Source organism: Tachypleus tridentatus, chromosome 9 (assembly GCF_004210375.1).
Source record: "Tachypleus tridentatus isolate NWPU-2018 chromosome 9, ASM421037v1, whole genome shotgun sequence".
NCBI lineage: Eukaryota > Metazoa > Arthropoda > Merostomata > Xiphosura > Limulidae > Tachypleus > Tachypleus tridentatus.
In genome coordinates this window covers 114,838,746-115,415,461 of record NC_134833.1, presented here as the reverse complement: position 1 = coordinate 115,415,461, position 576,716 = coordinate 114,838,746, and the positions used below count along the sequence as shown (strand labels likewise).

Sequence of the window (576,716 nt, the reverse complement as noted above, 5' to 3'; positions counted from 1 at the left end):
TCACAGATATGTAATATTATGGTATATATTTTAATTTTGTTCTCATAATGTTAAAGAAAAATCATACTTAAAGCCATCTTCATTGCTTGGTCCATCCCATCCCTGATGACATGCAATAAAAATGCAGTGTAAAATATGTTGTTACACATCACAGGCAATTGCACATATACACATCATTTTTAATAGCCACTATAATTTAGTAATTTAGTACTATTGGAGGCATCTTTTAAAGAAACACAAGATAGCAGATCACTCCAAGTAATACAAATAACCATTACTCTGTGTACTGTTAATATTTTAAACTCATTTTACCATTATGCTTGACCACTTGAATAACTGCTCCAGACAGTCGGCATCCTAGTACCAGTGAGGCATGGTTAAGTTCATCACTTACAATTAAACAATCTTTCTTGACGAGTGTGGGAATATTAGTGGAATTTGTAGCAAAACCCATTCCAAATACAATGCTGTCTTCTACACCAAGAAATTCAGCCACCAAAGCTTGAAGCTTAATATGAACATCCAAGTTACCTTGGTATGAAAAAATAATGTTTCATGTTACATAAACATAATTACAGTATAGTCCAAGTTTTAAATTTCACATCAAAAGAACTTTTTATTTTGCTTAAAAAAAAAACAAACAAACAAGAGCTACCTTTGTTAAGGCAAGTTGTTCTCACACTTACCTAATTCATGACAAGTGCTCCCAACTCCAACACCATAGTGACGAATGCTCTCCTCTACGGCATCAGCACATGGACCATCAGTTTGTGCAAACCCTAAGTAGTTATAGGAGCCCATGTTTAGAACTCTAATAGATTCCCCTGTCATTCTATAAAAATAATTTGAAAAAGTAAACTGCAAAAATTCAGAAGTTATATATCTTTTTTTACTTAAGTATAAAAATATATACAATTAAAAAAAGGACCCTGTACCCTTCAAACTGCCTAGCATGAAGTCATAGGTTAAATAATGACACCATAATATATAGGAACCTGAGAACAAAATACAGAATATTTACATTTGTTAGCCATTATGTTCAATGATGCCTGAAAGCAAGGTTTCCAGAACTCATACCAGATGGACTAAGCAAAACTCATCTCTAGTAATAAAAAGTGGCACACATACTGTAGTTGAAATACTATTACTATACATACTTCTAGTTCTTGAAAATCCCTAATAGAATACATAAAGAATTTAGTGTTATAAAATACAATAGGCTTAATACTGATACTTTATGACAAGTATAAATAATCATTATCATGATTTTCCAGCTTGGAAAAGGCACTCAAACCATAATAATTTTTGTCATAACAGATAGCTTATTTAAAAAATGTTCTATTCACTACTGTGTTTGTTGTGTTCCTGTTGGCCTGATGAGTTCTGGATTGAGAGAAATGCATCATTGACATTCACTGAGTAACACAATATGGTCGAAATGCTATTATTAATCACTCTTCTAATTTTTTTTAAATCCAAAATTGACTTTATATCACAGCATAAAGAAAAGTACAGCTCAATTGATATTGTCTAACAGGGTTTTATATCACTATGTTGTGGTGCAGTTTTAGATTAATTACAGAAAAAATAACCAAAGTAAATTCACGATCTCCATTTATTATATTGTATATCACCTACTATGATTGTTAACTGAAGATTTATGAGTGATTGCAATAAGTTATTTATTGCTTAAATGGTTTTTCAATTCACTTACATATTTTTTCTTTATTGTTAATAACAAAGCTTTTAGCGTGAATTAAGTAAAATCAGTGTGATAAGCAATAGAGGATGTTTTAGGTCAATTCAAATTTAAATTTCCTGGTTTACATGCAAATTTACCAGTATCATGGTAAGATTAATATATAAAGAGAAACATATTTAGTTGAAATTTACCACTATTTCATGACAACTGGGAAGTAGAACATACTCCAATAACAAATGTTACTCAACACTCATCATTAAATCAACATTCATATATACAGATTTTAATTTTAATAACTAAATTACTAACTTAAAGTGCCAGTTTTTGTCAGTGGACACCCGTTGTTTGACATCGATGAAAGCTCCAGGAACACTTCCAATTGGCTGATTCCAACAGTCACATATACGTCTATAGATGTTTCTTGTGTAGAAGCTTTCAAAACTATGGTAAAGTGGTACATATCCCTAAAAGTAAAAATGTTTTGATGATGTCAACTCACACTACCAATGAGCTGGTTTTAATAATCATATATATACACCAGTAAATGCTAATTTAACAAGCTAAATCCACAACTTCAAAATTAAAGCTATAGTATTTTGCAGTGTGCATGATGTATGTGAGAATATCAAGTAAATAAACAATAAAGAAAACCCTGAAATATGATAATCATATTAAAAACATAAAACCAAAACCTCACAAATGTAGCATGATTTTTAGTTATCACTATACACATAAATAAGGATATAACAATTAAAAAAACAATTAGGTTACTAGCATGCATAAGACTATTCACACTTCTGGAGGCACATATTTTCACATACAATAGCACTGTTGGCTTAAACTCAGTGTGGAAACATAACAGGCCATGAACTATAACATTTGACAATGCAATATGTTAAAAATCTCTCCTTTAGTACTGAAAAAAAAAGAAGGGTAGGCCACCTGGATTAGAAAAATTGACATAATTATAACTTTATAAAGAAAAAATATTTACAAGTAAAACTATGAATGAAACAATCCATGAGTTCAGTCTTAAAATAGCATCAAGTAAACATTTGTTAATGAAGTTAATTACATGACTAAAGGTAGTTGAAGAGCAAGAAATATTCATACAGATTTACAAAAAACTTACAGATAAGAGATCAGTTGCTTTGTAAAAAGAAATCAATCATGATGCTGTTTCATGGAGGAGTTTTGGTCATCATATGTCACTAGATTACTCTATCTGCAAGCTGTACAAGACATTGTCACACAAGTTGAGAGATCAGTTGGAGGGGATACTTTACCACACTATGTTACTAGGGGGTGGAAATAATACAAAAATGCTTACTCTATAAGCAGGGTTGATTGATATAATGTTTAGAGTATTTTTTATATCTCATAAGCCAATATATTCCCACTTCAAAAATAGCAGCTCCACTCTAATATGATAATGGCTTGCCATAACTCAATGGCCTTGTTAGGGTGGACATGGATAGGAATAGAAGCTCTAAACAGTGTGAGATCAATTTATTGCCTACAGATAATGAAACATTAAAAATCAGTGCTCAGGTAGATGCCTGTAAAAACGATGACACTTATTCGCTCAGTGAAAGGACTCGACTCTTCAGAAGAAAGAGAAGAGCAGATAAAACATGGTCCTAAAGATAGAGTTGGTAAATGACATATCCAGACTCCACCAATCACACATTATGATAATTCATGGTGATCAGGGGAGGAAAGTACTACTTAGAGAAGCTCTGTGAAGTTTATGAATCCTTAACAAGACTAAAATCTTAGAACTCTGGAAAATTCACTCTCTATGGTCTCAACTTCATAACACTATTGATCCTAGGGCTGAGATGGCCATTACAATTCAACATAACAATTACATAATCTAAAATACTATGACAAAATTCAGTGGGAAAACTACTGTTGCAAGCTACAATCTACTTAGGTAGCCCACTCACATTACAAAAGTGTACCAGATAAGATGCATATCTGCATAAATATGTATTTTTACACTAGAAAAAACAAACTTTAATGGTAAATATTTTGAATAGTAAATACACATTATTCACTGGTAAGTATATCTTTCAGAGATGCTTGTATATTTGTAAGTCCTTGAATAATGGACAAGTACCAACAAACTGAAATTACCTTATATCACTTATCTTCAAGGGAGGTAATAGAAGTTGTCCTAGTAATTATAGGCATACTAGTCTTACGTCAGGTGTGGGAAAATTTTTGGTAAGTCTGATAAAAGCTACTTTGAAAAGTAATTTTACAAAGTTTAGAATTTTATTGGATAGTCAACATTGTTTCACTAAGGAAAAATTTTGCCTTTGGCATGCTTTGAAAATGTGACTGTATATGTAGATGAGAGTAAGGGTGTATATTTGGTGTGCTTTTAAAAAGCATTTGATAATGTGCCACATAAAAGGCTTGTGAAAAAACTTATTTCTGTATGTGTGGGGGATAAGTTAAATAATTGGATAAAAGAGTGACTTGATGGAAGAAAGTAAAGTATTGTAATAAATGGAGCTCAGTCAAACTGGATTAATGTTGAAAGTGGTGTATCTCAAGGTTTAGTCTTAGGGCTAGCACTCTTTTTGATTTAAATTAATTATATAAATGAAGGAACAGGCAATAATTTACTTAAATTTGCTGATGATATCAATATGTTGAGTGTTGCTGGTTGTGAAGAAGATGCTGTTGATTTGCAAAAAGATTTAAATCATTCAGTGAGTTGAGCAAATAAATAGCAGATGAATTTTAATTATAATAAATGCAAGATAATGCAGGTGAATTATCACAATTTGAATTATCAAAAATAATTTAGATTGGAATAACTTTAACAGTGTCATGAAAGAAAAGGATCTTGGTGTAATGGTTGATCAGTCTCTTAAGCCACCCAAGCAATATGCTGTTGTAGTGGTAGGGCAAATTGGATTTTAGGTTGTATGTAAAGAAATACTGATTACATTTCTAAATAGGTTATAATTTAATTATATAGGTCACTTAGTTAGTTAGTTATCACCATTAGATTCCATCTGGGAACATAGGGCTGCAATCGCTTGCGGATTCTTCAACAACTATTTAAGTGAGTAGGTTGTTAGCCCACTGCACCGAGCCATCCCTAATTTAGCAGTGTAAGACTAGAGGGAAGGCAACTAGTCATCACTACCTACCGCCAACTCTTGGGCTACTCTTTTACCAACGAATAGTGGGATTGACCGTCACATTATAATGCCCCCACGGCTTGGAGGGCGAGCATGTTTGGCGCGATGCGGGTGCGAACCTGCGACCCTCGGATTACGAGTCACACGCCTTACACGCTTGGCCATGCCAGGCCTCTACAGGTCACTGGTTAGGCCATATTTGAAGTATTGTGTTCAGTCTTGGGCTCCTTACCTTAAAAAAGGCATTGAATTCTTGAAAAGGGTTCATAGGAGAGTTATTAAAAAGGTACCTGGAATTTAGGGGTTGCCATATGATGAGAGATTAAGACTCTTAAAAACTTTTTCTATTGACAAAAGAAGAGTTAGAAGGGACCTTACTGAAGTGTTTACAGTTGTAAAAGGAATTGATAACGTTGATGCATTAACACTTTTCATACTTAACAATGAGAAATATAGAAGTAGAGGATATAAATATGGATTTAGCCAAGGTATAAGCCATCTTCAAATAAGACAATTATTTTTCAAATAGGGTGGTTGGCCTGTGGGTTACCTTTGGATGTTGTAGAGGCAGAAAATTTGAGTGAGTTGAAAAGACAGCTTGATAGATACACAAATGATATGCACAGGCTTTAAAATGTTATTTTATTTTTTAATTACTTTATTTAATAGTTTTAGTTTTACTTAAAGAATGGGACAGCAGAGATGGACCAATAAGCCCTTTGTTGTTCATAAACATTATGTTACATTCACAAGTTCAAGAGTAACAAAAATCTGTGTTGATAATAAACAAACAAAAAAATATGGGAGATCATTCTCACAGTAAGATGACTGATATACAGTAATTTGAAGAATATTTTGACATAAAATCCTTTATACCAAATTACAGAAATTAATGGAATTCCAACACTATAATCTACTGCAGGGTGAGCAGCAAATGAAATGACAAATTACCCCTTGATATCATTACAGATTTTTTTCTTTTCTTCATAAAATTACAATTACATAACATTACAATTCTTAGAAAAAAAATTCACAAGTGATATACAGAAATTGCATGTAGTTTAGAGGTTACTGTTGAACTGAAAATCATACTAGTCTAATTTTATAGACAGATCTCAATGAAGTAGCTACAATTTGTTCATTAATTATGATTGAATTTCTTTAAATCCCACACTCAATCATTTTTTGACTGCACTTTGTTTTGCACCTAAGATTTTTTTAAAAATTAAATACACTCACTTCAAAGAGAATGTAATTTTATTATAAAGAAGAAAGATGCAATGTTGCCGTTAGAAATTATTGTTTCCTTGTGGAGTTTATAATGGATGTAAGTGAAGAAAGAAAAAAGACAATTACACAATAATACAACTAAACTGTGCCAAAATGTCAGGTGTTGGACAGTGAAAAAGTTATTGGAACTCAAAAATACAGAAGTCTTCAGTATTACAATTTATTTCCAGAAATCAATACATTAGAAACTTATCTGGAACACTGCCTGAATAACAACCAATCTGTAAATGAAAAGTAACCACACTTCATGTTGAAGACTGGGGGCTCCCACTTGACTTGAATTAGAAAACTCATATGTATCTAATGGTAGTCAACATCTATTCCAGACCCAGGTTGATTGGTTTGGTGTTTTATGGCACAAAGCAGCTAGGCTATCTGCGTCAAACATCCGGTAAAAAGTTAAAAGTAAATTTAGTAAAATTCATAAAAGGAAATTAAGGTAAAACAAAACATAAATAGCATTAAAACCAATGTTTACATCTAGTCTATAGGGGTAAGAGAAAAACTACAGTAATACAAGTTGTAAAGGACTTTCTGTAGCATAACTAATTTTCATAACTAGCCAGGGAGACTAACAGGTAAGTACAAAAACCACTGTTAGTTACCTGAAGTTGACCTTTCCAAGTCTTATTATAGGTTATTTGGCATTATGGCCATTTTCAGAAAGTAAAGTAATAAAAGTTTTGAAAGACTTGTAGCAAAATTTTAATTATAACTCACCAGGATGACTAGCAGGTAGTTCAAACAGCAGTGTTAGTCACCTGAAGAAGCTATATATGACATATGTGAATATGAGAATCAGCACACAGACTCTCATTAAGCAGATTGAAGTTCATCTAGACCCTCCTGTTACTACACGACTGCTTTAACTGCTTCCAACAAAGCCCTTTTACAGCCTCAGTAGCACCTTACAGTGCCAACAGCACTGGTAAGTGAAATTCTTGACTAGGGTTTTGCAGCATATAAAATATGCATTCTATCTTTTGAGTCACTACTCAGTTATTCCAACTCCATAGACACCAAACAAAGAAGTGACTGCAAAAAAAGCACTTCAGGAGATAGACATGTTAAGACAGGATTTTTACTGCCACCACTGAGATAATGTATGACCATTAGACACCAACTCTCACTCCAACTCCAAAATGTGAAATAAACATCTTGCACCACTGGTTTCTACAGCTGATCTATTCAAGCTTGTTCCCTTGGCTGTGGTTTTGCTATATAGTAGAGAAGGGCAGCACAACTCACAAAATAGGCTGCCTCTTGAAGACAGTCTCAGTTTCCATGGAGAACAGCCTGGACAGAAAATGTAGAGAATGATCACATTATGAAGTAAAAGTAGGCTGTCAGCACACACCTGAAGACCATGATAGACAGTCACAGATTATTTCTACAGCAAGAGAGCTGATTGAGAACTCACTGTCTTTTTGAGCAACAACAAAGGATTATTTATAATGTTGCAACTAAAAAATTGTAAGGTTTTAATTTTTAGTTTTTGACATTAGATAGAACTTGTGTTATGCCTACATATAACATTGAAGTTAATATTCAATCCAATGATAACTTCTGTTTTTAAATCTACATCTGAAACAAATTCTTGTATATATCAATATTTCCCATGAATCTAAGACAATTATATAAAACTAATATTTTTATAAAGACCGAAACACATCTATAGCCAGCACTCTTAAAACACTAAAACATAATACAGAGCTAGTATTTAAAAACAAAATAATATATTTTCATAGTCCAATACTTTTTACGAAATAATTTTTATAATTACTATTTTTATACCAATGAAACTATAAACTGAGTTAAAATTTCTAAGATTAAAATGAAATGAAATTGTGTATTTTCACAAGTTTAATTATGAAGGTCAGTTTTTAATGCCACAGAAACATTATATAGGATACATATGCTATTGAAATAGTAAAATAATTGTGAGGTGGGTCATAAATAACTAGAAAAAAGTAAACGAACACCATTTTACACACACACAAATATATTTGACAGAAGATATTATGCAAATTATTTTTGTACTTCAGAAAAATTGAATTACAATTTTATAAGCTCAAATGTATCTCACCAATCATGTACATGTAAAATCATGCAATGCTTACAAAACATATCAAAAATGGGAAGAACACTGTGTTTATAAATCTCTCATATGTTTTTGAGATATGTTAAAAATAACACTAAAATCATAAAACAGCATAAAACAAACAACACTAAACTTATAAACAAGTTACAAATCTCAGAATTTTAAAGCATGACTAATCTGATATTTAAAATATCTTTACCTTTCTATCTTTTTCCACAGCTGAATGGCTTTCTACAAGTCCATTTCTCCGCATAAAATCTCGTATGTGACCAAAAATTGTCAAAACTGCATAACATAGGTATGTAAGAATGGCAACATAAAGAGGTGTTTCTTCAAAATGTTCATAGCTTTTGTCATCCAGTGTTATCCTTTCAGGGGAATTCTAACAAAACAGACAAGCATAAAACTTTAACAGTATGCTGCCTGAAAAGGATACTCAAATAAATATTTACATAGCTACAATGTCTTTCCAAATAATACTTGTTTAGTAAATATCTTTATTTCATAAAAGGAAAATCAATAAATATAGAAAATGAGAGACAAGATACTTTTTTTGTGAAACATACTACTGTCTTTGTTTTTTCTTCAATTCTGAAAGATATGCTTCTTTTGAAATAAATTTAACATTTTGCAACATAAATTTAGTTAATTTGTAATAAATCAGTAAAGGTACAAGTCTGTTCTAACTATGCCAGAGGCTTTCTGAAAACATAGGCCCTATGGTCTGGATCAAAAAGAATAGCAAAATATTCTTTTTCACCATTAAAATGTTCACTTCTATTCATTGGCTTTAAAATAAATTATTACTTACAAAAAGCAACAACAAAGCATCAATTTATAAACATCAACAAATAAACCCAAGAATTTTGGACAAATAATAACATTAATTACAAACTTTCTTTAACTATTATTCAACTTTGACAAAACAGTGTACAGCAATAAAATCCATATAAATATTTACTTCCAGGTTATAGATTATAATTCCAGCATCACTTCAAGATTCAAACAAATTAGAGCTTAATAATCAGTTGAACCAAAATGACAATTCATAAACACTTTTCAATTTGAATAAAATCCTGCAAAAAAAAAAAGAAAAACTGCAATACAAAAAAGCAGGGTAAATTAGAGGTTACAAGTAAATGCATTACACAAGGATAATAAATTCTAGCTCACTTTATAAACAATATTTTGCACTAATTGTTTTTGCACTTTTATTTCTCAAATTATCACATGAAAATTCACTTTTACATAAAACCAGTTCTGTACAATTAAACCACTTCTTGTTATCCCGACTGTTTAAAATATAGTAGAAAACAACAGTAAATCCTTTTCCTTTATACTAAGTCTTTGGTTTATTGATTCAGTAGCTGGCTGTAAATTTTAATTAACAGTTTAAAGTTTAATCTGAATAGAAAAATATGACATAATTTAAATTTTGCAGTAGGTTTCTCCTATATATATTCGGCATAACATTAGATATGTATATACTGAACTACGTTTTTGACCTGTTATGGTACTTGGAATAGTAACATAATAATGTAGTAATAGGGGTCATTAAGCTGCTACGATATAACAGACTACTGAGTCGTCAAGTTCACCGCGGAAGGAAAGGTGGTCACACTACGTTGCAGTATACAATCAACATTAACAATCTGAAATGCAAACAATATTTCAATGGAAATAATATTTTCATAAATAATTCTACTATTTAAAGTTACCAATCTAATATCATGATCTATATTATAAAACAGTGTTACTTGCTTACTTTAGGATAAATAAATCCATTTGATGACTTCTGGACAAATCCATTTTTCCCCCTTTCCAGAGCCATAAGCGTTTCTCAACACGTTTACTTCCAGTGTTTGCAACACTCTCTTAGGAACACACCTCAACAAACAGTAAACATAAATCTGACCATAAACTTCTTGTAGCGTCCTCTGTGTACAACATTTATAGTTCGTTAGTAAATATTTTAAAAAATCCAACAAATATACGATCTTAAGATTAACTTTTTTTTTTTATTTTCCACGATGATAAAGTTTGTTTGCTTGTTTGTTATTAAATGCTCTGCCTACAACAGATCACTGCAAACATGCCCTAAGCCACCGTAGGATGATAAAATTAGTAAAGTAAAGAATGGTAGGATATAAATTCTGGAAAAGCAAAGGAGGACTGTCCCGGTATATTTTCTAATTAATTGATTTTTTATATGAATAACTTATTTAGTCATTTTTAATTTTAGGGATATTAACAGTGGTATTTTTGTAAATTAACTAGAAATGTTAAGAGGCAGATCTGTATTATACTTTCATTTGTTATGTAATTTTATTATCATAAGGTTATTTGTATTAAATGTGTTATATATTGTTATGATTTTTTGAAATTGTATAATGCTTTGACAGTGTATTGTATTTATTAAACTGTTATCATCGTGTGTATATGTATGTAATATCTTAGTTAAAAATTGTCTAAGGCCAATTATTATTGGATAGCTACAGTCAGTCCTAGGAAGCTATAATTGTGATTAACGTCTAATAATTGAAAAACTACAGAATTGAACCAGGAACGTTTATAGATTTCGAACAATAGAAACCGTTCAGCTTCAATGAATAGTTTCGGAAGTTAGTATTTCTACTAGGGCATTAGATATTGTCGTCGGCGAAAGCTTACGCTTGTAACCGGTGCAAGGTCAGCCGAGTGTCGCATTATCAACTCCAAATTAATTTTCTCCTCGTGAACCTGGACCATCGATCAGATATTGAGTTCTAGACTAGACAGAAGACTCAGTATATTTTGTAAGTTTGTAAAACTCTTGTATATAAACCATGATTTGTGATAACTATTAGTAATAACTGTTATTATAAATTGTATTATTTTTAAACTGTATATTAAAATATATTTGTGTTAAAAAAGTGAAATTTTGTGTATCAATCTTGTTGTCAAATAACATAAATTTGATAGATATTAACATGTTAGTAACTTCTAGATTAAAACTAAAAGTTCCGGTTATTTGAAATAGCGATACGTGACGTACGTAATATAATAACTCGGGGACTCGTCCGAAATAAAATATAATACGTAACAACAGTCTTAAATACCTTAATATCAACCACTTTTAACTTTTCCTTATTCAAGAAATCTCAGTCTATTTTCATTATGATATATCCATCTCAAGTATCATTCTAGTAATTCTCCACCGAACCTTAAGCTTTGAGCTAAGAACACCTGACAGGATTGGGCCTGTTTGGTGAAATCACTTAGCAACGCAGCAGAAATGTTACACGTAACTCTTCATGTGAATTTGTTTGTCTAACCGCGTAAAAGCCCTCCACCACACACACACACAAAGAAAAACAACAAACAAACCAGGATTTATCGATCTAACACATAATACCTATAATAAAGCATGGCGTAAATACCATGTATGAAAATGATAGAATAAAGAATATTTAAAGGCAATTATTTTACGGATCGTGGGTAGTTTAAGTTTTAAAAATATTATACTTAGCACAACATCATAATTAAAGACTATGCCTGCCTTATGTAACTTGTTTCATTTCACTTTAACTTACATAAAGTAACCTAGTTAAAGCAAATCTACCCAACAAATAGCCTGCCTCAAATAGAGGAAAATTCCTTTGAAGAAAAAAGACCAGTTCTTAAAATATAATTTAGCAAAAACGTGAGCAAAGTCAAATATAATGGATATATTTTTAAATTTCTTAGGTGTAATAAACGATTAGATTCGTGGTCGAATATGTAAAGAGAGGATAACGTAATTCATATCCTAAAGCGACTTTGTTATTTATGTGTTCTTTACTGAGTGAACGACCACACCGTGGAAAACACAACGTTTGTCGTAATAGTGATATCGCAATACCAAGGTGAAGGAAAGAGTAAAATACTATGAACCTCCGCGATGCAAAAAATGACCAATCAAAAATCTTGAACTGAATATTACGAAGTTTCCCAACCTATTCATTTTTGTCACTTGTTTGTGGTGTTTTTGTAGCGTGTTTTTTATACAACTAATTATTTTAAATTTTAAACAGTAATACAATCTCAGGAGACATAAAAACAAACATACGTTTATTTACAAATCACGTAGTACAGAAAATCGGGTAAGAAAGTTTAAAGTACACTTTGATACTAATTTTCAGTCTTATATAGGAAATAATATTATTTTTACTCTTAGATCACTTGATGTGCACACACTGTTTAAGTTAGGTTTCATCATTCTGAGTCGGTATGTGTCTGTATGTTTTGCTATATCAAAGCCACATCTGGCTATCTGCTGAATCCACCGAGGGGAATCGAACCCCTGATTTTAGCGCTGTAAATCCATAGACTTACCGCTGTATTCAAATTATAATTAGAAGGGCAAGAGAGTTAAATCTCCGTCACTAAAATAATAAGTTCTGTATCTGTGATCTCCTATGTATACGTTGGTGTATAACCCATAAATGTACAAATTAACTACTTTTGTGATTCATTGAACGTAGCAGCATTACAGTCCGTATCTATACATAATGTACGTGGCAAAGTTTCAGAAGTGTTAGTGCATTTTATGTTATGTAAAATAATACATTAATCCAAAGGGCGCTTACTGTTTATTAGCCGTATAGTTAGTTCATGGCTGGTGCAAAGTATCACTTACTGACACATATTTCCCTCGCACAGGGCAGGACAGACCTGTATGTTTCATTCGAGCATATCAACTTTCGTAACATCAGAATGACTGAACTAAATACAGTAATTTCTAGAAGTGGTTGATAAAAAAAAAGTGATACTAACTAAATATCCAGGTTTTTGAACATTTACGGTATAACCAAACAATCTAACAAATTGAAGATAAGACAAAAATTATATTAATTCTATCCCAAATCTACTACGCCATACAACCATCTCATGGAAGAGAAATTAAAATACTAAAATATGTATCACACCAGGTAGTAATTGCCATTTATTATTACATAATGATCTCCAAATCTCTTAACATACTTGGTTCTAATACATGTTGGATAATGCATCGACATTCAAATTAACAGCTCCTCATCATGGTTTAATGTTTATTTGATAGGGTTGAAATTGTAGCCTCCATCGAAGCAAATGTTGATTTTTACCTTGTGATATTGTCCCTAAATGGAACTAATTGTTTGTTTGTTTTTGAATTTCGCGCAAAGCTACTGGAGGGCTATCTCCGCTAGCCGTCCCTAATTTTGCAGTGTAAGAATAGAGGGAAGGCAGCTAGTCATCACCATGCAAAAACGGCTCGTTTGGGTTGAGAAAATATTTTACATAGAAGAGCGAACAACGTCTCGACCTTCTTTGGTCATCGTCAGGTTCACAAAGATTTCTTTGTTTTTGCATATATATTTCTCTACAAGTGGGTTTTGTCGACATCACTAGTCATCACCACCCAACTCTTGGACTACTTTTACCATTGAATAGTGAGATTAACCGTCACACAATAACACCCTCACAGCTGAAACGGCGAGCATGTTTCGTGTGACGAGGATTGAAACCGTGCGCCCTGACTACCAGGCCATGCTGAGGCAGATGGAACTAAAGTACATCTACAAACTTGCAACCCTAAAATCCATGGTTTGATTTCCCGTGGTGGACACAGCAGATAACCCTATGTAGATTTACTCTAAGAACACACAAAGAAACCTTATTTTCTCGATAGATCTGTAGTGGGATGGTGGTCAGTTTATACTATGGGGAGAACATCGTACAAATTGATATCTATATAAAATGTAGACAGTTTACAAAATATCCAGACATTTTTTCTCCCATAACCTACTAGTTATACTGACGAGGAAGTAATTTTCAGTTGTTGTATATTTAATACAACTGTTACCTATCGATCTTTAGCGTTAGAAACTGAAGTCAGGGTTCTTTAAGACTAGAAGAATAGTTAATAATCGACCTGGCAGTCCCACGAATGACCGTACATTAGTTTTAGAACTGGTCTGGGTAATTTCTGCATCATGACCAGTTTTTTGTTTGTGATATAATTTTCTTATTGTTCAGGACCGGCATGGCCAGGTGGTTAAAGCACTCGCCTTGTCATGTGAGGGTCGCCGGTTCGAATCCTTGTCACACTAAACATGTTCGCCCTTTCAGCCGTGGGGGCGTTATAATGTAACAGTCAATCCCATTATTCGTTGGTAAAAGAATAGCCCAAGAGTTGGCAGTGGGTGGTGATGACTAGCTGCTTTCCCTCTCGTCTCACACTGCTAAATTAGGGACGGCTAGCGCAGATTGTAGTAGGATTGACCTAACATTATAACGCCCCCACGGCTGAAAGGGCGAGCATGTTTGGTGTGACGGGGATTCGAAATCGCGACTTTCGGATTACGAGTCGAGTGCCTTAACCTCCTGGTTATGTCAGGCCCATGTATTCTCAAGACAGTTGGTATGGGTATTAAACCTTAATTAAACTACAGAACAACGTTTTAACCTCCTTTGGTAATATTCAGGTTAATAAAGAGAGTTCAGAAACTCAAACACTTTCAGCCCTAAGACATTTGTTTGCTCAGCAACGGTCAGTTGTAAACTCTCTTTGTTATCCTGAAGATGAATTAAGAAGGTCGAAACGTTGTTCTGTGCTTTATTTGAATTAAGGTTTTATTACCCATCCCAGCTGTCTCGTCTTGATAACACATATTTGCTTCAAGTGGCTTCTCGTCATCACGAATGATGTTTACTTACTTTCGCTTCAGGAATGACTATGAATCACAGACTTACAGAGGCGTGCGTTATAATGAAAATTGCAATTATTACTAAAACTATTTTATCAAAACTTACTTTTTATAATAAAGCTGTAGATCGAATTTTTCGGACGTTGTTATAGTTTTTGATTATATTAGTGAGAAAGAATATATGATATGATTGGCCACGTGCTGTTATAAGGTTTATTTTTAATTTGTTAGCTAAAAAACGTAAAACGCCCAGAAAGTTTAAGAGTTTGACGTTATGTTTTTTCTAGTATTTTTTAAGATACATTATAAATACAAAATAGTTGTGAAGTGTAGAGTGCGAAGCAGTAAGTCGATTTGTTTTATGTTATTTAACTCAGTTGTGAATGAGACCTACCACAAGTTATTACACCACACATGTTTTTTGGTTTGTTTTGGAATTTCGCACAAAGCTACTCGAGGGCTATCTGTGCTAGCTGTCCCTAATTTTGCAGCGTAAGACTAGAGGGAAGGCAGCTAGTCATCACCACCCACCGCCAACTCTTGGGCTACTCTTTTACCAACGAATAGTGGGATTGACCGTCACATTATACGCCCCCACGGCTGGGAGGGCGAGCATGTTTAGCGCGACGCGGGCGCGAACCCGCGACCCTCGGATTACGAGTCGCACGCCTTACGCGCTTGGCCATGCCAGGCCTTGACACCACACAAATATTCAAATATAAAAACGCTAAAAGGATATTTACAAAGTAATTTATTATTGTTTTATGAACAGGAGGTTGAATTATTTTACGAGAATCCACCAACGGAATATGAACCTTACAATATTATGTTTCTATTTCAATAAATATTTGGTGTAATTAAACAGTGTTGTTATAATTGAAATGATTAATCGTCACACAAACACATACACGTCTGTATTATGTTAAATTCTTAGTAGAATATTTAAGAGTTTATTGCAGGTAGTAGCATCTTAAACAACAACAACAACAAAAATGTATCGTAACAGCCAGTTTTTAAGGCTATTCCATCGGAATGACGACATGTAATTTAACAGGGAAGATTGTTTAGCATCTTATGTATCAATAGTCTTAGGCCCGGCATGGCCAAATATGTTAAGGCGTTCGACTCGTAATCGGAGGGCCGCGGGTTCAAATCCCGGTCATAACAAACATGCTCGCCCTTTCAGCTGTGGGGCGTTATAATGTCACGATCAGTCCTACTACTCGTTTGTAAAAGAGTAGCCCAAGAATTGGCGGTGGGTGGTGATGACTAGCTGCCTTCCCTGTAGTCTTACACTGATAAATTAGGGACGTCTAGTGCAGATAGCCCTCGTGTAGCTTTGCGCGGAATTTAAAACAAACAATCAATAGTCTTAATGACCAGGCGAGAAAACTTTAAAGTTTAGGTACATTTGTCTCTAATTTTGAGCAATTACCAGAAAAATACTAGTTAGCACCATTAATCACAAGACCTACCTTTCGAACGTTTTCAAGTTATAGGGTTTTATCATTTTGATCAGGATTTATTAAATCCGGGTATTTTTCTGACATCATGAACAAGGGATTGACTGTCACTTTTATAGCTCTTCTAATGCTGATTTTTGCAGAGTGTGTTCATCAGCATCGCGAGCTTGAGACACTTCTTTGCAGCCAAACGTGCTAAAGTGGTTAAGACGGGAATATAATATTCTACATATTTTTTCTAAAAATAAAACATAATTGTAGTCACGTGCCTCTGCACAATATCTTACATTAATCTTATATTTTTTTGTAGTCGCAGAAGAGAGAGAAAGCAATATTTTAATTAATATCTTGGAGTTTTTGTAATCATTTGTTTTGTTCACATTGACAAGTTAGAAAATACCTGAATCTTTATTACTTGTTTTCATTATTGTAAATTTAATCGTGGTGTATTTTTAATTATATTGTTATAGTGTATTAATTATTGTAAATATAAATAAAATGTTTGTCATTGAAATTTCAAACAAACTCTCGCGTTCTTTTATTTTAGTTGTTGTTGTGCATTTGAATTTTGTTAAATTACATTTCACACAGTGGAAACAGGTTTTGTTGCTTATATGGCCATCTGTTACAAATATCACGTTAGTGAAACTATCTCGTATTGAACACCGTTTGAACTTTTTAGTTTTTTTCTAATAAGTTATATTCCAATCACCCACTTCTAAAACTGTGTATACAATTAGTATACATATTACGCGATAAACTTACTTGTATGAAGAAGCTTTGAAAATAAAAAAATGTGTAGTCATCATTTCAGACCAGTTGAAACAACAATAAAACTCATGGCTATAGCGTGTTGTGGATATTCAGAAATACGGTTAACTATTAAAAACTACTTTGGGGTGAATGTAAAGAAGAGTATATAACAACATATCAACCAACATATCTGAACAAAGGTAGCACAGTTTGTTTATGTTTATTATGTTACCACATTCCTAAGGAATTAAGTCCAAAAGTACTTCTGTTGACTGACTTTCAGCAATGTTAACTTCACTCATTCTGTTGTGTCTGGATATTTGCCAAGAATGTGTCTCTGTATTGATTTGTTTGTTTTGAATTTCGCGCAAAGCTACTCGAGGGCTATCTGCGCAAGCCGTCCCTAATTTAGCAGTGTAAGACTAGAGGGAAGGCAACTAGTCATCACTACCTACCGCCAACTCTTGGGCTACTCTTTTACCAACGAATAGTGGGATTGACCGTAAAATTATAACGCCCCCACGGCTGAAAAGGCGACCAGGATTCAAACCCGTTCTTTGTATTGGATATTTGCGTTTGAGCTATCCAAGGACTATATGTACCATCCTTCCCTCATTTTAAAGTGACTTACTCGAGGAAACGCAGCTAATAAATACCGTCTACTGCCAACCCTGGTGCTACTAGAATCAAATATTGGGACATTAGTGTTACTCTTAGAAGGAATCTTCAGTGTTAAAGCCCCTCCCCTTTTCTTTTCTTTTTATTTTAATAGGGTGCGAATCAAAAACCATCGATTGCACACACCGGTGAGCTAATCATTTGAACACTTCCAGCTCACCAAACTAGCATTCTAAACCCGAACAATAATTGCGTGCATTACTTAAATAAAAGGCTAAGCAAGCCATTTTGAAATATTGAAAAACAACGTCCACACAAATTTAAATTATTATAAACATTAGGTGAAAAGCGTATTTTAAAAATTTTTCTGTCCAAAGTTTAACCTTTTCGAATCATTCATTGGCCTGAGTTCCTCAAGTCATTTTCCAGTATTCAACTTTTTATGTCTATCTATTAAATCCAAGCTCAATTAGTACGATTAAGTAACTGTCTTAATGGTAATCAGGCTGAGTACACACTCAGCTAGCGTACCTGCACTCTAGATCCAAAATTCTACTATTCCCAGCCCTTCGCCACAAAACCGCGTGACATAATTTAGGTCAATGAATTTGTTGTCAAATCGACAATTAAATCACACTATCGTATTAGACAAGAATTGGCGGTAGGTGATGTTGTCTAGCTGCCTACCCTCTTGTCTGTTTAAAGTTACGAACAGCTAATTTTTGAGTAACTTTGCGCTTGCTATGTTGAGAAAAGATTTTGACCTTTGTTCTCGTACGTAATAAATCAGATACAGAAACATTTTACTTTAATATTTGTGAAACAAAGTACAGGTAAACATCGATATAAAACGCATCGATAAAGCGCGATAATCAGTTGGGCGCGATGGGGTCTTAGGCCCCAAATGTTTTGGGGTTTCTACAGAAGCCGCCGCTTAATATTACCACTGCTTAATGTAATCAGCCGGTTAATGTGATCAAAAATCAAAAACCAAATCCACTTCAATCTCTTTGTATGGTTTTCACGCCGCATATTGTGATCAAACCCCGGCCTGCATGTAATAATTCCTGGCGCTGTCAGCTGCAGTAAAGTACATAATCTGCCAGTCATAGGATAGCTCTCAGTGCGTAGGCAAGAAGTATCAAAACTTTATTTTCATTAAAACCACAAGTCATCCTTGATCGACCGATGGATGACGAAGGATGAGTCATATACACTCATACACCAGTGACAGTGGCATGAAGTGCTGCAAACGATAGCGTCAATGTTGAAACCATATAAATTTCTAAGAAACAGCTCGCTCCCCAGAAGCTTTCAGACGAAATAGTTTCTTGGAAATCTGTGACGTCAGCTATTCCCTTTTATTCTAATATCGCCGAATAACTGAAAGGTCTTGTAACACCAGCTCGTAGGCAGAATTTCGTCGACCGAATCAATTTTGTCGTGAGTGAATGGGATAGTGACCATCCGGTGGCGACAGACTGCGATTTTCATATTTTTTCACCATACAGCGTATTTATAGCCATGGAGAAGAGAGGCACCAAAAGGAATGCTTACACTGTACAAGAGAAGATACAGATTGTGCAGCGAATCCGGAACGGGGAAGCAAGGACCAAGATTATGAAAGAAATAGGAGTTCCAGAGTCTACACTTCGAGGTTGGCTGAAGAATGAAGATCAACTGAGAGAATTCTGCAACCAGGTAGACAGAATGACAGGACTACAGAGGAAGAAAGCCAAGACAGCAGCAGACCCAGCAGTGGACATGGAAGTTTATGATTGGTTTGTGAGACTTCGAGCAGACAACATTCCCATCTCAGGACCCATGGTCCTTGCAAAGGCAGAGAAGACCTACCAGCAACTATACCAGAAAGAAGATTGGCAGCCCACCCATGGATGGCTACAGAGATTCAAGGAGCGGCACGGCATCAACCAGATCAAGATTTGTGGAGAGGCAAAGTCGGCAGATATAGCAGCAGCAGTGGAATTCATCCCTCAACTACAGGATTACATCAAGGAGAATAACTTGGAACTGAACCAGATCTACAATTGTGATGAGACAGCACTTTACTACAAGGCTATGCCAGATAAGACATTCGCACTTCGGACAGAGACCCAGACATCAGGATACAAGCAAGTCAAAGACAGAGCAACTTTACTTTTCACCTGTAACTGGAGCGGCACCCACAAGATTCGACCACTACTCATTGGCAAGTTTCGACAATCAAGATGTTTCCATCACCTCAACATGAAGACACTACCACTTGACTACAACAGCAACAAAAACGCATGGATGACAGCAACAATCTTTGAAGAATGGTTTCATCAGGAATTCGTCCCAGCGGTCAGGAAGCACCTCAAAACACAGAAGAAAGAAGAGAAGGCCGTACTACTATTGGATAATTGCCCAGCACACCCGCCGGCAGAGAACCTCACCAGCAGAGATGGAAAGATTACCGTACTCTACTTACCCAAAAACACCACCAGCAAGATTCAACCACTTGACCAAGGGATCATCGCCAGCTTCAAGAGAGAATACAGAGCTCAACTGGTCAAGGCCATAGTCGATGATATCAGCAACGTACCAGAGTTCTTGAAGAATATGACCATCAAGGACGCCATCTACATGAGCAGCATAGCATGGAACAAGATAAGCCAGAGCACCATCATCAATTGTTGGAATAAAGGACTCAAAGAAGCAGCACCAGAACCAATAGAAGAAAAAGATGACATTTTCCATGGATTAATTATCAAAATTAATTACTATATGTATTAACTTTTAAAATTGAACTAATTTTAATCAGCGTCTAATTGTAAAAACGATCACATGATTGCTCTGACGGAACTACTTTTAGAATATCAGCCCCCATCAAACTAATGAATTCGATAAATTTCTTTAGAATTCTGCTTTTTACATTTAATTTCAGTCTTAAAATTGAGTTTCATAAATAATAAAAAAAATGCTATATCATTGGTGTAAGTAGTTTTGTTTGTTTTTCTTTATTTCACTACAAAACGCGTAAATTTTGCATTATCGCTCACCCCGAGGGTCAAAAAAATATATAATCAAATCGGTATAAGGCGCAATCAGATACAACGCGGTCGAATTTTTTGGACCCCAACTAGCGCCTTATATCGATGTTTGACTGTATTAATTTATATATGCCATATCAAAATATTTCATTTAGAGAGAAAGTAATATTTATCAAAAAGTGATGACGGATTCAATTCATATCTAGTTTTGTATCGCCACAATGTTTACTTAGTAAAAATTGTCAGGGTTTCTTTTCTTCTTACAAGAGGCTTTTATCATACAAATACCTACAGTTACATAATTTCAAACAGTATCTGTATGAAAATTTGTTTCACTTTTTATTTCGAAGTTTATGTTAATAGCAACACTGTTCTCAAAGATTAAAGAATACAAGTGTATTTTTTTGTCTTAACTACGAACAGTTGATTTATTCAAATACATATGAAACAATCGAGTATGTCTGAAGAAAGCCAGTTTCTTTTCTTACAAAATACCTTGTGATTCTTGGTAAAACGAGGTCTTATGTTTAATTCAGTATTTATACACAGTGATGACATTAGGATCACGATTCATAATTAATGACCACAATGACTTGTCCTTCATTTAAGAGGCCACCACACTAGTCATATAATCAATGTACATTAACCACAAAAGCACGTGCACATATACATATTAATTTCAACGTATTAAAAATTGTTTTACTTTTTTTATACTTACGTTTTTCACATAAACATGGATTATATATTTGCTTGGAGAATCAACCGATACTAAAGCAGTTAGATACATGTATGGTAAACAACGCAATGTCTGAATCATGCAAGTTGCAATGTCATGCTTACTCCAAAAAATACTTCATGACGTTTCTGCCTTCAATTTATTTTCTTCTGTAAATCGTTTCATAAGCAAACACCACCATAAACTTAAGAACCAACAACATATATATATAGCTAAACTTTTAACGACTCGTATGACCAGGTTTCCAAGCCGAAAAACCGGGACAGCCCAGCCCTATATTACAAAACGATTATTGCAGATTTGAAACTTATCTCTAAGCTAATTGACTTTACATTTATCGTAATGTTTCCAGCATTTCTAAGTTAATTAAAACTGAAATTATTTCAAAACCGATGCCAATTATTTAATTGGTGATAGACCAAAAAAATGAGCAAATATAGTCAAACTACACATCCAAAAAATCTTTATTCATTTTAACCAATTTATTAAAAAAAGGCTAATTCATAAATGGATTTATTTAAAAATTCACAATATTTTCAAACATACTACTTTTAGGTTTCAGCATTACTTTGAAACTTTTTGAGACACTTTCGTGAAGAATAAATGGGACACAGTTATGTTTTTCATTAAATTCAGTACATGACTGTATAAAATGTGTTCCGACAATTAGCACAGTCTGTACATCTTTTATTTCTCGCCAAGCATAGATACAACTTTCGAGAGTTTAGCGTTACGACAGTACGTTACAACAACGAGAAATCCCAGTAGGCCTACTGCACAACTTTTCTTGGAGCATTAGGGCAAACTATAAAAAGACAGTAAGTTTTATCACCCTGTTAGTGACTTGAGTATAAAATTACTGTATTGGTTATTTCGTAAGGAAGTATCAATTTTCAATTAGCTAAAACGTAATTTTCGACAATATTTAGTAGTTTCTCAATCAGGGATATCCCACCTTAAATGCCAAATTCATTTTAACCGTATATTCAAAATGGAACAGTTAACATAATAGTGTTGGAACAAAGGCAGAATGAGTAAAAAAAAACTCTACAGAAAGTCAACTTTTGTGCGTCTCCCCGCACCGTTAGAACCTCACTGAATAATTAAGTTTTAAAATTATGCATGTTACGAAAATATCGCCTTTTAGTAATCTATGAGGGGTATTCATCTGAATGTTGGATATGTCTGGAATATTTCAAGATTACTGTAAACAGTGATATACATTCTAAACGATGGTAGCAGAACTTAACTAGAGACGCATAACTTTCCACACAGCGTTGATCATAATCGGCTCTGAAAAACAAAACAAAAATGTATCCTTGGTGATCAACAGACACAGACTGTTTCTAGCAAGGAAACGAAAAATAGTATTCTACATAATTCCACCAAGTTTCTTCAAAATCCGATTATTTTTGAATGAGTTATAGAGCAAAAATGGTGAGAAATCGGTTCTTATGTTAACAGATAGGGATTTTAAAAAAAAATTCTCCTTGACCAACCAAACAGCAATCACTCTTAAATTACGTCATATTCAAAATCCATTCAACTGTTTTTGGGAAAACTTGCAGACAAACACACAGAGGTGAAAACATAACCTTCGGTGGCGGAGACAATTAGAATCACCAGTAAAACTGAGTAGGAGAATGAATCAAGAAAAACTGCGCGAAATTATTTATATTTTGTAGGTTAAGTACGTGTGAAGTGCTAACTAGACTCAAAACTGTATATATAAACATACATAATACATACAGTAAACCGTTTCTTAAAGTAAAGTTTACAAATGAAAAGAACGTTTTAAAAAAGGGAATTCAAGTGTATGTGAGGCAATTCAATGTCCAATGTACTAAACCATTTATCAAGGTTAATAAAACCTTTTGAAATGTTGTTAGACTGAAAGCTGCGTGTAGTGAAAATTCTTTTCTCTAAGTAAGGTTTACAAGTAGTTAGGACGTTTTAATGAATGGTGAACCAGTTTCAATAACAACACAAAATGCATTGTGCAAAACGCATATAAGGTTAAATAACTGATTTATAAAAATCGTCAAATTAAAGTTAACAAAATTTGCAGAGAGCGATGGTGAGAACTGTATTCTGATCATAACACTAGCAAAATCATTGTTAATTTAATATAAATATGAGTTATTATAATTCATTTTATACAATCAAGTACAACCAATAATGGTAAACATATTGTAAAATTGGTAACACCTGAAGCAAGCATTGCTAGAGACAAATGTCTTTCATCAGTACGCCAATGTATCCCTTTACTGCTTGCAGTACTTCACAACTGAAGATTTTAGATTTGGGGTCATCATTCAGTCCAAACTTTGCTTCATACAACTTCCACTTGTTTGGTCACATGGAAGAAGCATAACCTCATAAATATTTTGAAATAAGTAAGCAGGTTCTGTGGAATTTGAAGGTGGTCCAAGTACCAACAATTAGAGACACCACTTGGAAAAGTGATATAAAGTGCATTATAATTGTTATGTATAACATACACATTCTAAATTAATAAAAAAAAGAATATATGAGCTTAAGTGCATCACATTTGATAGGTTCTACAAACATATATATTAATTACAATCACACACTTCGTGTATTCTAAAAGACAATTTAATTGAAATGATTATCACTATAAGTTACACATACTAATAATGAATTACAACATCTTAATTTTGACATAAAAAAGAAAAAGAAAAGAAATGATCATTAACATTACATTCATGTTCATCAAAACTCGTCCAATTAGAGCTAACTGTATAGACAAAATCACAAACAGCACTCTATGAAATAATATCAAAAACAAACACACCCAAAATTATTCTTAGCTTTGGTTCACTTTTGCACATTAGTCAGGAACTTTTTGGAAATTACCAATTACAGAAAGGTATCTTAATTATGTACGCCCACTTTTTGTTCTTCAAATCAAAATACACTGTCCTTTAACAACTGTGTTTTTCTTCAAAAGACATATTAAGTCAATTTTTTATAGTTTCAGTTTGTACAAAACTTGAAACACAATACTGAATAAATAAATTAGTTATTGTTTAATTACAGGGAAATGCAAATCTTACTTTTATTTCCTAGAGGCACAATCATTGCTTTTTGTTGCAAGCATTCAGAAATCCAGTTAATAGTTAGATGCTTTCCTTTAAATAATAATAATAATAAAAAAAAGCCAAAAACACTAGAATACAGCCACCATCTATCTGTGAAAACATGGCTTTCCACTTAATATTTCTTTTGCTATCATCTAAATATTAAAAAAATTATGTGATATCACATAATCAACGTTATTATATAAAGATTACACTACAAAACTACTATCAATAAGAAAATGGTGCAATTTTTTGTTGTTGTTGTTGATGTTTCACACAAGGCTTGATTTATGTTTCCAAATCATGTTTGTGTATATTACAAAATCTATTAGGGAAAAAATGCATATTACTACATACATTTGGGACAAATAAAACTAGCCTAAAATATTCTGGTACAATGTGTATTGTTGACTATTTTTGAAGCTGTGTACAGTGAATGTTATAAATGTTTCTCTGAAAAGAAAACATATCATTCAAATCCTAGGTTACACATTGAATATAATGTACCTCATCACAGACACTCATCTAAAAAAAAGAATAAATATACTATACATCAAGGTGTTAATCAATTACTTTGATAGGTATAAGCACAGTAGAAAAAAAAGTTGCTTAACCTCAACCAAGTACAAAACTTTTGCACTTAAAAATTGTGCAAAGATTATGCACTTTCATTTCACAAATAATTGTTTTCAAATATTATTAGTGCAAAAATGATTTCTATCAACTACAACTTGATGTTTACTGCTAAACCTAATGAGCTTTTAATGTTCAGACTTCTCTACTGACAATGTTTCTAAATGATTATTTGGATGCTTGACTTCCCACTTTTGTTAGAGTCAATTTGGTGGGTGTAGCGGTCGGTCGCACTAAGGGCGGAGGTTGATGAAGCATATTTTTTGGAGGAGTTGACCTGCAATAAAATCAAAAGCATTAAGTATTAAATATTAAGTTATTGAGGTTAAAATCAAGATTTTAAGCTCATATGTTAATGCCAAAAAATAATATAAATATAAAGTAAAAACAACAGACACTGCAATATAAAGTAAAAACATTACACGTGGTAAATTACAATGTCAGGATTATTACATTACATAAAATCATTTCATTGTTTTGTACTTGAAGAAATGAAGCATATACACAGAGATACAGCTGCTCTAGCAAGTTTAATAAAAAGCACATTTCTCAAATGAATATTTAAAATTAACTGTTATATCTTAAAACAGACCTGTTCAGCTCTTCAGTTTTGTTACGTTTTAACAGCTATGCAAATTGGGGTTGGTTATTTAGCATTTATTGGTGCAAATCAACTGGATTATCTATGCCAAACAGCCAGTAAAAAGGTAAAAAGTAAAATCATTAAAATATGTAAAAAAGAATCATGCTAAAACAAAATATAGTCCAATTTTCAAATTAAAATCTTAAATATTGTTAAAAAGACCAATGGCCTTTAAAAATTTGGTAACACAACTTAGGTGGACAGTGTTGCCATTACCAATGACACTGTCCAATGTCAAGGGTGAAACCATGGTAAAAATATGTTTAAAATGGCTCTGTCACTCTCAATTATAATGATAGCATGACAGTAAAATGTGGGCTATCACGATCTGAGACCGACCACACACTGGTGCATCAGTACCAGATAAAAGAGAGCAATGAGGGAAAAACTGTGACTAATGCATAGCCTAGCCAGAACAAGAAGCAATAGGTTTGATCTGGAAAAGCTTGTTATCACATTGCTCACTTGAAGTTGACTGCCAAGTGGTGTGGAGATGAGCCTTGAATACAGGACTGTAGTCCATGTATGGGACAGGCAAGAAGGTGATAGTACCAGAGCAGACAGACATAGCTGCAGTGTCAGTCATCTCAAATCCGTGAATACTGACATGGCCTGGTATCCAGAAAAACTGGATAGAAGTAAATGATAAAGAGAAATTAGCCAGTCAGTTTTGAATATCAATGAGAACAGAGTGAGAACTAACATGAACTGGTTCCAGGGCCAATAGAGAGCTAAGTGAGTCAGTATAAATAGTAGAGTTGATGTACTGCATAGCTTCAATGTGATCCAAGACAAAGGAAATGGCATACAATTTGGCAGTGAACGCAGAAAATGTAAAGGATCCTGTGTGCAATAACCAAATCACAACAAATCAAGGCAAAACTCATAGATCACTTGATTTCTATGTAAATGGAAAAATGGTTTGAAAGATGCTTGGCAAATAGAAAACAATATTTCCAATTGGGCCAAGCATCAGGAAAAACATTCTCCTGCCAGATCTGGTTAAAAGGAACCAAAGAATAGCAAGAAAGGCAGGAGATACATGGCACAGCATTCTGTAATGAGTTTCATTGGGTCCAACTGATGTATTTCCAGACTAATGAAGAGCAAGTTTTGAGTTTTACCAGCATAAAGGGTCAATTATAGTAATAAAACAATCAGCCCAAATGGAAAGAAGCAATCGCTCTGCCTGTGTCTTGATTGCTAAGAAAGTGGAGGATGAAGCAGAAGTGCTAGATCCACAAGAAAAGCTTTTGCTGAGAGTACTGGCAATGCTTTGGGCATCAGCAACTTCCTGACTATGAGAAAGCAAGATCAAAAAGGGGGCAGAAGTATAAGAACAAATAGTGATGGTGTGACCCAAAGAAGCACAGATAGCTACAGTTTCAAAAGGTGTGTCAAATGGCAAAGACAGGGTGGGTACATGCTGATCAGTAAGCAGTGCCACCCCACCATGCACTCATTCACCACACAACCTGCCATTTCTGTACAAAGAAAACTGCTGAAAAGTAGCTGTATCAGCAGTTTTCAGAAACATTTCCTGAAAGGAGACACACATGGGGTGGTAAGAATCAATAAAATCCTGAATGTATTCTACATGCAAATGAAAACGGCAACTTTCCATTGGATCAGAGTGGCCATTTTTATATATGTGGAGGAGAACATGGTGGAGAGCCCTTTTGTTTTTGACTTCATTTTGTTTTTTTATTGGACAAAGGTCTATCAACCTCCACGAATCCTGCTCTGGGTCAGATAGGTAGGTCTCTCTCTGTGAACAAAGATTTCAGTGACTGAGGAGGTGAACAAATGGTTGTTTTACTTCTTAGGGTGCAGAAGAGGATGGACCCGAGAAAATATCTAAACCCAAAGCCAAAGAAAGTGGAACTGAGCAGTCACTGGAAGGAGTGGAAGGGACAGAGATGGAAGGAGACATAGATTCGTCAACCCTTTAATCATGGAGGGCAACAGATTCTTCAGATGTTTTGCAAATGACTCTGCTGGAGGCACGGAGAGATCTGTCTGTACTTACACTATGGCAGTGAAATGGAATGCAGCAGCATATGTCCAAGATGGAGTTGGGGTCAATAATTTCCAATGCTCTGCATAGGAGATATTATTTATAGTCCTCAAGTGTTGCACTTCTTTCTCCTCCACCCATTTAGGGCAAGAAATAGAATAAGAGTGGTGTGGACCACTACAGTTAAACAGCATGGTTCTAGTTTGCATTCATAAGCATCGTGGTCTTTGCCACCACAACAAGCATATGTTAACAAACCACAACATTATGTTTTTGAGTGACTAAACCGTTGACACTGGAAACATCCAAGAGGGTTGAGAATGTATTACCCTATCTTACAGTTCAGATAATCTGCTTTGACCACGGCAGGAGGAGGTAGTGATGTAAACATCAATATCAGAACATTAGAAGGCACCATAATTCTGTCTTTGCGAGTGGAGATTCAGTACACCACAGAAATACCTTGAATGGAAAAACCAGTGAGGATCCCTGAGTCAGGAATGTTCTTTAACTCCTTCTCCACTGCAACTCTTCTGTAAGAATTCAAAGTTACATGGGGAGTAATCTCAATGATTATATCCCCAATGGCTTTCGATTTCAAGAGGAGTTTGGTATGTTGTGGTGAAAATGTTTCCACCAAAATGTCACTAGAGCACAACTTCTTTACTGACTTAAGGGAGCCAGCAAACCCCTCTAATCCCTTTTGAATAAAAAAGGGGGACATCTATCCTAAGGATTTCTCGGATAAGGAATGGATAATTAGAAATCGAGGTATAGAATCCGACTGCGATGTTGACTGTACAGCAAAGTTGTCCATGAGTGGTCATTTTCCAACGATCTGTTTTTCAAGTTTTTCATTTTTATTTAGTTTTTCATAAATGGGGGCATCCATAATAAAGACACTACATTTTGGTGCCCACTGGCCTCACCTGCCATGGAGCCGTACGAGGGGATGCACTACAATGCCAAACAAGAACAATGCAGCAACATCTGGGTTTTGTAAGTGCTATACCAAATTATCAGAATCAAACACAATGTCCACAACACCCATTGAGAATATCCAGCACTGGTACTCAGTTGACTCTAGCCCAAGTGGACTGGCTGACTGACCCAGGAATTCAAGACCAAAGTGGTGTGTTGGAGTTGATCCCCTCAACCATGAGGATCTCTCCTCCCCTTCATGGATTGCCACACACAGCAAACATGTGAGTGGATGACTAGATCCCAGAAGAGGTGAACTGAAAGTACAGAACCTTCTCTGGGAGGTCCCCTCACCACATACAGGAATACACCTCGAGGGGTACAAATTGTGTTTACTGGTTTTAAATTATATATACATATACATATTACAATATGTGCACCCACATTTAAGTATATACAATATAAAATTACAACTTCACAAGTTTGTCTTGTAATTAAAAAGTGCCATAATCACTTTCTACAAGATTTTATAAGATGATAAAGACTAATAAGAGCAAGGTTGATATGCAAAAAATAAAATAAATATTTAATACAGTGCTGATATAGTGAATGTAAAGAAAAGAAAATGTTTGGAAAGTTTCTGGATTAACATTCTATGGATTTCAAGAACTAACAGAGGCTCATTGTATAGATATTATACCATTTTTAATGTATATACTGTAGTATACCATGTTTTGAAATGTCTTGAAAATAATTCTATGAGTAATGCTGACAGCGAACTATTGTAACCCATGGTGAGAAATGCACAAACTTTTTAAATATCAAGTCTGTTGTAACACTGAATGTTATTTAGTGATTTAAGTCAACATTACCTAACAGAAGTTATTCTTCACAATTAGTTACTAATGGACATTACACTTTCAACCATTCACTTGAAAACCTAGGCTGACTCTAAAATATTGATGACATACTTGCAATATAGCACTACAGAACTAATACACCACCTAAGCAGACAACACCAAGTGGTTCAATTCACAATGTCACTATAATAAAACTAAATGTGATGGCGACCAACCAGACAAATAACTTGCATACCACAGGAGTTTAAAGGAATCCCACACATTCGTGATATCAGAACCACAAGTCAAACCACCATAAAAGTGTAAAGGTCATTATCAACTGCCTAATCTCCAGAGTGAAGATTTATAATGAAGAAGACACTAGGAAGAAAGATGCATCACTAAAACCCTTTTTGATGATGGAAACCTAGAATACTTAATTAAAGATGAAAACAACGAAGACAAGTTTGAAGAACAAGCAGGAAAAAATTACACAAAAATAAATTAAGTTGATCATATAATCTACTAACTGACATCAACTGATACTCGACCACCACAACCTTACCATAAATACTTATTATTTTATAAATTTGCTTAATTCATGTTGTTTTTTTTAAAAACAAGTCAAAATACCCTGGTAAAAAACTGAAGGCACATTCAAGTGTTTGGAAACAATTCCATTTACCTAGGTGGTACTTGAGGAAGAGCCGAGAGATAAGGTTTGGAAGTAGGCTCGACTACAGCAGTGGTTTCAGATGGTCTCACAAGTGGAGGAGGAGGACCACTAACTGCACCGTTATTGGTGGATGGTGTTTTTGAAGAAGAATCTGGAGAGGTAGCTACTTTCTGTTCAGTATCCACCTTTGAACAGGAAAACAGACATACTTAAGCACTAATTTGATCTCACTGTTATGTTTAAACTAAAAGAGGAGAAAGTTGAAAAATCTGCAAGAAATTTTTAAGATACGAGTTGAGTTTAATAAATTTTAAACACAAAAAAAATCTAAAGCCTTATTCTTAATGTAGCAGGTTACTGAGGTTTAATTTTTTTAAATTTTTTCCCCTATCCTTCAGTATTCTAATATATAACATATCTAATAATCTTAATTCTCCAAGCAGCTGATGAAAACAAAACAAGCCTTTATTTCTGAACTATCCTTATCAGGTGTATTGTATATACATTTTTTATCTCTTATATATATATATCTGACTTTATGACTAAGCTCATACAAAGCTTCAAGTAGTAGTATTCACTGAAATACTTAGTTGAGAATGTACAGGAAGGAAGAAACAAAACTTCATTGTAACTAGGTTTTAATGATGGTGTAATAGTTTTTAAAACTTATCATTTTGCAGTTGAAGTTAACTAGATATACCACATTGGTATATCTAGTTAACTTCACAGGAATGAAAAAGTTAATATACTCAAGAATAAACCAAACACCTTTTCTTCTTTGTCCTGATCACCACTCGTGATTCCATGTTCAGCTTCATATTCTTGAATCACAGCATCTAGATTGTATCTTCTACGATAGTTAACAAAGAAGTTGCGTACATGAATCTCGTTCTTGTTTCCTATAACTTCAGCTATGGCCTTGAAGTCTTTTCCATACTTTCTAACTCCTTTTACAAATATTCCACAAATAAAACAAATCAATACACAAAAGCATATACAAACAACCCATTTTTTTAAAGCTTCTCAAAAAAATTATCAGATACAATAAAACATGTGGAAAATATCCTAACAATATCTAAAATGTAATACATGATTTATACAAACCTGGCAACTTCTTTTCAAGGACTTTTTAAGATCTTCAAAAAATATTTTATTGAAATTGTTTCATCATCTTGCTTTAAAATATTTAAGAAAATTACATAAAACTATCCTTTATGATAGTTTCGTTTTGAGTTTATTTACTGATAAGGCACATTTTATTACAATTTACAGTTTTTAAAGTAAGATACGTTTTTATAAAAAATATGACATTTTGATCACTATCATGTACATAAGGGAAAGAAAATACAGTAAATTTATTTCTAAAGGTGTTAAAAGTACTTAATAGCTGAGAACATTAAGCATGGGTAGAAGTTTTAGGTCACAGTAAATAACTGTAAAGAACTTAAAAACAATTAAATAAAAGGGTTCATAAAATATAACTAAGGCACTATTCCTCACATTCATCAGAAAATTTCAACTTTAGCAAATCTTAAGACAACTAATCTGTGATGTGGAAAATTATGTTTGTCATTACAAAAATGTCAGGAGATTGGCTCATCAATATTAACATTAGTAACTTGTCTTCTGTGTTTGCAAAGTCTTTCACTAACTTTTGAACATATCTCATTAATAAATAAAAGGGTGTTAAAATCAGATTATGCAGTATATGACAGACTTATTTAGAATATAAAAGAGTTTATAATCTGAAAACATGTCCAACTGTTGTTGTTTATTTGTAGATCTACTTTTTTCACTTGAAGTTCATGACTGTGTAGCTTATACAGATAGATGTTTGGAATTTTTGACAGTACAGAATTAACTCTCTCAATATGGGCTCAGTCAATTTGACCAACCACATTTGACATTCTTTCAGTAAACATTTTAAGTCTTTCACACACAAAAAATCATATTTTTAATGATGTATTTTTAATAAACTAAAAAAAAACAACAAAATATTTGTCCATGAATACTTGAGTATTTTATTTGTTTTGAATAGTCCATGTGCAAAGCTATATTCATGCCTAAATTAAAAATACTTCTATTCATGTCAAAAATCTCAAATTTCATTTATACAATCTCTAAAAATGTTTGTTTCAGTAAAACTTTTATACCTCCTCTACGTAAAATATTTTCTCAATCCAAACAGCCATTTTTACAAATATAATTAAATGTTATTGTTTTATTGCCCTTTGAACCATGTCTAACTATATTTGTACCATTATAAGCTGAAAATTACATGGGGAACATGCAGCTCACATTATGCTATGGCATTACATTACTCACGAGCTACTCCTAGTTGCTCACATGCATACCTCATGAAATATCTTTTAATATTATTTATTTTACCTAAACTAGCCCAATAAGATTCTATTTTTAAATGTTAGTTACTTTCATAACAACAAAAATTGAATAATAAACATGAAAACAAGAAATAAGGTATTTACCAGTGTCTTCTTTGGACTGTTGATGACACTTAACCCTACTTTTTATATTAATTGTAATGCACAAAATAGTTTTCATTTAATTAGCTAATGAAACAAAAAAACACAGAATAAGAATGTGCAAAAAGAGAATTTACTCTAACCAACACAATTTTTCTGGCTTTCTAACTATGTGACAAGAGCCATTACAAATAAATCTCAGCTAGTTATTATCTTTTCCATGCGAATGAACTTTGTACTAAAAGAGAAATTAATTTCTGTTCAAAACACGATATAATATAATACATCATTTGACAAATGAAAACTATGACTCTATATTGGTTATATATAATATAGAATTAAACATAAGAGAGAACTATTACAAATCCTGAAAGAAAGGATGTGATGGGTAGAGGTCTGATTTTCTAGTTAATATTTCTGAAATAAAACAAAATTGAAAGCTATAAAAATTATGGATTGTCTGAGCAATGATAATTTTACACTTAGTAATTTACATTAAATTTTATATTTATTGGATGGGCAGTGAATAAAATAGAGAAGATGAAATGCCTACAGAAAATGTGTTACCTTTCTCACACTAGGAGAAACTCAGAAATTTTTCATATATTACCTTATAAAATTAAAACTTAAAACCTATATAATCTTAAAATATAGATTATTACCTACTATTTTATGCTATAATAATCAGTATAACAAACAAAAAGTCATTTAATAAAAATTTTGAACGTAGACCATTAAAACCTCATGATATACATAATAAATATCTGGGCAGATAAGAATTAATTTTAAAGAAAATTTTAATAAAAGCAGTGTGTAACTTTTTTTAACAAAATTTTTATGGCCAAGAGGCTGAGGCTTTTGGAGAAACCCAGAGATATTAGTCAGTTTCTAATTCGATAACATTTTTCTATAAGCTGTCTATATTTTTATCATCTACTTTACTTATTTTGGTTTGATTAATTTTTATTATTTTTCAAGTTTTCTTAAGATAAAATATGTCAAAAGAGCCTTTCTTTATCCTTAAATATGGGTTACAGTAATGTTTAGTGAGTTTTTTGCCTCTCAACTACAATGCTGACCTTGACCTGTAAAGTGGGCATTTGGACCTTTTCATGTTCACTTGGGCTCTTTCTGTCAAAAGTTAAGAAGCATTCTGCCCAGAGCACATTCTACCACAGGATACAAAAATCAGTGTATATAGTAACTGTGCACCACTGTGAACTAATCCTGGCTATGAAACTGTGTTAAAGATTGATTTTCATTGAGAAAAACCAAACCCACTGGAATAAAATTTAAAAAGTAGACCACTTTTATTTTTAAGGCAAAATTTAAGAGTCCTATAAAACTTAAATAGTTGTCCAGGTTTGTGTGAAATGTATAATACTGTATTTTACCATGGAATTGGAGATCTTACTCCAGTATGTTATATTTAATATACACAGATATGATTTCCAGTACCCTTTAAATTTATTCTATATATACATATAGTTTTCTGTAAGGAATGTGGATGTTATGTGACAAAATTAGAAGGAATCTTCTCACCTAACACATAATAACACTAATGGTCGAAGGACAGTATTTTGAAAGAGGAGAGTTTATGGGAATTTCCTTTAGAAAGTACAAGTAATTTTTGGAAAAATATGTAAATTTAATTTTAAATGTTAACCAATATTATTCTCTAATTGCAATAAAATTTTAATACAATAATTGTATTGCTGCATGACTACCAATTTGCTAAACTATTTTAAACTCTCCCGATACTCTACCTTGAACAGCCAATAAAAGTTCCTCGTGTGTCCATCGAGCATTTATCCGATTTGCAACCTACAAGGAGACCAAACCGTGATTGTACAGAAGTCCTAAGCATTAAAATTATACTATTACAGCTGTTTCTCAACACTACAGTTTGATTTTTAAATATCTGTTACCATTCTCCTACACAAATACAAACATACCTTTCAGCTCAATATATACAAAATCATGAAATATAAATAAAATAATTTTTAGTAAAATCTAAAAACTAAACTGCAACAAGCACTGTCATATTTAATTATGTTACAAAAAACAAAACTTTAAAAATTAGAAAGCATTTATTGATGATCACACACACAAAAAAAAACTTTCAACCAGAAATTTTACTTATTACAAGTTGTGTTAACTAGATAGTTCCAGTTACCTCATTAGTCAAAAACCCATTGATCCCAGCAGCTATTTTGTGTTTTAACTGGCTAACCATCTGTTTATTATTCTGGACCTGCAAGATGACTGTGTTTTAATTTACAGTAATAGAAACTTAATACTGGATATTGAAATAAAATATAAAACATTATTACTCAAGGAAATATAATATTAAAATGTAGCAAAAGTAATCACCATAAGGTGTCAATTATTTATTGTCTGTTTCAGGCAGAAAAAACCCACACATTTCTAGACTTAGGATTAACTGTTGCATCCACCACACCTCTCAGCCTTTCTAAAACTTTCTATCATTAAACTCTATGACAGAGAAAAAACAGTCAGAGACTAAATGAACTAACATGATTTTTTCTCTTATTGTTCTATAACAAAAACCATATTTAAAAGAGATGATATGGCAATAGGTAACTGTATTATTTATTATACTGCTAGTAATATAAGATCCATAAATCAGTATAACCATTTTTTTTCTCCATAACAGTATAGACTAGATTATCAGTCACATTAGAGATATTACAATAAGGTAAAAAGTACATATTAACCCTTTTGCTATGGGTTCAATATAATGTATGTATACAAGTTCATCTACACATTTGCACACATTAAGTGTTTGCACTATAACTTTTGATAAACAACATGTATCTCCACAAAATTTGATAGACTTTTAGTAAAAATTACAAGTATTTTGTATCGAAAAAAATTATAGATTTCTAAATGAAATATTTTTACTAAAGATTTGTTTGTGAAAATAGTGTTTGTTTCATTCCTAGTCTGAGTGCAAACTAATTTCATGTTATGATTTAAAAAAAGGTATTCTTTGTCCAAAAAAATTTCAGATATTATTTGCATAATCTCTAAAACCTTCTAAATACAATTCAAATGTTTGTTTTCAGCAAGACTTTATATTTTATGTTATTTTCTATACTCTAACAATGTGGGGTCAATCACTTGATCAACCTCATAAAAATTAGGAAATAAATATAAATTATGCTTTTTTCATGCTAGAATTACTACATATTATAAAACAAAAGTACATATGTTTAGCCTAAGTAGCTTAAGTCTCAATGTTATATATTTACATGTATATTTATTATTTTTTTTATTATATCAACTTTTCAGTCATGCCTAGTTAACATTACATAACTTGCATTGATGAGGTACACGTGCATTTATCTTATGTATCCAGTAATACAAAAATGACCTTTAGTCTTCCTGTCTTGGCTGTGTTTTAGTGAATTAGTATTTCATAATTATAGTTACATTTGAATTATTATACATTATGTACAAGTACATAGATTATTACTATTTAGCAATAAATTAAATTTAAAGTAAAGAAAACAATTACCTCTTCTAACTATGACATTTGAACTTGGTTGCTGCTTGACATAGGCTGCTAAACCTTTTAAAATTTTGCACATGGAGGATATCAAACAAAATTGTTTTTAGGTTTTATATATACAATTAAGTAATCAAAAAATCATAAATAACTGTATTGATACCATAGAATTCCACCATAATTTATTAAGTTTAGTAACTAAGATGTATTTAGATTTAAAAAAATACAAAACTCAGCAGATTAAAGACACAATGTACCTCCTTGAAATCTTGGATTGAAAGAGCATGGTAGCCTTTTCACAGATTAAAATAGCTGAGAAAAACCACTCTGGGGACATTCTAAACTATTGACTGGTTAGTCACACATACAAAGTAGGTGTATATAAGGGACCATTTAAAAAATGAAAATTGGTGAACAGGGGCCACTGTGTTTGATTCAGTATATAAGCCAAATCTCAGCAAAATAGAGATATGATGTTCTTATTTTATATTCCAGCTGGATAATATTAGTTCCTAATTTGTATGAAACTATAGATTTAGTATTTTGACAGCACATTTGACATCTAATTTTAAACAGTGCTACATCCAACATATCATGCGATTCACTAAAATCCATATTTGGATGTGTTTTTTAATATTTACTTCTAAATTAAGAAATTAGTTCATATATAATACAATAATATAATAATAGTTTGAATTATAATCTAAAATTTGATTCCAAATTTATTGACATAAATTCATAAAATAACAATTCAATGAAATTTTGAATGCAAATTAACAAATGCAATTACATGGCCTTTGACCCGTGATCCATCATGAGGTTAAACAGTAATTTCTCTATTATAAAAGCATAAAACATGAGCATTTAAGTCCTCCTTTCAAAATCATAATGAACATTAGCCAGCAAGTACAGTTACTTACCTGTCTCTTTAAAGATACAATTTCCAAATCTAATGATCTCAGACTATTTTCTGCCTGATTAGGTGGTCCTGTTGCTATAGATATCAAATCTTCATGACTGAGATACATGCCTCGGGGAGGTTTTCTCTTACTTCTCATTGGGTTGTGACGGGCCGAGGTGGACTCGTGCTTCTTCATTGGCCCGCCAGCACTGCGCATCATCCCAGTTCGACTACAAATAACACGAACAGTAAAGGTCGTTAGATGTAAATATATTACTAAAGAAGGAGAACAATGTATGGAAATGTGACATACCATCACTGAACCTCAGGTACATGGAAACCATACCTAACAACATTTTGAAGAATTACGTGCATTCCCATGATTAACTGTGTGTGCATTAAGTTATAGAAATGCTTTAACTTTATATAAATATTTATTTTAAATTTAAGGGGTGGACAAGAATAACTAGCTATGTTATACTTGACTTATTTAAATAAAGGAAAAAGCTGTCATTAAAAGAGAATAGAATTCTTCTCTGATAAACAATTATTATTACTTAATTTTTTTCAAATCAGTTTCATTCTTAATACATTTTTTTTTTTATAAATATATTTCTCATTTTGGTTCACCTTCTAAATTCTACTAATACAGAGAGAGAGAGAATATCATTAACTGAAACAAGCAGTCTATAAAAACTATATCACAAATACAGAACAGAAAGGTAATTACCGCCAGTACTGATAACAGCCATTGCATAAAATTCCTTTTGAAGTAGGAAATAACTGAGAGTAATATGCTCCACAGTTTGAGCAAGACTTGGAACTTTCCTCTTTCTGAAAACCAAACAAGGATAAAAATAAATGGACATACAGTAAGATAAAGTTCTTTACACAGGTAATTTTTTCAAGAGGTTACAATTTCATTAAATCTAATACATAAAAGAAAAAGTCACTTGTATATCAGTAACTCAAAACTTAAGATTTGATTTAAATCTTTTGTGTCAAACCCTCTGACTGGCATTGGTATATTTGAATTCACAGATAGCATTAGACAAGGTTTCACATAAAAAGCTTGTTAAAAAGTTATCTTTGCAGGTGTGTGGGATAAGTTGGCTAGTTTGAAGAAAGCAGAGGGTTGTTATAAATGCATTTCAGTTAAACTGGATTAATGTCGTATATGGAGACAGAAACTCCAAAATTTGTAGTATGGAGTATCTACAAATAGATACTCATATCTGTATGAGTATTAATACAATATTTAGCCTAGATTTAGGCTAAATCTCTTTAGCCTCATTTTTTGCTCTCATTAAAAAAGAGCAAAATGTACCTTTGCTCTTTTTAATTTCATTAATGAAAGAACGGTCAATAGATTATTTAAATTTGTTGATAACATTAATATTCTGGGAATTACTGGCTGTAAAATGGATACTACTGTTTTACATATGGATTTGGATTATTTGTTGAGTCTGTTTGTTTTGGAATTTCTCACAAAGCTACTCGAGGGCTATCTATGCTAGCCGTCCCTAATTTAGCAGTGTAAGACTAGAGGGAAGGCAGCTAGTCATCACCACCCACCGCCAACTTTTGGGCTACTCTTTTACCAACGAATAGTGGGATTGACTGCACATTATAACGCCCCCACGGTTGGGAGGGCAAGCATGTTTGGCGCGACAGATGAATAAATGAGAGATGACTTTTATTTACAATAAATGCAAGATACTGCATGTCAGTTATCAGAATTTGAATTATAACTATAATTTGGATGGGAATAACCTTAAGAATCTCACAAACGAAAAGGATCTTGGCATAATGGTTGATAAATCTCTTGAGCCATGAAAACAGAGTGCTGTTGCTAGTGGTAGGGCAAATAAAATTTTAGGTTATATCTACAGAAATACTTAATACAAGTCTAACGAGGTTGTAATTTTATTGTATAGGTCACTGATTAGGCCATATTTGGAGTAGTGTGTTCAGATTTGGGCTCCTTATTTTAGAAAAGACATTGAACTGTTGGAAAGGGTTTAGAGGAGGGTGTTTTTCAAATTTTCAAACAGAATTTTATGTTTAATAAATACAATAGCCATTCACCTACTGCAAAATGCTAAAGTTCTGGGAAAGATGGAAAGTTAATTTGATTCAAATGGAATAATTTATATCACTTCCCCCTTAGTCTTGCACGTGTTATGGGAAAAAAAACAAACCCTTTGTAATACATTAATATTTACTATTTAGAAAATAACTGTACAAAATATTGAAATCCTAGTAATATTATTTATTACATAGGAAAGTTAAATCACTTCACACTATCTCACTAGTTTCAAATGCAAAAAAGTGCTACCTGTGATCTTTTTAAATATGTCAACTGCTAAAAATGTGTTGTCTGTGTACTTTTCAAATACATAAACTGCATGTGTTTTTGTTAAAAAACCACAAGTTTTATGGTGTAATTTACTTCTACTTATCCAGCTTTACACTTAATTTCCAGTACAAAATATTCAGTAAGATGTTTCATATCAAATTCAGTATTCTATGTTTAGCTTTTCTGTGTTAATTTATTGCCCAAAAGTTATACATTTTTTTAAAAAAGGAAAAATTATATAATGAAACTTTCCCAACATAGTTCTATTTAATACTTCTATCATTCACCTAGATGAGTTGATAGCATGATCAAAACTGCAATATACACACTGATTACAAAATTAGTGTGTTACTAGTTGTGTATTTTGTATATATCATGCTACAGTTCCTAGTTTACTGGGTTACCACGAACAACGAATGACATGGAACTAGTATATAGAGAAATCTAGTGATTTTTAAAGTCACTTTAATTATTTAGTTACACAGTAAAGTAAAATTCATTCATCATCTACTACTCATCACATATTTAATACAATAACCAAGATTCTTGCATTTAATTATCAAAGTTGCATAGTGAATATATTTCATACAATCTACAAATGTCAACTTTGGACTTAGTTATGTTCTATTTTCTCTTGACTGTGTTGTTATGATCCAAACAAACATTTCTTTAAGAGAAGAAAAATATTCAGTAAAACATTCTAATATTTACCCCTTCTCCATTTTCTGTCTCCATATCACTGTCATTCTCAGAGACTGCTTCTGACCCTGCGTCACTACTAATAAATAAATTATTTTTGATAAACAAAGATTTCCAAACTAAGTGGTAATTAAGTTATATTATTAATTACTGATGGTTTGAATGGTTTACATATTATAGTAAACAAATTATCATTAGCTACATTCAATAACTTCCAAAAGTTTAATTTAACAAGGTTTGTTAATTTGCCTACAGAACTGAAATAAATTTTCATTACCTATTTTCATTCTGGTGACCTGACATTTTTCGAGCTTGTCGATCCATTAGACTGGTTCTGGTTCTTGTCTTCTTCCAAGAATAATAATATTTCACTAAACTTGATATAGACTTGTCTGGCAACTGACATATGTAATAATACAATGTATTAAAAAGACTCATGATAACTGAAAGCAAAAATATAAAGTAACCTAAAAATGATTAGAAACAATTCTGAAATTATTTCATAATAACTATATAGTTACAGAAATAAAGTCAAAATAGTTGCTAATATTTAATCACTGAAAGTGTAGGAACAGGTTAAAATGATAATGGACAGAGTTGAAAACTGAGAGATTAAGTTACTGAAAACTAAAACATGTTGAAGAAACCTACTGTGTAATGCATAGTCATATGAAGTGTTTTCTTAAATAACACCATAAAAACTCCTTATAGAGGATCAGCTGATACGTAATTTTAATATTTAAGCACACATAACAACAAATAAATTCCACTTGATATAAAATGCATTAGTTAGTATAAGGAAGAACTTTTCTTATTCATAATGTCTAAGATTACTAATACTGTGTAAAGAAATCCATATATACACATATCATGGGATGGGCATTTATCTCACTGTCTAAAGGAGTTACTTCTTATTATATGTATCAGCAAAAATACATTTACACTGAATTTTGAGCAATATTAGATCCTGCAACTTTAATAATATCATTATAATTTAGTATACCTTCAAAAAATGTTCTCCATTACATATTTTACACAAAGAAAAACACTAGATGCAAGCTAAAATCATTTCCATGGTCCTTTTCTATGCGCATTAAACTTGGTCATCTGAATGTTATTCTGGTTAACAATCAAGCAATTTAGTTAACAAGTTTTAACTGTATACTACAGTTTTACTTTTATTTGTTAATTTTCTCCTCTTACCATTTGACGAATTTTGTGAAAGCTTTTACCATGAAACTGGAATGCTTGCTCAAAAAGAACCTTATCTTCAACTGTCCATTCATCAGGAAATGGGGTAAAATTAGGAAGATCAGCCAAGGCTTTTTCTAAGTCATATTTATGCCAGTAAAGCATACCAAGAGCCTAAAACAAAATGTTAGCTTAATTAATTAAAAAAACAACAATTTGATTTTAAAATGTATTATGTTTAAAGACTACTTTTTACTATTATGAAATAAAAATAATATTGTTTCCTTATTTGAATAAAGGTTATCTAATGAATTTTGTCTAAAAAAACTGATCACTTGTAAAGAGGTTTACTAGATCACAAACTGACCTATTTCTACATTAATAATATTTTGTAATAAATGTTTTAATTACTAATTATGTTGTTAAACATTTAATAAACATGGGTAAAATAACGTTTTTTTTCTAATATTCTTTCTTATGCAACTGCAAAGAGGTGTGGATGTAGTCTTGAAACAATGCTAGGAAAATTGTACTGATGCAGTGTTCATATAGGAAAACAAGTACAGTGAAAACTGTAATAACATGGAATAATCATAAAAAGCTGGTAACTAGAGGTTCATGAAAGTTACAGCCATATTAAAAACTAATTCAATGACATATTAAAGTTTATTAGTTTCTTATTAATAGTTTTTATGTACAATAAGGTTCCATAATTATTAGCTTTCAATATTTTAAACCAATGAAATCTTCCAACTGTATCAGTACCAGTAGAATTATTCTTTCATAGAACAAGTATACAAAACAATTAAAACATCAACACTTTAAAAACATAAATAAATAATTAAAACAATAATGATTCATGTTTATAATACACTTAGATTTATCTGTATACTAGAATAAATGGATGTATGAATTGGTTTACTTTTATGCAAGAGAGAAAAAACTGTTGGGAAGTAGGTTAGTGGACTAAAATCTTTATTAAATTTTCTCTCTTTGAAGATTGCATTTTAGTATTAAGAGTAAAATGGCAATTGAAAGTACCTTTTAATTAACACTAAGTACATGTTGGACTAACCCTGTATCTCTGAAAATGTACATAAGAATGTTTGTTATAATTCTAAATTTACTACTTGTAGTTTCACAAAATTGATAAGTTTTCAGTAAACATTACATGATTGTTGTACAAAAAACAAAAACAACAGATATTTCAACAACAATCTGTATATGAATTTCTGAAGCCTTTATTTAGTCAGTCCATCTGACTCTTACTAGTCTAAGTGAAAGAATATTCGAAGGTTAAAAATAAAAATATTCAATTTCATCTTATTGTTTTTCTATTTTGTTTGTATAGCCTCTAGTACCTTCAAAATCAATACCAAAAGTTTTCTTTCACTAAAACTTTATATCTTATCTCTTAATTTCTCTACCTAATCGTGACAAATTCTTCAATTTACTGTGAAATGCTGAAAAACAAAATAAAATGAATAATAGTTTTCTAATGCATAATTGTTTTAAGATTTTCAAATTACTTATTTTTACAGTTTTAACTGTTAAACTTTTCACAACAGTTTTCTTTTAATTTTACAGTTTTATTTCCAGACCTTGTACCAACTGAAGTAATAAACCACTGTGAGAACCCAGCAGCTGTTTCTTGTAAACAAAATGTACACAATCTTTACACTTGCAGACATAAATATCTAGGTCAAAGGTTCTGCTCACTAAGTTAGTTGTTTAAAAACAAACAAACATACAGCTTTCAGATATGCATTTTAGAACAAAAAAAATATCAGTCACTATAACAGAATGTCCCAAAAATTACTATAACTTATCCAGCTTTCTAAGCAAGCTATGAATAGGTTAACAAATTAAGTGATTAAACACTAAAATGAAACAGTTCCACTGACTATTACTTAATGATAGAAAAGTAATAAAAAACTTGTAAAGATTTATTTAGAGAATAAGCTGTATTTTCTATTGATTATAAATATGTCTATCAGCCAGGTAAATTTGATAAGATAGCTATTTTGAAAGACAGAAAGATGGGAAGGGCTTCAGTTTCTCTGATTGGTTTAACTAAATCACTGATATCTCAGTAAATCAAGAAGTTATGAGGTTTGGATATAATACTCTTGCTTATAATTATGTATACTTTGTATTTCTAATTGGTTGGAAAGTGTTGAAGTCTGTTATCAAAATATCTAAAGTGGAGAATTTGGACTAGCACTCCTACGAAAAGTGGGGCCTAATAGGCCCCAGAGCAACTTGAAAGGTTATTAATATTAGACTAATAATTTTGTATTTAAATGAAATTGCCATTTAAATCCATTAATGAATGGATTAACGAGATTCCCACTGTCCCTATCTACTATCTAGCGAAACCACAGCCAGGGGAACGGGCTTGAAGAAATCAGGACTAGAAATGTCTTTTCGTAGGAGTGCTAGAGAAGTATCACATGACCCAGAGAAATGACTGAGAATTTGTTAAACATTTCCTTTTGAAAATAAGAAAGGACAACATAGATAATACTTGATTTATAAACCATGTTGTGATGTCACTTTTACTGACATACATTAAAAACAAAGTCATTTGACTTCTGAATGTAACTCTGTAAAAAGTGGCATGCATATTTTGACCCAGTCATACATATACGATGAACAATCATATGGCTATTAACAGTTACTTAGCATAAAATTACTTACTTGTTCTGCATTGTACCCATACTTTTCTTTTGCCAATATAATGTACTCATCCACTAAAAACAAATAATAATTTGTTTTAATACATTTTAAACACGGAACTATTTACACAGTTCACAAATTATAAAATTCAACTATATAATGAATAATGATTTTTTTCTTAACTGCCACAAGTTATCACCTTTTTATATTTTATAGTAATGCAATATTCTTTCAGGAATATGTTTTTGTTTACTAGCTCAAACAATAAAAGTATCAACTAGAAATCTGAAATCAAAACACCCTTATAAAATGCACTCAAACATGTCTTAAAAAAAGATCTTTCAATTTTTAAGGAGTAAGTATGTATCATATAACACAAGATAACATGTCTGCACATATAATTTAAGAGATCTTAGTTTTACATACCATTAGATTGCCCTTTACTGCATTATTTCAGAACTTATTGTTTGTTTGTTTTGAATTTCGCACGTTCATCACATCCTTATTCACAAAGAAAACTTGTTGATTATTTGGAAAAGTAAGACAAATATTATACAATTACTTATGTAATACAATGCAACAATTTATGATAGTTTAATTTCACTTAAGCCCTAATTTAAGACTATTTGTTTTACAACTTCACTGAATTAAAAAAATTATAGAAAATAAACTTGTATTCATTCTTCCACACATTAATCCTTCAACTGTGGTTGACATGATATGATGAAAATATTTTGCACACAACATTTGGAATGGCTCAATGCAAAAAAACTGCAAATCTCTGCACATGCGGTGGTAGGCAGCTCTACACAAGCCAAAAATAAAGGGGTAAAAAATAACTTCAAAATAGCTATTTATTTTATAAAAAATTTACCTACTTAATTTTGTACACAAAAACTTAAATATATTGCATATTTTGTGTTTATTTCAGCTTGCTCTGAGCAAAAACTTTATTTTATGCAAATGCCTTTTTTTTTTCTGAACATAAAATAATAGAGCCTTCTAGAAGGAAAGTGAAAACAGTTTTGAACAAAACACTATTTTGGACCTCGGAACTTTAATATAAATATAATTTTATTGTTTCTAATCCATCATTGTTTCTCAACATTTGCTATCATGATATAAAGCAGCTAGTGATCTACACATGTACTAAAAAGCTCATTTTCTATTCTTGCCAACAGTACAAGCCAATATGACTTTCAGTTCAGGAGTTTCACACAAAGACTGGAACAAAGTAATAAAAACTTAGCTTATCAATATGTTGATAGTAGAAAAGATGGTGTTGAACAACATCTATCATGAATACAGTCCTCATTTTCTGTATGTTTCTGTTATCATTTTGTACTTAATTTGAATTATAATATTGCAATGTGATATGAATATAAATGTATTTATTGAAACAGATTGACTTAAGTGCATTTTGCAGACAAGTTTGCTGTTTGATAAAAAACAAAAATAACTTAATGAAAGAAAATAACATAAAAACAGTTTAGAAATTATTACATGTATTAAATTAAAGCTTCCAACTAACATGTTTGATGCCTGTGACCTTAAACACAGTTAAACTGTGTGTGGCATTTTTCAAATGAAAACAGAGATAAAGGTTTTATAAAATAAAAACTTTCCAATAGTTTTAAAAGAATGTAGGTAGACACAAAAAAAAAACAGTAACAGAAACCTACACCACAAATGTAAGCATTTTAATTGTTTCTTTAAAAAACTATCACAATGAAATTGTTTTGAATTTTCATAGTTTAAAGTTCATATGAATATCACATAAGAAAATATTTACTTTGCACAAGTCACATAAAATGTAAAAACAAGTTGATCTCAAATTTCAAACTATTTCATCCATTAGTTTTTTCCCCCTCCAAAGCAATAAAACAAACTACACAATATATGTGTTGAGTAGATATACCAAGGATTTTTAGAATTAAAACTACATAAAAGAACATTTAGTGATTTCCAACAAAATCAAACCTCATTACAAATAATTCATATATTAACACTACAGTTTACATTTTAATGCTAGTTTCAACTGTTTAGTGAACCTGTTTTGTTCAGCATATTTTATAAAACTAGGTGATATTAAAGGAATGTCATATTTACCTTAAATTTAATAATTATAGTAGTTTTAATAGATTATATTTGACACAGAAAATTAGCAATTACATAGGTCCTATAACCACAGAACTGAATCTTATAACAATTACTTAACAAAAGGGGAATAAAGTTATTTGAGACCAAACATCTTTATAAGCAAGTAAGTTTAATGTTTTCCAACTGAATAAACAAAAAATAAAACTAAGTGATCTTCTAAACTCCTGACATGAATTTCATTTGATTCAACTCTCCACTTCTTAAGAAAAATATATTTAAAAACTTAACTTACATTTGTTATCAGGTATTTCTGGACAAGGGGACCAAACCAAAAGGGCTCGCTCTGGAACATATTCAGGACATGGGGCTACCACAGTAGACAGGATAAACATTAACACTTTAACACAAATGCTTTTCAAGATAAAAGCATTAAAAAACAGAGTAAATGAAAAACAATGTGGAAATTTGTAGGTATTTTTGGAATGATCTGCAGCTACAAATTTACAAAAAGAAAATTATTAAATACTGATACACAATTAAGAGGCAAAACCAAGTAATGAAAAATACAAGTGATAATTAATATTAATACATATTCACAATTTCTATAAATGCAAGCAAAGCCAGTTAACTTTTAGGCCTACCTTTATACATACATAAATTTCAAAATAGATTTGGGAGATCACTGAATAAATTCTTTGTTGTTTAATCACTTTAACAGGACTTTAACCCATAGCTTCTTTAAGATAGAGATAAAATTCATGGAATTTCTTATCCTTGGTAATACAAAGTGAAAACTGTACACTAATTAATGAAGAGTGAAACAAAATACATTGATGAAGGAAGGATTCTGTAAACAGATATTTAGTACTTGTATTCAAAACTAGTATCTGGTAGGAAGTTTCCAAATTCTATCATGTCCATGTAAATATGATAATTTAATGTATATGTTATTTATACAAGTAACACAGAAATAGAACAATTTAAATACATGAATATTGATAAAACACACTAATTACATGATTCTTAGATAGAGCTGGACAATTAACTCAATTAATTAATGCTGATTAATGTCAAATAGAGTAACTGAAATTATGATTAATCTGATTAATGACAAAAGATAATCAATAAAAATTATTATTCTTGCAAGCTGTTAATTTTTTTATTATTCCAACTATTTAAATAATTAATTATTTTCAGTATGATTTCTTATTTCAAGGTTGGACAGGTTAATTGATTAATGTCACAAATCACAAAAATAATGAACAAAAAATCTAAGTGTGAAAACTGACAATTTTTGATTACTCCAACTATTCAACTTTCACATAAAAACTGTCAGTAAGTTGAATATAATAAATTAATAATCTTAACAATTAATCAATTTAAAAAATTCACTAACTGTACATTTCTGTTGCTAGAAAAACAAATTAAAACCAAGAGTACAAGCCTACTAAAGTGATTAAACAACTAATAACTTATCCATTGGCCCCCATTCTGAAATATATGATGCATATTTATGTAATTAAATTTAGGAACAAGGAACCTGTTAGTCTATTGAAATCATCTCATTCATTAAACTTGAAAATAAAATGAAACACTCAAAGCCAATCATTATCACTGAGATATTTATCAAACATTCTCTTAAACTCCCTTAAATTTACTGAATCCACTACATTTGAAGGCAACTCATTTTAAAGGCTAATCATCCTTTCATTAACAATAAAACTATCTTAACTGAAAATAATTCCTATCCTGACAAAATTTACATTTCTGTCTCCATATCCTACATTATCATCAAGTATGAAAAATGATGCTGCATCAACACTTTCGATTCCTTTAACAATCTGAAATACTGTACCTAAATCATATACATTCTAACTTCTTTTTTTTTTTAAAAAAAAAGACAACAATTTCAGCAATCTTAACCTGTCCTCATATCACAACTTTCCCATCCAAGGTTTCATTTCTACTTTTAACCCTTACCAACAATGCAGTGTCCCTATCTAACAAATGAACACAATGCTCCAACTGTGGCCTAACCACTAATGTATATTAAAAGCTTGTTATTTGAATAGGAAATTAAAATCTCTTTGTATTGTCATCATCTTAATACAATGTATTTTTTGAACAATAATTCTTAATAAGTCAAAAAGTTGTAAATGACTGTTGTATTCAAGAATTAACAGAGTTATTCAATGACTTTTTCAAGCAAAAACTACAAGTCTGTGAAAAAAAAGGGATAATATTTATCTGGATCAAAACACAAGTTTTCACCATCTAAACAACATAAAATTTTAAGTTGTTATTAATATAGTAAAAATATGTAAAGAAATACAAAACTGTATTACATACTAGCATTATGAATTATTAAACAAAATCAACCACACAAAAGAAACATTAGAATGACATTTGGTTAATTATTTTCTTCCTTTTATGGCAAAAATGTAAACATCTACACATGTAAAGTAACACATATAGTGGTTGTTATAAAGGGACATGTTATTAAATCCAATGTTCTCTTTTTACAACACTAAATTGTTTGCCTTCTACAGTTAATACTTATAACTTATTTTCGTAGTAGTTGATAGATTTTACAAGCACTTATATATAACATTTTTAACATGATATCATACAGTTGTTAATCAATGAGCAAAACAATATTTCAAAATTAAGTTTTAATTTAAAAAATGGTTGTAATCATTTGGTAACATAGAAACAATAGTAAAAAAAACAAAAACAATACAAAAACAAAGGAACCACCAAGTTTGAAAAATTACATAAATTTTTTTTTTTCTAGTAACTCTTCTACATCAGTGCTTTTAAAATGAGTAGTAATAGAAGTAACTATGGTAATATACCTGCAATTAATAGAGTAAAATATGAGAAAAAGTAACCAGTTTTTATATTTATTTGTAACAGAAAACACATGCTAATGTACAATGCAGTGAATACATAGGTCTCCTATGAAAGATACTTTTGCTTTACAAATAATATTGCCCCTTATTTTCAAACTGCCATACAGTTTATCAGTGTAAGATTGTTCTATATATTCTGGGATATTCTCCAGAATCCAGCTAAGTCATTTGGTTATCTTTTTATATGTTTTTACACAAGCCCACATATCCTTAAGAATGTTCATACTGAGACTACGTGCAGGGAAAACCATAGTCGTTATTGTTCCAGTGGCTTCTTTTTCTGTCTAAATATCCTTTCACCACATTTGCTGATTCACTGCCTTGCTATAAGATAAATCTTCTGATAAGTCATGTTTCTGTGAGAATAACATGATGGACCAGAATCAACCTGTACTTGTCAGCAGTCAGGGTACCACCAATTTTGTGTTGACTATTGGCTAAGATGCAATCCCAAACTTGCAATATTACTAGCCATGCTTCATTGAAAATATATCTTAACTATGATAACATTCCTTCCACCATCAAACTATCACTGACTGCTGCCATATAATTAAAACCTGAAATCATAATTAAAGATAATATGTATCCAATTTTCTTCATTCCACTTTTCATGGTCCAATGCTTATTTCAATCCTTTGGTTTGGTTACTTCTTCTCAGCAACAATTTTCAATCAGTTACACATTTATTGAGAATAAATACTTCATTTTTAGTATGTATCAAACTGTTCTTAAGGTAGCATTTAAGACTGTACTTACAATAGCATTATTGGTAGGGTCTGCATTTGACCATCATTTATTTCAAGGAACTTACCCCAAAAATACTTTCTGGAAGCTTTGCTTTTCTATATAACCACTTATTTTATTAATAGTAGAAACAGTTCCCCTGAAACATGGAGTTTTGCTGAAATTTTAACAAATCATACATATACTGACCGAAGTATGACTGCTTGTAACTCTATGGCCTTTATACTGGTTTAAACATTTTCCACTTGGTTGAATGATGACAATCAATCACAGTGTAAGCCACCTATATGTGACTGTGGCCTATTGCAGTTCATTTTTACACAGTAAAGGGCTGACATTTCCATAGTATTTGCTTTTACACCCTACCCTTTATTTAACAGCGTACAAAACATTTCCAACAATAAATATTAATGAAATCAGAATAAATGGTCTTGAAAGTGGCAAATCTCCTACTATAACATTTTAGCATCATTTCAGTAAACTGTATAGTTAATCATGAGATGACATTGTAATAAAACTAATATAACAGTGACAGCTTGCTGCATTTAATTCTGTGGTTAAGTATTTTGAAAGTATCAGCAAATTATTACATTGAGAAACTTTACATCAAAAAAACTAAAACATAAATGCTTATATTACAACAGAAGTGTTAAGGTAGCACTTATGTTATACACAAAAAGGTTTTCATTCCAAAAATGTTACTTAGCTATTTAAATGGGTATAAATAGAAAAATACAATATTTATAATACTACACAAACATTTCTGTAGTTTATTTTGGAATGTTTTAAGTAAGAAAACAGCTTCTTTAATGTGAAAAAACAATAAACTAATTAATACATAAAATTATTTAGAATAACAAATAAACTTCAATTTCTACAAATGTGCTATTAATTACATATAATAATATTTTTAAAAGTATATTAACAAGCACTAAACTTTGATAAATAACAGATATTTCAAAATCTTAATTTGTTTGACAAATTAAAAATTTCCTAATATGAAAAAAACAATTTTTAACTAATGAGCCATGTAAAAAGCATTTGACTTTTACTGGCAAATGAAACTTTGAATAAAACCTAAAATTAATAGGGAAAATTATAATTTTTTTAACTAATGAGCCATTGGAAAAAATTTTTGATATTTGATGGTGAATGAAACATTTGGTAAAAACTTCAATTAATATAAATTAGTGTTTAATATGCATGGATTAAAAATTATATCAATGATATATTGGTGAAAAGGAAAATGAGGCTATGGTATCTACACTCCTATCTTGCATTTCTAAAACTTATTTGAAAATAAATACAACAAAAAATATAAAGTACAACAATTACTACATATAAAACTGGAGCCTGAAGTGGCCAATAGGAAAAGGAGCCTGCAGTGGCAACACTCCTATGCAACATGTAGAAGTACTTTTACAATTACAAGAGCAAATTATCTCAGAATTTCCTTTCACTGAAAGTAAAACGATAATGTATTACTGAAGTATTAAATGAAAATAATGAATTTTAGATATTTATGTTCCTTTATCGTTGCACGTGAAGATCTTCCAGTCCTACAACCTAGCAGTACCACCACAAAATGGCTCTCATCAACATCATACATGAATGTGAAAATATCCTTTTAAAATTAATAAAGGTAGTTTTATCGTGTTTATAAAAAAATAAAAACTATACTTAAATTAGATCACGTAAATCTAAAATTATCATCATGAATCTACAGAAGATAGTGAAATTACTATATCACTTTTAACCTTTTAACAGTTTATTCAATTTTGACTCCAATCCGTTTGTATAACTTAGCATTCTTGACCACAAAAAGATATAAATAGGTTTAGGCCTATAATTAAAACATAATTGCATAAGTATTATGCACAGATTTTGAACTCAGAACTCCTAATTTATTTACCAAGAGAAACTGGAAATTCTGGAACACAAGCCTGATAATCTTCCCCAATTCGCATTCCGGAGTCTGTGAAAGCAAAAATACACCTACCGTTTAGCACCTTTGTTGTAAAACTAATATTTCACGATACCGATAACATACATACAAAAAAGTTACCATTTTAAAATGCAAAAATACAGTTATCTAATATCATATGAACTTGGATTTCAGCTGAAATGTAAAAATTCAAAACACTAAATCCTTAAGATAAAACCAATTTTGGTCTACTTTGTCATTCATTACCATGCTCCGAATCATCTGTCGTACTGTCTTCATCTGAGAAATGGCCATTATTAGCTGGACTTGCACCGCGAGATCTACGACCGTTTCGCGTAGTTAACTCTTCACCATTTCTTTCTGCTAAAACCATTTTTGAACACAATTTGAAAATAACAAAAAATAAAAATAAAGTATATACTACAACCGTGTCGTTATATGTGTTATTCGCGATCTACGAAAACCACTATCGTTATTCACCTCCGTAGTTTTAGAGTAACTGCTTACATTACTTGGGACCAAATAGAAGACAGCGTGAAAAAGAACGGGTAGTATCCTTTCAACAAAGAAATTAGTTCCACTTTCAAACAAGTTTTTAATGAAAAATTTCTATTAATTTGAATCAAATATCTCATTTCAGCAAACTACTTATGCATTTATGTGTACTTACTTTTTCATATTGCACAGAATATTATTATTTAAGACAAACTTATATAAAAGAGTAATTGGTAAGCTTACAGAAATTATTTCCATGAAAATAATTAATTTAGATAAGAATAATAAATGGTGTAAACCAAGCACATAGATAAAGAACTTATAAGTATCCTAAAAGCAAAAGATTCTACTTACTGTTATTTGTAATAGTCGAAATAGTAAAACAAAATTCATGATTATTTAGCGTAGCTTGTTTTATCCTCCGTAGTTTTTAGTTCGCCATATTATTATCTGTTACTTTCATACTTATTTATATTAGTATACTAAATGTCATCAGGCAAAATAATTATAATAATTCATAGTCCACTAAAGATAGTCTGCTTTATTTTTATCGTTATATTTTATTTTCTAAATAAAATTATTTATCATTAACGGTATTTACTTAACAAATATATTACATTTATATTTAGAGCCGCTAGGGATGCGTTGTTCGTTCCTTGCATATGTAAGAAAAAAAAAAAAAGCATTATATTTGCGCACATTAAAAGTAATATATTTTTTTTATTGTAAATAAACGCAATTTGAATTCAATGTACATAATCTTAGATTACACAGAAAACATGCAAGCACACATAAATACAATTGTTAATGAAATTGAAGAGATATTAAAGCTAATTTTCATGTTATTTTTTAAAATATATTTACATATATCCCTAAAATAGGTCAAATATGAAAATGTATCAAATAAAAATCTGCAAAAAAAATATTTATCCAAAGAAAAATGTACAAAAATTCATACTTCAACCATCGCCATGGGAAGGACATTTTTCTTATTATTTAAATTAAGTTTGTAAATGAACTATAGTTTCTAAATTCTCACTTACACAATAATAACGATAAAATAATATAATTCGTTTTACTGTGAAACACTCTCTATTCATTATAATGCACTTTTTTCTTTTTAAATTCAAGTTAAAACATTACTGAAACTACAGTACACTCAGTTCACAATTGACGTTTGGTTTTTAATTTTGCGCAAAGCTACACGAGGGCTGTCTGCGTTAGCCGTTCCTAATTTATATGCAAAAACGGCTCGTTTGGGTTGAGAAAATATTTTACATAGAAGGTCGAAACGTTGTTCGCTCTTCTATGTAAAATATTTTCTCAACCCAAACGAGCCGTTTTTGCATATAAATTTCTCAACAAGTGGGTTTCTCAACATCACGTTCCTAATTTAGTAGTGCAAGACTAGAGGGAAGGTAGCTAGTTGTCACCACCCACCGTTAATTCTTGGACTACTCTTTTACCAACGAATAGTGGGATTTACCGACACATTATTAACACCCCCTATGGTAGAAAGGTCGAACATGTTTGGTGTGACGGGGATTCCAACCCGCGAACCTCCGATTACGAGTCGGGTGCCTTAACCGTTTGGCCCTGCTGGGCCCCATATATACATATGAAGTGCTACTTCACAGTTTATGAACTGGAAAATAATTTCGTTGAACAAAAACAAAATGTGTCGTATAGTTAGAATGCCCATAAATAGTACGAAGGTTTAAAAACGAAATAATGAAATTAACTAACCGTAAAATTTATAACTATTATTTTTTACATGATAGAATTTCTATCCATTAAATTTGTTAATATAACTAACAATAAAATAATTAGGGATTATTAATTTGTGATAATTAACACACAAATACGGCAAAAAACATTCTGACGTGTATTTAATTGTTTTATCTGTGGCTAGGATTTATTTGTTTATTGAAGCAATAAACCACATAATAGTCTATTAGCGCTGTGCCTACTACGGGTATAGAACCCCTGTTTTTGACTTATAAACCCTTTAGCTTACTACTGAATTTTTTTTTAAATTTCGCTCAAGGCTATCTGCGCTGGCCATCCCTAATTCAGCAGTGTAAGACCAGAGGGAAGGTAGCTAGTCATCACCACTCACCGCCAACTCTTGAACTCTTATACCAACGAATAGTGGGATTGACTATCACATTATAACGCCCCACGGTTGAAAGAGCGAGCATATATGGTGGGGCAGAGATTCGAACTCGCGATCCTCACATTACGAGTTGAGTGCCTTAACCACCTGGCCATGTCGGGCCACTTGTGCTGACTTACTAAATAGCTTGGGAATAAAAAAAGTAGTTTATCAAAAGTCTCAAACATTATAAATTTAATATTGCAAAAGCACGATATTTAAAAAAAAATCAGACCAAGACAATTCTTATGAAATTGCAAGATAATAAAAAAAAAACATTTTACACACACACAGAGGTATATATTTATATAGCGTTAAATAAAATTATTAATTATAATATATTCTTAGGTGGCCGCTTGATACCCATCGTAATACATGCATTAAAAAAGTAGTTGTTTTGAATTAAGCACAAAGCTACTCAATAGGCTCAATCTGTGCTCTGTATTAAAAAAGAAAATTTCTATTATAACATTATCGAAATTTCATTTAGCGAGTTTTATTGTTTCCTAACACTTGAAACTTATCTATAATTTTTTGTTTGAAGTTTTCATTTATTAGTGACAATAAGCTGGGAAATTTCATTGTATAAACATATACATTATTTTTGAATTTTTATTTCGTAAATTTATTTTTTTTTTCCAAAAATTTAACAAGCTCCTATGCTAGTATTAGAGTATTATTCTAAGACTCTTATGCCGATAAAACATTTTTAACCTTTTAATATCCAGCAATTCTTAATTGACAACCCTATGTGCATGCCCAATATCGATTCACACATGACTCCAGAATGTATATATTAAAATTAATATCTATTTATCTGCATGAGTTCCGTGACAGATACCCTTGGGATATTGGTAAAGCCTTTCTTAATTTTGAACTAATGGCTAAAAGAAATAGCAACCAGTCAACGCTGTTAAAGAAACTGTATCTGGTCCGGCTTTTTTAATCCTTAATCGGAATTAATTGCCACGTTCATAACTCGTCTTCAATTGAAAGTGTTTAGCATGTTCAGTTTGATTGGAATTAAGCACAGAGCTGCATAATGGGCTATGTGTGCTCCGTCCACTTCATGTATCGAAACTCGATTTCTAGTAGTGAGTCCACAGACATACCGTTGTGTCACTGGGGTCTGCATATTCAGAGTTATTATATTTCAGACTCTAAGATCTGCCACCCACAAGCACAGCAATATGTCTGCGAATTCGCACCGTTAGAAAACGGATTTCGATACCCATGGTGGGCAGAGCACAGATAGCCTATTGTGTAGCTTTGTGCTTAATTCCACAAAAACGAGAACTCTCTTCCATCCATAGACAAAATTGCTAACCACGTGTTACACTCGGCCCAAACCTAAAGAGAAATTGCCTAAAAGCAAATATATATACATATATTTAAAATTGAAATCGTGGTTAACTTGCATTATTTTTTATAATATATCAGAATTTCTTTAAATTCAAGAACACTTTTTAAGTAAACTGTTTTTTTTCTTAGAAATTATACATTTAAAAACCCTGAAAAAAATTGAATTGTCATTGCACTTGCTTCCATTATTCCAAACTATTCTTCACAGAAATTTCAGACTTTTCGGTAATTACATAACATAAATGGATCAATGATCAAGACGGTAAAAAAGGAAGACAGTTTTGATCGATTTTCTTACATATAAATACTACTTTGAATGTTAAAAACAATGTAACGTTCCGTGTTATAGTGTGAACCCCTTTTTAAGCTGGCGAAGCACTACCAGTGGATACGGCAGAAAATAGTGTGGTTGTAGTAGCACTATACTATTTATTATAAATTATTTTAACTCGAAAATTCTTAGGAACTGCATAAAAATAAATAAGTTAAAAATACAAGACCTTGTACTATTGTCTCATGACAATTGTGATCAATATAATGTTTATTTTCAACAACTTTAGTTTTTCTTCTTTTGCCAGTTCCCACATCTTATTAATAAATGCACGTAAAACTAAGAAACTGTATTTCCCACAATTCCTCAGAATATCCTCATTAACATATACCACACTACATATCCTGAAGTTTATCCGACTGTGGATTCAAAACTCATCTTAGGTACATTTAAATAAAATAGTTGTGAGATGTTCAAATCTGTGGTTACAGCATCAAGGTAATAAACATCATAATTACCCTCGTTAAAGAAAGAAATTGAAGAAGTCTACTCGAAAAGATGGATTTAGCCACATATTTTTAATGCGTTCTACGATCATAATTATCAAACGATGAAACATCGTTTAATTCACTAAAAGTAAACATGCAAAAATATTCGATTACGCACAAGAAATTACTTTTTGTGGAAAGTTATAACATTTCTGCTCGATATTGTTCGTAAGTGTTTTAGTTAAAAATTAACTTCAGTGCTTAAGATAGGATAACTTTCTTTAATCTACGTATGGGTTTTTATATATTGTAAACAAATACATTCAATAAATAATACCCAAGAGTTTGAAAGTATAATCAATACTTTGTTGCGCCATCTACTGAAAATATTTTAAGATAGTGAATATCCAACAAGACGTTAAAAAGCACAATATAATAACAATCTGTTACTAACAGTAAAGTCACAATATTAAGAAATGCCATCTCAACTTTTTCGCTAGACTCAAAAAGGTTTCTGTCAACATCCTTTGAAGAAACACAGTTCTCAAACTTTAAAATTAAATCATAAAACATATTCATACTAGTACGCTATAATTTTATATATATATTTCACATGAAGTATTCAATTTATACCAAAACAAAACCTGCTATATTTCGTATTGCCAGTAATTTGGTTATAGCAAAAAACAAAAAAACTATTAAATTTTTCATTCTACTACTTACCACTTTTGGCAAATCTAAATAATGAAATGCTTAAAAGTAACAAATTCTGAATTCAATACTTTCAAATCTGTTGAACTACTGACAAACCAGCATTAAAATTTTAGGTTTAAAGTATTTCATTAATGAGGAAGATCACTGAAAATCTGTAATTTTCTCATATATATTAAGCAGTTCTAATTTCAATTCTTGGTAAGACATTGAATACTGTGAAAACGGACATCAATTTCTAAATTTCGGGAGACAGAGCAAAAAAGAAAAAAAAAAAAAAAAGAGGACAACTACAAGCATTTCATAGAAAAAATATAGAAGAGAGGTAAAAAATATTTCGAAAATTTACTGATTAAATACTTTTTTTTTTCAAATGAGATATTAATTACCTTAAAGAGAAAACATGATATTTTGATAAGGCAATGCCATCAATTTTTACATTTCATGTAAAAATTTTTTACATGAGAAAATGACCTGTATGTTTTATTTACTTTGTTCTTTTTAATGTACAATTTCTGAAACATAAACAATATACAATTATGTACTTGCCACCAAGTTTAAGACATTTCAAGAGCACATTCTAACTACTTTCTTATCCTACATAATACTTTCTGTAAAACATTAAATCATGTTGTAAGATAAGTGCTGAAGAACTACCAGATCATACTATACAATTCAACATTAAGGTATTAAAACCAGCACACTCATTAAACTTACTACATTTTATTTACTGCAGAAAAGATAGTACAGTCTTATATTTGCTTATTTCTGCAACACTCAATTACTATATCTTGTATCTTTATCTTAACAATACCTCAAAAAGTAATTTATCATGGCAATAGTACATGTTATTTGAGATAATTGTCATAAATATTAGTTCAATATTAAACTAACCTGAAGTTCACATCGTCTATAAGTTACAATTTTATTTGTACTAAACATATAAACAGTTCCTATTATTATTTTTGCCTTTATGGCAGATTTTAGATAAAACTAGTTATTCTGGTGTCCAGATTAATTAATTCAATAACTGTTTCAACAGAAAATGTTTTCTCAACAAGTTTCAGTACATATTACAAAAAAACTGAAAAGTGTTCTTTGCTGATTACTTATGTAGCGTCCAAAGGCAGATCCGAAATATGGGTGAAATTTTCCAGAATATATCACAGCATTTCTGAACAACAAAATTTTTAATGGAAGAACACATGTCTGTCTTATTGACATACACTTGAACTTTTGTTGATAAATTCTTAAAGACCCATAATCTCAGAAATGTGATTTTGTTACACAGAAAAGCTTTTGATAATTTTTTGGTTACACAATTAGATTAAAAAAAGAGCCCTAAATAAAAAAGTAATGTATATTGCAAGAAATTGTACTTGTTATTCTTAAAACATGCTAACTGATCCTTCCCATCTCACAACACACACAGAGAAAGTAAAATATAACTTTGGATTTTGCTTTTATTTAACAGTAAATATAACCAGTACAATGCTATTGGGAACTCAATTTTGTTGGAAATGGTGCCTAAGATCTTCATGTATGTTATGGTTTTTAACATTTATTCATTACAATTTTACAGTGTGTCATGGTGAATACTCCCTCACAAGAAAAATCACAGCTTACAATAATGTTGTGATAAACTTTTTGGAATTTTTATGTTGTAAACAGTTTCTAGACTTGGTTGACAAACTTTGCTGGGCTCCTACTTCACACAAAAGCAATGTAATGATATTGGAGAATTAATTTAAAAACTTTACTTGTGTGTAAGTATGGCTGACAGTTTGAGTGTTAAAAGGATATGTATATTTGGGTATACAGTTTTGATATGAATTTTAGATGTAAGCATTTTTAAATGTTTGAGGGTATCTGCTAAACTCCTGTAGTTCAGAAACTTGGATGGTTCCCTAGAAATCTACTCAAGTGTTTTTACAGCAATAAAACAAACAATGCAAAAAAACAAAAACAATTGTCCAATGATAAGAGCTGTTGTCCTGGGCATTGATTAATAAGAAATTCAAACCCTGTTACTGGTTTACAAAATAACATACAATAAAAAAATATTAAAAATATTCTTGATGTGAATTCAGCATCATAACAAGACAACAAAAATTTCAGTGTTCTATGTTTTAATATTAGCAATATAATTTTCCCCTTTCTGGAAATGTAAGTTATTTTTTATTTTTTTGAGGTTTTGCAAGCAAGGAAGGATCTATCTCATGGTGTTCCAGCCCACGTATGGACCACAAGCGCTGAGCTCTCTGATGAAGAGTTCCTCCACACTTTAGTCCCCGCTTCATTAACTCCATCTTCAATCTATCTAAGCCAAGCATTTCTAATTCTTGAGCTCTTTGATATTCCATCAGAATGATTGGTTTATCATCAACAATTGCCTAGAAATTAAAATAAATTACAATCATGTATTTCAGATCAAATCTTTTGGAGAATGAAAAATATTCTTTGAAACAAAATTTTATTTTCATTAGGATGACACTTGCATGTTTTATTAATAAAATGATGAAGCTTATAAAATGTTCTTTCTAAGTGTCATCCAACCATACATGGAAATGTAATACTCATTTTTCACATTATATGATTTTAGGCTCCATATGCAATATTATATGCATCACAAGTTGATTTTAAAAGAAATATTTTTATAATGTGTCACCAACTTTAATTTTTTTTACTTATAAAAATATTAAATATTACTTTTTTAATATTAACAAATTTAAAATGAAAATTTTGAGAAACACAACAAACCTACTGGTAACGAAAATTTCAGTTTTATGATGTGTCCACACTTACACCAGATGACTTTTAACATAAAAATATTTTTATTAGGTAACAAATACCTAGCATTCTGCATATCATAAAAATCTTGAACTTTAAAAACAAAAACACATTTCTTAAACTTAAAATATGCATTTAAAAATACAGAAATGTCATAAGTTACATTAATCTAAAAAAATTACAGTTTTGTCACTTTTACCTAATAAAGTACTCTGATTAGCTGATATATCATTTAAATTGCATACTTTTCTGGAAATCTATTGATGTCTTCTCTCTGCCATATCACATAGCTTTCTGGTTATATATGCTGACTGAATTGCATATGTGACTGTACATTACACTGTTATTGTTCTTACTGCACACAAAATAACACTTATAATTTAAAATATATTTAGACTTAAGATACTTTGAGTAAAGTACAATATGTAAATTGTAAAACATTAGGCCTAACTGTCATGAATGTGTTTTTAAGTAAATGAAATATAACTAAAAAATATTACCTTGCCTCATCCTAAAATTAAATTACATAATTCTAGTAAAAACCTTGCATACATACTTAAGTTTTACAAACTCACTAGCTTGAAGAGATTTAATTTGAAGAATTTAAGTATATTAATATATGATAATTGATTTAACTATGATAAAAACATTTATTTCTTGAAACAGCTGTACTTACAGTCTGAATGGTTTCTTTTTCTGTTATGGAGGGGTAAAAGCTCAAACAATCCCAATTTGTCCATCTTTTTATTTTTAAATACCTCTATGTCACCACCAGTACTACCATTTTCCTGGACCTTACTATTTCCTTCTTGTGGTTCCTTTTCATATAATACTTTCTCTTGTGTGGTATGGTTTAAGAAAGGTGGTCTTTCACATTTGTTGACTGAGTCTGATTCTTGTAAACATTCATTTACATATGATGCAGACTTTAATGAACTCTCACAATGTTCTTTACTTGTGGAACACGATGGGTTCAACAATTGACAGTTATCATAAACTTGACTCTGTTTTCCTTCCTCAAATCTTAATGCAAGTTCGACACTCTGGTTGGCAGATACATGATGCTGACTTTGGCCATTTCCTTCACTATCTGTGTGAGACTGTTCCTCAATATCAGCTTCACTCACATCTACTCCTAGCCTATTTATGAAAACAAAAAAGTAATAATTTGTTATGGCATGAACAGTAACAGTGGAAACAATCAGCATATCTACAGCATTCAGAGTAACATAAAAAAGATCCATTATAGTCTACTATGTAAATTACACAAAACATCAAAGGCATATTAAGTATGATATCAGATTTTGAAATCAAATACTGTACTGAGATATATTCAATGTATCAAAGCACCAATTTCTGAAAACTTCAGGTAAAAGGAATTAGAAATTAAAAAAAGGGGGGTTAATTGGATATGGGTGAGCCAAAGTTTGCAATTATGATATTTTAACATTATGTGCAAAACTTAATTAAACAACTTTATGATCAATGTATGTAAATGCACTTGATATCAAACTTATAACTCAATTTTGAAAATAAGGTTTACTTTGAAAAGAAAATAGTAAAATGAATTGTCAATTTTTACTTTTCTGTATCTCGACAGTCTTTTGCTCTAAATAGCTCAATGCAGATTTTTCTTTCTGCCTGTAAAATGTTTTCTAAATTTCCAAAGAAGTACATACTTACAGGTTAGATGTTTCAAAGCTACGATATTAATTAAGAGAATCTAATTTTCTTGTTTTGCGCAGACAAAACCAATAAACTGAAATTCACAGCCATACTACTTACAAAATGTATCATAAGTTCTCTCTAAAATTTACTATGGAATTATTTGTAATAAACAAAAAGCAAATGTTTAATTTTAGTGACATGTACATGGTCTCAAACCATTGAAATAAGCAGGTTTGATATAATTTTTTTTGTTTGCCATTGTTGGAGCTCTGCTAAACCAGGTTTGAGAATTATTTAAGCACTGTATAGCTTAGTGAAGCTAGATAAATTTATTAGTCATAGGACATTCTATTTTACATGCATGGCAATATTTTATATTACAAATTGCATATTTGAGTTTAAAATGAACAAGGTGTAATCTTTAACATCAACTTCTATCAAACAATTATAAAAGCTTGAAAAAGATATGATTTCAGATTTAAGTACTATATTCTGTGGTTTTATATACATTTGTTATTTGCTGTTACGAAAGTAAACAGAACATAAAAGAAATTTATGTTAAACAGAGAAGAAACTTAAATGAAATTAGATAAACAAAATACTTATAATCCATAATATTACATCACTTAATTCCACATGAGCATGTTGATAACTGGATCTGTTGTTTACAAAAATCTGTTAACTAAGTCTGAGAAGGTTTAAGCAAACCAAGCAATATTATATATATATATGTGTGTGTGTAAAAACATTATGTACTGAGTATGAAAAAACTTCTGTATGCAGCATACACTGTTCCCTCAGCCTATAAAATGCCAGGTTTCAAAAGTTTAATTTCACCACAAAGAAAAATGCCACGGCTGAGGCAAGAAGGCAGAAATCAGGTGGTCGGGATGCTAATGACAGGAATGACACCAGCCAGGATTGCAGCACACTTTGGGTACATCTTCATGCACAACAATGCACGTCCACACACGATAAGGGTGTGTACAAATTCTTTGAATGAGAACAATGTGAATGTTCTGGACTGGCCTCCATAGTTGCCCAATATAAATCCCATTAAGCATCTCTGGGACATTCTGGATCAGTGCATCCATCAGTGGGATCCTGCCCCCAGATCTCTTGCTGAACTGCATGCAGCACTTCTGGCTGAGCAGAACATCATCCCCCAGAGGCAGATTGACAATCTGGTGACATTTATGCCACGTTGGATCCAGGCTCTACTGGCAGCAAATGGAGGACATACCTGTTATTAGTGTTCTGGATGTTGAAATCCTGATTAAACTATTTGTGTGCAGTTTCAAATCAAACTTGAATATTGTGCAGTGCAAAGACATGATGATTTCATGATATGTACATTCAAAATTTATGTTTAACCTAGCATATTAAAATTGTTTAACTATATTTACGTTGTTACATTTTTAATGCCTCTCAGTATATAATTTGGTTTGGAACTTGTACAATTTTTTTACATTGTGAAATTTCAAAATTTATTTTACAAAAGTTTTTTATGCAAAACAACAAAAATACTTCCTTTTATCTTACATCTCCTATTCTATATGTAGCTAACATAAAATGTAAATATGTTCAATACTTTTTGCAATTATACTACAAACTTTTTGACAAGTTTTATTTCAACATACAAATAGTAATTTACGAAAAAACTAGATATGATCGCCAACACACGCAAAATGAAATACAGCTGTAAGAAATATGAAAGACCCAAGTAAAATCAGATTACTATTTATTATTGGTCAGTAATTACTATAGTAATAAATTGTAAATTATTTTATATTCATTAAAATACTCATCTTTGATATGTTTTTCTTTTCCCAATGAAGGAGTTACTTAATCTCTCAACAAATACATACATTCAACATTATCAATGATGACTTGTGATTGATTGCTATTTCAAAATTCTTTAGGTGAACCTAGAAACAGGTTGTTCAACCTTACAGTGTGACATTAGCCTTCTGTGAACAGTGGTTTTCAGCTGTAGTGTATATCTGTTTTTCTAAACCAAAGATATATACCCATTTGTCACCTTTCATTAGAAGTATAGATTAAAGTTCAACCAATAAAATATAAAATAATGGTTAAGGTTATTCTGCTTCTATACATATGAAAAACAATTATTTTTTAGTAATTCTGATTGAAATTTACCAGCAGACATCAATGTAAGTCATTAGTTAAGGTGCCAACAGACACTAGAAAAACAAATATTTAGACATATAATTTTTTTTATTTACAAAATTACAAGTAACCATTGGATTTATTAATATTATTGCTACACTACTGTTTGACACAAAATTATTGAAACAGGTGAAGATTATAATTCTCTAAGTATTATTACTGGAGTGAATGACCATGCATAACATTGATAGTGAAAGAAATAAAGGTAGAAGGTAATGGTAGTTACCAAAATTGATAAGGGTTCCTGGGTTTTTACCAAGAAATAAAAATTCTGTTTCTCCTGAGATATTTGTGGCTGATGTTCCTTTAATGTTTTAAAACTAAATGCATTTTATTTATGTACAATTACAAAATTTAAAAAAAAAAAAAAAAAAAATGAAATGTGAGTATGTATTAGTGAAGTCAATCACCACTGTAATGAACAACGTGACTGCTTTCTCTTGTTGCATGTGGGCTTAAGTGGCTCCTACACATGTGAAAAGTTTTGATGAAGTGATGTTGAGTGGTTGAGTTAAATGAGAGTGGAAAAAAAATATAAATGTAATTTTGGCAACATGATAATAACAGACCAATAATATTTATGGTTTATGTCAAAAACAATCTATTTTCTCAGATGTGCAGTATGTAAATTTTTTTTTTTTTAACACAGGCTAATTTTTAATGCCTTCTTACACAAATGATGTGCATACAATAGGGTTTTACCAATTTAAAAAAAAAAATTGTAGTATATATTAATAAACATTTCAGAAAAGAACCAAGAAGAATGTTCAATAAAATGTTAATTACACTATATCTGCTACATCCTCAGATGGGGATTTAAATAATATGTTAAGTAAACTATATCTGTTACATCCTCAGATGGGGATTTAAATACTGGACTAAGAGTTATGATGGCTTTCAATGGTTTTATAATTTGTTTTGTTTTGAATTTCATACAAAGCTACACAAGTGATATCTGCACTAGCCATACATAATTTAGCAGCAAAAGACTACAGGGAAGGCAGTTAGTCATCACCAACCACTGCCAATTCTTGGACTACTCTTTAGCCAACAAATACTGGAATTGACTGTGATATTGTAATATCCCCATGGCTGGCTGAAATGGCAAGAACGTTTGGAAGGATGAAGAGTTGAACCAACAACCATTAGCTTGCAAGCTGAGCACCCTAACCACCTGGCCATGCCAGCCAAGCAATGTTATAATTGGCAATATAATTAATATATTTCAGAACTAAAGTGGTTAATTATGAGTTGGACTACTGAATTTTGATTTTCTTACTAAACATTTGGAATACTTTTATAAGGATATATAATACAGCTTTTATATTTTTTGTAACAGAATTATAAAAGGAAATATGCAAAATTTGAATTATCTTTCAAAAAATAAGTTGGAAACAATGTCATACATAGTAAAGCTTACTATTGTTATTCTGTAAACATTTACAATAAATTTCATTTAGTAGTTTTAATTCCAAATCCACCTAAAACACAGTTCCTACTTATTTACATGACTGAGATGGTGTTCTGTCATCAATATGCAAATATGAGTTTTACCTTTAATTGCACTTAAATCATGTCCTGGTAAAACAAATGTGGACATTAAATGAGACTGAATTGGATAGCATGTCAATTTCTGGTGCTCTGGTTCATTTAGGTTTCTTAAAATCAAAAGAGAGAGATAGCATCCAGAAATATTGCAAGAAAAACAACTGCACCTAGAATTGTATATATAATTTTTTTTTTTCCATTTACAAAAATATTTTTATTTTCTCTTCAAAGAAGGCTTTTCTTCATATTTATATAGGTATTAAAAGGATGTTTCACATGTGTTTTTCAAGACTAGTAGATAAAATGTTCTAAAAATAGCTTCTTGTAAAAGTCAAGATATTAAAGATTTAATTAGAGGATGAAATTGAGCCAGTTATGTAGCACTTTTTATTAATTTCACAAATTACTTTCAAAATATGGAATTCAGTTACTGCATAAAAACTATGTGGTTAATGTTACTTACCATGATATCAGAGTGGTTAATCTTTTGTATTTTGGTTTTACAATGTAATATTTTTTAACTTTTTTTTGTTATATAAACATGAATATTTGTCGTAATTTTGAGATATCATAAAAGAAAACCAGTTGTAAGTTGACTCCAATCTACAAGGTTATCCACTTAAATCAAGTGGATTTAAAAGTGGACTTAAAATGATAAGTCTCTAAAGTAATACAATTTTCTTGTAAGAGATATGAACTAAAAAATGTCTTCAGACTTTGTCGTTAATTGCAACGATATCTGAATATTTTTACTTATGAAGAGTTCTCCATCTAGTATTATTATAGGAATAAAAAAAGTTACATTGCAGGGGTAAACATTAGTTTATATTTTCATACAATTTTGTATGCATTTATTATTACACATTTAAATCAATATGAAATTATACTGCTTAATAAGTTATTTTTAAATAATTTCTCAAAAGAAAAACACTACTGCAATAACTAACTGGTTTATGAGATGTGCCACAGCTTTGTCACTATAAAAGTGAACAAGTGCTATAAGTTAGTTCTTGATGCAAGTACCATTCCTGCATTTACTTTCTTTTTTAAAAGTTTTTTCTGTACTTGTCATATACCTATATTTTTGTGGCACCAGCCACAAAGGTGGACTACACATAACCCATTTTGATTTTATTACTCATCAAGGTATTTACCAATCTACTTTCAAGGTAGTGCATTGTCTGTTTTATGTGTGTACAATATAATCTTATTATAAAGGATCTTGCAATGTCTACATCAAAATCTCAGATCTCTGAAACTATCACATTGATCATCACCAGTCACAACTAGGTAATAGTTTTTATAATTAGGTGGTATTTTTATAGCTGAGCAATACATAAAACAATTGGATTTTCCATAAAAATGATATGTTTTGGATTTAACCAAAAAATTACAGACAAAAATGGAAAGTTTCAAATATAAAACAAACATGAAAATAATTGTTTTTCTTTACTTGAAATTGGATGCATGTTCCAACATAAAATCAAGGCACTGTCATTGATAACTGCATCTACACAGAAATACTTTATTTTTCAAAGTTTACTCTGTGATGATAGCTCATTTGCAAACCAAAATTTCAATAAAATCCTTTTTCTCATAGATGGTGAACAATACTGAATTTTAAGTACGTTGGTACTTACAAAAGCAGAAACTCCGTTTGAAACTATAGTACCTCAGTGAAACTGGTTGACACCATTTTTTGGTTTTTGAGTTAAAGTAATAAAAAAGAAGCAGAAGAAAGAACAAGATATTCAAGCTTTCTGCCATGATATTTACAGAAATTGTTAGTCACTCATTACAGAACAAAACAAACTGAGGATATATTTAACTTAACATTTTGATGAACAATCAGGTGTATACTGATAAGAAATAGTAAATAAATACAGTAAATATTATTTGAAAATATAAAATCAAGTTTCTAAATGTATTTTAGTTTATTTTTGTTGGTGAGAGCAGAAAAAACCGAGACTAAATGTTTAGTCACAAAACTTTAATATCTGATGCAACAACATAATTTTAAATGCTTTTCCCAAATGTTTGTTATATATCACCTGATAAACTTTCATTTAGGCATAAACATAAAGGTTCTTTACTGTTTATGCAAGATCTGTGTAAACAATTATAACGTTTTTACAGATCACAATAATAATGCACTAATAGAATACCTATGGAATAATACACGGTCTAAACAATGCCAATTCTTTCATGAAAATTTTCAGTGAGTGGTAGTTAAATTTCAGTGCAAAAAGAGATTCAGAATATGTTTTTTTTTGTTTTCTTTTTAATCAGGTTTCTTATTTCCTTTTTTATTATTAATTTTTACACAATCATTTCTGTTGCCTCTTTGCAAGACTAACTGGTGAACTACATTTGTGCTATTGTACTATCCTTTGCTTCCTGTTTACTGGCCATTGGTTTACCATTACCTTTCTTTAGTGTTCTAAAAAAAATTTAGATGAATGTTGGGCCAATTACCCTTTCTTTTGAAAAATCAATCATGTAAAATTGTAACTTTCCCAACTTTTTATCTTGTCTGACCATAACCAGTTTTTATGGGATCACCTAAGATTTTCATAAAAGTTATTACTTATTTACTACACATAACTTCTGAATATGAGAAATGTATAATTGTTTCTTCCAATGCTGTGTATTCTGCTGTCTCCTGAAGTGTAACTTTGGTTGTTAGGTGAGAAGTATATAACCCATCTTGTTATAGTAGTTACGTGTCAGGTTTTACACACTGATTTGAAATTATGCAAAAACACTTTTGGTTTGTTTGGAATTCCACACAAAGTTAGATGAGCACTACCTGTGCTAGCTGTCCCTAATTTAGCAGTGGAAGACAGCTTGTCATCATCATCCATATCTAATTTTGGTTTACTCTTTACGAATGAATATTGGGATTGTCTGTGACATTATAACACACTCACAGCTGAAAGGGCGAATACGTTTGGGGAACTGATTGGGAATTGAACTTGCAACCTTCAGATTGCAAGTTTAGCACCCTAACCACCTGGCCAAGTTAGGCCAAATGCTTGTTCACAGTCTAGATGCAAAAAATATCATACATTGCTACATATAACAAACTACAAATGTATAGTTTTTAATTTTTTTCACATATGATCATACAAGTTATTTGTGTGTAAAGATCTTAGATGTGATTATAGTCTTATGTTGTTTATTCTCAGTTCAAATTTAACATAGCTTAATGTTTTGGGGAAATATTGGACCTATTGGTCCATCTTGGTTGTTCCATTCTCTAAATTAAAATAATTAACAATCTTAAACCTAGCCCTTTTCATTCATATACTTATCAAACATTTTCTTAAACTGACTAAAATTTACCACCTCTAAAACAACTGACTACAACCCATTCTGAAGGTCAACTACCTTGTTAGAAAAATGAAATTGCCTTAGCTGAAGGTAACTCCTACCCTGTCAAATTTGTATCCCCCAGTCCTACTATTTCTATAATTAAGTATGAGAAAATATGATGCATCAATACTATGAATTTCCATTACAAACTTAAATATCTCAATCAGATCCCCATCTATTTTTTCAAGAGAAAACAATTTGAGATTTCTGCCTCTCCTTGGATGACAACCCTTCCCTCATCTGAGAAAACATTCTAGTAAACCTTCTGCAGGTCCATTCCAACAATTCAATATCTTTCATAAGGTAAGTTGCCCAAGACTGAACAGAACATTGAAATGTAACCTAACCAGTGACCTGTATCTTCACCATGAAAATTGTCACAGAAAACTTTGCAGAACATAATTTAGCTGTATTAAAGTTTCAGTTTTTGCAAACTGAATTTATACAGATTACTATATTCAGAAGAGTGTTGATTTTTTCCTCATTTCATAGAATGTTTACCATATTACAAAAGTTTCAGTGATATGAAAATTAGTAAGAAACCCACCAATTAGTTTTTATAAAGAGGCTTATTCCTGCATTTTGAAATTGTAATTATTAATAAGTCTTGGAATTTTCATGTTTTATGCAATTATAATTATTTGTTACTTGCCATTTTTTTAGTTTTCAAGAAGTGGAGTTTTATAGATCTTTTGGCAACTGATCTTTTCTTTGTTTATTTTTAATCATGTTGGTTTTATGTGGTACATCCCCAATGAGATAATGTAGTTGTAACTTACCTCAGGGTACTTGACCTGATGTGACAAATTGGATGTTTCCAATTAGAAGTCAGTCATAGGGATGACAGCTTTTTTGCAATTTGTAAGATTAAACTGATATTACATGTAGTAATCTCACTGTACAGACAAAATTGGCATTTTGACATATGCAATTATATATATAAAATGGTAATTTTCTATTGCATGAGAACTAAATGTTGAGTGGCATGCATGTAAACTGCAAAGGAGGAGGTATGAACAAATGCTTTGTTTTCTTTATGGTAACATAACAAACAGTTTTATGATGGCTTATCAGGAAATAACTTTCATGTGCAATGTAATTTATGCTTACCTTTTCCTTTGAAGTGTTTTGGATATATATAAGTAGGTCAATCTTGAAATATTGGATTATTCAATGAACTAAACATAAGGAAGCTAGTCAAGGTTTTATTTTTATTTCATTTAATCTTTGTATACTCAGCTGAGAAAATCTGGAAGAATTCAGTTCTAACACCATAAATTTATAATTAATTTGTATGTAAAGTATATTTATAATAAAGAACAATATAAACAAGAATGATAAATCTAAAAAACACAAAAAACAATTGTATATGCTTACAGACTTTATATTTCAGACAATACATGTATTGTTAAGAAATCAATAACGTTAATCAACAATTCTCTGAACGTACCAATAAATGTGACTGAACATAGTACTCTAAATGTGGCCTAATTATTAATCTATACAGTAAAATTATAATTTATTTAGATTTGTATTTGATATTTCTGTAGATATAACCTAAATCCTATTTACCCAACCATTACCAATAGCATACTGCTTGGATGGCTTAAGAGACTAATTAGCTATTACACCAAGATCCCTTACTTTCATGACACTGTTAAGGTTATTTCCATCTAATTTATAATTCAAACTGTAGTAACTCACATGTATTATCTTGCCTTTATCATAATTAAAACACATTTGCCATTTATTTGTTCAACTCATTAAATGACCTAAATCCTTTCGTAAATCAGCAGCATCCTCTTTACAGCTAGCAACATGCAATACCTTATTAACATCAGCAAATTCAAGTACTTTATTAATCATTCTTTCATATATGTTACCGATGTAAATGAATAAGAGCTAAGGTCCCAAGAATGCAATGAATGCTCCCCACATGCGACATTAATCCACTTTGACTGAACACCATTTCTAACAACCCTCTGCTTTCTTACATCTAGCCACTCTGCTATCCAATTTACTAACTTATTCCTCACACCTATAGAAATATTTTTTTAATCCAGATACATTAAAACTACAACTTTACCCTAATCTACATAAGTTGTAATATTTGAAAAGAATGTCAAAATATTTGCAATGCAAAATTTACTTAATGAAACCATGTTGACTATCAAACAAGTCTAAACTTTGTTAAATGATTCTGTAAAGCATATTTTATCAGACATTCTAACACATTTTCCACAACTGAAGTAAGACTAACAAGCCTATAGTTACTGTAACAATTTTTAATACCTCTCTTCAAAAGAGGAATGACATTAACTTCCAATACTTTGTTACTTAGCAAAAAAATTTGCAACTGGCTCACATATCCAATCCTTAACCTTCTTCAAAATCTTTGGGAAAAGAAAATCTTATCTGACTCAGGAAGCTTATCATTCTTTAAACTTTCAAATTTTTTTCTTAAACAGCTCAGAATTAATGTAATCCTCTTCACTGATCTTGTTTACATCTATCAAGTGTTCAAGATGTGAAATATCGCTTAAATCTTCATTTGTAAAAACTGAAGAAAAATAAAAATTTAATAATCCAACTTTCTCATATCATTAAATATATGCCTTCCTTTATCATCCTTCAATGGCCCTAACTCTATTCTAACATTGTTTATCCTTATTGTACCCAACGAAATCCATACTCTTAATTTTTACATTTTCAGCCAACTTTTTCTTATACATCCTTTTCAATGTTCTACATAATAAGAAGGAACTCAAACTCATTTATTAAATCTTACAATGTAATATCTAAATGGGTTTCAATTCTTTTATTTATATTAAAGATTTACTTATAAGTTTCATTTTTTTTAACTTTCCAAAGTCAACCTGATATTATAGCATTCAACAAACATTAAGTCTAAGATAGTACCTGAAGATAACAACTAGTGTTTAAGTGTCTTTTAATTTCTTTCTTTAATGTTACTTTAATGAATGTTTAATTCTTTGCATGCAGGGTTGGTCGATGTGCCAGCCTTGTAACTCTAATGTATTCATTAGGCCCTGCACAATAACTTAATATATTTTGTGTATCTTCATTAAATTTGACAAGTTTCCATAAACATTGTTTTTTACAAAATATATTTTTTTTAAATTAAGTATTTTACCAAAGACTTGTCCATGAATATATATGGAGATAGAGTGTTAAATGTTAAAAGTGCAAAGTTATTTTCACATTAATATTAAAAATACTTCTCTTCATCTAAAACTTTTCAAATTTCATTTTTGTAATTTCTAAAACCTCCTAAATACATTACCATATTAAATAATGTAATACACAAGCTGCTTGCAAGCATACTTTGAGAGGAATTTTTACCTAATAACTGTCTAATTTTTACATTCTAGTTACTTTTATAATAAAAAAATATACATGTAAAACAAAAAATATATTACTTGCCTTTGACCTTGTTTTTTTCCTGTTTGTTGATAAAATGTAAACCTACTTATTCAATAATGATGATACCAGTACACTAAATAAATTTATTGAAATCATATACCTAAGAACACAGAATAACAACATGCACAGAGCAATGTTTTAACTATTACAAGTTAACTGGCTACACAACTAAAACAATCTTGGCTCAAATCAATTCCCTTATCTGCTACATTTGAGCACCATGAAATAAACTTTCAAAGACATACAATACTCTATAGCAAAAAAATGTAGAATTATTTGTCATTCAGTAGATTGAAACATCAGAGAGAATTATTGGTGATATGCATAGGAGAGGTTGTGACAGGTGGCCATGGCAGAGGGTTTGATTTATAGTTTATAGTTCTGTAAATAAATAGCTTTGAAGGCTATAAAAGAATTAACTTTGCCTTAATGATATCCATATTACATTGAACAACTTGTGTTACATTTCATACATCAGAGAGGGATGGAAAATAAATTAGAGAACAATTATCACAATGCTCATACCAAGAAAGATTGAGGATTTTTTAAAATATTTAATTATAAAATCAAGAACTTAAAACTTAAGATATTAAAATTAAATTTATAAACTAAATTTTGATGCCATATTTATTTACATACATTGATAAAAATTTTAAGTAAATTTTACACGTAACTCTTTAAATAACTGAGATTTGCATTATGATCTGCCAATTGCAAGAGGGTTAATACATCTAGTTTTTTTAGATTTAATTTTTAATACTATATTTTTATCATAGAAATTGTCTTGCATTGTTAGTTAATTATATGGATTAATATCAATCTAAATCTAAGGTCATTGAATCTCATGAGACATTGGGTTTATGGCTAAAAATATTGTCAACAACAAAGGCACCAAACTGATGAAACAATATATTCTAAACTTTGTAAACAAGTAAAGCACATTTAATTATCTAAATTCATTCTGAAGTTTAGTTTTGCTTTAACCATAAAGTAATATTTTTCACTTAACAAGCAAAACATTACCACAGGCATGTTTTCTTGGCAGCTTGTGCAGAATCTTGGGGTTTTCTTCTTTTTGATGGACCACTCTCAGCACTTTTAAGACCTGTATTTAAATTTATACAGTTATTAACCACTAGCCAAATTTCACTTTTTATATAATTGATACTTGTTTCTATTTTTACTTATTCATGTTCTGGTCCAACTTTTTGTATATTTGTACCTCAGATTTTGAATTAATTGACATGTTGTAATTATGTCTTCCTTTAACATCAAATACTTAAAAGTGTTACCTCAAACAGATAACTGATAGGTATAAAGTAAAACAAGTTACAATTTGAGTCTTACATTTTAATATACATATTCTAATTTGGTAAATAAAACTTTTGACCTTTACTTTTAAGAAACATTTTGTTTATAACATCTATTATAGGTAATAAAATGTTAAAGTTAAGAAGACATTTGACCTAAAATTTATTTATCATAATAAAACTCAACATTTTGAAAATTATTTTAAATACACATCTACCTCTATATATTTATATCTAGTGCAACAGTTTCACTGTCACAATAATTTTTTCATCATTATCTCAAAAAATTTAACTATTTGTTTTAATATAATAATCTCATTTATTTCTAAGACAATTCTTTTGTGTAACTTTTTATTAAGTGTTTAAAGATCAAATGAACTGGTATAGTTCAACTTTTATGACAGTTATATATAAAGTTCGGAATTTCTTGTAAGTAATACACATACCACATATTTAACTGATAGTTAAAACTACAAGTACTTCAGAGCTGTGACTTTCAATAATACACTAGTTAATGTCTTTAAAAGGAAATAATCTGGAAGAAATTACAAAACTTAAGATTTTGCTTTTCAAAGTGAAAACTAAGTTTTATTTTATTGAACACAATTAAACCTTAGATAATATTTTATTAGCATCTTATTCCAAAATACATTCCTTAAAAACATCTAACATGCAATATTTTGTAGTAACAATAAACATGCAAAACATCATGTAAAACTGAATTTAGAAAAAAGGTAACTTACAAATAGCAATGTCATCATTTCAAAATTCTACAAAATCATCATGACAACATAAAAAACATTTTTTAATGGAAGATAAAAACCTACCTACTCATCTAAATTATTTTTTGCAGTGTTACCTTATCCTAATTTGAAAAAGCACAATGAACAAATGAAAATAGCTTGGATAAGATAGAAACTGAGAAACACAGAAGAATCTGAAACTAACAAACTACACATTAGCAAAACCAAAGAATAAATAATTATCTAGAAATGTGACATGCAAATGTGCACAACAGCTATAGAATAGAGAAAAACTGTCTCATAAAAAGAGACAAACCTTCCACAAATTAGTATTTAGACAATATACAGAAGTTGAGTGCACAGAGAAAACATAACAAACTTAATAGAGCTACAAATTAAGATAGTGTCAAATATTTCAAATAATAAAAATAAAATGAAAACAAATTCTATTATGTATTATTTGAGAGTAGTTTTTTTGTTTCATGGTTCTGAAATCAATAAAGCAACATATAAATTTATTCTCCAAAATCCTCTAAAGTAAATTACAATCTAATATTTTACCTTGAACTAAAGCATTATCAATTTTGTCTGGTAGCTCACTGCGTTCTTGGTCATATTCAGGATCGTAGAAATTGTGCTTAGGCATTGATCGTAGTCGTTCTAATTTTGCTTTTTTACGTTCAGCTGCTTCCCTTTCTCGTTCTGCTTGTTTAGCTATCCACTTTTTTAATCTGAAAACAAAAAAAAAACAAACTTTTCAATTTTTTTACATCTGTAATTTTCTAATAGTAAAAATGCATTTCTGATAGGTGCTTACCTCCTCTCAGAAGATTAGCTTTTCTTGTTCAATTCTGATGTGTTTTTAATGAACTTTTTTTTATACATATGCCACAAGCCTTGTGCTCCACCTTGATGGAATTAGTATATTATGTATCTCTCTTGCAAATCATCATGTGCCATCTATTAACCAATAGTAGCAAATTAGGCTCACATGATGCATGTGACTCCCTCTACATTCCTCTACTGAACTTCACTTCGAAGCTTGGTAGAAGATACGAGCACTGAAGGAGGAGGAGGAAGGGTGATAAGTACCTATCAGAAATACATTTTCAATACAGGAAAATTATAACCTTCAATATGGTATTTACTTCTGCTCACAAGACTAGCTAGAATCCCACATTGAAAAGGAGGAGGGACCAGTGTGTGAGAACAATAGAAGCATTCCTGGAAGTGTCTGAAGGATACCCCTAACCATGAGGGAAAAAGATTCAAAGACCAGAGGAAGGGAACTGCAGCACTTAACTCTTTAACTGTGTGTAGAAATCAGTAAAATATGGAAGCAGAAATCTCAAGGTGTAGAATAACTAGGGTGCATCAGATCATACTTGACAATTCAACCGCATTCATAATCTCCACCATGTGGGGGTAGGATCAGGATCACACCATTTTTACCTCAAACCCAAGAATTGGGGATTAACATCCACAACAATTCCTGGGTATAAAACAAGGATCAACACTCTACAGCAATTCATCACAGAAGACAGTGCAATGGGTGACCACAATACCCAATTTTGAAAAACAAAGCATACCAAGTTCTTCAATCCCTTCTGCCTTATTCATACAGTTCATGGGTGATATCTACAGAACATAAATTTTTGAAGCAACCACTGTGAGGTAAATAACCTTTCAGCAATCTTGTGAAATACCCTATCTCTATGTTGACCATGATGAGCTGTGAATGTCATGTACAACTCACCACAGGGTAAGATCCATGTGATAAAAGGGAAAAAAGGCTCCTGAAAAAGATGAAAATGAACAAAAGCTACCAGTTAAAATCACATTGACATCTGAAGCATGGCCATAGGTAGACGACAAAACTCTGACACAGACAAAAGTGTGATGTGACAAAGATAGTCAAAGACAGGGCAAGGTCCACATGTCAGTTAGAAAATTTCCTTCAATGAAAAATAATGAAGAGAGGTGAGATAAAATGTGAAAAAACAGATTGGAAGGGAGGAAACATAGAACAAGTTATGGGATAAAGAAGGTATAGAGGAGTAGATCAAATGGAACAGGAGAACCCAATTTGTAAGGGTAGAAAAGGAAAGACCACAAAGGGAGGTGGATTGCCATGGAATAAAATGATAGTTGCCCTTTCCCTGGAGGGTAGCTGTACATGCAATATCACATCTTAGGGCCCTGACTAGACACAGCAGTCTATCAGGGTCTCTACAAGGAAAAGATGAGATACAGAGAGTAGGAAAATAGAAGATAAAGGCAGAACAACCCTCCAAAGACACCATAGTGTTGGGGAGAAAGAAGAAGATAGGCAGGGCAATAATGAGTATCTGAAATGTTAATGGCAAACAAATAAGACCACAGGCACAAGAAGAAGGGAATATGACTCATGGGGACAAATGAAACAAGTAACAAGAGGAAAGTGGTTTAAACAGAGGTAAGGCCTGACCATAAAGAACCATATTAATAACTCAATCCAAAAGGAACATATGAGCACAGTGATAACATGAGAGGTAACAATCCTTTGGTAACTTGAAAAGTGGAAGGCATGGGAAAGGGCCACCCAAAATCCAGAAAATGAGAAGACCAAAGACCCATAGCTGAAGAGCCAAGAGAGGAATTTTGCCATTCGAGTCACAGATGGCGTGTTGCCAGGAAATCCCTTGTCAGCTGATCAAAAGTAGATCTTCCACCTGAATTGGTACACTTCTATGTAAAGTGGACAAAAGGAAGTAGATAACAGGGAGGCACTCTATTTGTGAAACCAGATCTTCTTGCCAAAGACCAGACAAAAAAAAGTGTGAAGATATGAGACAGGGAGATTAGGATGTAGAATGGAGTATTCAGGTTGATGCAGAAGGAAAAGAAAAAGTGGAAGAGGGATGGTGAGAGAAGTAGACATTGGAGCTTTGGAAACCAAGGTTATGCAAGCTAATGAAGTGCAATCAGGAGGACCTGACAAGGAAAGGTGTGTATCAGAGAAATCATTTAATGAATCAATCTGATTGGATGGTACACAATTTTTACTGAAACTATTAACAGCCAGAGTCTGCAGATTTAGTACAAATAGCCAAAGAAGGGGCAACCGTGTATTGAGGCCCATGGCAAATGTATCCAATTGGTCAGAACTCCATCGAAGTTAAAGGTCCCTGAAAATGAGCAGAGAGAATGCTCTCTCTGGGTAAAAGTTCAGCCCAAGCATGAAAGATGATTTAGGACTGGATTGAAAGCACCTGACACATGAGATGTAAGACACATAAGACAAATGTAAATTTTGAAATTTCAAAATGTAAAAAAATTGTACCAGTGCCAAACCAAATTATATACTGAAAGGCATTAAAAATGCAACAATGTATATAGTTAAACAATTTTAATATGCTAGGTTAAACATAAGTTTTGAATGTACATATGATGAAATCATCATGTCTTTGCACTGCACAATATTCAAGTTTGATCTGAAACTGCACACAATTGTTTAATCAGTATTTCAATGTCCAGAACACTAATGACAGGTATGTCCTCCTATCAAAGGCTGAGCAGTTTCAGCAGGAGCAATGGCAAAGCCTAGGAAGAAAGAATGGCCTCTAACATTCAACCATCAATGCACAACAGTAGATAAATAATCCTTGGGTCACCCAACCTGAGGCCTGCAAAACATGTCACTGTTGTCATCCCCCAAAATGGTAAGATTAACTTCAAAAGTCATTGCATATAAAAATTTCACAAAACTTGAGTGCAGAAATAAAGCAACAGGAATAAATATGAAATATGAATATGGGTGAAAAAATGTATTAAGTTTAAAATGAAACATTTTTGAAGTAAACAAAGTTATAGACACTGCAATAAACAAATAAAAAAGTATGCCCAAATTCAAATGCTGCCAGATGAGAAGTGAAGGTCTGGTAGAGAAGCAGAAAGGGAGTCATGCATTACATGAGCATGCTATGCTATTATTTGTTAATAGACACATGATTATCTGCAAAAGACACACACTGGAATAACTAATTCTAACATGGGGAGTGCCAGACTTGTGGCATGTGTAACAAAAACTGTGTATAGAGGGCAGCACTAAATAGGAATAACTAATCTTGTGAGAGAAGTAACCACTGTATCAGAATAACAAAATAACTGCTCCAGTTTGATTTTTTTTATGTAGGAGCTTGCAGAAAGATGGAGTAACAAAATACTTGATCTTTAAAAAAACTAAAAAGTTCAAGAATAACATGTGAAAGAAAAGTTGTACCAATACCTTACAGATACTTACTGACAGTAATGAGCTGAGTGTTAAGTAGTAAGATTACTGTAACTGAAAATAATTAAATAATGTCAATTTGGAAGCAATCATATGATTAGTAGTGACAATGGGTAAGATAAGGACATAACTTCACTAGTACATCATAACCAATAAAACACAAAAGTGAGACATGAATCCTGGTTCCTCAGGTCAGAACAAATCTGGTGTTAATATGAAACATCAACTGCATTTCACAATACACATTCTTGCTGTAGCTGACCAATGAGAAACAGGCACCTGAATGTGGAAATATTTCTCCTTCATATGATAGCCATTAAGAAGCACTATACACAAGTTAAGAAACAATATAATTAAACCACTCCTTTAAACAAATGCATACCCTGATTGAACAATCTACAGAGGACAACACTTCAGGCCAAATTAAGCACATGTTCCCAACCAGATTTAACTTGTTCTAGATCAGAACTTACAAAAATTCAAAAATTATGGGAAGATGCGTACTATATGAGAGTGAGATATAAAGTATCTGGATACAACAGCAACACATTTTAAGTTACTATACGACAAAAAGTAAATAAAATATTCTGTGGCTTAATTGGTCTCAATTGCCTTGTGTTGACATAGTTGTACACAAGACAATAATTAGAAGCAAAGAAAAGTTCCAATTTTCAGTAGAAACAGCACTGTATATCTTATAAATTAAATGATAAAATTTTTAAATTAATAATTAGATATATTTGACATAACCAGAATGTGTTACATGGACAACTTTAAAATAAATTAACAAACAAGTATAAAAATATTGATACATATTTATTGAGGAACATCTTAAGATGGGTACCTTTTTTCCTCATTAACATCCCGAAGTCTACGCCCACTTAAATCTCTGCAAGCTTCTCGATTAGTCGTTTTCTCAATTTGAGCACCAATAGCACGAAGCATAGAACCAAATCCTTTAGGAATGAAATTAAACAATGTAACTTAAAAAGCAATTATTAAGAAAGATTTTGCTGAATCTTTGAATCAAAACAAAGATCTTTAATAAAGATTAGTAATAATTCTTTTGTAGCAGTTTAAATATTATATTAATTAAAAAACAACATATTATCATGGAAACATCAAAATAAAACTTGTATGCAATTTACTAATGACTGATAGAACAAGAACAATAAAAGATTGAAATGCACTGTACTGAAGTTAGTTGTCTGCATACAGTGTAATATATACAAGTCTACAACATCATACAAGTAGTAGTTTATATTAAATCACACTGCAGAAAAGTACTCCACAGTAAACTTTGCTCACCTTTCACCAAAAAAATTAAATTCCAAAGCAATCAAATGTACGAAAGCCATACTAATATTCTTTTACAGTTCATTTCATAGACAATACAACCTAAAAAGTAAGCTCTTTTAGTAAAAGATTCAATTTTTTTAGAATTAAGGTCTACTTTAATATACATAAGAAACTGTTGTTAACCTTCATATTTTACTTTAGTGTGTGTGTTGTACAATTACAAAATGCATTTTAAGTTGCTTTCCTTTTCATACTGACCTCCCTTTCCACCAGGTAATAACAACACAAGTTGAGCCACAGATCCATCTTCAATGAATTCTTCATCTTTAACATAATATTTATTTACAACAATCTGGAACTGATTTACAGGTATTCCCTAAAAGAAAAGTAAAAAAAAGACATTATAAAAAAAATAAAATATTTATAAAAGTATTTTCTATTTAATGAAACTATATGTTCATCTGCTAAACGTGCAATCAAAACTTAAGACATTTACACAAGTTTGTTTTTTTTATACTCTTTCATAACTAGTTTAGAATACATATGTAGTAGAGTACATTAATTTTTCTCAATTTTCTCACACGTTTTTCATCCTTTTAAACTGTACAAACAAACTGCAATTGTTATCCCATAGAAGCTTTTATCAATCTAATCCTGTATTCACAAGCAGGGGCAGGGAAAGTCCATATCAAGATGTGTTAAAACACTAACACAAACTGGTATGAAATGGGGATTATTCCCTTAAGTATATTATTTGGACAAGTAATTGACAATGATAACCTATGATCATGGGAAACCACAATAGGACCCCAACATTTGACTTGAAATTGCAGTATAAGATTATTCTTTCCAGTCCTTGTCTGGTGCAGACTTGATTATACTTTCTGTCACTGTTTTTCTCTAGCCTTGGATGCCAATAAAAACACAAAGAAAGTAAGAAAATGGTTAATAGCACTGAACAGAGATACATTAGCATAAATAAGTATTGTTTTACTTGTATTCTCTAGTTTTTAACTATTATTCACGTTTATTCTTCTCCACAGTAAATGTTTGGAACTTGTAGTAATTTTTGTGTATCCGTTGGATATCGTGTAATTAAGTATCACAACAGGATAAAATACTTTTTGTATTGTTACAATCGTGTATGTCCTATAAGTCTACATGTTATTTCTTACAAAGGATTACAAAACACTCTTAAGTGTCCCAAAATATAGTGATTAATTGTTTTAATTAGTGTGTTTATTATGGAGTGTTAGGTAGCTGTAATTTAATAAAAGATATCTTTAACTGTACATTTCCTCTGCTGAACCAAACTAAGAAACAGCTATCATCTTAACTCGTGTTTATTTTTGATGCCACAAAATTTTGTAACATAATCTGTAAAAACTCAGGATATTTTGCACATAACAAATACACTAGAGGTGTGTATCTCATCATAGTAGTTGATACAATGCATAACTAGATATTGAAGCTACTATATATACATACCTGGATAAGCAGTTTTATCAACAATTTATTACAAAGTTTGAGTCCTATCTGTAATTTATTATCTATATTACTAATATTGTCTTATTTATGTACTTCACACTTTACAGTGTTTTTCAACTTCTCAGGACTGATCAACTAAATCGCAGCTGGCAAAGAAGTAAAAAAAGTTAATCTATTTTGTTATTGTTAATTTATTTTATTTTACATGTAGTGTTTTCTGATAAAAGAAATGAAAAAAACATGTAGTACTCACTCAATATTAGTCTTCCTTTATTGAATCATTTATTTTTAGAATACTTTATTCAAAATTCTAATTTTTTCTGTACAAAAGACTTGTACTGTTTAGAGTAAGCTTGTCCAATTTTCTAAAGATAATAAATCTTAATAGGTGGTGTATTAATACAATCATATTATGGCTTCACACTATGATACTCATATCACTGTATCATCATATCTTTATACCATAATCAGTTATTACAGTAATCAAGTAAGAAATCATCATCTACTATCTCATGACAACTGGATGTGATGCAACTTTGAAATGTTGAGAGAAATGTAGAAATTAGTTTTTGTAGAAATAACAATACTTGAAGTGTAAGGTATATGAAGTTAAATATTAAAAAGCACAAACAATATTATATTAAGTATGATGAAACATAACAAGCAACAACTAACTCTTTTACTTCATTCTTACCTTACTGTATTGAACAAAATGAGAGGCATTTTCTAGGAACTAATTCTATTAATTTAGTTAAAGGAGGGTAGAGGAATAGGTGCCAAATAAGAAGTTTCACTGAAGACGATTCTAAAACAACACTCGACATGTTAGTATTACTGCTGTATTCTTACTGAGCACTTGTAGAGGTCACCACATTTTAACAAGTTTCCACCTTTTTTCTGAGCAAAATTCCAGAAGTTCAAGACTTGTACACACACATGTATCACACACTTAATTTAAACTTTTCTTCATAAGAAAATTAACCATAATTTAGCTTATAAGTTATAAATTATAATAAAAACTTTAGAACATTCTAACATCAAACTACGTACTGAAGAAAAAGATCTAAAAAAGAAAAACACCACAATTTGATGGCAATCAACAAAATGCTATAACTATATTTCCAAAAGAATGTTTTAATTTATTATTGTAAATTAATAATAATATAACTGTTACCAGGTAAAATAACATGAGTGGCTGACCAAGTTTGTTAAAACATATTAATAATTAGTATTGTTTGTACATGTAGGTTCTACAATAAAAAAACAAACACACATGGACACCAGAACTTTCTCCCACTTTTCTAAACTGTGGGATAATTTTGAAGTTTTTCTCTCACTCTTCTCAGTTTTCTTAACATTTTTTTAAATTTTCAGATGTTCTTTTGTATTTATGGAATGTACAGAACTAGTTAAAATGGCAGCTTCAAAGCAGAGGTATAATTACAGGTGGGCCTTAACAACCAGCCACACCTGATCAAAGTCTGCATTTTGATTCTTATACCCAAATACACCATACATAGTACTTTTTGTTTTGCTTTTAATATATTTCTGTACTTTGTCTTCAAGGATTTAAATTATGTCTTCTACATCTTCAAAGTTTCTTACATATCCATGCTGCTGTTTCAAACAACAGTTCTTAAGTAAAGCTCTGGTTGGTCAAATTCTGCTATTTGGATATATGTCTCGTGTTGCATCATGCTCATAATGGAGTAAGCTCATTTATTGTGTACTTTTTAATATCAGTTTATTTTTCTTAACAATAAGATACTGATGGTATTCATTGACCTTATACAAGATTGTAGGGAAAAATAAAACTGAAATATTTATCATGTAACTAAATGAAAACACAGAAAATAAGTTAAGAGTAATGTGCAATCACAATGTTATGACAGCACCAATACCAACAACAGATGTATAGCTTTGTTTTTGAAATAAAATATTACATATTTAACTTTATATCTTTCTTTCCTTTTACTGCAAATAATTTGTGAAAAAAAAGTTGTTTTTTTCATATGCTGAGACACACCTCATTTGATCTTGACAATTTTTAGGCTAACTACTTTGATTAGTCACAGTAACATATGCACATTTATCACGTTATTGTAACTTCTAAAATGTTAGTCAGACACGGATGAAAGGTTAATATAATATAGTATGTACAGTTATTCTTGAACTAAAAATTGTAACTTGTATCTATTTCATAATTTTTTATGGTGGTTACAAGGTTGGTCAATAAATACAATAATGAAAATATCAAATAAACTATAAGTTTTTTTTTATGAAAAAACAAGTTTGATAATTATTTGGAAGTTATAAAGATTTTGAATGTGAAATGTGACAATTTTTCTGATAGATAAATGTGTTTTTAGTTTTAGAAGCATAATTGCTTTACATGTTGAATAGTCAACATATGAAAAAAAAAAGAGGAAATCATTACTTAAAACTTAATGAAAAGTCTGATATTTTGTAATACTGAAGGAAATGAACCCATAATGAGTGTTAAGGGAGAACTGACTAAACTGAATGAAATATAAAAATCTCTGTGCTTCATGAGTCCAAAAATATGGTACTTTATGTAATTTAAAAAATACTTCATGGAAAAAATTTATAACAAGAATACATGAAAAACGAATGCAAAAACATACGAGAAAAGTTATAATATGAACAATTATATCAAAGAAATCTAGAAAATCAAAATGTTATCATGATGTATCTAAACCACATTTGAAATCACTATTTTTAGTACTACGACTAGAAATATTAAATTAACAAAATCAATCATTGAAATTTGAAGTCAATAGACTCTCCAAGAATAAAATACTTTTAACAAATTACTTCAATCTCATTTTTCATTATCATACTTTTTACTTTTTAATGTTACTGTTTACTTAGTTTAAGTTTATCTTTAGACACCTTTTATTTTTAAACTAAAACGTTTTAGTAGTTCTAGTAATACTAGTACTATTACTATGAATATGATTTACACTATCTCGATCAGGTAGTTAAAAACTCAATATTTTTACTCATTATCTTAGTCTTACGCCTACCTGAGATAAAAATACTGATTCTTTTACATCTTTAACCCTGATTCTTGTTTCTTTGTTGTTAAACGCAATACTTGATAAATAACGTGAATCGAAATATCGAATAAAAATAACCATTCTGAATGCAATTCGTACGAAACAATTATACAAAAACCTCTACCTAGCCCTAAACGAACAGAACAAATCGAATCCTGTCAATAGCTTTTCAGTGTGTTTATTGACAGGACATACTGTTTCTATTAGTAACGCGACATTTCGAAACATCCTTATCTATGAAACATTTAAGGACGCATTAATTAAATTATATTTGTTATAATTGAATAATATTTAGCTTATTCTATTTTTAAATACTACATTCTTTATTTGATTCCTTAGGGTTTATCGGATAAAAGCATATAATAATATTTTAAAAACACTATCTTTGTCTTATTCATTGTCGGCGAAGGTATCATAGACTATCCTGTGATGACAGTAATGCTTACTCGTATGGGGTAAATGTTTTTAATCGGTTCGGCATGGCCAGGTAACTAAGGCACCTGGACTCCTAATCCGAGGGTCACGGATTTGAATCTCCGTCACACCAAACATGTTCGCCCTTTCAGCCATGGGGTCGTTATAATGTTACGGTCAATCTCACTATTCGTTGGTAAATGAGTAGCCCAAGAGTTAGTGGTGAGTGGTGATGACTAGCTGCCTTCCCTCTAGTCTTACACTGCTAAATTAGGAACGGCTAGCGTAGACAGCCCTCGTGTAGCTTTGCGCGAAATTCAAAACAAACCAAAATATTAAAATAAATTACGTTGCTTTTCACAAATCATTATTTTATACCTGCTTTACACAAAGCTACATTAACATGATGAAAATCTTTTAACTATTGTGTTTCTATTTTTGGTATTCTAAATAAAGCATAATAGCGTTAGACAATCTCAAAGTTATACGTGTAATGTTCTATAGAAAATGAATTGGTAAACAGTAAGGCATTCACTTATTATTTTTATTTGTAGCAAATTGTAGTAGTGCAGGTGTTAAGATATGCAACATAATGGCTTTTAACATAATTAAATACAGACATTGACCATTTGTAGAAGTATAGTGTCAGCCTTTATATATTTAAAAACAGCGGTATAGTAGAGAAAGCACTATATAGAGGAGCGAACAACTTTTTGACCTTCTTTGGTCATCGTCAGGTTCACTCTACCCATACCAACCGTTTTTAAATATCTAATTTTCTCTACAAGTGGGTTTTCTCGTCATCACGGAGTGTCAGCCTTTGTAAAACTCGTATAAGATAAGACTCAAGTATTACGTATAAAATGAATTATTTTATCAAGTCATAGCGTAAAGTCAAACTAGTGAAAATGTAAGTTTAATTATTGCAGAATATCTTATTAATATTTATTGATGACAAAATCACATGTTGAGACACACTGAAAAACAGTTTGCTTTATAACACGATATATATGTGGAATACCATTTACCTTTGTGAAAGGTGTTCATGAATTATATTGTCAAGTTATATTGATAGCATAAAGTCAAATAAGCGAAAGTGTAAGTTTTAATTAATGTGTAATATTTCATCATATGCTTCTTTTTGTTTGTTCGTTTGTTTTGAATTTCGCGCAAAGCTAGCCGTCACTAATTTAGCAGCGTAAGACTAGAGGGAATAGAGCTAGTCATCACTACCCACCACTAACGCTTGGGCTACTTTTTTTTTTTTTAGTGGGTTTGACCGTAATATTATAACGCTCCCACGGCTGAACGAACGACCATGTTTGGTGTGATGGGAATTTGAACCCTCAAATTACCAATAGAGTGCCCTAATTACCTGGTCTTGGTCCTTTTTAGGACATTTTACATATAAAATGGTAAAGAAATGTAGTTAACTGATAAATTAGAATTAAGCTTCTATTTAGGACAAATTAAATATGAATGTTTAAGAAATTTAATTAACTAATAAATTAGCGATTTAAGACGTTTGTATTAAATACAGTCATTTTGAAGCATCAAACCTTAAGTTTTGATTATTTCATCATATTGCCCTTTTAGAATGATTTAAATGTTCAGAAAATGTAATTAATGATTTGGCGATACGTGTCCTTTTTAGGATGATTTAAGTGGTTTAAGTAGATGGAAAAAATAATTAGCTAATGAATAAGTGTTATATATCAATTGTATCAAATGTAATTTTGTTAAGTAATTTTATGTTGGCTCTAGTTCGTAGATCTGTGACGAAATGCCGGCCTAGATGCGACATCTGGTGACAATTGTCGAAACTATGACGTCATGACAGCTTAGCAATGTTCAATCTGGTGATAATGTTTGGAACTATGAATTATCTTCTTTGACAGAATATTTTTACCCTTCTTCAACCTCCTTGAGTCCATGCGGTGTGCCATGCGATCTACCTCTAATTACTCCTACTTTAAACTTTTTCTTCAAAAATAACTAATCATGACATCTGTGCTGTATAATTTATCTAAATCATAATGTTTCGCTAACAGCTACGTGTTGTTTTGAGCACAAACAAGCTTCGCCGTGTCATGGAAGTAGAAGTATAACGTAGATGTGGGTTTGACATTTAAGCATTTGTGTAGATTTATATTTTCTTACGAGGAAGGAACTGAGAATTTTACTAATCCTGATAATTACCTGCTGTACGAGTAAGTGTCTGGCTTTCGAGACTACACAGCGTACAACATACAGTACTGCCTTGTCATAATGCTACCGTCGGGAGCCATATTAATCTGAGAGCAATATAGTCGGGGGAGCGTTATAACCAACTAGTCAAAAAGGTATACATACTGAACAAATATGGATTTAGCACACTACTTAATCAGTCTGTCAAATAAAACAAGTGTTTATTTCCATGGAGAAAATAGATACAAAAATAACAAAGATAAGATAAAATAAGATACAATAACAAAGATAAGATAAAATAAGATACAATAACAAAGATAAGATAAAATAAGGTATAATAACATAAGATACAATAACAAAGATAAGATAAAATAAGGTATAATAACATAAGATACAATAACAAAGATAAGATAAAATAAGATATAATATAAGATACAATAACAAAGATAAGATAAAATAAGATATAATAACAAGATACAATAACAAAGATAAGATAAAATAAGATACAATAACAAAGATAAGATAAAATAAGATATAATATAAGATACAATAACAAAGATAAGATAAAATAAGATATAATAAGAAAGATACAATAACAAAGATAAGATAAAAATAAGATAAAATATGAAATAAAAAGATAAAATAAGATACAATAACAAATATAAGATAAAATAAGATATAATAAGAAAGATAGATAAAATAAGATATAATATAACATATAATAACGTAAGATAAGATACAATAAGATATAATAACATAAGATAAGATATAATAACATAAGATAAGATAAAATAACGTAAGATAAGATATAATAACGAAAGATAAGATAAGATATAATAACATAAGATAAGATAAAATAAGATATAATAACAAGATACAATAACAAAGATAAGATAAAATAAGATATAATAACAAGATACAATAACAAAGATAAGATAAAATAAGATACAATAACAAATATAAGATAAAATAAGATACAATAACAAATATAAGATAAAATAAGATATAATAAGAAAGATAGATAAAATAAGATATAATAACAAAGATAAGATAAAATATGATATAATAACAAAGATAAGATAAGATATAATAACATAAGATATAATAACATAAGATAAGATAAGATATAATAACATAAGATATAATAACATAAGATAAGATAAGATATAATAACATAAGATATAATAACATAAGATAAGATAAGATATAATAACATAAGATAAGATACAATAAGATATAATAACATAAGATAAGATAAAATAAGATATAACATAAGATACAATAACAAAGATAAGATAAGATAAAATAAGATATAATAACATAAGATACAATAACAAAGATAAGATAAAATAAGATATAATAACATAAGATACAATAACAAAGATAAGATAAAATAAGATATAATAACATAAGATAAGGTATGAATACAAACTTTTCGATATTTCAGAAATAAAGCATATTTAGTTACATAAAAAGTCTGATACTTTAGTTTGCTTAACCCTATTCTAAGCATGCTGTAATTAACAACATGGGATCTCTATTTACATTTGACACTAAGCAGGTTTTTTTTTGTTTCATCCGTAAACAACTCATGGAACGTCTTTCCCTCTCTATGTAGATGAACCATTTCCTCTTTAATGACGCAACTTTTTACAAGAAAGATGGAATCCCTGCTGGGTCCAACGATAGCCAATAGTTTTCTATGCTACTATGAATACAAGGGGCCAGAAAACTGCTCATGTGACTTTAAATCTATCCTTTAAAAATGCATTATCGATAACACTTTCTTGCTATACCTACAATCAAGTAACTTTTCTAAGTTCCTTTCTTGCTTTTTACACCGTAATATCAAGTCCTCATCTCTAGTCTTCACGCTTGGGGCTTCCAACTTTTGTTCTTTATTTTGTGATAGAGTGTAATTATTTTATTTTCTGAAGTCACGCAGCAGTGAGCTAAGAAGTAGGTGCTACTAAGTTTTTGGGAACCAAGGCACCATAGGATTAGTTTCGAGAAAACGTTACAATCAATAGCGTTACAATGAGTTACATTGTATAAGCTAGGCCTTCGACTTTTCTTACTGAATTGGATCAAGCGCCTACGTGAAGATGATTACAGCGACATAGGAATGTTTTTTTTTTTTGCGAACAAAAGAAGAGGATTGTTACATAACCATCAAGGTACAGTACTATGCAGCTTTAGTAGCTAATATAGCCTTTGTCATGCAATTAGAGTAGCTATTTTGTGTTGTGAAACTACATATGTCTGGAGTTTTAAGTCACAAAGTGTATGTTTAATCCTATACATATAATTCATCTATAAATAGAGAAGTACAAGAACGATCTTCACTGTACATTTTATGTACGTAATAAACTAGAATGTCATGTTAAAGCTACATTTTGGTCGCCACTTTTGATTGATACATATGTTGTTGTTGTTTTCAGATACTACTAATGACACAATCCAGTTACTATCTGAGTCTTTCTCTGTTGCCAGCAATGAATATGAAATAAATGAAGTTAACACTATTATGTTATACTGTTGTGGTTGTGATAGTGACGATATGTAAACTGGTTTATTTGAGTCTGAAACTGCTTCAAACACTAACAACTTCGTTCTTCCTGGACGATCATCATTGTACTTCACTTCATCAATCAATGATTCACCAGAGTTTTATCATTTTATTTCTGTAGACACTGAGCCATGCATTGAAATGATAATTTACTGGCTCTTAACAGTATTAGTTAATGAAAAATCCCAAGCTATTAATAACACTATGTAACACAAATTTTGTTCCTGGATAGTATATATTATTTCTTAATTGCTTATGTTGTTAAAGTACAGAAAATGGCCATTGTTCCCTTCAAACTTTGCTTTTGTGATCTGGATAATTAAATTTAGAAATTAACCAATTTTATGTGTAAAAACGGGAAAATTTGTACATTTTCATTTATATAAGGTCTGAATAAAACAACATATGAATCAAGATTTACATGTATTTATACTAAAGTTATACAAAAATGAAGAAAAATGTTTAGAAGTGAGTAGTTTTTCGAGATTTGCGACTGTAATGTAAATCACTTTCACGTATCAGCCCCCAAATATAGTCTCGGCATTTGACTTTGTTAGACCAAGATTTCTGATCAAGTCATTGAGGTCTCTTTGTTTGGGGTAGTATGGGTTTCTCTCATCAGCTGCACCACTGAAATTGTAATCTGGATCTTCAACGTCTATCTCCTCTTCTGATTTGCTGCTCTCTTCTGAGGATGGCTGTTTTCTCTTTGGCGGACTGGGTACAGGGAGCTCAGTGCAGGGTGCCCAGGGTTTGTCTTAATCCCCGACAGGCATGCCGAAATATGCCTTGTAGGCTTCACACATTTCAGCAGATGCTGTCACACAGTACGTTTTCGCTCTTGTCTTGATAAACTGGCCACATACATAGCAGAATGCGTCTGGAGAATGCTTGCAGCTTCTTGATGCCGTCTCTGATAAAATCAGATAGGTCTATATGTTCACTTAGGCAGCTAGAACTAAACTAAAATGGTGAGTGGTGAGCCCCTGTATATATACTACTATGGAAAGTTTTAGAAAATTCCAAAACGTTCTTGAAAATTCTAGTAAGTTCTACAACATTTTAGAAAATTCTTGTAAGTTCGAGAAAATTCTCTATCAGCTACTCAGCACTGAATCTACCTGGAATGTTCTGGAAAATGGGTAAATTTGAAAATTACCCAAGTCACACAAGCAAAGTTTGAAGAGAAAAGTAGGTCTTTTCTATTTACTTTAGGCATAAACAGCTGGGAAATAACACTTTTTGCCCAGGAACAAGAAAAAGTAAAAATTTTGTTACATAGTGTAATATATCAAATGCTGAAAGTATTCCTTTCTTTATAAGCACACGACACAATCAAACTTTATTCCTACTACCTTTACTCACGTGCATAACTGTAAGATTAAAGTAACCAAGCTTGATAATTACCTATGGTTATTAACTTATTATACAACCGAAAATTAGATAGCATTTTTTGTGATCCTTACACTACCATTGTCTTAGTACATAGTCGATGTGATAAAATAGTAGTTGTCAACAAATTATTTAATAAATGAGTAAATATTAGTATTAGCAACCATTCTGAATTCTTTTTGATCATCGAGATTCTGTGGAGGCTGTTGATGCTTTGAAGGTTTCTACTGAACATTCATCACCCAGTATATTTGATATTACTACAAAAAGTGCTCTTCAGTCACGTATGACTTAGAAAAAATGTATTTTTCAGCAAATTGTTTGTGCTATTTCGCTTAAGAAAACAAGGATTGGCATCTCTTGGTGAAGTCAAATTTCTGGCCTTTGTCAAACAGTATGCTGAAAATTATGAAATACAGAGAGCTCATTTTATCATCCCAAGACAAAAAATATGCTAAATGATACCAACAATATTATAGGATACGACGTAATTCGAGTAAAATGTATTGACGAAGTAAAAAAGGCTGGATTCTACTCTGTTTTGGCTGCTGAAGTAATTTTTCACAATGTGGAATACTTACTAATATGCCTCCACTTTGTAGATGACAAATGTGAAATTAGGGAATAACTTATTGGTCTGTTCAGCTACAGAGGGTCAGAGCAACGAATATTATATGCGTAATTACAAAGATATTGACTGATTTTTGAATTATTTTTAAATTAATTGTATGGTCAAAGATAAAAAATGGAGCATCCAGAACGGCTGGCAAAATATTTGATGTCCAAAATCAAATTTGAGATATACAAAACAAGTCTTTGTATACTCATTGCAAGGATTACTGACTTAACCTTGCTATTGTAAATTCATGTTCAGGTTCACCAATACAAACTTGTATCAATCAAAGTAAAGGAATAACTATTTGGATTAAATTGACACCTGAACGTGGGGAGCTTTTAAAATCAATCTATCAAAAGGGCATTCAGCATGAAGCAGCTTCATCACGTTTTCCACTACATAATGTGTGCATTACACGCTGAGTTCTATCAAAGAGCATTCAGCATAAAGCAGCTTCATCACATCTTCCACTACATACTATGTGCATTACATGCTGGGTTGAGAATATTGAAGGTTAAGAAATGTTCTGTGTACGTCATTCATTTTTACTTCTCATATTTGAGGTTATTTTAAATAAAGATTATAATTCTAAAATGTTTAATGACAACTGAATTACTCAAGACAAGAAAAATGCTATTACTTATCTAAAAATTCTGAAATCCTTTAAATTCGTTTTTTTTTGTTTAACAGCTTTACAGTGTTCCCTTTATTATTTGAAAGAAGCTTCTTTAAATTGGCATAGTCTAAGTTTTGACATTGTTTCTGGTACTACCCTAATGGAACAATGCTATGAAGAAAAGACTTCACTAAAATTGAACGTGGATGATTATTCATATTGTATCTTCAAACAGCAATAATGTTGCAAACAAATCTGTTGTACAGAGTTGTTTAATTTAATAACATAAGTTAACTATTAATAACTCTATATGTAAATAATACAGTACTTTCCTACAAGAAAAGATTAAGGATTTCTTATTTCTTGACTTTTCATTGGATGTTTGTGGATTTTATCTGAACAGCTACGCAATTGTTGAAGCTATACTTCATGCAAAACTGCTTTCAGATTTTTTACTCTTTTACTCTCATAGAACATAATTTTACAAATTTTCTGCTCTCCCCAATCGCTGTAGCATTAAGCATTAGTTTGCACAATAGGTGTTGAGTTTTGATCTGAGTTAGAACCTTCCCTTCAGAAATTCTGGAAATAACTTTCATTAAAAATGCACTGACTTTTTCTAGATATTATGTTCGGTTGTGTGTGTATATATATATATATATATATACATACAGTTCTTTAAAAATTATAGAAATAGGTACAAAATACAGTTATGAAGTTGTTCGCCCTCTATTTTTTGAAAATGAGGTGCACCAGAATACAATCATATGTCGATTGTTTATACTTGACTACTTATTCAAACAATCAAACAGTACCATACTAGCATACATATGTGGTATATCCAGGTGAAACTTGAGTTAACTTTTGGCCTGTTTTGGATAGGTCTGCCAGATAACAAGAGATTCGCTCTAAATATTGATTACGATTTAATGCTAAAACCCTTACTGACTGAATATATATTAAAGGAAATTTAAACCACAGATAAAACATAAAATAAACAATTTTTATGAAACGCAAACACAATATGTGTATGTGTACCTGCGTGGATGTTTTTAACGTTAGATGGCTGCGTTCATTGATTCTTCAATCAGATTTTTTTCCGCAGATAGCTCCGTTGACTTGCGCTAGCAAGTCCCAAACAAGCAATCAAACAGCAATCAGATTATTTTGATGAGTTCTTATCTTAGACTGTTTGAAATGAAGACGAAGATTCAGACTATCTGAAGATAAAGTTCCACACTGACCAATTCGGAGTTCCTTAGTTCGCAAAAAACTTCACATGCACCCAAAATGGCTGGTTATTCTAATTACAACACAACCTCTAGTTATTACCTGAGCAATCATTGAACGTCACTGCTGTTGAGTTCCTTACACAACGTGTTTAAGCAATGTTTTTCCTGGTCGGTAAGAGGTGTAGTTTACTTTAAAGGAAAATAAAGCAACTTGAAATACACTAAACTTAACAGTTTTCTCGATCACATGTTATGTGAAACATACACATATTCAAATCAAAGAATATTTAAAATAAATATTAGAATACCACATTTTCCTACATTCCCTACTTTAGACTTATTCTAAAACTAATAATTAACTTGAATTCAAAATCCAATAAACTTTAAAATTGTACTAGTTGAAGATTACGATAACTCATTCTCGCTCTTAACACGTTCGCTCCCAAGCTTATTTTGCCGATACTTTCCAGGATCCAGAGAAGAAGTCTTGCTCTGATGTCCCACTCTCATACGGATATGTAGCCGTTGTGTCCAAGCCAATAAGTAGCCCTTTAAAAAGAAAATAGAGTACGACTCGCCAGTGGATCACGTGGAAGCCAATGTGTTAAAAGCACTTACACACCACAGTATGTTGCAACTTTAAAAAAAAACGAATAATATCACACAAAAAGTACTCTTAAACACTTCTATTTGATCAATATCATAAAAATACCCTTACCGCAACTCAAGAAAATGTAGTACTATAAAATAAGCCCTTTAATGTTGAAGTACATTAAAATACGAGAAGAAAAAATCTTTAACTAAGGCGCAAGTACACACACATCCATATATAAAACATTTGATAAGTGTATAACTATAACTTAACACAATAAGAAAACTCAATGCAATGCAATCATAAATCATTTAGCAATGAAATGAGACTAAAGCCTAGATTTAAGGTTACTATAGCCTTATAATACAAAATTCCAATGCCAAAAGTAAATAATTTAACATGGATGTTACAGATTCATGCAAGAGAAATCACTTTTTAACAAAAGTAGCCACTCAATAAACAGCTCATTTTCAGAAATCACTTCATCAAGAATAGCCATTTAATACAATAGTAAAATAAACCCTTCTAAAATCATCAAAACCCTTTATGAAATAGAAATATCCATGCAAAGAGAATTCTCAATATAATATGCTAAATAATCAAAACAGTAACAAAATTTTCAAGGTATCGTATAAAAATACCATACAAAAGAATCTCTTTAACAATGAAAAAATAGCTATAATAAAGTTTCTATTTTCATTTGTGTCAAGGCTAGGAATAGCTTTTGCTGTACTGACATTGCTCCAGTGGTTACCCTACCAGTAGTGGTGGTGGTCGTTATCAGTTTTGTTTTTGCTGAAGTTTGGCCCTGGTCCTTTAGCTTTAATACCTTTTCTCGTATTTCAGCTTCTCATCAAAACAACTACAGCTATTGAAACATTTTCCTTGGCTTTGGAATGTAATGATCCTGAAATGGAGATTTCCTTCTTCACAAGAAATGAGAGAGGCATTGAAAATATCTTCAGCTGTTGTGGCAACACCACTAATTTGGGCTTATTGGCTTCTTGGTTATCATTTTTATCACAGCTAATGTGATCTTAGCTTCCCCCTGGGTATTGTGAGGCCAACAAAAGCTGTTCATTTACTGAGAATTTTAGGGGTAGCCCACTGTTCTGTTCGTGTGACAAAGTTACATTTTTCCATACCAAAATAAAGTAAATAAATAAATATTAATACTAATTTACAAATAGAGCACCAATTGATTTTGTGATAGTTACTGATTAAAAACAAGTGAAGCTGGGAAAAAAACATCAAATTTTTTTCCAAAATACTGTGCAATGGAGACCTGCTTATGAAAATAATTCTTCCTTAAGAAACAGTCAACTTTTTGTTCTGTTTTACATCAAATAATACAGTATGAAGCAACATAATATATAATGAGTACATCATTCAGTAAAATGAATGCTTAATTATAATTAAAAAATAATATTATACAGAAACTTTATATCATAGGGAAAATCGAATGTACTGCTGCGACATGTTCTTACGTTGGGTGGATTAAGTATTTGGTGAAAGTAACGCGAAGACCAGTCTATGTAATGCTAATAAATTAGTTTATTTCTTCCTTAGTGTTTACAATCACTAGTACAGAGTTGTAGGTGCTAGTATACACATAACTTTTCCACTTTCAACAAATACAGTAATTTTAACCTGCTAAAATGTTATGACTAATACACAAATGAACTTGTACGATATCAGATATGACCATACAGTAACTAAATATACGCTACAGCTAGTGCTGATGTGAATACTTCACAGACTTCTCAACCACTGAAAGGACTGAAAACTGATCGAATGCTTCACTGATTTTCTCGTAATTGCCATGTATCCTTGTTTTTTATTTTGAATTTCGCGCGAAGCTACACGAGGGCTATCTGCGCTAGCCGTCCCTAATTTAGCAGCGTAAGACTAGAAGGAATGCAGCTAGTCATCAGTACCCACTGCCAACTCTTGATAACTCTGTTACCAACGAATAGGATAATTAACTTTGTGGGTGTTTGGGTATGTTGAATTTTTAAATACCCCGGAGGGTCAGGTACGCAAGACCTCTTCCTTCATAAAAGAGTCGTTTGTTTATTGGCGAGAGTAAGACACAGTACCTCTCTCTCCATTTAGGCTCGTTCCCCTTGAATTTTACGAGCGACATGGATGTCTTTCGGAATGATGGTCACCCTCTTTGCGTGAATGGCACACAGGTTAGTGTCTTCGAAGAGACCCACCAAACATGCCTCACTGGCCTCCTGAAGAGCCATGACAGCAGAGCTCTGGAATCTCAGGTCAGTCTTGAAGTACCGGACAATTTCTCTAACCATTCTCTGGAAAGAAAGTTTTCGAATGAGCAGCTCAGTTGACTTCTGGTATCGACGGATTTCACGGAGTGCTACAGTTCCTGGCCTGTAACGATAAGGTTTCTTTACACCTCCTGTGGCTAGAGCAGCTTTAGTAGCCATTTGTTTTCTTGGTGCTTTTCCGCCCGTGAATAGCCATAATTTAGTTTTTTCTGTGCTATATTACAATACTACACGAACGTAGAACTACACTCTTCGACTTCCGTGCTGCGAATGATCATCGTTCGCTTCGCTTAACGTCACTTTACTCACTAGCACAATAAGTTTGGTTTGAATTTCGCGCAAAGCTACACGAGAGCTATCTGCGATAGCCGTCCCTAATTTAGCAGTGTAAGACTAGAAGGAATGCAGCTAGTCATCAGTACCCACTGCCAACTCTTGGTCTACTCTGTTACCAACGAATAGTGGGATTGACCGTACGTTATAACGCCCCCAAGGCTAAAAGGGCGAGCATGTTTGGTAAAACTTTAATGGTCTGTAACATATAAACAATGGAAAATTTAATTTCACATAAAGATTCTCGAGGGCGATCTGTGTTAATCGTCTTCAATCTAGAAGTAATAATTTACACCACCCACCACCAACATTTGGGTTACTCTTTACACATGAAAAGTAGGCAGAATCATCAAGTGCACAACGGTATAGATACGGACTTACAACGCTGGAAAGCGGCTTTCGATATCCATCGTGGGCAGTGCACAGATATCTCTTTGTCCTTAACTATAAACAAGCAGACAGCCCATCACGTTACTAATTCGTAGCGTATTTGAGACAATTTTAAAATCAATTATAGTGTTTCATCTTTAGAACAAGAAAAAGCAAACAACTATACACATACTCACAAAAACAAATACCGGATCTCACTTTTTGTTTTGTTTTTAATTTCGCGCAAAGCTACACGAGGACTATTTGAGCTAGCCGTCCCTAATTTAGCAGTGTAGAACTAGAGGGAAGGCAGTTAGTCATCACCACCCACTCCCCACTCTTGACCTACTCTTTTACCAACGAATAGTGAGATTGACCTGAAAAGGCGAGCATGTTTGGTGCGAAGGGATGCAAACCTGCGACCCTCAGATTACGAGTCGCAAGCCTTAACCCACCTGGCCATGCCGGGCCCCAGATCTCATATCTGGAAAGAATCAGAAGAAATTATCTTTCTAAGGACGAAGTAGATTTTGTATTTGTATATTATGCTGTATATTAATTTTTTTAACTTTCAGAAAAAAAGATAATTTATCATCTTTCACAAACATATTTTCCCTATAATGGCACGGCGTTAAGTCTGCAGGCTTTTCAATTAAATTATAGCTTTATATTAAAGATTACGAAACTTACAAATACAGAAGTACAAAACATCTTTTGGGCCCGGCATGGCCAAGCGTGTTAAGGCGTGCGACTCCCTAATCTGAGGGTCGGGGGATCGCATCCCCGTCGCGCCAAACATGCTCGCTCTTTCAGCCGTGGGGGCGTTATAATGTGACGGTCAATCCCATTATTCGTTGGTAAAAGAGTAGCCCAAGAGTTGGCGGTGGATGGTGAGGACTAGCTGCCTCCCTTCTAGTCTTACACTGCTAAATTAGGGACGACTAGCATAGATAGCCCTCGAGTAAATTTGTGCGAAATTAAAAAAAAACAACAAAATATCTTGTTTACAGAATTAAAAAAATGATGGTAAAACTTTAAAAATTAACCTGTATACTTTTAATCTCATTCTTCTGTGAAACTGTTTTAGCAAACAATAATTTGCAATTGTAGCATTTTCCTAATAATTATGTTGAGTTTTTTTTTTTTTGTTTTTTGGAAATTTCGCACAAAGCTACTCAAGGGCTATCTGTGCTAGCCGTCCCTAATTTAGCAGTGTAAGACTAGAGGGAAGGCAGCTAGTCATCACCACCCACCGCCAACTCTTGGGCTACTCTTTACCAACGAATAGTGGGATTGACCGTCACATTATACACCCCCACGGCTGGGAGGGCGAGCATGATTATGTTGAGAAACGAATAAGTTTGGGAAACGAGTGAATTTCCTAGGTTTCTATACACGAGAAGCAACAAAGTAAAGTTTAGTTCAAGTTACGGAAGAGTAGTTTTATATTCCAATCCCATATATTTGTCAACTTTATCGTCTAGTATGTAATAATTATTTATATTAAGTGCAATGCATCTTTGTCTACACGAGTGGAAATCCTAGAATTAACGCTGTTACTAGGCGTTTTTTGTCACGATCGTTGTTATAACACAGAAGAACCAGCCATATTGATAATTTCACTTTTAAGAAAATACTCTTTGTGCTTTTGATGAAACGTCATTTAAATTTCCGTTCCAGTCGCAAGATGCACGTCAAATAAATCAGACTGTTATCCAGGGTAATAAGTAAAAAAACTTTCTTTTGAAATCACTGGCAAAGACAATTTCTGCAAAGTGTATTAATATTTTTGTTTTTTACGATATGTTGAACTATAATAAAGTAACATGATGCATTAACAAATCGATAAAACGAATGTCTATCTTGTTTGAGAACAGAATAATGTATGTAAGTTACAATGTCCCGTTTAATCTCTCTCTCTGTTGTATACACATATAAATTAATAGTAGTAATAGTATGTATATAATTATGTGTGTGTGTGTATGAAATAAATAGTCTTCACGTGTTATGAGAACGATAATTTGTAGAAAGTTATTACTTTAGCTTTAACACGAGAAATGAAGATATAACTACACATACACACAAATATATATATATATACCCATTGAATCGACAATCCATGTTGAGTTAAATTTTGTTGTTGTGATACAATGAACATTATTACTAACAAAATACATGAGGGATCCAGGATTTTCAGTTGTTTTTTTGAGGGAGAATTTAAAACAAATTGCTCATCGTAGACACGCTCTTATTCATAAACTTTTCTAATGTGTTTGGTATTCATCTACACTCCCAACTATTTACAAACTAAAATGTATAGCTATACATTTGAATTTTATGCTGTCATATTGAAATAATATTTTGTCGTCCGGATTTGCTGTTGTTTTCAAAAACATAGTGACATGGAATAGACGAATAGTTATTATAATGTGAACACGTTTAAGTGGGCGAAGCGTGATTATATTTTTGTTAAGACATTAGGTTTATTGGATTTGTCAAATACTACGTCTTTCATTCTTTCCTTTAGGGTCTTCCATGACAGCAGAATTTTGTTGGATAATGTCAAAATAATCTTTATAGTTAAAAAATGCTAAGAACTGCGATTTTATGTTTAAGTAAATATATTATGAATTACTTCGTGTGAATGTTACCTTATATGCCGCGTAATTTTTAGATTGTTTGTTTGTTGATTTTGGCGCAAAGTTACTCGTGGGCTCTCAACGCTAGCATTCCCTAATTTAAAAGTGATAAATTAGAGGCAAGGCAGATAATCACTACCATCCACTGTCAACTCTTGGGCTACTCTTTGCCAACAAATACGATCAATTGTCGTATATAACCAGGTGCGGACTGGCCTATCGAAATACTGAGAGAAATCCCGGCGGGATCTTTTGGAAAAACATGTGGTTTTGTTATTTTTATGTCAAACTTCTGGGATCCTTCTAGCTCTTTTCCCGGTAGAATATTAGAGACCAGTCCGCCCCTGGTCATACTAATAACAAATACTCCAGTTTACCAGAAATCTAGCTTCCTTTGAACCTGTGTACAGTGCAACTTTTGGTATAGAATCGTTAAACACAACATGTACTAATTGATGTTTCATAGTTCTGAAGTTGTAAATGATTTAACTAAAGACGTGTTTCTTGACCTGTTTCATTCTTCAACATGCAATTATATTTTGTTTCAAGGAACATTTTATGATAAAGTACAAAGTACAGTAACAGGGTCTAAGTTAGTCCCTTAGTTAGCTAACATTTTTATCTGTTAACTAAGCAATTATGGTTACAACACTGTTAAGATGATTTTTAAGCCAATTCAGTTTAAAAGGCATATTGACGATCAACTTATACTCTTCAAACATAAATGTCGAGTTTTTATTATATTTAAATAAGAGACATCGAAATATTAACTTTACTGTTGCAGAAGAGAAATGTTTTGTATTACCATTTTAGACTTAAAATTTTAAACCTCGAGACAAACTAATCGATGTCTTCAGTGATGTCGAGAAACCCACTTGTTTCGACCTTCTATGTAAAATATTTTCTCAACCCAAACGAGCCGTTTTTGCATATAAATTTCTCAACAAGTGGGTTTCTCGACATCACTGATTATTATTTCATCACGGCGATTGTACGAGAAGTGTAAGTTTTTTTTTTGTGTTTTTCTCAGTGTATTTGTACTTACCTGTTACCATTATGTCTGAACTAGCATACCGTACACCACTATTAACAGTACACGCTCACACGATCGTTAAGAAACTAAGAAATTTAAACCAACGAATTATTAATAGAAGAAATGACATTTATTTTATTCAACAATGTAGAAAAGAACAACTAACCCCTAATTTTGTAAAGGTAAAACTTTCAAAAAATTTTAATACATACACAAACATTATCCAAAATTTACAGAAAAAACTACTTAAAGCCATGTTGAACACAAAATACAAAGAACTACATGACTTACAAAAACAAAAAATGAACCTAGACCATCAACTGGCATGCTGCATTAAACCAGAGATTTACGGACTTATACAACGAAACATAAACCAAATCAATACTAAGAACGACAGAGACAAAAAGATCTGCCACAACAAAAAACTAGAAAAACTAAGATGCAAACAACAGAAAAGACACCAAAACAACAAACCGTTGACTGACCTCATAATTAACAGATCCGACCGTCAATTAAACACAGACGAGAAACATCTACTTAACAAAGGACTCAACTTCGCAATAGCACCTAGGTACATTCCAACCATAGAAATCAAAACATGTTTAGAAGACCTAGCCAGGAGACTTGTGATACTTTCTACAGAGAAGAAAAACAAGGAAACAACCAAACACAACCAACAGAAAGAAGACAACTTAGATAATTTTATTGACATGCAACAGCCAAACTTCCCAGGTAAAATTACAAATTTATATTTTCCAGAAACACCTAAAAACAACATCTTAAACGATTTTTTCAAAGAATTTTCTCACAAAACCATCAACATAATTTCACAAAACAGAAAACTAAAAAACAACCTTACAAAAAGAGACATTAATTCCATTAAAAACCTAAAACAAGACAAAAACATAAAAATTCTAAAAGCAGATAAAGGTAACGCTATAGTCATAATGAACATGAATGAATACATCCAAAAAATGAATAACATCTTATCAGACACGAACAAATTTAAACCAATACACACAAATCCAACAAAGACACACGAGACGCAACTGAACAAATTACTACTACAAATGAAAAAAGCCAACACAATTTCACAAACACTTTATTCCTACCTACGTAAAACCGATTCACGCACACCGCAAATATACGGCATCCCCAAACCTCATAAACCAGATTGTCCATTGTGAACCTGACGATGACCGAAGAAGGTCGAAACGTTGTTCGCTCTTCTATGTAAAATATTTTCTCAACCCAAACGAGCCGTTTTTGCATATAAATAATCGATGTCTTATTATTATAATCCAATCTTATTAAATTTATATATTTGAACCACAGAAGTTTCATAATTTCTGTTTTCAAAAATAATTTAGTTTTTGAGTTGGCTCACAGAGCCTTTCAAATAACAAGTACAAAACTGATGTGCTATTTAGAACTTGAAAACATTAAGGATTATCTGAAAACTTTATTAGGAAGATTACGGAGAATTCTTACTCAAATACTCACAGTTTTTCATTGTGAAAGATTCGACTCAGATACTGTGACGATCATATGCTATCTGCAAATATATATGTTTATAAAGATTCCTAGCGATTCTAATCAAAGAACCGAAAATGAAAATCTTTCCAACAAATACCTGTATTTAATAACACGTGCGACACCTTGCGATAAAGCCTTGATATGCATTACTTACATTAAACTCAAAATAAATTTACAGTTACATTATGAAAACAGCAGTTTTAAGGTCAGGAAAGAAGACACTTGAAGAATATCTTTTAGAATCTTCGTCATTCGACCTGATTTTGTGGTAATTTGTGAAGGAACTTTACACTCGAGTGACTTGCCCTGACATCAACCTTAAAGGCGAAATTTTTCTGTGACTATAATTCGAACCCTCGACCCGCAGATATTTAGTCGAACATCCCAAACACCGGGCTAAGACAGGCCCTGGAGAATATCTTTATGTTTATTGTGTATATTTGTGGCGGAATCGTGTCATAGATTTATTTTCATTATAAACGTTTAGTTTATTTATCCGCACCAGTAAATATAAAACCCATTATAAATATTTGTTTGTTTAACTATTTGCAGATCTTATGCAGCTGATAAAAGCAAATGTAACCAAAACAAAAACCTTTCAAATATGACCGTAGTTATCCCCCAACCCTCGCAGCATGTCGTTAGGGAGCGTTACACGGGTATCGACCTCGGAAAAGGGTAAAAGGGGTAGAGACGATGATATCATTAAAGACGTCATAATTCCACAAAATGTGTGTTGCTTTGCTGGGACAAAACATCAGAGACGATGATACATAGGTTGTACGCCCGGCGGAAGAAAGGTGAAAAATACTTCCATCGATTCATAGCATTTATTTTGAAGCATGAGGGAGGCAGTGTAATGGTTTGGGGGTGTTTTACTGCTGAAGCAACGGGTGATATTTGAAAAATAAATATAATAATGGACCAGTACGAGTACCGTCAGAAACAAATCCATTATGGTATATCCACTGGTTTGCGTATTGGTAAGGATTCTACTACTAAGGCGATAACAATTTATTCTATGCAAAAATTACCTAGCTAAGAAAGAAGCTGCTGGAGTCATTTCACAGAAGTCCAATCTCAACCCAACTGAGTAGATCTGTGAGTTGACAGATCAAAAAGTTGACCACTAAAAAGTTACTTTCAAAGAAACATTACTACAGACATTTAAAGTAAAATGAACACTTTGATTAAATATATTGGGATAATGCCTGAAAAACTATCTGCAGTTATTAAAGCAAAAGGGGGACACATAAAACGTTAATTGTTTGCTGAACTTAAGCACTTCCACCAACTCATCCAACATAGTTATAAAATGTGAAGGACAAAATCTTTTATCCAGTTGCAAACTCTTTTTGTTAACCTAAAGATGACCTAAGAAGGTCGAAACGTTGTTCAGTACTTTATTTTAATTAAAGTTTTAATACCCATACCAACTGTCTTAAGAATATAAAATTTTTTATCGTAAGAAACAACAAGTGAAATATTTTCCAAGAACTTTTCACTGTTATCACAGTTATTTTACAGATGCTGTTTGTTCTGAAGTTCTGAGACATGTACATTTTATTTGATTTAATCATCTTCCTCTACAGTATCCGAGAGAGTGTCATTTGATAAAATCTGATAAATCTGACTGTGTTACTCTTGGATTAAACATAAATTAAACAATATGAGTGTTTATGTGTTTTTCTTATAGAAAAGCCACACCTGGTAATCTGCTGTGTCTACATAGGAGAATCGAACCTCCAATTTTAGCGTTCTAAATCCAGTGGGGGGGGATGTTAAGAAAGTAGAGGAGATATTTATAACACATGCAACACGAATTACATGATTCTATCTCTCTAGAAGAAAATCTTGTTCAGTTTTTCTATGTACAACTCTACTAATGTTTGAGATCCATTGTTTAAATTCGTCACATTTTGAGGCCTGGTATGGCCAGGTGGTTAAGGCGATGGACTCGTAATCTGAGGGTCACAGGATCGAATTCTTGTCACACCAAACATGGTTGCCCTTTCAGCTGTTGGGGCGTTATAATGTTACAGTCAATCCCATTATTCGTTGGTAAAAGAGTAGCCCAAGAGTTGGCGGTAGGTGGTGCCTTCCCTCTATTCTTACACTGCTAAGTTAGGGACGGTTAGTGCAAATATCCCTCGTGTCGATTTGCGCGAAATTCAAAAACAAACAAATAAACAATCAAAACTTCCATTCTGCTAAACAAAAAGTAGTACATTCCTTGAATAGGTATTGTTTTTATTTCCCAAATCCTCGAACTGTCGAGAATTAATATTCAAATTGTTCCCGTAAGTTGATAGAATGATGTAATGGTCGCTCTCAACAGAACAGGTATATAATAATTCAAGCGCTTCTTCGCGTTGTACAATAGTAGAGGAACCTAACTGTTATTTTGTTTCTGTTTCAATTCTGGTTTATTTGTCTTTTTGTAGAAACTACTGCATTATTTGACGTTTTTCTCAAGTAGTGGTCGTGTGATACTTTACAAGTCTTTACTTTCATGTATCAAAGATAGAATATTAGGGTTAAATACACCAGTTTTAAGCTGTAGAGGACAGCCAATTTATTATAAATACCGATTTCAAGTGCATGATATGTTCAGTATAGTGTGTTTCATTTATGGTGACTAATAGTAGACTAGAACAAATAAATAATCAGGTATTATTACCTTGGACTACAAGTCAGTATATTATGAACTAATACGTTTTTGTAACTAGTATATCTTGAAGTTTTATAAACAAGTGTTTGTCTATGTGTGCTATTTAATTCTCAGATTTCACTACTTATAAACTGAGATGTTTTCGCTATTAGCATATCTGTTAATCTCTAAGTTTTGTAAAGAAATGTTTGAAATGTGTGGTACTTGAGTCTAAGAGTTTAATTACATATACTAAAGAGAGCAAATTAGTTATTAACTAAAAGTGAGTTTCATACATTAAGCTTACATGATGAGCTATTTATATAAGTGTAAATGAAAGACATTTCACGATACGGTAAGAATTTAAAATTCCACGGGTAGAAATACCTATTTTGAAATAGTCAAGGAATAGTCACTTGACTTTTGACTAAAGGTTATTTCATGATTATGACTGTCAACTCATTTTTGACTTAGTCCGTGTGACTAATACAAGAGTATATTACAGGTATTGAACTGTAGGTCACTGTTTTATAAACTAAGATGTTTTCGTAAATAATATATTAGTTTATCTTGAAGTTTTGTTAACAAGTGTTTGTCTATGTGTCATACTTAAAGACTTGATTTGATTTTGAATTTTGCACAAAGCTACAATGGGGGTTATATTGCACTAGCCGTCCCTAATTTACCAATATAAGACTAGAGGGAAGGTAGCTAGTCATTACCACCCACCGCCAACTCTTGGGCTACTCTTTTACCAACATGAAGTGGGCTTGAACGTATCTTTATAACCTCCTTATGGCTGAGAGGACGAGCATGTTTAGTGTGACGAGAATTCGAACCCGCGATCGTTATATTACGAGTCGAGCACCCCTAACCACCTGGCCCTGTCGTAAGTTTGAAATTTTACGTACGTATACCAAATATGGTATACCTATCTAAATAGATATTAAAAGTAGAAGAGAATCGATCTTTCATTTGGAAAATCATTCTAATTCAAATTATGTAATGAAATCATCATCTCTGAAAAAATCAATACTTAGTCTTTTGTATCACTATGTTTATTAATTTTAAAATTTCAGTGACATACAAAAACTCTGATTAAAGTATGGTAAACGTTAAATTTATGTAGTATTTGAACCCTTTTATTTTCATGTAAATTTAAATATAATGTACATTCATAGATAGCAACAGTATCTTATCATTCATAATCATATTTTTAGAAATGTACGATTCAACTGAATACAAAAATTGTATTTAACCGAGATGCGTCAATGCACATTTAGTATTTAGTAAAGAAAACATTAAATTTCTCTAGAGTTTATTTTCAGTATTGAATACAATGCAAGTGCATAGATAGCGACAGTGTATTATAACTGACTTTTATTTTAATAAAAGTTTTCCCTTAGTTCAAACAAAAATGTTATCAGTTTCAGCTAACACTAACAGTAAAGATTTTATAAATCTGAAGTTCTTCTCTTCATATTTTCTAAAACCAAGTCCGTCAGTGACCTTGAATAACAAATACGTCAGAGTGATTCTTTTTAAAAAATGAGCACGCAGATATTGCTATAGTGACGTTTTGCAGACTGGATTCTTTACAATAGGTGAATCGTTGGCGATAATGTTCCATAATAAACAAACAACACACAGTCCACTTGTTTTAAAACAATATATTAAAACAAGTCAAGCATATATACAAATCTTGGTTATGACAATTATGTCTAGAGCTTTAAATAATTGTCATTTTTTCATCAAAGTCCATACCAGCTGTTTAAATTAATTTAAGCCATAATTGATAAGATAAATGATTCTGTGATAATCTCACTTTTGATATTGCCACTATACACTTTTTAACGCTAAATTCATAATCATACAGTCTAGATATAAATAATATTTTTTTCACGAATCTTGCATTCCGACTGAAGTATAGAACATTCCAGGAAATAATAGCTATTCTGGTACAAGTATATTCAATTAGAACCACGATAAAAATTCAGAAAGTTTTAGAGACGTGACGCAACAACACAACAATCACAAACTTCTAACAATTGAAAATATACGCTACACAATATATGATTTATAAGAATTACGAGGGCTGTTCAAAAAATACGCGGACTGTTTGAATTGCGCGGCTCCAGTTGGTTCCAGGGGAATCCGCTTGGTGTCGCTAGGTTCGCACAGATCAGCTGATTACGACGTCATTTCCCGATTGCAGATATCTTCATTTGTGTATTAGCTACACGGTTTTAAGTGAAGTGCGATTTTTTCGTTTGGCGGATTTCAGAATGAATGACCTGAAGGAGCAACGACTCACTGTGAAATTTTGTGTTAAACTTGGAAACTCTGGGTTAAAGCGTTCGATTCGTAACTTGAGAGACTCCTATTCTGAGGGTCGGAGTTCGAATCTGAAAAATTGAAGATGCACCGCATTGCTGCGAAACCAAACATGCTTCTCCTTTCAGCTGTGGGGCGTTATGAGGTGACGGTCAATTCCATTATTCGTTGAAGATAGGTAGAAGATTACTCTGACTCAAACAGTAGCTGAGGTGACGGTCAATTCCATTATTCGTTGGTAGAAGAGTAGCTGAAGAGTTGGCGGTGGGTGGTGATGACTAGCTGCCTTCCCTCTAGTCTTACACTGATAAATTAGGGACTGCTAGCGCAGTTAGCCTTCGTGTAGCTTTACGCGAAATTCAAAAACAAACAAACATACTGTATGATCGTGAAAGTGAAGGAAAGAGGAAGAGGTCAAAGCGTACCTGACCCTCCAGGGTACATAAGATCACCCAAATCTCGAGAGAAAGAGACTCAACATTCACTTTTGAAGTGACGGGACAACAGGTGTAGAATATGTTGATTTCATATTTCATTTCTCAAGCAGGATATTCTATACTAAATTGTTATGAAGTTATCACACCATCATTCAAATTTCAACGGAATGAATGAGAATGTAGATTTACCAGATGCTAATGCTATATGAAATAAATTAAAATAATAGATTACCTTAAGGTAATATACTAGTGTTGTACAGAACTGTTTAAATTAGTAATATAGTTTAACAGTTAATAACTACTCTGCAAATTTGTGGTAATTTATGATTATTTGCTAACATACAAACACGAGGAGCCATTGAAGTCAATTCTTCAAAAGGGCATCCACTATGAAGCACGTAGCTGATTATTCACATCACATCTTTAAGCACAGCAGTGACATTGGAAACCAAACTAATATTAACGTTGCAGGTTACGAGTCAGTCAACGATGAGTCTAACGTGTAAATGCAAATTCTGAATTTTTTTCCAGTGTAAGAAACGTTATATATTATGTATTCTACGCTGGATGTAATAATGAATGTATAATCGTGAAACATCTAATTTTCAGAGGAGAATGAACTCGTATTTATATTATTTAAGAAAGCTTATTTTAGTTAGCCCAGCATGGCCAGATGGTTAGGGCGCTTGACTTGCAATCACCACCCACCACCGGGCCTATAATTCTTTTTCGACAGGTGTGCACCTTTGGTATGATGAATACATACATGCATATCGAATTTCACTTTCTTAAATCAAGATAATAAATTTAAGTTTATTTTAATAATTTTTACTGAAAAATTATTTTTAAAATGATATTTTATCATTCTATAACATCTATATAGTACTATTGAGAAAAACAAAACATTTATTCACAACTTCAAGAAAAATTCCTTGTAAAGAACGCATTTATTAAATGAAAAATATGTCTAACCCATCCAAAAGCACAGAATAATATTGACTCGTAATCTAAAGGTACTGGGTTCGAACCCCTGTCACACGTCATCAAACATGCTCGCCCTTTCAGCCGTGATAGCGTTATTATGTCACGGTCAATTCCATTATTCATTGGTAAAAGAGTAGCCCAAGAGTTGGCGGTGGGTGGTGCCTTCCCTCTAGTCTTACACTGCTAAATTAGGGACGGTTAGAATAGATAGCTCTAGAGTAGCTTTGTGCGAAATTCAGAAACAAACAAACCCATAAAATAACAATTCAGATTTATCTCATTTACGAAAGCTGGTGGGGGGATCCCTTCTAAACTTTTCGCGTTGTCTATTACATTAATCTGGGAACAGTATATTCCGCTGTTTGGGGTCAACCCTCTTGTTCGTGTTGACGCTTCCTATAAAAAAATCAACAACAACATTAGGGGATTATGTATATATGTATATATATGCATATTTAAAGCTTCACTTAAATCATCATTTCAGAAATTCAAGAACTTAAACTCATTAACAATAGGTGTCTCTGAATACACCTATAAATTTTGTAATAAACTTGTTTCCTTACTTTTTTACACTTTTCAATATATTAATATTAACTCCTAATCAAAACAAGTTACCTGCATAGAACAGGACTAAAATAGGTGACAAGGAGAAGAAGTAATAAAATACCATATAAAAACTATATGACTTATAATAATTAGAAACATTGGTTTATTCATTAGATGCCTTCAATATTAAAGATATTTTCGGCAGTAAACCAAATAATACTACGCAAGGCTCAGCCAACTCATGAATTAGTACTCATTTCATATATTAAACTGAAAATACAGAGTAATCATTAAAATAAATGCTAAGCATTATAAATTTGGTACATGTGGGTCTTTTACATGTATCTTTAATCAGCTCTTATGTTTCTCTAAAATATGTTATCGGGAGTTTTTTAATACCGATTTTAATTTCCATATTAAACTTCTATGTTTTTAATAATTTAATTTTAAACTTTATTATTTTAGTAACTTTTTTAATGTTATGTTTTAATGCCTATTTGTGATCTTCAGATTGCTAAAGATACAAAAAGCTAGGCTTTATCGTAGAGTTTGCATTTGAGATAATGAATTTATTTAATATATGTTAAAACGAGTAATATAGCCATGTGTTTACAGTTGTATAGACATCACCAAGTCACATTTGTATTTCAGAGAGCATTGTAGTCTGTGCCATTTCTGTTGTTGTAACACTATTTTTAATTGGTGGTTTGTTTTGAATTAATCGGCGAAAATAATATTCGCTACAGGCTATGTTCACAAGTTGTATACTTCAGTTCACAAACAATGTTTCAACAGATATTTGTCGCTCTGTATTACATTAAAATAAAACACTCAATAAGTAGCCATTACTTGTATTTATAAAGTACCCTTGTTTCTAGATATTTCACATAGCTTTCTCAACATTTTAGATATTAGATCACTGTGATTAGGTTTTTTATAACAAATAACTAAATTATATCTTTGAAAATGCAGTTTAAAATGTTATTAATTCGTGTCATATGTAAAATAATACAGTGGGATTTGACAGTTTTTACTGTGAGATAAACATTCGTAATTTAGTGCGTAATTTATTATATAGTGAATATAATACCATATTCAACGATATTCTAAATATTTAGTGTTGTAATTATAATAATGCTGTATCCAGCGGTTTCATCATTTAGTATTGTAAGTACAATAGTATTGTGTACAGCAGTTTTTAGCTATTTAGTGTTGTAGTCACATTAACACCTTATAGAACAGTTAGTTCATTATTTAGTGTTGTAATCATAGTAATGCTGCAATCCTAACAATCCTTGTACAATCTTAATAGCCAAATAAAAAGAACTCTAAATCTAGTTATACTTGTTATAATACATTAGTATTAGGTCTATTATTTAAACACTGCATTCTTTGTCTAGTCATTTCAGATTATTTTCAATAAATAAAAAGGTGTATAATTATAGTTTTTCCAATTAATTATAATCACCATATCCATTGCTGATGACGTATTTCATTCAATCCAGAAATTCTGAGGCTATTGAGACACAACAAACACAATATCGGTCGGCAGTGAATATTGCAAATATGGTAGGTTGAAATACAATTGGTATACATTCTTCTATTTCCAGAAACTCTGTAAGAAACTAGATAAATAATGTAATGCTAAAAATATGTTAGATATATCATTAATGTTTTATTATAAGTATGATTAATGTGTTCATGCTTCACCAGCTTGTGATATGCTTTGACACCATAAAGATTATTAATGTGACAAAAGGTTTATGTAAATAGTATACCGACCACTATTTTGTTATTTATATCTTAACCAGCCTGAAGTTCTCTGGATTGAATGAAATGTATCGTCGACAATTGATATCACGAAAATAGTGATTAAATATTATTATTTTCCACTCTTCTAATTTTTGAAAATTTGCACAGGGTAGTTCATTCCCTTTTATAACACTATTATTAACACAAATTATTTCTTCTACTCCGTTATTACAATACAATCTGTGATAATTCACTTTAGAAATGTCCATTATATGCTCTTTACAGTTAAATACACAAGTCACACAGTTTAGAGCTATCTATTTATTAATCTAATTCGAACTACATTTTGAACGCATATTTATAATCATTAAAAATTAATACTTATTCTACACTTAAACTATCTAAATGACAACACTCGCATTAAACGTAAATAGTTCTCTATATTTAATATTTGTGTCCTACAAAATGTTGAAATATCTAATTATTCTCGAGGGAAAAAGTGGTATATGGTCCCTAACTCCAAACATATTAAGCTACTAGCAATGCTTCTGGGCAAGATTTTTTAATTAATTAGGTAAAAAAATGTGAAGTGCAGGCTACATAACGGGAACAAATTCACCCATTCCTTCTATAGCATTTTTAACAAGCCACATTCACTTTGACACAAGCTGTAGGCCTAAGTTCACAAAGAACGTTTCAACAGAAATTCATTGCTAATGGTAACTATGCCTAACGTCCTAGATTTGATTAATAAATAAACACGTAACTTATCGAATAACTGTATGACACTATCTAACACTGAAACACTCACCGAATATTCATTACTTGTATTTATAATGTACTATTCTTTCTAGACATTCGTAGCAAACGATTAACTTATAGCATTGAAAATTTAGCTTCCAACTATTTGTATGTATAAAGAACCTACCTGAGTCTGTGGCTAAAGATGTGTACAATTTCGTGATATTGCATTACATGCACTTATATCAAAACAACCAGCAAGTGTTTTATACTATGCATGGGGATGATTTAATCTTACGATCTAGGTACATCATTATTGCGTTCAAACTTGTAACAACTTCATCTTGTTGTTTATCACCCGTCTTCACACCATTACTATTAAAACAAACTCGTTGTTTTTTTATCATCGTTAACTAAGAAACCGAGCGAGGATACATAGGTATATGTTTATTATACTACATCACGTGAAGTGTATTTGTACCTAACTTAAATTGACAAACAATCAAATGAACAATTCAAATTTGGTAACTATTTCAATCTTACAGCTTGATACTGTGATGGAAATGCTCCTTGATAAAGCGAGGAAAGTCAGTAGCAAAATACGTGAGTGGCGTTGAATGCCGTGTGTATCATAACTAAATTTGCCTGGGCGAGCAGATCGTGTGATACGACTCAAAATAGTAAACAAGATGACCCACATCCCCATTTATAGCGTTTTTTTTTTAGTTTGGCAAAGCTGGGTATCCGTGCTAGTAAAATTGTAATTCTAGGTATCTCTCTTGATATATTGCTTCTTTGAAAGGTTGAGCATGGTACAGTTGTTAGCATGACCGAACTTATAATCCAAAGACTCGTGATTTGCGGAGATGCTTTATTTAGGAAGTAGTACTTCCTACTTGACAGAATAGTCTTAGAGTTGGAAGTAAGTGCTATTGACTAGTTTCCTTCCTTCCAGTCAGGGGCGTAGATTTTTTACACCCGATGGGGGGATGATTTTTGCAACCACTTATGTGGACTGTTCAATTTGCAAATTGGTAATCTCTGATTACGTGAACCTGAAAGCTGTAAACATGCAGTCACAGAGTAATCTTGTTGCCACGATAATTCAAGGTTTCCATATAGGTTTGTATAAGTAAGGTGTTCTGAACAGTTTTCAAAATGTTAATAAAGACAAATGTGTCACAAATTAACTGCCACATGAATTTATTCCTGCATACTGCACAGTATAAAAGATTGCCATTATTCTTGACAAGGTTACTAATAACTTTCATTGTATGAATTACATTTTCAAATATTAATAAAATTAGTAATTACCCTTGATAAGTTTATATCCACTGAAAAACTGTTCATGTTGTTTGATAAAAATAATTGAAATGTCTTTGCGAACTCTTGAAAATTACACATCAATACAATGTAGCACATAATTATTCATACCTTTCATTGAAGTAAGATTCATTTAGTCCTCTAGTCTACATGTTCCCAAACGTAGACCTCCTTTGTGATGATCTGTTTATGAATTCTATATTTATCTTGTCGACCTCATTTTTGTGAGTGTGACAAACTGCCACATGGTTGAGGCGGCACTGAGACATAGTTGACCTTAACCACGTCTTCAACCATCTCAATGTAGAAAAGCTGCGTTCAGATTCGCAGCTGGATAATGGACATACAAGCAAAATTTTCATGAGAAGAAACACTTCACTAAACATCTGCTGGCTTGTTTCATGCATTTTACAGTAAGGATCCTTCGCACCTTTCAGAGATACTGCTTTGTTGTTCCTTTGAACATGGGCAACTGAAACTCGAGCCGTTGTGCAGAGATTTATGGATAGAAGTTTATAACCGAGTTGTCAATCTTGCCAGATGTGATCATGTTCTCAAGTGCCAGATATTGCCTCAAGTCATTGTTGTCTGCATTGAATCTAGTGGTCAGATGTTCTATGACTGTGTCCACAAATTCAAAATATTGGCTTCTGTAGTAATCTCTAGCTGTTTCAGAATGATGTGCTGAGCCATCACCTGTGATCCTACTGAGGGGTCTGCGAATGCGTGATAGTTCAATAGGCACCAGATCTAGGGAAGTTACCTTTTTCTCAGCTTCATCAAATATCTTGTAATTTTCCTCTGTTCACAATACCCGCAGTTGCTCAACTGTCATTGCAGATACTTCAATCATGCTAGATACTGTCGCTGATTTTGCTTGAAATGCACGGTTTAGTTCCTCTAATCCAGCTAATGGATGCTGAGCCATCAACAAGACTAAAACTGTCTTTCCTTTGTCAAATCTGTCCAGCAGAACTTTACTTTCACTGCTACATCTGATTTTTCATTTGTTAATTCAGACAAAGAATCAGCAATGTCACTGTAGTGATCATTAGCACATGTAATTGCAGATAGGCGGCACAACCAGCGTGTTGGACATAGTGGGTGGATGTATTTAACAGGACCATTGTGGCTGTTTGACGATACAATATTTTCAAAGATTGTCTTGTATTTGCCTGACCTCTGGAGCAAGACACCAAGTTCATGTACCCACTGGATAGAATCTCGAACACATTCACAAGCTTCAACTGCATGTTGCATTATTAAATTAGCCTTGTGTGCTCCGCAGTGAAAAAACAAATTTGACAGTTGCTTCTCTTTTATTTGTACCTGGTATCTACTGTACGCACCACTCATGTTAGCGGCTTCATCATAAGTTTGTGCTCTTAATCCTGACAGTGGTAAATTGAGTCTAGTCAGTACATCAAGTATAGTCGAGGATATTGTTTCACCAGTTGTATTGGAAACACTGTACAAACCAAGAAATGTTTCATGGACGTCAAGGTTCTCATCTACGTATCGTTCACATATTGCTTCCTGTTTGGCACCTGTAACATCTTGAGTGCCATCAACCATTAATGCAAAGATTTCACTTTGCTGCACTTCGTGTGCTATGTTCCTCAGTCTGAACATCTCCATTATTTCATTCTGAGCCTGGGGTGATGTGAATGTGGTTTTCTTTGACAAGTAGGCCGTCAACTCAGGATCTTCCTCTTTCAGGAGCTTCATTAACTGCAGGAAGTTCCCCTCCGTATCAGTATGTCTACGTAATACTAAACCTTGACGCAGTAAGAAACGTAAACTTCTGAATATTTTGGCTAGACGTCTTTTGCATTCTTCCTGCTGCTTTTTTTTCCATCATGTAGCTGGACAGTCACTGGAGTTACATCAAGTGAACCTTCTGGTGATATAACAAATCTGTGCTGAGAGGATGATTGCTGTTCGTTGAATTTCTGTTTTGCCTTTTTCCAGTTGCAAAAACCGGTGGATATGAAGGTATACCCCACTGGCCTCTCCAATTTTCCTGAAAAAAGGCCTCTATTTTCCGTCTTGGCACAATGAAAACATATTACTTTTTGAGTCTGATTGTCGAAATGCAACTATGGGAACTTATCAAACTACTTGCCCTGGAAGTTGATATTTTGAGATTTTGTTTTCCATCGTGGCATTAGTTGTTTATCTGGATGATATGGCTTTCCACACTGTATCTGTGGAGTGTCAGATTTTTCATTACTGCACAAACTTGTTTCACAACTATCTGGTGGTTCGTGATGTGCAATAGTTGCACAAGCATTTTCAGACTCGTCCTCTGATGAACATGGTATTTCCTCTGTATGGCAAGTTTCTATTCCTTTGCTTGAGATTGTTGGATTATCTGCATCTGCATTGCCACTTGTAGTATTAGTAACTGGCTTGCAGAACTGTCTAATATCGGAAAATTTCAGACGCTTGCTTGTCATAATTGGAATCTGTTTCCCAGATGACTCAACAGACTAAAATACAGTCTTTATTAAAAAACTCTAACGTACAACGAACGAAGATAGAACAGAATGGAAGTAGGACTGAACTGTGCAATGCATTTAAGTCGAACGCGGGAACCTCACTGTGACTACCGAGCCGACTGACCGCCTGGGCATCGCTGGGACAATAATGTGTGCTAGTTACAACACAAGTAATTGCACGTTTCTCGTAAAATACTTAAACAATCACAAATATATTATATTCCTGTTAAAGCTCATCAAAAGGCAAACACGTTGTGATATAATATAAAGCACGTCTATTAAATAAAAACACCTAAACAAAAACTAGCAATATGATTCGAGTAGAGACTTCAGGCTGTTGAAATCGCTCCTTTTGTGTTCTAATTATACAAGAAAATACAATATTTTTACTATTTATAATAAGAGAATATATTGTTCTTTTACCATAAAGCATCAGCACTTTATTAGAGGGCGGTGATAATCTGAAAGTTCATGGACTAATGAGGGTCATAAACACAGGTCTAATGAGCTTTGTTGTAAAATCGAGGCTCAGACTAAAGGGAGCGGAGGAGGGTGATGTAGGGCGCGTCTGGATTCGAGCGGTTCGAACCTGTCGTCAACTGTACACTAAACGTACATTATGGTCAGCGCATTCGGCAGCTAAGGAGAGAGAGGCGTTCGACAATAAAACCGACTAGACATGCATAAGAACAAATGGCGTAGGGAAACCGCACAATATACATATAAAATTGATGCAGCTACAAGCAACAAATGGCCTGCCAAATCTAGATCACAGGAGTTTACGCTTGGGAGTAATATTTTCGAATTTCATGCTCGCTCTGTTCAATCTGTTGTGATGAAAATTTTACTTAATCTTACACTACGTATAAGATGTAGATAGATTCTGTGATAGTGCTTGCAAGCCTTGCATGTATACTTAGGCCTACTGACTAACACTTACGAACTATCGCTTAGATCGAAAAACTTAGAAGCACGCCTATATTAAAGATGTACATTTCGGCTACTGAAAAAAGCTTACATCTAGGCCTAATTATGTAATTCAATTGGTAAGAACACGAGAATCACAAGAACAAACACACAATTTGTAGGCCTGTGATGCAATAAAACAATTCAACAGACCAAACTGTAGGGGGGATGATTGTATGCACCATACCCCTACCTAAAATGAAGGGGGGATGTATACCCCCATCCCCCAGGATCTACGCCCCTTCTTACAGTCTACTATTTCAAAATTAATCATGTTTATTGACTGACATTCCATTTTGTGGGTTTGTTATTGTCGTTCGTATTGCCTGAAAAAGTTGTTCTGGGCTTTTTGAAGCCGTAATTACACGCATCGTTACCTATCAGGTGGGACAACAAACAACATAATAATAAAAAGTCTTTCAAATATCAAAATAAATGAATTTTATTGTAAATGTTGTAAGACTAAGCACATGGTTAAATTATAGAGTGTAATAATGCGGTATCCAGATGTATTCATATACCTCGATATTATACCACTGAAACAAGTTGTAAGTGCTTTGAATCTAATTGTGTGAAACTTTTAAAAGTATATTCTACTTTTTTATCAGAAAAAATCAGAGAATTATGTAACTTGCTCCAAAATAAACTGAAAACTAAGTGTTTTGGAAAAAAAGAAAGAGACATTTCACACAGAAAATTGTCCAAGAAGTTGTTTGAGCAGTACACTATAATTTTCTCTTCGCATACGACAGGAGACATCAGGGTGTTCGATAGATTTGAAGAGGCTTGTGTTGGTGTCTAATTAACATTAATTCAACAGTGTTTGGCTTTTACCTTGAAAATATTAAAATAAACGATGTGGTGCATTTTTAAATCAGTTGTTTGAAAGAGTAGATTACTTTTCGATTGCTTATCATATAAACAATGATAAATGATTTTCAATAAACAGATCTATTAGCATGAGCTATATGCAAGTACATTGTTTTAACTGTTTTTATATAAAAGCTTCAGTTGAAATTAAGAATAACTTTATTTCAGTTATTCAACATGTATACTGTTTACAGACACGTAAAGAGGGGTAAAGGTGGTGGTTATTTCAAAGAAATGATGACATTTTACTGAAAGGTAAGATCCTACTATTGTTGTACCAGGGTTAAACCAATCACACGTGGGCTAAACCGAACATTTTGTACATTGTGAGCTTTTATATCAGTTAGGTTTGATGTTCAGCTATCTCCGTACCGAGTCTATAACATTTACTTTTATTTTAGGAAAGTAGAAAACCTTATTCTACAGAGAAGCATTCGAATCACTATATGGTTTTTGGTATGAAAATTATATTCTGATACCATCAATAGTAGATCTACAAACAAATAATTCCATAAGTGTGTATACTATGTGAAGATCCAGTACACAAAAACAGTTGTTAAAGTACACATTCGAAGAGCGAGGACTTGTAGAATCACAGATGTCCAAAATTTGGTCAGTTTTTGAATAAAAAATTTGTATATTTTGATAATGCACACATTTCACTTTTCTTAAAATGGTAAAGTGTGTACTTTTTGGAAATTCTTATTTATGTTATATATTCGTATTCTTAGTTGCACTAATTTTTTTTAAGAGTAACCGGGTATGAGTCACAAAATAACTGGATGTTCGACCAGGAAGTATTTCTAAGAGTAAGTCAAAATTCAGTATCTTTGATAGAGTCGAGAAACGTACTGTACACCCTATAAAACAAAGTGAGCAGTTTTTATGCAACATTCAAACACAACCGTTGTGAATTTATTTACTTACGATGGCACCTTTACTAGACTTAAATAGTTTCTGGAAAGTTTGTAGAACTCCAAAATCATAAATTAAAAATTTGTAATATGTGTGAAGAACTTGTCCAGACAAGGTAAACATAACATTATATACGCATAAAAAGATAATTGTATTATTGGACATTTCCATTAAGTTATAAGGAAGGCTACAGTCTCAAAGTATTTAGGCCTGGCATGGCCTAGCGCGTTAAGGCGTGCGCTTCGCAATCCGAGGGTCGCGGGTTCTCGCCCGAGTCGCGCCAAACATGCTCGCCCTCCCAGCCGTGGGGGCGTTATAATGTGACGGTCAATCCCACTATTCGTTGGTAAAAGAGTAGCCCAAGAGTTGGCGATGAGTGGTGATGACTAGCTGCCTTCCCTCTAGTCTTACACTGCTAAATTAGGGACGGCTAGCACAGATAGCCCTCGAGTAGCTTTGTGCGAAATTCCAAAACAAACAAACAAACAAACTCAAAGTATTATCTGATTTATCAGGGGAAAATATTGCTATCTGCTTCATATAGTATACTCAACTTTGCAGAAAATATCCTCATAGAGGGTGAACATAATACCATAGGGGAGGATTGCTAGTTTAACACATGGCTTCCATGGATCCTATAGGACATGGTGGATTTTTTGAAAGTAAAAATAAACCAAATTAGTTAGTGATAGAAAATGTTATAATACTACAGTAAATTATGTATTTTATTTTTTTGGAAATAGAATGTTCTTGACAGAGATAACACTTCAGTACAGCGATGGTTTGAATGTACTTTTCTGTTCTCTAAATAATTACTGTGACGTTATATTATTTATTGTTCTTTTTCTTCCTACATACATGTTAGTGAGTTTATCACCATTAGATTCCATCTAGGAACATAGGGCCGCAATCGCTTGCGAATTCTTCCATAAGTATTTAAGTGAGTAGGTTGTTATCCCACTGCACCGAGCCGTCCCTAATTTAGCAGTGTAAGACTAAAGGGAAGGCAGCTAGTCATCACCACCCACCGCCAACTCTTGGGCTACTCTTTTACCAACGAATAGTGGGATTGACCGTCACATTATAACGCCCCCACGGCTGAAAGTGCGAGCATGTTTGGTGTGGCCGGGATTCGAACCCGCGACCCTCGGATTACGAGTCGCACGCCTTACGCGCTTGGCCATGCCAGGCCACATACATATAAAATGACATATTTAGTAAAAAGAGCTGTCGATACTTCTACTGTCAAAATTTGCAGACCTTCCCTTAGCCAACAATGATGACACAGTCGCGTTTTTCTCTCTTAAATGTGAAAGCTTATCTAATATTTATAGCACAAAATACTGTCCACAGAAATAAGTATATATCAAAATTGTCATTTTAATATCGCAAGATTTAAAACATTTTCTTCCGTATAAAAGTGTGTGCTATTTGCTGAATCTACCAAGTGAAATGGAACTCCTAATTTTAGTGTTGCAAATCCGAAGACTTACCGCTGTACCAGCTGGAGACACCGTAAACAAACCCACAAACACATCTAAGTGGATGGGAGTAACCCTTAACAACCAGAACTTGTTGTGCTTTAATTAAAACGTTATCTTTTGATCAGAACTATAAAATAGACTCAAAGAATGGTAAAAACTGTAAAGTTCGCGCAACTCTAATATTCAAGTATTATCAATTGTGTTTGCAATGCAGAAAATATTTTCGTTTATTTATGCGGTTTGGTTTTTGAATTTTGCACAAAACTACACGAGAGCTATTTGCGCTAGCCGTCCTTAATTAAGCAGTGTAAGACTAGAGGGATGGCAGCTAGTCATACCACCCACCGCCAACATTTGAACTAATCTTCTTCCAACGAATAATGGGGTTGACTGCACATTATAACGCCCCACGGCTAAAAGGGGCGATCATGTTTGGTGTGACAGGGAAGTTTATGCAACACAATTTCCAGCCCAAAATATCCATTCTCTCAGATGATAAAGATATATTCATATCCGGGATTTAAAATTTCCAAAATGCGAATGTTCTCTGTACTTAATGGCACTGGGAAAATAAATAAATGTGGTTCAACTGGGAGTACTCGGTCCTTCAGGAAAGAGACTTACAACACATTGTGTCCCAACCATGGTAAATGAGGTACATCTCGTAACAGGGGAAAATCAACGATCTTAAATTACTTCCACGTGAACACAAATTTACTACCATGACATATTTTTTTAACTATCACATATCTCAAGCAATTTAAAACACGCTATTCAGAGCACTGAACTCACGAATCTGTGAATTTCTGTGTGACCGACCACATTTTTGAAATGGTCACTAGGAAACCATCGTTCTTGAACACTAGATTAATTACTGAAAGCATGCAGGAATGAGGGGAATGCTTTAGACATGAGAGCTGTACAATGAAGATTTTTGCGATGGTTTGTTTGTTTTTGGAATTTTGCACAAAACTACTCGAGCGTTATTAACACTAGCTGTCCCTAATTTAAAATCAATAAACTAGAGATAAAGCAATTAGTCCACACCACCCACTACCAACTCTTGGGTTACTGTTTCATCAAAAACGTTAAATTGACTGTCACATTATTACACTCTCAAAACTAAAGTTTCTTTGGTGAAAGGGTTTGAACTCATGACCCATAGATTGCTAGTCAAGTACCCTAACCACCAGGCCTTGTGGGTCCTCTTACAATGAAAACTACAGGTCTGTTGTTAAACTGCACGTTTGTGAGATGATCATTATCAGACATGTTGAGATAGGCTGTAGATACGTGGTTATGCTCCAAAACCGTTTTAATATAACGTATTTAACCCTGGTATGTATGAATTTATACAAGACGTTTTTGCAGTATGTGTTGGCTAGTTACTACACTTATTCTATTATAGTGACTGAAATTGTGGTTAGGGCGTGGAATCATAATCTGCGGATGGCAGGTATGGTTCACGTTCTACCAAACCTGCTAGCTCTTGGAGCCTTGGGGGCGTTATAATGTAATGGTCAATTCCGTTGGTAAAAGAATAGCCTAAGAGTTGGCTACCTCTAATCTTCCATTATTAAATTAAGGACAGCTTGAGCAAATAGCCCTCGTGTAGCTTTGTGCAAAATCCAATCCAAGCAATTTGTTTTGTGGGAAAAATGAACAACAATAGAAAATTATTTTTAATTGATAAGGTTAATATTATAGATCTTAATTAAGTTACATGCTGTTTCGTTTTCGTTAGATTAGATTTGAAACATACTAATTATTCTGGTTAGTGAGCTGCAAATTACTCCTGTTTCTCGTTAGAATGTGAAGTTGTGAGCTTCACCCATCGTTCCATAATCACTTGTTGTACGTTAAGCCTAATAACATAATATGCAAGACAAGTACGTGTACATATGCATATCTTTCTCTTTGTGTGTATATAATAATTTGAAGTTTTTACTTTTTGTTATTTTATATTAAGCTGCAGGAAATGTAACGTTTTTACGGGCGAGTATAAAGTTTATTAAAATCTTATTGCGTTGAGATATAAAATTGTAGAAAGCCACTAAACAAGAAAAGTTGGACTTGTAAGAAAGCTATTTTTTTGTATAGAGTTTTTTTTACTAGCTTCAATGTTTATTACGTGAAAGAAAAACACACAATTTCTGGTTAATGTTAAATATTGAAAAACAACTGAAATTTTTATTATTTATATGTTATCTGCCTACGACTGTTCTCAGAGGCGATAAAACTCTGAAGATTGGAAATTATATTAGGAAAGTCCGTATTCGCAACTGAAAGCAATATCTATCCCTCTATCACCCCCATCCACCTTATTGAATAACATTCTCAGAATATAATAAATTTCAAGAGAGAATGCTATTGAAGACAGGGCATGAATTATAGCATTCATACTTCCGAGATGATAGGCTTAAAACATAACCTGAAACACCTTTGTAAGAAATTTATATTGGAGGATGATAAATTATTACCTTATTATTTAGTTTTTACGTAAATATCGTTGAACACAATCACAAAATCTCTGCAGGTAATTTTTGAGCAAATACGAACTTTTCTTCGAGATCGGTTTATGCAGTTTTGTGCATTGCGTGAATCAATACATTATTAGTAAAAAGTGTGTGTATTTTCTTATAGCAAAGCCACATCGAGCTATTTGCTGAGTCCACCGAAGGGAATTGAACCCCTGATTTTAGCGTTGTAAATCCGGGGTATAAGTAAAAAGTACTTGTAATGTTTATATATTTGAACAATGTTTCTTGGTTTAGATATCCTTATTACACATATTACAATATTTGTTTCATCTTGACCACTGTAAAAACACATGACACAAATACATCTCTTGCAGTATGCAGAAGCTATCGCAAGGTATCTTTTTAAAATACTCATCTAGATCGGTCGAAACATATCAGAAGCCAGGCCAAATGCTCAAAGTTGACGGATTTTTTTATGTTTGATCTCTGTAAAATCGCGTTGAAGGCACAAACTTACATCTGTGTGCTTCAATATCTGGAAATTATCATAAGGTATTTTTCTACAATTATCATCTGGATTGGTAAATATATAAGAGAACTGTAGGCCCAAATGATTTTTTGTACTTTTGACCTCTTGACTCCTAATATCCGAACGGGGGCATGAATAAAAAAATATATACATGCGTATTGCACCACTATATGTACCCTCCAAGACGATCGGCGTGGAAGTAAAGGACTGAAGTATAATTGCAATTGTTGGAAAAGTAGAAGATGGAAACAGAGAACAAAATATGGCTCTTCATATCTATGTGGGATACATATATATTAAAAAAATGAACTATTGTTTCTTTTTTAGTCTTGTCCCCATTCTAGCAGTAGCTCATTGATTAATATAAAGGCTTATAACACTAAAAACCGGATTCCAATACTGATGATTGGCACAACGCAGGTAGCCCATTCTGGTACTCTGCTTAAAAGCAATAAACGAAACCACTTTTTAATCCTTCATCAGCGACGGGTATTTCTATGGGTATTTCTTAAAGTAATACATTTCCTGCTTCATTCCCCCACACACTTCTAAAGAAAAACCTGTCTACGGGTTTGTATCTACACTGTTTTACATAATGTGATACCTAGAGGTATCAAATTATCTTTTAGCTTTAAATGGTAAACTGTTTATTTTATTAAATGTTTTTTGGTTTTTTTCAAATTTAGCCTTTTTAAAATGCTAACAGATTTTCACATAAAATAAGTCCGTTTTGTGTATTACTGAGATTATTTCGAATGCTAGTTACAAATGGTCAAGGCATGTGCTCTTCTTTCAGCTAAGGGGGGTGAGGTGGGTTAGTCAAAAAACTGAGGGTTGCACTCTTCGATTGTTGTACTTAGGAAGTGAAACAAAATCTTGAAGTGTTCGTTACGTGAGGAGATTACAAATATAGCTGAGGTATACTTTGGGTTGGGTGGCCAGATGTTCCATTTTTGTCATTTTGCCCCAGTATCCCGAAAAAAAGTTCTTAGGACGCACAAAACGTTCGGGTTTTATGTCAGCCTCATCGAATTATGAATGCAACAGATTACTATACTTGCTCGTTGTTGTAACAGGCACTCTTCTGCCACCAAACTCTTCCAAAACTTTCCGTCTGATATGCGGGTCGTAGATTCGAATTCTTGTCCCACCAAACATTCTCGCCCTTTCAGCCGTGGGGGCATTATAATGTTATGCTAAATCCCACTATTCATTCGTAAAGGAGTCGCTCAAAAGTTAGCGGTGAGTGATGATGACTAGCTCCCTTTCTTCTTGTCTTTCACTGCTAAATTAGGAATGACTTGTACAGATATCTCTCGTGTAGCTTTGCGCGAACTTCATAACAAACCAAACAAGCTCCGTCTGTGGGTGTTGAGCAACCCAAGTCTGAATGTGAAAGCTGTTAAGGTAAAGTTCATTGTCAAAACACACTTTACATTGCCGCGTACAAAATTTTATATCAAATTGATAAAAAACAGAACGTCCACGATCCATTCATTCTTCACGAAAGTGTGTCCTAAATAGTTCCAAACTACTACTAAAACCTAAAAGTAGTAGTATGTTTGAAATGGTGGATTTTTAAATAAATGCAGGTATGATGAAGTAGACTATTTTAAGATAAATTGGACAAATATATATGTAAAAACAGCTAGTTTGGGTTGAGAAATTTTTTTATATAGAGGAGCAAACAACGTTTCGACCTTCTTCGGTCATCGTCAAGTTCACAAAGAAAGAAAGAGGTAACTGATCGATAGCTGACCACATGTTTGAAGGGGGTTGTGTCACTGAGCGTAGGAATGTAGAGGGCGTGCTTCAATGTTTGATTATATTTATTAATATAGGTATAAAGATGTTCCTTTGTATTGGTTTATTTTGGGCTTGAGTTGTTGTATAAGTAAGGCTTCTGACGATGACCGAAGAAGGTCGAAACATTGTTCACTAATCTACATAAAACATTTTCTCGACGTAAACCAGCCGTTTTACATATATATTTTTCTCTACAAGTGTGTTTTCTCGTCATCACTGAAATTGGACAAATGTAAAATTAAAGGTTTCTTTGATATATAATTTGACTATTTAATTGTTATTGATCACCAAAAGAAGTACTTGATATTATTTCAAATACGATGTCAATGTTAAAATATTTGAAAATACTGCGGAAAAAATCAGCAAATTTAAAATAAATTAAATAAAAGTTAAATTATTTCAAACATGTAATTATTATTATTAAATTAGGGTCAGTTGTTAGGCTGTCTTGGGTTTTTAGTATGGAAATTCAAGCATCCTAATTAAAGTCCACGCCTTAATAAGGCCCCTCCCATATTACCGATTTTGCTCACTTACGAATTTTTGGACGTTTCTCACTGGAGATGCTGGTGGAAGTATAAACTTTTACTCCAGCAACTCTGTGGTCTTTAAATTTAGAAACGTCTAGCGGCTAAATACCTCACTACTTCCACGTGGAACAATCAATAAACTAAATTGCGACTGCGCACTGAGAAAGGTTTGCTTGTTTGTTTGTTTTGGAATTTCACACAAAGCTACTCGAGGGCTATCTGTGCTAGCCGTCCCTAATTTAGAAGTGTAAGACTAGAGGGAAGGCAGCTAGTCATCACCACCCACTGCCGACTCTTGGGCTACTCTTTTACCAATGAATAGTGGGATTGACCGTCACATTATAACGACTCCACGGCTGAAAATGAGAGTTGTTTAGCGCGACGGGGGATTCAAACTTGCGACCTTCAGATTATGAGTCGAGTGCCTTAACCACCTGACCATACCGGGCCATTGAGAGAGGAAAATGACCATGACCGTTTCTGTGTGCATAATGTTACACTCTCCAGAACATATTTTAAAGAATTTTCTACAAACTATGTTCAGAGACATCTAGAAGCGCCATCCGAAGTTCTTTGTGCACTAATTGATTCTTTGACTTATTGTTATTATAAATAAAGACTGGTTATATTTTGTATTCCACTGTGTTCACTCTTCTGTTGATACTTAAGTTATGGATTGCACCTGTGGTAAAACTCTTAATTTTGGAGTTTTCAAGCTAGTTTCGATTGTTTGTTTGTTTGTTTTGGAATTTCGCACAAAGCTACTAGTTTCGAATAGCCGTCCCTAATTTAGTGTAAATACTATAGTCATCAATATGCTACTCTTTTACCCGAATAGTGGGATTGACCGTCACATTATACACCCCACGGCTAAGAAGTAGACGGGGCGCGAACCCGCGACCCTCGGATTTTTATAATACGAATACGTAAAATCTATTAAATATTCCTTAACGTAGACACTGGATGGCAGGGAGCTTCTAATTGGCTGCCTTCCTTATAGCCACCCCTCCCCCAGCAGCACAGCGGTATAACTGAAGACTTACAACGCTAGATTTCGAGTATCGATACCCCTGGTAAGCAGATCCCAGATAGCTCTTTGTGTAGCTTTGTGCCTGATTACAAACAAACCTTCCAGATAATTAATTATTTAAAATAAGGAAGGCAGCAAACAACTTTAGTAGGTTTGTTATAAGTACAAATATAAAATATGTTTGTAATCAGTACACCAGAAAATACCACAATGATAAATGTATGCAAAATACACGTGAAAGAAACAACAATTTGAGTAAGTATATAATAATACTATAAATATACAATGTGGTTATTTCTTGTCCTGCATATTATAAGTTTATTTACTCTTCACTAGGTTGAATACAATAAAATACATAAGAATTTAACTAACATTTTTTTAAAAAATAATCATACATTACAGTCACCAGAATCTCTTTTCTCAAACTTTAGGAAGTTGTTATATTTCTTATAACTATCGTTCAACAATACTTAAATCAGATAAGTGTAAAAAAGAAATTGTTTTGACTTTGCGAAATTGTTGCTAAGTGCAATGTATTAAATATTATATGTTTGTCAAAAAAGTAAAGCTGTAGATTGTAAAAATCGTTGATAACCAATAACCAATCAGTTGGTTTGAGCCACTATTTAATCAAGCTATAACAAGTCATACCCCATCTTAACGGAAAATAAAAGCTGAAATGATTTTTAACCACTGAGAAGACTTGTAGTTTATCAAATAACTTTTATATGCTGCTTGAAGAAATGAATTACAAGCATAATGTATAAAATAACAAACAGTTCGACAAGTCTATTACCTGGAAGATAGAGGAACTAACGTTTTGTTAACAAAGTAAATCGCCTTTTCTTTTACTATAAATCCTGATGTTAGGGTACCAACATTTCTGCTTCCTATTTACTTGTAGTATTTTCAAGTGAAAACTAGTTTTCCGACAAGTCTTAAAAGGTTAAACTCGCTAATAACATTAGATACGTTCAAGAATAAAGGTTAGTAATTTGTTTGATAAGTAAATTTTCTTAGCATGTTCGTAAAATAATGATACTGTACAAGTTTTACAAAACGAACATAATCTTTGCTATGAAACAAATAGAGAAAATGCAACGTATGCACTGGAGCTAAAGAAAAGAGGAACTTTTCTTTTCTAGAGATAAGATTCTATTGAACTGGACACGATGATATTAGAGAAAGTCTTTATTTGAAAAATTTATGTAGAATGACCCAAAAAAAACGTGCCTGGATTTAACCACTGAGTTGTTGTTTTTTATCAGTTAACATCACCACCTCGTGACTTTTCTTCTCCCAAGGCATTGAGTCATTCCCGTCGCATCAACCACGCCCGCCCTTTCAGCCGTGGGGGCGTTATAAGTGTCGGTCAATCCCACTATTCGTTGGTAAAAGAGTAGCCTAAGAGTTGGCGATGGGTGGTGATGACTAGCTGCCTTCCCTTTAGTCTTACACTGTTAAGTTAGTGACGGCTAGCGTAGATAGTCCTCGTATAGCTTTGCGCGAAATTAAAAAACAAACAGTCCTAAACAGAACAATGAAATAAAGCAACTAGAGAAAAGCAATCTCACGGATATTTTGGAGCACGTGTTTAAACTCAAATTGCCTTAAAAAATATAAATTTTTAAAATTTTTATAAAAGTAAAGCAGGCAGAAAACTATGATACACCTGCAATAATAAACCAATAATTCAACTGAACACCGCATAAAAACAAATTATTTATTGATTTTGAAACACATTTTACTTAAACCAATCTATTGCAATGTGGTAACTATTACCGTGTACGCAACTGGGTTTGTCAAGAATTAAGCGATGTTTTGTGCAAATCCCTAAGAGCCGATGTAGAAACAATTTCTTTGATTGTGTATTCAGTGAAGCCAGAATAAGACGCAACCCCACTATAATAAAATAAATATTGGTAAAATCAACTTATATTATCACTGTTATTAAAGTGAAAAACTTATAGTTTGTTAAATAACATTTTTATGTTTATTAATGAAATAGATTAGAGGCATAATGTACAAAATAACCAATAGTTTGACAAATTCCATTAGTTGGTTTCTATAGCAACTGATCTTTTGTTGGCTACGTTCTTTTTCCGTTAAGCTCACTAGTGGCACAACGGTATGTCTGCAGATTCACACTGCTAAAGACCGGGTTTTGATACCCGTGATAGTCTAACCACAGATAGCCCATTGTGTAGCTTTGTGCTTAACCGCAAATAATCTCTTAATTGTTGTTAACGTTTAACGCATACAGTCTATATTTTGAATGAAAATATACTGTTTCACTATGTCATTTACCAAGTTTGCCAAATCGTATGAAATAAAATGAGTATATTTTTTTTCAGGTTAAGAGGAGAAAGCCACCTGACATTCAGAATCTTCCAAAAGAATCGACTATGGCTGGTCAGTGGGCCTTTAGAACAGAGAATTCGTTAAAACTCACAGATAACAAGAAAATAAAAGATAATGTAACTCTCAACTTCACAGGAGCTGTTGATGAAGCTTTCACACCTCTAATTATTACACTAAAACTTTTTGGATTTCGTCTGGATAAAACGCCGCCAAATAAGAAACAGTCTTTGAAAAGCTACTTTAGAGGCTGGTTACGTATATTCTCAACTCTATATTTGCATATCGTTATGTTTCTCACTATATCAGGATTGCTTTATTGGAATAGGGTTGCGGTCACGCTTGTGAGGTTTATCCTGTCCACAACATCTGTTCTTACCTTTGATATTGTAATACTTAATGAATTCCCGATTAATCAGCTTTTGGTATACGTCTCTAGCAAGCTGTACAAAAACACAGCTCATTCTAAATACCAGAGGCGACGAATATATGTACTCACTGTAATATGCTGGGTTTGGGTTCTTGCCTACATTGTGATTGAAAACTTAAGTTTAGGTTTTAATTCAACACCACAGAAGTATTTCTACACTGTCTACAAGATAAACGGAACAGAAATCTCGCAAACGTTACTAACCGTTCTCATGTATGGTGATGTTTTTGTTTATGTTTTATTTGTCAGAGGTATGCCAATGTTTGTTATGTTTCTTTTTTTGAACTTATGTTACATGTTTAAGGACGATTTCAAAGCATTTCTAAAAGATCTGGAAACAAACACGAACATTAACGTACAAAACGTAACAGACATAAGAATGTTGAGACAAAGGTTTCATCGGTTATACGTAAAGGTGATTGAAGCAAACATGGCCTTTACCGGATGTCTGTTTGTTTGGCAACTCAGTGTAGGAACACTTATCTCCGTCAGAATAACAATGAGCTTAACAAGCTTATCGCCTACAGCAGATCTTTTGGGGTTTATTTCCAATATTGCTGGGGCTTCTCGTTTCGTCTTGGTGTCCATTGTGATAGCACTTTCTGGATCAGTAGTCCACGAACAGGCAGAAAAGTGTGTACTTGCGTTAATATCTATCCTGAGATCTAGCTTTGAGCCACAAAGTAACACCATAATCTACCATGAGATTGAGCTTCTTCTAAAACTAGTGCAAGACCCACCATATTTCTCTGGATTGGGGTTCTATAACCTCTCTCGTACGTTTATTGTCAGTCTTCTGGGGGCCGTGTTGACGTATGCTGTCATCATCATCCAGATGAATCCAGAAGCGATGAAAAATATTAACACCAAGAGCTCTTGATGACATTCAGTGTTGAACTGCTTTTTTTCTGTCATTTTTCTTTACTTCACACCAGTTTTTATATCCACACAACCATATATATATATCAGCCCTCGTATGTTGATTAACATGTTTTATAACTATGGAACATTTGTTGTGTTTCCTTCTTAATTTTACAACCATAAATCTACATTACCAAAGAGCTTTAGGAAGAGTTTTGTTGAAACGATAATAAGAAACGCCATCTAATTATCCCTTCTCAAAAGTACAAGATGTGATCAAAATGTTCTAAGACTTCACTTTTATTTCGAAGAATAATGTACATACATCGGTGTTATATACTATCACCTTCAAATTAATCTCCCCCAGCTGATACACACTTGTTTTAACGTTCCTGCCGTTTGCGGAAATAATGCTGGAAGTCTTCAACTGGTATGTGACTAAGTTCTGCTTTCACATTATTATGGATGGTTGGAATGTCATCAAATATTTTTCCTTTCAATTTAATTTTGATTTTTGGGAACATAAAAAAAAAAATCATACGGGGCAAGATCGAGAGAATATGGGGTGAGTGGTATCACAGAGATGATTTTTGTTTTTCCAAACATTCTTGAACAGACACAGCAGTGTGTGATAGCGCGTTGCCATGATGAAGAAACAAGTAAACTTTTTCCTAGAGTTCGCCTGAGATAATATAAGGTAAATGTCCAGTTTATCAGCAATTTCGCGGATAGTTAGTCGTCGATCACTTCGAATTTTTTCCTTTCATCTTAGCAACCGTCTCATCAATGGACGTTGTCGACGGTCGCCCAGAACGTTGGTCATCTTTGACCGATTCCTGGTCATCTGGGAAGCGTTTCAACCACTGATAAACGACAGCCTTACTTAAGCAGTCATCACTAAAGGCAGTTCTTAACATTTCGATTATTTCTGTTCCTCCTTTACCATTTTTCACACAAAACTTGATACAAACAAGTTGCTCTTCTTTACTGTCAATTTCCATTACGACAGGAGCAAGGGATACGTTTGTCTTTGAACACGTTTTGTGCAACATGGATATAAGGTCTGGAGAAATGGCTTGTTAGTGAGGTAAATTACTATTTGTACTTTGTAAACATCTCAGTGAAGCTCACTGTATCTGTACTGGTACCTGTAACAGAAGAAGTCTTAGAACTTTTTGATCATACCTCGTATATGTTATAAACTAGTAACAAAAATCAGTGACACCTTTGTAATGAGAAGATATGTTAGCAATGTTACATGAACCTGTCTATAGAAGTATTATAAAGTGAATAAGCATATATATCTAAACTCTCTGTGTAAATGATTTGTAACTTTTGTTCCATGACCAGGTCATAAAAATAGTCAAAGTTTTCGATGCAATCCTCTAACCCTTTAAGTCAGAAACTAAGCACGTTTTATATGTATTGTCTTGCATGTTATTAATATCAGTTGTATATGAAATGGATGTAAAACTTGTACTTAAAAGCAATAGCAGTTATGACCGTAAAGTTGTTGAAATATCTTTCCATAAAATTAGCGACATATTATCAGCAAACGAAATACTCAAATTTAAAATCACCTCAAAATACGTTCGTTGATATGACATCTTTCCTATAGTTTTGGAAAAACTGTTAATGCATTCCGATTAAAGGATTATGAAGTATATTTCATTTATTAGAATCAAAATTCTTAACCATAACCAAACACTTAATGTAAAACAAATAATAATACAAAGATGGAATTTATCAAACCAACTGTAGTTGTGGTAAAATCTACACGTGATAAACAAGAAAGAAAAACAAAACAAAATTGAAAAACATAATAATTCAAAAATGAAAATTTTCAAATGAATTGTAGTTGTGGTAAAATTTACAAGTGAGAAACAAGAAAGAGAAGAAACAAACAAAATTGAAAAGATATAAATTATAATAATACTAGATTCTCCACTGTAGCTGAACATTTTTGGAACTGTGATGGTAATTATGACCTTGAAAATGTTATAATTTTGAGAAATACATAAACAGTCATAGAAAGGAAATTAAGATAAAGTATTTACATAATTACAAATAGATCTGTGTGTATGTGTACATAAAACCGAGGGATCATTTGTTTTAAGTATTTCATTACACAATGTAACACAAATTTTGTTCCAGGATAGTGTGTGTTATTTCTTAATTGCTTATGTTGTAAAAGTACAGAAAATGGCCATTATTCCCTTCAAACTGGATAATGAAATTTCGAAATTAACCTATTTTGTATGTAAAAACGGGCAAATTTGTACATTTTCATTTACATAAGGTCTGAATAAAACAACATATGAATCAAGATTTACATGAATTTATACTAAAGTTATACAAAAATGAACAAAAATGTTTAGAAGCGAGTTTAGCAACAATAGAAACTTTGTCTTTCAAGGTGCAATATATAGTTGCACTATGTGTTTTAATTACAATGGGTTCAACGTCAATACTCGATAATTTACTTTAAATAGCTTGTGACGTGTTCAAGTGGAAAAATGTAACTTAGTCGAAATATTTTAAGAATAATGAACTTTAAAGACAATGTAGAAACACTGAAATTATTTATTATATGAAATAGTAACAAACATTTTTAATACATCTATCTATTTATCCATCCATTCATCTGTCATCCTATATCAAACTTTACACTAGTATGTATGTAGGTATTAAGAGTTATGTGTATAACTGTATTCGGTGTTCAAAGGAATATTATCTTCACCTGACGACAAAGTTTTTGACTTTGAATTTATGCAACATATTTATTGATGTTTTATGTTTTCACTGTTACTTGTGGATTAGATTCTTGACGGAATCTACTAATGGTATTAAATCCTTGCAAACAATTGTAAGTAAAATTGCAGAACAAAGGCGCCCTCATACAACTAGCGTGTAAATTACAATTCACTCGTTTCGGATCCAGAGAATCTTTCTGTGATTAGTTACGTAAAACATCATTTTCTTATTTACATATAAATTTTGAAAGTGTAATAAGTCAATTTCTGTTTAAAGCTAAAATACCTAACACGTGCGATTAAGATGAAACAGTAAAGTCTATAAATGGTCTAGATTTATAAAGCCACGTGTGTGATATGAATCTCGATGTGTTTAAAGAAAAGTGTACAGAAGAATTTCGAGCTTTCTTTAAAAATGAAAAATACGTTTAAAATCTCCAAGTGCAGAAAAGAATATGAAAGCATTGAAGAGCTTCTACAAAAAATTATCACCTAGTGACCTCTGCAGGGAATGTAAGCAACTTCATGAAAGATGATTTTTTTTACCTCTTCAAAAAATTCCCTGGTGGTACACCGCTCAGACTACGGACTTGCAACACTGGATTTCGAGGTTCATTTCCTCGCAATGAACTCAGCATATATCTCACTGTAGCTTTGCCATAAAACAAACACTGTTCAAACTAAAAATATGTGTCTCAACTGTGCTAGAAATCAAAGCAATTCGTTTCATACATAAAATATTTATAGGAGTGATAATGAAAACATCCTTTGTGCTAAATTCCCCCTCCCTTTGCCCAAAAAATCTTCGAAGTGGTCTATAAGTGGCTCACTGAGAAGGTTGAAGGCTTCTAATGCCAAAAAGTGGTTTCGATATGTATAGTGAGTTCACTGATATCGATGTGTGCAGCTTTATGCTGCACAAAAACAAACAAATCTTTTAAAATGTAAAAGGTATTATCAACTGTGAGAGTACTTAGCCTAATATCGTAACATTCAATCTTCTGTACATGGATATTTGTTAATCGTCTATTTCTTATATTCATTAGTGGAAGAAAAACAACGTAACTAAGTATTTTGAGGCCATTATCATTCCACAGTTCACTGTGAAAACACCGTTAATAACTATAATTGTATTTTAATAAATGGAAACAGCTATAAAGAGGTACTGAAATAACTAAACAAAACGAAAATATATCAACATTTCCTCCTAAAGGTCTTTGATTTTATGGAGCAAAAACAAACATTCGATTTACTATGTATATAAATATATATATATAAGTAAGGCTTTTTTATGTAATGGGTCATTTGTTCCGTTACCACAAGCATTTTTATCATTATAAACCAGTACAGTTACTGCTTAGCCACTGGGAGTTTTGTTTGCTTGATTGGGTGGAGATGAGGTATGCAAAGACACCAGTGTTAGAAGCTGGAATCATTGAACCTTTGAATTCAGCTAACTATTGCCAGCAGTAATCATGAAAAAGAGAGAAAGATCAAACCATTTCTGCATAGATTTCTGTAAGCTGTACTTTGGAATGAAGTTTGACTCTAAACCTAGAGGCATCTCAGAGGCTATCAGGGTAAAACTTGGAGCCAAGTTCTTTAATAATATCTATCTCGGTAAATATTATGGGAAGATCCGGCTGGAGACAGAATCTAAAGGGAAGACAGCCTTTGTAACACTAGATGGATGATACCAGTTCAAAAAGATATATTTGGATTAGTCAATTCAGCAGTGAAATTCAACAACGTGATGAGGAAGATGTTGCATGAAACTATCAACACTGAACATCATGTTGATGACATTCTAACCTACACAGCCAGATGAAGAAGCTTAGAGAGCTGTTCAGGCAAATGAAGGCAGAAAGTTTGATCATCCGACCGACTAAGTGCTAAATTAGTTATTCTGTGTTGGACATTATTGAACACAAAGTGAGTAAATGACAGATATCCATGGAAGAGAAGAAACTAACTCACATACAATATGCACCAGCTCCAGTGACCAATAAGCAAGTCAGATCCATCCTAGGGTTGGCAGAATGCTGCAAGAAGTTCGTCTCAAAGTATACTGAAGCTACTGCACTACTTATGAACCTGACCAAGGAAGACCAATCTAACAAGGTGAAGTCGGAAAAATCATAGCACATGGCATTCCAGAAGTTAAAAAATATGATAGGAAGTTTGCCAACCCTTAGAATGCCAGACTTCAACAAGCCATTCATCATTCAGGCAGATGCATCAGGCGTTAGAACTTAAGCAGTACTTCTGCAAGAACATAAAAATGTTTTCAGTGATGTACATCAGTAAAAAGCTGTTGAGAATAACTACTCTCTGATTGAACAAGAGTGTCTGGCCATCGTATATGAACAGGAAGAAGTTCATCATTCACACAAACAATCAATCTCTTGCATACATCCAGAGGTACAAAATCGGCAGTGTGAAGATCATGAGGTGTGCAACTGTACCACCAGAAGTACCGGACATGCCGTGAAGTCTTCAGGGAGACAGAAAATATTGGTGCAGACTGTATGAGTAGATTTTGTGCATGAACTGAAAACAGGCTTTGTATATAGTATAAGATATTGTAAATTTTTTCTTGAAGAGGAGTTACTGTTAAGATATATATACAACTATTTTAATTTGAAATATAGAACAAGTGATAGTTTATTGCAGATTTGTTTACATAACTGAGAATGCGTCAAATGTTGGGTTCTTGCATCATATTACTAGAACCTTTTAAATTCTTCTCATTGTCTTAACTGAGTATTATTGCATCATAGTATCTCATAATGTGTGTAAAGTTCTAGGCCTCTGTCGAGCTGTAAATTGTAAATACATGTTAAAATGTAGCTAGTTATTAACATATAGATAGAAAATTGGTTTGATCTAAAAGAGTAGAGAAAAATAATTCGTCTTGTTAAAAATGTATCTCAGAACGGCTGGTGTGGGTATTAACACTTTTATTGATAAGCAGCGAACAACCATAAGTACCCAAAGTCTGAAATACATATTTATTTCAAGTGGGTTTCTCGTCATCAAGAATTCGTCTTGTTAGTTGTGTTCTAAAGTAGCTGAACCAGCCCATGTGAAATTTGTCAAAAAGAGACGATTAGGTAAAGCTCTAGATACATGTATGGCAATCAACAGAGAGATGAATATTTGTATACATGTTTGACTTGTTTAGATATATTATTTGAAAATAAGTGGACTGTCTTGTGTTTGTTTATTGTTAACACTTCTCACTAAAATAATACATACACCTACTACATAGAACCTGGCCCTCATGCACATACTAACCTGATATATTTTCTGGTCGAACCTCCTGTTATTCTGCAAATTCTACCTGATAACTCTTACGCTAAGTCATTGCGCCTGTGAATATTAAAACAACATTAAAAATAATGTTTAAAAAATAAACACATTAAGATTCTAAGAAACGTGAAATTTGAAGTTACCAAAATGTTAAATCTCTTATTTGATATTAAACAACATAAGTTTCCCACATCCTATGCATACATTAACGTTGTTTATTAAAGTAAAATAGGGTCGGAATTTAACTTTGTTCAATTCACTGTATCTTCAGTTCGAATACTTCTCCGTACACTGAGTTATTACACTTACACAAAATAAAAGTACATTTTAAGAACGGCCCGGCATGGCCAGGTGGGTTAAGGCGTTCTACTCCTAATCTGAGGGTCGGGTATCGAAATCCGGTTTCTAGAAGTATAAGTCTGCATACATGCTGCTGTGTCACTGGAGGATCTCGTAAGACAATGCATTTACAAATTGCTCATGTTTATAGATCTGTTTTCAAACTGTTTATCGTTGTTTACGTAATAAACCACTGAAAGTAATCAACTTATTAATTTGGAGACAAACTTAATCGTTTATTTTTAATATTTTCTAGGTCACAACCAAATATGATTGAATTAATGTTAATCAAACTACACTACAAGGTTATTCCAATCTAACCTAGTTTCCTCTGTCCGACAAAACCGCTCCCGCTAGTACAGCGGTATGTCTACGGATTTACAACTCTCAAATCAGGGGTGCGATTCCCCTCGGTGGGCTCAGCAAAGAACCCAATGTGGCTTTGATATAAGAAAATACACACACCGACAATAAATTTTAATGTATTATTGAAACAATTTATTGAAAAATCTTTTGTTTTAAATGTCTTATTTGTTGAAAAACACGTAACTCATAGTTCATATAATCCTTTTTTTTTTATGAGGAAATGTAATATACGTTTATAACTTTCCCACAAGTGGATTCAAAATACTCTCAACCGTCTGATAATAAAACCTATAAAATAAATGTGAAAATCGAATGATTCTACTCTATAATTTAGCAACATTTCTGGGCACTTTGTCCTACTTCTTTTATGTACAAAACAATAAAAACAGAATTAAGTTATTTTACACTCTACCGACGTTTGCGAAGTTATCAATTCAAAGAATGCATAACAACTATTATACACAACCCAATAATGACAATTTCCCACCAAATAATAACATTTTATAATGTTTATGTGAAGGTGCACAAAGATCTATCAGAACGAGCGCAACCATTTTTAGACTTGAAGTGATTGAGGAAGTGTAGCTAGTCAATTCTACTAACTACAAACCTTTATAGTAGTCATGTATGTGTCCAAATTTAAACTGTCACTCATATAGTGCATTTAAGGTTCCAATGAGTGATCTCATCAATAGGACATTCCAACCTTGCAAAAAACAAACAAACAATCAGTATGTATTGAAGACTAATTTATAAATATATTGTTACTAGTAAGGTATTTGGTAACGCCATGGTTAAGATGTAATGGTAAAATGCGTGCATGGGTCGCCCCCTTTAAGCATATTCAGCCATACAACAAGAAATGTTCCATCAATGAAAAAAAAAACCAACAACATCCGTGTTCTGGACGACACTAAGCGATATATATTGTGTGTGTGTGTGCCGGCTTCATGTATTTTGATATAGGTTTTATCATTTATCTGAGAAGCCCTCATTTACAGAATCGAAATGGTGAAAGTGAAATATTTATCTTCATAAACTCAATATTTATGGGTTCATTTTGGCTCCTCTACCAAATGCCATCGAAATGGGTTGATGGTCCAGTCCCTCGTAATAGCTTCTGACCCCAGAAAGACAGACTGAAAACTCTGATTTATATACATATTGATTATAAATACAAGACAAGCTTTATTTTAGTCAACATTATGCGAAGAAAATGAACATGAAGGATATCAAATTTATTTCCCTTTTCTGTTGTTGGCTTAAATGATATCACAAAGAATAGAGATATTTAAGCTTATTCTAATTTCTCGCAATGAAGTGTCATTGAATTTAAAAACCATTTGTTTGTGGTTTGCTCTGGTCATCTGTACAAATTCAAATAATTTTGTTTAGTGCTTATCCACACGAGCACACTATATGGGAGTTTGCCAGGTTTACCATGTGAGTCGGGTTCTTTACAGTAGATGTTTATAGCTTGTTGGAGATAAATTTCGACAATAAAGAAAAAACACACAGTCCACGTGTTTTAAAATAATGTATTTAAAAAAGCCAAACGCATATACAAATGTTTGTTACAGTGTTGGTTATCACATAACTTTAAATAATTGTCTCTTTATTCGTCAAAGTCCACACAGTCTGGTTCAGGTACCTTAAAATACAATTTCACAAAGCAAATTATTCTTCTTTACTCCTTTATTATAATACAATATATGATAAGTTCACATTAAAAATCACCACAATCCACTTTTTATGTGCACACATACAATACTAGTTCTTAACAATATGACACGTGTATATAATACAGCATCACTTCTAAACATTCTGACATATATATACAGTTCATTACCAGTTCTGGAGATCCTGACATATATATACAATGCAGCACCAGTTATGGATATTATTTTTTCTGATTAACCATTTCCTTTTTGTTTGGCCTTTCACAACAAAACAACAACTCAAATATGACAAATATAGCTCGGAACATAGGAATTTATCAATAACAACGCAAGACTTACATTGTTCATGTAGTTGCATGAGATTCCTGTTGATGTAGTTGCATGAGGTCCCTGTTGATGTAGTTGCATGAGGTCACCTATTCTGTTGATGTAATCTTTTTTTTTTGTTGTTGCTATTGTTCACAATTTTCTGAAGTTTCAACTTCTAAGTGGGTTTCCTATTTTAGTTTTTGTAAAATTACTTGATTTATTTGTTACTTGAAACAGTGGACAGCTGTTAAAAATACTAAAAGTCCAAAACTTTGCATAAATAATAATCCTCAAATATTTTTAAACTAGAATAATGACTTCACAAAGACTAGTTTTGTAACGTTTGGCTGGGTTTGAATATTGTACCCCGCTGGGACAATGGCAGGTCTGAGGACGGACAACACTAAAATCAGGAGTTCGATTCCCCTCGGTGGACGTAGCAGATAGCCCAATGTGACTTTGCTAGAATAAAAATCACAATCCAAAATCTGTTTGTACATTCGTTCTATTTTGATTCATAATTTTAACACACTCTGAAATTTTGTTGTTTATAAGTATATATGTTCATAAGAGTTCAGTTTTCGTTGCTCTTGGCGGCATCCTTATGATTGAGTAAATATCTAAAAAAAAAAAGGTCTTAATGCTCATAAGCTGTACTTTTAAGTGTGAGTAAAGCAGGAATGTAATTGACTAGAAGAGCTCTTATCGTCAAAATGAATCATAGTAACTGGTTAGTTCAGTTTGTAGTTTGCTGACCTGTAATCCGTTTTATATATTTAAATGAGGCCCGCATGGCCAGGTAAATTAAGGCGTTCGACTCATCATCTGAGGGTCGCAGGTTCAAATCCCATTCGCACCAAACATGCTCGCCCTTTTAGCCATGGGGACGTCATAATGTTATAATCAATCCCACTATTCGTTAGTAAAAGAGTAACCTAAGAGTTGGCGGTGGGTGATGATGACTAGCTGCTTTCCCTCTAGTCTTACACTTCTAAATTAGGGACGGCTAGCGCAGATAGCCTTCGTGTAGCTTTGCGCGAGATTAAAAAACAAACATATATTTATAACATTAAAATTTAGCAATTTTATGCCGATAGATAATTCAATTGAAAGGAAAACAGATTTGTGAAAACGTGCATTATATATCACCTGCATGACTCACGGGTGAGGTTAATTTTATGACTTTTTACATTAAAATTATGTTAATTTTATAAATAAAAAGCTTTAATTAATTTTACACTTTACAACCAAACTTCATCTCACTTTCAGACATGTGGTATTGAGTCACATTTTGTATTTTTAAAGATAGAGAACGAACTATTATGAAAGTTTTGAAGTCACCTTCAAGGAAACAGAAGTTCTATCTACCATCTCACACACTGTATGAACTTTTCATTTATGAATCATTAATTTTATCTTATTCACCATACTTATGAGATTCTAAGATATTGAAACTTTTATTTTTTCTGCTACAGCACCCACTTTAAAGATATAAGCAAAGCACCGCGAGAAATCACCATTTTATATGTTAAATACACCCAATCATTAAGTTATAAAATTACTTAAAATATTTATGATATTTTTGTAATGGTTTCTTACAGACACCACTAATTTTATTATGAACAGGCTTCTCTATCTCAATAAAAAGTGTGTTCTTTTCTACATAGCGATCACAAGAAGAATTTTGAATATCAGTTTGTTTAGAACTAATTTTGTGATTATTTCCATGTGTTTATCTTATAAATATCCTGCAAGAGTATTGAACGACTTTTCAAGTATGTTTATTTGTTTTTGAGTTTTGGGCAAAGCTATACGAGGGCTGTCTGCGCTCGCCATCTGTAATTTAGCAGTGTAAGACTAGAGGGAAGGCAACTAGTCATCACCACCCTCCCCCAACTCTTCAGCTGCTCTTTTACGAGCATTATAACTCCCCCACGGCTGAAAGGGCAAGCATGTTTGGTGCGACGGGGATTCGAACCTGCAACCCTCAGATTACGAATCGAGTGCCTTAACCATATGGCCATGGCTGGCCACCACTAATGACTTACTAGATAGTTTGTGAATAAAAAAAGTAGCTTATTAAAACTTTATTAAACATTATAAACTTAATATTGCGAAAAGCACGATATTTTTTAAAACTCAAACCTATACAGTTTAATATAGCATCAAACAACTGCAACGTATTTGAGTTATTAAACCATCTGGCCATGCCGAGCCTCAAGTGTGTTTGAAATACATTAGTCCCAGCTAAAAATAACTGCTTAAGAGCAGGTTTATGATACTTCAAAAGAGTATAAATTCTGTTCACAAGTAACTCTTAAATAGTGAGCTCTTAGATAAACTGACTTTTTGGCAGGACAGAAAAAAATATTAGAGCTGTAGATGGCAATAACCTAACAAAATTATAAATTTACTCACTTCTTACAAGCATTTTTTCATTAAAAATTATTTAAAACATATAAAGAAAATCTTAATTTTGCTGCTATTACTTGCGAAAATTATTTAATATAAAAGTAATGCAACGGAAACTATTGAGCTAGGGGCACCGCTACTTAAAAGTTTAGATAACTGTGTGATTTTCACGATGTTTATTGTTGTTCACAAGTATTATTGTATTTAAGAGTGGTTTAACGATTAACTTACTTTAAGATTGTTTAAATAAAGGTAATTTCAAGTACATCTTTTGTTTTTGTAGATGTTTGTCGTTAATGTTATCAAAAGAACTGTGAGGAACATGTACACTGTTACTGTTTATTGTTGTTTATATCCCTTTGGTATCAGAACGGACACTAAAACATCGCCAGCAAACATATAAAATGTGTCTAGTTTCCAACTTAAAGGGTTAGAGGATCACAACGAAATCTTTGATCACTTTAATGATCTGTTCAAGGAACTAAAACTATAACGGATTTACACAGAGAGTTGCTGTAAATCTGTTTATACTCTTTTATGTCTATGAACTTGCATATTGCTTAAATAACTTATTATTTTATTACAAGTAAAACCATTTTGGTGCATTTGATACGTTGACAAAATATACAAACTCCTAATATCTACATTGAGATGGGATTATTCAATAACTCATAAGCGTTACGTACTGGCGAATACTTTCTACACTTAGATCCTTAGATATAATATGCATGTTTGTAAGATTATAAAGGAAACATAACAAAGGCTTCATATGTATACAACATGTAAATAAAAACATTCTGCTGGAAAACAACACGGAGACTGATCTATCAGCTAACTTCAAATATACGGTTGTGTGGTTATAAAAACATTGCTACAATTTAACCAAAAATAATGGAAAAAGTATTTCAGCTCAACTCTAAATTAGATTAAAATATTTTTTTTTTTTTTAATCGTTTCTAGATTCTGGATGATGATGACAACATACGACAATCCAGTTCCTAGAAGACTAAAAACAAAACAAGAAGATATGTTACAAAAATTCAATCCACAGAAATACTGTGGATCATGGACTAGTTTCAGAAAATGTTCATCATTCCTCTGACAAATGAAATATGAACAAAAAAATCACATGTACGTTAATCCTGTACGTAGGGCAGAAATACTTCTGTGGTGTTGAATTGAAACCTATATTTAGGTTTTCAATAATAAGGTATGCAAGTATCCAAATCCAGCATATTATTCTTGTTCTATGCTTTATTAGTAAAAGTGTTAATAACCATACCAGCCATCTTGAGATATAATTAACGAACTGTGTCGAACTATTTGTTATTTTCTGCATCTTGCTATAGATCTATTTATCCAATCAGTATAAAGTGTGGCTTTTTCAATAAAAAACTTAAATATATTTTCGATATTTATTTTATTCAAGATAAGGTTCTGTGTTGTTATACTTTCACTGAATATATGATCAAATAAATTGGTTGGGTATCGATTATTGGTGATTTTCACAACATATCGTTTATCGCTTGACAAATCTAACAGCGTGTACGGTAATAGTTACCGTGTTGCAATAGATTGATTTAAGCAAACATTTTGCAAGTTCTTAAAATAATTCTTATACATTGATCAATTGAATTAAGGTATAAAGTTTTTAATTTATATTTTGTAAAGTTTCCATGGAATTTTAGCTTAAACGCGCTATTCGGGTAGTCGGCGATATTTCTTTATTCTAGTTGTTTTGTTTCTTTTTCTCTGTAGTAGATAGTGTCTATTCTGCCCAAGAAGATATTGCATTAACGTATAGAATGTAGGTTGAAAACTTTAGTTAACGATATATTTTGCTAATCAACTTGTTGCTGTTTGAATGTTATATCCAACCAATGTTGTGAGAGAACAAGGAACACGAGATAATTCTGTCGGTTGTAAAATTTAAACCACATTTGCATGTTGCATGTTTGACAGCTCATTATACCTGGGGACATACAGAGCTGCACAATGAGCTGCTTCAAATAGCTTTCCAGCCAATAGCCTTTAACCACAGATTGACTGCCCATTAGATTGTTGGAGTACTTCTCAGTGGTTGTTACTCAGAACAGATGATATTGGTATTTTCCTCGCATTCATTATAATTATGAAAATAAGAACAGTTCATGCCCCAGTGTTCAGAGGCAGCAAGAGATGGCCTAAATTAGTTTATAAAATGTTTTGGATATTATAAGAATATCCCATATTCAGATAAACAGAACATTAATAACATTAAACAAATACTTTAGAGGAGAACTCCCAATTAAGTTTTATAAGCGTGGATGATGAAATAAACTAGAAATAATTAAATAATTTCATTCATTGAGATTGTTAATGTATTTGTTTCCTTGAAAAGCAGTTTCTATAGTCAACAAATCGTGATGAAGTTAAGCCTAAATTCGAAAAATCCAATAAAATTAGTGTTATAGTTGAATTTTTGCATAATACGAAACTAAATAATTGTCACCAATCTAATGTATATTATAAGTAATCAAAGAATAAAATCATAACTTTAAAGCCAAAGCATAATTATATTTTACTAATAATTCGAAAATCAAAAGAATATCTGGCTTTAATGTTAAAACAATGAAAAGACTATTCTTCAGACTTACAAATAGTCGTGTAGGGTGAACTACAAAACTTTCTCAACTAATACACTGCTGGCCAAAATCTTAAGGCCAATGAACATAAAGAAAAAATATGCATTTTTCGTTGTTAGACTCAACCACTTATTTGAGTTGAGCTTCGAAAGATAAAAATAAGAAAAGGGAAAATAAAAATAAACTTTTTTTAGCATTTAATGGGGAAAATGTGAACACTATGAAATTAGCCTAAATACTAGCTGGTCAAAAGTTTAAGACCATACTGAAACGAAGCGTTAATCGGCAAACACTTAACGAAATTTAGTCATTTTTGTTCAAGCATTAGCGTTATCAACATCTCCAACTGACATTTTCTGTGTTACATTGGGTAAAAACATGGCAAAGACTAAAAAGTGGACATAGTTTGGACGTGGCAGAATTGTCGAGCTGCAAAAGCAAGGTCTCTCTCAACGTGCCATCGCTGGTGAGATTGGGCGTAGTGAAACTGCTGTTGAAAATTTCTTAAAAGACCTAGAGGGATACGGAACGAGAATATCAAGTGGTCGGCCCAAGAAAATTTCGCTGGCGTTGAGCAGGAGGATTCGACGGGTTCTCCTGCAAGACACCAGCCGATCGTCGAACCAGATAAAGGTCATTATGGACGCAGAATGCAGCTCAAGAACAATAAGACGGCATCTACGAGAGAAAGGCTTTAAAAATTGTAAACGTTTTCGAAGGCCACGCCTCCTTCCACACCACGAAACAGCTCAATTAAACTTTGCTGAGAGCAACAAACATGGAACGTAGAAAATTGGACGAAGGTTTTGTTCTCTGATGAGAAAATATTTAATCTGGATGGCTCAGATGGCTTCCAACGTTACTGGCACGATAAGGATATCCCACCGAAAACATTTTCTACACGACACAGTGGAAGAGGTTCCATCATAATCTGGGGTGCTTTCTCCTTCCATGGAACAATGGAGCTTCAGGTTATACAGGGGCGTCAAACAGCGGCTGGCTATATTGGCATGTTGGAGAGAGCATCCTTATTTACTGAAGGCCCTCGCTTGTGTGGGAATGACCGGATCTTTGAGCAGGACAACGTTGCAATCCACAATGCCCGCAAAACAAAGGACCTTTTTTTATAGCAAATAACGTGATTCTTTTGGATCATCCAGCATGTTCACCCGAACTGAACCCCATTGAAAATGTTTGGGGGTGGATGGCAAGGGAAGTCAGTAGAAATGAACGTCAATTTCAAACAGTGCATGATCTTCGTGAAGCTATCTTCACCACTTGAAATAACATTCCAGGTAGCCTTCTGCAAACGTTTATATCGACCATGTCAAAGCGAATGTTTGAAGTTATTCGCAATGACGGCCGTGTAACTCACTACTGAGACCTCTTGTTGGGCATTTCCTACATTGTTTAGGACTTCTTTTTGGTACGGTCTTAAACTTTTGATCAGCTAGTATTTAGACTAATTTCATAGTGTTCACATTTTCCCTATTAAATGCTATAAAAGTTTTTTATTTTTATTTTCCCTTTTCTTATTTTCATCTTTCGAAGCTCTACTCAAAAACGTGGTTGAGTCTAACAACGTAAAATTCATATTTTTTCTTTCTGCTCATTGACCTTACGATTTTGGCCAGCAGTGTATATTCGATTTTGGTAAGATTGTAGTAGTTTTAGTTATTAAAAGTGCTCTACTAGCAAGCGATTATAGGTGAACACACCAATTAAGTGATAAGACTCGGGTTCAAAGATAAAGCTAAACGTGTATTATAATAGTAAATTTAATATTCCTATTTATAATTATTTATTCTGTTTCATTCAGAAGACATACTATTTTAAATACGGTTTATTCTGTGTTCTTATTGCAAAAAACTTTATGTTTGGAAGAAACAAATTTATGAAGCACAGTCTATTTTATTGTCTCTCGGTGACTCAGCAGACAGCCTGATGTGCCTTTACTACATGAAAACACACACACACTATTTTATTGATTCTTCAAGTGTCCTTGATTTAGGTTGATTTTTACGTAAGTTTCAAACCTCACAGGCGAACGTGGACAATGACAAACAATAAGAATATGGTCAGACATTTTTGGTGATGAAGTTTATTCGTATGATGTTTGTAATATCCTTTACTCGCTGAAGATAAGCATAAATCAAGGATGAAACACGTTCATGCCATTTTTTCAACGACAATGTCTCTCACGTTGTTAACAGTAATAAATATTTTATTTCACAAAACTTTATCTTTATGTTCCATCGACAGAAACCTTCTTCCCCATTTTTGTATGCTATTTTCGCTACAAGTTTACAACATTATTATTAAAAGAAGAGTTTTCGTAAGGAGAAAACACACTGACAATGTGAAAGAATTTAATTCGTATGATTAATGTTATCTCTTGTTTAAATAACTACTTTTAAGTTGAATTTATTCAAAACAGATATGCGTGATGTAATGAAGAAAACTGGTGAATTTAATTAAAGTTCTATAGTATTGTATATAAGTGAAACATTGCTTGATGTTCAAAACATATGAACGTTAAATAAATTGTTTATTTGTTTGTTTTGAATTTCGCATAAGACTACACGAGCGCTATCTACTCTAGCCGTCCCTAATTTAGCAGTGAAAGACTAGAGAGAAGGCAGGTAGTCATCACCACCCACCGCCGCACTTTGGTTGCTCTTACCATTGAATAGTGAGATTGACCGTCACACAATAACATCCTCACGGCTGAAAAGGTGAGCATGTTTGGTGTGACGAGTATTGGAACCCGCGACCCTCAGATTGTGACTCGTGACTACCAGACCATGCTGAGCCAAACAAATTATCTACATGAAAAACAAAATAAAAATAAAAAAAGTGTTTGTCTTAGTGAAAACTCCGGTCAATCTCTTGACATTTTAACTGTTAGGATTTGTCATTCTTATCTCTTCTGTTGTCTCAAAATATGTTAGTAGGAAAAAAAGTGTTCATAATCAAAGTAAAGTAAGCTAAGACGTGCATATTTTTAATAACTTTAGTTGGGAGCAAACATTATTGGTGTTAACGATTGAAGTACATTTTGGATTACTCTCTAACGTACTAGTACAAACCATACACAGAAACGTTTGTTTGTCCAGTGATATTATATTGTTCTTACATCGCATTGAAAAGTGTTGTGTTTTTTTTGTCGATAGTGTGTAAGAAGAATAAAGGTAAACATAATGAACACTGCTTATCAAGTCAACAATAAAGACAAGAACGAACAAAACGTTGTCAATCGACTCAAAAAGACCTGAGAATACGTTGTAAAAAATACGAGAATTATGTTATCCCTATTCAAAATACGAAATTAAGTTTTCCTTTTAATTCAAACACGATATTGTAAGCAGAATTTCTTTTCAAGCTACTGTCATATAGAATGCACAAGTAGTCCAAAAAGTCAATAATGTAAACATGCGAACTTTTTGCGAAATCTTTTAAAGACAGAAACAGGTTTATATTTTATTCAAGGCGACAACTGTTAAGTGAAAGTTTGTTTGTGAGGGAAACTAACCATGTCTCAAAATAACACAATATTGACGATTTTTAGCCATGTAATCTTTCAGATTTACCGCTAAGCCACCGAGTGGTGAACGGTAAAAATCACAGTTCGTTACAGCCTAACAGAACTGGTTTTTATTTAGTTAAACATTCAACGTTTCGCTATACAGATTCTTCAGTAGCGTTCACTAAAACACAAACTGAAATTGACAGTACAAAGCTATAAAAATGTGTTTAATTAAATAAAAACAACATTTTGGTGTTTTAATGTGATTTACTTCTAGTATTAATATGTCTTCCACACACCTGTATGCACTACAGAAATTTAAAACATAACTTTTGATTAACAGCAGGGGAGGCTTAATATACTCGAACAGTAACAAAAGATGTGCGAAAAGAAGATAAAAAAGTAAAAGGAGTTAAAATTTTCTGTTTTCTAAACGTTTTATTTTATGAGAAGCGAAGTCAAACAACAGTTTGATGTTATTAATTTTAATAAAATCTCTTTTTAAATTGTTTTGTTCGAGACATAAATAAATATTCTTTTAATATTCCTTATAACATATTATAATAGTACCAAAGTCGAATAAACTTAATGTGCGCACAATCAAAAGAAGATATCGATGAAACTAGATCTCTTTCATTTTTAAAGAGCATCATGAAAGACGTGTATTTTCATTAATTTCAAGAACTTGATAACCAAAAGATGAACAAAGTCACACATACAATGATGTATACATACATATACATACACATACACACGTAGACGAAACGCAAATAACTAACAGCAGAAAGATATAATGAAAGAATATTTAACCTAAAGTAAAAGCTTCAACTTCAGTTTCTTTTAATACATAGTTTAAGCAGTGTATTCATACTGAGTTAACTGCGAAATGGAGGGCAACTGTTTATTAGAAAAGCATTTGTAGAAATTTATTGGTTACTATATAATTTATTTATTCAAACCAAGTGTACAGGCGGATGTTTAAAAGTCATTCCCTTTTTGACTTCAAGTCAGAAACCAACAGACTATGCATCCAGCGACTTCACCAGTTTATCTTTTTATAGAACAACATGATTACTACTTCCATTCTCCATACGCTTGAGTAAGTGAAAACATTTCCTATTCGCCTCATGTCCAAACGGTTGATTATGTTACAAACACAGACACACACACATATCTTCTGGTCCACCTATATCGTGCCATTCACTACACTAAACTTTTAAGAATAAAACTACCTAAGCCAGGCCTTATAATTTAAATAAAGCCTTTCGCAAAATTTCCTGAAACATATTACTTCCGCTCCATCTGACGACAATCATTTGAAACGACCAAACACACCGTGAGAAAAATATAACACTTGTAACTAGAGATGACACCTGCTCTTCCAAAGATATATATCAGTGTTTCATAATTTTACAGTTAACGACATTAAGTAAGAAAAATATCAATTTCATTAACAGTCCCAAACACCTCAGTCATGTCTTCTCTAACTTTTCTTTTTAATTCAGATCAAACAACTTAAGACCTATAATCTGAGTTATTATTCTATTTGGTGCACGTATAGGTATGTAAGTCCGTTTGCTACCAAGCTAGAAGCGTCAAACAACGTTAATCATTCATTACGTTTGAGAATTTGCGGTGTTTCTGAAGTCTTATTCTGCTGACTTTCTTAAGCGGTTCTGTGGCTTGTAATTTTGTATGTGGTTTGTTTGTCACATAAGAATGTCTCTCAAATGTCTTTGAAGATTTAGTATTCAGTTGTTAAAGGTAAATAATTTATTTATACTGCATGTATTGTGTGTCCGCTCCATTCCTACTATAAGTACATATTATAATTTTTTAAATGTTTTTGTTTGTTTGTTGTTAAGAGTAAAGACAACTCTCTGTACTCTTCCCATCTTGAGTATTACAACTCTAGTCTTAGCACTGTAAGCTCCAGAGTGGAAGGAGATGGGCTTTCAAAATATTTGCTCAAAACTGCACAAGGACTTACTTGCGCTAGCTGTCCTTGATTCTATATTCCTACACTAAAGAGATAGCAATTAATGAACAGCACCCATTGTCAATTCTTAGACTATTGGAATCAAGTAACACATGCACGGCCAGAAAAAAAACAACTAAAAAAACAACAAAGTGTGACGTATATATATATATGTATAACAATATTCATATACAGTCTTCAAGATACAGTGAACTCCTATTATACTTTCAGAAAAATATAGTCCAAGAACTGGCAGTGAGCACTGTTCACTGGTTAAATAAGAGGTAACTATTCACAGATTGCCCTTACAGTAACAATTTCACAGGAATATTCTGGAGTAGACACTTCATATTTTTTTCTTGTTTGTGGGTGATTATATGAAGGAACTTTCCATAGGTTGTTTTCATAAATTTTTAAAAATAGAAATGTAACGAAATGAAAATATTTCAATGATAAATAAGATCGCGCTGAAAACTTTAATCTCTTTAGTTATGAGTACGAGGAGTTTTAATTGAGTGATACTATTCAAACAAGAAAATCTATAAATATTTAGGCCAAGTGTGTTTATTGTTGTTTTTTCAATAAACATACACGAGTAGTTTTGATAACAGACTCTTTCGTTACTAAAAAAAACACATGTGTTGATACGATGAAAATTATTTTTGGACAGATATTATTAACTCGTAATATCTATATTTGGAATGGAATTATTATATGATAAATATTTCCTATTGTAATTTAAACAAAACGTTTAGTAAGTTTATATTTCAAACTATAGGTAAAATACGTATATTTGTGAAATAGTTTACTCGTTTCTTTCAGAGTAAAACTATTCAATAGGCGATCTATGCTGTAACCACAACAAGGAATCGAACCTTAAATTTTAGCGTTGTAAATGCGTAACCGTATTGCTGATCCACTAAGTGACACTAAGAAAAATCAAAACAAATAATCTATAGTTTAAAATATGTTTAAATGCAGAAAACAATAAAAGAGCGGATATATATATAGTTGTTCCAAAGTTACACAATATGTTAATAAAAACAGTGTAGAAAAAAAACCACAAAGGTTGATCTGTGTCTTTATATATTATTGTGTGGTTATGAAAACTGTTGTGAAATAAAGAAAAAATAACAGAACAAATACCTTTAGTTCAACACTGAGTGGAATTAAGAGCTCTTATGATTAATATTTTTCATCGCTTCTGGATTCATCTGGATGATGATACAACATACGTCAATACGGCTCCCAGAAGACTGACAACAAACGTACGAGAACCCCAATCCGGAGAAATATGGTGGGTCTTGCACTAATTTTAGAAAAAGCTCAATCTCATGGTAGATTATGATGTTACTTTGTGGCTGAAAGCTGGACCTCAGGATAGATATTAACGCAAACACACATCGTTCTGCCTGTTCGTGGACTATTGATCCAGAAAGTGCCATTACGACGGACACCAAGAAGAAACGAGAAGTTCCAGAAATATTGGAAATAAACCCCAATAGATTTGCAGTAGGCGAAAGGTTGGTAAACGTCAACATTATCCTGGCGGTGAATAATACCGCTACACTGACTTGCCAAATACACAAACAAGAAGTAAAGGCTGAGTTTGCTCGAATAATCTTGTCGTACAACCGATGAAACGTTTGTCTCAATATTCTTATTTCTGTCACATTCTGTAAGTTAATGTTTTTATTTGTTTGCAGATCTTTGAGAAATGCTATGAACTCGTCATTTAATGTGTAACATAAATTCAAAAAAAGAAATATGACAAACATTGAAATTCCTCTGACAAACAAAACATAAACAAAGATATCACCATACATGAGAACGGTTAGTAACGTTTGCGAGATTCCTGTTCCATTAATCCTGTACACAGTGTAGAAATATGTCTGTGGTGTTGAATTGAAACCTGTATTTAGGTTTTCAATAACAAGGTATGCAAGTATCCAAATCCAACATATTACTGTAAGTGCATATACTCGTCGTCTCCGGTGCTTAGATTGATCAGTATTTCTGTACGGGTTGTTAGAGATGTATACCAAAAGTTGGTTAATCGGGAATTCATTAAAGATTAGAATATCAAAAGTAAGAACTGCTGTTGTGGACAGGACAAACCTCTTAAGTATAACTTCAGTCCTGTTCCAGTAAATTATTCCTGATGTGCTGAGCAACATGATAACATGTAAATATAGAGTTGAGAATATACGTAACCAGCCTCTAAAGTAGCTCTTCCAAATTTGTGACTTTTGTTCATTAAGTGGTTTTTTTGTTAAGACGAAATCCAAAAAGTTTTAGTGTAATAATTAGAGGTGAGAAAGCTTTTCAACAGCTTCTGAAACATCAAGAGTCACATTTTCATCTAGTTTCTTAATATTTTATTATTTTAAGAGATTTTCTGTCCGAAAGGTCTACTTATTACATAGGATTAATTCTTTTTCAAGCTTTTAACTACTGACTGGCTTCTCTCTTGTTAACCATATAATTTGACAGTATTGGCAGACCATGGTTTGATATTTTACATTTTTAAGATGTAGAATGGATACTTTAAACGATAAGAATAACTTGTTAACGTATTTCCTTTATCAATAAGAGATCATTTATTATAGCAATCATCTTATGGATTTTGTCGAATTACGTTACTTTATACATTGTGCTATTGATCTATTTCTCGAAGCAAAAAAGTTACGAAGAAAACTACAGCCTTGTCGGTGGTAAAACTAAAACCAATTTATTTCTCCTGTCATTCTTCTCTTTAGGTTTGGCACGACTTGTTATAGCTTCACTCAATAGTGGCTCAAAACAATTGTTTGGCTAACGGTCGTCAACGAGTTTTACAACAATACAGCTTTCAACTTTACCTGTTGACATATGATAATGTGCACGGTTATATCTACTGCATTGCGCTAAATTCGTTTAAGCAAAATTTTGCAGAGTCACAAGAGCTGTCTTTCTTCTTTTTTTTACGGTTTTCTCCTACAACAAGGTTTGGCTGGATTGATAGTCAATAAAAATATATATATACAGTGTATTATGTACTCTGAAAGTTTGAAAAAGAAATATCTTCCTGACTTTAAGCTATGTTTATTTAAAAACTGTTAGCTAAATTCGTAAGCACATCTTTGAATCAGTTTTTCACTGATGAAGAAAGGCCTACCTTTCGAAAGCACTTAGTTTATAGGCTTTTGTACTTTTGTGTTTCGTTGCAATGCTAATATTCAATGTAGTGAACAAACCATGAACTCATAATATACATATCAAGAGCTAATGTACTCTTAGCGTAATTCATCATGTTCTTAAAATATGAGTGTTACTTGTGTACGACTTTATGGGAAACCAATCTGACTTTTATTTTAGAAAGATTTCCTTGTAAATACCACACATCTACTTGAACTATGGTTATTCTCGCTTGAATTGTGATTTTTTCAGTTGATTTATCAGGTGTACAAATTGCCCAAACACTAGAGTAGTTCTACTAATAACAAGAAGTTCGAAGAGGAAAACATTTCTGGGGTTAAAACTGAAAATGGGACTCGACTGTATTTCAAAAGGAAGGTTTTTGTTTTACTAGGTATGAGGAAGCAAAACACTTGTTACTTTACAGAACATCTCACCTTCATTTCAAATTATCTGGGGTAATTTCCATAAAAATGACAGCCATTTTCGTAGGATTAAGTAATCAAATACAACAAATATATATATTTTTATCTGACATTTCCTTACATTTACCATTAATTTAATTGGGAGTAAGCACAGAGATACTTCGTAACTCCTACGTCTAATAATCTTTCGCAAACGCAAACAAACGTGGCAGGGGTTTAGTTTAGATAGAGAAAAATCAGAAGAAATCTCTCTTCAACTGGGGTGTTCAGGAACGTTGTGGTTCCTCTTCGTCCCCTTTTGTGGAAGGTTATTGAATTTAGCTTTTTTTTATTAAATAATCTTTTAAACTCTTTTTTGGGTGAAGGAGTAAAGTTTAGTATTATCCGTGAACGAGGCACAGGTGGCACTGGAGAAAACGGCCGCATCCCGTCCCGAAAGGCAGATGTCACGGCAAATGTGAACATAAATCCAAACGACCCGATTCAGGGCATGGCAATAGTTGCCTTGGCTGGGATCTAAAGATCCAATGCCTGAGTTTTTGCTGTGGGGGGAAATGGGAGTGCCCCGAGAAAAACCCACTTTCACAGGACAGGCGCCGAATCTTAATCTTTCGTTTACATATATATATATATATTTGAGAACCTAATTTAGCACTTAAAGATTAGAGGGGATGCAGCTAGTCACTACCACTCATCACCAACTATAGAACTACTCTTTTAACAATGAACAGTCGAATTGATGGCACATTATAAGACCATCACAAGCATTCTCAGTGGTGAGGATTCGAACCTGTGACTCACAAACTGCGAATCGAGCACTCAGTTTATCAGGTTATGCCAATCAAAACATGTGTGTATTTGTTTGTTTTTCCTTAACTCTATCTCTATAATGAACACTTAGGCTGCTGAATTCTCTGAAATATCTAAATTATACACATTCTATGAAGCTGTCTTAACCTTAGGTTTAAGGATGAATTGTTATTGATTTTTAATGCAAAGCTACATATTGGGCTATCTGCGCCACGGAAAATCAAATCTTGGGTGTTTTAAAAATGAAAAGCATTTTAGATTTACAGTTTATGACCAGCAAGTTTACTCAACTGTTTTCTTATAATTCTGACATGTTATAAGGATCACTGAAAATACAATATTTTAAAATCTATTTATATTCAATCAAATATCAAAATTAATTACAAATAACACATTGCCATAATAATTACAACTATAATACTTTTTGTTTATCTACCTTTCTGATAAAATAACACGGTTGAAAATTACAAATCGTTTAATTGTTTTTACTGTTTTCCTTCTTTCTTCTCTCACATTAGTTGCACATTCATTACTGTTTGAATAACTAAGGTACGCCCACTTGTCAATCAAAACCAGTCTATAGAAGCACCATATTTCTAGGCTGTTATGACCGATTATTGTCTTCTGGATAAATAACTGGGTTGCAGTAAAGTAAATCAATAACATTATTTTCAACTATGCTTTTAGTTTTGTCGTCATACTTATCGCCTACTTCTTGACCGAATACCTTCTCATGAATGTTTCTGTTACGACAGTACCTCAAACTGACACCTAATTTTCTTGTGTTCCCTTCGTAAGGTATGCTGTTATTTATGTATGGTTACTCTCATTAACAGTGTTGGTTATACTATTTAGTATATCTAGTATCATTACTTAGTTATATGTTTATTAATATGCTATTACTATAAAGCCTATTTTACACTGTTAGCTAAATACAACAAAATCTGTCAAAGCCGGAAACTGCATAGGGCGAAAACATGTACAACTCGGAAATATCAAAATTTTGCAGCATTATCTTAAGATTTCTGTTATAAAAGGCCCTCTATATGGCGTAACTTGCGTAACGCGGGCGGAAAACTATCTTTCACTTACCTCATCTTTCAACAAATAGGATTAGAACCTGGTTAAGACGGAAAAAATGTTTTGATTAATTATTAATTTCTTATTTAATTAATAATTTCTTTAAATATTAATAAATTCTTGTTTAATTAATAATTTATTTAAATATTAATAAATTATCGGACATTTTGTTACAGTAGGTATTGGTTAAATATATTCTGTTCTCTTTTCTGCCATCATTATTCCGGCGGTCGCAATTCGAAAGAATGATTAATTGTACTTTTGGTCGCATTTGCTGATGGAAAACTAGAGAAATCATGGGTAACAGGTAAAAGTGAAAATCCGCGCTGTTTCAAAAAACGAAGGAAGAACAAATTAAACAAAAGAATGGAACAAGAAAATATGAATATTCTACTTTTCCTTGATAATGCAATTTGTCACCCAAAAGTTCAACTTTCAAATGTTCGTTTAGTCTTTCTACCTCCATGTACAACATCAGTTCTAGAGCCACTAGATAATGGAATTATACAGTGTATAAGATTAAATACAGAGAGTTGATGCTGCAGCGTATTATTGCAAACATGGACAACTGTAAGAAGGCATCTGAAATGACCATGAAAATTGACGCGTTAGATAATTGCATTTTTAAGTCATTTAATAAAGTGCTTTCGAAACTGCGGATTTATTCCTGATAATAGCGGAGATTGCGGAAAAGTTGTTTGTTATAACGATACAAGTGAAATCCAAACTCTGGTTGAGAAGTTTGATGCAGATGATTCTGTGAACGTGTAAAGTTTTGTGAATGTTGACTAGAATGTTTTAACAGAAACTGGTGAAACTGATTTAAAATCTATAATAGAATCGCAAGATGGTAACAGCGTGAGAGGTTCAGAAGATGAACAAAATGGAAAAGTTAGTGAAGAAATAGAAATTCCTACTTCATCGCAAGTGTTAGGTTATATTAACGCTATCAAATTGTATGCAAAAATAAACTTCATGAAAAGGCCATAGAATTGGCGTTCTCTTTTAACCGAATAAGAAAGCCCATTTACAAAATGAAACAGTTGAAATTGGACACTTTCTTCAAATAAATTTGATTAAGATTTTGTGTACTTATGTCTATTTTTGTTCTTATTCTAATAAATATAGCATAAACAGTATAATAGCTTTATTCACAAACGTCTCACTTCCCTTGAGTCAAGCAAGCATAACGTTCCGCTCAAAAATTATATATAATTCAGGAAATGCATGTTCACTGTCTAAGCTGGAAAACCTGCTTAAGCCGGAAATTTTACTCGGTCCTGTGCAATTCCACCTTAGACAGGTTTTACTGTTATGTATTTATGATTTGCCTAAATCTTCTAAGCTGGGATTACGACCAAAAAGAAAGAGAATATCTTACTGATGAAACAATGCATTATAATCTTTATAAGTAGAAACGTAAGAAAAATGTTTTGATTAGAAATTAACTGGGAACTGCAATAGGCACAACATTAACTTTCAAATTTTCAGAACTATTTTCATATTTTTGTGGGTTTATCAGTTTCCCTCAGAAACAAACTTTAATTTCACAACCTTAGCATTGAATAAAAACTCTATCTCTATACAAATATTTTGCACTTTGGATTACTCTGTGTAGAATAAAAAATTATAGCCGTAACTCTTCTGCATCTAAAAATGAATTTTATTTAAAATTTTACTATTTACTTTAGTTAGATATCCAGTGTTGAAATATCCTAAGACTATTCTTAAAGAGTCATTCCTGATTAGAACTAGTGCGCATGTGTCCTTCAAACACACTTAATAAGTAGGTTTTTTTATTGTGTTTCTAAGATAAGTACACATAATTTGTAATTCTCCCTAATTTTTGATTATGACTGATTTGCTGACGATTGTGATATGAACCTTGAATATTGTTCTCAGTTATACTCTTACTTCGTTCAAACGTGTTTGGGAAACATGTGTAAATGACTAGACTTTTTCTTGAGTTCCTTTCTACAGAGAAGCTGACCTGGAGAAATATTTATGGTATCTGCAACAAATCATTACAAAAAAATACAATCAATATTATAAGTAATCCCATAAGTTAGCTAATTGTTATAACTCATTTTGATGACGGAAGTTGCTCTAGCCAACCACGTTCCTGGTTTACTGACACCCAGAAGTGCAGTTTAAACACATGAAGATTTTTAGACTGTTTATTTAATTAATCGTTACATTACATCAAAATAAAAATTTCGTCAAGAAAGAGGAAGCAATTAAAATTACTTCACTCCTAACATGAAGTATTTGCTGTGATTGGTCGTGAATGTATCATGTGATAAGAAGCATTTTATACGTGGCCTCGAAAGTCGGCTGACAAATCACACCAGTGTTGCTTAGTTATCAAGGCCCGTTACGTGACATTACAGCTATATTTTTCAGACGACAGTATTTTGCATTAAAAAGCAAATACAATTAATAATTTAGACCTAATTTATCAACAACGTTGAAATGTTTGCCAGAAATATAAGCAAATTTTAAAACGTGAATAAAATATTTGATAAACAATTAAAGTTTAAAAAGTTGCATATAGGCCCTGGGATGTAGGATAAATGTAGTATGGTTTAACGTGTTATCGGTGTGGTAAGAAAGAAAATCAAATATACTACTTATATTTAAATAATAAATAATCTAAACTAGTTTCCTTTTAATAATACTATCAATCATCCAGAATCTATACGCTTTCCCATTTAATTTCTCAAATGTATCCTTAAATTTTTATCACGTTTGATAAGTGTTTCTAATTAAGTCAACAGCCCAATTGATAACAGATAAATATTTTAACATCCTGTCAAAATTTACTATTTTGAAAATTGTAACCAAAATATCGTTTCTCTTGATTTCTATATGCAGCAAAACATCGAACCTAACAGGGCAAGGATCACTTGCACCGAGATGTTCCCCAACATCCACCCTTTCAACCATTTCTATATTAAAAATAAGCAAACAATCTAAGATAAGATTGTTTCAAACAGGCTCCTTAACCAATTAGTGAAGAAAACAATCTTGAACAGTTTCCTTTCTTCCTAATGGTTTGACTCTAGTATTTCTCCATCTATGTATCTAAAATTAAAGTCACTCATAATTACTACCCTATTAACAAGTGAAATCTTAATCTCATTGTAAACTTTCTCACTAATTCCTTCAGTAACATTTGTTGGTCTGTCACAACTCTTCACTAAAAGACTTTCTTTTATACCTCCTAACAGAAACACAAATGAATTCAATCACTTTGCTATTATTTTGTGATGTCCTCAACTTCAACAGGGTGTAACTCGCAGTTGACTTATAAAACCACCTCTCTTCCTCTTTTAGTACTATTCTACCTCTATTGAATAACTTATAACTCTGTATTTCAAATAAATTTCTACTATCAAAATTGTCTACATTTAACTACTTTTCAGTTACACCCATTAAATCAATATCCTTCATTTGTACCAGTGATTTAAAGTTTTATGTTTTATTTTTTATACTTTTAGTGTTACAATAGCAGCAATTAAGCCTATCCTTATAACTACTTCTATATTCATCACTGCCACGCATTCTTTTTACATTTAATTTATCCTGGCCCTCACTACTGTCTAGTTCTAATTTAAATCTTCTCTTACAGCTGAGTTAATAGCCGTAACAAACAAGCCAGCCCTTACCTTATATAAATGTTTACCATCTATTAAAAACAACAACACAAAAATCTCCTTTGTTTCATTAAACTGACCACACAAGTTCAACCAGTCAATCTTACATATTATCATCCTTTTAATATAAACTTAAGCCTAGCATTCATCGCTAGTGACCTACTTATAATTTTAATCTCTGACATAATAAGTTACAGCCCTTTTATAATGCATTTAACAAATGCACTTAGTACTTATCAATTAGTTCTTCTGACCCATCTTTCCATATATCATTAGTCCATACATGCACAACAAGAACTACGTCATTGCTAGCCCCTTTAGTATGGCTCTTGCTCTCTCATTTATATACTTCACCTGTTTTCTTTGATAGCATAATCAATACTTTTCTCCCTATTTGCCCAAAAATATCCTATCCAGATGCCTTGGTAAAGAATTACTTAAACCATAACCTTACGAATATATATATAAGCAAAAAACGGGTTATAACAGACTATAATAGAAATTATGGCCAGAATATAACGAATATTCAAACAGAACTAAAAGCTAGGCTTACATTTTCGTATTTCCAATCAAACACTATTTGAGGAACATCTTATTTACTGAGAAATTTGGTTTTCACAGTAACATTTTCGAAACTTTCCACTCTTTCAAATAACAAATAAACTAAATAATTTTAAAAACCCTGAAATATATGATTTATGTGTTGAAATTTTAGAAACTGTAATAAATAAAAACTCTATAAATATATTTATATACAAAGGCTAATAAGCTCAGACGTCTAGTTGAACGATACAAGCCTTTAGTAGTTCTATGTATCGACCTATGTTTGTCACGTCGCATATGTACGTATTAAAAAACTCAACAAATGGTAGTGATGTTTACATGATATGGGCTGTAAGAGATGAAATAATTACTTTGGAAACCGTAGAGCTCAAATGAGAAGAAATGGTGTACAATACAATGATTGTTTGTTGAAGCTAAGCACTAAGCTACACAATGGGCAATCTGCGCTTTGCCCGCCACACGTGTCGAGACCCGGTTTTAACATTGAAAGACCGCAGACATGCTGCTGTGTCACTGAGGGGGGGGGGGCATTTAACCGAAAAAATAGATACTGTATATTATTCTACTTTGTTATAAATTGATATATATTGTGATACATATGTTAGAATATTCAGAATACGTGTTAATTTTGTCAAAATAGACTGAACGTGCTCTGAATTATAGATATGATCAAAATAAATGTAACAGGTGCTGTATTGTAAATGTGACTAATATAAATGTAGCAAGTGTTATATTATATATGTGACTAATATAAATGTAACAGGGATTGTGTTGTACATTTTGTCGTGCAGAATAGCTAGAGTAAGTGTTGTTTGTTTGAATTTCGCCCAAAGCTACACGAGGGCTATCTGCGCTAGCCGTCCCTATTTTAGCAGTGTAGGGCTGGAGGGAAGGCAGCTAGTCATCACCACCCACCACTAGCTCTTGGGCTACTCTTTTACCAACGAATAATAGGATTGGCCGTCACATATATAATGCCCCCACGGCTGAAAGGGCGGGCATGTTTGGCGCGACCGGGATTCGAACCCGCGACCCTCGGATTACGAGTCGAACGCTTGTGTTGTGTTGTCAATGTGTTAGAATAAGTGGAACAGGAGCTGTATCGTACATGTGATGAGCGTGATCCAGAAATAAGTGTTCTCTAAATTCCATGTCACCTGATTGTTTGCGAAATTAAAATCGTAGCAAAACATTAGGACAAACCTAAACGTCTCTATTCTTTGGAAGATTGTTAAAGCGAATTATGGAAAGAGGAAATAAATATAACATATTTACAACCACATATTTTTTCTAATTTAATGTTTATAAATACTATGTCTATATTCATAACGTATACGTTTATAAAACAAACCGCTCAATGTGTTTGGTATCGGAAGAACTAGATAGACCAATATCGATTAAATTTGGTACATGAACTTGAAATGAGCCCCAAACGATTGAATTTATATAAATAAGCAGTCGAACGAACATTTATGCAAAAACGGCTCGTTTGACATTCCAGTTAATACCAAATTTATTCATAAACCAGGCACAAAACTGAGGTCTATACTATGTAAAAAATACACTGACAAACACCGCACCAACATTATTTATAAAATACAATGTGATAACTGCCACGACTTCTATATTGGAGAAACAAGTAGAAAAATGGAAACCAGATTCAAAGAACATAAAAAGTCACCTTCACACGTTTTCGAACACATCAAGTCAAATAAACACAACATAACCATAGAAAACACTCAAATACTAAATAAAGAAACAAACATAAACAAACGCAAAATTAAAGAAGCCTTACTTATACAACAACTTAAACCCCAAAATAAACCAATATAAAGGAACGCCTTTATACCTATATTAATATAATAAAATAAATAAAATTATATATTCAAACATCTAATACCGCCCTCTACATTTCGACACACAGTTACACAACCCCTTTCAACATGTGGTCAGCTTCCGGTCAGTTACCTCTTTCTTTGTGAACCTGACGATGACCGAAGAAGGTCGAAACGTTGTTCGCTCTTCTATGTAAAATATTTTCTCAACCCAAACGAGCCGTTTTTGCATATAAATTTCTCAACAAGTGGGTTTCTCGACATCACTGAGTCGAACGAACATACCTGTATGATCATAGTCGTAGTTTCGGTCATAAGACCTGGGAGGGTCAAGTGTTCATTGGACTTCTTCCTCCATCTGTAGCATGGTTTAATGCTGTTCGAGAATGTTACCATAAGTTACTAAAATGTTGTTTTTCGGATTCATACAGACACTACATACCTGATACAAGTGTTCTTTGTTTACCGAACACACGAGTGGCCGCCCTTTACTGACCATGTCCATGAACAGCAAAGCAGAATTTCCCTTGTTACTACTTCAATGTAATCTTGAATACAAAGTTTTTCTGTCACGAGCACTTCCATAGTTTGTATTGATATATACTTATAATTTGATTTTGACAAATAATATTCCTCCTTACAAATAAAACTGATAGTATACATAATTATTGGTTGTTGATTTGCCTAGTGTTAGATGGTTGCAATACACACAGTGAGTTAATTAGATTTAATGGTGTGAGTTGCTTAGGTCTGTGTTCGTTATGCACTGTGAAAAAATTTTAGCGTGCATAATAAGGCATTTTTGTTTAACGTTTTCGTCAGATGCTGTTTTGACGTATCGAGATGTCTGTGTGATAACATGGGAATGTTTGTGTTACTGTGAAAGAATGTTATGTTTGTGGTTCTTGGAGCTCTGTATGCTTTAATGATTATTGTGTTTTGAATTTCCTGTAGATTTGTAATGTTTTACTTTAGTGTATTTAATCATGTTGGACGGTCATGCTCTGCCATTGGACGAATATAAGCTTCATACATTTTAAGTATATTTTTATTGTTGCGTCCCTGGTGTTGTTGATCAGAAGTTCGACATAGTTGGTTCTTTGTTATTTCTAGCTTCATTTAAATGTTTAATTCAATTTAATTTTGAGTAATAATTTGGCCACAGAAATTTAGCTGATGTAGTAGCTACCTGGAGAGGAGATGCGATTACGTGTAGTTTAGTGGGCTGTCTACTTGTTTTAATGGCTTTGGTGAATAATAACACGTTCGTTCTTGGAGCATTCCTTTTTAATCACTGTGTGTTAAAATAATTTTCTATTTTATTAAGACCAACCTGTAAGACAGTTGCTACTATAGCTGGAATATCTGAACTTTTCCATATAGCTAAATCATCTATGAACTTGTAAAGGAAACAGGAATTTGGGTCTATAAGGAGCATTTCACTCACGTACGTGAGGGCTAACTAATCCTTCTTGCAGGATAATTACCTCCGAACTAAAATATTCAGAGTAGAGAGCCCAAACTTTTACTTTTCTGTTGTAAATAAAGCTCAAAAGAACTTGGAATAGTAACCCACAACTGTTTTCGTGTAGGAAATTCAAAACATAATTCTTTGAGTCATACACTACCGAAAGTTTTCTCTAGAGGCCCGGCATGGCCAGGTGGTTAAGGCACTCGACTCATAATCTGAAGGTCGCAAGTTTGAATCCCCTGTCGCACTAAACAACTCTCATTTTCAGCCGTGGAGGTATTATAATGTTACGGTCAATCCTACTATTCGTTGGTAAAAGAGTGGCCCAATAGTTGGCGGTAGGTGGTAATGACTAGCTGCCTTCTCTCTAGTCTTACACTGCTAAATTAGGGAGGGCTAGCGTAGATAGCCCTCGTGTATCTTTGCGCGAAATTCAAAAACAAAACAAATACCTGGCTGAAGCACAGGGCCTTACACTAATTAGGGAGCCTCAAGCAATGGGTATAAATGTGTTGCATGTGTAGGTTCTGTCTCGACGGGGCCTCTATAAGTTGAAAAGCCTTGGGCGAATTCAGTATCGTAGTTAGGAAAACCCATTGTTATATCATGCAGCCGCTGCACGTGCGTTATAATGGTTAGTTCACATACACGAATGGCCCTTCATGAACATACTACGTAGATTTTTCGTGTTCTCTAATATATACTTCTGTTTTTTCGGGTTTTTTGTTCGTTATCAACATAAAGATTTGATCACGTAAAGAATTACAGATACACAGTTTGAAATTGACAGCTCCTATATATTTAAGTTCTTAATGCCGTAAGTTAGGGTTCCTCAACTAAACTAAACAATGAGGTCTTTAGTATATTACATGACTATAGCAACCCTTAGTTGCACACATAGCACAGACATTTTATCACCTTAGGAACAATTCTTGTAGCATGGCCAGAGGTGTCGCTAGGTGCTGACATAAAGGGTTTCTGCTCCGAATCCCTAGTTGGTGTCTTGAAAAATCAGAATAGAAAGCCACGATCGATATTGTACTGAAACGTCAAACATCCTGCGCCTATTGGCTTGTACTCTCTTATTTTAAGCACATAGTGATGTCTCTGGGTACGGCTCAACATAGTTAAAGATGTTGTTTGCAATTAATCACAAAACTATGCAATGGGCTATCTGTTCTCTGCTAACCAAGGGTATCGAAACCCAGTTTTAAGCGCTGCATGTCCGCAAACATACCGCTATACCACTGGAAAGGGGGCACAGCTGAAGAATATGACCTACGTCCCCCATTGTTCTATTAATTACCTTTTAGCTTCAATATCAGCTGGTATTTTTCAAGTAATGACATATTTCTACATATTTTGTGATTAATAAGATAATTATTATCAAGATATATGCACTATATGGCCAAAAGTGTGTGGACATCCCTTCTAATTAGTGGGTTTGGCTATTTCAGCCACAGGTGCATAAAAATCAAGCATAGACAATCATTGGCAGTAAAATGAGTCATACTAAAGAGCTCAGTGATTTTCAACGTGACACTGTCATAGGATGCCACCTTTCCAACAAGTCAGTCGTGAAATTTCTGCCCTGCTAGAGCTGCCTAGGTCAACTGTAAGTTTTGGTTTGGGCTAGGCTCTTTAGTTCCAGTAAAGGAAAAATTTAATGTTACAGGATACAATAGCATTCTAGAGAATTGTGTGCTTTAAACTTTGTGGCAACAATTTGGAGAAGGCTCGTTTTTGTTTCAGCATGACAATGCCCCTGTGCACAAAGCGAGGCTCATAAAGACATGGTTTACCGAGGTTGGTGAGGAAGAACTTGACTGGCCTGCACAGAACCCTGACCTTAATCCCACTGAACACCTTAGGGATGAATTGGAACGCCCGACTGCGAATCAGGTCTCATCGCCCGACATTAGTGCCCGACTTTACTAATGCTCTTGTGATCGAATACGAGCAAATCCCCGAAACAAAAAGTTGTTGTTAAACCTTGCTCTGGAAAACATGAGTAGCAGTTTTTCTACCATGATGAATAGCTGCCTAAACATGTACTGCACCACTCCCATCTGTTTTATGTGAGAAAGACAGTCTTCCCTGATCTTTTATCCGGGCAAACGACGAATATAAATCTTATGATCAACTTTAACTAGCTGAAAACAGGTCTCATCGGGAAAAGTATCTTAACATTTTCCTAACTGTAAGTTGGTATGCTGTCTTGTCCAAATAACATGGTTACGGTGATGAATTCTAGTTAATATCAGTTTGCAGATAGTTCTTCTTGCAAAATAACCTTGTTTGGCTAGTTCTCCTATTCACTACTTTTCTTTATACCCTGAAACGAATGTATTCATGCCATTCCTGTTGCAAGGTGTCGCAAGAATTATTTTAACTTTGACGTGTTAACTGATTAAAACACAGTTGTCTCGGGCAGTAGTTTTTCGGCGTCTACTAGTATGCTTTCTTGTAGTCGGGTAACGTTTCAGAGTTCTGGATGCAATACACTTAGGGGTGGGGCTCCTTACTGACTGGCAATCTACGTTTGTTTCACGCCATTTCTGGACAGTCAAACAATTTGTTGCCTCTATAACTTCTAGCAGGTGACGAGGCATGACTCTATACCAAGTTTGAACAAAGATTTAATCTGTTTCTAAAGATATTTTATCAAAACCATACCGTTTTATACAAAACAGGTGTATATGTGCGTTTTGACAAAAAAAATCCTAAAAATAACTTATACAGACCAGAATAAAAACTCGTACACGTTTGTACAATCATATGCTATCTTCATTGTAACGTCTTGGGCATTCACTCAATAACTACTCTATATCAGAGAATAATGTTAATATCGAATAGAACGCAAACATTTTGGTCAATCCTGTAGTTTTGTGCAAGGGCAGGTATATCTTACAATTTAGGGTCTAGTATGTAAAATTACACCTTGGAATCATTGGTGTGGTATTAAAGTAACTGTTCAATTGCATCCAATCAGGAGCAAAAGAACAACCAAAAAGTTGGCTGAGTAATGTTGACCACCTATCGCCCCTCCGGTTTATCTTTAAAATTAATGAATATTTATGCGCTAATAGACCTTTTTGTACTTTTACGTGATCATTTTGAATAAATAATAATTATATCTGATGGAAAGTGGTCATTATTGGTGTGTGTAGAACAGTCGTTCCACAATCTTGAAATCCTAATCTCATAAACGACAACAGCTATCGTGTTTTCCTAAGGCTCAAATAAGTGGATTCTATTTTGATTATAGTGTACATAAAAAAAGTACGACAAAGTACATATAAATGCGGTTAAATTACAATATAATCACATGGTTTCCAAAAGCATTTCTTATGTTTGAATAAGAGACGATCGAAACAAGCTGAAATTTTTAAAAGTAATCAATCACACTTCCTTCAAGGGAAAATAAGAGGATTATGTAACTTGCAAGACGTGAACTCCCATCTAAGTGTTTTCAACAAATTAAAATACATTTCATGCAAAAACTTGGCTAATAATTTTTTTCATACACCTTAAATATACCTTTTTTTCAGATAGGTAGCGGCATGTCTGCGAACTCACACTGCTAGAAGCTTTGTGCTTAATTCCAAATAATCAATCTATCAGATAAGTTGCATTAAGGTATTTAATAGCTTGGAGGAAACATTAATTCAAGCAGGTCTGGATCTTAACTGGAAAATATTAAAAACAAACAGTCCACCATGTCTTTAAATCAGTTATTTAAAAAAAGCAGAATACTTTTAGATTGTTTTTCAGATAAATAGTGATAAAAATGTTCAATAAACAGGTCTATAAACATGAGCTATTTGCAATTGAATTATCCTAACTGAATTAATAAAATTTAAACTGTTATAAACTATTTGTATTTCCATCATTGACTCGTTAAAATTAAACGAAAGAAAGAAGTCTTTATTCCAGTCGTACTGTTCAAAATGTATGTCTGTTTACAGACGCATAGTCATAAATAAAGTTAGAAGTTATTTCAAACAAAGGTCAAGGTTCTGCTAGTGTTGCACCAAGATTAAACTGGTCGCTTTGTATGTTGTGAGCTCTTAAACTAATATGGTCTGATGTGCGGTTACCTACATACTGAAGTCTTAAAATGTAATATTATTTCAGAAAAGGAGAAGAGCTCAGTGTACCGAGAAGATATAGTTGTTTATGTGAAAGTTAAATTCTGAGCCTATCAGACTTCAATAAGCAGATTTATTATGGAAAAAACTTATGAAATCATAGTGCTGATGATTATTTAATTAGAAATTTACCATTTTAATAATGTGCATATTTCATTCTTTTAAAATCTTAAAATGTGTTCTTTCTAAAAAAAATTCCTCATAGTATCATTGTGTTTTGGTATTCACACATGTACTGATTTTCGTTAAGAGTGGTTATTTGTTATTAATCACAAAGCTACATAAAGGGCTATCTGTGTTCTGCCCACCACGGTATCGAAATCTAGTTTCTAGCAGTATATGTCCCCAGACATATCACTGTCCAATTGGGTTGGGTCATTAAAAGTAATCTGAAAGGATCTGCAGAATAACAATGGGCTTGATTGTGAAGTATTTCTTTCAGTAAGTGAGAATTCGTTGACTTTGACTGAGTTGCTTTAGGGGAAGAAAATGCGTACAATATAAAACATAGTGATGAATGCCTATTCAATATTAAAATGCAACTAAAGTGATTGTATTTACTTAGGACGGTACAGTTTGAAATATTTCAGAGAAATGTAAATGTTTGAAAAGCTAAATCTAGTATCTGTAATGTGTGTGAAAAACTGTTTCAGGCTCAGAAAACGTAGTAATATATACATAAAACATATTGCTACTATTTTTCCGAGCGTTTGCACACTGTGTCACTAAAAAAAAAAAAAAAAAACGTTGGCTGAAGTCACATAATATCAATTGATTTGTCACGGAAGAGATTGCTGTCTACATTCACATATTATGTTCAACTTTGCAGAAATTTACTCCACGAGAAAGCGCACATAATATCATAGTAAAATGGCCCAATTCAATAGGTAACTAGGATAGAAGAAACCTAAACAGTCTTTTCTATAGTTAAAATTATATGCTCGAATATTAATACCGTTCATCAGGTCCGGCATGGCCAAGTAGTTAAGGTGTTGGACTCCCAATCTGAGGATCGCAAGTTCGAATTTCCGTCACACCAAACATGCTCACCCATTCAGCCGTGGGGGCGTTGTAATGTACGATCAATCATACTATTCGTTGATAAAAGAGTAGCCCAAAATTTGGCGGTGGGTGATGATGACTAACTACCTTCCCTCTAGGTTTATACTGCTAGATTCGGAACGGTTAGCGCAGATAGTTCTCGTGTAGCTTTGCGTAAAATTAAAAAAACAAATAAACAAATCGTCCATCAATAATCGCATTTATATTTTGAACGTAATATGTAAAGGAAGAATGTATATAGATATCTATTCCTGTGTGTATGTATATACTAAATTGAGTGTTTCACTTTTATACATTTTTATTAAGCTACAGAAAACCTAAGACGTTCAAGAGCAAATGTACATATAATACAGTATGTATATGTGCGTGTTTGTAAACATTTCTGTTTTACTTGGTGTTTCTGTACATTTTGAAAACAGCTTTCCTGTCTTATCATATGTTTGTACTTACCAGCAGTGTTGTAAGTGTACTATGGGATATAAACACGTCTTCATGATATGTTGTAAGTGTACTATGGAATATAAATACGTCTTCATGATATGTTGTAAGTTTACTATGGAATATAAATACGTCTCATTAGTCTCTGGTAAACTAAAATCTCTTTGCCTTAATATATCAAACTGCAAAAATCCATTAATCCAAAAAAGTTGGACAAATTTGGAAGATCATTTTTGTTTAACTTACTACAGTTTCTTCCCCTACTTTTTGTTTAAGTAGCTTTCCTTATCTATTAGGTGAGGTAAAAATAAATTTGATTTCATGTCAACATTAATCGATTCAAAAAACCGGGGCCAATGTTCAATATGATAGTTCTCAGTGAGGAATAATTTAATGATGAGAAATTAAATTAGAAAGGTAAACATTCACAGGGGGTTCAGTATCTCTCCCCCTCTCCATCTGCCTGGTTCCGTAAAAACCAGAATACAGTAGATATAATATATATACTCCAGTGGAATAGACACTTAACACTTTATCAGCATGAAACTTCTTCGTGAGAAAAATGTATCGCAATATACTAATACATAAGATAACTAAATTATGACCCAATAATGCGTAGGTCAGTCAGTTTCTATATAAATATACTTATTAATAAAGACAGAAACTTTATTAGTAACTGTTGGGTAAATAAAACATTTTATTCGATAAGGTAAATGCAATATCATGTATTGTCAAATGTAAAAACACTTAATAACAATATTTTATAATATTTACATAAGCAGAAATCCTCCGAATATTCGCGCAAAAGTAACTGAAGGTTATCTGTGCTAAGTGTCCGTTTTTCTGAAGTTATAGAGGAAGACAGCTAGTCAACATCATCCATTACCAGCTTGTCGAAATGTGCGATGAGACAATGTATATGATATAAAACCGTTATGAAGTGCAAATTACATTTTTTTTTCAGTAACGATTTGTTTGATTGTTTGTTTGAAGTTAAACACAAAACTACACAATGAGCCATGCTCAGGTCATTGAAGAACTTCATTCCAACGATGTTTTTACATCACATTAAAGACTCAAAAAAGTGATCTTTAAAAAGTGTAGAACCAGTATAATTATGTATTTAAAAAGACAGTTAACAAACGTTTTTAATATACCTATCTATTTATCCATTGTTTTGTATACACCTATAGTGAACCAGCCATCAAATAATGAAGAACAATACCAGCTTGTCTGCTGTTCATCAACAGTTTAAACTAGTTTGTACGCTGGTACTGATAGCTGTGTGTACAATTGATTTCACTATCCAAAGTAGTGTTAGATCCAGGATCTGAAAATATTGTTTTGTATTTTAACAACTTTTCTGACGATGTTTTATGTTTTTACTATCACTTGTTGATTAGACGTTTAAGGAGGTTGCTAATATTGCTAAATATTTATAAATAATTTTATAAGTAAAAAGATGGGAGAAGCCTACCTTAAATTAGCACACAAGCTATGTTTCACTCGTCTCTGATATAAACAACCTTGATATGATTAATTGCGCAAGCCATACTCATATGCTGTTTTTTTTTTTTAATTTACTTGGTTAAATAAAATTCTGTTCAAAACTCAAATATACATTTCATGTGAACAGGAAAGAATATAAAATGCTCAAAATTTATAAAGCAACTCGTGTTTCATATTATTGTTGATATGTTAGAATGAATATCTGCATGCCTTTAAAAATCACATGAAATCTCAGTATACATTACATTAATATGAAAAATAAAAATTAAAATACTGAAGAACTTCTACGAAACGATCACTACTTAGAGACCTCTTCAAGGGATGTATGTTTTTTTTTTTAATTTCGCACAAAGCTACTCGAAGGCTATCTGCGCTAGCCGTTCCTAATTTAGCAGTGTAAGACTAGAGAGAAGGCAGCTAGTCATCACCACCCACCGCCAACTCTTGGGCTACTCTTTTACCAACGAATAGTGAAATTGACCGTCACATTATAACGCCCCCACGGCTGAAAGGGCGAGCATGTTTGGCGCGACGGGGATGCGAACCCGCGACCCTCAGATTACGAGTTGCACGCCTAAACGCGCTTGGCCATGCCGGGCCTACAAGGGATGTAATGACTTTCTAAAAATTGACTTTTTTACCTTCAATGTGGACCTGGTTATTAGGGCGTACGACTCGCAAGCTGTAGATTGTTTGTTTGTTTGTTTGTTTGGAATTTCGCACAAAGCTACTAGAGGGCTATCTATGCTAGCCGTCCCTAATTTAGCAGTGTAAGACTAGAGGGAAGGCAGCTAGTCATCATCACCCAACGCCAACTCTTGGGCTACTCTTTTACCAACGAATAGTGGGATTGACCGTCACATTATAACGCCCCCACGGCTGGAAGGGCGAGCATGTTTGGCGCAACGCGGATGTGAACCCGCGACCCTCAGATTACGAGTCGCACGCCTTAACGCGCTTGGCCATGCCGGGCCCCGCAAGCTGTAGATCGTGGGTTAGAATCCTTATACCGAATATGTTCGCTCTTTTAGCCGGGAGTGTGTTATAATATAAAGGTCAATTCCACTATTTGGAGTTAAAATAGTATCCCAAGCTACTCGAGGGCTGTCAGCGCTAGCCGTCCCTAATTTAGCAATGTAAGACTAGAGGGAAGGCAACTAGTCATCACCACCCACCGCCAACTCTTGGACTACTCTTTTACCAACGAATAGTGGTCATATCTTATTTATAAATCAATTGAAAAATGATAACTCTAAAACCAAACATCTTTTATTTGAGAATTAGTAGCTTCATTGGACATAAATGAAAAGTTAATATTCAATGTTAAATTATATATAATATTTCTTAATGCGTTACGTGTACTTAACAAAGAATAATAACTTAATGACTTTATGTTACACTTTTTGAAACTATGATAAACTTTGAAGATATAAAATAAAAACAATTAAAACTCACTTCCCCAGTTATTTTATTACGTTTTAAGTCTAGCATTGATGAATATTTTGCTAGTAACCACATATTTCTAAGATTATCCCCACTACGTACTTGCTCTTTGTGAGGTGGCCCGGCATAGCCAAGCGTGTTAAGGCGTTCGACTCCTAATCGCGTATTCGAATCTCTGTCGCACCAAACATGCTCGCCCTTTCAGCCGTGAGGGCGTTATAATGTACGGTCAATCCCACTATTCGTTGGTAAAAGAGTAGCCCAAGAGTTGGCGGTGGGTAGTGATGACCAGCTGCCTTCCCTCTAGTCTTACACTGCTAAATTAAGGACGGCTAGCGCAGATAGCCCTCGAAAAGCTGTGCGCGAAATTCAAAACAAACAAACAAACTTTGTGAGGTTAGGCTTGTCCCAGTAGTTAATGTGCTTGAAGTGAGAAGGTGGGTGCGTTATAAGAGTGACGATTCAGACCACTCTTTTAGAATACACACAACAATAGCCCAGGAGTTGATAGTCAATATTGTTGACTAGCAATTTATAGCAGTTTATTGCTTCAGATTTATGGATGACTATGCGTTGGTATCACTTTGTTTAAATTATTTTGCTGAAAAACGATCACTAATGGTGGCGCCAAAAGATGATCCTCACTCTTGAGATTCGTGATTTTATAAAAGTGGGCGTCCGTCGAGTTTTACCCTGTAGTTTCTGTTTTGATTGTTGTGGGCTTAAAAATGGTACAATAAAGTACATATAAATGCGTCTAAATTATAGTGTAATCACATGGTCTTCACTTTTATTTCACGTTTGAATAATATACGACTGAAAGAAGTTGAAAGTGTTTTGAATGCAATTGTGTGAAATTTATAAAATTACACCACACTTCCCTCAAGGCCTAATAAGAAAATCTTGTAACTTGGAACTAAATGAACTCCGATGTAAGTGTTTTAAAACAAATAAGGTACTTCACTCAGAAGAGTATCCAAGTGATTGTTTCAACAATACGCTGTAACTCTGTTTTCTTGTAAGACTAAAGAGGCGAGGATATTTGATATATTGATGGAAGCTTAGGGTATAGTTATCTAGCATCTTTTTAGCCATGTTTGGCTCTTACCTAGAAAATGTTAAAACAAAACAAAAATTAATGTGTCTATAAATCAGTTCTTTAAAGGACAATTTATTTATTTTTTGATTGTTTATTATATAGACAATGTTAAACATTTGTCGATGAATAAATCTATAAACATGATCTATACTTGGTAATATCTTGTCCTAACTGAATCTATAAAAGCTTCAGCTGTTTTAAGTTATTCGTATTTTCATTATCAGCTCACTCAAATCACCCGAAAGAAAGAACTTTATTCCAGTCGTACTGTTCAAAATGTATGCTCTGTGTACAGACACGTACTAGTAAAATTGCAAGTTATTTCAGACAAAGGACAACATTTTACTTAAAGGTAAGGTGCTGCTATTGTTGCACTAAGGTTAAACAGGTTAGTCCGTGGTTAAATTTCATACTCTATATAATATAAGCTCTTAAAACAATTAGGTTTAATGTCCAGTTATCTCTTTACCGGTTCTTTAAAATGTACTTTTAGTTTAGGAAAGTAGAAGAGCTCATTTTACAGATAAGCATTCGAACTGAAGATATGGTTATTGGTATGAAAGTTAAGTTCTGACCCTATCAGTACCACACCCACAAATACATAATGTAGTACATTTATATACTACATAGGAACTCGGTAAGTCAAAGGAAAACAACACAAAACTTAAGCTTTTGTTAACTTATACATTCGAATAAGAAAAGTTAGTGAAACATAAATATAAAAATTGTTGGTTATTAACAACTCGGAGATTTTTTATAACGTATATATTTAACTTTCCTTCATTTGTAATATGTATTTTTTACTCAGTTAATATTATGTTTTGGAACATATATACGCAACGTTACTTTTTTGCAATGTGTGTCTACCAGTAACTACACTAAATATTTTCTTTAAGAAATAAAATAATTATCAACTGCTAAGGTTACTGTTACAACTATTAGGTAAGTAATATGTTGTTTCTTCTCTCCCTAGCTTATACTTAAATGTTATTAATTATTCTCATTACTGACATAAAAATTACTCTTGTTTTTCTTTGAGAGTGAAAATAGCATAATGAAGTTATGAATCAGTGGTCACATGTTTTATGTTAAGACTGATAACGTAAAATGTAAGGCACCTATAAGTTTGTTTGTTTGTTTTGAATTTCGCGCAAAGCTACTCGAGGGCTATCTGCGCTAGCCGTCTCTAATTTAGCAGTGATTCTAGTCAGTGATGTCGAGAAAACTCACTTGTAGAGAAATGTAAATGTAAAAACGGCTCGTAAAAATTTTTTCTCAACCCAAACGAGTCGTTTTTACATAAACAGCAATTCTAGTCTTAAGAACTCCCTCCTTGATATGCTTTTATATGGCAGAAAAAGTGCTAAAATTTAAGTGCTATTTGCGCCTATGGTAACGACTAAAATGGGAATGAACAATCAAAATATGATGTATTATAGGAAGAAAAGTGGAATTGGATTCGTGTAACTCACAAAATTCGGAGAAATTGAGCGTGACTTTTAACATTTATGGTTTAATGAAATATAAAACTCTTTCGAGCAATACTATGTACAAGTGTGTGTACATTTCTCATTTTATTTAATTGGTTCTTTATGTCTTGACAGATATTTTCATATTATAACATACAGCTATATTTACTAACGTTGTTTTAGGATGAATTGTGGAATGTTAAAAGGTCTCATTATTATGAAACTAGTTGGTTAATTAAAATACGTTTGGTTTGAGACGTAAAATTGTAAAAAAGTTAATAAATCAAAAAGTTGGACATAGGAAATTAAGTTAATTTTTGTTCAGTTGACTTGTGTTTTTACATACCTTTGTTACTTAGTTCATTAAAGAAAAATACATATAATTTGTATCAACATTAAAAGGTAGAAACAGCTGGCACTCTTTTTTTTATTTCATGAACCCTATGAATGCTTTCAGTATCAAGAAAATTCCGATGGAAATTGAAATATTTGAAAATTCCGGAAAAAATAACTTTTAATTGCATAAAAATATTGTCCTCTGATATTTTGTATGCGAGAAAGATGTAAGGCATTGGGTCAAATGAGATAAAAAGAAATTTTGTAACCACGAAGTAGATTCGGGAGGTCACGATTCTCGTCATGTTGTTACAAGTTACGCTTATTTCTTTTGGGAAAAGTGTGTGTTTTACTAGAACGGTGGTCAAAGTCCTCAATATTCGGTTAAGTGGCCAAGGTTTTGGCAGTTGTTGCTATTAACTATTTGCCTTTTCTTCATTTATGATGTTAGAAACCATGTAGGTTCAAGAAGCCTTGATGGAAATGAATAAAAACCTTATAACCCCGAAATTGTTCAGAGTTAAAACCAGACTAGCAACATCAGATACCGTTTGAGATTCCCATGGATTAGAAAAGTTTTATGCGTATTTCAAGAGTTTCTAGTCCTTCATAATGTGGAATATTGATTTTATTTCTTCATAATGTGGAATATTGAGTTATAAGGTTTTTATTGATGCGTTTTTCTAGTTCAGAGTTACGGTAGCGAGTTTAGCTTCGAGTATGACGATGGTTAAAACAAAATATGAGGCCTAACTAACTAATTAATAAATATTTGCTGTGACGTTCTTATCAATGTGGTAAGCGTAGTTCCAAGTTTGACCGCCAGTTTTGATTTTATTCCTTTAAGTCGCATACTGAGTCCTTTTTCTCACATCTAAGATATTTTTGATTAGATAATTTAAAACAATGATATTTCGTTTGGTTTCAATTTTCTTGCACTGTATTCAGTTGAAGGTTCATATAAACACATTACACTATAATATGTCACTATAGTTTTTCTGTTGTGATAACATTTATCTAATGTTATTTATTATCACTTTAATCACTAATAAGAACAAAAGCTCTGTTTGTAACTGTTACTTTGTGTCATTTTAGAGAAACAGCGCATTGAATCTCAAGTTGTTTAGACATATACTTATGTTTTTTGGTTGTATTTTTATTATGTATTCTGTAAAACAAACCACATAATATAATAAAGTTCAGTTTACTTTTTATGTCTGGGGCTGGAAAACGGAGCATCAACTCTAATTCTTGTTTCAAAGTTTTATTTCGTAGTTCTTTATACCTGTTTTATAAACTTATTTTGTTTTAACGACTTAATTCCAAAATAACCATTGGGATCTGCATCTGTCATATTTTTCAATACGTTTTTGTAAAGTATTTACACAACATTTTACTTTTCGGACCATGGTCTTTTTAATTTCAGGGCTACTATAATACCATTTGCATATAAAAAATGTAAATAAAAATATCGTTAAAGATGTACTAGAAAGGCGCTCGGAAAACATAATCTCGCCTCGTATTGTTTTTTCTTGTTTTGTTTTACTTTTTTCAGTAACCAAATTAAAAATATACAAATATACACCAATCAGTTTATTGCCGTCTCTTTATATTCTGTTCTCGTGTTTCAACCGTTTTCAAATTTCTAATTTGTTACAATTATATCGAAAGTAGCCACATTCGGTGTAATTTTGTTCTTTGAGTTAGGTTTGCTAAATTTACCAGTTGGTCCTTAAGGACACTAAACTTTGCACAAAACTGACCTATAAATCTCCCATTTGTTTCTTTCTAGCTGCAACTGGTAACTGTTTGCCACAAGCAACTTTCTGCACTATTTGTGAACTACTGGATAATTATTCTCAAGCTGAATTTTTCAAGTTGAGCGTTGAACCACGTTAGTTCTTTATAATTATATATGAAAGTACAGTCTTATACTATGCTCTGTTTTATTTTTAAGTTAATTATCTTTACTATGTCTTTACTTCCCTTTTTTTACGAATAATTTCAGAGTTACTGCTGAGGGATTGAATTCTCCGAAACAAATATAATCCAGTAACACACTTTGATCAAAGTGTAGATTTAACTGGAACGCTCTTGGCCTTAGACTTCGAGATTAAACAGTTCTCAGAATACTAAGTTTATTCATAAAGATTTCTCAAAAAAGGCCGAATTAATTTAAACGAAACTTGATATATATTTGAACTATGACATAAACTAGAAATTATTTGTTTTTGGAGTATAAAGGTCACAGCAAGATCCCAAAATTTTCTATCTCTTAAAACGGGGACCAATTTAACATGCTATTTTTTATGAGTAACTCTGATGGACATATGTAGAATATTATTATTCATTTTACCGCGAAACAATAATGGGTGTCTGTTAATAACGAAAGGCAAACGGACACATTTTCGTATTTTCTAAGAGTTAAATATAACCAATGCTCTTGTGAGTGCCATTCTAGTTTATTAACGTGTTGTCTTTGAGATAAGGCATCAGCTTCTCCATAGGACCTTTGAGGGATGATAAAAGGTGTTTTGTGTCTGTTTTTCTTATAGCAAAGCCACATAAGGCAATCTGCTGAGCCCCCCGAGGAGAATCGAACTCCTGATTTTAGCGTTGTATATACGTAGACTAACCGCTGCACCAGTGTGAGCGGATGATAAAGGAAGGCTCGTATCTGATAATTATGAGATGATTCAGTTATTGAAAACAGCTTTTTCTTTGGTTTTTACTAAGATTTCTTCAACGTTTCTCATTTTGAACAGTTGGTGGATATAAACAACGCAATCATATTAATTCTGAACTCGTTAAGAAAAAAATGGGTAATTTAAAAAACGATAATATTCCTGGGCCAGATAATATTTATCCAAGGGTTTTGATGGAGGTTAAAGATTATATATGTGAGCCATTTACTACTATGTTTTTGTCAGCCCTTGAATAGTGGAAAGATACCAGAGGATTGAAAGTGAGCTAATGTCATGAATCGTTTTAAGGGAGGTAATAAAAAATCTCCCAGTAATTATAGACCCATTATTCTTACATTTATTGTGAGAAAAGTTTTGGGAAGTCTAATAACAGATGCTTTGCAATGTCATTTAATAAAGCCTGGAATGTTATTGGACAGAAAACATAGTTTAACTAAGGGAAAGTCTTGCTTTACAAATCTTTTCATCTTCTTTGAAAAAGGTTATTGCTTATATAGGTAAGGGCAAGTGTATAAATTTGTTGAATCGGGTTTTGTATCTGATTTTATTTCAAGCTTTAAAAATGGTCTTATATGCTACCCAATTCTTCATTAGAGGAAAGCAGTGGTGCAATTTGTACATAGTTGTTTCCTAGCCATCCTGCTGTTCTTTATCGAGATGTTTAACAATACCAAGAACCAGACTGTCTTAGCTGAGGACGAGGCACTGCACATCCTGTGTCCTGAGCCCATTCATTCCAGATAGTAACCTAGCTGAAACATTTTACGAACCATGTATTTTCAAGACAGCTGGTATGAGTATTAAAACTTTAATTAAAATAAAGTACAGAACAACGTTTCGACCTTCTCTGGTCATCTTCAGGTTAACCTGAGAATACATTTTTACATCAAGTAAGCTTCTTGTCATCACGAATTTTAGGAATCAATTTAGGCCATCTCTTTCTGTCGCTTGAACACTGGGGAATGAACTGTTCTCATTTTCATAATTATAATGGATACCAGGAGAATACCAATATCATCGATTTTGAGTAATAACCACTGAAAAGGACTCCAACATCCTAATGGACAGTCAATTTGTGGTTCAAGGCTATTGGCTGTAAAGCTATTAGAAACAGCTCATTGTGCAGCTCTGCATGTTCCCAAGTATCATGAGCTACCATAAATCTTTCAGGAAGCCTCTCAGCCTGGAAACAAGTCTCACTATATGGAATGTGGTCTTCACCTAAGGGTGATTGTTATATCACCTGCAAAAATTTCTCTCAGCCAAAAATTATCCAGCACATCCAGCATCTGCCAGGGGTTTGACCATAGCTGAGGATTTTGAGGTTTAACTGGCATCAACCTAGCAGTTTGATAGTATTCTTGAACTCGCCATGAGCTGTTGTACTTTGATGACCATCAGTCATCCACGCTTCCTTTTTCTCAAGTGTACCAGCTGCTCGAGTGGTCTGGGTGCTTAAGACAAGGACAAATCTTCCTAAGTCAAAAGTTGCAAGTTAACCAGTGCTTTTGGCTTTTGCAACATGGGCAAAAGGACGATGTCCAAAATAGTTTGTTTTTTTTCAAACTCGATCTATTTCCCTTACTATATTAGCACTATTGTGCTAGTAAACTCTTCCTGTTAGTCATGATTTCTTCTGTGTCCAGAAAATGTCATTATAATCGTAAGAAGCGTTCCTTTAAACCTTTTCAACTCAAGAATTTCCGCAAGGATTAGTACAGATGTTATTTTTACAATAAATCATTATGTCACACCACCAAATTTTTCCCTTCTTATCTACTTGTGGTATTTTCAGGTAAAAACTGGTTTCCTAAGACGAATTAGATAGGTAGACCAGCAGGTTTACTCAAGAAATAAGAAAAATAGTCTGAAACTGAGGACTTGAATTAGTTTGTCTAGTATGGTATAAAATAACAAGACTGGAACAGTTTCACAAGATGAGCACAATCTTTATTATGAAACAAACAAACAAAGATGCAATATACATATTTGAGCATATGAAAATAAAATAGCTTATACTAATCGTGGTTAGTTCCATAGCTTTTTTCATTCGGAATAGACTTTTATCAAACTAAACAAGATGATTTTAAAGAAGACCGTTACTTGAAAAATTCCAAGTACTATGAAAGTGCGCCTAAATTCAACGTGCAAACGAAGTTTAAATTTTACAACCGACAGAATCATATCGTGATCCGTATTCTCTCACAACATTGGTTGGATATAACATTCAGACAACATCAAGTTGATCAGTAAAATATATCGTTAACTAAAGTTTTCAACCTACATACAATACCTTAATACAATATCTTTTTGAGCAGAATAGACACTATCTACGGCATAGAAAAAAGAAACAAAACAACTAGAATAAAGCAATATCGCCGACTACACGAATAGCGTGTTTAAGCTAAAATTCCATGGAAACTTTGCAAAATATAAATTAAAAACTTTATATATTAATTCAATTGATCAATGCATAAGAATTATTTTAAGAGCTTGCAAAATGTTTCCTTACATCAATCTATTACAACACGGTAACTATTAATGTACACGCTGTTAGATTTGTCAAGCGATAAACGATATTTTGCGAAAATCACCAATAATCGATACCCAACCAATTTATTTGATCATATATTCAGTGAAAGTATAACAACACAGAACCTTATCTTGAGTAAAATAAATTTCGAAAATATATTTAAGTTTTTTATTGAAAAAGCCATACTTTATACTGATTGGATAAATAGATCTATAGCAAGATGCAGAAAATAACAAATAGTTCGACACAGTTCGTTAGTTATATCTTGTTAGTTATATTCTCTGCTTTATTAGTAAAAGTGTTAATATCTATACCAGTTGTACTGAGATACATTTCTTCTTGGCCCGGCATGTACAGGTAGTTAAAGGTGTGCAACACGTAATCTGACAGTCGCAGGTTCGCATCCCCGTCGCACCAAATATACTCAGCTTTTCAGCCGTGGGGGCGGGGGGTTATAATGTGACGGTCAATCCTACTATTCGTTGGTAAAAGAGTAGCCCGAGAGTTGTCGGTGGACTAAATTACACTGCTAAATTAGGGATAACTAGCGCAGATAGCCCTCGAGTAGCTTTGCGCGAAATTCAAAAAACAAACAAACATTTTTGCTTCACGTTGGTTTCTAGTCATCACGAAGCCTGTTAGTTGGTTTTTATAGCAACTGACCTTTTGTTCCCTAAGTGGTTCAGTTTTATTTTACTTCATTATTTTTTAACGTTTAAAGTATTCATTCTATGTTCTGAAAGTAAATATGCTATACTATCCTAAGATCTGTCAAGTTTATTAAATCACGTGGAATGAAATGAACATATCTTTTCAGGTTAACAAGTTAAAATCCAGTCAACACTCAAAAGTTTTAAAAAGAATAAATCATGTCTGAACAATGGGCCCTTCGGAGAGAAAAATCTTCAAAACTCAGAAACAACGAGGAACTAGATGAAAATGTGACTCTTGATGTTTCAGGAGCTGTTGAAGAAGCTTTCTCACCCCTAATTATTACACTAAAACTTTTTGGATTTCGTCTTAACAAAAAACCACTTTATGAACAAAAGTCACAAATTTGGAAGAGCTACTTTAGAGGCTGGTTACGTATATTCTCAACTCTATATTTACATGTTATCATGTTGCTCAGCACATCAGGAATAATTTACTGGAACAGGACTGAAGTTATACTTAAGAGGTTTGTCCTGTCCACAACAGCAGTTCTTACTTTTGATATTCTAATCTTTATTGAATTCCCGATTAACCAACTTTTGGTATACATCTCTAACAACCCGTACAGAAATACTGATCAATCTAAGCACCGGAGACGACGAGTATATGCACTTACAGTAATATGTTGGATTTGGATACTTGCATACCTTGTTATTGAAAACCTAAATACAGGTTTCAATTCAACACCACAGACATATTTCTACACTGTGTACAGGATTAATGGAACAGGAATCTCGCAAACGTTACTAACCGTTCTCATGTATGGTGATATCTTTGTTTATGTTTTGTTTGTCAGAGGAATTTCAATGTTTGTCATATTTCTTTTTTTGAATTTATGTTACACATTAAATGACGAGTTCATAGCATTTCTCAAAGATCTGCAAACAAATAAAAACATTAACTTACAGAATGTGACAGAAATAAGAATATTGAGACAAACGTTTCATCGGTTGTACGACAAGATTATTCGAGCAAACTCAGCCTTTACTTCTTGTTTGTGTATTTGGCAAGTCAGTGTAGCGGTATTATTCACCGCCAGGATAATGTTGACGTTTACCAACTTTTCGCCTACTGCAAATCTATTGGGGTTTATTTCCAATATTTCTGGAACTTCTCGTTTCTTCTTGGTGTCCGTCGTAATGGCACTTTCTGGATCAATAGTCCACGAACAGGCAGAACGATGTGTGTTTGCGTTAATATCTATCCTGAGGTCCAGCTTTCAGCCACAAAGTAACACCATAATCTACCATGAGATTGAGCTTTTTCTAAAACTAGTGCAAGACCCACCATATTTCTCCGGATTGGGATTCTATAATCTCTCTCGTACGTTTGTTGTCAGTCTTCTGGGAGCCGTATTGACGTATGTTGTCATAGTGATCCAAATGAATCCAGAAGCGATGAAAAATATTAATAACAAGAGCTCCTAATCCCACTCAGTGTTGAACTAAAGGTATTTGTTCTGTTATTTTTTCTTTATTTAGCAACGGTTTTCATAACCACACAATTATATATAAAGAAATAGATCAGCCTTTGTGGGTTTTTTTCTACACTGTTTTTATTAACATATTGTATAACTATGGGACATCTGTATATATCTATATATTCGCTTTTCTATTGTTTTCTGCATATTAACATATTTTAAACTATAGATTATTTGGTTTGATTTTTCTCAATGTCACTTAGTGGATCATCAATACGGTTACGCATTTGCAACGCTGAAATCTAAGGTTCGATTCGCCTATTGTATAATTCCACTCTGAAATAAACGAATCAAACTACTTTCATAATTATAGGTATTTTACCTAAAGTTTGAAATATAAACTTACTAAAAGTTTTGTTTAAATTACAATAGGAAATATTTATGGTATAATAATACCATTCTAAATGCGTATATTATGAGTTTATAACACCTGTCCAAAAATAATTTTCATCGTATCAACACATGTGTTTATTTTAGTAACGAAAGAGTCTGTTATCAAAACTACTCGTGTATGTTTATTGAAAAAACAACAATAAACACACTTGGCCTAAATATTTATAGATTTTCTTGTTTGAATAGTATCACTCAATTAAAACTCCTCGTACTCATAACTAAAGAGATTAAAGTTTTCAGCGCGATCTTATTTATCATTGAAATATTTTCATTTCATTACGTTACATTTCTATTTTTAAAAATTTATGAAAACAACCTATGAAAAGTTCCTTCATATAATCACCCACAAACAAGAAAAAATATGAAGTGTCTACTTCAGAATATTCCTGTGAAATTGTTACTGTAAGGGCAATCTGTGAATAGTTACCTCTTATTTAACCAGTGAACAGTGCTCACTGCCAGTTCTTGGACTATATTTTTCTGAAAGTATAATAGGAGTTCACTGCATCTTGAAGACTGTATATGAATATTGTTATACATATATATATATACGTCACACTTTGTTGTTTTTTTTAGTTGTTTTTTTTCTGGCCGTGCATGTGTTACTTGATTCCAATAGTCTAAGAATTGACAATGGGTGCTGTTCATTAATTGCTATCTCTTTAGTGTAGGAATATAAAATCAAGGACAGCTAGCGCAAGTAAGTCCTTGTGCAGTTTTGAGCAAATATTTTGAAAGCCCATCTCCTTCCACTCTGGAGCTTACAGTGCTAAGACTAGAGTTGTAATACTCAAGATGGGAAGAGTACAGAGAGTTGTCTTTACTCTTAACAACAAACAAACAAAAACATTTAAAAAATTATAATATGTACTTATAGTAGGAATGGAGCGAACACACAATACATGCAGTATAAATAAATTATTTACCTTTAACAACTGAATACTAAATCTTCAAAGACATTTGAGAGACATTCTTATGTGACAAACAAACCACATACAAAATTACAAGCCACAGAACCGCTTAAGAAAGTCAGCAGAATAAGACTTCAGAAACACCGCAAATTCTCAAACGTAATGAATGATTAACGTTGTTTGACGCTTCTAGCTTGGTAGCAAACGGACTTACATACCTATACGTGCACCAAATAGGATAATAACTCAGATTATAGGTCTTAAGTTGTTTGATCTGAATCTAAAAGAAAAGTTAGAGAAGACATGATTGAGGTGTTTGGGACTGTTAATGAAATTGATATTTTTCTTACTTAATGTCGTTAACTGTAAAATTAGGAAACACTGATATATATCTTTGGAAGAGCAGGTGTCATCTCTAGTTACAAGTGTTATATTTTTCTCACCGCGTGTTTGGTCGTTTCAAATGATTGTCGTCAGATGGAGCGGAAGTAATTTGTTTCAGGAAATTTTGCGAAAGGCTTTATTTAAATTATAAGGCCTGGCTTAGGTAGTTTTATTCTTAAAAGTTTAGTGTAGTGAATGGCACGATATAGGTGGACCAGAAGATATGTGTGTGTGTCTGTGTTTGTAACATAATCAACCGTTTGGACATGAGGCGAATAGGAAATGTTTTCACTTACTCAAGCGTATGGAGAATGGAAGTAGTAATCATGTTGTTCTATAAAAAGATAAATTGGTGAAGTCGCTGGATGCATAGTCTGTTGGTTTCTGACTTGAAGTCAAAAAGGGAATGACTTTTAAACATCCGCCTGTACACTTGGTTTGAATAAATAAATTATATAGTCACCAATAAATTTCTACAAATGCTTTTCTAATAAACAGTTGCCCTCCATTTTGCAGTTAACTCAGTATGAATACACTGCTTAAACTATGTATTAAAAAAACTGAAGTTGAAGCTTTTACTTTAGGTTAAATATTCTTTCATTATATCTTTCTGCTGTTAGTTATTTGCGTTTCGTCTACGTGTGTATGTGTATGTATATGTATGTATACATCATTTTATGTGTGACTTTGTTCATCTTTTGGTTATCAAGTTCTTGAAATTAATGAAAATACACGTCTTTCATGATGCTCTTTAAAAATGAAAGAGATCTAGTTTCATCAATATCTTCTTTTGATTGTGCGCACATTAAGTTTATTCGACTTTGGTACTATTATAATATGTTATAAGGAATATTAAAAGAATATTTATTTATGTCTCGAACAAAACAATTTAAAAAGAGATTTTATCAAAATTAATAACATCAAACTGTTGTTTGACTTCGCTTCTCATAAAATAAAACGTTTAGAAAACAGAAAATTTGTAACTCCTTTTACTTTTTTATCTTCTTTTCGCACATCTTTTGTTACTGTTCGAGTATATTAAGCCTTCCCTGTTGTTAATCAAAAGTTATGTTTTAAATTTCTGTAGTGCATACAGGTGTGTGGAAGACATATTAATACTAGAAGTAAATCACATTAAAACACCAAAATGTTCTTTTTATTTAATTAAACACATTTTTTAAAGCTTTGCACTGTCAATTTCAGTTTGTGTTTTAGTGAACGCTACTGAAGAATCTGTATAGCGAAACGTTGAATGTTTAACTAAATAAAAACCAGTTCTGTTAGGCTGTAACGAACTGTGATTGTTACCGTTCACCACTCGGTGGCTTAGCGGTAAATCTGAAAGATTACATGGCAAAAAATCGTCAATATTGTGTTATTTTGAGACATGGTTAGTTTCCCTCACAAACAAACTTTCACTTAACAGTTGTCGCCTTGAATAAAATATAAACCTGTTTCTGTCTTTAAAAGATTTCGCAAAAAGTTCGCATGTTTACATTATTGACTTTTTGGACTATTTGTGCATTCTATATGACAGTAGCTTGAAAAGAAATTCTGCTTACAATATCGTGTTTGAATTGAAAGGAAAACTTAATTTCGTATTTTGAATAGGGATAACATATAATTCTCGTATTTTTCACAACTTCAGTTCTTTGTGAGTCGATCGACAACTTTTTGTTAGTTCTTGTCCTTATTGTAACTCAGTAAGCAGTGTTCATTATGTTTACCCTAATTCTTCATACACGCTATCGACAAATAAAGCACAACACTTTTCAATACGATCTAAGAACAATATAAGATCACTAGACAAACAAACGTTTCTGCAGGCGCAGATAGCCTAGTTGCTTTGCGCTATAAAACGCCAAACCAACCAACCAACCAACGTTTTTGTGTATGCTTTGTACTAGTACGTGAGAGAGCAATCCAAAATGTGCATCAATCATTAACACCAACGTTTGCTCCTAATTAAATTTATTAAAAATACGCACATCTTTGCCTACCTTACTTTAATTACGAACACTTCTTTTCCTATTAACTTATTTTAATACAACAAACGTATGACAAAGCCGGATTTTTCACAAAGACAAACACTTTTTTTTTTTCATTTTTGTTTTGTTTTTCATGTAGATAATTTGTTTGGCTCAGTATGGCCAGATAGTCAGGGCTCACGAGTCGCAATCTGAGGGTCGCGGGTTTCAATTCTCGTCACACGAAACATGCTCGCCCTTTCAGCCGTGAGGATGTTATTGTGTGCGGTCAATCTCACTATTCAATGGTAAGAGCAACCAAAGTGTGACGGTGGGTGGTGATGACTAGCTGAATAAATTCAACTTAAAAGTAGTTATTTCCATCTACAAACATTAGTCTTATGTCTGACCATACTGGTAAATTCATAGGGACGGCTTAGCGCAGATAGCTCTAATTAGTAGCTTTACTCACATTTAGGTGGGTTAAAAACACACCAAACACATCATTATCCACGCTTATAAAACTTAATGGGCAGTTCTATAAAACTTAATGGGCAGTTCTCCTTTAAAGTATTTGTTAAATGTTATTACCGTTTTATTTACCTGAATATAGTATATTTTTATAATTTGACAAATTTTAAATGTCGATAAGACAGTGTATTTAATTATGCTGTAATCATGCTATTGTACTACTTAACTGGATATGATAACCGTAGATCGAATTAAGTTTCAATGTTATTTTTTCAAGCCAACAGATACAGTGTGGCACTTTTTTCTTTTAATCACCCAAAGAATGATTATTATTCTCTGACTAGCCTACAAACAACTATGTTCGGTGCTTGTCATGGGAGAATAGAATGAGGAATGCATTAAAAAATGTAAACACTTTAGTGTTTAATGTTCATCAATATTTGGTCGAGTTTGTTTAACCAAACATTGTCACGTGCTATCAAGATGTCTTCCTCTGTTCTTGAAGGTAAATGTATTTTTTCTTAAAATGCTAGACGAAGAACACCACGAAATAAGGGTTCAAATACTTCACGGGTTACTTCTCTTAAACCTATTCGGGTTAATGTTCCTGTATGTACAACTGGTGTATTTTCTGCCTTTTTGCCGCTTCTCTTAATTTGATTGTCTAACAGTCCTACATTTCATAAACAGTCCGTTGACAAATCATTACTTTTTCACTAGATTGAGTGATCAGACAAGTGTTTAACATACGTACCACGTTTTGCACGATAATCCAGGTGATACTTTAGGATCTAGTTATAATTGGCCACTTCAGTAAGATAACATGGATATTTCTGTTTCGCATCTAGTATTTTTGGGCAAGAAGAAAACTCGTAAGTCGCTGTACTATGTAAGGGGTAATGGGTGTGAAATGTTTCTTGACTATTGTGTAAGATTAATATAATCTTGTTGATTTAGTTGGTTCATTGATTGATTGATTTAGTGTTTTATGGCACAAAGCAGCTAGAATATCTGCGCCAAACGTCCGGTAAAAAGGTAAAAATAAAGTAAATGTAGTAAAATACATAAAAGGAAATTAAGATAAAACAAAATATCATTGAAAAAAAGAAAAAGTATAAAATCATTGTTGACACCTAGTCTACAATGTTGAGAGAGAAAGCAGAGTAAGAGAAGTTGTAAAGGGCTTCCTGAAGCAGAATGGTAATGATCATAACCCACCAGGAAGACTAACAGATAAGTACAAGAACCACCGTCAGTCACCTAAAGTTGGTCTTTCCAGTCCTGGTTCCGGGTTATGTGTCATTATGGCCAGTACTAAAAGGTAAAGTAGTAAAAGTGTTAAATGACATGCAGCAAAAGTGTAATAACTCGCCAGGACGACTACCGGGTAGTTCAAACAGCAGCGTTAGTCACCTGAAGTTGGCCTTTCCAGTCCTGGTGTCGAGTTATTTAATGTTCTGACCATTTTCCAATGTCAAATTGAACTAGAGAGAATGAAACTGTAAAAAAGGAACCACAATTAAAAAGGTGTAACGAATAAATATGCAACATTTAAATGAGATTAAAAAGATTAATGGCCATTAAAAAACTAAAAACTTTATCAAGGTGGACAGTGTCATAATCACCAATACCACTGTCCAATGTTACAGATAAACCTTGGGAAAAAACATGTTTAAATATTGCCGTCGTTGAGAATTGTAACGATGGCAAGAAAGTAAAATGTGGCTGATAGTGATTTGAGTGTTACACAAACTACACATTGGTGCATCAGTTCCAGATAATAGAAAATAATGAGTTAAAAAACTGACCAATGCGTAGTCTAGTTAGAACAACTTTCTCCTTCCGAACCTTATGGAAGTTAGATGGCCAAAGCCCAATATAAAGTTTTATTTGAAAAAGCTTGTTGTTGCGTTGCTCACTTCAAGTGGACTGCCAGCTGGCACGGAGCCGAGCCTTGATACAAGACCATAGTCCATGTACGGAATAGGCACAGTGGATAGTGCCGGAGCAGATAGATTTAGCTGCCGTGTCTGCAAGCTCGTTCCCGCGAATACCAACATGGTCTGGTATCCAGAAAAACAGGATAGAAGTAGATGTTAAAGAGAAATTGGCCAGTCGGTTTTGAATATCAGCAAGAACAGGGTGTGAGCCAACGTGAAGTGATTCCAAGACCAGTATAGAACTATCGAGTCAATATAAATAGTGCAGTTGGAGTACTGCTCAGCTGCAATATGATCCAGGGCAAGAGATATGGCGTACAGTTCAGCAGTGAACACAGAAGCTGTAGAGGGGATTCCACGCGCAACTACCGAACCGCAGCAAACCATAGCAGAGCCCACTAAATCACCTGATTTGGAACCATCTGTATAAATGGGAACGGAATGATCGTTCGAAAGATGTTCATAAAATAAAAGACGGTACTTCCAATCTGGAGTATCTGCCTTCTTCAAATGACTGAAAGAAAGGTCACATTTGGGGGACTGTAATAAGCCATGGTGGGATGGGCTGACCTGTGGAATCTGCAATGTTATCCAAGGACAGACCCAATTCATCCAATTGCGCCCGGATGCGAAGGCCAAACGGAGCAATGGCAGATCGTGTGCTCTGAGAATGTACGGCCCACCGAGGAAGGAAAACACATCCCCAGGTGGAATGCTTCGTTAAGGAACGAAGTTTCGAAGAATATTGTAAAGATAGTTGCAAACGGCGTAGGTGCAGAGAAGGTTCATGAGATTCAACGTATAAGCTTTGAACTGGAGAGGTACGGAAAGCCCCAGTGCAGAGTCGAGGTCCTTGGTGATGAATGGGGTCCAGCGTCTTTAAGGCCGAGGGTCTGGCAGAGACAGAGACCATTGATCCATAGTCGAGTTTTGATCGAATAAGATCACGATATAACTTTAACATTGAACATCGATCTGCTCCCCAACAGGTAGAATAGAGGTAAAAAATAAGCCCCAAGAGCTTGGTCTCAGGGACCACTGGCAGCGAAACTTCACCGATACAAAGTTCAAGATCAGGGTGGATACCCCGTTGGCGGCAAAAGTGCATGTAAACAGTTTTAGAGAGAGAGAAGTTAAAGCCGTTCGCCATAGTCCACTTCAGTACACGATTGAGGGCAGTTTGTAGTTGCCGCTCAATATATCTCATGTTCGACGACTGACATGAGATGTGAATGTCGTCGACATACAACTCATTCGCAATAGTGAGAGGGAGTTGTTCAGTGATGATATTTAGCTTTATACTGAAAAGTGTGACACTCAAAACACAGCCTTGAGGGACTCCAAGTTCCTGTACAAAAGAAAGGGAGAGTGTCCAACCCACACAAACTTGGAATCTCCTGTCCATTAAATTTTTTTAATAAACATGGGTAAATGGCCACGTAACCCATATGTATGGAGGTCTCGAAAAAACGCCATACCTCCATGTTGTGTCATAAGCCTTCTCAATGTCAAAGAATATTGATACAAGATGTTGGCGTTTGAGAAAGGCTTCTCTGATTGATGTTTCAAGATGAATTAGGTGGTCTGTGGTGGAGTGCTATCGTCGGAACCCACACTGAGTGGGCGAGAGGAGGTTGTTTGATTTGAAGAACCAAACAAGACGAGCATTAACCATCCTTTCTAAGGTCTTACAGAGACAGCTCGTCAAAGCAATTGGACGGTAGTTTGAAGGAATCTTGGGATCTTTCCCTGGCTTAGAGAAAGGTAAAATAATAGCCTGGCGCCAGGCATCAGGAAAAACATTCTCCTGCCAGATCCGGTTAAAGACACACAAGAACATCAAGAGAAGCAGGAGATAGATGATGCAGCATGTCATAATGAACATCATCAGGTCCAACAGATGTACTAGCAGACCGATGAAGGGCCATTTTCAGTTCCACCAGTGTAAAGGGACAATTATAGTAAAAAAAACAGTCAGTTCGAAAGGAAGGAGGTGAACGCTCCTCCTGACCATTAGAGAGTAAGATCGAGAGGGGGACAGAATTGTAGTGCCCATTAACCTTTCGAATCCTGTCCCATATGATCTTGGAACTGGTGGAAGAAGATATGCTAGTTGTGAACTTATTCCAAGATTCTGGCTTTGACGTCTCACCCACCTAGCATGTGCACGGGCCCGTTGGAAAGCGACGCGGTTTGAAAGTGTGAGATATCTACGAAAAGTATCCCAGGCCCGTTTTTGAACCTTCCGTGCTAAGTGGCAAGCAGGATTCCACCACGGACGAGGATATCGTGGAAAATGTGTCGATGTTTTAGGAATACACTGAGCAGCTGCTTGTATAATACAGCCAGTTACCGCTGCCACACAGTCGTCTATTGATGGCTGACTTACGATGGCAGGATCAAGTTCTGTGAGAGCAGTGAAAGTGGACCAGTCTGCCTGATCCAGCTTCCACCGGGGCACGCGGGTAGGGTGGCATCGATCACGGCCAGTCTCTCTCAAAAGGATAGGAAAATGATCACTGCCTAGTGGATTACTGTCAACTCTCCATGAAAAATGGGAGTATAATGAAGGGGAACAAACCGAGAGATCAATAGCGGTAAAGGACTGACTAGGTGCATGAAAATAAGTGGAAGAACCAGAATTGAAAAGAGAAAGATTGTGATCAGAGAACATACGCTCTACATAGCGACCCCTCCCATCAAATAACAGCACTTCCCCGAGGGGATGATGCCCATTAAAGTCCCCAGGATTAGAAATGGAGACGGCAACTGTTCAACGAGAGCATCAAGGTCTGATTGATCATATGTCTCTCCAGGGGAAGGTAGAGAGAATAAACAGTGATGGTATGACCCAAGGAAACACGGTTGGCTACGGCCTCCAAGGGTGTGTTGAGTGACAAAGACAGGGTGGGCACATGCTGATCAACCAATAGTGCCACCCCTCCATGTACTCGTCCATCACACAGCCTGTCATTTCTGTACAGAGAAAACTGCCGAATGGTGACTATATCAGCAGGTTTGAGAAATGTTTCTTGTAAGGAAAGACAAACAGGATGGTAGGAAGCAATCAGTGTTTTGATATCATCCAGATTAGAACGTAAACCTCGACAATTCCATTGTATCAAAGTGGCCATTTTTAATGACGGATAGGTGAAGGGGCTGGAGAACCCTTCTGTTTACGACCACGTCCTTTTTCCTTACTGTCCTTAGTCGGAGGAGGTCTATCAACCTCCATGGATCCTGCCCTGGGTCGAATGGGTAGGTCTTTGTTATTGGAAGGGGATTCCTGTGACTGAGGACGCGAACGAATGATTGTTTTGCCTCTTGGGGTGGGAGAAAAAGATGTATCAGAAGAAATGCCTGTATTTGAAACTGAAGGATGTGAATCTTGAGGTTTGTTGGAACGTATGGGAGGAACAGAGATGGGTGTAGAAGTTGATTCATCAACCTTTTTAACCATGGAGGTCAAAAGGCTTTTCATTTGTTTTGAAAACGATTCTCTTGGAGGCACAGAGAGATCTGTCTGCACTCCCACTGTAGTTGTGGAATGAAGTGCAGCAGCATATGTCCGAGATGGAGTGGTGGGCAGCAATTTCCGAGCCTCAGGATAACTAATGGTATGTATCGTTTTCAAATGCTGCACTTCTTTTTCCTCCAACCATTTTAGGCAAGAACGAAAGTAGGAGGGGTGAGAACCATTGCAGTTGACGCAATGTGGATCCATGTCACATTCATAGGCATCGTGGTCCTTGCCCCCACAACGAGCACATGTCAGGGAACTACGACATGATGTCTGTGAGTGGCCGAATCTCTGACATTGGAAACATCGGAGAGGGTTTGGAATGTATGGCCGTACTCTGCAAATGAAATAACCTGCCTTGATGGTGGCAGGTGCATGTGATGAAGTAAATGTCAAAACGAGTGTATTTGTTGGCAGTGTAACTCCATCTTTGCGAGTGGAGATGCGCCTCACTGAAGAAACTCCTTGAGTGGAGAGACCAGCGAGAATCTCTGACTCGGGGACGTTCTTCAAATCTCTCTCAACAATAACTCCTCGTGATTAATTCAAAGTAGCATGAGGTATGACCTCAATAGATATATCCCCAATTGCCTTTGAATTCAAGAGGAGTTCACTGTGTTGGGATGTGAATGTTTCAACCAATATGTCTCCAGATCGAAGCTTTTTTACTGACTTTGGAGAGCCAGCAAGTCTCTCCAGTCCCTTCTGAATGAAAAAGGGGGACAATTGTCCTAAAGATTTTTCCGAAAGAGAATGTAATATAAGAAAATGTGGTACGTGTGTTACAGATGTTGAAGATTGCTGTTCAGAGTCTTCAAGACGTGGTCGCTTACCCATTGACTATTTTTTCACTATTTTATTTAAATTTTTTGAAGGAGGATCCATAGGAAAAAAGAGGAAAAATTTCGGTACCCACTGACCCCACCCACCATGGAGCCCTACAAAGTCATGCAAGGACAATGCAGCAACGCCAGGGTTTCGTGAGCACTATACCCAAACACCAGCTTCAGGCATAATGTCCACAACACCCGTTGAGAACTTCCAACACTGGTACTTGGTTGACTCTAGCCCAAGTAGATTGTTTGTTTGTTTTTTTGGAATTTCGCACAAAGCTACTCGAGGGCTATCTGTGCTAGCCGTCCCTAATTTAGCAGTGTAAGACTAGAGGGAAGGCAGCTAGTCATCACTACCCACCGCCAACTCTTGGACTACTTTTTTACCAACGAATAGTGGGATTGACTGTCACATCGTTATAACGCCCCCACGGCTGAAAGGGCGAGCATGTTTGGCGCGATGGGGATGCGAACCGGCAACCCTCAGATTAGTCGCACGCCTTAATATGTTTGGCCATGCCGGGCCCTATTATGTTTATCAACCAATAATTCAAAGAATTCTATATGAAAAGTGTGATCTTTATCATACTGGTAATATAATGATATTGTTACAATACATGTAAACAATTTTCAAAAATTGGAAGAAAAAAGGCATCGGACTTTACCTAATTCTTTCATCATAAATTTGTAAAATTAATTTGTGAATTGAACTTTGATTTTTCAGATATGTTCCAAACACCTGTATATTTAAAAAAGATTAAAAAAGAAATAAAATCAAACCTCGTCCAAAGAATTTTATGTTTTTTATAATTATTTAAAAAAAATTAAATTATAGGCAGAATATAATGTTAATACAATTCAAAATCCAGGAGGCCCAGGTTAGATTCCCGACATGGGAACCATAAAAAGCCCTCAAATGGCACAGCGGTACGCCTGCAGACTCGCACTGTTAGGATCTGGGTTCCGATACCCTTGGCGGACAGACTACAAATAGCCAATTGTGCAGCTCTGTGCTTAATTCCAATCAACCAATTCAAACTTTCTTAAAACACCCAAAAATGAGTAAAATATTCGACAAGTTTTGATGTGAATAATTTCATTAATATATTTTCCAATGTATAAAGTTAATATGTTTATAGTTTAGTATAACCAGTTTACTTCATCTTCCACATCTTCATCCTAAGTAAAACAAGTTGAGAATTAGAGCAGCTAAAAGGTTTCCAAAAATTACGCTACTGTTGTCAAACATTCACCCAATATTTTATCATTAGCTAGTTGTTATTGGTTTTTTTACATTTATTTAAAACAAATAAGACGTTTCGTAAAACAGTATTGTCATGCAGTTGCAAACTCTTTGTTATTCTGAAAATGACCTAAGAAGGTCGAAACTTTGTTCTCTACTTTATTTTTAGAAGTTTTAATATCCGTACCAGCTGCCTTCAGATACAGTATTGTCATGGCTATTTTTGTTGACTGTGGTATCTTTTTGGCACGTTTCGCTTGCTATTTGAGCACTTTTAATAACTCAAACTAGTCCAACTTTTCAAAAATCGTATACAAGTTAAGTGTAGTTCACCCTACACGCCTATTTGCGAGTCTGGAGAATAGTCTTTTCATTATTCTTAAGATTAAGTCTAGCTCTTCTGTTGACTTTTATAATTATTAAACATATTTATACTTTGATTTTAGGATTATCACCTTACTCTATGATTATATTTAATTTACTGGTGTAGATTGTTTGCTTTTAATTTCGCGCAAAGCTACAAGAGAGCTATCTGCGTTAAGCATCCATAATTTAGCAGTGTAAGACTAAAGAGAAGGAAGCTAGTCATCACCACCCACTGCTCTTTTACGAACGAATAGTTGGATTGAGCATAATTTTATAAGGCTCCCACAGTTGAAAGGGTGAGAACTTTTGGTATGACAGGGATTCAAATCCGCGACCCTCCGAATACGAGTAGAGCGTGTGTTGATAGAAGATTCATTTTATCCAGAAAACAAGCTGTTTCCTGTTGTATAAACCTTTAGTGGTATTGTCACTTTACGAGCTCTTCGAAACGTTCGATACAGTATGTTTTCCCGAAGTTACATTTCCTACAATAAAAAAAAGAAAAATGATTCGACAGTTTACAATAGTGGAGAGTATGGGAAAGAAGCTATATTTTTGATTTTGGAAGAAATATTAGATACAAAAGTATTAAAAATAGTATTTGATAGTTTATAGACTTCTAACAACACAAACCTGAGATTATTTTGAAATTGCTATACACTGAATCCGAAAATATCCATTTTTTTCATCACATACAAATTTTTCACAAAAATGTCAGATGTACTTTTACATAAGTGAATCATTTTCAGTGAAATCGGGTCATGCTTCATACTTAATATTTTGACAATCACTGGCTGTGAATTTTGGTAGTGCAACCGCGACCCGAATCTCATCGATTGTTCCAGAACCCATGAAAAACATACCATAAATGTATAAATGGTTAACAAGCCGGATGACGTGTCATTTCTGAACAGTATTTGTTTTACGTACACTCTAATAACAATTTTTTTCAATATTATTTATTCATCGCTGTGGTAAGAAGAGGTTGGGTAAATGACTCAAACATGTTCTGTTCGTGGTACATTCGATCTAAGTAAGTTTTTCTTCCCGATTTGTAAAAACTCTTTACATGATGGAAAAAATGTTTTTGAAGCCTTTGTGGCTTTGTTATTAAAACTGTGATAAGTTTAGAATCGTAGGCCAAGATAAATTTTATTACCGTTTTCTCACTACTGGCATAAAACTGCAATTTTAGAAATCACGAATATAAAATACATATTTTCAACGATTGTCAAATTAAAAGTATTAATTAAGTTTCAGAAACAAAATAACTATCTCTTATAAGCCCTAAAACATTTATTATGAAATTCAATGACTCGCTGCCTCTTGGCCTTGTTAATAAACTCTTCAAAACATATACACCACTTTAACTACTTTTCTTTTTGTATCGAGCTACAACTTTTGCATTTGTTCCATAATACTAGGTTTAGTAGCTTCATGACAAATATCACTAAATTAAAGGCAGTTTAATTTCACGCGTTACAAAATAGTTTAGGCTTAATAATTATGATGTCTATCATCCTAGCTTCTTCTTCTTAAGACTTGAAAGTTTTGTTTTCTCCAGAGTAAACATTAAAAATAAAATAAAAAATGGTGTACCTTTGACAATAAAATGCTTAATCACTTTCTGGTATAAGGATAGTGATTGGCCAAAAGTGCACAGCTCAAGCATGTGACTGGACAGTGTTATGGCAGCTAGACACATCGTGCTATTCTGCCTTCAATTTTGACAAAACTTTTTAGTGTTTCGTTTTTAAAACAAGTTTATGTAAAAATTAATAACCAGATTTTCACACACACAAATTACAAATTTGGCTTTGCATATTAACAATATTTACTGGTATTGTCCTAATTGATACTACATTAGATTTACTTTTGTGAAATAAACTGGGTTGCTTAAGAACAGACCTTAATTTCTACCAGAGTACTTACCCTTCACAAGCAAATACAATTTCTCATTTTTTAGATATTAATTAACAACACATTTTAAGATGTTAAAAATGTTTTATCTTTAGTTTAAAAAAAATAAGTTAACACCATATCAGCTAGTCTTAAAGCTCACAAAAGTATAATAGTACATGACTAATTCAACGTTAACATCAGTATAGGTATTGTTTCACACAGTTAATTTTATTCTTTAATACTTGAATAAGTTATTTATTTTTTCTAACTACAATATTATAAATATTACAAATCATTGAAAACTCCTTAATTATGAAGTAAAATTAATCACAGCAAAGAAATACAAAATAGCCACAATGAGATTAGAGCTTAAAATCAGTTATAAGTTGGGTCAATATTTTAGTAAACTAATCATATGCCAGTGATTCCAATTGTTAAAGGTAACAAAAATTATCATTCACTAAAGCACCAGATTAGTCAGTTGTTCATACAAAACATTGAACTACATTAATATATACAATAACATCTTAATATCTCATCAACACAATTAATGTCAAATAAAAAAAACATACATACATAAAACACAACTTTTAAGTATCTAGAAATGTCATTTTATACAAAATTACTTACGAGTAGAAAGAAACAAATATTTAGTTTTTTTTAAATATCACATACAGAAAAACCTTATACAACTCCTCTATCATAATGCTGGGATCAGTTTAATTACTTCATAATGCACTACAAACTTCCCAAAAGTTGATTAAGTGCAAATCGCACTACTTTAATATGTATAAGTATCAAAGGGATTAATCTCACACACAATATAAATTACAAATGTATGTATATATGTGTGTTGACATACATTCCCCCACTAAAATTTTCTTACAGGAATGGAGACATACTATATATGATACTTAAAATACTAAAAGTCATAAAACTAGCAATTTTCAGATATTTAAATAAACCACTAAATTCTTAAAACATATACACACACATGTATGTTTAAGATTAGATATTAACACAAATAGAGGCAAATGTTAAAAGCTTTATTGTTTGTCTTTAAATTTCAATTAAAATTAAACAATACCACATTATAATTTGTTACTAATGTTACTTGGTAGTCTCTATGCTAAAATAGTGACTAATTGGTCTAATTTGCTTTGTTTCATTTACAGATACTTTTTTTGTTTTGCGACCAGATATGTGCAATTTAGGTTTTAAGTTCATTTGAGATTTTTGAATACCTGACTTGCAATTTGAGTTCAAACCAGAAAATACTACAACACAGTCTGGTTCATTTTTTACTGTTAATTGTTTGGACATTTCATTAACTTTGAGGTCTAAATTAACGCTTTCAGCAAGAATATCCACTTTAGTTGAGCAGCTTTTTTTCACCTCGGCTTCATCAAGATTCAAACTTCTTCTTGTTTGCTTCAGAGCGAGAGAAGTTGGAGCCACAACATTCAATTTCACTGGAGAGAGTACACGAGAGTGTTCTGGACTTTGCACCAACAAAACATCTTGAGAACCCTTTAGGTTTTCTTGATCTTCTAAGACTTCATTTAACAACTTACGTTTTCTAACTAGTAGGGATTTCTTGTCAGTAGCAATATTTGCTATTGAAGAAAACACTTCAGCAGGCATTTTATCTACGGATGGTAGACTACTCTTACAATGGGGTGTTGTTACTTTTGAACAACTTTTACTTAAGTTTTGTGAAGTTCTGGGAGAAAACCACTTAGTGATGGTTGGAGAAGTTCTTGCAGTCTTTGCAACTTCCAAAGATTTGGGAGTTCTTGGAGAAAACCAACTGGAAACAGCTGGAGAGCTATTCAAATATTTGCTGTTTCCAGGAGTCTTGGGGGTTCTTGACAAAACTCCAGTATTAGATTCAGGAGAAAGGGTACAACTTTTCATGTGGTTTACTGGTGTGGATGGAAGATTCATTTTATCCAGAAAACTTGGCTTTTTGATAACTGCCAGAAAAAAAAAAGTACATATAATTATACAGAAAAATGTCTATCTGCATAAAGTATTTTTGCAATTAAGGGTAAATTTAACATTAACAAAAACAAATTTGTTAGCTGTCAGTGAGTGGTTTGACAGAGACCTAAAACATAATACGAGGTCTGTTCAAAAAATACGCGGACTGTTTGAATTGCATGGCTCCAGTTGGTTCCAGGGGAATCTGCTTGGTGTCGCTAGGTTTGCACAGATCAGCTGATTACGATGCCATTTCCCGATAGCAGATATCTTCATTTGTGTATTAGCTACGCAGTTTTAAGTGAAGTGCGATTTTTTCGTTTGGCGGATTTCAGAATGAATGACCTGAAGGAGAAACAACTTGCTGTGAAATTTTGTGTTAAACTTGGAAAATCTGCGACTGAAACGTTTGCTATGCTTAACACGGCTTACAGTGATGTTGCTATGAAGCGTACGGCATGTTTCAAGTGGCATGAACGTTTTAAGGATGGTCGACAGTCCATTGAAGATGATGAGCATCCTGGACGTCCTTCCACATCAACTGACAACCCACACGTCGACAAAATCAACACCCTGGTGCGGGCAAATCGACCTCTGACTGTCAGGGAGCTTGCTGAAGAGTGTGGGATATCAGTTGGATCTTGTTACGAGATTTTTTCCGAAAAATTGGAGATGCACCTCGTTGCTGCGAAATTTGTGCCACACCTGATGACGGATGAACAAAAAGCCCATCGCATCCAGTTTTGTCAGGAACTGCTTGATCGTTCAGAAGAAGATGAAAACTTCTTGTCAAGGATCATAACAGGTGATGAATCATGGGTTTATGGTTATGACATTGAAATGAAGGTCCAATCGTCCCAATGGATGGGTTAAACATCCCCAGACCCAAAAAAGCTCGCCAAGTTCGATCCAAGGTCAAGGTGATGCTGACAGTTTTCTTCGATGCTAAGGGTGTTGTTCACCACGAGTACCTCCCTGAAGGCTCCACTGTGAACCAGACTTACTACATTGAAGTTCTGAAACGTCTGAGGGACACCATCCATCGCAAAAGGCCAGAAATGTGGAGGAGTGGCAACTGGTTTTCATCACGAAAATGCTCCAGCCCATTCAGCCCTCAGAACTCGCGAGTATTTGGCCAAACACTCGATCACTGTTCTTCCCCACCCCCCCTACTCACCTGACCTTACGATTATTTCTTGTTCCCCAAACTCAAAAGACCCTTGAAAGGAAGAAGATTTGAGACGATTCCCGAGATTAAGGCAAATGCGACGAAGGAGCTGGAGGACATTACAAAAGAAGCGTACCAGGACTGTTTCAACAAGTGGAAACACCGTTGGGATAAGTGTGTGCGTTGGGGAGGAGAGTACTTTGAAGGGGTCCCAGACCTGTAACTTCTAAATGAAGTACATTTTGTTTTATGACGTCAGTCCACGTATTTTTTGAACAGACCTCATATATTGTCTCTTATGACCTAGAAAAATTTCCTTTTTGAATTAAAATTGACAAAGTTTGTACATTGTAAAAATAAAAAGAACCTTAACCTGTAGCACAGTATGTACTTCTTACTTTGAAGAAAAAAATATGTAAGAATTATAAACTCAACGAAAACAAGAAACAGGTTCATAATTTGCTAGTTGGACTAAGTTGCCAACACTTAATTATGGAATGTGTTTTTCTGGGTTAGTTGGTTCCAAACATTGAGACAATTTCTAAACACTGTAGATGTTTAGTTAAAAAGATACTCCAGTTTAAACTTGACAATGTCAAATGTTGAAGTTAAAGTTCATAATTCATATTTAAGATATGTCTGAACAATCTAAAGTTAATAATAATCAGAAAAGATGAAAAAAATAATTTTGTGATATTTTGTTGTAATACAAGTTGTGGATGCATGTGTACATCTCAAATATCACACTTGTGCAAGTGGTAATCAACTTTCTTTCAAAGTTTTACATACATTATATACACGATGCTTTTAATATACACAAAATTTATGTAGTTATAAACTATGATTTGAGAAAGTCAGTCTGTCCATCAATTTCATGGCCAATAAGTAAATTCACATGTGAAAAACATGCTCTTGATAGGATTCAGAATAAGGGCCTACTTTAATTATAAGATACATGCAATACAGATTGTGCAAATTTGTGAAATGTTTACTGCTATAAACATAATATTTGATAACTTCCAATGAAACATCATAAAGTATATTCTTTTCATAATGGCTTGTGCTTTTACACCTCATAACATACACAACAGCTACAGTTTGTTTATAACAATTTAATATTGTACTGCTATTTCTACTTCAACTTTATTAAAGTACACATTTACTTAGTTGTTAATCATCCAACATTTCATTATAACTTTCCTGTTCAAAACAATCAGCTTTATTAAACCTGATAACAACCACTAGAACTGGACATATTTGACTTCAAACATATTAACCATTTAAAAGATAATTTCAATATAACTACCCGATGAATCAATTTTCTCTGCTCTTCCTTCAATAATTTGAGTGCCATTTTCTGAGCATGAATGCTGCTTTTCTATATTTTCTTGGATTTTCCAAAATAAAACACGATCGTCATCTCCACAAGTCACTATCTACAATTACAAATTAGTTTTAAAAAAACGTTCAAGCAGAAAATTTGAGCAACAGATAATTCATATTCATAGTTTTAAAATTTTGAAAATTGAAACATGTTTAAAATTGTGGTTTTCAAAACTATAACCAGAAAAAAAAAAGGATTAATCTACAAGAATTACAAGCAGTGTATTGACTATTGTACATGGTACAGATCTTGCAGAAATTTACAGCACAATACAATGCAATTAGAACAATAATTTTTAAATCCAGTTAAATTTTTTGTTTTGTTTTATTTATTTTAAGTACAACTAACATTTTTAAGGGTTTCTAACACATTTCATATTACCCATCAATTGGCAAAGTTTCCATCTGTATGTACACATTGGTGTAAATATTTAACCTAATCCTACATAGTCACTTAACAGTTGCTAGATTCTCACAAGTACTACAAACCTAATTAAAAATGAATATCTCACACAGAAATGACAGTAGTAATATTATGTGAAATAATTATAAAATTTCTTGACATAATCATGTGATTTCATTTCCATTTATTTTCTACACAAATTAAAACTTTACCTATTTATTTATTTGTAATAAACAAAAAAAAAAAAAGTGATCAAAAATCAAAAACAATATACCCACCCGAGTAAAATCATTTGGACTCCAAGCTACAGTGGTAACTTCTGCTCTGTGACCACAGAGTCTGCTAACTGGAGCTCCAGGGGAAGAAACCTATTTATCAATCAACTGATCACATTCTTATATACTGAATAATTAGGGGTCTTATAAAATGTGTTATCATAAAATGAATAGCAGTTGTGTGATTAAAATTTATCAAACAGTACTCCAAATTTATTAAAAAAATTCTATAATTTCCACACTATAGCCTTTCCAGTCCTGGTTTCGAGTTATTTGATGTTACAGCCATTTTCTAATTTCAAATCAAACTAGATGGACTTTGATTCTTAAAAGGGAATCAGATTAAAAAAGGTCTACTGTATAAATTAAAAACTTAAATGGCATTAAAAAGATTAATGGCCTTTAAAAAAACTAAAAACATTTCCAAGGTGGACAGTGTCACCATCACCAATAACACTAACTTCATGGATAAACTTTGGGACAGAACATGTTTAAAATGATGCTGTCATTGAGAGTCTTAACGACAGCAAGACAGTAAAACATGGCTAATTGTGACCTAAGTGTTACACAGACAACACACTGGTGCATCAGTCCCAAATAAAAGAAAATGACGAGTTAAAAAACTGTAACCAATGCGTAGTCTAGTTAGAACTACCTCTTTCTGATCCTTATGGAAGCAAAACGGCCAAAGTCCAATATACAGTTTTATTTGGTAAAGTTTGTTTTCACGTTGCTCACTCTAAATCAAGTGCCAATTGGAATGGAGACAAGCCTTCAATACAGGACTATAGTCCATCTATGGAACAGGCACAGTAGTGATAGTGCCAGAGCAGATAGATGAAGCTGTGGTGTCGGTGAGCTCATTCCCACGAATACCAATGTTGCCCGGTATCCAGAAAAACTGGATAGAAGTAGATATGAAAGAGAAATGGGCCAGTCGGATTTGAATATCGGCAAGAACAGGGTGCGAACTAACGTGAAGCGATTTCAGGCCTAAAAGAGAACTAAAGGAGTCAGTATAAATAGTGCAGTTAGAGTACTGCTTAGCTTTTGTGATCCAGGGCAAGAGAAATGGTGTACAGTTCAGCAGTGAACACAGAAACAACTTCTGAACCACAACAGACCATGGCAGAACCATCAGTATAAATAGGAATGGAAGAAGGGTTCAAAAGATTTTCAGCAAATAACAGACAGTATTTCTAATCAGGACTGTCTGCTTTTCTCAGATGACTTAAAGACAGCTCACATTTGGGGACTGTAAGAAACCATGGTGGGATGGGCTGACCAGTGGATACAGCAATGTTATCCAAGGACAGACCCAATTCATCCAACTGCACCTGGATATGAAGGCAAAAAGGAGCAATGGCAGATCATCTGTTCTGAAAATGTATGGCCCCCCGAGGAAGGAAAATACAACCCCAGGCGGGATGCTTTGGTAAAGAATGAAATTTTGAAGCATTTAGTAAAGACAATTGCAAATGGCAGAGGTGCAAAGAAGGTTCATGAGACTATGTATAAGCTCTGAACTGAGGAAGTGTGGAAAGCCCCAGTGAAGAGCCAAAATCCTTGATGATGGGGTCCAGCATCTTTAAGGCCAAGGTCCTGGCAGAGTCATAGACCAATGATCTATAGAAAAGTTTTGATCAAATAAGAGCACGATATATCTTTAACATAGAACACAGACCTGCTCCACAAGTGGTGGAAGAGAGGATATGGAGGATGTTCAGTGCTCTTGTACATTTGACCCGTAGATGCTTAATGTATGGTATAAAAGTCAGATAAGCCCCAAGAACTTTGTCTCAGGAACCACAAGCAGCACAACTTCACCAATACATAGTTCAGAATCTGGGTGAATAACCTGTTGGCAGCAAATGGTTATAAAGAGAGAAGTTAAAGCTGTTTGCTGTGGTCCACTTCAGTAAATGATTGAGGGCAGTCTGTAACTGCTATTCAATACACCCTATGTTCGACAACTGTCATGAGATGTGAAAGTCGTCAACATAGAGCCTGTTTGCAACAGTGAGAGGGAGTTGTTCAGTGATAGCATTAATCTTTATACTGAAAAGCGTGACACTCAAAACACAGCCCTGGTGTACTCCAAGTTCCTGTAGAAAAGAATAGGAAAGTGTCAAACCCACACGAACATTGAATCTCCTGTCCATTAAAAAGTTTTAATAAAAATGAGCAAATGGTCACATAACCCATATATATGGAGTTGTTGCAAAATGCCATACCTCCATGTTGTATCATAAGCCTTCTCAATGACAAAGAATATTGATACAAGATGTTGCCATTTGAGAAATGCTTCTCTGATGTTTCAACACTAATCAGATGGTCCACATTGATGCACTGTCGTCAGAACCCACACAAGAAACCAAACAAGACAAGCATTAACCATCCTCTCTAAAAGTCTTACAGAGACAGCTCGTCAAGGTAATTGGATGGTAGTTTGAAGGAATCTTGGGATCCTTGCCAGACTTAGAGAAAGGCAGGACAATAGCCTGGTACCAGGCATCTGGAAAAACATTCTCCTGGCAAATCTGATTTAAAACAATCAGAAGAATAGCAAGAGAAGCAGGAGATAGATGGTGCAGCATTTCATAGTGTACATCATCAGGTCCAACCAATGTACTGCCAAACTAATGAACGGCCAGTTTTAGTTCCACCAGTGTAAAGGGACAATTATAGTCATAGAGACAATCAGCTCGAAAGAGGTGATCACTCTGCCCAAGTCTTGATGGCTAAGAAGGTGGAGCAAGAAGCAGAAGTGTTAGAAACCCCTCAAAAACTTTCACCTAGAGCATCGGCGATGCTCCGTGTATTAGCTACTTCCCAGCCATCAGAAAGCATGAACTAGAGGGGACAGAATTATATTGCCCACTGACCTTTCAAATCTTGTTCCATATGACTTTGGAACTGGTGGAAAAAGATGTGCTGGTTGTGAACTTAATCCAAGATTCCTTCTGGCTTTGACGTCTTACACTCCAAGCATGTGCATGAACCTGCTGGAAAGAAATGCGGAATGAGAGTGTGGGATACCTACGAAAAGTATCCCAGGCCCGTTTTTGAGCCTTCTGTGCCATATGACAGGCAGGATTACACCACGGACGAGAATATCATGGAAAACGTGCCAAGGTTTCAGGAATACATTGAGCAGCTGCTTGTATAATACAGTCAGTTACTGCTGCCATACAGTCATCTAATGATGGATTACAGATGATGGCAGGATCACATCCTGCTAGAGTAGTGAAAGAGGGCCAGTTTGCTTGATCCAGCTTCCACCGGGGCATGCAGGTCGGGTGGCATTAACCACGGCCAGTCTCTCTCAAAATTATAGGAAAATGATCACTGCCTTGTTAACCCTCCATGAAAAAAGTGGGAGAATAGTGAAAGGGAGCAAATTGAGAGATCAACAGCAGTAAAGGACTGACTAGGTGCATGAAAATAAGTAGTACAACCAGTATTGAAAAGAGAAAGGTTGTGATCAGAGAACATACACTCTATGGAGTGACCCCTCTTATCAATATCAGCACTTCCCCAGAGGGGATGATGTCCATTAAAGTCCCCCAGGATTAAAAATGAAGATGGCAACTATTCAATGAGAGCATCAAGGTCTGATTGATCATATGTCTAAGTGACAGGTAGAAAGAACAAACAGTGATGGTAAGACCCAAGGAAACACGGATGGCTACAGTCCCAAGGATGTGTTCAGTGGCAAAGATAGGGTGGGCACATGCTGATCAATCAACAGTGCCACCGCTCCATGCACTCGTCCATCACACAACCTGTCATTTCTGTACAAAGATAACTGCCAAAAAGTGACTGTATCAGCAGGTTTTAGAAATGTTTTCTGCAAGGAAAGACATACAGGATGGTAGGAAGCAATCAGTGTTTTGATGTCACCCAGGTTAGAAAAGTAAACCTCGACAGTTCCATTGTATCAGGGTGACTATCTTTATTTACGTGTAGGTGAATTGGGTGGAGAACCCTTCTGTTTACGACCATGTCTTTTTTCCTTTCTGTCCTAGTTCGAGGGAGTTCTATCAACCTCCATGGATCCTGCCCTGGGTCGATTGGGCAGGTCTTTGTTGTTTAAAGGGAATTCCAGTGACTGAGGATGTAAACAAACGATTGTTTTGCATCTTGGTGTGGGAGAAGATGTATCCAAGGAAATGCCTGTACCTAAAACCAAAGTAGATCTTGGGATTTGTTGGAAAGTATGCAAGGGACAAAGATGGGTGTTGAAATTGATTTATCAACTTTTTTAACCATGGAGGTCATAAGACTTTTCATTTGGTTTGAGAACAATTCTTTCGGAGGCACAGAGTGATCTGTACACACTCTCACTGTAGTAGTGGAACAAAGTGCAGCAGCATATGTCTGAGATGATGTGGTGGACAGCAACTTTGAGGCTCAGGGTAAGTAATGTTATGCACCTCTTTTTCTTCCAACCATTTAGGGCAAGAACAAAAGTAGGACAGGTGAGAGCCATTGCAATTGATGCAATAAGGGTCCATTTCACACTCATAAGCATCGTGGTCCTTGTCACTGCAATGAGTACATGTCAAGGAATCATGACATGATGTCTTTGAGTGACTGAACTGCTAACACTAGAAACACCTGAGAAGGTTTGGAATGTATAGCTGTACACTGCAGTTAGGATAACCTACCTTGACGGTGGTAGGTGGATGCAGTGATGTAAATGTCAGAATGACCCTCTAGTCCCTACTGAATGAAAAAGGGAAACATCTGCCCTATAGATTTGTCTGAAAGAGAATGTAATATAAGAAAATAACGTGGAACATAGGTTACAGATATTGAAGATTGCTGCTCAGAATCTTCAAGATGTGGTTGTTTATCTATGGACTGTTTTTTCACTATTTTATCCAAGTTTTTTTTTGTAGGATTCATAAAAAGAAGAATATTTCAGTGCCCACTGACCCCACCCACCATGAAGTCCTACGAGAGGACGCACTACAATGCCAAACAAGGATACTGCAGCAACGCCATGATTTTGTGAGCACTATACCCAAATGCCAGCACCAGATACAATGTCCCCAACACCTGTTGAGAACATTCAACACTGGTACTTGGTTAACCCTAGCCCAAGTGGACCAGCCAATTGACCCAAGGGGGGCCGCCCCAAGGCGACCAGTCTACAGGAATTCAAGGCCAAAGTGGTGTTAGGGTTAGACCTCTCACAACCACCAGAATCCTCTCCTCCCCTTCACAGGTAACCAAGCACGACAAACATGTGAGTGGATGTTTAGATCCCAGAGGAGGTAAACTGAAAGAACAGAACATTCCCTGGGAGGTCTCCTCACCATGCACAGGAATCCACACCGAGGGGGATATTTGATTGAAAATCCTTTTATTTACGTGAAATACAACATTCAAATGTAGTTTAAAAATACTTTATATAGAAAAGTAATAATGTTTTTTATATTTTAAATAAAAAACAACACATTTAGACACATTTATAAGCATTTTCAATATTCATATCTCTATATACAGTAAGCTTGCACTGCAAGAATGCTCTAAGCATGGCCAATAAAAAGATTTGCACTTTATTTAAGCAAAACATATCTTTATCTAACAATCACCATTTCAAACAGGGTAACAGCCACAATCTTTTTTTTAACAAAGTTTTTGATCAGTTAAACATAATAATCAAAAAACAATAAAACATAAGAGTAACACTACAATTCAATTAAAAATAAATACAGACCTTCAACTAAATGCATTGATGGTGTTTCTCTTAACACCACTTTTGTTTAAGTGCTGAGTATTATATAAATCAAAAGATCAATCCATATGAGTAACATAAAACATGTTATTACTATTCAAACCTTGTAAAATGGGTTATCTTAAAAAGAGAAATATATTCTGTCTACTTGCATGCTGTGTGATGAAACTGGGAATTTAGAGCTACCTTCATATTCCTGACTAATGAATTAACCTTCAAACAGCTCTAATACAAGATGCTGAAACATTTTCTTGCACCATACTACTATAAAGTACTGGAATGTTTTTTTCCAGCTTACTACATATAGCAACTGCTGAAACACCATTTTTCTTTCAACATACTACACATACCATGTGCTGAAGAACTCATTCTTGTGGTATTTCAGTAATATGTAAATAATCAGCACTGTATATAAAACAGAAAAATTGTTTGTATCTAATTTTTTGTATTAATTATTTAACTATCAAGCAAGAGTGCACTGATTCAATACACCTTTTATTTGGTTAGTTTTAGTGCATTGCAAAAAAAACTGATGGATGGAATAGTTTGAAAATTCAAAAGAACATTCTACAGTTTATGTACCTTCTGCAAATTTTATAAGCCAGTTATATGAAGAAATAGCATTGAAACTGTCACGTCAATGTTTTTTTTTCAAGAAACAATTAAAAATGTTTACCTTGTAGATTTTAATAGATTTTTATGCCCTTCTACATTCTTTAAAATTTTTTGATAACAATTTTATTTAATAAGATTGTAGCTTTATTAGTTTTTATTTCAAAAACATAACATGCAGTCTCACTATGCTTATGATCATTTGTGTACTGTAAAAATAACTTTTTTATCATAAAATTACAAGAAAACTTTTTCTTTAATCTTCAATCTGAAGGTTTCATTTAATATGCACAACTTTTATACCTATTTTATATTCATTTATAAATACATATATTTCATGTTACATTTTGGAAACCTTATTTGTATATTCAAGTAAATAGTTAAGCCAACAAAGCCTAACACAATAGCCTTTTTGATAAAACAAAACTTGATACAGTCAAATGCAGAATAATTTAACTAAGGTTTAACTAAACCTACTTCAACTTATACCTTAAACATTTTTGTTCTATCACACTGCAACATTAAATAAAAAATAAGCACCACAGTCAAATAGACCATCAGTGAGCCCAATTGTCTGACACACCACAATCATACAGACCACTGGTAAGCCCTCCTGTCCAATACATCATAACTGTACAGACCATTGATGAGCCCACTTGTCCAACATGCTACAATCATACATTGTTGAAAAACCAACAAGTTTAGCACGAGTCATTGTTTAACCTTTAATATCAAAATCCAAGCAAATTTTTTTAAAATAAACTGTTTGATAAACTAGGCCAACACACCTTCCAAATGTAACCTTTTTCATCACTAGAGCCACTTAGGAGATACTTTCCATCTTGACTTAGAACACTTTTAACAAATAAAGTGGATGTCAGATGCCCATAGTAAGTAGCCACTGTAAAAAAAAAAAAAAGAAAGAAAGAAAAGCAAAATTACAAGCATCACTACACCAAAAACTTTATAATTAAAAATCATACTGTATTTAAAGATCAATTAAAAACTAAACAGAAATCAGAGAATTAAACTTAAACAAATTTGAAAATTGTTTCTTTGGGAAATACTGCAAGAAGTATTTAAAAACTGCTATATTTTAAACCAGTTTCTGGTCTTAAAACCACAATATAAATTAAAAAAATACATATAATGCCATGGGAAAATCCTCTTACTTCAAGTAACACATACACAATTTGCTTTTGATGATTGCGTTTTGTTAGAAGACTGTGGATTTAGATAAAATTTTCAAATTTTAAAACATTTTAAATAAAGAAATGTTGAAAATGGTATGTACATGCAATAAGTTTAAAGTGGTAATTTTCATTGTTTATTAAATAAATATATGAAATCAAATAAATACATGAAATAATAAATGTTCCCATACATTGTTTTCAAAACAACAAAACACCCAAGATGGTAAAAACCTTTGTAGCAAGATGTTTTAGCTATTTAAATATATAATGCTAAAGCTTGAAGTTTTTCAATTACTTTTTAGCAACCTTAATTCTAATAGCCTTCATATTTTAGAAGAAAAAAAAATTAATCAAAATAAATCATAGTTTTCAAAAATGTTATGTTCCACAATGTCATTGAATCATCATACGAACATGGCCATGGATCAAAGGATGAACAATTATACTGGTAAATTATGCTGTCTGTGCAGCTGGCAAACAAACAGCTTCTGGAAGGATGAAGAGTGAGGCTAGTAAACCCTATAATTTAAGAGTTAAAAGAATTAGTTAGATATTACAAAGTAATTAACAAAAGAAATACACACCATATAAAATATTATATTTGTTTAATTTGTTTTTCAACTAAACTTCTCTTATAATTTTTTTCTTTAATAACATCTTTACATTTACTTTTGAAATGTGGTACTGAAATCTTAAGATAACTCAAAAGTTTAAAATAATTATCATTGAGCTCAAAATGCAAGTTTGATGACAAACTTTCAAAATATGTCTTCACAACAACTGTATCCAAAGTAATTTCATTCTAAGATTTGTGTTTAAAACTGAATGAATTAGTACATCACAATCAAATACCTTTATATACAATTATGTATAAATATATTACATATACTGTTAAATGAAAAGAGCAATTCAAAAAGATTAATAATCTCATGAATGATACAATTCTCTTAAACAAAATCTGTTACAAGTGCTAATTTTAGCATTCAAGAAAATATTTTAACCTCTGTATTTTCATATTCATACAAAGTTGTTGAAATCAAAATGTTAGATCTATACTACTACTAGTTAAAGCTTGTGGTTTTCCTCAGAAAAAAACTTACAGTACCCTTCATTCTTACCAAAAAAAATGATACAATTTTTGTTACTTTTGTGTTTTGCATTTTATCCTATGATATCACAGGTTCTTACCATGTGTTTTTACACTCTCTCCACAAAATGGAAGTCTGTACTTTGGAGTTGATTCCTTCTTGTGTCCAGAATAAGTTTTCCTTAAATCCCACACTTTAATTACACTGTTAACACAAAAATGTTTAGCTGTTGTGTATTTCCAGGAAAAAATACAAATGACAAAAATTAAAGAAAATACAAGTTAATAAAAAGTAACATTTGAAATAAACAAAGTTTCTTTACAAAATAAAAAGCAAAATTTTAAAATTTGAGTCTCATTATTAAAAAATGTTATTTTACAACCATAAAGCCCATTAACTGTATGAACTTTAATATAAAAGGAAGCTGAATACAACAATTTACCAAATTACAATATCTAAACCTTGTTTTTCCTCTAATAGATATAAAATTTGCAAAAACCTAAGCCTTAGCTTATTCCATTGATACAAAAGTAAATACAAAAATCTTTTGCTTGTTTTTCAACACTAATGGTGGTACAATAAAAGACAAAAGTGAAATAAGTATTATGCCAGGTACAATAAACTGCAAGAAGTTTAAATTTAAAAAATGAAAGTAATTCAATACAACATATCTATTATTTTATTATCTCTTAAAAATTAATTATAGATCAGAGACAAATAATATGAATTTAGAATACCTATTCTTTTATTGTGTACTACTGTACATACTTAAATTTTCACATACTGAGAGAAAATGTGATAAAAAACTATTATAAGATGAGAATTTTAATAAGTATTCTTCTGTATCAAGGAAAAAAACTGGGTCAGCTTCTGTCAAGCATATTTGTTAGCAATTTCACATCAGGATCACTGTATCAAGTAAATATAAAAGCTACCAGACCTCTTACACACTAGAGAAATTGACAGCTTTCAACAAAATTGAAAGAGCATTTGATAGTTTCCTCTGAAGTTATTGAAAGCATGGTTAAACAACCACTTCTTTGATATTTCTGATGTTGAAATCACTGATAAAGGAAACGTATATTGTAGAAAAATTTTAAAAATCTTTATCAAAAAACAAAAATCTAACATTTTTACAAATTATACACCTTTACACTTATTGTCCTAATTTTTATCATTGCTATTTAGCTGTTACTAATTTCTATTAAAGTATTATTTAATGATGTAATAAGATTCTGATAATGAAACACATAAAAGTTTGAACTATTGTCAAATTCTATTCAAAACTTGCTACCTGGTGATGCTAGTTAAACCTAGAAGAGAAAATTATTTTTATTTCTAACCATGTTGACTTTATTATCTGCAAATAAAATGTTATTTAATGTGACAAGTTTCTCCATTAAATTACTTAAAATACAAGCCTATTTTTTCTCAATTAATTACTTTATAAATTAAGATATCAAAAGGAATCATCTACAAATATCAAGGGTATAAGATTCAGAAATTCCACTTTTTCTGTATATTCAAAATATACAGAAAACATTCAAGTTTATTTCACATATTTGCAGGTAAAAATTTCATGTAAAAGTAGAATTATTTCTGCACATTTAAGTTACATATTCCACTCTGTTGGTGCATAATAAAGAAATATTTCCTTTACTTGCTTCTTCAACAACAATTGTGATACAACAAAAAATATGAAATCAGTACCATGTCAAGTACAAGCAACTGTAAAACAAATACAACTCTAAACTTTCCCTTAATGCAAGTCATGAAGGCATAAGTACGTTATTAAAAGCACAAGTTAAAGCTTTTGTGAATTGTCTGGTCAAATCTGGCATTCTTCAAATATCCAAAAAGTAGCACAAGCCTATACCATAACTTTTCCCTTTCATTTTCTTCACTCTCTTTTAATACAACTTGTTTAAAAAACAAAGAGAGGTGGGGGGCAGGGTCTAACAGGTGACATTTACTTTAAAACTTTTTAATAAACCATTTGAATAGTTCCTACAACTTTCATTTTCAACCTACAAACTACCTTCCTCAGACTGCAACATTTATTTTCTGTGGTAACACATGCTGCCATATTAAAGACTAAAAATTTAGTATTTTATTATTTCTTTTGGAATTTAAAACTACATACATTTTTATAAAGACATACAACATATCCAAATTCAAATTCAAATTTGTTTATTCAGTTATCACACTATTTGAATATCTATACAAAACAAAAAATACCATATTATGAATATGTATGCACAAAGAACTCCTCAAACACAAAAGGTAACCGTTTTAAAATATCCAACATTTATCAGTGACATTATTTTCTGTATAGCTTGTTGTCTGGCCAGTTTTTACTTTATTTTCTTCTTTAATACTAATCATGTGAATTAATATGTCTGCACCAGAGTAACATACACTAAGCTTTCAATGTTCAGACTGATTATATACATTTGTAATGGATATCAAAAAAACAGCTTTTGTTATTTCATGGTGTGAATACAGAATAAATCAAACAAAATAATTAATTTACCCATCAGCTGTTCCTGATGATATCAGAAGATTTTCATCTTGAAATACAAGGGAAGTCACACTGTTTAAAGGGTTCTAAAAATAAAACAAATATGTGGTCTGAAAACTGTTAATGATGGTTATTGCCTTAATACAAGAAAAGAATTTAATAATAAGCAAAATCTAATGAAAAATATACTTTGTTCTTTTTTTCAAATCTTGCTTAAACTTTTAGTAATTCATTGTTGACTAATATAAAATTTTACATATTTTAAAAATCAGCAGCAACAGTGTAAACCTTTACTTTCTTGTGAAAGGATAATTATTAAGCATATATATAGTTTTAAAACAGCTATTTGTGCAATAATACCAAAACATTCATTTTGATACAGCATTTCATCTCTCACAGTAAAGTAAAGTAAAAATATATTCATATTACAAGGGCAACAGCCTTGAGGAGCTGCCTGTATTCAAGTCTATAGTCTAACAAGTCATTATCATTAATTTTTAAAGCTTTCTTCACATCATTAAGGCCCAATATCAAATTTGGAAGGTTCCTCTAGAATTTTTTTGTTACCCAGTCATTTTGAAGTGACAGACATTCCCTTGACAATACTAGAGATCTGCAGTAATAAAATGTCATTTGGTTTATCATCCTGAAATTCTTGAAGAAAGGTTCAATATCTCTTTTAACCAAGAGAAAAAAAACACTATGCTTTGGGAATGAAGAAATGAGAACTAACCTTCACAAATACTTTCATATGATTTTAATTTTGGTGGGGTTTTCTGCACACCCATGTGTTTTAAGAGGAGGTAGCAAAAGCATGTTTCTATAACAATGACGTTCTCTAGCCAGTGGTGACTAAACTTTGGTGGAAGGTCCAAGAATCCAATCTCGGATAACAGGGAACAGCATGTCAAATAAATCAGTGGCAGATGCATGCCCCAAAAACTATGATTTGATGTATTATGTGTACAGTTTTATTTCATTTCAAAAGCAAGCATGAATGTCACACTTTCATCTTGAGAGACTTGTCAAGCTCTTGCCAAACAAAGAAATATATCCCATCATATTTCTGGATGTTCTCTTTCAGTGTAGAAGTGAAGTGTGTAACTAATCTATGTATGAATAAATATATTTTGTCTTCTCCATATGTGAAAGCTTAAGCAATTTCACTGTCAGAAAGCATACTCCTGAAAGGCTCTATAATCCTTTCATTTGAATTAAATGAACCATGGCAGTCAATAGTTTTTTCAGGTCCATAAAACTTCTGATATTTAAACATCAGAAGAAGAAAGAAATGACTGGATACTGGAAGTTGAACTGATGGCAAGCATGCTTGTGGTTTTGTTTTTTTAAGGTGACTGGTTCCTGTTCAGGTGGTTTGAAAAGGGTAAAAATAATAGTATTGTTGATGAACAATTCCTTAAATGTTTTTTGCATATTTCTTATTTGTCTTATGACCACACAAAGCTGCTTCTCTCTTACTGTTGATATCAAATGAACTCTGGTATGGTTTACATTTTGCTCTTCTATGGCACAAGTCCCTTTCTAAACATTCCCTATAGTTTTGATTTGAAAACTAACTCATTTTAAAATCTGCTAGCTTGGCAATTTGCAAACCTGCAAGGGATGGAAATAAATTAAATTGACAATACACAAAAAATGTTCATTATTTTTCTTTTTAACATTATATTCAATACACAAATATATTAAATTTATTGTGTAATACTGTTATTTTTTTAAAGTTGATAGAATTTATTACATACTGTTTGTCATACAATTTCTATTGAGATTTATTTTCATTATTTATTTATTAACAATCCTTGTTTTTTATTATTATATGCATATAATGGTATGCACCAACATATTATATCATTATTGTTTAAAATGTATTTTAGAGGAATTCCTAGAATTTCATAGAAAGTTTCTTGATACAAAAATAGATCTATGCAAATCATGAACTTAACAATATTTACAGTGATGATCTGGATTGAGAAAAAGACATTGTAGACAGTTTGTATAACAGATATAGTGTGGTTGGAGTTTTATATTCATATGCTCTTTCAATTCTTGAAAATCCCTAAGGGACCATTAAGAATATAGTGTTTACAAATATAATAGGCCTAATAATAACATATTATGACGACAAGTAAAATTGTAATCATTATTTCCTGGCTTATAAAATGCACACACCCCATAACAACCGTTGTTGTATCAAATAGTTTATATAAACATTGTTCTGACAATTTCTGTTTTATCCCAATCAGCCTGAATAGCTTTGGGTTGAGAGAATTGCATCCTCAACAATGTATGTGAAATTAGTACAGATAAATTGAAGCACTGTAGTATTTTGACGTATTTTTCGTTACTCTGAATGTTTCAAAAAGTGAGAAATATGTCATGTATAGCCCATTATGAGGAAATTTTAAGCAAGAATTAGCTATTGCACTGGAATGCAGTGATGGAACCTGACCAAAAAAGAATTGATTGATTAATTTAGTGTTTTATGGCACAAAGCAGTTACGCTATCTGCACCAAACGTCCAGTAAAAAGGTAAAAATAAAGTAAATGTAGTAAAATACATAAAAGGAAATGAAGGTAAAACAAAACATCATTGAAAAACAGAAAAAGCATAAAACCAATGTTGACACCTAGTCTACAATGTTACAAGAGAAAGCAGAGTAAGAGAAGTTGTAAAGGAATTTTACAAGCAAAATGATAATGATCATAACCCGCCAGGAACACTAACAGGTAAGTACAAGAACCACATTCAGTCACCTGAAGTTGGTCTTTCCAGTCCTGGTTCTGAGTTATGTGTCATTATGGCCAGTACCAAAAGGTAAAGTAATAAAAGTGTTAAAAGACATGCATCAAAATTGTAATAAACAACTCGCCAGGACGACTAACGGGTAGTTCAAGCAGCAGCGTTAGTCACCTGAAATTGGCCTTTCCAGTCCTGGTGTCGAGTTATTTAATGTTCTGGCCATTTTCCAATGTCAAATTGAACTAGAGAGATTGAGACTCTGAAAAGGGAACCACAATTAAAAAGGTATAATGAATAAATATCAAACACTTAAATGAGATTAAAAAACTAAAAACTTTATCAAAGTGGACAGTGTCACCATCACCAATAACACTGTTCAATGTTACGAACAAACCATGAACATGTTTAAAACAGTGCCATCGTTGAGAGTTGTAATAATGTCAAGAAAGTAAAATGTGGCTTACGGTGATTTGAGTGTTACAAAACTACACACTGGTGCATCAGTTCCAGATAAAAGAAAACAATGAGTTAAAAAACTGTGACCAATGCGTAGTCTAGTTAGAACAACTTCCTCCTTCCAAACCTTACTTAAGCTAGACGACCAAAGCCCAATATAGGGTTTTATTTGAAAAAGCTTGTTGTCATGTTCCTCACTCCAAGTGGACTGCCAGCTGGCACGAAGCCGAGCCTTGAATACAGGACTATAGTCCATGTACGGAATAGGCACAGTGGTGATAGTGCTAGAGTAGATAGATTTAGCTGCCATGTCTGCAAGAGCATTCCCACGAATACCAACGTGGCCTGGTATCCAGAAAAACTGGATAGAAGTAGATGTTAATGAGAAATGGGCCAGTTGGTTTTGAATATCAGCAAGAACAGGGTGTGAGCCAACGTGTAGTAATTCCAGGGCCAGTAGAGAACTAAGGGAGTCAGTATAAATAGTGCAGTCGAAGTAATGCTCAGCTTCAATATGATCCAGGACAAGAGATATGGCGTACAGTTCAGCAGTGAACACAGAAGCTGTAGAGGGGATTCTGCGTGCAACCACTGAACCGCAACAAACCATGGCAGAGCCCACAGAGTTACCTGATTTGGAACCATCCGTATAAATTGGAATGGAATGATTGTTCGAAAGATGTTCAGTAAATAAAATACGATACTTCGAATTGGGAGTATCTGCCTTTTTCAGATGACTTAAAGAAAGGTCACATTTGGGGACTGTAATAAGCTTTGGGGGGGATGGGCTGACCAGTGGATTCTGCAATGTTATCCAAGGACAGACCCAATTCATCCAATTGTGCCTGGATGCAAAGGCCAAAAGGAGCAATGGCAGATCTTCCATTTTGAAAAAGTAAGGCCCACTGAGGAAGGAAAACACATCCCCAAGTGGGATGCTTTGGTAAGGAGCGAAGTGTCGAAGAATACAGTAAACACAGTTGCAAACGGAGAAGGTGCAGAAAAGGTTCGTTAGATTCCACATATAAGCTCTAAACCGGGGAGGTGCGGAAAGCCCCAGTGCAGAGTCGAAGTCCTTGATTATGAATGGGGTCCAGAATCTCTAAGGGTCTGGCAGAGCCATAAACTAGTGATCCATAGTCGAGTTTTAAACAAATAAGAGCACAATATATCTTTAACATAGAACATCGATACGCTCCCCAACTGGCAGTATATGACACGGAGGATGTGACCAAAAAAGAAAGTATGTCAAGTGTACACCAAGGCTGTATCAAAATTGGAAGTGAGAAACAGAGATTTATATTATTCTCAGACTGAAGTTATCACAGCAGAGAAACAGGTCATGAGAATGTTTACACAGAATTCATTAAAGACTAGACATGAGAATCATACTGACAGACTGTTGTTGGTATACCACAGAGAAAGCTTAAAAATATGTTTACATTAACTTCGAAAGAACTTCCAAATAAGGGTTATGCCAGAACGTTTGAAATAGGATTAATATCCAGAAGACAGAGATACATCCTAAGTTATTGTCTTCTACTACAACCAATCATGAAGAGTTACAAAAATTATCCAATTAAATTATAAGTTTACTTATGGACATGTAAACTACTTGAGAAGTTGCAAGGATACAAAAGAAAATATGTATTAAGAACCGCTGTTTTTGGCCAGAAAATCAGTTGATTTCAAAGGGTTCTTGGGCTAGAGTCAGCTACTGAAATTAGAGTCAGTTGATTCTGTACTGCCATAGTTGCTAAAGATGTGCTGTCAGTCTACTGAGAGAAATGGTCAGTTTGATGTACGTAACAGCAATGCTAGTGTCTCCCCTGCAAGGTCCAGAGAGTATATCTTGCTCAAGTTTTCATGTAAGTAATCAACGCTACTTCCCTTGAATCAAAGAATATCATTAGAAGTTGATTTGAAACTTATAGTAACTCAGAAATAATACTGATTGAGCCTGAATTAATAGTATTCAAAGAGTTACTGAAATGAATAAGATATTTAAGTATTGAAAGTTTATTCAGAAATTGTTAAACACTGAAATGTATCATGAACCTCAGCCTCGGAGTCAATTCTTTATTTTATCTGTAAACTTTCTGAAGTTAGTGATTTCTGTGCTCCACTCGCAACTGCATACCTCAATTTAATCTAAATCTGGTGTGAATGACAGTAGTTGAAATTCCAATGACTTTTCCCCATGACCCACCTCTTATAGAATACTATTATTATACACTCTAACTCTTGAAAATCCCTGTGAGACTAAATTGAGAATAGTGCTTAAAAACGTAATGGGTCTAAAAATAAAATATTATGACAAGTAAATTTAAACAGATACCATACATAATTGACCTTGTTTGGCAGTGATTAATTCAATACATTAGACTTTGAATTATTTTGGAAATTTCTTGTTAATTGTGGGTCTTAATGCAGCAATGTGAACATAAACAGGTTTACACAACTACTATCCATATAACAAGATGTTGTCCTGCACATGCTTGTGCACAGAAACCTAATTGTGCAATAATCAAAGATGCTAGTCTACCTTTAACATTTCATAAACTTATGGACCTTGGTTACATCATAGACCTACTAAAAGACTAAATAAAAAAAAAATATGTGTGATTTATAACATTTCAACAAACATTGTATACAGTTTTATCATTTTCTTTCCATAACTGGCATAAGTGCATAGAAATATAACACGATGTTAAGTTAGCATCAATTGAACCTTGGCTTAACAAGTGCCAATATGCACATGCAAGCAGCAACAGATAAAGATTCAATGAAAAAGGTACAATTTATTAGTAATCTGTACCTGAATCCTGAAACACAACAGAGCAAAGTTTACCTTATTAGGCCTAGGACATTAGATTTTAATTTTACTTGTGACAGGAGCCCAATTTGTAGAAATGATTTAAGATCTAGCCTACACACGTCTTAAATTAGTATTTTTATTATATTATAGCTAAAATTGCAACATTTAACAGTGTTCTTTAAAAAAAAACAACAGCTTCTTACACACTTATGTCACAGTATCAACAAACCTATTAAAAATATGGACTTGCACATGTCACATGATAATGTGAAGGTGTGCACACAGTAAAACAGTTCATTCAATCGATGTTTTACAACTGTTTATTTATCCTTAAACTTCATTAAAAGTTTTAGATCAGATCGTTGCCTAAATTTCACAACTTTTCCAAAACCTTTCAGAATTTACCATAACATTTTGACTTGAATATAACAGTCAAATTATTAAAAATCTAAAAACTTCAAAGATTTCTGGGGCCATAGGAAATTTTAATGTTGATTCCCAGTTTAGTTACTCTTAGTGTTTTTATAATGTATTTGTACCTTATGCTAATTGTTTGGTATTCACCTGTAAATACATTTTTCTTGCTCTTCTTGAGTACTTTGATCAGTTCATATGTTCTTCTTTCTTTCCATTTTTTCACATTAGTGTCATTGACTGTTTTAGTACTTGTTTTTATTTTACACATTTTAATGCTTTGAATTTCATTTTCCACAATGTCATTGGTAAATAATCTCAGTGCTGTTATTATGCATCAATACAAGATTCCAATCTTTTATTCTATTTTTTCATTTGCAGAAAACCACTTTGTGTAAATGCCATCATGAATCTTCTTCTGGAAAATTCACAGTGTATGTTTCTTATATTTCTCTTTTCCTTATGATCATACTAAAGAAGTTTATACAGTTTTCTTTTTCTGTTGCAAGTTTCATGCCTTTATATTGTTTGTTAACATGTTTCAAACACTGCATTTCTCCTTCTCCTTTAAAGTCACATAGAATATCATTTACATCTCCACCAGGAAAATGATAGATAGCTGTATTAAGCATAAAATTAATCTCAAACAAACAAAAGAATAAAGGAAACAAAACATCTATTAATGAATTGAACAAAAGACACTAATAAAATAAACAGATCCAAAATAATGAGTTATCTTCCTAAGAAACCACAAACAGGATGAATAAATAATTTCTTAATATAATTTTTTAATGTAAAACCCTCATAAAAAAGACAAAAAAGAAACGAAAATGGCTTTAAAGAAACTACAACACATGAAAAACAAATCACAAATGAAAATTATTTGAATGGATGTATCTGTAATTTGAATATATTTGTACTTAACATTGTACATGATCTCTCTGTTAGAGGATAAAACTTTGTACTGAAACAAATATATAAGTATTATCCCACAAATATTTGTTTCAAAATTATATAACCTTATTTGTTCAACAGGTACTAGAGTAAACATTCTAAAACAATGAATGGCAAGATTTGAAACTTATCAAGTCAATAAGAATCAATTATCAGAAATGTACTGTAAAACTTACAGTACTTGGTCCAGAAGTGGACTCTTTCTTCTTATGTCGAGGAGTGCCAGTGCTCTGGAAAGTAGCACAATGAGCATTCCATATTGTATTTTCTGGGACATGATGTAAATCTGTAATACAATTATACAGTCACCATATTACACGTTTTATACATAAGACACGCACACACACAGTGTCTTAATACATATATATAACTAGAGGGAATTAAAGATACTAAACAATTTCACAGAAATCAAATGCTCATTTTATGGAATTCAATATATGAAAAAAATTGCTGCAAAAGAAAGAATTTCTCAGTGAACAGCCTGTACTGTGAAGAGGGTGCCATTAGTGGATTATATGATGTTATGGAACTGAAAAGCAAAGGTAAAAGCAAGACAAAAAATATTAAAAAGATCTTTTATTGCATTAAAAACTTGATATAAGGTTGGTAAAATTAAAATGGCTACAGCCAATCTTATAGCTTTAATCCTTTCTGATATTCCTTCACATTTTTTTTCTTTTCAGAGCAAAAACAAACAAATCTCATGAAACTTAGTACAAACTTACTAAATAGAATCTAGTTTGGCTTAAGAAAACTCATAAGTTGATTTAGCTTGTGTCATTTTTTATGTTCTAAAATTTCCAAAATTTTGTTGTTAGACACTTTCTTGCTGATTGCAGTAGTCACCACCTCTGGCTATAAATCATAAAAAGCAATGAGAAGGTAACAAAGACATGATGGTGACCTAATACCCACATTTTAAAATGTGGATAGGTGAAAGTAGATATTTTTGCTAACCATATTCTTGGTCAAAATAAACTTATATGCTCCTCTCAACAACAAAATAAAACTGAAGTAAATAACCCTCACTATAAGGAAATAAAATCACACAATAATACAAGTAAGGAATAGAAAGATACAAAATAGAATAAATGGAACAAAAAAGACAAAGAGGATGGGGCAAGAAACATGTAGGAAGGTGTCCAACACATTAACCACTGCAGACTGGGTGAAAAACATTATATGTGTAGTTGGAAGAAAGCAAAAATAGGAAAAGAAACAAAGAAAGAGACTATGGTGGGGGAAACAAAAAAGTAATGTTAGCAGAAAGTGAGATGAAGTAGTCTTCTGGTAGATGTAAGACAAGAAAGAAAGGATGGACTAGAATCCAGAATGGGAAAGTAAGAAGGAGACCAACATAGAAGAGATACATGTAAAAGGCAAGATAAATAAATGGGAAAAGCCTGGGAACAAAATGAGAAAAGGAGCTACATATTACCAAACAAAGTCACCAGGGAAAAACAAACACCACAAAAAGTCATCAAGGCAAAGAAAGAGATCCAGAGGAATAATATATACAGAAGAAGAGAGTAGGAATACAGTAGAGAGAAACGTAACTCAACCTACCAAGTCCCAACAGCAAAGAAACAAACATCTACAGATCATATAAGCATAATGTGCCACAGATAAAAAAAGGAAAGAGTAGAGAGAAAAAAATATATAAATACAAAATATAGGTAACTAAATAGTAAACAAAGGTAAAGGTCCTGATGATCAAGCTGGTCAGATAGACTTCTGTCAGAAATCAGGAAAAGAAAGATAAAAATGTCAATAAATATTGAAAATAACCACAAACAGGAGAGGAAGAGGTTCCTACTATGAAGAAACCACATAAATCCTAATAGCAAGTAGAGAGAAAAAACACAAACACAAGAATTATGGATTATAAAATGAGAAACAAAAATAATAAAGAACATGGGAGAAGTAGAATAACATACATCAAGTCAAAATCCAGTAAGAGAGGGAAAGATTAAAGTTACTTAACAAAGGGGAGAATGCTACCAAACCAAAGTAGGTGAAGGAGGACATAGTCTGATGGATTGTTCCTGATTGAGAAGACCTAAGGCCAATGGCACAGAAGGAAATCCAGAAATCATATGGTAATCCACAATACAATGAGCAATGACTCTAACAGTTAATGAGTCTCCAAAAGCTACAGCAGAACAAGGCTTAAGTATGAACAACATCACACTCTCAGGACTAAGTATAACACAGTCATTAGAAAAGTTGTGATAAAAAATTAAAGGTTTGGAAGCTAAAAAAACAAAAATCTTTTTGAATTGAGCACGAATGAGAAATTTAGTCATGCCTGATTACTACAGTGCTTCGAACAATGAAGATTCATTAGTGCAAATGCATGGGGGGGGAGTCAGTGCACATGAATGTGTGTCACCCTCCTATTGGTGGAAAGCTTTGGCTTCATGATAGAATCTGTGCAAAGAGGAAAGTATTTGTTTCAGAATTACAGTGTAATAACACAACTGGTAAAATTCATTTTTGCACATGTCAATTAATTACAAAAATTTAAATTAACAAAATCAATAAAAGAATCTGTCTATATTCCAGTTTTCTACTCAGAAATAAAGAAAGAATATAAATTCAACAATCAAAGAATTTGACTTACAAACCTTTTCTAATACATCTTTGGTCCCAAATATTAATGTTTCCATCTCTTGCACCACTTGCAAGTACATCTAAGAAAATAAGAAAAAATGAATAAATAGTGTTCCTGTCATACTAACTTCTTGGTTTATTTTAGCTCTCTCTCTCTCTCTCACTTATTGCCACATCGAAATTATAACGATATTGACATTTGTGTAATTCAGTGTTTTCAGTAATCAAATTCAAAAAATTATCAATAGTTTCACAAAAGGAATATAACTTAATGTTAAAAAAAGCAGATAAGTGTTAAACAGCTTTAAAGATTAATGATGCTATGAATGAAAAATAAAAGATGGCCAGTCTAGTTGACAAAATGTACACTGATATAACTCAAAAAGTAATTCAATGAATCTACTAACATTGTTGAAGCACACATTTGCTAGAAAAAAAACAAACTATATATGTATGTGCTTGTACATCTAACTGCAAGTGCATTACTTTACACAATCATGCAAATAAAAATACATGATACACCTCTTACCTCTGCTTAATGGTCTGAAGTCAACACATTTGACACTGCTAAAGTGTCCCTTAAAAGAAACTAATTTCTGAGAGGAAGGAACATCCCATAATATCAGATTCAGGTCAGCAGAAGCTGTCACTAGTTTAGCTTCTTTGGGCATCCAAGAAATATCAAAAATTGCATTGTTGTGAGCTTTCCAAGCTGTAAGAAAACCATGTTCTCCCTACACACAATTCATTCACTAACAATCATCACACAGTAAGTACTCTTTTCATGTAGGTTAATGTGCCAATCAGTTTGAACATACAAATTAATAAATATGAGAGAGCAAAATACTTCACAATATTTTGATTCTAAATGATATATTTTTGTATTAAATAGAAATAAACAAAAAATGTTAGTAATATATATATATATATAAAACCTTCTTCCTCATATAATTTGTTGTTTACTTGTCTGTCTATAAAACTATTAAGTCAAGCTACTGAGTAAATTTTCTCAAGATCAGTATATTTGCTCTATTATTGTAATTTATGTCAAAGGCATTTTAAAAATGTAGTTATCATTACCCAATAATAAGAGTTCAAACAACAATGTTCAATTAACTCTCAGTAAAAAGTCATATTCCAAATCTTGATTTTGTACATCCATTATCTTTATTGTAACTCCACTCACAAAGAGAACATTTCATAGCCACTGAATCACTGGTTTGCAGTGCATGTTTATGGCATTTGTAGACTAATAGAAATGATTCTTTTTGTGTTTGTTTTAAATTTCATGTAAGGCTACACAAGGGCTATCTGTGCTAACCATCCCTAATTTAGCAGTGTAATACTAGAAATAAAGCCACTAGTCATCACTACCCACCACTAACTCTTGGGCTACTCTTTTTAGCAAAAAATAAAGAAATTGACTGTCACTTATAATGACCCCACAGCTGAAATGGTGAGCATGTTTGGTGTGACAAGGATTCAAACCTGCAATCCTCAGATTGCAAGGTGAGTGTCCTAACCACCTGGTCATACCAGGGCCCTAATAGAAATATTCAACAATTTCATGCAACTTACTTGTCAAAACCCCACTTTTAATTTTCTTGTTTGAGTCAAGAATAAAAATATCACCATCCTCACTAGCAACAGCAACAAGGTGTTCACCACCTGGAACTGTAAATGCACATGCTAATTAAAAATCACACATTATACGAACACAACTAATGAAAACAATAATACAAAGCTAGGGACCTACAGCTATGTTTGGTAATGCTAAGGACATAATCTAATGTTTAAAATTTAGTTCTATTTGCAGTTTAAGGTTAAACATTTTGCATTATATTTCATATGTGACAGATACATTATAATGTAAATATTGCAATGTACTGCTAGTGGATGAAGTATGGTACATCATATACAAATAGTTCTTAATCTGCAGTCCATGAACATTTTACCCAATTACAGAAATGAAGTGGGACAGTGTACAGATCTCATTACGTTCTTCCCACATAGTATAAAAAAATCTGATGATTCATGAACAAAATAGTTTGAGCACCACTGGTTTATACCTTTCTGTACTATTACTTTCCATTACTTTTAATGCATGATTTTAAAATTTAAGTCATATTTTTTTTAAATCCAATTATTGCAACCATGAATGATTTCAAAATCAACAATAGTTTATAATTATGAAAGTTGTTATAAATAAGCAAAACATTAATTAATGATGTATATTATAAACCTATTCAAATAATTTTACTACAAGGAAAAGGTTTTTACAGTATTTCTTTATAAAATAGAATATTGTTCATAGATTATCAAAACTCTCACCTGTACAAAACTTGCAGGCAAGAGGTGGAACTTCTCCTTCCTAAAGAAAATATCTTACATAGTGCAATCTTGCTTTGTAATGTTTAACAACAACAAAACCTTTGGTTTCAAAATATTTCTTATTTAACTTAATTCCTTTGTAGAAAATCTCTTAAATGAAACATTATATAATACTGAAGCAGAAATATCTGTTGTTTAACAACAACAAAACCTTTGGTTTCAAAATATTTCTTATTTAACTTAATTCCTTTGTAGAAAATCTCTTAATATAATACTGAAGCAGAAATATCTATTACAAGGTCACAAGAAAATTTAGAGTAAGAAATATTATACAGTAAGTTGTGAAAGAGAAAACTTATTTATAAAAAAACAAAATTTCTATAAATATATTCATAGTCATACAAAGAACTTGTGAAGCTAGTTATGTAACTAAACAGGTTTGTAAATGCATATAAAACTTTCTTAACCAAGAAAGAAAACACTAGAAACATCTGCTAGACCTCAAAAATCTACTTGCTCTCTCTCTATCAGAGAAAACAAAATGAGTTGATTATAACTTTTGATTTTGCTTTCACTGCTAAGTAAAAGAAAATCCTATATCTTATACTTTTCTATATACACAAATATATTTAAATTAAAGCAACATTATAATCACATTAATTTTCACTCCAGAAGGAACCCAATGAAGTTTGACTGTCATCTCTAAAACAAACATGCATTTCATTCTGTAGTAGCATTAATGTAAACCATGATTTTTTCATCAATTAATGCATGATAAAATCCTAATACCTAATTCTAAAACTAAGATACAGAACAAATGTGCCTAAAGAATTTAGAATCAAAATGTAATATATGTCACTCCCCCCCCAAAAAAAAAATAAAAAAAATTGGAGCTACCAGTTGAACTGCATGTACAGTTTTGATCAAAGGTTGAGAAGTGTGCATTATTAAGTGTTCATCTTTTTGTGTTAGACTTCCATGGTTCCCTAGGAATGTAAACCAAGCAAATTTCTTGCAGTAGAATGACTAATGAGAAAATAAAACAAAAAACTACTTCTCTTATGGTAAACTCCGTTGTCCCTCAGATAGAACTTTTACTCAGGTATGAGACAAAAAATATTCCGCATTTCTAAAACTAAAAAACTAGGGCCATATTCACTCAAGTGAAAATTACAAATCCTACAAAAAAATTACCAGATTTATACTTTAGAAATTAAGCAAAAGTTTAAATCATAATTATTTATCATTAAATTTTTCTACAATTTAGAATATTATTCTCAATGCAATTCAACAATGCATTTACTATAATATACATTTTTCCACAAGAATCTTTACTAAATCCATTTCAAAACAACATTCTCCACAAAATACCTCAAATTGATATTGTACATTTAATATATTTCACAAGATAGAGACTTGTTAAATAAAGCTGTATGTTTTTACTCATAATTTTAAAAATAAAAATATGTAATATACATGAATTTGCTTCACATCAGAATTAATGATATATAAAAACATGCCTTGAGGACAACAGTGGTATGAAAATACCGTTTTGTGTGACTTAAGAAAAATGTAGTGCCATATTCCAAATGAAATTAGCAGAAAGTACCCATTCAGAAAGAAACACTATATACGAAAATGTTCAATAACATTCCCTTTCCCTCTTTTTTTGTTACTAAATCCCTAATGACCTCATTAGATGCTAATTTCATTGGAAGATAAAATTGATTCTAACATTCAAAGCCAAAAACCTATAGAGATAGAAATTTTTCCTATTTCAGGATCAATCTTAGATGCTCACAGAAATATCCAAAACAAAGTCATACATCACACAGATTTCAATTACCATAAAAAAAATTATGGTATTAAAGCCTGTCAAATCTGAGTGATGAATGCTGAAGCACACACAGGCCAACACATACACAAATAAAATATCATCTTTATACTAAGATTTGGAGTTTAATAAAAAGAAAAATGTGTTACAAATGAATCAACTTACACTCCAAATTTAGTCTTGATTAGATAAAAGAATTTGCAAACATTACCTTGAGTTTATTAACTTCACAATATCCCATTATATTATCACATCAACATGAATGACCTTAAGTTTTAATCTAGGTCTAAATCTCCAATAAACTTATGATACTTATTTTGAAAATTATAAAATAATCCAGGTGCTATCACTCCCTGTGCTGTTTTTTGAATATAAAGTGAATAACCTATATATTTTTAATAACATAAATTTCTAGTGATCCATCTTGGGTTAAGCTGTAATTATCATTAACTGTCAGATTACTCAACATAAACATAAAAATAATAAAAAATTCAAAATCTAAAAACTTACTGAAAAATTTACAAAATTGTGCAATAAATGCACCAATGAATATACTAACACATTGGTAACAAATTTCATCTTCAACCCTTAACCTTACAGAGTATATCGAGTAGTATGTTCACTCTTGAAACAGTCAGAAGATTACATATGTATTACTACTTTTTCAAGTTAATGAAGCTTACCTCTCCTTGAACATGGAAGTCATCATGAGAAAGACATTGGAAACGAGTAGTCAGAAATTGAAGATCTTGATTGCGAGGCTCTGCAAAAAGAAGTTTTAACATTATAGTAATTCTTTATTAAAGTGAATAGAAGTCTAAAGAGGCTATTTCATTGTATAGACCATTGGATAGGCCTCATTTGTAGTATTATGTTCAGTCTTGGTCTCCCTACTTTACAAAGGATAAAATTATTGGAAAAGGTTTAACAGGGCTAGTACCATGATACTTGAAATGGAAAGGAATTGAGGACAAATTAAGATCTATATAATTTTCTTTTGAACAAAGTTTTAGGGCTTCTGATCAAAGTGTTTGAGATTGTTAATGAAACTGATAATATAAAAGCATTACATTTTCACAAAACTGAGAGAAAATGAGAAAATTGTACTTTTCATAAATCACATCCATCATTTTGTCATTAAAAGCATCATATGTTTTATAACAGATTTACGTATGTTTACACAAAGAAATGAAGATTCCCTTGACATATACCTAGAATAAACTTTTATTTATTTCTAAAATTTCCAGGCTATCAAGTTTACCTTTATCACAGATATAAAATTTGGAAGTGTTTTACTGGATCAAATTGATATTTAATTTCAACAAATTAGGTTGGTTGATTTAGTGGTTTGGCTATTTGTGCCAAACATCTAGTAGAAAGTTAAAATTAAATTTAGTAAAATTCATGAAATGAAATTAAGGTAAAAACAAAACAAAGTTTAAAAACATAAACAGCATAAAATTAATGGTTACATCTAGTCTACAACATTAAGTGAAGAACTACAAGTTGTAAAGGATTTTCTGTAGCATAACTGTAATTATCATAACTCACCAGGAAGACTAACAGGTAAGTACAATATCCACTGTCAGTCACCTGACATTGGCCTTTCCAGTCCTGGTTCCGAGGTATTTGACGTTATGGCCATTTTCAAAAAGGAAAGTATTAAAAAGGTTTTAAAAGACGTGTAGCAAAAGTATAATAACACACTAGGATGACTAATGGGTAGTTTAAACAGCAGCGTTAGTCACCTGAAGTTGGCCTTTCCAGTACTGGTTTTGAGGTATTTAATGTTACGGCCAGTTTCTAATTTCACATCAAACTAGGTGTACTGTTATTTTTAAAAGGGAGCCACATTAAAAAGGTGTAATGTACAAATTAAAAAACTTAAATGGCATTAAAAAATTAATGGCCTTTAAAAAAACTAAAAACATTACCAAGGTGGACAGTGTCACCATCACCAATAACACTGTCTAACATTATGGACAAACCTTGGGACAAACATGCTTAAAATGGTGCCATCATTGAGAGTCATAATGACAGCATGAAAGTAAAATGTGACTTATTATGGCCTAAGTGTTATACAGATTAAACACTGGTGCATCAGTCCCAAATAAAAGAAAATGATGAGTTAAAAAACTGACCAATATGTAGTCGAATTAGAACAACTACCTCTTTCCGATACTCACAAAAGCAAGACGGCCAAAGTCCAATATAGGGTTTTATTTGGAAAAGCTTGTTTCGCATTGATCACTCCAAGTCGACTGCCAGCTGGCACAGAGCCAAGCATTGAATACAAGACCATAAACCATGTATGAAACAAGTACAGCAAAGATAGTACCAGAGCAAATAGATTTAGCTGTGGTGTCGGCGAGCTCATTCCTGCGAATACCAACATGGTCCAGTATCCAGAAAATTGAATAGAAGTAGATGTTAAAGAGAAATGGGACAGTCAGTTTTGAATATCAGTGAGAACAAGGTGTAAACAAACATGATGCAATTCCAGGGCAAGTAGAGAACTAAGCTAGTCAATATAAATAGTGCAGTTTGAGTACTGCTTAGCTTTTATGTGATCCAGGGTAAGAAAAATGGCATACAGTTCAGCAGTGTACACAGAAGCTGTGGAGGGGATTATGCATGGAAACACCGAATGACAACAAACCATGGCAGAGCCCAAACAGTTACCTGATTTCGAATCATCTGTATAAATAGGAAAGGAAAGATGGTTCAAAAGATGTTCAACAAATAGCAGACAGTATTTCCAATCGGGAGTGTCTGCTTTTCTCAGATGACTTAAAGATAGGTCACATTTGGGGACTGTAAGAAACCATGGTGGGATGGGCTGACCAGTGGATACAGCAATGTTATCCAAGGACAGACCCAATTCATCCAACTGTGCCTGGATACGAAGGCCAAAAGAAACAATGACAGATCATCTGTTCTGAAAAGGTATGGCCCACTGAGGAAGGAAAACACAACCCCAGGTGGGATGCTTTGGTTAGGAATGAAGTTTAGAAGACAGTTGCAAATGGCAGAGGTGCAAAGAAGGTTCATGAGACTATGTATAAGCTCTGAACTGGGGAAGTGCAGAAAGCTCCATTGCAGAGCCAAAGTCGTTGATGATGAATGGGGTTCAGCATCTTTAAGGCCAAGGGTCTGGCAGAGCCATAGACAGTGATCCATAGTCGAGTTTCGATTGAATGAGAGCACGATACACCTTTAGTGTAGAACATCAATCTGCTCTAAGTGGTGGAAGAGAGGACACGGAGAAATGTTCAGTGCTCTTGTACATTTGACTAGTAGCTGCTGGATGTGTGGTATAAAGGTCAGCTTATGGTCAAAGATAAGCCCTAAGAACTTTGTCTAAGGGACCACAAGCAGCACAACTTCACCAAAACAGAGTTCAGGATCAGGATGAATACCCCGTTGGTGCCAAAAGTGCATGCAAATGGTTTTAGAGAGAGAGAAGTTAGGGCCACTTCCTGTAGTCCACTTCAGTAAATGATTGAGGGCAGTCTGTAGCTACTGCTCAATATACCTCATGTTCAACGACTGACATGAGATGTGAAAGTTGTTGACATAGAGCCCACTTGCAACAGTGAGAGGGAATTGTTCAGTGATAGCATTAATTTTTATACTGAAAAGTGTGACACTCAAAATATAGCCCTGAGGAACTCCAAATTCTTGTAGAAAAGAACGGGAAAGTGTTGAACCCATATGAACTTGGAATCTCCTGTCCATAAAATACATTTTTAATAAAAATGGGCAAATGGGCCCATAACCCATATATGTGGAGGTCTTGCAAAATGCCATACCTCCATGTTGTATCATAAGCCTTCTCAATATCAAAGAATGTTGATGTAAGATGTTGCCGTTTGAAACATTTCAAGTCAAATCAGGTGGTCCATAGTGGACGCTGTCGTCAGAACCCACACTGGGTGGGTAACAAGTTAGGTCTGTTTTGAATTTCACATGAAGCTACATGAGGGCAATTTGCACTAGTCTTCCCTAGTTTAGCAGTGTAAGACTAGAGGGAAGGCAGCTAGTCACCATTTCCAACTCTTTATACCAATGAATAATGGGATTGACCATCATATTACAATGCTCCAGTGGCTGAAAAAGGAAGCATGTTTGGTGTGACTGGTATTCGAACTCGCACCCCCCAGATTATAAGTCGAATGCCCTAACCACCTCACCATGCCATATCCAACAAGGCTGGATGTAAAGATTAAATCCATTTTTTAGAATTTCCAACTTCTAGATTGCTCTCTAATTCCTGTTTCTGTGGGGTGTTTCATTTTAGCCTATGTATACACTATTACAGTCATGACATGTTAATTGATAAACACTGTTGCAGTACTTTTCAGTTCTTTGTTGTACAATATTTTTCCTCAATGGTTTTTACAGTAAAAGATCAGTCTCTAGATTTCTTTGCTCACTTGTATATTTTGTAAAAAGGTTTTTGAATATAGCTTATCTTGAATAATTTCTTTTTGTTTTTGTTGTCATTTGGTAGGGCATGTGGATATACTGATTTTAAATTTATGGCTTTCAATTTTTAAAATAACAATGTGCTAACAGCAATTTGGTTTGCAATTTTCAATTCAGTTTCAACATCTTTAGATGACAATAATACAGTGATAAGACTGTGCAACAAACTATGGAGCATGGCAACTTTGTAAAAAGCATGTATAATGGAGTCACTATGAGCTGGTTTTCTGAAGAATTTGAAGAAATGTATGCCATCATTCATGTCAATATTTAAGTCTAAAAAATTAATATTTCTGTTTTCATCAAATTACATAGATCTATTTTGTGAGTTTAGGAAACTTACAAAATTGTTAAGTTGATGTTTGAATCCTGTCCTGAAATATATCACATCATTAACTTATTTGTACCAGTATTTAATGTTTTTATGTTATTTTCATCACTAAGCAATTTCTTCCTAAACTATCCAGGAAAACTTCTCCAAGCAAAGCTATCCTGTCATTCTTTTTATATATTTGATCACTAAATTTAAAGGACTTCTCATGTAAGCAAGTGGTTTTTACTGTTTGTAATTCCTGAGTTTGAATGCAGTCTATTTTTCCTTTTAATCAATTAACTCACTCACAGTATAATTACAAGTACACTAATGAAAAACAACAAACTTCAATGGAAACAATCAATGGGCATTATTTCTTATCTCCATTTTTTTTTCTATAAGCTCCAGAATTTGTGTGTGTGTGTTTTTTATACTAAACTTAAATATAAAACCAGTTAGATTTTTGAAAATATTCTGGGCTTTTTGTGCTAGTTTGTGAGCAAGAGCATTAGTACAGGAAACAATACTTCTTATACAGATATTCACTCTGCAAAGTTTAGGAAGCATATACAGACATGGTAGGCAAAGATTCATAACAATTAATGACTCAGCTTGGAGTTTCTTAAGTACGGATTAGCCATTGTTCAACAAAGATTTAACATTATTGTTAAATGTTTAGGTGGTATCTATATTTAGATGTCTGAAACTGTTAAGATCATGCAAGTAATTGATTTAGCCATGATAATCTTGTTTTTCAAATACAACAGTCTTATTACCTTTGTCTGCTCTTGTGATTATTAAACTATCAGTTTTGTTTTTTAATACTTAATAGTGAGAATGGTAGGATGAGAGGACAAAAATATTTTTTTTTTTACATTGCTTCAGCTAAAATTACTTAATTTTTCTCATAGGGCTTTAGAATAGGTCACCATCACATTCTAATTAGGACTGACTTGGAGTTTGTTTTTTTATATAAATAAAGTTTCGTAGATGGAACCCTCTTGTTACATGAACAGGTCCCTTGGTCATAAATGTTATTTACCTCACTGATATGTGTACAATTAGTAAAGTTTGCTGATGGCATTAAATTTCCATATTTCTAGGTGTATCAAACATGTTGAGGTATTACAGAATGACTTGGATCTGTTGTCAATTTCAACAAATAATTGATAAATGACTTAATATATATATTTAAGTATATATAATAAATGCAAGTATTTCATGAGAAATTGTAATTTTGATCTCATGCATAATAGATAGAAACCAACTGGAAAGAGTCAGTTGATTAATGTCATAAGAGAATAAACAATCAAAATTATCGTTTTTTATTATTACTGTTTTTTGTTATTCTGACTATGTAATTGAAGTATTGCCATTACAAGTTATCATTAATTCTATTTTTGATCTGTTTACGAGTGTTCAACTTAATCAAATGATGCCTGATGATGTACATTCATAATATTTATCATCATTACATACTTATATATTATATGCATATAACTTCTATTAATAACTTACAAATTTGGTACTTACAAAGTTGCATCACATGTTTTAGGTTATGCTAAAAAAAATGATTGCATGAAATGTAACTTTGTAACAAGTTTACAACTTGAGAAAAAAGATTAACCAGGCACCAGTTAAGCTAGTTTTCTAAGTTGTTTAACTTATGAAATGAGTTACCATCAGCAACAGCTGATGCCACTACTTTCTAGTTCAACTGTAAGAGGAAAATAAACTAATGATTTCATGAAATTATGACCAAGACTGTATTTAAACTTTTACTTTTTAAAATGCAGGTGTGCAAGGATGGACTTAAGTGCCAAATCATACTTTGTTGTCCATCATATTTTCTAGTAAAATTAGTTTTCAACTATAATTTATAAAACAATTCTGAAGAAGTTTACTTTATTCTATAGCGTATACAGATTGTGTTACTTTTACTTATTTTAATTTTAACCTTTAACCCTAATAAACAGTCTGATGTTTGCTAAACACTAAACAATTTAGTGGGAAAGAATGACGACAGAGGCTAGAGGCTCGGATGGCCTTGTACGGTTACTTTTAAAGCTTAATCTTGTATTCTTAAAAATTATTTCAATACTCTATAATCGCAGAAATTAAATGCGATATTTGTTATAATGTGCTGTAAGAAATTTATAAAACATCTAACTCTTACATTAACAGTTAAGCTTACCTGTTCCAGTTCTACTTATCACACCAAAATAACATTGGTCCATAGACAAAGCTTTCATTTTCTTGAGTTTAGACTTTCGTCTTTGGTCACTAAATTCTCTTTAAAAAAGTTACTTTAACTTAAGAAAGCAATAACAATACTCACTAACTCAAATCACTGACATATGTTAACTTGGAGTTTGAAAAATCGCCCAAACGTGGCAAATATCTTTTTTAGAATTTTTGTTCGTAATGTCACGGTACTGCTGTTAGTCCTAGATAACTAAACACACGCAACTTACAATACCAGCACAGACATCTGTGCCAGACAAGTTTTCGCGCAATTTTGTCACGTGACGTACCCAGATATTAATAATCAAGTAATATTGTATGTTATTACTATTTTTTTTATAAATTGTAAACATCAATATCTATTATATAAAATATTTATAAAAATTGCATATAAGAAAAATAATTTATATAATTACGCTTTTAAGTTGATTGCACAAACAAAAACAATTGATACAAGACAATACCTGGAAAGCTGTAATGTCTTGCAGGTTACCAATGATAAATAATACAATCACAAATAATTCAAATAAATACATTTTTTGTCTATTTTCAGTAATATCAAAACAGTTAATTCAAAGCTTTTACCACTTCATTGAAAAAGGAAGTTTAAATCTCAATAAAAAGAACAGAAAAAATACTGATTTAATACTCTTATACACAGGTTCATACGCACAGTGTTTGAAAGGAGGATTCTAATTTTTGATATAAAAAGCCAACACATAGTGTTCCAAGCACAATCAGATCATTATTTGTTTTTGAATTTCACGCAAAGCTACACGAAAGCTATCTGTGCTACCCTTCCATAATTTAGAGGGTAAAGGGAAGGCAGCTAGTTATCACCACTCACCACCAACTCTTTTATCAACGTGTAACGGGGATTCGAACTTGCGACCCTCAGATTGCGAGTCAAGCCCCCTAACCACTTGGCCATGCAGGGCCCAATCAGCATATGAGGTGGGCCCGGCATGGCCAAGCGCGTAAGGCGTGCGACTCGTAATCCGAGGGTCGCGGGTTCGTGCCCGCGTCGCGCTAAACATTCTCGCTCTCCCAGCCGTGGGGGTGTATAATGTGACGGTCAATCCCACTATTCGTTGGTAAAAGAGTAGCCCAAGAGTTGGCGGTGGGTGGTGATGACTAGCTGCCTTCCCTCTAGTCTTACACTGCTAAATTAGGAACGGCTAGCACAGATAGCCCTCGAGTAGCTTTGTGCGAAATTGCAAAACAAACAAGCATATGAGGTATACTAATGCTACAGAATCTGGGGGAATCACCTCAATAAATTTGTAAAAAAAAAAAAAAGAGGAGTCTTTGAGGTTAAGTATAGAAGCAATTTGGTATAAAATTTAGATTAAACAATTTCATTACTGTCCACAGAAACATCCAATGAAATTTCAACAAATCGTCATTCTTTTGTAACAATGCATGGGGAGATAGATTTAAATTAGCATAAATAGATATTTCTTACTATAGTAAAATATTGTATTATTCACATTTATTTATTAAGAAATTATCAATTTCCGTTTTAAAACTCTTGCAATATGTCAGCCTCCGCAAATTCCGACAGCACTTCATTCCATAAGTTAATCACTGGATTAGAAAACAACTGTCTCAACTATAGTCTATCCTGTCTTTTTTTTTAACCTTCACCTTGTGTCTTTTGGTTCTTTGTCTTCGAAAATAGAAACTTCAGTCACATCGATCACCTTGTCCTCTACCCTTATTTTAAGCAAACAAATTAATGTTTTTAATAAGTGGAAAGATCTTAACCTAATCCAGATAATTCTTCTGTACCTTGAATCATGCAGTAACCCTCCTTTGAACCGCTTCCAGTAAGTCAAAACTCGCAATCTATATTGAAACTTTATATTTGAAGTTAGGCCTACATTTAGCTGCGGACTTTATGTTAAAAAATTTACTTCTAAATTAGACCTACCTAGCTGCCTTCCTTCTAGTCTTACACTGCAAAATTAGGGAGGGCTAGCACAGATAGCCCTCGAGTAGCTTTGTGCGAAATTCCAAAAACAAACAAACAAACAAACCTGTTCTGCTTCTTACTGTACAGTATGCGATAAATTCACTTACGTTATCCTGTGGATTACTGCGGTTGTATCTCGAACTTTTTCATCAAAGACGAGTTTAGTTGCTTTAGAACACATTTTGATAAAACAAATTATTTTCATCATCTGCATTAAACTAGAAACTCACTTTAAAATATCGCCCATTATGGCTGATCACTCACACGCTGGGTAACTAACTTCACGTTTTATAATCTTTTTCTCACTGCACTTTTACTTCACTAAACTTACTCTATATACATGATGTTTTCACTGACGCCTGATATTTTCTACAGTCTAGGATATGCTATGATGTAACATTACTCACTTAGCGAGTAAAGTACCGAAGTTTCGTGCAACAATGTTAGTAAATCCTAGACCAGGGGGTCACCAAACGTTTTTCACAGGAGGTTAGATAACTTGGGGAATGAGAAGCGCGGGCCGTATGATCATTATGTTCAATACTCATAACCTAGAACGAAAGCTCTCTGTAAAAGACTTAACACTAAGTTTAGGATGCCACATTAGCCATATGGGAGTAGCATGCAATACACACATATAATAAAAAACAAACAGAAATACAACCAACATTTTTATTTACCAAAAGGCTATCAAAGAATGTGACATTAGCAAAACCAATTGTCACATCGCACATAGTGAGTACATATCTGAATTTCACTAAGCCGCAAAAAAGTTAGTGAGATTTACGAAATTGGCGTTTGGCTTTCAAAATATCTTCAATGTTCGGTTTTGAATTGCTGTATCCAATAATTAGAATTGCTTTCAAATGTTCATCAGTCAACCTTGATCGATGTACCGACTTCACATACTTCATTTTTGAAAATGCTTGTTCACAGACGTAAGTTGTTCCGGACACTGATGCCATACCAGATGCGAACTGCTTCAGCTTTGGAAAATCCTCTTTAGGTATGCAGCTGTAAAATTTAATAAGTTGCCCCTCTCTTGTTTTGCTTTCAACAAGTCATTTCCTTGCAAATCGATGACCTCCAGCTGAAGTTCCACTGGCACGTCATCAATGATACAATCAAAAGGATTCTGAAAAAGGAAAATGTCACTTTCGATTCTGTCGAGATCCGTAAATCTCTCTAAAAATACTTATTTAAATCACCAATAATCTTTTTCTGAAAGTCCAGGTTGAATATTCTGTGATTCCAACATGAAACTCATTGAAACACTGAAAGTGAGAGAGGTTTCCTCCTTCCAAATGTGCTTCAAACAATGACAGCTTTCTCCGAAACCCTTTAATGATTCTATAGAGATCACAGAAATGTTATTCTTCCTCTGAAGTTTCAAGTTCAATTCATTCATGTAGGATGTGATGTCAGTCAAATATGACAACTTTGACAACCAGGTTTGATCCGACAGAAGTGGATAGGCTATATATTTCTCGATAAGAAATACATCTATTTCTCTTCTCAGCTTATAAAAACGAAACAAGAATTTACCGCAGCTGAACCACCTCACCGCCGTGTGATAAGGCAAGTCACAGAAATCTGAATCAATTTCTTCAAGAAACGCCTTGAACTGGCGATGATTAAGTGCATGACCCGGAATGACGTTCACTGCATAAATGACTAGTTTCAGCACGCAAGAAATATCTAAGTCTTTTCCACAGAGTGCTTGCTGATGTATGATGCAGGGTATGAACAGATCGCGTGGGAGTTGAAGATCTACCAATTGTTTCCTGATCAGCCCCACCAAACCCTTCTTTACTCCAGCCATATTTTTTCTTCCATCAACTGTTACACCTCTAAGCTGATTCCACTGAAGGTTATAGTCTTGCAAAGTTTTATGAACTTCCATGAAAATTTCTTCTCCAGTTGTTCTTCCGTGCATGCTGCAAACTGATGCCAACTCTTCCGTGATCTAAAAGTCCAAATTAACTCCACGAATGAACACGAGAAGTTGTGACGTACTCGAAAGATCAGTAGACTCATCCAGTGCCAGAGAATACCATAGGAAGTTTCTAGCTTTTTGACGTATCTGTAATGCGATGTTCTCTCCAAGTTATTTTGCTTTCCGTATAACTGGAGTTGCTGAAAGGCTGATACTTTCAAAGAAATTGGTTTTTTTAGGACACAGCTTATTTGCTGCTTCCATCATATACTCTTAGATGAAGTTGCCATCAGTAAAAGGTTTTCCTTGCTCTGCCATCCTATGCACTATTTTGTAACTTGTACGCGTGACAGATTCATTTTCAGCAAACTTTCTCGTGAAGAGATTCTTTTGAGATTCAAAAACACGTTTCATGGATTCAAATTTCTCAGAACGGAACTTTCCTGAAAATTTCAAATATGTTAATATATGTTTTGTTTCATAGTAACGCCGAAGATTGTACTCTTTCAAAACGGCAACACTTTCGGTGCATATCACACAAGTAACTTTTTGTTTTTTGTTTTCACAAAGAAGTACTTTTCTTCCCATTCTTTATTGAAAGCACGACACTCAGAGTCCACTTTTCTTCTTTTAAAAGCAGCCACAACGATGGGTGAAAAAAAAAAACAGGATCTGAAAATGAAAAACATAGAACGCTGTGAGAAAAGTATTCTACTGGTTCAAGAACGCACAAACAAAATATATTAAAACGTACGTTTGCCACGACACTTACCTCAGAACGAGTTACGAAAAGCGCATAACCCGACTACTAAGAGAAATGAGCTTGCAGAAGCGGTAACCCGAGACTGCTGAATTTACAAGACGAGTCGATAGGACGAGGGTTAAGTCTGTACTTGTTTTCGAAATCCTAATGCTTTCATAGATATGTGCCTCGATATGAATAAACGGGCAGCAAGGACGAAAGAAAAATTTTCCTGTTGGTTAAAAATTCGCGTGACAGCCTTGTTTCTTTTTATCATAACGTCTTGTGTTTGCCAGTTTAAAGCGACCATCGGTGTGATTTATTTTGTTATAACAGTCAGACATTTGATGAAATGTCACTTTTTATTTCCAAGCGGCTAGCTGCTGGCGGGCTGAACAAAATGACCTCGAGGGCCGTAGTTTGGTGACCCCTGGCCTACACAACAGTGTAATTGCAAACACAACGGACGAGTCGTACATAGTTGCGTAACAAAACTTATGACAACTAACACTTACGACAATCAATCTTCAACACTCCTGTCATGAAACTAAACAATCATTAAATATTAAATCACAAAATAAACTAAATAATAACTTACACTTTGTAGTCTTGTATATTCAACACCAATGGATTAATATTTATATATATTCAGGTTAATTCCAATATTTCCATAAAATTATATGGATCAGCAATGGCGCTACATCTTCTCTCGTAAAAAGTCCATATGATTTGAATTTGTTTTTTATATTGATTATACTTAATAAATAATTCAAACTCAGAGAAAACTATTGACATTTTCTGAAAAGAGGATTGACAGATAGGCATAGCAAGAGAGGTCTGGTTTTCTATTTGATAATTCTAATACTAATTGAAATCGAATACTATAAATATTATGTTTTGCTTGAGCAATGACACTATTTACTGCTACTTCCGCAGAAGGGTTAAAAATAAACCTATGCGTGACTTTCTCAGACACGTTAATAAAAAAGGTCTTCAGATCACTTTTGTGGTATGCAGTTACGAGAAGCACAGGCTTGTTGTGTGACAAGTTATTAACTTCGGCGATTTTACATTGTTCCTCAATATTTATAGCGAATTTTATTCTTCAAGTTTCCAGGTCAAGAGTCCGCGGGTAACTTCAAACATATATTTTACTGTCGTTAATTGTCACACGGAGTTAGTATCCTACATACATATTTAGACACATCAAGTCTTACTGTTAACAAAACTGCCCGATAACTCGTGGCGCCAGCGCATTAGATCTGCCTGTGACATATTCATGACGTCATATCTACACCCTGAGAATAGAAAAAATAAAGTTCTCTGAGACGGGAAACGGAGACGAAACTGGAACATTGTGACCTCTATTGCAAATTTACATGCACACATGAAAAAAAAAACAATCCGCAAAATTGGGGGTTGCATGTCGCGTAATAAAAAAGTTCTTTTTCAGTATCATATAAGCTTGGGTTCTATTACAGTATGATGTATATCAAAAATTTTGCTACACCGTGCACTAATCCCAAAATTCCTAAAAAGATGAATCTACCAAGAAATCGAGTGGACCAATCGAGAAGCACCGAAAGACTGAAGATGAAATAGTTATACCCGAAGACCCGAAAGTGAATAGACTATTAAATTAAAGACACAGCGTGTATAACTCTGATCAAGAACATGAAAATACATTGAGCAAACTCGCTAGCATCAGAATTTCACGAGCCGAGCAGCATCAGCGGAAAACCAACTCTGTCTAGGTCAATTCTTAGAGTATATGGTCCAGCTGACGTATTTCAAATGCCCAACACTGGAACAATTCGACCTTATTTTAATGAGCTCTTCCACTTTTCAAAGATCCATGGGCGAAAATTCATACTGAAATGGTCTAAAGCATCTTCTTGGCATGTATATTTAGCATCTACTGACAAAGTCTGCTGTTTCGTCAGGCGTTTTTTTATTACTGACACTAAATATCAAGGTGTGCAAGCTTTTTTGTCGTAATAATTCAATACATGAAAAGCGTGCACAGGTGAATCTCCATAAATAATAAATCTCTCAATTTGTTTGTTTATTTGAAATTAATCACAAGGCTACACAATGGTCTGTATGTGCTTTGCCCACCACGAGTATCAAAACCCTGTTTCTAGCTGTGCGAGTCTGCAAACATACCGCTGTGTCACTGAGGGTAGTTCTCTCAAACATAAAAAAGCTGATGCACATTTAAACAATGCATGCAAATATAATGTTCATACAGATTTAAAGATGGGCCGCATTAATGAAACTCACTAGCTTATTGTGGGAAAAAATATGGAACACATCAAAATACTTGTAGATATGTTGAGAATTACAGATGAATAAAATACAACTCAAGGAGGTCATTGTGAAGAAGTAATTGCTGAAGATGAAGGAAAATTTTTGGAAATATCAAATTGCTTAAAGACTTATTCCCAGATCATAATTGTCTGTTTGTTTTTTGAAATTTCACGCAAATCTACTCGACGGCTATCTGCGCTAGCCATCCCTAATTTAGTAGTCTAAGACTAGAGGGAAGGCAGCTAGTCATCACTACCCCCGCCAACTCTTGAACTTCTCTTTTACCAACGAATAGTGGGATTGACCGTCACATTATAATGCCCCCACGGCTGAAAAGGCGAACATGTTTGGTGCGACTGGGGTTCAAACCCACGACCCTCAAATTACGAATCAAACGCCTCAACCCACAAGGCCATGCCAGGCCGATCGTAATTGTACAACTGTGTCAAGGACCTAAAAATGCCATGTATTTGGCAAGGTACAAGGTGCCCTTTTGGGTATTCTCAATGAAATAACTTTGGACAAAATAAAAAAGAAATAAGAAAAGCTCAGCAATTTTTAATTTTAGTCGATAAAACTATAGACTTATCCAAAAAGAGCAGATGAGTTTGATATATCCGTGCTTTAATGATTCAGAAGTTCATGAAGAATTTATTGGTTTTCTTGTCACTAACGAACAAAATACAGAATCATTGGCTAAATATATTTTCCAAAGTTAAAGGACAATAGTCTTGATATCACAAACCTGGTTAGTCGAGAATATTGTGGAACCACTGTAATGAGCTATTGGGTTCAACAGAAAACAAGACAAATCATACAGCAAGTCATCTACATTTACTATTTTGCTCATATTCTTAATTTGGTCATAATAGAAAACATGAAACCTGTGACTGACTTTTTCTCAATGCTTTAGACTTCCTGCAATTATTAAGTGGTTGTAACAATGGATTGCTTCCCAAAGAACAAAATACAGACACCTAAGTATCGAAAACAAAATGGGATTACCAAATGTTTGCTGTAATGGCAATTGTAGCAAGATTTGCCTATTTTATTAAATTTCTGCAGTATCTTGACATAAGTAACAGCAATCGAGACCATGCCTTAAAAGCGCAATCCATTTTGGTGCATTTTGATTACACATTTATATACTTTATGCTGTTTCTGAATGACATATTATGTGAAGAAAAAGAAGCATCTTATATGCTGTAAAGTTCCAAGTTAGTTTACTTGAAGGCAGCAGATCACATTAATAGTCTTCTAGCAATGTTGTAAACCGACAAATTTTACGAGAAATCTGCACATTTTTCCAAGTTTTTGCATCATTACTCCCAGGAATATTGCCATAGGCGTCAATTACAGAGTTTCACGCTCTCAAACATGGATGCCTTCGTAGTTCTAATCGCACTTGGGAAGCGGGGCATTTTGCAAGATTCATCAGATATGAAACACGTCGTCTTATTTCTAACCATTGAGAGTTTTCTTGGAGAACTAAACAAACGTTTCAGTGGGGAAAATCTCCAAGTGACCCAAATATGAAAAAATTCCTTTATTTTGAAACTTTCACACTTCTTGAAGACCATTATAAATTGAATCTTGAAGACATAAATGAGACAAGCAAAAATAATAAATGAGCATTCAGGTATGACATTTTGAACATTGGAAAAGTTTTATTATATCTCACAGCCCTATTTATGGCTTCTACTAAGTTTTACAAAGTTATAAAAGTAGCAATGACCTTTCCAGTTATCACAGATGAAGGGGAAGGGTGTTCGCAAGCTTAAACTGATCTAAAATCACTTTAGACCCAATATGGCACATAAAAAACTGATGAGTGTAACATTAGTTAGAATGCCACAAAGAATGTGCTCTTTCCATTTATCTTGATGATTCCGTTGACAGGTTCATTACTAAATTTTCAAATACATTTGTTAGTTTAACATTGAAAAGGAGGACAGTTCTGCTTGGTGTCTTGGAAAATTCGTACTTTTGACCATTATTCATCAATCCATGTTTAAATGGGCTTGTTGTGTGTGTGTGTTTTCTTATAGCAAAGCCACATCGGGCTATCTGCTGAACCCACCGAGGGGAATCGAACCCCTGATTTCAGCGTTATATATCCGTAGATTTAACGCTGTACTAGCGAGGGGCGATAAATGGGCTTGTTATCCCTCAAAATAAAAATGCTAGAACAGTCAAAACTTTCTGGTCTTTTCATGTTTCAAAATTCAATACAGAGTATTTTTTGAAACTCAACATTGGCTCAATCTAACATAGCACGCTAAACTTTGGGAGAAAAATAAATAGTCCACATAAAATTACACGTAGTAATTTTCTAAAAAACAAAATATGAAAATAAAGAAAGGATTAATCTTTTAATAGCTGGTAGACGTTATCCAGTCCACTTACTAAAATCGATATTAGGCAGACCGTTCAGTCAGTTTTAACCACCAAAAAATGTTTAGTCGTACGTTTGGCCTTTTCGCTATGTTCTTGAGAGCATCGTCAATTTATTCACATTTTTGTATATTACGATTCAAATTGGGATGATGCCATTCAAAGCAGTAAGCATTTTGTATTAATGTAATTTACGTTGACTAATTACTTTAATAATTATCTTTAAACGTTTGTTAAGTATGAGGTGCCTCCAATGGCACAGCGACATGTATGTAAACTTACAACGCTAGAAACCGGGTTTCGAAAGAAAAGAAGACGTTGTGTGCAGAACATAGACAGTCCATTGTGTAGCTTTGTGCCTAACCTCAAACAAGAAAATATGAAGTTATGGAATAGTATTTTACCAAGATAAGAAAAAGAAAACTACATAAGTAATAACATATTACATAATTACTGATTGTTAATAAAGTGTTTGTTTGTAATAAATCACAAAGTTTATTTCTGCATTATATTTATCTTATAAGGTAATGGTACAAAATAGTTCAAGATAAGAAATTCAGTTGTCAAGATAATATCTTTACTTGTTGGTTTGTTTGAATTAAGAAGAAAGCTACGCAAAGCTATCTGTGTTCTGTCCACCACGGGTATCGAAATCCGGCTTTTAGCGTTGAAAATCTGCACCGCTGTACCACTGGTGGGAATAGTAAAGTGTTACACTGGACAGTTGGTATTCATGTCAGAATGAAAATACATACCTATTTTCTTACAGCTAGTTCGAGGTCACTTCAGAAAAAGCTTCAGAAGTTATCAGCCTATCTAACGTAAATGTTTAGTTTCTTTATTACTCATTTAAGCCTAACGTTTCTTCCATCATTTTCATGTTTATTTAGTTTATTATGTGTCAAACGTTTACAAGAGAAAGTAATAAAACTGTTTTAAAATTATATGATTTTGTTTTCATTTTACAATAGATACAATTCGAGAAGTTTTTTTTGCAAGAAAAGGAAAGGCAAAATTTAACCTTGTAAACATCTTTATTTTTTCATTATACATTCTCTGGTCCGTTTTATCTGTATATTATGGATAAGTAGTCCATTTTCAATTGTTATCACTACATTATTAGACGTCGTTTGTTTGCTTTTTGTCAGAATTCCGATTTTACAATTAAAATTGCAATTTGACGTTATATATACACATACACATAATCACGTCACTGTTGATAATTTCTATTGAAACATTAGAGGATTTGTAAATTCAAGGTACCACCTGACCTGCCATTGGATAAAATCATTATCAACTTTCAGAGTTGTGTTATAAGCTACATATTTTTAATATTCTGACTTGTCTGTTAGATGTTATTTGCTAGCTAGACGGAACTATAGGTTTTTGATGATATAATTATAACGTTAAAATTGGGATGTTTTAATTTCGTTTGGAATTCTCGCAAAGCTACACAATCGTTACATGTGCTAACCATATTTAACTTAACAATGAAAGACTAGAGGGAAGACAGATTGTCATCACCACCCACCGTTAACTCGTGGACTACTCTTTTATTATCTACTAGTGGGATTAAGAGAAATATTATAACGTCCCCACAGCTGAAAGGGCGAGCATGTTTTAAACTGTGACTTTCAACATATGAGTCGAGCGCTCTAACTACCTAGCCCTGCCAGGCCAGTGGTGTTATAATTGGTAACATAATTAATATATTTCAAAACTGAAGTATTTAATTACTAGTTGGAGCTAATCAGTTTTTCTTACTAAAAATACGTAATACAACTTTTATGTTTATATACATGTGTGTGTGTGCGTGTTTTCTTATAGCAAAGCCACATAGGGCTATCTGCTAAGCCCACCGAGGGAAATCGAATCCCTGATTTTAGCGTTGTAAATCCGTAGACTTACCGCTGTACCAGCGGGGGCATTATATATGGATGATCTATTTTATTTCAGTAAGTAATAAGCATTTTAAATGAATAAAGAGAGGTTGCCAAAGAAAGAATATTACAACAATATGTTCAACTTTATAGAAAGATTCCATGAGAAGGTAGGTACCGTATGACTGATGAATAACCCAGAACAGTGTATAGTTAAGGCGAGAAGAACTTAGTTACATTCCTTAACCAATGGTCTGCAGTTCAAGCTGTATAAACCTGTGTCTGTGAAATTTATTTCAAACGTTTAAATTAGCTAAGAAGCAAGAAAACACATAGTATACGTTGACAATGAGTACTTTTTAAGATTGTTTAAAAATGATGTGTCTTAATGTGTTTGAGAACTATTAAACTAGAAACGAAACATAGCACTTAAATCTTAACGTATGTGCCCCACCAGGAGACTCAATTTCTCCAACCAGAACCTTAAAAAGTACATTTTTTATAATTAACAACATTCCTCAGTTGTTAACTGATGTAGAAATTGAAGCATATATTCAAAAAGTCAAATGAATAAATCACATGTATCTTTATTAAATAAAGTTATGAACCTAAAAATAAATCATATATTATATTTTCTTCATGTTCATTTACGAAAACTTTCACATGCATATATATATATACACTTCAAGAAAACAGAGGGCATTGTTTGTCTACACGGAAATTACTCGTGGTGAAAAAGTAGAAATTGTGTATATTATCATTTTAAATACGTTTTGTGGGTGTAATGTTTTCTAAAACAGCTATAGGTGTTGCTGCTGGAGTATGTGGAACTCTTTTTGTTGGTTATTGTATTTATTTTGATAGAAAAAGAAGAAATGACCCTCTTTTCAAGCAAAAATTGAAAGAAAGTAAGTACATTAAACTCAAAATTATGGTTATTTTTAATAATTAGTTAGGCTTAACTAGACTCCAGCAACTGCAGCGACTTCAATCTTCATACTATTAATATTGAAAGCATTCTCTGTAAAACTAAAAAGCCGATGATGAGCTCCAAAGGTTATTATCTGTAGACTTTAGTATACTAGTATGAGTAAGGTTCCTAATTTTAATACAACTTCACCAGTTTGTAAGTTATATAATTTAATAGTGATACCAAAAATTAAGAGTGTTAGTATTAATTTTCTCTGTCACAGTTTTTATTGTAATTTGTATCAGAATTGTGTATAAATATATTTTTGTTGGCCTACATCCCTTTGATATTCAGATAATTTTATAATCTTTCAGTTTGACAATTTATCATCAAAATTTACAATTTTATCTTTAACAATTTAATTATTTGTAAAATTATTTCCAACAAAATTGCTGGGTTATTGGTAGAACACTTGGCATTATTTTTACTTTCTATTTGAATGTTGAAATTGGTTTAAGATAAAAGTTCTTCATATTCTTCAGTTATATTAATAAAACTGAAATATTACTTTAACCTTCTTATTTGTTTTATAATATTTCAGATGATTAGCAGTGACAGTAATTTACCAGCTAAATTAATTTTTATTTATTGTTTTCACTGAGTAGTGACATTTTAAACTTATTGCATGTGATGCTTCATTCTTTATTTATATTTCTTCCATACTTAGGTTTTTAATGAAATCTCCTTAAAGACCAAAATTATTCTAAATCATCTTTTTCTTTCATGTTAACCATAAACACTACAGTTTTGATGTTTTAAGATAAGAGAATTCTATCAAACTTCTTAATTAAATGCTGTCCCAAGAGTATTATGGGTCTGGTTCAAAGACTATCCCAACCCCCTAACACCATAAAAAAAAAAAAAATTCTTTCCTGCCTTATGAAAATTCCTAAACAGGTCTTGATTAATTTTCATTTTTTTATTCATTTTAATAATAGCCTCAGGTAAAGGAAGACAACAGAAAATATGCTGCTTTGCTTCTGTGTAAGAGAAGCTTGCATCTGAAGATCTTTTGTGAATGTAGCAAAGGAGATTACTGGAACCCTTTGTTTCAAAGTCAACATGAGAGATTAAATTTTAAAAATTAGCAAGAAACTTGATCTTTTTCTCAAAATTCTCAGAGTTTAAGTTCTCAAAACTGCTACTTGCTAATTTTCGAGCATGTCTTTTTAGGTCTTTGCCATTGTGATTTTAATTTTCTGCCTATCAAAATATCACACATTTCTCTGACTATACTTATTCATTGTATCATCCATTTATGTTAACATGGTGCCCAAGACAAAGTTAGTTATTTTGTTCTTCTTCTAACTGCATGAAATTTTCTGATATTCCATTGTGTAAAGCAGCAACTTCTGATGCAGTGAATCCAGAAGACTGCAATCCTGATAAAGTGACTCAAAGTACATTTAACTTTTCAATATCATGGCTGTGATCCTAACATAAACATAACTCTTGATAAGAAAGTATATCATATTTCAGTTGAAACAACAGGTGAAGATTCTGAAATTTTTGTTTGAAGTTATTACCTTCCAACTTAATTTTTGACAGAAGAGTGTATATAGCTTTTATTGTGTCAATAACACTTCTAACATGATTTCATAGTGGCTGATTGTCTCTACCTTTGCTAGACATTTTGTTGTATTAGGAATCTTAGTGTAATGCTAATATACATTTTCAGCACATCCCAATGAGTAGTAGAAGCAGAAGACATGGCCTAGAATATGTGAAAAATTCAATAAATAGAACAACCATTGCATGAGTTTTTCCAACAAGGTTCAGTAAGCAAGCTGTGTGTAAGATGAAAGACATGCTGTGTTAGCTACTGAATTCAGTTTTGCAAGTCTTTATGGTGTATGTTCCTTTCATAAGCTTCTGAAAAATGATTATAGCTATACTTATTATAAGACATTAGAAGAGTATATAGCAACAGTATTCTAACCACACTATGTTTATAATATACATTACCAATGATGCATTTTGCTGAATCTGTATGTCTGTACATCAGTAGGGATACAATAAATAAAGCAGTAGTTGAATATTATTTACATAAGCCATTTGATACAATAACAATTTCAATCCTTGTAAGCTCCTAAGGGACAAGATAATGAATATAATATTTAAAAATGCAATAGGTTTATTCTAATGTTTTATGGCAAGTAAGGTTGTAATATTTTTTTGCAAGCTTGTGAAAGATATAGATGCGATAATGATGGTTATTGTTAGTGTGTCAAATAGCTTATATAAATAGTGTTCAGTTCACTGCTGTGTTTTTTTTTGTATCCCAGCCAGCCTGTTGAACTCTTAATTGAGCAAATGGGCTTTCAGGAATGACAAATATAATGTGATTGGAATACTATTATTATACAATCTTTTAATTGTTAAAAATATCTAAAGCACTAGATAAAGAATTTAGTGTTTGAAAATGTAATAGGCCTAATATTAATGTCTTATGACAAGTATAATTGTAATACCTTTCCTTGTTTGGATATACACATCAATGAAACAAAAATCTAGAAAGTTTTGGATGACCTTTGGTCAATTTTTAAATCTTCAACATATAATGTCTGAGATACTCATTCTGTTTGGAAGAGGTTTAGAGCACAACCAAACACAATAAAGAAGTACTTAACTTTTCTAACCTTATTGTTTATCGTTTTAGTAAACCTACTTGTAAATTAATTTTGAAAACAACTTAAATATATCACATTTGCAATACTGGTTTTTCCATGTGATTTTGCAATATTCTTGTCCTGATGTCTCATTGGTTATTGGATGTGGCAGATATGGCATAATTGATATTTGATATTCTTACTTGTTGATACTTTTAAGTTCTTAGAATTTAATTATTGTGATTCTGCTCCAATTAGGATTAGATACACACACTTTTGTCCTTCATTATATGTTAACTTGAGAATGTAATATTGTTTCCCTTATCCCAGTTATTTCTGCTGATTCACAGGTGAACATACAGCATAACCTTACTTTTCTCTCCCCCTTAACTGATATCTGCATCAATGTAGATTCTTTTTTCCTTTTAGATTTTTGCTGACTCTCAATTGCCATGCCATCCCTAACCTTGAGACTCTCCTGTGGTCTATGATTCTTCCTTATTCCTAAAGTACAATGCTTAGAGTCTCTTTCAGCTTAGGAATCTTCTTCACCATCTTTAATTATCTATCTTGGCCAGTTTGACTTTGTCTTTTACTTGTTCAACTTCAATTTCCTTGGATGACGTGCCATACTGTGTAAAATTAGACTTCTTCAGTTCTCTCATTTTTATACCAGGGAACTGCATTTGGTGCTTTTCAGTCAACAAAATGTTTTTTTGGAAGTTCTTCAGCAATTGTCTATACTCCAGGTAGATTTGGGGGAGGTTCAGCAAATTTCTCATCCTTGTTAGTATGATCAGGTCCTCTTCCATTCTACATGTTATATTGTGGACTTCTAGCATTCACTTGAATATTTCTCTGGTATACCATATATTAAGGATCTTGAAAATGACTTGTTTCTCAAGCCATCCAGTGACTTTTGCAATTTGAGTACATTTGGATTTCAAAAGACCCTTGAACTACATAAGTGATCTCTTGAGGGTTTTCTTTGTCTTCAAAAACTCAAGACTTGTCTGTTTTCCCACTATGACCTGAGGACTTTGAGCTCACTAGGTTTGCATTTTCACATTAATATGAATTATTTGTGTCTCTTACTTCATCCCAGGTGGCAGGTTTTGCAGCAACTTTCTTCTTCATTGGGTTGCCTGGTTAGGCTGTCTAAGTGTACATTAACTCTCACTCTGAATCTGATTTATTTGGGAGCTTTATCAATTTGTTAGCTAGGTGAGCTTAGCAGTTTTCATTACATCTGAGATGGAAATTTCTATTGTGCAAGGCCCTCACATCTCTCTTTCTTTTGGTGATTCAACCCTCTGTAGCCCCTTATTCATCTAGATCTACCTATTTACATTCTTTTAATCATATCAACATGAGTGATGTTCCAATATAATATCTTGTTTTTTGACTTGCATTCAAAACTTTATTGAATGACTATTTTATAAATTTAGGTCTGTAAATTTGGTATTGAATTGTAGATTATAATTCAGATTTTATTTTTATATATTAGTTAATTTCATAATTTAAAAATTTATATGTATTAGAAAAGCAAACATCAATTTTTGTGTCGCATGGTATGTTGAATGCAGTACTCATTCAAATGAGATGTTTGTGATGTCCAAATACAAAGTTTGTAGTTCTATATGAATTAGGTACTCAAATTACCAATATTGACAAGCTAGAATTTAAAATTAAAAATCATATTTGTTCTATTTGTTAAGATATTGCTATGTTTACTGAATCAAACACAGTGGCCTCACCCACTCCTTTCCATTTTTGGAAACATCTTCCTATATACACCTACTTTTGTTTAGGACATGTGAATAATCAATCAAAAGCTGCAAATGATCCCCCACTGACTTTTTTAGCCATTTTGAAGTATTAGGATGTCAGTTTCATTTTTATGGTACAAGATTTCAATCTGGTAAGGTGTATTAAGTGTGCTTAAAATTTCATTTTTTTAAACCTAAATACAGCATAGTTACTAAGCTTAGTAAATTATAAAGGAATTCTATGGCACTGCTTTTGTAATTTATGATGTTTTGGTTATAAAATTTATGCATAAACTTTTAAAAAATGTTTTTTCACGCCCTCCAGTTGTGCAATTTGATAAGGCTTGGCAACCTACAGCAAGCAGCAAACAAGTACAGAGTTTGTAACTAGAAGAGATAATTGTTTGCTGTGCTTCTTTATTTACTTTTCTAAGTAATTTGAACAATAACTGAAATTTAAGAATTATTTGTAAATGGTAATGTATCTACACATAATATAACTTAATTGTGACTATTGTACAAAATGCTAGTCCATTAAAACACAGCCAAGACAGGCCAGCTTTATACTCTTAGATACAGTAACATAAGTGCATGTGCACCATGCCATTGCAACTTCTGTAATGTTAACCAGGCATGGCTGGAAGGTCAGCATAATAAAAATAATAAATAAATAAAGTTATGAAATTTAAAGTGTTTACACTAAACATTTATGTTTGGGATTCATTATTTATAGTTATTCTAAAACAAAAAAATATAATTTTCATTTATTTCCTAATTTTTTTATGGTTGTTACAAGGTTGGTCAAATTGACCAAACATAAAGAGATCCATTAGTGGAACTAACAGATAAAATATAAATTTTTTTTTTTAATGTTTGATAGTTATTGTGACAGTTCCTAGTGCCATATCATGATGTCTTTGGATGTACAAGCTAGAAATCAGGTTTTGATACCTGTGTGTGTAGTTTTGTGTTCAATTACAAACAAATATCTGGAAACATTATGAAGATTTTGCATGCCAAGTTTGAAAATTTAGTGATTCATAAGTGTTTTAAATCTTAGAATCAAAATTGATTTGTGTGTTGGATAGTCAACATATGAAAAGGAAAAAATGTATGAGAAAAACATTTCTTGAAACTTAATAAAAGAAATATGATATTTTACTTATGTAATGTTTACTGGGAATCTGCAGAATTCATGAAGATATGCTTACTAATTTAAAAGTTATTGCACAAAAACTATAACAAGTACAAAATAGTTATGAGCTTGGTCCTTGGTCCATGCTGAAAAGAGTTAAGTGGTCTGTGGCAAGTCAGTGGAATAGAGCAAGTCATCTTTTGCTTTCTTTTACTTCTCTCCCTTCAATATTCCACTTTTCTCAGTGTTGGTGGCTTGCTTGATAGTTTTAGGAAGTCTCATTGCTTCCTATTGGTTAACTCAGTTCTTGGTTTCTGTTCCTTCATCTTTTATTGATCCATGAGCATCTTCCTTTCTCATCTTGGAAGTCCAATTTATGTCAACATTAGATGTCACCATGATGTGCCATATCTTTATGAGTGGCTTTTATGTGATCCTTTGCAAGATGAGTAAGTTTTTTTTGCATAATAATTTGTTATCATAGTTAATTTTGCCTCTGGCTATCAACACCTCTTAGATTAGATCTTAAGTAAAGTTTCAACTGGAACAGCCTCTTGCTTTGAACTCCCTCTTGTCACCATCACCCAATCATCCTAGAGGCTTTAAGGAAAAAAAAAACTTTTGATCAGCAAGAAATAAAGAATGTTGCCTCAAAGGAAATGCTTGTTTATCATATAATCTGCACTGAGTAGGAGATAACAATGTGTTCAGCCAATTTACATCTCCTTAGTGCCTACTGTTGAGATGGGTTTTATATATATTTACTCTCCAAGCTGTATCAGACCAACAAAAGATAAGTGGCTAAACACCTGCTGAAGGAGAATGCTGCACACCTATTAGAGTACGGGTACAGTATAATGTTGATTGAATTCTAAGCTTTTGCAGTTCAAATTATTGTTTGTAGAGATTTGAACTCTTAAAAAAGCTTATCACATGTACAAAAACTTTAGTGCCTTAGTACAGCTGCTATAGCTATTTGTTCTGTAGAAAGGTATCCGGAAAAAAAATTTAGTTAAGAAAAACTAACGTATGAGGAGCATCTTATTTCTAACTTGAACTTCTCTAAACTAAATATCTCTCACTCAACTACAATAAAATATCAAAAAGACTAAAAATATTGCACCACATGCCTTTTTAAATCTGACAGCAGCTTTACATACTTTTGTCAATTGTGTGACCTGTTTCCATGTTTTCTACTAGTTCCAACCACTGTTTAATTGCTTTAGCTGCCTTTGTGTTTATATTCTAACACCTGTGTTGGTATACTTGCTTGCTAAAGTGGAAAAAAGTTTGCAGAGTTCTATAGGGAATTTAATTGGGAAACAAGCTGACAGAATAAGGAGACAAAATTAACCTGTATATGAACCATGATCACTTATGATTCCTCATGAGGAAGGTTTTGTAAAATACCATTATTTTTATACTTACCTTCTTTTATGCTTGCTAGGTGAAGTCTTGTTCAAAATTGACATTAGAGTCAAAATTCCACCCAATGCTTTCAGTAACCATATCACTTTAAACATTCACATTTATAACAGTTGCACTGGCAATCAACATTCAACCTTCTTTCCCAAAACCAGAAACTTTGATACCAACCAATCTAATGCTTACTTCAGTTTTTGGATTGAAACTCTGAAACCTGACCCCCTCGATGTGGATTCCTCACGTGGTGAGGGGACCTCCCAGGGAAGGTTCTGTTCTGTCTGGTTACCTTCTCTGGGATCTAAACATCCACCCACGTGTTTGCCGTGCATGGTGACCCGTGAAGGGGAGGAGAGGATCCTGGTGGTTGAGGGGTTCAACCCCAACACACCACTTTGGCCTTGAATTCCTGTAGACGGGCGGCCTTTGGGTGGCTCCCCTTGGGTCAGTCGGCTGGTCCACTTCGGCTAGAGTCACCCAAGTACCAGTGTTGGAAGTTCTCAACGGGTGTTGTGGACATTGTGCCTGATGCTGGTGTTTGGGTATAGTGCTCACGAAATCCTGGCATTGCTGCATTGTTCTTGCATGACTTTGCAGTGCTCAATGGTGGGTGGAGTCAGTGGGTACCGAAATTTTTTCTTTTTTACTATGGATCCTCCTTAAAAAATTTAAATAAAATAGTGAAAAAACAGTCAAAGGATAAGCGACCACGTCTTGAAGACTGAACAGCAATCTTCAACATCTGTAACACACATACCTCATTTTCTTATATTACATTCTCTTTCGGAAAAACCTTTAGGGCAATTGTCCCCCTTTTTTATTCAGAAGGGACTAGAGGGACTTGCTGGCTCTCCAAAGTCAGTAAAGAAGCTTCGATTTGGAGACATATTGGTTGAAACATCCACATCCCAACACAGTGAACTCCTCATGTATTCAAAGGCAATTGGGGATATATCTATTGAGGTTACACCTCATGCTACTTTGAATTCATCATGAGGAGTTATTGTTGAGAGGGATTTGAAGAACGTCCCCGAGTCAGAGATTCTCACTGGTCTCTCCACTTAAGGAGTTTCTTCAGTGAGGCACATCTCCACTCGCAAAGATGGAGTTACACTGCCAACAAATACCCTCGTTTTGACATTTACTTCATCACATGCACCTGCCACCATCAAGGCAGGTTATTTCATTTGCAGAGTACGGCCATACATTCCAAACCCTCTCCGATGTTTCCAATGTCAGAGATTCGGCTACTCACAGACATCATGTCGTAGTTCCCTGACATGTGCTCGTTGTGGGGGCAAGGACCACGATGCCTGTGAATGTGACATGGATCCACATTGCGTCAACTGCAATGGTTCTCACCCCTCCTACTTTCGTTCTTGCCTAAAATGGTTGGAGGAAAAAGAAGTGCAGCATTTGAAAACGATTCATACCATTAGTTATCCTGTAGCTCGGAAATTGCTGCCCACCACTCCATCTCAGACATATGCTGCTGCACTTCATTCCACAACTACAGTGGGAGTGCAGACAGATCTCTTTGTGCCTCCAAGAGAATCGTTTTCAAAACAAATGAAAAGCCTTTCGACCTCCATGATTAAAAAGGATGATGAATATACTTCTACACCCATCTCTGTTCCTCCCATACATTCCAACAAACCTCAAGATCCACATCCTTCAGTTTCAAATACAGGCATTTCTTCTGATACATCTTTTTCTCCCACCCTAGGAGGAAAAACAATCATTCGTTCGTGTTCTCAGTCACTGGAATCCGCTTCCAACAAAGACCTGCCCACTCGACCCAGGGCAGGATCCATGGAGGTTGATAGACCTCCTCCTACTAAGGACAGTAAGGAAAAATGACGTGGTTGTAAACAGAAGGGTTTTCCAGCCACTTCACCTACCCGTCATTAAAAATGGCCACCTTGATACAATGGGACTGTTGAGGTTTACGTTCTAATCTGGATGATATCAAAACACCAATTGCTTCCTACCATCCTGTTTGTCTTTCCTTACAAGAAACATTTCTCAAACCTGCTGATACAGTCACCAATCGGCAGTTTTCTCTGTACAGAAATGACAGGCTGTGTGATGGACGAGTACATGGAGGGGTGGCACTATTGGTTGATCAGCATGTGCCCACCCTGTCTTTGTCACTCAATGCATCCTTGGAGGCCGTAGCCAACCGTGTTTCCTTGGGTCATACCATCACTGTTTATTCTCTCTACCTTCCCCTGGAGAGACATATGATCATTCAGACCTTGATGCTCTCGTTGAACAGTTGTCGTCTCCTTTTCTGATCCTGGGGGACTTTAATGGACATCATCCCCTCTGGGGAAGTGCTGTTATTGATGGGATGGGTTGCTCTCTAGAGTGTATGCTCTCTGATCACAATCTTTCTCTTTTCAATACTGGTTCTTCCACTTACTTTCATGCACCTAGTCAGTCCTTTACCGCTATTGATCTCTCAGTTTGCTCCCCTTCATTATTCTCCCATTTTTCATGGAGGGTTGACAGTAATCCACTGGGCAGTGATCATTTTCCTATCCTTTTGAGAGAGACTGGCCATGATTGATGCCATCCTACCCGCGTGCCTCAGTGGAAGCTGGATCAGGCAGACTTGTCCACTTTCACTGTTCTCGCAGAACTTGATCCTGCCATCGTAAATCAGCCATCAATAGACTACTGTGTGGCAGCGGCAACTGGCTGAATTGTACAAGCAGCTGCTCAGTGTATTCCTAAAACCTCAACACGTTTTCCACAATATCCTCGTCCATGGTGGAATCGTGCTTGCCACTTAGCACAGAAGGGTCAAAAACAGGCCTGGGATACTTTTCGTAGATATCTCACACTTTCAAACTGTGTCGCTTTCCAACGAGCCTGTGCACATGCTTGGTGGGTAAGATGTTAAAGCCAGATGGAATCTTGGATTAAGTTCACAACTAACATATCTTCTACCACCAGTTCCAAGATCATATGGGACAGGATTCGAAAGGTCAATGGGCACTACAATTCTGTCCCCCTCTCGATCTTACTCTCTGATGGACAGGAGATGGCTGATGTCCAGAGCATCGCTGATACTCTAGGTGAAAGCTTTTGTCGGGTATCTAGCACTTCTGCTTGTTTTTCCACCTTCTTGGCCATCAAGACTCGGACAGAGCGTTCACCTCTTTCCTTTCGAACTGACTGTTTCTTTGACTATAATTGTCTCTTTACACTGGTGGAACTGAAAATGGCCCTTCATTGGTCTGCCAGTACATCTGTTGGACCTGATGATGTTCATTATGACATGTTGCACCATTTATCTCCTGCTTCTCTTGATGTCCTTCTGATTGTCTTTAACTGGATCTGGCAGGAGAATGTTTTTCCTGATGCCTGGTACCAGGCTATTATTTTACCTTTCTCTAAGCCAGGGAAAGATCCCAAGATTCCTTCAAACTACCGTCCAATTGCTTTGACGAGCTGTCTCTGTAAGACCTTAGGAAGGATGGTTAATGCTCGTCTTGTTTGGTTCCTCGAATCAAACAACCTCCTCTCGGCCACCCAGTGTGGGTTTCGACAACAGCACTCCACCACAGACCACGTAATTCATCTTGAAACATCAATCAGAGAAGCCTTTCTCAAATGCCAACATCTAGTATCAATATTCTTTGACATTGAGAAGGCTTATGACACAACATGGAGGTATGGCGTTTTACGAGACCTCCATACATATGGGTTACGTGGTCATTTACCCATGTTTATTAAAAAATTTTTAATGGACAGGAGATTCCAAGTTCGTGTGGGTTCAACACTTTCCTGCTCTTTTGTACAGGAACTTGTAGTCCCTCAAGGCTGTGTTTTGAGTGTCACACTCTTCAGTATAAAGATAAATGCCATCACTGAACAACTCCCTCTCACTATTGCGATTGGGCTATATTTCGACGACATTCACATCTCATGTCAGTCTTCAAAAATGAGATATATTGAGGGGCAATTATAAACTGACCTCAATCATGTACTGAAGTGGACTATGGCGAACGGCTTAAACTTCTCTCTCTCTAAAACCGCATGCATGAACTTTTGCCGCCAACAGAGTATTCACCCTGATCCTGAACTTCATATCGGTGAAGTTTTGCTGCCAGTGGTCCCTGAGACCAAGTTCTTGGGGCTTATCTTTGACCGTAAGCTGACCTTTATACCACACTTAAAGCAGCTTCGGGTCAAATGCACAAGAGAACTGAACATCCTCCGTGTCCTCTTTTCTACCAGTTGGGGAGCAGATCGATGTTCAATGTTAAAGGTATATCATGCTCTTATTCGATCAAAACTCGATTATGGATCAATGGTCTATGGCTCTGCCAGACCCTCGGCCTCAAAGATGCTGGATCCCATTCATCACCAAGGACTTCGACTCTGCATTGGGGCTTTCCATCCCTCTCCAGTTCAAAGCTTGTACGTTGAATCTCATGCACCTTTGCATTTGCAACTATTTTTACAATATTCTTCGAAACTTCATTCCTAAACAAAGCATCCCACCTGGGGATGTGTTTTCCTTCCTCTGTGTGCCATACTTTTTCAGAATAGATGATCTGCCATTGCTCTGTTTGGCTTTCGCATCCGGGCGCAATTGGATGAATTGGGTCTGTCCTTGGATAACATTGCAGATTCCACAGGTCAGCCCATCCCACCATGGCTTATTACAGCCCCCAAATGTGACCTTTCTTTCAGTCATTTGAAAAAGGCAGATACTCCAGATTGGAAGTACCATCTTTTATTTAATGAACATTTTTCAAACACTCATTCCGTTCCCATTTATACAGATGGATCCAAATCAGGTGATTCTGTGGTCTCTGCTATGATTTGCTGCAGTTCGGTAGTTGCACGCAGAATCCCCTCTACAGCTTCTGTGTTCACTGCTGAACTGTATGCCATATCTCTTGCCCTGGATCATATTGCAGCTGAGCAGTATTCCAACTGCACTATTTATACTGACTTGCTTAGTTCTATACTGGCCCTGGAATAGCTACACGTTTGCTCACACCCTGTTCTCGCTGATATTAAAAACCGACTGGCCCATTTCTCATTAACTGCTACTTCTATCCAGTTTTTCTGGATACCAGGTCATGTTGGTATTCACGGGAACGAGCTTTCTGACATGGCAGCTAAATCTATCTGCTCTGGCACTATCACCACTGTGCCTATTCCGTACATGGACGATGGTCTTGTATTCAAGGCTCGGCTCCGTGCCAGCTGGCAGTCCACTTGAAGTGAGCAACGCGACAGCAAGCTTTTTCAAATGAAACCATATATTGGGCTTTGGCCATCTAACTTCCATAAGGTTGGAAGGAGGAAGTTGTTCTAACTAGACTACGCATTGGTCACAGTTTTTTAACTCATCATTTTCTATTATCTGGAACTGATGCACCAATGTGTAGTTTGTGTAACACTCAAATCACTATCAGCCACATTTTACTTTCTTGCCCTTGTTACAATTCTCAATGACGGCAATACTTTAAACGTGTTTTTTCCCAGGGTTTATCTGTAACATTGGACAGTGTTATTGGTGACGGTGACACTGTCCACCTTGATAAAGTTTTTAGTTTTGTAATGACCATTCATCTTTTTAATCTCATTTAAGTGTTGCATATTTATTCATTACACCATTTTAATTGTGGTTCCTTTTTTACAGTTTCATTCACTATAGTTCAATTTGACATTGGAAAATGGCCAGAACATTAAATAAATCGACACCAGGACTGGAAAGGCCAACTTCAGGTGACTAACACTGCTGTTTGAACTATTCGTTAGTCATTCTGGCGAGTTGTTATTACACTTTTGCTGTATGCCATTTAACACTTTTATTACTTTACCTTTTAGTACTGGCCATAATGACACGTAACCCGGAACCAGGACTGGAAAGACCAACTTCAGGTGACTGATGGTGGTTCTTATACTTACCTGTTAGTCTTCCTGGCAAGTTATGATCATTACCATTCTGCTTCAGGAAGTCCTTTACAACTTTGTAGACTGGATGTCAACATTGGTTTTATGCCATTTTCTGTTTTAATTGCTGTTTTGTTTTTACCTTCATTTACTTTTACAAATTTTACTCCATTTACTTTTACCTTTCTATTGGACATTTGGCTACTCATTATTACGATTTTGCTATATGTCTTTTAAAACTTCTATTATTTTACATTTTGATAATGGCTGCTATGACACATAACCCGGAACCAGGACTGGAAAGGCCAACTTCAGGTTACTGACGGTGGTTCTTGTACTTACCTGTCAGTCTTCCTGGTGGGTTATGATCATTACCATTTTGCTAGAGAAAGTTCTTTACAACTTGTTTTACTCTGCTTTCTCTCTTAACATTGTAGACTAGGTATCAACATTGGTTTTATACTTTTTCTGTTTTTCAATGATGTTTTGTTTTACCTTCATTTCCTTTTATGTATTTTACTACATTTACTTTATTTTTACCTTTTTACTGGACTTTTGGCACAGATAGCCTAGCTGCTTTGTGCCATAAAACACTAAATCAATCAACAAAACTGAAACCTGACATACTCAAATACATATTTTAACTAAAACAAGACTTGGAAATGTAAGAAGCAGTGCTGTTCTTGGATTGATGGATTGTTCATGAAGAACATAGACAAACTTTGATGTTTTGAAAATTATCTGTAGAGCACTTGCACTTTTCTAGGATTTTTTTATGGGGTGGGGTCTGATGTATCTTGCTTTTGATCACTGTGCTTGTTCTTGTAGGTAATCATGATGGGAATTGTACTTGAACATAATTTCTCCATCCATATATTTGAAAGTAAAATGCTAGGTTTGGACTGACTATGGGAGAAGTTGAAAGACATGACTAATATGTGTATGTATGAATGAACCTATGAAAAACCATGTGACCTTGTGTGTGTGTGTGTGTGGAAGTCTATAATCTGTGAAACTTGGTTATTGTCCTAACTTGACAAAGTGTAAAAAATCATATTTAGCAGTCACATAATATGAGAATGTTTCAACAGTTTTTTACTCAAAATATTTTAATTTATATTTAGTAATCATGTAACATTTATTTGTTGCAATCCACAAGGAAAATAAAATTTTAACTTTAACTTATATATAGCTTCAAGGAATCTTACTGTAAACATCAATTTCTTGTCAAGTTCTTGAAACTTTTCTGCCCATCTTTAAGTATAAATTATATATTTGCTAAAAAAAGTTATCATCCCTAGAAAATATAATACTTGTCTTGTTTTCCCTTGTGGTTTTATTACTAGAGCAAGTTTATACAAGAATATATCCCTCCATGAACCTGATTTCACTGGAACTGTTTTAACCCCTGTTTGTATGGCAAAGTTAGCAATAGCAATAACATAAGACATACTTTTTAGTTAGTTAACAGTGTTTTACAAATTTTACCAAATATTTAATTTTCTATTGAATTTTTTTAGGGAGAGCTAAAGCCAAAAAACAAAAAGAAGAATCTAAAAAGGGAAGTAGCAAGGTATGCAGTTTTTAAGTTCTATTATTTCCTGAATAATAAGCAAAATAATTAAAGTTTTGCAAACAGTTTATACAGTGTTAAAGCAAAATTTTAGTGGAACAATTATAATTGTTAAATAATTATCTAACTGGAATGATTGAACTGATGACAACATCTGAAGAAAGATGAAATCTAGCTCCATTAAAGTATTGATGGAATATATCTGTGCTGTATAATTCTGTTTTGTTTTGTTTTTTGTTTAAATAGTTATGTTCCTTTGACACTGACATTTGAAAAAGTAAGAAAATAGTTTATTTAAATATGTAATATGCTTCTGGCAGATATATTGAACATTCCAATTAATGAATGAGCCACATAGATATAACAGTTTGGTTTCTTTTTGATACACAAATATAACATATGTACATATTTTTTTTCTGATTTATAAAATTACTAATAACACTAAATATAATTACTTTTAACAACAGCTTCCAGATTTGAAAGATTATGAAGCAGTTCAGAAATTTTTTATCCAAGAAGTTCAACTTGGTGAAGAATTATTGGCACAAGGTATGAAGGGTTTCTTCTTGGAAATTGTTTGGCATTATTCTTAAACCTGTTTTGTTTTTGAAATTGCTCTTTTATTCAGTTGATTATTATTTGAGATATCTTTATAGTGAAATATAGTTTTTCCTTTTGTATTATGTACTGCTAAAATAAGGCTGCAGTGAATGATCTCACCTTATCAACATTCTTGACCCTGAACATTCTGTGAGAGGTGTTAGAATTGATCTGAATCATATCAGTACTGAAATAATAAATAACACAATGTTAAAATAGCTATACAATTAAAACAATTTAATTAAGGTCAAGATATGACTACTAAGATGTGACTACATGTTTCAATTTTGCAACGTTATCTTCAGGAATGAGTTTCAAGATATGATTATATGTTATTTAGGCTTTATTTTTAGTTAAATAGAATATATGATTTTTTAGAGGTTTACAATTCCCACATGAACATTTTAAAAAAGGTCACTCCACCTTTTTGTGTAAACATTTGGCAGACCTTCATCTCTAATACATGATCTTTTTTGTATTTAATTAATTCAAAGGATTCTCGAATATTATTAGCTATAGTAGCTTTTGGTTGAGCTAATATTATGGTATTTTTTTGCAATAATACTCATGTCAGTATTAGTTGATGTACTCAATTCATCTCGTATGGGAAAACATAAGGACCTTCAGGGAATAACACAGAGAGACCAACTCCAAACACCAACTATCCTATGTCATTTCCAGGTACATGCCTCAGGATATATGATAGGCTTGTTAACCCTTTCACTATAGGCATCTTTTTGTGCATGTTTCAAAGGTTTACTGAATCATGTTCAAAATTTAATTAAGGTAGTTTATTATTATGATATACAATTAAATGTGGCATCACAATGTAGCTAATAATCCAAAATCTTAATATTTTATATTTTAAGCTCTTGCTTTCTGGATATTCCATCTTTCCTCATTTATGTATCATCCCTTTGAGAAAAGTAAATATAAATTACTCATAATATTGTCACTACTCAGGCAAAGCATAATATTTATAGCCTTTAATCTTATTTGCTTACACAGCCATGTCCACCTATCAGAACCTTTGTTTTCTTCTGATATTTGACATATCATTTATTAGCAACAGAAAGTCAAACTTGTCTACTCAATGACATGTTGTTTTCTGTACAGAGAATTGCCTATTTCCCTTCCATTTCAAACATTTACGTGGGAAAGAAAGCAATAAGCTTAGCTGAACTTTTAACAGCTGTTGCATCATAGTTGTGAAGCCAGAAAAACTGTGATAGTTAAACAACATTGTCTGCTTTTGTGTGTTTTTTGCGTTATTTAATTAAGTACAAAATTAACTAGAGCAGTAACACCATTAGTATAAAAAATGTTAAGTTTCAGTGACAGTCAACAGAAAAAAAAACAACAAAAAACAAATAAGTACTATATTTGTTTTTTCATGTGCATTCTTTATTTGCTATTATAAAAGTAATTAAAATGAAACATTTTAGGCTAGTTTAGGTAAAATTAATTAATTAGTATTATTAAAGAGTGCTATGCAAGAGAGAATGCATTGAAAAATTAAGCTCTCATAGATTTTTTGAAAATTATCTAATATTATAATTTGTAGTAATTTGGGTAAAATTACACAAAAATAACTAGATATAGTAATATTGTTAAATAAATGAAAAATAGTCAAAGCTTTAACTTTGAGCTTGGTGTAAAATTTACTACAACATTAAAATATGCTTACTACATGTAATGGTATTTAGGCTTAGGTATATTTCAACTTACTGGTAAATTGTAAAACCGGTTAAAAACATTGTTTTATGAAATAAGTACAGTCTAGTTCAGTGGAAGAATGGGACTTTTTGGAATGGAGGGCTTATTTTTAAATAAGGTAAGGGCAATTTTGTTTGCTACAACTATTAATTTGGCTCTAAGGCAAGTTTTAAACTAGGATTAAACAGTGATGAGGGCCAGGATAAATTAAGTGTAAAAAGAATGAGACAGAAAAAGTTTAACACAGGAAATGAGTATAGACAAAGTTATAAGGGTCGGCTCAATCATTACTGTTGTTATGTTAGAAGTATAGGAAATAAAATAGATAACTTTAGAGCACTGGTAAGAATAAAGAATTTTGATATAATGGGAATAACTGAAACACAGTTAAATGTAGATGATTTTTGATAACAGTAACTTCTTTGGAATACAGGGTTACAAGCTATTTAATAGGGATAGAGTATTGAAAAGAAAGGAATGGCTTTTTATGTAAAGTATGAATTACATCCTATTAATATTGAGAATAGCAGAGAGATTGAATATGTTTTGGTTTCTGTTAGTGGATATAAAGAGAGAAGGCTTTTTAGTGGGAATTTGTTACAGATCACCGGATGAAACTGATGAAATTAGAAACTTTACAATGAGATTAATATTTTAGCTATTAATGAAGTCATAATTATGGGTGGTTTTAATTTCAAGCATATAGAGTGCAAAATGCTAGAGTCAAATCATGAGTTTGGGAAACTGTTCAAAAGGCTTTCTTCACCAATTTGTCAAAGAACCTACTAGAAACAATGCCATATTTTACATTTATTGTTAACCTAGAATATATAAATGATCAAGAGGGTGGAAGTTGGGAAACATCTTGAAGCAAGTCATCATTATTCCATTAGGCTCTATTTTTTTCCATGTGAGGATAAATAATATTTTAGTTACAAATTTAAAAAAACTAATTTTGAAAGGACACAACAACAATTATCTATTGTGAATTGGGCAGCTAAGATATTTGGAATTACTGATCAAATGAGGAAAATTTTTAAATATTTAGGATAAAAATATTTCTTGTTTTAAAGAAAAGGGTGGTTGCAAAAAAACAGGTTGGTTCATAAAGAATATAAAAATCATAACGAAAGAGATGTATTATAAATTTAAGAAATTTAAATTGACTGGTATTACAGAAGGTATAGTTGATAGGTAGAAACAAGATGTCTACAGTAATTCTGAGTTGGTTAAGAAACAACTGGGAAGATTAAGGAGCAATAAGGCTCCTGGGCCAGGTAATATTTTCTCAAGGGTTTTGAAAGAGGTTAAAGATTGATGTGTGAGCTATTTACTTCTGTATTTTGTCAGCCCTCTAATTAGGATAAATAATTTATTTCCAACTTAAATCAGAAGATTGAAAGTCAGTAATGTAACTCCTATTCTTGAAGGAGGTGATAGAAACCTATTAGTGTTACATAAGTTGTGGAAAACATTTTGGAAAGTTTGAAAAAAAAAGTTTATTTGCAAATCATTTAACAAAGTCTAGTCTTACTGGATAGACAACATGGTTTCATAAAGAGAAAATATTGCTGGGCAAATCTTTTGATATTCTTTGAAAAGGTTATTGTTTATGTATATGATGGGTAAAAGTGTAGATTTGGTGTATCTGGATTTTCAGAAAGTATTTAATAAGGTGCCACATAAGAGGCTTGTTAAAAAAAAAGTCTTTTATAGATGTGGGGAATAAGTTAGGAAATTGGATGGAAAAGTGGCTGGATGGAAGAAATTAGAGGGTTATTACAAATGGGAATTTAGTCAAACTGGATTATTGTCAGAAGTGGGATACCTCAGTGCTTTGTTTTAAGATCTTTGCTTTTTTTTATTTACACCAATGACATAGAGGAAAGAACGGTCAGTAAATTACTCGAATGTGCTAATAGTGTCTTTGATGTTTGTTGTGAGTAATGATTTTGAATCACTTGTTATGTGGGAGAATATTTCACACTTGTCAATCAGCATTATCAGAACTTTGTGTGGTAAAATTATGTGAGTATAAACAAATAAATGTAATTCTTCTTGGAACTTTTACTGACAGGTATATAAATTCACATTTACTATAAGTCAAATATATATGTGTATGTGTGTATACATATAATTCTATATTTTTGTTTGTGAAATTGCATTTTGGTCCATAGTTTTGGAAAGAGGAACATTTGAAATCTTTTTTTTTGCAGTGGCCCATTGGGAGACTTGAATTTTTCTTTTCTATTCATTTACCTGATGCAGTCATATTAAAGACAAATTTGTTTTTTCTTTATTTTAAATTGAGATAAAAAGTATAAGTTGTGATTACAGTCATCTTGTATATATAAAGTACAAGTATGGTGTTCATGTTCTTTGTTTGTGGACTAGAGTAGTTCAAGTATTTTGGTTGTGCTTCCTTATTGTCCCATGTTTTGTTAGAAAATTATCATTTGTACATTTGATAATTAGAGTACTTGTTTTCATTGTGTGTTATAAGAAAACTACAGATTTTACAAAATCTGTTTTTTTTAGGAGACATTGAAAATGGTGTAGAACATCTGAGTAATGCAGTTGCAGTATGTGGACAACCACAACAACTTCTACAAGTTTTACAACAAACCCTCCCACCCCAAGTGTTCCACTTGCTTATACAGAGGTTGCCTGTTGTGAGTCAGGTATGAGTTAGCATTCTTGTGAAATATTTTCCTTATAACTTGGTTGAGGGTTTGTTTTTAATCAATGCTTCATTATTTTAATTTTTACAGTAATGTGTATGCTACTAATCACTGTTTGGATTTTTAAGTAAATATAAAATTAAGGCAATATTTTAGAAATGCATCTTGTAATATTTTGTTTTTTTGGTAATTTTTAGTTTGAGGTGTATATGTTGATAATGGTTAGTTGAAGACCAAAATGTTTGTTAATTGTATGCTGACTTATCATTTTTCCACTGTGCATTTTAATAATCTACTATACATTGGCATTGTAATATTGGTTTAAATATCAAGTCATAATTTTACTAGATAATTTAATTTAATTCAGTCCATTTAATGGCACACAACAAAAAAGAAAAACATGCTCCTGCAGTTGGCATGGGGCCCATACAGACTGATGGTAGAGTTGAGGTTACCACACTGTTTACACTAGTCATATAACACTCACAGCAGGCAAGGGGCCTGTAGTGACTGATAGTGAAGTAGAGGTTATATGAGTATCCATACTGGCATCTGAAAGTTAGTCATAACTAAGTCAGAAGTCATAAACCTGATAACACTAGTCCAGATTTCACTTTGCTAGTTTAGAAATTTGGATTAATTATGCAGTCGATCAATGATTATGTCCTTATGTATAAGTTTGTTTTTTCTTTTCAAAATTGTTGTGTATTAATGTTAAACTCAGGGTTTTGTATAAATTAATATTCTTCAGAGCTTGAAAAATGATTTGGACACTAATTGTTAGTGTAGTTTCTATTAATATGGAACTCATAATAATAAGTGATTCTACATAGTGAACAACCTTATATTGTATTGTTGGTCCATTTACTTAATTAAACTAATAGTTGTTAAATTATTATCTGACAAGAAAAAGTTTTTACTTCAACAGATAAATAGTGAGATATGTCAAATTCACAAAATTTATCAAAACATTTTTCATTCAGGTATTTTTAATCTTTACTTGACTTGTAAAGTAGAGTAACTTTCTCAAGTTATATTTTAACATCAGAATTTCTCTTAAAACAAATGAACGTAACTACTTACTGTATAAAACCCCATCATTGCTCTGTGTTTTGCTGTTATTGTAAGCTCTGCATCATATTGTAGATCTTTTCAGTTCTGAAAAAAGGTAAAACTAATATACATAAGATTATGAAAAGTGTATCAGTTCATTTTTTTGTAACTTGTATTAAATGTAAATAACAGTATACTATTATGTTGAGAGTAACTTTATGTAAAAAACAGAGTTAATTTTTAATATTATAATTTTTTATACATCTGATGAAATAATTTAAATGCAAACTTTGTGTAAAACAGCTTATAAAACTACTTTGTTTTGAAATTGTTATTAATTTCAATCTTTTATTATGTAATATTTCTAGAAACTTGCAAGCAGTAGTGGAGGATCAACAATGGTGGAAGATGATGTTGAATAAGCAATAATCTGCCTGAACCTTAGGGTTCCCCAATAATGCATACTAAGTTAGTCATCTAGTAACACGATATAGAATAATAAAATCATGTTGTTTTTTTTCATGTAATTGTATGAGTCCATTTAATGATCATTATTATATTCAAATTACACTTGTTTTTAAATTTCAAAATCTTTACAGTGCAAGTATCATTGGCTAACTTTGACCAGAATTAGTTCTTTTACAAATGCTATAAATATGCTTAATGAGTATAAAGGCTAATGACAAAATCTATGTCAGTAGTGAAGATAATGAATGAATGCTTGTACTTGTTATCTTTAAATGCTGTCTGTATACATGTTATTTTATTATTTTTAAGCAAAAAAAACATGATTAGAGAGTTTGAAACAAAAACTTCTGAAAAGTTACTGTGCACTGCTTTAAAAAAATGGAAAAGTATTTGAAATTGCAGTATCCATTACCAGTTTGTATAGTGCCAAAACTTCATGAAAGTTTCTTGGGCACCAAGAACTTTTGTACATTTATTTTTAATTAGTTTTCCGAACGTAAGTTTTTTTGTTTTTTTAAGTATATAGTAACTATCGTATATGAATGAATCGGACTTTTATGCAAAAGAAATGGTACATAGATAAATAATTTTGAACAGATTAATTGAGGAAAAATAACAGCACCAGGAATATTTCTTTAATTTTTGTGTTTCATTGTCTAGAACAATGACCAAGATGTATAGCCTGTTATGATACTAGGAAAACACACAAGATTATAAGATTGTAAAATTATAATTTTTTTCAGTTTGTTTTTTATATTCATTATAGGTAAAATAATAGTTTTTAGTTTTTTAACCAGGATGTTCCAGTATAATTCAGGCCTTTGAGAAATCGTTGATAGTTAGCAGAACCTCCTACATGTATTTTGGTTTTTGCTTGGTTTGCAAATATATTCCTTATGTTATAGTGTGAAAAGTTACTATTTGCTGAAAGGAAATGACTAGTTATCAAAACAAGTTTTTATGGACATGAAAAACATTTCATACTGTGTAACCTAATGGTTTGTAAGTCTGATATTGTTTACATTGTTAGTTAAAATCATTGATTAACATTGGATTTCTAAATCTTGCTGTTTTTAATGAAGAATAAACAGTATGTAATCCCTCTTAAAATATAATAAAAGGTGTCTAATGACTGTAACTGAGTAGCCTAACATTTTCATTAAGAATAATGAAATATCTCAGAAAATGTTATTTTATGAAGTGACATTTACACTGACTTGCATTTCCAAGATTAATGCCTTTTCATTGGGTAGGTCAAAGTGCACATGTCAAAATCTTTTACAGAGCTACATTCAAAACTTAATTAAACTACTTTGTTATAAATATATTTGAATAAACTTGTCAGCAAAACATAAATTAAGTTTTAATAGTATTTAACTTTTAATTTCTTAATTTTGTAAGGAAATATTTCAAAATATTCACAAACTCCCTAAGACTGAGAATTGTGATATTTTCTCTCTAATTTTTCCCTCTTCCCAAATTTATCTACCATCCCTTCAAGAAGTAAGGAATCAAATGTAAATTACTTATTTTACAGATATCACTCAGACAAAGCATAACATTTACAATATTTAATCTTAATTGTTTACAAAACCATAAACTAGAAAATCAGATTCACTTGTCACATCCATTTTCATAAATTGCCAGTAGATTTCTCTAGTGTTTTATGCTAGATTATTTATAACCAATGTTAAACCAACATAAGCTATTAAATAATGTATTATATTACATTGTTTTCTGCACAGAGACATGTCTTTTTCACTTCTAACTCAAACCTTGTTCCCTTGAAAAACACATCAAGTTTTGGTGACTTTTTAATGGCTCTTATCACATAATTAGAAAGCCGGATAAATTTCAATAATTATAGATCATTGTCTTCTTTCTGCATTTTATTATTCCATCTTTTTAGCTGCAATATTTGAATATATAAAGAAATTAGTGTTGTACTACCATTAGTATAAAACAAATTGAGTTAAGTTTCATTGACGGTAAACAGGAAAGAAAGAGATTCAGGTAAGTACTATACTTCTTGTTTTATTCATGTGTATTCCTTATTTATGATTATAAAATTAACTAAAATGTAAATATTAGAAACTTGTTTTATTAGATTATGTAAAGTAAAGAATAGTAATAACAAAAATTCTTCACAAAATATGCTTGCAAGTAGCTTGTGCATTATGTAATTTGCTAGAGTAATGTGAGCTACACATTTGTCCTGTGATTTACAACGTATAAATAGATGTATACTGTTACAAGCTTTAAGCTATCAGGATAAACAGTTGTGGTTTTGTGTTACAACTTGCTGTCATTCCAGAAAAAGAAAAGGGTAATTTATAAATATTTCCTAATTTTTTATGATGATAACAAGGTTCAAATCAATTGACCCTGTATTGAATTATAGTATAGAACAAAAGAAATCACTTTGCACTTAGAAAAGTCAACATTCTGGCATTGTTTAATTGTGGACAAAATTTTCATATAAAAATTTTAAATAAAATTCCTGATATTTTGTCCACAAAACTTAATTATTACTGGTCATGGTATGTATGTCTACCACTTTGGTTACAAGATCATGTAAAGTACACTAACCTGTTGTGATAGGCTTAAGTAGATGGAAAGTCCAAGCATAATGTATTGCTGGATCTCATCATCATGGAATTATCAAGCTTAAGAAATGAAAGTTATGCATTACCATTTGATTAAGTTTTCATTTTTACTTGAATATTTGATTTTTTTAGCTTCAGGAATGAAATTACTCAATCTCTCCTAAAAATGATAGTGTAACTCATGGATTTATAAGCAATCTAATATTTACAAGATTGTACATTAGGTAATAATGTATTTATAGACTAGCTTATGTAAGTTACTAGTTAGTAAGCGACTTGGTGTTAATGACAGGTATGACACTAATGAAATACTTTAAGTTATAAGACTTAATACCTTTTGTATTGAGCAATAAATAATGAATAAATAATGAAAATTGTCTTAAAGTGATCTTGCCAAGAAAGGCTTAACCCAAGTAGCAGTTGTACATGATTGACTGTTACTTAGGCTCATAATTGGAGCTGACATTAGTAGTTAACATCAAACAATAAGCTAAGTTGCACATCTTTTGGCACAAACAGTTATTTAAATTTTGTTTTGATGCAAATAGAGGCAGGCTTGAGATGTGTTCTCAAGTATGTTTGAAGTTTACAGAAGTAAATTTTCATACAACTGAGAGGGAATTGATATTGTAGTCTTTAGAAATCTCTGAAAACAGTAATTTATCTTGATATTTACTGCCATTGTTTCCAGTTATGCATATATGAATGACATCAATCTTTAATTTTAAAATATCCTTAAGGTTGGGATATGACAATCATGATCAGTTGAAATCTTTTAATTTTAGTTGAACTTGGTAATGGAAATCAGTACTTTGACCAGATCTGAAGTGTGTAATTCATAGTTACTTGTTTGTAATTAGTAAATAAAATTTACCATTTAGTAATCTTATGACATTTATATCACTTTTTGATGTTGCTGAGCATGCACGCATAGAAAGATCCTAAAGTATTTTCAAGCTGTTACTTACAAGTCAGCAATTATTATAAATATGTAGATCTGATCCAGCAAAAATTATTAATATCTTGTGTGATAGAGCTGGGAATACTGAAGCTTTACAGCTGAACACTACCATTTTACATGGGATCCACTGGTCCATCTTCAGCTGTTCCACACTCTAAACTAATTTTTTTTAAAAATGACAAAGAAAAACTGAAAGCCAGCTCTTATCATTTATATACTTGTTAAGCTTTTTTTTAAGCTCGTTTAAATTTACGACCTCTACAACATTTGAAGGCTGATCATCCTGTTAGAAAAATAAAAATGTCTTAGCTTAAAATGACTCCTACTCTGCCAAAATTTATAATTTTGTTTTCTAGTCCTACTTTTCTTACTGTTAAATATGAAAAAGATAGTAGATCAACACTTATCAGTTCCATTTAATTTTAAACACCACAATCAAATTCTTCCTAACTCTTCATTTTTCAAGAGAAAAAATTTGAGAGATTTCAAACTCCTTATATGACGACCCATCGTAGACACCATTCTAGTAACCATTTCCAACAATTTAATGTCTTCCATAAGGTAAGGAGCCCAAGACTGAAAACATTATTCTAAATGTCACCTAACCAGTGACCTGTACAATGAAATTATTTTCACTTTAGACTTGTTTCATTAAAGGGTAGTCCCCTTGGGTCAATCGACTGGTCCACTTGGGCTAGGGTCAACCAAGTACCAGTTTTGGAAGTTTTCAACAGGTGTTGTGGACATTGTATGTGATGCTGGTGTTTGGGTATTGTGCAGTGTCTTTGCTTGACATTGTAGTGCATCCCCTCATTGGGCTCCATGGTGGGGTCAGTGGGCACTGAAATTTTTTTTTTTATTATGGATTCCCCAAATAAAAACTTAAATAAAATATTGAAAAACAGTCCATAGGTAAACGTCCACATCTAGAAGATTCTGAGCAGCAATCTTCAACATCTGTAACACCTGTACCTCATTTTCTGATACAACATTCTCTTTCAGACACTTTTAGGGCAAATACCTTCCTTTTTCATTCAGAAGGGACTTGCTGGCTCTCCAAAGTCAGTAAAGAAGTTTTGATCTGGTTACATATTGGTGGAAACATCCACATCTCAACACAGTTAACTCCTCATGCATTCAAAGGCAATTAGGGATATACCTATTGAGATTACACCTCATGCTACTTTGAATTCAACATGAGGAGTTGTTGATAGGGATTTGAAGAACTTCCCGAGTCCGAGATACTCACTGGTTCAGCTTTAATTGAAATTCATGAATAGACTATGATTGCTCCTTTGTTATTTTACCCTGAAGCTTCGTATTCAAATTATTCAAGTGAGCCATCACGTCGCACAGTAAGTGCAAATCACACTGCCATGACAAAAGTTTCAATTTCAGGGAAATTTTAATCTTACCTTTTTCAACAAGATACTCTTTTATATAAGGAAATAGGGAAGTAAATCGTTCCAAGACTTTTCCTCAACTTTACCACCTAACATTTGCAAAATCATCAAAAGTATAGTGACTGCTTTTCTTCAAAGACTTAACAAACGGCCCGGCATGGCCAAGCGTGTTAAGGCGTGCGACTCGTAATCTGAGGGTCTCGGGTTCGCATCCCGGTCGCGCCAAACATGCGCGCTCTTTTAGCCGTGGGAGCGTTACAATGTGACGGTCAATCCCACGATTTGTTGGTAAAAGAGTAGCCCAAGAGTTGGCGGTGGGTGATGATGACTAGCTGCCTTCCCTCTAGTCTTACACTGCTAAATTAGGGACGGCTAGCACAGATAGCCCTCGATTAGCTTTGTGCGAAATTCTAAAACAAACAAACAAACAAAGACTTAACAAACTGTCTATGGATGAGAGAGCTTTCACTTCTAATATAATTCACGATTTTTACAATTATGACCATCAAATTTTTCAATTCAACACTTTTATACATCTGAACACATAAATTTTCCTGATGCAAAATGCAATGGAAAGATGATGGCAGCGTGGACTTCACATTATTTTTAATTAAATGCTGTTTCACAAGAGAAATAAATCCTAATTTCGCCCCAGTCATGGCGGGGGCACCGTCTGTTGTGACAGTAACCAGTTGTTTTTTTTAATCCAGATTGAATTTTTTGACATTTCAAAAAACTTTTCAAAGTTGTTTTTTCCACATGTTCGATTTCGTAATTTGCAAAGGCCAAGCATTTCTTCCTTCACTTGAAGATCTGAAGTTACGTATCTAATCCAAAATATCATGTGTGCAGTGTTACTAACATCTGTTGACTCATCTAGTGTTAAAGAAACATACAAACAGTCTTTCAGTTGTTCAAGCAACTAATTCTGTCTTTCGCTAACTCTAGCATTCTGTGGACAATTGTTCTTCGACTTAATTGCAAATTATTTACCCTTTTGAAGAATATCATCTTTTATGTTTGAATCCTAATTCTCCAACAGAGTTTCAATTACCACAATCAATATTCTTTCAACTAGTTCAGCATCAAAATATGATTTCTTTTTTTGAGCTAGAATCCATGCTACTTTATAGCTAGCTAACGTAACTAGTTCTATCGATAATAAAAATCTTTTTAGGCCTTTCCTTTGTTCATGAAGTTGTGTTTCCAGACGGTTAATTTCATTCATACGATTTTTGCTATCAACTGGACATTTCACGTCAAATTCGTTGTGAAAATTGTTGAAGTGTTGGTTAAGGTTGTATACTTCATTATTCCTAAAAACTTTGTTACACAAAAGACACACTGGCTTATTATTTGCTTCAATCACTACAAATTTCAACTCCAAACTTCCATTAAATTCTCGTTTCACGTTTTTCCAGTCACGCGCCATTCTCTTTTTGGCAGTAATGCCAGAATCAATCAAATTGTCTTTATTTTCTGAGTGTTCAACATCATCTGGATTGTTTCGTGTTTAAATTATCCACTTATCCAATATTACAGGATTAAAACAATGTATTTAAACACTTGAAAGTTGTACAATAAAAATACGTTTGCAAGCGAATGCAAAACAACGCACACTCGATAACAGACATCTAAACTATACTAGCGTTACAAAATGGGCGGAGTCTGTGGCAATGATGACGACCGCGACATTAGGTATCACTTTTGCAATAAAGAAATAAATGATGGAAAAAGTTGATTTTTGAACTCGATCTGGCCACAACTGTGCTCTCCACAATTCAACTATTTGTCTCTTTTTTTTTTTTCATCAAAGGCTGGTTCAGTTACTTTAGAACAAAGTTGGCAAACTAATTATTATACTCTAGTCTGTTACTAAAATACAGTGTGTGATAAGTTTATTTTAAAATTGCCGTTATCCACTTTTTGTGGCTAAACTCCCAATCACGCAGTCTAGACCTATATTCTATCTATCTAACCCGAACTACATTTTGGATGTGTATTTGTAGTCCAACAGTGGTCTACAATTTTCCACACACCTACAAGACATGATACATCATATCAATGAGAAAAATTTAGAAAGTTCTTGTAACATGACATAACAATATAATAGTTGCCATTTAACAACAACTGAATTATACGACGTATGATTCGAAAACAGTTACATAAACAAACCTGAGATTTACTATCACTTTTAAAACCAAGTAAATTTAACACTTCGACTATACTTAAAAAATCTAAATTGTAACACTGACATTAAACTTAAACAACCGTGTATATCTAACATTCCTGAATGCAATGAATAATGTTTAATAAAATGCTTCCATATAATAATAATGCCTTATACTAGAGCGTTTTTCGGAAGCATTAAAAATTGGCTTGTTGCTGTGGTATTCTAAAATAAACTTCTAGCTATCAGGTAAATTTACTGAAAAATGTTAAAATGGGAAAGGAAGTTTTGGATTTTCTAAGCAAAGTATACATAGGTATGACCCATCTGCAAGTGTTTGTTTGTGTTTGTGTGTTTTTTATATAGCAAAACCATATTGGGCTATCTGCTGAGCCCATCGAGGAGAATCGAATCCCTGATTTTAGCGTTGTAAATCCGTAGACACACCGCTGTACTAGCGGGGGGCCATCTGCAAGTAAGAAAATGCGAAAAAAATACAAAAAAATAGCAGTAATACTACTGAAATATGAATATGGATATCTAAAATTACAAGAGACTATAACACTTAACATAGTCTTCACCAACTGGACACTGGAGAATAATCTCGGAAGAAACTGACTTTCCTCGAAACTATAAAGTAAATAGACAATCTTTGAGAACACAAATTGACTATCTCCTCAACATCATGTGCAAATAAATGCAATTTATAAATACAGGTAAAGCTCAACGTAGGATTGTTGAAACAACTGCATTCATGATGTTAGAAAACGCGTAGGTTCAAGAAGTCTTAAAATAAAACATAAAAACCCAATAACCCGAGCGCTTTCGAAAGGTGGACCTTTCTTCTTCAGGGGTATAATGTAATTTAACTGCATTAATATCCTACCACAACTTATTGAATGTAACAGGTAAATATTTTATACTAACTAAATTTTCTGAATAATTTATAGATAAAGGCTGGACTGTATACCTGAGAGTCCGTAGTTCGCGTCCTGTTACCTTTCTCTAAAAAATAAAAACAGCGCTTCACACTCTGGAGTCACGAGTGCGTTATAAGAGTGATTGGCAAATCCCACAATTCGATTATAGTAATCTAATAACTAGAGATGAGTGCTATCGATTATATACTATCAGTTCAAACTTAGGGACAGCTAACGAAACAAGCATGGACATAAGTAATATTTTAGAAACTCGACCTCTATTATAATGGAGACTAATCGTTAATCTTATATAAGAAATGACTTAGACGAGCCTCCTGTACGTACGTGGTATCACACCAAACTATGAATTATTTCAATTATTTGAAAGTTCAACGTGCGATAAACACGACAAATCGTCTTGTATAAGCGGAGTATAATATATCTTTAATTCGTGCATATTTTTATAGTATCAATTTGACCGCACAAATCACAGTTTTATTACTATTTGCGCTCACATAGCTCAATAAGTGCTCAAAGCTGGTTTGTTTGTTTGATTGAATCGTAATTACATTGTTTCCAAGAAACTGGCAATTGAACAATAGCCGACATTCATCATTTCCCCACAACTAAAAGCCCCACCTGTAGCTCGGCGGTAAAATTTAGACTTTTTAAATCGAGGTTCGAATCTTGTGTTGTGCACATTGTAGCTAATCCATTGAGCAGTTTGCACTTATAACAACAAACAAAGTGTTCAGAGCGTAACATGTCCAACGTTAATCCTCTGTCTATCTTTACTTGTAAAATCATTAAATCTTATTTATTGCTTTTTCTTTCATACCTATGAGGCAGAGTATTAAGTTGCTCGATTGTGTCTTTACTTTTTTCATAAAAATCAAATCTCCATTTATATGTTTTTACTGTGGTAATTATTCATTTGATAAAATTCAGTCTGAAAGTAATTCTCCACCTGAAACAAAAATAATGCTCTACCACAGGATTACTTGCTACAAAGCATTCAACAGAGAAAACTGACGTAACAGCGTCTTTCTGAATCCTCCATGCTATTTTTAAAATATATTTTTGTAACAACGCTAAAAACCGAGTTTCGATACCCTTGGTGGGCAGAGCAGAGATAGCCCATTGTGTAGCTTTGTGCTTAATTCAAAACAACAACAACAACAATTCTTCAAGTATTGTCTCCGCCTTGATAAATATTCTTCTTAGCTGTTCCACGGCCTGCTGGTGTTCTCTGGTTATATCAAACATGACTTCTTGCTGCTATTCAAACAGCAACATTCCCACAACAGATTATAATTACATATATTTCTGTGCACATATTTTGCGACCAAAATGTTAAATTACGAAATGTCATGAAAATATTTACTGAATACATATATAAATATATATATTATATCGTATTTTTAAACACTTTTGAATAAAAGCCAGTCCCTGGATTTACAACGCTAAAAGCAAGGGGTTCAGTTAAGGCTTTGCTATAAATAAAAACACATGATACTAAAATAAAGACCAATCTGAAATAAAATTTACGCCTGTTGCTACTTGATTGCACTTACCTTTTGACCGTTCTTCAAAATCTGTACAAGTTCTCTCACTGAAGCAAAAACTTCTATCTTACTAATAGTTTTATTTGGGACTGTAATATATTTCTGAAACTGTTGTTGTTTTAGTGCCAAGCTAAACCTATCTGCGCTCTGTCTACTATGAGGAATCGAATGCCGGATTTTAACATTGTATGTTCATAAACTTACCACTTACTCACAGGGGAGATCATTTAAGAAATGACTGTAGTTACAATACATACGCACATTCATAAATACCACTGCAAAATCAAAAAATAACGTAAAAATTATCAAACATACAAAGTTTATACGAAAGCAAGTAACGCATATACACACACACACAAAGAAATCAAACCAAATATTAAAAATAAAATTCAAGAACTAAAACTGTCACAATAAATGTAAAAAATTATGATATTCAGCAAAATAAATACAATTAAGATAAATTTATTATTGCGTGGTCTAACATAGCCAGGTGGTTAAGGCGCTGGACTCGTAATCTCAAGGTTGCGGGTTCGAATCCTCGTCGCACCATATACGCTTGCTCTTTCAGCCGTGGGAATGTTATAAAGTGACGGTCAATCCCACTATTCGTAGGTAAAAGAGTATCCTAAGAGTTCACGGTGGGTGCTAATGTCTAGCTGCCTTCCCTCTAATTTTACACTGCAAAATTAGGAGGGACTAACGCAGATAGCCCTCGTGTAGCTTTGCGCGAAATTCAAAAACAAACAAACAATTTACTATTGTGTCAGAAGCATAAACACAAAAGACAAATATTAAAAAATTACACCACTTGTTAAGAAAGTATAAAAGTTACTTAATTTTTAAAGGAAAATGTCTGCAGCTCCCATATATGTTTGGGACATTCTGTCTACTAAACATAACCCCTTCTCCTAAAAATGCAAGTGAAAAACAGAAAAGCTGGCAAGGAAAAATCAAATATGAGGAAGATATTTAGTATTACAATCCATAAACTGACCCGACATGGCCAAGTGGTTAAGGCACTCAAATCGTAATCCGAGGATCGCAAATTCGAATCCCCGTCATACCAAACATACTCGTCCTCTTAGCCGTGAGGACATTATAAAGTTATGGTCAATTCCACTATTTGCAAAAGAGTATCCCAAGAGTTGGTAGTGGGTGGAGATGACTAGCTGCCTTCCCTCTAGTCTTACACTGCTAAATTAGGGACGGCTAGCGCAGATAGCCCTTGAGTAGCTTTGGGCAAAATTTATAACAAACACACCAAATAACCCACATCGTCTTATAACATACTGCCACTCATCGTCTGCAGCTCGTTTTGGGTTTGACAGGCACTCTTAAAAACCCACAAAAAATATGTTGATTTTAACATAATAGAAGAAATGTTTTGGTAGTAAAAACCGCCAATAAGTTTTACATTTGTAACATACCCAACATCTATCCACAAGGAAGAAGAAGGTTAAAGGTACTTATACTGAAATAAATTATATCGTCAGAAAAATGTGACGATCTACTTGATTTAAGACTTTCTCCATATTAGCGGAATTTCTTCAAATTTCCAACTGTATTTTCAACTTAACTGCTGAGAGCTGTTTATAAGTTATCTTATGAAGTACCTTGACCTCTTCTGTGTATTATTTTCCTAGAGATTGGGTTAATTTTATAAACCTACAAATACACATTAGCACTTACCTAAAAACACACCTTAGAATTCAATTGCTCCCTACATATGATTTTTATTCATTTCCATTAAGGCTTTTTCAACCTACGTGTTTTTCTAACATCATGCATGATTTTTAGAAATTATTATTATCCGTTATTTTACCTTAAGCCTCGTGAGATTCGGTTTGGTTTGTTTGAATTTCGCGAAAAGCTACTCGAGGGCTATCTGCGCTAGCCGTCCCTAATTTAGCAGTGTAAGACTAGAGAAAAGGCAGCTAGTCATCACCACCCACCGCCAACTCTTGGGCTATTCTTTTACCAACGAATAGTGGGATTCACCGTCACATTATAACGCCCCCACGGCTGAAAGGGCAAGCATATTTGGTGTGAGGGATTCGAACCGGCGACCCTCGCATTACGAGTTGAGTACTTTAATCACCTAGCCATGACGGGCCGCCTCGTGAGGAAAAGATGTTTGAACTTCTTTTTATACATTTATATTTATAGAAACAAGATATGGCTCACCAATGCTGTCATTTCATATTTCTTTTTTTCTCCTGTAGCATATAACTGATCTTCCAAGTTTGATATCTGAAATAAAGATGTAGCATTCAAGTCATTCTTATTGATTATTTTTGTTTCAAATGTGAAAAACACAACCTTAAACAATCAAAACATAACATCCATTGCTAGAATGAAAAGAAATAAATATAAACTATATTTTCGTGCATACTGTGATGAAGTTTACTGAAGTATGTATATGTTAATTTTTCTTTTTCTTTCTCTCTTTACTTATATAAGCTCCAAAGCTTCCAGTCCACTTTTCTCAACTTTAATGAAATGTTTTTATAATTTCTTATTTTCTGCTCCCATATATTCTGCACTACTCCTGCAGGAGTTTGAAAATTGTTTGAATATTTGCAATATATAGTAACCTAAAAACAACTTACTAATTCAATAACTTATTGAAGTGATTAAACAGTTATTCTACAAAATAAACTTACGTTACATGGTTGATCAACTTTCTTTCAAAGAACATCGACATGCAAGGAGTAAAGTTTTAAAAAGTGTCTCCAGTTTAGTATCTTCTGAAGTCGTTTTTTAGTAAAAAAATTAAAAGTTTTATCTAGCAAAATTTGACTTTTCTCCAGTTTAGTATAACAATTTATAAAATCGTTCTTTTATGAAAATACTGGAAATCGTTATAATCAGAACAGAAGGATGTCTTACACACAGCCCGCCACAGTCAGGTGGCTAAGAGGCTGGCCTCCCAATTAGCTGGTCGTTGTTTCGAATCCACTACACACCAAGTATGCTCACCTTTTCAGCTATTGGGGCGTTATAAGATGATGGGCAATCCCACCATTCCAAAGTAAAAGAGTACCTCAAGAGTGGGTGATGATTAGCGGTCTTAAACCGCTAAATTAGGAACGGTTAACGCAGATAGCCTTCATATAGCTTTGCGCGAAATTAAAAAATAAACAGTTTTATATATGACGTAAGAGTTGAGAAAATTTTACAAAATATGTCAAATGATATGAAATAATTTAGTAATATGTTTGTTCTGATATTTTTTACTTGGTTTGACCAAAATAATAATTATTATTACTAAACAAAAATTCATCACATTTGAACACGCATTCTGATTTATTTTTCATTTACACAAAATATCATTTAAACAACACCAAATTAAAATTTTCACCCTTTTCGCAGGAACACGTGTGTTTTATTATAGCAATGCCACATCAGACTGTCTGCTGAGTCCATCTGGGGAAATACAACCGCTCAGTTTAGCTTTGTAAATCCACAGACTTACCGCTGTACTAGTGGGGTACTTTCAGGAACCCATAAAGGTGATTTATTAGTAGTTTGTTTTACTGACAGTACAGTCTTTCACAGTGAAAAGTATGTTGCACAAGACAACGGTCTTTAAATATATTTAGCTTTTCAACAGTAAATAAGTTAAAAAATACACTGCAATTATTACAGAAGAAATAATATTAATTTATTCAAAAGAGTCTCATTAGTATTCCAAAACAAAATGAAAATGTTATGTAGATAAAAATCAAATCTAATGGTATGTTTTTGTTGCTGGAAAGAAAGAGTAACGTCTAAAGTACCTTTTTTTCAAACTGAGGTCCGAGCCCAAAGGGAATTGTAAGTCTATTGGAAGCAGGTAGAGGGATAGTAAAGAAAAATGTTGCAATTACAGATATCTTAGCGTGTCTACAGTAAATTGTTATCACTTTATGCGTGTAGATAGGATCCTCACAATCTAAAAGGAGGAACCAGCAAAACGAGTTTGAGAATCTCTGGTAAAAAATATGCCTTCCTAATACTGATACGGTAAGTGCATGTTAATCATCATATACGTGATATACAGAGGATTGGTTGTGCTACACTAAAATCAGTTACAGGTATTTAACAATCCTGTTAAATTCGATGCAAAATATTTATACACTTAGATCATAAAGATCAAAGACGGGAATATCCCTTAAATTAACTCTCGTACCTAACTTGGGGAACCAGGTCCACCCAGGAAGAGACTGCAGCAAACCTTAATACTGGTGGTAACCCAAATATGGCGTCTGGTAATAGAGGAGAATCCATGAACACATGAGTCAGTAGTAAAAGTCGTCCACATGCTCAAGGCAACATAATCAGTAGGTTCCATATAGAAAAGTGACACTAGAAAATGCACACAAGTTGCTTTCATGACATATTTGTTCTTGCGTACTTTAAACAGCTGGAAAATGAAACGGATGTTCATGTTATCTCGTACGAAGATATTCTGGATATATCACCGACGTAGCCCCTATAAATACTTGCACGATTAGGTTGTTGACATAGGTGCTGAGAAATCGTATTCTCATACAAGTTTGTTATGGGAAGTCTGCAGGAACAAGAGTATATATCAGACAAGAAAACCTATAAATGAGTATTTTTGCTATGTAACCAATGATGCAGGTCTATTTTCAAAACGCGCGGTCATTAGATAAAACATGACCAGATGTAGCAACATGGACTATGACAATGTTGCGATGCTCCAAAATCGTTTTAATATAACACAATCAATCAATGTGAAACACGTGAACCCTTTAAGTCATTAACTTAAGCTCACCTGGAATATGAATATAACAAATACAGAAATCACTACAATATACCGAATGTTAATTCAACAAAATTCTTACAGTGATATGAAATTACTTAGCTGTAATTATTACGAAATAGTTCTAAAGAAGTTGATTTTTGTCTCAGTATGTTATAAAGTTATTATTTTTACTTTCTGTTGTAGGTTCATCCTGTGCTATTGTCAGTTTCAACGATTTCTTTTCCAATAATTGGGTAGGAGCCACAGAATAACAGGGTATTTATCAGAAAATGTGTTGTGGGCAAAATCTGAGTGCTATTAATCTTGACTGAGTTTTGAGAAAAGAAGACTGGGCACGATGTATACAAAAGTGAAGTTATTTTTATTTCAGCATAAAAACAAAATCAAAGTTTAAAGCAAAGGTATTGTGTGTATTTGTGCTGAAAACCTTAAATATAATCAAATTTATCTACAGCAAAACCCACCTGTAACTATTTCTGTGCTTTTATTCCAGACTGAGAAAATATAACATTATATATTACTTAAAACAATGCTATTATTCTCAGATGGTAGGATCTACCAACATGACTGATAATGTCTTACTTCAAAACAACAGAAACTGTACTCTTGGGACATCACATGACGTACCAGTGAACAAGATCTTATCCATTTCTATAGACTACGTTCTCTGTTACAAGAATCTTTCCCGCACGAAAGCCCCCCGCTAGTACAGCGGTATGTCTCCGGATTTACAACGCTAAAATCAGGGGTTAGATTCCCCTTGGTGGGCTGAGCAGATAGCCCTTTGTGGCTTTGTTATAAGAAAAACACACACAAAAAAAAACACACCCGCACGAAAGTGTGTGTGATACTGTAGTTGAATGACCTAGTCCCGTGAATAACTAGAACGAGAGTATCTGAGTGACTCCCCTGAACACTTCCACATCCGCAAGACCCCGTTAGTATAGCGGTATGTCTACGGATTTATAATGCTAAAATCAGGGGTTCGATTCCCCTCGGTGGACTCAGCAGATAGTCCAATGTGGCTTTGTAATAAAAACACAAAAAACACAATATTCGCAAATTTTATTCTAAAATCTATTTTCAATAAGGGGAAGGAAACACGTACTGTGCTTGAATGCTTCAAGCACTTTATAGCTTGTCCCAAATTTCTCCAGTTTCAAACGCTGGTTATTTCATCGTAAGCGTTTTACGCTAATAACAAATTTGAAATATGTATTGTTCTATAGCTCTGTATTATGTTGATCAGTAATCTATAAACATCATGAAGACTGAAACAGAGTAACACTTGGTTTCAGATATCGAACCTATGTTTTGAAGTTTCCCTCATTTTCAAAACATAATTTTATTTCTTGAACACCGAGACTCTTAGTCTTACATTGCACGATGCTGCCCAAAGTAATTATATATTTTTAGCTTGAGTAAAGGAAGTTTATACATAATCCTTGACCATTTTCCATGACTAAAAATAAACAAATAAAAATGTAAAAAAACTGTTAAATTTCTTGGTAAACATTAATTCCTTGATAATTAAAAGAGACAAGAAATACTCTTGGTATACAAAACTTGTTTCCTGTGCCTACCGTCTGTAAATATGAATTAACCTAACACTAGTCAATTATAGTTAATCATATTTTTTTCTGTAAAGAGAAGTATATGAGTAGTAAGCGCTGCTGACTAGTCACCCTTTCTGCAATCAGAAATATTATATTAGGAATGGTAAAGACTGACTTTGAGATATCTAACTTACCGTTTAACACTTGAGTAAAATTATTTTTTTGTTTTTGAATTTCGCGCAAACCTATACGAGGGCTATCTGCGTTAGCCGTCCTTAATTTAGCAGTGTAAGACTAGCGGGAAGGCAGCTAGTCATTACCACCCACCGCCAACTCTTGGGCTACTCTTTTACTAACAAATAGTGTGATTTACCGTAACATTATAACGACCCCACGGCTGAAAGGGCAAGCATGTTTGGTGCGATGGGAATTCCAACCCGTGACTCTCAGATTGCAAGTCGAACACCTTAACCCACCTGGCCATGCTAGGCGAGTAAAATTAAGATACCGTCTACACATGTACATACATAAGGAGAGCTTTCGGCCGAACCCCATACTTTTGTGATGTAAAAAATTATGCTTGCATAGTTACAGCATTGATGCTTATGGTATTTAACGTTTTCTACAAAATCTGCATTTTTCTAATGAATTATTATAATGTTCGGCTTGAAATAATCCCATGCTCCCAGCCCCTGTTGCATTAGCATGCTTTGTATGCTGATTGTGCTTTGCATAATGTGCGTTGGCTTTGATCTCATAAATCAGAACCCGTATTTCAAGCATTCTGCATACGCACCTGCAATCTGGAAGAAAGATTGTTCAATTTATAAACAAACAAACAACCGAACATAAAATCTAAGATGTTTGTAATTATACTCGACTAAACTTCTTTCACTCTTGCGTAACAGTCTTGTTCATTTTACAACGTCTTTTTACATCAAATTCGAGTTTCTTTCACATTTGTGGTGACAATTTTTTTCCTAAATAACGTGTTATTTACGTAGTATTTTATTTAAAGAATAATTATTCGCAGATGAAGATATTTCGCTAATAACAAAAGCGTCGCCAATTTGGTTGTTAAAAACAGGTGTGAAGGATATTTATGACAAAGAAGTTGTTATAGAATATTATTAGATACTTTATCATGTTTAAAGCCAGAGACAAAAATATTTGCCACTGATGAACAAAATAAAAGTAAGCTGAAAATAAATTAGACGAAATAAGGTAGAAAGGAAATAAAATTGTTAAACTTACAATTGGGAGAAATAAAGAGGATATTTGAATATCCGCTATTTGACAAAGAGAAAAAATGAATACTGTACTGCTTTTAAAGTTATTATTTTTCTACTTTAAAGTTAAGAACACTGATTAAAGTGTATGAAATCAATTCCAGCCAAAGAAGAATAGTCAGCAACTCCAATGGATGGATTAATTATAACTAGGCGCCAAACACAGTCAACTCTTTCACAGATGTATGCAACCGGTCCATGCAATAGTAGAGAAATTGACATTCATTCTGGCCCGGCATTGCCAAGCGTGTTAAGGCGTTCAACTCGTAATCCGAGCGTCGCGGGTTCAAAGCCCGGTTGCACCAAACATGCGCGCCCTTTTAGCCGTGGGGGCGTTATAATGTGACGGTTAATCCCACTATTCGTTGGTAAAAGAGTAGCCCAAGGGTTGGCGGTGGGTGGTGATGACTAGCTGCCTTGCCTCTAGTCTTACACTGCTAAATTAGGGACGGCTAGCGCAGATAGCTATCGAATAGCTTTGCGCGAAATTCAAAACAAACAAACAAACAAACAAAGACATTCATTCTACAGGATACTTTCCTATGTGACATTTTACGTAGTCAAAACAAAGTTCCAAGCTCCTAGGCAATAAACAGCGATAAGTAAGTAAAGAAAAAAATAATTTCTCTAATTTCGCGAAATATTATAGTAAAGTAACCCCCCGCTAGTACAGCAGTATGTCTACGGATTTACAACGCTAAAATCAGGGATTCGATTCCCCTCGGTGGGCTCAGCAGATAGCTCGGTGTGGCTTTGCTATAAGCAAACACAAACACAGTAACATAAAATTTATGGCATTAACATTTAATAAAGTACTTTGGAAATTTGAACAGGATGAATTTTATATTGTGTGCTTTTAAAGTTATAAATGAAGATTATAATAAACAAAATGAAGTGTCGGCCCGCTGAATAACATAGAAAAAATATTGCTTTGTCAGATTAATGAAAATTTCCAGATTTTCCCATTTTTTTGGCTCTACGGACTTACATGCTAAAAACCGGATTTCGATACCATTAGTGGGCAGAGTTTTGTGCTTAATCCCAAACAAACAAATACATTTTCTTGACAACTGACGCTGCTTATCTTGAACTATTTAGTGTCATAACTTTATACGATAAAAATAATGCAATGATACGACGTGTAAATTTCGTGTGTGCATACTTAGAGGAAATTAAAGTTTCGTTCTCTCACATGAAAACTTCTTCAGATGACATAAACACCATCCACCTCTATATTCTAGCTAAATAAAGTTTACAGAGGATTTTAAGTTTTTTTGCTTAGAAATAACTTTAAATTAATTGCTTAATGATGTAATTTTTTCTAATATTACTTGTTTCAAAATTTTTAGACCAAAGCTGAACACGTAGGGCTACCAACGCATAGTTGTCCCTAATTTTGAATTGATATATTAAAATGAAAATCGACATTCAACAGTATTAGCCACCAAATCTTTGGCTATTCTTTTCTGACTGCATAAAAGAATTTAACTTCGATATTATAGTGTATCCACCAGTTGGCGGCTGGTGATTTTTTTTATAGAAGTGTGGCACACTGCATACGATATAAATGGCTACATTTTAATCAACTGAAATTAATGTCCTCTCGCATCTATAGATTCCGTTTCTTAGTTCCTTGCTAAGCAATATACGGCTTATCCAAGCAAACTCTCTTGCTGGCATGACAACAGGCCATTCTGGCATGCTCAGTGGTCTGTTTAAACGTACTTTCTGTTTCCTTATGTTTAAATATTAAATCGTAATTAAAACCTTAGTACCAATTAATATCTTATTATGTTATCATAGATTATTACAACTAAGACATAATGAGAAAAGGTACTTTGATTTAAGCGTTAGATGTTTTGTTGTTTTTTTAATTTCGCGCAAAGCTACACGAGGTTTATCTGCGCTAGTCGTCCCTAATTTAGTAGTGTAAGGCTAGAGGAAAGGCAGCTAGTCATCAGCACCCACCGTCAGCTCTTGAGCAACTCGTTTATCAACGGATAGTAGGACTGACCGTCACATTATAACGCTCCACGGCTGAAAGGGCAAGCATGCTTGGTGTAACAGGGATTCGAACCTGCGACCCTCAGATTACGAGGCTAGCACCCTAACCATCTGGTCATACCAGGCAATATTAAATGAGGAACATGGATATGGAAATTCTAAATGAGGCAGTTCAGTAAGTTCCACACTGAAAAAAGTATATTGTTTTGATGCTTTGTTCATTAGGGGAAAGTTGTGTGTATATATATATATATATATTGTAATAAAGGCATGCAGTCTAGAAGTCTCATAAACATTTAGGCTTCTTTCGAATCTCGAAGTTTCTTGTAACATGCAGAAAATCAGAACAATAAAGAAATGCCAGACTGAGTAAGGTAGATTGGGTTAATCAGTTCAGTTTTAGTTAACGAATTTGAAAAATCTAGAGATTGAGCTTTAATGAGTTTGCTCATCAGTGATTGAGTTAGTATGTTAGTCTATTTATTTGTTTTATTGACGTTTGCGTAAAGCTACTCGAAGGTGTATCTATGCTAGCTGTTCCTAAATTAAAAGTGATAGATAGAGTGAAACCATTCACTGCTAACTCTTGTATTATTGCAATTACATTTCTTTATAAGTTCAGGCCTGTATTCTTGATTCACATTTTAACACGTGTGCCAGAGCTGGTCTGGCATACTGAGCAGCAGACAGATCAAAATTGTTTTCGCAGTAACTATAGCACTTTTTAAACTCTAACTTCCAGTCCGAAAAATGTTTCTTTATACATAAATAGACATACAGCAGTTTATATGAATCGGTATAACAATACATCATAAATTACATGTATAATCTGCAGGTATACATGCCTATGCTTGCTTATAGCTATGGCAAGTATTAGTGCCAATAAATACCTATTTTGTGAATGATAAAAAAATCTTAATACGTTCAACGAATTATCTCAGAGCACTTTTACGTGTTTTCCTGGAGGTATGCCCCCAAACCCACTAGCAAGGCATGTTTCGCATGCCAGAGTGTGTGTTGGACACTATTCTGTGTTGTCTGGCTAATAAAAGAAGTTGCTTCTTCCACCCTTCTAACATGATAATGATATATTATGTGGACAACAAATAATTTGAGTTTATGAAAAGCTAAAAAATTAGTGTAATGATGATATTCGTTACTTAAAATTCCAAAAGACCAATTGGTTTGTTGCAACATCATTGTTTTCTTGGCGGGTTCTTCATATTATATTATGAAAATAATTAAACAGTTGGTACATGTGACAAAAACAAATTACTATTTCTTCCCAGTATGCAGAAAATTTTAAGGAGCCCAATAAATTAAAAGGCTGAAATTTATCTAAATATTTAATAAAATGGTCATTAAACGAGATCAAATTTAATAGTGTTTATCGACGTTTTATTTTTTAAATGAGTTTACTATATATAAAAACTAAAAATAATATATGATCAATATGTCTAGATTTTTCAGGGGATCGTACCCACTTTCCCCATCCTTGGCTATACCTCTGCTTCTTCCTTTAAGCATTTAAAAGCTTAGTATCATATACACTGCTTACCCTCTTAATCGTGGGGGCATTATAATGTGACGGTCAATCCAACTATTCGTTGGTAAAAGACTAGCTCAAGAGTTGGCGATGGGTGGTGATGACTAGCTGCCTTCCCTCTAGTCTTACACTGTTAAATTAGGAACAGCTAGCGCAGATAGCCCTTGTGTAGCTTTGCGCGAAATTCAAAACAAATTGTCGTAATTTTGTAGGCCTACTTTACAAATGACGTTAACTAATGTAAAACATATAAACTTATTTGTACTTATGTAACTAATGTACGAGATGGCAACTGCAGATTAAAATATTCTACGAAGATACAATGATTAATTCTGTACACTTAATAACTATTCCGTACTGATAATCTGAATCCAAATATACTAAACAACTTAATGTCACATCCTTAGAAAATTCTAAGCCCCCCAGTTTATAAATTATAAGAGTAAAAATGTAATTTATAATAGATAATCTAATCTAGTGTTTCTTGAGCACTAGTGTGTCATCATCATGCCAATACGAAGGATTTCACAAAAATAAAGAAACAATTGTAGAATATTCACGTGTAAATCGTAATAGTTTTTCGCAGTATTTGAATTTTAGTGGTTCGCAACAGCTTAGCTGAAGAACGTTCAATTCTAGTGAATCATCCTTATGGTAGATCACACCAGTTGTAAATAATGTGAAAAACACACTGATAATTGAAATTTTAAAATGAAGCTATCAGCCACAGCTCATATATATGCAAAAACGCCTCGTTTGGGTTGAGAAAATATTTTACATATATTTTGCATATATATTTCTCTACAAGTGGGTTTTCTCGACATCACTGAGCCACAGCTCATGTTTTAATCACTACAAAGTTAAGAAAGAAAACAAAAAAGACAATAGTTGATAGCTATTCTCGTCTATTTCTGTGTGGAATGTAGCACTAAGGATATTGAGAAAAAAACAAATTCACTGCTTTGTTGATTAAAAATCTAAACTTTTCAGTACTAAATTCAATTATTAATCATATACGTTATTTACCGTCTCAAATTATCTTCAAGTGTTTGTAATTACACATTTATCGAGATAATTGCTTTCCAGTTGGTGCGCGTTATTTAGAACCGTAATTATTATACTAAATGAGAGCCTCTTAGTGATACAGAGGTGAGCCTAGGGACTTCCAACGTCAGAAACCGCGTTTTCGATCATTTTTGTGGTAGGAGGGCTTTAATTCATCGTGTAGGTTTGTGCTTAAGTATAAACAAACCAGTGAGCCTTTGATTAATTGAAGAAATAACTAATACTTAAAAGAATAACTAAGTTCTACTAATAGGGAACACCACAATATCTAAACATCATAACTAGTGTAATTCACTGGTCAAAAGTTTAAATAGTGCAGTACGTTACTTTACGGTGTACTGCTAGTATTAATAAACGTTTGTGGTTATTTATGAACATGATACTCTTTGTACATCGTGCTGATAATATGTTGATAAGCGCACAGAACTTGATTTTAAGGCTATTTTGTTCAGTTTCTGATCCTAAGAAGTACTCGAAGACAATTTTTCTCCCCAAGACCGATTTTCCGTTACGAGTTAATGGTAAAAAAAAAGTTGAAAATGAACTGGAAATTCAGAAGGTGAGTTTAGCAAACAACTGTTATGGAAAAAGTTACGTTTATAATTTTTAGTGTGCTTTATTCAAATTATGGATTTTTCATGTTAAACAATTTAAATTTCGGGGAATAGCTCAAATAAATGAATATGTTTTTTAATAAATAGATTTTTTTAAAGAGGCCAATATAAACTAAAACAACGCTTCAATTTTTAGTAACAGTAAAGGCTTGAAGAAGGTAACATTTGAAATAAGATTCGACAAAATGGAATAAAATAACCCCTTGATGTTACTTTTAACTTTCATTGTGGTATTCAAGTTGACCCATAAAATACATTTCTATAAGTGCAATATGTAATAGTATATGTTATAAAAAGAAACAAAAAAAAACATTATTGTCAAAAGAACTGACCTCCCAGTAGTATATTATTCCAAAGATGTGTATTTTTAGCTATACTGAATTTCTCTTGCACAAAATAATAGGGGTGGATATCCTATCGTAGTAATTGATACAGTACATATCTATATATTGATGCCACTATATGACATATGTCTAAATAGAGAAGTCTTGCCAATGGTTTGTTACAAAGGACTTATCACCACATCTTTACAACATAGTAGAAGTGTTCATGTTCAGATATAGTACTGCACTTAACTGTGGCAAGTAAGTTTCATTGAGCTTTTCTTGGCTATTTCTACTGAAGGAAATTCCAAAACCATAGAGAAAATGGCTTTGTGGAGTTGAGGAACCAGATCTTGTTTTGCACAATATATGTGCATGTTTGGTTATTAATGTATTTTGTGTAGGATTTTGGATTGGGTATGGTGGTACTCCATAAAAGGCATAAAAACTAGTATGAAGCTGCCCACACTGATTGGCAATTCAGATTCCAGTTATTGCAAGGAGTTCAAATTTTATTTTGAATTTTTATAACAAAAACAGTACCAAAAGGTCTGTTAGGAGATCAACCTGCTAAACATGTCTTTCTGACTCCCAGGCTGGGTATTGAATTTTTAAAACTTTTTATTATATTTTACACACATCAATTTTATGATATTTTAAATGTTTTTTGTAGAAAGCAAAATTTCTTGGACTCTATGATTGGCAATGGGAAAATAATAAAGGAGAAGTCTATGTACTACATGATGGGCCTCCGTATGCAAATGGTAATGTTCATCTTGGCCATGCTGTTAATAAAGTGAGTAGAATTTATAGCCATTAAATAGTATCTTATGTGTAAGTTTTTTCCCTTTTATTTCAGGTAGTGTTTTATTGCTGAAGTTGTGCCTTTTTAGATAAAAAAAATGAGTTCATATTTATAGATTTTAAACAAGAATTTCATCATTTCTGTATTTAAAAGACAGTTTTTCCTTTTTGATTCCCAACAGTAATTGCAGTCTAATGTTTTCATTCCAATTTATCTTTAAAACTTTTTGTTTTCTGTGTATCTGTTTCCAATTAAATATTTAAGAATAAGCATGCATATTAAAAAGAAAATACTTTCTTTGCAGACTGTAAATTTAAACTTCTGTATAGAAAATTCAATGGTCTTTAAAGAAAGCTAGGTATTTTGGTATGTGATAATGAAATTGAGAATTTTTATATTTTTAGCAGAAATACAGTTTTTTACTGAGTATAATAAAACTTCTTTGTATATAAACTAAGATATACTGAGCAAAGCTGCTACAAATATCTTTCCCTTCAGAACTAAATGCCCCTTTAGTAATATAAAATGTACATTTTGTTAGATGGTCAAACATATCTCACAACCACAGTTAAAACTGGTAAATACAAACAGGCAATTACTTTTTGAAGGCACTTTCATTGTATTGTCAGGTGTAACTGACTAATTTCTATATTCAAACATTTTTTTAATTTTTTAGATAATGTATTTATTTTTACAGTGACTTTACACAGTTCCTTTGTACAAGTTTAGGAGAAAGCTATTACTCTCATATTATTAATTCAATGTTTCTTAAGGAAAAATAAAATCTCTTGAGCCTTTTCTATAATATGTTTCTTCCTTCAGATTTTGAAGGATATAACAGTAAGGTACAAAGTTATGAAGGGATTCCGAGTTCACTATGAACCTGGTTGGGATTGTCATGGTCTGCCTATAGAATTAAAAGCTTTGAAGTCTAGTCATAACAAGTCTCACAAACATTCACCTTTAGATATTAGGAAGACAGGTAGCTATTTTTTTATTAGCTTTCTTTTTAGTTCAAAGTTATCATTTTATCGTAGAGATATAGTTGCTGAAATATTAATCTGTTTTTTTAAAAAAAATACAAGAATGAATTTTCTTTTTATCTGTACAGAAAAAATAAAGTTTGGGAAGTATGTTATTAATTATGATAGTTTTCTCATCTACAAAGTTATTAAAAGCTTAATAATTCTTTTCAAATAAACCTCTGAAGCCATCTTTATTTTATATTTCTGTCAGTTCCAATAAAATTCCTTTCCATATATTTTTGGAATATTAATAATTCAGGACTGTAAAACAGATTTCTATATTTTCAGTGTCACAATTGTAACTAAAGTTTGATTTTTTCTAAAATTATCTAATATTTATTTGCAGCATAAAAAGTTTAAATATGAAGATCAGTGATGGAAACACAAACTGAGGCAGTTAACATTCTAAATTGTAACATATAAAATAACCTATCAGCCAATGTTTCTATTTAACTATCCTGTTTTAATCAGTTTACAATTCAAATTCAGTCTACACCCTGAGCCATCATACAGTAAAAAAACAAGCACCAACTTGCATCAAATAACTTTTGATTTAGACATCAATTTAATACATTTAAGAAATCATAAATATCAACAAGTGAAATATTCCACAATCCATAATATTCAAGATGCATATTATCCACCCTTAATATAAAAATTATTTTTCCAACAGTAGCCTAGAAAAGCCCTTTGCAATTCTAAAATTTAAATCGCATCATTTCTAGATCCTCTGGTTTCCTATTAAAACAGTACAAATATTGGATTCTTATCTCATACCTGAGATTTTGGAAACCAGGTATCATTCTTCTTCTTGTTGGTTTTTGTGGTATTTTATGTGCAGCTCAGCATTTTCTGTTAGTCAGACCAAAAGCTGTTGTATATATTGTACTCTAAATGTGATTGTCTTCACAATATTCATGTCAACAGAGTAACGTAAATTTTCCTGATTATCATACTAGTCTGTTTTTTTTATTTTAGTATTTTAAAGAAAAGGGTTGAAATAAAAGCAGTTACATGTGCTGAGAAATTCTAAACACACAAATTTAGAGGAAATTCAGCTATTTTATTCATATTTTATTATTTTAGGGCTGTAAAACTTGTATAAGATATTTGCTTTCATGACATGAGATGTTGTCACCGTTTATATGCATACTGTATTGTCATTAGTCATTACTATTCCACATTTACTGTACATTTAAGTTTTTCACTCAAGAAAAATGAAGTACATAATGCTAATGAAACAAAGACAGTAATACATTTTGTTGATTTATCTGTACTTTGTAAATTAATTGAATTTAAGTTGTTTTTGTCTTAAGTTTAACAGTGGCATTTACTTACTTCAGTATATGTTATTTTGGTTCAGCAAGAAAATAATTCTTACTTAACAGCTCGTGAATATGCAAGACATGCACAAGAAATTCAGAGAAATTCATTTAAGCGGTGGGGACTGCTGGCAAATTGGAATAATGTTTATACAACATATAGTCCATCATATGTAGCAAAGCAGTTACAGTTCTTTTATAGTCTTTATGAAAAGGTACGTCCATTACTAGTACATATATTGAATGTAATATTACGTTATATATGAATTTCTGAGTACTTTTTTTCTCTCTTAGCAGTATGCAACATCATCTGGCTCTTAACAAGAAATATCCTTAAATAGCTATAAATAATGAAAAACTATTTTTGGTTTCAGTTTAAGCCTATTTTTTATCAAAAGTTTCCTTTCTGCAAGTCAAGTACTTTGGCAAATAACTGTACAGGTACATATACATGATTTGTGAAGTACAATACAAATATATAGGAAAATTATAATTGTTGCAGCATGTACAAATCTTTAAAACAAATAAATTTTAATATTTCTGAAACTATACCTTTTACAGTCTGCTGTGACTATAATAACTTTATCTGTTTATAGTGTCTTGTATGAATTTAATTTACTTTCTCATCTATGGTTGATTGTGCTAAACATTTTTCACATTTGCAGTTGGTGAATATTATTTTAGTTTTATATATATATATACATATTTTAGTTGATAAATGATTATGTATGACTACATATTTAATTTATATTTTTCTTTACTATCATTACTTTCTTTTAAGTTAACATTGTATTGTAGTTGTAACAACAACTACTTCAGTAGCAGTAGATATCAGTAAAGTGTGGGATGTAGTGTGTTGAGTAGATGTTCCTTTTTATGCTTAGTTTTATTGAGGTGATGTAAGCCAGTTAATTTAACTCTGGCATCCAACAAATTTCATCTTCTTTCAAGAGCATAAGTGCAACATAGAATTAAAAACAATATAGAAACTGAACTTGTTTTTTTTTTCCATTTGGTTGTTTTCAAATACTTCAGGGTTGAAATTTATTTCATTTTAAACATAAACATTATAAAAATCACAACTATCGATTTTAGTTTGATTTCAGTTCACTTGGAACAAAAACATTTTTATTTGTACATTTCCTGAATTTATAGCACTTGTAACCTCTTGGAGGAAAGTCAAAATAATTTTTAACACAATATTACCAATTTGAACCTTGTGATTTGAATACAAGTTTCTTTTTTCTGTTGTAGTCAATTACTGTTACTTAACCTTAGTTGTCATGGCATTATGTAATTATTTACCTATCAGCTTTAAGAAGCTATAGGTTGGGGATCTAAACATGTAATGAAAGCTCTTGTTTTGTTCTTTTCTACTGAGTAATCTAGTATGGCTTCTAGTTCAGTGGACATTTGCATGGGGATTGTAACAACATGATAACAGCTTAACGTGATAAATATTTTTACTGGGAAAAACTTTGTTTATGAACACCTTATGCTACATTTGTATTGCTAGTTTTATGTATAAAGGTAATGAAAAGTTTGCTTTACAATTTTATACTTTATTATAATTATGATGTTGCAGTATCATAGGGAACATTTTTCATTTAACAAGGCTAGGTAGTCTTAGTTATATAATTTTGCACTTGAACAAGTAAAGTTTCATTTCACTGACAAGTCTGTTCCTTGTTAGGCTTATGTTTACAGTAGGATTTATCAGCTAAGTAACTACTTGAATGAGCAAAGAAAATCACTGAAAAGAAAAGTAAACAAATGTTTATAAATGAATGTAAAATGGGCTTAAAGTTAACACACACATTAAACAGAACTTCCTGATTAGCAATTAATATAGAAGTTGACTTGCATTTAATTTAATAAAGATAATTTTTAATATATGCTAGTGATCATAAACACAGTAAAACTGCATGCAGGGTTTTTCAGTTCAAAACTAAAATAAAAATTACAGTTTTATAAAATAAATTATTTATTGGAAATTTTTACAGTAATGTAGGGAGACATAAAAATAAAGAACTGAAGTTTGTAGCAAAGGTGAGCATTTTTAATGGTGCATTGAAAACATATTACAATAAAATCTTCTCAGATTTTCAAAGCTGAAAATGTACACAAGTATCATATATAAATATATTTCATTTTCCACAAGTTACACACTGTACAGAAAGTGTTAATCATTTTGATAATTTTTTGTAAAACCTTGTGAGTTCTTAATGTATGTAGTTCACAGTTAGTGATTGTTAATATTTTGTTCATCACCTCCATAGAGTCTGAAAAAAATACAGTTTGATGTGGTATGGTTGGTTTACTGTTAACTTCTCTACTTGTAGCAATAGATTATTGAAAATTAGGCATTATATGCACACACATGTGCAACTTATAAAATTGGAGGTGTGATAGGATCTAGGGTACCACTTGGACATAAACAAAAGTAGAATATATGTAAGCACATTGATCAAATAATACCTGAAGATACCTTAATTTCAGATTGTATTGGGTAAATTATACAATCATCATATGTTAACATATTTTTAAAGTTAAAAGAAATATTCTAAACATCTTTGGGTAAAAGCAAAAAGTAAAATCTGAAACAAGTGTTAGAGATCATGACCATATTTTTTCATCTTTCTTTTTCATGTCATTTATGAGTTATTTTTATCCCAATATATGTGAGTGTGGTGAGAATGTATTGTTCATGTAAATCAGGAAAGAGTACTATCTCTGTCATTATAAGAGCTTGCTTTGATTGTCAGCAGAATATAGTATATATAGCAATGGAATGAAGTATATCAGTAGAACAAAATCCATGTGTGGTTTCTTGAATAATTTAAACTTTGATCCCAATAGAATAGGAAATAAATTCATGATGATTGTCAGTGGAAATGAATGGTTTAAATTGGGACTTATACCCATTTTTGTTGCATTTTTACTTGAAAATTATTTTTTAATAATGAAAGTATATGATAGATTATGGTTATTGTTTAAGGTCACAAAGAAAATTTATTAGCATAAAAAGTTAGTGATGAAGTCTCGTATCAGGTAAATTTGTCACATTACTTTACTGGCACAGCCTCTTATAAAGTCATGTTTGTTAATGTATTTCACCTGCACTTGACTTTAGCATCCTTGACCCAATTACTGTGTAATGTTTCTATAAAAAGGTTTAACTTTGAAGATACTTTTTGTTTATAAACTATAAGCTTTTTATTGATTTGTGTCATGTTTGTCAGGTAGTATATATTTAAATAGAAAAATGAATTTAACCACTAGTATAAGAATTATTATAATAATGAATAGAATCATGTAGAACCACAGATAAAATAATTGCTATAATACATAAATTAAAACTAAACAAAAGAACCTACACCATAACTTAGATGAAAATTTGTAAGTTCATTTTAACCTGTGAGAAATGCTGTGTAGAGACCCCAAATCCAAAGTATAAAGAATAGTAGTGTAAGTATACACTATGTAGCTGTTTAATTTTTCTTTCTTCTCAATTTGTTTTTTTTTACTTTTCTATTTTAACTTTTATTTTAAAGTAACTGTTCACTTTCACAATGTGCACTCACACACTCATTTTAATTTTTTCTGAAATATTCTGAATGTATCATGTTTATTTATCAATGAAAGGGACTTGTGTTTCAAGACTATAAACCTGTCTTTTGGTCTCCTAGTAATTGGTAAGTTTGTTTGGTAGTATCAGTTAAAACTAGTTTTTAAAGAAATACTTGTTTGAAATTAGGTTTCCTATAAATTAAAGAATAACTTTAAAATGGTTAAAGTAACAAGAAAATGAATAATTTACAATGGTTAAGTAGGAACAAAATAAAACATCTCTCGTTTTTAAAGTACAAAATAAAGGAAACAACTAAAAAATGAACCATCTCTAATGCTTGAAATATTAAAAAAATGAATCATTGATAATGCTTAAAATAGTAATAAATGTTGGATTTATTATTTAATATTCACTAAAATTAAAACAGTACTTGAAATGAAAAATATCAGTACAAAAAGTTATAAAAGAAAAATAATAATTTGTTTAGCATATAATTTTATTTCTTTTTTTCATTTTTTTTTCTAAGTAGGATGTTATGAACTGAAAGTTGAACAAAATGATTTAAAATTCCTTACTGGCACATTTTATTTTGTGAAAAGTATCTTTTTTCTATTTATTTTAATAATAATATTTTTTATGCTAATAGGGAATATATCACATGTTATTTCTTCACTTAAAATAGTCTGACATGCAAAAAATTGTTAGTGATCTGTATAAAACATATTGGAATGTTTTTTTCTAAAAACAATAATTTGAAAATTAGCTAAGACTTAAGATGTGTAGTTGTTTTGAATTTCTTTTTCATAAACCTGTACAATTAACTTTTTTTTTGTGAACCTAAAATTGCAGCACAGCTTTAGCAGAAGCTGAGCTCGAGTACAATCAAGAACATGTGAGGTAAGCTAAAACAACTATTTGATGTGCTTAACTCTCAGGATTTTTACCAGAAGGCATACTGTAGTGCATATGGTATGTTAAGTGAACTTTGTGTAAAAGGTAGAGATGAGTTAATTAAATGTGCCTGAAAATATTTTCCTCATTAGATATCTTTTGGGAATATTGTTTGTTTGTAAATAAAACTTTGAATGTGAACTATATATTTCTCACATTTAGTGATAAACATTCAGTTATTTTAGAAAACAAAAAATTGAAAAGTTTCTTTCTTTAATTTAGGAATGTAAAATAAATGTATCAAAACTAAAGATGTTCTTATACTCATCTGCACAAGAGAATGTTTTAAACCTAAACATGTTTTTAAACTCATCTGCTTGAGAGAATGTTTTTATTACTATTACTTTTATTCTCTAGTCCTTCTGTGTATGTGAAATTTGAGCTGAAAAAGATCCCTGAATCTGTCAAATTCTCCGTGGGTGAGTGTTATTAATGTTAGAAATAATAAGAATTGATGGTGGTTTTAAGAAATCTGTTTTTGGGTCTGTTCTTATTAGACTTGTGTAACTTCAAATTAATGTATGGTATATGTTGTTGTAATTTATTTATTTGGACACATGGATCTGCATAATTTTTTTTTTCCCTTGATAGAAATAAAGTACGTATGTTGTAACTTTTTATATCATATCACAAGACTTGTGTGTGATATTTTGATTGGAGGTTTTTGTTCTAAGTGAGAGATGATACACTAGCTATGTGATGAAGTTGTTCTACATGTGAGATAAAATGTTAGTTATGTGCTACTATTGTTTTAGCTTCTGTTTATAAATCTTTCCAAGCTAATTGTTTACCTACATATTGTGTAATGTGAGATATTGTGAATTACAAATAGCAGTAATAACATTTATTATGGGGTAGTTTTGATTTTATATGAAGACAGTTCTGAATTATGAAATTAGTTTGTGTTTGTAAGATAAACCATGGTTGTCATTTGTAACATTGCTGATATTGTATCAGAATAATTGTTATTAATACAATGTAGAAATAATTTGCAAATAAAAACTTGTGTTAGGTTGCAGTTGTTATACTTTTAGTGTTCAAAGGGAGAGAATACATTTACAAAGTGGGTTAATTAGCTTTTTGTTGTTTTTATTAATAGTAATTATTTACATGTTTTATAGATGTTAAACTTAGAAATTGTTTTTTACTTGAGCTAGGTATTCATACACCAGTTTATGCCCTTGTATGGACGACAACACCGTGGACTTTGCCAGCTAATGTGGCAATCTGTTATTCTAGTTATCAGCAGTAAGTTTGCATGTTGTGTGTTTTTTACCAGAAATCTGCCTTGCACTTCTTCGAAATTATGTACGAGTCTTTTTAATTTAGATTTTATACAGGTGTACATGTTTAAATTTTTGGGTTGGGTATAGAATGGACGTGTTTTGATATATATAATATCAGAGTTGCAGCTAGGATGATCATTTATCTGAGGTCCAAATAACAACAAGCTTGTAGTGTTAGCTTTGCACATTGCATACCTGTTTCTTGTATAGATGAAAGTATTTCTTATATTAATATCATAAAATCTTCTTTCCAAATGTGAGGTAGATTTTTTAGCCTTTTGAAAAAATTCAATCCATGAAGTGTGTTCATTATATTCACTTTGAAATGCTGATGGACATTGAGTAAATCCAACCAGCCAAATGCTCAATCTTCTCAGTAAGTAGAAACTATGCTGACATAAACATGATGGTCAGAATCAGTTTTAAAGCAGTGATAATACTCAGGAAATATATTTGGGTTGGCTTCATGAATAATTTCATTTAGAAGGACAATATGATTTTTGTCTTTTCACCTTTTTATTTTAGATTAAAAACAATTACATAGAAAAACAAGATTACCCTTATACCATGATAACACATTCTTAGCAGTGGCATTAAACTTGTGTAAATTGGCAGGGACTAAGTATATTCCAAGAGAGCTATGTTTTGGAGAGAATTGACAAGCCATTTGAACTATTAAATTATCAAAAATGGGTAATAAGCAATGAGGAGAGGGTATTCTCCAACTGATGAGGAAATTATATTTTAAGTGTAAGCATGTTTTTGTTGTCTTTTAATTTTATTTCACATTTTACCTTGATCAATTCAGCCAGAAAAACAACTCTCTGATACTTTCTTGCCACTTTTTGTAAAGTGCCTCTCTTGTAAGGTGTGCATCAGAATATTCTTTATGAATGTCAGTGGATCCTCTTTGGAGAGCCCTAGACAATGGCTGTGTGAAAGCAAGCACATTTTGAACCACAACTGCTGTAATTATTGTGTCAAAAGACTCCATTTAAAGTCTTGAACATACTAGGGCTGAATTATCACTAATGGTTTGAACCAACATGTCAGTCAGTGTTTTATACACCACATTAAAGCACTGACACTGTTTAACTTCTATGTTAATATTGTCTGTATTTCATTGGCAATTAACTGACAATTTCTACCTTGCTTCAGCAGATCACAGTTGAGGCATTCATTTCAAGCAAGAATATCTTTTTTGTTCTTTGTCACTTCTTGCCTCAGAATTATTTTTGAAGTAATATTCTCCTTTGCTTGATGATGATAAAAATACTAAATTCACCAGCAGTAAGAACAATGTTTCTCACAAGAGGGACATCACTAAAGATATATATATATATATATATCAATGGGGAATATATTGCTTCAAGGGAGGCTTCCCTGATTTACTTTGAACCTCAGCAACACAGCTGCTTACCACAATAGCAATTATTAACTTTGAAAGATTGAGTTTCCACACCTGCAGTTTGGTTATTTTTGCATCTAAAATACTTGTGGCATCAAGTTTTTCAAAACCTGAACAATTTTCACAAACTTCTTCTTTGCCACATTTAAAAATAACAGAGGATACAAAGACTCAACTGCTCAACTCCTCTTGCATCCATGCTAACACAGTGAAAAAATTCTGCATCTTCAACTTCTAGAGGTGTTCTCTAACTTCCTTTTCACAGCAGGCAGTGAGCTCGTTTTGAATTTATAGAAGTAGTTAATGTGTATGCAATTGTGCAGTATAATCTTGTAACTTTTTTCTTTGGGCAAAATTTATTTTTGCTCACTATTTAATGATGTAAATAAAGTTGCAATTCTCTCCATCTTTAGTTCAGTTTCTCTAAAAATTGTATTTCTATATCCTAGTACAAAGATTTTGGTGGCTTAAACCATTATTTCTCCACTTGTCTTCACCTTTGGTGAATAGACACTGTTAATATGTGTGAGTTAACTCTTCCATGATATGCCTGAGATAACTTGGACATCCTTCATGTTTTAAAATATAGTTGCTCTAGTTAATTGGGTTAGATCCTCTCTTGGGATATTTTTGATTATTTACACATTATTATCATTTCTCTCTATATATATATTTATATATATACATATTGGTATGTGTCTTTCTCTTTGTGGGTCTGTTTGTCATGCAGAACCAAATTTTTGAAACCCTAAACTCAGAGTATGGATATAACTTTGTGCAGGAAGTAACATGGGCTAACTGACCATGGCCTCAGGAACCATTTTGAGGCCAAAGTAACCTATGTAGCAATTTTTGGCAAACAGGATAACCAATTCATTTCAAATTAAATAGAGTGAAGGTTTTGGGTAATATGTGATCAAGAGGGCTGTTATTAGGTTTCTTCTCTGTGTAAGGACTTTTCATAATTCTATCCATGATCAATTTATATTAAATTGATTTAAAAATTTTATGGAGCCTTCATTTGTTCTTTTTCCTTCGCTGTCTCTTTCTTTTACACATAGCATCTCATATCTTCAAATATTGGACTTCAAGTAAACAATAAGCACAAAATGATGCATTGTCAAAGATTTAATGCTACAGCCACCTGTACATGTTCTCCCAATCTTTGATGCACTTTAGCTTTTTAATATCTATCCCATCTTGATTTTTTATACTGTTTAATTCTTCTACTATGGGTGGGTAGATTCCACTCAGCCCATATTACCCAAAGTAACCATGAAGTAGTTTTAAACATGTATCCTTCATGACATTTTGCAAATTATCAGTAAACATTACAAGGCATTCTTACATAAAGTATGAGATTTTTTAATTAAGTACTAATATTTTTTAAATTAACTACTTGCATTTATTTTTTATTTTCAAATGTTGATTATCCAACATGCAAAGTAATTTTCATTTGAATATTAAAATTACTGCTATAATCAGAAGATTATCATATTTCACATGTGAAATCTCTATAACCTCCAGTTTGTCAAACGTTTTTTAGAAAACATTTGGTATTTTATCTATAATTTTTACAATTTTCTCTATATGGGTTGGACCAATTCAACTGACCTCATAACCATCATAAAAGAATAGGAAATAGATATAAATTACACTTTTTTGCTCCAGAATTAATACAGATTATAACATGAAATCACAAATGTTGAACTTAAATAGTTTAAATCATATAATATTATACATAAATAGAAACATTTTTTTACTTTATCAACCTTTCAACAGTGTCAGACTAACATCACGGAACATGCACTCGTGTTACCTTATCCAATAATATAAAACTGTTGTTCACAAAAGGACCTGTCTTAATTGTGTTCTAGTGAATCAGTACTTTGTAAAATATAGTCACATTTTGATCTAATATATTACATATGTATATACATTATTACTATTTACAAATAATTCTTAAATTTCCAGTTTTTTTTATAAACATAGAATAGTGAATAAAGAAGTCTAATAAACAATAATTTCTTCTAGTTACAAACTTTATACTTATTTGCTGCTAGTTGTAAGTTGTTAAGCCTTTCCAAATTTTGGACTTGGAGCATATAACACAAAATAAATTTTTTAGGTTTCATATATGCATTTTAAAATCACAAAAGTTATAAATTAATATATCATTAACACACAATTCCACTATATTTTATCAGGTCTAGTAACTAAGCTGTATTTGCATCTAATGGAATCTGTCGTGTAAAGAAAAGGTTTCCCCATGTAAGTACTTCACAGAGGTAAAAAAAACGGGAATATTTCAAGCTTTCAGTTAGTTATTTACACCTCTTAGACAGAAGTAGATGTACATAAGCAAGTATTTCCAGAAATGGAAAGAGGTGGGGCAACTGTGTTTGATTCAGTAAATGTAGCAAAATTTCAGCAAGTAGAAAAGGAATAAAGCTCTTATTTTATATTCTAGCTTCCCAATATCAGTAATTTGAGTTAGAATAATTTGTAAGAAACTATAGAAGTTGTACTTAGACATCACAGAAATCTAATCTGAACCAGTGCTGTATTCGGTACATCATGTGGCACAGAAAAGTGATTTTAGAAATTGTATTTTTATATTTGTTTTTAAATCAAGAAATTAACTAATGTATAATACTAAAATTTGAATTTGAAATACAAGTTTATACCAAATTTATTGACAAGTGGGCATAAAATAGTAGTTCAATGAAATTTTGAATGTAAATTTATACGTAAGTGTGATGATATGGTCTTTGACCCATGACCATATGAAGACCCATCTCGGGATGGTTAACTTTATTTTGAGTTCACTGTCCAAACCAGTACCAATGGCTGATGTGTTTTTTTTCTCTCACAAAACAAATGATCGGTGGGGTGTACTTTCTTGTACACTGGGCCCGGCATGGCCAAGCGTGTTAAGGCATGTGACTTGTAATCTGAGGGTCATGGGTTTGCATCCCCATCGCGCCAAACATGCTCGCCCTTTCAGCTGTGGGGGCATTATAATGTGATGGTCAGTCCCACTATTTGTTGGTAAAAAGTAGCCCAAGAGTTGATGGTGGGTGGTGATGACTAGCTGCCTTCCATCTAGTCTTCCACTGCTAAATTAGGGACGGCTAGCACAGATAGCCCTTGAGTAGCTTTGTGCGAAATTCAAAACAAACAAACAATTCTTGTACACTGATTAGTAATTGCTTTTGTATTGAGACTGTTTTGTTACTAGTCTGAGTGCAAGATGATTTAATGTTATGATTAAAAAACACTATTCTTCATTCCAAAAATCTCAAATATTATTTGTATAATTGCTAAAACCTCCTAAATACATTTCAGACGTTTTTTTTTTCAGTAAGATTTTATTTTTGTTATTTTCTAAACCCTAACTATGTGGGGTCTGTCATTTGAACAACCTTGTAACCATCATAAAATAATTATGAAATAAATATAAGTTATGCTTTTTTGTGCTAAAATATCTACATATTATAAGACTAAAATATAAATGTTTAATCTAAGTAATTTAAGTCTCATAATGCTATTTATTTATTAATTTTTATTATATTGACCTTTCAGTCATGCCTAACTAACATTACGTAACTTGCGTTGATGTGGTGCACATACACTCATGCTATGTATTCAATTATATAAAACTGACCTTCAGTCTTCCCTATCTTGGCTGTGTTTTAGTGGACTAGTATTTTGTAATATACAGTCACATTTCGGTTATTATACATTATATATGTATATAGATTATTGCTACATAGAAATAAATTTTTAAATTTAATTTTCTTAAAATACAGAACAATGAATAAAGAAGTAAAGAAAACAATTATCTTTTCTAACTATGATATTTGGACTTGGTTTCTGCTGGACAAAGGTTTCTAAACCATTTAAAATTTCACATGTGGAGGATATCAAACAAAATTGTTTTTAGGTTTTATATATACAGCTGAATAACAAAAAAAATCATAAATAACTATACTGATACCATAGAATTATATTATAACCTACCAAGCTTAGTAACTAAGATGTATTTAGTTTTACTTTAAAAATACAAACTTGAGCAGACTAAATACACAACTTACCTTCATGAAATCTCAGTTCTGAAGACTGTGGTAGCCTTTTCACAGGTTAAAACGGCTGAGAAAACCACTCAGAGGACATTTTAAGCTGTCGATTGGTTATTCACACAATTTATATTGAATTACTTGTATGTAAGGGACCATTTCCAAGAATAGAAGATGTGAATGGGACTACTGCATTTGATTCAATATGTAAGCCATACCTCAACAAAATAAAAAGAAATGAGGTTCTTATTTTATATTCGAGTTTGTTAGTATTGGTAATCTGAGTTTCTAATTTGTATGAAACTGTAAACTTAGTATATTGACATCACAAACATCTAAATTTAAATATTGCTGCATTCAACATACTATGTAACTCACTAAAAATCTATATTTAGGTGTTATTTTAATATTTACTTTTAAATTAAGAAATTAACTCATATAATATTAAAGTTTGAATTACAATTTACAATTTGATTCCAAACTTGTTAACATAAATTCGTAAAATAGTAGGTCAATAGAATTTTGAATGCAAGTCAACAAATGTGATGACATGGCCTTTGACCTTTGACTCATCATGAAAGGGTTAATAATTGCTAATAATAATAAATGGTAGTACAATTTTATTTGTTTTTTTAAATGCTCAGTCAAAATGTTAAACAGTTGAATACTTATATTATTTAAAACATTTAGAAGTAAATGCAATAATATATTATTCTCTCTATGTTATATTTTAACTTTGCATTTTTTTATTGTTTTCCTTTTATTCAAGATTGATGGGCATATTGCTAACAGTACTGGACACTGACTAGTGGGTTCTGGTTCAGTGAGAGATCGACTGTGTAATTTTGTTACACTTTGGCATTCTTTCACTACAGGTCCATGGGTTAGGGTTTTCTCAGAGGGATATATCCTACTATTTTTTTCCCCACGTCTTTTGTCTCGGGTAACTTTTTCCTTCCCTATGACTTAGAATCCTACCACCAGTTAGCATTTGTTCAAGGAGGCAGTATATGATTTTCTGTCTCAACAGGCCATTGCACCTGTTCTTCATTATTCTTTTTGGCTATTTGTTGTCCTCATGACAAAGTAGAGAGCTCTTATTACCATTCTTCCTACCCTTGTCAGTGATTGGCATTTGTGGTTAAACACAACTTACATGCTAGCAAGTTTCTTAATTTCTCCTCCTTGTCTGGATTCACACATTTCAAGGACACATTCCTTTGGGGATAGGTGGCATGGGTTGATCAACAGGAAGAATTAGGATTTTTGTCTATGGCTAAGAGGTCTTATCACATTAACTAACATTCTGGAGCTTCTCACTGTACATTATGCTTTGGTTCATTTTTTCTATCTGGCTAGAAATCATCCAGTAGTGATCTATTCTGACTCTTCAGTGGTTGTTTATCTCAATCATCAAGGTAGCATCCATTCTTGATCCATCTGTATTCATAAGTTGGATCTTCTTTTTGGGCCCATATGCTTGATGTTCAGAACATTGCATATTACATTCTGGGTGCTCTCTCACTTGTGGATCATGTTCCTGTCCAGACAAAGTATATCTTACAGAGTGGTCTTTTTCTCCTTTTGTTTTTCAGTGACATTAACTTCAGTGGGGTACATTGAGACTTTTGCTGTGTCTCTTATCCACAAATTGCCTTAGCTTAGTCTCCTGACCCTTGTCTTCTCACTCTGGTTATTGATGTTTTCAACCAAGATAGACCAACACATTTGTCTATCTTCCCATTCTACTAATTCTTCATCCAGGTGATTTCGATCATTCTTGACACTCTATGTTCAATCTCTCTGTTAGCTTCTACCAGGTCATTTCAGCTATGGTTTCCATGGCTTCTCCAGATTCATCTTCCTCCTCTGTTACCTCTTCCTTAAACTCCATCCCTCCTTTGCTACCCTCAGTTATTGGTGTTACACCCAGTCTTTCCTGTCATCCACCTTCATGCTTGGTTTTCTTCTGGTCATTCACTGGGAAATTCAACTTTTCCTGGTGGTTTTATTTGCCCTTTCTCATGGAAATTTCTCCACACAAATGGAACATTTTCTGTTTTTAGTTTCCAAATGCAGAGTTTTCCCCTGACCAGTTTACTGCTCTTCATTTTGCAGGTTTCATCACTTGGTTTTTGGATTGGGGGTTTTTTGTCTCCTTGATCTTGGATTTTTGGGCAACCTTGCCCTACACCTTTTGTTTTTCCCACATGTATTTACCTTTCCTACACTTTACCTGTTGATATGTGCTTTCCAGATTCATTGTCTGCCATGGCAAGCTATCCTTCCAAATGGGGATATTATTATAGTCTTACTCTGCTCAACTTTGCTTACGTTTGAACCACTTCCCCAGTGATTCTTGTTTAATTTCCCCTTATGTCTTCCTTCTTTCTCCTATGTGCGTGTGGACATCAGTGGTCTGTTTATTTGCCATAAATGTTTCACATACTCTTTATTCTTCTATATATCTTCTCCTTTCATTTGATCATTTTTACTCCATTACTTATGGGAGCTTACGAGGGTAGCTCCTCAGTTTAACCACCTTCTCTTCTTATTGACTTCAATATTATATTTCCATGGCCATTGGGAGAGATGGGGTGTTCCACAAAAATCACTTGTAGGCTTATCCTTGCAATGGAATTTTAACAAAAAAATTTGCTCGTCCCACGCTATACTTACCCGTAGACTACAAGAATAAAGCAGAAGGGGATAGCTGCTTATCCATACCACGTCTTGTTTTGATTAAATCAGTATGGTCTGCTTTTAAAAAGAGGTTTTCATAGTCATCCATTGCATTGTTTCCAGTGTTGTTCTTCCAGCCTCTCTACCACATTTTTTCCCTCTTTTCTTCTAATGGAGTGTGAGAGTCCTTATCACCTGCGAGTTTCAAGTCACTGGTGTGGTGGACCATGGAGGTATCCTCAGGAATGGGTTAACAAAATATAAACACAAGCAAAATATAGAAATGATTATACAACCATACAGTTGGGAGGAGGGTGATGTAGATGACTGATATCCTCCATTATAACACCTATGTAACTGGAAGAGAGCATTCATTTGGGATCCCTCATCCTACTTTCAAGTGGACATTGGTTACCAGTGGCTGAGTTTTAGATTTAGAGTAGAACCAATTACCATCAATCCTCACACATGTATTGCAGATGTTTATATTCCTCCTTCAGTTATACCTTTTTACAAGTTGTGGTTTATGGTAGAGGTTTTGCAGATTGTTACAGTTACTTTCCTTCCAATATCCCTCAATGTATGTTATTCTGAGGATCTTACTGTGTTGGGAACAGTTCTAGTCCATTTCAGTTTTGAGGGAGAAGGTTTACGTTATGCAGACATCTTTTCAGTTTCAGATTATAGTTGACTTGCCACTGGCATGATCCTCTTTCCTATTCTCACATGAATTTCTGTTCCCAGTGGCTGGATTTTGGATTGTAATTGACTTGTTAATGGTAAAACCTTCATCCTACCCTCAAGTAGATGTTGGTTCTTAGTGGTATGGGTTTTGGATGTAGTTGACTTGTCATGTATAGTCTGTTTTGCTCTGTCCACTTTACACCTATGGAATTTCCTTTTAATTTTACCCACTTTTATCATTTCTGGGATAGAGTTGCATAAATATTATTTGATTTGGATCACTCTCCAACCTTAGTTCTCTCTCGCATGGATAAGCTCCTCCATTTTCTGCCCATATGTGCAGCATATTTCTATAATATACGAAGAGTATACCTGGTTCAAAAGTGGTGTGATACCCCACATCAGATTTTAGATTCTGATTGTCTCCTCTTAGCGAGTTTTCTTCAGACACTTTCAAAGGATACTTCTTTCCTTTCCTCACACCATTCCCTATGCCTATTTAATATGGGATCCTAGCTGTTAATGTGGGTGTAGTTAATGTATTGTATTAGAAGTAATAATTTTCCTATACTGAAAATGTATTTTTGATAGGCTCTTACCTTCTTTCAAACTTCCCACCCTCTCTCCCCAGTGAAAATCAATGCTTTTATCATCTTCCAAAACTTAGTGATAATTTGGTAGAATTGAATAAAGGGAGTCAGATGCATTATAAGAGTATTTTGCAGTGTTATTGGTGGATAGTTGATGCATAATGACTTGCAAAAGACACTGGAATTAATCAATTACAATGGATTGGAGATTAAAGGCTTGTGGCATGTGTAAAATGTTTTGGAAAAAAAAGAGGGCATTACTGAACAAGATAGGAAAACTATAATTTAGTATGATTATTAAAAAAGACCTTTCAAAAGGAAGAATTTTCAGGTAGTAGAAGTTTGAAAACATTTCATATATTTATTTTTTGTGGTGATTTCAATCCATATATCAATGGATAACATTGTGTGTTACTCTATATTGTGTAAACTTAAGAAACTTATTTTTTTTTTTTTATGAGTATAAAGTAGTTTTCTTATTGCATCAGTTGCTAATACTGTAAAATTAAGTTCTATATATGATTATTTAAGACCATATGGGATTTTTAAACAGTGCTTTTGTAGTTACAGAAGTTAATTTGCATGTGTTAATCCTGTTTATCAACATTAAAACAAATGAAACTGTCAGATATGTTTAAACTGAGATCAGCTGTTATTAATCTTTTATTTTTTTACAGGTATTGTATTGTGAAGTCTCAGAAAACAGGTGATCACTATCTTGTTGCTGAAAATGTAGTACCTGATCTTGAAAAAAGAATAGAAACAAAATTAGATATAGTAAAAACATTTCAAGGTTAGTCCTTATTTTCATTATTTTTTTAATAATACAGTTGTGTTTAGAATAAACAAAAAAAAAGAATGAAAGCAAAATTAGATGTAAAACCTTTTCAAGACTAGTTCTTATTTACTGAAGTTGTTGACAAAATATACTTTTTTAGAATAAATAAAAAATGACAAGATTGTTAGGAGTTATTAATACATAACATAAAGATATATAATAAAGAAACAATTTAGTTTTTATTGGAATTTATATTGCATTATACATAGTACAAAGATGAATGTTTTTATTTTCACATAAAAAAAATTTGACCCTTATTTAAATTTTTTTTGGTACTGTTATAAAATATTAATTTGTTGAAAAATAAACTCTCATTTACTATATTGTAGTTTTTAAATGTGTAAAATGAGCAATTTTCTCTGTTTACAATGTTTATTGATAAAATAATATCTTCTACAAATAAAAAATTACAGAAGTTTAATTTGTTGAACGTTTGGTATCTGAAAGAATTAAAAATGCAAGAGGTATGATTTAACAACAACTTTAATTTTTTTTGCAACAAACACCCTTTATTATCAGTGCTATAATTTGTTTTCTAAATGTTATTTCAAATAATTATAACTATTTAATTTTAATTAAATATTTTGAAATGTTTAATTTTTAACTTTTTATTTTGACATCAGTCTCACATTACTATAAATAATGTTTTGGTCTTTGAAATCACAAGATTATAACCAGACTTGAGTTAATGATGTTCATGAAGTTCATTTTAAGTATTTGTTATTAAATCTGATAAGTTTAGTTAAGTTTGCTGTTTAATGAGTATGATAGGCAACTGTAAAATGTTCTAATGACTCAGATCTTTATTAGATATTATTTTCATGTCTATTTAAACATAAATTGGCTAACTGGCCACTTAATTATTTCTAATTGGAATTGTCATGTTTTATAAACGTTATAACCTTTATTGGTGGTAGTAAAACATGTTTTTATTATCAAATTATTAATTTATTTTATTTACAAGGTATCAGTCTGGGATTATGACATACTTTAAAAACAAACATAATGGTGACTCCATGGTGGTTATGTAGTTGACATTCATAAATTAATGATAAATGTGTAGGTTATGTTTAAAAGCAAACTGTGTCAGTTGTTTTTTAGGCCAGAAATAAGTGTTTCAAAAATGCACAAATGATAACTTTTTAGAAAGAGTCTCACTCAATGAAGATAATTTTAAAACTGTTTATAAAAAGCAAGAGTACAGTCAATACCATATTATAATAATGCAGTGATTGAAAAAGTTGTGAAGTTGGCACATATCTATATATATTCAATTGTATGGTGGGGAGGCTTGAAGGGGGCAGGTACTACTAGCTTCATTAAACAAAATCAAATAATAGATTAGAAAATATTACAAATTGCCCAGCCATATTGCTCAGTGTTAATGTTTCTGCTCATTTATGTTAGCATATGTTGATTTATTAAGATGTGTTATCCTTAATGACATGGAAGAAGTTGAGTGAATCTATGTTAGCGTGTGTTGATTGATAAAAATCTATTATCAGTAATAACCTGGCAGAGGTTTTGTGAATGTACATTAGCATGTGTTGACTTGCAAAAATTTGTTATTATTAACGATGTTGCAGAGGTTTATTGAATCTATGTTAATGTGTTGATTTACTGAGATCTATTATTATTAATTATCTGGCAGAGTTTGAGTGAATCTCTATTATTATGTGTTGATTTAATATCTGTTATTGCTAATGACAAGGCAGAAGTTGAATAAAGTTATTATTAAATCAGTTTAATAATATATATAATGAAAATCTAATCTTTGTATTTAAGAAAAACTGGACTTTGTGTTTATTTGTAACGGCTGTAAAATTTTTATCAAAGTAAAGTAACAGAGTTAATGTGCATGTTCATTCTCTTTCTCTTTTGTTTTGTTGTTGTTAAAGGGTCAAACTTGCAGGCAACATCTTACTGTCATCCTATGTATAAAAGCACTGAATTTCCATTGGTTGAGGGAAAACATGTTACAATGTCCAAAGGTACAGGATTGGTTCACACAGCTCCCAATCATGGGCTAGAAGATTATCTCATTGCTCAGGAGCATAAGTTGCCTATTGGTGTAAGTTGTTACAAGTGTGTTAAATAAATCATTTCTTTAAAACTGTATCCTCTTTATTTTATATTAACCCTTCTGTCAAGTTAAAAAGTATATAAACTAATTATGTCTATTATCTTACATTTTGTAGTTTCTTTGTAATTTACAATTAATTTGTTCATAATGTGGATTTACTAAAGAAAGAGATATAACTTATCACAGTTAAAAATTTCTTACTGTGAAGTAAGTGGAAGTTAAATACTTTGTTAAAATTTTATTTTATCCAAATATATAACATCTTTATTACATAATACAAAAACAGTTTGATAATTAATTAGGCATCCTTATCATGAAAACAATTTCAAAATATTAACAATGAAATGTTAATTAAAAAAACAATAACATTGAGAATATGTAAAATAGTAACTAAAGGCAAGCGGAATATAAGCTTGAGTTCTTGAAAGTTGATTAATGTTATGTAGTAAAAGTGTAGGAAATTAGTGATTAAACAAGTAAGTGTATACACTCTGAATTACATACTATTTGGATAATTAATCATCAATTAATACCTATCTATCAACCTTATAAGAATACTTTTTGCAATAACCACAAAGGTAATTACAAATAGTGAGACCTAAATAAGTTTTATTGTTAAGTTGCAATTGCTTATGACAGACTATTTATCTTTAAAAATTGTTTGGTGAATTTGTATTTCTTTTGTATGTGTGACATAGTCATTAACCAAAGATTTCTAAAAATTAACTAGCGCAAGCTTTATTTCTCACTTCAGTGTTTTTGTTTCTGTGCTGTAGGAGTGCTTTGTTGATGAGCAGGGATGTTTCAACAAAAAGACAGTGAGTGAACTTGTTGGAAAAAATGTTTTGGAAGATGGAAATGAAGCAGTTCTCAGCTTGATTCAGAACCACATTGTGCATCAAGGAACATTTGCACATAGTTATCCATATGATTGGCGAAGTAAGCGTCCCGTTATCATAAGAGCAAGTCGGCAGTGGTTTATAGACTTAGAGAAATTACGTCATGAAGCCAAAGTAAATGTATTAATAATTTATCTTAATTTTCTTGGTTGTTAACCTCTAGGATTGATCTGATGTATGCTTCAGGTCATTTATATATTTCAAAAAACATGATACATTTCCAAGAGATGCACAGTTTGAAGGAAGTGTTTCAGATGTACATGTACTGTATATAAAGAAAACTCTTCAAAATGTTTTACTTTAAGCTAATTGTTAAATATTTTTGGTGTGAAAATTAGTCATAAATGTCTTTAAACTTCCATTTATTTCTTTATTAGAGCTCAGTTGTTTATTTAAAAATGGAATTGTATCTGTTAAAGTAGCTTGTTTCTAAGTGGTCTGTGGTAAACTAAATTTAATCCTTTTCCTACATAGGTTGGATATATTTGAATAAACATATGCACCCATTGTCTGTAGAATTTGGTTTTACCTCACAGCTACTGAAAGAAGATACTCTCTACTGTAACATTCAAATAATTGCCAAACCTGGGTGCATGTTGCCAACTGAGTTCTATGCCATGAAACCTGGGTGTTTATATGCCTCAATACAAAATTGACAACTTTGCAGGAACACATTATAGAACCTATATAAATACAACTTTATGTTTTTAATACTGTTACCTAAGTAGTTTGTTTTATATCTTTTAATGATTTTGGCCTATAATTGACTCTGTTATGCCTATATTTATGCCATTTACTGGAGAACACTTTTCTTCTAATTTTCCTCAATGTTTTGTTTAAATCATTGTCTTTCACTATCCAGTATGGTTTTCAAGGAATATTATTTTCAGATATAGAAAATACAGCTTCTTTCAATACTGAAAAAGTAATAGAAATGGTCAGATAATACATTTATTTTTTATTAGATAATTAATACTTTTAGAGAATCAGCCTGAAAATTAATTGCATAGTGAGTGGTTAAAACTGTCTGAAAAAGTGATGCAGACATAATTTTTCAGTAAATAATACAGTAACATCTGTCATACATAAAATTCAAATAATAGCAAAGGCATCCAGGGTAAAAAAACTTGAAAATAAGGATATCTCTCATAAGAATAAACTGCACAACTGTTTACAAGAAACAAATCAGACATGATGCAGACAGTTATGATGAAAACCAAAATAAGTCTTTTTAATAATGAAAAAACAACTCAAGAAGTTATATATGTCCATGCATAAACAAAATTCAGACATTTGTGATGAAAAATTGTAGTATGTACAGAAATATGTATAATAAAAAAAAGTAAAACTGCAAATTCATATGATAAATATAATTGAGATAAATGATTATCATAGATTATTTTTACATTTTAAGTTTTGTTCATTGTGACCATTGTTCTGTGTCAGTGAGATATGAAGATGGAAAATAGTTTTTTTAAAGGACGATCATACAGTTTTTTGTCTGTGTTATATTCAACTTTTATTTTATCAGTTAAAATAATAACAACTTGATTCTAAGAACTCAAGAGAGAGAGCAATGTCACTGTTTCCTTAAACTTCTTTTCAGTTGTATTATTATTAATTTTTTGCTTGTACTTCATTACAGAAGTGCTTAGAAGAAGTCCAGGTCTTTCCTTTATCAGTGAAACACATGTTAGAAGTTCAGTTAGAAAAAAGGCCACACTGGTGCATTTCAAGACAGAGAGCATGGGGTGTACCAATTCCAGTATTTCTTGCTGGATCTGAAAAGAGAACTGTGATTTCGAGGTACTATATTATATCACTTAGTTTATTACAACCAGTGATATTATTAAAAATTATGTGTAATAAATCCTTAGCTTATAATTTAGCTTTGTTTGATTGGTTTCTTATTATTTTATGAGTTAAGTAAAAACTTTTCTCAATCATTTTGTCAAGAGTGTTGAAAAAAATATTATTTATTGAATATTTTAATTTGTGTAGTCACAGTGACTTTTTATGGACACTTCACATTTTCAAGAAGGTAATAAGAAAAGTTGCATAAATTTATCATTGCTACAAGGTTTAGTAAAGTGATCAAATTTCAGTTAAATAGTGTTACAACAATGGGGATATTTCTCAAGGTTTTATGACAACTAGAGGTTTTAATAGAGAGAGAGGATTATTTAAACCTCTTTTAGATGAAAGCTTAAAGATACTTGTTTATGAAGTGAAAATGATTGTTTATTTTTGTTGTTGTTACTTAGAGGTTTTAAAGTTTGATTTTTATGATACTTTTTTTTATAAAAAAAATTGGTAAAATTAAAGAAAGGGAGCCTTTTGTTATATTTGTCATTACTGGTTTATATTTTTTCAATAAATGTTATTGTCGCACAAAGAATATATTACTTAGTTAAAGGAAAGCCATATAGACTTTAATTTTATCATGTATGATACATTTTGGGTTATTTTCACCAAACTCTGAACAGAAATTAATGTTTGTTAGTCTGGATTCTTCCCTAATTATAATATGGCACTGTTAGCTCTCTAGCTGGAAGTGAGAATAATTTTTAACCAAATAGCACTAATTTGAACCTTCTAACTTAACTGTAACTTTATTGATTTTAACCAATTACTGTTTTTAAGCCTTGATTGTCATGGTGTGATATAACTGTTCATATCCCATTTTTATAAAACTTATGCTAGTGATCTGAACACATAATTGAAACTCTTTTTTTATTTTTATTTTCAATTGCATAAGCCATAAAAAACTGATAAAATCTAAACTTGGTAATATCTTGCTAGTAAAAAATGCTCTTGAACAATTTAAGCTGTAGTTACAATCTTATTTTTTTTAAAGCTTGCAAAATTTTTGTTTTTGTGAGAGTATCATTAAGACTTTAGAATGTTTGTTGCAGTAAATTGATTATGAGTTTGAGTTTCTTAGCTACTAATGTCGTATTTTATATCATTATGATTAGGGCTATGATTTAGCCACCAAATCTTGCTACCCTTATTACAATGTATAACATTTGATGTAGATGCTCTTGTGGTTTGTGTCACAAGTATATTATCATCTGGCCTCTGATGTAGATTAAAATTTAAAGCTCTGCAGTTATTTGCCTGCTTAAAATGCCATACTTTCTTATATCATTAAATACATCTATATCAAATTTTAAAAAGTGTATAAATGGAACCACAATGAATGCTGACTGAAATATTTTGAAAGTTTGCCCATTTGTTGAGCTTTGGTGCAGTATAGAGGTTCTAGTATCAATATGCTATCTCTTAACTACTATTGTTTTTGCTGTTAAGCAGTTTTGTTTAAAAATTAAAATGCTAACAGTAAGAATCCAGTTTCTTTCTACTAATTGCAGTGTAATTTGTCAGTATATGTGATGTGAAAAAACGTTAAAACTTTAAAGGAAACTCTTGTATAATATTTTAATTAAGTATGGGTTAAATGTCTCAGTGTTTTTCCACAAGACTTGGCTTCTGTAACTATGTAAAACAAATAACTATTGTATCTTCATATGAACTAAAGGTATATTTCAGGATATTTTTTCATTTATTTGGATAGTTACACCAAATTAGTATTTTTAAACAGCTGAAGATAGTTAATTCTATACTTATATGCTGTCTTAAGATGTATTATTGAAATTATTGAATATTTTATCTTGTTGATGAGTTACATTTTACTTAGGCCTATTGTTGATCATTTGTCTCACTTGGTGTTAACTTATGGAACTGACATCTGGTGGTCTTTATCTCAGCATGAACTCCTTCCAAGAGAGGTCCTTAAAAAAGTGAGTGGTGATTGACAGTAATATGTTTGAGTTCTCAAAGCATAAAAGGTATATCCAAAAATGAATTTAAAACAAAATTTTCTAAGTAAATTATTAATATGATGAAAAAATATATATTGTAATTACATTCAATGAGATGTTTTATGAATTGATATTTTCATTAGTATTCCATAACCATATGAATAATCAAATGCTCAGTTGAATTATATTTCATAAAGTTTTGTGGTCTTTTAAAATTTCTGAAATACTGACTGTATCACAAACTTTAAACCATAGATATATTGAATGGATGTATAGAAATTGAAGCTAGAGATGAGTAGCTAACTTTTCATGGATAAACAAGGAGCCTCTTATAATTTTCTTTTATTAATTATGTATGGTCTAAAGAAATATTTCAATTTTTATTTAATGTACCAGACTAAATCATATGTATTCATTCTCAATTTGATGGGTTTTTGCCAATAACTCAAATATTAAACTTGTTATATTTTGATTCCATAAATAAGTTATATGTTACAAATAAATTCTGTATTTTTCTTCAAGTTACAGTGATAATTTTTCACTTATAGGTCCTATAGAACAAAAGGTAAAGCACTCATGTTACAGAAGTAATAAGATTGTTTTCAAGATATTTTATCCATATAAATAGACACTTACTTTCTACTGAAGTATATAGTACATGAATTAGCCACCAGATTGTATTATAATGAATGGAAATGCTTTTAACATTAATAATGTGATGGAATATCATTTAAAAACAAACAACACTTACCTGAGTTATGAACAAATCAATGTAAATTGAAAGTGCTCAAATTAACAACAAACAAACTTGCTGTAATATTAGAAAGCTCTAATCACTTAAAAAAATATCATTTTTACAGTGTAGTTTTGAACCTGAGTGTATTTACTTTGATTGTACTTTTTTTCCCTATGAAAAAACAATTATTATTAAAGCAATTCTTAATGTACATTGTTGTAATTAAATCATTGTTTAAAAAAAATAATTTTGAGCTATTTAAATTATGAATTTATAAAAGAATAAGAACAAAATAAAAGCTATAAATTTGTCATTATGATTGTTAGTCCATACAGTGTTGGGACTATTTATTCAACTTTTATTCTGGACATTGTTGTTAAACCTTAGGCATTTTTTCACTAGAACAAATGTTTTTTTTACTTCTATGTTGGAATTAAAACTTCAAAAAAGACTTAAATCTTTAATTTTTCCCATAATATTTTGTAGAGTATTAAAACATTTAAAAAGATAAACATGTATAGAACTATTTTGAGAAATTAAAACCTCATATAGAATAAACAATAAGTGTATGTAATCTTCATACTGATAAATAACTATTAATATATTTTTAAATATTAAAAAAAACTAGAAAGAAGTATTATTGAATGTAATTTCACATACAATGATGCATACCTTTTCTGAAACACACTTACCTCTTCTCTCACTTCAGCTTTATCCTGACAAAAGGCTTTCTTCTATGTCTGTCTAAGCAGTGATATGAATATTAATTGTACCTCACTTACTCCAGTCTTTGTACTTCATTATATCACCCATAGTGATTTTAATCTTGTGACTCTTTCCACTTACATCAATGCACCCTCTATACCAAATCCATACATAAACCTCTCATTATTCTTTTTCTCAATGACAAAAATTACAAAGACAGTCTTTCATGTTTACTGTGGGTTTTTCTTCAGTGCTAATTACATTTGCTATGTTTTCTTTTGAATTATTTTTAGATATTTTTCATTGGGCTCAATTTAATTGTAAATTTTCTTGATTAACAATAAAAAATTCCTTTTGAGACATTTTCCAAATACAATTATTCGTGTGCACATTTCAGACCTGGAGTTGCCTGATGTCCTCTTCCCCTCTCTACCACCTCATGAGTCAAATGCTACTCAAATGTCAGGGGAGAGGGGCAGTTCCACAGGAGACATACAGTTCCTTATACACAGAGAAGTAGGGTCTTGCATGTGGTATGATTCTTTTTCTTCTGTTGGTTTTGAGGCTGAGTTTGTGGGATTAAGTGGTTAGGGTACTCAACATGCAATTAGAGGGTCTTGGATTCAAATCTTTATCACACCAAATATGCTTGTCCTTTCAGCCATGGGAGTATTATAATGTGATGGTCAATTCCACTAATTATTGATAAAAGAGTAGTTTAAGAATTAGTGGTAGGTGGTGATGAGTAGTTGCCTTCCCTCTAATGTTACATTGTTAAATTAGGGAAGACTTGTGAAGGTAGCTGTTGTGTAGATTTGCATGAAATTCTGAAACAAACAATCAGTTCTTTGCTCAGACAGCTACTGCTGAACCTGGATGGACATTCCATCTCCTGCACCCTTTTACAACTAGTGTGCCACATTTGTAATGTTTTAAGTATTTTTACTGTGGCTTATGAATCTAATTATTGATAAAAGAGTAGCCCAAGAATTAGTGTTGGTTGATGTTGAGTAGTTGTCTTCCCTGTAATCTTACATTGCTAAATTAGGGAAGACTAGTGAAGTTAGCTGTTGTGTAGCTTTTCATGAAATTCCAAAACAAACCATTAATCCTTTGCTCAGACAGCTACTGCTGAACCTTGGATGGACATTCCATCTCCTGCACCCTTTTTATAACTAGTGTGCCACATTTGTAATGTTTTAAGTATTTTTCCTGTGACTTGTGAATCTTCATCTAGTTTATGTGATTACCTAGGCTAGACATAGTTGTACATGCAACAAAATTTGCAGATCAGTTGAGGCAGGGAGCTTCATGGCTTGTGCTCCTCATTTATTGGATCAACATGCTTTGGCTTTCTGTCACCTTATTTGTATTCTTAGAGGTTACACTCTCTACATTTTTTGCCAGATAGTCAAAATTTTCATTTCATCTCCACTTCTCAAAATTCACACCCACCATTACATGGATGACTGGATTATTTTTGCACCTTCTCATCAACTGGCAGAACTGCACACTTAGATTCTGTTATCTGAAGCTGCAAAATCTAGGTTTCTTATAAACAAGGTGAAGTCTGTTCTTACTCCCATGCAGTAACTCTTCCATTTATGTATGTTTTTTTCACTTTTGGACTGAGCTGGACCCTTCCCCTCTACACCTTCAAACCATGAAACTGGTGATTCTTCACTTCCAGTTTTCTCTTTTTTTACTAACCTGCATACTTTTATCTCTTTTTTTGGGGGATGTAGGAATTATTGTAATCATGCCTTCCTTTAGGTTGAGCCCACATGAGGGCTCTTTAATTGTTGTTGTTGGACCAGTGAAACATTTACAGAGATGCACTGGATTGTTCAACGTGACTTCAAATTCCAGTTTGCTGGATCTTGGCAGGTGGTTGAACATGGGCAATGCAAAAGTGGGTGTCCTTCTACCACCTCCACTGCCAGAGATACGTTTGTCCATAGATACTTCTCTTCATGTCTCAGGTGCTTGTTAAAAAAATTATAGAATTCCAAGAATTTTAGATAGTAGAAGAAGCTTCTCTCCACATCATCTCTTAGAACTTTCAGCAGTTCCATAAGCTGTAATGTAGAGTCTTGAATTATTGTGAAGGACTGATACTACTTCATTCAGAAAATTTCATAGTGGTCTTGTACATTTCAAAGCAAGAAGGCATTCACTTCAGATGTTTATGAGTCTTCAGATTTAGGTTGGTAAAATTAAGAGTCTGATCCTCCTTGGTGGATACAGCAGATAGTCCAATATAGCTTTGATATAACAAAACACTCATGCACGTGTTATTCATTTTCAGGGACCTTCTCATCTTTTGGATTGGATCCTACTCAATAGAAAGTGTTGCCTGATCATATATGCTTTTCAAATCTGCAGTAGTAGAATAATAATTAAATTCATGAAAGCAACAAGCTTTGTTGAAATGAAGTGTTCCATAAGGCCATCTTGGCAGATTCTGAGTGATGAACAGTTGTTCTATATCAAATGTAGTATACAGTAGTGGACTACTGTTCAGAGAGTATCATGAATAAAGCATAAAATGACTTTGTCTGTCACTGCTAATCCTTGAATTGAACAAATTAGGGTTGGTTTACAGGATATGCGGTTCACCTATTGCACTGTCTCAGGAACATCATTCCTCAGAACTCCCCAAAGTGAGTCACCACTTCATTCTCTCTAAATGAAGCAAGGAAGTCCTTACTGCTCTCAGTTTCCAGTTTCTGGACTGGTGGATTTTTCAGTTGCCAGAATGACAGACAGAGGTCTGATCCTCCTGAGTGATGTTTGCACTCTTTATTCCACTGAAGGAGAAAGAGACAAAGCTGAATAGCATTCCACTCTTAACCCAGGATGCTTTTCCCAGGTGATGAGTAGGGAGACCCCTTGTCATTCTGGTTCAGAGATGACACTTTGTTATCCAATTGTGTCAGTTTGGCCCTTCTTTTTGGTCATTTTCATGCTTTCCAATATCATGAAAAAGGGTTTTTTGAGTCGACGTAATTCTGCATGTGGAGCCATTAGTTGAACTTTGTTCCACATCCTTCTTGTAATTCTGGGAGCAGGAGGTTTTCCCTTGCCTTTCAGATTGAGGTGTTAGGATTTCTGTTCATAATCCCAGGCCAGATGTTCTCTGTTTCTTGAGACTGAGTGAGACATGAATTGTATACATAATTCTGAGTTTAGCATGTTGTATTCTGAGCTTCTTCAGGCTGGAGAGGGAAGTTGCTTGCTTTTGCTTTGTAATTCTGGTGACTTGCATGCAACATTCTGTAACTTTAAGTACCTGGGCTTGTAATTCTGTGTATGGTTTGTCACATATTGTGCTTTTTCAGATTGGAGTGAGGTTTTGTCTACTTAGGTGTTGCTTGCCTTCTCTTTGTAGTCCTGGTGGCTCAACATGTAACATCCTATAACATTCAGGCTGGGTTCCCTTCATATCATATTCCTGTTATACAGTTATATTATTTTCTAGCCCCCATGCTCTATCCACTAATCCTTGGATTCAGCTTTGAGTCCACAGCCCTATAATTCCAACAAAGATATGTGGAACCTTGTCTGTGTTGTATAAGCCTGGACAAATCTCATGATAATGAACAGTGTTGACTCTGAGCTGGTTGACCTTTACTGCCTACATATAGATTTCACTTAATCTTGGTAAGAGTATACCTGTTCCAGAAGGAGAGTGGATCTCTGCTAGAGCATGCTTTATTATATCTCAATTTTGCAGACCTGTTTTTCTATGCAGACACTTTCTGTGTGGGACTTGCCCCCACTGCCTCTCCACCTGGTCATTGTGGATTAGATGTAGAGGGTACATTGACATAGGTTGAGAAAGTCACAACATTAAAATTGCCAGTAGTGACATAGTGGAGTATCAAGACTGGAGCAAGTGAAGAAGGATTCATACCAAAAGAGAATCTTTTATTGGGATAAAATTAAAGTGTGAGAGAGGTAAGTATTATCAAAAATACATTTTTGCTATAAGAAAAATTTTATTATATTTAAGTAAGCTTGCTTTAAGATGATATTTTACAGCAACATTATGCTTCAGTCATTTCTACTAGTATACATGTTTATTTGTAGTAAAAGTTATCATTTGTTTCTTAACCAACCAACATAGAGTGACTTGCTAGAAACTGAAGAGTACCAGAAAGGAGAAGATATAATGGATATTTGGCTGGACAGTGGAATCAGTTGGATGAATGTTCTTCCTGGTCAGTGATTCTTTTCTGTAGTTTATATTTTCTGGTAATGCTTCTAAGATGTTGTTTTTAGTTTTATGACATATTGATGTATTGTTTCTTGTACACAATGTTGAATATTCCTTATGCTTGTGAGTCCAATTCTAGGTAGATGGGTGAGACATCATTCTTAACAATTCTTGTTTTTAAATGTTGCATCTATGTTGTGTTCATGATAGGTTTTCAGTGCTATTTATGTTATGTCATGTTCTCATAATAATAATTTTTTTTTTTTTGTTTAGGAAGTCTAGCTTTGACAGTTATAATTCATAATTTCTCTAATGCAAGAACTACTTGTTATTACACTGTACCATAGTTTTTTTTATTTACTGCTGTGTGTGCAAACAACATAATTGTTGCTTATCAGAAAAAATAATTTCTTATTATCCTCATGTTGCATGAAAGGTGGTATCTAACAATGAACACTCAAATTTTTTATCCCAGTGTAATATATATCCTTTTCACACAGATCCAAAAATAGCTGACCTTTATCTAGAAGGAACAGATCAAATTCGTGGTTGGTTTCAATCATCTTTGTTAACTAGTGTTGCCCTTAGAGGAAAATCACCTTACAAGTAAGCTAGCTGTTCCATTGTGCATAGAATCAGAAAATAGTAATACCTTATTATTTTAATTTTTCTGCAAATTAAAGTTAAGTAACATAGTTAAAATCAATGTTATAGATAATAAGTAAAATAATAAATTCCAACATGATGTCTCACCTTTTCTCACAAAAAATTTTATTGATTTGTATTACCCTTTATTAATGCAAATTTTCACTTACTGCTTGCTTTGATATTTCCACTTACCCTCACATATGTTAAAGTGAGATATCTGCATACTAACATGTAAATGATTATGCAGCAACCCTCCAACAATGGAAATGCAACATACCTATGTCATAACTAGCGCCCTCTCTAATTTTGCAGCTGTTAACTACTTTTTGATTGGCAGTCTTATTAAATAGTTGTGTTTTCACTCATGGTTTGATCAACTTATCCACATGTTTCTACTCTCTTTATTTTTCTACTTCAGTTCAATTATTATTTACCAGTTTCATTCTTTTTCATGGAGAGTTAAGATACATCTTATTTATCTTCTCTCTATTCATGGCAAGAATTATGCACTTACTGTTACAAGTGATCATGACTACAACTGCTGTTACTGCTGCAGCAGATTTACCAACCATGTCCACTGGGCCAGAGCTCCAGTTATTAGCTCATGATGTGATGATTATAGTGTGTCAGAAGTTAGCCAATTTCATGCAACTTCTGAACCAACTAATTAGTGTCTTTTCATTCTTGCTCAGGGTTTGAGTGATTGGGAAGATGAGGATTCCTGTCACAGCAGGTCATGGAAGGTTTGGTATCTGCAGCTGTATCATCTCTTCTTCCTGTGTGAGTGGTTCTCTTACTTTTGAGGATTTGGGCTTTCATGGAATCCCCTGTACCATTTAGTTGTGCTCATATATGCTTTTGCAGTTAACTCTATTTGACTGATGAAACCTCTCTCAGGATCCTTTGTCCATTCTCCCTCTTCCATGTATGACAGTTTACTCTGATTGTTTGACAGGACCAAAACTACAGAAAGTCGTTTTATTCCTTCTTCACACTGAATAACTGACCCATCCTATGAACCTTTTGAATCTCTTAGTGGTTCATTAAGTTTTGGATCATTTTATCTCTGTTGCACATGCCTGTTTATTAATGATTCACTTAACTGTGATATCCTAAATCAATTGTCAGTGGACACTCGGTCACATTCTGTGCATTTCCAACCTCCTCTTTTGGACTTTCTCTGTGAATCTGTCTTGTAGCCTGTCACGTTCCAAGTTCCCTGAATCTTGTCATGGATCATCTTTTAAAACATGACCAAATGTCTCCCACGGAGTAGTATTTTAATCTTTGTTTTTCAGTAATTTGCTCTCAGCTGCACATTCCTTAAATAGATGATTTTGCCATTTATGACAATGCTGAGCTTCCCTATTCTAGTCTCCTCTTCCACATTCAATAGCACTGGTGATGGTTCTTCCTTTATATATCCACCCTTCATTTGTGTTCTTCGTTGTTTGGGACACTTCTTGTTGGGTCCCTCTGGTAGCACCATATTGCCTTGTTCAGTCATGGTTTTGTCTTCCCCTCCTTCAGTTTTGTACCTTTCTCTGGAACATAGCCATGTCCCTACTCTGGCTTCATGTGTGAGATATTTTTGGTCACTTGCATAGTATTCTGAACTCTCTTCACATGTAGCCTTATTTTTGTCTCATTCTATTTATCCTCCCTCCTTGGAAGTTTATCAGTTGAAATGGCATACTTACTGCCACTGCTCTCTGAATTGATCCTTCTTATTCTTCTGTTTTTCATCTATATGAGTTCTTTAAATGGTTTTTTGACCACAACTTTTCCAACCCAATTACTTTTGGTTGCTGGATGGCTCTCTTGGCTATCTTTTTGTTTTACTATTTCCATAGATTTTTTTTCCTCCCCAGTCATTATGATACTCTCATTCGTTTCACCTCTATCACCCTCCCAGCCTATCTGAGTGGGACCTTAATGTTGTTTTCTGTGCTATTACTCTATCTCTCTTTGAACTTTTGATTTTCTGGTCCTTATACCATCTGTCTGTTAAAACTTATTTCCACCTTCTCCTTACCTGTGGTCATTGATACTTTGATATATATGCCACCAATTCTTCTTGCATTATATTTCATTGTTCCTTTATTCTTCTCTACCTGAATTACGTTTTTCTACCTAAAACATTTGTAGCATATGAGTGTGAGCTCACCCAATATCTTTTCCTTCCATTTCTCATCTTTATTTCCATTTGAACCCCATTTGTCTCCACTGACCAGTTCATGTATTCATTATTCTATTACACTCATTAATACAGCTCGAAAGCTGAATTCCTCGTGCAACCTGGTTTTGAACTGGAGTTGACCCACAATACATGATGTGATGTGCCCTAGCCACACTGCACATATATCACTTTGGAAAGCCTGATGCAGGTTCTGGCCTGTGCTTATATCTTTTGCCTATCCTTGCAATACTTCTCTTCCTTTATGGGTGAAGAGAGTTCCCCAGATACATATGAGGTGCAAAATTTCATGGATATGCTTCTATACTGTTTCAAGTTGTAATGTGTCACATTACATGAGTTCCCTTCAAGTACTTCTATAAGAAGGTTCATCTAGGTAAAATTTTGCACTGGTTTCTCCATCACTTCAGTGTGGGAATTTAACAAGATGTAAGAGTTAGCTGTCATATTGGAGATTAATATTTTCCAACATCGAAAATGTATTTCTCATAGATTCCTACCCCCCCCTTATGCTTCTCACCTATCATCCCCACTTCTAATGCATTTTACTTTCTTACCTAATGAATGAACAATAAGTATGTAGAGGGCCAGCTATGCTTAGGAGAGGCGGTATTGCATTCCTAGTGGTTAAGGGGTTGTTGTGTGCTCAATTACTTGCAACAATGCAACAGTTTCATGTGGAAATGCACAAGATCAGGTAGGTGTCCAAAGGTTAGTTGTGAGTAAAACAACACTGTATGGAAAAAACTTGATGAGTGAAGATAAATTTCTATCGTAAATACATTTTCAGTATTGGAAAATATTAACTTCTTTACTTTCTGTATTTCATCTATGTATCACATAGAAATGCTAAAATCAAAAAAAGATAACATTTTTGGATAGAGCATAAAAAAAAACTAAGTCTTAATGGTTTTACACTTGGAAATACAAAGCAATGCTTGATTTTACTAAAAAGAAAAGGTAAATTAGTATGTGGTCAACATTTTTTTGGCTTGATGAATTTTCTGATAAAAGTCCATTTGAGTGAAGCATTTACCACATGTATCCCTACCTTTACAGTGGTTTTTACCATATCTTTGTATTTTTAGGTTTTATCATGCTGTGACTGCATTTATTTGTTATTCTTATAACCTAAAGATAAATGATAATAATTTTGGCATAGCAATCAACTTCAGTGTATTAATTGAGGAAATGAATATTTTAGGAATGTTTTTACTCATGGTTTCACTCTGGATCAAAATGGGTTCAAAATGTCTAAATCTGTTGGAAATGTCATTGATCCTGAAGTTATAACTGATGGTGGTAAGGTAAGTGGAAAGGATGATAAAAGAGCACTCTATTGTTAAGTTGGAGAAATATTAATTTTTTTATTTCTTGATTGAATTTATATATTGTATTGTATTTTTTGAGAAGTGTCATAAACATGAATCTAAATAGTAAATGCATTTTCACAAACTCTTAAAAATCACGATGAAAAGCATCAAATTATTTTATAAATAGTTTTCTTTGGGAGTTAAAGAAATGTTGGCTGTATACAAAAATAGCATCACTAGAAGATTTAATCATAATATTTTGAGTTACCAGGTTTTGGAACCTGTACATTAAATGCTGTAGACTTAATGTGTGTCAAGGTAATTTTGTTTGAAATATTTTAATGACTGAAATGTTCTAGTGAAGTTGGTGTATAATTGAAATACAGGTACTAATGAAGATACATTTTTTTGTAAATGAGTAAAACATTAATTTACACGTAACATTAGTTAAGTCAGTTATATTTTGAATGTTTCTACATTTCTAGGATATCGGACATGACCCTCCATATGGTGCAGATGTTCTGAGATGGTGGGTTGCTTCTCATGCTTGTCATCATGATAATGTTCATGCTTCTTCACATGTTATTAAAGAAAGTGCAGAAAATGTACAAAAAGTAAGTTTTGGTTTATGCAAATCACTGTCAGTGTTTTATGGGAAAAAGTATATGAATGTTTGCATACATGACCTAAAAGATTGGTTCAAAATAAAAAAATTTGGTATGTACAGTTTACCTCTATTGAGATGGTGTTGGGTCTTAACATCCACCCTTGTTTTGTTTTTTTAAACTATGCATAGCAGTGTTTACTATAACTAGGAATATACTAAATGTATCTTCATGAAATATGGCAAGTTTTTATTTTTAGTAAACATCACAAGTCTCTGATATGTGCAAAAAAGATCAGACTTTTTAATAAAATCTTTTCTAACAATATTTCTGTGAATTTCCAGTTAGCTTGACTCAGACTGTGAATACTATGAGTAGAAGTGAGTTTTCTCTGCTAAGAACAAAATTTTTTTGTCTTGCAGTTTTCATATTAAATTTGTATAACCTCTAGAACTTCCCAAATTAATATCAAAAGTTTTTTTTTGTTGTTTTTTCTGTTATTTTTCTTCCCTAACTGTAGCTGAATCAGAAACAGAAATTAAATTTTGCAACAAAATAAGTTTAACTTTATTTTTGAATAATCAACGTGTTTCTAAACTGGACATTTAAGTTATTCACGATTTCTTCTGTATACTTTTTCACATGTAGTTTGTTTTTGATTTTTATATCTTTATTGCCTCGCTTGTATGGCAATCATTTTATAGCTGTGTGAAATGCATGAAACCCAAGGCAAATGAATTGCCATATTTTTCCTTACACTTTTTTGAAATTTTAATTTTGAAGGAGAGAAAACTTCTCTTTTACATTTTATAAAGAAATTCATGTTTCCCCTTAACTCTAAACATTTCAGTCCTGGTGGTATGAGGAATTTTACATAATTTTTTATTTCAAATTTTGTTTTCCCATATTTTACATTAAGATCACACATTTGTTCATTTAAATTTTTTTTTCCATAAAAATTGCCAAGACTTAGCTATTGGTACCTTTCTTAAAATTTTGTTCACAATATGTTTAAATGTTATTCTGCAAGAAATGTACACCAGATCTAAGCTTTCCAAAAAAAAAATTTTCATGAAAACTCCCAAGGGCTTATTTACCATGGTATAATATTTATTCAATATGTTTGTTACAATATTAGGTAAAGAACTAGGATAAGTTTAATTTTATTATAATATATATTAAAAAATAAACTTTACATCCTAATCAAAGCTGAGCATTTCTTTGAAAAAATTCTAATTTCAAGTAGTTAAAATTCATATTTGATCCACAAAAGTTTCACTTTATCATAAAGTGTACGTAATTAGTTTATTATTGCCATTGTGTAAAACATGTTGCCTCATTAGCCATTATTTCTGTTTAATTTCATATATATATATAAAATTGTAATGTAGCTTCTTGAAACCATTTTATTCCTATTTTACACTGCAACAAATATTACACCTGTAATACTAATAATACTGCCTGCTGCTTTAACATGATATAATCCGATTAACCCTTAAATGGTAGCCATCATCAATTGATGCTGCTACCTACAACATTCCAACTATTTAAGGGTTAATTTGTTTGCCAGGGTTTAGGTTTGTGTAATTAAAATATTTTTATTTTTCAGTTTTGGTACTCTATATTATTTATTTCAAGGAACTTGCACTATTTAAAGAATTGTAAAATTAAATTAAAAACAATGTTTTGACTAATTACACTGTTTCAGTGAAGTCCTAATACTTGTAAGGTGGTGATTTCATGCTGGAAAGTAACCAATAAGCTCACTCTGGAAAGATATTAAAACATTAACCTATAATCTGGTTAAGAGGAAGCATTATAAAGCATTCCTACTGTAAGTAGAATTATTATTTTTACTTTATGTGATGTATATTTTGTTTATAATCATGTATCAGATATTTCAAGTATTGTTTGTTAAATTGCATAGATTGACTGTATCTTGCATTATTAGTAAAAGTGAAGTAGCTAAACCTTTTATTCTAGGTTAGAAGCACACTGCGATTCCTTCTGGGGTCTTTGCATGGGTTTAACTACAATCTGCATAAGTGTGAGTTAAAAGACATGGAACTGTTGGATCTTCACATGCTTCATCTTATTCATCAGCTCAGTCAAACAGTGAGTCACTCACTTGACATACATCCTTTTATACTGGAAAACACTTTAAAAATAACCTTCATTAAGGACTATGGGATACAACTTTTTCAACCAAACCTCCAGTGGCTCAGCATTAAGCTAGAGGCCTTAAAATGATTAGTTTGACAGCGTGTATGTGTGTTTTCTTTTAGCAAAGCCACATTGGGCCATCTGCTGAGCCCACTGAAGGGAATCAAACTCCTGATTTTAGCATTGTAAGTTGTGAGGGGCAGTTTAGCAGTGACTCATGGTTCTTATTATACAAAATGGTGAGTATTCACTTGGCATACATCCTATTACGACTTTAAAATCTTAATTTTTAACTAAATAGTAGACATTTTATGCATTATTATGAAAAAAAAACCTGAAAGTAACACCAGTAATTAAAAACATTGTATTCAATACTGATACCATTCAATACATATTTTCATGTTCTTTTCATCTGCATGAAGTAGTGCCAAGTTCTTAAATGACCTTATTTTTACCTAAAAATAATTATTAGTAAAAAGTAGTACGTTTTTCTTTTTTTAAATGTCATTTTTTTATTTTATTTATTTTTCATCTTTTTATGTTTATCTTTTTTCTTATTTTTTTTTAACTTGAAAGAGCAGTCACCTTACCACAAGTGTTTGCAGGCAGTGAAGGGTGATGTAGATGTGGGATGTTGTGGGCTTGAGCACCCACATCTTACTCTCCTAATTTCTAAATTTCTAATTTTCTTATGTAAGACTAACAAGTTGGAGGTTGAGACTGATAGATGGTGTATCCCTACTGCAATGTGGGTCCTACTTCTTCAGTCACCTCCAAAACCTAGGATACATTTTATAATCCCATGTTGTAGCTTGTACCCTAGAATCTTTTCAAAAATATGCAGCATATTTTGTTTAATTTTAATGTGTTTTTTTTATGGCTTAAAAATTTATGGTTATAATATATACACACATTAAACATTCTGACCAATAATATTAATAAAAGTAACTACAAAGAATGAACAGAGTATATTTTACCTGTGGAACTTAAAAACACAAGTATTCAGTCTTTCATAGTACCAACTATTCACCTTAATAGATATTCACACTTGTAGAGATAACTTACTACCAATTTTTCCTGTTGCCATGACTGCCCTTCCATATCCACAGCTGTGGCTGATAAAACTTGTGGATTCACTTTGAAGAAATGTACAATCATGTCTTTCTGCTGGAATCCTTTTTCAATTTTAATGTCTGGAGCACACATGGATGAAATGTTTGTTTCAGTTTTTTCACTTCAAGAAACATAATTTATAGGTTTTTAATGATTTATAAAGTTATGTAATGAATCAAATTTTTGTTAATGTGAAAAATTAGAAATATCATAATATAAAAACATGAATCTCTATCCTTTAATATTTGGAAACAAATATAATTTTGATAGCTTTTATTTGATGCTTTTGTAGAAATATATATGAAATTATTTTATATATAATTTTTCATATAATTGTTATCACAGTTTCTTGCATATCGTGATAAATATTCCAACAGTGTTGAAAGGGATCACAGTTATTGTCGTTTTTTTAAATATTTTATATTTGTTAGGTCTGTGAGTTGTTCAAGTCATTTGAAATCCTGACACTGCCTCTGTATTATTAAGTTATTTTCTAACTACTCCATCAGGTTGCAGAGAGATATGATCAGCTACACTATAACCATGCAATGTTTCAACTTCTTCATTTTGTGACGACTGATGTATCATCATATTATTGTCATTTAATAAAGCACAGGTAAGGTTACCTTATCACTGGAAAAATGTATTTCTGGTATTTATGTTTCAAAAATTTTGATACTAAAATTGTCAATGTGTTATTTTTGTGTTCCAGATTATTATAGTACTGAAATTTTCTTTTATTGATTGGCTGAGATGCGTATGTATATGTGATTTAATTTATTCATACTAAACATAAGTAAGTAGCATTTGAATTTTCTTGAAATTATTGATGGTTTTCTTAATCATCTAATGATCAAAACAGTATTATTAACAATTTCTGTTTAAATAAAAACTAATTGTACATCAATTATGTTTTGTAAACTGGTCAGAAACACTTGATGTTATAAATCAATACACAAGAAAACTGAAACCTACGATGAGTATCAGATTGAATCATCATTTGGCTGAGTTGGATATTTTCAGTGTTCATGATGTTTTTAACTATTCATTATGTAAATTCTCGTTTTGGATTTATTTATCTAGCATACTCTTAAGTTGTTTTATTTTAATTACACAATGTAACACAAATTTTGTTCCAGGATAGTATGTGTTATTTCTTAATTTCTTATGTTGTAAAAGTACAGACAATGGCCATTATTTTCTTCAAACTTTGTTTTTGTGAGCTGAATAATGAAATTTAGAAATTAACCTATTTTCTGTGTAAAAACAGGCAAATCTGCACATTTTCATTTACACAAGTTCTGAATAAAACATATGAATCAAGATTTACGTGTATTTATACTAAAGTTATACAAAAATGTTTTTCGAGATATGCAACTGTAATGTAATTCACATTCGCGTATCAGCCCCCAAATATAGTCTCCCATCATGTTTTCATTGTTTGCTCCCAATAAAAAAAGCAAAGTTTGAAGAGGAAAATAGGTCTTTTCCATTTACTTTAGGCATAAGCAGTTTGAAAATAACACTTTCTGCCCAGGAACAAGAAAAAGTAAATATTTTGTTACATAGTGTAATGTAACACTGGTTGAATGTAAATGCAGTTGAACTGTACTACAATCTAACATGGGATAACATTTATAAAACTTTCATATCAGAACATAATAACATTACATGATTAATAAGGTGCACTTTATATCAGGGATGGCCAAACCACGACTCGCAAACCACATGCAGCTCTTTGACACATAATGTGAGGCTCACAGAAATATGTTGGCTGAGGTCCTTTTTGCATCACAATTAATATAAAATGTAATTAAAAATTTTTCAGCCTTTATAATTATTTACCAGGTAAAAACAGAATCCACTGGATTAAAATGTAAGTTTAATGTTCATGGTGAGTAAATATATTTAATAATTTGAATTCTAATTTTGATGCTAGATTTAAGTCAGAGATTAAAGAAATTACAGGTCAGCAAGGATTACAGAGGAATTGTGCTGGAGAATTAGTAATTGTACAAGCCAGTGCTGACAGTATTAGTTTTAGTGGGCATGGCTTGCTCTTGCATGATTGTGGCTGTGTTATGGCCAGTGAAATTAGCACTGTAGAATTTGGTTGCATTGCTCGTGTTGGAGCATATTGTTTCATTTCACTTTAATTTTTTAGAAGTGTCTGTGAAAATTTTGTGAAGGAAGACGGCATCATCAAATTGTAAGAAGTGAAAATATGAAAGTGTCTTATCTGCAATGTGTTACTCAATCATAACAAAACCAGTAACTTGAAACACCACTAGGAAACAAATGACAAAAGCTTTTTGTCTGATTATCCACCTAAATCAGAATTACAGAAAAATAAGTTAACTGTGTTAAAATCATCACTAAATAGCCAGCAGACACTGTTGACAACGTTTAGTAAGGAAGTTGATACAATGACTGAAGCTAGTTTTGTTATATTATGGAATACTGCTTGTGCTGAATGCCCATGTCTTGATGGTGAATTTGTTAAGAAGAATACAGCTGAAGTTGTTGCAGTGGTAGTTACAAATAACACAAAACTTCAGCAACTAATAGCATAAACATCAGCTTCACACCACACTACAGAGACGTATCTCCCAGATCAGTGCTAATGTTGCAGACAAAATGCAATATAATTTAAATAATTAACTTGCATTCAGCTTAGCCTTTGACGAATCTATAAACATACAAGACAACCCACAACTAACAGTATTTGTTCCTTATGTTTCATCTGATGTAACCGTGAAAGAAGAGATGTTGGACTTAGCGACACTAAAAGAAACAAGTTGTGGTGTTGACATTAAAAATGTGCTTGACAGAGCCTTAACAAATGTTGATATTCCACTGGATAAACTCGTTAGTGTTGCAACAGATGGAGCACCTGCAATTGTAGGGAAAAATGCAGAATTAATTGCACTTATGAAAAGTAATTCCAGCACTACCAGAGTTTCTCCCTGTTTGTTGATTGCATTATTCATCGTGAACACCTGGCAGCCAGATACTTCAAGTATGAAGATGTTATGAAATTTGTTCTTGAAATTGCCAATTTCATACGCTTAAATGGGAAGACCCACCAACAGTTCAAAAATTTTATTGAAGAACTGGAGCTTGAAGATAAACCCAGTGGTGTCTCTTTCTACTTCATTGTGAGGTAGCTATCAACCAGCAATGTCTTAAATATGTTTGTGGGTCTGTTGCAGCCTGTTATAACTTTTCTTGAAGAAAAGATTCTACCTTCAACTGGGAAACAATGAATGGATGCAAGATCTAATGTTCCTGATATAATGAATCACCTACAAACTCTCAACTTGGCACTCCAGGGAAAGAATAAAATTGTTTCTGATCTTACTCAGACAATTTTCAGCTTTCAGAATAAAATAAGACTTTTCAAAGAGACATATTGTCAAGAAACTTCAGTTACTTTTCCAATCTCAAAAGGAGAGTAAATACATTCCCTGATATTGAAATAAGAGACCACAAACTGGAAGAATACAAAGATAAATTACAAGGACTGCTTGATAATTTCCTGGACAGGTTTGAGGACTTGCAGAAGTTGAAGCCCTGCTTTGCCTTTCTTGTAACTCCATGGTTCATGTGATCAATGCTGGTTGTCCAATTCTCAAACCTCTGGTTACAGAATCATTCGCTATGGAAATGGAACTAACAGAACTACAGGAGGACCTGGTTCTAAAGATGATTCATAAATTATCCCATTCTACAATTGAGTTCTGGAAGCAATTTCCAGAAATAAAATATCCTGAACTGAAGAAAACCAATGTGCAACTCATCACAATTTTTAGCACAACATACTGCTGTGAATCATTGTACTCTGTAATGCATCATGCAATCCTTACAAATCAACACCTGATGGAGCTAATTCATACAGCCTTGACAACATATCAGCCAAAATGTCAACGACTCACAACCAAGGTGGAAACTCACAAGACCTCTACTAGCAGTAAATCGCCTGATAATTGTATCAACGTCTGTTTGTGTCAGAAAAATGTTATGATAAGACTAAAATTTTGTAAGGTGATACTTGATCAAAATATCTCCAATTTTATTGTTTTATATATTTTCCTCCATGTTTTGACCAGAAATTTACTAAGATAAATAAATATCATTAAAAATATCTGTTTTACCCCTTTTATTTTTATTTTTGGCAGTCTCATTTAATGTCTGCATATTTCTTCTTAGACGCTTCTGTAATTCATTACCGTATTAAATAAATACACTCAGTATAGTTGAAACAATAATCAGCCAGGATTTCAAAAACATTTGGTATATGTATGTGTACTTTGTGATTTTTGAAACTAATATAGATTAACAGTTTTAAAACTACATACATTAATAAATGTTATTACGTACATGTATTTATTAATATTTGTTCATGTCTTGTGGCTCTCAAACGTCTGAAGTTTATTGTAAGTGGCTCATACGTTAAGCAAGTTTAGTCACCCCTGCTTTATATCATGGGATGTTTCAAATATTCAGAAGCTAAAAAAGATGTTAAAGGTTCTTAAGTTTCTGTTACAGAAAGTCACCTTGGATGTAGAAAGGTTGGTGCTTATGTCTTAAATTACCTGTAAAATATTGTACTTTAAATTATAAAATTAATTCATTGTAATGCTTTAATGTCAAAGTTACATATTTTAAAACCAAGTACACATAAATAAATGAAAATGTCCACTTCAGATTGTACTGTCATAAAAACAATTCTGTGACAAGAAGAGCCTGTCAAACAACGCTTTTTCATCTTCTGGATGCTGTTTGTTGTCTGTTTGCACCAGTGCTGCCTCATCTTGTTGAAGAAGTGTTTCTCCATCATCCTGATTCTGGGCGTGGTAAATTTTTTCATTATAATAATTTAAAGTTAGTTATAACTGATATTTAAAACTAGGCATGTGAGATACATGTATTATTAAATATTCCAAATGTTTATTGGATGATTTATTTTTTTATAAAATCTTAATCTTTGAAGTTATTCAGAGAAATAATAGTTTTACAATTTATTTTTTGTATTTTCCATAAAATATTTTCAGCTGCTAAACATTTTGGAGACATTTTATAGTAAAATAATAAGTTAATAAGTAGGCATTTTATCTAAGATGAATAAAATGGTCTCAGAAAAGGTATCAAAGAGTTATTTGGGTTTCACGTGTAACAAATGTAACATTTTGTAGGCATAGGGCTCAGCTGCTATTGTTAATAATAGTACATGTGAAAAATACCCATGCAGGAATAAATCTCTATAAGTGAAAATTATCATGAATCATAGAAATAATGTCTTTGCTTTAAAATGTCTTAAATCATTTCATCTATACATGTAAAACAACGTTGTTCATCTCTCTGTCTATTTGTTGTCATAAGTTGTTGTGAAGAACTAGCTAAATCAATTTCAATAAAATTTGATAGAAGAATTCAGGTAGAACTTCCCTATATGATAAAATTAAATGAGTAATATGCTGGATAAATAGTTTGAGTTTAAAATGTGTCATGAATGATAACTAAGTGAGGAGGTTTGAGGTTGACAAATAATGAAAGTGATACTTAATGCCACGCATAGCACTGGTAGCTTTTATTGGACAGATTGTGAGGTTTAAGTTAAAATAGCTGAACAGTGTAACCACCTCCACATATTTGCTTTATTTTTTCCAGTCCAGTTTTGCCAGGTACCTTTGTTAATAAATTGTATCTTAGAGTATCAACTCAGGGTAAGCTGCACTTATCAGATGCTGTGTTTGTATTGTTTACATCTAAGCTTCTTCAGTGAACAGATTGTTGGTGTAATTCTCATATTTTAAAACATTCATGTCAGTTTGAATTTTTTTAACTATGTATTTTTATTATAAATATTGCAGAATTTTAAACCTCTTTCAAAAATTTACATTGCTTGTTGGCAATAATTGGAAACTTACTTGAATCATTGTGACAGTTTTTAAGCATGGTATATACTGAAGTGTTTGTTTTTAAATCTTTACTTGTTTTGCTATTCTATTTATATTGTTGTTGCCTTAATGGTTTGGCTTTACATCCTATTATTATTCCATATTTAACAGTTATTTTTATGTTATTTTTACTTATATAACTGTTGTGGTTGTTTCAGATATTTTTGTCATTGACATTTCATATTTCCTCCTTGAATGTAATGGTGTAAATATATTTCCTTTATTTTCAATAACCAAATGATTTTAATGTATTTCACTAAATTTATTTTTACACACTTAGCATGTTGGCATTTTTTGGGGCAGTAGGTCATGAAAACATAAGTCTCTTTGTCTTTATGGGTTGTTTATGAATTACTCATTAATTTACTGTTTACAGTCTCTAAATCATAGAAAAGGTTTTCTACAGTTTTTAACAAAACTGTTTTTGTTATATATTATGTAAACAACACATTTCAGAAAACCTTTTAGCAAGGACTTTGAGAGGTAATCCTGAGTGTATATTTTAAATTTAAATGTTATGTCTGTGTATTCTATTTCATTTTAATAGGATACACATTCTTTATAAAAGAAAGTTCCAACGTTTCCGGGATTCTTGAATCCTGCCCCACAAAATTAAACTTCCATTTTTCTGACATTTTTTTTTCACCAAACGTGGAAATTGCAGTAGTCTCGGATCTCATAAGGGATGATAATTGCACATAAATAGACCCAATCCCAGTAACTGAATTGTTTTGTTTCTTTAGTTTTTTTTTAAATTAAGCCAATTATTTCATGAAGGATTTTTTTTGTATTGAAACTAAAATTTCAAGAGTTTTCCAAGTGACATAAAAATGGTTGTTTTTCCAGAATTTCAAAAATCTGTTACATTTATATTTGCTATTAGAACATGGACATTTTTAATCAGGTATTTTTTTTAGCACAGAAAGGGATTTTTAGGACAGGTTGGATAAAGTGTTTAGAAGAATGGTATAATCCAGAAGTAAATAAAACCATGGAGCTTGCAGCATCTGTTAGAAATGTTGTAAACAAAGCTGCAGTCAACTTAAATCTAAGGGAATTAGATGTTCTTATTCACACATCAGGCTCCTTGCTGACAGAACTTAAGGTAAGAAAGAGTTGAAGTTCACCCAGTTCTTTAATTATTTCTCAACCAGTAATAGGCCTGTTATGTTCAGTTTTGTTGAATGAAATTTGTTGAAAACTGTGTAATAACATTTAAAAATAGTGATAGTAATTCTTAATACAGTTAATAATGAGTTTGGGCTAAACTTTGTGACACAAAATAAGACAAGGCTCAAGCTGTTTGATTAAATATTGGTAGCAAGGCTAAACAGTGGTTATTTTAGCTTTGAAAATGTAGAAAACTATAATTCTGTTAGAGAATTTGTCAATTTATTCAAAATTGGTCAACAAGAACAGTTTTTTTTTTAAGAGCGTACATTATATGAAACCAAAAATAAATATAGAAGAAGAGCTTTGTAGGTTTAATTCAGTATCAAATTATTTTAAGAGAAATTTTATGAAATTGTGGAAATTAACTTTCATATATATGTATGTATGTATGTATATATATAGTCAGATATATTTAATTTGAAATACATATCTAGTGCAAGTAGCCCTAGTGTAGCTTTGTGCAAAAATTCAAAAGAAACAAACATAATTTCAGTAATAAGTTTAATTTGGGTGAAAATAACAACAAGGGCATGAAACAAAAAAATATTGGTGTAATAATTGATCAGTCTCTAAAGCCATCCAAGCATTATGCTGCTGCTAGTGGTACGGCAAATAGAATTTTAGGCTGTATCTACATAGATGTTGAATATTGGTCTAAAGAGGTTATAATTTTATTGTATAGGTCATTGGTTAGGCCACATTTGGAGTATTGTGTTCAGTCATGGGCTTCTTACCTTAGGAAAGACATTGAATTGGTGGAAAGTGTTAAGAGCATGGTTACTAAAATGGTACCTGGGAGGGAGGGATTGTTATATGAGGAGAGATTAAGATCCTTAAGACTGTTTTTCTTGGGGATCTGATTGAAGTGTTTAAGATTATAAACAGAATTGATACTGTTGATGCATCAACGTTTTTGACACTTAACAGCTTAGTTTTGACTTAGCAATTGCCTAGTTAAGCTTTTTATTTTAGCCATACACTGAATGATTTACTTGTGATCTTGCTAACATCCAACAAATGGAATACTAGAAGATCATACCATACATTAAGTATATTTTTGTATCGTATCATCAGTAGGAAATATTTAAAATGAGAAAGCTATGGTAATAAAAGTTTTTCTTTATTATTGGAATATTTTATCATATTTCAGTAAACAAGTGAGGTATTTTCATATTAAAGAGATAAAACTTGAAAAATTGTCATTGATGTACCTGAATTGTGTTACTGTAGATAATACACTGACTTTAATCTGGACAGAAGTAAATAATCAATCAAATCTCTGACTTGTGGGTTATTAAGACAATTCAATCTCTTCATTATCAAAATTTCTTTCTACTTTTCATCAATTCAAAGATTTTAGTTCACAAATACATATGGTTGTAACAGCAAATTGATTGTTATATGAACTTGTTTAGAAGTAACATTTGACTTAAACACTTGTAAAATCATTGCAGGTTTTATTTGTGAACTAATATCAAGTTAGTATTAAAAATGTCTAGTTTGTGATTTGTACCAGTGAAGGAAAAACTAGGATCTGATTACAGTTTATTGTAGGATTTGAAACTGTGTGCAAGTTTATGTATTGTAGCATGTTTCATCAATTTCTAAAACTTATTCCTTGTGCTAATTCAGAGTAAGAATGAACATTTGGCTTCTGATTCCTACATGTTGGATTTTAAAGGAACTGGATCATTACATGATATTCTTCTTACACATTAAAGGTGTGTATTAAATACCTTGTTATCGTTATTCATTCAGAAACTCCAGTCTGAGATTAAGACGAGTGAATCTAGTTTATGCGAGTTTCTTCAGGTGTCTCATGTCTTGCTGACTGATCAACCACCCAGCCTGCTTCCTGAAGACTCCAGTCTTCAACATGGAAGTGTGAACATGTACAGCACAGGTCAGAAAGTACTATTTAATTTTACTGTATAAAAACAAAATCTGAACATTGCATCTATAAGTTTTTACCCAAGTGAGAGTACATACAGATAATTGATGTTATAATAATTGTATATTCTGGTACACTGACAGGAAGGAGTATACAGTTTGTTGCTATTTATTATAAAGATCACAATGACAAAGAAGGACAGTGTGAGTATATAGATATAATTTTCCTTCCATGTATAAGAGTAGTTATAAAAAGATTTAATGTTTTCAAAAGATAATGAAATTATTGCATAATGTTGTGTGTCCATCTAGGAGGAAAAATGGAAGAAGTGAACTTTACAGTGGTACTCTTTCCAGCTGAGAAAGCATTGTGTGGTAGATGTCGGCGTTACACAGCAAATAGAGTAGCAAATCCTTGCCCGTATTGCTTAGATGTTCTGGAGTTGCAGCAGGCAGAGTGATACGTATCTAGATTACATGATGTGGGTGTGTTATGGCTACTCTGTATTAATGAATTAAGTGCACTTGAAGGAGGTTTTGTCACTTCAAAACTATTGCTGAATGTATATATGAACAAGAACCTTTATACCTGCTAGATATATATATATTTATCAGTTTGTGTTGTTTTGGATTTTTATAGTTTTAAGAATGTAAGTAGTGGCAAAGAAAACCAAACAGAAATACAAGCATTTGTGAAGGATAAAAGCTGAAACTGAATATATTGTTCTAGTACTAGAAAACATTGTGGCAGAAAGATATTTTTGAGCCTCAAAATCTCAAAATAATAAGATTACAAATAATATTAAACAGTTTGAAACAGCTGTTACATTTAAAGTTTAGTTATACTGAAGATTAAAAATGCATAGACTTTAATAATAAATTATTGTTAAAATACACAAATACTTAAATTTAGGTGTGCATATGCTGAGATTGCTAAAGATAACACTGATTACAACCTAAACAGAAATCAAGAAGTTAAGACTAAAATCTATGCACAAAACTGATGCCCCTTCATACTTAGTAAATATAGTGATCGAACAATAAACAATCTATATCACAAAATCTTGTTACACTGTTGATTTGATAACTAGTTTATGATCTTTATCCTCTGATGTGCCAATACAAAACTCGAGATTTGTGTGGTTAAAATAAAAGTGTTATGTACTTACAGTTACACTTTAATTTTCTAAACAAACAGACAAACGCTTGATGATGAGAAACCCACTTGAAATAAAAATGTATCTCGGAATGGCTGGTATGGGTATTAACACTGATTCATAAGCAGAGAACAATATTTTGACCTACCTAGGTTATCTTCAGGTTAATAAACTGTTGGCTACTTTGCTTTTCTTGTTAATGACATATTTATGACTCACAGGTGATACATTTTTACACTACCAGCACTATGATGATTTTAAAAACTTACCATATTAAATGGATATCTTAGAAATTGCAGAAGTGGATAGTATGTAATACAGCAATTTTATTGTAATAACTAAGTAGTAAAATATAACTAATTTGGTCAATTACTTTTTTCTTATCATTTTATGGAACAGTTTCAAGACAGAGATGCAAGGATAGATACCTCAAACAGAGTGGTCAGTTCATGTGATTAATGTCTTCTGGATGGATGAAAACTGCAATTAGGTTGTTTCCATAATAAACATAATATTGAAAAAAATATGCAAGTCAAATAATGTACAATGTTAATAATAGTTATTACTTTCATTTTCTCATCATACCTTAAATTCAGTCATATCATCTGACTGAGTCACTTGTTAACTTTATGGGTATACTATCAATTTCTATATAATTGTCTGATGATCAAAACGTTTTACAGCTTGTTTACTTGTATTCCTGATACAGTATTAAAATACTTTGTTTTAGCAAATTCATTTATAGTGCTTTAAGAAAGCAAGAGTTATTATAAAATTTGATAGTTTGTGTAGTTGGAAGAACTACAAAAAGGTTTACTCTTTACAGAATTTTACATTATCCAGTGATGTCGAGAAAACCCACTTGTAGAGAAATATATATGTAAAAACAGCTCATTTGGGTTGAGAAAATTTTTTACGAAGAGGAGTGAACAACATTTCGACCTTTGGTCATCGTCAGGTTCACAAGAAGGTCGAAACGTTCACTCCTCTACATAAAAAATTTTCTCAGCCCAATGATGGAAACTGTGTGGATTTAAATATTCAAAGAGCTTTTAAAGTGCTACACAAAATATGAGCTAAGGAATCCACTTTGGTAGAGGTTAGAAAAAGACTAGATAACTGAATTGTAGGTTGTCAAATGGGAGAAAGCAAAGGGTTGGTATAAATTGAGTCAAGATAAAGTGGATTTGTTACTTTGGAATGCTTTATGGATTAGTGTTTTAGCCTTTGAATTTTCTTGTTTACATTAATGGTATTGATATAATTAGGAAAATATGCTGATGACAAACTGTTAACTATTTTGACATGCATTGAACATGATGTACTACAGAAGGACTTGGATCATTTGGACAGATATTTATCAGTGACATTATTACCTCACACTTACTGTAAATAAATCTTCCTCATATTTAATATAGATGGGAACCAACTCAGTAGGATGTATGAAGACAATTATCTTATTATAGTGGTGGATAAACCACTTGAGCCATCAAATCAGTGCTGTGGGTAGTAGCTTAGTTAATAGAATTTTAGGTTGAATTTACATGCAACTACTTTCAAGTAGAAGTAATTACTATAAATCACTGATTAGGCTTTAGTTAATACTGTGTATTGGGTTTTGGTTTCCTTTCCAAGAAAGGATACTAGGATAAATTCTTGAACACAAAGTTAAGTGTACTTTACCTTCAGAAAAGATGGGTAAGAGATGATTTTACTAAATTTTACAGATCATCTAGGAAACTGATTGGATAAGTGTCTATTTCTTTGTGCTATATTCTGAAAATAACAGGACACAAGTATAAGATTTTGAAAGGACAGGTGATGCTCCAGTTAAACCCTTCCCTGTGTGTGTGTATATAATGTTATAAAATTTAATCTAAAAATGTTTTCATTGCAGAAGGTTCATTCATTATAGGACAAAAGAAGCATAATTTATATATATTTTCCAATTTTTTATTCAGGTTATGAAGTTGCTCAACCTGAACCAACCCAGATAGATATACAGTAGTTCTTTAAAACAAGATATAGGTTATAAAAATTTCACATATAAAATTTGAAAATGTTCTAATGCACAAAAGTATTTTTAATCTTGAAATCAAAATTAGTCTACTTATTAGAGTCAAAATTCTGAAAACAAAACTTAAGAAAAATCTTTAAAAAAACTCATAATAATTTAAAAACCTGTTATGTTGTATATGAAAGCTGCGTAAAGTTTATCTGTGAAATGATGTAGATATACATGGTTACAAATTGGGTGGATTTAGTTCATAGTGATAGGGTTAAGACTCTTACATTTCACAAATGGGTAAGTGGAGGCCAGTGCTTTACAATAATTTAAAATGAGGAATTAATGATTTCTTGAAAAATAACATATCTATATGTTTACTTTTATGAAAGGTGTCTGGGCTGTGTTGTTGCTTGTATGTTCAGCTTCAGAGTTGCTTAAACCTCTTAATAATGAAATTTCTTCATGCTGAATATCTTAAATCCATTCTTGAAAATTGGAAGAAGTGGACATGTGTGAAATCAACAGAAAAAATCTGATGATTTAGGGTTCTAATAATTCACTTGCCTTTGGACATAATATTAAAACAGCTTATTTTAAGTGGCCTTCATTCATTTAACACAGGGATGAGACAAAAATTTATGATTGTAACATTTTTTGCATTTAATAATGGGCAAAAACTTTAAAAATAATTTTCATGGGACTATTATTAGCCATTTATAACAAGCACATTTTTGCCCCTTCCAATATTAAATTTAAACAGAATCAATGTATTCACTCTTTACAAATTGAGTGTGTCTGAAATTTTCAGAGTAGAATGTGCATGTCTGTATATATACACAAACAAATACATACAGTGGACAGTGGTTACCATTTAGTTTCTTTGTATGTCTCTGCAGTATATTACAAAATTTACTTCAATTTGACTATTCATAGTGTATTAAATTTTCTAAAAAATATTTCCAATATCTCTCATATTTAAAATAACATTTCTTGCAGGAAGTAATTACAAAATACTAATTTATAGAATTAGAGGACATTCTTTATACAAAGAGCATGATACAGGAGTAAATAATTATACAGAATTAATCACTTAAGTCATAAAGACGCTGTAGGGAGAATGGCCATTTCCAAAATAACCTTACAGTAAATATTGAAAAATGTACAATAATCACAAATTCAGTAGTGACAGCAGCAAACATTGTTTATTTTATTTTTGCCATGACAAAGTTGATGTGGAAAACCATCAAGAGTTGATATTATTCTGATCTGTCATACTCTGAATGGTTTCTAACATACTAATAGCAATTTCCTGTTCACCATGATTCTCGGGTAGGCAATTGATCACATGACCAACAAGGAAGGCTGTATTCTGAAGAGGAGGGTTGGTGCAACGTAATCCCTCTGTATCCTGAATAAATAAAACATTTCAGCTTACTTTTTATTTTTCTAAATTAAATAAATAAACCAATATAGTAGTATCATGTCACAAGTTTAAACAAATATAACGGTTTCAGTCCATAGAAACTGTGTTACAAAAGTATTTGAGTGCAAAATACATCTGTGAAATGATAACGTCAGACTAATCAAAGTGCAAGGTGACCTTAAGGTGATGAATAAAAATATTTTTGTCACACAACTTGCATATCTGTATATTGTTCAGTTTATATGGTATTTACTGTTCTCTACCACAAACTGTTACTAAACCAACAATGTTAAGTAAGATGAATAGTTAATAACTAACAAATATATAATACATTGTTGAATGGCACTCTATAAAAGGTATAGTTTGGTCCCTACCCATCAGGTTAATAACCTAAAAAGAAATTCAAACAAATACTCTTAGGTAGCCTTTCTAATAAGGAGCATTTTATAGAACAATTTTCCTTCATCAATTTAAGTAATAAAAGTTAAATTTATGTCCATATACAACTCCCTCTACATATTTAACTACCACAGCTTCTGAGCAATGTTTTCAGCACCAGTTTTTTTAAAGTTCATACATTTACTCTGATGGAACTTATTTCATCCAGCTTTTAATATACTTTAAAAGAAGGAACTAATAAAAAATCTCTCAAGTATAGTTGGTTAAACCATCAGGCCATCATCATGTTTTATGTTACTAAAACTAATTCATTTTCCTTCTCATAGTTATGCTTTTATGTTAATTCAGATTGTGTAATTTTGCTCTTTTTCATGAAAAATAACCAACTAATTTATTTCCACATAACAGTGCCATACTATCATGTAGTACTTGTTCAGAGTAAATATTTCTACAGTAGTATCAGTAACAAAAATAGCAACTAACTCAGTATCATATTCACAATACAACAGATTAAGAAGCTGTGTATACCAGTGATTTTAGCCAAGTGGACAATGTTGGGGATAACTGAGCCAACTTCTCTGCAGTGTCTGTCAGTCCAATGATGACATGTCTAACTCTCTGACCAGCCAAAAGGAGCAATTGTGATCCTAGTAACACACGGTCAGCAACAGCTGCCATGGCCTGGAAAACACAATGATTACACGAGTTTTTAAATACCTGTCTGAAAATGTACCTGCTGTCTGCTAAGTAAATTTAAAAAATACAGATTGTCCTGGTATTTATAAAATAAATAATAGTTCTACTCTATACAATATTAAAAACTTAGCAATACATTTTCTTAATATAAAATAAACACAACAGTTACTTTTTCTTTTTGATCAATTTAATGTCCTAATCCATCTTTAAATGGTTTGACACAACTTACTTTTAATTATATATACTTGTATCTTTGATTTATATTTCTAATTTGTCTTATTGAATAAGTTTCCATTTTTTCTGCTATATCTGTTTAACCAAGTTTGTTCTGATACATCGTACTTGTGAAGCTTAAAGTCCTAAATGAAATTAGTACTTTACTTAAATGTGCCTGATGTTTTATTGCAGATCCATGAATAAAACTATAATTTGATTTCAATACAAAGAGATGGAGCATCTTGTTATATTCTTAGTCTCATGTTTTACTGAAAAGGATGGTTACATTCTAGAACACTGAAAATAAATTAGTGCAAGATTGATTATATCTTTTACACAAAAAAGAAAAAACTCACTTCCTCAGCAAGAGAGTCATATCCCCCAGAGTATAGTTCACAAACGTAATGTCTTCTCACTTCATCTACATTAACTCCCCAACCTCGTGCCAGGTCTAACGTTCGACTAAACCAGCGACTCGCATGAGATTGCCCAGGAGAACTCATGCATATTCCAGAGTGACTGCTAGTTCTGGAAAGTCTCAACGATACTGGAAATGAAATGTTATCCGGTATGGATTCTGGAACACTTTCAGCAATGGCAGAAGTTACTCGAAGCAAGAAATGGGTTCGAGCCCTCGTTAACTGTGTGTCAATCACATCTGTATTTAACTTTATTGATTGACTGCTGTTGAGTTCATGAAAAAAGGCATTCCTTCCCTAACAAAAAAACATTAACAAAATTCCTATTTTGTGCATACCATATCCTTTCTATATAATTATGAACTAGCAGAGACTCAAAACCATTTGTAGACAAAGTAGTTTTACTGCAACAGTACTTCTTTAAATACAGAATTTCTAGAATAATTGGAAAGAATTCTAAATGCAGGCACTGAATTCTGTAAGTTCACATATCCTAAGCCTAACATTAGTTAAAAACAGCCTATGTTCAATAAAGATATATATTAACACTAACTTCAGTGCATTTTTTGCATTAGTTAGAGCTAAACTTTACTATACTTAACACTATTAATAAACTTATAATTTTGTTCCAGGACCTAACATTAGACCTTTTTAAAAATTTTGATAAGTTTTTAATATGTTCTTGTACATTGTATTTCCATCCATTTAAATGAAGTGTACACAGATATAAAAGTAGATACTAAGGTGCTTTCACATTTTGAAGAAAGACACGAACTTAACTATTATTATATTATATAAACTATAGGTTCTTTAATTCTAATAAATACAAAAAAAAAATATTTTTGTTCAAACAGCTTAAAAGTATAACCCATGTTTTTTCCCTCGGGTAAGAATATTCTCAAATCCTATGAAAAATCCTGGTAATAAAAAAGACATATCTATTCCTGATAGAACCACATCAAAAGATCTTTACTATTAATATTAGAAAATATTTTTAACTGCAAGAAAACAGAATAAAATAATCATTTTTTTCCATCTATAAAGGTTTGGTAGCATGAGAGTATAAAATTATTACCATGGTATCATACATGGACAAAATTCTAACAGACTTCATTTGGAAGCTAATGACCATTAACATGGCAGTAGCTAAATGGAGGTGATGATCAACCAATTTATAATTAGATGATTTCTGACCAAGGGCAAGGGTTACTAATGGAGTCTGTCCATGGATTTCCTGACCCTGAAGAAGTTCTTCTACAGGAAACAAGGGAATAGGCTCGGATTCAGAAACCATGCTTGTCTGGATACAAAACAACAAGAGTGACATCAAAACGAATACTTTAACTAAGGCTGTGATTCATTACTTTAGAAGTCGGACATTTACTTGAACATAAACCACTAAAATATATACTTATGATAACATGAACAGACACTACATTAAAAAAATATTTATGTGTGTGATGCAAATAACCATGCTTCTTTGGAAAATATGTCAAACACAAAGGCATTAAAAGCCTGAAAAAATTGTATTTCTCAAATTGTAGTTTAATGTACTTAAGAAAGACAACAGTTTTCATAATTAATTTTGAAAATTTTGTTATTGTCTCGGATTTAAATACGAGTTTACCATTACATTAGGAATTTACACATAGTTAAATTCTTGATAATGCAAATGCTACAAAGATTAAAAGAAGCCAAACTTCATCAATTCAGTATAATAAACAAAAGTGACTTGGTTATATATTATACTACTAGTATGCTGTCATCTGTAACCAGAACTTATGTTCCTAAATACTCCAATGAAATTAATAATAAGAATGAAAACATTTAAGAGTAAAGACAACACACATACTTGAAAATGTGATAACACCTCTCTTAGTTATAGTATTGTTTTTAATCTTTCTTAAGAATTACTTTTCAAAGTTTATTAAAGTTACTTCAAAAGTGACTAACATGTTTAACAAAATCATGTATTTTTTGTTCTTACAACAACCTCTCAGTGGCTCACAGTAAAACTCTTTATCAAGTAGTCTTTAACATTAACAAGTTAAACTTTCACTGAAAAAATTTTAGAGGGAAGCCTGGTGGTTGAACTCTGGAACTAAATAACTGACACTTTTTTAAATTAAAACAAAAACATTCACAAGGGGAATAAAATAAAAACTTTTATCGAAAAGTAATGTATCTTGCTGATTCCTTTTTAAAAAATGTTGAACGCATTTTGATACTGACCTCTAAAACATGGCACAACAACTGACAACAGAAGTCCAGAAACTTTTCAATGTATATGTCACTCATTTTCAATTCCTGAAAAAATAAACATCATGCTGAAAAATCACACAATCATTCAGACACAAGTCTTCTATTTCAGGTTTGCATAAAAATTTGGTCAAGATCAACCTTAGTGACATTGGTCTTACTACTTTCATGGGTCAAAGGTCACATCATGTTTGTAGACTTGCGTTCAAAGTTTTATTGAACTACTGTTTTATACATTTATGCCAATAAAACTGGTATCAAACAATATATTATAATTCAAATTTTAGTATTATACATTAATTAATTTCTTAACCACATCTGCCCAGATATCATTTATTATGCATATCATGAGGTTTTAATAGCTTGCATTCAAAATTTTATTAAACTACTTTCTGTTTGTGTAATACTAAATAGCATAACGTAAAATCATAGCTAATAATCTATAGTTTAAAAGTATACAAGTTTTAAGTTCTTAATTTTATAAGGCAATATTTTAAAAAATCCTGATTCCCTATAGTGTGAGAAAGGTGGCATATTTTCTGTTAGCATCCCACCTTATCTATTTTATTCACCACCTCTCTAACAAGTACAAAATTCAACGTGAATTACTCACTATAAAATCATCACTGCTAAGACAAACCATAACTTTTATAGCTCTATTTCTTTTGGTTACAGAGCCATCAAATAGAAAATAAGGCCCCTCTTGCCACATCCACCTATCACATTCTCTCTTTCAGGATTTTTCTTTTACATTTAATTCAATATTATCTATAACGAATAAAAAGCCAAGGTTTTCATCTATCAAATGGCATATATGTTATTTTATGAACAGAGAATTGTCAACTTCTCTTTATGTACAAGTTTCATTCCCACAGGAAAAATAATGACTAGCTTGGAATAATTTGTAATGGCCTTTGTCACATAGTTAGAAAGCCAGAAAAATTATGATAGTTGAAGAAAATTGTCTGCTTTTTACACATTATTATTCTACGTTTTTTGGTGCATTATTTAATTATATAAAATGTGTTTGTGCATTACTACCAATAGTGTAAAAAAGTAGGGTTAAGTGTCATCAACAGTCCACACAAACACACACAAAAAGGAGACATTGTTACCTACTGTATTTCTTGTATTTCATGTTTATTCTTTATTTATTAATATTAAAGTTACAAAAACGTACAAACAAGGATATGTTTGGGTAAAATGTTAGATTAAGTAAATTAATACAATAAAAATATTTCTTGAAGCATACATGCAAGCAGCTTGGAGTAGCTCATAGATAATGTAATTCTATAATGGAACATAAGATGCATGTTCTCGAAGTGAATTACAACTTGTAATGGTGAAAATAAGAGTTACAACATGGTTCAAAGAGCAATAAAAGTTAATTATAAACAGATGTATCTTGTTATGAGTTTAAAGCTACTTTGGATAAACAAATATCTCATATCATATTTGAAGTCATTTCAAAAAGAAAAAGAGGTTTTAGAGATTACACAAATTAAATCTGAGATTTGTGAGATAAAGAAAAGTATTTTTAATCTTAACATGAAAATAACTGCACTTTGACCATTCAAAATAAATACTTGTTATTTTTATGGAGAAAATCGTTTTTTGGTTTATCAAAAATACTTCACAAAAAATATTTTATTTTGTATATGAAAGTTTTACAATGTTTTAGTTACTAAAAGGCTGCCACATGAGGATGTACATACTATACTAAAAGTTAGTGGTATTAAATCTATGGTCTTTGAACAAGTACAAACAGATCACATGATGGATCAAACCAACAAAGCCTGTACTGAGAGAGTTAATTTAAAAGCAAATATTTGAAAAAATTCCTAAATATCAATTTTTGGGTGTCACAAGGTACATTGAATGCAGCTTTGGTTTGTATTACATGTGTGTGATGTCCAAATACAAATTAGATACTTAGATTAAGATTACCAATATTAACAAGCAAGAATATAAGATAAGACCGTCCTATCTTTCCCATTTTCTGAGATATTTCAACCAAAGTTGCTCCACCTGCTTCTTTCATTTTTGAAAATACTTGTTTAAACCTACTTCACCCAAAGTTCAGAATGTCTCCCCAGTGGTTTTTTTTCAGCATTTATGTGAGAATTTGTTTTGTTTTACACTAGGTTCCAAGCAGTAAGGTAAGACATTAATGACCTCAAAAAATCATATTTTTTTGGCCCAAATACAGCTTAGTTACTGAGCTTGATAAATTATAGTGGAATTCTATGGTATCGATACAGTAATTTATGATTTACTTGGTTATTCACACACACACACGTATATATATATAAATACCTAAAAAAATATTTGTTTCATATCCTCCACATGCAAAATTTTAAAAGACTTAGCAACTTATGTCCAGCAGCAACTGAAATCCAAGTCATGACTAGAAGAAATAACTATTTTTAAGACTTCTTTATTAACTGTCCTATGTTTTAAGAAAAATAACAAATTTAATAACTTATTTTTATGCAATAACAATATATATATACACATATATAACTGAAATATTACTGTACTTCACAAAATATTGGTGCACTAAAACACAACCAAAACAGATAACTTTGTGAAGCCAGTTTTATATTCTTCGAATTAGTAATATGAGTGCATGTGCACCATGTCATTCCATCTTCTGTAATGTTAGTCAAGCATGGCTGAAAGGTCAATAAAATAAAAATAATAATTATATATAAATGTATAATGTAATGAGATTAAATCTATTTAGACTAAACATGTGTTTTTGTGTTATAATCTATAATCATTCTAGAACAAAAAAAAAGTGTACTTTATATCTATTTCCAGTAAAAATACCCGATAAAGTTTTTCTGAAAAAATGTCAATTATCTGAAGGTTAAAAAGATTTCACATGTAAAATTTGAATATTTTCTGATGCATAAAAGCATTTTTAATCTTAAAATTAAAATTACCTTGTGGTGAAAGAGTTAAAGCTAAAGTCACAATTAAGTTACCAGTCCCAGACAGAATTAACCTTTTAAATTTGAGATTCAAAAAACAAAAATACAGCCAATTTAATCATAAGAGAAAACACAAAATAAGATTAAATATTACCTTTCTACAAAGTCTTTCTTTAGGAGGCTTTCCAACCTGAAAAAATAATAATTATTATTATTATTATTAATATTATTATTATTATAATCATAATAAATTATTTTTAGATGGACAGTGGTCACAGTTCATTTCTTTTCTTAATTTATATGTGAAGTTATTATTAATTTCGAGTTTCCTCAGTTTAATGGTTAGGGTTCTCAATACCTTGAGAAAATTCACATATAGCTTTTAAAATACCACTTTTCAAAATTTGGAAGCACATCTAAACATATCTACCACTGAATAATTTAGAGCTGTTCAAGATTTTGAAAACCTTAGCTAACAAACTAAAGAAAATTACACTTCTGATAACATACACAGTGACCCTTGTCCTATCATATATAGACAAACGTGTAGATTTGGTAAAAAATAAAAGAACTAATTATGAGAACTTACACACAAATTAATGTGATAATTGTTTTCAAGCTCTTCAGAAAAAGAGTTTAAAAAATTTTCAGATGAAAGACAGTTTTCTGTTGCACAAATTTTCCCATGTCAAAGAGGTCATATATTAATTCAACTATTCAAACACATGAATTATAAATTAAAGAATGCTAAAAAAAAAAATAGTTGACATGCTATCATCTGTACAAAAGCATGCATGGTAATGTGGTATTCCTATTCACAACAACCAGTTTTCAGTCATTTCTTCAGCTGAATGTGAGAGGATGCTAAAGGTTAAAGAAACTATTTAACAAAACTTCAGACTTCAGTACCTTTTTTTTTTTATAAATTGTTCTAAAAAGTTATTGATTAAACATTTCATTTACTTTAGACTGTTCATCAGATTTGGTTGCTACATTAAATGTAACACATTTGCAGTAATGAAAGTTACTTGCCTTCTCCATTAATTTTGCCAAAGCCTCAAACTTTTTCATAAGGAATGTCTTCCACATCATACAGCCAACACCTACGTAACATAAAAATCTTGATTTCAAAACATAATTGACAGATAATAACTCGCTACTTACACAGAATATACCTAAAAGTACACACATTATTAATCACCTAGTTTATATAACCTAAATATGGCAATAACTATTTAGTAAAGACCCTACCTAAAACATTACAGTAAGGAATGTTGTTTGTGTACACTGCAAATGTTTGCTTAGAGTGAACTAAACGTTATGTACTTCACAAATATTGTTTACTTGAGGTTAAGTAAGCAATGCATACACAACGAATGTTGTTTGCTTAGGGTGAAGTAACCATTGTGTACACTACAAATGTTGTTTGTTTAGGGTGAAGTAACCATTGTGTACACTACAAATGTTGTTTGTTAAGGGTGAAGTAACCATTGTGTACACTACAAATGTTGTTTTCTTAGGGTGACGTAACCATTGTGTACACTACAAATGTTGTTTGCTTAGGGTGAAGTAACCATTGTGTACACTACAAATGTTGTTTCCTTAGGGTGAAGTAACCATTGTGTACACTACAAATGTTGTTTGCTTAGGGTGAAGTAACCATTGTGTACACTACAAATGTTGTTTGCTTAGGGTGAAGTAACCATTGTGTACACTACAAATGTTGTTTGCTTAGGGTGAAGTAACCATTGTGTACACTACAAATGTTGTTTGCTTAGGGTGAAGTAACCATTGTGTACACTACAAATGTTGTTTGCTTAGGGTGAAGTAACCATTGTGTACACTACAAATGTTGTTTGTTTAGGGTGAAGTAACCATTGTGTACACTACAAATGTTGTTTGTTTAGGGTGAAGTAACCATTGTGTACACTACAAATGTTGTTTGTTTAGGGTGAAGTAACCATTGTGTACACTACAAATGTTGTTTGTTTAGGGTATTGTAACCATTGTGTACATTACAAATGTTGTTTACATAAGGTGAAGTAACCAATGTGTACACTAAAAATGTTGTTTGATTAGGGTAAAGTGACCAATGTGTACACTACAAATGTTGTTTGATTAGGGTGAAGTAAACATTATGTACAAAACAGTGACTGTTTGGTTAAAGTAAATACCACATACTTTGCAAATGTTCATGATTATGAGAAACCCACCAGAAGTAAAAATGTATTCTAAAGACAGCTGGTATGGGTATTAAAATTTCATTTTAAATAAAGTACAGAACAACATTTTGACCTTCTTAGCATGTTCAACCTAAAAGCCCATAACTCACAGTATTTGTTACTCAACTTTTATATTTGCCTATCAAGCATCACAGTTCATTAAATGTTATTTACTGACAATGATTATTTAAAAACTCTAAAAAATTATCCCCATTATAAAAATAAGTGCTTTATACTACTGAATACGAAATGTTAACAGATCTTTAATAACAACTTGTTTTTGACATTTGAATTTTTATTATATGAAATTAGTGGTGCTTTCTTACTCACCAAATTTCTTAGGAGTATTTCTTTCCAAATTATACCTTACACACATGTACAGAGACATGCTTCCACTCTATATGGAATTTTACATTTACTTCTTGTAACAAATGCTATTCAATACTCTTATTACAAGCTATGTTTTTCTTGATGGACGGACTGGCGATACTTCATTTGGTCACTAGAATGAACCCCAACTCAGAAGGGCGAATATAATGTTTTTACAAAGTTATAAGCACAGTTTCTTTGTCCCAGTAAATCAACTGTTCCCAGGGACAAGTGGCTCTAAACAGAGAAGCTTTCTTTTGAGAATCAGTTTACCTTACTAATTTTATGGAAAGCAGTCTTGCAAAAATGTTGTTTCCAATAAATCATATTCTGGTAACATACATCAAATGTACTATGACTGTGATGTAACACAAATGAATGATGCAACAGTTTATCGTGACTGTCAAGAAATGCAACTGACCAGTGTAAGACTTTACAGTGACAGTCATGAAATGAAAGTGACAAAACAGGAGTTCACTGTGACTGTAATGAATTGCATGCAACTGATGTCACTGAAAGTTTACTGTGACTGTCATGAAGTGCAAGAAGCTGATGTAACAGGAGTTTACCAGGACTGTCATGAAACTGTGACTGAAGTTTATATCAGTAAATAATATTGTTTAAAGACCTACCATTACAAAGAGTAGCAGAGTTTACACGTGACAGACACTGCATTGTTCCTAATAAATGCTGAACAGCATCTCTATCTGTGTTCCACTGAACCAAATGCTCCCAGGCACAATTAATCAGTACCAAGTCTGGCACTAGGCTTCGAGGATACCTTCTCCTCACTTGACTTAGTAGCCCTGTCATATAATACAAGAAACAGTTTAAATTTCCTCACAAAATGCAGGGATATAAGTAAACTAATAATTAAATCTGTCATACTTTAACCCTTTCTGGACTTGGGTTGGATCACAATATCCTTCAAATTCTTTCCTTCTTCTAGTGGAAATACCTAATGACACTACATTAAACTTTTTAAACAGTACCTCATTGTAGCTTTAGAGATTCAAGGAATTTAACAGTTTTTTATCATTTTATATATTGTGAAATTTTCTAAATTTGTTGTGAGAAACTTTTTAAAAAATATTAAAAATACTTTGTACTGTTTTAAAATTCAATGTTTTTTAAGTTGATGAGAAAGTTCCATTTTATGTGCTCAATCAGTTTCAAATTGATAATAAATAATATTTGTATTTTGATACTTTGATTTAGCAATTGTAGTAATACCACTTTCAGCTATAAATCATAAAAAACACAGAGAAAACTGACAAAGACATTTTGGTAACCTATAACTTAACTTGTCACAATGACATCAGGTCAGCTAAGGTAATATTTTTGGTAACAATATTCTTAGTCAAAATCAATTTATATTTAATAAATATACTTTCTTCTTACTACACTAAAAGTTATTTTATCTATGTGCATTGACTGAACATAGTAAACATCACAACAATATCCGATAACTAAAGAGTGGAACCTTTGGTACACACCTTGCCATCATCTAACACACACTTTAAATTCAGTAAGGTTTACCCAATGCATTGTCATAGAAGAAAGTTTTTCTACCTTTCAAATATATGTAATAGGAAATGAAAACATTTTTGAATGAAAATAACATCACAATAATAAAAAATTTCCAGGTCTGTGTTTTGTTCCTCAGCTTTCAAACTTCCCATTACATTACGTTGTTTTACTCTGAACAAGCTACATTTCAAACTTCCCATTACATTACGTTGTTTTACTCTGAACAAGCTACATTTCAAACTTCCCATTACATTACATTGTTTTACTCTGAACAAGCTACATTTCATACTTTCCCAAGAAACTATAAATTTCTTCTCAAACCACTTTATTTACTTTATACTGATGTAAATCAATACAAAATGCTCTAACCAATGGTACTTAAACCTTGTCTATAATAGTTGTTCTGACCATACACTTTGAAATCATAAAATGGTGGGAATGATAAGCCATCCTATTAAAATCAGAGAAATAGAAGTAAATTCATATAAGAAACAAAATCTTAAGAATTGAACTCTTAAGGGATGGTAAGTGTTTAGAAAATATAAGTCTCTGTTTTGGGATTAGGCAGAAAAAAATCAATAACTATGTTGTTTTTCAGGTGAGGCTCCTGGGAGCTGTGCAGAAATGTAAGTTGTAAAAATGTCATTTTTCTTTGCAAGTTACACTAAATAAATGTTACAAAATGGCAAAATATCAAATCTGAAATATCTTTAAAATAGAGATAGAATTAGCATTATTTTTACTTAACTTTTGAAATTTGTTTGTTTGTTGAATACACATAAAGCTACCTCAGGGCTGTATGTGTTTGCCATTCTTAACTTAACAGCAACAGACTAGATAGGAGTCAGTCAGTCAATACAACCCACTGTCACACTGTCAACTCTTGCACTACCTTTTTGTCAATGAAAAGTGGAACTGACCATAATATTATAACACCCATACAGCTGGAAGGGTGAGCATGTTCCATAATGGGATGCAAACCCATTATCCATAGATTGTGGAGAGCCCTAACAACCAGGCCATGCCAGTCCTTTGAAATTTGATCTGCAGGGATGCACTCACCATATAAAATGTGCTCACAAGTCCAGAAAGGATTGCTGTACTACAAAACAAAAGTGAAAATACATAAATTTAACTTTTATAAAATGACTTTTGTCTCACACTCCTTTTAAATATACTATAGTCACCTAAAACCTCCCCATTAAAACAATTTGTAAACTTAAGCAATGTTCGCATGAAAAAAGCAAAGGGACAGCAACTTATTGCAAAATCTTACTAGATGCATTTTTCATTTAAAGTCTCACCTTTCAACAAATTAAAACCATAGTCTTTCCTTTCTTTATCCAAATTTTCAGATTCTTCAAACTGAAACAATGGAGTAGCTTCCTCATCTCTTCCACCATACAGAGTTAGAAGATCTGGATCAATAGAGGCTGTTACAGCCCATTTAGCCACAAGCTCTGTCACAGCACCTAATAAACAAAATATTTTTGAATGGATATTCACTTTCTGGAAATACATATAGCATGTTAATGCTTTTAAGCACCCTGAACACTAAAAAAATTAAAACTGAACTTAAATCATGTGGAGGGATAATTATCACACCATATGCTGCAAGGGGGTGCTTAATACTTTACTTGTCTTACACCAAGTAATGATGGCAAAATAGCAGTCCTCCCATGATGTTGAAAAATGTTTTTTGTGTTAAATAAAATTGTATTTAATACCATACCACATCCTTCCTTCCTTAATTTATGTATCTTGACAGTTTTCTTTTGAATACACTGACAGGAACAATTAATTCATCATATTTCATGAAGTAAATTTCTAAGTTTAATGACTCAGTACTATTGAGTTACTGGCTCATAATGTAAGGATAAGCATGGAATTGGAATCAACATTGACTAGAAACTACTTTCTCACTTGTTAAAATAAAAACTTAACATTCTTTCTTAAAAGTCTAAATTCTTCTTGCCTGAAAATGTATTTCTGATAGACATATACAGACTAGCTTCTTTCCTTATAAATTCACATGATCTACCACAGCAAAGTGAGAGCCACCAGCTTTGTGAAAACTCCTGCCTAATCTCACGTGAATTTTTACCACAAGATTACATCATGATGCAGCAGAACCCTCCCCACAAACAGGATTTAGAATTCACCTCAATGCCCCCTACATTTTGTCATGTATCCTCAATCTTTGATGAGGCAATCAAGAAATATGCACCAGAAAAGTGAGAAGAATGGGTGGGTATGTGTGAGAGGTGAATATCTAATGGAAATAAATTACTAGGCAAGGAAAATAGTAACTTCTAAAAGGAATACTCAAATACACTTATAGGATATGTAGAGACATAATTATGTCACTGTGAGTATTTTTACACAAGTTGCCAAACAGTCAATATTGATAGTGAGGTTGGAGCTCATTCAGACTGTAACTTGTGTGTTCACCTCCCCTATATCAGCCTCTACAGACTCCATGGCAGCTGTAGAAGTGGAGTTTTTTTTGTTGTTGTTTCTTTTCAGTATGATGTGAAATAGTCTTGTACTAGTGTTCACCTTGACTCAATTGAACAGACTTTGGCTGAAGTAGGAGAAATTATAAGATAAAGATATATAAAAAGGTTAGTATAACAAATTATATCCACTTTACAATTTTGATGCATCAGTTACAAGAATGGGGTGACCTGCACTACACAATGGTGTCATCCCAGTTCCACTTCTCACTATAAAGAGATTCCTTGTTCTAGCCTCAGCAACTACATCTCAATCAGCAAGTATTCTCTATGGTACACTAGAAAATGGCAAGAGACAAGGGTCTCTTGCACTCCACTTTGATGAGAAAGATATGATTGGTCCAGAAAGGTCCTTTATGAATACAGTACAATGAGCATCCATGAAACCCAATTTTTAAAAACTGGGAAACACTAACCAAAGAAGTGAATATAAATACAATTTTGGTGCAGAATTTTTTCATGATACTTGAAACCATGGAATGGGTATAGTCTACATCAAACCAATAGTAACTATGAGGTGAACAAAAATTTGTATAGAGGATTGGAGAATGGCCACAGGTAGAAGTCTAAATTCATAAAAGCACAAGAAAACCAGGTAAAGCAGATAGTGGATAATGATGAAATGTGGAGCAGTCTACATATCAGCCTGGATACTAGCATCAAAAGTCTGTGAATAAAAGTAGCTACGAAATGTGAGAGGTGACAAATCTGATGAGAAAAAGACACAAAAGAGCCCATGATCATCCACATATAAAGAGACATATACCAGATGTAAGAATGGAAAAAAAGAGATTTCAAGTAGAAGAGGGGTTCCAAAGAATGAAAGGATGGTACGTACAGCCCAAAAAAAGGAGCAAGAGCATGATAAAGTAATGAATGGCCTGGACAAGATACTGAAATCTGTCTGGTACCAAACTAACACAGAGAAGGAATATAGAAGAATGGAATACAGGAAAAAAATGTGTGGCCATCAACCTTAACTAGAATAAAACAGTAAAGATAAAGGAGAAGGTAAGTGAGATTTAAGAGAGTTTGAAAAAAACTATGGCATAAACATCTGGACCACAGCAACCACAGGCAAGTATAGGAAGGACGTGTCCTGGGAAATACAATGCATCAAACAAGTTACTAGAAGTTCAGTTGAGTCATTAATAAGAGTATGGAGAACCACAATGAGATTCCAGTCAAGTAAAGAGGAAGACGGGGGTTGGGGGGTCTAGAGATAAAGACAGAACAGAAGAGAGTAGAAAGAACCAACAAAGAAAATATTCTACAGCATTTGGAAATGCCACACAATTATCATGATGGAAGAGACGGTCAAGCCACGGTAAAACACACACATGAAAGAGGAATTAATAGGTCATAAAGCAGGTCAGTCAGAGGGGAAAATGCAACAAGATGACTAACTGAAATAAGCATGCCATGCACTTTGGTACATGGGTGAGGAAGAGGAGTAATAAGAGTGGGATAAAAAGGAAAGCTACATGATCAGAGGGTACAGATGGTAGACCTGACAAATCCTCCAACAAAGATGGAGAGATGTCACTCCCCAATGAAAGAACTATGTGTGAAATTGGATCAGAAGGAATTATATGTTGGTAAGGTGCAGTATTATACAAGAAATGATGGAATAATGGAAGCCAAGGTTGAAATTGCCAGAGAGAGGAAACCAATCAAAGCTAGCATGGGGTATCCTAAATTAGAGAAAGGACCCAAAGAGAAGGTGGAGGGAAAACAAGCTTACAGAAACACATAGAACCAGTTGTGATTGAGAGCATAAACAACAACTGAAGCTGATGAATGAGAAACCAAAAGAGAGAAAGTTTGGCTTTAAGGAATGTGGTAAAGGCATGGAAGAATTATGATTGAAAGACCATTTTGTGTGTAGGACACTTTTTGAGAAAGAGAGCCCACGATGACCATCAGTGAATCCAGAGCATGGCAGACAATTAAACTCATCCTATTAGAATGGACCAAAAGAAAAGTTCCAATATCAGGAAGCAGGGGAACCTAAAATGAGTGTTTCTTTGTTAGTTGATGTGAGACATGACTGTGGAACTATTCATATGGATCAGAACTAAAGAAGGGAAAGGAAATGTAAGGATGTCCAATGGACAGCATACAGTTCAACTGTATGACAAATAAAGAATGCTCCAGCTACCAAAAGACTGGATTTGACCATCATTCATTCTTAAAGAAAAGCATATATGACTAGGTGAAGGTCCTGTTTTGCAAGAGCTAAGATAATGCCTGCTGTGGTGTTGGAGCAATATTCACTGTAGAGGATTTATGCATGGGCAAGAGGCAAGAAAAGTTCCAGAAGAGCTATAGTCTCCAAAGGATAAAGAACTTCTCAATGCAGGGAGTGAATACAAAGCATGAAACATGGGTGACTAGACATTGAAAATCCAGTATGCAAATGGGAGAAAGATGAGCATGGCTGAGATGAGTTGAAAAGAATTGCTGGGTGAAAGAAAAATAGGGTCAGAATAATGAAGGAATAAATAAATTGACAAACCACCCTAAATAATTGGATTCATGAAGAAGAATGGAAGTGTATTAAGGAGATTATGCTCTATCCATTCCTAATTTAGCAGTGAAAGACTAAAAAAAAAAGCAATTAGTCAGCACTACTCACTGTCAACTCTTGGGCTACTCTTTTAGCAATGAATAGTGAGATTGACTGAAACATTATAATGTCCCCATAGCTGAAAGGGCAAGCATGTTTTACTGGAAAGAGATATGAATTCGTCATCTGCAGAAAGCAAGAGCAGATGAATAAAAGAAAATGTTGTAAGGAGAAAGAATCTGAAACATAGATCTTGATCATCCACAGGCTGAAATGATTAATGAAAAGAAAGAAAATTCATCATCTGAAATTGTGTGACACCCAAAAATCATCACAGATGAAAGACTGATAATCAAACATCTGTCCCAGACCTTTTGGAGGTCAACAAAAAGAATAAAGTAAAAACCCAAAGAGGAATTATGAACCCTCTTAAAACTTATTTCTCCAGTAATTCTCTTACCACCTCCTCAAGACATTGAAGATACAAAGAATGAAATAGGAGGTGAAAGAACGCTGGTGGCTGGAACCAGAGGAGAAGAGAAAATATCATTGGAAAAAAACATGAAAAAATCCTCTCTGTAAGCTGAGAAATATAGCCACATTCGTTGATCAAGAATGATCACAGAAATCTAAATCCCTATGAGGTCAAGACAGCAAAATGAAGCAGAGAGTGAAGTGAAACCATGAACAGTGCCCAATGTCTTATATGGGCTTCAACAGATCTTGGACCATTCAGATGATTAGGTCAAAGAGAAAGATGTTGAATGGAAGTAAGAAATGGAGAATAGATAGGGCACAAGAATAAGGCAGAAGTGGGAGAATGGTCAGGAGAAGTAAAGAACAAGTGAGATGAAGTTGGGACAACTGGGAAAAATGATGGTGGGAAGCTCAAGCCCATTGTATAAGGAAATAATGAACATCACAAAAAGAGTACTGAAAGAAAAATAAGGCAATACAAAAATCCTATAGAAATGTGGAAGGAAGATGGACCTAAGAAAGGAGAGTAACCATTCTTAAACATTTCCAGAAACTGAGGAGCCAGGTAAAAAGAGAAATGGCTGTGGAGGTGGAATGGGTAAGGGTAGCAAAAAAAACAAACTAGATTCTCAAGATACCTCATCAAATGAATATAAAATGGCTTCCAACATGATGTGAAAGTTGGAGATGTACCGAGGAAAGGTAGCAAGAAAGTCACAAAGATGGAAAAAGTGAGCACATTTCCAGAAACTGAGGAGTTATGTAAAAAGAGAAATGGCGATGAATGTCAGTGTGATACTATACCAAACCTACAACCCACAGATTCCAGGGAGAGTGGACAAACTGAAGAAAATGTTGCAAGGAGAAACATAGATTTTGTTCATTATGGATGACCAAGATCTATGTTTCTCCTTACAACATAGATCTTACAAGGTAGTAGAAATTAAGTCAGACAAACCATGAGGAAACAGACTTAAGACACAGAAAGGGTAAAAAACTTCTGGAAAATACATCAAGGAACCCAAAAAATGTCAGAGAGGAAGATGTTGGATGGAAGTAGGAAATGGAAACCAGAACCATTAGAAAGAAAGAAAGTAACAAAGAGTACATCGGAGTGGGATATATAAATAGGAGCATAATAAACCCATCTGTTAGCTGAGAAATATAACCATGTCAGTTGATGGAGAATTGTCCCAGGTATAAATCTAAATCCCTATGTGGACAAGACAACCAGATGGAGCAGATAGAGGAACTGAAAAAGGGGAGAATGAAATTGAACAGGGACAGCGTGAACAAAAAGTAAAAAATAGTGAAGGTCATTATATAGGAAATATATAATGAGGGTAACAGAAAAGGAAATGCATGAATGAAGACACAGGAACAAAGAATTCACAATTCATCAGAGATGTGCAGAAATGAAAGACATCTGAATCACAAGGAAAGAATACCAGAGAAGGAAGAGTACACAGAATGCAGACAAGAGCTGTTGAAATTGAAGGGGGGAGACATAAGGTGGTCATCACGTAATTGATCACCCTGACATAAAATAAACAGATATATTTGTGATACTATAAGTGGGAAAAATACAGGTAATGGGCCAAATAGAAAGACTGGAGAGGTACCTAGGAAAGGAAACCTGTATAGCAAGGGTAACCCACCAGATCCCAGAAAGGACAATAGTCAAAAGACCATTACATGAACACATGTAGTACAAAATAATACATCATGTCTTCTAGTATAGAAGTAGAACTGTTCAATTTTGAACAGAGTAATTACACCAACAGTACAGAACAACTACACCAATAGTGCACAACAGCTCAATCAACAATACAAAACAACTATATCTAGAGTATAAAATACACCAAGTCAGATGAAAAGTTAGAGCTCTGAGTGTTAACAAGCTTTACAGTTAGACAATATAGTGGAAAATTATACATTTAAGGAGGTTCTGCAGTCATTACTGATATTAATGTAAGATTTGAATATAACTTGCTTATATACACATGGTTTTTAACTTATTCATACAGGAGCTAAAAGTACAATACATTTAAAAACTCTCCATTCACCAATATTACACAGCCAGTGCCCATCCCTTTTCACATATTTCTTCTTACTCCATTTTCTGAATAAAGCTAGCTGTCTTACACTTAGTGTGTAAATTTTATAAACTGATCACCAACCTTGGCCACTGTTTAACAGTGATGACAGTGAAACTTCAAACTTTGGTACATTTGGTAGGAGGTTCAAGAGCATGCTGAGGACAAACACATCTTCCAGCTGAGTCACTAGAAAGTGCCATCTTTCTGTATTTAAAGATATAGATTCCCATTCACTATCCCCATTGTCTGTAGGACCTTTATCCATACAAATCCCCTGGATCTCCTGAATATCACTAAGATCAGTCTCTTCTTGCCCAACTTCCTGACTTACATTCTCACTATCTAATTGTGTTGCTGAGGCTAACTGCTCCATTGAAATAGAGGCCAATGAAGGAGGATTGCTTGCCAGTTTGTGGTTGTTTCCAAGTGCTAAAGTAATGGCTACAGACTGGGCAATGATGGCTGCCGTGTAAGCTGAAAGACTGTTGGTAGATTCACACAGAAGACTCTTTACAGTTTTCCACCAGATCGGTTCACTTTCTCCATCACCACACAACAAGCTTTCATCTAAAGATACTGTTAATAGAAAAAAGAATGTGTCATTAGAAGAACAATGAATATTATAACGAATATTGCAAAACATCATTTATCTACAGGGTGTCCAATAAGTCTGGCCCCACACAGAAATGAGACTTTTCACATGATCTGCTCAATGTATTCTCTCTTCCATCTCAGTTTATTCATGGAAAACTTCAGTAATATTTCTCTACCACTAGTGTCTTAAAAATCCCTCAAATGTAAAAAACATATTTTGTATTTGTACTGTATAATGTATGTTGCCACATATATAAGCATTAAAAGCACCATGATATAACAACAGGAAGGTACAGTTCAAATTTTCTTAGTTGTGTTATGTGCAAGTATTGTCTGGTTACTGTACAATAAAAGAAGTTTTACTATAATTTGTTTATTATAAATTATATTTGTATTATAAAATGTAACTTATGAATTTGAAAAGTTTTAGATCAAAAGTTATTCAGCTATATAAGTAAAAACTAAAGTCACACGTTAATGAAGCCAATTCTATATAACAAACTGACAACAGGTGTATAATGCAATAAATCAATGTGCAATTGCTAGTTTAGAAACACTGACATTATAAGACAAATTTCTAGTTGTTATTCAAGTGACAACTCAAGGCCTGGCCAGCATACAGGACCTTGGTCAATCCCAAATTCATATACTAAGCTAACAATACAAATGATAATGATAAAAATAATACTTGAGTAGTAAGGAAGCAATTTATGCTAACATAATATTAGTTAGACAAACAATGATTTATATGTATAACTAAAAGTTTTATTGATAGTGAAATATACTACAGGTTTCAACAAAACATCTGTGTCTTGTACAGGTATTAAAATAACAATATGCAAAATTATTTAAAACATTTTGATTAATAGCACTGTAGCCAGAAAGCCATTGTGAGCTATTTTAGAAAGTTTGCCAAGTAATTTTTGAATTTAAAATGCAGGTTTGGAAATAGTTATATCAAAATCTATTTGCTACAAAAATATAAATAAACATGCATCATCATTTTCAGGCATCCTTGAATTACATATCATCCATCTTGAAGAATATTGTAAAATAGCAGACTGTAACAAAGACGTGTTCTAATTTCATACCAGTTATAAATTACGAGAAAATGATGCAAGAAAATGATGGTCCAGCAGGAGGTTATCAACTTATACAGAAAAACCAGTGTGGTTAAATAACACTGTTCTAACAGTGACTTTTGTATTATGCTGCTTTGCAATAAAAATATAAACCTTATTCTGTTGAAATATATAAACAACAAAACTAGAAAAATATTTGTTGGTTTCTTAATTCAGGAGTCTCCATTGATTAAAGAGGTTTGATTTTTTAATTAAAATGTTTGTGATACAACAAAAAACAGATTAATTCAGAAACAATTTAAGTTATAAATTGAATCAATATTTCTATGTTAATGAAAAATGTTATACACTTGGCTCTGTACTAGGTGATCCCACACTACATCTTTACTTTAAGCTTATTATACCAACACTTACTACACTTACAAGGTTTTCATTTCACCTCCCCCTCTCATAGCCTCCTTGCACCCACATAACTAAAATCATAATGGGTAGAGAATAGCTGAACTATTATACTGGGACAAATGCTCTTTGGCTTTAATGACTCCTCCTATTTTGGCTTTTATATTGGTTAGATTCTCTGTTAGTAGAACAAACACAACTTTATCTACATAGAACACTTGAAGCCACCTATCAGGATCTTTGTGCACAATATCAAATAGATGATGGAAAATATTCTGTTCTTTCTTTCTTCTAAGGAATGTTTACCATTCAGTAGTTCTGACATATTCAAAATATCAGATGGCTGATAATTAGCTTTGATACAGGTGTGGAAGACAACATTGTTCATGGAGAAGACTTTTCTGAGCAGCATGTGCTTGGACGATATTAATAGTGGGGATATCATACTCATGGTTACCTTTGATAACTGATATCTCAATACCATACATTACTCTTTATTACTTGATCTGATGGCATTTCTTATACCCAATCAAATGACTCCAGATATTTTGTTTTCTTTATTAGGCATGTATTTATCACTTACTTTTCTTTTAATCTTGAGGAATTTCTCTCCAGAGACAAACAATATGTGAGAAATTCTCCAAACCTTTTTGGCATAAAATACATTTTTCTTGGTCAAGAAATATTATTAAATATTTTGTTTTCAGCCACATAAATTTACTTTTGTTACACAGAGTTGGTTTGGAGAACTCAACATTTTTAGTCCTGTTCCATGTTTCAACATATTCACTGAGTAGGTCTCATTGTTGAGCAAAATCACTAATGATATTTAATGACCTTGAGAGAATACATAAGATTTCTTGTAGCATATAATACACTGTTCCATTATCCAAATTATTTGCATTCATTTCACGTATCGCTTCAGGCACTACCTATCAGTATGAAGAAAACAAAGATTCCAGCATTTCATGTCACATAAAGAAAACAGATACACAGGTCACTTGAGGCCTATTAAAATCTGAAACAAAAACTAAAATGGAAACAAAGAAAATAAGCTATTATTAACCAAATCAATTAAATTTGTTTTTTACACAGTCAAATAGTGTTCAAAGATGAAAACAGATATCACTTAAATGTCAAAGTGAATACCAATACAATCATAAGCCCTTCTATTTAGACCTAAACCTAAAAATGATACCAGATGATTTCTCATTATGAGACTGAGGCTTGTATCCAGTCTAATTCACTATAGCAAGTACTTTAAGATAATAAACCAGAAAAAAAAAACAAGCTTTTTACAAAAAACATTTTCAGTTACTAAATTTACCACAATTTAGCCACTTTTTGCAATAAATGTTATTTTCTTCAACATCTAATACAGGTTAACTTCACATACTAAAAGTTTTTGGCTACTGTTAATATTAAGAAAACCACTTACAATTATTATCCTTAAAAAATATAGTTCAAGTACTACAGAACTGATGTGGCACAAAAGATTTTGTGTAATTTAGCGACCCCATTCCCACATCATGATGATATTGCCAAGTCAAAAAGCCACACTTTCAAATCAAATTAACCATATTTCCTCTGTGTAACAAATTTCATCACATGCTTTGGTGATATATATTAAAAAAGTAATTTGTGATGAAACCTTTCCATATTGTTATATCATAATAATTCCATACTATTTATTTAGCACCACCAACTGTATTATAATATGCACTTTTATTCAAAAGTGACAATTTTGTCATGCAGTTGCCAAAAGATGCCATATCATAAGTTTTTATCACATACAGAACCTTTAGAAATAATCTATTTGATAATATATTTTATAAAAAAAAGGGTTTTATTTACTTGGTAACAGGATTAAACAGGTTCACTTTAGTGCAAATTATAAAAAAAATTGAAAAATGAATTTTTGAAAATTTTCTAAAATACCTATACGAGGGCTGTGCAAAAAATACGCGGACTGTTTGAATTGCACAACTCCAGTTGGTTCCAGGGGAATCTGCTTGGTGTCGCTAGGTTTGCACAGATCAGCTGATTACGACGCCATTTCCCGATTGCAGATATCTTCATTTGTGTATTAGCTACGCGGTTTTAAGTGAAGTGCAATTTTTTCGTTTGGTGGATTTCAGAATGAATGACCTGAAGGAGCAACGACTTGCTGTGAAATTTTGTGTTAAACTTGGAAAATCTGCGACTGAAACTTTTGCTATGCTTAACACGGCTTACGGTGATGTTGCTATGAAGCGTACGGCATGTTTCAAGTGGCATGAACATTTTAAGGATGGTCGACAGTCCATTGAAGATGATGAGCGTCCTGGACGTCCTTCCACGTCAACTGACGACCCACACGTCGACAAAATCAACACCCTGGTGCGGGCAAATCGACCTCTGACTGTCAGTGAGCTTGCTGAAGAGTGTAGGATATCAGTTGGATCTTGTCACGAGATTTTGACCGGAAAATTGAAGACGCACCGCGTTGCTGCGAAATTTGTGCCTCATAACTCGTGAGTTTTTGGCCAAACACTCGATCACTGTTCTTCCCCACCCCCCCTACTCACCTGACCTTGCTCCTTGCAATTTTTTCTTGTTCCCCAAACTCAAAAGACCCTTGAAAGGAAGAAGATGTGAGACGATTCCCGAGATTAAGGCAAATGCGACGAAGGAGCTGGAGGACATTACAAAAGAAGCGTACCAGGACTGTTTCAACAAGTGGAAACACCGTTGGGATAAGTGTGTGCGTTGGGGAGGAGAGTACTTTGAAGGGGTCCCAGACCTGTAACTTCTAAATAAAGTACATTTTGTTTTATGACATCAGTCCTCGTATTTTTTTTAACAGACCTCGTTAAATTATAATTTTGGTTGCCTAACTATCAGTGAATTAAACCTTAAATAAAAATGGAGTAGGTCACTTCTCACAAAATGCAAAAACAAGTTTTTGTTCTTAAGGTCCCTACACTTAACAATAAATAAAACCTGAATATACTAGATACATATTCATGTATTTGCAGTAATGCATAATAAAAACTGATTAAAGATAAAAAAAGCTAACTATAATAAGACACAGATATAAAATTTTAGAGGTATTTTCATTAAAAGGAACTACAAGTGTAAATAGCATAATTCTTCTTTATGAAATGCTTATTTTTTAAAACTATCATTAAATACTGATGATTAATTATATACCTCAGGACAGCTGGTATGGATATTAACACTTTTACTAATACAGCAGAGAATGTTTTAACCTTCTTAGGTTATCTTCAGGTTAAGAATGCCCATACCGGCCATCCTGAGATGTATATTTTTACTTCAAGTGGGTTTCTCGTCATTATGATGATTAATTAATTCAGACTCAATTATGTTTCCGAAGTATTATTTTAAAGTTATCTTTTCAGAAGCAGCTGATGAACTGTTGAATTATATATATACTTAGTTTAGTGTTGGTATATTTCACAGTAATCACATACCAAAAATGTGATGTGTAAAGAAATATAACTATTGGTTTTGTGGCACATGTCGAACTCATATGTAAATAATCTTAATATATGGTGTCTATTATATGCAAAGTCATGTTTTTATTTATTTTTTAATGATATATATATTTAACAAATAATAAATATGTTAATTAATATAAATCATGTAATACAATTATTAAACCTAAAATATTTTAACAAATTTAATAAAAGTATGCAATTTAACATCTTTCATTACCTGCAAGAGATGTAATATGCTTAAGAAGGTCTTGAAAAACAAGCCATTGTTTCCATTTGTTTAGACTAGTTGTGTGAGACAGCCAATATATTAGAAGGATTTCCTGAGGAAAAAGAAAAGTTATACAGATGATTTTTTAAATTATTAGTCATGGTTAAATATCAAATGTGTATCAAAAATACATTTACAAAATTTTAAAATATCTGGAACAATATTTTCTTAGTGGTTTCATTATCTATACATAATAGACATACATGAACAGTTAGCAAAAAAATGTTACTTTGAAAAATAAGCTTTTAAGAAATCTCAAGGATGTGCTGTGTTCGTATCTTACAGAATAAAAACAGTTATATGAAACTATATTCGTTATTTTTACAGCAGACATACAAAATGAAAATAAACAACTCCATAGTATACAAAGAATGCTGATATTTTATTGGCTGATCTATAATTTAATATATTGTGTAATTTCAACTTTCTTTTACATAAAAAATTATTGAACTATTGAAGCAAAACATCATAAGCTTTAACTGTTTCTTCTACCTATATTTAGGTTAGGAACTATTTATCTAGGTGAATATATTTACATGAAAAAATACTAAATACACATATAACTACATATAGAAACAAAAATAAGTTTTTTTCCAATATAATAAAATTAATCAAATTCCTATCCAAGAACACTGTAATAGCAATGTTAGTTTATTTACTGTTATCATTAAATTAACAATAATAAAAAATTCCTTGCTTTTTTTACCTTATATAAACTCTGTCTAAAATACTTATATAACTTATACAAGTTTAACTTTTAATACATTAATTTTCTAAGCTTTGTTAATTAATCTAGAATCCAGTTTCTACATCATCAACATACTGCCCTACACTTTTTGTTCAAACATTCAACATAAAATGAGCTTTCTTTATTTTAAGTATCACCCTTTTATTTTGAAAATAAATAAACTACTGCTGAACATACCAGTAGTTGTTTGGGTACAATACCACTTTTCTTTAATGCATCATGTAGTGTAGTGTCAGAAGTTTCTTTCGATTGTATAACAGCATGAAACATGAAGTCACCTGTAATAGATATGTAATGTGCTAAAAAAATCTCACATTTTTTATCCAGTACAAAAAAATGCAATATATCTTTCTACAATTCAAACAAAATAAAAAACATTTGATGTTCATTAAACCTTCCATATGGGTCAGGGGTGAAAGGCAATGTCATCTCGTTTGCTGACTCTCAAAGTTTTATTGAACTACTATTTTATAAATTTATGTCATGATGTTTGATATTAAACTGTTAATTATAATTCAAGTTTTTATATCATACATTATTTATTTTCTTACTTGAAAAAGTAAATATAAAAAACACACCTAAACGTTTTTGTGTGTCATGTATCATGCTAAATGCAGCAATGGTGAAAATTAGATGTTTGTGGTGTCAAAAGTCTATAGTTTTGTACAAATTAGAAACTCAAATTACCAATACTGAAAACCTAGAATTTCAAATAAAAATATTTTATCTTTCCTATTTACTAAGCTATTAGTACATTTAGTGAATCAAACATAGCAAATCCATTCACCTCTTTATATTTTTAGAAAATGGTCCCTTATATGCATTTACTTCTATATATGGCATGAGAATAACCAATCACAAGCTCAGAATGTCCTCTCAATGAATTTCTCAGCCATTTTCAAATATAACAAAGTCCTGTTTATCCTTTGAGACAAACATTTGTGCTGGTAAGTAGAGTTTTAAGCACTTGATAAATTATAGCCTGTATTGCTACTTTTTTTTTTTTTTATTTGATACAAACGTCGTGTGTGTGTGTGTGTGTGTATAAAACCTTAAAAATAATATTTCACTTTGCATCCTCTACATTTAAAACTTCTTAAGGCTTAGCAAGCTACTGACAAGCAGCAACCTAGTCTAAAGGTCATAATTAGAAAAAATAAATGTTCACTTTATTTCTTCATTTAATGGTTTTTTTCAAGAAAAGTATGTTTATGAATGTTTTTATAAATATTAATAATCTATATACATAATACAATGTATAATAATTGAAAGTTGACTGTATCTTACAAAATATTAATCCACTGAAACTCAACTTAGACATGTCACTTTGTAAAAAACTAAAGGTCAGTTTTACATTATTGAATATGGTAACATCAGTGAAAGTGCACTACATCATTGTAACTTCTGTATTGCTAGCCAGGCGTGGCAAAAAGTCAATATAATAAAAACAATAAATCTATATAAATGTATAATGTAATGAAATCTTAAATTACTTAGTTTAAACATTTATGTTGTGATATAAAAAGGCATAATTTATATTTATTTCTAAATTTTGTATGGTGGTTACGAGATTGATCAAATCGACTGAACCCAAACAGAGATTCACTGTTGAAAATAATATAAAACATAAAACTTTTTCATTACAAACATTTAACAAAACTATCTAGACATTATAAAGATTTCACATGGGAAATCTAAGAATTTTCTGATGCCTACAAATATGTTTAATCTTAAAATGAAAATTACTTTGCATGTTGGATAGGCAATGTGTAAAAATACAAAAAGCATGTGAAAAGCAAAGCTTAAGAAACCTAATACTTAATTTAGAAAATCTGATATTGTAATATTTGCTGATAATATGCCAAATTTTGTGAACATATGCTTGCTAATTTAAAAGTAATAGAATGAAAATTATAATAAGCACAAACTGGTTACGATGTCAGTCCCAGAGACCGAGCCAATGATGTAAGGGTTAATTAACTGGCAAGTATAGAAATCCTTTACATGGAAACTGATATAAAACATTTTAATTTCTCTCACCAGATACTTTAGACAATACATACTAAAGAAAGTAATAACAAGCCTAATGAAAACTATTCCATCAAAAAAAACCTGAAATTATTTGACTAGAACTTCAACAATACCATTATTTCCACAAATATAAAAAAATAAGTATTAAAGCAATTTTTTATCAATCTCTTTGAAACTACAGAAAATAAAATTAATAAAACAATGAATCTGTCATACTAATATTTTAATGTTATTGTCCTTGCAAAAAAAATTATCTAGGTATTTTCAAAAGTTAACATATATGGAAAAAATAAAATAAAGCACCAGAATGTTGACAATAAGTCACCAACCGGTTCATATACCACTTACTACAGATAATTTCCACTAATTATATTGTAATGAGTATTTTTATGCTTTTTTTTTCCCTGTTACAGATATCAGATGGCAGAAATTCCTTACTTTCTAGGTAAAACACATACAGTCTCAGCAGTAACTAGTAGCAGTACTAAAATTGACAGCTTTTTCTTTTATTTATTAAATCTGTGTGTGTGAGTTATTAAGAAATCTGTAATTACAAAAGTCATGGACCCACAAAGTTATGTTTGAACAGTTATGAAATATATATTTCCAAAACAGTTAAAAGCCAACATGGACTGGCTCCACTGGTAATTTTAGAGTTAACAACTCACAGATTATAAAAACACTGTAAATGATACTGATGATTGTTCTTTCTCGATCAGTTTGTTTAAAATTCATGATAAGCAAGATATAGTTACCTATTTTTCTTAAGTCAGATTCAGAACTTGCAGGATGCACTGTAATGGGTAACACTGATGAGCCATTCTCAATGGCATCTTCTTTAACCAAATGAGAGTAACTAAGTTGAAACAACCTCAGAAATTTTGACAAAGTCATAAGAACCTCCTGGTTGTCAGCAAAGGTTACATGTTTACCCACAGAATAAGTTGAAGTCTGATGAACAGAAGCAAGTGACACCAAATTCCCTACTTCAGATTCTGTTAAGTTGAACATTGATGAAAAAAGCTGGAAAGTTAACATACTTGCATAAAGATACCGTTACAACAGCCACACTCAAGACCAGAAATACATTTGTAATGTTAATCAATGAAACAAGGAAAGCTTAGTAAACTCTAATATGAAAATAAATTACAATAAGCCTTCTTTTTAACACATAGAGTCATAAAATAATATCTACAAAAGTACAAAATACAAATAAAATATATTTTAAATTACTAACCACAATAAATAATACTCTCTGCTGGAAACCCTTAAGCTAACATCTGCACTTATACAGAATTATATAATCCATTTTACTTGACTGCACTTTTGTTTATGAGTGTTCCATAGTTGTTCTTAAGTTGGAAGAATAGTTTATTATATTATGAATTGACTTTGAAGTATGAAAAAAAAATGAAACCTTTAATAATTGCATGCATTATAGTTAATCTTGTGTGAAGATATTTTCCCTACCTTCAAAATGAGGACAGAACAGAACCTAATGGAAACATTTTATCGTGTTGTATTATATTCAACATTAAAAAGTAATTTTTATTCAAACCAAACAGAATATTAAACTCTCACCTGAACATCTCTTGGCTCTGTTTCTTCATCACAAACTGGAGATTTTTCTTTTTGCTTGTTATTGATACCTTCTACAATTCTGTACAAAGCCACTAGCTGTTTAATTCGCCAACATATCTGAAGAAGTATTTTACTTTCAAAATCTAACTTATCTGGGTCTAAAAAAAAAAAAGTACAAGCAACTGAAAGAAACTGTTTTAAACATCTTACTGAAAGAAAACTCTGTATCATCTATAACTTACTTGTCTGATAACCACAGGCACTGACACACAGCACCTATGCCCTGATTCTATTTGACAGTGTCCCAAATCCCCATTTGGTGTCTTACAAAATCTAAAAAAAACCATGATCAATATCATACTGAATTTCCACATCTCATGGTCTGAGTTCTGAATCTTTTAAATACCTAGTGACACCTCTACTGACAACCAATATCACCTATGGGTAAATAGTCACTTTATAAAGGTCTGATAAGGTAAAAAAAAAAAACATTAAAAATACCAAACTTTTCTAGTCTGGAATTTTACTATACTATATTTTTATAGTATGTTATGACATATAAAGTCATAAATGCATTTGCAACATTTATTCAAAACGTTTTAATTCAACATAACACTTCTTTAAATATAAAAACTTTATTCACTAGCTGTCAAAAGGTGAAAAAATTACTCCTACAGTATGTTTTAACTGTGGAGTTCCTAATGGTTTGATTATCACTTACTTTCCATGCAAGAAAGTGTGAAACACATACTTTTGAAGGCTGTATCCCAGACATTCAACTCCTACCCTTTCATAAAAATTGTTTGTTATTTTAAATATTTTTCAAACTTCATTTTTTTTGGTAGATGATAAAAATATTAATTAATTATTTTATTATTATTCTAATATATTGCTAACTTAGATATTTTATTGGAAAATTTTGCATTAAAAATAATTTTATTCTTTAGCTTAATAGCTCTAAACAGTTACATTAAAATACACAATAAGTACTGCACCATTAACAACTTACAATACTTAACCATGTATCTAAATCCTATCTCTTCACAGAGATTATTTAAAAGGCCCCAATGTACAATAACTAACCAGTATGCCAAGGACTTACCTTGATTCTGAAGATAACTGTGTAAAGTGGAAACTATCTCACTGATAAATTCACTAGTTAGAAACTTGTTCTGCAAAATTATTTCTACAGCCTAAGAACAAAGAAAAATGTGATGTGTATTCATAAATTTCTATATATACAAACTCTCTAAAGTGAAAATGGTTCACAGCTGCTAGTGCACTATTCAATTATTTACAATGAACACCATTCAATTCTAACTATTACCTGCATTTAAAACTGAAAGAACATTATTTAGTTTTGAAAATTACAAATGTTTACAGAGGGAAAAAAATACTATCCAATTCTAGTTATTATCCATGTTGAGAGAACAATATATAGTTATTGCCTATACTTAAAAACTGAAAGGACACTATTCAATTCTAGTTATTATCCATGTTTACAGATGAAAGAACACTATTCAATTCTAGTTATTACCCATCTTTACAGATAAAAGAACAATATCTAATTCTAGTTATTACCCATATTTACAACTGAAATAACACTATTCACATTTTCAAAACTGCATACATTTAAAACTTAACAGATCCTTCTGAGACATCTCTTTACAACTATTAAATAAATCAGTCATATAAAAAATAAATCATATTAAAAGAAAATGAAATTACTAACCTGCTGTCGAATACTAGCTGTCTTCAAATCCAGCAAGATTTTTTTAATTTCAGAAACCAATTTATCTAGTGAAAGAAATAACTATAAAGTAACTACATAGTATTATAATATCATAAAATGATACTAAGGTATTTTATTAATTAAAACCTGGTTTGATCTGTTAACACAATAATTGCCCAAGCTGTCAATTTGACAGTTTTCCCTTTTAAAATATAAATATCTTTATGCATTTTTAGGAAAGATATGCTGTTGTCCTTTCAAGATATTTTCTAAATCTGTACATTAAATATCCTGACAGTGTTTCAAATATAAATATCTTTATGCATTTTTAGGAAAGATATGCTGTTGTCCTTTCAAGATATTTTCTAAATCTGTACATTAAATATCCTGACAGTGTTTCAAAGGCAAAACTGTAAAAATAAAAGTTATAATCAATTTTACCTAGAATCACAAAAAACTCGTCAACTTGACTGTCGTTTACATTACAGCTTTTATTTATAACATACAATTTGGGTTGATTCTTTTTTGTATTGCAAATAACCTGCAGTTTCAGTATAGATGCCCATCATTATTTCTATTTCCAAATGAGCTCCCAAATCTTTTATTACATTAGTCTGATTATATTCTGGCCCTTGAGGTCTCAAAGGATAAGTGTGAAGAAATTTTAGCATAGTATACTTACAATCTTAGCAATTCCTGTGAGAAGTGGTATCTACTTATTTCTCAGCTTGAGTAAATCATAACACAGCCTACTTATAATCCTCTATCTATATTCTGTTCCTGTGAAAAGTGGTATAGGCTTGTCTGTTGATTTAAGTATATATATAGTAACAGAGAAACTGACAGGCTCAAAAACTCAAAAGTGGCTCATAGATGTCAAACTTGTGCTCAACACGCGATAGAGATGCTAACAGCTTTGTTAAAAATTATTATAATGCAGGAAACATAAGCAATCACGAAAGCAATAAGCCCTGGATTTGTGAAACAGACAGTCCTGCATATGAAAGTGAGGAAAGTACAAATAAAGTGCTACTACCAACAAAACAGTTTTTCAGATGCATAAGAGGTTATGGTAGAAGCAGCAGTCCTAAACAATCCTCTGCAGTTCCAGCTGCTTTATCTGTATCATTTCCTGCAGCATATACAAGTGCTCCAGGTGTGTCAGCCAATTTCTTTGGTGCAGTGCTAGCCACAGTAGCTCCAGTTACTTTATCAGTGCAAACTTGCACACAGGAGAATGGAAATGATGAAACAATTTAGGAAATTAGTAATCTCAGTTTTGAGGCTGCAGGAAGAGATGCTGCTTAAAGTATTTTGAGAGAAAGTCCAGGTCTCACACAATATACAAAATGCAACACTGATAGTCTTCTCAGTACTTTTCACTTATTGACTGATATGTGAATACTACACCAAATCCAATGATGTGCAAAGTAGAGGTGCATAGTGTGCAAAATGATGATACCTAGAAACTCTCTCTGATGAGGTCACAAAGATTTATGAAACTGCTACATGATCACTGGGCCTGTGGTGAAAAAAGCATTTACCTGAAAAACTTTTGGTCTGTGCAATGAATATCATTTTGAGATCTTAACATTTTGACTTGGGTAAAAAGAAATGCAAAACTTCATAGTAATGAATTTGCTCTTACATAAGGAATTTGTAATGGCTTCATGAACAGCTGCTTACCTCAAAACCACAACACTACTGGACACAATACATAGCAAACAAATTTGACAAATTTTGAACAAGGTTTCAGCTGGCAGCTGTATCAAGTTAAATATGTAAAAGAAAACAATGCCAGGTTTTAAATACAGTAAAACAGAACTTAAGATAAATGCACTTTATGTAAAAGACGTGTGTGGTAAGCACACATCAAAAGTTAAAAATGTTTTACCTGTTTGGATTGTACCACTGAAGCTAGTTTATTATGGGAATCACTTTATTTTCCTCTCTCTCATTTTTTTTTTTAATACAAATATATACTTTAAATAAAAGTCCAGAGGTACAACTTTTAAGTGAATTATTTATATTTTTGGTTAACTTTATAACACTTGTATGGCCATCATTTGGTAACCGCCATCTATTGTGTATGGCCATCATTTGATAACTGTCATGTATTGTGAAATACTGCATAAGCATTTTGTTCTAATTTAGAAAATGTATAGTGGGTCACCAGTTTGATTTAATTAAGTTTTAGTTTATGAATAATTAATGTTTTCTTTAAATTTTCTTTCATTGATGTTTATCAAGAACTTTCTTGTTTCTATATACAGTAAGTAAATATATATTGATGTAATGGGCTGAAGAGCCTTTAGCTGTCTATGACTAGTTGGTGATAAATTAAAAAAAATAAATGGTAGGCACTCCACTTGTTATCAAAATAATATATACATATGGAACGAGTATGTACAAAAATTCCTCACACTATGTAGGTGACAGTTATATCTTAAACACTTCTTGTCAAAAATCCACTAAGGCTTATTCAGTTACTTTAGAATTCAGTTGAAAAACCAAACTACTTTTCTTTATTATTATTGCCAGACTATATGTGTATATTTTGCCTCCATTGTCATTGAGTTACTGTAGTTTTATCCTGTACTTCAAAAATCATCTGCTCCTTTTTCATATTTCCTAAAATTGTCCACCTTTCAATGTCCACTCAGGCTGGTTGAATTACTTCATAACACACTTTGACAAGGTAACTTATTCTCCTTATCTCTAATGAAATTGTTAATCTCACTTAAACATATCAACTGTTAGGCCTTTTACTCTCACAACTAGAACTGCATTTAACTGAACTTCACCTTCCTGTTACTTTACTCTCATCTGCTTAATGCCATTTACACATCTCTCATTTAGGCCTTCTAGAAATCTCTATAGCCTTAACATCAATGGATTGCACATGATGTTCAGTAGCCTGAATATCAATGAATTATAAACACAATGTGTGATTATTATCGAATTATGTAATCAAATTTGTCATAACTATTACCTTTAAAATAATTGCTTTAAACTCTTGTTACAAAAAATTTAAGTTATTATGATATATTCACCAACAAATTAATTACTAATATTTACACAAAGTCTTTTATATCTGACAATGTTGTTCTCATTGCATAATTCAGTCATTAATGGTAATTGGATGTTGAATCACTGTGCTTTATTTTTATAATTTAATTACTTGAATATATAGTTTAGAATAATGTACCTACCAGTTTGTATTTGGTTTTGAATGTACATGTATACCACCTGCTTACTAACTTGTTTTATTTGATGTTTATTTCTATAGTAAAGTTATTAAAGTGTGTTTTTGTACAAGTATTAATTTTAACAAAATAAATAATAAAATTGGAAACTTAAAAATCTGCAAGTAGAGGTTGTAAAAAAAAAGGAGAGTAAACAAAACTGGAGATACTGTAAACATTATTTACTCAAACTACAAACCCCTACTATGGGTCCATGATGTTACCAATCTTTCACTTGGAGGAGTTAAAATAGGAATTTATAGTTTAAGTAAATGATGTCTACAGTATTTCTTCCAGCCTTGTTTCTTTTTTTATTTTTTATAACCCCTATTTGCATGCTTTTATTTATCTTGTTTGTTTTATGCTTAAGTATGGGAAAAGTATCACTTAATATTGTAACTAACTTTATACATTGTAATAATAATAAACATAGCTAATAGCTAGCTGATACTGTACACAATGATTTACTGTAGCTATTGACTATTTGATCACATTATTTGAGATGTGAAGTGTTTAGCCATAGCTGGATTGTCATGGAGACTTACATGAGAATTTAGCAAACACTTACATAAAATATAGAAGAAATGAACTGGCTTTTCAATACCCTTAAAACCTTTGCAAGAATTTATTTAATATTTTATAAAAGGTTTAAGTGCAATATACCAAGGCATTAATGTTGTAAGCTGGCAAGAATAATAATAATAATTAAAAAAAACAGGCTGTTTTGAACAAATCTTTTCCTTTTGCTTTTTTGTGTACACTTTTATATATGTACAGCCTTAGCAGTCAATAGTAAATATTTTAAAGTCTTGTTTGACCTAAATATTTACTGTATAACTCTAAGTTTATGGGACTGTACCCAAGAAGACTCTCAGATTACCAACAAAACAATATGAGTGTCACAAAATAAATTTGTTTAACTTATAGGTTTCAAATTTCATTTTCATAGCCCCTAGAACCTTCAAAGTGACTATCAAAAGCTCTTTTTAATTTAAGTTACACAATTATATATTTTGTCTTTCACTTTCTCTATGATATTACCATCTGTAGCTATTATCAACAAATTGTACTATACAGTCTACAGAACATTACAATGAAATGTTTAAAATTAAGACTAGGAAAATGTAGATTTCTTTTAATACTTTGTGAATTAACACATAATTAAGTAAAATATAAAACGTAAACCTAAACACAATTCTCCCACGTCCACTTGTTTATGTGGAAGAAGTATGGAAAATGCAATAATGTTTTGAGCCAAAATACATGCCATTTAAACTCATTTATCCACAGATTTTTAACTACTTAGCAATTTTTACTTCAAGAACAAGAAGTCATTTTTACATTCTCTGAAACTCAGCTTTCAGTTCTTTAGAGATTTGTATAATGTTTAGCACCATATGGTAGTAAAGGTCTCACATTTATTTTTGTGTGAGCATACATACATACCTTGGTTGAGATCAGAATCTTTCAACATTGTCCTAAGATCTTTCAGAAGATGTAAATCTCTTGCTTTTTTGCTGTTTCTCCCACTAAGTAATAAATTTTCACAGTTACTAAAAACAAAATACATATATATTTCTCAATTTAAATCAAAATCATTTTTATATATTTAGTTCATGTAGTATATTTTTTCCAGTAATTGTATTTAAACTTTATTAAAATTAAAAAAAAAAGAGGGGGTTAGAATTACGGTGATAACAGATATATGGAGCTTTGAGCTAAAACTGAAACCCAAATAAGTTCTAGCATTCATCAAAAATTCTAATCAGTAATGGATTGCAATAAATAGAGTTGAAATTATAGGATTTTCTCAACTCCCATCTAAACAATTCAATTTTCATAATTAAATTACTATTTATCCTTCAATTTGCTAAAATTTGCAGTACACATATTATCTACTTCAGTACATAGATCTTGACCTCACATATCAAAGAGAATGTATGGATTAACGTTTTTATCAAAAACAATTCAGTTATAAAGCATGAATAGCTACTTCTACCCTGACACATAGGTATATTACAGCTAATCGAAACACTTGCTGAGTATGGGATACTTCTCTCACACAAAACATTTTATTTGAAAGATAAAATAAAAATAAATAAATAAAATTTGTGTACAGAAAATTATGATTTAAATAAATATTTCAACAATGAACTATGTGAATTAAATCTGGTATGTAAACAAAGATTTTCACACAAGCCTTTCCAAGTGCTATCTTGTTGTAGTGACATTGATCTTATCAGTACAAAAGTAATGAATTGTGATAAACATTGGCTTATGTAATTGCTATGTATCTTTATTGATTTATAGATGAGAATTAATAAATGATACACCTGACACTGAAACCCTAACTGATTACTTTGCTTACTTTTTATTTAACTACTGAATAATTTTAAATGTTTTTTCTATAATTTTGCATCTTTAATTTCCACTACTCTTAATCATTGTTACACATGCTGATTCCAGTACAAGGTTTTTCCTACTAATGTTTTTTTCATTTGGATAAAATGAAATTAATCCATACAGACAAGTGTATTAATATGTACTTTGTATAAGGTACTTATACAATATGTGGTAGACAAATATAGTGGAATGAAATCATAAACAAGACAAGAATAATGCCACATTACTGAAAATTCCAGCCCTATAAATAAGAGATCAGGAAAATTCTAAGCATGAGAGTGGAAGAAGAATATACCTCTATGAAAGAGGGAACTGTGAGAGAGAGAGAGAGAGAGAGAAAAGTAACAGAGAGGATAATGGAATGAAGAAAAAAGGATAAGAATATAAAATGGGCCAAGGCTGAGGCAAATAGGTGCTAACAATAGGGCTCAAGATATAAGTTGTTGTGTAAATCTAAAACCCAGAAGGAAGAGAGGAATAAGCAAGACCTAAGAAGTGTGTTAGGGTTGGACCCCTCAACCACCAGGACCCTCTCAGGACCCGTCACGGGTGGCCAAGCACAGCAAACATGTGGGTGGATGTTCAGATCCCACAGGAGGTAAACTGAAAAAACAGAGCCTTACCTGGGAGGTCCCCATACCATGTACAGGAATCCACACCGAGGGGCCTAGAAAGAAAAGGTGAGCAGAAGATTGATCTAGATGAGCAATAAATGGCAATGATGAGAAAAACATCAGGAAGATAAGAACACGAGAGGTTATACAACATGTGATCTCGTCAGCAAGAAGTAGGGAAGTATGGAGGCTATTAATTATGTGATAATCCAAAACTCATTGAAAAATTATGGAAATGATCCTGACAGTTAATAAGCCTCTAAAAAGCCATATCAAAAATGAGGCTCAAGTGTGTATACTAAGAACAAATCACAGTCCATTAAAAATTCAAGACAAAAATTTTAAAGCAATAAATTGCTCATAGACATGAAACCTTAAACGAGTTATCAACAATTGATGCTGCTACATACAACATTCCCGCTGTTAAAGGGTTAAACATGCCTATGGTCTGCAGCACCAATGTAAAAAATAAAGATTAACAAGTACGCATGCATATGGAGAATTAGTGGACATAGAGATGTGTCACCCTCCTATTGGTTGAGGGCTTTTGTCACAAAATAATGCCACCATGTAGTGGCACAATTCACGTGATGATCATATGAAAAGTGGGAGTTGCACCAGTGCCAGTGGCATACAAATCTCCTTGTCAAATATGCTGAGAAAAATAGTTAATCTGTGTGTGGTGGTGAGTGATCATCTCGGAATTGGAGTTTATTTTTCATTTGCTTGTATTTACAGCTTTATAAACTTATCAGTTAAATACTACATTTTTACTTCATTTTTGAGATTTTCAGATGAAAATACAAGTCTACCACTAGTAAATCAACCCTTCTATGATTTGTTATTCAAAAAATTAGTGTCTCATTTTAATTTGACTTCAACAATTCCAGCTGAAACACATCACTACATCTGTCCTTCTATATACTAGGTCCTTGAACCTCTAATTGTAGTGGTAATCAGATAACTCTGTACTCTGTTTACCTGTGAGCTATCACATTATTACAAAGCATCCTTATTACAAAATTCTTTAAAAACCAACAAAAGTTAAAAATATTAAAGCACTAACTGCACATTTTCTATGCATCATTTAAATCTTTATCACAAAAATAAATCCTTTAAGCTAAAGATGTTAAATAGGTGAACTTTTAATGCTGACCTGTTTTGTTTATTTAATTGCCTTACCTGAGTGCACAGTGAAATGGGACAGCAAAAGAATAAATGTTCCCGTCAGCATCAAGTAAGCAGCAGGGATAGATCATGGGTTTACAATTGTGAGCTGTTGTATTGTTCAACCCCATCATAGTGTAGTTAAAATACAAAAGTCTGTAAAAAACAAACATTTTATTTTAAATCCAACTAAAAAAATTATGATTCGTAGCACATGTATAATTATAAAATAGAGTAGATAAATAAGCTCAAACATTTTCAAAATACTCAAAAACAAGTTTTTGTTACATTAGAAATTACTCAAAGTATACTAGTTTCTACATGACAGATTTTAACAGAAAATTCCATTAACACATAACAAAATAATATATCAAAATATCAAGGCTGTAAATGGCTTGGATCAACATCAACCATACAAACTACATCAGAGCATTTCAGGTCTGTTGGTTTCAACATATGCAAGTTGCTAAAATAATTAGATAGTGGTACAGCCATCTACCTTTTGCATCTCCCAAAATGAGATTCATTACCTTTCAAAAACCAAGTGCCCAACTTGCAGAACACTTAACACTTAACAGACTAAACTGTTACAAAAATGTCCTACAAGTTAAACACTTTTATCACAATTCAATCTGCTACATTTCTCTCTTTTCACAAAAACTGTCATTTCAGGCCTCATTACAGAATCATCAAGTGAACACAAAATGAACATCACCCAGTTTTTCCATATTTCTGAGTCAAACTCGATGTCTTAACTTCAGGGGATTATCCCTAGATAAGAACCAATTTTTTTCTGAAAGTTCCAGTTTTTATTTATGAGACTGTCAAGTTATATTTGTAATTATCCTGTAGTAATCTATCTTTTTTGTATTTTCTGGGCTTGAACACAGTAGCTTTTGAAATCCCATGAAAGTGTTTTACAATCTGAACTGAGGGGTTAACCACAGCTACTGCTAGAAAGTATTTTGTTATAAGCAATTCAAACTCCTGTCTTCTCTCATACAAGGTCTGTCTTTAGGCTTAATCTCAGAATCATAAAATGACTCAAAATATTATTTAAAAACATTCAAGAAATCTCTGAACTAAGGAAGACAACATCGTTTCCATTAGTGTGATATTAACTCCATCAAAATAAGCTTGATAACTTTGATTTCTTTGTACCCATTTAAAGTATTTACAGATTTAATACATCTAACCTTCAAAATAGTATGTATTACAAAATTTAGCAGTCTTTCAGTTGATGCTACAAGACTTCATATACAAAAAATTATGTACATTTTTAGTAAAGTATTTTTAATAAACTGAAATAGAGATTTGTCCAAGAATATACTGAGATATGTTTTGAATAAGTCTATGTGCTAAGTTATTTTCATGATGAGATTCAAAATACTTATTAATCTCAACAATCTCAAATTTCCTTTCAGTAATGTCAAAAACACCCAAAATACATTTCAACTGCTTGTTTTCAGTAACACTGTATTTATCTGTTATTTTCTCTACATTATATTCACTTGGGATACATGCACCTCAACGTTATGCAATCAAATTGCATTTCCCACAAGCTACTATGAACTGCTCACGTCTCAAAAAACATTATATTATTATTATTATTATTATTAATTATTTTACCTAATATAATCTTAACTAACCTAAAAAGATATGATTGTCAATGACACATAACCCTACTTTTTTTATACTAATGGTAGTGATGCATTAAATAATTATTTAATTAAATAATGCACCAAAGAATACAGACTAATAATATGCAAAAAGTAGACAATTTTCTCTATCTTCCATAATTTTTCTGCCTTTTAACTATGCAACAAGAGCCATTACAAATGTCTCCAAGCTAGTCGTTAGCTCTCCCATGGAAATGATCTTTATGTTCTCAGTAAAACTGACAATTATCTATCAAGAGCACAACATTATACCATATGTCATTTGATATATGAAAATCTTGTCTTCCTATTGGTTATAGGTAATACATAATTAAATATAAGACAAAACTATTAACAAGTCCTGAAATGAGGATGTAACAGGTGGGTGTGACAGAAGAGGTCTGATTTTCTATGCAATAGCTATGTAACCAAACAAAATTAAAGGCTTTTAAAATTATATGTCTGAGCAATGATAATTTGATAGTGACTAAGTTATGTTTCATTTTATACTTCTGGAGGTGTGGTGGGATAAAACAGGAAAAAAGAAGATGCCTAGAGAATAATTTGTCACAAGTGTCACACTGATGAAAATTCAGAACGTTTTTAATATACCATTAAAATATGGATTGTTAGTTAAAATTTTACACTATATTAACTGGTATAACATAAACAAAATAATACTTTAATAAAATTTCTTAATGCAAAGTACTAAACCTTTGTGTCATGAAGGATACCTGTGGCAATATGGTTACACATAGAGCAATGTTACTAGTTAAGCTGCAAGAAGTGGCATTACAAGCCTTGTTCAACCAGTTACAGTTGTGATCTGTATTAGGTTCATAAAACCTTCATGATGCTAGCAAAATCAAATTCAATACGACATTAGTCATCCCATTACCTTTACACACATAAATGTTTTAAACTATAAAATCGACATTAACTTTCTAAAATTAACATCAAAAGAAGTTCTAATTATTACAATCCAAGTTGTATGAGAGTCCTACAACACATTGTTGGTTTATGTTCATTTTCTTATTAACATACATTTTGTTCATATTCCTGGAAAGTTTCTACACTAGGCTTCAACAATTAAGGCAGTCATTACTTAAGTGTGTTTGACATAAAGTTTCACCTAATCTCAATTTACTTTTAGTACTCTGCATATTGAATCTTTCAAACAACTTGTGGATTTATGCTTTTCTGGGTTTGCTTGTTTATTTAATGAAACATATATGTTCTTTATTGACCATAAGACTTGATATGTGGAGTAAAGTGAGGAAGAGTTTATTAACAAACTTGTGTATAACCTTTATTATCTCATAGTTAATAAACTGGAAGTAATTTCACAATTACTTGACTTTCTTTTGACAGTTTGAAAAATATAATCTTACCTTCCAAACTTTCCAACATTAAAAGCTCCAACACGAGGACCTTGTTGGGAACACCAAGTCTGTAAAAAATATTAAAACTGCTTTCTCTTAACAATTCACTGGTTTACAGAATATCAAAGCTTCTGCAATGAATGGTACAAATTCCTATCTTAATGCTGTCTGTGAAAAAATAGATACAGTTTTTGTCCACGTATGATATACTATCCTACTCAAAAGAATACTGCATAGTCACCAACTTAAAATTCCATCTCTGAAAGATTTTACTTAAAATTCCATCTCTGAAAGATTTTGAAGAACCCATTCGTAACCTTTTCCTTGAAGTATATTGCATGCTTTCTCAGAAGTTGGTGTATAATCCTATCATGACTCATTCTCTGAAAGATGTATAATCCAATCTTAATACTTTCTTTGTTGCATTATTATGTTTACTTCAATCTCAACTCACTCCCTCAAGAGTGAGGTATAATCCCATCCATGTTTTACTGGTTGGACATTAGAATACTCATGAGAAAGATATTTCTCCAATTCCTTATGTCCACAATAAGTAAAAAATACAAGTACCATGACTGCATAAATAATAAATGACAATATTAAAAAAAAAAAAAACATGGTTCCTATTTATGAATTCCAAAAAAATGAATTTTGTTTCTTCAAAATACACCAATTTGATTTTAATTTCAAAACTTTAAATAATTAAGTATTCGTGTGTACAGATAAAGCCAGAATATAAACAATATTAATTTTCCATCAAAATAACATTTATGTTTGTGTGACTAAGAATTAAGCCTGGAAAACAAATAGGCAGATAAACTGCAAATTATAAAAACTAAGTGTTTGATGTTTTGGAGAGCTACTCTCTCCCAGACCTGAAGCCTATGAGTTCTGATTACAGATTAGTTAACTAAGATTTAATATTATACAGTTCACAAGATGTTAATATTACTATTCTAAGGTATTACAATAGTGTTTGAAGTATGAACCAAAAACAAATTAGAAAACTACATACATATTTGTATAAAAAAACTGACAGTCCTGCAAAACAGTAAAATGTTGCAAGTTATTACACATAATAAAAATTAATAAATAAGAACTTAGATTTAAGAAAACATAAACTGGAACATTTAGAGAGGTATCATTAAAACATACAAAATGAAAATATAAACCAAGATTTGAAAATATTTAAAAATGCTAGCTTATTATATTTTCAAGCACAATCAAGTTCAACAAGCAAGTTAAGCAACCTACTCTATCATGAGATTGATCAAAAAATGTTTTAAAGAGTTTTTAATGTAAATTTAACTCAAACTCAAGTATATTCTACCAAGATATGGCTGAAAATACTGATCTATTCCTCTGATGCTTCCCACTGTCCAATTCAATTACATTTGTCTTTTTGGCTGAAAATCAATCCATACCACGTATTATCAACAAAATGAAGGTAAGCAAATTTTTATGAGGTATGGTGATAATTATTAAGAAATCATGAAAATAATTCCAGCAGCACAAAAAAGTATGGATTTAAAGTGTTACTTTTATAAATTTGTAGTGCACAATGGAGAGATTTACATATTTTTATAGAAAGGTTAGACAAAACGACCTTTTATACTTTAGATATTAATGAAAGAGCTTTATTTTAACCAACACATAGGTGAAACATTGGTTACAATAAAAATTTCTTTTATAATTATCTAGAGTATAGAGGTCATTTTTCTAGCTTTTTCATCAAAATGTGTTTAAAGTGTTAATTCACCTGAAACAAAAATAAAGTGTTTTATTTAGTTGCCTAGGACAAAAAAACAGGCATTACTTCAACAAGAATTAACCCTATGGAGAATAATATTTAACATTAGACACAGATAATTCTTTCACAAGGCACTATTAGGTATGACATTCAACAGTTCTTTATCTTTATGAAAATGATGAGCTGAAACACACATTAGGACAAGCCTAAACAAATGCTAAAGCAACCATCTGAAGTCCTAGAAATAAGGGAGTAACTTTTGTCAATACTGACTGGCATAAAGAACATGTCAACTCATTTTAAACTGCTTATAATGCTGTACATAAATATATGCATCAACATGCCCAAGTACAGAAACGTTTATCAATAAATAAATATTCAACTCTCTTCTGAGAGAAAAATACCACCTGATAATTTTGTAATTTTGACATAACTATAGGAACCAAATAAAATTCAACTGGTCTTCTCAAATAACCAAGTGCATTTTGAAGAATATAATAACAAACACTTGTAAAATAACCGATATCTATTAATATTGAATATAACAACTTAGTCTTGTTAATCTTTCAAGAGGTTTGATCCTACTGAACGTATGGATGAAAACATGCTTGATAGTGAGAGTATCCACATGATGGGTAAAGTTGTTTAACTACTAATTTTCATAAAATGCAATGTTTTCATATTTAAAGGTACTATTATTTCTTTACTACATTTATACTGGTTTTATTCTGCTCACCTTACAGGCTTGTGTGAGACCAAGCTGTAAATAAGAAGTATTATTTTGCCACACACTATTAGCATTTAAGCTTGTTTGGTTCAGAAAACACACAATTATCTAGATTTACTAATACAATGAGTTAAGGCTTAAAGAAAACCTAAACCATAAATGCATGTTTGCATACATAATTTATTTATGCATGTTTAATATCTTGAATAGACAAATGCAGAATGAAAAATAGAAATTTTGACATAATTATGCTTATAAGTTATTAACAATCATATATTCATATCATTAGTATAAAAATATTAAAGTTCCCACCTCTACAATACCTCTTCGTGGAGCATAAATGACAAGAAAGTAAGCTCTCTTGGATATCTGTCCTTCTCTGTGTTCAGGATGGCTACTTTCATCCACAGTTTCTATCCATCCACATTGAGCATCACGGTAACCTGGAAGTAAAAAAACCTACAAATGAGCTTTGTGAGTGCCAAGTAATTAACCCACTGACAGCTGGTTCACTGTATAGGGTACAGTTCATCTCTGGTAGTTGAATGCAAGTGTGCTGTACACAGTGTATGGCTCACAAAAATTCCACACACCTTGTTAGCAGATGCAATCAAAGGATTAAAAAATCAAAGAATGACAGGTAATTTTATTTGATAACTGAAGAGAGGGTAGTTGACATCATACACATTATTAATTCTATAACTATTAAAATACGTGTAAATTTCTAGTAAGCCTCAAAAGTTCCTAAAAATTTACAACTATGAAAGTCTAAATCATACAAATGATCATTTAAAATGCATGACACTAAACTTCAAACCAAAACTGTAAATAAATTTTCTTTTTCTTTTAATTCACAAACCCTCAGTCACATACTATAACAAATATACTTAATTCAGTAAAATGGTATTAAACTGCTTTTGTCTACAGTAGGAACCTAGTAAAGTTTATCTGCCATATATAAGAAGAATATTCCATACAATTTACAAAAAACCTGTTATATAAATTCCTAATGACTAAATATTATAAACCATAAGATACATTAACATATATTTACATAAATGCAGAGCTGAGATGTAATACAGTGTTCTGTGAGATGGAGTAGCTGGCAAATGATTTTGAAAGGTTATGTATATTTTACAGTATTTTGTCCCTTCAAACATTCTACACTCTCACATTGAGACTGATCTTGGAAGGACCAAAAACTGGGTTAAAATAAGGGACAAAAGTTAAGTCTAATTTGATTTATAGTCAAGGCAGACTATCTGTTAATTCTTTGAAGACATGATCCTTCAGGAAATGATGAATTGTAAAACTCATCAGAAATAAGTTGTTTTGATTTTTCTTAACAGTATATCTATTTTTTTTTTAAAATCAAGCTTTCATTTCTTCCCAAGTCTGTGTGTCACCTATAAATCCAAAGAATAATCTATTTAAAAATAGAGCTCATAACAAAAGTAATAAGTCTGAGACAAATTTTAATGAAATCAAAAAGCTAGTTTAAGTTTCATTGACAAACACTTGACTTTGGCAAAACTCAAAAAATAATAAATCCTGAAAAAAGAAGGTAACTGAGAAAGACAAGATTCCTATTGTTCAAATATTTCCTATATATTTATAACTCTAAATAACATCCAAGATTAGTTGACTTTTCACAGTGCGTAGTGCGAGTCCAATTATATGCATGTCTATTTAACCTATTTAAATTTAACATTCAGTTTGAGGCAAAGACAATTAAACAAGTCATTAAAATATTGTTTCAAGACCTTACCTTTCCACATCCTTACTGCTAGACCCTTGAGAATGTCAAAAAGAATAACACGGCCAAAACCATCTGTAATGGCTGCCATAGTCTTGTTAGGTGACAGTACGATTCGTCCTCCCTGGCGTCTTTTATCATATATTCCATGTCTGAAAATAATGTATGCAACAAGTTATGAACATGACCCCAATATCAGGACAAAAACAAAAAATACTGATAATACTGAGAGGAATCCCTTTAAAAAGCAATAATGTGTAAACAATATTCAAAAAAACTAAATTATAAGATAAGTTCACATCTTACCATTCAAGACATTATTGAGTCACCTCAAACAACTATACACTCCTGCAATACTAGTGTTGGTGTTTATAATATAATAGTTTATATCATTAAGAACAATAAAAGAAAATCATATAAATTTAGGTAACCTCTATCACCAAACAATGCAATTACACACAAAATTTCACAGCATTTCAGGTAGTGATAATACCACAATAGTTAGTCAACTCATTATAACTGAGTTTTTCTCTTGGCCATTGCTCCCAGAGAGGCAGAAAAAGATATTAAAAACTTAATTTTTAGTACTAAAAGAAACTACAATTAGATGAAGTTGCCATCAACACAAACAAAGTGGTAAGATGGAGTTTAAATAGTCACCCAGTTGTGATCTCTGATGTGCTTTCAGCACTAGTGTATTTAAAACCTATAAAATCCTTAGAAATAAAAAGTAAAACAAAAATTATTGGATTTTTAGTTAATTTTACATGTTTTAGAGAAAATTATGAAAAACCAGTATGATTTCCAAATGTAAGAGACATTTTTAAACATAGGGGACTTTTCTCATTTATTTCTTGATCAAGAATGTGAAATAAATACAGATATCTTCAGGAAGATGTTGCTAAAACTCAACAGTAAATCATGGAGATGCAATCCTACTAGGTTTCTTATAAATTCAAAGTTGAGATTTCATAGGTTATAAGAAGTAAGCTTTTGTATTTGTTATTACATCAATAACACTTTTTTTATTTTACACATGAACTATTACATTTAGTTCATTACTTTTTTAAAATTAATTTGAACAATCATCATGTGGGTGTGAAATAAATTAAGTTACTTCTCTACCTTAAAATCTGATATATCATTTCAAAGAAAAAATAAATCACACTATTGTTTTAAATATATGATATTAAAAGAAACTCACTTCATAGGTACAAGTGTTGGTGCTTCAAGAGATGGATGGTGAGGATCTTCTTGTTGGGTTCGTCCTCTAAACCCAAGTAGTCCACTAAAACATCAAAAACAGGTTAGACATTAAAAAATACATCTTAAGTTTAGCAATTACAAGTCTCAAAATTACCTTTAGATATAACAGATTATTATTCCACATACTGAAGAAAGAAATATTAACTGACTGAACATTATATTTATCTCCTAATTTACCAAACACAAGACTTGAAAGTTTTTAATCTTTATTACTTTTATGCTCTCTTTCAACAATAACAAAGCATATACATGACATCTACTTGCTGTGATTTGTAACTTGAATAAGAATGAAATTAAAACAAACCCTGTTATAAATGTTTTCAACTTGCTTGCAACTGCCATAGCCATTTCAGATAATATAGGTTGAACTGTTCCCTGAAAGGAGAAAACACCTTACCTAGATCTAAAGTCATAAAAATTCTTTAACAGAAGCACAGAAAAGTTAAGCATTTTCACAGGACCTATCATTTATACAGTACTTAAGATGTAAAATAAACAGAAAACTTTTAAACCAATTCAAAAATTCACATCATGTTTTTAAAGATCAGCTTAACATCCAAACTTAAAAAAATCTCAATATGATATCAAAATAAATGGAAAATAAGTTACTAAATTAGCAATTTTCTCACGAAGTGTTATATGTTGGACATTTATACAAGGAATACATGAATGCTGTGCCACTGATGTTAATATGAGATGATCTGTTACCGGTTATATTTATATCAAGTTTGTTGCTATGAAATATTTTAATCATACCTCTGAAGCACAGAAAAAACCAATATATGGTTCTAGACCAACAGTTACTAGAAGAGTTGAGGCTGGAATTATGGATTTAACAGTACCATGAGATCCTCGCTGAATTGACTCTCCCATCATCTGATCAAATGAAGAAGGAGTCACTCCTCCTGAATAAATAATTGTTTAAGCAACGATACAGAATACTTCACATCATATGCAAATAAATATTAATATAAATTTTTACAATTGCACAATAGAATTCTAGAAACCAATTTCTTCATCACAGCACACTTGAAAAAGAGCTTCTCCAATCCAACATACTTAGAGCCAGCTTCTCCAACTTTCCACACTTAGGAACAGTTTCTCCAACATGGTACACTCACGTATAGTGTCTCCAACACAGCACATTCAAAAACAGTTTCGACACCATAGCACACTTAGGAATAGCTTTGATATCATAACATACTCAGGAACAGTTTCTGCAACATGGCACAGTTAGAAACAGTTTTAACACCACAACACATTTAGGAATATTTTCCTTAGGAATAGTATATCCAACATGGCATATTAAGAAATAGTTTTGACTCTTATGATACACTAAGGAATGCACCATGTCACAGTTATAAACATTTTTGCAACATGGCAATTATTTGATATATTAAAATAGCATATCATCAAATAAAATCAGTAACATGGTGCAGGAGCTTACTAATATAACAAACCACAAAATGAGAGTCAATGACAAAATTAAAGAGTATATCTTATATTTTTGATAAGATGTATCACTATTTAAAAGCCACACATGTGATCTGAGACAACTCACCAACATGTTCACAATCTGAGAGTTCCTTTTGATCTTGAAAGCCCCATTTCTTATATGTTAAAGGTGGTGGATCCACTGTTTCCCACTTACCAGCTGTAGCTACACAAGTCAGCAAAAAGTTGAAAATAATGAACTTAAAAACCTTGAAAAGGTTATTTTTTAATTTAAAATAGTCATACAACAAGAAAAAGAAAGACCTGTCACCAGACTTACATTGCTGATTGCTAAATACATAAATATCTAAAACCAACATCCTTCTTTGTCTAATTTCCTAGCAATTTTTACCATCACCAATGTTTTTAAGATCACCTGCAGTTTCCCACATTACATGCACTTGTATTTGTTATGACTTTTAAAAACGATATGTACAGATCTTTAACATACACAAGTTGTGCAACAGACATTCAGATATTGCATATTGTCTTATCAAAACTTCTGTAGGCATTGTGTTTTGTACGTTTGATGTGTTCTTTTAGGAAATATGTGCATATGCAACTTGAAACCTTTTTTTTTTAACAGTCAGCCATAAGATACATTTCTAACCTGACAGAAGAGTGTCTTTCTTGATGTACCCTTAGTGATGATTTAATACTTTAAAAACAAAATTAATTTAGAAATACAAAATATAATTTTGTGAGAAATTTTAGATGAGTTTGCAGAATTCACTTCATTCACAGGTAATATTTGTATTTTGATTTCTTTTGTTCTTGTTACCATATTGAAACAACTACTGACTTGGACTATATTTCTTTTTGGTATTATATATTGTTTCTAGTTCAGGTTACCAACAGTTATATAATTCATTATTAGTGTTTTCTAATAAGAACTGAAAATTAAAATGGAAACTGAAAAACATGAGCAAGCAAACCGGATACTGACAAGGTGCGAGATGAGAGTTTTCCATCTTGACTAACAAATCAAAATAAGCCACCTTCTGAATGAGGAGGAAAGTATAGTTGTACAAGTCCTGTTAAAATGGAATTAAAAGAAACCAGTTATCTGTGTATGTAATGAGTAAAAGCACACACAACTCACCACAAAAATGTATGGGGCTGAAGCAAGGACAAAAGAGAGAGTTCAGAACTGACAAACCAGACCTCCATGCTCCAACCAAAGGTAAAGTGTGGATATAGGAGTCATGGGAACGTAAAAAAGTTCTCTTTTGTCTGGAGCCCCCGAGTAAAATAAAATACAAGAAACTCTCTATGGTAAACAAAGAAAAACCAAGAAAACACCTGAAACATGAGAGAGTTATATCCAAATTCAAATCTTCAATTTTCTTGGGAACAATAACGAGAAAGGAAGAAAATCCTGGAAAAGGAAAAGAAATGGATTCAAGAGCATCCATGACCAACATGTCTGTCACTGTCTTTGAAGGATCGTGTATTTTGCCAGCATCCCTTAAAGACAGTGACAATAAAATGAAAGGTATGGCCTTCTGATAAAACTTGTAGCAACTAACAATCAGCTGCAATGGGAAGCCAAAGATCTGCAAACCAAGCTATATGGGCCACTACTGTTCCCAACTTAAAGGATAGTCTCCACCAAGACTTGTTGGTGCTGATGTCTACAAACAGTGCAAGCACAGAATGGAGGGAGAAGGAAAGAAGAAGATGGAAAAGAACTAGATACATAAATGGAAGAAAAGGAGTTTGCAAGATATGAGAAATATACAATGAAAAGAAGGAAGGTAGCCAGACAAATGTCCCTGCAATGGAAGAGAGTTAAATGCACCTGAGCAGGAAGGGCATCTCTCTGTAACAAATCCCAACAATATATTAATCAAATAAGATGCAACCTCAAGGAAGTAAAAAAAAATTCCAATGTAATAAATATAAGGGAAAATTAAAATCAAGCCATTGATTTTAAAACCATTAAAATCCTTCAGTGAAACAGTGAATTCCCTCAAAAATAAGAAGAAGGAAGAAAAGATAATGCAATAGGGTAGTTAATATATGATGAAGGCATAAAAAGTGGACCTGAGAAAGTAAAAGAAAAGGCAGAGGATTTGAAAAATAAGCCTGAAGAAGACACTCCAGTCTGGGAGTCCAAGAAAGGGAAATCAGCCCAATAATAAGCCAAAGCTATGTGTCAACAAAGCAAATAGGATGAGACATTCTGGCATCAGAGTGAAATTGAAATAACTGTTTTGCATGGACCTCACTATCTAGAGGAGGAGGAAAAACAGGAGAAAAGAAGAGAAGGTGAGGAATTATATGAAACAGAAGAGAGAGAAGGTAACATGGTAAACGTACTTAAGAAATGATATCCACAAAAAGAAGAAGGTATATGGAGATCCAAGACAACACTGGTATAAATGTTGGCAAACAAATAGTAGAAAAAAAAAGACTGCCAAAATCTTCATTGTCATGAACTAGATTTGTAAGAAGAGGTTAGAAGAAAGAAGATCCAGGCCACATGAAAAACACAATCTCCCATCAAACAATAACAATCATTTTCTTGACAGACAGAGGAATCCAATGCCATGGTATTTGTTTGTCCATCAAGAGCAACTTGTTGTCCCACATCAGTCAAAGTGGAAGTTACCACAACATTTGAATCCATAATGTAAAAGGGCCACAAAATATGTTGTAGAATTTTTGGAAATACAAATTTCAAATTAAACTTTCCACAACAATGGATCTTTGTGTTGTAGATACTTTTACAACAGAAAATGCTTATACTAAAAAGCTTGTAAGTAAAACATACGTGTTAAGGTCTGACTATGAGTGCCAAATGGAGGATTCATAACTGAACAGTCAGTACACAGAGTCAGGTTCACGAGGAGGGTAAGTGGCACTCATATTGATGGAAGGTTGTCGCATGCTCATTTGAATACAACAACACAGCAATACTACATAGAAACATGAGTTTAGATGAAGAACCTTAAGTCTAGTGGTGAGTGAACAAAGTTAACATAAAAAGGCAGCACTGATTTGAGATATCTTTGTGTGAGAAAAGATTGTGTGTATTGTATCAGCACATAATACATAATGAGTTAATGATAAAGTAAAATCCATAATTTTGACATTTTCTTACACTTGAACATTGCATTGTTATATATATATAGTTAATTAGTGACAAAACTATGTAATTTTTGAAAGACAGATGTTCTAATTTTATCTGAAACACAAATTATAGTTGACACCAAATCAAAGAACAAGTGACAACAATAACAGTGTACAATGCACCAAGAAATTATAAAAGCCAAAAACAGACTAGGCTCTTCATTTACTGAAATTTTTTTTTCTATTTTATAAAAACAAAATCTAAAATACAATATCAAACCCCCTTTTTTTTTTTTTTACTTACCTCTTGCAAGCTGGTTTCGACAAGCTCTTAAAGTCTGGAATAAGCTAAAGCCTTCCACACTGACTACAGCAGATGAATAGACTATAACCAAGTCATCTAGCTGAGAAACATTATTAAAACTCTTTACATTCCTGTAACTTTTCCACAGGATAATTTAACTAGCAAATTAATGTTTTCATATTTTATTCTTTGAAAAGTATAAATAACTTATTTAACTCAATATTATAACAATGACTCAAGATCAAAATAATGTCATTGCAAAAAATAAAAGAACAGTTGTCACACATTTCTAAGTTTACCACATAAACAGAGAAAAATAATATTTTTTACCACTAAAGTGACTACAAATGCAAGCAACATTTTACTAGCTTCTAAATAAAGTTGTCTTCTAGCTCTCTCAAAAAATATCTCTACTAGTCAGTTCACATTATAATACATACAAGCAGCAGCAACTAACCTGTTCTGTAAATTCTCTGTAACGAGATGGGTTATAGGTCTGGAATTTTAATTGCCTTACTGGTTCTTCATGCAATAACTGTGAGAGCAGAAGTTCAGCTTTCTGGTAAAAAAAATCAAAACATGTGTGTCTGTATGTATACAAGTATGTATGTGCATTACCGTTAAGAGTTAATCTTGTAAAATTAAGCAGATATATTAACAATCAATATAAATGGTTTATCACAATGTTCAATAAATTTGTTTTTCCACAATATTCCAGAAAATGTAAATGCATTAAATACTTAACTGAACTGTTTCCACTTTTAATCAGATCTTCCTGACTTCAGTGACATGATATTAGTATTTTTTGAATGTAAGTTACAAAATGAGAGCAAGTGATGACATAACAGTAATAGCACATGATAAAGTGAAACAAGAACACAGCAGGAATTAAATTGTTAAAATTACTCTTTGCAGTTTCAAATTTTGGATTATGGTTTACTACATATAAGTATATAAACTTACCTCTGTATACATTCTCAAATAACCTGAACTAAATCCTATGATGATACAAGTCCAGTCTGGTTCTCCATGAGCACTTCTACATATTAAAAACTGAGTGTGAGAAGTCTGGTACGCACTGTAGTATAAACAAGATGCCAACTGACAGTAATATATGGTAAATACTATAATACATCCAGCATCAAAAGGTGCCAACCTAGCTGTAAAGGCCATAAAAATTCAAAACTAACATTTTGTTTAGGCAAAATACAAAACAGAACTGATGACTAATTTTACAAGTAGGCTGTGTACAATAGCAAATTGTGAAATTTGCATAACTTCTAAACTATAAAGAATGTTTCAGAATGTTTTAACCTTCATTACAGACAAACTCTTAACCAGTCAAATTAACTGCATTATGAAGCTAATATACATATATTCAAAAGCTCTACAAAAGTCATATCATTTAAACTTACAAATTTATAGTGAATAAATGAGGCAAAATTTTGTTTTCTCTAGAACATGCATTTTTCTACTATGAATACCATAGAAAAACAGCATCTTTGGTAAAGGTTTTAAGACTGCATACTATTTTATTAATACAACTGGTTTATTCCTGACTGACTTTAAATAATACTAATATTTAGTATAATAGCTATCATCCAGCAGATTCTACCAAAATACAGACAAAAACATTTATATTAATACTGTTCATCAATATAATACAGCAAGGGAATCAAGTATTATTTAATTATATCATCATCTATTCAACAAGCTGTACTGTACAAGTTGTTTTGAAATTCCTCTTCAGTGGTTTTTAAGTAAAATTTTATTAACAAAAGATTGGTACCATTCAGTAATGAATATATTTTTTTATTAATAAATTGAAAAGAAAGAGTTATTTCAGGGCTAAGAAAAATAGATATATACAACTTGACTCAACCTATTAGTAAGCCTTTATCAATCTTGTTTTTTTAAAACAAAAAATATTTTTGTACATAAACATTTATAATTTTTTCTTTTAAAAATAATTTTAAAAAATACATTTTTTGTTAATTTAGCTAGGCCATTTGAATATCACTATAAATTGTATCGAAATAAAAACTACAAACTTTTTCTGTGATGCCAGAGGTAGACACAAGATTGCAGTGATTTCTTCCCTGTGCCAAAATAAGTTTTAATTTTGTGTTAGCTTCAAAAGTACTCAGAATTCATAGTTCACAAAACATGACATGATTATCTAGAAATTACACAAAAAATGTCTACGTGAAGAACTTAAAAACACATTTCAAATTAACCTGTTCAGTGGCGTAGACGAGATAACTCGTCGAAGCCGATCAGTAACACAATGCCATGAACAAGTTAATTTGTTATCAATAATACTTAACTTCAACGCTAGATGTCAGCACCATATATGGATTTTACCTACTTATAAAATGTTTCACTTTTGATCCAAAATGGCGTCACGAAAAAAGTTACAAAATGAAGAAGCATTAAAGTTACACTATAGCAGCTGAAATACTTAGCAGTCAACAGGTTAAAGTTGTTATATACATATAATTAGAGTGGTGTATTCATAATGTTTTGTGAAGAGCTTTAATATTAAAATTCATGTGATGGATCAAAACCAAAATAATCAACACATTTGGAATAAAACCATTAAATATAACTTGCAATAAAACACTTTGAAACAAGTTAAAGCTATCATATACACACTCTTAGATTTTATTTATAACACTTTCAATTTTATTTATAGATGCTATTAATATTATTCAATATCTGTGAATTTGGTTGATTAAAATTAGCCAAGAGAAAGATAAAATTCATTACTTTTTTTACGTGCTAAATGCTGTTTATTCAGTTGTGCCCTGTTACTACTCATTTTCACTCACTTTTTTAATGTTTAAATTCATATCTGTTTCCACTTTGTTTCTTCTTCTCTCACTCAATGTTATTATAGGACAGTGAGTTGATACATTTAATACTTTTACTGAACAAAGACTATGACAAGGAAAACAAAATACACAGTTTGACCAAGCTAAAAAAATCAACCTGTTTAATGTTTGAAAAAAATGAGAATCACAACACTGTGTCCTTCAAATTTCACTATTTAAAATATTGCATTATTGAAACAATTAGAACTTCAATACAAATGGATGTTAGTTAAAGTTCACTATCACATTTATGAACATGACTAAAACAAGTAGTTTAAATGATGAAACTAAGGGTATAAATCAAAAATTAATTACCCATCTGCATAAGCTAACATCTCCCCTTCAGACAAATAGAATTTCATTTTGAGTTCACTTTCTTCATTGAAATCCCATTTTCCTTGTAATAAGAAACAATTATAATATAATAATTTATAAACTTTTATAAGGAATAACTATGCATCATATAACTAATTATGATTTCCCTAGGATCCTTTTAGTAAAGGATGTAAGTCAAATGTTTGGACATAGTTCGTATATATGAGTGAGTACAGCAAGGGTGAAGTCATCAGTTATCGGAAAGAGGAAAAAAGTAACAAAATAGCAAAGTCCATTTCTTGGCAGAAAGAAAGAGAATAGCAGTCATGGCATAATCAACATATATTTTTTTAATTTAAAATTTATTAAAATTTAAATATATATATATACATATCTATAACACAAAAGCTTCATGTTTTCTGTTATTCATTTTAACGAAAGATTATTAAAGAAAAATAACTTAACAATGCATCAGCTGGTTACTGTGTGTATATACAGATACAATATGACTTAGTATCAGGATGAAACAAGTTTTAATACATTGTCACATTAATCTGAGTACAACTAGCTTACTTGTTAAGAAAGCAGCATACTGATTGGCTGCTAATATTAAAAGGTCAGCACCAGGAGACATCCCAACCACACACTGCTGTAGCCATGTCTGATCTGTACTTCTGTTTTCATGATCCGTACCTCCTTCTTCTGCGTTGCCCCATTCCCAGGTATTTTTCCATTCATCATCATCTGAAACATGACACATAATTAGGTAAAAATATTTTATCTCATATATAATTATTCTATGTTTATACACAAAATAAATATTATTCATTAGAAACATACTATTTGTTTATTCTTTTGTGTGTTCATACCTTTTAGAATTAATGGCAATCAAATACAGACTTTTTTTTAATGTAGTACTATTATATGATGTACTACCACACTGATTCTTTTTTGGACTTACAGCAATTTATGGAATTAATGCGAAGAGAAACTGTAGGTTTAATATACAGGCATGTCAATGACATTTATGAAAAAAAGAGGAAAAGGTATATAGCCTGGCGCCAGAGACACCACAGCGCGGCGCAGCCGCGCCTGACTAAGGGGGTCTGGGGGCATTCCCCCCCGGGAAATTTTTAAAAAATGGATGCTATTTGGTGTGATTTGGTGCAATCTGGGACATAATTTCTTTATGTTTTTTGAGATTGCAATGTTGGAAAAGTACACAATATATATCATATAAAATAACAAAAGGAAATTAAAAGACTAAATCAAACTATAACTTTCATTTACAGTTTTTAGCAGATTGATTTATTCTTTTAATTTGCATTCATTTTTTAGAAGATATATCAAAATATCTAAAATTAACAAATAAAATAAAAAGTAAATAAATAAAATTTAAGATTGTTTATTTACTATTTATTCAGTTTAATTTTTTTCTAAATCAAAATATATTAGTAATATGAGTTAATAAAGCCAAAATAACTCGGTAAATATTTCAAATACAAATCATTTCATTATTATCCTTTTTTGTCATCAATAACATCATCATCATCAACTACTGGTATGCTGCCAATTAAATGTTTTACAGTCATTGCCAATAACTACTTCTCTGCTGCATATATTCCATACAATTTTCAAATCACATGAAATTACTCTTTTGACTAATCATGACTACCTACAGTTCAAATTGTTCATCTATGCAATCTTGTCATTATACTACTGGTACCTTAATGTCAGTGAATTTTCCATTCTTTCACAAATTGACAATACAAACTAAAACAGCATATGAAGGAAAGCTATGACATTGCTTAAAAATTCAACTACTGATATGGTTCAATATTAAACTACTGATATCAGTGATATGCCTCAGAAATTAAATTTTGTACAGTCACTGGCATCAACAACTACTGCTCTGCTGCATGTATTCCATTAAAATTTCAAATTACTTAAAATTACTCTACATGACTACCTACAGTAAAACTTGTTCATCTATACAATCTTGTCAGTAAATTCCTGGTACCTCAATATCAGTATATTTTTCATTCTTTCACAATACAAACTGAAACAGCAAATCAAGGAAAGCTTTGACATTGCTTCAAAATAAAATTAATGATATGTTTTAAAATAAACCACTGGCACTGTATGCTGCAGATAATAATAAAATGTTTTTCAGTCACTGATATCAACTTCTGCTCTGCTGCATAAATTACAGTCAAATTTCAAATCACTTAATTTCCTTTAATCAATCTTGGCTACTTTCCTCTTTTTTCGAGACAAGGGTTTCCAGTGCTCTCTTCGAGGTTTTTCTCTCCTTCTCTGAATGGGCAGCTCTCTGTGCCTCTGCAGCTTTCTGGACTTTTTCTTTAGCCAAGGTGGCTGGGCCAGATTTCACAGAACCATAGGCCTCAAGCCTTTCTGCCCTTTTCTTCTTATTCTCCCTCAGCTTTGAGGTATACTTTGAAGCTGCTGATCTAATGTCCTTACACATTCTCTTGTCTACAGGATCAAAATTAACATCTTTCCTTTTAAACATTTCAATCGCTGTTGTTTCTTTGGAGCGTAGAGAATATTTTATCGTCTGGTATGCACACGATACCAGACCACGAGACCTGCAACGAGACGAAACGAGACTGCCTCCAAGATGGCGGTCAGATTTTTTTTTCTGCAATAAACATTGAAGAAACATGATTTCTCCTCAAAAACCACCTACCCGGCCACCAAATCGCTCATATTTTCTCCTCGACTTTACACGAATCTTGTGTGTGATCGTTGGCCGTTTGAAAACCGCGAAAATCTGCGTTTCAGCGGAAAAATGGCACGCATGAATACAACAGCATGCTCTGGACTAAGTTCTCAAAAAATACTTTCTAAGGTCACTTTAAGTTTGATAAAATTAAACTTCTAGGTATTGAAAATGTGCAAACTATTTTCAAACAATAACAATCCCATCTAAGTATCTGAATAGATATAAGTACTCCAAATGCATATTTCTAACAGACTATCTAATGATTTCTTATCCAATTACTGTACTTAACATCTTTGAGTGAAACGCTTTCTCAAAGCTTCCATTTTAAAAGTGTCACATCCATAATAAAATGCAAGCCTAACCATTATTTAACTCATTCACACAAAGAATTACCAATTATCCCAAAAAAACTGGGATTGTTTCTGTTTTAAGCTTTTTTTTCTTATCCTGACCGGAAATGGTGTACATTAATGTGAGTTTGATATAAATGGTTCCTTTAAATTTTATTTAGAGAATTACTTGATAAAGACAAATCACATGGTACAGTGTTTCTTCTTTCTCTACTACATTTTCTTAATCTTTCAATGTGCAGCTGCAGAAATTGAGACTTACAGATCTACCAAGCTACACAAAGTAAAGAAAGAGGCAATATCTTTCTTTTGAGTAGTATCAATATATTTTTTATTTAACTAGGTCAGCTTTAAACAAATTTTGTTGTCTCTGATTTTAAAATGTGATGCAATATTTAGCAAATGATTAAAACTGTTTCAGAGCTGTAAAAGTGTCAATCCATACAAAAAAAATTCTACTTTTTGCACTTTATAAATCTAACACTGTTCACTCACTAGTTCAAATGATGATTTTTATATATTTTATTTTACAAATAAACAATAATAAAATATATTCATGTCATTCTTATATGACATATTGAAGTATAACAGTATTAACTTTAATTTCTTAAGATGTTTTTATTTGAAAGAAAAAATATATCAAGGGTTTTAAATTTAACAAAATATGCAAACAAAGTAGCAAGAAAGGTATAGAAAGCATTCTATAAAAGATAGAGTCTCTTCTGAAACAAGTCTGAATTTGTGGTTTAATATTTCTAGTATTTTTTATTACACAACAGAAACAGACCCACTTTCACATTATCTAAGCTTCTTATAGTAATCATAAGTAACTCAATAAAATCACCTATATATATATATTTACTCCATGCTATAGATGGAAAGTTTTCTTAACCTCAAATTTCTTAAATTAAATATCATTCTAATACCTTGCACCTCTCTATTTTTTATCCTTTTTGTAATACACATTAGGCCTCACTCACCAAAGCCTGTGAAAAAAAAACCTGCACAAATGAAAAATATAAACATATCTCATTTTTATTTGCTCTTCTCACCAAAGTTAAACATGCTATGGAAGTCTTCAAGCTTTTATTAAGATCACATCAGCTCTTTATCTTCATTTAACAATACCAATGCTTCTCTATCATGAGAAACAATTTGTTTCTCAGTCTTAAAGTCCAAAGAACATAGCTTCCCACCACAACACTGAAACCAGTTTTACACATTCTGGTCTGCTCATGAAGCTGTCAAGGTCCTTTTGAAAATGATAAACCTTTTCAACAGTATTAGACCTTCTGAGTATTTTAGTATTATTATCAAATACAGAATTATCATCATGATATACAGGTCCCAAAAGGAGCACATGGCAGACCACTCCTTAATTTTCTCTAATAAAACAAATGTTAATTTATCATAATCATATTCCTTTTGCTTTTACAAAAAAGCTATTTTCTATCTATTTCTTAAAGTTTCCTCCATTTGCATAAGCATTAAACTTGTACATTTTACAAAACCTTGTTAAGTCAAAACAGAAAAAGTCACTCAGTTCTGAATTCATGAAAATAACTAGAAATGAGTGCTTTCATCCAAAGTTCCAAAGCAGCTGTCATTATCAAATTAAAGACATTTCTACTGAACCCTCTTACAAAATTAATGGCATGTTTTACTCTCTTTATACAGTGCATGTATGTTTGCAATAAAACTTTTATGATTTATTTTCAAACATGGAAACTATCAGTCCTTCTCAAATTTAACACCTCTCTTCACATCATTTTATTTACTTTTACATACTAAGAATCTTTTATTTTTGTGGATATAAACAACTTCTTGATATTCACTGATTATGAAATTCAACAGCTATTTCACATGCGTAAATTTGAAGACTGATATATGAATTTCACTGAAAGTTTTCCGTTTAGTAATATACTTATTTAAATTCAGATTACCACAATGATTCAAAACCAAATGGGACTCTCACTTTAAAAATCAATAATTAATTACTACTTTAAATATTACATATAGGTTTCATCTCCTTATTTAAGAATTAAAAAAAAAGCAATATACTGGAAAGGATTCAAACAAAGGACTACTATAAAATGATTACTGACATGGGTTATCTTACAGGTTAAGAAAAAACTTATTATCACTTGGTAAAACAATGATAACAGATGATCTTATTAATGTCTAGAATATTAACTGGACAATAAATAGAATAAAAGCTTCTTACTTCCCAGTGTTGTATTTTGATGATAAAAGGATAAGAGGTTAATTAGTTTAAAATAGATTAGTCTCCAGATTAGACTGACTTTTTTCCAATAGGATGACTGATTTACAAAACACATTAGTCACTGTGAGAAGTGGTGAAGCTCAAATTTATTAAAGTATAAGCAATTCCCCATAAGAATAACGGATGGATTTAAATTTCTACTTTTAGGTTGGTGTGCAAGGAGAGCCTGATATAGTAATATGTCTTTATACAACTTTAAGTGAATATACAAGCAAAATAGCTTGCATTAAATAAAATTGCATATACTAAGCTTACCTAATACCGAACTTTTCTCACTTGGACCATCTAGTCCAACGTTTAAAACCCTTTTAACAGCCTTCAAATCATTTATCGCCAGCAACTTTTCAAGTTTACAGGACATCTAAATTAATTTATGTATATTTAATTCTTGTATAACAGTTAATCCTGTAATTAGGTGCTCACTTCAATCTACAGACACAGTTTGCTTGATAAATATCATAATATTAATAATTTTGCATTCATTCTAAAAAATCTTCCCACATCACTAAGAAAAAGTGAACAGACGGCGTTGTAACATCTGCAAAAATAGACTGAACTATTGTATTTATTGGACAAAATTATTTAAAAAATAAAAATTCACTTCCCTCAAAATTTTCAAAAGAGATGCACAAAAATGTTTTTAATAAAATAATAATACACTATAATAGTGTAAACTATACTACTTTTTCGAAACAGCTTGAAAAGATAAACATCTACAAAGTAGTTACTTTCTTTTTTCATTCTTCATATATGGAATGAGCGTATCAAAGTGGAACACGTTACGGGCTGCATGCCCTCCAAGTGTTTGTTTGTTTGTTTTGGCATTTCACACAAAGCTACTCGAGGGCTATCTGTGCTAGCCGTCCCTAATTTAGCAGTGTAAGACTAGAGGGAAGGCAGCTAGTCATCACCACCCACCGCGAACCCGCGACCCTCGGATTACGAGTCGCACGCCTTACGCGCTAGGCCATGCTGGGCTCCGTCCAAGTGGCTCAACAATATGTTTGCAAAGTTACGATGCTACAAACCGGGTGTCAATACCCGTAGTGGGCAAAGAGAGCTCATTATGTAGCTTTATGCTTAATTACAAACAACTCGGGCTCCAGATAGAGGATCAAGTATTTAAGGCGTAATATTGCTAAATATGTTCTGAATTTTATTTGTTTTCGTTAAATGTTAAGCTCAAAATTACATAGTTGATTGTCTGTACTGTGCCGACCGCGGGTGTCGGTACCCTATTTTTAACGTCATAGGCTCCCAGGCCACCTGATTCTTTGTTTGTTGTAAAGCAAAGTCATACACCTGGTTATTTGTGTCTGGCTACCACAAGGAATCAAATTCCAAATTTTAGTGTTGTAACTCTATAAATTTACTGTTGACCATTACGGTATTCCAAGTTTGCAGATATAGTCAATCCGTTAGCTCTTCTTTAGTTATCCTTGAGCATGTAAGATGCTATTCAGGTTTCAAACTCCTTTTATCAGAGAAGAATGGACTATATCACTTGCAATCCACATTATTCTACCATACTTAGTCTATTTGCAACTGTAATATTTGCTGTTAATAATTACCACTATTTGTATCATTTCTATTATTATACTCTGGCTATAGGTAGGAATATTTGCTAAGCACATTATATATAACATAAATGTTGTTGTAACGTTTCGTTATTTGATAGGTTCTCTTGAATTATCTTGTGAAAATAACTCAATATCCTGTCCACGTAACAACAGCAAATTTGCTTATTTCCTTGTTTAACGTTCGTACAGGAATAAACACTATTATACCTTGTAGACAGGGACGGTCTTTCTAAGCCCCAAGCAGAATTCAGTAAATGGAGCTCCATAATGATAAGAAACTTAGAAAACGATTGAAAGTCATAGTACTAGGGACCCTTCCATGTATGACGCTTCTGGCAACTGTCCTATTTGCCCAGTAGGTAAGACTGCCTATATCTGTATATTTTCTTGTAGAAAGTAAATCATTCATCGTCTTTTATTATGTGTAGTATCATATACGAGTATTGAGAAGCAATAAAGCAGTTAACCCAATGTTCTTCTTGCTTTTTTTTTTATTTTCCTATCGGTTTAAAGAAGAACTTAAATAAAATGTGAAGCTCAGTAACTTGCCGTCATCGTCGGGAAGGCTGTTATTTCACACACGCAAACATATATAAGACTCTGATCAAATATAACCTACATTAATCGCTTTTTTCTATTAATTTGGCTTGATTGGTTTTGGTTGTTTCAAATGTCTGTGAGAAATGTTATCAATCAGTGGTCTGGCCAGTAGTTATTAGGTTATGAAAATAGTATTGCCTTTTGTTATGTTAATGATGTATTGGATAATTGAAATAGCCAAACGGTTTTCTAATGTTTTGATGTAATGTTCCCAATAAAAAATTTCGGTCCAGTGACAAGTCTTTGTTTGCCACCATCATCACTCCCCCCATGCAATAGAAATTTTAATTCAAGTAATTCTAGTTTTCATTGGGGGGGGCTTATCTTGAACTATCCACAGTAGACGGAATAACAATACAATTCAGTTTATCTTGTGCCTTGAAGGCACCCCATTTTCTGTAAAAAGAGAAAGAAAGATAACAAGCAGTACATATTTTCATGCTAGTACATATATCAAGACCATATATTATGGATGTTCTCTTTGAAAATGTGTTATGCATGTTCAATGTCAGTACAGTACAGCAATATGAATGTGGTATAATGGCATATAAATTTATAATGCACCACACTACACAGATAAAGTAAATTTGATATTGTAACTTTACTTAAGTGATTAGACGAATGTTTGTAGTACAATAAGCATAGAGTGTAAAAGCATACCATGTGTTTTATACCTCCTTGTATTAATATATGAAAATTTATAAATTTAGCATTCATTTAGATATATACAGTTCATACGAAACACATTGGTCAAGATTACTTTTCAGTTAAATAAGTAATGTAAAAACACTTTCACTGTATTTATGTGAAATACGAGTGTATATTTGTTTTAGGTCTCTTATAAGTACAGTTACTTAGAATCTACTGTTAACTGTTGAAAAGTTTGATCCTGTGACCATATTACATATTATTATAAATTTTCTGTGTTTCTTCTGATATGTGTACGGCAAGCACCTAGTGGTGGTCTGTGAAGTAATGTAGAGCACCTCCAAACTAGTAGGTATCTTCTCACGATGGTCATGAATCAAGAGGTAGCTGGAATGAGATTACGGAAAAAATTGTTGTTCTGCCACGCTGTATCAGAAACTGTCTACTTATCTGAGAATCGGGATTCCTGAGGATACCTGTCACCCTGTAGCAACTACATCAACAATATCTCAGTCATTTTTTGGCCGATAGCTTGTAGGGGCAAGATTTTGTCACAACTACAGGATCCTATCAGTAAGGTTAATCAACTTATGCCCTTCATTTAAGTGTACATCAAGAATAGTTTGAATCATCCATATAAATGGGAATAGAAGAATGGATCGAAAGATGTTCTGTAGAGAGAAGACTGTACTTCCAATCAATAGTATCGATCTTTCTCAGATGACTGAAAAAAGACACACTCGAGGATGAAAATTAGCCACAATAGGACAGGCTGGTTATCAAAGAAAGCAACATCATCCAATAACAAACCCAATTCAGTCATCTGTGCATGGATATAAAGACCAAAAGAAGGGATTTCATGTCATCTATTATGAAAGAGCATAGCTCGCTGAGGGAGGAAGACACGAATCCAGGATGGATACTTTCTTAAGGATCGATGCTTGGTACCATACTGCAGGAAAACTTGTGAATGGCAGGGATGAAGAGGAAGTTCATGAGACTCATTTTACAAACTCTGTACTGAAGAAGTGTAGAAATCTCCTGTGCAGAGTTGAAGCTCCATATGGTGAATGTGACCCAACATTTTTAAGGCAGAGGCCAGCAAAACTATAGACCAAAGACGCATCGTCCAGTTTAAATAAAATCGGTTACTGCCTCTATGCAGATGTTAATAAATAGAAGAGTTCATAGAGAGGTGAAGGAAAGCCAGTCAGCCTGATACAACTTTCACTGTAGCACTTGTGTTGGATAGCATCAACCACCACTAATCTCTTTTAAAACGATAGGAACAATGATCACTGTCAGCCCTCCAAGAAAAATGAGAGAAAAGTAAACGAAAACAGGTAGATATATTAATAGCAGTAAAAGACTGACTGGTGACTAAGTGTATGAAAATAGGTAAAAGAACCATTATTGAAGAGAGAAAGATTATGACCTGAGAGCATACGCTCCACGGAGTGACTCCTCTCATCAATATCAGTACCACCACAAAGGGGATCGTGTCAATTAAAATCACCCAAGATATTATTATTTTTTACTAGAATTTTCATGATACCAAAACACTGGATTTACATCTCAACAGGACAATAATCAAATACTGTGATTACATAATGCACTAAACTCATACATCACTAAAAAACAAAATATACAACATGATCACTTCTGTTATGTTTTACCAGATAGGGAAGGTTATAATTACCTATCTTCAGGAAATGGAATTCACAACATAATCACCAAAGCAATGAAGTTAAACCCCACTGTTTAACAAAGCATGTATCATAACCACTCAAAAAACATTGCTGATTGTGACCAGAAAAAAAAATACATACCAGTACTGATTGTACACTAAGTCCTGTCTAATGAGATAAAACATTGTACTGTAGCCAGCTGCGTTTTAATGTACAAAAAACCCACACAATGGCTCTCTATGGAGAGCAAACATCAGCTTACACTTGATAAATCCACGACCACTGCTACATAGCCCATGAACACATTAGCAAATTTTTTATTCGTGTGGAATTTTTCCATCATCCTGTGACTCCTAAAAATAACCCTCAAAGTTTATAATGAAAACATAAGGATATGATCTGTCTCAGATATAATTTTTTTTCAGCTTTAAGAGATTCTAGATTGACCAAATGTTATTATTTTACATGAGTAATAAATATAAAAAGGTTCAATCATAAAGAGAGATATTCTGATAAAATATAATAACTTTTAAATAGTTGTGTGAAACAAAATAGAGAAAAATTGCAAATAAACTTTATGAATATAATATAACAAGCTTGAAACTTAAAATCTCCCTCTGAATGCATCAGTTATAATAAAAACTACATGTACTTTGGACTTCAAAGGTTTATTACATGCATTAATGATCTAATGATTTCATTCATATATAATTTCAGTCAGACAATATGGTGAGTGGATGGTAGATAATATTCTAAACATATCAGACAGAATGTGTTTGTTTTGTTACAGCAAAGCAGCAATGGGCTATCTGCTGTGTCCACCAAGGGGAACCAAAACCCTGATTTTAGCATTATAAATTCAAAGACTTATCTCTGTTCTACTAGGGAACAGACAATGAACACTTGTATAACAGCTGTTATGGAGTGAATGCCTTTTCTAAGTTAGCATTCACAAACTTCATATTATAAAAACTGTTGTTATAACAAACTAGTATTCCAACCACCACTGTAGTTGTTGTATGCCAGCGAGCCTTATAAGCTATTAAATGCAATGGTAGCCCACATCAAAATCTTATATCAAGGTTAAAATAGTCTTCTTGTTTTCAAATTATATATTCTCTAAAAAAAAAAGATACCTAATTCTTTTAGCTTGTTTCACCACAGACAAATACATAAGACTACTGAAGGTTTTTCAATGTGTGTAAATAATCATACTTAAATAATTTTAAACCTTCACACCACCATTATTTTCTGATGGGATTCAAAACATATTTATATATAGTGCCTTTGTTGTTAATATTTCCAATAATTTTATCAAGATACAAATAATAGTTGATACTATGGAATAAGAACCAGAATTTCATTTGATTAAGTAAGTGGTTCAAAAGTTGTATGAAGTTTAAAGTTAGGCAATTGAAAACAGATGTTTCATTTCAAAGAGAATAACTGATATTTACTTGTAAGACAGGAGTATTATGCAGTGAAAACAATATTTTATTGTTAAAAAAGGCTCCAATGCATACAAAGATTCATTAAAAATCCATCATCATATCGTATTATTTACAATAGGAAAAGAATTAAATGTTCAAAAAAATACCTTTCAAAATTATGTGAGAGTGTACGTGTTATCTTGTATTATCATAGATAACTCAAATGATAAAAATATTATACTTAAAATATTTTTAAAAATTATTTTATAAACTGCTATACTTCATGACTGTATATAAAGTATATTCAGTATATACATATTTTTTATCAAATTAACACTGAAATGGTGAAAATGTTTTTATATTACCTTTCTATAAAATGTGAAAATATTTGATATTTCGGTAATAATATTCTATTGTGAAAATTATTTGAATTTTATCCAAAAAAAAAATCACAAGCATAAGCAAAATATGTAACTGAACAATTTTAAAAAATGTTTTCATCTTCAGTGATATTTGACCCTTTGGCTTCCGATTAATGGCCAGTGATCCCACAAAAATATAAATGTGTGTGTATGAAATTTCCAAGAATGCTTCAAATGAATATCCTTAATGAGTTGTGTTATATGCCACAACAGCAGTTTCTTTGGTACTACATTATCTGGGGCCTGGCATGGTCTAAGGCGTGCACTTCGTGATCTGAGGGTCACGGGTTTGCGCCCGAGTCGCGTCAAACATGCTCGCCCTCCCAGCCATGGGGGCGTTATAATGTGACGGTCAATCCCACATTCGTTGGTAAAAGCGTACCCCAAGAGTTGGTGGTGGATGGTGATGACTAGCTGCCATTCCTCTGGTCTTACACTGCTAAATTAAAGACGGCTGGCGCAGCAGGTCCACGTTTTGCTTTGTGTGAAATTTAAAACAAACTAAATTAAGTGAACCAACCACAGAATACATTTAAAATGCATACAGATCTGGATATAAATGCTTATTTTTACAACAAAGTCACAAATTATATTCTAAACAACAAAGAACAATTTGAACCAATTTTTCTTAACAAGTGTATCTGAGGAAAATACAAGACATATCATAAACTATGAAGACACGATCCTAATGAAAGAAATATTCATACATGAACTTCTTGAAGCAATAAAAAACACAGAAACAAATCTCCGGGTGAAGATGAGATACAAGCCATCTTCCCAAAAAAGGGCACTCCAAAATTGTTTGATCACCAAAAAGCACTTTTTAACTTATCACTATCCTTAGAACACATACCAATTTCTGGGATGCATGTTAATATTCTAATGTTCCATAAGGTATGAAAGCCAGCAGATAAACCTAATGGCTACCGACCAATCAGCCTGATCAGCTGTGTAGGCAAAATTCTTGAGAGAATAGTCAGTAACAGACTCTCCACATTCTTGGAGATAACATGAAAGTTACCAGAAGAACAAAACGTATTCAGAAAATTTAGACAACAACTGACCACTTAGACTTACTGAAGAGATAGTCGACAGCTTTAACAAAACCAATGCACTGTCTCCTGCTTTCTTGACATTGAGAAAACATTTGATACTGTATGGCACAATGGTCTACAGTTACATGTGAAGGAACTGTGACTACTGCGTGGAATTATTCGCTGGTTATCTACCTTTTTGAAAAATAGAAAATGTGGAGTTAATGTAGAGGGAACCTTTTCTGAGTACTTTACTCCAGAAGCTGGTGTACTTCAGGGAGGGGTGGTCAGCTCTATACTCTTCATCATGTATGTTAACAATTTGCCATTGAAGGATCCTAAGCATGGATTCTCCTCATAGTTTGCTGATGATGTGGCAGTATCGAAAAGTGCCACAGCACCAACAACAGCAGCCATAAACATACAACAACAACTAAACAGAATAAACGATTATTGTCGAAAATACAAAATAAAAATAAATACAGCAGAAACACAACTTGTCTTTACATAGTTGACAAGATACAAAAAAATACTTCAGCCTGAAGAATATGTGAATGGAACACTACTTTTGCCTACCACATTGGCAAGATTTCTAAGTCTTGCCTATGACACAAAACTAACCATGTAAACGAAATTAAAGTCTGGCGAAGAACCAACTATGCTTGGAGTCTTATTTGCAAGAATAGTGGAGCATCAACAGACAATATACGAAAAATATACAAAACATGCATCAGACCAGTAAATGACTGCAGCTCCAACATAGTAAGTGACAAAACAATTAAAATGAAGTTGCAAACAATTCAAAACACACTCCTCACAACAGCATATAGAGTTCCCAGAGAAGCAACATTCAAATTCATTCACAAATATTTAAACATACCAACCATACCAAATAGACTCTTACATCATACAAAAAAGTATTTTGATAAAGATTGGATGAAAAAATGAATTATTAAGCGAACCAGAGAGGTACCTCGTACATGATGAAGGTAGTCCTAAACACTTCTACCTGATCAACACATATTTTAAACACAAAAAAAATGAATGAAGAAAAAAGATAAAATAATAATATATATTGAAAAAAGGGCCACCATCAATCTAGACTTCTTACTGACAAGGCAAAATAATATTTGTATATGTATACCAGTACATGGACATTGATCTTAAAAGGGTTGGAGTAAATTCAGCCAACTCTGACTCTAAAGCAGGAACTAACACTAACCAACACTGCATGATCATATAAATAAAGAACAGCGGAAGAGGTCAAAGAGCACCTGACCCTCCAGAGTACATATGATACCCAAAACCCAAGAGATAGAACAATACGAAGTGCTCTATTTATTCTCAAATTTTGCTTTCTCATTGACACGTTGATCCGACAGATAAAGATATCTTCCTAGATCAAAATTAAAAATTTGTTTCTTTGAATTTCGCACAAAGCTACATGAGAGTGGCTGCGCAAGCCATCCCTAAATTATTCGTCCGAAAGTGAAAGATATTGTCAGTGATAGATATTAGCTACTTAATACAATAAGCTGTTCAAGGCATTGAGTTCAATACCTTCAAAAGCTTTGAGTTTAATTCAAAATATACAAATTTAAAGTGAGATGGAAAAAAATATTAAGATTACGTGTTTGTGTGTGTGTTTTCTTATAGCAAAGTCACATTGGGCTATCTGCTGAGCTCACCAAGGGCTAAAGATTACGCAATTTTTATTGCAAAATATTATTGTTTGATAATAATACTTGTTAGATAATCACAGTTATTGTTATGAAAATTCTTTAAAGAACTCGCCTGGCAGGTATATAACTTAAGAGCAAACATTTGGAATATTGTGTTCAGTGTTATTTTGAATTTCATGCAAAGCTACACAAGGGCAATCTGAGTTAGCTGTCCCTAATTTGGTAGTGTAAGGCAAATGGGAAGGTAGCTAGTCAACATCATTCACCGTCAACTATTGGACGACTCTTTTACCAACTAATAGTGCAATTAAGAGCTACATTATGAAGTTTTTATGGCTGAAATAGCGAGCATATTGGGTATGATCGAGATTCAAGCCTGCTACCCTCCGCTTACGAGTCAAGTGCCTTAACCACCTGGCCTGTTGTGATCAGTCTTTTCACCACTCACTCCTCCAAAAAATTATATTTACCAAAAAGTTTTACCTACTTCAAAGTCTTCTTCATATTACTGAAGGAAGAAGAGTAATAACATTCATGAAAAGATGTTTTACACCTTACTAAATCACATGTTCATTGCAAATTTAATCATTTTTTATACCCTTATTTTAAAATAGACCAGAAAATAGAGAGAATGGTGTTTCTGATTTTAAATATTTCTTTGGGAGCATGCCTCTGGATCTTCCTTGAGATATTGTGCATAAAATATGGTGAAGAGTCACAAGCCAGCACTACATAGTACACTGACAGGATTATCTCCCCTGATTCATCAGTATCACCCACTTAAACATACTGAAAACCTTGTCTGTTGATCTTTTATAAAGAAATCTTAATATAACCTTTCCATCCCTGGAGTAATTTTAGTAGCTGTGGTGTGAACAATTTACAACAAATCAGTGTCATGACTCAGACAAAGCTCAGATAATATTTCAAGTGAAGACTATCGAGGACCAACTAGTGACTTGAATTGAAAGATAACTTCCTCGTTTTTACTTGATAATCAGTTTAGGTTACATCACTCTGAACAGTCCTTCATACATCACCATTCCTTCTTGTGTATGAAGACCAAAGTTGTACACCACTTCATAAGTATTTGGTGGATCAGAGCAAGATGTATTGATTGTCTTTCTCATGAAGTTGTTTGATTCTGCAGGCACTTGTCACCTTGTAACTCAGAAGTTACTTTTTGTTTCATAAATGTTTAACAGAATTTGAATTAATAACTTTTTCTTTAATTATGTTTTTTATGTAAATCACTAAGATTTTCTATACTTAATCTTTTGCCATAGAAAGGGATTTTAAGATTATAAAACTTATTTATTTCAATATAATTTCTTCAATAAAGAAATAAGATTTGATATAAAATTGCAGAATGACTTGCCAACATTATGGTTAAGAATGTAACTGAAATGAGTCTGAGGTAATTAACCACCTTAATACAAAAGTTTCCAATACCAAATAATTAGTAGTAAACTGTATTTTAACAAAAAGATTAATTATGGGCCATTGAAAAACAAACTTTATATTATGTATTATAAACATTCTCCCCTGATTTTATTCCTCACTCAGGTTTAAAATTAACTGTAGGAAGTACATTTATGAAAAGTAATTTTTTACAGCATCCAATCAAGAGCAGTTTTCCTGATGAAGTCACTGGTGGTGTTTTATCAAAAGTGAAAAGAAAATTAGGCTTACTAGAAGTTTCCAAAATGGCAAGTGTATCTAAAGAATTATAAAAAAATGTACTTCAAACTAAAACATTTAGGCAACTGATTGTGATCCACATACATATTCCATTATCAATTTAATTATCTTCTATTAAACCTGTATGTGTGCTTGGTCATTCTTACCAGTTTTGTAATCTCCATGTAAACATGAAACTACATTAACCACTGAAATATTCTAAATATACAAAGTGTATTATCATGAGTTTTGGCAAATGTTTATCTAAATGTTACATTCCTTTTGCAAACTGAAATTATATTTCAAGTAAATTGCTTTCATAAAACATTTATCCATTAATTTATGAATTCTCTGTCAAGTAATTCTGTGTAAAGTGTGATTTTTCATGCTCAGAATAATTAATTGTGCTCATTTCATGGTTTTTATGTTTAATTTACCTTACTTATAATACCATCTAAATGAATATGATTTTATTATTTTTCATAGAACTCTAAACTTGCTCTCTCATCTTCACCACCATAACACCAACTGTAATGAAAGTAGTGAAACAAAGGTTGGACATACAAAATAATTGCAGATTGTGAAAATGCAATAACAATTTTTATTTTAGCACAGTCTCAGTTTTCTAAACATTTCCTGATTGGCTGCTTTTGATTTTATTACTTTACAATGCCTTTCTGACCCAATATAATGATGTAATTGTCAAATATACACAGTAGTAAAACTTAACCAACTGACTGAAACACAAAGTGTACAACTGAACATCTTCAACATCCAGATCCCTTCTTCCACCTCTTGTGGAGCAGATTAATTTTTTATATGCAAAAACGGCTCGTTTGGGCTGAGAAAACACTTTACATAGAAGAACGAACAACGTTTCGACCTTCACAAACTGAACCTGACGATGACCGAAGAAGGTCGAAACGTTGTTCGTTCTTCTATGTAAAGTGTTTTCTCAGCCCAAACGAGCCGTTTTTGCATATAAATTTCTCAACAAGTGGGTTTCTCGTCATCACTGAAGATTAATTTTTTGTTCAAAACTGAACTATTTGTCTCTTATTTAAGTTTCTGCCAGGACCTTGGCCTTGAAGATGCTGTACCCTATTCACCATCTGAGACTTCAGCCTTGAACAGGGTCTTTCCATATGTTTCCAGTACAGAGTCTGTACACTGGGTTTAACTGGTTATACTTTTTGGGAATATACAGTCAGCCATTCTTCCCTTTGGTCTTCATATTTAGGTGAAGCTGACTGAGTTCAGTATGTCACAGATTGATGTTGCTTTTTCCATCAATCAGCCCACCACACTATGTTTTATTACCACCTCTGCCTGTTACCTTTCTCTGAGTCATTTGAGGAAGGTTGATACTTCCATTTGGTTGTACTGTTTTCATTGCCAAACATCTTTTGAACCATTCTTTAATTCCCAGTTATACAGATGGTTTAAAATCAGTTAAGTCTATTGAATCTGCTATGGTTTGTTGCAGCTAGGTTGTTTTCTACAATATCCTCTCCACAGTTTCTGTGCTCACTGTCAAGTTATGTGGTATTTCTTTTGTTCTGGATGATATTGAAGCTACACAGTACACTCACTGTTCTATTTATACCAACTCTCTTCACTCCACTGGTCAGAGAATCACTTTGTGCTAATTCTCACCTTATTTTCCCAATATTCAACACTGGCTGGCCTATTTTTCTTCTATTTTCTATTCACATCCAGTTTTTCTGATTAACTGGTCATGTTGGTATTCACAGGAACAAGTTTGCTGACATTAAGTTGGTCTGTTTTGGTGCTGTCACTGCTTTGCTTGTTCTATATATGGACTACAGTACTGTATTCAAGGCTCAGCTTCTATTTTCCATATATTAGGATTGTTTCCTACATACTAATATCACCTATATTTCTATTCATTTTTTTATTTCCCGTATATTAGTATTATTTCCTATATATTTCTTCACATTATCATTTTCTGTAATTCCCATTCCTTTTTATTTTTCTATTCTGTGAAAACTGTTTTAACATTTTTTTAACTGTTGTCACTGCCATCTTTCATGTAATGCACACACTCTTTTATGTACATATAAACATGACAGGAATGTCTTCTGTTATTATTTACATAAATGACATCAACATCTGTACTTGTAATGTGCCCTACTAATCATTGCTCTTTATTATCCTAAAAAAGAATAGTCAATCGAGTAAAGATATTTTATGTCACCTTTATTGGGTTATATGTTGCACTGATAAAGATTTAAGCACTCATTCAGTTTTACATGTTCATAAACAGTCAAAGGATTGTTAGGCTAGTTTGGCCTGCTTGAAATGAATAGTGTATTTTGTTCAGTTTAAATTCTTGCTCTTGCTCAGTATGTTAGTTATTGATATTTCTTTTCCAAAAGTTTAGTGATGCATTTGAAAGCCACGCTGTGTAACACTGAATAGATTCAAAAAAGTTATTGGTATCTGAACAGACCTATTTGCCAAAATGGTTCCATCAGTCTATAGAAATACAGAGATAAAAGTTACAGTTTTCTAAATCACTTTTTGAGTATATGTATAAAGATTGGCTCTGCTTACTGTTAATAGGAAGATTTTGAATTTTTCATGAAACATTAAGAACAAGTTATGAGTACTTTATAAAAGTGATAAACGTAGCATGAGATAGACTTGAAATTGAAATTACTTTATTTTAACTAAACATTATAGTAAACTGAAAACATTGAAGATCTACATGTTGCATTCTTTGGAAATAAGAAGCTTTATGGCTGTCAGGTATTTACAGTGTTAAAGAGTATAATGTGTGTGGTAGAAGGAACACTAAATGTCCCTCTTGTGTTCATATATATAATAAACAGTTTGTGTCATGCTTCTTTGTTTTAATAGTAATGGTCTACAATTTATATCATTGTTTTGTAACAAAACTACCAATTGATATTGTCAGGTCAACTATGGTATTTATGTTGTGAATGTTTCATACATTTATTGGTTTGTTTTTTATTCTTGTCAACTTTGGTGATACAACAAAACAATTTAATTCAGAAATTATTTAGATTTAGAATTGATATTTTGTCTTTATTGAGCTGAGAGTAAGCTATTGCACAGTACATTTTTAAGCTTAATTATAAAACAAATAATACCCTAGGCTCACTTATTGCACCATGATAAGTTAGATAGCATTTTATTTACCAAGGGTTTCAGTGGAGTAGTGTTTCAACTAAGCCTTTGTTACAATAATGTTTTACACCTAATGCTTATATTTAGGCCATTAAATACACCTTCTGTTTCTAATGTTAAGATCAGATGATATCTAGTTGTGTCTAAGTGTGAATGTAAAGTACGTAATTCCCTCCAGTCTTACACTGTTAAATTAGGGATAGCTAGTTGACTTCCGTCTAGTTTTACACTGTTAAATTAGGGATAGCTAGCTGACTTCCGTCTAGTTTTACACTTCTAAATTAGGGATGGCTAATGCAGATAGCCCTCGTGTAGCATTGCATGAAATTCAAAAACAAACAAATAAACATAATTAAAGATGTATTAACTGTGGAAACTCTACTAAGTAAAATAGTTACATATATTTTTCCATATCACATCTTCCAATTATTTTAGTTTAGTCGCAGAGTCCATCAGTTTCCTTTCAATAAAATTGATTTCTTATTATTACTTTCTGACTTATGGTGTACAATTCCTTCTTTTCTTGTAATTTTTGTCAGTTAATTTACATATAACAGTTTACTTTATTTTGGTGCACTGGAATTTTTCTTGTAGAATTTTTGTTGTTATATTTTCTTATAACTTCTAGATCTTTTCTTGACATGGGACTGGGCAACCTACTTTCATGACTATGGACAAGAAAATAGTTAGAACTTAAGGGTAAACCCACAAGTTGCTGTAGTTCTGCTTCAAAAGTAAGTGGAACATGAAAGTAATCAAAGTTAATTTTAAATGTCACTCTATACTGCTTTATTATAAATTGTTAGCCTTTCCAATAATTATTATGCATGTTTTGATTTTTAAAAAAAGAAAATGAAAACATATAGCCACCTTAAAAGTTGTATGTTTAGTTACCTAGTCATATGTTGCCCTTAAGATACCTGAAACTATTGATGTCTTTCTCCAAGACTTGTCCTGCAAGATGTCAAGTTTCATTTTTTAAATTAAAAGTTAAGTCTTATTTAGTTTCTCAACTGGCCTTTAACATGTGTAAATACAAATTTAGAAAGAATGAAGGTAAGATGATAAATAGTTGTAGACTCTAAATAAAGTAATGTTTTATTTTTTCTTTCTTTAATGTTAGTTTATTTTTAGTATTGGTTAAATTGTTTTATATATATATATATATATATATTTGTTTACAAGGTTTATTTTGCATTGTTATCTTAAGATATGTGTTTAGAACAAAACTAAACCTCCTAAGCTTGCTGAATCTTGTGTTTGGGATTATAGCACAAAATTTGCTTGCATTGAGGGTACCATGACAAATGCATTAATACCTTCTAATCATAATAAGTATGGTGATATGTTAGATGTACATAATATTCATTTCTTGTTTAATTTTTATTTGAACTATATAGATATTTTGTTTTGATCAGAAGTTGGAAACAGTTGTAGATTTTATCACCAAAAAGTTTCTCTTCAAAGATTTTTTTTATCATAGTAATACATTAAACATAACTTGAGAATTCTCTGATGTCGAGAAACCCACTTGTTGAGAAATTTATATGCAAAAACGGCTCGTTTGGGTTGAGAAAATATTTTACATAGAAGGTCGAAACGTTGTTCACTCTTCTATGTAATATATTTTCTCAACCCAAATGAGCCGTTTTTCATATAAATTTGAGAATTATCTGTATTAATACCATAATTATCAATGAATCAGTTTTTACTGTCTAGAGTTTAATAATAGTTGAATGTCTGTTGTGTAGTCAGTTTATTTTTCGTAGGTAGATAGAAATAAAATCTTAAATTTATGGTATAATGTTTATAACTAAAATTCTGTTTTACATTTTGAAGTTAATGATCATGAATGTGTTAGTTAATTTAGCCATAATTAGTTTCATTTAGTAGAAAACCACTTAAATTCAGAAGGTTTGTTTATTCATATATTTAACAGTGCTTACCACAAATTTGCACAATTAATTGATACTTTCTTGCATATAAATACGATAGTTTTCCTTAACCTTTTTTTTTGTGATAACTAGGTGTCTAGGCTCTTTGTAATGAAAGAACACCTCATATCTGTTAAAGCATGTCTTGTTAGTTGGCATAACTAAGAATATAGATACTTGTAGGAATATCATGAAGTATATATTTTGTATAGGTTGATCTGTAAGTAATTTTGAAAATTTTATATTTAAGGTTGTTCTGTGTGTAAGCTTCTTTATAACAGAAGTTATATATGATTTTAACTACCAGCTTTTAGTTATGAGATAAAATTCATGTTTTTTGTTTATGTGTTGAAATATCCTGAAGTCATTGAATCAAAGTAATTTTTAAGAAAGATGTAAAGTTTGAGTAATTTTGCACAGTAATTATATGTTTAGAAGTTACACTGTCCACAAAAGAAGCTTCTCCACTACAATAAAAATACAACTGTTCATGAGTAGTTTGTTGATCCTGATTCTAAAAATTGTTGAATATTACTGATCACCTCTAGATTTTGAGCTATATTAGGTTTATTCTAAATATCTTTATATATTGTGAAAATAACTCTCTCTGATAACTTTATTTATTTATGAAAAATTGCATTTAAGAATGTTCAAAAACATCATGTAATTATATACTGACAATACACTTAAGCTATATTTAAAACTTTCATCATGGTATTATTTTTTATTTCTTTTTACAAAATACCTGACTGACTTGTTGCATCTTTTATGTATGTTGTTAGTTTCATGCTACAAGAATCAATAGTAATCTTCCATCATGATAGGATTCCACTGTCTTTCTTGATGTTACTGTTCTATTATAGACATAACTTTAGGGAAGTGCTCACCAAGATTATTGCTCACTGCACCAAGATCATTTGATAAGAAACTTAATTAAAAGTGTAAAAAGTGTAACTTTAGTGACATCTTGGACCAAGTTTTCCTCTTGTTCTCAGGGATATCATTAATCGTCACAACATAGTTTTCATCTCTGTAAATTCCAAAGAAAATTTTAATAACCAGTTTGAGTGATTTCCTTGCAGTAAGTTCTTTCTGACTGAGTAATGTTTCAAATCACCAGTCATCAGCACTTCCCAAATCTGTGGCCCAACAAAAATACGACCTTTTAGTTTTTACTTCACTAACTTTTTGAAACTTATAAGACTGATGGAGTGAGGGAAGAAACATATCTTAATAATTCACTGAAAGCTGGAACTCAACTTTCTGTTTTTCTGGAACATAATTCTCTCACTGGCCATTCATTTTTTTTAAATGAATTTTATGATATCGGCTATCCCAGACAGACAGTGTTTGGTATACTCACTTTATAGACTTAACAGTAGTGGATATTTGATTGCTTCAGGAATAAGCTGCATGTTCTACTATGTTCACAGCATTAATAACAGGAACCAATGGCTCAGTGTTCCCATTATGTAAAAGCACAGTTTTCACACTAACTTTAGATGAATTGGTGAAATGTTTTCTTTCTTGAAAGTATAATCACTACTTGATTCTTCAGTTAGTGCATCAACATTTGTACAGAAACACAAAGTATCTTGCATGCTGTCGTGAGAAGCAAGACTTTTATGATAAATTCCATTGCCGTAAATGAAAGTTCCTCATGCTGTTTCAGTATAAAACAAGTCACAAATCTGATCATTTAGCTCATCTTGTGTGATCAGATGAGGCAGTTTATGCTGAGATGCCACAGGGGTAAAATTACTAAATGAAGGAAGTAAAGATGATTCATTGTCTTTTTTGCAGTATTACTTCTGTTTCCCACTTTGCTGCTGGATGTGACACAAGAAAATCACACCAATGAGGTACTGGTTTCATCACAGATGTAATCTCTGAATATTTAGTGTATTGTTTAGTTTTGTCTGAATATGCAGAAATATTAATGCAAAAATAACAGTAAGTTAGATGATCTTTGGGCTCACAATGTATCATTGAAATTTTCAATGACACAATTGCTCTTCTTTGATTTAGCCACTGTGTGAAGCCAGATTTGGAAACTGTTCAACACAAATGTAGCATAAACTGTTTAGGTGGTTTTTTGGACTTTACTTGAAGTGAAAGCAGTCAGTACATGAAATAATTTTCCAAAAAAGTATAAAAGAATTATGTTTCGAGAACTAGTTTAAAATATTTTAAAAACAAAATTTTGATTTTATTTGATCATATCACAGGTATGATGTGAGGAAGATGGACTTTGTTTTGAATGTGCACAGAGCCAGACAAAGTAACCAACTGAGTGAGTGAGTGAAAAGCAGTTGAGAGAGAGGTGTATCACTCTGCCCATTTTAAGCTCAGTTGAGGGACTCCTCAAATGTTCCTGGGCAGAAAAGGTGAGCATGGGAATGAAGCAAAATTGGTGCAAGTCATTATAATTTTATCAAGAACAAATAGCACATATAAACAATACATATGGAGTTTCACACCAATACAATACAGTTACTGTTTGAAGTTATCAAAAAATGTATTACTTTTGTCCATTAAACTTTCTATGTAAACTTAATTTCACAGTATAAACCTATTGAACTGAGCTGATTGTATGGTATTACACATATTGTTAATAAAGTAGTGAGACACTACAGTATCTTAAAATCTGGAGGTGATAGACAAATTCTGATTACATATTTCTGAAACCTAAACTATCTAATTACCAAGAATCACTTGAGTTTTCTCTAGTAGCAAATGATTTGTTATGCAGTGTTACCTAAAACATTGTTTCGGGCAAATTTGTGTGTGTGCAGACTTGTAAAAGAGTTGATTGATTGATGAATTTGTGTTATAAAGATAAAAAGTTTGTTGTTTTTTTTACTTTACAATGGTGTGTTTACACTTTATATTTTATAATGCATGCTTTTGAACCAAAGTTTATTTATTTATGAAAAGTGTATAACCTACCTTTCAAGTTGTTTTAGAAATAAAATTATTGCTAAAAAATACAAGTTTCAAATAATGCAACATTTTTGTAAAGGGTCTTATTTTTTTCTGGTAGGTCTTGTTCAGGCTTGTGAATGAAAAGGATTTGTACAATTTTAATGATATAATTTACTATTTTTTTAAAATATTAATTTGATCTATCCATACTTTTAGTGTGAATTAATGTTCTTTACTCCATTAAGGATGAGAGAAGCAGACAAGAAGAAGTTGGTAGAAACTGCCCTAAAACAGCTCAGACAGTTAACATCAAACAGTGATTAGTATAATTGTACTTAATTCTTCCCTTTGTTACATATTTTGGTTTCCTATAATTACTGGCTTGATGGAAAGTATCCATTCAGTTTTTTGTGTGTTTAATGAATTAGTAAAATGTGACTGTTTAATGTCAAGAACATTGATATCAATTATTCTGAGAAGTGAGTGAACCAGGCTTTCAGTTAACATTAATAAAATATAAAGATTCTTATCATTACCACAGTTTTGTTAAAAAATGGATAGTTCTAGCAGCAGAGCTTTCCATATTAATGTCTGCCATAAAGGGAAATTAGGCCAAGAAGTGCACTCTCTACTTATTTCTAACAAAATATATTGACCAGTTCTTGATTATTTGGCTATATAGTTTTAAAATTTTGTGAGATACAAAAACGTTTATGGCACAAAATTATTAAAATTATTTGACCCATGTATTGCTTTATTTCTCAGTTTTAAATCACTTTTTGTTTAGCCCATTTATTGTGTTATAGAATAGGGAAAGAGTGTGATACTGAGGGAAGTTTGATATAAAATTAAATTGTGATCGTAACACAGATAGTAAAAAAAAGACATTAAACATGGATCAGTGTTATAGTTCTCTTCTAATTTTCCATATTTAATAGCTAGCTCATAACTGTTTTGTCTCAATGTAATATACAGATAGTAAATAATGAACTTGAATCATCTCATAAACTGTTGTTGTGACACAACTGAATTCCTTGTGTTTTCTGAATATAACTTAACAACTAATTGTAAAATTACAAACAGATATTAGAGTATAAACAAACCTTGAGGTCTAATAAATAGCAGCTGTGATAGATCTAAACTGTCTTTATGATTCAACACACTGATATAGTTGTGTTGAGAGAGTCATCTGTATAAACAATATTTGTAAAGATGTGTTTTCAAAACAAACACCAAGGGCCTTTATGAGATTTTTAGAATGGTACATGATACAGTTTTTCAAGTGTAGTCCCAGTTATTACTGGAAGAAACATCATCATGTGGATACAAAGTAAAATTGCCAACATGGTATGTGGTGAAGTAAAATGGTAAGCAGACAATACAGGAGAGAACAATTAGTATTATGTACAATAATTTAGGTATAGTTGACTGGTATGCTGTAACATAATGAAGGGAACTATTAATACATTGTGTTGTAATAATCCAAAAATGGCCAGATGATTGTTACTCTACCACAACTGCTGCAACCTAATGGCAAACACTAGAAAAACACAGTACTATGACAAGGAAATAAAAATGGTAATGTGATTGTTACCCTGCCAATATGGTATACTCTAATATAGTGGGAGATGCTAAAAACAAACAAACGTTACCACAACCATGAAAAAGTGGCTAAATGATTGTCACTGTGCTGTACCTTGATGTTGCTATAAGGTGACTGTTTTGTGGTGCTAAATAATTTGACAGAGTTGTTTACCAAACTAATGCAGAAGAGCATATGATGTTACTACTATAGAATAATTCAGTTTGTTTGTTACATATACAAAACAAATATGTCTGTAGTGATATTACAAAGTAGTATAATTTGTTTATCATTGTATAAACAGACTTTTCATCCTCTACTTACATCAGACACTTAGAGCTGGCAGCTGGTTTGTACTTAATATTAAACCCATTTACGTGCTGCTTATCTGAAAGCCAGTGTTCAGTTTATTTTGAAATAAATCTCACATCTCATGCTTGTAAGAAATGTTTGGTAGGATAGTCTACAAATAGGAAAAGAACTTTTAAAGATTTTTAAAAATGGGAATAATGTTTGACATGTTTCTCTGATAATTTAATACTGAAAGAAGTTAGTTGTGCTTAGCTTTTATGAAACATTTAAAATTGTGCCTTTTACTTGTCATATAAGTATGCTTCTGGTTGAATTTTAATTGACTAATTAGATAAAATAATTATTAACTATGTTGTAAAGTGCATTTTAGGCTCATAATGAATGATACATCATCAGGTTATTATGGGGTATAATTTTCAACAGTTTTTGTACTATACATTAAATAAACCCCACTATCTGGTAGATGGTGTAGTTAAATACTTTGCCTTTGCAAAGAGGTTTTAGTGGAATAGTCCATTGCAGTTAATAATAAGGTAATATAATTTACTTTGTTTGTGTGAATAATACATACTTCATGAAAAATATGTTAAGATCCATTTTTTTTCATAATTACAGTCATTAAACGTTGCTTTTTTTAAATATCATTCATGCTTTTTCATTTATTAATTTGACTGTTCATGGGAGAGATGTAATTAAACATTAAGGTGTTTTTTTTTCTCTCCAGCACTATACTGTTTCTCCTTCTGTTTGTTTAATTTGTTTGTTACATGAAATGCTAATTTTGAAGGTCCCAAACTTGTAGATGTTTACAGCATTACAACTACTAGTAAACATTTGTTAATGAAGAATTTTTGTAACATTACTCCTGTTACTGATTGTAAACAGAAGACTTAGTACTTGTGATTTACATATTAATTTATGTTAGTACAAGTATAGTACTATATCATGTTGTTGTTTTTTTAATTCATGGAATACCAATTGTGAATCATATTAGATACTCAAGAGATTCAGACAAATGTAAAAAGGTACAGAGCAATATAAAATTCTAACAAAAGATAGCCATGTTTAGATAGTGAGTAAAAAACTTTCATGTTTTGTTTTTGTTATTTGCTGTGAAAAAAAGTCAAAGTGGCCTTTTAACTGATACAAAACAATTTGTTAATGATAGTGCAAGTTCCCTTGCACAGGCCTTCAACAGTTACAGAGATTAGTGATAAGGGTTAACATTTTCTGTCACCATCAGTTGTCTTAAGGGTTCAAAATATTTGTAATCTAATAACCATCACGAAGGGTGGAAATTTCTGTAAGGTATCAGCCCCTGTGTTTCTTAAATGTTTTCATAAAAACTCACAGTTTGCAATCCATTTTGTCAGGTTGGACTTCAATGATCACATCATGATTCAAACTGCTTACTCTTTAATGTTCAACATTTAGTTGTTTCTTGTCCCAGCCTTTTGTATTACTTTGTTTTGACCATAGGCAATTTTTTTTTCAGAATAGTATGTTACTGTGGACATGAATAATTAGTGTAAATATGTGTTTATTGCTTTGACGTTTTGAACTATGAAGTGCTTCTTTATGTTTAGTTTTACACTTCTGGAAACTTCTAAAACCATTTAACTCAATTGGGATTTTAACACTAGTTAAAAGGTTATAAAACTTGATAATATTTTCATGCTTTTGTATTAATAATAAAAATTTATCAGAGAAACTAACTTTAAAACATAATATTTATAAGTAGATTTCAAATAAAACAAGTCAGAACTATTTGTGTGTGTGTGTGTGTTTGGAAAATATTTTATTAATCATTATAAACTTATAACTGCTACAAAGAAACTGTATAACATACTTATTTTTCTGGTTGTGTCAGATGTTGATGTTTTTCAATTTGAAGAAATCAAGTTTTGTGGAATGTTTTTTTGTTTAGTAACTAAGAAAGATATTTATCTGCACAGTACATTGCACTTTTTTTTGTTTGTGGGGTACATTTGTTTTCCACAAAATAGTTTATTGTAACTATCTGTTTATACCTTTGTCACTGAGTTTTTGAGAGATAGTTTCCAAGTTCCTTTTGTGTGCAAACCAAACAATTTCCATAAAATCAGTTTATAAATTTTTGGTAAATTTATCCTATTTTATAACACCATTTTTTTGTTTGTTGTATATAGAGCTATATTTATATGTTTATGTACACAGTATATTTATTATTTGTTTTGGTTTCTGAAAATATTGGATGGATGAATGGATAGAATACATTAAAAGTTAATTGTATACTTAGTGTTGGTTTGTTAGCTGGTGTTTATTTTTAATGTTTTAAACAGTAATTTGTTTGTATTTACCAGTACTATATTATATGAAACTATATTGTTTTATCCAATTACAAACAAGCATACTTCAATGAGATGTTGATTGTTGTTTTTTAAGTTAAGAAATAATGTTACAGTTGTTAACAGAATGACTAGTACACAGTTTCCAAAAAATGTTTTGTAGATTGTTTTTATTATAGGCTGTGTTTGACTTACAGATATTGCTGTATAGTCACAGTTCTTTGTAGTAACATTTACTATGCAACTCTAGATATATATACTCAAGTACTTTTGTCAGACATCATTTCATTTGTAGGTCATAAAAACGTGATGAATATAATCTACAGCCTTTTTTACTGTTTGTTTTTAACAACTAAAATAAGAAGACAATTTTTATGATACAATATCAAGATGTTCCTCTCATTTAATACTTCTGCTTATAATGACGTAAAATTATTTTTATGGAAGAACATTACAACTTTATTCAACATACATTATTATTGTAGCATTATATTTTATTTCATAACATTCAGTTTGAGATGTTTTAAGGATAGTTTGGTACAGCTGTAGCAATGTATCCTTGTCTGATAAATTTTTTAGTGTTCCTCTTTCTTTTGTTCATACAATCATATGTCCTAATGTGTTATTAAATACAGTTATTGTGAAGGAAAAAGAAAATTAATTTTATTTTTAACATGATACAGGATATTTGAATATTTTGAGTTATTTGCTTGAATCATTTCATAATGGTCATTATGAAGAATGAGGATTTAACAATCTCGATTAAACAGAAGTTTATTTATACATCGCTATTTATCTTCAGTTAAGACATTTTTACATTTTTGTGTTAGAGATTCCATCTTTTGATTTCCCATCCTATATTATAATCCTTGTACAAATTTTACAACCCTTGTCATTCCCATTTGGTGATCACGTTTGTATGTATATCTTCCCCCTTAAATATCTGATTGGCAAATAGCAAGATTTTGCCCCAGCTGTTATTATCTTTGAAGGAAGTTCACTGAATATGGTAAATTAACATTTTTCCAGGGATATTTTTAGCATGATACAGCCATTTTCTCAAAGCTCTTTTTGCTTTCAATTGTAAATTCAAGAAGGTTTACTGTTAGTAATAGGGATAACACAAGATGAGTCTGTAAAAATATTTTATATATCAGTTTTTTTACTTCCAATAAAAAAAATTTCCTTTTAAGAAAACGAGGACAGTTTCACACCAGGCCTGGCATGGCCTAATGCGTTAAGGTGTACGCTTCGTAATCTGAGGGTTGCGAGTTCGCGACCGAGTCGAGCCAAAACATGCTCGCCCTCCCAGCCGTGGGGGCGTTATAATGTGACGGTCAATCCCACTATTCGTTGGTAAAAGAGTAGCCCAAGAGTGGCGGTGGGTGGTGATGACTAGCTGCCTTCCCTCTTGTCTTACACTGCTAAATTAGTGACGGCTAGCACAGACAGCCCTCGAGTTGCTTTGTGCACAAATTTAGGCCCTGTACTCAGTAACCTTATTACATCATTGAACAGAATATATAAATATATATATGTTTTAAAAAATAACTTTAATGGTAGTCCAGTGACAAAACTAGTTATTTTGTAGATTTTATAAGTAGAAAACAAACTTTTTGGATTGCCAATAATCATTGTGTCAATGGAAGCTCATTCAAATATTTTATCTAATTCACACTGATACATAGTTTAGTAACATCCAGAAAATTATTTTTATACGCCCAAGTACTTGTTGATAACATTATTAATTTTGTTACTTGGTGCATAGAGCCCCCTTCCCCAGTGGCACAGCGATATGTGTGTAGACTTACAACGTTATAATCTAGATTTCGATACCCGTAGTGGTCAGATCATCTGTAGCTTTGTGCTTAACTTCAAACATATAGCGTGTCTATGGAGCGCTAACAAAGGCTGTTTTTTATACTATTTCACGATCATGCTAGAATGGCTTTAAATTTAATGATTCTTAAAACACATTCATTGTCAAGCTTGCGTTCACGTTTTTGAATACGTTTTTTTTTCATAATTACAGTCATTAAGTGTTGCTTTTTTTTAATATAATTCATGCTTTTTCATTTATAAATTTGACTGCTCATGGGAGAGATGTAATTAAACATTAAGGTTTTTTTTTTTCTCTCCAGCACTATACTGTTTCTCCTTCTGTTTGTTTAATTTGTTTGTTACATGAAATGCTAATTTTGAAGGTCCCAAACTTGTAGATGTTTACAGCATTACAACTACTAGTAAACATTTGTTAATGAAGAATTTTTGTAACATTACTCCTGTTACGGATTGTAAACAGAAGGCTTAGTTCTCGTGATTTGCATATTATTTTATGTTAGTACAAATACAATACTACATCATGTAGTTGTTGTTTTTTAATTCATGGAATACCTATCATGTATCATATCAGATACTGAAGAGATTCAGACAAATAAAAAGGGTACAGAACAATATAAAATTCTAGCAAAAGATAGCCATGTTTAGATAGTGAGTAAAAAACTTTCATGTTTTGTTTTTGTTATTTGTTGTGAAAAAAAGTCAAAGTGGCCTTTTAACTAATGTAAAACAATTTGTTTATGATAGTGCAAGTTCCCTTGCACAGGCCTTCAACAGTTACAGAGATTAGTGATAAGGGTTAACATTTTCTGTGACCATCAGTTGTCTTAAGGGTTCAAAATATTTGTAAGCTAATAACCATCATGAATGGTGGAAACTTCTGTAAGGTATCAGCCTCTGTGTTTCTTAAATGTTTTCATAAAAACTCACAGTTGTTTGCAATCCATTTTGTCAGGTTGGACTTCAATGGTCACATCATGATTCAAACTGCTTACTCTTGAATGTTCAACATTTAGTTGTTTCTTGTCCCAGCCTTTTGTATTACTTTGTTTTGACCATAGGCAATTTTTTTTTCAGAATAGTATGTTACTGTGGACATGAATAATTAGTGTAAATATGTGTTTATTGCTTTGACGTTTCGAACTATGAAGTGCTTCTTTATGCTTAGTTTTACACTTCTAGAAACAGCTAAAACCATTTAACTCAATTGGGATTTTAACACTAGTTAAAAAGGTTATAAAACTTGATAATATTTTCATGCTTTTGTGTTAATAATAAAAATTTATCAGAGAAACTAACTTTAAAACATAATATTTATAAGTAGATTTCAAATAAAACAAGTCAGAACTATTTTTGTGTGTGTGTGTGTTTGGAAAATATTTTATTAATCATTATAAACTTATAACTGCTACAAAGAAACTGTATAACATACTTATTTTTCTGGTTGTGTCAGATGTTGATGTTTTTCAGTTTGAAGAAATAAAGTTTTGTGGAATGTTTTTTTGTTTTATAACAAAGAAAGATATTTATCTGCACAGTACATTGTAATTTTTTTGTTTGTGGGGTACATTTTTTTTTCCACAAAATAGTTTATTGTAACTTACCTGTCCATACCTTTATTGCTGAGTTTTTGGGAGATAGTTTCCAAGTTCCTTTTGTGTGCAAACCAAACAATTTCCATAAAATCAGTTTATAAATTTTTGGTAAATTTGTCCTATTTAATAATACCATTTTTTTGCTTGAGTTGTATATAGAGCTATATTTATATGTTTATGTACACAGTATATTTATTATTTGTTTTGGTTTCTGAAAATATTGGATGGATGAATGGATAGAATACATTAAAAGTTAATTGTATACTTAGTGTTGGTTTGTTAGCTGGTGTTTATTTTCAATGTTTTAAACAGTAATTTGTTTGTATTTACCAGTACTATATTATATGAAACTATATTGTTTTATCCAATAACAAACAAGCATTCTTCAATAAGATGTTTTTCTGTTGTCAAATATATCAATCCAAACAGTTATGACAAGTTGAGCAGAATGTGTATTTACTGGGATTCATTGAGTGTTTTCATTTTGCTAAATTAGGGACGGCTAGCACAGATAGCCCTCGAGTAGCTTTGTGCGAAATTCCACAAAAACAAACAAACAATCATAAACGATTAAAGACTTATAAACTTGCAAGGCGCGTTAAAAAAGCTGAACAACAGTATGTGTGTGTGTTGGTTGGAAGGAAGCAGGATGTGAGTGAAGCACTTGAATTTGAAAAAAACAAAACGTAAACCATTCGTGTGTAATTTTAGATTACATGTGACTGAAATAGTCATTCTGAATTTTTATAGTTTATTAACTAAATGTGTAATAATCACACAATCTCACATTTTCTTATTGTAGAAGCAGAACAAAAAGTGTATTATAGCTGTGATTGTTTCACAATTTTGGTGTGGAATGTTTGAAAACGAATGGTGTTTAATTAGGAGGTTTCGCAGGTTACACAAAGGAAATTTGAAAATTTTTAGATTATAAAATGTATTTTTAACTTTAATACTTTGGTCTACTTTCATCATTTTTATAGTCATGATCAAGTTCACAGTGTAGATCTTTTTTTTTGTCAATTTTTTAAAAAGTAATTAAGAGAACTATGCAAGAGTTTGTTGGCTGTGGTTTGTATATTTGTACATAAATTTTCACAATGTACCACAAGAGACTTTGTGTGCTGCAGTAATTATTAAGTTTTGTGTTGATTGTATTTTATTTATGTGTTTCAGTCCTATGCTTAACCATACTGGAAATGCATATTCGATTGTATATATGTTTTTGTAGGTTTTCATTATGTTGTCTGGTGAGGTTCCTTGGTTTTTGCCGGTTAGATCATTTGCATAACTTGTGCGTCTCTAGTTTTTTTTTTAAATATGTTATTTGCATGTTTCATCCATGTTAATTTCGTATTGAAGGTTAAATCTAACAGGTTTGTTGTGGTCTGGAGAAGTGTTTCGCTCGTGTGTAATTTGGAAGGATCTCTTTTATGTTTTGTTTGTGAATGTAACTTATTGATTTTTGGTAAGTTTGGTTTAACACAATATTTCTGACAGTATTCTTCAATATTATCTAACAACAGTTGTAGATTTGTCGCTGTTACGGATGGGGTGGGAGCACTTTTTCAGACCACAATATCGTCCGTGAATTGTGATGCATACTCCAAGTTTGGGTGATTTAAGGGCATATTGATGAACAGAATAGGGCTAATTACCCCTCCTTGTGGGACACCAACCTCTGGAATAAAGGAGAAGGTTCCCCTGATGAAATAATAATCAGTGATGTCGAGAAAACCCACTTGTAGAGAAATATATGTTAAAACGGCATCGTTAGGTTCACAAAGGATGACTAAAGGTCGAAACGTTGTTCGCTCCTCTACGTAAAATATATTCTCAACCCAAACGAGCCGTTTTTTACACATATAAGGTTCCCCTGACATTCATTTTTCAACTTCCCTTTTCCAGGACTCCTCGGTGTGGATTCCTGTACGTGGTGAGGGGACCTCCCAGGGAAGGTTCTGTTCTGTCTGGATACCTTCTCTGGGACCTAAACATCCACCCACGTGTTTGCCTGCGTGGCGACCCGTGAAAGGGAGAAGAGGATCCTGGTGGTTGAGGGGTCCAACCCTAACACACTACTTTGGCCTGTAAACGGGCGGCCTTTGGGTGGCCCTCCTTGGGTCAATCGGCTGGTCCACTTGGGCTAGAGTCAACCAAGTACCAGTGTTGGAAGTTCTCAACGGGTGTTGTGGACATTGTGCCTGTAGCTGGTGTTTGGGTATAGTGCGTCCCCTCGTAGGGCTCTATGGTGTGTGGGGTCAGTGGGTACCAAAATTTTTTTTTCTTGTGAATCCTCTTTCAAAAAATTTATATAAAATAGCGACCACGTCATGAAGACTCTGAGCAGAACTCTTCAACATCTGTAACAAACGTACCTCATTTTCTGATATTACATTCTCTTTCAGAAAAACCTTTAGGGCAATTGTCCCCCTTTTTATTCAGAAGGGACTAAAGGGTCTTGCTGGCTCTCTAAAGTCAGTAAAGAAGTTTCGATCTGGAGATATATTAGTTGAAACATCCACAACCCACCACAGTAAACTCCTCTTGAATTCAACAGCAATTGGGGGTATACCTATTGAGGTTACCCCTCATGCTACCTTGAATTCATCACGAGGAGTTATTGTTGAGAGGGATTTGAAGAACATCCCTGAGTCAGAGATTCTCACTGGTCTCTCCACTCAAGGAGTTTCTGCAGTGAGGCGCATTTCCACTCGCAAAGATGGAGTTACACTGCCAACAAATACTTTCGCTTTGACATTTACATCATCACGTGCACCTGCCACCATCAAGGCAGGTTATCTAATTTTCAGAGTACGGCCATACATTCCAAATCTTCTCCGATGTTTCCAGTGTTAGAGGTTCGGCCACTCAAAGACATCATATCGTGGTTCCCTAACATGTGCTCGTTGTGGTGGCAAGAACCACGATGCCTATAAAGGTGACATGGACCCACATTGCGTCAACTGCAATGGTTCTCACCCTTCCTATTGTCGTTCTTGCCCAAAATGGTTGGAGGAAAAAGAGGTGCAGCGTTTGAAAACGACTCATAACATTAGTTATCCTGAGGCCCGGAAATTGCTGCCTGACACTCCATCTCGGACATATGCTGCTGCACTTCGTTCCACAACTACAGTGGGAGTGCAGACAGATATCTCTGTGCCTCCAGGAGAATCGTTTTCAGAAAAATGAAAAGCCTTTTGACCTGCATGGTTAAAAAGGTTGATGAATCGACTTTCACACCCATCTCTGTTTCTCCCATACATTCCAACAAACTTCAAGATACATATCCTTCAGTTTCAAATACAGGCATTTCTTCTGATACATCTTTTTCTCCCACCCCAAGAGGCAAAACAATCATTCATTCGCCCAATTCACCTGCAGGTAAATAAAATGGCCACCTTGATACAATGGAACTGTCGAGGTTTTCGTTCTAATCTGGATGATATCAAAACACTGATTGCTTCCTACAATCCTGTATGTCTTTTTTTACAAGAAACATTTCTAAAACCTGCTGATACAGTCACCATTCGGCAGTTTTCTCTGTATAGAAATGACAGGGTGGACACATGCTAGTCAACCAATAATGCCACCTCTCCATGTACTAGTCCATCACACAGCCTGTCATTTCTATACAGAGAAAACTGCCGAATGGTGACTGTATCAGCAGGTTTTAGAAATGTTTCTTGTAAAGAAAGACATACAGGATTGTAGGAAGCATCCATCCATGTTTCCTTGGGCCATACCATCACTGTTTGTTCTCTCTACCAGTTCCCTGGAGAAACATGTGAATCAATCAGACCTTGATGCTCTCGTTGAACAGTTGCCGTCTCCCTTTATACTCCTGGGGGACTTTAATAAACATCATCCCTCTGGGAAAGTGCTGTTATTGATGGGAGGGGTCGCTCTGTAGAGCGTATGCTCTCTGATCACAATCTTTCTCTTTTCAATACTGGTTCTTCCACTTAATTTCATGCACCAAGTCAGTTATTTACTGCTATTTATCTCTCAATTTGCTCCCCTTCATTATTCTCCCATTTTTCATGGAGGGTTGACAATAATCCACTAGGCAGTAATCATTTTCCTATACTTTTGAGAGAGACTGGCTGAGGCCGATGCCACCCTACCCACGTGCCCCGGTGGAAGCTGGATCAGGCAGACTGGTCCACTTTCACTGCTCTCGCAGAACTTTATCATGCCATCGTGAATCAGCCATAAATAGACGACTGTGTGGCAGCGGTAACTGGCTGTATTATACAAGCAGCTGCTCAGTGTATTCATAAAACCTCGACACGTTTTCCACAATATCCTCGTCCGTGGTGGAATCCTGCTTGCTACAAAGCACGGAAGGCTCATAAACGAGCCTGGGGTACTTTTCATAGATATTCCACACTTTCGAACCGCATCGCTTTTCAGCGGGCCCGTGCACATGCTAGGTGGGTTAGACGTCAAAGCCAGAAGGAATCTTGGATTAAGTTCACAACTAGCATATCTTCTACCACCAGTTCCAAGGTCATATGGGACAGGATTCGAAAGGTCAGTGGGCACTACAATTCTGTCCCCCTCTCGATTTCACTTTCTGATGGTCAGGAGGTGGCTGATGTCCAGAGCATTGCTCTAGGTGAAATCTTTTGCCGGGTATCTAGCACTTCTGCTTGTTCCTCCACCTTCTTGGCCATCAAGACTCGGGCAGAGCGTTCACTTGTTTCCTTTCGAACTGACTGTCTTTTTGACTATAACTGTCCCTTTACACTGATGGAACTGAAAATGGCCCTTCATCAGTCTGGGAGTACATCTGTTGGACCTGATGATGTACACTATGACATGCTGCACCATCTATCTCCTGCTTCTCTTGATGTCCTTCCAATTGTCTTTAACCAGATCTGGTAAAAGATTGTTTTTCCTGATGCCTGGCGCCAGGCTATTATTTTACCTTTTTCTAAGCCAGGGATAGATCCCAAGATACCTTCAAACTACCGTCCAATTGCTTTGACGAGCTGTCTCTGTAAGACCTTAGAAAGGATAGTTAATGCTCGTCTTGTTTGGTTTCTCGAATCAAACAACCTCCTCTCGCCCACCCAGTGTGGGTTCCGACGACAGCACTCCACCACAGACCACCTAATTCGTGTTGAAACATCAATCAGAGAAGCCTTTCTCAAACACCAACATATTGTATCAATATTCTGTGACATTGAGAAGGCTTACGGCACAACGTGGAGGTATGGCGTTTTGCCAGACCTCCATACATATGGGTTACGTGGCTATTTACCCATGTTTATTAACAAAAATTTAGTGGACAGAAGATTTCAAGTTGTGTGGGTTCGACACTCTCCCGTTTTTTTGTACAGGAAAGTCCCTCAGGGCTATGTTTTGAGTGCCATAATTTTCAGTATAAAGATAAATGCCATCACTGAACAACTTCCTCTCACTATTGCGAATGGGTTGTATGTTGACGACTTTCACATCTCATGTCAGTCGTCGAACATGAGATATATTGAGCAGCAACTACAAACTGCCCTCAATGGTGTACTGAAGTGGACTTTGGCGAATGGTTTTAATTTCTCTCTCTCTAAAACCGTTTGCATGCACTTTTGCCGCCAACGGGAATTCACCCTGATCCTGAACTTCATATCGGTGAAGTTTCGCTGCCAGTGGTTCCTGAGACCAAATTCTTGGGGCTTATCTTTGACTGTAAGCTAACCTTTATGCCACACTTAAAGTAGCTGTGGGTCAAATGCACAAGAGCACTGAACATCCTCCGTGTCCTCTCTACTACCAGTTGGGGAGCAGATTGATGTTCTATGTTAAAGGTATATCGTGTTTTTATTCGATCAAAACTCGACTATGGATCAATGGTCTATGGCTCTGCCAGACCCTCTGCCTTAAAGATGCTGGTCCCCATTCATCACCAAGGACTTCGACTCTGCACTGAGGCTTTCTGCACCTCTCCAGTTCAAAGCTTATACGTTGAATCTCATGAACCTTCTCTGCATCTTCGCCGTTTGCAACTATCTTTACTATATTATTCAAAACTTCGTTCCTTACCAAAGCACCCACCTGGGAATGTGTTTTCCTTTCTCAGTGGGCCATACTTTTTCAGAACAGATGATCTGCCATTGCTCTGTTTGGCCTTCGCATCCAGGCGCAATTAGATGAATTGGGTCTGTCCTTAAATAACATTGCAGATTTCACGGGTCAGCCCATCCCTCCATGGCTTATTAGTCCCCAAATGTGACCTTTCTTTCAGTCACCTAAAAAAGGCAGATACTCCAGATTGGAAGTACCATCTTTTATTTAATGAACATTTTTCAAACAATCATTCCGTTCCCATTTATACATATGCTTCCAAATCAGGTAATTCAGTGGGCTCTGCTATAGTTTGCTGCGGTTCGGCGGTTGTGCGCAAAATCCCCTCTACAGCTTCTGTGTTTACTGCTGAACTGTATGCCATAATCTCTTGCCCTGGATCATATTGAAGTTGACCAGTATTCGAACTGCACTATTTATACTGACTCGCTTAGTTCTATACTGGCCCTGGAATCGCAACACGTTGGCTCACACCTTGTTCTCGCTGATATTCAAAACCAACTGGCCAGTTTCTCATTAACTGCTACTTCTATCCAGTTTTTCTGGATACCAGGCCATGTTGGTATTCATGGGAACAAGCTTGCAGACACGGCAGCTAAATCTATCTGCTCCGGCACTATCACCACTGTGCCTATTCCGTATATGGACTATGGTCTTGTATTCAAGGCTCGGCTCCGTACCAGCTGGCAGTCCACTTGGAGTGAACAACGCGACAACAAGCTTTTTCAAATGAAACCTTATATTGGGCTTTGGCCATCTAGCTTCCGTTAGGTTCGGAAAGAGGAAGTTGTTCTGACTAGACTATGCATTGTTCAAAGTTTTTTAACTCATCGTTTTCTTTTATCTGGAACTGATGCACCAATGTGTAGTTTGTGTAACACTCAAATCACTATCAGCCACATTTTACTTTCTTGCCATCGTTACACTTCTCAACGACGGCAATATTTTAAACATGTTTTCTTCCCAGGGTGTATCTGTAACATTGGACAATGTTATTGGTTAGGGTGACACTGTCCACCTTGATGAAGTTTTCGTTTTTAATGGCCATTAATCTTTTAATCTCATTTAAGTGTTGCATATTTATTTATTACACCTTTTAATTGTTGCTACTTTTTTACAGTTTCATTCTCTCCAGTTCAATTTAACATTGGAAAATGACCAGAACATTAAATAACTCGACACCAGGACTGGAAGGGCCAACTTCAGGTGACAAACGCTGCTGTTTGAACTATCCGTTTGTCGTCCTGGCGAGTTGTTATTCCACTTTTGCTGCATGTTTTTTAAACTTTTATTACTTTACCCTTTGGTACTGGCCATAATGACACATAACCCAGAACCAGGACTGAAAAGGCCAACTTCAGATGACTGACGGTGGTTTTTGAACTTACCTGTTAGTCTTCCTGTCGGGTTATGATCATTACCAATGTGCTTGAGTAAGTACTTTACAATTCAGATAATTAACAAGGAATATAATTTTATATTAATCTATGTTTCACTTTCACAGATTTATCAGAGTTAATATGTTCAATTATTTGATGTTAGAATATCTGTTAAATTACAAAACTGCTTGTAATGTTCTATTTCTCGAGTCTGTCATAACATGTGTCTAACAATGTATAACTTATTATTTATGTTTCCTTACAGTATTAATATTATAGTTGGTTTAAAACTGTAGAAAATTGTGTGGTGGTTGTTAATGGAAGAAAAGGAAATGTTGAAGATAGAACCACCACAAAGTTAACTACAGTATGCACACACTTTAATATATGTACGTTTGTTGTTACAATGTTTCAGGTAATGCCCTTTTTCATTTATCTCTTCCTAAATAATAAATTGTTAGATGAAAACACAAAATCAAATGCTTTTTGACAATATAATTAATAAATGTGCACAACAAAGCTTACTAATATTTGTAACAATCGGAAGTTGTGTGTATATATATGTAAACAGACACACACCATTCCCTGTATTCACACACACACACATATATATATGTAAACACACACAGCACTCCTGTATGTACACATATGTGAACACATTCACTGCTCCCTGTATTTATATATATGTAAACACACACACTGCTCCCTGTATTTATATATATGCATCAATTACTTTTTTAAAATTTCCTTCCCTTAGTCTTACTACAAACTACTATTTGAGATTTGTTGTAGCTTCAAAAATATATGTAGGAAATTGGAGAACACATGGGTACAAGTGATCACTGTTGTATTAAGTTTGATATTTTTCCTGGATATTGAATTCAGAATATTTTGATTCCAAATTTTAAAAATCAAATTTTGAAGGAAAGCAACAAGAATTATCCATTGTGAATTGGGCATCTGTGTTATGCTGAGACACAAAGCAAATATGGAAAATCTTTAAAGAAAAATTTTTCAGTATTCAAGGTAAATATTTTCCTTACATAAAGAACAGGGTAGCACCAAGTAAAAACAATGTTGACTCATGAAGAGTATTGGAAGTAAAATTAATGAGAAACAAAACAAATTGAAAATAAACTAATGTAACTTCTCTTATCAACCGGGGTGATGAAAATTGTTCCAGTATTTACAGACCCATTAGTCTTACATCAGTTGTAGATCACATTTTGGAGAGTCTGATAAAAGAAAAAACTTCAAAAAGTTATTTAACCAAGTTTAGAATTTTATCAGACAGCTAACGTGGTTTCACTGATGGAAAACCTTGGCTTACAAAATCTTCTGGCATTCATTCAAAAGGTTACTATTTGTGTTGATGAGAGTAAGAGTAGATCAGGAAGAAAGGATTGTCACAAATGTAGTTCAACCAAACTAGATTAATGTCACAAATGAGGTACCTCAGGGTTCAAGTCTTAGGACCTTTGCTCCTTTTGATATGCATCCATGACACAGATGAAAGAATGGTCAATAAATAATTAAATGTGCAGATTACATTAAGACATAGGGTGTTACTGCCTGTGAAGAGAATGCTGCTGATTTACAGAAAGATTTGTATCATTCAGTGAATTGGGAAAATAAATGGCAGATGGGATTTTATTATAATAAATGTAAAATAATGCCACTGGATTATCATATGAATAATAATTTTGATGGGAATAATCTAAACAATAGAGAAAAAGGGATCTTAATATAATAGCTGATCAGTCTCAGAAGCTATCCAAGCATTGTGTTATTGCTGGTGGTAGAGCAAATAAAATTTTAGGTTATATCAACAGAGATTTTCAATATCAGTCTAAAGCAGTTATAATTTCATTGTATGATTCATTGGTTAGATCATATTTGAAGTACTGTGTTCAGTCTTGGTATCCTTACCTTTGGAAGGGCTTTAAATTTTTGAAGGGGTTCAAAGTTGAGTTACTAGAAAGATGTCTAGGATGGAGTAGTCATATGAGGAGTGGCTGAAATATCTCATTCTGCCTTCTCTTAAAAAAAGAAGAATTGAAGGAGGGATGTGATATGATAGAGGTGTTTAAGATTGTAAAAGAATTGATAAAGTTGATGCATCATCTTTATTCATACTTAACAGTGAGAATTGTAAGACAAAGGGACCCAAGTATAAACATTGGCAGAGTAGAAGTCACCTTTCAGGATATGTTGGAGTGTTTGTTTTTTACTACGTCTTAGTCAGTAGTTGTGAATTATGGGTAAAACGTTGTTTTTTGTGTGTTTTTTTTTGCCAAACAAGTCCTGCATTCTTGTTGAAGAGAAAATAACAGTCATGCATTTTTGTTGAAAAACGAAGCAAGTCATGCATTCCTGTTTAAATACAAAACAAAACAGGTAATGTGTTACTGTTTATTAAAGGCAAAATATTTTGGTTTGGTTTGTTTAGAAGTAAGCACAAAGCTATATAACGGGCTATCTATGCTTTGCCCACCACATGATTCAAAACCCGGTTTCTACCGGTGTGAGTCGTCAGATATACTTCAGTGCCACTAGGGTGCAAAGAAAAAAGAAGAGACAATTTCAAATTTCCGATGATAGTGCTTGTTGTCTTGAAATCATTTTAGGTATTGTTATTATATTCTCGTTGCAAAGTTGTATAATGAATTATCCAAACTCTGTTTACCGTGGGAATCTAAAAACCAAATTTTACTGCTGGAGTCCGTAAGTTTATCACCGACCCAATGAGTGGCGGTAGCAGTACTTTTAGGCTTATCGTCTATTGTTACCAAGAGCAACTCGTTGGTAATACACGTATACGAAAACTACAGATTTATAACTAATGTTCCAATTTCTAATATTCTAATTTCATCAAAATAATCCCAGTTCTGAACTTCACTTACATATTATATCTTTTGTTGCTTTTTGTATTACCTGTTAAAATTGTCACGTTCGGTTTAATTATGTATTAAAAATCAATTTATTTCTGCCTTTGTCTGCTACAGATTTGTTAATCTTGAAATTTTGTTTTACATTTACTGTCTATAATTTTGAAAGTTGAAAAGTAGATATAAACATCCTGTGTCAAATTTTAGAAAATGTTCAAATATATGTATTTGTAAATATTGACTGATATGAAATTCTGTGTAATAGTGTTTTGCGCTTATAAAGTATCTTTTCTTTTTATCCTTAATACCAATCTGCCTGACGTTCATATCAAGTCAAACATATCCTTGTTTATTAGGTAATGAAGTAAAAAAACTTTTCTCTAACCACTTAAGTCATTAACTTGTCGAAACTTATACATCAGGGAGTCTAGCAGGTCATGTGAGTCATTGTTTCATAAACTGTTACCAGAAGGCAGTATCAGAAGGTTTAATTCGTGGTGACGAGAAACCTACTTGAAGTAAGAACGTGTTTCAGGACAGCTGGTGTGGGTATTAACACTTTACTAATAAAGCAGAAAACAACATTTCGACATTCTTTGGTTATCTTCATGTTAACAAAAATATAATATTAGTAGGAGTTGTATTACTAGGAGCGTTTTGATAGGGGGCGTGTCAGCAAAAAGCCTCTCAAAGACCCAAACTACACTTTTCTCTCACAGTTGACAGGTGACTTTGAAAGCTGGAAGAGTGCCGACAAACCAATAACAACAACAAACCACCATTACTAAACAATCTAGAATTTTCACTGCAGAAGTGGAGAATTACAATAAATACGTACAAAATACAAGCCATATTATTTACAAAATTGTAAGAAAGGAAACCAAATTAATATTACAGTTACATCTAAACATGACTCTTACAGGTAACAATATCAGCAAAATTCTTAGGGATTACTTTGACTCAAAATTAAACTAGATACCACACATTAACAGCAGGAAAACCAGAATTTGGAAAATAGCGAGTTACATTAGGAATTTGAATGATCAAACAAGAAGTTTCAATAGGAAACATATTAAAGCTTAACAGAACATACATAAAACCAGCCGAAGAATATGTTTGTATAACGTGGATAAATATGTCAAAACCACACACCAACAAACTACAGCATTGTATTTTAACAAAAGCATTTGCAGTTCCACGATCAACAAACTAAATATTTCTTCACAACTATTGAAACATGCCAATTCTATTAAACAGACCCCTGGATAACTTGCTTCAATATTATAAAAACATATCAATACAAATGAACTGGTAAGCAAACTAAAGAGTTACATAATACATGATGAACTTAGCCCTAAGTACCTTTCCACTCTGAACGTCACAAATACAAAACTTAAAATTCAGTACAGTGCTAGGCTAAAAGAGTCATAGATACAAACGTAGCTCTATTTTAAAAGTGTTGTATGAAAAAATAGTATTATGCGTTTGTTTGTATATGACTGCCAGTTGGATCATAAAAAAGAGAAGCTATAAAACCATATGAATTAATATTACTCCATGAAAATGTTATGTTAATTAAAACTGCAGACAGACGAAATTTAATATACTGTAAGTAATACAACAAAAAAGTAACAATGCTAATTAATTACTCAAGATTTAGAAGCAGTGCAGATAAAATAACAGTTCCAGAGAAGGAGGAAGAGGTCTTCACTAAATCTGTCTCTCTCTGGTCCAAAACATGGACCCAATTCAGATGAAGAAGAAGAATTTGATAGTGAATGTAAGTTCTATGAAGTGACACCAGAGGATAGATAGTGTGTTATCTACATCTTCCTGAAAAAACTGTTTCGTGTCACCCTATGCATTTTTCAAATCGGTGGGCTGATATAAGAGGTATAAATTATAGATAAAAGTCAAACTATACCATCTCAGGTTTTATCAATACAGATATTATTTCAAAATCTTGAAAAACCAATAAAAACAATGATTATCAGAGAATCATTGGTGTGGAAAAATGACGGCTGTAAAATTTACGGAACCAAATGATTTGTATGTTCTTCAGTTTAGGGATGTTACAGATATTTTACAAACATTAGATTTTGACAATAATAAAGAAAGCTATGAAATTTATCACTAAGCGGTCCATGATTTTGACGGTAAGTATAACACGCCACCTTATGATTACTATATGACAGCATCTTTTAAAAGTAAAATGGGACTTACAAGCTGAAAGGGGGTGTATAAACAGGGCCTAAAATTGTTCAAATATAAAATGTTCTTTTTCTGTTTTACAGGTCCAAGAGGATCTGTACAAGGTGATAATGATTTTTTCTAGTTACTGAGTTACAATTAAAGGTCCTTTTCAGACCATCGAATCTTTAAAAAAAAATATGTTACGAATACACATTTATTGTTTTATATCTGTGGTCGACTTAGTTTTCAAGTTAAATTAATGTACGGATACAAGTCGTTATAAATTCAGCAGTTTTTAACATGAAAAGAAATACAGTATTTATTCTAATATATCAAACAAGATAGATGTGTGAGCTATCCAATTTTTATAAACATTTAACTTTCGTTAAAAGTAAAGGCAGAGGAACTGCATAGTAACGCTATTAATAAAAGTGAACAAAACTGCCAATATATTCATTGAAATTAATAAAGATAACATTCTTAATTATAAGCACAATTTGAATTTTACCTAATATTTGTAAAGAAGGAGTTTCATTACGACCTATTGTTTTCGACAATTGAGTTTTCAGCCATACTTTACTGGGCTTTAGTTGAATTTTTAAAATGTTCACTGTCATTGAATCTATATAAATAAATGTCTGTTTCTTATACGTCTCCACGTTTCTTGTTCAATTAACACAAAATTTAACACAGTGATAAAGTTCTGTTTGTTATTCGTCTGCAAACCATTGACTAGGTAATCAGACCAACGTCCTGCAATTCCATCTTTCACAAATGCTAATAGTTATCTTTAGTGTTTTACACTATATTATTTATAGTACATCAAAAAGTGAGCTTAAGTTTCATGACAGTTGACAGCAAAAAGAGAAGACTCAGGCGAATATCATATTTTTTGTTTTTCATGAGTATGTTTTATTTATTATTTATATCAGTGAGTAAAATGTAAAAAAATAGTAACTTATGAGATAAGGTAAAGTAATTATTTTTAATATGGTATGCTTGTATGCAACTCATGGGTTATTTAATTTTTGGATTTTGGTTCCAGTTTCGGATCTCTTGTGAAAACAATCTTGTGAGGGCTGTCAACGTGTTTAATTTGATTATTCTTTTTAGGTTTCTGTACAATAAGTTTATGTTCGCTTTTGCAACGTTTCAATTGACACGTAGGTGTTGATTTTGGAGCTCTACCAATAACAAATTTGTTTCGGTTTTCACTATTTTCAATAACAATAAAAACGTTTCTCTGATGATATTCTGGCTTACTGCCAAGTCTTACAGTAATAATTTCATCAACATTATGGAAAAGTCTAGTTGAGGGAGGCCTGATGTTGCTTGACACCTCCCTCTGGATCCAATCAACGTCTCTTATTTCTTTCGAAGCTGGTATTTCTGCCTGAAGATGTAAATCATAATTAGTGAGGGAACACTCATCAATCGGGAAAAAAAAACCGTTTTAATAACAATAATCAGTTAATAAACATTTTAAAAATATATAATTTATTCTTTATGTAACAATCATTTTACTATAATATGAATAAAACCAAATAAGTGTTTATATGAAAATTGTATGTTATGAAATTGGGTTAAGATATCTGATAAACGTTTTCTCGAAACTCGAAATATATCTCAAGCATTGTCCCAAATAGTGAGGAAGGTAATATAGAGCAAACAAGAGCTTTAAATAATGTTTAACATTTATGTTTTGTAAGTTCACAAATACTAACTTGTTAAAACAAGATAAAACTACTGTTATAAATAAATGTTAGTTGTTCTCCTCATTTCATTGTTATATAAATTAGACATGAAAAGTTATGTAATCTGAACTACAAATGACTATAAAGAGAGTTTTCAAACTGTCTTATCATAGTTGTAACACTGAAGTAAATCACGCAGTTTATAGTACTTTAAAATGTTCAATAATCTTAGTCCAAAAGAAGACAATTGGATATTTCACTAAATGTCTGTCAGACCAGTGAAATTTGGCTGACGATAGAAAACAAACTGTTGTAAAATGTATCAAGGTGTTATTAACAAGATATGGTGGAATCACTTGTTACAAAATGGTACAAATACACTGGTACTAAACTAAGAATAATAAAATCCACATTTTAAGAAGTTACCGTGATCTAACGATTCGCAGCAATTATGTGATGACTGTTAAAAACAGAATCAGATGTTCGCAGCTTCAACAGAACGTCATTTCAGTGTATGTAGGTTAAAACTCATAAAGTTTGGTAATATTAACAACGAAAGGTAAATTTTAGTTATAGTAAGACACAAAATAACTCACTTTAATATCAGTAGTGGAAGTATGTGTGGTAATGAAAAATCATGAACCGACAATCAGACCTTTATGTTTTCCAGATGTCATCATAGCAATGGAAGTACCTCTTACATTATCATATATTGTAATGTTTTGTTCTGGCTTTAGCTAAATGGATGATAATTGTCTTGCCACATGTAATAATATTGAAGAAGAGGTAATTGACCAGTTTAACTTGGGTACAGACTTATCAAACCTCAATAGTATCGAACATATATAGGTCTCTTTTGGAAGAAGAATTACATGTTTTCAAATGACTCTGAACGCATGTTTTTCTGTAGTTGTGGATGTCTTAACAACACTCATTGTAAGCAAGCATATCGTATTGATCACACAGTTTGACACAGTATACATTACATTAAAGTGAAATGTTTTTAACTCTACCAAATATAAATCATAAACGTAATATGAATGAGAAATTAATTCACTTTTGAACCAGATACAGATATTCACATAAATTAAGTATGAGAATGGTTATAATTATTTTATGACAGTAATTTTGCATTGACATTAATAATGTGCTTTTAATTCCATTATATTTCAGTTGCTTCTTGCAATATATATATATATATATATATGTAGGTATAAATTAACTTGTACGAAGTGAAAGTTTAATATCAAGAGCGCATCCTATTTATTAATGGTTATATACTTATGCTGTATAATACTGAGTACTATAAAGTAAAAGAATTTTAAACGTATACGAACCGTTGTCAGTGAATCAGATTTTAATGTCTCTTCAGGTTTCTTATCATTCACGATTGTCTCAACGCTTGTCTTTAATTCAGTTTTATCAGGACTCGAAGCAGGCTTGCTCACGTTTTCTGCTCTTTCTGGTTTCTTTTCTACTGAGTGATTTTCATTTATTGTCTGCAATATGGTTGGTTCTGTTTGATTTTCCTTTAATACCAAATTAGTTTCTCTTTTATTGAACTTATTTGTTGGGGCCTTCTCACACTCAGGGATCATTGAAATAGCTTCCAAAATGTCTAATTCGCTGGGGGTGATCTTTTTAGTTACAAGCTCCTGGTCTTCTAGCTTCGTGTAGGCAAAAACACCACAAGACCCGAGGATGCGGTTTTTTAGAGCTTTCCATTTGCCCCGGGCTTTTTCATTCACATTGCAGAAACAACAAAGAACACTAAATAATAATAAATAAAAAATAAATGAGAAATAAAAACGCGATTTTTTTCTTTTAGTTTTCTATATAAACAATACTATTAAAGATTAACTCTAAATAGTTGTCTTTTTTTGTTGGTTTTATCGTTAGCAAACAGATCTACAAAAACACTTGATAAACCACCATGTAGAAATGTTAACTACAATTGAAAAGTTATTTTGACCTCATTTGTAAGGTTAATTAAACACATTCAGCTTTACAAAGTTCACATTTGTGTTTTCACAAATTAACTACCAAAGGGGCACTGAAAACACTTGACATTTTCAAATATCCAACCCTACTATTAAATTAAAAGATAATTGGGTATTGAGGTCAGATGCTCTCTCACCCCTGTTCCACATACTTTAATTAGCAAGAACTGGAAGATAACTTGTAACTTACCACAGAGCAATAAGACAAATCGAAATTAGTGTCAGCTCTTCCATCCACCAAGGATACCTTACAACTGTAGGTTTGGTCGCCCAGGGGAAAGTAACTTTGACAACCATATCAGTTGGATCTTAAGAGAGAGAGAGTTGTTTTTAAAACAGTTTTACACATTGTATCGATTACATAAAACAGAAAGAATACTTCAAATGTAACTTCATAATAATAGGGAAGTGTATTTAAGCTCAAATATAAACTTGATTTAACATATTAAAAACTTCAATTAAATAAATATGATATTTCTTACATGTATAATATATTTTCATATTAAGCATTGATAACAACCTTTACAATTTGACAACTGTATATATACATTTTATCTTTACACATTAAACAGATAATTAGCAAAGAAAAATGACGCCTGTTGTATTATTTGAGCTCCTTACTAGTAGACAAATAGTACAGTTGTGTAATAACAACAACTATATAGTTATATAACGGGAAATCAATTAGGTTTTCCAACATATTTACATTGTGAGACGATATATCACGAAACCTACTGACTTTTCATTCCATACACACGTGATCACACTATATAAGAAAAATCTAGACATTTTCTTTACGATAATTTACATATTATACAACTCAGTATAACACAGTGAGTAAAATCAACTTCGATTCACTTCAACTGTAAGAATATATAACACAAATTAAACAAACCGTCTTTCCATTGACTACTTAATAAAGCCAGTTTGTTTAATCGCTATTCATTTACTGAATTAAGTTTTATAATTAGCTTCTTCACTTATTATGGTACACAATTATATTTTGCTATCGAATCGTATTCACTGAATGGTAGTTTCTGCGTTTTTATAACACTATTAACAATTGTAATTTTTACAAATTTGTCTTTACTGTAAATTTCCCAGATAAAGAACGATACCATTTTGACCACAAACACTGAACGTCGTACGTCAATGCTCATGAAGTTTTTTCGCTTACTTTGTAACAATTCTTTCTAATAGTTTTGTTCAGAACTTACGAGACGGTGCTAACGTTTTGATAATCCAATGTTATTATAATCTTATATTAAGACATTTGTTTTGTATTTGGACAAATTACTTTCTTTTATTACAAAAACGACATTATGTGCACAAAATAAACATATTAAACATAGATTTAAATTATGTTTTGGGACATGCACTGTTTTAGTGAAATATCTTTGGTCTTTTTAGAAATAATGTGAAGCATACAGATGTGCTATCGAGACACCGTAATATTTGTTTTTCAATTTCGCGGATACCTGAACAAGGGCTTTCAGTGCTAGCCGTTCCTAATTTTGAAATGATACACTGCGGGTAAGACAGCTATTCAATACTATTTGTCGTAAATCTTTCAGTCCATCCTTAAAAACGAGTAGCAGGATTTCTCAGTAAAAGCAAAGCTTTTTAACGCATTAAAAACCATGAAAGTTATGAAGAAGTATCGTATTATAACAATCTGCCTGAACAAAAATAAACATCTTTAAAATGTTAAGGAAACAATAAAAGAAAACTTTAAAACCCTTCTGTTCCATTACTTCTACAAAGATCTTTATTATCAGCTCCTTCTTCATCAGTAATTTTATCTCCGGGACAAGGTATACAGGCGTCAGCAGCAAATGATGTCATGTAAGTTCCTCCTGGACACGGCAGACAGTGAGTTTGGAATCCGTTGTCATAGTGACCAGGAGGACATGGATCTAAAAAACGTTAAAAGTACATAGCTAAACATTTATTTACTCAGTGTTAATTTTATTGTTCTAACAACGTCTTTAGTGTCAAAAAACGTATTTCTTTGACTAAAATTCCATATATTTAAAAGTCTTTCTTCTATTTGTGTTTAATGTGAAAAGTTTAAAGTAATTGAGTATCATATATACTTACAACACCTGTAAACATCTCTTTGGTATCCTCGAGTACAGTTGAGATTCTCGGCTGGAACATACACTGGGGAAAACAACAGAGAGTTAATATTTTTGTAAGCACCTTTTGTGTCACCGTTGGAATTTTAAGGTTTTTCACAATGAGCACGACGCACTAGTTATAATATTAATTATGACTCACTCTGTAAAATAACAACATAAATGTTACTTTTCGTAAGAAAAATAAAACGTGTCGTGCTTCAAAACAGTTTTTTAACAGTAGACTTTTGTTTCTTTATGTACTTCCTGATGGAGTTCACTTATGAAACCAATCACACAAACTTGGAAATTTATAAAATTACACACGATCTTTTTTTTTATTGATACATTAGATTTCCGTTGGTGTTTCCCTTGCAAAATTCTTATTTGTCACAGTTAAACGTGAAACTGTTGTCACTGTTTATGTTAATATCAGGTATGAAAATACAGGTTCTTTTGGGAATTTTACGTTGGTAAAATGTATCAGTATATGATTGTGTCTTGCAAACAACAAAATATCAAATAATATCCGTGTAATGCAGAAAATGCGTGATATGCATTCCGAGAAAATTAAAATAAAAGCAAATACTTAATATTTTGTGGATTTATCAAGATAAATAATATTGCGATCTAACACCTTTCACTGTAAATTTAAAGTATTGTTTATTCAAAATACGTTCTTAAAAACTTCGTAGATATGATTTGTATCTTTACAGTTCATAAGATTTTGATTCAACATTCATAAGTTGAGTTCATTATATCAAAATAACTTTGGAGCCTCATTACTTCTCTCTACAGGTTTTCCATAATCCATTTTGTCTTTGGTCACATAGAAATCTATAATTACTACATCAGTCACGTGACTGGTACATCTGTGTGTGCATATTTATCTAATTACTCAGCGGTTAGAAAACTGGGATATTTTTTTACGTACCGTCGCCTGGGACACTTCAGCGGTTTTTATCTCTGACATTTGTGTTCGTACGACTTTTTGCAGGTCTTTTTCCGAATTGTTCTGGCAAACCAAAATTATTTTTCGATGCTCTTAAGTACAATGAATATCTTTGTTTCCAATATTTTAAATTCTCATTTGAATATATTTTCATGATTTGGGCATATAAAAATTTACATTGAAAAGGTCTGTTACATACCTTTCCCAAAAGCAACCAATTTTCGGTTACATTACACCATTTACGAAATGTTAAGCTATGTCATGAAGTTGTTCTGCCGTAATTTGATATCAGATTAAGTCACATTATATGCCAGGTTGCATATTCAAAACTGTTTTGGTATGGCTTACTGATCCCTATAAACTATAAAGTATTATTGCTATGAACATCAGTGGCAGCCTCTGACTAATACTGTATGTTTATTACAGGAGTACCGATAATATTACGAGTTTGTCTTCATCACTGCCCTGAAAAAGTTATTTCAGGGCATCTTCAGCATCAATTAATGGAATGTAATGCATCTTCCAAGAGTATATTATAGCTGTCAATATCAACATCTGCACCTTGGAGTTGGGCAATATCACCCATTACTGGAGTCCTGATTAGATGGATCAGTATATGGACGAACAAAGGGTCGTGAGGTTTATCTTTAGAATGTGTAGTATTGATGGTAACATTCATAGTAATTATATGTCGATATGTTTACCAATACTTATTCATACCACACTTCAACATCGACACTTCCTCTCATGAAAATTAAGAAAAAACTGATTTCATGTTATCTCTAATGTAATAATTCATTGTGAGTAGTTTTAACATTGTTGTCATAATCTATTTCATGCATTTATATTTCTGAGGAACCCACTTGAAGCTAATAAATTTTGCAGGCATTCTACAATGGGTAATTTAAAACTTTTTATCACAGAACTCATATATAATTCGACGTTTTTAGGTTATAAAGCGATTAGGAAGGAGATTTGAGATACGGTGATATAGAGAAACCTCAGTCAACAGCACGATACTCACTCAGTCAATAACCCCAAATGCAATAAACAAAACACTTAAATTCTTGTGAAAAAATAAAGCAAATACAATACTAATGTCATTTATATAATACTTTATGGCAACTTCCACGTATTTTACGTCAGAGAAACAAGCCCGAAACTCAAAACAACATTCATGTAACACAAAAAAAATAGAATGTCACGTTTTTAAATTTAACACTGCAACTCAAATAAATATTCTTCAGGTAACATTTAAATACTAAACAGAGAATCCAACATCACCAGACAATAAACCAAATAATTCCTTGTAATACAAGAGCAAACACACATTAAACCAATATAAAAAACACACTTTGATATCTGTATTAATAAGATTTAATAAATCTTGTTCGATGTATTATAGTTTGAAGATGATACTTTTAATTTACAATATTTTATAATTTACAAAATATTCTGAAAATACTAAGAGTAATGCAGATAGTATTAATGGGAAATTACACGAAGGTTGTTAAAAACTATCATTTGAAGATAAGACAGTTCAATTATCATTACAATTAAATGATATACAAGATAACGTGTCGTTTTATGAACGAAACTGATAAAAACACAGTTTACTTAACGAAGATTTGAGTATTTTAAAATTCCTATCTGGTGCAGTAACAACAGTTTGATCAGCAGAGACAACTCTACATAAAGAAATTATTTACTTTGTAGGTGAACAAACGAATAATATGAATTATTTGACTCAACCAACTGAAAACCATGATTAGAAAGTATCCAGATCATTGGTAAGTATCACTAATATATCAATACATATCAAAGAAAAACAAAATAAAATATATAAAACAAGAGCTGAGATGTTAGTTTTCAATGACAAAATTCAGAATAGTTAACAGTAGTTGGCTTTTACAGTGGAAAACAGTAGATTGGAGTTAGCTAAGTTAATACAAGCACTGTATGTGACCGCAAATAGAAAGTTAAGTTCTTGCTTTCTACTCTGAGTAAGCTATCAAATCTATTAAACAAAAGCAAAAGATTACCTCACACTTACAGTTTGTGGTCCCTATACAGTTATCAGATTTTCATTTATTACACGCGGACTGACATTACTACAGCTACAATTAGAGGTACCTTGAAAATGTTTAAACAAATTGAAAAGAAATGCAGCTGTATTAATATCAGTCCACGTGTAATTCATGAAAATCTGACAACTATATGTAGGGACCTTCAACTGTAAGTGTGATGTAATCTTTCGCTTTTGTCCAATATATTTGATAGCTTACTTGGAGTAGAAAGCAAGAACTTAACTTTCTAATTAACTGTAGAGAATGAAAAGCTTTTCGAATGATCAAGCACACATAGTTATTCTTATAGCCAAACCACATCGGGCTATTTACTGTGTCCACCGAAGGCAATCGAACTCCTAATCTTAGCGTTGTAAATCCATTGACTTACCGCTGTCCCATCGGAAGACTATTTCATTAAAACAATAACTCCACGAACATAGTTATTTAAAGTTAAGTGTTAACTAATTTTATCTGTTTGCAGTCCAAAACTGGTTGCCTATCAGTTCGATTATAAGACTATAATCGTAACGTTTTTTAATGAATGATTAAATGGTACAATAGATTATATCACACGTTTTTAATCTGCGAGTTTTTGTTTCTATTTTTCTCTGTAAATTTGCACTCCACTTAAACTAAACACATACTTATACGACTTGGATTTAAATCTATTCATAAAGAATGTGAAAAAACAACGTATTTGCAAGTCATTTGAAAATACTGAATCACAAGAATAAGAGGATCAATTTAAAAGAAAACACCAGTTTTAACAAATGAAGTTTTAATCAAAATTCCTTTTAACCAAAGAAATTATTCAGTCGCATTTATTCCAGTTTAAACATTAAATCATCGGGAGTGTAATATCATTGCTTCGCCAACTTAAACATTTTCTACCCATCCTGTACATATTTTACAACGAATAAAGAAAAAATATTTTTGATCGCTATAAATGAGACCTACTAACGGATTCTAGCATTAAAGAAATCTAAAACGAGATTTTCGCACACCACAGACTTAAAATCGGTAATGAACAAATTGATAAAAATGAGGCAGAAATATATGCGAGCAAATGTGACGTTAAACATAATTATTAGGCTTCACTAACCTCTGCACTCCCCATCAAAACCTTATACTATTAAAGAAACATCCATTTATGGTAAGAACGAAAATATCTAATTTGTATATGTAAAAATAAATGTAGAGCTGAGTTGTTTATGTTTGTGTGTTTTCTTTCAGCTAAGCCACGTCGGGCTATCTGCTGAGCTTACCGATGGGATTCGAACCTCTCATTTTAGCGTTGTAAATCCGTAGACTTACTTACCTCTGTACTAGTAAGTGGCAGAGCTAAGCTAGCAAAAAAAAGAAAAAGAAAAAAAGAATCGAACGGCAGTGGTATTAACAGTTTGAAACTACTGTATAGAAACTTTAAATTGATTGAAAGTGTTGTGTATCAGTAAGAGTTTCAAATTTTTAACCAAATCTTTAAATACCTAAGGTTGATTTGTCAGAGAGTATCTTGTTTACTTTTAGCCTCGTTAACTACCAAGCTCTGTAAGAGAAAAATCAGGAATTCCATAGCTCCAACCAATGAATACAAATGCTTTGCAAACGATAATTAATGACAGAATTAACTTTCTTTTCTCTTTGTATGAACACCCGGCTTGGTTGTTTACAAAAACGTAAAACATAACATGAAATGTTTATTGTGAAATAATTAAGTTAAAAGTGATACTATTGTCAACATAATCTTTCGTATACATGGGAAATATAAATAATTTTGTAGTCAATACACATGTAGAAACTGGCAAATTCACATAATGTCTGAATAAAACAATATATGATTGTTTGTGAATTTCGCACAAAGCTACTCAAGGGCTGTTTGTGCTAGCCGTCCCTAATTTAGCAGTGTAAGACTAGAGGGAAGGCAGCTAGTCATCACCACCCACCGCCAACTCTTGGGCTATTCTTTTATCAACGAAAAGTGGGATTGACCGTCACATTATAATGCCCCCACGGCTGAAAGTGTGAGCATGTTTGGCGCGACCGGGATGCGAGCCCGCGACCCTCAGATTACGAGTCGCACGCCTTAACACGCTTGGACATTCCGGGCCCTGACAGCATATGAATATAAATATCATCAGGAAATTGATGTACTTTCTTTTAACTTATCTCTTTTAATCATTAACAAAACCAATTCACTGGTAATCCATGGCTTAATTTTTCTAAACTTTCGTGACACAGAAACAGTAGTAGTACAACTTTGAATACAATCAGTTAACACTTCAGCAAAATTATCATAAGCAACATTAACATCAGAACAATTCATAACACAGGACCAATCTGAAAATTCAAACAAGAACTCAATTCATTAAACTTAATCTTTTGAACATTTGAGACATGTTTTAGATCCGATAAAATGTCTATACATAAAACAATTGGAAAATGATCGGTCAAAAACTCTCAACAATATAAGAATAACAATTTTTAACAGTATTTCCACTAATTAAAAATGATCAATACAAGAATTAGTAACATTGGTTATCCGTGTAGGAGAAGAAATAATAATACGAAGATTGTTCAAATTTAACAAATGGGACGCCTGAATCCAAGATTAGTTTGATTATCAGACACGCGACCGACATTACTACAGCTACAATTAGAGGTACCTTGAAAATGTTTAAACAAATTGAAAAGAAATGCGGCTGTATATTGTAGCTGTATTAATATCAGTCCACGTGTAATTCATGAAAATCTGACAGCCTTATGTAGGGACCTTCAGCTGTAAGTGTGGTGCTATCTTTCGCTTTTAATCCAATATATTTGATAGCTTACTTGGAGTAGAAAGCAAGAACTTAACTTTCTAATTAACTGTGAGAGAATGAAAAGCTTTTCGAATGATCAAGCACACATAGTTATTCTTATAGCCAAACCACATCGGGCTATTTACTGTGTCCACCGAGGGCAATCGAACTCCTAATCTTAGCGTTGTAAATCCATTGACTTACCGCTGTCCCATCGGAAGACTATTTCATTAAAACAATAACTCCACGAACATAGTTATTTAAAGTTAAGTGTTAACTAATTTTATCTGTTTGCAGTCAAAACTGGTTGCTTATCAGTTCTGTAAATTTGCACTCCACTTAAACTAAACACATACTTATACGACTTGGATTTAAATCTATTCATAAAGAATGTGAAAAAAACAACGTATTTGCAAGTCATTTGAAAATACTGAATCACAAGAATAAGAGGATCAATTTAAAAGAAAACACCAGTTTTAACAAATGAAGTTTTAATCAAAATTCCTTTTAACCAAAGAAATTATTCAGTCGCATTTATTCCAGTTTAAACATTAAATCATCGGGAGTGTAATATCATTGCTTCGCCAACTTAAACATTTTCTACCCATCCTGTACATATTTTACAACGAATAAAAAAAATATATTTTTGATCGCTATAAATGAGACCTACTAACGGGTTCTAGCATTAAAGAAATCTCCTAAAACGAGATTTTCGCACACCACAGACTTAAAATCGGTAATGAGCAAATTGATAAAAATGAGGCAGAAATATTTGCGAGCAAATGTGACGTTAAACAAAATTATTAGGCTTCACTAACCTCTGCACTCCCCATCAAAACCTTATACTATTAAAGAAACATCCATTTATGGTGAGAACGAAAATATGTAATTTGTATATATAAAAATAAATGTAGAGCTGAGTTGTTTATGTTTGTGTGTTTTCTTTCAGCTAAGCCACGTCAGGCTATCTATCTGAGCTCACCGATGGGATTCGAACCTCTTATTGTAGCGTTGTAAATCCGTAGACTTACCTCTGTACTAGTAAGGGGCAGAGCTAAGCTCGCAAAAAAAAGAAAAAAGAAAAAAGAATCGAACGGCAGTGGTATAAACAGTTTGAAACTACTGTATAGAAACTTTAAATTGATTTTAAGTGTTGTGTATCAGTAAGAGTTTCAAATTTTTAACCAAATCTTTGAATACCTAAGGTTGATTTGTCAGAGAGTATCTTGTTTACTTTTAGCCTCGTTAACTAGCAAGCTCTGTAAGAGAAAAATCAGGAATTCCATAGCTCTAACCAATGAATACAAATGCTTTGCAAACGATAATTAATGACAGAATTAACTTTCTTTTTTCTTTGTATGAGCACCCGGCTTGGTTGTTTACAAAAACGTAAAACATAACATGAAATTTTTATTGTGAAATAATTAAGTTAAAAGTGATACTATTGTCAACATAATCTTTCGTATACATGGGAAATATAAATAATTTTGTAGTCAATACACATGTAAAAACGGGCAAATTTACATAATGTCTGAATAAAACAATATATGATTGTTTGTGAATTTCGCACAAAGCTACTCAAGGGCTGTTTGTGCTAGCCGTCCCTAATTTAGCAGTGTAAGACTAGAGGGAAGGCAGCTGGTCATCACCACCCACCGCCAACTCTTGGGCTATTCTTTTATCAACGAAAAGTGGGATTGGCCGTCACATTATAATGCCCCCACGGCTGAAAGTGTGAGCATGTTTGGCGCGACAGGGATGCGAACCCGCCACCCTCAGATTACGAGTCGCACGCCTTAACACACTTGGCCATGCCGAGCCCTAACAGCGTATGAATCAAGATTTACATGTATTTATACTAAAGTTATACACAAATATTTAGAAGTACTTTTTCGAGATTTGCGACTGAAATATAAATCCCTTTCACGTATCAGCCCTCAAATATATTCTCCCATCATGTTTTCGTTATACACGCTCCCAAGTCACAAAAGTAAAGTTTGAAGAGAATAGGCCTTTTCCATTTACTTTTGGCATAAGCAATTAGAAAATAACATTTTGTGCCCAGAAACAAGAAAAGGTAAAAATTTTCTTACACAGTGTAATCTTACGTATATACAGACAATTATTATTTTTAATCAATACACATGGTGAGTGAAATATCAAACGAAAAGGTTATGGCTGAAATAAATTTAAAATCAAGATGGACGATTTCGATTTAGGTGTTATTTCTGTTAAATTAGTGTCGTTTAATAAATGAAAATACGGTCTTTAAAAAAAACCTTTAATTTACCTCTAACATCATGTTTGTAATCACCTTCACGATTTTGCATGTGTAAATTCCCGCGTCTTCAAATTGGATGTCGGTTAGCACTAATTTGCCACCGTATTTTATTTGCGTTTTCTCACTATTAATAACTTGTTCATTGAGATTTGAGAACCAAATTACTGATTCTTCTCTCGCTCTTTTATAAGCTCGGTTTGAACAAATTAATGTGAGAGTAGAACCACGTTCAGTTTCGTAGACGAATCTAAAACCTGAAACAAGCAGGAAATTAGCGAAAATATAAAATAATTGAGTGTAATTAGCCATTGAATTCTCTCTGCACTGTACGCTTTGTAAATCACTTTCTGTATTGTTTCTAAGTGAAATATCAGTGTTACTATGCGCACAAAGTATTCTTGTTTGAATGACGTCATGAACTGAAGTAACATTGTTCGGTGGAAAAACGTTTTACTAACAATAATGATTGCAAAGTTTATTGCTTTCTGTCGTGTGAAAGACCTTAAACTGAGAAATTATAATCATGTTTATGTTTTGCATAATTTAGATTTAATAAACAATAACAACACTTGCCTGAGATTTCAACTTGAAATTTAGGTAAAAGCAAATAAAATGTATACGAAGTTTTGCTTTGCAATTTCTTCTGACAATACAAGTCTTAGTCGGTATTTATGATATCAACCATAATAAGACTGCTAACAGATGTCTCATGATACATGTAAATTATAATTGAGTAGTTATAAATGTATAAACACTGTAACAATATTTAAATTGAAAAATCAGTTAAAGAATATTCACATATATAACTTGTGTGACAAATACTGCATTCCACGGTGTTATATAGGGATTAATGACTACAATTAGCTGTATCAAATATTTTGTTCTTCAAAACTAATATGATTTCAATAGTTTGTTTTTCGAATGTCGCACAAAGCTATTCGAAGGCTATCGAGGTTTGCGTGTGACGTCACTCTTGACCTAGTTACTGCTGACCGTGTTTATATTCCAACACAAGCGTGATTCATTGTCAAAAGTGTGTGATGGTACACTCGTGTTGTGCATTTAACTGTTCAAATCGACATTGACAGGCGGAAAATGTGTCATTCTACAGATTTCCTATGGATCCCGACCGAAGAAGACGATGGATTGCAGCTGTCAATAGGAAAAACTGGACACCCACAGAGCACACCAGACTTTGTAGTAAACATTTTGTGTCAGGTATCTATAATTCATCTATAGCCAGGCTGAATAAATTGAAACTTACACGCATGATATATGTACAGCAGAGCACACTGCAGCACCAGTCAAAGAAATGTTTTTGCACACTTTTCTTTTACTTTTAAATTACTGAATAGTAAATTTACTGAAGGAACAATATTATTCATGATGAATAGGTTATATAGCCATTTGTACATTAAGACAAAATGTTAATATCTCTTAAAGGACCAATTTAAGTGATTCATCAGAAAACTACAACTGGCACAAAATTAAATAGTGTGCAAATAATTAATTTGTTCGCTGTACATTCAGTTGTTAAACAATGTTCAGCATATTCAGTTATATATATATATATATATTTAGTTAAAAGTGTACAGTGTATGTGTTATATATATAAATATTATCTGATCATGCTTGTAGGTCTATATCTTAACAAAATTATTGTACTCTGTTTCAGGGACGACGAGTGATGATCCCCTATCACCTGACTATGTACCTTCCATATTTCATTTTACACGTTCTCCCCTGAAGAGAAGGAAAGCTGCTGAATTGTGTAAATATGAAAACAGGAAAGAAGTGACCAAAAGGAGAAAAGAACAACAAAAGAGACATGAAGCTACTGCTGGGCTGCTTGAACTTGCTTTCATAGAATCTGCTGGCACTGCTGCCACTGATAGCAGCTGTACTGATTCTGCTGATGAACTTGAAGCTACATGTGATAATTTTGACTTGTGTACATCACAATATACAACTGAGACATGTATGCAGACGGAAATATCATTCATAGACTTAGTTAGACTTGAATCTGAATGGCAACGTGGGAGCAGACTTCACCTAGTCCAGCCTTGCAGGTGCAGTGGGAAGATATTATCTCTCCATTCCTGCAACTAGCAACCCATAGCTTTAGTGGTGGTTCATTTAGCCGCTGAGAGTGGCACACCTGTAAAATAACAAAGAAAATATTAAGTTGTGTATATATAAGCTTTTAAAGACAACTGGGTATCAGGTTGGGATACATGTGTCACTCAAATAATAAAATAATATAAAAAAATAACAGAACAGCTAAATATTAAATTATTTTTACAGAAACCTAACATGGCTATTGACCAGCTTTAACGGTCTATGTCTACTTGTACTATTTATTATCTATATATTGATTCCTTACCAAAAATTAATCATAAATCAAAAATTAAGTTTTGAAACAGCCTAGACAATAAGGTATCTTAATATCATTATACAAACATGTATAGAAGTGCTCTAGGCTAGAGCTTTGACAACAGTCAGTACACATGTAGTACAATAATATTGAACCATTTATTAAAATGGGGGCTCTACTTTACTTAAGTATCTAGTCTTCGTCTAAAATGTAGTTAAATCTATCATACAGAGTACATGATACATGTATGTAATACAACATGATGTACAAACTTTTGCTGTAATGATGACTTTATCCGACGTTGCCCTGGTTATCTGCACATTCTGTACAAATCCTACCACAAAGTACTTGTACGCATCAAGGCTTTTGTAACCTTTTAGACTTTCATTTGTATAGGTGGAAGTCCTGTTTATCAAATATATATAAATGTCACCATATGTAATATATGGCAGATCTACTCCGGAAACAGTCTGACTCTGAACAACGTTGTCTTGGCTGGATATTACTGGCGTAAATACACGTGGCGGGAGCATATACGGGTCTCCTACACCCAGTTCCTTCACGTTTTCCTCATACCTGGCCTTATCAGCACCTGTCAGGTGTGCTACAAGTGATGAAAAGCCAGCAGCAGCCATTTACATGTGAATAGTACTGAATACAGCAGTTGTTAACTCGTTCAGTCATGCGGGATACTTGCCACCCAATATGGCGATATGTTTACAAACCTCGTTGTGGTCACGTGACACTAATAGGTTCACGCAAAACCTCTATTTGTGCTAGTCGTCCCTAATTTAGCAGTGTAAGACTAGAGGGAAGGCAGCTAGTCATCACCACCCACCGCCAACTCTTGGGCTACTCTTTTACCAACGAATAGTGCGATTGACCATCACATTATAACGCCCCCACGGCTGGGAGGCGAGTATGTTTAGTGCGACCGGGATTCGAACCCGCGACCCTCGGATTACGAGTCGAACACCTTATCACACTTGGCCATACCAGGCCAAGATTTCAATAGATCTTCCGTCCTGAAAACAGTAATATGTTCATTACGCTGTTCATGGTTGCCAGGTAAAATACTGTCACAGTTTTGTTGTGCTGTTGCAATAAAGATAATTCCCTGAATCAAATAAGCCTAAGATTTATTATGTGTGTGTGTGTTTTTCTTATAGCAAAGCCACATCGGGCTATCTGCTCAGCCCACCGAGGGGAATCGAACCCCATACCGCTGTACTAGCGGGAGGCAAGATTTATAATAAATATTATAGAAATTGCAAATGCTACTTTCCCCTCAGGCCCAGCATGGCCAGGTGGTTAAGGCACTCGATTCATAATCCGAAAGTCGCGAGTTCAAATCCCCGTTATAATGTGACGGTCAATCCCACTATTCGTTGGTGAAAGAGTAACCCAAGAGTTGGCGATAGGTGGTGATGAATAGCTGCCTTCACTTTAGTTTTACATTGCTAAATTAGGGACGGCTCGTCTTGTTTTACGCGAGATTAAAAAACAAACCTATCTATTAATTTGACGTTAAGATACATTTGCTTCTAGATTTTTAAGTTGTTCATTTCTCAGTTAAACAACTGAAAACTGAGAAGAATAGCATGCAAAACTAACGTATAAATCAATCACACGATGGTACATGAATGAAATCCTTTGTTAAATGTAATTTTTGTTACTGTGACACTTCGGTTTTTGAAACGTAGATTTATGTTTTTATAAATCTTCAGTTTCATAAATATCTTGTTACGTATTTCTCTTCGTCTTTGAAGTGTGTTCTTGGATATTAAAGGAGGTCCGCAGTGAAGCTTAACAGTATGGGGTTCACTGTAATGGGGCTTTATTTATATACGAATAAGCCTTTGGGCCCTTTTTTATTATGGCTGACATTTTAATACATATATTTCTGAAAAGATGTCTACGAATTTGTGTCATTCGCTTATTCTAGATCTTTCTACAAGCCTATACAATGCGCATGCACATTATATACTGCACAGTATAAATCTGAGCATCACTTGCTGTCAGCGGCAGTTCAGTTTTTTCATGTTAAGGACGGGTGTATACTTTTTACAGAGATCATTTTATTATGCGTGAGAAAAAATGTGTGATGATACTGAGCCAAAGAAACCTAACTCGCACGAGACGAAGGAATAAATGAATCATCTGTAAGACTGTTAAATAAAAGAACCAGTAAAAACAGTATTGAATGGCTACCAACTGTTTTGCCTCGAAAACAATCGTCAAGAAAAGGAGCTCTCTAATGGTGAATATGGAATGTCTGCTATCAATATGGATAGATGATTGTAATCAGAAGCGAATTCCTTTAAGTCAAATGGAAATTCAAACGAAAGCTTCGAGTTTTTTAAACGCCTTTAAAGATTGGTTTGTTTTGGAATTTCGCACAAAGCTACTCGAGGGCTATCTGTGCTAGCCGTCCCTAATTTATCAGTGTAAGACTAGAGGGAAAACAACTAGTCATCACCACCCACCGCCAACTCTTGGGCTACTCTTTTACCAACGAATAGTGGGATTGGCCGTCACATTATAACGACCCCACGGCTGGGAGGGCGAGCATGTTTGGCGCGACCGGGATGCGAACCCGCGACCCTCAGATTACGAGTCGCACGCCTTAACACGCTTGGCCATGCCGGGCCGCCTTTAAAGAAACCGTTGGTGAATGGGGAACTAAAGAAATATTTTTGGCAAGCCGTGATTGGTTCTTTCGTTTTAAAAAACACTCTGGTTTTCATAATGTTCGTATTGCAGGCGAAAGTTCAAATTAATAAAAAGTTCGTTACGAAGATAACCAAATATTAATGTTGATAAAAGGGGTTTATTTTGGGAAAAAAAGTGCCTTCAAGAACTTTTCTATCAGAAAATGAAAAAAACTCGGCCACGTTAGAAGGGGTAAAAGATCGTTTGACACTTGTTTTGCGGAAATGGATCTGGCGATTTTAAATTAAAACCTGTGCTTGTGTATCGTGCGGAAACACCCCGAACACTTATCAGTTGTGCAAAGAAGACTCTTCCAGTTGTTTGGCGATCAAATAAAAAAAGCATGGGTCCCAAAACCTTTGTTTGAAGACTGGTTAAAAAAGCTATTTTTGTCCTGCAGTTGAACATTACTGCAAAAGAAAACAACTTGGACTTTAAAGTCATCCAACAGGACTTTGTGACTTTAATGGAAATGTCAAAATTCATCTTTTCCACCCAATACAACATCTCTACTGCAATTAATGAATCACGGTGTCATTGTAACGTTTGAAGCTTATTATTTGAAGCGAACTTTCTCTCAAGCAATAAAGACTACAATTACAGAAGCTGCACTATCTTCGACTAAATTCTGGAAAAATTACATCATCAGAAGTGCTATCGAGAATATCAACGAAGCGAGAGTAACATGAGAGCAATATGGAAGCACGTTCTGCCTGATTGTACAAGCTTTAAAAATTTTCCACTGGCTGGTTGAGGCTGAAAAATATGTATAGAGCAAATACATTGTAGAGAAAAGTTAATTGCCACTTGACAGCAGTAGAAAGAACTTCGGTCTACCAGATTTAATGAATGGGCTGCACAAGGCACATATATGGCAAACTTATTTTCTTCTAAAATCTTTTGCTGCATATCCTTACAACGCCCAGACATGTTAGCAGCATTGTGATAAGACTGACCCCTATATTTTGTAAAATTAAGTTTGCAAAGTTCACGTAAGTACTGCAATACCTGGTTTGCCATTTCATCAGTCATTTGACTTTTTGGTTCCAAAAAGGTTAAAAAGCATTCAATAGGCTGCTCATTTTTTAAGTATCGAGTTCAACTCTTATCTGATCTATATGTGATAGATCTGGCGTCGAGTCAACTGACAAGCTAAAATAACAAGAAGAATTTACTTCATCAACAACAAATGTGTAGACCTTCTGAACCATTGGTTCAATGAGTTCTTCATTGGCGGTTTTGGACAAGTATGAAGGATTTCCTTTTCCAAAATTTCCATATTTATAAATATGCCCTGCTAAACTGGATCAAACTGACTTATGAGCTAATGTAGCCCTAAAAAATTCCCATTCTGCAGTGAACCAAATTTCATCTGTTCTGTGAAAAGCCAGGCTACGTTCAGCTAACGTACAAATAACAGCTATTGCATGCTCCAAGACATGCTCCCAGTAATCGCACACTTCTTTTAATTTCTTTTTCCAACTCTTGTTGCAAGTCTAAACCTTGTCTGTAAGTTAAGTATGTTAACATAGAGTTTCGGTGAGTAGTGCTTCTTTCATGATGATCAATTACAATAGTATTTCGCCAGTCACTGAACCCTTCTCTTTCAACAAAACACGAGGCAAATTTAGGGACAAAGAGTCGACAGTGAATACAACAACCATTCTCTCTTGTATTACTCACCATTGGCTTTTACCCCAAAGAAAAGTTTTTGCAAACAGTATTTCATTAGTTTGCTACTATTGAAAGTCCAGCAAGATTTAACAAATGACCCATTGTGGTGTTAACAGTCAGTGGGTCCACAAGCAATCGAATAAGCCACATCAGCAGCAGAGAAATCGAGCCACAACCCTGGATCTTTTGCTTTAGTTTCTTCATCTTTTTTAGACTGAAGCATTTTACCATAGTTCAGCAATTTTCATTTTCAGAAATTATTTCAACTTCAAACTGTCTTGTGGAGAAACTTGCATCAACATTAACACTAGATTTATCTGGAGAATTTACAAGCAAAGTAAGATCAGTTGTGAAAGTTGTTGCAGTTGAGCAAGCCTGTGACACCTCAACGTCATCATAATGTTCTGACCTTCAAGTGGACAAAGTGGTACTTGTAGATGTGGAGCTTGGTTCAACTTTAATCATGTCAGAGTCAGATACAGTACAAGTGACTTCTCATGGCAGAGATGGGTTTTGATTTGGAAGATCTTGTTGTGTAAGTTCAGTGAACAAATTAGTCTGCTATCTAGACTTGGCCACTAAATCCAAAGCCTTTTGTTGGTTCTTTTCTGCCAGTTTTTTTCTTTTGTGCACCACTTAAATGAACTTGTTTCATCTTGCAGTCTGAAATATACAGAGAAAAAAACACAAAATAATACGGATCATATATAGTTATAATGATAAGAAAAACACTGACATTTATAAAGAAAAACATTCGTAAGACAGTCAAACATACTAAACTCTAGGTCTACATTTAGACAAAGACTGTCAGAAAGTTATCCTCGGGTCCAGATCCATCAGCACATAAACATGAATTCATAAATACTTTTATTGACTTACTGTATTCTGATAACCATTGAAAACCATTCATGACTGGCCTCAATCCATTTTAGAAAAATTAATTTTCAGTCATTGCAAAAGTTTCATTAAGGTTGTTGTTATGGTAGCTGATTGCAAGAAGCAATGACAATGGTAATATGTAAATCCATTGTGAGCCAAAAAAGTATTCCAAAACAATTTGTGATCCACAACACATTCTGTAGTAGCCTATATACACAGTAATCATTCTGTAATAATACACATATATAACATATAATCAGTTGTAAACTGTATTGCACATTGAATTATTAAATACTGGGTTAGGCCTGGGCTAGAGTACCTTAATCCTAATATCTGAAGAATGAGTTGTAACCTCAACTTTTCTTTTGACCTCAGATTTGACCTGGGACTTTAGATGAGCCAACAAACCATACATCAACGAAATAGGCATATGTCTGAAACTTTACTTACATGCCTGGATGCGAAGGCAAATTCAAAACGACAGCCTTACACTGGGAATAGTCCACTTCATTATTCCAGGCTACAGTAGCGTTTCCAGTGTACTTACACTAAACTTGTTACAGTATTTAGGCTTAACGTTATTGTCACTCAGTTCTCAGATGACATTAACGTCAGGCCTAATGCTAATACAGGGTGGCCCGTAAGTCCCTACCCATCCATATGTTATTATGTTATATTCAGTTACGCATGTATTATATATTCGTTTCTTTTTTCACAGAAATATGGCCGATGTAACCCATTTATACTTGAAAATATCTCACAGAACATGGCGTCGCATATTATGCAGCGAGAATGAGCGAGATACACTGGATACATAAGATATATGGATGGGTAGGGACTTATGGGCCACCCTGTACATTGCAACTGAGGCCACTAACGTTAAGCCTAGTACTTAGTACTAACCTTGCTCACATGAAGTTATTTAGTTTATGCACTTTTTCAATCCTAAATTGATTTTCTTGATTTTTCAGTTTACATTATCTTCGTATGACCACGGCGCCACAGTACTGTACTACTACTAGTCGTATGGTATAAACATAGCAATGTTAAGAACCTTGTTATCGAACATGTCGAAGTCTTACGTAATTTGACCTAAAAGGTCGAATTATCGCCTTCAGACTGCTCCGATCATTCAATTGTTTTCCCAGCTTTTCAGAAATGTAATACAACACATAGTGAACTGAATTTATAGTCACAAAATAGTTGAATTACACCTGAAAGTTTCTCTTCGTTGTATTTGTGTTTCTGTCTCGGATTGTTCGTTCGTCTCATAAAAAAATATCACCAGAAGGCACCCTTGTACGTATCTCCTTAGTAAATCTCAGCTTCAGATCTGCTTATATTATTACATAATTAGAAGGGTATGCATACATGCCCAAATGCTCTTATAGGTTACATGTAATATATGAACGGTGGCATTGCTACAGTAGCATTCCTTTCTAAAATTTTTCTTGGTATGATAAATTGCAAACAATGTACTCACAAACAAAGGTTTTTTAACAGCAAGCTATTTGAACCCAAAAAACGTAACGGCTCAGAAAACTTCAGTGAAAAACACACTTATAAAAATATTACAAAACACACAAATAAACCAATACTAACGCAAATAAAACTAAAACAAACAAGACAATAACCCAAATATAAGGCACGAAAACAAAGCCGAAAAAAACATTAAACTAGCCACGTCTCTGTACACATGTTACCATTTCGTTTGACTTATATTTCTGTGGTATTATTCTCTTTTGTTTCTGTAGATGTGACTGAATAAAGCAGTAAAAGATAAAACAAAACAGTTCCACTGCCGAAAATTTCTTATATATAGCCACAGCAGAAGGAATGATTGAGAAAAATATTTCATCTGCAAGGTTAGACATCATAACATATGATCATCTTTTACCTGAAGTTGTATCAACATTTTGAACCACTCTTTACAGTAATCTTTCGCAAATCAATTACTTCTTACTTCAGATATATAGTTTAGTAGATTCTCGAAACTTTAGTCACTAACCGAGCCAAAGAAAACTTTTTTAACAATGCAGAGTAAAGTCAAGCACGGTAGGTAAGAGCAATTACAAAAAAAAAAAAAAAAAAATCAACCAAAGTTAAGTGTGGAAGTGAAAGAGGTAAGGGCATTATAACTAAGGGGAAATCTCTGTGGTTCTCCCTTCCATTGGTGCCCTAATCACGTGCGTATTTTGCTTAATGGTTAATCCAGGGCTGCTTTAGTTGATTGTTAAGCCTTTATAGTATGTGATTTTACGTATGAATGGTGATAATAGTAATATTCAGAGGAAGTTAAACTTGCAAGTTTGTTGCGGGGATTCAGTTCATTTTTGCAGAAAATTTCCTTTATACTTTGTTTTAAACTTTTAATTTGAAGTTCTTCTGTGATATATTTGATTCTTTGGTCTGGTTGTTGTTTTGTATTAAGCACAAAGCTACACAATGGGCTATCTGTGCTCTGCCCATCACGGGTATCGACACCCAGTTTTTAGTGTTGCAATTCCGCACACATACTGCTGAGCCACTGGGGAGATTTTTGGTCTGGAGGTATACTTTAATTTTTAGGAAGGTTGGTGTCAATTATTTTAATCTGCAAGTTTTGTAAACGTTAAATTTCGCTTCGTATTTTTGAATTTCATCATATTTTTTTTGTAATGAAATACATTTCTTATTTTCTATTTCGCCATAACAGAAACAGATTCTTTCGATAAGGCTTACGTTGGTTAGTGGTAACTTTAGGCTTAGCTGGCCTTTTGTTTTTTAAAATACGTCAAACTGAAGTTAAACTGTAATTTTGATTTTAAAAGATTTAATATAAATATATGCTCAGTTCTCTCTTTGGCGAAATAAATTATTTTCGTTATTTTTTACAATACTCACAATAATATATCAATTATTAGGCCTATATTAATCGTAAGGCCTTCCACGACGATTAACTTCCCTTTTTACTTTTCTTTGGCCTACTTCCGTTTCGTAACATCTCGTCTGCTAATTTTTGTCTGTTTTTCTACTTCTACTATTCCAATCACACTATTTATTTATCTTTAGCGCAGATAGTCTAGTTGCTTTGTGCTATGAAACATCAAACCAAACTATTTATCTTTATTACACCTAATCGTCTGTCTTCTGTACTCTACACGCGACACTCGATAATCTCTGCATCAATGAGTTACAAACAATGCGTACGACCCTATCGAGTTTCGTAATTAAATTTGTCATAATGTTTACTTTAAATTAATTGATTGTGACTCTCATGTTACAAATAAAGCTAAACAATTATTAAGTATTTATTCTTAAAATATATTGTACAATTTATTTGATAAACATATAATCTTATGTAATTATATACATATATGACTTATCCTACGTTACGTGCCCCGGCATTACCAGGTGGTAAGGGCACTCGACTCGTAATCTGAGAGTCACGGGTGCGAATCCAAATTTAACTAAACATGTTCGCCCTTTCATTCTTAGGGCGTTATTATGGTCAATCCCATTATTCGTTTGAAAGAGTACCCCAGGAGTTGCTTTTCCTCTTGTCTTACTCTGCTAAATCAGGGACAGCTGGCGTAGATCGTTTTCGTATGGCTTTGTGCAATATTCAAAATAAAGAAACAGACCTACTTAACGTAATTACAACTTCATAAATAGAGTATCATATTATCCAGTGTTTGTTATGTTATTAGAGGCAATATTACCTACTTTCATTCACATCATTCTTGGGTTTGTATGCAACTACTTGAGCATCTGCATGATATAAGGTTCTACTCATATATCATTGGGAAAGTATTTGACATATTATTTGTTACTGGGGTCCTTATCTTCACTTCTAGTGTTTTTAACTGAGATGTCCCTTATCATTATTACTTCATCAACTAACACAACACTAACATGCTCTGACTCTGAGGTTTCTCTTTATTTACCCGTTCCTCCTCAATTTTTGTTTTCGTTTTGAATTTCGCACAAAGCTATTCGAGGGCTATCTGTGCTAGCCGTCCCTAATTTAGCAGTGTAAGACTAGAGGGAAGGCAGCTAGTCATCACCACCTACCACCAACTCTTGGACTACTCTTTTACCATCACATTGACCGTCACATTATAACGCCTCTACGGCTGAAACGGTGAACATGTTTGGCGCGACGGGGATGCGAACCCGCGACCCTCAGATTACGAGTCGCACGCCTTAACACGCTTGGTCATGCCGGGCGTTCCTCGTCAAAAGGTAATTCAGTCTCACTTGAGTTATCGGTTTTTATTTTGTAACAGATTTACTATTGTACATTTAGTGTAGTACCTTCGCTTCTTTCAGTGTAATTTTATTTTTCTTATGACGTTTACTGTGGGCTGTGTAATTCACAAGTCCTGCCTGTTCTCGAAATTAATAGAAGATTCTCGATCGTAAGAATCAACAAAGTACTAGGTGTGTATGTAATGCTACTGATTGACAATACGTTTGCCAAGCGACCTTCGGTGTATAATCTAGTTTCGCATGCTTTATATAAAAGCAGCGCACCAAGAGAGAAGATTAATATTGTTGTTGGGCATCTACAGTCAATGTGCTACAGGCCTAGGAAACTATAATTGTGATTAATGCCGATTAATCGAAAAAACTATAGAATTTAACCACCAACATTTGAAAATTTCAAACATTACATATTGTTTAACTCAGCAACACTTTAGCTTCAGACACAACAAGCTTGGACTCATCAGTTAACCAATCCATCTACAGGTCTAAAGAAGTAGGGTAAAATAAAATACATAACGAACAAAAGAGAATCCAAAACCCTTGCGTTGAGAATTACAAGTGGCAATTTTTTCATGGAAGAAACCATAGTAACAAAGAGACTCACGCCACTGGCAAGAGAGTGAGAATACAGTTTTACATCTTTAAGAGCGCTGTTTCATATGGTGTTTCTAATCCAGTTTGTACCTAATGTTTTCAAAAGAATAATGCAAGAATATCTTATCTTAATCAATTGAAAATTAATGAGTGGATAAAATTGTCAATGTAGATGAAATCATAGCAAATATAAACACGTGTAGTTCAATGTTTTACTTCTTGTGATTGGTATATTTTCAGTCATACAAATTGAAATATTTGTGAAAAACAAAGAATTTTATTAGATATTTTATTAATTTTTTTTTCATGAGAAGGATGACAGATTTAAGCTTCAAAATGCTTGATGTAAGCGTAATAAGGTTAGGCATGGCCACTCGCGTGGCTGAACCTTGTAATTTGTGCTGCAACTGTTAAATTTCGTGTGAAGTGGTTTTCATAAGTAAAGCACGGGTGTGTCGTGTGTATAGAATACAGGAGTTCTGGAAGTAGTTGGGCTACCAGTCCCTAAGTTTCTGATTATTAGTGTTTCGCTCACTTTTCCATAATAATTTATGAAACTGTACATAAATAAAATTACAGCTTTTGAAAACTAACTTCCCTTTTAATCTGTTTCGTGGTTATTTAAAACAGTTTTGTCAAAAGATATCAAATTTCAATTTATTTATTTGCTTGTTAGTATTTTTCTGAAATCACAAACATGGCTCTAATTTATTTCAGAAACCTTCATTAAGACTCATTTCTTACCAAAAGAGTGTATTTACTGTACATTGCTCGATATCAATACACAATCGATGTTCAAATGTTATTTTCCCAGTGGCTAAGCGGAAAGTCTGGGGCTTATAACTTTCAAAATCGGATTTTGATACTTGTGGTAGGCAGAACGCAGATAGCCTGTTGTGTTGTTTTGTACCTTACCAACCAACCAAACAAAGAAGAGTTATTTTATTTTTCATAATCTATAATTAATGCTTATTTATAATTGAAAAAAATATGTAAATATAACGTTATACAAAATCTAACCACTATGTAGCGCAGAGGTCTTTTGTAGACCATAGTTCATTGTTTGATACCGAAAAATAAGGATTTTCAATAGGAAATTTACAGCTTTCGGTTATCACAGTTTAGATAACTTTAGTGTAAATGGTGAGTTTAAATGTTTTATTTTCTGGTTGCCAAACATTCTTGGTTGTTTAGGATGTTCTTTTTTGCAAAAGACAAAATGTAATATGCCGAGTGACCTAGCCAACTCAACAATGTAATTCAGAACCAGGTTATTCATACTCTCAGAAAGAGAATTTATATTTTTGCTATACTTTGTTGGCCCAAGTATGATGCATGCAGAAATAAACATAACCTCAACCATTAAAGCATAAATATTAGCATAAAGGTACGTTTGTAATCAAATGGACAGTTGATCCGAAATAGAATCATGAGGGGACCAACGAAACAAAAACGAAGTTAGATGTTAGAATAGAACTTTTTTTTTAGAATTCAGTTTACCCAATACTATATTCTCCTATGTTGTATGGTCTTACTCTTTCAGTACCATAGTGAACCATGTAATACTAACAACAAAGCTGAGTTCGAAGCTACATTATCGACAAAAGTTTTATTGTTGCATTAGAAACATATTAAATCTTCTGGAATTAGACTGCAGTCTGAAGCACTGGACATAATATATAACGTTTTGGAACAGTATGGGATCTCTTGGTCCATCCTGGCTCTTACATCCTCTAATTCAAACTATAAATGTTAATGAATTAATTTTTAGAAGTCTTAAAGCCAACACTTATTCATATACTTATCAAGCTTTCTGTTAAACTTGTTTAAATTTTCTGCTCCATAACATCCAAAGAAAACTCACTTCAAAGGCTTACTATCTTGTAAGAAAAATAAAGTTATCTTAGCTGAAGGTGACTTCTACTCTGCCAGTGTCCATTAAGTAACTTGAAACCAGGACTGGAAAGGCCAACTTCAGTTTACTGATGGTGTTTTTTGAACTTACCTGTTAGTCTTCCTGGTGAGTTATGATTATTACAGTCATGCTACAGAAAGTCCTTTACAACTTTGAATTACTGTATTGTTGACATTGTAGACTAGATGTAAACATTGTTCTTATGCTATTTATGTTGTTGTTTTATACTTTGTTTTGTTTTACCTTGATTTCCTTTTATGAATTTTACTAAATTTACTTTTACCTTTTTACTGGATTTTTGGTACAGTTAACCTAGCTGCTTTGTGCCATAAAACATTAAATCAACCAACCAACCTGCCAGTGTTTATACTAGAGTCCTCTAGCCCTACTATTCTCACTGTTAATTATGCACAATTATGATGCATCAATATCATCAATTCCCTTTACAATATTTAACACCTCAATCATATCACACCCCTCCTCTAATTCTTTTTTTTCCAAGAGAAAGCAGTACAAGAGATTTCAGCCACTCCTCATATGACAACTCCTCCATCCTAAGCACCATTCTAGTAACCCAACTTTGAACCCTTCAAACAATTCAAAGCCCTTCCTAAGGTAAGGATACCAAGACTGAACACAATACTCCAAATATGACACAACATATGAACCATACAATAAAATTATAACTGCTTTAGACTCGTATTGAAAATCTCTTTAGATATAACATAATATTTATTTGTCCTACCACCAGCAATAACACAATGCTTGGATAGCTTATGAGACTGATCAGCTATTACATCAAGATTCTTATTTTTCATGACACTGTTTATATTATTCCCATCCAAATTGTTATTCAAATCATGATAACTCACCAGCACTATTTTGCATTTATTATAATTAAATCCCATCTGCCATTTATTTGCCCAATTCACTGAATGATATAAATCCTTCTGTAAATCAGTGGCATCCTATTCACAGGTAGTAACACTCTATGTCTTAATGTAATCTGGACATTTAAGTAATTTATTGACCATTCTTTCATCTGTGTCATGGATGCAAATCAAAAAGAGCAAAGGTTCTAAGACTTGAACCCTGAGGTACCTCATTTGTGACATTAATCTGGTTTGGTTGAACTGCATTTGTGACAATCCTTTCTTCCAGATCTTCTCTTACTCTCATTTACACAAGTAGTAACCTTTTGAAAAATGTCAACAGATTTCTGAGGCAAGGTTTTCCATCAGTGAAATCATGTTAGTTATCTAATAAAATTCTTAGCTTGGTTAAATAAATTTTTGGAGTTTTTTTTTTAATCAGATTCTCCAAAATGTGTTCCACAACTGATGTAAGACTAATAGGTCTTTAAGTATTGGGACAATTTTCATCACCCCTAATTTCCAATTTATTATGCTTCTCATTAATTTTATTTCTATAACTCTTTGTGAGCCAACATTACTTTTACTTGCTGCTTTCCTATTCTTTCTATAAGGAAAATATTTACCTTACATGTAAATCCACTTCTCTCTTTTGTACTCTAATTATTAAAAAGACATAAACACTATATTTGAAGGAAATGTTTGTCACACATCATCTTTGTTTAACCGTATTTCAGTTATTCCCATTATATCAAAATCTTTCATTCCTACTAATGCTCTGAAGTTATCTATTTTATATCTTTTACTTCTGTTATTATGATAGTAAGAAATAAGTCTACCCTTATATTTACTTCTATACTAATTTCCTCAACTGAACTTTTCTCTACCTCTTATTTATTTTTCATTAGTTTATCGTGGACCTCACCACTATCTAGTCATGTTGTGTGTGTCACTAGTTACAATAAGTATGAACTTAATGAATTTTAGTATTTAGGTGAGACTTTCCAGTTTTTGAAACACAGTAACCAAAGAGGAAATAAATATGTGGCTTCTATCAACACTTTAACTCCTCTGCAAACTTGTGCACATTTTTTACATTCAACTCATACTCAGAAACTACATACGTCAAAATTTTAGGATTCTTCTATAGTAGATGTCTGTGATTTGTTAGTGATAAATTTGAAAATAACATGCAGCAAGCAGTCCACTTATTTTAAAATTAGATATTTAAAACAAGTTAAATGTACCTTCAAGAATTCTTTAGACTATGATGACTACAGTTGTATTTTAAATGTGACAGTTCTCTTCATGTTAAAAGTCCACTTAGGCTGATTAAATTATTTTAGAATCCATTTCACAAGCTGAACTAATTTAAAATACTCTGTAACAAGTTATTCTCCATATTTCTATCAAACTGTTAAATTCATTTTTAAATATCAACCAGTTTTAAAATGAGTATTGTTATAGATTTTTTAATGGTACATTATGATAATAAAATGAATTAAATATGTTAAAATAATTCACCCAGAAAGTTCAAATAATACAGGTATTTCATTCAAAGTTATTTTAGTGTTGGCATGCTGTACACTTTGTATTGTACCTCAGTGTTATTACTATATTCTACTTGAGTTAGAGCAATGGAATTTTATTAAATCTGTACCAGATTAGGTTAGAAAAACTACTTTCCCAAGAAATGTTTAAGATACATATGTAATACAGACCCATAATGAAGCAACAGTACCATTACATAGTAAATTTAGAAATTTATCTAAAACCCATATTGAGTTACATTGTCCTTTATGAGCAGAAATATATCAAACAGCTTCACAATTTTCAACAAGAAACATATTGAAACATGTTTATAATCAGAAAGAATAATCAGGTTTGTTATTCTTCTGAGAACAAAAATATAAGAGAATGTTACTTAGGAAATATGACTGGTTAATTGGTGTTTAATAATTTTAGCTTAAAGAGACCCACAAAACATTTGCAATAAAATTAATATATTTATTGTAACAGTACTTCTTTAAATACTAGAGTAATACAAAAGAACTCTTATCACATACACCAAAAATCTAAGTCCACTTGTCTTAGGCCTGACATTTGTTAATCATTTATTTTGCATACATCCTTTCTGCAATAAAGAAATAAATTAACACTGTAATTTATGTATATTTTTTGGTTTAATTTAGTTAGGGCTGAACTTTACCATACTCAAAACAATAAATAGACTTACCATGTTATTGTATGACTTATTAATGTTAGATCTTTTTTAAAACTTTGATGAGCTTTTAATATGTGTTACTTCAAAATGTTGACTGAAGTATATTTACACCTGCCTTTTGTTTATATCTTTTAAAATGAAGTGCACATAAAGTTTCAGAACAGTATTATAATGAGAGATAATTTAATGTTATATAATACATTTTGTTAGAATATTTGTTTTATATGGAAAGAAATGCAAGTTAAACATCTGTGCAATGTGGCTAACTGCATTTCTATTTGTTGTATTAAGATGTGTCTCATTTTAACATTTAGAAATTTATATCAGTGATAAAGTGTTTTTTTTAACTGTAATGTTAGTGCAACTTATAGCAGTTTAAATATATCATAAGAATTTTGATATTGTATTCAAACTCAGGTTTTTATAGTTGAAAGTGACTGATAATTTGTTTTATTCTCTGAATTACACTTTCATGCAGTTGTAAAGTTATATATTTTAATATTAGTAAGACAGTAGTAAATTGCTTTTGGCAATGTTTTGAATAATATTTCAGTTGGTATTTCTCAAGTTAAATTGATTTTGTTTGTGTTCTGGATGGAATTAACTAGTGTGTTTTCAAATGTATTTTCAAATACATATTTCACAGATGAGAATGAGTTTTCAATGTTGTAGTGTGGTTAGAAGATCAAGAAATAAGGTTTTATAAGATTGAAGACAGAAAAGAGTTAAGAAATATTAAATCATTCAAACTGGGAAAGTGTGCCTAAACAAGTGTGTACATGTTTGTATGTATATTAATTGATAGATACTTATATCTTTAATTTTAGGAACTGCTCTGGTAGTTTGTTTTCTGGCAAGTAATATTGAGATGCTATTTCAAAGACATGTTTTTCTGTTGAAGGTTGTGGAATAAATGAACTTATCAAGTTAATCCTAAAATAATTGATAGATTACTCTCTGTTTTATAAATACAATTTTTTAAGCTATTTTTGCATCTTGAATTTGTTGACTACAAAATCACATAAAGCTTTAAACAGAAACACTGTCAGTGATGCAGTTATTTCCTTTTTTTTACTGTTTAGGTTTCCTGTGTAGATTACACTATATATATGAAAACTGTGAGGTCATCCCATAAGTAATATCATTTTAACACTAAGATTTAAAAGAAGAAAAATAACTCAAATAACAACTTTAATCAATTACATATTTTTCATCTCTTCTCAATAACAGTCTGGAAATGTATCAAAATATTTTCAATATCACACTTATAAAAATCAAGTTGTTTTGAGATATAAAAGGTACAAGAGTTACTTTTTAACAAATCATAGAAGTAAACTGTTTTCCATTCAGATGATGTGTCAAGTTTTTGAAAAAATTATAATCTGAAGGAGCAAGATCAGGAGAATAAGGAGGATGGGGAAGTTTCTTCCAGCTGAGCTGTTCAATTTTTTTAAAAGTGACCCTAGCAATGTTAGGATGTGCATTGTTATGGTGGAAAACAACTCCTTTCTGATTTACCAAAGCAGGTCTCTTTTTATTTATTTTTTAGTGCAGCTTTCAATTAATCCAGTTACTGCCAGCATCTCTCAGCAGTTATTGTGTGATTTGTTTGTAACAACTCAAAGAGTATTACACCACCTGAAGTACAGGTTCACTTTTGACTGTGGTGTTGCTGGTTCTACTGCATTAACCCACTGTTGGCAGTGCATGGCATTTTGAAAGAGTATCCATTTCTTATCTCCAGTCACTAACTAGGTGGCTCAAAAATGAAGCTTGAAGTTCATGAGAGTGAAGAGATGTGCAGATGTCTACTCATTCTCTCAGATTATAAGCTGACAACTCATGTGGTACCCATTTTCCAAACTTTAAAACTCTACCAAGTTGCAAATGTTGATGGACAATGGAAGGATGGACAACAGTTACAGCACAATCTTTCTCATGTATTGCTAGAAGCAGGTCATTGTCAAACTCAGCAGGGCACTCAGTGCGAGCTGCATCCGTCAAACTGTAGTCACCAGTTTTAAACTTATGGAACCATCTTTGACACTTCCCTATATTCAGAATGTCATTGTTGTATACATTTTGAATGCTTCTTCAGTAGCACTCTTTCATTTTCTGAAGTTGTAAAACATTATATTCTTTATGTGCTCTTCTGATACCTCCATGATAATTGGGGCTTCTAAAATAAATACAACAAAAATTAGTGAAGAAACAAATTGGTTTACTCTGAATGTTATCATTTCATCCCATATAACTTGTGTGACTTTGAGAATAACTTCATTTAGCCAAGAAATATGCATTTAAACTTATCCTATCCCAAAAAACGACATTACTTATGGGATGACCTAATATGTATAAAAAAAACAAAACTATTCTATGCAAAAAGAATATTAATAATTTACACACACACACACACACACACACACACACACACACATATATATATATATATATATATACATGTTACTGTTTGTTTATGGTAGTAGAAATCACTATCTACTTGCTCCTTTTCTATGCATTTTTTCAGTAGCAAATATTTCTATCATGTATTTTATTCTCAAATATCTGATATATATAAAATAAGTGAATTACTGTGAGTTGCACATCTTTCATATCAAACTTACCAATTTGTGTTGCTGTGAATGTAATTTACTACATAATGTCTTGAGGAGGAAGTTACACTAGAACCTTTCTAATTAATACTTCATGTCATATGATACAGTTTTGAAAGTTCAGGAAAATGACACACCTACAATGTCATGCATTATGAAAATAATGATGAAAGTTGGATGTTAAGTAAATTTTCATAAAGAAAGACCATTTATGGATATTTATAGAAATTTAAAGATATCATTCCACCTTTTATAATATTTGTTGAGTGAGAGAAAAATGAACAAATCAACTAAAAAAACATGTACTTCTAAATGTAAGTGATACCATTATCAGTACTGGTAACTTGTAATATAAAACAAATATTTTAAAAATGGTGATGGAAAAGTTTAAATTGTTTATAATAATTAATGGAGAATTTCACTAATTGTTTGAGAAACAAGTAGAAAATATTTTTTTTTTGTTCTTCAAGTTTAACTCCAAAGTAAAGAACATTCTGTAATATCTTGTAATACTAATAAAATTGGGAATTATTCGATAAATTACAGTAAGACTCTTGTAAGACTGTTAATGAGTTGAGAGTTAATTTTTTGTAATGTTATTTTTTGATGCTTTTTATGATAAAGCATATGTAACATTTTTGTCAGTAGAAATTTCAAGCTTGAAAACATTTTCTTACAGAGGAATGGTTAAGTATGAATCCCTATAGATTCTTTCACAATGCAAGTCAAATTTACAGTACACTTACTTTGCTCTTGTTTATACAAATTGTGTTGGTAAAAAAGTTGTAGTTTAATGTTATATACTCTTTATTTATCAGCCTGTCTTTATAATGCTCTTCCCTGTAACATATGTTAAACTTGTAATACAGAAGTGTGGAAATGTGTTAGGACAAAGTCAAAAATAGATTTCAGGTTGTCTCAAAAGAACAATAGAAGGTGAATCCCATACTAAACTCAGTACAACTGAAATGTAGTTAGAGTGATTGATTAAGGAAACAGTTAGCATTTTGTTGTCTCTCTCTTGTTTTAATTACTATGGATGGTTTTTTAGGTATTGCTGCAAGATAATTAATAAGAGTGTCCTTTGAGATTTTACTCCAAGTGTCTCTGATACACTCATATGAAGCTTTTTTGGAAGTAACTTTTGATTTGTCAAGTTTTCAATCTATCAAATCCCAGATCTGCTCAATTAGGTTGAGACTGCAACTCTTTGGGGGGCAATTACATCATTTGAATGATTTTAGCAACAGCTTTCATAGCTAAGTAAATTTTTCTGCATAGGTTGTATGAGTATCTGAGGTTATTATAATCTTGGCAGTAGAGTCCTTTACCAATAATATGCAAACCACCGGGTATACCATACTCGATCAATACTGCATTGTATTTGTGCTGGTCTATTATTCCATTTATTTTGTAGATATTTTCTATTACCTCAGCGGAGAAATGTCCCCAGATCATCACACTGCTTCTACCATGATTTATGGCAGGTGCCATGCATTGAGATAAGTATCTTTCTACTACCTTCAGCCAGACATACTACCAACACTTTGACCGAAATACTTCAAACTTGGACTCATCCATCTATAACAGCTCTTTCCAATTATTAGCAGTCCATTTTTTGTATTTTTCAGTAAATTTAAGTCTCTTGCAAATATTTGAATATCAAAGTAAAAGCTTTTTACTCAAAAAACTCAAAATACATTCATAATTAATGATAAGTTAGGATTTACAATCCTAAAATCGAGCATTTGATTTCCCATTGGTAGACAGAGAGGATTTCCTGTTGTTGCTTTGCTGTAAGAACAACACATTTTCACAATAAGAGAAAAACATAAAGTGACTGGAAATGTTTGAAAGAAGATATTCCAAAAATATTAAAATTATTTACGAAATCTTGAGTTTATCATCTTTTACAGAAGAGAGAGTAAACAGATACCGGCATGGCCAGGTGTTTAAACTAGTTTAGCAAAGTTTTAAATGTTTTCACACTTGAGAAGGTTTAACAATTTTCTAGAGGTTTTCTTTTCCTTTCTGTTTTCAGTCACTTCCTTATAAATTAATTGATGTACATTATAATATCTACACAAATTTTGTTCAGTATTCTTTTTTTTGTAAATAGCCCAGCATAGCCAGGTGTTTAAGGCACTCGACTCGTAATCTGAGGATCACGAGTTTGATTCCTCATCACACCAAACACGCTCGACCTTTCAGTCGCAGGTTTGTTATAATGTGACGGTCAATCCCACATTCGTTGGTAAAAGCGTACCCCAAGAGTTGGTGGTGGATGGTGATGACTAGCTGCCATTCCTCTGGTCTTACACTGCTAAATTAAAGACGGCTGGCGCAGCAGGTCCACGTGTTGCTTTGTGCGAAATTTAAAACAAACTAAATTAAGTGAACCAACCACAGAATACATTTAAAATGCATACAGATCTGGATATAAATGCTTATTTTTACAACAAAGTCACAAATTATATTCTAAACAACAAAGAACAATTTGAACCAATTTTTCTTAACAAGTGTATCTGAGGAAAATACAAGACACATCATAAACTATGAAGACACGATCCTAATGAAAGAAATATTCATACATGAACTTCTTGAAGCAATAAAAAACACAGAAACAAATCTCCGGGTGAAGATGAGATACAAGCCATCTTCCCAAAAAAGGGCACTCCAAAATTGTTTGATCACCAAAAAGCACTTTTTAACTTATCACTATCCTTAGAACACATACCAATTTCTTGGATGCATGTTAATATTCTAATGTTCCATAAGGTATGAAAGCCAGCAGATAAACCTAATGGCTACCGACCAATCAGCCTGATCAGCTGTGTAGGCAAAATTCTTGAGAGAATAGTCAGTAACAGACTCTCCACATTCTTGGAGATAACATGAAAGTTACCAGAAGAACAAAACGTATTCAGAAAATTTAGACAACAACTGACCACTTAGTGAGACTCACTGAAGAGATAGTCGACAGCTTTAACAAAACCAATGCACTGTCTCCTGCTTTCTTGACATTGAGAAAGCATTTGATACTGTATGGCACAATGGTCTACAGTTACATGTGAAGGAAATGTGACTACTGCGTGGAATTATTCGCTGGTTATCTACCTTTTTGAAAAATAGAAAATGTGGAGTAAATGTAGAGGGAACCTTTTCTGAGTACTTTACTCCAGAAGCTGGTGTACCTCAGGGAGGGGTGGTCAGCTCTATACTCTTCATCATGTATGTTAACAATTTGCCATTGAAGGATCCTAAGCATGGATTCTCCTCATAGTTTGCTGATGATGTGGCAGTATCGAAAAGTGCCACAGCACCAACAACAGCAGCCATAAACATACAACAACAACTAAACAGAATAAACGATTATTGTCGAAAATACAAAATAAAAATAAATACAGCAGAAACACAACTTGTCGTCTTTACATAGTTGACAAGATACAAAAAAATACTTCAGCCTGAAGAATATGTGAATGGAACACTACTTCTGCCTACCACATTGGCAAGATTTCTAAGTCTTGCCTATGACACAAAACTAACCATGTAAACGAAATTAAAGTCTGGCGAAGAACCAACTATGCTTGGAGTCTTATTTGCATGAATAGTGGAGCATCAACAGACAATATACGAAAAATATACAAAACATGCATCAGACCAGTAAATGACTGCAGCTCCAACATAGTAAGTGACAAAACAATTAAAATGAAGTTGCAAACAATTCAAAACACACTCCTCACAACAGCATATAGAGTTCCCAGAGAAGCAACATTCAAATTCATACACAAATATTTAAACATACCAACCATACCAAATAGACTCTTACATCGTACAAAAAAGTATTTTGATAAAGATTGGATGAAAAATGAATTATTAAGCGAACCAGAGAGGTACCTCGTACATGATGAAGGTAGTCCTAAACACTTCTACCCGATCAACACATATTTTAAACACAAAAAAAATGAATGAAGAAAAAAGATAAAATAATAATATATATTGAAAAAAGGGCCACCATCAATCTAGACTTCTTACTGACAAGGCAAAATAATATCTGTATATGTATACCAGTACATGGACATTGATCTTAAAAGGGTCGGAGTAAATTCAGCCCACTCTGACTCTAAAGCAGGAACTAACACCAACCAACACTGCATGATCATATAAATAAAGAACAGCGGAAGAGGTCAAAGAGCACCTGACCCTCCAGAGTACATATGATACCCAAAACCCAAGAGATAGAACAATACGAAGTGCTCTATTTATTCTCAAATTTTGCTTTCTCATTGACACGTTGATCCGACAGATAAAGATATCTTCCTAGATCAAAATTAAAGATTTGTTTCTTTGAATTTCGCACAAAGCTACATGAGAGTGGCTGCAAGCCATCCCTAAATTATTCGTCCGAAAGTGAAAGATATAGTCAGTGATAGATATTAGCTACTTAATACAATAAGCTGTTCAAGGCGTTGAGTTCAATACCTTCACGTTTAACTCTTGTTTGTGCGGGCATTGCGGTTATTAAAGCACCGAGTGTGATAAAAATAAATGTTTGTAAATGTAATTTCATCTCCACTATAACTTTATATCTATTTGCACTAAAATTTAAATGTTTTATGTAACTAAGGTTATAAAAGTTTCCTAATTTCTGTGTTGCTAAGAAACTAATTGATTGTTGATATTTTTAATATAAGCACGTGATTTTACAATGCTTAGAAGCAACAAAGATGTCAGACAAATAATGTATTATAGAAGTTTTTGATTAAATGCCTAAAGCTGACAAAGTACAGAAACTAGAAGGTGAAAAATTTGTGGTAATGCCACAGAACCACAATTCAATTTGGAAACAGCTTTGATTTTAATTCAAAATATACAAATTTAAAATGAGATGGAAAAAAATATTAAGATTACGTGTTTGTGTGTGTGTTTTCTTATAGCAAAGTCACATTGGGCTATCTGCTGAGCTCACCAAGGGCTAAAGATTACGCGATTTTATTGCAAAATATTATTGTTTGATAATAATACTTGTTAGATAATCACAATTATTGTTATGAAAATTCTTTAAAGAACTCGCCTGGCAGGTATATAACTTAAGAGCAAACATTTGGAATATTGTGTTCAGTGTTATTTTGAATTTCATGCAAAGCTACACAAGGGCAATCTGCGTTAGCCGTCCCTAATTTGGTAGTGTAAGGCAAATGGGAAGGTAGCTAGTCAACATCATTCACCGTCAACTATTGGACGACTCTTTTACCAACTAATAGTGCAATTAAGCGCTACATTATGAAGTTCCTATGGCTGAAATAGCGAGCATATTGGGTGTGATCGAGATTCAAGCCTGCTACCCTCCGCTTACGAGTCAAGTGCCTTAACCACCTGGCCTATTGTGATCAGTCTTTTCACCACTCACTCCTCCAAAAAAATTATATTTACCAAAAAGTTTTACCTACTTCAAAGTCATCTTCATATTACTGAAGGAAGAAGAGTAATAACATTCATGAAAAGATGTTTTACACCTTACTAAATCACATGTTCATTGCAAATTTAATAATTTTTTATACCCTTATTTTAAAATAGACCAGAAAATAGAGAGAATGGTGTTTCTGATTTTAAATATTTCTTGGGGAGCATGCCTCTGGATCTTCCTTGAGATATTGTGCATAAAATATGGTGAAGAGTCACAAGCCAGCACTACATAGTACACTGACAGGATTATCTCCCTGATTCATCAGTATCACCCACTTAAACATACTGAAAACCTTGTCTGTTGATCTTTTATAAAGAGATCTTAATATAACCTTTCCATCCCTGGAGTAATTTTAGTAGCTGTGGTGTGAACAATTTACAACAAATCAGTGTCATGACTCAGACAAAGCTCAGATAATATTTCAAGTGAAGACTATCGAGGACCAACTAGTGACTTGAATAGAAAGATAACTTCCTCTGTTTTACTTGATAATCAGTTTAGGTTGCATCACTCTGAACAGTCCTTCATACATCACCATTCCTTCTTGTGTATGAAGACCAAAGTTGTACACCACTTCATAAGTATTTGGTGGATCAGAGCAAGATGTATTGATTGTCTTTTTCATGAAGTAGTTTGATCCTTCAGGCACTTGTCACCTTGTAACTCAGAAGTTACTTTTTGTTTCATAAATGTTTAACAGAATTTGAATTAATAACTTTTTCTTTAATTATGTTTTTTATGTAAATCACTAAGATTTTCTATACTTAATCTTTTGCCATAGAAAGGGATTTTAAGATTATAAAATTTATTTATTTCAATATAATTTCTTCAATAAAGAAATAAGATTTGATATAAAATTGCAGAATGACTTGCCAACATTATGGTTAAGAATGTAACTGAAATGAGTCTGAGGTAATTAACCACCTTAATACAAAAGTTTCCAATACCAAATAATTAGTAGTAAACTGTATTTTAACAAAAAGATTAATTATGGGCCATTGAAAAACAAACTTTATATTATGTATTATAAACATTCTCCCTGATTTTATTCCTCACTCATGTTTAAAATTAACTGTAGCAAGTACATTTATGAAAAGTAATTTTTTACAGCATCCAATCAAGAGCAGTTTTCCTGATGAAGTCACTGGTGGTGTTTTATCAAAAGTGAAAAGAAAATTAGGCTTACTAGAAGTTTCCAAAATGGTAAGTGTATCTAAAGAATTTTAAAAAAATGTACTTCAAACTAAAACATTTAGGCAACTGATTGTGATCCACATACATATTCCATTATCAATTTAATTATCTTCTATTAAACCTGTATGTGTGCTTGGTCATTCTGACCAGTTTTGTAATCTCCATGTAAACATGAAATTACATAAACCACTGAAATATTCTAAATATACAAAGTGTATCATCATGAGTTTTGGCAAATGTTTATCTAAATGTTACATTCCTTTTGCAAACTGAAATTATATTTCAAGTAAATTGCTTTCATAAAACATTTATCCATTAATTTATGAATTCTCTGTCAAGTAATTCTGTGTAAAGTGTGATTTGTTATGCTAAGAATAAAATTACTTGTGTTCACCTAATGGTTTTTATGTTTAATTTACATTACTCATTATGCCTTCGAAATGAATATCATTTTTTTTATTTTTCATAGAACTTTAAACTTGCTCTCTTATCTTCTCTACCATAACACCAACTGTAATGAAAGTAGTGAAACAAATGTTGGAAGTACATAATAATTGCAGATTGTGAAAATGCAATAACAATTTTTATTTTTGCACAGCCTCAGTTTTCTAAACATTTCCAATTTGGCTGCTTTTACTTTACAATGTCTTTCTGACCCTGTCTAATGACATAACTGTGAAATATACACAGTAGTAAAAGTGATCCAACCGACTGAAATACGAAGTGAACAAGGGCACTGAACATTTTGGAGCTATTATGAGGCAGATTGATTTTTTGTTCAAAACTGGACTGTTTGTCTCTTTATCTAAGTTTCTCTCAGGACCTTGGCCTTGAACATGCTGTATGCTGTTCAACATCTGATACTTCAGCCCTGAACAGGGTCTTTCCACACTTCTCCAGTTCAGAGTCTGTACACTGGGTTCCACTGGCTCTACTTTTTGGGAATATAGTCTGCCATTCTTGTTTTTGGTCTTCATATTTAGGTGTAGCTGACTGAGTTCAGTATGTCATAGATTGACGTTGCTGTCTCCACTGATCAGCCCACCATACGATGTTTTATTACCACCTCTGCCTGTTACCTTTCTCTGAGTCATCTGAGGAAGGTTGATACTTCCAATTGGTTGTATTATTTTCATTGCCAAACATATTTTGAACCATACTTCTATTCCCTAGTATGCAGTTGGTTTAAAATCAGTTTGTTACTTTAGTTTTACTTTTCCCCTTCTCTCTTTGTTCTGATTTATTTGTTTTTGGTATTTCCTTAGTTTGGTGTTCATATCCCTTCATCTTATATCTAGGTGCTTTGTCTTGTCTATTGTTTTTATAGTTCTGTCTTTTGAGATTGCTCCTAACCCTTTGGAATCCAGGGTTTAGACTTCAGAGGTTATTCTTCTTTGGAACCAGTCCCAGTCTTGGTCCTGTCAGTGCCTTCCTCTCTCACTTCATCTCCCAGTTTACTTTCTTCTCCAACAACCTGGGGCTTTGAATGTCCTATCTCATAATTTCAATCTTCTTTTTTCATACTTTACCTTTCTTATTGTTCTATTTTCTATCCACTTCTCACTGATCTTCTGTATCTTCATTATTAACAGAAGGAATTATAGAATCTGTCTCCCACTCTACTATGGATTTTATTCTAGTCTTTTGTTGTCCCCATAAAGTTGGTTTTTTATACTGTTCCCTCAGTGTGGATTCCTGTACGTGGTGAGGGGACCTCCCAGGTAAGGTTCTGTTCTGTCTGGTTACCTTCTCTGGGATGTAAACATCCACCCACATGTTTGCCGTGCGTGGCAACCCGTGAAGGGGAGGAGTGGATCTTGGTGGTTGAGGGTTCAACCCTAATACACCACTTTGACCTTGAATTTCTGTAGATGGGCGGGCTTTGGGTGACCCCCTTGGGTCAATCGGCTGGTCCACTTGGGCTAGAGTCAACCAAGTACCAGTGTTGGAAGTTCTCAACAGGTGTTGTGGGCATTGTGCTTGATGCTGGTGTTTGGGTATAGTCCTCACAAAATCCTGGCATTGCTGCATTGTCCTTGGATGACTTTGTAGTGCATCCCCTCGTAGGGCTCCATGGTGGGTGGGGTCAGTGGGTTCCGAAATTTGTCTTTTTTCCTATGGATCCTCCTTCAAAAAACTTAAATAAAATAGTGAAAAAACAGTCAATAGGTAAGCGACCACGTCTTGAAGACTCTGAACAGCAATCTTCAACATCTGTAACACACGTACCTCATTTTCTTATATTACATTCTCTTTCGGAAATACCTTTAGGGCAATTGTCCCCTTTTTTATTCAGAAGGGACTAGAGGGACTTGCTGGCTCTCCAAAGTCAATAAAGAAGCTTCGATCTGGAGACATATTGGTTGAAACATCCATATCCCAACACAGTGAGCTCCTCTTGAATTCAAAGGCAATTGGAGATGTACCGATTGAAGTTACCCCTCATGCTACCTTGAATTAATCACGAGGAATTATTATTGAGAGGGATTTGAAGAACATTCCCGAATCAGAGATTCTTGCTGGTCTCTCCACTCAAGGAGTTTCTGCAGTGAATGTGAACTAAAAGTAGCACATTTGTCTTCCATAACTTATATAATTATGCAGTTTCTTTTACTCTGGATTTTCTCTACCAATTTTTATTCTCCAATATACCCAGAAGATCTAGTGTGATGACTTTTGTTTGTTTTATTTTCCAGTCATTTTCATGTGGTTTATATATGTATCATGGTACCTTGATTAATGTACATATTTCAACAAATTGAAAATTCCTCATTGATAAGAAAAAATAAAATGGATGGAAGAAGGTGATAGTCATCTGATACAATGTTACATGAAGAAAAACATCTTACACTTCTCATTCCTGGTGCCATGGGAAACCACCAAGTTGCTGTCTTTACCTCACAGGTATTGCTTAACAAAAATCTGTATTGAGCATAGGAGAATGGAAAATATTAAACCAATCTCCTCCTTCTAAGAGGCCAGTGTTGAAATGAAAGTTTTCTGGGAATATAATTGACATAGCCAATTCTGAACTCTTATTAAAACAAAACAAATAAAACAGACAATTCTTTCCTGATCTTTCTTACTTCCAGTGAATTTTCTTTGCCTTGTCAAGAGAAAACTTGTGCTTATACAGAGATTGTGTGACCTTCCCATTGGTAGAGGGCTACAGCAGTGTGATTGTCATAAGCTGTTATAATGTATGTGGGAGCTTGTTCAAGGTTAATGGCATGTGGTAGTTGTATGTAAGTGAATAGCTCTTAGTGGTACAGAGGTAAGTAGCTATATGAAAAATTTTATATGAGAGATTTTAACCCTGTCTCTCTGACTATTAAAACTATCCCAGAATAAGTTTAAGGAAAAAAATATTATAAATGTTACTTGTAAAGGGTTCAACAATTCATTGTAGTTTCAAGCAGTACAAGTATATAAGGTGTAAACTAAGTTTTACTCTGGACAAAAGTTTAAGGAAAATAAATTTTGAATGTGATTACCAAGTTACAGATAAATATATTTCACTTGTAAAGGGGTTTAGGACTTCAACAATTCTTGTTTTAAAAGTGGAATTTGATTTGGTTTTAGGACTCAACAATTCTTGTTTTGGGAATTTGATTTGGTTTTACTTACAGTATCAAGATAATTATACTCACTATAAGTATACAAGTATAAAAGTGGAAACTTTTATTTCAAGACAATTTGAATTGCTATTGGTTGTGGAACATCTGTTATTTAGAAGGTTTGTTTGAAGTTCCTTCAGCATGAACTTTATTTAAGTTTCTAAAAGCAGAAATTTCATACCTTCTATACTTATGTTAAATAGTGTTCCTGATGAAATATAGTGTGCATGTTGTTGTATATAAGATTTCTAAGACAAATGTTTGTTTCTTTTTCTTACTCTTTCAGTAAGAGGGAATTGTTCAGTGATGGCATTAATCTTTACACTGAAAAGTGTGACACTCAAAACACAGCTCGGAGGGACTCCAAGTTCCTGTAGAAAAGAACAGGAATGTTTCGAACCCACAGGAACTTGGAATCTCCTGTCTATTAAAAAAAATTTTAATAAAATGGGCAAATGACCACATCACCCATATTTTGGAGGTCTCACAAAATGTCATTCCTCCATGTTGTAGCCTTTTCAATGTCAAAGAGTATTGGTACAAGATGTTGTTTGAAAAAAAACTTCTCTGATTGATGTTTCAAGTTGAATCAGGTGGTCCATGGTGGAGCTCTGTTGTCGGAACCCACACTGGGTGGGCGAGAGGAGGTAGTTTGATTGAGGGACCCAGGCAACAGGTAGAGAGAACAAACAGTGATAGTACGACCCAAGGAAACACATATTTGGAGAATGTCCATGCTATGTATTTACCAAGATTGTCATTTAATTATTTATTATAATTCTATCTTTGGATAACATGAAATTTGATTCTTTTACGAAAAGAAAAACAAATCTGCTGGGGTGTCCCAAATGGAACCCGAATTTGGGCGTGGTGTAGATTCCCATTGGCCTGATTAACAGTATTAATAAACTTCTGGAAAAATACGCTACTGTCTAAAATATAAAACACCTCTCGAAGAAACAGACAGTCCGCTGACCGCTTAGTAAGGTGAACAAACTCAGTTATACAGGGTTTGAATAAAAATCACACCACAGTGGGATTATTTCTTGATGTGAAAAAGCTTTCGATTCAATCGAGCATCATAGTCTCAAATAGAAACTACCTCTATTTAATCTCCCGCCAACCTCAACAAGACAGATCTCATGCTTCTTAGAGAACAGAACAACTACAGTCAAAATCAATATTGCAACATCTCACACCGTTTACCTCTCGGCAAGGTTCTGTTCTCAGATATGTAGAATATATCATGTATGTTAATAATATTTCCTTCCCGAAGCTACTCGAGGTCTATGCGCTCATCGCCCCAACTTCAGCAGTGTGAGACAAGAGAGAAGGCAACTTGTTATCACCACCCTCTGCCAACTCTTGGGCTTCTTTTTTACCAACAAATAGTGAGATTGATCGTCACCTTATAACTCCCCCCACGGCTGAAAGGGCAAGCATGTTTGGTGCAACAGGGATTCGAAACCACGACCCACAGATTTCGAGTCAAATGCCTCAACCACCTGACCATGCCAGGCCACAAAGTTAGAGTAAGACTTAGGAGAATTTAAATTAGTTTGGTTCAGAATATCAGTGGGAATGATCATGTATTAACAATAATTTGAGTGAATGAATAACATACATTGCCTACAATATTTACAGGGCCATTTTTTTATTGTTTTATAATTTTAATTTTGTTAGTTGAGTACTTGTAATTGAACCATGAATTATGATGTTCTTGCACAATGTTTGAGGTCCAACAAATAGCTTAATATTTAGTACTAAATATTTTTACTCACAGTATAATAATGTTTGATACTTAGAAGTTTTTGCAATGTTAATAAAGTGTTTATTTTCTTATTTATAATATTGTTTGTGAGGTTTATGCAATTTTTAAAGGCATTCTCTGTTGATGTTAATCATTTTAATATTTTTGTAACATTCTGCATGAAACTTAATTATTGTATTAGCTGGAAGAAGAGTATGGTGAAAAGTATACATCATTTGATTAGAATAACCATAATAATTTCTTTTAAGTTTATTTTGGAATATTTCATATTTATATGTATCAAAAGCTAGTTTGTATACTTCTAGGGGAACTATATAGGCCTGAATGGAGAAACCTTGATAGTTATGCAAGTTATACCTTTTTCTTACATTAATGATGCATCTGTAAAGGCAGAAATGAAATATCAGTAATCACAGAGATAAGTGTGTATTAATTTGTTATAACTCAAAAACAAATTAAATAAAAAAATGCTGCATTGATTGAAAATTTCCCAGGGTACAAGCTACAGTGTGGGATCATAATATGTACCCTAGGGTTTTGAGGAGACTGAAGAAATAGGACCCACACTGCAGTGGGGATACACTGTCTATCAGTCTTAACCTCCATTCACCAGTCTCATAAAAGAAATAGAGTAGCAACACATACAGAATTAGAAATAGAAGGTAGGACAGTGAGACATGGGTGCTTAAGCCCACAACTTCCTACATGGGAAAACAATGTGGGACATGTTTTTTACACATGAAAACTACACACATGATTTATAACATACAATGCAACAACTGTCATGACTTATACATTGGGGAAAGAAGCAGAAATATGGAAACTAGATTCAAAGAACACAAAAACTATCTTTGCACGTTTTTCAATACAACAAATGTCGTAAACACATTATCATAGGAGACTCCCAGATGCTGAGTAGGAAAACAAATGCAAAATCAAAGAAGCCCTACTTATAGATATAAAATTAGAAATTTGGAGAGAGGTGCATCTGCTCAAGTCCATAACTTCTCATGTTTTGAGTTATAACAAACTAGTATTTGTTAGAGGTTTAGGTTTGCTGTTTTAATGGAGTCATTCCTTCTGATTTTACACATTTCACTATTTAACTTCATTAAAATGTATTTATTTTCACTAATACATATAAACAATTGTGATAAAAATACTGACAGAAATAGGTTACAACTTCATGTTGCATAACAAAAGTGTAAAATGTTTAATAAATTCCAAAAAAATGAAAATGAAACAAATTCAAGTATTTGGAAAGACTTGAGACCTACTAGAGCAATAGCTCTGATGATAAAATGATGCTTTTGAGAAAGTATTTAAAAGGTTTAATGAATGAACACAAATTTGGAAAATGTTTTTCACTGATAAGATCAACAGTAGAGTTGTTTTATGGAGGATTAGACACTTGTTCTGCAAATATTAAGGCTAATTTGTGACACCTTTGCTATTTTTCTTATAAGAGCAAAGAAAATTAGCTTATCAAAATATGTTCTGTGATTTAAAAAATTTAAGAATTGGTTTTATGGCGAATCATACCATCTCAGTGCATGCATCGTAAGTATGGTCTTTCACTGTCTTTTCATCCTTACTTTTAGACATGGAATTGGTCTCTGTTGGTACTAAGTTTTGTAGTCAGTGAACAAATTTTCAATATCTTGTACATATGTGAACAACTATTTCTGTCCTTATCATGAAATTAGAAACAGTTAAGGAATGTTATGAAGAAAAAAGTATTTAAATGTGATTGTTTGGAAAGTTTTGAAACATTCTGTTGTGTGTTGGGGGGAAGGGAGTTTCTTCTGAAGTGGAATTTTATGTTTAAGAATCAAGAGGATTTCTTAAACATTCATTTGGTATGGATAAATCTACGCTACATCATATGTATGAAAAAATTGCATTATAAAGGTACTTGTCTCAGTTTATGATGACAGTATTGTTTGTTTATTTAATATAACCTTCCAGTGTATACAAATAATTTGTGGTCTATGCAGAAATGACTTGAAGTTTCCCTCTTCTTGTTATTGTAGCATGTATTGTAGTACCAATTGCATGCTAAACAACTGAGAGAACTGTTTAGAACTGGAAAATTTAATTGGTTACCTTCAGGCAGTATTTACATTGATTAGTTTTGTGCAGTTTAATCAAAATTATGACTTAATCAATTGTCACAATAATAATAAACTAATTGCAAATAGAGATAACAATTTTCTCTATTTTTGGTAATTTTATTTATCCAAGTAATAAAAATGTTACTTTGTTTGCTTCTGAGCACAAAACTGCATACCTGACAAATTAAATCATGAACATCAGCAGAGATGCCAACCATTATGATTTGAACGTAATCATTACGATTTTGGTGTATACATTACAATTACATGCTCATACAGACAAATATTACAACTTGTTGCAACTCCCAAATTATTATATATTATTTTGGCCAATACAATAAAGTGATAAATTGTTCCCCAGGACTTGAAAGGGGTGAAAAGAAAATTTCTAGTAAAATACAAATAAATTTTGATAATAAATAAAAGACATAGTCCAAATGGCTACTTGCAGTAATCATGTTTGTGCTTGAAATAATAAAAAATATTTGTATCTCCAACATCTACCAATAGTTTAAGTGCAGTGCTTCTCCTACTGGGTACGTGGGGGAATCCATAGTTATGTCATCAGTGCTTGTCAGCCAATCAGCGCTCGTGTCGATGGGTATTTATCATTTTCTAAGCAGCATGGAAACACCAATGCGATCGTTCACAAGTTGGAAAAAAAGAGGCCTCGTTCACCAGATTGTCTTGTTTCTGGCAAATCTAAAAGGACTGAAACTGTGGAAGGGTTCTGTCTACAATCATTACGCTCAGTCATTTGAAATAGTTGGCATCTCTGTATCAGATAGTATAAAACTTTTAATTATAAATATGCTTTAATGTCTAGTTTATTAACATGCATGGATAATGAAGTTCATTAATCGTTTTAATGCCATTTAAGTTTTTTAATATATACATTACACATTTTTAATGTGGCTCCCTTTTGAAAATCACAGTATATGTAATTTGATTTGAAATTAGAAACTGGCTGTAAAATTAAATCACTTGAAACCAGGACTGGAAAGTCCAACTTCAGGTGACTAATGCTGCTGTTTGAACTACCCATTAGTTATCCTGTCTATAATTTTGCTACACTTCTTTTAAAACATTTTTGTTACTTTCCTTTTTGAAAATGGCCATAACGTCAAATAATCTGGAACCAGGACTAGAAAGGCCAACTTCAGGTGACTTATGGTGGTTTTTGTACTTACCTCTTTGTCCTCCTGGTGAGTTACGATAATTACAGTTACACTACAGAAAGTCCTTTACAACTTGAATTACTGTAGTGTTTCTCTTAATGTTGTAGACTTGATGTAAACTTTGGTTTTATGCTATTTATGTGTTGTTTTTTTAAACATTGTTTTGTTTTATCATAATTTCCTTTTATGAATTTTACTAAATTTACTTTTTTTACTGGATGTTTGACATAGATAGCCTAACTGCTTTGTGCTATAAAACTTTAAATCAACCAACCAACCAACCTCTCAGAAACACTTACAAAACTTCCTTGCTACTTCTGATAGATTGTCCATATCAACAAACATATTACCACTGTGGATATTTTCTTGTGTGATATGTTCTTTGTTACGATACCTTTAAAAGTATACAAATGTCTAGATTTTCTCTTAGAAGCACCTTGCATCATGGAATCGTGCTTAGATGTTAGCTTCAAAACTGGTACTTGCGCTATGAGTATCAACAGCATTTTTCTACCAAGTGATTCTCTTGTGCTGCTACTAATCTTATTAGTCTTCTCTTTTTCAGTTGCTTGTTTCTTGTGTATCTGTTGCCATGAAACTTCCTGGTTTCTGATTTGTGAGGACCATGCTTCATGTCCAAATTAAAATATTCAGGAATTACAAGGGTAATAAACATTTTTGTTAGACTACATGAAGAAGTAAAAGTATTTTCTTTGTTTAACACATAGAGTTTAACATTTTTGATTGACTCATCAATAAAAGGTTATTGGTAAAGTCCATTGAAAGGAAGTAGTAATAAGAAAATCTGCATTTTGATAATGAGGAGGAATTACAGTCAAACTGGGTAAAATTATTAACAAAATTGGATAAAACAATTGTTGATCACACTGCCATGAAAATGGAATGTAAATAGGGCATTTAAATAGAAAATCTTTTAGCTTTCTTACTTTTAAGGGTTTACTGTGGTTCTCAGAGTTTTGATAAGACATTGAAAATATAGGGACTAAGGATTCAAAATATGGAAAAGATTATTTGTAATATCTTTTGATATTTTAAGGGAACATGCTATCATAAAATTAAGAACAGGGAATCCTAGGTGTGATTGATCTGTTCATTTACTGATTCAGCCCCTAAGGTGCCTTTCAACATGAAAATTTCAGTTAGAGTTATTCTGGTAGAAATTATTTTTACTGTACTTAATCTTTCTGAACTGTAGTTGATTATTAGAAAGAACCAAAATATTTAGAGTTGTATCACTTCACTAACATTTCTTATACAACCACAAAAAGCAAATATTTGGCTGTGAATATAGATAGTTTTTCTAAAATTTCTTTAAACACATTTTAAGGGTGTTGAGTGTTGATATAATTACTAGAACCTTCTTTATCATAAAACTTTTGTTCTTGAGAATGATTGCATGAGAGATTGAAATGTTGTACTTGTTTTTAAAATATTCCTTCTTACAATAAAAGGTGTAACTTCTAATAATCTAACAGCAGTGTTGGTATTTTGAGTATTTATCACATTTTCAAACAATTTCAAACAAAAGTTTGAATGAGTTATTCATGTTTTTGCACTTGTTAACAGAGTTCTTAGAATCCTTGCACTATTACCAGCAGCACAGTGTGTGAACTTTTAATGCTAGAAAATTGGTTCTGATACACATGGTTGGTAAAGCAAAGATAGCCTATTGTGTATATTTGTGCTTAATTACAAACACATAAATAATTAGAACTCAACACAAAACATTTAGTTTCTGAACAGACTTAAAAAAATATACACAACAGACATAATTGAAACACAAATTAAAAATTTTTTTATTTTCTTATTCATAATTGTATGCAGTAAACAGACATCTATATTCACAAATAATATTATCCCACTAGTAAAATGTGTAAAAAATTTGAAATATATAGAGTTGACACTTGAATTCATGTTTGGAAAATTCCTTGTAAACAAATTTTTCAATATTTGTGTATAGTAAGAGATATGATATCAGCTTGGTGAATAAGTATGACTTGTATAGAGATTTCTAAAGCTAACTGTCATAGAAAATTGGCTCAGCTGAGTGCAAACCTAACTGACAACTGTCTGTTATTTTCAAGTAATGTTATTATAAGGTTGATAGTGTTGTTACATTTATTAAACAACAACAAAATAAAAATCAAACTTCTTTAAAGCCTCTATTTGTATGTAATTTTCCTTTAAGTATTGTTTAAGAAAGATTTAATACCAAACTTAAAATACTGAGTAACGATGTGTGCTTGTGAACAAATTTTGTACTGTGTCTTTTTGTGTAAGTGTTAAAATTGATGTGTGGGTTAAAGATAAAAAATTAGTTATATTTTAGTGTCTTTATTTTTCTTTCAAGTGAATAAAAAGTATTACATTTGTTCAGAAAGTGAGATAAAAAAATAACACTTTCATTTAATATATATTAATTTGAGCATAACCTACTATTTTGTAACTTTGATTTTCATCTACATATTCAGAGTAAATGAATGGATCATTGTGATATAATTTTTGAGCAACAAAATCTTTGAAAATGCAGAATAAGTTTTTCATAAACAAGTACTTGTGTTGAGCTGTACCTCATGTTTAAATGTTCTAATGCTGTGTTTTTATCACCCAGATAAATCATGATTCTAGCCTATCTAAAAGTTTACATTGGATAATACACTCCTTTCTTACATGTGGTAAAGCAGAATTTTGTATTATATCAGTGGTGTTGTCCCATGACTATCTGCACAAACAGAAACAAGCTTCAACAAGCTGTCTATGTGAATTGAACCATCTGCCAAGATTCTGTGATTTTGAATGTGTGAGGACACTCTTGTAAGTGGAAAGTAAGTTAATTTCTATAGTATTTAGTATCTGCTTAGTTTCATGTAACTTTAATAAGTTTAAACATTTCAAGTAACTTGCCATTCAGTTTGTTGAAAAAATTTTGGTACCATTCAGCAATTTAACCAGCATTTATTTATTAGCATGTTAAGGTAATTAAAAAGCAACACCAACCAAAGTGAATAGTGATATTTATATATATAGACCAAAATTTCCATGTTAGTCACACTCAGTTATTTATTGAGTCTTGGAATTTAAGATGTCTTTATTAATAATTGAGTAATTTGCTTAAGTTTAAATTATCTAAGTTTTGAATAAGGCTTAATATGAACTGAGAATGTCTTTCTATATGTATATTTTAATTTATAATACATTTTCATGTTCCCATCATTTTATAATAAGTGAATATTGTTTTTGACTTTTTTCATCTTCAGTTTAACATGTGTGAAGAATAGATGTAGATGACTTAATACAGAGAAAAGTGATGGAATGTGGAAATAAACATAATACATTGAATAGTTATATAGTTGATTCTCTGTCAGTACTGACCTCCACAAGTGCAAACAATAACTAATTTCATAAACCAATCACACTGATATAAAAATAAGTCTTGCTGGTACCTTGCCTTTGTTTTTTAAATTTTAACATTGTGCCCTCTTGTCATAATGGGGTATAAACATTGTTTAATCAAATTTAGTCAACTTATTGTAAATTTGGTAGTGAGGAAAGCTGAAGAATACTAGTAAATAAAAGGCTGTTACTGATGGAATTTTGGCAAGCTATAGTTTTAACTTTGTTGTATGCATTGATCAAACTGAAAGAAACTTAAAATTTAAAATGAATAAACGTAAGTGAAGTGTTGAGAAAAAAAGGTAAAATTCCTACATTACGTGAACATGCATATCGTATCAGTCTTCTCATTTATTGGAAAAGAACTGTTATTTTGGATCGACTGAATGAAATAAGAGCTGGAAACATTAGATGATCTACGAAAGAAATGAAAATGAAAGTAATTATAAATAAAGAAAAAGGGTTGGCAAGTCAACCGGTATGTGAATGACATGTTTTTCTGAAAGTTCAGTGTATTAACTAAGTACTCACATAATCAGTGCCTTTTACATATTTATGGTTTCCATGTAGAGTACCTGGTTTGAGACTATTTAAACTTTCAGAAAAAGATTGATCACTTGAGTACCTTAATGAAACTGTACCCTTGTTAATTATGGAGTACCTGAGGGTCAGTGCTTGGGCTTTTGTTCTTTCATATTTACATTAATCATATTGCTAGAGGCATGTCATGAGAGTTTACTGAGTTATATTCAAAATGTAATTAAATTACTTTTATTATCATGGTAAGTAAACTTGGCAACAAAACTAAGCTTGTAAAATAAATTTGGAAATTATAGTTTTAATTTTCTAGTTTTATAAGACAACATTCAATTTTCCATTGTTTCCAAATTGTGATATTTGCTTTTTTAAGTATTTCCTCTTCTCTTATTCATTGACCACTTCTTGAAGAACTACAAAATTTGACATAAGTCGCTCATTATAATATTGTTATTACTCAGACAAAGTATAATTTTTTATAGCCTTCAATCTTATTTGGTTACAGAGGTATAAACTAGAAAATCAAGCCACTTTAGCCACACCCACAATTAAGTTTTCTCTTTCACAAGTTTCCAATATTTAGTTCTCTTTGATATTTAAAACTATATACTTTTAACCAACAGAAATCCAAATATTATTTCACATAATTTTCTGTACAGGAGTTTGTTTATTTCGCTTCCAGTGCAAATTTTATTCCCACAGGAAACACATTGGCAAGTTTAGCTAAATTTGTATTGGGTCTTATTAAATAGTAAGAAAGCCAGAAAATTTTGATATTCCTGGGACAATGTGTGCTTTCAGCATGTTATTTTGTATTCTTTGTTGCAATTTTGATTAACTAACAATCATTTAGTGCAGTGATACCATTATGATAATAGTTTTAATTAAGAGTTGATAAAAAAAAGACCCAGATATGTATTATATTTTAGTTTTCATGTGTATTATTTATTATTATAAAGGTAAATAAAATATAAGTTTTAGATTAGGTTAAATAAATAAAAAAAACGTTTTCCTGTGATATGCTCATTAGTAACCAATGCATTACATAATTTCTTCAGGTAACGTAATTTACATGTTTACAAAGTGGTTCACAACATGTGTGGTGATATCATTAGTTAGACACAGTTCAAAGAGCAATAAAATTTAAGCATAAATATACATATATTGTTAAGGGCTTAAAGCTATTTAAGATAGTCAAATGTGTCGTGAAGTCATTCTTGAAAATAAAAGGGCAATATGTTTTCTTTTCACGGTATATGAGGTGTAGAGTTAGAATGAGGAAAATAACATAACACGTAAAGTTTTACTGAAAAACACACATTGAAATTCCAGTGCAATTACCCACCCTTTTCACAGTTATAGCTATTTTTCATATGATTTCCTTCTCGTGCACAGATTGTCACTCATTACTAGCTTTGAATTACTATCTAATTACACATGTATGCCACATGTGCAAATTAGCATTCAACAACTCTCCACCAGTATGAGTGTAACACATCCTTTTCTGATATTTATATTACCACATCAACCTGCCACAATCAAGGCAGGTTATCTTAATTGCAGGGTATAACCATACATTACAAACCCTCTCAGATATTTCCAGTGTCAGTGTTTCGGTCGCTCAAAGACGTCATGTTGTGGTTCTTTGAACTGTGCTCATTCTTGCCCAGAATGGTTAGAAGAAAAGAGATGCAGCATTTGAAAATGATTCATAACATTACTTATCCTGAGGCTTGAAAATTGCTATCCAGCACTTCAACTCAGATGTATCGCTGCTGCATGTCATCCCACAACTACAGTGGGAGTGCAGACAGATATCTCTGTGTCTCCAAAAGAATCATTCTCAAACCAAATGAAAAGGATTTTGACCTGCATTGTTAAAAAGTTGATGAATTAACTTAACATCCATCTCTGTCCCTAACATACATTCCAACAAATCCCAAGATCCACTTCCTCTAGTTCTGGGTACAGGCATTTCTTTGGGTGCATCATCTTCTCTCACCACAAGATGCAAAAGGATCATTTGTTCTTGTCCCCAGTCACTGGAATCCTCTTTAAACAGCATAGACCTACCCAATCGAACCAGGGCAGGATCCATGGAGGATGACAGAACTCCCTCAAATAAAGACAGCAAAGAACAAAAGACATGGACGAAAACAGAAGGGTTCTCCACCCAACTTACCTGCACATAAGTAATAATGTCCAACTTGATACAATGGAACTGTCAAGGTTTACGTTGTAATCTGGATGACATCAAAACACAGATTGCTTCCTACCATTCTGCATGTCTTTCCTTACAGGAAATATACCAGTAACCTGCCAATACAGTTACCTTTCAGTATTTTTTTTTTGTACAGAAATGACAGGCTGTGTGATGGATGAGCACATGTAGGGGTGGCATTGTTGGTTGATTAGCATGTGCCCACCCTGTCTTTGCCACTGGATGCACTCTTGGAGTCTATTCCTATCTTGCAAGGTGTTGCTGTACACTAATGCTAGTGATAATTTATTGTTTATGCATGACACCTTGTTAAGAGGATAAAATTGGTCTCACCTGAAATCTAGTGTGTCTTTTTAAAATCATAAACTTGTATATTCTTATCCTTTGGTTTTTAGATATATCACAAGAAATCACAACACATTCATCTTTCCTGAATATTTTATGTATTTAAATAAAATCTATTTTCTCTCTTCTTTTTTTTAATGCTCTTAACATGCTTTTCATAAGTTGCCAGGTAAGTCAATCACGTATTTCAGTTGAAAACAGAGAATCTACCTAATTCTATCTAGTTTCTTTGGTTTTGTACATTTCTTGTCAACAAGCTTTTTTATTTTGTAAAATTTCAGTCATCAACATTATTTTAACTGAACTTTTCATGTTCTAAATAAAAGGAATATGTTTTAAAGTAATTTTAAATACTTTATTGTGAGAGAGAAAAATGTAATGTAGATTGTATGGTCAGTAGTATGTACTTAATGGGCATTCTCTACTCAATCATATGAAATTAAATGTAGTCATGTTGTTTCGTATTCAGTCAGTAAATCAAACCACCCCACCCACTCCCCCACAAAAATTATATTTACCAAAGAGTTTTGCCTACTTCAAAGGCATCTTCACATTACAAAAGGAGAAAAGTTATAACATTTGTGAAAAGTTGTTTTACACCTAATGCAGAAAATGCTAAATCACATGTTCATTGCAAATTAAATCACTTTTTATACCCTTATTTTAAAAAAGACCAGAAAATAGAGAGAATGGCATTTCTTATTTTAAATAATTCTGGGAGAGCATGCCTCTGGATCTTCCTTAAGATATTGTGCATAAAATATGGTGTAGAGTCACAAGCCAGCACTACATAGTACACTGACAGAATTATCTCCCTGATTCATTAGTATCACCCACTTTTAAACACACTGAAAACCCTGCCTGTTGCTCTTTTCTAAAGAGATCTTAATATAACCTTTCCATCCCTGGAGTAATTTTAGTAGGTGTAGTGAGAACAATTTACAACAAATCAGTGTCATTACTCAGACAAAGCTCACACAATATTTCAAGTGAAGACCATCGAGGACCAACTAGTGACTTGAATAGAAAGATAACTTCCTCTTTTTTACTTGATAATCAGTGTAAGTTGCATCACTCTGAACAGTCCTTTATACATCATCATTCCTTCTTGTGTAAGAAGACCAAAGCTGTATACTGCTTCATAAGTGTTTGGTGGATCAGAGCAATATATATTAATGATCTTTCTCATGAAGTTGTTTGATTCTGCAGGCACTTGTCACCTTGTAATTCAGAAGTTACTTTTTGTTTCATAAATGTTTAACAGAATTTGAATTAATAACTTTTTCTTTAATTATGTTTTTTATGTAAATCACTAAGATTTTCTATACTTAATCTTTTCCCATAGAAAGGGATTTTAAGATTATAAAATCTATTTATTTTATTATAATTTCTTCAATAAAGAAATATGATTTGATATAAAATTGCAGAAAGACTTGCCAACATTATGGTTAAGAATGTGACTGAAATGAGTCTGAGGTAATTAACCACCTTAATACAAAAGTTTCCAATTCCAAATAATTAGTAGTAAACTGTATTTTAACAAAAAGATTAATTATGGGCCATTGAAAAACAAACTTTATATTATGTATTATAAACATTCTCCCTGATTTTATTCCTCACTCATGTTTAAAATTAACTGTAGCAAGTACATTTATGAAAAGTAATTTTTTACAGCATCCAATCAAGAGCAGTTTTCCTGATGAAGTCACTGGTGGTGTTTTATCAAAAGTGAAAAGAAAATTAGGCTTACTAGAAGTTTCCAAAATGGCAAGTGTATCTGAAGAATTTAAAAAAATGCACTTTAAACAAAAACATTCAGGCAACTGATTGTGATCCACATACATATTCCATTATCAATTAAATTATATTCTATTAAACCTGTATGTGTGCTTGGTCATTCTGACCAGTTCTGTAATCTCCATATAACCATGAAACTACATTAACCACTGAAATGTTCTAAATATACAAAGTGTATCATCATGAGTTTTGCCAAATGTTTTGTAAAAGTTACAAGCCATTTATTAACTGAAATTATAGTTCAAGTAAATTGCTTTCATAAAACATTTATCCATTAATTTGTGAATTCTCTGTCAAGTAATTCTGTGTAAAGTGTGATTTTTCATGCTCAGAATAATTAATTGTGCTCATTTCATGGTTTTTATGTTTAATTTACCTTACTTATAATACCATCTAAATGAATATGATTTTCTTATTTTTCATAGAACTTTAAACTTGCTCTCTCATCTTCACCACCATAACACCAACTGTAATGAAAGTAGTGAAACAAAGGTTGGACATACAAAATAATTGCAGATTGTGAAAATGCAATAACAATTTTTATTTTAGCACAGTCTCAGTTTTCTAAACATTTCCTGATTGGCTGCTTTTGATTTTATTACTTTACAATGCCTTTCTGACCCAATATAATGATGTAATTGTCAAATATACACAGCAGTAAAACTTAACCAACCGACTGAAATACAAAGTGTACAATGACACTGAACATCTTCAACATCCAGATCCCTTCTTCCACCTCTTGTGGAGCAGATTGATTTTTTGTTCAAAACTGAACTATTTGTCTCTTATTTAAGTTTCTGCCAGGACTTTGGCTTTGAAGATGCTGTACCCTATTCACCATCTGAGACTTCAGTCTTGAACAGGGTCTTTCCATATGTCTCCAGTACAGAGTCTGTACACTGGGTTTCACTGGTTATACTTTTGGGAATATACAGTCAGCCATTCTTCCCTTTGGTCTTCATATTTAGGTGAAGCTGACTGAGTTCAGTATGTCACAGATTGATGTTGCTTTTTCCATCAATCAGCCCACCACACTATGTTTTATTACCACCTCTGCCTGTTACCTTTCTCTGAGTCATTTGAGGAAGGTTGATACTTCCATTTGGTTGTACTGTTTTCATTGCCAAACATCTTTTGAACCATTCTTTCATTCCCAGTTATACAGATGGTTTAAAATCAGTTAAGTCTATTGGATCTGCCATGGTTTGTTGCAGCTAGGTGGTTTTCTACAATATCCTCTCCACAGTTTCTGTGTTCACTGTCAAGTTATGTGGTATTTCTTTTGTTCTGGATGATATTGAAGCTACACAGTACACTCACTGTTCTATTTATACCAACTCTCTTCACTCCACTGGTCAGAGAATCACTTTGTGTTAATTCTCACCTTATTTTCCCAATATTCAACACTGGCTGGCCTATTTTTCTTCTATCTTCTATTCACATTCAGTTTTTCTGATTAACTGGTCATGTTGGTATTCACAGAAACAAGTTTGCTGACATTAAGTTGGTCTGTTCTGGTGCTGTCACTGCTTTGCTTGTTCTATATATGGACTACAGTACTGTATTCAAGGCTCAGCTTCTATTTCCCATATATTAGGATTGTTTCCTACATACTAATATCACCTATATTTCTATTCATTTTTTTATTTCCCGTATATTAGTTTTTGTTACCTGTATATTAATATCACCTATATTTTTATTAATTTTTCTATTTCCCATATATTAGTATTGTTTCCTATATATTTCTTCACATTATCATTTTCTGTAATTCCCATTCCTATTTTATTTTTTTATTTTTCTATTTTGTGAAACCTGTTTTAACATTTTTTTAACTGTTGTCACTGCCATCTTTCATGTAATGCACACACTCTTTTATGTACATCTAAACATGACAGGAATGTCTTCTGTTATTATTTACATAAATGACATCAACATCTGTACTTGTAATGTGCCCTACTAATCATTGCTCTTTATTATCCTAAAAAAGAATAGTCAATCGAGTTAAGATATTTTATGTCACCTTTATTGGGTTATATGTTGCACTGATAAAGATTTAAGCACTCATTCAGTTTTACATGTTCATAAACAGTCAAAGGATTGTTAGGCTAGTTTGGCCTGCTTGAAATGAATAGTGTATTTTGTTCAGTTTAAATTCTTGCTCTTGCTCAGTATGTTAGTTATTGATATTTCTTTTCCAAAAGTTTAGTGATGCATTTGAAAGCCACGCTGTGTAACACTGAATAGATTCAAAAAAGTTATTGGTATCTGAACAGACCTATTTGCCAAAATGGTTCCATCAGTCTATAGAAATACAGAGATAAAAGTTACAGTTTTCTAAATCACCTTTTGAGTATATGTATAAAGATTGGCTCTGCTTACTGTTAATAGGAAGATTTTGAATTTTTCATGAAACATTAAGAACAAGTTATGAAGTACTTTATAAAAATGATAAACGTAGCATGAGATAGACTTAAAATTGAAATAACTTTATTTTAACTAAACATTTTAGTAAACTGAAAACATTGAAGATCTGCATGTTGCATTCTTTGGAAATAAGAAGCTTTATGGCTGTCAGGTATTTACAGTGTAAAAGAGTATAATGTGTGTGGTAGAAGGAACACTAAATGTCCCTCTGGTGTTAATATATATAATAAACAGTTTGTGTCATGCTTCTTTGTTTTAATAGTAATGGTCTACAATTTATATCATTGTTTTGTAACAAAACTACCAATTGATATTGTCAGGTCAACTATGGTATTTATGTTGTGAATGTTTCATACATTTATTGGTTTGTTTTTTATTCTTGTCAACTTTGGTGATACAACAAAACAATTTAATTCAGAAATTATTTAGATTTAGAATTGATATTTTGTCTTTATTGAGCTGAGAGTAAGTTATTGCACAGTACATTTTTAAGCTTAATTATAAAACAAATAATACCCTAGGCTCACTTATTGCACCATGATAAGTTAGATAGCATTTTATTTATATTTTTTTCAGTTGTTTATTAACATTGAGGTACAGACAAAAGTAAGATAAAAATTACCAAGGGTTTCAGTGGAGTAGTGTTTCAACTAAGCCTTTGTTACAATAATGTTTTACACCCAATGCTTATATTTAGGCCATTAAATACACCTTCCGTTTCTAATGTTAAGATCAGATGATAGCTAGTTGTGTCTAAGTGTGAATGTAAAGTACGTAATTCCCTCCAGTCTTACACTGTTAAATTAGGGATAGCTAGTTGACTTCCGTCTAGTTTTACACTGTTAAATTAGGGATAGCTAGCTGACTTCCATCTAGTTTTACACTTCTAAATTAGGGATGGCTAATGCAGATAGCCCTCGTGTAGCATTGCATGAAATTCAAAAACAAACAAATAAACATAATTAAAGATGTATTAACTGTGGAAACTCTACTAAGTAAAATAGTTACATATATTTTTCGATATCACATCTTCCAATTATTTTAGTTTAGTCACAGAGTCCATCAGTTTCCTTTCAATAAAATTGATTTCTTATTATTACTTTCTGACTTATGGTGTACAATTCCTTCTTTTCTTGTAATTTTTGTTAGTTAATTTACATATAACAGTTTACTTTATTTTGGTGCACTGGAATTTTTCTTGTAGAATTTTTCTAGTTATATTTTCTTATAACTTCTAGATCTTTTCATGACTTGGTACTGGGCAACCTACTTTCATGACTATGGACAAGAAAATAGTTAGAACTTAAGGGTAAACCCACAAGTTGCTGTAGTTCTGCTTGAAAAGTAAGTGGAACATAAAAGTAATCAAAGTTAATTTTAAATGTCACTCTATACTGCTTTATTATAAATTGTTAGTCTTTCCAATAATTATTATGCATGTTTTGATTTTTAAAAAAGGAAAATGAAAACATATAGCCACCTTAAAAGTTGTATGTTTAGTTACCTAGTCATATGTTGCCCTTAAGATACCTGAAACTATTGATGTCTTTCTCCAAGACATGTCCTGCAAGATGTCAAGTTTCATTTTTTAAATTAAAAGTTAAGTCTTATTTAGTTTCTCAACTAGCCTTTAACATGTGTAAATACAAATTTAGAAAGAATGAAGGTAAGATGATAAATAGTTGTAGACTCTAAATAAAGTAATGTTTTATTTTTTCTTTCTTTAATGTTAGTTTATTTTTAGTATTGGTTAAATTGTTTGATATATATATATATATTTGTTTACAAGGATTATTTTGCATTGTTATCTTAAGATATGTGTTTAGAACAAAACTAAACCTCCTAAGCTTGCTGAATCTTGTGTTTGGGATTATAGCACAAAATTTGCTTGCATTGAGGGTACCATGACAGATGCATTAATACCTTCTAATCATAATAAGTATGGTGATATGTTAGATGTACATAATATTCATTTCTTGTTTAATTTTTATTTGAACTATATAGGTATTTTGTTTTGATCAGAAGTTGGAAACAGTTGTAGATTTTATCACCAAAAAGTTTCTCTCCAAAGATTTTTTTTATCATAGTAATACATTAAACATAACTTGAGAATTCTCTGATGTCGAGAAACCCACTTGTTGAGAAATTTATATGCAAAAACGGCTCGTTTGGGTTGAGAAAATATTTTACATAGAAGGTCGAAACGTTGTTCACTCTTCTATGTAATATATTTTCTCAACCCAAATGAGCCGTTTTCATATAAATTTGAGAATTCTCTGTATTAATACCATAATTATTAATGAATCAGTTTTTACTGTCTAGAGTTTAATAATAGTTGAATGTCTGTTGTGTAGTCAGTTTATTTTTCTTAGGTAGATAGAAATAAAATCTTAAATTTATGGTATAATGTTTATAACTAAAATTCTATTTTACATTTTGAAGTTAATGATCATGAATGTGTTAGTTAATTTAGCCATAATTAGTTTCATTTAGTAGAAAACCACTTAAATTCAGAAGGTTTGTTTATTCATATATTTAACAGTGCTTACCACAAATTTGCACAATTAATTGATACTTTCTTGCATATAAATACGATAGTTTTCCTTAACTTTTTATTTTGTGATAACTAGGTGTCTAGGCTTTTTGTAATGAAAGAACACCTCATATCTGTTAAAGCATGTCTTGTTAGTTGGCATAACTAAGAATATAGATACTTGTAGGAATATCATGAAGCATATATTTTGTATAGGTTGAACTGTAAGTAATTTTGAAAATTTTATATTTAAGGTTGTTCTATGTGTAAGCTTCTTTATAACAGAAGTTATATATGGTTTTAACTACCAGCTTTTAGTTATGAGAAAATATTCATGTTTTTTGTTTATGTGTTGAAATATCCTTAAGTCATTGAATCAAAGTAATTTTTTAGAAAGATGTAAAGCATATAAGTGTTTGAGTAATTTTGCACAGTAATTATATGTTTAGAAGTTACACTGTACACAAAAGAAGCTTCTCCACTACAATAAAAATACAACTGTTCATGAGTAGTTTGTTGATCCTGATCCTAAAAAATTGTTGAATATTACTGATCACCTCTAGATTTTGAGCTATATTAGGTTTATTCTAAATATTCTTATATATTGTGAAAATAACTCTCTCTGATAACTTTATTTATTTATTAAAAATTGCATTTAAGAATGTTCAAAAACATCATGTAATTATATACTGACAATACACTTAAGCTATATTTAAAACTTTCATCATGGTATTATTTTTTATTTCTTTTTACAAAATACCTGACTGACTTGTTGCATCTTTTATGTATGTTGTTAGTTTCATGCTACAAGAATCAATAGTAATCTTCCGTCATGATAGGATTCCACTGTCTTTCTTGATGTTACTGTTCTATTATAGACATAACTTTAGGGAAGTGCTCACCAAGATTATTGCTCACTGCACCAAGATCATTTGATAAGAAACTTAATTAAAAGTGTAAGAAGTGTAACTTTAGTGACATCTTGGACCCAGTTTTCCTCTTGTTCTCAGGGATATCATTAATCGTCACAACATAGTTTTCATCTCTGTAAATTCCTAAGAAAATTTTAATAACCAGTTTGAGTGATTTCCTTGCAGTAAGTTCTTTCTGACTGAGTAATGTTTCAAATCACCATTCATCAGCACTTCCCAAATCTGTGGCCCAACAAAAATACGACCTTTTAGTTTTTACTTCACTAACTTTTTGAAACTTATAAGACAGATGGAGTGAGGGAAGAAACATATCTTGATAATTCACTGAAAGTTAGAACTCAACTTTCTGTTTTTCTGGAACGTAATTCTCTCACTGGCCATTCCTTTTTTTTAAATGAATTTTATGATATCGGCTATCATAAAAAAGCTACAGTGTTTGGTATACTCACTTTATAGACTTAGCAGTAGTGGATATTTGATTGCTTCAGGAATAAGCTGCATGTTCTACTATGTTCACAGCATTAATAACAGGAACCAATGGCTCAGTGTTCCCATTATGTAAAAGCACAGTTTTCACACTAACTTTAGATGAATTGGTGAAATGTTTTCTTTCTTGAGAGTATATTCAGTACTTGATTCTTCAGTTAGTGCATCAACATTTGTACAGAAACACAAAGTATCTTGCATGCTGTCGTGAGAAGCAAGACTTTTTATGATAAATTCCATTGCCGTAAATGAAAGTTCCTCATGCTGTTTCAGTATAAAACAAGTCACAAATCTGATCATTTAGCTCATCTTGTGTGATCAGATGAGGCAGTTTATGCTGAGATGCCACAGGGGTAAAATTACTAAATGAAGGAAGTAAAGATGATTCATTGTCTTTTTTGCAGTATTACTTCTGTTTCCCACTTTGCTGCTGGATGTGACACAAGAAAATCACACCAATGAGGTACTGGTTTCATCACAGATGTAATCTCTGAATATTTAGTGTATTGTTTAGTTTTGTCTGAATATGCAGAAATATTAATGCAAAAATAACAGTAAGTTAGATGATCTTTGGGCTCACACTGTATCATTGAAATTGTCAATGACACAATTGCTCTTCTTTTATTTAGCCACTGTGTGAAGCCAGATTTGGAAACTGTTCAACACAAATGTAGCATAAACTGTTTAGGTGGTTTTTGGACTTTACTTGAAGTGAAAGCAGTCAGTACATGAAATAATTTTCTAAAAAGTATAAAAGAATTATGTTTAGAGAACTAGTTTAAAATATTTTAAAAACAAAATTTTGATTTTATTTGATTATATCACAGGTATGATGTGAGGAAGATGGACTTTGTTTTGAGTGTGCACAGAGCCAGACAAAGTAACCAACTGAGTGAGTGAGTGAAAAGCAGTTGAGAGAGAGGTGTATCACTCTGCCCATTTTAAGCTCAGTTGAGGGACTCCTCAAATGTTCCTGGGCAGAAAAGGTGAGCATGGGAATGAAGCAAAATTGGTGCAAGTCATTATAATTTTATCAAGAACAAGTAGCACATATAAACAATATATATGGAGTTTCACACCAATACAATACAGTTACTGTTTGAAGTTATCAAAAATTTATTCCTTTTGTTCATTAAACTTTCTATGTAAACTTAATTTCACAGTATAAACCTATTGAACTGAGCTGATTGTATGGTATTACACATATTGTTGATAAAGTAGTGAGACACTACAGTATCTTAAAATCTGGAGGTGATAGACAAATTCTGATTACATATTTCTGAAACCAAAACTATCTAATTACCAAGAATCACTTGAGTTTTCTCTAGTAGCAAATGATTTGTTATGCAGTGTTACCTAAAACATTGTTTCGGGCAAATTTGTGTGTGTGCAGACTTGTAAAAGAGTTGATTGATTGATGAATTTGTGTTATAAAGATAAAAAGTTTGTTGTTTTTTTTACTTTACAATGGTGTGTTTACACTTTATATTTTATAATGCATGCTTTTGAACCAAAGTTTATTTATTTATGAAAAGTGTATAACCTACCTTTCAAGTTGTTTTAGAAATAAAATTATTGCTATAAAATACAAGTTTCAAATAATGCAACATTTTTTTAAAGGGTCTTATTTTTTTCTGGTAGGTCTTGTTCAGGCTTGTGAATGAAAAGGATTTGTACAATTTTAATAATATAATTTACTAATTTTTTAAAATATTAATTTGACCTATCCATACTTTTAGTGTGAATTAATGTTCTTTACTCCCTTAAGGGTGAGAGAAGCAGACAAGAAGAAGTTGGTAGAAACTGCCCTAAAACAGCTCAGACAGTTAACATCAAACAGTGATAAGTATAATTGTACTTAATTCTTCCCTTTGTTACATATTTTGGTTTCCTATAATTACTCACTTGATGGAAAGTATCCATTCATTTTTTTGTGTGTTTAATGAATAAGTAAAATGTGACTGTTCAATGTCAAGAACATTGATATCAATTATTCTGAGAAGTGAGTGAACCAGGCTTTCAGTTAACATTAATAAAATATAAAGATTCTTATCATTACCACAGTTTTGTTAAAAATGGATAGTTCTAGCACCAGAGCTTACCATATTAATGTCTGCCATAAAGGGAAATTAGGCCAAGAAGTGCACTTTCTACTTATTTCTAACAAAATATATTGACCAGTTTTTGATTATTTGGCTATATAGTTTTAAAATTTTGTGAGATACAAAAACGTTTATGGCACAAAATTATTAAAATTATTTGACCCATGTATTGCTTTATTTCTCAGTTTTAAATCGCTTTTTTGTTCAGCCCATTTATTGTGTTATAGAATAGGGAAAGAGTGTGATACTGAGGGAAGTTTGATATAAAATTAAATTGTGATCGTAACACAAATAATAAAAAAAAGACATTAAACACGGGTCAGTGTTATAGTTCTCTTCTAATTTTCCATATTTAATAGCTAGCTCATAACTGTTTGGTCTCAATGTAATATACAGATAGTAGATAATGAACTTGAATCATCTAATAAACTGTTGTTGTGACACAACTGAATTCCTTGTGTTTTCTGAATATAACTTAACAACTAATTGTAAAGTTACAAACAGATATTAGAGTATAAACAAACCTTGTGGTCTAATAAATAGCAGCTGTGATAGATCTAAACTGTCTTTATGATTCAACACACTGATATAGTTGTGTTAAGAGAGTCATCTGTATAAACAATATCTGTAAAGATGTGTTTTCAAAACAAACACCAAGGTTTTGAGATTTTTAGAATGGTACTTAATACAGTTTTTCAAGTGTGGTCCCAGTTATTACTGGAAGAAACATCTTCATGTGGATACAAAGTAAAATTGCCAACCTGGTATGTGGTGAAGTAAAATGGTAAGCAGACAATACAGGAGAGAACAGTTAGTATTATGTACAATAATTTAGGTATAGTTGACTGGTATGCTGTAACATAATGAAGGGTACTTATAATACATTGTGTTATAATAATCCAAAAATGGCTAAATGATTGTTACTATACCACAACTGCTGCAACCTAATGGCAGACACTAGAAAAACACAGTACTATGACAATGAAAAAAAATGGTAATGTGATTGTTACCCTGCTAATATGGTATACTCTAATATAGTGGGAGATGCTAAAAACAAACAAACAAACGGTACCACAACCATGAAAAAGTGGCTAAATGATTGTCACTGTGCTGTACCTTGATGTTGCTATAAGGTGACTGTTTTGTGGTGCTAAATAATTTGACAAAGTTGTTTACCAAACTAATGCAGAAGAGCATATGATGTTACTACTATAGAATAATTCAGTTTGTTTGTTACATATACAAAACAAATATGTCTGTAGTAATATTACAAAGTAGTATAATTTGTTTGTCATTGTATAAACAGACTTTTCATCCTCTACTTACATCAGACAGTTATAGCTGGCAGCTGGTTTTACTTAATATTAAACCCATTTACGTGCTGCATATCTGAAAGCCAGTGTTCAGTTTATTTTGAAATAAATCTCACATCTCATGCTTGTAAGAAATGTTTGGTAGGATAGTCTACAAATGGGAAAAGAACTTTCAAAGATTTTAAAAATGGGAATAATGTTTGACATGTTTCTCTAATAATTTGACACTGAAAGAAGTTAGTTGTGCTTAACTTTTATGAAACATTTAAAATTGTGCCTTTTACTTGTCATATAAGTATGCTACTGGTTGAATTTTAATTGACTAATTAGATAAAATAATTATTAGCTATGTTGTAAAGTGCATTTTAGGCTCATAATGAATGATACATCATCAGGTTATTATGGGGTATAATTTTCAACAGTTTTTGTACTATACATTAAATAAACCCCACTATCTGGTAGATGGTGTAGTTAAATACTTTGCCTTTGCAAAGAGGTTTTAGTGGAATAGTCCATTGCAGTTAATAATAAGGTAATATAATTTACTTTGTTTGTGTGAAGAATACATACTTCATGAAAAATATGTTAAGATCCATTTTTTCATAATTACAGTCATTAAGTGTTGCTTTTTTTTAATATCATTCATGCTTTTCATTTATAAATTTGACTGCTCATGGGAGAGATGTAATTAAACATTAAGGATTTTTTTTCTCTCCAGCACTATACTGTTTCTCCTTCTGTTTGTTTAATTTGTTTGTTACATGAAATGCTAATTTTGAAGGTCCCAAACTTGTAGATGTTTACAGCATTAGAACTACTAGTAAACATTTGTTAATGAAGAATTTTTGTAACATTACTCCTGTTACTGATTGTAAACAGAAGACTTAGTACTTGTGATTTACATATTAATTTATGTTAGTACAAGTATAGTACTATATCATGTTGTTGTTTTTTTAATTCATGGAATACCAATTGTGAATCATATTAGATACTCAAGAGATTCAGACAAATGTAAAAAGGTACAGAGCAATATAAAATTCTAACAAAAGATAGCCATGTTTAGATAGTGAGTAAAAACTTTCATGTTTTGTTTTTGTTATTTGTTGTGAAAAAAAGTCAGAGTGGCCTTTAACTGATATAAAACAATTTGTTAATGATAGTGCAAGTTCCCTTGCACAGGCCTTCAACAGTTACAGAGATTAGTGATAAGGGTTAACATTTTCTGTGACCATCAGTTGTCTTAAGGGTTCAAAATATTTGTAAGCTAATAACCATCATGAATGGTGGAAACTTCTGTAAGGTATCAGCCTCTGTGTTTCTTAAATGTTTTCATAAAAACTCACAGTTGTTTGCAATCCATTTTGTCAGGTTGGACTTCAATGGTCACATCATGATTCAAACTGCTTACTCTTTAATGTTCAACATTTAGTTGTTTCTTGTCCCAGCCTTTTGTATTACTTTGTTTTGACCATAGGCAATTTTTTTTCAGAATAGTATGTTACTGTGGACATGAATAATTAGTGTAAATATGTGTTTATTGCTTTGACGTTTTGAACTATGAAGTGCTTCTTTATGTTTAGTTTTACACTTCTGGAAACAGCTAAAACCATTTAACTCAATTGGGATTTTAACACTAGTTAAAAGGTTATAAAACTTGATAATATTTTCATGCTTTTGTGTTAATAATAAAAATTTATCAGAGAAACTAACTTTAAAACATAATATTTATAAGTAGATTTCAAATAAAACAAGTCAGAACTATTTTTGTGTGTGTGTGTGTGTTTGGAAAATATTTTATTAATCATTATAAACTTATAACTGCTACAAAGAAACTGTATAACATACTTATTTTTCTGGTTGTGTCAGATGTTGATGTTTTCAGTTTGAAGAAATCAAGTTTTGTGGAATGTTTTTTTGTTTTGTAACTAAGAAAGATATTTATCTGCACAGTACATTGTACTTTTTTTGTTTGTGGGGTACATTTTTTTTTCCACAAAATAGTTTATTGTAACTATCTGTCCATACCTTTGTCACTGAGTTTTTGGGAGATAGTTTCCAAGTTCCTTTTGTGTGCAAACCAAACAATTTCCATAAAATCAGTTTATAAATTTTGGTAAATTTATCCTATTTTATAACACCATTTTTTTGTTTGTTGTATATAGAGCTATATTTATATGTTTATGTACACAGTATATTTATTATTTGTTTTGGTTTCTGAAAATATTGGATGGATGAATGGATAGAATACATTAAAAGTTAATTGTATACTTAGTGTTGGTTTGTTAGCTGGTGTTTATTTTTAATGTTTTAAACAGTAATTTGTTTGTATTTACCAGTACTATATTATATGAAACTATATTGTTTTATCCAATAACAAACAAGCATTCTTCAATAAGATGTTGGTTGTTGTTTTTTAAGTTAAGAAATAATGTTACAGTTGTTAACAGAATGACTAGTACACAGTTTTTAAGTTAAAAAATGTTTTGCAGATTGTACACAGTTTCAAAAAATGTTTTGTTTTTATTATCGGCTGTGTGTGACTTACAGATATTGCTGTATAGTCACAGTTCTTTGTAGTAACATTTACTATGCAACTCTAGATACATATACTTCTCCCTCAAGTACTTTTGTCAGACATCATTTCATTTGTAGGTCATAAAAACGTGATGAATATAATCTACACCCTTTGTTACTGTTTGTTTTTAACAACTAAAATAAGAAGACAATTTTTATGATACACTATCAAGATGTTCCTCTCATTTGATACTTCTGCTTATAATGACGTAAAATTATTTTTATGGAAGTAAACATTACAACTTTATTCAACATACATTATTATTGTGGCATTATATTTCTGATTTTATTTCATAACATTCAGTTTGAGATGTTTTAAGGATAGTTTGGTACAGCTGTAGCAATGTATCCTTGTCTGATACATTTTTTAGTGTTCCTCTTTCTTTTGTTCATGCAATCATATGTCCTAATGTGTTATTAAATACAGTTATTGTGAAGGAAAAAGAAAATTAATTTTATTTTTAACATGATACAGGATATTTGAATATTTTGAGTTATTTGCTTGAATCATTTCATAATGGTCATTATGAAGAATGAGGATTTAACAATCTGGATTAAACAGAAGTTTATTTATACATCGCTATTTATCTTCAGTTAAGACATTTTTACATTTTTGTGTTAGAGATTCCATCTTTTGATTTCCCATCCTATATTATAATCCTTGTACAAATTTTACAACCCTAGTCATTCCCATTTGGTGATCACGTTTGTATGTATATCTTCCCCCTTAAATAGCTGATTGGCAAATAGCAAGATTTTGCCCCAGCTGTTATTATCTTTGAAGGAAGTTCACTGAATATGGTAAATTAACATTTTTCCAGGGATATTTTTAGCATGATACAGCCATTTTCTCAAAGCTCTCTTTGCCTTCAATTGTAAATTCAAGAAGGTTTACTGTTAGTAATAGGGATAACACAAGATGAGTCTGTAAAAATATTTTATATATCAGTTTTTTTACTTCCAATAAAAAAAATTTCCTTTTAAGAAAACGAGGACAGTTTCACACCAGGCCTGGCATGGCCTAGCGCGTTAAGGTGTGCGCTTCGTAATCTGAGGGTTGCGGGTTCGCGCCCGAGTCGAGCCAAAACATGCTCGCCCTCCCAGCCGTGGGGGCGTTATAATGTGACGGTCAATCCCACTATTCGTTGGTAAAAGAGTAGCCCAAGAGTTGGCGGTGGGTGGTGATGACCAGCTGCCTTCCCTCTTGTCTTACACTGCTAAATTAGTGACGGCTAGCACAGATAGCCCTCGAGTTGCTTTGTGCGAAATTCCAAAAAACAAACAAACAGTTTCACACTATTAACTCATCACCTCTTTTGTATGCCTTTTTTCAAGGAGCTTCCATTAATAAAAAATTAACTTCTCATCCTGTACCTGTAGTTCTGTCATCTAGTGTCATTTTATTTACATTTCTAATATTTTCATTGAGTTTTCTCTTTATTAGAAATTGCTACTTTACTATATTTAACATACATATTGTTTGGAAATTTTTTGTAAACTTTAAAAATTTTATAAAATTATTATAAATAATAATTTTAAAAGTAGAATAGCTTATTTATATTATTTACACGTGAGAAACAACGAACGTTAACTCATAAACGATTAAAGACTTATAAACTTGCAAGGCGCGTAAAGAATGCTGAACAATAGTATGTGTGTGTGTGTGTGTATGTACATATAAGTATATCCATGGAAAAATAAAGAAAATCAAACATAAAAAGCACATATGTACATAAAGTGCTTAAATTAAGTGTTGGTGGGAAGGAAGCAGGATGTGAGTGGAGCACTTGAATTTGAAAAAACGTAAACCATTCGTGTATAATTTTAGATTACATGTGACTGAAATGGCCATTCTGAATTTTTATAGTTTATTGACATAATGTGTAATAATCACACAATCTCACATTTTCTTATTGTAGTAGCAGAACAAAAAGTGTATTATAGCTGTGATTGTTTCACAATTTTGGTTTGGAATGTTTGAAAACGAGTGGTGTTCAATTAGGAGGTTTTGCAGATAAAGGAAATTTGACAATTTTTAGATTATAAAATGTGTTTTAATACTTTGGTTTCATCATTTTTGTAGTTGTGATCAAGTTCACACAGTGGATCGGTTTTTTGTCAATTTTTTTCAAAGTAATTAAGAGAACTATGCAAGAGTCTATTGGCTGTGGTTTGTGTATTTGTGCATGAATTTTCACAATGTACTACGAGAGACTTTGTATGCTGCAGTAATTATTAAGTTTTGTATTGATTGTATTTTATTTATGTGTTTCAGTCCTATGTTTAACCATACTGGAAATGCATATTCGATAGTAGGTCGTATATATGTTTTGTAGATTTTTATTATGTTGTCTGGTGAGGTTCCTTGGTTTTTGCCGATTAGACTATTTGCATAATTTGTGCGTTTTCAATTTTTTTATAAATACATTATTTGCATGTTTCACCCATGTTAGTTTCGTATTGAAGGTTAAATCTTACAGGTTTGTTGTGGTCTGGAGAAGTGTTTCGCTCGTGTGTAATTTGGAAGGATCTCTTTTATGTTTTGTTTGTGAATGTAACTAATTGATTTTTGGTAAGTTTGGTTTAACACAATATTTCTGACAGTGTTCTTCTGTATTATCTAACAACAGTTGTAGATTTGTCGCTGTTACGAATTGGGTGGGAGCACTTTTCCAGACCACAACATCGGCCGCGTATTGTGATGCATACTCCACGTTTGGGTGTTTTAAGGGCATATTGATGAACAGAATAGGGCTAATTACCCCTTCTTGGGGGACACCAACCTCTGGAATAAAGGAGAAGGTTCCCCTGATGAAATAATAATCAGTGATGTCGAGAAAACTCACTTGTAGAGAAATATATGTTAAAAAGGCATCGTCAGGTTCACAAAGGATGACCGAAGAAGGTCGAAACGTTGTTCGCTCCTCAACGTAAAATATTTTCTCAACCCAAACGAGCCGTTTTTACATATATAAGGTTCCCCTGACATTTATTTTCCAACTTCTATCTTCCAGGAAGTTAGATAGCCAGGTGATCTGTGGTCTGTCTATATTTTCTAAATTCTGGTAATTTTCAAGTTATTTCTGAACAATTTGAGAGTCTATTACTGTTTATTCTTTCGAGAATTTTTCCTACACAGCTGGCCAGGCTGATTGGGGAGTAATTGTTTGGTTTACTTGTTGGTTTTCCTTTTTTATGGAACACAAAGACTATTCCTTGCTTCCAAAAAACCGGGATGTATCCAGAACTGAGTGATAAGTTAAAGATTGCTGTTATGTGTTCACACGGTCCCTGAACGCCTTTTCAAAAAGGAGAATGGCTTGTATGTCATCCTCTCCTGGTGTCTTGTCTTTATAGATTTTATTGTTAGTTTTACTTCCTTTCCTGTTATTTGTTTTTGTAATTTCACGCAAAGCTACACGAGGAATATCTGCGCTAGCCGTCCCTAATTCAGCAGTGTAAGACTAGAGGGAAAGCACTAGTCATCACTACTCACCGCCAACTCTTGGGCTACTCTTTTACCAAAGAATGGAGGGATTGATCGTAACATTATAAAGCCCCATGACTGAAAAGGCGAGCATGTTTGGTGTGACGAGAATTCGAACCCGCGATGCACAGATTGCGAGTCAAACGTCTAAACTCACCTGGGTAAATTGGTACATGCTCGCGCAAGTGTTGATTGTCATAGAAGCGCGCGAAGGTACTTTTATTACACATGCGCGCGCAGGCGCGTAAATTGGTATATGTACGCGCAAGTGCTGATTTCCGTACATGTGTGCGCAGGCGCATCAATTGTTACATGCGCACACAAGTGCAAAAAATAGTACAAGCACGCCCAAGTCCTGATTTTTGTAGAAGCGCGAACAGGTGCGAAAATAAGTGTATGCTCACGCAAGTGTTGATTTTCGTAGCAGCGTGCGCATGTGCGAAAATTGGTACATGCTCTCGCAAGTGTTGATTTTGGTACATGTGCGCGCATGTGTGTTTCAGATTTTGTTTTCTTTACTATTTACACGTGTGGATGATTGGAGTAGAGACAGTGATTTTTCTTTCATTCAACAGATATAGATATACAAGAATTAATTTGCGACATGTTTTAGTAACTGCTGATTTTGCAACAAGATATTCTGATTCTTCGATTGTTTGTGAATGGAGTTTTTCTCCTGCTTCGTAACATAGATGAGCGTGTATCTGATTTTAAGAAAATAAATAATAATTTATTGTCTGCAGTATATTAATAAGCAATGTGAAATAGTTTTATACATATGATTCTGTTCGCTCTTTTATACAACAAAGTAACAGGTTAATGTGAATTTTATAAATCAAACGTTTTTCAATCCGCTTTTGACGGTGAGGTATGTAATTCTCTTCAGCGTCGAATAATTCCTGCAACCGATTTGCGTTTCATTTACAATGTAGGTGTGTTATACAAGGGTTCTAATGCAATATCAAAATGAAAGAACACATGAATTTATGTTGTAACAAGGTTAACATTTTCATACTTTATATAAAAAAAATTTCGAAATAATAGTATTTAGAATGTGATTCATGTGGTGAAATTATCTTATTGCTGCAATGTAAAAGCACTGAAATTTGAAATTATCTTGTTGCTGTAATGTAAAAGCACTGAATTTTTCATATTATAATTTTACCCTTCCTCTGAAACCATTATCTGGTCTGTTGTTTTCTAATTATAAACAAACTACAATTAATATTCCTTCATACTGCATGTGTATACGAATCTTCTGGCATTCCAATTCTCAGGAAGTTACACGAAATACAACTTTTGTCAGAAATAAAGTTACAATAATATTGTTCTAAAAACCATTCGGACAGTTGAATCAAAGTTCTTAATGCCAATACATACTTCAATATCTTTTCGTCAGATCAAGCCAAAAGCAAGCAATCCAAACACCCAAGGAAACATGTTGACCTAATCTGATTTATTGTTGATTTTCTTTCTTTTGAATAGTCAAACAAAACGATTCAAGAGCTATTTGCTCTGTAAATTCCTTAACTTTGAACGGAAATACTACAATGACAGCAGTCAATCAACAGTATCCACTGCCAATTGTAGTTTACTATTGTTTGATTAAAGAATGAAATTTGACCTTACTCTTGTAACACACCCATGATCCAAAAGTGTAGACATTTTTTTTTTTTTTTATTTACATAGGTAGAAGAAGACAGATTAAGAAATATCCACGAGAATAAATCGTCCCTCTTATGTGTCCCAAATATGCAAGTCTATGGTGGTGGATTCAAGATTTGAGGCATATTTTCCTGACATACGATGAACTTTTCGTTTTTTTAGAATGAATATCTCAGTATGATTTGTGATTAACTGTATGCAGCTACTTCGAAGACGACAATACTTCCATACGTCATACCTAAGATTTGAAGAAACTTGACATCTCCTTAACCACCAATTTCCATGATCTCAATCCTTTTTGATTCTGTTCATTGCAGACAAAATCTGTTGTTTGATTAACATCTTTGCTAGCCTGTACATATTAAAAATAATTAGAAGCTTATAATAATTTTAAAGAAAGCAAAAACAATGAATCCGTGTTATTTGCTGAAATATGTGAACACCATTGTACCAAGTCACGCACCTTCGAGGAATCTACAATTGTACTAACTTCGCGCTCATGAAAAAAATAAGTACTAGCGTGCGCATCTACCAAACAAGCGCCTCATCGCACATGTATGAAAATAAGCAAGTGCACGCGCATCTAGCAATTAACGTACTAGCACGCGCATGCACCAAAATAAGCTCCTTAACACACATGTACGAAGATAAACACTTGAGTGTGCATGTATTAAAATAAGCACATGCGTGCGCATGTACCAAAGTAAGCTCCTTTGCGTGCATCTGTCAATTCATGCACATGCGCTTACATGTACAAAAATTTAGAACCTGCACGCTTATGTACCAAAATACGTATCTGCGCGAGCATTTTCCAAAATAAGCACTTTCGTGCGCATGTACTAAAATAAGCACAAGCACGCTCGGATATGTATCAAAATAAGCACTTGCGTGCCCATGTACGAAAATGAGACCTCTGGGCGAATATATCAAAATAAGCACATACGATCACATCTAGCAAAATAAAAACCTGCGTGCGCATGTCCCAAAATAAGTACCTGTGCGCATGTGCTAAATCAAGCACCTATCACAAGGTGCTTGGACACAATTAATGGACTATATTAAAGAACAGAAGTAAGTGCAACAAACGAAATACAAAATAAAATTGAAAGAAAACCTACACTGAGATAAAACCAAACGATTCATAATTGACTCAACACTAGCGTGACAGAGTGGGCAGCACCCAGACGTACTGGTACCATGAAGATACAGATGCTTCCATACAGGTAAAATATTGTGAATAATGCACTAACAGAAAACCTACAGGTACAGGTCAACATGATGCAAAGCGACACGAATCCAAATATAATCCCAAGAGAGATAATGTTGCCCAGTTTAGTGAAAATGTTGAGAGACCAGTAAATGATAAAGAGAATGAGGCTACAATGACAAAACATCAAAACCACTAACCTCTCTGACAATGATGAACAGCTGGAAATACTGGAGAAAAGAGTCCAAGTACATGGGAAACAACAAGGAAAGTAGAGAGCTAAAAACCTTGAGTTCCACACCCAACGAGAAGCGAGAGAACGGACAACAGGGATTGCCATCCCAAAACAGACATTACACAGATAAGATAAACAGTAATGATAAACATTTTATCCTAATACACGGAATTTCAAGATACCCATTATCAGAAGATAAATGTAGAGAGAGCCACGAGACAAATAAGAAAATGATAAGACGATCAATAATCCATAAACAACACCGACATACCGCATAAGAGGTAAGACCTGTTGATGAAGAAATTACAAATTAGGTATTATATAAGCAGGACTGGAACAAAAAACCGTTCATAATATAATGGAGAAGACAAAACATCAAACCAAAGAACGTCAAGAGAGGAAAGGAACCAAACCACAAAGCATTTTAAACAAGACTTTGCTAATGTCAAGTCAAACGGAATATTAAAGGAAGATGCGAGATGGCCCAACCATCTGGCCTTGAGAATATTCGTTTGAGCTTTACTTATCTGAGAGTAACGTCTCCATCACAGCAAGAGCAGTACCATGGAAGAAGGCCAGATGTAAAGATGTTGGCATCATGTGTATGGCTACACAAGTCCAACAGGAACCTCATGAGATAACTGGATACTTTGAAGCGTGATAAAAATAAAAAAGAAACATTCTCAGTGGTCAAGGTATGCAGCAGAAGAAACAATTGGCAATCTTAACACGAACCTTGATGAAAGGAGAAATAAGGTGTCAAAATCTCATTCAACAAAAGTTTACTGGAAGCAGTAAAATAGAAAGAACAAAAATAATAAAGAAATACAGGAAGAAACCCACATCTTATCAAAGCAAACCATAAAATATAGTGGTTAACATAATTAAATGCCTCACTGTAATCATTGGAACGATTACTGCAAGGATATTCCTGTTATCAGTGTAATGAAAGAGGTCACACAGAAACATAGGTTTCACTGAATACTCCAACCACTGACACCACATGTTTGAGTAATGAGAATAAGGTTGGATGTTTTAGAGGCTCTCAAAGAAATGGACTGAGAACTAGCCATTTCACTAGCGTAGTAGGGCGCCCTCTGAAGGCAAGACGAGGAACTGTGTCCCTCCCCACAGATTTCACAACACAAAGTACATTCGTCGCCATTATGCCCAAAGTCCATATACTTCTGGCATGGAAAGTATCACAGGAACAGAAAAGATGCCCCTCACGACCAAAACGATGGAACATACCAGCGTAGTTTACCATTACTACATAACTACCAATCTTCACAAACTTTGGCACTCGACTCTTTGGACTCTTCACATCAATATTCATGCAACGAATACTTGTTTAAATGACTGGACGAGATGGATGTCACTCGTGTTCGATCTTCAACACGCGATCAAACTGAGTAAGTGTAACAGTTGCAAAGTCATGAGGTATCTCAAATGGAGAAGAATAGAAAGTCATCCTCTTTATATTCAGACTGGCAGGTCTCATAGTGATGGACGGTTTATTGTGGGAAAAACAGCCACGTTCAAATAACTTCTGGAAAACAGCAGAGGAAGACAGTGTTGCAACATATGATGCAGAATCAAAGTGCTGCAGACGTTCCATAGCTTCACCATCATGAGCAGTGTACAGAGAGCTTATAGTACCAGACTATAAAGTGTTCCCAATGAACGAAACGTCTGACAAACCGTGTCGCGCAAGGTAGGGGAGGCAGTACTCATTCCTGCCTTCCCCAGTAATAATCCAATGAAAATAGGTTTAGAGAAAAATACCTGGATATAAATGTGACAATATATAATAAAAAACCACTTTCAAGTCCAAAGAAGCCTAGAAAGTTCAACAAGGGGGCATCGAGAGGTAGGTAGGAGGGTAGGGGGACAGCTATGTTCCCGGCCCCCTTTTTGAAGTCTTCATAAATTCGTGGTACATCCATAAGCGTATAATTTTTTTTTTCTGGTGGGTGGAAGCCAGATGTGTTGACAATTTACATTTTTTGAGGCAAAGCGATTTTCCGCAGTACCGCAATATTGCGTTAAGTACATTATTAAAATACGAATGCATTACTCTTTATCCCATATTTCCTCGGGCCCCAGGACTTTAATACCCCCTGACCCCCCTCGTCAGGCCTCAGTCCAACACACACGATTATCAAATACCGCACACACAATTCCAGGTTTGGCTGCAATGAAGAGTTGAAAAGAAGACGACCAGTATAGAACGCATTGCTTCGATTATTAAGAAACTGGAGTTATTAAAATGAAACATCAGTAACACAAACACAGATCATTCAGTTGATTGAATACTTCAACTGCCTAGTAGTTGCAACATTAATTTGAACATTTATTTATTGATAGAAAAATTATTTTGGAAGATATGTTCCTGCAATGAAATGTACCAAGGCCTTACGAACGAAAATTGTGTGCTTTCCCTAGCGACATAAAATTAAACTATTATGAAATACGGAAAGAATATATTTTTAGTTTCATTCTTAGTTTTAGGGCTTCAGTTTTATTCTGATATCCCTAACGTCTTTCTTTTACAAAAATATTCTTTACCCTCTCCTCGTAATTTGAGGGTCGAGGGGTTCGGATCCCCGTCGCACACACCAAACATGATCGCCCTTTCATCCATGGAGTCATTATAATGTGACTGATAGTTTTACTATTCGTTGGTAAAATAGTAGCACAAGAGTTGGCGGTCAGTGGTGATTATTAGCTGCCTTTCCTTTAGTCTTACACTGCTATATTATGGACGGCTTGCCAAGATAGTCTTTGTGTAGCTTTACGCGAAATTAAAAAAAAAAAAACAGCACAGAGTCATCAGAGGGTGAAGTAGAGGTCTGAACTGAATCAGAAACAGAACCACCAAAATAAAGATAGACTAACATTTTATTTCACTCACATACAATTAAATTCAATAAAAATAATTCAAATAAAACTAAACAGAATCTAATATTAATACAAAGGGTAAAATCACGTTTTTAACAAAAACTATAAATCGTTGGTTATTCGTAGAATGGCCCAGCATGGCCTAGCGCGTAAGGCGTGCGACTCGTAATCCGAGGGTCGCGGGTTCGCACTCGCGTCGCACTAAACATGCTCGCCCTTTCAGCCGTGGGGGCGTTATATTGTGACGGTCAATCCCACTTTTTATTGGTAAAAAGCCCAAGAGTTGGTGGTGGGTGGTGATGACTAGGTGCCTTCCCTGTAGTCTTACACTGTTAAATTAGGGACGGCTAGCACAGATAGCCCTCGAGTAGCTTTGTGCGAAATTCAAAAACAAAATATTCGTAGAATTGCTGTAAATGTATCCAAAAACAAAATATTAGGTACAGTAAAAAGTACGTAAACAAGTAAAGTGATTGTGTAGATGGACAGTGTTTAAAACGATTTAAATCATTACGTTGATTAGCAAATTTATTTCGTTTTACATATACCTCATAGAAATTTTACGAATAACTACCATTCCATATGTTTTTATTTCCTATTTTACAAGGGTATGATCTCTAAAAAGACAAACAAATGTAGTCATTACGTTTTATTTTACTCACTAGATGGCAGGTCACACACATTATCAGAGAAGATTTTCGACCTCTGTATTGATCAAAATCACAAAACACAATTACTAAATCATTAAGAGGCTATCGAGTAATAACGACATATGGTCTTGTTTCATAGCTGGAATTGTTTGTTTGTTTGTTGTTAAGCGCAAAGTGTCGCAGTGCAGTATTTGTACTCTGTCCAGCACAAAAATCGAATAAAATAATATTTTAAACCTCAGATATAACGGTTAGCCTCCAGAGCTTTGCTTGAAAAAAATATAGGGTTATATGTTTTGTCCATTGACGGACGTCTCTAATCCCAAATTTTAAGTGCACAGCCATACCGCCATTCCCTAAGGGGTGGCATTTGATTGGCTAATTAAGCAAAGTTCTAATGAACTTTCCACCGTATTTACTGAAGAGAACTTAACCTCGGATTTTGCGTTGTAAGTCTGTAATTTTACCACTGACTCACCAAGGGACCTTGTAAAGAATGTTTATTTGCAATACTTTCACAAAAAGAAAATCTTGAAAGAACATTTCATTTTTATCTGTTGTTATAAATATTAGTTGAATGCATATATTATATTTCTCGCTGGATAGTAGAAAAATATGAGGTTTATAAGGCTAAAATTCGTAGTTCCATTCCCATCGATGAACACAGAATAGATAGCCTATTGTATAGCTCTGCGATTACCAAGAAATAACTACAATAGTAGCAATAATAATACCACTATAATATTTTCACGTGTTAACATGAATGTCTGGGCAAAAGATTTCTCGTTATAGTTGGTGCGACCTCTACGCCAAAGTATTTTTTTATTGTATTGTTGATATGCGTCTCAGAATAAAGGTCTTGGAGCCTATTTGTAGTTAGGAGTGAATTATTACAATGGACAGTATGCCAAGAGTCTCTTTAGTGCCTGTAAAAATATCCATAAACACCAGCAAATAGAAACTATTTTAAACGCTCGCAATAATAATACCACTATAATATTTTGTTGTTGAGATTTCTCGTTATAGTTGGTGCGACCTCTACGCCAAAGTATTTTTTTATTGTATTGTTGATATGCGTCTCAGAATAAAGGTCTTGGAGCCTATTTGTAGTTAGGAGTGAATTATTACAATGGACAGTATGCCAAGAGTCTCTTTAGTGCCTGAAAATACATAAACACCAGCAAAAGAAACTATTTTAAACGCTCGTGTTGTTGTAGGCGGCGCCAGTAAACACATCACGAAGCTTTTCTGTGTAGGTGTATATATATCAGGCTTAGAAGGTGCGAGTTGAAGTTATAGAAAAATATAGCTTTATATTTACAATATAAAGCTTTATAAATATATATTCATATATTTATATATATATATATATATATATAACTTCAATAATATGATAAAAGCATAATGTTATTACATTTTAAACACAATTTTATGTTTATTTATCTTTCTGAATTATTTACCATAATATATGAAAAATGCTATTAAGCACAATCTACATTACATAAACTAATTATGTAAAATCTTACTGGTTGGAGTATAATATTTATAATTGGTTAAAGATGTAATACTTAAGACATCTTACAATGTTCTTCATTGTGACTAACACTTGTTTTAAAAAGTACAGTTTCTTTCATTGTTTCATGTTTAACTATGTGGTGTAAGGAAGCAACATCGACCACGATATAATATTTCACATTATATGTGCAAAAACGGCTCGTTTGGGTTGAGAAAATATTTTACATAGAAGAGCGAAGAACTTTTTGACCTTCTTCGGTCATCGTCAGGTTCACAAAGAAAGAGGTAACTGACCGGTAGCTGACCACATGTTTTGTAGGGGTTGTGTAACTGAGTGTCGGAGTGTAGAGGGCGGTGTTCGATGTTTGAATACAATCTATATTAATATAGGTATAAAGGCGTTCCTTTACACTGACAAACACCACACCAACAGTATTTCGCCCGCGTTGCGCTAAACATGCTCGCCCTCCCAGCCGTGGGGGTGTATAATGTGACGGTCAATCCCACTATTCGTTGGTAAAAAGAGTAGCCCAAGAGTTGGCGGTGGGTGGTGATGACTAGCTGCCTTCCCTCTAGTTTTATACTGCTAAATTAGGGACGGCTAGCACAGATAGCCCTCGAGTAGCTTTGTGCGAAATTTCCAAACAAACAAAACAAACAAAACCAACAGTATTTATAAAATACAATGTGATAACTGCCACGTCTTCTATATTGGAGAAACAAGTAGAAAAATGGAAACCAGATTCAAAAAACATAAAAAGTCACCTTCACACGTTTTCGAACACTGCAAGTCAAATAAACACAACATAACCACAGAAAACACTCAAATACTAAATAAACAAGAACACATAAACAAACGCAAAATTAAAGAAACCTTACTTATACAACAACTTAATCCCAAAATGAACCAATATAAAAATACAATATTTCAAAGTCATCTTTCTCTACTAATAACCATACTGGGTGTCAAACATCAATAATTATTCTGTCCTTCGCTGGTACAGCAGTAAGTCTACGGATTTACAACGCTAAAATCAGGGGTTCGATTTCCCTCGGTGGACACAGCAGATAGCCCGATGTGGCTTTGCCATAAGAAAACACACACACATAATTATTTTTCACTCACTTCTCCCGTGTCTCCGTTCATGAAGCTGATGGCAAGATATTTATTTATTCCGTTAGATCACGAGAATACATCTGAGGGGATCATAACTTTACATAATCTTCCGCAATATTAATAATATTTGTACGTCGTTGCTGGGGAAGCTGGTATCAGTTTCATAATTCCAACATATTTACTCAAAACAGACGTGATCACCTAGAAGATGAATTAGTGTTTTATTGTAACTAACTATTTGTAGCTACACTAAACGATAGAAGGAATAATAGATGAAGTAAACACAACTGGAACAAAAATACTATAATTCATTGTGTGTGTGATTGTTTAATAACGTTATTATAGACAGAACATAAAAAATGATTTTGTCTTATTTTAAATTGGCCCTCTACGTTTTGCTCAATACTGATTAAATTTCTGTGATTTACGATAATTTGATATAGTTGATTCATATTTAAATTAGGTGTTTTGAAGTAACTCAAAATTAATTCCCTCATCGTGAACCTTCGAAAAATATCCAGTTCCAAATGAGATAGAAGACTTACTATTCTTTGTAAGTTTGTAAAACTTTTGTACATAAGTCATTATTTGTAATAACCGTTATTGTAAATTGTATTATTGTCTGAATATTAAAATATGTGTTTTGAGAAAGAAAATTGTGTGTATCAATCTTGTTAGCAAATACCAAAAATTGGATACGTATCGACATTTATTTAACTTCTAAATATAAATTATAAATTAATTCAGGTTTAGGCCCATTTGAAATTGTAACACGTAACATCACACATTTTCATTGATCATAACGAAACGTAAGCGAGGAAAGCAATTAATAAAAATGAAATAAGACACTGACGTTATAGACCCCAAGAAATGGTGTGCCACATGTATAAACTGAAACTAACCCAAATTTCTTTGAGGTGTGATTTGATTGTTGTTAAGGTCAAAACTACACAATAGACTATCTGTATTATGCCAATCACAGGTATCGAAACCCGAATTTCAGCATTATAAGCCTGCAAACTTACCGGTGAAAAACTGGAGCTATTTCTGAGATCAAAAGCCAACAAAATCTCATAACTTTACAAATATACACAAATATGTTGTTTCTAAAGGAAGATTATAAACTTATGAGATTAGTAACGTTGATTATATCCACAGATAATATAACTATTATTGTTATTATTTGTTTGATTTTCTACATTTTGTTAGGTTCAGTATATTTCATAGAATAGAACTTATAAACTCATTTATAGAGATTACAAAGCGGAAGAGTTTTTGTTTTAGGTTCAGTATTTTGTTATCGAATATTATGTAGGTCAGGTTATAAAGCTAACCAGAATTGATGAATTTCAGGTTCATCATGTCGCTCTACTGACAACGTGAAGTTCGCCAAATATGTTCGCTCTTTCTGCTGTGGGGACGTTTTAAACCTTCAATCAATCCCACTATTTTTTGGTAAAAGAGTAGCTCAAGAGTTGGTGGCGGGTGGTAATGATTAGCTACCTTTCTTCTAGTCTTACATTGCTAAATTAAAGATGGCTAGCGCAGATAGCCCTCGTGTAGCTTTGCGCACAAATTTAGGCCCTGTACTCAGTAACCTTATTACATCATTGAACAGAATATATAAATATATATATGTTTTAAAAAATAACTTTAATGGTAGTCCAGTGACAAAACTAGTTATTTTGTAGATTTTATAAGTAGAAAACAAACTTTTTGGATTGCCAATAATCATTGTGTCAATGGAAGCTCATTCAAATATTTTATCTGATTCACACTGATACATAGTTTAGTAACATCTAGAAAATTATTTTTATACACCCAAGTACTTGTTGATAACATTATTAATTTTGTTACTTGGTGCATAGAGCCCCCTTCCCCAGTGGCACAGCGATATGTGTGTAGACTTACAACGTTATAATCTAGATTTCGATACCCGTAGTGGTCAGATCATCTGTAGCTTTGTGCTTAACTTCAAACATATAGCGTGTCTATGGAGCGCTAACAAAGGCTGTTTTTCATACTATTTCACGATCATGCTAGAATGGCTTTAAATTTAATGATTCTGAAAACACATTCATTGTCAAGCTAGCGTTCACGTTTTTGTGAAATTGTAATCGTTAATTTATCAGAACGCACCCGATCCGGCTTTCAGCCGTGGAGCCGTTATAATACGACGGTCAATCCCACTATTCGTTAGTAAAAAGAGTAGCCCAACAGTTGGCGGTGGATGGTGATGACTAGCTGCTTTCCCTCTGGTCTTACACTGCTAAATTACGGACGGCTAGCACAGATAGCCCTCGAGTAGCTTTGTGCGAAATCCAAAACAAACAAACAATACAGTGGATGAATAATTGATTGGGTCCCTTCACTCTAGTATTACTTGTCTGCTAGACTACTAATTAGTTCCTTACCTTCATATTTGGGGCTGAAATGCCAATTTCGGGAGGTAAGTTTATCTTACTTACCCCCAAATGGTGATATGTTATTATTTTGATTTCTTCTTTACTTTAGAGAGCAGTCACTTTCCCACAATTGTTTGCTGGTTGTAAAGGGTGATATAGATGTGAGACACCCACATCTCGCTCTCCTAATTTCAATTGATTTTGATTATTTTATTGCTCTTGAATTTCTTCATGTGAGACTGGCGAGTGAAGGTTCCAAAACTGACAGTCAGTGTTTCCAACCACATTGTGGGTTTACGTACGTCACAATGTGGGTTCAGTCAGTGTTTCCAACCACAATGTCGGTTCTACGTCATCAGTCAGTGTTTCCAACCACAACACGTCATCAGTCAGTGTTTCCAACCACAATGTAGGTTTTACGTCATCAGTCAGTGTTTCCAACCACAATGTGGGTTCTACGTCATCAGTCAGTGTTTCCAACCACAATGTAGGTTCTACGTCATCAGTCAGTGTTTCCAACCACAATGTGGGTTCTACCACAGTGTTTTCAACCACAGTGTGGTTTCTACGTCATCAGTCAGTGTTTCCAACCACAATGTAAGTTTTACGTCATCAGTCAGTGTTTTCAACCACAATGTAGGTTCTACGTCATCAGTCAGTGTTTCCAACCACAATGTGGGTTCTACGTCATCAGTCAGTGTTTTCAACCACATTGTGGTTTCTACGTCATCAGTCAGTGTTTCCAACCACAATGTGGGTTCTACGTCATCAGTCAGTGTTTCCAACCACAGTGTGGTTTCTACGTCATCAGTCAGTGTTTCCAACCAAAATGTAGGTTCTACGTCATCAGTCAGTGTTTCCAACAACAATGTGGGTTCTACGTCATCAGTCAGTGTTTCCAGTCACCTTCCAAATCTAGAGTACAGTTTACATATCACATTATAGCCTGTATCCTGGGGATACTTTTAATTGGTGCAGAGTCTTTGATTTTTGTTCAGATTTATTTTTGTGTTTATTACAAATATATGTTATACAGTATATTAATTATAGAAATGTAAACTAATTTGTTATCGATAAATGCTATACCTATGAAACGTTATAAATGCAAAACTCTGCCATGCAAATTAAATGTAGAACTGTTTGTTTATTTTTGTTTAAAGTTAGCTGCACAAATACACAATGGGCTATCTGTGGCTGCCCATCACGCTTACCTAAACTTATTTTCTGGCATTATAAGTCCACAGAAATATAGAAGTGAAAGCCATTGAGTCATTGTTAAAGTAACACATATTAACATATACCTGCATAAAACATAGTGGAGTTTTAGACAAGTAAAAAAAAATAGCGTATTTAAAAATGTGAAATATGCCATATATCTAAAGTCTTATTTTACAATACAGTAAAACTACATTTACCAAAATCATAGTGTGTTGTTGTTTTCAATCATAAGACACTTTTAAAGTGACTCAAAAAGCGAAAACTATAAATCTAGTGTTATAATATGAAAAGATCAATGTTGACAATTCGTCTTGTGGTTATGGCATCACTTCTAGCAGCACGCCCTCTGACATTAGTGACATGATCATATTATGCTGCCTGCTGACATCCTCGTTTATGGAAGAAACATGGTTTTCATATTAAGTATTTGAAAAAAAATGATATTAAATTTGGTTATTACTCCAACTTGTATATTAATTAATTTAATTTTGCATATCACATACATATCCATCACCTAATTAATTTATTAATATTTAATTAAATAAAGTATTACTTAGATATTAATTAAGAATTTGCACTTCATCATATATTAATCACATTATTAATTAATCTTTCATTAATAAATCTCCCCCAGTAACACCTCAACCACCCTCCCTCCTGGTATGTCCTTTGGCAGATAGTGCATGGCCAGCAAGATCTGCTCACATCTCTGATGATTCCTGGGCAATGAACATAACTAGTGGATCTATCTGCTATTTTCTTTGCTCTTAGGTGTCCTTGCACAGTCAACTCGTGAATTTGTTCCATCAGTTGAGTCCTGTATTCTGTTGTTTTGATTTGCTGCACTTCCCCAGTATAATTTCTCTGTTTGATTTGGTACAGCAATTCCTTCTAATACTCTGCTTTATAAGTGCTTTCCCCATTTGTCTTCTGCTCGATTTTTTCCCATATTTTGTCACAAAGATTGTGCAGTGAAAAGTGTTTCTTTTACGCTTCCTTCAATTCCTGCAAACCTATATTCGTGATATCACCTTTTGACCTTTGTAAGATCTTCGTGTTATGTTTGCTCTTATTTTCTTGAGTTCTATTGGTGACTGCCAGTGCTTCTTCCTTTATATATATATATATGTTTTTCATACATATAGTCTTTTATAGGTCTGATATTGCACTCCCTTTTGTTTCTCTATTCTGTTGGTACCATCTCCTTTGTACCAATTTTCTCCCAGGTATTGTCCCAAAGTTTCTGCAATGGAGGGACTTTCATTTATGATTCCTTCAGTTCCTACATTCCTACATTCGGGATGTCCCCTTTTTGACACTTGTAAGGTCTTGGTGTCTTGCTTGCTCTTCTTTTCTTGACCACTAGTGGTGACCACCAATGGTTCATTAATCTTCTTTCGGTCTAGTATCTGAGTTTCTACTAGCTGGTATGTTTTAAACAATTTGGTCAAATGTGGATGTTTTATACTGTTGTCTCCAGATCTCCCACATAATATAATGCATTTATCTTTATTTTCTTATGGGTGATGGCTTTCAGCCGTGGAGCCGTTATAATACGACGGTCAATCCCACTATTCGTTAGTAAAAAGAGTAGCCCTAGAGTTGGCGGTGGGTGGTGATGACTAGCTGCCTTCCCTCTCGTCTTACACCACTAAATTATGGACGGTTTTCTATATCCATAAAATATTAATTACTAATTTGAAATCATTCTTTTCCCAACTTGTGTGTCTGCAGTGAAGTTATAATTTATAAAGCTTCTGTAATAAATAATCATTTTCTTTGAAACAAACATAGATTTTTAAAGCGATAAAACAGACAAATTTTAAATACTCTATAACTTTTTATTTTCTATTTACATAGATTTTTTTAAATTTTTTTATCGATGTGTAGTTTGTGAAAATTCGGGACAAGAAAACATAAATCGAGTTCCACTGTCACTTATTAGTGAAGAAAATCGTCCGATCGTAGAAGTTCTTCTGTTGTTGTCAAGCATCTGGCTTTCTAATCCGGTTAAACACTTGTCAAAAAATTCTTGTGGATCTAAATATGTTTCAGGAGCTTACGTTTCTCAATTTTTCTATCTACTCTAGTCCTCTGAAGATTCTGACTCTGATGATTTCCTTTCATGAAACAAATCTCGCAGTTCTTTAAAGTAAAGAGGTCTCTTTGATTTATATTTCGTAAATTTGTTGCGACGTCTACAATGTGAAGGTACCTTCTTCCTTTCAGTTAACAGAGTTTCCGATATATATGAGAATATTGGTTGATAATAATGAGGCTGTGTTGATATAAAATATTTGGCATGTGATCCTTCAAGACTCGTGATAATGTTTGTTATTTTACTTGAGGCATTACTATTTTGAATGTTCTTCCTATTGGCAAAAACATTCGCCTTTGTTTCTTTCTAAAAATAACAAGAATCAGGATAGGTTGATGTTAGTTATCATTATATAGAAATTACCTCTTGGAAATTAATACAATGAAACTACCGATAACTAAGCTTTATAAATTTAGTGGATATCAATTAAAATATGTTTTCGAACAACACTTCTATTGAAATATCCAAATTTTGAGCAAACTGATCGACTCTCTATATTGATTTCTAACAAGTGAAAAGGGAAGGTAATGTTTATCTTATGCATATCGAAATATTTAAAACTTTACTTCGGGGAAAAACTCTGCAGAAAGTATGATATGTCTGCAGTACTAAACAGAACAAAATGTAAACAATTACTAACAAGCGTTATTACAAATTTGAGAATTTCAAAAATAATCAAACTGAAAAAGAAATTGAAATAAAAAAACGTTGGTACTAACAACTATACTTTTGAGAATGATAAATTGCGTGATGTATATTTTAATTTAGTTGCTGCAATTATCGAGAATTTCACTCTACGTTGTTTTTGTTGGTTTTTTATCAGAAAACTTCAAAACGGACTATCTGTGTCTGCTCACCAAACAATTTTTTCACTTAAAACTAAAACCAAACACATTTTTACAGTTAAAACTATAACAAAACAACTTTTTACACTTAAAACTAAAACCAAAGACCTTTTAGTACTTAAAACTATAACAAAACAAAACGTAAAACTACAACAAAACAACTTTTTACACTTAAAACTTAAACCAAACACCTTTTACACTTTAATACCAGACTTTTAGAGTTATAAGTTTTCGTTCGTATTACTGGGCTCCTCCAGATGTCCTTAATCTATGGGTGCCTTTGTATTTAAAATTCTAATATTTTAATATTTGTTTGGAAGCAGTTTAACGTCGAGATGGCACTGTGAAATTCATCAATATCGATTTGAACGAAAGCGCAAAAAGAATACGAACACGACAATTCTGTTCCGATCTAAATCACAAAACTGATCCTAAACAATTCTGGACACACTTGAAAAGATTTACAAATACAGGAACAACAAACACAGTATATCCACCACTTGAACTGTATGGAGAAACAGCATACACTAACACAGAAAAGCCGAGATATTTAAATAAACCTAGAAAACACGTTCAAGACACATCATGAACCAGACATGAACAGATACTTCTTTAATGCAGTTAACAGCTTTATTGATCACAACAGAAGCATTATTTACACCTAAATTTCCAGTCAACACTATTATACACCAAGAAAAAACAAAAGACTGGAGGACTCATCAACTGATTAAACATATCACTGTAACAGAAGTCGTAACTACTATTAACAACACAAAAAACAAAGCCCCTGGTGAAGATGGTATTCAAGCTATCCTCCTAAAACACGGCACTCAGAGATTATATGAGCTCCTAACAGCTTTATTTAATCTATCACTATCAGCAGAACATATCCCCGTTTCTTGGAAGGAAGCAATAATTTTAATGTTCCAGAAAGAAGGAAAGCCAGCGAATAAACCAAACAACTACCGCCCGATTAGCTTAACCAGTTGTATTGGCAAAGTATTAAAAAGGATAATTAGTGATCGTCTGTCAGGATACTAAGAAGAAAATTCAAAATTACCAGAAATTCAAAACGGATTTCGAAAGTACCGCCAAACTACAGACCACCTGATTCGACTCACAGAATCAATTACCGACAGCTTCAACAAAAACAAATGCACTGTAGCTTGCTTTCTCGACATTGAGAAAGCTTTTGACACAGTGTGGCATAATGGTTTACGTCATAGATTACATGAAATGGCATTACCCCAGGAAACTATTCGCTGGCTGTCCAACTTCCTGGAAAACAGAATGTGCAAAGTAAATGTGAATGGGGCCCACTCAGGGTCCTTTTCACCCGAAGCAGGAGTCCCGCAGGGAGGGGTTGTTAGCCCTATATTATTTATCATGTATGTGAGTAATATGCCTCTGTCGGACCTAAATTTAGGTTTTGCATCACAGTTCGCTGACGATGTGGCAGTCTGGAAAAGTGCCCAACTCCGTCAATAGCAGCAACGAACCTACAACAAATTATAAATAACATCGAAGAATACTGCCAGAAATACAGAATCAAAATCAATATTCCGAAAACCAAAGTGATACTATTCAGCAGACTGAGCAAGCTTAAAAAAGATCGACCAAAGCTCTACATGAATGGATCACTTTCACTGACTGTCACATCTGCTAAATTTCTAGGTCTAACATACGACTCAAAATTAACGTGGTTACCGCACACTAAAAATATAATGAAACGAATCTGGAAAAGAGCAAATTATGCAAGAAGTCTTTCATGTAAAAACCAAGGAACATCTCCAGGTAATATACTCAAAATCTACAAAACGTACATTAGACCCGTAATAGAATATGCATCACCTGCCTGGATTAACATAGCACCCACACATTTACAGAATCTTCAACGAATACAAAATTCAGTTCTAACTTCGGCATATAAAGTACCACGAAGCACTTCATCCACATTTATGCACAAATATGCAAACATAGACACAATATCTGGAAGACTCTTGCATAATTCTCTAAAATATTTCAATAAGAATTGGCATAAGAATAACTTAATGTGTGATCTCGACAGATACCACGTACATGATGTAAATAGTCCTAAATACCTCTCCCTTTTTAACATGTATTTAAGAAATGTTACTCAAGCTGGCCACCTTGCACTAGACAATTAAATTTTTTAAATCTATTTATTTATTATTTTATTTTATTTTATTATTATTTTTTATTACTATTATTGTTACTACAAGTAGTAGCATTTCTCTATGGAGAAAAACAACAAGGAGAAAAATTACAAAAAAAAAGACTTTTCTTGTGCGTCCATGCATGGACTGTGCCCTGAAATGGGCCTGAGTACGATATTATACTTTTTCTCAGGTCCTAAGCTTAAAAAAAAAAAATCCTTACGTCAGACGCTATCAATGTTCGGGAGGGAGGAAGAGGTCTGATGTACCTGACCCTTCTGGGTATTTAACATCGATACCCTAATACCCACACGGTGAAACTCAAACACGACAATAATGATGCTTCATAAAAAGTAAAATAAAATACATTTTTAACTCTATGTGGTGCGTAAATGAGTCCAGTGTTTTTAATTAGAAAGTTTCTAGCTAGCATAAATGTAAACTTGTTGTATAATTTCTGCTGTTTAAAATCTTGGCATGACGAAAGGGGTGTTTGAACATCAGATAAGACACATCAAAGTTCTACAGTTATCCAAGCAAAGAAGATTTGGGTAATGCCGGTTTGTTAAACAGCAAAAGAAAATAAGCAAATATACATGTCCCGGCATGGCCAGGTGGTTAAGGCGCTCGGCTCGTAATCCGAAGGTCGTGAGCTCGAATCCCCGTCACACAAGAGTTGGCGGTGGGTGGTGATGACTAGCTGCCTTCTCTCTAGTCTTACACTACTAAATTAGCAGTTGTAGTATATGAAGGATGGAAGTCCTCACATTATACATCATACGTATATATGTCTCTCTACTACTAAATGGAATGAGTACAACCCAACTTTACGAGGTAATGACTCATAAATAGAGTCATGCAGTACAAATCTATAGAATAAACATTTATTAAAGGTTTGGAGACGGCTTGAATGGTAATGAAGAAAATACTCTTATATACCAGCGCAAGTACTAGTCCCCTGGACGAAATTTACGTAAATTCATAATTAATGAAAAGTTATCTAACGACATGAAGAATTGTCTCCCTTATATGTGACCAGATCAATGAAAACCATGAGATAAAATACTGATAAAACGCCTTCCTTTCCCCGTAGCGGGCTTAGAACCATAATTTGAAACAGCTTCTATCCAAGTGGAACGGTTTTAAAATGGTCATATTAGAAGCATCTTTCATATACTTTCCCAAATGTTAATAGAGTAGAAAATATGTAATTTTTACAATTTTGTTGTTCATACATTTCACTTTATACTTTGAGTACATAGATTAACAAGAATATCAGGTTATACTTTTGTTGCTAAGCGACATGGCATAGAGTTGTTGTTGTATACCTATAACAAGTCAAGATTCATCCGTAACTGTGTCAATAGCGCAATAACTGTGAAAACACATGACTCATAAACAGAGTCAACAGAGTACAACAATTTTGAAAATGTTTTGAGATGGCTGCAATGATAAAGAAGAAACCTGTATTATATGTATATATCTACACACAACGTCTCTAGAAGCTGTTATCAAGTATCCATTTAAACTGACTGCAATTTCCTTCTAAAAATCGATACCATTAAATTTAAACGTTTCTTATAAGGTGGAAGATTATAGTGTAAAGTTTATAACCTTAATACATTATATTTATAACGGTGTCTAAACTTCATGCAGAACACCAGCATAAAGATATATAGAAAGTAAGTAAACATATGTGACTGAAGGTATATTACATTCTTGTTATGTTCGTCTATTTGTGCTCTACCCACCACAGCTATCGATAGCCGGTTTCTAGCATTGTAAGTCCCAGACACTCGGTATGAAATGTGATGACATTTCCCGTTATCACAATACTTACTTTAGGAAGATGAAAATTCTGGACTTTTTTGGCCCTCTTCTCTTTTACACTTTTACATTTTCTCTTATCGTCTCTATTAACAGACTGGTCTTCATCTTTTTGTGGTACAAGTGAATATTTAATTTTTTTTCTATCATCTTTATTTGTATGGTCTTCTGTGTTAGCTGATTTTACTGTTTTATATCTACAACAATTGCACTTCCAAATAATGACACTACAAAAGAAAAGCGCTAATAAATAACATGGATGATTTAATTTGACTCTTATTTGTACATCAGTGTTATGTCAATTAAAAATGGAATATAATTATAATCTAGAAATAATAATATTTAACAACGACAGCCACAGGGACGTTCTCTCCCAGTGGAACGTCAGTACGTATATGAACATATAACACTAAAATAGGCGGGTTCAGTTCCCCACGGTAAACATGGCAAGTTGACCCCTGCTGCATCTCTTTAAAATAAAGTTAACAAATGTAAACAGGAATAAAATGTTATAGCTTAAGAGGGATAATTGAATAATTATTATACTCGCTGATAAATTTCAATTTTAAGACCATATTGAAATAAACTGAAAATCATTAATTAGTTAAAGAACTTTTTTGAATGAAAATGCCTTTTATATTTATCTTAATTACTCGAATTGTAATAATTTAGGTTACCCATATTTTACACGTTTCAATTTCAAGTATTTCTACTGACACGCACAGTACCTTATTGTATTTACATATAAAAAACAGGTTGAACAATAACATGCTTACAAGGAATGTTTTTCATCATAAGAACTTGTATTATTGTAAAAAGTGATCCACAATTTAAGCTTTAAGTGAATCTCCACACTTAAAATACACTTTATTGTAAACTAATGATGCTAATTTCCCCTTACATATTTCCTTTTTAATGCAAGCGTTTGTAACCTTTTGATTATTTATCATTCTAATTAAAATAAAGTAACTAATATTTTTTTATTTCTCAGCCCCTTTAAATTCATTATTAAGTATATACACACATGGTTCAACTATTAATAACATAGAACTTATATTAAGATCTATTAAACAAAACATAAAAAAATACTGTTTTGTTCTTACCTTAAAAAAATTAACAAAAGTGGTATCCCTACTGCAGCAGTTACCAATGGAATCGTATGTTCTGACATGGATGGTGCTGAAATGGAAAAATACAAGTTAAAAAGAAAGTTAGTCAAGTGCAATTTGTTTTTGTTATATGATAGTATTGGAGGAGGCTACGTTTCATTTGGTATACTTACAGGGAAAATAACAAGATAACCACAGCGTTCTGAGTTACTGGAATCGAAGAAGTTCCACTCTTTATTCAAACACGTATAAGTTTAATGCACATGGATAAAACAGTACAGGTAAAGAAGTGTGAAGTATCACTTTAGATTAACTTTCTTCCTTGATAATCCAAGTAAAGATATTTACTTATCATATCTTATGACAACAAAATACACTGACTGTGTTTTCATATCAAATCAGGATGATCATTTTGATGCGTCACGTGACTGACCGCCATTACATCAGTTATATATATTCGTAACAAGACAAAAGGCAAATGTAACGAGTTCTCAGACTTCCAAGAATGTATGATTGTCGACACTGACTTACTAGCAATTTGTAATCTGAATACTGTTTATATGTTTCACTATTCAAAGAAATCTGTAATTAGTGTATAAATGAACTACAAACGAAAGAGAATATATTGGAAAACTATCGGTAACAATTCAAAGGGAAAGTACATGGACGGTCTTTTGTTGTAAACTAATGTAAAACTCTGCTGTAGTCAACCAGTTTTATAAAATAGTCAAGGTTTAAATAATACAACAATACTAGGAGGAGGAAAATACTTAAGACATACAATTACTGGTCCAAAAACTTACTTCAGACAACAGAAAAGCTCAAACTGTGAACAGTGAATTAGTGGGAATGATAGACGTGGTTTGGTGAATCATGTTTTACCTAAGTTACTATGAGTGGTGAAATGGTAAGAGATTTATTATTTAGAATAGAAAATAATGTCCACAATGTACTGGAATATTATAAGAGATCGGGTCTTCACACCTTACTACATTTTTTACCTTCATGAATAAGGGATTGAAGAAATTTAATGGGAAGAAAGAACAGCACGCGTCAACACAAACATCGTCACAGTAATATTTTTCCATCACGACATTTTGTCACCAACCTTTCCACACTTATTATCTCACGTTAAAGGTACGTTTTACGTAATCTTATATGTAGCATAACTTACATTTTCTTGGAGAAGGAACGTATGTTTCTTCCACCGTTCCTGGTTGACTTGGATCTAAGAAAAAAGCTTGAAATGTTTACAATGTTAACTTTGACAATTAAAAATAAAATAATGGATGAAGTATATAATAACTAATTTACTGCTTAGTTTGTTCAAAACAGTTTTCCTTTTTCGATTTATTTAAAAATTATAATTCACAAATACTGATCACACATATAAACGCTTTGAAGGAAAGCACAACTTACAACACAGGTTATGTCTCAGTATGAGTCCTTCAGGACATTGGTAGTTTTCACGAGGTTGTACGCATGCTAAAATAAAGTATAAGATGGTTCGTAGTTAGAGTATTGTTGACATAAGAAATAATATTTTGCACTGTTTATTTGTAATTTAGCACAACACTACATCATGGGCTATCTATGCTCTGCCCATCACGGATATCGAAACCCGGTTTCTAGCATTGGAAGCACGCAAACAGTTTGCTGGGCCACTTGGGGAATTTTTGACCTGATATGACACTTTAGGCTCATAACAAATTATTTTATTTTGTTAATTATATTAACTACTTTTCTTCGTGAAAGCTCATACATTGGAAATCCTGTAAGGTATAAACGAAATCTAACAAATATAGTTGATGGCTTATCTTGCTCTTTATCTATTGTATCGTAAGTCACAGGAGGTTTCAAATCAATGTATTTTCATAATTAATAATAAATAAGGATTTACAATGCTAAAGTTAAGGGTTCGATTTCCCTCGGTTGGTACAGCGGATATCCCTTTGTAGCTTTCCTATATGAAAACGCAAATTTTGGTAATTAAAGGCCCGGCATGGCCAGATGTGTTAAGGCATTCGACGTGTAATCTGAGGGTCGCAGGTTCGAATCCCCATCACACCAAACATGTTCGCCCTTTCAGCCGTGGGGCATTATAACGTGACGGTCAATCCCACTATTCGTTGGTAAAAGAGTAGCCCAAGAGTTGGCGGTGGGTGGTGATGAACAAAAGAAACATTTTTCTGCTATAACACTGTAGCATTTTGTAATTTCAATATTTTCACAGACGATTAAAGAAATCATTCAACACTTTTGATTTTTTAAAATTATTTGTTCTATGACTTGTAAAGAAAACAACAAAACCTTTCTAATTTCTAACATAAGGTTATCTCGTTTTCTGACTTCACGGAATGTCTAATTTCATTAATTGTGTTATGCTATTGATTAAATTTATTCATATCTATGTGTGTATTTAGTTATTGTATATGATAAAATAGGCCCGGCATGGCCAAGCGCGTAAGGCGTACGACTCGTAAGCCCGCGTCGCGCTAAAACATGCTCGCCCTCCCAGCCGTGGGGGCGTTATAATGTGACGGTCAATCCCACTATTCGTTGGTAAAAGAGTAGCCCAAGAGTTGGCGGTGGGTGGTGATGACTAGCTGCCTTCCCTCTAGTCTTACACTGCTAAATTAGGGACGGCTAGCACAGATAGCCCTCGAGTAGCTTTGTGCGAAATTCCAAAACAAACAAACAATATGATAATAATAAATCAAAAATTATTTCGTAATGATAAATTTATATCTGCAGACAAGTTTGATTTTCAACATTTTAACACCTCAGGCTTAACGCGGAAACAATGGCGGTGAGCTGTATGTTGGTAGTTGGAAAGGTGATTTCATGGATTTTGGAAAATTAATGTACAATCATTAAATATATATCGAACTTATAACACTTTACGTAAATTGTAGTAAAAATGGATGGAATCCGATTCATAATTTAAAGTTTTTTTTTAACTTCTAAACACTACCAAAATCGATTCTTATAAGCATTTACCTTCCAAGAAATGAGTGATGAAAATTGGTTTGTGTGCTTTTATCTCCCAGTTTTTTGAGTATTCAATAACGCACTTATACACACCGGTATCAGAAAAATCAAATTTATAAATCATTAAATCACCCGTGGCTTTGTTTACTCGAATTTTATCATCGTCTGTTGCTATTCCACCGTAGGGGCCAAACCAATAATACTGGAAAACATCAATGGTATAAGTTTTGATCCCATAGCTGTCAGGGACACACGGAATCACCTGTGGGGCGCCAAGTATAATACTTTGAGGTTTAAGCTTTATGTGTCCAGGCATTGCTATTATTACAGCATATAATGCTGTAAAAATCAATGCTTTAAAAAAGAACTTCACCATCTCTATATCTTAAAGTTTGCTCGCAGTAGTAAGTTGAACGTTTTCCAAAATGTCTCCTAATTATCTCTGTTGCTAAGATACTGTTTCATTGTTAATATTATAAATATTGTAAGCACGTAAGAACTACAAACAATATATCATAAAAGTTACGGAGTTCCGGATTAAACGCTAAAAGCTGACAAAGTACAGAAACTAAAACGTGTGAAATTTATGATGAGGCTACAGAAACCACAACTCTATTTTTACACAGCTTTGATTTGAATTTAAAATAAATAAATTCAAATATGTGTGAAAAAAACGTCCAGTGTTTACGTTATTTTTATCACAAAATAAGATATTGTTGTTTCACATCATGCTTAGAGGCAACGAAGAAACACCACAACAATATATCATAAAAGTTACGGAGTTCCGGAATAAATACTAAAAGCTGATAAAAGTTACGGAGTTACGGATTAAACGCTAAAAGCTGACAAAGTACAGAAACTAAAAGGTGTGAAATTTATGATGAGGCTACAGAAACCACAGTTCCATTTTTAAAGAGCTTTGATTTGAATTTAAAATATACAAATTGAAATATGTGTGAAAAACATCTAATGTTTACGTTATTTTATTACAAAATAAGACATTGTTGTTTCACAATAATACTTGCTAAATAATCACAATTATTGTTGTGAAAATAGTTCAAACAACTCGCCTGGCAGGTAAATTATATATACGGAATTTAAAAGTTTCTATTCTTCCCTTAAGTTTCCCCAATTTGAGTTAAAATATTAAAAAATAAAAGCATCATAAACAAACTGTTTACATACTGGTTGGAACAGAATTACAAGAAAAAGAAATTTATTTATTTTCTCCCATGAAGATACCTAGGGGGCTGAATATAAAAATCGTGGAGTTAATTACATCACAGCCCTAATATCAATGTCTTCTCACAAGTATAATTAATTGTGATCACACTCTATCAGTTTAGAAAACGTCTTCACCGTAAGATTCGTTGCTGTGACAAGCTGCTTATATAAAGATTGGGCTTATTGTGTTTGGTCGTCGGCAATGGATAGGACAAAGTATAGTTGAAATAATATTGTACATGTTTGTTTTTGAAAAATTCGTGAGTGCTTACGAAGCACATGAGGTAGATATAGCACAGAGTGCCGGTTTTGTAACTGTGGCTGGAGGTGCAAGCAACCCTGTTAATGGAATTATCTGCAATTATTCAATGAGAGACTGGTCGTTCTGTGAGTCAGCCACTTTCTCTTGAAGTTATTCACCTCATGAACAATCTGAACCTGTTCATTCCGAGAAAGATTTTTATAGCCTTTTTCCACCACAGGATTTTCTCATGTTTTCCTGTACACCTCCTGCAGAGTCAGCTCGGTCTAATATTGCGTAATTAGGTATGATTTCTCAGGTATGTGATGTTTTATTCCTTTTATGATTTCCTACAATCCTCATCCTTTTTTGTTGTATGATAGTTCTCAGTTCTTCTTTGCCATATTTAGTTTTCCCACTTTCTTTGGATATTAGGGTTCATACAAAGCATTTTACTTCATAATTGGTTGAGAGTTCCAGCATGTCTTGCTTCCTATATACTGTGGACAGTTTGTTTGACGAACCATCAAGTAGCCTATCTGTTGTAAGACTCACAGGTGTTGGAATCTATTTTGCCAATTTGGGAGTACCCCCTGACTTCCAGTGCTTTTAACCCATGCCTCTGTATTATCCTCACTTTTGTGGTATTTATCTACCATACATTTACTTTCAGGAACTCTGTACGAAAGTCCTGAGGTATTTGAGGAACAGCCTCTCCTTTGTTACTTCTAAGATAACTCATTTTTCATTCTCTACTCTCACCTTGCATACATAATTTTTCTGTTGTTGAAACATACTGGGTCAAAATGCAGCCTTCTGTTAGATTTATTTGCTGCCCACTTCGGAAATCATGTGTAGCTCTGTTTCTTAGTATATTTTCAAACGTATTCCAGACCCTTTGGAAATGTATGCTGGGAACACCTGCATCAACACTCTACCCTTTCATTTTTGGTAGCACATTTGCCACAGTTGGAATCAAGACAAGCCCCTATTCCTGTTTCCCATTCTAGTGCTCCCCAGCTTTTACCTGTTCCTCTTTCCAGGTGTTTTTTTCAGTGTAGATCATCATAATATCAACAGTACCAGTTGATAACTGGATGGGAGCTCAGTTGTGTGACTTTCTTCCCTTGGCAGTGTTTCACCACAGATTGGTGGATTATTTGGACATGTCCTATGCTTCCTTTACCTTCCTCTTTTATCACATATATCCATTTCTTTCCTTCCTCAGGATCCCATTAACAGCCAGCTTCTGTTGGAGGTAGTTCAAGACCTTCTGTCCAACAGAACATTGAATCTGGAAATCATCTCTTTCACAGTTTCTATTCCAGCTGTTTGTTGTTGTCATTAAAACTGAAGACTGGCTATCTGTCATAGTCTTTCAATCAGTTTCTCAGTCTCCTTTTTTTGTTTTATAATATAGAGTAAAAGCAAAAAAACATAAGTTTTGCACATTGTAGTGAATATGTTTGACTTCCTCCTTCAATTATACTTTATCTGTATTGTGGAGGCAGGGCTGAATTATTTATTAGGCACAGTGCCTAGTGCCTATGAAAACTATAGGTCCATGAAAATTTTCCATAAAAGTTAATTTTTGGTTTAACTTATATGGCTGGTAGGGCCTAGAAACAGTAGGTGCCTACGTCTTACAATCGTCTTGATACAGCATGGTGGAGGAACTTGGGATTGTTCTGGTTGTTTCTCATCAACTGTCTTTTGTGTAGCTTATTCTGAAGATGTTATTTGTCTTAGGTTGGTTCTGGTCAATTTCTCTCTCATACACGTTTTTTCAATGCAGGTCATCAGGTTTTCTAAGTTGATATACCATTTTGTATTATTAACATACGCTCTCTTCAGGAGTCAGGGGTTTGATATCCCTTCTGGTCTCATTAATTTTAGGTGAAGATGGTATGATCCTCATTCTACACATACCCTCTATCTGTGTCAGTTTCCAGCAGCATGGATTTTGGATGTAGTTATCAAGTACAGTCCATCATGCCCTAGCCACTTTGTGTCTCGGGACACTTCCATTTTTCCCCAATACTAATTAGATTTACTTCTCAGTTTTTGTCTACCAGAATATACAACACATTTCCCAGATTGGTGAAGAGTACGGCTGGTTTAGAAGTTGTGTAGTCTTCCACTTCATATCTAATACTTTAGACTCAAGGTGTGTCCTTCGTACTCTTTCAAAGGGTGCTTCTTTTCTTCCCTTGCACCAATTCAGTGTGTGATTCTATCTGATTATATAAGTACAGCTAATGTACCATATTAGAAGTTAGTTTTTCTATACATAAAATGTACTTCCTCTCCACTCAAAATGAGTGATTCAATTCTTCACTAAAACTCAAAACAGTAATTTGATAGAACTGAATAGAGGAAGTCGCACGTATAATGAGTGTATAGTACTTTCCTTTGTGGAGGATTATCCATGATAATTTGCATGAGAGACATTAAAATAAGTCATTTCCAAAGGAAGGGAGGAAAAAGACTTGTGGCATGTTTTTCTTTCTTTTTTTTCACATAAAGGGCAGCACTAAATGAGACTAGTTATATGAAATACATTTTCAGTGTAGGAAACGTAACTTTCACTGTTGCCCTGCTTAACATCTTATTTTGTTGAAAATCACCTATATTTTTATGAAAATTGGGATCATCTAGAAATTTTTCCCTCTCTCTAGTATGTTTTCTTGGCCTCCAAATTAACAAGGCGCCTTATATTCAATTTTATATTGTAAGCCTCGATATGGATATGTCATCCAGTTGCAAAAGAGACCCAAGGCATCTCTCAGCCCTAACTTGTTAATTTGGAGGCCAAAAAAACATCCTGGACAGAGGGAATAATTTCTAGAAGATCCCAAAAGATTAAAGAGTCAGTGAGTTTAGTACAAAGGTAGATAAAAAAAGATTGAAGTAGGCGATGCAACTTTGAACATTTTACAGTTTTAAGTCAGCTTTATCATACTAATAAGATACAGTGTATAATGTAAGACAGTAGTGAAAAGGAAAGGATGGTTTTCTGTGGACAAATATTTAGTCCCATCTTTTAAGTAAGGTGTACTTTCCCTGAATTCAGCTTGACAGTGAGGATGAATCACATATATTAACCTGGTTTTGCTTGTGTTATTCAGTTGTTATAGTAGTGAGGTGCAATGTATGTATAATGTAAGTACTGTGGTTCCTGGGACACAAACAGCACAGTATAAAGATAGACTTTAATACAATAACAGTTTCCTTACTTGACTATTTTCCATATATTGCAACAAAGGTATTTCTGTTGAATTAGACAATGACTGAAGATGGAAATTGGTCATTTATCAAACACATTATGCTATGATCTTTTTATGGATGATTTATGGACAAAATTGAAAGTGCTTTTGTTGTTATTTTTTAAAGCTTTTAACATCTGGGGAAATAAGGTTAACACAGTATATGCAAATCAAGAAATTTGAAGAGTTTGGAAAATTTGTACCTTATGGACCATCACACTTTAATGTTATTACCTTAAAGTTGAAACTGTTTATTTAAACCACATCTGAAACATAAAACCATTTTTATCAAAATCTAATTTCAAAGATACCCAAGAATAATTAACTTCTTAAAGTTTTAGGTCAATTATGAATTGTATTTTTGTTAATGAAATTTAGTTCTCTGTGAAGAGATTTATTTTTGTTGTTGATTAATTAATGAAATTCTTATTGTAGTTTTGTTCTTATTTATTTTTCAGTTGTGTAAATAATCAGAATACTTAATAGCCTTACACAGTATTATTTGTTTAAGGGTTCATTTATCTTGTAAGAACAACTTTCAGGTTTCCTGCTTCCCTTGGAACTATTTCATTGTAAATCATGTTTAGTTTTGATGGCCATAATAATGCATTATTATGAAATTACTTCTTTCATTGCAGTAAGTTTTTACAAAAGTTGATGAGGTCAATCTTATCCCACACATTTTGATAAACTTATCACACAATCTCCACTGCATTTGGATGTTGGCTTTCTAGACTATGTTTAAGCAGATCAAAGACAAAAACGAAACAGCATTTTATGCTTCAATGAAACTGAATTGTGTTGGCAATCCAAATATTTTATGATAAGGCCTTCAAAACATATGCAGATAATAATTATTCACTAATGGATATAAACTAAACTGAGTTCTTTTTTGTCTTCAATAGTGTTTGCTAATTCAGAACCTGTTAGAGGGTTTGAAGAAGGTGCACTCCAGATGTGCTTTGCTGATTTTAGGCAAGTTAGTAAACCTTTACAAAACTCTACTATTTAAGTTCATATTAAAAGATATTACAACTAATGTAAACATTGCTTTTGGACTAAATACATTTTATGTGGTTGCTGTAGAATAGTCATTAATATTGTTTACGTATGTAACATTGCCATACATTATGTATATAGATATGTAATTAACAGTTACATTATGGAAGACATTAAACCTTGAAGAATGATATATGCTCACAGGAAGAAAAGTATGCAACTCTCTTGAAATGCCTTTCAAAAATGAAACTAAATAATGAAATTATTTCATTAAAACTTGATAACAAACTTTCATTAAAGTAAGTAGTTTCAGCAAAAGTTTTATTTTGTAAATATTTTTTGGATTTTTCTGATAAAAAATTCATTATTTAATGCAGTAATTTACACTTGGACTCTGAGTAGTTCACATGCAAAGTAATTTTTACATAAAGTATAAAAATAATACTTTTTACCTTACAGTTTTTACATTTCATTTGCATAACCTCTAGAACCTTACAAATGAACATCAGTTGCTGTTTTTAAGGTAAATATTTGAACTTTATTTTCTCTTTTATGCACAGTATTACTAACTCTATTTATCATCATCAACAGAGAGTGCAGGGAAATGTTTTTAAAATTAACAAAATGTGTACATACCTTTTACATCTTTATAGAAATTCACTGGTATGGTCATCTTTTTCACATATTTGTAATTTAACATCTTTATCTTTTCATTTATAGTTTATTTTTAATTCTCCTTTAAAATTCTTTGTCTATTTATTCTGATATGTTAACTGATACCAATAGGCCTTTTATGAAGAAGTTATTTTGACAAATTCCCCACATAGATGTGTTGCCAAAACAGGATGGCTGTTATAGATACCATCTTGTTTATAAAGCTTTCACAATCCATGTAACAAGTTGAGCTTATAAAAACAATTAAAGCACTCAAATAGGATTTTTAAAACATAAATTATACATAGTCAACTAAAATATAAAAATTAGATTTAAGTACAGTTCAACTGTCTCTAACTATAGCATTTTGAGGTAACAAACCACTGTAAGTGCTGTAGACAATAGTACTGCAGGCTGTTACTTCGACTTCAGTACAAAAACTGTACACCAATTTCATATTAACTGTTGGTGGAATGGAGTGTAAACTGAGCTCTTTATAACAGCTTTGTACACTTGTATTAACTAATTACTTGTACATCATAAATTTGTTTCCAAAGAGTAGAAGATTGGCATACCACCCATAAAAGGCTGTAAAATCTATTTCTCTTTTGCAGTGGATTGAGTTCTAAGACTGCATATATCGTATGTCTCAAAAGGACATGTGAAAATACATTGGCATCCAGACAGTTGTGTGCATTGTGAGTTTATGTGTTTACAGTCAGTTTCTGTTAAATTGGAGATTTTTTTTATATTACTTGGATCATGTGACAAGCAAACTATGTGAGCAAACTATTTATTTTAAATGTTTCTGTTGCAACAAAGAATTAAAACTTGGATAACATAAACATTAAATTATATACTATAACATTAATTTCATTCACATGCATGGATTGTAAAGATGTTTAATTAAATTTTGCACATAATTCAGTAATTTGCATATAAATTAATTTTAAAATGCTGCTGTTCTAATCAGATAAACGCGTGACTTTCAGTGTTATTTTGTTTATCAACACTATTCATCATTGAGTTTCTGATGTGAGTACTTAAGACTATGTCATTTAAATGCTTCTGTGTGCATTTTAATGTGGAATTTTTTGCCTGTTGGCTTCAGTCAAGAACACTTTTTGTGTATCTGGGAACCAAATATATACACGAGATTTACATTCATTGTCAGTGACATCCATCAATGTATTTATGGCATTTGTACTTGTGATTATAAATGTCATATATATGTTTGTAATTGATACATTTTTTGTTGACTTCGCTCTCTTGAACTTCGAGTAATCCAGTTACATGTCTTATCACAGCTGTAAATGAGAGTGATTTATTTTGTCACATAATTCTTGGAATTGTGATTTCTTCATGAAGTTATTTGCTTTTTTTCTCTTTTTTTATATTTTTTCTGTTGACTAAATCACTAGACCTTTCTACAGGCTTTAAAAGAATTTCAAAGTAATTGTTAATCAGATTGTTTACTTCTGCAATAATCATTTTGGTAAACTTTGTATTTGGTCATTCTAATTTGCTTGAGAAACATCTCTAGAATACTTTAGTATCCTCTTTTCTTAGTCTTGCCTGAAACATCAGTCTAGTCTAGTTATCTGAATGGTAAAGGGTGAACAAGTTTTTGTATTTGTTTAGTTCATCCCATAGTTCTGATGCTCATGAACTGTCATGGTTTGTAACCTGTATGGTCACTTCTGTCTGATTGTTAAATGATAACTTTTTTTTTTTTTATTAACTATTAGATACTAGTTACTCATTACTTTTATCCTGTGTTTTGACTTATAATCTGCTTCCATATTCTTGGAAATCTCAAATAACTATTTATTTAGTGGTCGTGGCTGAAAATCAGTCATTAGTCTTTTTGATACAGAGACTGGTTGATATATACACAGTAGTTTTAATATTCAGTGACCATCATGGAGGTCTGTTTTTTCTTTTTTTTAAGTTAAGGGAGTTTCAAGTTTGTATTATGTGAATTTTGTTGCATATTGCTTTTTCTTTGTATTAGAGGATGATCTTGTGTGTGTCTCAGGTTAATAGGCTGGCTTTTATTGGTCACTAGCCATTGTTAGGGAAGGTTGCATAAAGTTTTACTTGCACAGGTCTCATGCTTGTCTAGGTACAAGGAAGCACTGTGCTGGTCTACAGTATATGGAATCCTCTCTTACTTCACAAAAGAAATATTGTTTTTATAAACACCTAAAGTTAAAAAAGGACAAAAACAGTTGCATTATTTAACTAGTGTTTCAAGCAACTGTCCTTCATTAGGTTTGATATTGTTTAAGGTTATTTACTTTTCTCAAGTTTCAACATAACTGTTCATTGTTATTTGTGAATCTTTTCCACTTTTAGAAAGAAATTAAGGATGTTTATTGGATAGCATTGTTAAATTCTACAACAGAATGACATCATTCTTAGTCATAGAATTAATGACCTTTGTGAATCTCTTCAAAAAATTTCAAAACAACTTTGTAATTTTTTTTTATTAATAACCAATATTTTAATTCATTTTTCTATTTCCGGTATATTAGTATTGTTCCCTATATATTAATATCACCTATATTTTTATTCATTTTTTTATTTCCCATATATTAGATTTTGTTACCTGCATATTAATATCACCTATATTTTTATTAATTTTTCTATTTCCCATATATTAGTATTGTTTCCTATATATTTCTTCACATTATCATTTTCTGTAATTCCCATTCCTTTTTATTTTTCTATTCTGTGAAAACTGTTTTAACATTTTTTTAACTGTTGTCACTGCCATCTTTCATGTAATGCACACATTTTTTATGTACATCTAAACATGACAGGAATGTCTTCTGTTATTATTGACATAAATGACATCAACATCTGTACTTGTAATGTGCCCTACTAATCATTGCTCTTTATTATCCTAAAAAAGAATAGTCAATCGAGTTAAGATATTTTATGTCACCTTTATTGGGTTATATGTTGCACTGATAAAGATTTAAGCACTCATTCAGTTTTACATGTTCATAAACAGTCAAAGGATTGTTAGGCTAGTTTGGCCTGCTTGAAATGAATAGTGTATTTTGTCCAGTTTAAATTCTTGCTCTTGCTCAGTATGTTAGTTATTGATATTTCTTTTCCAAAAGTTTAGTTATGCATTTGAAAGCCACGCTGTGTGACATTGAATAGATTCAAAATAGTTATTGGTATCTGAATAGACCTATTTGCTTAAAAGTTCCACCAGTCTATAGAAATACAGAGATAAAAGTTATGGTTTTGTAAATCACTTTTTTGAGTATATGTATAAAGATTGGCTCTGCTTACTGTTAATAGGAAGATTATGAATTACTTTGTAAAAATGATAAAAGTAGCGTGAGATAGACTGAAAAATTGAAATAACTTTATTTTAACTAAACATTTTAGTAAGCTAAAAACATTGAAGATCTACATGTTGCATTCTTTGGAAATAAGAAGCTTTATGGCTGTCGGGTATTTACAGTGTTAAAGAGTATAATGTGTGTGGTAGAAGGAACACTAAATGTTCCTCTGGTGTTAATATATATAATAAACAGTTTGTGTCATGCTTCTTTGTTTTAATAGTAATGGTCTACAATTTATATCATTGTTTTGTAACAAAACTCCCAATTGATATTGTCAGGTCAACTATGGTATTTATGTTGTGAATGTTTAATATACATATTGGTTTGTTTTTTATACTTGTTAACTTTGGTGATACAACAAAGCCATTTAATTCAGAAATTATTTAGATTTAGAATTGATATTTTGTCTTTATTGAGTTTAGAGTAAGTTATTGCACAGTACATTTTTAAGCTTAATTATAAAACAAATAATACCCGAGGCTCACTTATTGCACCATGATAAGGTAGATAGCATTTTATTTATATTTTTTTCAGTTGTTTATTAACATTGAGATATAGACAAAAGTAAGATAAGTTACCAAGGGTTTCAGTGGAGTAGTGTTTTAACTAAGCCTTTGTTACAATAATGTTTTACACCCAATGCTTATATTTAGGCCATTAAATACACCTTCTGTTACTAATGTTAAGATCAGATGATAGCTAGTTGTGTCTAAGTGTGAATGTAAAGTACGTAATTCCCTCTAGTCTTACACTGTTAAATTAGGGATAGCTAGCTGACTTCCCTCCAGTCTTACACTGTTAAATTAGGGATGGCTAGTGCAGATAGCCCTCCTGCATGAAATTCAAAAACAAACAAATAAACATAATTAAAGATGTATTAACTGTGGAAACTCTACCAAGTAAAATAGTTACATATATTTTTCGATATCACATCTTCCAATTATTTTAGTTTTGTCACAGAGTCCATCAGTCTCCTTTCACTAAAACTGATTTCTTATTATTACTTTCTGACTTATGGTGTACAATTCCTTCTTCATGTAATTTTTGTTAGTTAATTTACATATAACAGTTTACTTTATTTTGGTGCACTGGAATTTTTCTTGCAGAATTTTTGTTGTTATATTTTCTTATAACTTCTAGATCTTTACTTGACATGGGACTGGGCAACCTACTTTCATGACTTTGGACAAAAAAATAGTAAGTATTTAAGGGTAAACCCACAAGTTGCTGTAGTTCTGCTTGAAAAGTAAGTGGAACATATAAGTAATCAAAGTTAATTATAAATGTCACTATTATACTGCTTTATTATAAATTGTTAGTCTTTCCAATAATTGTTATGCATCTTTTGATTTTTAAAAAGGAAAAAGAAAACGTATAGCCACCTTGAAACATTGTATGTTTAGTTACCTAGTTATGTGTTGCCCTTAAGAAACCTGATACTATTGATGTCTTACTCCAAGACAAGTCCTGCAAGATGTCATGTTTCATTTTTTAAATTAAAAGTTAAGTCTTATTTAGTTTCTCAACTAGCCTTTGACAGGTGTAAATACAAATTTAGAAAGAATGAAGGTAAGATAATAAATAGTTGTAGACTGTGAATAAAGTAATGTTTTATTTTTTCTTTCTTTAATGTTAGTTTATTTTTAGTATTGGTTAAATTGTTTGATATATATTTGTTTATGAAGATTATTTTGCATTGTTATCTTAAGATATGTGTTGAGAACAAAACTAAACCTTCTAAGCAGCTGAATCCTGTGTTTGGGATTATAGCAAAAAATTTGCTTGCATTGAGGGTTCCATGACAACTTTCTGATCATCATTAGTATGTTGATATGTTAGACGTACATAATATTCATTACTCATTTAATTTTTATTTGAACTATATAGGTATTTTGTTTTGAGACAGAAGTTGGAAAAAGTTGTAGATTTTATTACCAAAAAGTTTCTCTCCATAGATGTTTTTTATCATTGTAATATATTAAACATAACCTGAGAATTCTCTGTATTAATACAATAATTATTAATGAATCAGTTTTAACTGTCTAGAGTTTAATAATAGTTGAATGTCTATTGTGTAGTCAGTTAATCATACATGCATACAATTTGCACATATTCACAAGATGATAGGTTCCAATGCTTCAAATTAAATAAACATTCTTAGATTTTCATCTCCACGTGTAATGTGAGAGTAATAAAACATTGAATACAAAGTAGATAAATATTGTCAATATATTATTTTTCTTAGGTAGATAGAAATAAAATCTTAAATCTATGGTATAATGTTTATAACTAAAATTCTATATTACATTTTGAAGTTAATGATCATGAATGTGTTAGTTAATTTAGCCATAATTAGGTTCATTTAATAGGAAACTACTTAAATTCAGAATGTTTGTTTATTCATATATTTAACAGTGCTTACCACAAATTTGCACAATTAATTGATACTTTCTTGCATATAAATATGATAGTTTTCCTTAACTTTTTATTTTATGATAACTAGGTGTCCCGGCTTTTTATAATGAAAGAACATCTCATATCTGTTAAAGCATGTCTTGTTAGTTGGAATAAGTAAGAATATAGATACTTGTAGGAATATCATGAAGTATATATTTTGTATAGGTTGATCTGTAAGTAATTTTGAAAATTTTATATTTAAGGCTGTTCTATGTGTAAGCATCTTTATAATGGAAGTTATATATGGCTTTAACTATCAGCTTTGAGTTGTACTTATGAGATAAAATTCATGTTTTTTGTTTATGTGTTGAAATATCCTTAAGTCATTGAATCAAAGTAATTTTTTAGAAAGATGTAAAGCATATAAGTGTTTGAGTAATTTTGCACAGTAATTATATGTTTAGAAGTTACACTGTACACAAAAGATGCTTCTATACTACAATAAAAATACAACTGTTCATGAGTAGTTTGTTGATCCTGATTCTAAAAATTGTTGAATATTACTAATCACCTCTAGTTTTTGAGCTATGTTAGGTTTATTCTAAATATTCTGATATATTGTGAAAATAACTCTCTCTGATAACTTTATTTGTTAAAAATTGCATTTAAGAATGTTCAAAAACTGAAAATACACTGAAGCTATGTTTAAAACTTTCATCATGGTATTATTTTTTATTTCTTTTTACAAAATACTTGACTGACTTGTTGCATCTTTTATGTATGTTGTTAGTTTCATGCTATAAGAATCAACAGTAATCTTCCGTCATCACAGGATTCCACTGTCTTTCTTGATGTTACTGTTCTATTATAGACATATCTTGAGGGAAGTGCTCACCAAGATTATTGCTCACTGCACCTAGATCTGCTTAATTAAAAGTGTGAGAAGTGTAACTTTTGTGACATTTTGGACCCAGTTTTCCTCTTGTTCTCAGGGATATCATTAATTGTCACAACATAGTTTTCATCTCTGTAAATTCCTAAGAAAATTTTAACAACCAGTTTGAGTGATTTCCTTGCAGTAAGTTCTTTCTGACTGAGTAATGTTTCAAAATCACCATTCATCAGCACTTCCCAAATCTGTGGCCCAACAAAGATACCACCTTTTAGTTTTTACTTCACTAACTTTTTTGAAACTTATAAGACAGATGGAGTGATGAAAGAAACATATCTTGATGATTCACTGAAAGTTGGAACTCAACTTTCTGTTTTCCTGGAACGTAATTCTCTCACTGGCCATTCCATTTTTTTAAAATGAATTTTATGATATCGGCTATCCCAGACAGACAAAAAAAGCTACAGTGTTTGGTATACTCAATTTATGGACTGAGCAGTAGTGGATATTTGATTGCTTCAGGTATAAGCTGCATGTTCTGTTATGTTCACAGCATTAATAACAGGAACCAATGGCTCAGTGTTCCCATTTTGTAAAAGCACAGTTTTCACACTAACTTTAGATGTATTGGTAAAATGTTTTCTTTCTTGAGAGTATAATCACTACTTGATTCTTCAATTAGTACATCAACATTTGTACAGAAACACAAAGTATCTTGCGTGCTGTAGTGAGAAGCAAGACTTTTATGATAAATTCCAATGCCGTAAATGAAATTTTCCCATGCTGTTTCAGTATAAAACAAGTCACAAATCTGATCATTTAGCTCATCTTGTGTGATCAGATGAGGCAGTTTATGCTGAGATGCCACAGGGGTAAAATTACTAAATGAAGGAAGTAAAGATGATTCATTGTCTTTTTTGCAGTATAACTTCTATTTCCCACTTTGCTGCTGGACACAAGAAAATCATCCCCATGAGATACTGGTTTCATCACAGATGCAATCTCTGGATATTTAGTGTATTGTTTAGTTTTGTCTGAATATCCAGAAATATCAATGCAAAAATAACAGTTAGTTAGATGATCTTTGGGCTCACACTGTATCATTGAAATTGTCAATGACACAATTGCTCTTCTTTTATTTAGCCACTGTGTGAAGCCAGATTTGGAAACTGTTCAACACAAATGTAGCATAAACTGTTTAGGTGGTTTTTGGACTTTACTTGAAGTGAAAGCAGCCAGTACATCAAATAATTATCTAAAAAGTATAAAAGAATTATGTTTCGAGAACTAGTTTAAAATATTTTAAAAACAAAATTTTGATTTTATTTGATTATATCACAGGTATGATGTGAGGAAGATGGACTTTGTTTTGAGTGTGCACAGAGCCAGACAAAGTAACCAACTGAGTGAGTGAGTGAAAAGCAGTTGAGAGAGAGGTGAATCACTCTGCCCATTTTAAGCTCAGTTGAGGGACTCCTCAAATGTTCCTGGGCAGAAAAGGTGAGCATGGGAATGAAGCAAAATTGGTGCAAGTCATTATAATTTTATCAAGAACAAGTAGCACATATAAACAATATATATGGAGTTTTACACCAATACAACACAGTTACTGTTTGAAGTTATCAAAAATTTATTCCTTTTGTTCATTAAACTTTCTATGTAAACTTAATTTCACAGTATAAACCTATTGAACTGAGCTGATTGTATGGTATTACACATATTGTTGATAAAATGGTGAGATACTACAGTATCTTAAAATCTAGAGGTGTTGGACAAATTCTGATTACATATCTGAAACCAAAACTATTTAATTACCAAGAATCACTTGAGTTTTCTCTAGTAGCAAATGATTTGTTATGCAGTGTTACCTAGAACATTGTTTAGGGCAAATTTGTGTTATAAAGATAAAAAGTTTTTTTTTTTTTTACTTTACAATGGTGTGTTTACACTTTATATTTTATAATGCATGCTTTTTCAATGTTTATTTATTTGTGAAAAGTGTATTACTGCTTTTCAAGTTGTTTTAGAAATAAAATTATTGCTAAAAAATACAAGTTTCAAATAATGCAACATTTTTTCAAAGGGTCTTATTTTTTTTAGGTAGGTCTTGTTCAGGTTTGTGAATGAAAAGGATAATATAATTTACTAATTTTTTAAAATATTATTAATTTGACCTATCCATACTTTTAGTGTGAATTAATGTTCTTTACTCCCTTAAAGGTGAGAGAAGCAGACAAGAAGAAAAATGTATTTTTAGCATTAAAAAAGAATCAACGAGACAAGAAGAAGTTGGTAGAAACTGTCCTAAAACAGCTCAGACAGTTAACATCAAACAGTGATTAGTATAATTGTACTTAATTCTTCCCTTTGTTACATATTTTAGTTTCCTATAATTACTGGCTTGATGGAAAGTATCCATTCAGTTTTTTGTGTGTTTAATGAATAAGTAAAATGTGACTGTTCAATGTCAAGAACATTGATATCAATTATTCTGAGAAGTGAGTGAACCAGGCTTTCAGTTAACATCAATAAAATATAAAGATTCTTATCATTACCACAGTTTTGTTAAAAAATGGATAGTTCTAGCAGCAGAGCTTTCCATATTAATGTCTGCCATAAAGGGAAATTAGGCCAAGAAATGCACTTTCTACTTATTTCTAACAAAATATATTGACCAGTTTTTGATTATTTGGCTATATAGTTTTAAAATTTTGTGAGAGACAAAAACGTTTATGACACTAAATTATTAAAATTATTTGACCCATGTGTTGCTTTATTTCTCAGTTTTAAATCGCTTTTTGTTTAGCCCATTTATTGTGTTATAGAATAGGGAAAGAGTGTGATTCTGAGGGAAGTTTGATATTATAATTAAATTGTGATCATAACACAAATAATAAAAAAAAAGACATTAAACACGGGTCAGGGTTATAGTTCTCTTCTAATTTTCCATATTTAATAGCTAGCTCATAACTGTTTCGTCTCAAGGTAGTATATAGATAGTAGAAAATGAACTTGAATCATCTTATAAACTGTTGTTGTGACACAACTGAATTCCTTGTGTTTTCTGAATATAACTTAACTAATTGTAAAGTTACATACAGATATTAGAATATAAACAAACCTTGTGGTCTAATAAATAGCAGCTGTGATGGATCTAAACTGTCTTTATGATTCAACACACTGATATAGTTGTGTTAAGAGAGTCATCTGTATAAACAATGTCTGTAAAGATGTGTTTTCAAAACAAACACCAAGGACCTTTATGAGATTTTTAGAATGGTACTTAATACAGTTTCTCAAGTGTTGTCCCAGTTATTACTGGAATAAAGATCTTCATGTAGATGCAAAGTAAAATTGTCAACCTGGTATGTGGTGAAGTAAAATGGGGTAGCAGACAATACAGGAGAGAACAGTTAGTATTATGTACAATAATTTAGGTATAGTTGACTGGTATGCTGTAACATAATGAAGGGAACTAATAATACATTGTGTTGTAATAATCCAAAAATGGCCAGATGATTGTTACTCTACCACAACTGCTGCAACCTAATGGCAAACACTAGAAAAACACAGTACTATGACAAGGAAATAAAAATGGTAATGTGGTTGTTACCCTGCTAATATGGTATACTCTAATATAGTGGGAGATGCTGAAAACAAACAAACAAACGGTACCACAACCAAGAAAAAGTGGCTAAATGATTCTCACTGTGCTGTACCTTGATGTTGCTATAAGGTGACTGTTTTGTGGTGCTAAATAATTTGACGAAGTTGTTCACCAAACTAATGGAGAAGAGCATATGATGTTACTACTATAGAATAATTCAGTTTATTTGTTACATATACAAAACAAATATGTCTCTAGTAATATTACAAAGTAGTATAATTTGTTTGTCATTGTATAAACAGACTTTTCATCCTCTACTTACATCAGACAGTTATAGCTGGCAGCTGATTTTTACTTAATATTAAACCCATTTACGTGCTGCTTATCTGAAAGCCAGTGTTCAGTTTATTTTGAAATAAATCTTGCACATCTCTTGCTTTTAAAAAATGTTTGGTAGGATAGTCTACAAATGGGAAAAGAACTTTTAAAGATTTTTAAAAATGGGAATAATGTTTGACATGTTTCTCTAATAATTTGACACTGAAAGAAGTTAGTTGTGCTTAACTTTTATGAAACATTTGAAATTGTGCCTTTTACTTGTCATATAAGTATGCTACTGGTTGAATTGTAATTGACTAATTAGATAAAATAATTATCAGCTATGTTGTACTGTACATTTTAGGCTCATAATGAATGATACATCATCAGGTTATTATGGGGTATAATTTTCAACAGTTTTTGTACTTTACATTAAATAAACCCCACTATCTGGTAGATGGTGTAGTTAAATACTTTTCCTTTGCAAAGAGGTTTTAGTGGAATAGTCCATTTCAGTTAATAATAAGGTAATATAATTTACTTTGTTTGTGTGAATAATACATACTTCATGAAAAATATGTTAAGATCCATTTTTTTTCATAATTACAGTCATTAAGTGTTGCTTTTTTTTAATATCATTCATGCTTTTTGATTTATAAATTTGACTGCTCATTAAGGGGTTCTTTTTTTTTTGTCTCTTACACTATACTGTTTCTGCTTCTGTTTGTTTAATTTATTTGTTACATGAAATAGAAATACCAATTTTGAAGGTCCCAAACTTGTAGATGTTTACAGCACTAGAACTACTAGTAACATTTGTTAATGAAGAAGAATTTTTGTAACATTACTCCTGCTACTGATTGTAAACAGAAGACTTAGTACTTGTGATTTACGTATTAATTTGTGTTAGTACAAGTATAGTACTATATCATGTTGTTGTTTTTTTAATTCATGGAATACCTATCATGTATCATATCAGATACTGAAGAGATTCAGACAAATAAAAAGGGTACAGAACAATATAAAATTCTAGCAAAAGATAGCCATGTTTAGATAGTGAGTAAAAAACTTTCATGTTTTGTTTTTGTTTTTTGTTGTGAAAAAAAGTCAGAGTGGCCTTTTAACTAATGTAAAACAATTTGTTTATGATAGTGCAAGTTCCCTTGCACAGGCCTTCAACAGTTACAAAGATTAGTGATAAGGGTTAAAATTTTCTGTGACCATCAGTTGTCTTAAGGGTTCAAAATATTTGTAAGCTAATAACCATCATGAAGGGTGGAAATTTCTGTAAGGTATCAGCCCCTGTGTTTCTTAAATGTTTTCATAAAAACTCGTAGTTGTTTAAAATCCATTTTGTCAGGTTGAACTTCAGTGTTCACATCCTGATTCAATCTGCTTACTCTTTAATGTTCAACATTTAGTTGTTTCTTGTCCCAGCCTTTTGTATTACTTTGTTTTGACCATAGGCAATTTTTTTTTCAGAATTGTATGTTACTGTGGACATGAATAATTAGTGTAAATATGTGTATATTGCTTTGACGTTTTAAACTATGAAGTGCTTCTTTATGCTTAGTTTTACACTTCTGGAAACAGCTAAAACCATTTAACTCAATTGGGATTTTAACACTAGTTAAAAGGTTATAAAATTTGATAATATTGTCATGCTTTTGCTTTAATGATAAATATTGATCAGAGAAACTAACTTTAAAACATAATATTTATAAGTATATTTCAAATAAAACAAGTCAGAACTATATTTGTGTGTGTGTTTGGAAAATATTTTATTAATCATTATAAACTTATAACTGCTACAAAGAAACTGTATAACATACTTATTTTTCTGGTTGCGTTAGATGTTGATATTTTTCAGTTTGAAGAAATAAAGTTTTGTGGAATGTTTTTTTGTTTAGTAACTAAGAAAGATATTTATCTGCACAGTACATTGTAATTTTTTTTGTTTGTGGGGTACATTTTTATTTCCACAGAATAGTTTATTGTAACTATCTGTCCATACCTTTATTGCCGAGTTTTTGGGAGATAGTTTTTAAGTGCCTTTTGTGTGCAAACCAAACAATTTCCATAAAATCAGTTTATAAATTTTTGGTAAATTTGTCCTATTTAATAATACCATTTTTTTTGCTTGAGTTGTATATAGAGCTATATGTATATGTTTATGTACACAGTATATTTATTATTTGTTTTGGTTTCTGAAAATATTGGATGGATGATTGGATAGAATACATTAAAAGTTAATTGTATACTTAGTGTTGGTTTGTTAGCTGGTGTTTATTTTCAATGTTTTAAACAGTAGGCCCGGCATGGCCTAGCGCGTAAGGCTTTCGTAATCCGAGGGTCGCAACTAAAATTCAAAGTATTCAAAATTATCATTCCTATTTTAAAATTTATTAATTAACTACATAAGGAAATACAATCATGTAGTTTTCTTTCTTGTAGCACATCTCATCAGATTTTATTGACATGTTGATAGACTTCTACATGTGCACCATTAGTGGCTCTCAGCAGGTTTAACTGATGTTTAATTTCAGTCAATGTTTGCTGCAACATCTCAATATCAGCAGCTCTGACATTTGTTATACTGGTCTTTAGCTCTGAGATGTTTGCTGTAGATGATACATGATGTCCTCAGCAAACCACCTTACATTTTTTGTTTGTAGCTATGTTGCACCACAGTTACTGACTTGGTCTATTCAAGCTAACCAATGTATTTGTATATTACAAAAAATCAACCTTTTTACTGATATAGGATTGTAATCCAACGTTGAAGAACCTTGTTTTTTTGGTTGTTGTTGAATATGCAGTTTTGAAAGAAAGTTCTAATTATAATAACTTTTTTTAACAAGATATCGATGATGACTCAAGGTTAACTGTGTTTTGCTTTTAATCCCAGGACTCCATAGATTGAGCTGGTTTTAGCAACTCTTTATACTTTCAGTCATTATAAAATCTGCATGCCTGTCTAAGTACCCCAACTTTGCAATGCCTTCGTATATCACTGGATTGAAATGTTATTTTATTTAAGAGAGAAATATATATTATCCTAATTAAATATCATTTTTGTGTGAGGATGAAAATGATAATAAAATCAAAGGATTTCGTTTTCAATGTTTACATATGTATTATAACTTCATCTTTATTTCAGTTCTTCATTAATGACATAGGAAAATCATGTTTTTTAACTATATTATAACAGTAATGGTATATTATTAAAAAGATTTGGAAGCTGATTTGAATAGAATAAAGGGAGAATTGATTATTTGTTAAATCATGATTTTTCCAAGTCTTTAATTTATGAAGTTACGTTTAAATGAACAGTTGTATATTTCTGCACAATAATCTTACTTGTTTTGTATGTACTACATATGTAAAAATAGCCCCTTGTTAAATAAATTTGGTACGAATTCACAGAACATATGTTTTTCTTGTTAATATTAAGTAGTTATAAACAATGCACCACAAATCTAGTGGAAGCAACTGTGATAATCTGAAATTTAATTATAACACACAGACTCTGATCTGTGCAAAACTATTGGTGCTGGATTTAGTTTTCTGAAAGATGTGTGTAGCTATTTTTCAAAATTAATTTACAGCGGGAAAAACATACGCACAAGAAATGATGAAAAGCTTTGAGAACGTTACAAAGCTGCAGGAAACTTTCACAACACGTTTTGACTATTACAAAACAATCTGTGTGTAGCCTACCAAGCAGAAAATGGAAACGAGAATGCAGAGATGTCTGTGCTTCGTGTTATATTTGCTTGGTGGTTCTCTGTGCACAAGGTAAAATAAAATGCAATGCAATTATTCCATGAAACAGTAAATGAGTTCCTTAAACAGAAACTCTATAAGAAGTGATGCTTTAAGCTTAGTTTGTCATGTGACTCAATGTGTTACAATTTAGAATGTTTATAAATATAATGTAGTGAAATGTAAATTACAGGAATGTTAGGTATATAACATTTGCATACTTCAACACTCTTGTCCCCTTATTTTAGGCTTGTTTTCAAGACAACTTTAATTTACATTTATCCCCAATTAACATGTTACAATGCAGCCCATGAAACAAGACTCGCATATGATGTTCTCATGAAACTAAAAATAATTGTCATAGAAAATAAAAACCCTTGTTCAACTTAAATACAATAAAAGACGTTAAAACTTGCAATAAGTAACATATAAGGAAAAACAAATGTTTACAATGCTATAAAAGTGGAAATTCCTTCTAATACAAGAAGTTTAGATTAAATCAACATGTTGAAATCGCAATAGAAACAACAAATTTGAAAAGAAACGTGAAAATGACTGTAAACATCAATGTATGAAATAACACTGCAATGTTGATTGTGCGTTTACCAAGAGTGAAATAGAAGCAATCAACAAATTAAAACTTAAAGCTAAACAGTTAATAATACAGCAATATATATTGTATAACAGAATTAAACTCAATGATTGAACTTCGACAACAATATTAATATTGTAAATACATAAAACATTTAACAAAAAAAGGAACTTATTTTAAAATACAAGAATTTAACCATGTGTATTATGTACATATGCATAGATATTGAAGAAAAAAAGGCAGTGAAAAATAATAATTTTAAAAGTAGAATAGCTTATTTATATATACACGGGAAAAACAACGAACGTTAACTCATAAACGATTAAAGACTTATAAACTTGCAAGGCGCGTTAAAAAAGCTGAACAACAGTATGTATGTGTGTGTGTACATATAAGTAAATCCATGGAAAAATAAAGGAAATCAAACATAAAAAGCATACATATACATAAAGTGCTTAAATTAAGTGTTGGTTGGAAGGAAGCAGGATGTGAGTGAAGCACTTGAATTTGAAAAAAAACAAAACGTAAACCATTCGTGTGTAATTTTAGATTACATGTGACTGAAATAGTCATTCTGAATTTTTATAGTTTATTAACTAAATGTGTAATAATCACACAATCTCACATTTTCTTATTGTAGAAGCAGAACAAAAAGTGTATTATAGCTGTGATTGTTTCACAATTTTGGTGTGGAATGTTTAAAAACGAGTGGTGTTTAATTAGGAGGTTTCGCAGGTTACACATAGGAAATTTGAAAATTTTTAGATTATAAAATTGAAGTGTTTCGCTCGTGTGTAATTTGGAAGGATCTCTTTTATGTTTTGTTTGTGAATGTAACTAATTGATTTTTGGTAAGTTTGGTTTAACACAATATTTCTCACAGTATTCTTCAATATTATCTAACAACAGTTGTAGATTTGTCGCTGTTACGGATGGGGTGGGAGCACTTTTTCAGACCACAATATCGTCCGTGAATTGTGATGCATACTCCAAGTTTGGGTGATTTAAGGGCATATTGATGAACAGAATAGGGCTAATTACCCCTCCTTGTGGGACACCAACCTCTGGAATAAAGGAGAAGGTTCCCCTGATGAAATAATAATCAGTGATGTCGAGAAAACCCACTTGTAGAGAAATATATGTTAAAACGGCATCGTTAGGTTCACAAAGGATGACTAAAGGTCGAAACGTTGTTCGCTCCTCTACGTAAAATATATTCTCAACCCAAACGAGCCGTTTTTTACACATATAAGGTTCCCCTGACATTCATTTTTCAACTTCCTTTCCAGGACTCCTCGGTGTGGATTCCTGTACGTGGTGAGGGGACCTCCCAGGGAAGGTTCTGTTCTGTCTGGATACCTTCTCTGGGACCTAAACATCCACCCACGTGTTTGCCTGCGTGGCGACCCGTGAAAGGGAGAAGAGGATCCTGATGGTTGAGGGGTCCAACCCTAACACACTACTTTGGCCTGTAGACGGGCGGCCTTTGGGTGGCCCTCCTTGGGTCAATCGGCTGGTCCACTTGGGCTAGAGTCAACCAAGTACCAGTGTTGGAAGTTCTCAACGGGTGTTGTGGACATTGTGCCTGTAGCTGGTGTTTGGGTATAGTGCGTCCCCTCGTAGGGCTCTATGGTGTGTGGGGTCAGTGGGTACCAAAATTTTTCTTTTTTCTTGTGGATCCTCTTTCAAAAAATTTATATAAAATAGCGACCACGTCATGAAGACTCTGAGCAGAACTCTTCAACATCTGTAACACACGTACCTCATTTTCTGATATTACATTCTCTTTCAGAAAAACCTTTAGAGCAATTGTCCCCCTTTTTATTCAGAAGGGACTAAAGGGTCTTGCTGGCTCTCTAAAGTCAGTAAAGAAGTTTCGATCTGGAGATATATTAGTTGAAACATCCACAACCCACCACAGTAAACTCCTCTTGAATTCAACAGCAATTGGGGGTATACCTATTGAGGTTACCCCTCATGCTACCTTGAATTCATCACGAGGAGTTATTGTTGAGAGGGATTTGAAGAACATCCCCGAGTCAGAGATTCTCACTGGTCTCTCCACTCAAGGAGTTTCTGCAGTGAGGCGCATTTCCACTCGCAAAGATGGAGTTACACTGCCAACAAATACTTTCGCTTTGACATTTACATCATCACGTGCACCTGCCACCATCAAGGCAGGTTATCTAATTTTCAGAGTACGGCCATACATTCCAAATCCTCTCCGATGTTTCCAGTGTTAGAGGTTCGGCCACTCAAAGACATCATATCGTGGTTCCCTGACATGTGCTCGTTGTGGTGGCAAGGACCACGATGCCTATAAAGGTGACATGGACCCACATTGCGTCAACTGCAATGGTTCTCACCCTTCCTATTGTCGTTCTTGCCCAAAATGGTTGGAGGAAAAAGAGGTGCAGCGTTTGAAAACGACTCATAACATTAGTTATCCTGAGGCCCGGAAATTGCTGCCCGACACTCCATCTATATGCTGCTGCACTTCGTTCCACAACTACAGTGGGAGTGCAGACAGATATCTCTGTGCCTCCAAGAGAATCGTTTTCAGAAAAATGAAAAGCCTTTTGACCTGCATGGTTAAAAAGGTTGATGAATCGACTTTCACACCCATCTCTGTTTCTCCCATACATTCCAACAAACTTCAAGATACATATCCTTCAGTTTCAAATAAAGGCATTTCTTCTGATACATCTTTTTCTCCCACCCCAAGAGGCAAAACAATCATTCATTCGCCCAATTCACCTGCACGTAAATAAAATGGCCACCTTGATACAATGGAACTGTCGAGGTTTTCGTTCTAATCTGGATGATATCAAAACACTGATTGCTTCCTACAATCCTGTATGTCTTTCTTTACAAGAAACATTTCTAAAACCTGCTGATACAGTCACCATTCGGCAGTTTTCTCTGTATAGAAATGACAGGCTGTGTGATGGACTAGTACATGGAGAGGTGGCATTATTGGTTGACTAGCATGTGTCCACCCTGTCTTTGTCACTCAACACACCCTTGGAGGCCGCAGCCATCCGTGTTTCCTTGGGCCATACCATCACTGTTTGTTCTCTCTACCAGTTCCCTGGAGAAACATGTGAATCAATCAGACCTTGATGCTCTCGTTGAACAGTTGCCGTCTCCCTTTATACTCCTGGGGGACTTTAATAAACATCATCCCTCTGGGAAAGTGCTGTTATTGATGGGAGGGGTCGCTCTGTAGAGCGTATGCTCTCACAATCTTTCTCTTTTCAATACTGGTTCTTCCACTTAATTTCATGCACCAAGTCAGTTATTTACCGCTATTTATCTCTCAATTTGCTCCCCTTCATTATTCTCCCATTTTTCATGGAGGGTTGACAATAATCCACTAGGCAGTAATCATTTTCCTATACTTTTGAGAGAGACTGGCCGAGGCCGATGCCACCCTACCCACGTGCCCCGGTGGAAGCTGGATCAGGCAGACTGGTCCACTTTCACTGCTCTCGCAGAACTTTATCATGCCATCGTGAATCAGCCATAAATAGACGACTGTGTGGCAGCGGTAACTGGCTGTATTATACAAGCAGCTGCTCAGTGTATTCATAAAACCTCGACACGTTTTCCACAATATCCTCGTCCGTGGTGGAATCCTGCTTGCTACAAAGCACGGAAGGCTCATAAACGAGCCTGGGGTACTTTTCATAGATATTCCACACTTTCGAACCGCATCGCTTTTCAACGGGCCCGTGCACATGCTAGGTGAGTTAGACGTCAAAGCCAGAAGGAATCTTGGATTAAGTTCACAACTAGCATATCTTCTACCACCAGTTCCAAGGTCATATGGGACAGGATTCGAAAGGTCAGTGGGCACTACAATTCTGTCCCCCTCTCGATTTCACTTTCTGATGGTCAGGAGGTGGCTGATGTCCAGAGCATTGCTCTAGGTGAAATCTTTTGCCGGGTATCTAGCACTTCTGCTTGTTCCTCCACCTTCTTGGCCATCAAGACTCGGGCAGAGCGTTCACTTGTTTCCTTTCGAACTGACTGTCTTTTTGACTATAACTGTCCCTTTACACTGATGGAACTGAAAATGGCCCTTCATCAGTCTGGGAGTACATCTGTTGGACCTGATGATGTACACTATGACATGCTGCACCATCTATCTCCTGCTTCTCTTGATGTCCTTCCAATTGTCTTTAACCAGATCTGGTAAAAGATTGTTTTTCCTGATGCTTGGCGCCAGGCTATTATTTTACCTTTTTCTAAGCCAGGGATAGATCCCAAGATACCTTCAAACTACCGTCCAATTGCTTTGACGAGCTGTCTCTGTAAGACCTTAGAAAGGATAGTTAATGCTCGTCTTGTTTGGTTTCTCGAATCAAACAACCTCCTCTCGCCCACCCAGTGTGGGTTCCGACGACAGCACTCCACCACAGACCACCTAATTCATGTTGAAACATCAATCAGAGAAGCCTTTCTCAAACGCCAACATATTGTATCAATATTCTGTGACATTGAGAAGGCTTATGGCACAACATGGAGGTATGGCGTTTTGCCAGACCTCCATACATATGGGTTACGTGGCTATTTACCCATGTTTATTAACAAAAATTTAGTGGACAGAAGATTTCAAGTTGTGTGGGTTCGACACTCTCCCGTTTTTTTGTACAGGAAAGTCCCTCAGGGCTGTGTTTTGAGTGCCATAATTTTCAGTATAAAGATAAATGCCATCACTGAACAACTTCCTCTCACTATTGCGAATGGGTTGTATGTTGACGACTTTCACATCTCATGTCAGTCGTCGAACATGAGATATATTGAGCAGCAACTACAAACTGCCCTCAATGGTGTACTGAAGTGGACTTTGGCGAATGGTTTTAATTTCTCTCTCTCTAAAACCGTTTGCATGCACTTTTGCCGCCAACGGGGAATTCACCCTGATCCTGAACTTCATATCGGTGAAGTTTCGCTGCCAGTGGTTCCTGAGACCAAATTCTTGGGGCTTATCTTTGACTGTAAGCTAACCTTTATGCCACACTTAAAGTAGCTGCGGGTCAAATGCACAAGAGCACTGAACATCCTCCGTGTCCTCTCTACTACCAGTTGGGGAGCAGATTGATGTTCTATGTTAAAGGTATATCGTGTTTTTATTCGATCAAAACTCGACTATGGATCAATGGTCTATGGCTCTGCCAGACCCTCGGCCTTAAAGATGCTGGTCCCCATTCATCACCAAGGACTTCGACTCTGCACTGAGGCTTTCTGCACCTCTCCAGTTCAAAGCTTATACGTTGAATCTCATGAACCTTCTCTGCATCTTCGCCGTTTGCAACTATCTTTACTATATTATTCAAAACTTCGTTCCTTACCAAAGCACCCACCTGGGAATGTGTTTTCCTTTCTCAGTGGGCCGTACTTTTTCAGAACAGATGATCTGCCATTGCTCTGTTTGGCCTTCGCATCCAGGCGCAATTAGATGAATTGGGTCTGTCCTTAAATAACATTGCAGATTTCACGGGTCAGCCCATCCCTCCATGGCTTATTAGTCCCCAAATGTGACCTTTCTTTCAGTCACCTAAAAAAAAGGCAGATACTCCAGATTGGAAGTACCATCTTTTATTTAATGAACATTTTTCAAACAATCATTCCGTTCCCATTTATACATATGCTTCCAAATCAGGTAATTCAGTGGGCTCTGCTATAGTTTGCTGCGGTTCGGCGGTTGTGCGCAAAATCCCCTCTACAGCTTCTGTGTTTACTGCTGAACTGTATGCCATAATCTCTTGCCCTGGATCATATTGAAGTTGACCAGTATTCGAACTGCACTATTTATACTGACTCGCTTAGTTCTATACTGGCCCTGGAATCGCAACACGTTGGCTCACACCTTGTTCTCGCTGATATTCAAAACCAACTGGCCAGTTTCTCATTAACTGCTACTTCTATCCAGTTTTTCTGGATACCAGGCCATGTTGGTATTCATGGGAACAAGCTTGCAGACACGGCAGCTAAATCTATCTGCTCCGGCACTATCACCACTGTGCCTATTCCGTATATGGACTATGGTCTTGTATTCAAGGCTCGGCTCCGTACCAGCTGGCAGTCCACTTGGAGTGAACAACGCGACAACAAGCTTTTTCAAATGAAACCTTATATTGGGCTTTGGCCATCTAGCTTCCGTTAGGTTCGGAAAGAGGAAGTTGTTCTGACTAGACTATGCATTGTTCAAAGTTTTTTTAACTCATCGTTTTCTTTTATCTGGAACTGATGCACCAATGTGTAGTTTGTGTAACACTCAAATCACTATCAGCCACATTTTACTTTCTTGCCATCGTTACACTTCTCAACGACGGCAATATTTTAAACATGTTTTCTTCCCAGGGTGTATCTGTAACATTGGACAATGTTATTGGTTAGGGTGACACTGTCCACCTTGATGAAGTTTTTCGTTTTTTAATGGCCATTAATCTTTTTAATCTCATTTAAGTGTTGCATATTTATTTATTACACCTTTTTAATTGTTGCTACTTTTTTACAGTTTCATTCTCTCCAGTTCAATTTAACATTGGAAAATGACCAGAACATTAAATAACTCGACACCAGGACTGGAAGGGCCAACTTCAGGTGACAAACGCTGCTGTTTGAACTATCCGTTTGTCGTCCTGGCGAGTTGTTATTCCACTTTTGCTGCATGTTTTTTAAACTTTTATTACTTTACCCTTTGGTACTGGCCATAATGACACATAACCCAGAACCAGGACTGAAAAGGCCAACTTCAGGTGACTGACGGTGGTTTTTGAACTTACCTGTTAGTCTTCCTGTCGGGTTATGATCATTACCAATGTGCTTGAGTAAGTACTTTACAATTCAGATAAATAACAAGGAATATAATTTTATATTAATCTATGTTTCACTTTCACAGATTTATCAGAGTTAATATGTTCAATTATTTGATGTTAGAATATCTGTTAAATTACAAAACTGCTTGTAATGTTCTATTTCTCGAGTCTGTCATAACATGTGTCTAACAATGTATAACTTATTATTTATGTTTCCTTACAGTATTAATATTATAGTTGGTTTAAAACTGTAGAAAATTGTGTGGTGGTTGTTAATGGAAGAAAAGGAAATGTTGAAGATAGAACCACCACAAAGTTAACTACAGTATGCACACACTTTAATATATGTACGTTTGTTGTTACAATGTTTCAGGTAATGCCCTTTTTCATTTATCTCTTCCTAAATAATAAATTGTTAGATGAAAACACAAAATCAAATGCTTTTTGACAATATAATGAATAAATGTGCACAACAAAGCTTACTAATATTTGTAACAATCGGAAGTTGTGTGTATATATATGTAAACAGACACACACCATTCCCTGTATTCACACACACACACATATATATATGTAAACACACACAGCACTCCCTGTATGTACACATATGTGAACACATTCACTGCTCCCTGTATTTATATATATGTAAACACACACACTGCTCCCTGTATTTATATATATGCATCAATTACTTTTTTAAAATTTCCCTTCCCTTAGTCTTACTACAAACTACTATTTGAGATTTGTTGTAGCTTCAAAAATATATGTAGGAAATTGGAGAACACATGGGTACAAGTGATCACTGTTGTATTAAGTTTGATATTTTTCCTGGATATTGAATTCAGAATATTTTGATTCCAAATTTTAAAAATCAAATTTTGAAGGAAAGCAACAAGAATTATCCATTGTGAATTGGGCATCTGTGTTATGCTGAGACACAAAGCAAATATGGAAAATCTTTAAAGAAAAATTTTTCAGTATTCAAGGTAAATATTTTCCTTACATAAAGAACAGGGTAGCACCAAGTAAAAACAATGTTGACTCATGAAGAGTATTGGAAGTAAAATTAATGAGAAACAAAACAAATTGAAAATAAACTAATGTAACTTCTCTTATCAACCGGGGTGATGAAAATTGTTCCAGTATTTACAGACCCATTAGTCTTACATCAGTTGTAGATCACATTTTGGAGAGTCTGATAAAAGAAAAAACTTCAAAAAGTTATTTAACCAAGTTTAGAATTTTATCAGACAGCTAACGTGGTTTCACTGATGGAAAACCTTGGCTTACAAAATCTTCTGGCATTCATTCAAAAGGTTACTATTTGTGTTGATGAGAGTAAGAGTAGATCAGGAAGAAAGGATTGTCACAAATGTAGTTCAACCAAACTAGATTAATGTCACAAATGAGGTACCTCAGGGTTCAAGTCTTAGGACCTTTGCTCCTTTTGATATGCATCCATGACACAGATGAAAGAATGGTCAATAAATAATTAAATGTGCAGATTACATTAAGACATAGGGTGTTACTGCCTGTGAAGAGAATGCTGCTGATTTACAGAAAGATTTGTATCATTCAGTGAATTGGGAAAATAAATGGCAGATGGGATTTTATTATAATAAATGTAAAATAATGCCACTGGATTATCATATGAATAATAATTTTGATGGGAATAATCTAAACAATAGAGAAAAAGGGATCTTAATATAATAGCTGATCAGTCTCAGAAGCTATCCAAGCATTGTGTTATTGCTGGTGGTAGAGCAAATAAAATTTTAGGTTATATCAACAGAGATTTTCAATATCAGTCTAAAGCAGTTATAATTTCATTGTATGATTCATTGGTTAGATCATATTTGAAGTACTGTGTTCAGTCTTGGTATCCTTACCTTTGAAGGGCTTTAAATTTTGAAGGGGTTCAAAGTTGAGTTACTAGAAAGATGTCTAGGATGGAGTAGTCATATGAGGAGTGGCTGAAATATCTCATTCTGCCTTCTCTTAAAAAAAGAAGAATTGAAGGAGGGATGTGATATGATAGAGGTGTTTAAGATTGTAAAAAGAATTGATAAAGTTGATGCATCATCTTTATTCATACTTAACAGTGAGAATTGTAAGACAAAGGGACCCAAGTATAAACATTGGCAGAGTAGAAGTCACCTTTCAGGATATGTTGGAGTGTTTGTTTTTACTACGTCTTAGTCAGTAGTTGTGAATTATGGGTAAAACGTTGTTTTTTGTGTGTTTTTTTTTGCCAAACAAGTCCTGCATTCTTGTTGAAGAGAAAATAACAGTCATGCATTTTTGTTGAAAAACGAAGCAAGTCATGCATTCCTGTTTAAATACAAAACAAAACAGGTAATGTGTTACTGTTTATTAAAGGCAAAATATTTTGGTTTGGTTTGTTTAGAAGTAAGCACAAAGCTATATAACGGGCTATCTATGCTTTGCCCACCACATGATTCAAAACCCGGTTTCTACCGGTGTGAGTCGTCAGATATACTTCAGTGCCACTAGGGTGCAAAGAAAAAAGAAGAGACAATTTCAAATTTCCGATGATAGTGCTTGTTGTCTTGAAATCATTTTAGGTATTGTTATTATATTCTCGTTGCAAAGTTGTATAATGAATTATCCAAACTCTGTTTACCGTGGGGAATCTAAAAACCAAATTTTACTGCTGGAGTCCGTAAGTTTATCACCGACCCAATGAGTGGCGGTAGCAGTACTTTTAGGCTTATCGTCTATTGTTACCAAGAGCAACTTGTTGGTAATACACGTATACGAAAACTACAGATTTATAACTAATGTTCTAATTTCTAATATTCTAATTTCATCAAAATAATCCCAGTTCTGAACTTCACTTACATATTATATCTTTTGTTGCTTTTTGTATTACCTGTTAAAATTGTCACGTTCGGTTTAATTATGTATTAAAAATCAATTTATTTCTGCCTTTGTCTGCTACAGATTTGTTAATCTTGAAATTTTGTTTTACATTTACTGTCTATAATTTTGAAAGTTGAAAAGTAGATATAAACATCCTGTGTCAAATTTTAGAAAATGTTCAAATATATGTATTTGTAAATATTGACTGATATGAAATTCTGTGTAATAGTGTTTTGCGCTTATAAAGTATCTTTTCTTTTTATCCTTAATACCAATCTGCCTGACGTTCATATCAAGTCAAACATATCCTTGTTTATTAGGTAATGAAGTAAAAAAACTTTTCTCTAACCACTTAAGTCATTAACTTGTCGAAACTTATACATCAGGGAGTCTAGCAGGTCATGTGAGTCATTGTTTCATAAACTGTTACCAGAAGGCAGTATCAGAAGGTTTAATTCGTGGTGACGAGAAACCTACTTGAAGTAAGAACGTGTTTCAGGACAGCTGGTGTGGGTATTAACACTTTACTAATAAAGCAGAAAACAACATTTCGACATTCTTTGGTTATCTTCATGTTAACAAAAATATAATATTAGTAGGAGTTGTATTACTAGGAGCGTTTTGATAGGGGGCGTGTCAGCAAAAAGCCTCTCAAAGACCCAAACTACACTTTTCTCTCACAGTTGACAGGTGACTTTGAAAGCTGGAAGAGTGCCGACAAACCAATAACAACAACAAACCACCATTACTAAACAATCTAGAATTTTCACTGCAGAAGTGGAGAATTACAATAAATACGTACAAAATACAAGCCATATTATTTACAAAATTGTAAGAAAGGAAACCAAATTAATATTACAGTTACATCTAAACATGACTCTTACAGGTAACAATATCAGCAAAATTCTTAGGGATTACTTTGACTCAAAATTAAACTAGATACCACACATTAACAGCAGGAAAACCAGAATTTGGAAAATAGCGAGTTACATTAGAATTTGAATGATCAAACAAGAAGTTTCAATAGGAAACATATTAAAGCTTAACAGAACATACATAAAACCAGCCGAAGAATATGTTTGTATAACGTGGATAAATATGTCAAAACCACACACCAACAAACTACAGCATTGTATTTTAACAAAAGCATTTGCAGTTCCACGATCAACAAACTAAATATTTCTTCACAACTATTGAAACATGCCAATTCTATTAAACAGACCCCTGGATAACTTGCTTCAATATTATAAAAACATATCAATACAAATGAACTGGTAAGCAAACTAAAGAGTTACATAATACATGATGAACTTAGCCCTAAGTACCTTTCCACTCTGAACGTCACAAATACAAAACTTAAAATTCAGTACAGTGCTAGGCTAAAAGAGTCATAGATACAAACGTAGCTCTATTTTAAAAGTGTTGTATGAAAAAATAGTATTATGCGTTTGTTTGTATATGACTGCCAGTTGGATCATAAAAAAGAGAAGCTATAAAACCATATGAATTAATATTACTCCATGAAAATGTTATGTTAATTAAAACTGCAGACAGACGAAATTTAATATACTGTAAGTAATACAACAAAAAAGTAACAATGCTAATTAATTACTCAAGATTTAGAAGCAGTGCAGATAAAATAACAGTTCCAGAGAAGGAGGAAGAGGTCTTCACTAAATCTGTCTCTCTCTGGTCCAAAACATGGACCCAATTCAGATGAAGAAGAAGAATTTGATAGTGAATGTAAGTTCTATGAAGTGACACCAGAGGATAGATAGTGTGTTATCTACATCTTCCTGAAAAAACTGTTTCGTGTCACCCTATGCATTTTTCAAATCGGTGGGCTGATATAAGAGGTATAAATTATAGATAAAAGTCAAACTATACCATCTCAGGTTTTATCAATACAGATATTATTTCAAAATCTTGAAAAACCAATAAAACAATGATTATCAGAGAATCATTGGTGTGTGGAAAAATGACGGCTGTAAAATTTACGGAACCAAATGATTTGTATGTTCTTCAGTTTAGGGATGTTACAGATATTTTACAAACATTAGATTTTGACAATAATAAAGAAAGCTATGAAATTTATCACTAAGCGGTCCATGATTTTGACGGTAAGTATAACACGCCACCTTATGATTACTATATGACAGCATCTTTTAAAAGTAAAATGGGACTTACAAGCTGAAAGGGGGTGTATAAACAGGGCCTAAAATTGTTCAAATATAAAATGTTCTTTTTCTGTTTTACAGGTCCAAGAGGATCTGTACAAGGTGATAATGATTTTTTCTAGTTACTGAGTTACAATTAAAGGTCCTTTTCAGACCATCGAATCTTTAAAAAAAAATATGTTACGAATACACATTTATTGTTTTATATCTGTGGTCGACTTAGTTTTCAAGTTAAATTAATGTACGGATACAAGTCGTTATAAATTCAGCAGTTTTTAACATGAAAAGAAATACAGTATTTATTCTAATATATCAAACAAGATAGATGTGTGAGCTATCCAATTTTTATAAACATTTAACTTTCGTTAAAAGTAAAGGCAGAGGAACTGCATAGTAACGCTATTAATAAAAGTGAACAAAACTGCCAATATATTCATTGAAATTAATAAAGATAACATTCTTAATTATAAGCACAATTTGAATTTTACCTAATATTTGTAAAGAAGGAGTTTCATTACGACCTATTGTTTTCGACAATTGAGTTTTCAGCCATACTTTACTGGGCTTTAGTTGAATTTTTAAAATGTTCACTGTCATTGAATCTATATAAATAAATGTCTGTTTCTTATACGTCTCCACGTTTCTTGTTCAATTAACACAAAATTTAACACAGTGATAAAGTTCTGTTTGTTATTCGTCTGCAAACCATTGACTAGGTAATCAGACCAACGTCCTGCAATTCCATCTTTCACAAATGCTAATAGTTATCTTTAGTGTTTTACACTATATTATTTATAGTACATCAAAAAAGTGAGCTTAAGTTTCATGACAGTTGACAGCAAAAAAGAGAAGACTCAGGCGAATATCATATTTTTTGTTTTTCATGAGTATGTTTTATTTATTATTTATATCAGTGAGTAAAATGTAAAAAAATAGTAACTTATGAGATAAGGTAAAGTAATTATTTTTAATATGGTATGCTTGTATGCAACTCATGGGTTATTTAATTTTTGGATTTTGGTTCCAGTTTCGGATCTCTTGTGAAAACAATCTTGTGAGGGCTGTCAACGTGTTTAATTTGATTATTCTTTTTAGGTTTCTGTACAATAAGTTTATGTTCGCTTTTGCAACGTTTCAATTGACACGTAGGTGTTGATTTTGGAGCTCTACCAATAACAAATTTGTTTCGGTTTTCACTATTTTCAATAACAATAAAAAACGTTTCTCTGATGATATTCTGGCTTACTGCCAAGTCTTACAGTAATAATTTCATCAACATTATGGAAAAGTCTAGTTGAGGGAGGCCTGATGTTGCTTGACACCTCCCTCTGGATCCAATCAACGTCTCTTATTTCTTTCGAAGCTGGTATTTCTGCCTGAAGATGTAAATCATAATTAGTGAGGGAACACTCATCAATCGGGGAAAAAAAAAACTGTTTTAATAACAATAATCAGTTAATAAACATTTTAAAAATATATAATTTATTCTTTATGTAACAATCATTTTACTATAATATGAATAAAACCAAATAAGTGTTTATATGAAAATTGTATGTTATGAAATTGGGTTAAGATATCTGATAAACGTTTTCTCGAAACTCGAAATATATCTCAAGCATTGTCCCAAATAGTGAGGAAGGTAATATAGAGCAAACAAGAGCTTTAAATAATGTTTAACATTTATGTTTTGTAAGTTCACAAATACTAACTTGTTAAAACAAGATAAAACTACTGTTATAAATAAATGTTAGTTGTTCTCCTCATTTCATTGTTATATAAATTAGACATGAAAAGTTATGTAATCTGAACTACAAATGACTATAAAGAGAGTTTTCAAACTGTCTTATCATAGTTGTAACACTGAAGTAAATCACGCAGTTTATAGTACTTTAAAATGTTCAATAATCTTAGTCCAAAAGAAGACAATTGGATATTTCACTAAATGTCTGTCAGACCAGTGAAATTTGGCTGACGATAAAAAACAAACTGTTGTAAAATGTATCAAGGTGTTATTAACAAGATATGGTGGAATCACTTGTTACAAAATGGTACAAATACACTGGTACTAAACTAAGAATAATAAAATCCACATTTTAAGAAGTTACCGTGATCTAACGATTCGCAGCAATTATGTGATGACTGTTAAAAACAGAATCAGATGTTCGCAGCTTCAACAGAACGTCATTTCAGTGTATGTAGGTTAAAAACTCATAAAGTTTGGTAATATTAACAACGAAAGGTAAATTTTAGTTATAGTAAGACACAAAATAACTCACTTTAATATCAGTAGTGGAAGTATGTGTGGTAATGAAAAATCATGAACCGACAATCAGACCTTTATGTTTTCCAGATGTCATCATAGCAATGGAAGTACCTCTTACATTATCATATATTGTAATGTTTTGTTCTGGCTTTAGCTAAATGGATGATAATTGTCTTGCCACATGTAATAATATTGAAGAAGAGGTAATTGACCAGTTTAACTTGGGTACAGACTTATCAAACCTCAATAGTATCGAACATATATAGGTCTCTTTTGGAAGAAGAATTACATGTTTTCAAATGACTCTGAACGCATGTTTTTCTGTAGTTGTGGATGTCTTAACAACACTCATTGTAAGCAAGCATATCGTATTGATCACACAGTTTGACACAGTATACATTACATTAAAGTGAAATGTTTTTAACTCTACCAAATATAAATCATAAACGTAATATGAATGAGAAATTAATTCACTTTTGAACCAGATACAGATATTCACATAAATTAAGTATGAGAATGGTTATAATTATTTTATGACAGTAATTTTGCATTGACATTAATAATGTGCTTTTAATTCCATTATATTTCAGTTGCTTCTTGCAATATATATATATATATATATATATATATGTAGGTATAAATTAACTTGTACGAAGTGAAAGTTTAATATCAAGAGCGCATCCTATTTATTAATGGTTATATACTTATGCTGTATAATACTGAGTACTATAAAGTAAAAGAATTTTAAACGTATACGAACCGTTGTCAGTGAATCAGATTTTAATGTCTCTTCAGGTTTCTTATCATTCACGATTGTCTCAACGCTTGTCTTTAATTCAGTTTTATCAGGACTCGAAGCAGGCTTGCTCACGTTTTCTGCTCTTTCTGGTTTCTTTTCTACTGAGTGATTTTCATTTATTGTCTGCAATATGGTTGGTTCTGTTTGATTTTCCTTTAATACCAAATTAGTTTCTCTTTTATTGAACTTATTTGTTGGGGCCTTCTCACACTCAGGGATCATTGAAATAGCTTCCAAAATGTCTAATCTGCTGGGGTGATCTTTTTAGTTACAAGCTCCTGGTCTTCTAGCTTCGTGTAGGCAAAAACACCACAAGACCCGAGGATGCGGTTTTTTAGAGCTTTCCATTTGCCCCGGGCTTTTTCATTCACATTGCAGAAACAACAAAGAACACTAAATAATAATAAATAAAAAATAAATGAGAAATAAAAACGCGATTTTTTTCTTTTAGTTTTCTATATAAACAATACTATTAAAGATTAACTCTAAATAGTTGTCTTTTTTTTGTTGGTTTTATCGTTAGCAAACAGATCTACAAAAACACTTGATAAACCACCATGTAGAAATGTTAACTACAATTGAAAAGTTATTTTGACCTCATTTGTAAGGTTAATTAAACACATTCAGCTTTACAAAGTTCACATTTGTGTTTTCACAAATTAACTACCAAAGGGGCACTGAAAACACTTGACATTTTCAAATATCCAACCCTACTATTAAATTAAAAGATAATTGGGTATTGAGGTCAGATGCTCTCTCACCCCTGTTCCACATACTTTAATTAGCAAGAACTGGAAGATAACTTGTAACTTACCACAGAGCAATAAGACAAATCGAAATTAGTGTCAGCTCTTCCATCCACCAAGGATACCTTACAACTGTAGGTTTGGTCGCCCAGGGAAAGTAACTTGACAACCATATCAGTTGGATCTTAAGAGAGAGAGAGTTGTTTTTAAAACAGTTTTACACATTGTATCGATTACATAAAACAGAAAGAATACTTCAAATGTAACTTCATAATAATAGGGAAGTGTATTTAAGCTCAAATATAAACTTGATTTAACATATTAAAAACTTCAATTAAATAAATATGATATTTCTTACATGTATAATATATTTTCATATTAAGCATTGATAACAACCTTTACAATTTGACAACTGTATATATACATTTTATCTTTACACATTAAACAGATAATTAGCAAAGAAAAATGACGCCTGTTGTATTATTTGAGCTCCTTACTAGTAGACAAATAGTACAGTTGTGTAATAACAACAACTATATAGTTATATAACGGGAAATCAATTAGGTTTTCCAACATATTTACATTGTGAGACGATATATCACGAAACCTACTGACTTTTCATTCCATACACACGTGATCACACTATATAAGAAAAATCTAGACATTTTCTTTACGATAATTTACATATTATACAACTCAGTATAACACAGTGAGTAAAATCAACTTCGATTCACTTCAACTGTAAGAATATATAACACAAATTAAACAAACCGTCTTTCCATTGACTACTTAATAAAGCCAGTTTGTTTAATCGCTATTCATTTACTGAATTAAGTTTTATAATTAGCTTCTTCACTTATTATGGTACACAATTATATTTTGCTATCGAATCGTATTCACTGAATGGTAGTTTCTGCGTTTTTATAACACTATTAACAATTGTAATTTTTACAAATTTGTCTTTACTGTAAATTTCCCAGATAAAGAACGATACCATTTTGACCACAAACACTGAACGTCGTACGTCAATGCTCATGAAGTTTTTTCGCTTACTTTGTAACAATTCTTTCTAATAGTTTTGTTCAGAACTTACGAGACGGTGCTAACGTTTTGATAA

General features: G+C 32.7%; 11 protein-coding genes and 3 long non-coding RNA genes across 85 annotated transcripts in view; 5 read left to right on the top strand and 9 right to left on the bottom strand.

Annotated features, from left to right (window-relative positions):
• The window catches only part of LOC143226123 (serine palmitoyltransferase 2-like), a 15,217-nt gene extending 5,020 nt beyond the window's left edge, over nucleotides 1-10,197 (bottom strand). For 4 of the 5 annotated variants that reach the window (XM_076456659.1, XM_076456661.1, XM_076456660.1 and 1 more), the window contains exons 1-5: nucleotides 10,020-10,192; nucleotides 8,454-8,636; nucleotides 2,012-2,166; nucleotides 687-832; nucleotides 313-531 (exon numbers count right to left, since the gene is read on the bottom strand). In XM_076456659.1, coding sequence (XP_076312774.1) covers nucleotides 313-531; nucleotides 687-832; nucleotides 2,012-2,166; nucleotides 8,454-8,636; nucleotides 10,020-10,085 — 769 coding nt within the window. In that variant the 5' untranslated portion in view covers nucleotides 10,086-10,192. Of the gene's footprint in view, nucleotides 1-312; nucleotides 532-686; nucleotides 833-2,011; nucleotides 2,167-8,453; nucleotides 8,637-10,019 lie in introns of all 5 variants that reach the window. The other variant, XM_076456663.1, reaches the window with a different exon arrangement.
• Nucleotides 10,198-23,576: 13,379 nt separating this feature from the next.
• Nucleotides 23,577-52,461, bottom strand: LOC143226122 (REST corepressor 1-like). Of its 4 annotated transcripts, none has more exons than XM_076456655.1 (14): nucleotides 52,185-52,460; nucleotides 51,906-51,968; nucleotides 46,630-46,704; nucleotides 44,259-44,311; nucleotides 41,571-41,732; nucleotides 40,645-40,766; nucleotides 40,380-40,446; nucleotides 38,040-38,143; nucleotides 37,329-37,539; nucleotides 35,053-35,130; nucleotides 34,643-34,700; nucleotides 31,162-31,340; nucleotides 30,403-30,578; nucleotides 23,577-25,574 (listed from the first exon to the last, which is right to left on the bottom strand). In XM_076456655.1, the coding sequence occupies exons 1-14, from the start codon at nucleotides 52,309-52,311 to the stop codon at nucleotides 25,466-25,468; spliced, it is 1,584 nt and encodes a 527-aa protein (XP_076312770.1). In that variant the 5' UTR covers nucleotides 52,312-52,460; the 3' UTR covers nucleotides 23,577-25,465. The 4 variants fall into 4 exon arrangements, with proteins under 4 accessions (XP_076312770.1, XP_076312771.1, XP_076312772.1 ...); XM_076456656.1 differs by having other exon boundaries at nucleotides 40,645-40,715; XM_076456657.1 differs by having other exon boundaries at nucleotides 40,645-40,712.
• A 4,509-nt stretch (nucleotides 52,462-56,970) lies between these two features.
• On the bottom strand, nucleotides 56,971-84,817 carry LOC143226121 (splicing regulator SDE2). Its single transcript, XM_076456654.1, has 7 exons — nucleotides 84,593-84,817; nucleotides 80,316-80,433; nucleotides 79,603-79,714; nucleotides 75,050-75,219; nucleotides 73,459-73,540; nucleotides 60,887-61,350; nucleotides 56,971-59,813 (listed from the first exon to the last, which is right to left on the bottom strand). The coding sequence occupies exons 1-7, from the start codon at nucleotides 84,704-84,706 to the stop codon at nucleotides 59,803-59,805; spliced, it is 1,071 nt and encodes a 356-aa protein (XP_076312769.1). The 5' UTR covers nucleotides 84,707-84,817; the 3' UTR covers nucleotides 56,971-59,802.
• A 2,070-nt stretch (nucleotides 84,818-86,887) lies between these two features.
• LOC143227233 (uncharacterized) lies at nucleotides 86,888-89,785 on the top strand. The gene is made up of 3 exons (XR_013014951.1): nucleotides 86,888-87,381; nucleotides 88,845-89,403; nucleotides 89,668-89,785. It is a non-coding gene; the product is annotated as an uncharacterized LOC143227233 (long non-coding RNA).
• A 6,569-nt stretch (nucleotides 89,786-96,354) lies between these two features.
• LOC143227232 (histone H3-like) lies at nucleotides 96,355-96,730 on the bottom strand. Its single transcript, XM_076458710.1, has one exon. It carries the CDS (start codon nucleotides 96,691-96,693, stop codon nucleotides 96,355-96,357), a length of 339 nt encoding a protein of 112 aa, XP_076314825.1. The 5' UTR covers nucleotides 96,694-96,730.
• Nucleotides 96,731-194,535: 97,805 nt separating this feature from the next.
• Nucleotides 194,536-232,984, bottom strand: l(2)dtl (WD40 domain-containing protein denticleless). 3 transcript variants are annotated; one of them, XM_076456650.1, is made up of 14 exons: nucleotides 232,699-232,984; nucleotides 226,387-226,466; nucleotides 223,870-223,909; nucleotides 223,117-223,212; nucleotides 222,068-222,250; nucleotides 221,553-221,618; nucleotides 219,102-219,211; nucleotides 211,538-211,611; nucleotides 209,105-209,208; nucleotides 208,331-208,435; nucleotides 207,512-207,624; nucleotides 200,369-200,458; nucleotides 199,611-199,740; nucleotides 194,536-197,129 (listed from the first exon to the last, which is right to left on the bottom strand). In XM_076456650.1, the coding sequence occupies exons 1-14, from the start codon at nucleotides 232,754-232,756 to the stop codon at nucleotides 196,264-196,266; spliced, it is 2,115 nt and encodes a 704-aa protein (XP_076312765.1). In that variant the 5' UTR covers nucleotides 232,757-232,984; the 3' UTR covers nucleotides 194,536-196,263. The 3 variants fall into 3 exon arrangements, with proteins under 3 accessions (XP_076312765.1, XP_076312766.1, XP_076312767.1); XM_076456651.1 differs by having other exon boundaries at nucleotides 222,068-222,199; XM_076456652.1 differs by lacking the exon at nucleotides 222,068-222,250.
• Nucleotides 232,985-244,683: 11,699 nt separating this feature from the next.
• Nucleotides 244,684-267,041, top strand: Tom20 (translocase of outer membrane 20). Its single transcript, XM_076456649.1, has 5 exons — nucleotides 244,684-244,893; nucleotides 259,333-259,385; nucleotides 259,853-259,934; nucleotides 264,240-264,382; nucleotides 265,804-267,041. Exons 1-5 carry the CDS (start codon nucleotides 244,770-244,772, stop codon nucleotides 265,855-265,857), a joined length of 456 nt encoding a protein of 151 aa, XP_076312764.1. The 5' UTR covers nucleotides 244,684-244,769; the 3' UTR covers nucleotides 265,858-267,041.
• Nucleotides 267,042-287,591: 20,550 nt separating this feature from the next.
• IleRS-m (Isoleucyl-tRNA synthetase, mitochondrial) lies at nucleotides 287,592-339,356 on the top strand. 8 transcript variants are annotated; one of them, XM_076456639.1, is made up of 24 exons: nucleotides 287,592-288,318; nucleotides 289,370-289,492; nucleotides 290,324-290,483; nucleotides 291,915-292,063; nucleotides 295,494-295,543; nucleotides 296,269-296,316; nucleotides 296,728-296,789; nucleotides 297,528-297,618; nucleotides 307,777-307,892; nucleotides 309,836-310,008; nucleotides 310,797-311,033; nucleotides 312,565-312,725; nucleotides 314,620-314,722; nucleotides 320,314-320,407; nucleotides 320,904-321,009; nucleotides 324,453-324,555; nucleotides 325,047-325,175; nucleotides 327,150-327,281; nucleotides 328,952-329,058; nucleotides 333,150-333,298; nucleotides 335,320-335,507; nucleotides 337,334-337,478; nucleotides 337,778-337,951; nucleotides 339,022-339,356. In XM_076456639.1, exons 1-23 carry the CDS (start codon nucleotides 288,130-288,132, stop codon nucleotides 337,924-337,926), a joined length of 2,964 nt encoding a protein of 987 aa, XP_076312754.1. In that variant the 5' UTR covers nucleotides 287,592-288,129; the 3' UTR covers nucleotides 337,927-337,951; nucleotides 339,022-339,356. The 8 variants fall into 8 exon arrangements, 4 of the variants coding, with proteins under 4 accessions (XP_076312754.1, XP_076312753.1, XP_076312752.1 ...); XR_013014301.1 differs by having other exon boundaries at nucleotides 287,593-288,318; nucleotides 335,325-335,507; XR_013014299.1 differs by having other exon boundaries at nucleotides 287,593-288,318; nucleotides 335,307-335,507.
• Nucleotides 339,357-341,647: 2,291 nt separating this feature from the next.
• Rab3-GAP (Rab3 GTPase activating protein) lies at nucleotides 341,648-402,642 on the bottom strand. 2 transcript variants are annotated; one of them, XM_076456636.1, is made up of 32 exons: nucleotides 402,360-402,642; nucleotides 397,298-397,468; nucleotides 396,725-396,806; nucleotides 395,588-395,635; nucleotides 394,500-394,696; nucleotides 393,994-394,095; nucleotides 393,537-393,636; nucleotides 390,225-390,323; nucleotides 389,420-389,568; nucleotides 388,968-389,038; nucleotides 388,602-388,685; nucleotides 387,410-387,549; nucleotides 385,954-386,084; nucleotides 383,174-383,232; nucleotides 380,140-380,280; nucleotides 377,387-377,469; nucleotides 372,696-372,760; nucleotides 372,066-372,156; nucleotides 370,964-371,121; nucleotides 370,138-370,405; nucleotides 367,529-367,629; nucleotides 366,553-366,655; nucleotides 360,842-361,336; nucleotides 354,404-354,571; nucleotides 352,202-352,375; nucleotides 350,011-350,081; nucleotides 349,133-349,168; nucleotides 346,016-346,090; nucleotides 344,859-345,083; nucleotides 343,721-344,080; nucleotides 342,981-343,133; nucleotides 341,648-342,038 (listed from the first exon to the last, which is right to left on the bottom strand). In XM_076456636.1, the coding sequence occupies exons 3-32, from the start codon at nucleotides 396,732-396,734 to the stop codon at nucleotides 341,874-341,876; spliced, it is 4,122 nt and encodes a 1,373-aa protein (XP_076312751.1). In that variant the 5' UTR covers nucleotides 396,735-396,806; nucleotides 397,298-397,468; nucleotides 402,360-402,642; the 3' UTR covers nucleotides 341,648-341,873. The 2 variants fall into 2 exon arrangements, with proteins under 2 accessions (XP_076312751.1, XP_076312750.1); XM_076456635.1 differs by having other exon boundaries at nucleotides 394,500-394,575; nucleotides 402,360-402,641.
• A 215-nt stretch (nucleotides 402,643-402,857) lies between these two features.
• LOC143226117 (uncharacterized) lies at nucleotides 402,858-436,642 on the top strand. 6 transcript variants are annotated; one of them, XR_013014351.1, is made up of 6 exons: nucleotides 402,863-404,043; nucleotides 412,805-412,897; nucleotides 416,671-416,776; nucleotides 419,780-419,838; nucleotides 420,205-420,363; nucleotides 421,147-423,436. It is a non-coding gene; the product is annotated as an uncharacterized LOC143226117 (long non-coding RNA). The 6 variants fall into 6 exon arrangements; XR_013014354.1 differs by lacking the exons at nucleotides 419,780-419,838; nucleotides 421,147-423,436 and adding an exon at nucleotides 435,764-436,642 and having other exon boundaries at nucleotides 402,865-404,043; XR_013014352.1 differs by lacking the exons at nucleotides 419,780-419,838; nucleotides 421,147-423,436 and having other exon boundaries at nucleotides 402,858-404,043; nucleotides 420,205-421,123.
• A 5,423-nt stretch (nucleotides 436,643-442,065) lies between these two features.
• On the bottom strand, nucleotides 442,066-445,190 carry LOC143227231 (uncharacterized). Its single transcript, XM_076458709.1, has 3 exons — nucleotides 444,988-445,190; nucleotides 444,135-444,567; nucleotides 442,066-442,496 (listed from the first exon to the last, which is right to left on the bottom strand). The coding sequence occupies exons 1-3, from the start codon at nucleotides 445,092-445,094 to the stop codon at nucleotides 442,125-442,127; spliced, it is 912 nt and encodes a 303-aa protein (XP_076314824.1). The 5' UTR covers nucleotides 445,095-445,190; the 3' UTR covers nucleotides 442,066-442,124.
• Nucleotides 445,191-455,963: 10,773 nt separating this feature from the next.
• Nucleotides 455,964-558,975, top strand: LOC143226115 (uncharacterized). 50 transcript variants are annotated; one of them, XR_013014331.1, is made up of 10 exons: nucleotides 468,399-468,638; nucleotides 469,428-469,515; nucleotides 481,696-481,788; nucleotides 491,025-491,124; nucleotides 493,183-493,305; nucleotides 498,651-498,743; nucleotides 502,436-502,541; nucleotides 505,976-506,134; nucleotides 506,917-506,994; nucleotides 516,314-516,675. XR_013014331.1 is itself a non-coding variant. In XM_076456648.1 (4 exons), the coding sequence occupies exons 1-4, from the start codon at nucleotides 456,133-456,135 to the stop codon at nucleotides 505,979-505,981; spliced, it is 222 nt and encodes a 73-aa protein (XP_076312763.1). In that variant the 5' UTR covers nucleotides 455,964-456,132; the 3' UTR covers nucleotides 505,982-507,697. The 50 variants fall into 50 exon arrangements, 5 of the variants coding, with proteins under 5 accessions (XP_076312763.1, XP_076312762.1, XP_076312761.1 ...); XR_013014319.1 differs by lacking the exon at nucleotides 516,314-516,675 and adding an exon at nucleotides 486,673-490,486 and having other exon boundaries at nucleotides 468,373-468,638; nucleotides 493,183-493,294; nucleotides 505,976-507,697; XR_013014333.1 differs by lacking the exon at nucleotides 516,314-516,675 and adding an exon at nucleotides 505,553-505,611 and having other exon boundaries at nucleotides 468,380-468,638; nucleotides 505,976-507,697.
• On the bottom strand, nucleotides 534,748-535,901 carry LOC143227230 (uncharacterized). The gene is made up of 3 exons (XR_013014949.1): nucleotides 535,767-535,901; nucleotides 535,588-535,663; nucleotides 534,748-534,953 (listed from the first exon to the last, which is right to left on the bottom strand). It is a non-coding gene; the product is annotated as an uncharacterized LOC143227230 (long non-coding RNA).
• A 14,018-nt stretch (nucleotides 558,976-572,993) lies between the features above and the next one.
• On the bottom strand, nucleotides 572,994-575,075 carry LOC143227458 (uncharacterized). The gene is made up of 2 exons (XM_076458902.1): nucleotides 574,815-575,075; nucleotides 572,994-573,167 (listed from the first exon to the last, which is right to left on the bottom strand). Exons 1-2 carry the CDS (start codon nucleotides 575,073-575,075, stop codon nucleotides 572,994-572,996), a joined length of 435 nt encoding a protein of 144 aa, XP_076315017.1.
• Between the last annotated feature and the right edge of the window lie 1,641 nt (nucleotides 575,076-576,716).

What these genes read in the sequence shown, in the direction of transcription:
- LOC143227232 (XM_076458710.1), bottom strand. Translation starts at nt 96,693, where the DNA reads ATGGCTACTAAAGCTGCTCTAGCCACAGGAGGTGTAAAGAAACCTTAT.
- Tom20 (XM_076456649.1), top strand. Translation starts at nt 244,770, where the DNA reads ATGTTTTCTAAAACAGCTATAGGTGTTGCTGCTGGAGTATGTGGAACT. An exon ending in CTAAAAAGGGAAGTAGCAAG is followed by an intron (nt 259,386 to 259,852) that starts GTATGCAGTTTT and finishes TTTTAACAACAG; the next exon opens with CTTCCAGATTTGAAAGATTA. An exon ending in TGAAGAATTATTGGCACAAG is followed by an intron (nt 259,935 to 264,239) that starts GTATGAAGGGTT and finishes TGTTTTTTTTAG; the next exon opens with GAGACATTGAAAATGGTGTA.
- LOC143227231 (XM_076458709.1), bottom strand. Translation starts at nt 445,094, where the DNA reads ATGGTTGTCAAAGTTACTTTCCCCTGGGCGACCAAACCTACAGTTGTA. An exon ending in ATTTGTCTTATTGCTCTGTG is followed by an intron (nt 444,568 to 444,987) that starts GTAAGTTACAAG and finishes ATTATTATTTAG; the next exon opens with TGTTCTTTGTTGTTTCTGCA. An exon ending in AATCTGATTCACTGACAACG is followed by an intron (nt 442,497 to 444,134) that starts GTTCGTATACGT and finishes TTACATCTTCAG; the next exon opens with GCAGAAATACCAGCTTCGAA.
- LOC143226121 (XM_076456654.1), bottom strand. Translation starts at nt 84,706, where the DNA reads ATGGTTATTTTTATTCGATATTTCGATTCACGTTATTTATCAAGTATT. An exon ending in TGATAATGCTTTAGTTCAAG is followed by an intron (nt 73,541 to 75,049) that starts GTAAAATATTAG and finishes ATTTAAATACAG; the next exon opens with GTCTTAAAAGTGCTGAGAGT. An exon ending in GCCAAGAAAACATGCCTGTG is followed by an intron (nt 61,351 to 73,458) that starts GTAATGTTTTGC and finishes TTTCATAAATAG; the next exon opens with GCTAGGAGTAGATGTGAGTG.
- LOC143226122 (XM_076456655.1), bottom strand. Translation starts at nt 52,311, where the DNA reads ATGGTTTTAGCAGAAAGAAATGGTGAAGAGTTAACTACGCGAAACGGT. An exon ending in GGTCACCAGAATGAAAATAG is followed by an intron (nt 40,447 to 40,644) that starts GTAATGAAAATT and finishes TTTATTTATTAG; the next exon opens with TAGTGACGCAGGGTCAGAAG. An exon ending in ATGGGTTTTTGACTAATGAG is followed by an intron (nt 34,701 to 35,052) that starts GTAACTGGAACT and finishes GTCTCCTTGTAG; the next exon opens with GTTGCAAATCGGATAAATGC.
- LOC143226115 (XM_076456642.1), top strand. Translation starts at nt 456,133, where the DNA reads ATGGATCCCGACCGAAGAAGACGATGGATTGCAGCTGTCAATAGGAAA. An exon ending in TAGTAAACATTTTGTGTCAG is followed by an intron (nt 456,233 to 456,689) that starts GTATCTATAATT and finishes ACTCTGTTTCAG; the next exon opens with GGACGACGAGTGATGATCCC.
- Rab3-GAP (XM_076456635.1), bottom strand. Translation starts at nt 402,465, where the DNA reads ATGTCCTGTAAACTTGAAAAGTTGCTGGCGATAAATGATTTGAAGGCT. An exon ending in CACGAAGAGGTATTGTAGAG is followed by an intron (nt 383,233 to 385,953) that starts GTGGGAACTTTA and finishes TATTTTTTACAG; the next exon opens with ACTTGGTGTTCCCAACAAGG. An exon ending in GCATATTACATCTCTTGCAG is followed by an intron (nt 361,337 to 366,552) that starts GTAATGAAAGAT and finishes TTCTATTAACAG; the next exon opens with TATCTTTAGATGAAAGCTTG.
- IleRS-m (XM_076456639.1), top strand. Translation starts at nt 288,130, where the DNA reads ATGAACATGATACTCTTTGTACATCGTGCTGATAATATGTTGATAAGC. An exon ending in ATCTGTCAAATTCTCCGTGG is followed by an intron (nt 296,790 to 297,527) that starts GTGAGTGTTATT and finishes TACTTGAGCTAG; the next exon opens with GTATTCATACACCAGTTTAT. An exon ending in TCATCCTGATTCTGGGCGTG is followed by an intron (nt 333,299 to 335,319) that starts GTAAATTTTTTC and finishes TATTTTTTTTAG; the next exon opens with CACAGAAAGGGATTTTTAGG.
- LOC143227458 (XM_076458902.1), bottom strand. Translation starts at nt 575,075, where the DNA reads ATGATCCCTGAGTGTGAGAAGGCCCCAACAAATAAGTTCAATAAAAGA. An exon ending in AATCTGATTCACTGACAACG is followed by an intron (nt 573,168 to 574,814) that starts GTTCGTATACGT and finishes TTACATCTTCAG; the next exon opens with GCAGAAATACCAGCTTCGAA.